The sequence below is a fragment of the Filicampus tigris genome, chromosome 6 (assembly GCF_054856515.1).
Source record: "Filicampus tigris isolate MCC_2025a chromosome 6, RoL_Ftig_1.0, whole genome shotgun sequence".
Taxonomy (NCBI): domain Eukaryota; kingdom Metazoa; phylum Chordata; class Actinopteri; order Syngnathiformes; family Syngnathidae; genus Filicampus; species Filicampus tigris.
The window spans coordinates 25,597,483-26,030,279 of NC_141222.1; the positions used below are offsets into that span (position 1 = coordinate 25,597,483).

Genomic DNA, 432,797 nt, shown 5'->3' on the forward strand with positions numbered 1-432,797 from the left:
CATTGACGTAATTTTTTTTTTTTTTTAAATGGACATGTGTTTTTCACTGGACAGCAACGATACATAATATAATAGGGAGTGACTGTACACTATTTTTTAACACTTTTTCCCGCATGGATATTTGAAGGAGGAAGCATTTTATCTGGCTGAAGTGGGAAAACACACCCGGCCACTGATTAATTACTGCACTCACAAATATCTTAATCAGGGCTGGGGACGATTAAAAAAACAACCCAAAAAAAGAACTTGAATTAAATCAACAACTCTTTTGGCGTCCACCGGCCCTACCACTGAATATTGCATCATCGAGAAGTCAATCATGCATTCATCTGCATACTATTGGAGCTGTGCATATGAAACCTACCTGGCCATATGATTACCATCATGACAAACGAATGCCGTGAGCGTCTGTCAATGAATATTCAAAGGTGGACGCGGGCCAAGTCAAAGAGAGGGAGCGGTGTGCCTGGAAAAGACACCTTGCTGGCAAAATGCCTCATGAAATCATTTTCAAGGTTAGTCCCCCGCACATTAATCACATTAAGTAACACTGTTAATTGTTTGTCACTTATTTTATCATAAAATGTTGGTGTCATGGAATTGTGTGATGAAGTTGGGGCGGGGAGGTCGGGGATAATCAAAACCTGAAAATTGAATTATTTTAGCTGGATTACCAGCAAGGTCGTTTGTTGCTAGAGGCTGAATGTGTGGGGCATAATCAATTCTGCCCCAACATCTATAAATGCTACTACTACTACTACTACTACTAATAATAATGATAATAAAAAAAAAAAATTAAGAAAGAAAAATGGTACTTTTTACTCATAGGCTCCAGCACCCCCGTGACCCCTTTGAGGATAAGCGATTTGGATCGTACCATATATATTTTTTTAACCATATTTTTTCATTTTTTGTAATAGTAGATTTTTTTTTAAAGAATGACTTTTTTTCCACACTTTTTTCCTCGTGTCTTTTACCATATTTTGGTCTTTTTTTTTTTAAGCGAATTTTTTCCAGAGTTTTTTTCCACGTATTTCCTTACTTTTACCGTCTTTTTTTGTCCCCCTTATAACAGTCCAATTTAAAAAATATTTTTTTTTTCTTTAATTCTTTTTTCTAAAAATAATGCATTTTTTTTGCGTTACGTATTTAAACAACGGTGCTTAACATGTCTTCACATTTTGTGCCACTAAAGAATATGTCAGCCCTTTTAGTGCAATTGCTGACAGAGTCATTTTTCACCTGCTTTTCGCGGTCATCCAAGCATTTTCTATCAGCTTGTTCCCACGTGCATGAATGGAAGCAAAGCTTGTTTGTCAATGAGGAGTAACCTGAGATGAATGGAGGAGCTTCCCTTGAGAGCCCGATGACGTCGGCTGCACATCTGCGTTTCTATCATCATAATAACCATAACAAATATTATTATTATCAATTTTTCATAATTTTGCGGTAAACCTCGTCTTTTTTGGTGTGGGTATTCATAACCGGCAACATCATCAGACACGCACACGCACGCACAAGTGGGTCAGAATTAGAATATCGTCGGCCCAGCGGACATTAGCAATGCACGCTCCAACCGCAAAAACAGTGCTTTATTTTTTCCCAGTTAGTGGTTGCGGTGGGATTTAAAAATATATAAATAAATAAGGAGTCTTGTTAAAAAAAAAAAAAAACAACTAATGAGGGCCAGAAAACGAGTCCCAAAGAGGGGGGAAAAAAAATCCCACGTGAATGTGAATGATGTGGCAGATGATGAAATAGTGGCGAAATATTCCAAATAACGCTGCAAGAAATGACGTGTCCATGGAAATGAGTTGCCAGGAAATCATCGTCATCAGTGAAATGAAAGAAAATATCATTAATCCCTTCCATCTTTGCGACAAAACACCAACAAAAACATTATAATGCTTTTATTAAGAAAAAGACATTAAAAAAATATTGTGCATCATTATTTCATGTATTAATTTATTGAACATTGTTTGTCTGGTATGCACACTTTGGCCATTAGGGTGTATAGTGAAATACATACAGACGTAATATTGATGAAACACAAAAGACCTAATATAATTAATAAGTAATATTAGTCGTTTCTTGGCAGAGGATAAATAATATATGGCTTTGCATGTTGTACATTGGATAACAACAGCAAATAGCTAATTTCTGTGCACAATTGATACCCATCAATACCATTTTTTTTTTTTAACCCCAAAGGTTAGTGAAGAAATGGGGATAAACCTCCAATAAGTCCCCCCCCCAAAAAAAAGTGGGGTTGGCTTAACCCCCCCCCCAAAAAAACAAAGCAAAAAACCCTAAAAAGAAAAACAAAACCCAAAATTCAATATTGGGTGGAAAAATAATCTACAAATAGGTGCATCTGTGGTTGTCGAACTGCACTATAATTTCCTTTTTTTTTTAAAAAAAAAGGCTTCTGACAAACATCGGGTAAGATGGTAATAAACGTTTATTACTGATTGCACTACTAAGTCACCTTGTCCATCCACACCCAGTGAGCCTTTGTTTTTGCTTTCATAAAAACTAATAAAAAGCTCTCGACAATTTAAAAAATATATAATTATTGGATAGTAGAAGCCTTCATCCGGCATCTTTCATCCTCATTCTTGAGCTAAAAGTATCAACATAGCAAAAATAGCATCAGCCAATCTTTGAGGTTAGATCATCACTTTTCCAGAACAGCAAACAACCATTTCGAAAATGGTTCCTCTTTTTTCCCTACCAAGGTTAAACCCAAAGAACAAGAAGTAGAAGAAGAAGAAAACGGTCACGGCAAGCTAAGCGCTTATTGTGGTGTTGGCATGAGAAAAAAACAGGGCAGTTGTTTTTTTGTTGTTGTTGTCGGAGAGGAAAAGAACACAAATGCTGACCATACAAAACGAGCTTGGACACTTTGTGTGCTTCCTTGCGCAAATGTTCTTGTTTTTTCCTCCTCCGCTTTCATGCGGACACAAACTTGAAGACGGCAACGTTCTCATCCTTGCTTTTGGTAAATATCAAAAACAAGAAAGACACACTGACAGTCTTGTTGGTAAACATCAAAGACACCTCACTTAGCCTTTGGATACTTTAATGAACCCAACATATTTTTCTGTAAGCATCTTTGATGGTGTTTTTGTGTCATAAACACCTCTTCAATGAACGTAACATACATAGTTTGTAATACAATATATATATATATATATATATTTTTTTTTTTTTTTCAGTTAATCGGTTATCACAATTTTATTCCACCAAATAACGTAAGCGACACTAGTCTAAAAAAACAACAACAACAAAAAATCCATATCAGTCGGGTCCTAAAAAATTGACAAGTTTTAGTATTTACTGAGCCCAATGCATAGATTTCCATAAACATGAATATTTGATCTCATTGTTAACAAACACAAACATTTTATCTCATTGTTAAGAAACACACACACACAGTGCAACACACTCAAAATCGTGAACATTTAGTTTAGCATCACTGCATTCCGCTGATGTAATTTCCGCGCTGGACAGCTCCGTGAGTGTGAGGACGGGTGTTTGGTGGTCTCCCGGGGCTTGGATTTTGGAGGAGGGCAGGGTGGCAACAACATGATGGATCACCATTTCCTTCCCGCATGTCCACTTCAGAATAGCGACTGGCAGCTGATGAAATGAGATGCTGGCCACTCCAATCTTTCCAGTGGTTTTCTCCGCTCGCGGACACCTTTGTGGGTTTGAATACGTATACGTGCGTGTGCACGGTTTTGTAACATTCAACGTATCGGTTTTGGTAAACGACCAAGGCAGTCCACTGTACCAAATGTGCGCCAATGACACTTATCGAATTGAGATAATACATCAACAACAATGAAGTCGTCAACAAAGTTAATGCTGACATCTTGTAAACTCAAGACACTTTCTTATTAAAGCCGCTGTTTGTTTTGGTAGACATCAAAGATACTTCAACTGACCTAATGCATTTTGTTGTAAACGTCAACGGCATCAGTGAACCTTAAATTGATGTCAGTAACAAACCTAACGTGTTAAAAATCAAAGACACTTTTTTCACCATCAATTCACCTAGCGTACATGTTTTCTTTTGTATCAAAGACACTCTTTTAGGAGTCCTAATGACACGTTTTGTGTACCTCAAAGACCAGAGCTGGGCACTTGACCCTTTTTTGCCGGTCCGTCCTCATCCCTCCATCATAATTCATAAAAATTATTGTCCCCCGACCCCGTCCGTCCTCGTTCTGTTAAAACGCTTCCATCGCTTACATTTTGTCGATTAGAGGGACGGACGAAAAGCCACCTCTGTCCTTGATTAGTCCGTCCTTTTAAAAAGAGTTCTCATCAAGGCAAGTCACTAGGTTGACTGAAGACACTAAATGATCTTTGATGTTTTTGCTAGGTTTGTTGAAGACTCTAAACTGTCTTTGAAGTTTATGTAAATAACCGCTGGTGACTGTTTGACGGATCCTACCCCAACCATGTAAGTTAGCTTCGTCAAAGGCCGTAAAACGTATACACTAGTGCTCATTGACCTTCAACACTAAAGAATTTTGACATATATACAGCATGAACCAGCTCTCGGATGAGCCTATACGACCTCGCGTCATAAAGACGCCCGCTGAAAGCGAGTCGCCGGCGAAGCGTTTAAGCACGCCATAGTTCACGCCAATGTTAGCGATCCCCGAGGCCAGCATGGCATTTATACGCCGACTATAATTACACACTCGTTAGCGCGCCGAGGGAAGCCAGCGGAACAGTGGACGGCGTAGCCCGACCTCTTTTTAATTCCTTTCCCTTATTTCCCTTTTCACTCGCTCCGTCGTTTTCCAGGCGCGATCAGTTAATTACGAGCTAATGTGCAATATCTTGAGGGACAGCAATGCTGTTAAGTGCAAATAATGGTTGGCGTTCATAAAACCGGGCTGTGCAGGCAAGGCCTGAATTTGAACAGCCTTCCAAGGACGGACAGAAGTTAAATCAAACTGACCTAATATACGTGTTTTAGATTCTCTCCCACGACCCTAATTTGTGTAAAAGATCATTTAGTCAATGATGCCAACCAGCGTTTTTTTTACTGAACACACAAAGGCATTTGTTTGTTTTATAAACACCAAAGATAAGTCATCAAGAAACCTACGGTGCATTTTTGTGATCATCAAAGACACTTCAATGAACCAAACCTACGTCATTTAAAGCGGAAGTCAACCCAAACATTTTTTTTTTCAACAATATGTTCCCAGCAGGCCCACTAGTTGAAACGGGAACCAAACGTGCATGTTTCAAAAAAAAAAAAAAAAAATTCTTTAATACTTAAGAATTTTTTTTTTTCTTTTGGTGTAAGTCAAAGACAATTTAGTGACTTTAACAAATCTAAATTGTGATATTTTGCAAACATCAATGACACCGCCTAATAGAACTTCCCGTACATTTTTGTAAACAGCAACAATTTAGAGAATGCAATTCTCATTCGACAATTTTGTCTTCATCAAAGACACTTCAACCAACCTAATGTGCGCTTTTTTGTAACCATCAGCGAAGCTTCTTCAATTCATCAAATGTAAAGGTTTAGGGGAAAATGTCAACCAAAATTGAGTGTTCTCAACCGAGAACACTTGTGATTTAATTGCAAACATCAAAGACACCTCTATCAAACACGTTTGATATTGTCCCAAAGCCAAGACGAGGAAAAGTCGGATCAAAAACAGCTGTCACCAAACGATCGAGATGATGGGCGAGCGCTGTGACGCTGGTAAACTTCCTTCTGACTTTCATTTTTTCGTCTGGGACTGCAAAATCGTGAGGCGTACGCCCCCGGCATTAATGACATAAAAGTACTTGTTTCCGTAAACGTCAACGACACTTAGGCATGAAGCAAACAATTGCTTTTTGGTCAGTCATTTCATGACATTTACTTCCTCGGTTTCGGCTAACGTGAAATCCGCCTCACAGCATCGCCAACATCGTTAGCGCTAACGAGGCCGACGGCAGATGCCCGATCCACTTTTTATCCCCTTCATCCTGACTTCCCGACGACCTTCGCCGCCTTCCCGCGCTCCCCCCTCAGCCGCTTTTCAGCGTAATTGCGACTTGTGGTTGCCGTCGGCCTTCGCCGCCCAATCTGACCATCCGAGCCGGACAAAGGCTCCCGAGGGGCCTGAACACAAAGGGACAAATGTTATGTGAAATCTTTTCCTTCCGGTGTTGAATTGGTCTTGATGCCTTCCTACTTCCACGCGTCCCTGGCCCACTTTTCCCCGCTGAAGTCGAGAAGTGGGCCTTGGGACTATTATCCTCGTTGCGGTTCTTTTGATTGCCGCTTGTTTATTGGCCTTGCTTGTTTGAAAAATGACTTCTCCGTACTAAACAAGAGCCTTCGCGATTCATTGTGAAACGTCCTCGTTCCAAAAAAAAAAAAAAAAAAAAAAAAATCAATGACAAGGGGTTTGTTGAAAGTGGATTTTGTATTCAATTGACCCGATGGCGATGGGCTGTTGAGCCACAACATTAGCCAAAATAATAGAACTGTACAGAAAAAAAACTTTTACAAAAGTTACAATGCTCTGTTTTGACTAGAGCTGGGACAAAATGTCAAAAAATGTGATTTCTGTCACAGCATCATACCAATACGACATTGAAAAAAAATCACTGTCCATACATTGTCACCATGCATGTCCCCCTTCGCTATATTCCAATTCACTTTTTGCGGCTCAGTTTTTTTTTTTTCAAGTTTATATCTCAGATTATTCCCTGGCATGTGATTATTCAATCCACATGGGCTGCTACTGCACTCACGTAGCATTAAGCGCAAGCTAATTTAATATAGCATACCAGGGCTAATTAAAATGAATCGTAAGTCGGCAGTTCACTTTCAATTGCTTTATTGTACAAATGGTAGCAAAATATAAATAGGTTTGTTAACTTTATATTAGTTTTCCCCTCCCAAAATGCTTCATTTTAGTTTAGTTTTTATTAATTTAAGTATTAGATTTAGAGATTTATTTTTTTTAAATTTTTTTTAAGACGTGGCGTATTTGTCAGGTGCGCAGTAAAAACAAAATAAGTCACTAGGTATTGTGTAATGAAGTAAACTAAACTACATTTCTGAATGTTTACCTTGGAAAACATTTTAGCCTATTTTTCCGACGTGTTACTGACCAAATACGAATAAATTATTCTAACAATTATTCCTAATAAAAATTTTTGATTATTTTAATAATTGTTAGTTGCTGACCTACACTAGAGTATTTCCTTTGGTTCTCTTCTTCTTTGAAATTGACACAGTCTCTAACTAAGTGTGCTGCCGTATAGTGGTCAAACGTTGTATTGCACCCAATTTTACACAAGTTTAAACCAAAATAGTGCTATTACAACAAAATTGTACGCCCCAAAAAAATCTGCTGTCGGGACTGCGAGTGTTTACTTTACATCTCAAGGCACTGCTGTAATAAGACAGTGATCATCAAAAATGAGCATTATTTTATTACAACGACAGATTTTTTTCATTTCCTTCATGTTGAAATGAGGTTAACAAGCCGTGGCTAAAGTTAGCCACACAAAGTGAGAGAACTAAAATGTCAAATTCGAAAGATGTCCAAAAAATGGCTGGCTGAGGGGAAAAAAAAAAAAAAACGGCGTTGGAAGAATTGAGCCCGGATGCTGCATGGGAACCAGAAGATAAATCCCAACTTTCCGTGTGCCATTTTGGACGGGAACATTTGGCGAGGGCACGGCATCAAAAGAACGGATTATTTTCCAAAGGTGCGAGGAGTTAAAAGTCCACATTGTGTGTATTTACAGCAGATGGTTAAAAAAGAAGAAGCCTTCATATCATGGAGAAGTAGGTCACCAAATCCTCAGGAGGACAACAAGAAAGAGAGCGAGAAATAGGAAAAAAAAAAAAGAATGCGAGAGCGAGGGAAAAAGCAGGCGGAAGTGATTGGATCGGAGGATATCCGTCGGATGTGATGGATGAGAAGGCCAGCCGCAGTAAAAAAGTTTGAGATTTTCCCCGCATTCCGGTCGGGCTATTTGTCAGTGATGCCCGCTCCCGGCTTGGATAAACAAGTCGAAGAACAAACAAGAAGAGACAAATTGGATCCCGCTTCTCCTCACCCCCACTCCAAGATGTTGAAATTGGAGGAATCCTGTTCACGGATGGTTGGGAAATGAGATATTTTTTTTTTTTAAGTTCACTTTTTTTCGAGGCGGTTCGGCGTTAGCTTCCGGGGAATAGCATGACATCATGAAAAAGCAATGTTTGTTTTACAACCTGAGAAAGATTCAGGAGTCAGAAGTGGGATCCCAAAAAATACAGAAAAAAACAAATTGGTTTTTCCATCTTATATCCACAGATTCAGATATGTGCCCAAATTACTATTATATTAGGAGTTCTGTGAAGACTGGTGTCAGAAGTGGGATCATTAGCCGAGATGGCTTAAAGCCAAATAAATAGCAAATGCTATATTTTTGTCCAGCAGAGGCACAAATTGACTTTGTTAAAAGTCCTACAGAAAAGTTCTGTGAAAAGCGTCAGAAGTAGGACTCAATAGCTGAAAAGCCGTCTTTGACAAATGAGCATGATCTAAATACTACTCCAATGAGTTCTGTCAAAAATGAGATCGTTTGCTGAGGTTGCATTACCAAAAGGCCAAATATAAAGCAAATGGTTTTCTCTTACATAAAAACATACTCTAACTCAGTTTAACATTTTTCAACTCAAACATTCTTTAAAAATAGTGCAGAAGTGGGATCCTTCAGGGTGAAGGTTGCAATTTAATCGGCACTTGGTCTCACAAGTGGGGTCCTTAGGTGAGAGGCCAATCTTGACAGGTCTAGTTGCAACTTATCGGGATTTCAGAAGTGGGGTTAGCTACGGTCAATTCATCATCACCGCCCCAGAAATAAACCTCACATTTAAACTGAGTTTTTGTGAAAAGTCGCAGTCAGAAATGGGATTGTCAATCCAACCCGCTCTTGCATTGGATGTCAGTGTTTTAGTGTACCTAATGTTGTGTCTGGTGGGCTCGTCAGACCACACAGGCGTAGCAGCAATTGGCTTGTCATTGATGTCGTTTCGACACCGCACGCGCCACAGACGGAGGAAGGTACTTGAAACTTTGTGACTTTGAGTGCGTGGGAGTTGATTGAAGGAGCCCAGTGCGGTTTGCTGGCCCTTTTTGTTTCCCCGCTCATGTCATTTTTCTCCCTTTTCCAAGCCGTTCCCACGCCTCGGCCTTTCAAAGCGTTAATCCTCGTCTGACAGCGCTAAGACGTGGCCGCTCTGCGCGTGTGTGGGAGGAGGATGGTCCACTGGATGATGACCTACATGATGCCGCGGCTTCTTCACTCTGGCGACGGGGGAAAAGAAGACAAAGATGCAATTAAATGTGGTAACAGTTGTAAAAATTGACATTTGAAAATAAAAATTCACTGCGCAGGTTTATGGGGGCAAAAAATGCCGATAATAATCTGGGTATATTAGCAATTTTAAAAATCTTTTGCGGGGGTTAAAAAAAATATATATATATATATATTTTGCTGAGGTCTTGGGGTAAGAATAAAAGATTTGAAAGTATTTTAAATTCAAATATTCAGCAAAACATATTTTTCAGGTCTTTGGTAAAATGACTAATGTTCAAATATATATATATATATATATATATATATATATATATATATCGTCGCTGTCCTTTGAAAAACACATATGTCGATTTTTTTTCAATTTTCTTATCTTTACATGTTTCCGCGTTACGCACATCGCATTCAAGTGAAGATGATTTTTTTTTCCAAAATTGGACATAAGTGTATACACACGCACATATATACAGCCTGGTCCAAATGTCTTTTTTTGTCAAATGAATGATGGACCGCCATGTTTCAAATGTTATATATTTGGCTATTATCTCCTTCACTAATGAAGAATTTAGTCCAATTAAAAGCACCCACTTCATGGTTAAAGAAACACTTTTAAACACTTTTGATTGGTCGAAGTACAATTTTACTTTATTAACAGCTACATTGGCTGTCCTTAAAGTGTGTACTTTTCTTACAGCATGTGCAATAAATTCTTGACAAAATAAGCAAGGTTGTTTTTTTTTTAAATAAGACGCATAATTCTTCATTTAACTCCCCATTCGAATTTATGTCCGTTCCTCCTATATTTACATATTTTTGTCCCCTGTCGACTGAGCCAACGTTTTACTTTATGTGATTATGGTGGGGGGAAAAAAAATTGTTGCTTAAGTGCTTAGCACGCTGACCTCGCCAAATGGCGCCGTCCGCTTTTCACTGCACACAAACAATTTCATTAGTGTTTGGCGGATTGTTGGCATTGCTCTTTTTGTTTCCCTGCAGGTTGTTGTTCGTGGCTGTGTGATAGATTTGCGCTAAAAAGTTCATTTTCAAGGAAAATGCTTACTTGACTGACACGATAGTCTTCAATGTGGTGTCAGAAGTGGGATCCATCGCTGTCATTTCTATAATATCATCTTGAAAAAACATGAAAGGTTTATACAGAGAACGTTTTTGAATTTTAAATTCAGTGACTTTTGCCTTTTTGGTTCTTTTTCTATTGATTTTTGTATTGTTTTCGCAGCAGATTAAAACCAAATGCACACACACAAAACTCATTTTTTGCTTCAGAAATCAGAGTTCAAAACAATTTCTGAATACAATATGATCAATTTAAAAAATACATATATTTAAATCTAACATCTCTTAAAAGACTTTAAAACAAAAGAAACATTTCCATCAAATAAAAAAAGAAGCATTTCTATATATATATTTTGAGGAGGGGGGTGATTTCTAACAATTTTTGTCTGTTTGTTTTTGTTTTTATGTTTGTGTTGCTTCCCAGCAGATAATGTGTTTTTTTATTTTCCTCCATAGGGAAATATGAAAGAGTTTGGCCAAATATTACTTTTCCCTTCAGCTAGGATGACTTTTTAAAAATATAAAAAAACCATTATTATTATGATTTTAATTTTTTTTTTATTTTTTTTATTAAAACTGTTTTCCAAAAGTACCTTTTTCTCAGAAAATTGGGACATAATCGAGTTTTGAATGACTCATTAATTAGCTCATTCGCTTTTTCAGAACCAATTCAAAAATCTGACAATAAGCGCCCAGTAGTTTGCGTCATGGTTGCGTCCTATTGACAAATAGTAGGAAAAAAAAACCTCAGGAATGAAGGCCAGTTTGTGTTAAATGATTTTTTTTTTACATTTTTTTTTGCGTGTAAGCACACTTTTGGGCTAATAGGAGTGGCCTCCCTGTGAAACAAACGAGTGCGGTCAAGAAGCAAAGGCGGGCCAGAACATTCTGGGTCAGACAGTTGAGGAGGATTAATTTAATGCACTATAACTGGATAACAGCAGGGGATTCTGGGTAAAGACTTGCGGCAGGAAAAAAAAAGAAGAAATAAGCAGTTTTGGAAAAAAACGACCCAAAACGAGGAGATGGCGGCAGCTCATTAACACAAAGCTAATCCCGTACAGGAAGTGGACGTCTGTTAGCATTGGCACTTATGTCAAGGTCAAGCTCCGTTTTTTTTCCACCCGGTGGTGTCAATCAAGCCCAAAGGGAGGACAGAGGCCTTAATGGCCTCCATTAATAATAAATCTCCCACCTAATTACGGACACTGCACACTAATGAGAAGGCTGTCGTACGTTTTATAATGAGACGCTAAGCTAAAAAAAAAAAAAAAAAATGTCATTATTACACATAAAACAAAGGCCATAGCTTCATGCCTTTAGTCCGGTTAGCTTGATGCTAATTCTAACACATATAAGGAAACAAACATATAACCCCTTTAATCAACTGATTTATTATGCAGCAACGCATTTAGACATTCAACATAACAGTAATCACAGCCATACCTTCTTTATCCTCTGCAATGAGTTTTTTTTTTTTTTTTAATCCAGTTCTGTTTGAGAAATAAATACCGTAAGTTGTGCTACCCTCGCGCCGAAAACATGTTTCTGTTACTTGCGTTTGTTTACAGCGTAACAAATGTGACGTGCCTTTTTTTTTTTTTTTTTTTTTTTTTTTTTTTTTCCTCGCGCAAAATTGCGCTCACTGCAATCATTGTGCCACTTGCAAGCTCAGCGCTATCACTGGAACTCAGCATGACCCTGTTAGGGAGGTCGAAACGACTCTTGCTTTCTCGCCGCCGTCTGAGAAAACATCCGTCACCTTGGAGATAAGTCGTTGTCGTAAAAGAGCGGTAAAAGAAAACATCCGTCACCTTGGAGATAATGCACAAAGAGGTCTAAAAACGCGAATAGTGTTAACATTGGGGGATGAGGGGGAATCTCCTTACGGTTTTTAATGGGCTTGGCAATATATCAGAATGAGGATGTCCCTTCTGTATACAGATGGTAAAAATAAAGTGGAGCATTACAACAAAAGATGCTGAGAAATTATTATTTTATTATTCATTTACAATAGACTGTATTTTCAAGCTTTATGCATAAAGCCTACAGTAAATATGCATGCGAAACGCAGGTATTTTTTTGTCTACTTGGAGTTGCTATCCTCACTGTAGTTTCTGTGACTTTAAAGTGTGTGGCTTTAAAAGTTGTGGCCTTTTTGGACACTGTCAGTTAGAAATAATGTGCCTGGTCTTCAATTAAGGGGTGGGGATTTAACTTTTAATTGATTAAAAAAAAAAGTGATTCATTAATAATTGCTTAATTAATCACAAAAAGAATTAACCGATTAATCAATTCTGGAAATGACCGTTAGTTGCAGCCCCACGTTTTGAAATTTTTTTTTAAACATTTTTAATAAAACAATTTTTAAAAAATCTTAAAAATAACTATCTCTTAATTATTATAAAAAATACTCCCCAAAAATATGTTTCTCTAAAAATGACGAAATTGTTCTTTTTACCCAAACTGAAAATGTTCTCATGCTTCTAAAAAAGTATTTTATAAAACAAATACATTCATTCTAAAAAATGAAAATAAAAAACAGCTAATCCTTTTTTTTTTTCCAACTCACACTTTTTTTCAACATCAGTTCGGTGTTCAGCATTAATATTAGTGCTGTACAGCTACAGCATTAGCATTATGCTAGCAGACTAAAGGCTAAGCTATGCGCTTGAAACCGCCCAATTAAGAAATACTAAAGGACAAAGTATTGTAAAACTGTGAAATGTTCAGCTTTTAATTCATATCTTTATTGTTGTAACTGCTAAGGGACCAAAAAAAATAAGTTATTTTATTCATTCTATACATTTTTTAGATTAAGTTTCCGATTAATCAGTTATCGGAATTTTATTCTACCAAATATCAGAATCGGCATCGGGTGGAAAAAATACCAAAAACGGTTCAAGCAGAATACCACTCAAATGGCAAAAGTCCACTGGAGCATTTCCATTACTTCCTATGGAGAAAAATATATTCCAAATCCCAATCACAATTTTTTTTTTTAATTTTCTGAACAATACCATTGTTCTACGAATGAAGACAAACAATGAACAATGGTCACATAAGACTGGGCTTTGTGACTTCTATTTCACACAATGCAAGTCAAGGGCAGCTGCTCGTTCATCCCAATGGCATCCTCGGAACACCCGGCCCACCCCCACCCCCCACCCCCATGTCGCACTTCACGCTACGCCACTCGTAACGAGCACTTATCCTCTTGCAATGTTATTGATGTTGTGAGTCAGCAAAGCAATGTCAGTGTGGAAGGAGACACTGACACTGTAAGCACATGCTAGCCTTTTTTTTTGGGGGGGGGGGGGGGTTGTTTTTCTAAAGCATGACAGTCCAAGCAAGGACGAGCCATGGGGCTAAAAGGGGGAAAAAATAGTGTCAGGTAAGCATGTCAATAGTCATCACGTGCGCTTCGAGGCCGTCGCCGATGCTGACAGCGGCTCTTTGCCATCCTTTATTTGTTCCCGCTAGCGCCACGTAAAGGTCAGGAGCCTCGGAAAAAAGCAGACGTCGCTTGGCTGGTTGTTGCCGTTTTCGGTCTTCGCGACTAAAAAGGGGAAATATTATGCAGTCACTAAAAAAAAAAAAAAAAAAAAATTTTCTTAAAGTATGACTTGTTATCTCACAAGTGATTTTTCCCTCCCTCAGGAAAGATAACATTCTCTGAAAAGACCAAATTTGCGAGATTGTCGTATTTTCTGAAGAAACAAATTATCTTGAGTCAATTGAATACGTAATACATTAATTTGGAAACAAAAATACAAATTTCCCCAAAACATGAATTTTTGGCTGTAAACGGTGATTTTTCTTTCTGAAGGAATGTATTTTTTCGCAGATTTTTATGAAGATTTTTAAAAACTTTTTTCTGAGGAATTATCTTGCTCAAAAATATTTTTCTAAGCAATGACATTTCTTTAAAAATAAGATGTTTTTCTCTGAAAAGTCATTTATGAATAAAATTAAAAACATTAAAAAAGAATCTCAATCCAACCAATTATTCTCTTGAAAAGGATTTTTTAAAATGTAAATACTCAATCTAAAAAAACTTGACAAATTCTTTAAAAATATATTTTTTTCCAGAAGAAAAAACATTACTTCTACAAAAATTGCATTGTCATTTTCTCAGTAGAAAAATGAGTATTCATTGATTAATCAAGGTTTTGAAAAAAAATCCTCCAAAAGGTTACTTTTTCAAAAAATAAACTCAAAATACTTTTCTTTTTAAACTAGAAAATCTGTAAAAAAAAAAATTCTTAAAAAAATCTTGCAAAATTTTCCCAAAACATACGTTTTCTCCATAAAAATAATCCCAATAAAATATTTGTAAATTAGAATATGCATTTGTTTTCTTAATTTTTCTTTTTTTTCTTATAAATTCATCTTCAAAAAACCAGAAACTTGAATCCCCCCCAAAATCCAGCTTTTCAAGACCACTTTTTTTCTTCTCCCAAAAATACTTTTTTTTCTTGAAATGTGATTTTTTTTAAAAAGAATGTAAAAAAAATCGAACATTTTTCTCAGAAAATATATTTTACTTTTTTCATACAAAATACAAATTTAACCTCACAAAAAAAATGTTTATGCAAAAAGACCACGTTTTCAGGAAAAAAAAAAAATCCATTAGCCTGTGTAGTATGTGTAATAATAATAATACATAACTTCTACACATCATGTTTCAACTTCACACTGTAAGTGGGACACTGTTTTTGTTTGCCTTCTGCTTAATTTAAGTGAGCCCATGCGGGGATAATTTGCACACTCTCATGTTGAAATTGGGATGAGCCCAAAACAAACAAACCAAATTGCTTGATACAGGCAAGCAAAAAAATTGTGGGCATGCCACATCTCATGGCTTGGAGGCTTTGGCGCTCCACCTCCTATGGATACACTTCATACACAGTGCCCTTCAGTGTGTGTGTGTGTGGGGGGGGGGGGGGGGGGGTGCGTGTATGTGTGTAGAATGGGCCCGTGTGTATCCGGCGGCACACTTGGCTCAAATTTCGCTCCAGAGCAGCTGAGGACTTTTGGAATCATCTACCGAGATCAACGCGAGTTAAAGCGGCAGCAAGTCCCATGATGCTCTTGTTAAATAAGATAGTGACATAGTGTGTGTGTGTGTGTGTGCGCGTGTATGTGTAGCACTACTCCCATTACGATTTGGAATGCAGTCGTTCACATTAAAGCGGAACTAAAAAGATGTCAAAACCGTTACAACCGTTTCCGTTATATTTCACATGTGGATATTTATCCTGTTTACACCTCGGGTATTTAAAAACCAACACATTTTTAAACACTAATTAGCATCTAAGTCAACCTTTAAGCAGTGGATTGAACACACATGGTTCAGAAACATGCACAACATGCATAACAGTACCCATAGTTATACACTCTTTATCCTCTGCGTAGAATGACTAGTATTATTGCCGCACTGATGAGCTCAGAGGAGTTGAGATATACCCCGCTGCATCATGCAGAGCTCGCCTAGAACTCATGTGGGAATCATAATGCCTAAATGAACAGTACATCCTCACCCTTCTGTCTGTCTTATACTGCCCCCGGGTGGCCAAGGTGGGCACACCAGTTTTAAATGATGCAGTGTCACAAAAACGGTTGAATTCTTTTAAATGCTGTTTAATCACCTCATGTTTTGTAAAGAACAAGATTCACGGAGTGCAATTTTTCCTCATCCACATTACAAAAATCTTTGTTGTTTTACTGGCGGGGTGTGGGGGCGAAGGCTGGACCGGATTCATGGCATTTCCATTCATTTCAATGTGAAAAGACGATTTGAATGTTTTGGAACAAAGCGAGACAATTATTCCTTACCGCCGCTTTATGAAATGAACCTGTCAAAGGGGACAAAACTCATGTTCAGGAAAGTGTCACGTAGAAAAAGTTGACTCACCCCAAGTCACAATTGGGGGTTCATTTTAGTTTGTCATTTTCTAAACTGGCCTTCAATTGAGGCTTGGGGGGGGGGGGGCGGGGGGCATTCAAATGAAGCGCGGCCGATGTTTGCTGCTCACAGATAGGCAGCTGACAATCTGCTCTCGGATGACTTTGTGACGGCGGGAGGGATGGAATAATTAAAAAAAAAAAAAATACAAAAAAAAATAAAGGCAAAAAAGGCGGCGAGCCGCCAGTGGGAGTGCAGCCAGGCTGACTGGCTGCCTAATCATAGCTGGACCAGACGCGAGCTTCACCAAAGCAACTTTTCAAACCTCCGCGCTATGAACCCAAGCTCCCCTCACGAATGAAAAAAAAAAAAACAACATGTGCTTATAATTTGATTTTTAGTCATGTATTTTCTACTATGCATTACTGGAGTTACTGAGAACTAAAGTGGGCTGACTCCGGACCAACAACGCAGCAAGTGAAATATTTACATACTAGTATTTTTATTTATTATTATCATTTTTTTTTAAATCTTTGAACACACCTCAAGTGAATGAACTTGGTACCAAGGGCGGCGTGCGTAATAGGCCTACAGCACATACACGCTGAAAAAAATCTGCAGACAGCAAGCGCAATCCACGACGTAGAGTCTACGTCATGGATTCTCAAAATGCCCTACTAGTACCACCAGTGGTAAGTGGGCTCCCTCTGGTGGTACTAAAAGGAATCACTGAATTAATTGTTCAACCGCACATAATGTTAACGATGGCTTGAAATTGTTTTAACACAGCACAGTCCAGTTTTAACTTTTAAGTACATACATTAGCATGACATCTTTTAGAATTTTTGTTTTTCGAACATTTAATCAGGAACCTTTTTGATTAATTACTCACACCTTAAGCGCACTTCAAATTATATACAATGTGATGTGGCTTACAATTAATATTACATACTGTTTAGGGATAAAGTCTTTGCCGCATTTTTGATTAACACAAACGACCACGGGCTTATTACACTTCTCGGTCCTAATGGTGGTACTTGGAGAGCAAAAGTCGTGTTTTTTTTTTTTTAGGTGATACTTGGTGTTAAAGGTTTGAGAAACCATTGCTCTGTGTTTACAGTGATCACAATTTTTCCCAACTAACAAACGTAACATCTCACAATATACATAAGTAATCATGCCCAAAGATGTACATTAGAGAATGAACTAACTGTCATCGCTTTCTGTCGGCGTAAAAAGCAGGATTGAAGCAGCTTTCGCGTTCTGTCCTCTTCAGCGATATCTATCGGCTGAGCTCGAATGTCTTCCTGTTTTCATCCGTCTTCATCAAGTTTACAGTGTCGAACGTCACCATGCGCCACCACCTAGCGTCTAGAAATTAGACCTAAAATAAACAGGAAGCAGAACAAAATAGACTTATCAACTTTACACAGAAAAAGCCGTCAAATAGTGTTTTGCCGTATTTCTAGCTTCTCAATTGATTTCTATTGTGACATTGTGCGTCAATTGTTGAGACTTCACAAGCTACAAAGGCGGCGGCGGTAATTACGACAAGCGGTGAGCAAAAACCCCTCTGAGGGGGTGACTGCTGCTTTTGAATTTCTAATTAACATCACCAGAGAAAGAAAACACGCTAGCTGCAAAAAAAAAAAAAAAGCCACGTGCTGTGAGGAAATGCTAATCACGCCGTCCGCTAATGAGTCTTATGTCATTTTGCAATAATAACGCACAGCTGGAGATGTGGCAGAGGTGCCGAGCAAGGAGAAGGGATGCTCGTTTTTCACTTGCCAGCGGCTCAGGCGGGTGGGGTTCTTTTTGCTTGGAATGAATCCGCCCTGGAAAAGCACTCACTTCCACAGTGAATTTTGTGTGTGTAAGCAATTTCAAAAAAAAGCCAAAGGAAAGTAATGGATAAGAGTTGTTCTTAAACTTTTTATAACTACCACCACCTCAAAAATGATGATGCTCTCCAACTACCAAAATCATGTCCAACATTTAAATACAGTAACTCAGTAGGCTGATTTTTTTCCTTCAAAACGAGACACATTTTTTGCCACTAGAGGAAAAATATTTTATATTATTGTCATCCATTGTAACATAATGCGTAGCTAGAACAACAATGCATCTAAATATAGAGGGAGGAAACGCAGCTCAAGTAATGATTTGATTAATATTGATATTACAAAAAAACTGAAGTAAATGTTTGAAAACAAACCTTTTTTAAAGCTTAAAGTGGAATTCAACCCAAACAAGAATATGTTCTATGCAAGCCCGCCAGTTGAAACAAGGCGTTCTGATAGATATTGCGTTTGTGGAATAAGAGTTAATCCACTTGTTTTTAGCCATCTCCGGGGGCGGCCATTTTGGCACTGAAAATGACATCACAACTGCTCAGGGCTCAGATAACGACCAATCAGGGCTCACCTGTTTTCTGAAGCTGAGCCATGATTGGTTGTTACCTGAGCCCCGAGTAGTTGTGATGTCATTTTCGGTCGACAGAAATGACAAAATGGCCGCCCCCTGAGATGGCTAAAAACGGGGGAATTTTGTTGCTTAACTCATATTCCACAAACGCAATATTTATCAAAATGCCGTGTTTCAACTAGTGGGCCTGCATAGAACATATTCTTGAAAAAAATATGTTTCGGTTGATTTCCACTTTAAATACAAATGTAGTGAACTTAATAGTTCGATACGACTGAACTTATACTTGGCCGGTGATTCTTTCACAAAAGGAAACGCAACATTTTTTTTTTTTTTTTTTTTTTTAGATTTACTGCTTTAGAAGCAGCAGAAGGCTCCCGTTCACACTGCGGACTTCCAGAAGTTACATTTTCTGTTTCTTGCCCGTCGTCACATTTTGCCGTCACTTGTCCTTTTATGTGATTGCATCGTGAAAAAGCCAAAGAAAAAGCAAAACTTCACACGCTGAATGAGCCGAAGTCAACGCGCCTTTTAAACTTCGCTCACAGTAAGTTCCATTTGCCGTTGTGTGGCCGTAGTCACATTGTTAAAGCGTGCGTGTGCGTGCGCGCGCGCATGTGTGTCCATCCATGCTGCCCCCCCCCTTCCTACCTTTTTTTTTTTTTTTTTTTTTTTTTAATGAAATGTATTGTATATCTGTGGGCGTACGCTTAACCCGGAGAAAATTGAGTTCTCCTATTCATTTATTCATTTATTCATTAATTCTTTAATTAAATTGCAATAACGTAGAGTGTATCCGTGTCCCTCGCAGCCGGTCTGACTTATAATTAAAATAACTGCCACTTATTACCTGATATGGTAAGAGGTGTGTGCGTGCGTGTGTGTGTGCACGTATGTCATTTGCCCCCTCGCCATGACAATTATAGCCGCCTTAATGGAAATGGTGTTGAATAATATACAGTACACTGCATGGATTCCATTTAATGCCTCCCTTAGCGAAGACCAAGTAGAGAGGTATGGGGGGGGGGTGACTTTTTTGAAAGTGTTCACTTCCTTTTCGTGACAAGAAGAACCTTTTTTTTTTTTCCCCCAAATAGTGGGCGTTTGTTTACTCAGCTGCAGAAAGAATCGGTGTTTAATTGACGTAGGCGTCTATTTGGAAGCAGGCCTTTGTTTTGAACAAATACTTTGGTAGTGCTAATCGTCACTTGTGCTCGACGACGCGCCTCCTCCCTCAAATTACGCCCACAGGTGTTTACTCGATGAAATGCAGAGGACCGGGAATTTATTCAAAAGAGGCATGTATTTGAGAGGATGCTTTTTTTTTTTTTTTGCACAAACGTTAGCTTTTGACGGACACATATTTATTTCCACAACTCCAGAGAGTAGTCAGGGTTCAATTGAAGGAGGCATCCATTTGAGAGGAGGCCTGCCTTTATTATTTTACCTCATGAAACACTTTTTTTTTTTTTTTTTAAAGAGGAGGTCTTTATTTTGTAGAAAATCTTGCGTATGATTTGAGATAATCTGTCAGTTTTGATAGACATGCCCATGTGTTAATGTACTCAAGTGCAGAGCGCACATGGCTTTTAATTGAAGGAGGCGTTTTATATGAGAGGAGGTTTTTTATATGAGAGGAGGTATTTTTTTTTGTATGGGCGGAGATAACGTCACTTTTCATGGATGCACTTACCTCATGAAAAAAGTGTTAATTTACTCAACTGCAGAAAGGACCAGGGTGTTTTTTTTTTTAAGAGGAGGTCTTTATTTTGTACAAATTATTGCGCAATTATAACTGACATGTTTGCTAGGCGCACTTGCCTGCCTGAAATCGTTCAAGTGTGCCCACCGGTGTCTATTTACTACAGAGTTTACCAGTAGTTTATTCAAAGGAGGCATCTATTTTAAAGGAAGCGTTTGTCAGGACAACTGGACTGGAATTAATGATCACTTTTGAGGGTTTCCTGAACATCTCTTCAAAAGCCACCCTGGGGTGTTTATTTGCTCAACTGCTGGAACAAGCAAAGGTGTTTATTTGAGTAACAAACATGGCCGCCATTGAATTTGCAACCAAACCCCACATTTAAATCCACTAGTCTGGATCAAATTTGGGATTCCTTTTGGGTCGCGCAGGTCCTCATTAAAAAGCAACAACGTGACCATCTTCTCCTGTCTCCCGCCAGTTTGTTTTTTTTCTCTCGCCGCGCCGATGCGTCCGCATCAAAGGCGGCCATTAGCATAGTGCGGGACCCCGAGGACAGAGCGCCAACCTCGTTTAGCACTTCACCGCCTTTTAAGGGAAGAAAGGGTTGATGCCTCTCTGTGACAAAGTCACGGCCGAGCGTTTAAAAAAGTGAGCAACTCTGCCATTACGTATAATTTACCACTTACGCTGCAAGCGATACTTCAACACCATGCTGTGCGGAATCGGTCATGTGATTTGGACTGAGGAAAAGTCAGAATACAGTTCCACTCGGGTCCTGTAGGTGGCAGTAATCAGTAACTCATAGTAAAAATATTATTTCTTTCCTCATGCTTATGCATGATCACAGTGCTGGTCAATTCAGATTTTTTTGGGGGGGTTTTTTTTGGGTGGGATGGGGCATTTTGCAGCATTATTATTTGGAGAGCCAAGGTTTTTTTTTAGGTAGTACTTGGAGGAAAAATTTGGAGAACCACTTCTCTGAGTCATCGTGTATGTCTACAAAAATGCATACCTTTCGATTTTTTTTTTCTCAGCACTCAGCTGTCTTGATGTTTTTTCAACATATACCTTGGAAACATCAAAGACCCCAAACTGTCTTTAATGCTGTCGGAAACACGTACCTTCGGCTCGGCTCGACTGACCCGCGCCTCCAGGGAAGCGAGACGGTCTTCTCAGCTTTTGAGTGGACCTCCTTCCCCTGTGGGTTTTGCTGTCTTTTTACCACCTCACACTGTTAGTGAATCCTGATGCTATCACCTCCCACACTGTCAAGAAAGGAGACTGGAGGACTCTGTTTTTCTTGTACAAGATGCATCTTTTTGTGATGGTCTCTACAGGGTTCATAATTGATTTGCTAGGTACAAAAAAGGACTGTTTATGCTTAGAAAAGCTCCGTAAATGGCCTAATTTGGCAAAGGGACCGTGTCTGTACTTTTCTATGTATATAAGATTGCAAACAATTGCAAGGCATATGTGAAAGCCTTTCGACAGAGCCCACTTTAGTAATCTAGACCAGGGATGTACGTAAACAAACTGTTAATGGTTTACTTTCCCGCTCAATTTAAGTTGCACGTTGTGAACATGAATCCTTGACTGTGACTTGTGTGTGAAACAGTAACATCCCGGGTGGGTTCCGTCTCCTTGAATGAGACGACGATTACGACTACCGTAGTTTCCGGACTATAAGCCGCCCCGGAGTACAAGTCGCACCAGCCATAAAATGCGTAATCAAGAGGGAAAAAACATATATAAGTCGCACTGGAGTATAAGGGAGGGACATTTACACCAAGAACAGACACGTCATTTAAAATCCCCCACCCAACACCCTCCCGCCCTCATAACTGAAGGTGAACCCACGCTGAAGGTGAATAGTTACAGGGACGGGCCGCGAACGGTATAGACTTGTATGAAGACGTCCATTAGAGAAAAGGTTGGGGATCATTGCTCTAAAAAAGCCATCCGGTCGCTTAGTCTAGAGCGTCCTCTTGCAGATCGGTGCGAAAATAACATGTGAAATGATATACCGGTAATAATTTGTTAATAATTTCACACATAAGTCACTTTAGAGTATAAATCGCAACCCCGGCCAAACTATGAAAAAAAAAAACAGTCTTATATTCTGGAAAATACGGTACATCTCGGCACATGACGGCCCTTTGGCGACAACCTTTCAGAGCATGACGGGCGTCGTCGACGAATATTCCCAGGCTGAATATTCCCAGGCTGAACGTGTCCCCGCACGTCCCTGACACTAAGGTATACGTACATATACATGTACATATACACACATAGATGGATCTTTAAATGTATAAATTGAGCCCCCTTTTTTTCTGACAGTGCAGTTTACCCATTGACACCATAAACTGAGTTTGCCATTAGACAGTCAAACGTTGAGATTATCGCCATCCGTACTCTTGACCTTCACAATCGCAGAACTGAATAAATGCGATTCCCATTGGTGATACACGTGACTCGCGGGTAAACAAGGTGCAAGAGCAAACCACCGCCTACCCCTTGTTTCCTCAACCTCCTCTCCGGTTATTTATAAACTTTAAAAAAAAACTCATTCAACCAATCGGGGGCCCCTCGGCGGCATCCCATCGCTCACGTGAGAGTGGTGGCGGTTGCCTGGCAACTGTTAACCAACTCGCTCGCTCACCGACAAGCTTCCAGGAGAAATGTAGTTGTAGTTGCTTTGGTTTGAATTGGGAAGCAGGTTAGACGGGCTCACAAAGTAGGAGAGCTCAAATGAACGGCAAACAAGTCAGAGCTGTTCCTATTTTGGTTCAAATGAAAGGAAAGGCTCATTTTAAATCGGGAACACACCTCAGTTCAATGTAAGCGTCTTTGATGTTCCCGAAAACAAGACTTGTATCAGTCTTTGATGTTTACGAAAATATTTACATTGTTGAGGACTCTGGAGGGTCTTTGATGTTTGTGAAAACATGTTATGGAAGACTCTTCATCCTGAGTTTCAAAAAGTTACGTTTGTTGAGGAGTCACATGTAAGTCGGGTTATTTAAGAGTCTTAATAGTCTGACGTTTCCAAAAAAAAAAAACGCAGTCAAAAACATGTAGACTAACATTAGTCTTTGAGGTTTATGAAAAAGTGTACGCTAGGTTTGTTGAAAACTCTTGGCCGTCTTTCGTGTTAACGAAAACAAGTACATTCAGTTTGTTGGAGGCTCATAATTATCTGTTTACGAAAACGTAAATTAGGTTCAGTCTCTTAAAGGTCTTTATTTTCAAAAACATTCAAATCATGTAGACTAACATTAGTGTGAGTTTCATGAAAACATGCACGCTGGGTTCGTTGAAGACAGTTTTTGATATTGAGGAAAACATGTACAGTTTGTTGATCATAATTATCTTTGATGGTTTTAAAATTGTGCTTTTTCTTGAGTTTTATACGTTACATTTTTTGACAAGTCTTACTTGTCCTTATGTTTAGGAAAACATGTTGATTACCAAAACACATTAGGGTTAGAAGAGTCCGGTCTTGAATGTATATGAAAATGTATGCTAGGTTTGCTGAAGACGCTTGACCTCTTTGATGTTTTCAAAAACACATTGCTAAAGAATTTAATAGTCTGTGATTTTAGGAAAACGTACACAAGGTTACTTGAAGGCTCACAATAGTCTTCAATGTATATTAAAACACGTTGAAGACCTTTGAGGATTATCCAAGCGCGCGTTAGGTTCCTTGAAGCCTCATCTTTTTTTAACAAGATGGATGGCAGAACACGTTCCTAGGTTTGTTTAACACTGAGTGGGCTTTGATGTTTATGAAAACATGTTACTGAAGACTCTTTGATGTTTATGACTCGTTAGAGACTGCTACAGCTAGGAGCCCGCTAGCTACCTCCTACTCGTCAACAACTTCTGGTGGAAGGCCGGCGTTATTTGTGGTCCGCTAGTCCGCGGACAGCTCTTAGTGGTCTGCTAGCACCTCTCGATGGTCTGCTAGCCACTCTTGATGGCTTCAACATCTCTGATGTTTTGTATACCTGTCCGAGGTCATCCTGTCAACTCACATGACAGCTCACATTTACAGGCGGCTTTTTTTCCCCCTCTCCCCCCCCAAAACTCCACGGTTGAGTCACGAGCGCAGATGCTATCTTTCGCTTTGGCTAATTCCGCTACCATCTGTGCTCTCACCAGGCAAGAAGGACCTCTGAACTTTTTCCCCCTGAGTAGCAACGCGCTGGTTTGTGCGGGCGGCTTGCAGGCTGTTCTTGACAGACTTGCTCAAGCATTCAAACAAAACCAGAACCATTTTACCTCATCCATGATTGCTTTGACGTCCGGGTACCTTGGTTTAAAATGTAAAAAAAAAAAAAGGCTGCATTAAAGCCAATCCGTACCGTAATAATAAATAACAAATTAAAAATTAAATTATCCCTTTAAAGATTAATCCAATCCTGTATGTATTGAGTAATTTGAATTAATGTACAATTTCTTTTCCAGGTAACTTCTGAAAATGTCTAAATTACAAATAAATCATAACACATTTTAAAAAAAAATTGGAAAATTTTAATTCACTATATTAAATTAAACATTTCAAAAAATCATTTACAGGACATTTTACAATGTTACAATTTACATCTTATTAAAAAAAAACATATTAAAATACATTAATTAAACAATGCAAGAATAAAGTACATCAAATGAATTAAAACTAAACACAGAAACGCATGGTTAAACAAGTTTAATTTTGTCCGGTTACGGCTTATGAAGGTTTTACGAAGTGGCTGATTCTTAATATAGTTTGCCTTGAAGGAGCGGGCACCAAAGCATCCCTAATCAAATTGCGACCAACCGTAGAGGAATTGCGCTGCAGCAACTTTGATTACGACCATCGATCCTCATGTAAGCTTGCATTTGATTTGGGCTTCCATGACCAACATATACTGGCAGCTTACCAATAATCAATTACCTGTATGGTGTTAATTGGAGGCCCGAATGATTTCGCCTCACCTTGAGGATGTTTTCTTATTAATGCTATCGCTTCCTATAGGGAGCTTCTGTTTTATATACGGTATGTGCTGTCTCCAAAAAGTTATAGTCGGATTCAATTTTTTCACCAAGTTGAACCTTGGGTCAAGGACAGCATAATTGGATTTGGGGTATATCTAGCAGTGCATCAAATACACATTTTCTATTGTTATTCATGTCACAAAATATGCTTCTTGACTCAAAACAGTACCAAGAATCAGCGTTTGAGAGACAGGCAAAATAGCAAGGTCACCTGTCGCTAGGCAGAGTTCAAAGGGCGCAATTCCTCACCGCCCCATACTACAGTAAGTCTTACAATTCAACGTAGGAAATTTCACCAAAAATATGCCTCTAATGTCAACATAGTGCAAAATAGGGTCAGAGACATCCTTAGCGGGAACTCCGAGGTCACTTGTCGCTGAGGTGAGTTCTTAGGACAAAATCATAACTTGCCACAAGGCACAATGAATCCTGCAGTTCGAAGTTCAACCCATAAAAATCTGCCTGTAATGTCAAAAGAGTATCATAGAGTCAGAGAGCTCTTTTACGAGAACGGTGAGGTCACTCAGCAAATTTAGGGGGCGAATTTAACTGCCTCATAACACGAGTCTTACGATTTTTAATTCAGCATTTATATATATATATATATATATATATATATATATATATATATATATATATAGGCACAGTCCGATAAATGGGGCTTACTGCATTGGCATCGTACGGATGAAAGAAAATGATCTCCTCAAGGGATTAGCCGCCAAGAAAAGTTTGCTTTCAGTGTATTTTAACGTGTTCATACAGTAAGTGGTCGCAAACTGCCAACACGGAGCTAATGGAAAGTCTGTGTCGTTGACGGACCAACAGCCACCAGGAGAAGCCAAAAGCGTTGGGAAGCGATGACACTGAACAAGCGGGACTTTTTTTTTTTTTTTTTAACATGGACATACATTTTGTTGGGTTTTTCCCACCTGGGATCCCCGGCTAAAAGCCATCTCTCGGCAAAGGCCATTTAGCACCGCGACCATACACGCGGAAAGAATTCGAATGGTATCATGAAAGGTCCAATGAAGGAGCTATACGTTTAAGTCATCCTTTTACTCATGTAAACATTTATTTTAAAGACAATAAGTGCAGAAAATGATTTGGAATTTTGTAGCATTTTCAAAAATTTCAATCATCGGGACCGCAGCACACAAATTATATTTCAGCCCCCCCAAAAACCACTTAGCGTCAAATTTGGTAGGCAAGTTTGTCAAATTTGACTCCCAAAAAAGTCTCAAGAAGCCATCCCTGAAAATACACGTTAAGTTTTCCATTTTGGATTGATTTTAGTTCAATTTGGTCTCTCTGAATTTTTTTTCAAAATCCAGCCTTAATTCGCACTTTGTGAAAACGTGAAATTTGTGTGTCATGTTTATCAAGAGGAAACTCACAAAACACTCTCAAGAGCCCATGCCTGAAAAGACACACTAAGTCTTCTATTTTACATTAAAACAGCAAACCTGACCAGGTAGTGTCCGGTAGAATTTTAAAAAGAATCCAGCCGCAGATGCTAGTTTTACGTTGCCACGTGAAATTTTAGTAGGCGTGTTTATCATGAGACCCACCGAAAAGTTTTCAAAACCCTTTTGCTTTGAATCGGCCATTTAAGCGTCTTTTTGGCCAACAGTTACTTTTCTTCAAAAGTCTAGCAGTTCTTGTGACTCTCCCCGTGGGTCAGAATAGAATAAAAACCCACTGGCAATTTAACGCAGACATAAAGAGCCGTACTAAAAACTCAATGTCATTGCGTACGATTCCCTCCATAACTAATTCGTATGGGTATAAGGCCTTCATACGCTTGGTCCATTGTGCCATATTCATTTATGCACACTTATCCAGCCAATATGGAGGATTGTAATGGAATAAAGCAGCAACACATACAGTATATTGTCTACGATAATGTGACAATATGGTGAGGAGCTGTTTGTGAATGCTAAATGTATGAAAGGCTTTAGCCCCATCCTGACGGCTTTCATCTGGCTGCCAAACTGCATTAGAATAATCCCCGTTCATGAAAATGTTTCATCCCTTTTTGTCTGTCACTTCAACCCCCCAAAAAAACTCTGCCGGGTATTCCTGCGCACAGATACAGCGCTTTTCCGATATGTGTTTTGTACTTCATACACAGTCTTCCCAAAGGCGTGTATATGTATAAAAGTGTGGAAAATTGTAAACAATCCCTGTTTGTTCTTTTTCTGCCATGTAAACATCTGTCTGTCCATTCACATACGCGCGTCATGTAAACGTAAGTTTTAATCACGTAATTAAACGAACATATGTAATGTATGTGGTTGTCTGTTAACATAATCATCCGTTCACCTCCACGCATAATCAGGGTTGTAACAATTTGGGATTTTTGCACGATAAGTTATTTTCTAGTTCGTTTCAACTTTTGTTTTTTAAATTCACTTTGTTTCAACTAGTTTTGGAGCAAGTTTGTTCGTTTTTATTCGTTTGTATATTTTCAGAAGCGCTTCGTTTTAGGTTAGTTTTGATTAGTTTTACTATCTGTTTTATTTGATTTATTTTTTAAATATATGGAGTATTAGTCGTGTGCAAATTTTTTTTAAAAAGTCACTAAGTATTGCGTAATAAAGTAAACAACAATTCTCAAACAATTGAACTTCCTTCTTTTGTTGCTACGGATGTACACCAATACCAAAATAAATACATTTGAAATGAAATGAACCCCAAAAGCTCATGTATGATATTAATTGACAAAGACGAAAACGAAGAACATTTTGCCTAATGATAGTTCCTTAAGTGTAAGATGTAATTTCCGAGATCTTTCAAGTGTTTTTAGTTTATTTCGTTCATGTTCGAAAAAACCTTTTTCCAGTTTTAGTTTATTTCGTTGCGTTAACTATAATGACCTTGCCCGTAATACAAACACCTAATTGTCCATTCACATTAGTGTGCTAACCTATCTGTCAATTTACATAATGTAATCATGTTTGTCCATTCAGATACCCCTATTTTATATCGATTTACATATATTTCGTTCACTTATATTTGCATTACGATTCACATGGTACGTGTCTTTGTCCATTCACGTGCCTGCATAATGCAAACATCTGTCCATCCATTCCCATACACACATATTGCAAACATCCTCTCTCCATTCACATATTCGTCTGACATGGGCCCGGCGGACGATAACCTAATTCAAACGCCTCTATTACATTAGATTCCCGATAGGTCGCAAAGTAAATACAGCCTGAGCCGATCAATTTGTCCGCGGGCGAGGCGAGAAGCAATAACCCCCGCAGCTGCCGGGTGCATTTAACGGTAGGTTCCGAAAAGCTCCTCGTTGTTTTTTTTTTGGTTGTTTTTTTTTTTTTCCCAGCATGCATCTATTCCTACTTACGGGTGGCCGGGGACCACTCACCACGCGGCGATTTAGTGCACATGGCAGATAAGAGCTGCATGGTTGTGAGGAAACCGAAATGATGTGTGCGGCAGTCATATTAGATCGTACAGCAGCCTTTGATGGAATTGACCACCGGCGACTGGTCTCCGGTGTGATAACTTTAGTCCATCCGGGAGTGTTCTTTCGAAGGTCGGGGGAGTAGGCAGCGTGGCGTCCCTCAAGGAAGATATCCAAGTCCACTGATCTGTTATGTGTTAAACTAAAGGTATGTGGGTGGTTCATGGGTGTGACATAAGAGCCCCAAAATAAACTTGTACAAAACCAGGTCAAAATGATATACTGTATGCTTTAAATCAAACCTACTCGCAGTGTTCTTTGAATAAATAAAGGTAGTTCACTCAGATCTTTGTTCGCAAGAGACTATAGACTGTCTTGGACTGCTCCATTGTTTTATATTGGAGCATTTGCTACCTGGGCACACCAAGCACTGAGCACTCAATTAAAAAAAAAAAATTGAAATTAATTATTTTTACACTTGGGCAGCGAAACCTTTCCTCACCGCAGCAAACCATTGTTTGCATCAGGAGAATGTAGAACAATATGCGGGAACGAAAGGCGGTGGAGGATGGAGTTGGGGGAATTGTGGACGAGGGGGGGGGGGTGCGGTGTGGGGGTATGCGGTTGCAACCGGAGCGGTGATAAACCCAAACGTGCAAGGGAAACACCTCTATTTATAGCGCTCGGCTTCTCCATGCAGACAGGAAGGCGCGGGAGCTGAGTGATTGTGGGCGGAAATGGAAGGGAGAGGAAAGTAAATAAAGAAATAAACACGTGTACTTAGTAATGAGCCGCTCAAAGGGCCAACTCGACTGTTTGCAGCCGCCATTCAGAATATGTTATCTCGCTATTGTGAATGGTGACTTACGGAGGTTCGGTTCGCATTTCAAGGCAACATTTTGTCCTGATGCGCTCCGCTTACGTTTCATTGTTCATGGTTCTGACACGATGACGATGAATCTTTGCGTAGCACTCTGAGATACACTTTACAAGACAACATTTGTAATCGCATCCTTACTGATGAAATGTGCACGCACAATGTGGCATTCATGCCGTGGAGATTCAAGATGGACGCACTGAGCGACCAGCAATGCAAGATGGCCGCCGGTGGCTTCGCGTCTCGCTACGGCAAGCAAGCGCCATTTTTATTATGTTCATATATTCGTCCATGCATGAGGCACTTTGATGTCATTTTGAGTCGACAGCAAGTGGCAGTACAAGCCAAATGGTCGCCCCCCTGAGTGTCATGCTTAGAGGACCCAAATGCAGTGAGGCAGGGCGTACTGAAAAAAAGATTTATTAAACAAAAAAAAACAGCATGAACAAGTCTTGAAAAATCCAGAAATCAAAGTAGCAAGGAAACACTTGAGAACAAAACACAACAACAGGAGGAACAAAAAACAAAAACAACCCATGACAAGAGACAACAATCCGACAAGGACTGAAGGAAAACTAGGAACTTAAATACAGGCATACTGACGAGACCACGAGAAACACCTGGACGAGACGCACAAGGTAGGAGGGAGCCGATTGGCTAACACGAGGGGGTGGAATGCACACAGGTGGACACAATCATTGACGAGACAGACACAGAAATAATGAGAAAACAAAACAAAAAAAAACAACTAAAAAAACATGACACTGAGATTGATCAAGACAGATGGATTTTGATGCTTAATTGATGTTCCACAAACACAACATTAATCAGAATGCCGTGTTTACACTAGTGGGGGCACATAGAACATATTATTGTAAAAGAAAAAAAATGATTTGACTTCCCTCTTGCCTTTTTTTATTTAATGCCTTGTGTATTTTGAGAGCGCTAGTGCTAAGTTGAAACCAAAATATGATTTGTTTGAAGTTGCCTCACTGAAAATATTTCCAGACAAGAAAATAATTATGCAGAGTGAGAGTTATCTTAAAAAAAAGGCCACCACTTGCTTGTTCGTGAAGTCAACTGTATTAAGTAAAAATATCGTTGATGCAAACACACGATCATTCGACAGAATTTTCAGCGGCAAACTCCAACACTCAACTATTCGACATTCATCTCACCCTTATTGTTCAATAAAAAACCCTGCGTCTTTGTATATAGCCTACCTGGGAAAACAGGCCAAACAAATTGCTCCTCCATATCGGCAAATTGCTTCTGAAATGAAGTCATTGATTAGTAAAATTGCTCCTCAAAGATAAATACTGTCAACTTATACCCGCTGATGTCCCCACTATGTAGTTTGTCTGTTCACGTGCACACACCTGTCGGCCCATTCACACACACACCCATCGTGCTACTACGTGCGAGGCGCACGTGCCAGTGTATGTGTGCCCACATCCACGCGAGTGACGTGACAGGCTTGGTGTTGGCGTGCTGTGAAATATCCTGAAATGGCTCGCCTGCGGGGCTCGGTGCGAGTCGGAAGCAAAACGTGACTCAATGAAGCCAGTCGGGGAGGGGGGGGGGGGGGGTGATTTACGTCGCGAGACAGAGGAAGAATAATTTGAATGAGAAGCTTTGGGGTGAAAAAGATGTTGGGGGGGTGCGACTGCGGAGGAGGATGGGGGTGGCTGTTAGCCACACGGGATAAGCGCGTCACGTGCAGCTTTGAAATTGGTCAGTTTGTGTGCTGCTAAAAATAGCACGTGCCATAAATAGACGGACGGGCAGCTTGGCTGAGTGAAGGGCAAAATAAACCTTATGAGATCCCGCTCCGATCCAACGTCACGCAAATAATCCACTAAAGCAAAAGTGATGAGTTTATTTCCGGATGATCCATCCAAACTCTCGGTGTCACCTCCGAAGAAATTCGTATTCACATTCGTGTCCATATGATCGCCATTTTCTTCATTCAAATCATTTGGAAAAGGCTACAACTAAAATATTTCGTTGTCATTTTTTTTTTTCAGTTTCATGTTTTGAAAGAGGCTACATTACTAAAAATCAAGTTCTGCTCGTTTGTTAATAAGTATAAAAATTTATATTCAAATCACACTTCTTGGTTTTCTTGGGTTTTTCCTTTACTCTTCTTCCTTGGGGCATTGCAAAACATTCGCTTGAGAATGCTTCTGTGGATGCTCAGGAAAAAGTACACAAGTGTACTAAAAATGTTACAACTGGCCAAGGGACTACAGATGGAAACTAGCCAATGGCTATAATCTGTCATATTTACATGTAAATGTTCATTAATATACAATGCCCCTTTTTCAATAAAATAGATAAAATGCAAAAGATAAACATTAAATAAACAAGCTATTTACATAGAAATATTGCTCCATCTTGTGATGGGATCGGTGATCGGTTGTCGTTTTTGTAAAACTCTGTAAAGCCTATTCAACACTTCTTTACCAAAACGTTGAATGTATTTAGAAAAAAAACACATATATGACTTTAAGTTGTCTTTCATCTTTAAGAAGTTTTGTGTTCAAACTTTTATAAACGAATGAATTTTATTCAACGTTTGTTTCAAATACATTTATTGGGATGTTCAAGACCACTTTTTTCAGACCGATACCAGTATGAGTAGTCACCGATACCAAGCACTGATACCACTAGTACTTTTGAAATATAAAATTTCCCAAAACAAATATCCATCCATCCATCATCTATCGCTTATCCGGCGTCGGGTCGCCCAGCTTCAGCAGGGAAGCCCAGACTTCCCTCTCCCCAGCCACGTCTTCCAACTCTTCCGGGCAGATCCCAAGGCGTTCCCAGGTCAGGACAAAAAGTATTATAGTGGTACACATAGCCTTTTGCCAGTGGGACATGCCCGGAACACCTCACCAGGCTACAGCCTGGACTGTTCATCAGTCATCATTGATCCGGAGACGATCCAGACTGCACATTTCAAATCGTCTATATTCTGCATCAAAATAGCATCAGCTCAGGTTGTAATTTGTCATGTTTATGTAGCAGACCTACGTTAGCCAGCGTGAATCAATACATGGTTGCTATTGTACGGGTAGGAATATGTGTGCCGCTGTGTGACCTCCTGACAGGAGGAGGCTTCATCCAGCGCGCACACGTAGCCACAGGTGCTATCGTGAAGCTGCTTGCTATCACCCTTGTGTTAATTATATCCAGGTGGTGTGCCGTCTTGACAATTTACCTTTAATTACTGACTAGATCTTTAATGGGGAGATCAATAGTGTAAAAGAACACTGTGATCAATACACGGAGAGCGTGGGGGGGGGAAACAAAAGGCGGCGCATGCTTAAGTGTTAAGGCAAATACATTAGCAAGTGAACGCGACGCCCGCCAGGCGTGGAGTCGTGACGATGGGAGTTTGACTTTCACGCAAACAGAGCGAAAGTCGGTCAATACTACATTCACAGTTGCCTTGCGAGTAAAAAGTTAAGGCGTTATGTGCTGTTAGTTGTATGTTTTATGAGTGAATCGATTCATTACATTACATTACATAGCTAACATCCATTTTAACAATAAACAAAAAGCAGTACATGCTAAAAGAGGAAATCAACCAAACATTTTTTTCAACAATATGTTCTATGCATGCCCACTAGTTGAAACAAGGCATTCTGATAAATAGTGCGTTTGTGGAATAAGAGTTAATCCACACGTTTTTAGCTAGCTCAGGGGGTCGGCCATTTTGTCACTTCCGTCGACTGAAAATGACATCCCATCCGCTCAGATAACGACCAATCACGGCTGATCTGTTTTCCGAAGCTGAGCCGTGATTGGTCGTTACCTGAGCCCTGAGCAGTTGTGATGTCATTTTCAGTCGACAGAAGTGACAAAATGGCCGCCCTCTGAGATGGCTAAAAACGGGTGGATTTTGCCACTTCACTCATATTGCACATTAATCATTTTGCCGTGTTTCAACTAGTGGGCCTGCATACAACATATTCTTGAAAAAAATATGTTTGGGTCGGTTTCCACTTTAAGTTTGAAGGCAAATAAATTAGTAGTGAAGAGTGACTCCCGCCAGGCGTGTAGTTGTGACGATTGGAGGAGGCAGCACGGGCGCGGCTATGCAGCCTACGGCGGCAGCGCATCTAGCGTGGCTAACTGTTGTCTGCGCCGCAGACGTGCTGCGGGAAAGAAAGCAGAAGTGTTGGTGCGTGAAAAATGTGCATTTCAATAGGGAGTATGGAAAGCGTTGTCCAAAAATGAGGGAATTAGTAGTGTAGTCATTCACACGGCTTTATCCAGGGCTTGCATATCTCAAGTTTAATTTGGAAACCAAACAAAAAACATCTCATTTATCTGGGTTGATTTTTGTAATCGAAAAAAAAAAAAAAATCCCTTTGTGACTGACTGAAGTGTAGAAGTGGAAATAAAATGCAATATGTTGTCACCAAGATGGCTGCCAAGGTCCCCGCAGGACTCACCACTGCGCGACCATTTGTTTAGCTAATGTGTGGCCAAGCTCATCTTAATGTGCTCGCTGAGATCTGTTAGCAGGTCAGCATGGGCTGTTTAGCATGAGCGATAACTAGAAAAAAAAATTTAAGAAAAAAAGTTAAATACAGGCTGTGGATGAAACTATGTTGACATCCACTTAGTCAACTGATCCCACAAAAATCGTTTTTTTGTTTTGTTTTTTTTGATAACTAAAATGCTAACATTGTTAATAACATGAGATATAATCTACCAAAACTTCAACCTTCAAAAAGTCTCTTGAGATCTTTTTTGTGTGGCTTTTGTTCTGAGACTTGTGAGGTCGCTTATCGCTAGGCAGAGTTCACCGGGCTCAATTATAGCTGCCCCGTTACACAGTAAGGATGTCTGTGTCCTTTACTTAAATCTAACATGTAATTGGTCATATTAACTCATTCACTGCCATTGACGAATTTACTTGGGTTAATTGAGGACTCAGTTGTTCCGACAATTTGGTCTAAATTGTTTGTAGATGTGAATTTTACCAAGGTTAGTTTGAATAGACTAAATTTCTACTACATTAAATGTATTAAGGTCATTCAACCCAAGTGAATTAAGTTGGACCCAATCCTAGTGATTTTGTTAAATTAACTGTAATAAATAACGTTGACCCAGCCCAAGTACATTAAGATAGATCAAAAGAATTTCTTAAAGAATTTCAGGCTGACCTGTTTCCTGAATCTGAGCCGTGATTGGTTGTTGCGAGCAGTTGTGATGTCGTTTTCAGTTTACAGAAGACAAAATGGCCGACCCCAGAGATGGCTAAAAACGAGTGGATTAACACTTATTCCACAAACGCAATATTCATCAGAATTTCAACTAGTGGGCTTGCATTGAAAATATTCTTGAAGAAAAAAAATGTTTGCGTTGACTTTCGCTTTAATGCTAATAAAACCATTTAAAAGCAGCACTGTGCAAGAAATCAACCTTAATACAATTTTTTTCACAACTCTTTTGCTGAAACATTGACTTACAAGTACAGTAGTTGAATGGGACTTCATGCCCTGAGGGGGTCTGTATCGTTTTTACTGGCACAAAGCAACTTTGAGGAGGATGGGATCCACCCTGGCACACAAAAAAATACAAATGTCCCAAATTGCTTTACAGCATACTCACTTCCTCCTTTCGCTCCAAGGACGGCTCAGGATTTCACGACAGTACGCGCTGGCACGCATGGGAAATGTGGTTGATTTTGGTCCAAACACTACCGCTTTTGTCCACACGGCACCGCCATAATCAACAAAAACTGACATATGACCCAGTGTTGCTTTAACTAAGTGGAAATTATTTCCATCATTTTTTTTCAAGGTCATTAAAAGAGCTTTTACCCCCAGTCTATTCTATACACACAGTTTAGACTCCAACGTCAACGTCATCACCAATGTAGACTGTTTTGTTGTTTTTTACGTTTTACAGTGGTTAACTTCTCACACTTGGTTAAACCTGTTAAAATGTTCCGGATTGAAAATGAAGTGAGGAGAACCTTGACTGGCTTGAGCCGGGCAACCTGGCCCCAAGGGCAAATGTGATTGAATGTACTTTTTCTTTTTTTTTTTTTTTTTTTTTTTGGGCTCCAGCCCAGCAAAGAATAAGAGCGTAGTCCTCGTAACAAGCGGCGCTGAACCCGAGGCGCTTGTCGTTGCTAACAAACGGCGGCGAGGCGGTGGAGCACGTGCTCGCTGAGGGATGGCCAAGGAGATGGAGCGGACTCTCGTATGAAAAAGGATGGACCAGGAGAAGCAATGTTGAGCACAGCGGGCAGTAGAAGCATCCGTCAGCGCCCATTCGCTTTGCCCTTCGCTTGTTTGTCTGTCAGCAAAGGTCCCCACATGGCCATCAATCTACCTTGATGGTCTCTCGGCAAGCTCTTGTACACAACAACCTATAGAAGAGCTGCAATTTTATGGTCATTTGGGTTGAAGGCGAAGAAGAAGTTGACTTGCAGTAAGTGAGTGAGTTTCCCTACTATGGCCATCAATCTGCTCCGATGACCTTCGGCAAGATGCTGCGCAAAGCAGCCTACGAGACGACCCGTCCTTTCGTGGTCTTTTCAGTTGAATGCAAAGAAGTTCAGTCGGAGTGAGTTTCCCCACAGAGCTATCAATCGACCCTGAATGGTATTCAGTCAAGCTACTGTACAGACACCCGTAGAAGAATTATTTTTGTGATCCTTTGGAGATTTAAGCCAACGAGGAAGTTGAGTCCACGTGAGCAGCAATCTACCCTGTGATCTTTATCAAAGCAAACTGTTCACAAACATTAAACGGAAGGAATGTATTTTTGCAGGGATGCCATGTGGCAAAGGGTCATTTTGCGCTGAGGTTAGCCACTTGGCCATCAATCTCCCCTAAACTACTTTATGCCGAAATATAAAGAACAATGATATTCTTCTGGGAATGCCAAATCATCCGAGTTGAAGGAATAGAAAAAGTCCAGTCACCTTTGATCCAACCAGTGACCGGCGACCTCTAAAGATCTAAAACCCCTTTCAACCTTCCCAAACTTACAAATAAGAACTTCTAAGACGCCTTGAAGGCTAAAATATAAAAAAAATCCTGAACGGACACGTCAAAACATTACATTCGTTATCCAACTTTGTCCTTGCCATACTTTCCATCGGATAGCCGCGTGATTCACCATTCGGGGACTCTTACGAGGTAGTCCAGTTGCTTTTGATGCAACACTTTTTTTTTCCCCCTGTCCGTTAAATCCCAAATCTATTAAATCCTTTCAAATCGAAGTTCCACCGTACATAGCTTTCCTGGGATAGCGCTGCTATTCACGTAGCCCGTTGACCTTGTTTCCCAGCATAGCTAGCCCGTGTCACGTGACGGGCGGTCTTCTCCGACAACAACTCCGCCGCTGAATGGAGCACACATGACCTGCTAAAACATGTACATGTGTGCCTTTGAAAATACATGACGGAATTATTCATTGTTTGCAGACATGCTGCTATTTTGGGAATCACAAGTGTGCTAAAGTTAGCAGTGAGCGGCAGGGTGGTGAAATATTGATGCGCCACATGCAAAGGATACATTTGATCCTCCCTTCTGGCGACAAGACGCCGCCGCTGCGAAGGTATGTCGCATGAATGATACAAGGACCGGTCGTGGGCGGACGTCGGGAGTCGCGCACGGATACGGTGACGGGCACGCGGACGGTGTCGCTCGTTAGGCTCGACGGTCCCATCGCCGCGCCTCAAAAATAGTCGGGTAAAAAATAACTCACATAGGGTCAAAAAAGAGCCACTACATGGGTTCATTTCAACCCAACTATCTGGGTTGTTTTATTGAAAACGATCCAATTTTTGGGGTTGCTTTGTGCATAACGACTCAATTTTTGGAAAGAAAGTTGGGTCAAATTGACCCAAGTAATTGATGGGTTTCTTTTCGACCCAAATCAGGTTATTTTTTACCAAAATTGGGTTATTTTTTATCCAAATTGGTTTATTTTTGACACAACTTTTTTTACACTTTAAAAATTAAGGGTACCCACCCAACTATTTGGGTGATTTGTTTAACCCAAAAAGTCGGGTCAAATGAATAACCCATTTGTAGTTTGTTTGTACAAAACAACCAAATTTGGTGGGGGGGTTTTTTGGGTACAAAACAACCCAATTTTTGTCTTGTTGGTTAATCATTCTTTTTGGGGTTAAATGAATGACTGAAAAAGTTGGGTCAGTCCCTTTTCCCCCCTAATTTGGGTTATTTTGACCCAAGTATTTTTGGAGTGTAAAACAAAAATAACCCACAGAGGGTCAAAAAGGGACCCACTCAACTTTGTGTGATATTCATTTAACACAAAACATGTCAAATGAATAACCCATTTTTTTTTTTTGTTCAAAAAAACCCAATTTTTATTTTGTGGCTTATTTATTCATTTTCGGGCTGAATAAATAACCTAAAAAAATGATTCAGTCCCTTTTATTTTACCCAATTCGTCTTGTTTTTAATCCAACCGTTTTTAAAGTACTAGATCGGAATCATGAGAGAGTTAGCTGTATTTGCTTTGTTCATTGACAAACACGGCCAATGTGTCTGTCAAGTGACATATTGTACGCATCTGATTGTCCATTCACATACAGATATGCAGAAATGGGAAATTCAGGTCCAGAGAGTCAAAACCCTGCCGCAGTTTGTCTTGAGCCGCAGGTGCTTCTCATCAACGGAGCTCGTTTACCTGCCGGTTGAGTCGAAGCACCTGTGGCTCAAGACAAACTGACTTTCCGGACACAAACTGTGGCCGGGTTTTGACTTTCCGGACCTGCATTTGCCATCCCAATTCGACCCAAATTTCTGGGTTGTTTAGTACAAAGCAAAACAATGTGACCCAAGTCGTCGAGTTGGTCCATTTTTTTGGACAAATTTTATTTATTTATTCATTTATTCAAGTGTGTTTGTTGATTAAGTCACATTGGTTCATAGATTCTCATATGACTTGTAAAAAAAAACAAAAAAAAAACGTCTGTCTATTCACCCACATAATTTAAAGCTTGTTAGTCCATTAGCGTACGCATGTCAATATCCGTTTGTCTATTCACGTTACTCGTGACATAACATCCGAAGTAAATATGTCCGTCATTCATATAGGTGCACATCATACAAAGTATAAACATGTCTCATTCACATACACATGTGAATGTCCGTCCCTTCACGTACGTCTGCTGACTTACATAAGCGCAAAATGTAAACATCTGTGGGCACAACGTCGAGATCCGTCAAAGTAATCTACGGAAATGCGGCTCATATTCAGCACATGTCAGCGCTGATTAAGTTCACACCGCACTAAAAGGTTAACACAAGTGTTCGTGTTGCCCGCTAACAGGTAACAACAACTTCAACATTATAAACATGACAACGTGTTGACACTCATTAGGGACTATGTTGATTTTATTTCATTTATCTGGCTGTGAAAAATGACGGGGCCAAAAAAAAAAAAAAATACTAATAAAAATCCCATCATGGAGACAAAATGTAAGATTTGCAATACCAAAAAACAAGATAACAAAAAGGCTCATTATATATATATATATATATATACGGCACGGGGAGAACATGCAAACTCCACACAGGGAGGCCGCAGCCGGGATTGAACCCACGACCTCTGAACTGTGAGGTGGACGTGCTGACCAGTCGACCACCGTGCCGCCCATAAATTAAAAAAAAAAAAAAAAAAAAAAAATATATATATATATATATATATATATATATATATATATAGAGAGAGAGAGAGAGAGAGAGAGAGAGAGAGTATAGTAGAGTATATATATAGAGAGAGTAGTAGTATTTTTTTTGTATTTTTTTATTATTATTATTCTTTTTTTTACATGATTTGTTATAAGCCTGGTCCCTGTCCCCCCGCCCCCCCCCCCCCCCCCCCCCAGTTCCAAAATCCCATATGCGCCCCTGGTGTGTGCCCACCAGCTGTCATGTCACCGGGGGCTCAGTGGTGAGCTGGAAAATGGAGGAAGCGCCTCGGCGCGCTGTGAGATTTGCCCGCACGCACGCACACGCACACACGCACGCACATGCTTGTTGATGAAACACGACTCACTGTTGAGGGCGGTGCGCATCAAACACCGCCGCCTCGCGCTGCGTGTCAACACTCGAGACACACGCGCGCGCGCACACCCTCTACATGTCCACAATTTATACGCAATCTCCAGGTACGCGCGATCCATGTCGCTCATTTTTTACACTTACATAATGCACACCTCGGTCTGTGCACTCACACATATGCTGTACATAAAAATGTCAGCACGTCCGGCCGACTTGGCGCAGGTTCCGAGCCCCGCCGGGTGCGATTGTACTTTTTACTTGTACGCCAGGCTGTTATTTGACACTAAAGGGCGAGCGCTCAACAACAGAGCAGATGAAAATCCTGTATGCGCGTGATCTCCTCATCCACAACTATCATCGTCACGCACGCCTCCTGCTACGTCCCTAGTGGCTGCTAGCGGTGGGGTTGCGGTGCTGGGGCTTGGACCACCTGGCCGAGCCTCACATCACGGATTAGCGGAGGCGGCTGGGAGGCACTATAATACAGTTACTGTATGCAGACACAAATGCAGAATGTTTTTTTTTTCTTCTTTTTTCTGTAATTTGACTCCGTAAGAGGCTGTAATACGAATCGTTTTATATGCGGTATGCTTGGGAGTCTTGCCGTACTATCGGTCTACATGTGTTGCTCCACCATTTGTGTGTAAATGTCCATTGCATCTAAAATGGCGACTATCAGTGCTAACGGTTAGCACGTTAGCATGTTTTGTATTGTTTGTATCATGATCTGCATTTTGGTTGATTTTGGCTTTGATTAGGTTTTCATTCATCTTGTCTTGCTCATTAAAGATTTTTTTCCACTAATGAGCTACCTTCACACACTCAGTCCAGGTCTTGTCCAGGTGTGCCTCGTTGTCACGTTAGTTGTCTTCCGTTTAGTTCCCTGCTTTCTGTCAGTCAGCAAGTTTGTTGTTCTTTCTGTTTGTGTCGTCGTCAGTCCCGTTTCGCTGAGTCTTGTCTGGTTTTCTGTTCTGATGAGTTGATTCCCAGTTTTTGGTTTGTGACTTTGGGTCCTCATTATTGGACTTTTGTTGATTTAGCATTTTTGGTTGATTCCAAACTGCTTTGTTTCCGAGTATTATGTTTTGGAGATGTTAATAAAACGGCTGCAATGGAGAGTGCGGGTAGTGGTATGCATGGTGAGCAGGGAGCGAACATGGGGTGGGGTCAACTCGGGTCACAGGAACGGAACTCTCGCATGACACCGCAACACTTTAATGTTGACGTGTAAAAATGGTTATGGTTGAAAAAATAAGCGTTTCAAGATGGGTGGGCATTTCAAATGTGGGTTTCAAGCCAGGGATAGGGTCGACATTTTGGATTTCAAATCTGGGTTAGGGCTTCAAAGAATATGTTGTAAATTAAGGGTTCAAGCGGGTTACGATTGCAAAATAGGTTTTTCAAATATGGTGATGGGTTTCAAATTGGCGCTTCCAGACAGAATTGGGGTTTTAAATAATGGTTTCAAGCCTAGGTTAAGGTTTCAAAATAGGGTTTCAAGCCGGGGTTAGCAGTTTAATGTAGGGCCTGATGCCAAGGTTGGGGTTTCGAATTTGGTTTGACGTTTTAAAGTTTCAAGTCTGGGTCAGGGTTTCAAAGTAGGGTTGCAAGCCAGGGATAAGGTTATAAAATTGGCTTTCAAGTCACGGCTGGCATTTTAAAACCGAACTTCATTTTCTGGGTTACGTTGGGAACTTGAAAATGCGGGGCTTTTTTTTCTTCTTCAGAGTTTTTCATGAAACATGATTAAGAACACCTTCTCGCCCCCAATAAAAAAAATATGCAGGTTAGGATATGAAAACAGGAGACAGATTTCATCTTGGATGAAGAACAAAACAACAAACCCACGCTGAAATGAAAAATCTCCTTGGCAGAGGTAAGGACGAGCGCTTGCCGCTTCCTGCCGTGCCAGCGCATGGGCCGCGCCTGCCAATATGGAGGATTTTCAGATCTTTGCTTTTTATTTGCATTTTCTCTGTCTGCTGCTTCAGTCTTCATTTGTGCCATTTTATACTCATGACTTTTTCCGACAAATATCGCACTCAAAGTACAAAACGTCTGTCGTTGAAAATACTTTTTCGTGCAAAAATCTTCAACGTTGCCTCAGAAACCGCCCACCGGCTTCATGCTAACATTCATCCGCTATCCCAAACCTCTTACACGCATTTAAAGGAAAATCCCGTTGACATGCTAATGCTAACGGTAGCCTTGATATTTGCGGTTTCAAAAGCAACAAATATTTGAAGACAAATGAGGGAGCAATACGTTGTAGACATAACACAACACCCACCGTCATATATTCTTTATCCTCTACCAAAAATGACAAATATTGCAGCATTTTACTGGGTCACTTACAGTGGTAATAGCAGTAGTAGAAGAAATCTATTCTTCTTCATTTGTGTCTCCATGACTGTATCATACTGTACTGCCTCCCAGTGGCCAAGACGGGCGCACCAGAAGGAGCAGCGCAAAGAATTGGATTGCATCATCAAATCAGGGTGGAAGTGTGACGCCACTCTACTTGTGCCCTTGAGTGCATTTCGTGCGTGCGTGCGTGCGCGCGTGCGTGTCTTTCGCATGCTCTTCAAACGTCCCGCCGACAGACAGACATCAGCGTTGTACTCGCTCTCCGAGGACGGAGACATTGAAGACGTCCCGGCTAATGTCTTGCGATAGCGCTTGGATCTCCGCTGACTGAGCGACTGCTGAACATTTGTGCCCTCGGCTTGCGTTTCTGCAGGGCGTCGATGGCGAGATGATTGACAGGCCGAGCTTATCCACTCTCTCTCACACACACACACACACACACACACACACACACGCGCGCGCAGGCACACAGTACTGTACACTAATCACAGAATCAGCACTTGCTTGATTTCCCAGAGCAGGCTGATTGGAAAGGAACGGGGAAACAAAAACAGCAAAAGACGCCACTAAATAGTTGAAAAACTACAAAATGTCAACTCAATTCTGTACACGGCTTTTCATACAAAAGCCTACCAAAAGAGTGTTTAGTAAATAGCAAACAAAGTACCAAAAAAAAGCTTCGCAATTAAACAAAATCTGATTTAAAAACGTTCTAGTCGGTAGTAGCAAGAATACAACATATCTGCTAAATGTCCATCCATTTTTTATTTTAGTACAAAAGTCTGAATAAAAAACTTCCGTTGAATAGTATTTAAAGTACAATATTTTTGCTCAATTCAACCGACGAATAGTAGAAAAAGTACAAAATATATGTCAAATAAAATTAAGTTCAGTATCCTACTACTGAATTGGAGCAAACTTGGAAAAAAAATCGGATTAAAGCATATATCTTGCCGTACAAAACCCAACTAAAAACTTTCCATTAAATAGCAGCAAAACTACTATGTCAGTAAAATTCAAACACTGTTTTTCATTCCAAATCCGACTGAATGTATCTATTGAATTTCCTGTATTAAACCACTTTTTTTTTTTTGTCTATCTTAAAAACCTTTCACTAAATAGCAGCGAATCCTTCTAAATTTCACTACTCAATAAAATCAAAAGTACAAAATGTCTGCGAAATGCATTCGTTACTTTTGTTTAAAAATCCCCCCAAATAATTACATTTTAAAAAATAAACCTCTACCAAAAAATAGCAAAAGCACAAAATGTCAAATTTTTGCATTAGGTTAATTCCTACAACAACCTTCTACATTTAACTACTCTACAGTATCAAAAGTATAAAGTGTTAAATAAATGCATTATGTTACTTTTTTTATTTTATTTTGACAGAATCCTATACTTCCTTCTAAATCCGACGACTCAGTAGAATAAGAAGTTTCAAATGTTTGCTAAATGAATTACGATACTCTTCTTCAAAAATCTTTTCACCAAATAGTAGCAAAAGTACAACATTTCTGCTTAACGTATTAGATTCTATTTTGCACAAAATCCTACTAAATGCTTTTAAATTTGACTTTAATAGTAGCAAAAATACAAATGCTTTGGGTTTTTTTTTTTTTTGTACGAAATCCTACTAAAAACTACTTATAAATAGTAGCAAAAGTAGCAAATATCTGCTTTCAAGCAAATTCTTTCTTTTGGCTTAGCGTGCGTGGTGCTAGTTTGCCACGAGCGTCTTTTCATGTTGCGTTTTGTGTCACGAAACGACCGAAAACGGCATCCCCCGCATCATCTTGTGTGGTGTGTGACATTTGTTGTTGTGTTGACATTGTGCAGCCTCACGTGTAACGCACCAACAGTGCCAGGCGGCCAGCTAAAAATAGAGCCGGCACATTTTTTTTTTTTTTTTTTTTTTTTTTAATATCCCCTCCTTAAATATGCATGAGATTAACGAGTGGAGCACAGCCGCCTGCTGACTGACAAGCTTTGTTTGCAAGCTTCACGTTGCGTTGTTGTCGTTCACCGACGGCCCTCCGGGATGAACCGCGTTCGCATCAACAATATGTCATCATGTCACCATGTCACCTTTTCATAATTGCAAAAGCTGTGAATTATGTTCATTTTGGACGATTTTGTGTTCCTTCAGTTGTACAATTAGGCAGACATCGGACATTAACTTCGTGTCGTCACAGTATTGTGACAAAGAAGTGGGATTGTTTGAGGGGAAAAAAATGTAATGTTACAATAAAGTTATTTTGCAAAAGAAAGCCAAAAAGTGCAAGCTATACAAGATTTTTTTGCAAGTTTTAAGATTATGAAAAAATACTTGCCATATTTTGGCTACATCCTTTCCTCACTCCTTTGAAACTTTTTGTCAAATTCTGCACATTTTCTAGCAACATTGAGGTATCATCTTGTGATATTTCACCTTTACTGTTGGGACATTAACATGATTTTTTTTCAAGTAATATTTCTCACTTTACTGTAAAATTGTGACTTCATTATCGTAATTGTATAAGTTGATTTCTTTTGGGCGGGGGGACATTTTAGCAATAATATCTTGAAATGTCTCAAAAATACAAGGTAGAAAATAATACTAGATATAATGTAGGATAGGACAGTGTGCAATAATATTACAAATATATTAAAAACGATTTTTAAAATTTCACAAAATAAAAAAAAAATACAAACACAAATAGGGAAAATAGGGTATGAAGAAAATACAGTATAATGAAAATGGACTGAAATTGTGACAAAACATTATAAAATATTTCAAAAGATAAAGTAATAAAAATATTTAAACAAAAAAAAAAATATATATATACCAAATTTATCCAGTAAGTTAACGTGGGAAACATTTTGAAATAATCAAATGTGTTTAAAATAAAAATAGACAAAAACTATGAGGACATTTTTTAAAAAATATATTAGAAAATATTTAAAAATATAGACAAAATATAAAGAATGTGATATTACAAAATAAAAATTGCACAAATAGACAAAATCATTTAAAAAACTAATGGGCAAGAAAAACAAAATATTGGATGACAAATATAAAAAAATATCGGGCAAAAACTTTTGAATAGTAGGACACAACTATTAGACAGAAAATAGAAAGTAACTACATAAATGGATTAAAAAAAAAAAAAAAAAGAATAAAAGAATTCCAAGGAACCCAAAAAGCTGTCCAAATGGAAGGAAGTGACAGTAATGTCACATTCCCTCTTTCCTGTATCACAAGTGGGCGTCTATTTTTAGCTCTGCTGTGTTGACGTCCTCTTTCCTTGTTTGCTTTTGCTTTCATCCGTCTTTGCGTACTCGCGTGCCACTTGGCACACGTGGCACGCGGGCGCATGTGTCCCCATTTGTTTCTATGGATTTTCCTGGAGGTTGATGTGCGCCCATGCGGCAGAAAAGTCCTGTCACGGTTCCCGCTAGATGAGCCAAAGAAATGTTACTCCAAATATTCAGAAAAATGAATTCTTAAGCAGCTATTAAAAAAAAACACACAATTGGGAAAAATAAATAAATAAATAACAGAAATACTGAACATATTAGATAATAATTTAAACATGTTATAAATACTGTAAATATACAAATACTAGAATGACAGTAAGGGATTCAAAAAAAAAAAAAAAAAAAAGCCAAATGACCAAAACAATCTGAAACACTGCAAAGACTTATATAAAAGTATAGATGTCATAAAATATTTATAAAAATATATCTTGGCAAAATATAAAAATAACAGTCTTTAGATTTTTGACAATGAGCACAAATATTAGAAGGAACATACAAAAAATGTAAAATTCATGAAAAGTATTTCAAAAACATTTCAACAAAAACAATGCAAAGGTTTTAGAAAAAATATGCAAACATAAAACAAGTACAAAATTTATTCCATCAAAATTAGAAAAGAGTAATTATATATATTCCACCCCTGTTCCAAAATACAACAAAACTGTGTTACATGCTTTTTACAGCAATTGTACTTCATAAAAATATTGCAATTTAACAAAACGTAAAGAATTCAACAGTTTGTGAATTCATCCTGCAATTCATTTCATTGTGCTTTTCCTTCTAGTGTGCTCACCTTGGCCACCGGGAGGCAGTACCGTTGAATACAGTCATACAGACTCAACGAAGAACAGAATAGCAATAGGAGGATAAAGAATATATGCCTGTGAGCATTTTTAAATATGATATATTTACGCGTGTTGCTCGAATGTTTGCGTACACATATCCATTGCTTCTAAAACCGTGACTATCGATGCTAATGTTAGCATTAGCACGCCGAGGGCATTTTCCGTGGTATGTCAGCATTAAGCTGGCGGGCCCTTCCTAAGGCACGGTTATTTGAACTCATTGATTTATTTATTTATTTTTTGGGGTGAAATTGCATGCGCATGTGTTTAAGCGGAGGACGTGTGGAGGAGACATATGTCCCATCACAGCACACTTGATGAAGTCCATATGGACGCTGGTTGGTGCGCTGCTGTGAGCGTGTGCAGGAAATCACTCGGCTGCCAAATACTCAAGCTGCTTCAAAGTCACTCTTCTAAACTCAATTTCTCATTATACGTATAGATCATTTTTAACACTTTATAAACCTTTCACAGTGGCCACAGTTTGACTTTGCAACTGATTATTTGAATTCCCATTATTTCCTATGGGGGGTAAAGTGGTGAGCTTGCATGTGGTGGGGCACTGCCCCTCACGTAATGAAAATGTGACTGGCTGCCCTCAGATAATTTATTTTTGTTTTATTACTTTTTTTTTTTTTTTTTATGGACACAAATCCCAATGCAATGAAAATTCCTCCACCCGGTGTGTGATGTCGAAATAAAAGGCAATTATGAGAGTGTCATGATGATAATAAGGGCTCACCTCATTAGTCCACGGGGGCGGCGTTATCATTTCCTGTGCGGCCGACGCCCCCGCCGCCATTTGACGCGGCGAGCTCACACGCACGCTCACGTAATGTGAAAAGTGTGCAGGGGAATACGAAAAACAGGACAAGGGGGCGATGGAGGGCTACTTGAACGCAAATTGAAACGCGAGTCAGACTCTTTGGCGGCAATAGCTGGAGAACACACACGCACACACACACACGCAGTCGTAGTGGTTGTGGTACTTGACGCTGGAGATGAAACTCATCCGCTAACTATCCTGATTGTGTTGTTGCTGCAGTGAAGTGATGATGTCATGCTGGATGGATTAAAGTGAAGTGGGAGGACAAAATGGGAGACATTTGCACCGTTTCTTCCGTGCGCACGTTACTCAGCAACGGTTAGAAAACAACAGTTGTTTGTTTACACTCAAAGTTGAGCTCCGACAGCCATTGCGAGTGACGTCATGATCGCGGGGTTACAATTTCACCACGCCGCCGCCCTCGTGCTGTGGTCACTGGAGACGTCAGTTAGCTCGTCTCGCTAACTGACTAACAACTTCGCACAACACGGAAACAAAAGAAGAGGGGGAGAAAAAAGATGGACCTCCTTTATGCTAAATACTACAGTGTTGGCTTCTTGTATATTTTATCAGGAAATAATATTTTGTTTATTCATGGATGCATTATTATTATTATCATTAGTATTGTGTTTGATCCAGGTTATTATGTCCAACAAAAACAAAGGAAACAACTGAAACTAAAATCGAAAAAAAAAACCCGATTCCATTAACAAAATGAAATAAAAATGCGAGTGCTGAACTAAAACTAATAAAAGGCTCAACTAAAAAGAAAGATTTTTGAAAAAATAGACAGACAGGTATTGTATACTAAATTATACATGCTTAATACTTTTTTTTAATTGCATAGTGTTGACTCACAACGTCATAAATGTTGTGGTTGTTTTTTTATTTTTATGCTAATACCCGACTTCTCTTTGCTAACATGTTGGCCTCTAAAAGACTTTGCAACAACAGATTACTGAACACACGCACACACTGCCTGGGATTAAAGAGCTAGTGATGGGGGAAGGGAGTCCTATGCTCTGTATTTTTTATTTATTTATTTTTTTTTCTCAATCGTTTTGCTTTGAGGATGATGGCCAGCGCTTGCGTTACATAACACAACATCAGCCTGGAGTGAGGCTGCGTGTGCGTCACACTAAGCAGTGCAACACACACAACACTTTACAGGACTGAGATGCCCGGAAAGTTGCTAGCGGCCCACTAGCAGTTGCTTGTGCGGCTCTCAGAATTGCTTGCGGACTTCCAAGAGTTGCTAGTGGACCAACAACCGTTGTAATTAGACCACCAGGAGTTTCGCCGTATTTCAATTTCGACGTCAAATTGGAAAACAACGCACATTGTGAAATCTGACGTGGCTCGGTGCAAACATTTTGGGAAAATCAGGCTGAAATCATCAGAAGGCTTAATCTCGTTTGACCACATTTGGGGAGGTTTTTTTTTTTAATTGTTTTCCAGATTTCAGAGCGTCTGCTTGAAAATTGTCTTACAGTGTTTAGTCCCATTTCCGAATGTCGGCTCACATTCATTCCTCCTGCAAAAAAGCATTTTTTAGCCATCGGTTTCAACAAAACAAGCCTACTCAAAATGTATCCGTCCGCACTATTTTCAGTCATTATCTAGATTAGGAAAAAGATGACTTTCAATATTGGCGACATTTAGGCCACATGGCTTGCTTCCGCTGAACCAGGAAATAGGCGTAGTTTTCACTTCTCAGCCAGTGGAGCGTTCAAGAGCGTTTATAGATTTGTTCTCAAGCTATTTTCACCACTTGAAAAATGTTAATAATACGTAAAAATAACAGACCAAGTGAGGGACACACCAATATTATCGATTTGTGAAGCAATCAAGCGCACGTCCAAGCGGAGGGACATGAGCTTGTCTTCGACCTTAATGTGGCCGTTCCAAAATCAGAAAACAAGCCTCAAATTAAGGCCCAGTCTGTTTTGGGGTTGGATTTTTTTTTTTTTTTTTGCAGACATTTTTAAATCCAGAACTATAAAATAAGTGCCACTGTTCAGAACACTTGAGAGGATCTTTATGGAATGTCTGTATGAAATTGACAAAATTTACGGTGTATTTTTTTTCAGTCCATTTTTTCACAGTCGTGTTTTTCCACATTTGGGAATGTCTGCGTGAATTTGTTTTTAACATTTGGGAATACTGTATGTGCTTGAAACTTGAAAGCACATCTGAGATTCCACATTTGAGAATTTTTGTGGCCCCAGACACACACATTTTCCAAATTTCCGGATGTCTATGTGAAATGTTATACGTTTGCGAATGCCCGTGTAAAATCTGGTTCTTATTTCCGACATTTTGGAACGTCTGCATTTTCAGCATCTGGTAATGCCTGCGTGAAATTGTAATGTCGCACATTTTGGGATGTTAGTGTGAAACTGCCTATGAGCGAAACCACACAACAAAAAGCGACAGAGCTGCGTGAAATGTATCTTTTTTGTTTTTTTTATTTTGGATATTATGAACAATTCCTGATATCCATGCATACAGTATAATGAGATCACAGGATGGCCTGGTTACTAAAATATATGTTCCACATCATGAAGGGGGATAGTATTGCAGGATATATTAAGAATAAGAATAAGACAGCACTTCATTAAGTGTTACACTGTCACAAATGAGCTTATTATTCAATGTTTTGTCTTGGCGTGGCTTGTGTGGAACCTGATATATATATATATATATATATATATATATATATATATATATATGTTTATATATATGTTTATATATATATATATGTTTATATATATTGTATTACTAATATAGCTACATAAAGAAAATAAATATGATACCATCAGTGTAAACAAAAGGCTGGACATATGTTGACTGGACTACAGCTACAAAGCAAAAAGTGCCTGATAAGATCAGAAAACGTTAACCCTGTTGTACCAAGAGAAGCAGAAGTTGCTAGCGATCAATACCGATTGCTAGCGGACTTCTAGAAACTGCGAGTAGGCCATTTGGACTTGATAGTGGACCACCCGGAGTTGCTCCAACACCAGGAGTTCATGCAGACTACTCATGGACCCGTAGTAGTTGCTAGTAGGCCACTGGAAGCTTCGAGTGGACCACCAAGACCTTCCCTAACACCAAGAGTTGCTAGAGGACCAGTAGGAGTTGCTAGCAAACAGCTAGTAGTTGCTAGTGGACCATCAAGAGTTTCTTGACGAAAACCAGGAGTTGCTAGTCGACCTGGAGCTGCTTCAACACTCAGAGTTGCTAACAAACAACTTGAAGATACTAGTGATCACCAACAGTGGCTAGTGAGCCACCAGGATCAATAGTTGCTTCAAGACTACTAGGTGCCGCTAGCAAACCACTAGTGGTTGCTAGTTGACCCCCAGGAGCTGCTTCAACACTCAGCGTTGCTACTAGACAACTAGAAGAAACCTGTGATCACCAGGGGTTGCTAGCAGACTACTAGCGGACCACTAGGAGCTGCTAGAAATCACCATTTGCGGCTATAATACCATGACCTGGTGTCATTCTACCAGTGGACTACTAAGAGTTGCTAGCGGACTACTAGCGGAAATCTAGAATTTGCTTGCTCGTGGAACATTGGGAGTTTCTAGCAGATTACTAAGGGTTGCTAGTCAAGCACTAGAAGCGACTAGATGACTTCTAGGATTTGATCTCCAATTACTAAGAGTTGCTCGGGACCCTCAAAGTTGCGACAATACCAGAAACTGCTCGCAGACTACTCTGAGCTGTTAGTGAACCACCAGAGGTTTTTTAGCTGACTTGTAGAAGTTGCAAGAAGACGACCAGCTGTTGTTCACAGGCTACAAGCAGACCAATAGAAGCTGCTAGCGAAATATCAGGAGTTGCTAGAGAACAACTAGAAGTTGATAGCAGACCATCAGGAGCTACTACATTACCAGGAGACTCTAGTGGACCACTAGAAGCTTGTAGTCGACTACCAGCCGCCACCCAGCTCCAAAGTGGACCACCAGAAGCGAGTAGCTGACTTCTAGGAGCGGCCAGGTGTCGCTTACAGACTATTAGCTGACCATGTGGACTTCCCGGCGGACCAGCAGAAGTTTGGGTTCGGCGGTCATCCAGTTTCAAAGCAAAGTGTCTGATAATAAGATAATAATATGCACCCCTGTTGTACTGATTGTGGAGGTCAGATTAGCACCGTGTCACAGTTACTTTGAGGCTTTTCCATTACTTCATATTTGGTTGTTTTTTTTTTCCCACCCCCACCCATGTCTGTCTTTTTTTTTTCTCTCAGACCGAGTCCACCTTGACGCGGTTATTGTTCGTCATAAGCGGCGATGGCTTGCTCTTGAGCCTGTCGCCGCCACCGCCGGCCTGGTCGTTGGAGCTGTCCTGGAAGAAAAGTCTGGCGGTGCAAAGCGACACCACGATGCGCTTGTACTCGCGGCGGAAGTTCTGGTTGAGCACGCCGTACACGATGGCGTTAAGGCAGCTGTTGAAGTAGGCCATGAAGTAGCTGGCCACAAACAGCCACTCGGGCACCAGGGGCAACGCCACCTCGGGCCGGATGGCCACCGCCAAGCCGATGAGGTTGAGGGGCGCCCAGCACACGGCGAAGAGCACGAAGACGACGAACATGGTGACGAAGTTGCGGACGTCGTGAGGCGTCAGCTTGGGCCGGTTGTCGGGTTTGACGCGGCGCCGCACCTGGATCACCAGGATCCAAATGCGCAGGTAGCAATAGGTGACGATCATGATGGGCAGGATGAAGTGGAAGAAGACCACGGCGATGGTGTACGCCGAGCTGGCCGACTGCTCGAAGGTGCAGGAGTAGACGCGCGGGTCGTAGCGCAGCGAGCCCACGAACAAGTTGGGCACGATGGCCACCACCGTGAGAGCCCAGATGAGCGCCACGTAGCACAGCGAGTTCTTGTCGCTGTACAGCTTGTCGTACTTGAGGCTGTGGCAGATGTAGCAGTAGCGGTTGAGGGCGATGCCGGTGATGTTGAAGATGGAGCCGATGACGCTGACGCCCGTCAGGAAGCCGCTGATCTGGCAGTGCGCGTAGCCCAGGTTCCAGCCGTTGTGGAAGATGGAGGCCAGCACCAGCGGGTACGGGTAGATGGCGACCACCAGGTCGGCCACAGCCAGGCTCACCACGAAGACGTTGCCTGGACCGCACACAAAGAGCGCAAAGTTAGCTACGGCTGGGCACGTCATCGAAATGTGATCCTGATTTACATTTTGGCTTCTCGTCATCTTAACTCATTCACTGCCATTGACGAATTTACTTGTCTTTTCACAGCCCAATCATTCAATCCCAGGAACTTATTTATATATATATTTTTTTAATTTTTTTCAAACAAAGTAAAAGAAATGTCTGGCAGCGAATGAGTTAAAAACATTATAATGGAAGAAAAACGATTACTGCGGCGTGGTGTGTTTACAAGTTCCCGACGTTGTGAACGGCCAAAAGCATCCTTTAAATGACATCCCATTTGGAGTTTACCGAAATACTCAGGGATGAGGATTTTCCATGGATCCAACCAAAACTTTTTTAGACCAAAATGACCAAAGTCGAGATAAGTGCAAATCCGTTGAGAGATTTTCGGCGTCGGGGCCATCTTGGCCATGCGGTCGAGAGAGAGTGAGTGACCCGTGCGCCGAGCAGGTTGTTCAGCAAATAACGAGCCGGGCACTGTTAAGAGATTTACGAGCCGTTGAAGGTTTTTTTTTGTGCCTTTCCAGTGTGCGATCATGAGAGGTGAGTGTCTCAACTCATTTATCGTGCAGTGTTCATTCGTTGGCTTGTCCTACAGCTACCGATAGACGTGCGCTAACGTTAGCATTAGCTACCGCTAAATCGGCCTAGTGCCCGTTCACCTCATTTAATGTGCCTTCTATCAGCACATTGGTGTACTTAATCAGCGTATAACATCCGCAATGATGCAACCTAACTTTCATTCGGCAGTTTCGGTGAAGAATTCAAGTACGGAGCTCATAGGTGCGCACGATGGACTAACATGATATCGACCGGCTCTCGTCGGGTCTCCCCCCACAAAGCCTTCTTTGTTGCAAAGTGAAAATCACGGAGGCCGGCGTATCTCCGCAGCGTCAGGCGTAACGTCCTGATGACAAAGCTCGCTTGCCTTCGTGACAGGTCGCCGTCACAGATGATAAGACCTCGTTTGGTGCGCGTGCTATCGCTGACGATGCGGCGAGCAGGCCGGTGCGTCTCGGCACCGTATCAGCACTCCTACACGTGGCGCTGTCAGTCATACCAGAATGGCACGTGAGGATTATTGGTGCCATTCAGAAGAATATCACTAACATTAGTCTGCACCGGGGTTCTAAAAGTTTGGGATTTTTCATTATGGTTGTTGTTTTAATTTCATTTTGCCTTTTTTTTTTTTTTTTTTTTTTTCATTCAGCGATTTTAACTGTTTTTTAGTTTACTGTTAGTTTTAATTTGTTTGAAAAATGCTTTAGTTTAGTATAATTTTGATTAGTTTTAGATAAAAGATGAAAAAAAAAATGTCACTAAATATCGTGCAATCAAGTGAACTACAATTCTCGCGCAGCAACGTTGTTTTCCTTTCGGCTTTTCCCGTCAGGGGTCGCCACGGCGAATCAATTGCATGCTTGATTCGCATCTCTGATTTGGAAAAGTGTTTTACGCCGGATGCCCTTCCTGACGCAACCCTCTGTAGCAGGGCACACACACACACGCACACACACACACAGACGCCGTCACTGAGCGGGAACCAAACCCACCCTGCCCGCACACAACTCGGGCGTGTGTACCACTACACCATCAGTGACTCTTAATTCCCGTACAGCAATACCGATGTAAAAACATTTAACAGAAACCCCGAAAGCTCATGTATGATATCAATTGACAATGTAATTTCAGTTAGTTTTAGTCCATTTGTCTTTATTTTACTTTGGCGTGATGAAAATCTTTTTTTTCTTCCCAATTTTAGTTAGTCAGTTAGTTAACTATAATAATAAGAACGGCCTTGGTTTGAGGCAAACGTCTCAATTTGTCCATTCACACACACCTGTATTGTCAACATGTCTGTTCAATCCCGCACACACACAGACACACACACACAAAGCTATCCGGCTTTGGTCACGTGCGGTAGAAGCTTCCAGTGCGGACGCTGACGCTTTTGACAGCGACGGCATCAGCGCTGGAAGCGACTTACACCGACTGTCCATCCGTCTATCAGCAAGCCCGCAGCTAATCTGTGGTGACACGCTAATAGCTCGGATCTCGATCTGCTTCGCGACCGGTCTTCTCCTGGGCAGTCCTGCCGTCCGAACGCGATGCGAGATTGTTGCGGTCGGGCAGCGACCTTGACCTTGGCAAGGATACGAGCGGCTAGCCCTTTTTAGCTGATGGATTAGTCATCTGCTTCTGATTATGATGCCTTTTCTCATCGTCGTCTCATCCGGCTTTCGTATGAACTGGCGGTCCATTTGCCTTCATTTTGCCGTAATCCCAACCTATACAACCAGAGCGTTTATCTGATATTGTAATACAGATTAATTTGTTTGTGTTTGTTAAAAAAAATAAATAAAAAAAATGCAAGGGAGGGGGAGCTTGAATCGCAATCCTGATATCGAGGGGGGAAAAAATTGGATTGTTTTTTTTTTAAATCGTTACGCCATATGTTAACATCAGCCGATCTGTTGGCACGCACACAGTGAATGTCATAATGATAACATCAGTGTCTTCAACTACATGTCCGCCTTTATCCACATACACGCATGTGAAAGATCTAAATGAGATGCTTCATTATTTATTATTTTTTTTTGCTCAGTCAAGCAGAATGTGAAACGACAGTGGGCAGCGATGCTGTGGCCTTTCAAAACGTGTCTTCTTTTTTTTTTCTGCCTGGGATTTACTGAGTCATACAAAGGCTGCTGTCACTTCCAGGGCATTCCCGCCAGATGAGGCGACGGTCCCCAACATGGCTCGACCGTCTCCGAGAAATATCAGCAGCAATGAGCAAAATCTCACATACACCTTCAGCCACTGTGTAGCTGAGGTCGCTAAGGGGTGGACATTTTCCAGGAAAATTCTGTCACGTTTCCGATCAATTTCCGTGGGAATTTTAGCCGATAATGAAGTTGCATATTAGGAGCCTGAAAATTTCTGTCAACTTCATGGTTGTTTTCCAACTTTGAAAATTTCCGGAATCTTGCAACACTACGACATGAGCGTCTTCACTTGCGCGATTTCTCATGACTGAGGTGCATCAATTTGCGACTGCAGCATTTGGCAGCCAAAAAGCTTTGATGGAGATCCAAAATTCAGAGACACTCAGACGACACTCCACCGCTCCCAGACCTCTTTCGGGTAATGATGGCTGCCCAAGTCCAAGACATGCACAAAAATGTCCCAACAGATCAACTCCAGGGCCGACGTGCAAATGAACTCAACTAACTGCTTTACCTAAAAATCGCAGTTCAAGTACTTCCAAATGCTGCTGACGGACAATGTTGGTGCTCTTGGGGGGTGGAACATTTCATCCGTGTACAAATTCGGTTCAAAAGTTATTTCAAACGTGATGCCCCAAAAACCCCATACCCCAGTTGAGGCACTTCTCACGGACGTAGAAACATTGGTATTGTTTACAAAGCTCTTACTTTCAAAATATTGTTGTATAAAATGTGGTAAAACATTGTTTCAGATATGTACAAACTTCAGTTCAATAGTTAAAAACAAAACCCAGCAAATCAGTGTTTGGCAACTTCCTAAAATCCCAATTCAGGTACTTCCCAAGGACAGACAACAATGTTGTTTTTTTTCATATCATTGTAAAGTTAAAAATGCCCCGGTAAGTTAAACGTCTTTACCCCTGTGATAAAAGTTATTTCAAATGGAACGATCCCCAGAACCGCAACAAATTTGTGTTTGGCACCCTACCTGATCCCAAAAATAGCAGTTTGTGTACTTTCCAAAAAGAGAGAAGAAAATACAATACAACTTTATTTATATAGGGCATTTGGGTTAGGTTGGTACTATTGGAAAGCTGAGACCTGAGATCTGTGCACCTTTCCATATAATAGCGTTTGAAAAAAGAAAAAGAAACTGGCACAATCCCCCCAACACAAACAAATGTGTACATGGCTACTTCCCCCTTCCCCAAATCACAGTTGAAACACTTCCCAATGACAGCTTGTGCTGCAAAGTGTCCAGGTGAAACTTGAAAGCTTGACTATATGTAGCTATACAACCTTCTATTCAAAAAGTCATGTATTGAGCCCCAACAAATCCAAAAACTACCCGGTTCCCAATATCCCAGTTCAGGTACTTCCTTACATTATAGACAAAACTCCCCCCCCCAAAAAACATGGTATCGATGTAAAGCTCATAGCTCATAACGTGGTGGTAAAATGCGGTTTTGGAATTGTCGGAATAGTTCTTTCAAAAGGAAAGATCCCCAGAAACCTGTCAAATCCGTGTTGGGCCATTTCCTGATCCTCCAAATCCCAGCTCAGGCACTCCCCAAGGACAAAAGGACACAGTTGGTGTTGTTGGAAAGCTCACACTCCAAATGTCCTAGTGAAACTTTTGAAAGCTTTACAGTACATCTGCACAACCTTCAAACCTTCATTTAATACTTTGAAAAACACAACAATCCCCTAAAATCCATCAAATCCAGGTTCAGCTACTTCCTGATGCCCTAAAAGCCCGGTCTGGGTACTTCTTAAGGACAACAAAGAAGCATCTTGAAGAGCTTAATATAAACTTCCTTTTAAAGGTTATTTTAAAACACAACCCCCCACAAAACAGTCAAATACGTATTTGACTACTTCCTCACCATTGAAACCATAGTTTGTGTACTCCCAAGGACACAGAAGGGCCTGGTTGGCATGGTTAGAAAGCTCACGTCACCAAATGTCAAGCACAAACTTGGTTTTATGTCCGTAAGACCTTCCCATTCAAGTTTATGAAACAGAGCGATGGCCCAAAACCCGTCAAATGTATGCATGACTCCGTCCTGATCCACAAAAATCGCAGTGCAGGTACCTGTCTAATTGTCATAGAAGGACGTGGTCGGAAAGGTGAGAAAGATTGCGCCTGAAATGCGGTCGGAACAACATGAGATTAAACGGAGTTCCCCAACCCAACAACTGCGTGTTTGGCTACTTTCCCAATCACCAGTTGAGGCGCCTCCCAAGGGCACAGCAGGACAGTATTGTTGGAAAGCTGACCTGAAATTGTCAAAGATGTGGTAAAAAGGTGGTTTTACCGCGGTACCGCCTTCCACTCGGTCGTTATTTCAAACAGAATGATCTCCCAAATGCTGTCAAATCGCTGTCGGGATCCGTCCCGATTTCAAACATCCCAGTTCCAGTCATAGGAGGACACGATTGTTATTGTTGGAAAGCTCACGCTTCAAAAATCTGCCAAAACTTTTCTGACAGTTTTGTGACTGAAGACTTTACTTTCAAAGTTATTTCAAACCCCGCCAAAAAGAAGCAAATCCATGTCCAGCCACTTCCCAATGTCCAAAATCTCACTTCTGGCACTTCCCAAGGACACGGAGGCTATTGTTGGAACGCTCACACCTTTGGAATCCGAGAGCTATTTACTTCACCCGTGTGCGGTGTTTTATTTACCTTGGTCAGCTGCTCTGAGGCCCCCCCATCTCATTATGACCTCCCCCAAGGAGACAAACGCCAGCCAAGAGCCTAATTGGACATTAGCTACGAACTAAGCGCGAGCCAGAACACCATCTATGTTTAATCCTGGCCACTTTCGTTTCATTAGCAGTCGATCTGCACCGAGTCAGTGGCTTGGCTGTAAAAGCCAAGGAAAAAGTTCACACTTGGCTGAGTTTAGCGTGTTGAGAAAGCGGATGAGACGGCCACCTTGGCGCGTCTCTGCGGGGATGTTTTTTTCCAACGCCGCCGAGCTGCCTCCTTCCGCTGGACTGCGCCGCATCATAACATCGTTAGGCGCTGGGAGCCGTGCTGTTTTTCCGCCGCGGTGACTCGCCGCGATTGTGGCGCTCGCCGAATTTCAACCTTTGGCTGCTCATTTCTGGTTTTGTTGGGCGTTATTTGTGGTGTCGCTTTGAATACGTATTTACGCCGAGGAGGCAATTTAATGAATTTCGAAACGAGAGCTGCTCGGCGAGTTGGCCTTGACACGGCCGTCTATAAGAGATAAGGTGTTCACTGTGTTCAGGGCGAGGCCTTTATAACACAATTTCACTTTATATATATATATATATATATATATATATATATATATATATATTTTTTTTTTTTAAATATGCGTCTAAATAATTAAATAATTATAGTAGCACAGAGCATGCAACTTTAGAAGAGGGAAACGTCCATTGAGGAAAGGCATTTACTAGGGGGAGGCATTTATTTCCCTCACCTAATGTCCAAGAGGATTTATTTATGCAAGCAATTGCAGTAAAGGCAAAAATATGAGTAATAAAAAATTACTTTTGTGTTTGTATATGCAACTGCGGGAAGCAGCCGTCGTTTATTAGGAGGTGAGACTTTTCGAGAGTAGGCGTTTAGTTTTTTGAATTTATTTTTAAATACCGTATTTCCTTATATAGTGGCCAGGACCATTTATTTAATCATAGACCAAAAGTAAGGATTAGCAAACCCCCGCACATGCGTTGCTCTAAAATGTCTCTTCTGAGTGACTTGATTGACTTATTGGGTGAAATGTATTCAATTACAATTAACGCATTTCTTTCAGACATGAAACAAATCATTATTTTAAAAAGTATTTAAGTGATTCTACGTACGATTTTGAAACCATATATTATACTACTACTTCTGCCATTACTATGATATTAATAATAATAATGATGATAATAATAATAATAATAACAATACCACCCAATATAAAGTTTATTCACCAGATTAGAACCGTAGAAAAAATAAAATAAAATAAGCCCCCACTTTCATCACCTCCTTTTTGGCAGAATCTGCTGCAAAAGGTTCCTTTAATGCATTCTAATGTGCGGAGGAGAAAATGCAGCCCAGCTATATGAATACATTTCAATAATGTGTCAGGGATTTTTATGTTAATGATTTTTAAAAATGACACGTATATAATGAGAATGTCAGGGCTGGTTTTTAAGCGCGTCAGGAGACTCTGAAGGAGGCCCATGAATGTGTTTGGGGTAAGGTGTTTGTTTGTCAAGTTGTTTTGAAAGACAGCAAAGACCTAGTTGATCTTCAAAGCTCTGACAGCAATTTTTTTTTTTTTTTGTGGTGTTTCAATTTGGTTGTTTTTTGCAGGTTTTTTTCTGTAGTATTTTATAGGGTTTTTGTTGTTGTTTTGTGTTTTTCTATTGGTTGGTGAGTTTTTTTGTTTTTTCATACTTACGTTAACAGCTAATAATAAATGACCAGTCTTATAACCTGACCTTAAAAGCGAGGTACGCACCCAACAAGGATTTAAGATGTACTTTTACAGCCTTACTGTAGCTTTAAACGCACATCCAACCTTGATTTCAAACTATTGCTTTCGAATTTTAAAAGACGATGTTGCCCACATGTCTGGGTGATGATGCGTTTTAATAAGGTCAAACGCACTCCAAATATCTCCCAGCCAGATACTCTGATTGCAAAAAAAAAAAAAAAAAAAAAAAACAGCAGCGGAGGCACTTTTATTATAACGCAAAATCTACAGTTCATGCAGTACGTTCCTATGTGCTTGCTATTGGATTTGAGGGATATTGTCTTTCCATGAATGAAACCAGGTTTCATCTCCTCGCCTCCCTTATCAAATCTATTTCCAGAAGCCACAAGCCACACACACGCGCCGGAACGTAAAGCGCCTTAATAATAAAACACAGAAGACTGGATGGCCGCAGACGCCCGTAGCTGGCTGTATTAGTCCGCTCGGAGATGCAGGGAAAGGGACGTGGCTTTCGGTAAAAGCCGGAATGTTCCGCATGCCGCCTGACCTAAATGGCCCTTGGGATTGGGAAGTACCGAAGCAAAGCAGCACGGGGGGGATGACTGTCACACACTTTTTCAATCATACAGTGGTGCCTTGTGATTTGAGTGACCCGGCTTACAAGTTTTTCGACATCCGACGTCATTTGACGGATATTTTTGTTCCATTTTTTTTCATTACACAGAATTGACACAATGCGCATTTAAAACAACGTCGCTTTGCCTTAAGAAAGTCAACAACAGAGCAAAACGCCATTGCCATGATAATGGTTAGCATTGACGGTCATGGTTTTCGAAGAATGGATATTCAAAGACAGAAGGTGGCGCAACACACGTAAACAGGCAATAACACTTATTTTCTATGAAAAATGACAGCATATTATAGAGTCGTTTACAGTAGAAAGAGAATGCTATTCTTCATTTGTATCAGCATGATTGGACTCCCAACCCATCCTGCGCCTGCTCTCATTTTGGAGGTCAGCTACAAAAAAAAAAAAATTTTTAAATAAAAAAAAGAATGAAACAGTTTGTCTCTTCCTCGTGGACTCTCCGATGGGACTGGATAATCCCGCTCCTGTCTGCTCCCGTGAACTTTTTATCCTCTACCGTCCCAATCCCGCCATTAAAGATAAGGTCGTAAATAAGGATAACGTCCGGAAAAAATGTCTGCCTCTAACACTTCTTCCCTGCGAGACTCGCATCGTCTTTCAAGTTTCTTCTGTTGTGCAGTCAACCGACAAATTCGGGTTGCGTACCAGACGCCTAGATAACAACGAGCGTGCGTAAAGATCATTAAACTCTGAAATTGTAATACGGACGGTCCGAAACGGCTGGACTTTTGCCCAGTAACGGGCTCAACCGTCACATCCCCACTCGCAACCCCTTGTTCCAAAGGGAACCGAAAATCGAACACGCAACTTCAACTGGAAAATAAATCAATAAATCTCTTACATATCTCGCGGAAAGCAATAAAGTTAAGTAAAGCGCACAGCATGTCGGCGGTACGTACGAGGCTCAGAGCCGCCGCGGGCGCTGGCGTCAGCAAAATAAGTCACCGCTGCCATATTAGCGACAGTTTGACAGTGCGACAAGTCAGCAGAAAGCCTTTCCTCGTGCTCCCCTTCAGACGGGGAATGCTTTGTCGATGTTGTCCTACTTAAGCAAAGAGGACAAAAGGATGCCTGGCGGACTTTGCAATCGCGACAGTGGAACATCACTCGTGTGGGCTTACTTGGCGGGGAGCAGCTGGACGGACTGGAGAATGTTTGCAGCACCGGTGCGCATGCTTCAGCCCAGCCGGCCCGGGGGCTCCGTATACAGTGTCCCCACTCGCCGTGACCTTATTCCCACCGAGGCAATACGGCAATGCTAAGACAGACCAAGGTTCTTTCTGAAGCAAAAGTACCTCGGCGTACGGAAGCTACAGTTACGAGCAGGGCTGAATTTTGAGAAATAATCGAATATTTGTTTCCTCAATATGGCAATTACGATTTAAAAGGTTGAAGTCAACGCAAACATTTTTTTTTTTTTTTTTTTTCAAGAATATGTTCGATGCACGGTGGTCGACTGGTTAGCACGTCCGCAGTGTAAGTATTTCACAATACCGCGTCGAGAACGTGATGGTTTACTTGGCGTGGGAGTTCATCGTGAGCGAAGAATAGAGCCGAATGCGTTGTTTACGTTGTTATAATCCGGCCAACAGCTTTCCGGTTGGATTTTTCTAACCATGAGAAATGGTACGGAAGGGTGTAACATCTTATGCATGCGCAGAAGGTACTTTAACGGTCAGCGTCGCTGTCTGTCATTGCGGCGTATTCCTCCAGCGTGACGTGCCAACAGCCGGCCGGACGCCACAGGGGGGAAGCGTCTGTCACTGTTGGTGAACGTCGTTTTGGTGTATCAGGGCCTTATCACTATTTTTCTTATTAAACACATAACAAAAAAAAAAAATGTTGGTGTTTGTTCGGGGGATGAAAGGATTCATTCATTTCATTTGGGAAATTTGACAAAAGACAAAAGTGATTTGAGTTACAAATGTGGTCACAGACCGGATTAACCTCCTAAATCAAGTCATCGTATTTATTTATTTTTCCCCCCCCCCAACAACCTGTTTGGCCGGCACTTGGCGACACTCAAAGCGTGGAATCGGATTGACAACATGACATGGGACAAGTTTGTCCCGGGGGGCTTCATCTGCGAGACGTGACTGGACCTGTCAGGTTGTCAGACCACCAGCTGTGGGGGTCTGGCTGAAATGCAGCGTGACACCACCAGTGGTGTTTTGTCATCTCGGCCGCATCGCCGGGGAAAGGAAGCCTGTCGGACAGGTACTTTGGCGGAGATTGCCCACAATTGCATAAAACGGTTTTCGTTAATAAAACAAAAAGAAAAGTGAAAAAAAAATTATGAAACTACATCTTTCGTTTACGAAACGAACTGCAATTACAGAGAAAATGTTTTTTAATGTTAATGTGTTTAAATGTTGTCAATGTACATTCTAGTACATTTTTGTAAGCCATTTGTGTTTTCTCTGCTTTGCTTTTGAATGTTTCGGTAAATGCTTGTAGGTGTTTTTGTCTTTTCTTGTGAGAAGCACATTGAGTTGCCTTGTGTATGAAATGTGCTCCATTAAACTGCCTTGCGTTTTCATTTTTGTCAATATTATACATCAGCTTTCAGGGTTCAGTTTTAATGTATTTATTGTAGTTTACTTTATTACTCTCATTAAACTTGCCGACCTTTTTTTTTATCTTGCATTTGATAAATACTTCATATATACTTTTTACTTAAGTTTTGTTTTTATTCAAGTACTGCGTGAAAAACGGACGTTTTACGTAAATACCTGTTGAGTTACGAAGACTACATTTCAAAAGGCGCCGTGGTCCATCACTAACTGGTGCTAACACATTAGTCAAGTCATAATTACAGTACATATTTGGACATAAAATATTTTTAAAAAGTAAACACAAAAAGACGAGAACAAGTCTGATCGGGAAGGCTGCAAAGGAGTCTTGACCTTCAGCGATTTCTGGCAAGTTGGGGAGGTGTCCCAAAAGGGAAAGGCATCCTGAATAAGATCTGGTGAAGTTACAAAATGATAAACCGTGTTGCCGTCTTTTCACACTTTGAAGCCACCCTTTTATTAATCTTTATCCCAAGGATATCTGCAGTACTTCCTGTGAATCGGCCAACAAATTTTCTTTTTGGCTGCCGTCCAATCAGCTTCCAGCCCGTCCTCGTTTCTCGCCAGCTGATCCTCGACGTCTCGGGCCAGCTGTGCGAATTGTGTTGCTTTTGATTGGCTCAAACGCAGTAACGATTAGACAAGAACAAACAACTGTTTTCGCCTTTCAGCTACTGTAGCGCCTTTCCCGGGTATGAAGCCCGGGCCCACGCCAGGGGCTTGGAGCTCCATGGTCGGACTTGTTTTCCGACCTGACTTTTGAAACATTTGGAACGGCCGCTGCCATGGGCCGGACATGTTTGGGCTTAGGGGTCCCTGGCAAGGACTCCGCCCCGAATTGATAAGGGTTTGGATTTAGGGTTGGTTGGGGCGGGACAGGGTTAGGTTTAGGGTTACGGCTAGTCAGCGTTCAAGAGGCTCGCGTTTAGGACCTGAATAGAACCGTTAGGCTATATTAACCTCAAGAAATAATCGAGGCTAGGGTCGATTATGGTCATTTTAAGAGTCATAGCAGCTCAACTGTGCCACTGGAACCGGATCCATATTTTTCCACTTTTAGTGAGTAGAAGCTTCTATTCTTACCAAATAATTGGATTTTTATCCATGTAATCGCTAGGATTTGGTCGTGACAGTCACAGACCATCACAAAAAAAAAAACAAAAAAAAAAACCCTCACACATTTAGCGGATCCAGACAGAACGTGCCACATTGTCAGTAGTCGGAATCAAAGAAAAACACCTCAATCTTTGCTCGCTGCCAATGCAAAGCTGAGATTTTCTCTTGCAGAATCCCCACACACGCAAAGGAAAACATTTAAAGCCGCCTTGCGGTGTGTTTTGACAGCACCTCAGTTTGAAAGGCGGCGGCAGGTAAATGGAACGGGAAGACGCCCGCCTCAGAGAGCCGTTAGAAGGCAGGCCTCGGGCGACGGGACCGGCGACACCTTCTGACCTGTCAACTCGGGCGAGCTCCTCTCACTGTATCCCCGCGGCATTTGCCGCATGCAGGCTGATAACTTATGGATACGGAAACCCGGAGTGTTCAACCCTGACGTTTTGAAATGGAAAACGCATGCCAGGTCACACCGTGGGGATTTTGAATAAAAGGGGCACCGTGAGATGTCACTGTCTCTTTTCTGTTGCTGGCGGAAGTTCTCTGTTTTCAGGGGATTTGTGACGTGTGGAGCCAAGAAACATACTTGAGGAAAAAAAAGCAAGGCTGTGATCGGAATCGTTTCCTCACCCCCTATTCCCTGAGTTTCATTTGTTCCGTGACTATGCTTGTTGCTCAAAAGACTTGTATCTAAAATAATCTTTCCCCACTGACCTCTGATATCCTGATAAACTTGTGTTAGGTCACTTGTATCTCAAGGCGCAACTTTGTATTGATTTTTATCAATGGGAGTATATATTTCCCTCACCAGTGAAATGAAAACTAATTGTCAAATACTACTCAAACGTACTGTTCATTCCGCCGTTGCTGTTGCATAATTACAACGTACCGGATGCCACAAGTGTTTGAGCCATGAATCAATCAATACATTTCCAAGGAAATCCACTTGTATGCTTTTCTGTGACTCTTCCAATCTCTTTGTATCTCTGTTGCAACGCGCTAATGACGCTCTGTGGCACTCCATGCTCAGCGGCCACTTCCGGCAAAGAACATACTGTGTGAAGGCTTGCAATGGATCTCATGACGTCAAAATGTGAACAGAGTGATGAGGACTGTTGGAAGTCAAGACCAAGTCAAGACAAGCCGAGACTGAGACAGGACCAAGGCCGTGACGAACTGAGACCGAGACAAGATCAAGACTGTGGGAATCTATTTCGACTCATTCAGTGCCATTGACGAATTTATTTGTTTATTTATATTTTTTTTCACATTTTTTCAAACGTTAGGGTAAAAGAGGGTCTGAAAATGCTCAAAGAATGACAAGGTTGCATCACTAATTTGATCTGGAATACATTTGATCGCCAAAAACACGGTTTCAAAAATCTCAGTCACAACAATGAGAAGGATTCAGTCATCACAGTTTTGTAACACACGACTTAAGGTTTTTGTTATTTTACTGAGTGCTTTTCCTTATCATCACACTAATGCAGTTGAAGAAGAGCAGAGCAGTAGTGGTCTTGGCCGGTCTCAACCAAAAATCCAGAGCATCGCCTGTCCGAGACCGGGACAAGACCAAGACTTTTGGAAGTCGAGACTAAGTCAAATCAATTCAAGACCAAGACCATAAAAGTACATATTAAAAAGCATGACAGGGTTGAACTTCTCACTTCTTGGAAATACATTTCACAGCCAAAAACACGGCATCAAAAACCCGAGTCACAATGCCTAGAAGGAACACGGTTTAGTAACACATGACTTAAGATATTTGTTGTTTCACCAAGTGCTTTTTCCTTTGATCACACTAACGCAGTTAAGAATAACAGATCAGCGCTGGTCTTGACTAAAACGAGTCCAGAATCTGGCCAGTCCCAGACAGAAACAAGACCAAGGCTTTTGGGAGCCAGGTCCGAGACAAAACCAAGACTTTCAAAATGTGGTCTTGAGAACAGTTTCAACACCAAGACCGGTCTCGAATTTTACAAAACTAATTTACAGCTTAGGCAAACAATCCAAAAGACAATTTGATAACGCAAGCCCTTTTTAAGGATCACCCTGAAGAAGCAACGGTACAGCACAGTGCCGGACAAAAAAAAAATTCCAATGCGTAACCACTTTTTACAGCATGATTGTCCTCTTTTCAATAACACGAATGAGGGCTGGTAGGCAAAAAAACAACAACAAAAAAAAAACAAGCCCACCATACAAAATTGCCAAACATGATCCAGGATATGAATTGGTTTTTGGGCCACGCAGTGCGATGGAGGGAGCAGAATAAGGCATCACGACACACATGCAGAAAATTATCTGCTGAAAACAGACTTTCATGCCTGTCCACACCTGCCACCTGGCCCAATGGAAAACATTTCATCCCTTTTTTGCACACCGCCTCTATTTGACGGCCAGGTCGTAGCGTGGCCTGTCCTGAAGGGCCGAGCCTGGCGGGGAGGGGCAGTTTATGGGTTGACCCAGTTAGGAGCGCACTGGACCGTTGACCAATAGTTCTGCCTTTTTAAAAGAATATCCAACAACCCCACAAATTCCTGTTCAAACAACAACTATAGATAAAACGAACACGAGGCAAAATGTGAACATTTTCTCTCTATTGATCAAAGTCAGCAAAGACTCGTGTCTAATAGATTATCTTGAGTGATTATCCAGCGGTGTATTAAGGGTGATTGTTACTCCTCGATCTGCTCCGAAAATAATCACGGCCAACAGTCATAGTCTTAAATTCACACCGCAGGCAAATGCGACCCAGATCGGATTTTTTTGCCAGTCTGACAGTCTGAACGCCTCAATTCTGTATATCTGACGTTGACGTCATCCGGAGCCCAAATGCGCTACTCGCAGGCAGATAACAAAGGGGATCGAATCTGCAAAGTTGTTTTGAGAAACACTCTTGACTTTATATTTTACTTCAATTTAATCCCACTTGAAACATGAAGCATAAAATGGACATTTATGGCGATCGTAGGAATTCAGCCATTGATTCATTTTTTACGCACGGTTATGACGTGACGTCATCGTTAGTGATGTCTCCATGAAATGAGATAGAAAAGCCTCGCCTTGTAATTTCCCCAAAATACTGTATTTATTTCTACCTCCTACCTAATCGCTTCACTGTATAAATGCGCCGACACGCTGGACCACATTTACTTCCGCAAACACAACGTCGGGTGTGACGTCGTCTTTGTCGTTCTTCTGCGCATGCAGGCCACTTTGACGACGCATGTGTTCATACAGCAGACAAGACCGAGGTCGCATTTATAATGTAATATGAACGCTTACACACAAAAAATCGTATTATTTAAAAAAAAAATCTGAATTGAGCATTAAGACCTGCGCTGTTAACCTAGCCGTAGATGTTGGACAGGTTCACTATTTACGATCGAAAATTCTTCATGCGTGTTGTCAACGGATTTTTAACATCTTAACAATGACCATGCCAAACTTGAGCATTTTTTCAACCTTGCGATCAAAAGTCTATAAAAGGCCAGATTATAGGATGTCTCCTAAAGATTATCCTGAGCGATTCTCCTGCGGTATGTTAAAATCTCGGGAAAGTGAAAATACATTTCTAAATTTTAAACACCACATAGAAGAGCGTCGTTAACACTGCCGAATCTGAATGATTAAAAAAAAGAATCCCCAGAATATGGGGTGTTCGTCCCTCCACAAAAGACGATTCGAGACATGGCGTACGACACGATTCAGGGATTTTAAAGTTTAACGATTCGAATCGATTCCATTCGGTGGTATTATGTTTCCAGTCTATTTGGTACGGTTGTAGCTTTTGCCATGTTTATTAAAATGCAAACACCGCTTAACACTCAATCAAATACCACACATCGTTTGTGTGCCTACTACTTCTTTGTGGCCATCTACTTATTCCATGACAACCGCGCCATGTTCTTGTGGTTCAATTAAAAAAATAAAATGTTAAAAATCCAGTTGCCGACCGGATTTTATTTATTTTTTCTTATAGTGCAGGAGGGTGGGGACTCATGGCCGTGTTGAAGTGTGTCACTAGGCACCATTTTAGCCAAGCACCCTATCCTCCCCCCCAAAAAAAATCAGGGAAACTGAAATAGTGAAAAACGTTTGAGTACTACATAGGCCTCAGTACAGAAAAATGATAAATTTAACAAAAAAAAACCAAAACCAAAAAAAAAAAAAAAACACCATGAAGTGAAGTCTTTGTGGCTTTGAGATCGTGTGACAACTTGTGCTGCTTTATGAGTAGAAAAAGAAAATGGCCCTGAGGGAGCGTTTCTCCAACGGTATCATAAACAACATGTTGTATCGACATATTAGTAGCACCTCTGCCTAAATTTGAGCCAGGAAAACCAATGCTATGGATGGTGCACATTCCGAAAAAGAAAATATTTGGAAATGGTTATATAATTGTTTCATTGTATATTGGGCTGCAACTAATAATTATTTTAATAATTGATTAATCGGGTTAAAAACATGTTTTAATTTCCATCCATTTTATTAAAAGGACTCGGCATGATCTTAAATTGACAGTGACAAAAATGCACAAAACTGAATAGATTCTGATTCAGTTAACTGATGTGGTCGGGAACATCAGTCAGGAAATTGGAAAACAATGATCAACATTTTTGCCTAAGTAAAAGCAGATGTTTGCAAATGTCTAATTGTGATTGAACACAATGACAACTAGTCTGCTTTCATGTAGGACGAGAGAAATTTGAGAATATTTACTGTTGAGAGGCTGATTCCGATAATTTTAAAACAAGGCTTCTGAACGATTAATCAAAAGTTTGTTGATTGATTTGATAATCAATTCATTTCCGATGAATTGATTACCGGTAATTGTAGCACCTCCAATTGTACTCCACGCATTTACAAATTTACTGCTAGCATTTTTTGATATTTCATTTTTAACTTTTACATATCACATTTGTCCGCTTACTGTACCCAATGTGAACCGACTCGTGACTTTAATACTAAGACTGGTACAAAACCATCATTGTTTTCACTATCGTAATGTGCCGTGGATGAGTTTCCTGAAAAATAATATCGGATAATAATCCAATACTATATTGCCGGGAACTCTGTCATTCCCGCCACTTTTCATAACCCTGTAACCTTGAGCAGTGCACCGATGCCCCTGTTGGCAACATAATGCCACAATCATTAATTAGTGTGCGACTGACATGACATTGTTAAACAGCTTGGAGTTCATTGACGGTAGAAAAGCACTACACTAATGAAGCCAGTTTAACATTTCACCCTTTACGAGCTACCCAATCATTCATATTCTAGACATCTCACTTATATAATCGCTCCCCCCCAAAAAAAAGCATGCAGGCAGCTCAGCTCGCCTTTCAGAATTGGCTTTGGATTCTGTATGGTTAAAGATGGTAAGGCCACTAATGCACACACACAATGAGCGGCTGTCTTGGACTCCCATTTTGCAATTAGCGAGCAGTTTGATCCCGTCAGAAGATTGGAAGCATCCCATTTATGTCATTTGTGTCCCAGGACGGCGAGAGTCTAATGAGGAGCAACCGGCGCTCATTACGGAACGAGCACACACATACTCGTCGGGCTTCAAGGTTATGGAGGTTAATGCGCAAGCAAGCAAACCTACGACTCACTTTTGGTAGGCACCACTGCCAAATGAGAACTGGGTGCAAAATAAGGTGCAAGTCTTAACAAGGGAGCCTTGTAACATGAAATGTAGCCCGTTTACAGTGGTGGGAATGAATAGAAGCCGACCAAAGTCCTTAACAACCACAGGTGTCTGTTAGCGACTGTTAGAAACATTACAATTACTAGAAGGCAACCACGTAACATGAAATGTAGCCTGTTTTCCGTGGCGGGATTGAATAGAAGCCGACCAAAGTCCTTAACAACCACAGGTGTCTGTTAGCAACTGTTAGAAACATTACAATTACTAGAAGGCAACCACGTAACATGAAATGTAGCCTGTTTTCCGTGGTGGGTTTGAATAGAAGCCGACCAAAGTCTTTAAAAAAAAACCCACAGGTTTCTGTTAGCGAAGGTAGAAGGGAGCTCTGTAACGTGGAATTTTGCCAGTTTTACTGGAAGTGGTGAGAATGAATAGAAGCCGACCAAAGTCCTTAAAAACCACAGGTGCCTGTTAGCGACTGTTAGCAACATTACAATTACTAGAAGGCAACCACGTAACATGAAATTTAGCCTGTTTTCCGTGGTGGGATTGAATAGAAGCCAACCAAAGTCCTTAAAAACCACAGGTGCCTGTTAGCGACTGTTAGCAACATTACAATTACTAGAAGGCAACCACGTAACATGGAATTGAGCACATTTTCAGTGGTGGGAATGAATAGAAGCCAACCAGAGGCCTAAAAAAAAACACGCAGGTTTCTGTTAGCGAAGGAAGAAGGGAGCTCTGTGACATGGAATTTTGCCAGTTTTACTGGAAGTGGTGAGAATGAAGAGAAGGCGACCTGAGGTCTCGAGAACCACAGGTGTCTGTTAGCGACCATTAGCAACATTAGCATTACTAGAAGGGAGCCCTGTAACGTGCAATTCAGCCCGTTTTAAGTGGTGGGAATGAATACAAACTGACGAGAGGTCTCGAAAACACATGTGTCTGTTAGCGACTGTTAGCAACATTAGCATTACGAAAAGGGAGCTCTGTAACATGAAATGTAGTCTGTTTTAAGTGGTGGGAATGAATAGAAGCTGACCACAGGTCTCAAAAACCACAGGTTTCTATTAGTGACATTAGCATCACTAGCAGGAACAAGTCTCTGTAGAACATTCAACATTAAAATGTATGAAATTGAATATGATTAATATTAAAGCTGTAAATTTAAGACTTGCAAAAGTTAAAAAAAACCCAATCACTCTTAAGGGCCGACTGGGATGCGTTTACATAAAAGCAGGAGGAGTAAACGATCAATGTTATGTTCAGTTGCTATTTAGTGTGCATCTTAAAAATGAGTGTATCCCATAATCAACACTGTGCCGTTTGACAAAAGGAAATTTCTTGCCAACTGGGACATGTTCACTTCAATCCAAGAAGGGTAAACAATCAAGGGCGTGTGCAGCTAGTGTTTTGTAAGCAGCTAATAGACGATCACATCCCACAATTGTCGCCAAAAGGCTCCATATAGGGTGGGACATTTCTGGCCAACTGAGGCACATTTATGTGAATGCAAGAAGAGTAGACAACTGCGATCATGTTGATTTAGTATTGAAATCCGACGGGCCGCGCGGGGGACAACTGGGACTGCGAGAAAAAGCAAACAATCAAAGTTACGCCGTATTCATTCGGTACGCGACTGAAAAGCAACCGCGTGCCGTCCTATCCGCGATACTGTTTGACTAAAGTACATTAGGAGCCGCCTGGGACACATTTACTAGAATACAAGAAGCGCAAACAACCGAGGTTACCTTCATCAAGTATTTAGTATGCGACTGATAATCGACCACGTGCCGTAATATCCACCATGTCGTTCCAGAAAAGAACATCGTGGGCCGACCGAGTCGCCTTTACGTGAACGCAAGAAGCGTAAAGAGCCCGGCGCTTGTGTGTTTAGCTCATGGGGCTGGGAACCCCGCACCGCTGCACAGCTGATGCCTGGCACGTGTTGTTTGTTTTGCCCCACTTTCCTGGTGTGACAGATGCTGGCAACTTGGCCGCTGTGTGTTGTAGGTGAAATATTTGTGAGCGCTATCAGCAAACATGAATCAGGCACTTTTCCTGCCATCTGTCTCTCACTCCCTCACCCCCCTCAAAATATACGAATTTCGGTTACGCACGCCGGGAATTAACAGGATTCGTCGTAGACGACCACATTGTATCCCGCCGGGCACTCCAACCTGCTCGTTTAGTCAAGTGTCTGAAAAGAAAGATGACAAAAAGGCAAGCAGAAATCTGGTCAGGGGAGGCCTGCGGCAACACTGAATGAGCTGCGGGAATTTCTGGCAAGTGTTGGGCCGTGTCCCACGGGTGACAACAATCTCCTGTAGTCGTCATATGTCTTAACAACAGGGGTGAGTGTGACAAAAAGCAACCTGGGCAGGAAGGCTGTGAAGATGCCAAGAACAAAACTAGATGAGCTGGAAAATTTCAAGATGTCAAACTGAACATGTCGAGAATTACAGTTGCATTGAAAAAAAACCAAATACATTTGCTGTCTTAATGCTAACATACAATGCAAGACCATAGCCACACGGGCTAACAATTAGCATCCGTGCGGCAGTGTGGTTACCCGAACCGACGAATACCTGAACACAAAACGGTGTAGGCATAATATTCACGGCGTATATTCTTCATCCTCTGCGAAAAACAACAAAAAATCCTGCCGTACAGAGAAGCCAAGAAAGGAGCTGTATTTGTTTTCTCTGGGTTCTACCTTAAGAAAGCACGATATTTCCTTTCATTGCGATATGGAAGACAGTCAGATCTGTGGCCCGCTGAGCAAAAAGGACACATTCTCGTGGAGGCAACTTTTGTCCCGTCTGGAAGAAATCAAGGCAGGCAAGCTAGTGTAATGTACGGGACAAGTGCAGTAAAATGCAAAGCTTACATTCTTCTTACAGTAAAAACATCCCAGCCCAACTAAACGTTGTCAAAAGTATAACGCAGAGTGGCTGGCTGGCTGTGTCATACATGCACTCATATTCTTCATGTTTGCCTTTAGCAAGATTGAAACCTTTTATTCAAAAAATAAATAAAATGCCAACCAATCCCGAAGAACCATTTTTAAAAAAATAAAAAACATACATTAAGTCTTATGAAGTTGTGGTCCATGTGACAACAATTTTATTCTTGATTTGGAGACGTAGTAAGGAAAGCCTGAAGGCCTTTTCCTACGAAAAAAAAACATCCCGGCCCCTCTAAATTTTGACAAGTCGCTGGCTGTGCACCACATGTGCCAACAATCTGCCGTAGTCTTCACGTCTGTCTTTTCTTACCACGATCAAACTTCCTGACCCGGCCCTACCACCCATTTCGGTTATCATTGCACTAATTCTCACTTGAGTACAGCTACATGCAAAACAGTCACTTCATTAACCTCGAGCAAAAAAAAAAAAAAATTCTGGCCTATATGTCAATGTAGTTATTCCCATGTAAAAATGGAGGTCAGGCATCATAATCATTTTGTATGATTACTCGGTGCCGCTTTTGACCCCAATTGACTGGGAAAGAGCTCAGCGTGTAATCTTCTTATGCTATAGTTAGGATACCGGTGACTTAAATGCCTTTTACTCTGTTTTCAGGGCATACATACTTCAGCATTATCGTAAAGGCTCCGACACATGATGAGGCGCATGTTATTGCTGTGCTTATCGTGGGCTTAATCTCACATTATTTGTCAGTGGGAGCGGCGCTTTTGGACCCGCTCTCTAATTTCCTATTTTAGGGCGTTAACTGCTGCGGCTCAAAGTCGTCGGAAGGAGCAGCTGATCATGTCTTATGCGCTTTTAATCCCTTTATTAAAAAAAAAAAAAAAAAAAAACGATCTTTTTTTTTTTTTTTTTTTTAATAATCGGCTGCATCGTGACTTCGTTATGTTAATCAAACAAGATCAAATAGTGGTGTGACGCACGTCGGACGGAAAAGTGCATCGCGTGTCAACGCAACAGCTGGGAGACAGACGTCAATCTCCAGGGCGCTCGCAGACAATCTGCGTCTAGCCTAAAACGATGTAATATCCGCCAACACTGACGGCCAACTGCTGCTTGGTGGACTCGCACGCCGCCGCTACGCTCCGAGGGCGCTTTAGTCAGCTTTAATTGAAGTCTTCAGCATTTGAAGTTCATCCACGACCCGTTCCATGATGCCAGCCAAACGCAGCAAATCGAAAATCTTCACTCAGTTGCCCTGTCAAATCTTTGAGTCAAAATTTTATGAATGATTTTTTGGAGTCTTCAATTAACCTTAACATGCACTTTTTGGGAAGGTGGGAGGAAATTGGAATTCCTGAGAAAACATACTTAAGCACGTTGCAACCGAGATTCAAAGCCACGATCCCCTGACCGTGAGGCTATTTTCGGAACATGCTCTTTTAAGGTTAATGAAAACTATTACATCGGTAAAAAATTGAAAATAAAATAAAAAAATGTCTTTCTATTCAACACCATGTCGTCCAACTAAATATCAAAGACGGACTTCCTTGACTGGGTGATTTGTAGGGCTGCGGAACAGTAAATAAATAAACATTTTGGCTACCTCGGTTAAGTGGACCACAACAATTTCTCCAAACTATAATTATTAATTTTATAACCATACTTGTGACGCCCGGAACCATGTTTAGCTACTTCCATGGCTAAACATGGTTCCGGGACCAGGTGGACGCACTTAGCCCGAAGACTTGGCCTTCCATGGAGCCCAAGTTTTGGGGTCAGTTTAAAAAAATGCATTTTTTAAAAAAAAAAGATGGAATAGTTGAACGGGTAATTGATTACTTGAGGAGACGCTCTGCTTTTTCCTCATGTGGTAGTATTATTAGTTGTAGTAAGTAGTCACTAGTATTATTTACTTGTTTTTTTTAGTATTTCTTACCAGGGCCTTTCCGATAAATCAGCTGTCCGATTTAATCAACCCATATTAGCTCTTTTGTAATAGGCAAAAATCGGCCCATTTTTTAAATGATTTTTGCCGGTTGTTTATTTGCTTTTGATGTTGTTGTTTTTTACACATTACAAGGAGAGAAAAAATATTGACATTCAAACATCCCCTCCCAAAAAGAAAATTGGCTTTTTTTTTTGGCCAATTGACTTTTTTGCCAATTTATCCCTGTTGCAAAATGAAACAAATACAATTGGACAAAGTATTGTAAAATAGCAAAATGTTCTCCCTGTCTTCACCGTTGTAAGCCTGAAGGCAGCCAGAAAAATGATTCAGTCTGTACTTTTTTAAATTAACTGGCCAATCAGTTGGTTATCAGAATTTTATTCCACCGCATAACAAAATCAGCCTAAAACAAACAAGCAAAACAGCTGGGTCCTATTCCTTACACATGGTCTGTCTTCCTTTTTTTTTTTTTACCGCAGCCTTTGACCTGAGATTGTAACAACTCCAGCAACATGTCATTTACCACTTCAGGAAATGAAATTCTTGGTAATCGTATCCCAAAGCCTCCCCCGCAAGGTTTAGAAGCGTAAACTCATTTAGGATCCAATTACGTATGCACAGAACAACCGAGGGTTACGTCAGCATGCTTTCGTCGACTAATTGAATTCATTTTCAGAACGTGTCGTGTAATTTTTGCTTTCACAACAAATTGAGGCACAGCCAGACATTGTTCACACTCGGGGGGGGGGGGGGGGGGGGGGGATAGCACACGCCCCCCCCCCTTCCTCGGGGTAAGTCACTAAAAATGCAACAAAGCATGATGGATTCATGAAAGGTTCCAGTCTGCTAGACTAAATCCAGGATCATTTTCAAACTGTCCAGTCTCGACACCAACAGAAATATTCCACACTTGTTATCACTTGGCAAGTCCGGATATAATTGCAGTTGTCACGGTTCGGTCCTTCCCAGGTTCGGCTCTTATCATCCGTGTTAGCGCGGTGCGGCGTGACCGGTGATTCCGACGCGGCAAGTCGACAAACGCTTGATAAAAACGTCAGGCCGCGCGCAACGAAGTGCGATGCAACATTGCCCATCGTCATTCATTGAGCATTTTGTCGGAATAAAGTTGGAACTTAATTCACTAACAAGCTACGGGCAAACGCAAATATTCTTTAGCAGCGTGTTTTTCAAACTTTTTGGAGTCAAGGCACATTTCTTTCGTTGAAAAAAAAAATCCCGCGGCACACCACTAGCCTGCCACCTGCTGGTATGGAAGAGTACTACAATGTAGCAAAGACATGATTACGCTGCCGGGCGCTAGACTGCACAGGCAACCTCAGTTAAAAATCATCTCTGGGCCAGTTATCAACGTATAATCTTATTCTGTCCATCCAAGTCACTTTTATATTGCATGTAACCCCCCCCCCCCTTTTTTTTTTTTTTGCTTTTATAGTTCAACAAAAGTGGTTAACTGGCGCTATTTTCTTCACGACACTTTTCGTCGATCTTTAAGGTAAAGTTGTTCATTCACATTGTGCATGATAAGTAAAAGTTTTCTGTTTCAACCGCTTCTTTTCCCTCACTTGCTTATCAACTCCCGACTTCAGTGGCGGCGTGCCACTGTTTGATCCCAAAGCTTCTGGTTTGAAACTGAAAATTAATTGCTCGGCCGCGGCGGCGGCAGAGTCGGCAAAGAGCGTTTTGTGTTCGGTGTCCCACTGCTGTCAGTGATATATCCATGGGCGCAGATGGCATTGGGGACGGGGGGGCTGCGGGGGGGGGAACCCCACTTGTAAAAACCACCTCTATCTGTCGCCCTCCATCTCTCCCCCGCCTCAACTTTCGCTTGTAAAGCGGCAAAGATCTCGGGTGGAACAGAGATGACTTGTATATGCCCTGTTTCAACTACTGATGCATTAAGTTCAACAAGAATGTTAGAATTGTCAATTTGGAGACAGAATTTTCCTTTTCCTGAAGACAGACCTCCAAAGTGGCAAGGCAGACGAATCTTATAAGTCTAACATTGATTTATTTTTTTTTCACTGTATGTTGGTAGGGCTGAGAAGCGCTGGGAGCACGCAGCTCCTTCGCTGTGGCGTTGAGAGCCCTAAATTCCCACTCTCGGTGGAACTTGAACACACCGTCCTTCGGTCGACGTGAGTCCCGCTCACACTGTAAAAAATGACGCGTTTGCTCGACGGTAATGAAATAAAATATCATTTTAATGATTAATTCAAACCCAGAAATGTAACTCATTCACTGCCAGACATTTCCACCCTAATGTTTGAAAAAATTAAAAGAAATATATAAATAAGTTCCTGGGATCGAATGGCCGGACTGTGAAAAGACAAGTCAATTCGTCAATGGCAGTGAATGAGTTCAACACATCCGTCACATCTGTTCTTTTTTAACGCCGAGCCAACATGTCATTTTTTTACAGTGGGAGAGAAGTGCAGCCTACAAGGAGCAGGGAGCATGCGATGCCTGTTGTCGTGTGCTGAAATAAGAAGCAAAAAATAAAATAGATAAATAAATAAAAATAAAAAAACAATAACAGCGTTTAAAAAAAAACAACAACAAATGATATAGGCTTTCATATCCTAGGGCTATGTTGAGGACATGTGGCAGTTTAATCGTTTCATAACGTTGAGTAGATGGTCTCACAAAAACAAGCGAGATGAAACGGCGTTTGCTCTTGCTCGAGAGGCTAAATGTAAAACAAAAGCATTTTTATACGGAATAGCCTATACAGTATAAAAATGTTCTTTTTTTTTTTTTTTTATGTTTGAATAATTCAAACATTAGAAGACGTGGACATTTTTCTCCTAACTCCCGTTACAAGTAGTGCAGCAGTTTGCAGACATCCTGAACTTAGAGAGGAAGACTTGACAATACAACCGGCCGTGGTTAAACACAAGTACAAGGTCAACACAGGTGAAGAAATTGTGCATGCAGTGAACCATTTAGAAATATTCGTTCTGAAATGAGAATTCCATGTTTAAATACTATTTTTTTTTTTTTTTTTTTTTTTTTACGTTAATGTGTTGATTTTGTTTGTACTACAGTTCATACACAATTGTTGAAGGTCAAAATAAAATACAATTTTTCGGTTGGTTGGCATGATGTTTTGATTGATTGCATCCCGGACAAACAACAGTTTCATCTTGTCAACTGTATGACTACAATTGATCAGGCATTTTCTTTTAACAATTCAATATTATTTCAAATAAAAATGGCTTTTATATATATATATATATATATATATATATATATATATATATATATATATATATATATATATTTAAAAAAATATATAAAATAAAATATATATATATATATATTTAAAAAAATTATAAAATAAAATATATATATATATATATATTTAAAAAAATTATAAAATAAAATATATATATATATTTTATATAAAATAAAATATATATATATATTAAAAACAATTATAAACTAATATATATATATATATATATACACACATACGCAGTTGTTATAGAGGGAGAGGGACAGACAGACAGATAGCCCCCCCCCCCCGTTCCAAAATCCTATCCGCACCCCTGGATATACCCACATTATATTTACACTTTTTTTTTTTTTTTTTTTTTTAAACCACGCCGGCACAGTATTTTCTCACATGAATAGCTGCCAACGTTGGATGCCACCCAAATGCCGCCACCACCACGCGTGAGCATCGTATCCGATCATCGCGGCGTATATGGGTCGGCGCAAGCGATGCGGCAAAACGTAGGGCGCTTTTAATTACTTTCACAAACGTGACAGGCCAATCGGAATGCGTCATAATCTCCCTCCTGAGAATTAGCGCGCCTCCGCACTGCCAAAATGTGACAGAACTCAGAAAGGATGCAGGTAAGTAGAGACCGGAGAGACACACGCTCAAGTCTAATTGAGCAAAAGAAGGCTCAAGGTGGGGAGTGGATCCAGCTTTTTTTCCGTTGCCGGTCCCTCAATTTGGAATGACCTACCTGTTAACGTTCGGCAAGCCCCGCCCACCGTCTATCTTTAAAACTAGTCTTAAAACACATTTTTATTCTTCGGCTTTCGACTCATGAGACTCGGCATTGTTTTAGTGTTTTATTGTGTTCACTGTTTGTCAACACTAAATTGACAGTCAGTACCCAATAAACAAGATTTTTATCCCGCAATCAAGTCAAATAAAAAAATAAAAATATATGCATTAAATTACGATCCACTTGTTTGGCTACTGCCAATGAATTGATTCTTGCTTCAGCAGATTGTAAAATGAGAGAAAAACACAAGTATAACACTAGTAAAATTTAACTGCTAGCAGTAAAAAGCGGATAAAGGCGCTGTTGTTGTTGTGGTCTTTCCAGACTCTCATGTGCCTCATCCGGGGCGCTTGGTTTGTTCCGAGACGAATCCCTCTGAACATTCCGAGCTGGTGGTGATTGTGTAATGCAAAGTCAGGGTAGGATTTCAGGAGGCTGGCTGTGAAATGGCCAGTGAAGCACAGGTCAAGGCTCCTTGGGACAGAACATAACAAACAATTGTTCTCCCCTTCGACAGTGACATCGCCTCAACCCTAGCCCGCAAACCCATCCGGAGAACCCGCCACTCCTAAACGCTAATCGTTAATATAACTCACAGTGGCAGCTGCACACCTGAACCTGAAAGTTCTAATCCTAAACCCAACCTGTAAAGGTAACCTCTCAAATTAACCCTAACCATGACACCTCCACTTCTAAACCCCAACACTAATCCTAACCTATAAACCTCTAACCATAGTCTAATACTCTAACCTCTAAACCTAGCCACATAATCCACATCCTATTCCGAACAGAACACTTAGGCTAGGTTGACGCCGCAGGTTTTAATGCTCAATTCGGATTTTTTTTCCCAAAAAACGATTTTTTTTCCCAAAAAACGATTTTTTTTCCCAAAAAATGATTTTTTTCCCAAATAAACGATTTTTTTTCCAAAAAAAAACGATTTTTTGGTGTGTAAGCGTTCATATTACGTTATGAATGTGACTTCGGTTTTGTCTGCTGTATGAACACATTGCGAAGTCAAAGTGGCCCGCATGCGCAGAAGAAGAGACGACGTCACACCCGACGATGTGTTTGCGGCAGTAAATGTGGTCCAGCGTGCCGGGGCATTTATGCAGTCAAGTGATTAGGTCGCAGGTAGAAATAAATTTCAGTATTTGGGGGAAATTATGAGGCGAGGCTTTAATATCTCATTTCATGGAGACATCACTAACGATGACGTCACGTCATAACGGTGCGTAAAAAAAGAATCAATCTGAGCCGTGGCTGAATTACTACGATCGCCATAGACGTCCATTTTATGCTTCATGTTTCAAGTGGGATGAAATTAAAGTAAAATATAAAGTCAATAGTGTTACTCAAAACAACTTTGCACATTCGATCCCCTGCTGCCAGCAGTTTGCTTCTGCCTGCGCGGAGGGCATTTTGGGCTCCGGATGACACCAATGTCGGATAGATGCGACCTGGCCGTTCAGGACCACATACAAAAGCGACCCAGGTCGCATTTGAAAAAAATCGGAATTGAGACGTTCAGACTGTCATAAAAAAAATCAGATACAGGTCGCATATGGGCAAAATAATCCGATCTGGGTCGCATTTGCCTGCGGGTGACACTTCCACTCCTAACCCTCACCCTGACCCTAAAATCGACAAACTCGATGTGCCACCTTTACTTCTGCACCCTAAAGCAAATTGGTAAAGATAATCCCATAATCCCAACTCCAAGGCTAACAATAAAAGTGAGACGCACATACCCTCACCGCATTGTGACGCCCCCAATCCTAAACCCCAATTCTAACCTAGGATCCAACCCATCTCCCTCACCATAATATATCTCGAACGCTAAAGCTAACCCTATAGCGCGAACCCTAGCAGTGAAACCTCCACCTCTCAATCCTATCCTGAACCCTAAAACCTAAATCTTACCTCTAACCTGTCCTTCCTAATCCAGTTGCTCTCGGTTCAGATCGTGAGACCAGCTTGATAAAGACAACATGAGCTCTCTCTCTCTCCCCTGCCTTTGTTTTGTGTCAGCTAAATCCAATGGCGTGCGAGCCACGCCGAGGCCCTAGACGCTTGCTCTGCCTGGCTGAATGGAGCTCCATTCACTGGAGCGACATCAAATGACATTCATGTGTCTACCGGAATAATCGTCATTGCACACCGTTGCCATTAATCACACCCTCTTCTCGGGCTAAGTGACGTGGCTAGCTGACGATAGCGCTTCATTATACTCTACCACCATGTGACCAGGTGATGTAACTTTAGCCACATTGAAAAAACACATATATATATATATATATATATATATATATATATATATATATATATCACAAAACTAAGATGGTAGTGTTACATTTTAGGCACAACAACCATCAAATACCACAAAATAACGTCACACCAGATGGTTCAAACTCAAAAAAATGGTGTCTCAATTCTTCCCCATTTTTGAAGCCTGATGTCACGTTTGCGGGATGGACGACACAAATGCAGGGAGGCAGAAGAAGCAGAAAGAAAACAACATTAAAAGAAAACATTTATTAACAAAAACGTGGACAAACAAATCTTGAAAAGTCCAAAACTCAAAGTAGCAAAGAAACACTAAGAAACAAAACGTAACACTGGGAGAAACAAAACAACCTGACAGCGGCAATGATCCGGGCAAGGGCGGAACAAAAACTAGGAACTTAAATACAAGCATACTGACAAGACAACGAGAAACACCTGGACGAGACACACAAGGGAGGGGGGAGCTGATTGGCTAACACAAGGAGGTGGAATGCACACAGGTGGACACAATAATCCCTGACGAGACAGGCACAGAAATAATGAGAAAACAAAACTAAAAAAGCCCAAACATAACACCTGATTTCATATCCTTGACTTAATTCATTCAAATTTACATACAATAACACCTGCTTTTGTTCAAAATCCAAATCGTGTACCTTTGTTCGCACTCGGGCATGTTTACCATGTGTCGAATTTAGCAGCTGTCCACACAATATGACATCGTTTACGACGGTTTGAGCTTCACAAACCCGGGCGTATTTTTCAGGGAAATGGGTGGTGCCGCTATGCTACGCTAAGTAGTAGCCATGTGGAAGTGTTGTGTTAAACATTCTACGCTAGGCACAGCCGACTGCATTTCTTTCCCCATGAGTGCCCGGCTTTAACAGTCATGCAATGTGACGCATTCACAGCTGGAAGCTGCTGAATAGCGCACGCACTCTTCTTCTTCACTGCCGGCCGCCGAGCAGCGGCGTCCGACTAAGCGCTTCGTTCAAGGTCACCTTGGGAAAATAACGCCACCGTGGCGTTGCCCCTTTGCTGGAGCGGGGGGGGGGGTGGATTCAAACCGGCGCCCGTCTCGCCTCGTCCCGCGGCGAGACGGGCGAGAGCCGTGCGCGTGCATGCCGCGGAGTCGTTAGCGCTCCGCGGTATGCATGTGTTATGCATAATTCCCCTTGGATGAGCATTCGCTTTTTACTTGATCTCACTGCCCTGAGCATCAGCAACGTGCGTCATGCCGAGCTCCCGTCAAGCAGAAACAAGTTTTCACTGTAGAGTATTGTAAATACATAAAAATAGCCCGGCAACGACAGGAATGGTTGGAAGGGGGAGGGGGGGGGGGGGAGGAGTAAATGTCGGCTCACGCGAATGTATGGTTTTATTAAGGGTGCTTTTTTTTTTTTTTTTTCTATTCAAAAAAAAAATAGAATATCCGAGTCAAAGACAGAGCGAGAGCCTGATAAAGGAAGCTGATGGGGTGTGAGTGGGGTGGGGGTCGCCCCCGTTAAAGAGCCTGTTGTCACGGCATGACCGCAACATCAAAAATGACAGGAAAATGTAACGCTAGCATCGCAGCGGTTGCTGTCAGCAAATCCTGCGAGGCCTCAGCTCGGAAAGAGTCAAAGGGATGTCGTTTGGCGATTTCCTTTCACTTGGGTTTACTCCAATGAGACGGATTGCCAACATGGACCATAGATCTGAGCATCCAAGGTTTATTAACCCTGTGGTTTTTTTTCTGAGGTCGTTAGGAAGAAAAAAAAAAAAAGCCAGCCTCCGAAGACTATTTGGCTTAGCTAGCATCCTGAAATTTGGTAGGTGTGTCTGTCATAGGTTGACTCACAAAAGTCTCTCAAGAAAGCAATGCCTGAAAAGAAACAGGAAACTGGTACCAAATCGAAACTATGCAGACTAGACATGGGAGACGATAAGTTGCAAACGTTTTCACTTTCGCCAATGTGTTTCGACATAGTAAGGCGTCAAATTTTGACGACTCGACACAAAACAAGAAAAACTGTCTTTTTCCTGGAATTGTCCTGGAAAATCCTTCTCAGGATCTTGTCCAATCGCTACCAAATTTAAACTTTGTCCATGAGACGGATGGGCGACGATAAATTGCGAAACAGTTGACTTTTCGCCGTAGCGTTTTGGCGGGGCATGGCGGCCGCTAACCCTAAATTTTGATGACTTGCCATAAAACAAGAAAAACACCCATTCCAAATAATTTTTTTTTTTTTTTTTTTACAATTCAGCCACCGAAGCCAGTTCCACTTGTCAACATGAAATTTTGTAGGCATGTCTATCACGGGCAGACCTACAAAAAAAAGTCTCAAGAACCCATGCCGTAAAATGAACATGAAGTCAGCCATTTTGGTTGAAAGTTGCCATTTTCATCTTACGTGGGCCATTCCCAGGTTCTTCAAAGACTTGCTACCAAATTTAAACTTTTGCGCACTTCACAAATGGGTGACGGCAAATTGCAAAATATTTTGGTCGTTTTGCCAACACTGTGAACTTTGACTGACTCGCCGTGAAAGGCAAAATCCTAATACGCCAACCAGGTCGGCTCATGACCGATCGTCTTGTATATGGTGACGGTCCCACCGCGAAGAGACGCAAGGGCGCCCCCTAATGCGGGAATCGTAAGGGCTTTGGGCGCGGAGGAATGAGTTTGATGCAAAGCATTACCGTCAAGAGCTCCTCCACAGGTATGAGGCCTGACACCATGAGATCTTTGGACCTCAGCGGGGGGGGGGGGGTGTTGGATCAGCTCGATGCAAACAGACAGGGTGTCATGTAATATGAAGCCGGCGAGGTCAAAAGGGAAAAGGAACGGAGCGACTGGAAAAATAAGGGAGGGCCGGCGGGGTGAAAACTCTCAGCAGAATGTAAAACCATAAAAAGACAAAACCGGGAAAAAGAGAGGCGTTTTCCCACTGGCGCTATCTGAGGGGGGGGGGGGGGGTGGACGCGTAATATCGCGGCGGGCGGGTACGCAAAGTATATCTTAAGAAGGGATTACCAACGGGCACGTCGTGTGTACAGATAATCCTGCAAATATGAGAAAATCATAAAATGGTCTGGGAGCTGATAGGAGCGCTTGCTGGCTTGGCGTTTCCCGTCTATTCGACCTCAAAAAAAAATATAAGATCAAAAAATGGAGTGAGAAAAAAAAAAAGAAAAAACACAAGCCGACGTGCTCGGGAATATCCCGTCAAACAGTGAAAAGACAGCATTGACGTCAAAGTCTATCTCTCAGCATTCTAGTGTAATGCTGCTACAAAAAAAAAAAATGAAATAAAAAAACGGACTCCCTATGGTTGAGACATTCTTTAGCGTGATTTATGGCAACACAATAGCTCAACGCTTTAAACTCAACCAAGGAACGACATGTGTGACTCACTGGGACAAGTGAGCTTTTACTCACTTAGCCCACTTTTTAAAATTCTTTGCCTTACCTGCAAGCTCAAGTCATCGTATTCGTTTGGCAAAAATTCAAATTTGGTCTCATATTTCCATGCAACATTTTTGTATTTTTGGTTCAATATGTATGCAGTGTATCGTCGCTGTCCTGTGAAAAACACTTATGTCCATTTTTTTTTTCAATTGTCTTATTTTTAATGGTGTTACAGACATCGCATTAACGTGAAAATTAAAAAATCTCGACATATACTTTTTTTTTTTTTTTCTATATTAATTCCAAGATTTTACTCAAGTAAATATCGGTTCCAAGCTTCGTAAAAATTGTGGTTGGAAAATACGATTAATCGCGATCAATTATGAATTTTTTTCGATTCGTTTAAAAAAAATGTAATCGCTCGACAGCATATATATATATATATATATATATATATATATATATATATATATATATATATATATATATATATATATATATATATAGTGTCTATAGTAGTACATTGTGCAAGGAAGTGCAGTCCATATGTTTACATACCGTACTTATTTCATGAAATATGAAAAGTTGAAGTGATAAAGCCACAGATTTGTATGCATTTGCATCATTATTGAAATCGGATTTATTGATTACCGACGTAAACTTGCAACGCACTCGTTTGGTCGAATTTTGTGAAGTTGTCAAAACGAACGCTTAAAAGACCGCAAGTCGCAGTGTTTAGCAAAGTAACGACACTTATGTGTAATAAATCTGATAAATTCCTGTCCTGCAGATGTATTGCTTGCCTTTGTTAAAAACGCACACAGACACACATTTGTGAATGCCCAAATATGCTGTGGTTCATTGTACACACGCGTATATAGGGCATCGAGATTTATTTTCCATGTAAAGTATGTTCCTTGGCTGAAATATCGGGGAAACGCTGAGCTCCTCGTCAGAATATCTGACATGCCGTCTCGTATTAACAAACATTGCAATCCTCCAAAAACCGTACCGTGGAATCCACTGCGTTTATTATAACTCGTCTCCGCTTTCTCGCCACGCATCTGTTTTACCGAAGACAAGGTTGTCCAAACAAAAGATACCATCGAGCAGCGCAGGGAACTGTCGCGCAGAGATCAGCCGCCTCATTAGATCTTTGCCTTAATCGACAACATTTTAATCCCTGAGACGGTGTCACTAGGCACGGGCGCACGTAATTAGCGGCCGAACCTTTCACACGTTTTCGGCGTGCTGCGGGAAGGTTATCAGGTCCAAAGACACTCGGAACCATCAAGAGCAAGGGGCTATTAACGGATCTGTAGTTTGCAATTAAATGCCCCCGGGGTAAAGAAAGACCAAGCTCCTTATCGCGGCTCTCCCACTTGCCATAAATTAATTGTCGAGTCATAACCCGCAGGCTCTTGCGGGTTGGCTAATTAGTCCGGAGTTTTTTTTTTTTTTTTTTTTTTTCACCTGCTGGGCTATCTCCCGTCCGAGGCGTCGTCGTTAAGCCGCCGCGCCACGCCGCGCCACGCCGCGCCCGCCTCTGATACTTATTGTGGCATTCAACGGCGTGGCGGGGCCGAACCCGGCGAGCGGGCCTCGGGAACAGCGGGTGTAAGCGGCCAAATATGCACTTTTAATTAAATAACACCTGCGTACCTTCTGTTTATCCTACCGAGAGCTGGCGGATAAAGACGCACGGCGGTATCATGTTCCCGACCGATACTGCGGGATTTGCAGCCGCGCCGTTGGGTTTATTTGGCTAGTCTGGCATGATAATGTGCTAAAAACATACAGTGGAAACATTACTACTTGTACAAATGTTAGCGTGAGGCTGAGTGCTTTGGTTTGTTTATGGAAAATACTGGAAATACTGCACGTGGTTTTAATGACCTTTTAAGCATTTCATTTCGAAAAAAAAAACCCAGCACAATACCACACGGCCATAGAATGACAACGACGCAAATTTCACAACGGTATCACGATATGACAATTTTTTTCCACAACGGTATGAGGATATGGTGATCGTCTGACAATAGTATCACTATACAACACAATAGTAAATGGGGAAAGCCTTGCAAAATTGTCAAATATTTGAAAATTTATCATGATAGTTTGACTTTTACAAACAGCGATAGTTTGACAAAGGCATCATGATACAGCGATAGCTTCACAATTTGTATCATGATATGAGGTTGTTTTTTTTACAGTAGTAAACGGCAATGGTTTGACAATAGTATCAAAATACGGCGGTTGTTTGACAATTGTATCAAGTGCTGCAACCAACCATTATTTTAATAATCAATCTGTCGATTAATCGATTAATTGGATTTTTTTAAAAAAACGTCTTTTAATTTCCATCCTTTAATTCCAAAACCTAACATTATTTCAAACTGATTATTGATGACTCAGGTTACTGGTTTGGTTCGTAACATGTCAGAAGATAAGCAAAAATGTTGATCGTTGTATTCCAAGTTAAAAGCAAATGTTTTATTTTGATGCCAGACAAGGATCATCAGTAGAGCACTACAGAAATCAGATATTTACTGGGAGCGAGTTTAAGCCCTACAGCTAGCTCAGCTGCTACTCATGAGACCGATTTTCCTCCATCAACTAAGTGGAAAATTAACACTCAATCAATCAATAAATGGCCACTTTTGAGAATATTGTTAACAGAATGTGAGAATGATTCCATGTCAATGATGAATGAGTGAAGGTAGCTGAGAGGAAGCGATCTTCCTGGAGTCTTTTTTGAACGTCGAGGTGAAGCCGAAGGGGGGGGGGGGGGGGCACGGCCAGGCTGACAAAAGAGGCAGCCCTTGTCATCACAGCCCATGCACCGCCGCCATATGCCCTAGCCGCGACGCCACCCACCCCCTCCCCGTCCGTCCCCCTTGATACCGCTACTGCTGGCACCAGGCCCGGTGTGCAGTGTAGCTGAACAATGGCCGCCAGGCTGTTCAAACACAAATTAATATTGTCCACAACTAGGTTTATGTGACGGGCACGAACTTGGGAACGCGACGACATAATAATAAGGTACCACGGACAGCTGGATTAAAAGGAGTAGTAATGATACAGTACAGTGTGAAGCGAATCGCGTTGACCTCCGCCAAGGCCACCGTTTTTGCATAGTCCAAAATGGAACGGTTCTGACGTTAAACAATACTGAATTTGGTAAAAGATTTCAGGAACAATTCACCTATAAAGTTGCGCAAAATGTGGGAACCGTCATGTTTGTTCGGTGCTTAAGCGCCCGACTGATTTTTTGGCAGACCGATGCAGATTCTGATATTTATTTTGCGATCGATTCCGATAGCCGATCAATCCGTAGATTCATTTTAAAAATATATAATGACTAAAACGACTTCTTTTTTGGTCCCTTAACGCTTACAACAATAGAGATATTAATTACAGGCAAAGTAGGTGACTTTTTCACCATAATTTGTCCCTTCAAAATTGTTTAACTTTGCAACAGAGAAAAAAAATGGGCAAAATTAAACCGATTTTTTGCAAAAATTGGTCAAGTTTTGGGAGGTGGAAATTTTGGTCGCGATACAGTGACGGTTTGACAACAGTATACGGTGATAGTTTGACAATATCACGATACAGCGATGATTTGACAGTAGTATCACGATACAATGTATCAAAAATGTGTTTGCTTCCAGTTGGATTTTTTTGTATAATGCTACTAACACCAAAAAAAAAAATGCTAAAAATGTGACCTCCTTGTTGGAGGTATTACTAAAAAAAGATCCTTCAGCAAGAAAAAAAAAAACCCCAAAACAAATCCATTGCACCTTCAAAAATCACCCGTGTGCAAAATGGGTTGATGTGATAAAAATCAGGTGTAATGGCTGAGTGTTCCTCACAAAGCCTTTGAAATTCCTCAAGCAGGAAACATACGTTGGACACAAGAGGATTTGTTTTCCTTTCACTCATCCATTTATGCTTTCATGATCCAATTTCCGTTGAGGATCTTCCCAAAACAAAGCCACTGGATATTTAGAAAACCCTGGAACGTTCCATTTTTTATAGGAGACGTCGGCAAATGCTGCATAATTCTGCATGACTGTTTTTCTTTTTTTTTTTTGTGTGTGTGTGTGTGTGTGTGAAATATTCATTACGCCAAGAGCAATGAGAACGTCAGAGTTTTTTTTTTTTTTTTTTTTTTTTTTAATGAACGGGAAACGGCCGGAAATAACATCCCAGCCGGCACGCCGCCAAGTCACGCAATAGCTGAGAGGGTTGAACTTGCGTGCCGCATCAAACAAAACAGTGACGGCGACGCTGGGACAACAAAAACAAACTCCGGGCTTTGTGTTTTCCTGCGCGCGAGCCTAGCTCGCGAACACATCACTTTCGCATATTCTCTTTTGATTTTTTTTTTTTTTTTTTTTATGAATGATGAGCGCAAACAGCTACAAACGGGTACATTGTTAAGTTCAGTCAAGGGACATTATGACTCGGGTCTTGATTTTGTTCACACTGACAATCTGTTATACATCATATTTCAACTGGATCAACTGATTATTACTATGCCCGTCGATAGTGGTACCAAATGTTTCATTTCTATAGGAACAATTTCAAATCTATACTTTTTAAAGTTGACAGGACAGCTTTAGAGGGAGCTTGTCAATTGTTACCCTCCATCAGATGACGCTACGGCAAAGAGTACTTAGTTACGATATTTCGTAAGTTTCCGATCCGTTCTACGTTTTATAACCGATCGATTGATTGTGTCCATCCCCCTTGCTACCAAATGGTGAATTTTTCTAAATTGAAATGCAACTTCAAAATGTCACCCTCTTTGCTGCTTTTTAGACTCGAAAGGGTAGCTCTACAGATGTCACTTTTACAGTATATTGTTAAATTTCGTCAAATGGCGCCGCTACGTAGTGAATAGGTTCATCACGAGTGTCAGATTACGATCCGTGATGTAGTTCAAAAACGATTAATAAATAGGTTATCATGCCTTTAGCAAGTGGTTGGAAAAACATTACATTTGTTACTCCAACGGAGAAAGAAACGTCGGCCTTGTCAGGTTTTTTTTAAGACTGGACAAGGAAGTCTTTTTATTATTTTATTTTAGGGGACAGGGACCGGGCCGGCCAATTGACACCTGTTGAAATGCAATGGGGGTCAAATATATATATATATATATATATATATATATATATATATATATATATATATATATATATATATATATTTATTTTTAAACCCCACCAAAATACCTCTTCAAACTTCAAAAATACTGAGAAACATTCACTATGCATTTTCCAGGAACAACAGGTAGGAAATGGTGGCGAACTGGTGGGGGATACGAAAAATAAATAAATAAATAAATATTTATTTATTTATTTATTTATTTATTTTAACACATTCACTGCCAGATATTTTTAGACCCTCTTTTACCCTAACTTTGCAAAAATTTGAAAAAAATATATAAATAAGTTCCTGGGTTTGAATGGCTGGGCTGTGAAAAGACAAGAAAATTCACCAATGGCAGTGAAGGTGTTAATTAAAAAAAAGAAAATACACAAAAAATCTACGACTATGCGAATACACGGGTGCCGAACTGCGTGTATGTTGGGGTCCACTGTATTGTTGAATTAGATCAAGTGAAGCTACTCTTACTTTTGGACTAGTATTTTTTTTTTTTTTTTTTTTCAGATTTTTATTTTTTATGATTGGTCATATATTTTGAAAACGTTGACATTTGATGAATTCATGTTGACTTTGATGAACGAATGAAAAATAAATAACCAATCAATCATTCATGAAACGAATCCATACATTATTTATGTATTTTTTTGTGCTATAGTGTGTTCCGTTCCCAGCGTACATTCCATTCGTCTTTTAATATTATTATCTTAATATTTGTAGTTAACAGCCGGGAAAGATTTGAGTTGAAGTCGAGCCCGACTCCCCGGTCGAGTACGACCGAATAAGTTAACTTGCCGGCAGTGTTTCCACGCTGCTAAATCGCCTCTAATATACCTGTCATGCTGCAGATAAGGACTTCACCGATTCGGGCGTAAACGAGAGAAAAAAAAACTTGACAAAAGACGTCAACGTTGAACCTAAATCTGGGAACGCCGCGTGCAGAGTGGTGACATTGTCGCAGGTGTCAGAAATTTTCGATGCTATCTCTGTCTTGCTAACTGTGACAGAAAAGGCTATCTGATAGTGTGGATTTTTTTTTTTTTTTTTTTACTTTGAAAAGCGTCAACTCATTGATGTGACGCATACAATTAGCAGGAATAAACTAGAAAGAGAAGCCCGAGGAGAATCCATTTAATTTTGGTCAGGATCTGAATGAAATAAAGTTATTTAGTTAAACTGTTCTGAATCGACAGTTATTTATATACAAAACCATGAGTTATTATTGGCAATAGTTTACATCAAGAACGGTGTCAGGAAGATTTGACGCCGTTTTGAAATAGTTATAGCAATAGTTTTAGAATAGGATTATGATATGGCAATAGTTTGACAGTAGCATCAGGAGACATTTTACAATTGTAATGTTCTGTATGCCCATCGGAATATTGTAATGTTTGGTTTGGTTTAACATTTTGGTGTTTCAATTAGGGCTGGGCGATATGACCGAAAAGTACATCACGATATAAATGTTTGCATATTGGTCGATATCAATATATTGATATTGATTTTTTTTTTTTTCCTTTTTTGAACTATTGAAAAATAATGGTACTAAAGGTACTAAAGAATACTTTGACAAGTATGTTTGTTTAGTTAAGTATATTTTAATATGTGCGGAGGGGTAAAACGAAAAATAATCAAATTTGTATCTGTCCCTATGGCAGTTTTTCACCTAACACCGGCGGCCAGACACGTATCGCCTTCGATTAACACGGGTTCAATGAACTGCCCATTCTTCCAAACGCGGATCCGCTAAAGCCACGTGTGACGGAAACACGACCGAAAACGATGTCAATCCATCTGTCTGCCAATTTGCATACAATTCCGCATTTCCATAGAGACGAAAAACTGGGCTCGCCGTCAGTTAGGCACGCGCGTGGCCCACCCGATCTGCGATTGGAGAGCGGCGCCTCGGAGGCACGGCGTCCTGGGACAGCGGCGGCGACGAAACACAATTAAACAATTACTCAATCACTTGCCGGAGATTGTCGGAACTTTTCCATTCTGGGGCCGTTTCATTATTGCCAAGTTAACTGCGCGTGCCGTTGAACTCTGGCGAAGGAGCTCGGCTGCTTTACGACCCCCTTACATGTAATTAGCCGTAATTAATGGTACTACTTCAAAAGAGGCCATTCCCTCTATGTACCTCGTGTGCCCCCCACCCCACTCCCCCATCTTCCCTCTTGTGGCACACTTCAATGCCTTAATGTTGGGTTAATACTCAAGGCTGACAAATGCACACATTGCAGTACTAGAGCAACCAATGTGGACTCGAAGGAGGTCTACACACTGTGGACACACCACAGACTTCTCAGGATGCTAACCTAATTGAGTAAGAAATGATCTTCATCCATCTGTTTTTCTAAAAGTCCAAGTCCCACACTCTAAAAACAGTTGGGTTGGAAATAACACAATTTGGGGTCAAAAAAGGTCCACTACTTTTTCTGGATTGTTTTTGCAGAAAACAACCAAAAAAATGGGTAGTTTTGTACAAAACAACCCCCAAAACTGGGCTGTTTTGTACAAACCAACGCAAGGTGGGTCAAATTGACCCAATTTGTGGATTGTTCCAATTTTGACCCAAACTTGTGTTATTTTTAACCCAACTGTTTTTAGAGTGATCAGAGTGACATTTTTTTTTTTTTTGTGAGCATGAGCATTCTGACTTCTTTGACTTTTGAAAAGAACACTAACGAGATAAGCGCAAATGACTTGTGGAAAGTGTTTACGTGGTATGTTTTGTTTGTTGCTCTTTGTCGCGAGTGTTTCAAACAGTCGGTGGACTGACAAACAAATGGAGAAGACGTTCAGATCCCCTTTGGAATCGAAATGCTAATGCTAAAAATCAGAGCTGGGCATTCCGCCTATGTGACGGACCGGTTCGTCTATCCGCCTAGGACTGGCGCCCATTTTGCCGACGGTTGACGAATGACGGGAACATTTTTAAAATAGACGGACTAGGCATAAAAGTAAATCTTAAAAGTAATCAACTGCAATGCAAAAGTAGCAATCCAAGAGTTCACAAAGAACGTTCGGGTGGTTGCTGTTCTGCTAAATCGCAGTGTGTAGCTATCGGGATTTCTCGGTGTGGGTGTTAATTGGAACCGAACATAACTAAACAACCAATGAAAAATTGTTTACTACGATCTTAACAGTTAGCTCCATTGGTCTTTTCAGAGCACACCTCCTGCATTCGCACAGTGATAACACGATCGTTGTTATCGATCGTTGCTTGTTTGTACACCATGGTTACCAAAATGCATGTTTTTGAGCAGAAACTTGACAACAAAGTGATTTGACTATATTAGCCATTAAACTATGATGCGGATTTCCAGGTGAAATCTTCAAAAATTAAAATATCACAACGTTGTTGCCATAGCTGTGGAAACCCGTCATTGCTAGCTGACGACAGACGATGCTGAAGAACAGTTATTTCAGGCCAGCAATATTTCATTTGAACACTCAAAACCAAGTCAGAAGACAGTTCAGTTCCTCTTAAAATAAGTCAACGTAGATGAAAAACATCATTAGATCAGACCCCCCAGCTCAGAACTGCATCAATTGACCGGAGGGTGGCGAACGTCACGGGAAGCATTAATGCCCGGATGCGGCGGGCTTCCCCCTTTGGCTTCAGACTGCCAATAATTGCTTCAGTTGTTGCTCTTTGCGCGGTTCTCTGTGCTCGCTCGCTCGCTCGCTTTAGGGTCAGTGAAATTACCTCCGCTTCAAAAAGTAGGCTACGGCCGGTCCACGCGAGCCGCCCGCCACAAAAAGGGCCGAATATACGGAACGTATACATCCTCAACTGGAAGGTGACGAGAGAACTGGGGGTGGAAACAAATACAACAATCATAAAACCGAATGGCAGAATAGCTAGCTTTGCAAGGTGACAAGGGATGTGGAGCTTGAAAAGAAAGAAAGTTGGCTCCCATTACTTGTCACGTTTAATAGCAAATACCTTAAAGTTATGAGCCTAGGTTGACTTAATTCAACCAAAATCACAAAACATTGACTCAAGAGTCCTAAAGGTGACAATGGAAAAAATTGGTGCAGTCTAGGCCTGATGACTTAGTGTCAAATACGTAGAATTGTTAAACAGCAAGACCCTAAAAAATTATGACACTAAATTGACTTAATTCACCCCAAATCACATCAGCATTGATTCAAGAGTCTAAAAGATGACAATTGACGGGGATTTGACGGAAATAATAAATTAAAGAATGAAGTCACTAAAGTGTTTGACGAGCTAACTTTGAATACTCCGAAATCGGCAAAAAATGGACAATCGCGACACCACCTTGATTTAATCAAACCCAAATCACAAAAGAGACAAAAGAATCAAAAAGGTGACTTTAGTTTAAACCAAAAGTATGTTTAGTTAGTGTTTGACAAGTCGGGGTCAAATACATGCTGAATTGTGTGAAAACCTTTGTTGCGACACCAATGTGACCAAATTCATCCCAAATCCCAACAGAAGACCAAAAAAGTCAAAAATATGGCAAAGGATAGGGAATTGAAACTACAGACAAGTAAATCAAGACTTCACTAAAGAAAAATTGTAGGCGGTGCCAAACTGTACTCCCATTTTTGGCCTCTTGGTCAAGTCATTTTTAACTTACAAAAAACAAGAAAATACCAGCGTGCCTGCTAAAAATTGTGATTTCTCATTATTTTTGTGTAGATTCAAGTCATCCAGGTCATGGTAATCCACAATTTTTGAATCAAGGCAACTGGACTTTTACTGTCTGTTAAATTTGTTTTTTTTTTATGGAAGGGTATTGCTGCCACACCATGAAAAAAACCCAAGTTACATTTCACGTTATGTTGTGATAAATTTCACGTTTTAACATGAAAGGTTTCCCATTTTAACGTGATCACATTAAAAGATAAGTGTGGCTTCCACATTCGACAAAACAACAAAGTTCAGTTTGAGGTCAGAATGTCTTCTTTTTAAATCTTAAATATTTTTAAACACATAGCCTTCCTTTTCAACAGTATTGTAGGAGAGCAGTGTGGTAGTAGTACTAGTAGTAACTTTGATTTATAAGACACAAAAAGGACTACGCAAGTTACCTGAATCGACAGTCAAGCTTATCAAGTTTTAATATGAAAATTATCACACTAAAATGTGAAAACCATCACATTAAAAAAATGAAATGTATCATGATAAAACGTGAACTCTATAGTGTAAAAAAATTTAACAATAAATCCATCACATTAAAACGTTATCTTAACGTTAACTTATCACGTTGTAACGTGATATTGATTTTGTTCCCCCTTTTTTAATTGTCTTTTGAGAACATTAAAACATTACTTGGACGCTTAATTTACTTGCTAATTAGTCAAATTTAGGCAAAAATCGTATAATGCCTCTCTCCTAACTTCTCAAATCGACCTCCAATCACAGTGACGTCGAGTAAAGAGTCACTAAATTCCTGAAAACGAACCGAAATGTGCTATTTCCCATCGTTAAAAGACTGTCACAAAGTTTTAGTGTTTCGCAGCTTTCGCTCCAAATTGCGCGCGGTGCTCCGGAATGCGACCCACCTGCGTTCCGGAGCTTCTTGTTCCGATAGACGGAGAAGATGACCAGCAGGTTGCCCAGGATGTCCACAACGATGGTGAAGATGAGGAAGCAGCCCAAAGTTGTGGTGACCCACGGCGGGCGGTTGAGAACGGCGGCGGCGGTGTCGTCGTCGTCGGGGTCCGGCGCGGTGCTGTTCACCTCAGACCCATTTGTGACCATTGTACAGGGAGGACGAACTTTATTGTCCCGAAAGCGAGCGAGCGAGCCGTGGGGCCGGCCGGCGGGGGTCTCGGCGAGCTATCGGCGGGATCCCGCTGCCAACGCCGGGACTCGGTCGCCTGGCGCGGCTCCGGTCCTCATCCTCCACCGCCTCCTTCTTCGCCCTTTCCCGGCTTGAGTGACGGCGAGTGGACTTGTGGTTCCTCCTTGCACCATCCCCTCTTGTTCTTCTCCCTCCCTCGCGCCACGCGGCGTGTCTCTCCTCTCCAGAGTCCACGCGTGCTGTGTGTGACAACTTCCACACGCCAGAAGCACCACGTTGGGGACTGTATGGGGGGTGGGAGGGGTGGGGATGGGGGTGGTTGTCGGGCGTTTGGTGTTGGGGGGGGGTAGGCCGTTGGGGGCACTTGCACCCTGAGACCGAGCGGAGGAACTGCAGGCTTCATTCATGGCGCTCAGCCATTCATCTTTTCCACGATGGCGCCTTCTTCATTCAAGTTTTTTTTTTTCTTCTCTTTCATGGAAAACGCCAGCAGACAACACAACAAACAGGGACCTGTCTGCATAACCTGCGTCTCAATTAATTCCCCCAGCTCTGTGAAATGTCGACATAAAAAAACACTTTAATCCCGGTTGGACACACAAACTTGATTTGTTTACATTTTGGAGCAGTTTCTCTAAAGGAATGAATAATGTGTCTAAATTAATGTAAATGTAACGTGGAATTTTATGGATGTTAAGCCTTTTCCTCTCTATAGATGCTCACTATAGAGAAAACATTGCCTTATCAGAAAAACGTGATCAATCATCACCACAAATATGTAAACGTGTCACATATTAGAACCACTGCTCTAATATACACAATATTTGGGATTTTATGGACGTTAAGCTTTTTTCCCCTCCATTGACGCTATAGAGAAAACGTTTAACGTCGCTTTATGTAAAAATAGAGGGGGGGGGGGGGGGGATAGTGATCAATCATCACCAAAAATACATGTGAACATTGATCAGTTCTTGGACATCAAGCGAGATTAGGCTTTTTTTATGGAGAGGAAAACCATAAAATCCAAAACATTGGGGTGATCATTTAAATATTTTTAGAGGTTTAAGTAGGCATGGGTAGAGATGCATATACGGATTTTGGTGATAAGTGGTCGTAGTTTTTTTAAAGTAAGTGACACTTTGAATTGAAAAGTTCCCGAAGATGGATGGTAACAAACAATGCAAAATGCTATTGATATGCTAATGTTTGGCATCAACAGTTGCGGTCTTTAAAGCAACAGATATTTGAATCGAAACGGAGCATAGCAGTACTCACAGGCATTTACCTTTTGTCTTTGTTTTACTATTGACTGTTTGTTAAGCGTCTTAATGGTCTCAGAGTTGCTCATATATCAATACATATATAGATATATGACAATGTTGATCATAGAGATCATAAATAGCAATTATTATCATTTTTGTATACATTAATTTAATTGTTCCTGACTGCTGGCTACAAGGACATTTTTAAACCTGTCTTGTGTCACCATCTTGTGGCTTAGATGCAGCACTACACCCTAACAGCCACTCAGAAGAAGCGGTTCATTTCACACGAGAACCTTATGTAATAATATATATTTTTTAAATCGCCATATTAAGCAGTGACCTATCTACAGAAGGCCTTTTCAAAGTTTTACGTTGCCAAGCATAAAAGCTGTTTAACAAATGCTTCATTTGTGTTTTCATTAGTAATCCAGTAATTATAAAAAAACCATTAACATTATCTCATGAATACAAATGCGCTTTACTTTAAAAACCTCAACTTTGGAGGTCAAAGCCGAAACGATTAACTCCACCAGTGACTTTTTGTGTGAAGTCACCACAGAATGAAACAAATACATATTGAACTATAATAGAGAATAGAAAAAAAATAGATGGGAATGTTTTGATTTACTGTGATTATTTCAAAATGTTAAACTAAATGTTTTTTTAAAAGTACATGAATTTATTCAAGAGCTTGAAAAAATATTTGTTTCACATTTGTAAACAAAATGTTAAAAAAATGTTTTTGAACGTAAGAACTTTTCTTACTCTTCTTATCTTTATTTTTTTCTACAAATCAGATCAAAATAAAATCCAAAAATAAAATCTGTAAATATCCATCCATTCGTTTTCTGCATATCTTAAAATTGTACTTTTTTTTCCAAAACTACATCATTTAAAATATGAATTAGTACACTATTACTATAATACTAACATGAAATCCATTGTGGTAAATGACAATTTATTTTAAAATTTCCAAATAGTTTAAACTATTATTTGAATACAAACACCTTTTAAAATAATACAATATCTATATTTATTTAAAAAATATGTACAGGTATTCTTTTTAAATCAAAAATTGTAACACAAAAAATATATGTAAATAAAAAAAGACGCACACAGCTATATGTATTTTTTAGGAATAATTTATTGCCAGTAAGAAAGCGTGAGCTGGTGGCAGTAATTCAATAAAATCCTTAACAAGACCGATGCGTCGCTCACGCACACACTCGCACACACATATACACAGACACGGGCAGTATCCATGACGACCATAAATATCATCGGGTCCTGTTTCCTTGATGGAAAAATAAACGAGGTTCCAACGTCAACATGTACAAACATTTTAAAAAAACATGAATAATGCAGTCGTTCACTGAGGACCCTTTTTTTTTTCTTTAAACGACAAACTTTTTTCATGAACGTTAGCACAGTAAGGCCGATCATGTCACACCGTTTCTTCAAAATAAAAGCACTGAATATCTACAAAACCTACTTTGAAATCAAAACTGTACATTGACATTTACACTGAAAATCACCACTCGTAGAAAATGTTCTATTTATAGAAACTGTTGCGTATTTCTCTTTATTATTGTCGAGAGGTTTTTCTTTTTCGTTTCCTTCTTGAACTGTTGAAATGGACAGTACACTTCCTGTGAGTCGGGACCTTTTTTTTGTCCTCTCGCATGCCATACTTGCCAATCTTCCCGCTTCAGAAAAACTTGATCGGAGCAACGACTGTAAAAATCCTGTGAATAACACTTTTTTTGGGGGGGAGATATCCCAAATTGAGGGGCTTATTATAAAGCGTACTTAATAAGAAACAAAAAATGAGGCAAATCATTCGCGTCGACTTCATGTTTCTTGCAAATTTTCTTCACTTTTAACAACACTGAGATATATGAAATTGCAAGTATTTTTGAGGGAAGCAATTCCCCCTTTAAAATACATTGAAAAATAATTGAAGAAAAAAGTATTTACTGCCTTCTGGTTTCAAAACGTGTTATCCATGAATTTGTTGCGTATACCATGTAGAAAGTATGCATGTCATACTTTTATGCGCGTTCACAGGGAGGGAATGTGGCCCACGACAAAAATCAGTTCGATACCCCCGGTCTAAACGTTCTGCCTATATTTGCTAGCTAATACTGGGCAACTCTTAGCAGTCCCGGAGAAATATGGAAGTAATCCGACACCACGGAGAAAAAAAAGGAAGAGATTTGTGCTATGTCAAAGTGTCCTTGAGCAAGATACTGAACCCTCAGTTGCTCCTGATGCTGCGCCATCAGTCGGTGAATGTGAACTCAGTGTGAAGCGCTTTTGAGTGCCTTGATAGGTGGAAAAGCGCTACACAAGTGAAAGACCATTTAGAACAATCGCAACAATCAGGAGAACTGTACGACTGGGAGGAAGTAGTAAAACACGGGAGGGTTGGCAAGTATGTCGCAAACTTAAGTTGTGAGTTAATACAGAGAAACTTTTGGCCATCCTTAACAGGAGAAATGTGGCACAACAAAATACGCGCGGATTGGCAAGTATACATCAGTCCAAATATCCCCCTTGTGGACTCAGATCGTACCAGGCGTAGAAGCAAAAAAAAAAAAAAAAAAGAGGACCTGCGGGGCGGCTTCAGGCACTTTTTGTGGGGATCCAGTGTCAGACTTCAGTGTGCTGCTGGGAGCCCAGCGGCGGGATGGACAGTCGCTCAAAATGGCCGTCGTCGCCGCTCTCGTAGTCGCTGATCATGGCCTCGGACTCCTCGCAGCACGCCGACATGTCCGAGCAGGAGGCGGTGGACGCGTACAGCGACAACGACATGTCGTCAAAGTCCCGACCCGCAGGGAAGCCGGCCGTGGCCGTGGTGGAGGATGGCGGGGCGGCGTCGCCGTCGCCCCGCGGGTCCAAGTACTGGCCGAGGCTGTACAGTTCCGGCAGGGCGGGGCGGCGGCGGATCCCGTCGGTGGTGGCGGACCGCAGTGTGTCGCCGTACTCGGGCGGCGGTGGTGGCGGCAGCTCGTCGCCGGACGGGAAGTCATCGGGCGGTGGTGGGAAGTCGCTCTCGATGTCGTAGCCGCCCGGGTAGTAGTCGGTGTCCATAGCGCTCGGGTCGCTGTACAAAGGGGCGGGAGGCGACTCCACCAGCTCGTACTGCGGGAACTCCTTGATTCCCGGGAGCTGGACACTCGGCATCCAGTCAGACGTGTCCCAGTGGTATCCTGGACGGGGAAAAACACTAACGTTAACATTCCGATGCTAACTTTTTGGGAAAGTTGATAAGCATGCAAACACACACCACTTGTTTATGACTACTTGACGACATCCTGAGGAACAGAGAAGAATAAAACAGGGATTCTGACGACATTTGGTCACACCACACAAACAAACCGAAAAAAAAAAACAAGTTTCCAATAATTCCATAATTCGTACAGTTCAGTTTGCACTTTTTTTTTTAAGTTGCCAGAATGTATGTACCACCGTTTTCAAAATGTAGAAAATGACAAACTGTAATGAAAATAATAAAAGTTTGGTTAACATTTTTATTTGTTTCTCCTGTCATAAATTAGTCCACCATTGCCGATAATTCGTACAGTTCGGTTAGCATTAGTAGCAACAGTGCTAACATACATTCCGGCATTCCGACATCTTGCTGTCTGTTGATTGGTTGACAGACAACATGGTGAGATCCCGGAATATTTTTAAAATTGACATCAGAATATGAGACAAAATGAAGTTTTTTTTTTCTTTGTGCGCTAGGTTTCATTTCTGTTTCTTTTGTCAAAAGTTGATGCACCAAAATGCTTGTATTTGGATACGTTCGGCTACCTAAAAGGTGGAGCGCAATAGGAGCACGAAATTCCGGCAAAAACTAAAAAGTTGCAAGTTGCAGAATAATCCTTATTGATGTGTGCACAACTTTTTGTTTGGCTATGCTTCAGCTACCTAAAATGTGTTGCGGGATTATCGGAGTATAAATGTCGCAATTGAAAAACCCCCCCAATGTAACAGAAACTGAACTGCAACCACATGGTGGAAACATACACATAAAATATTTGGCTGGCATTTTTATAGTTTTTTGTTGCTTACAGTAAAAAGCATGCAACCACACAACCACATGTTAATTAACAACAACACTTCACAGAATCCTGATAGGGCTTATGATGACATCTGGTCATGTAACACACCAACACATAACATGTCAACATTGTGGCAAGTTTTTCATTCCCGTCAAAAGTCCTAAAGTTGTGGAATAATATGGAACTGGAATTTGAAATTTTGCCAGTTTGAAACGATTAGGAGAAATACTAACACATCTCTCTGCTTTGTTGAAGTCTAAGGCGGCTATGCACTTAGGTAGTGAAGTTTCTCTTTCAGACAAACCTGCTCTTTAGTTTTGAAACTGAACTACTGCCATTATGGTGGCTATCAACAAACGAAAAAAAAAAAGTGTTCTGTTTGTGATTTTGTATGATCTACTTTTTGTTGACTTTGAAAAAACATGCAACCACAAAATGACTTGTTTATTAATAAACTTGATGACATCCCGAGTGCAACCTAATTATGATTGTGATGACATTTGGTTATACAACACACACAGACACACCAAAATCCTAGTTGTGATAAAGCGTATTACAATTATTAAGAGTACAATTACGAGTTTTGTCATTTTTACAAATAAATTAAGTGAATTGTTATTCAGGTCAATTTTATTTTTTTGATGTAAAAAAAACCCCAATCATTACAACAAAAACGTTTTTTTTTGCTTTTCTTTTCCATACTACTATGGTTTTATGATCGGTTCTTAACTGATAGCTAGTACCATCACGTCAACGGAATAGCTAGCGTTTCAAGTTATTTTGTACTGAACCGAACTGCAAAGATTAGCGGCAGGAAAAACAAATAATTAGTTACCAAACAGAATTCTTTAAAGCTAAGATCACCAAATCATTCGTGGGGGAACTCAATAAATCTTGACACCAGACTTCAGCTTTCACACCAGAACACTAAAGACATAACAAGCTTTGGACATTAGCGCCGGGTTAGTGGTTAGCAGCGTCACACCCAAAATAACACACAAACACCAAAGAAAAAGTCACCTCTTGTGTTCTTGAGCTCACGAGCCAAAAAAGACTCTTTAATAAGAATCCATGAAGAAGAGGAGGAGGAGAAAGAGAAAACACGTTAAAAAATGGTGGAGGGCGCTAACAAAGCTAACAAAACAGTGGGACACGGAGTTTGGGTGAAGGTGACAAAACACGTGGAGGGCTAATTTGACAGGGTTGCCATTCTCCTAAAGAGTGCTAGAGGTTTTTTATTGTACATGTTAGCGAGCTAGCTAAGAAAATGGCGACTCTGCTAACCACACGACAACAACAACGAAGAGAAAAATGGTACCTTCTCCTTCCACCGTGTCAAGCACAGAGTTGACAAAGTGGATGACAGTCACTATGGAGGCTTGCAAGAGGAGAGATGATCCAGCATTAGCATAAATGATAACAACAATACACATGGAGGGAATGTGAAGCTAATGCTAACACAGAATATGGCGTTTCTAACAAGGAGACAATGGCAGATGGCCACTCAGGGTGGGCATGAACCTACTAAGATTTTTTAAATAAATCATTTTTGATTAATTTGTCTAAAATCCACAAATTATTATTAATATTAATGGTGCAGACCTAGAGAGCAAATCCATTGTGGAGACATTTAGCATTTTTTGGTATGATAATTATGTACATTTAATAACATATCTTTTTTTTTTTTTCATTTTGGCCAGATTTTTTTGCCTGTCCATTCTGCTTTTCCCAAAATTAATTTGATAGTTTTTCAGTCAATCAAAAATATTCATTCAAATACCCAGCCCTATTGGTGACACATTTACAGGGGGTTGAGGTTGTGGATTACAACATGACATAGTGACGCACTATGAGGTGCTAGTGCTACACTATACGAACATACAGTACTTTGGCGTAAAATTCCCCGGAGATTTAAATGCATTGCCCACAAAAAAAGAGGAAGGGGATGCAGGGAAATGAGACACTAATGACCTGTGAATTCAATTTTAAGGCTCATTTTCATTTTGGACGATCAGCAATGACAATTTGGTCTGATGACAATCATACAAGACTTGTATCAAAAATCTGCTTTTTTTTCACAACAAGAAGCTCTTTTTTGTTAAATCCCAATTTGATTTGTGGGCTAATAATTCTATGAAAATATGACATACAACTCTCTTACGACACAGAAGAGTTGCACATCACTGCTAACCTAAAATTGAGCATTATGAAATATATTAAAAACCCAGACCCTTTTTTGATAGAGGTCTTATACTGCATCCGTGCATCTGCATCAAAAATGTAGTTAAAAAAATGCTCCCTTTTAATTTTGAATTGACCTGCTCCTTGCTTAACAGTGTCATAAAAAGTGACAAACTGCTCTCATTATAATGCTGAACAGTTGCACAACACTTCAAAAGAGTGCCTGCGTGATTAAAATATTGGTAATCAATACCGAAAACTGAGAAATATGAAGTATATTAAAAATGCAGAATTATTTTAAATAGGAGTCTTGTATTGGATTGTGACATGATGAATGAATGGGAGGACAGAACACTGAGTACCATTGCAATACGTTCCTTGGGGCTTGCTTTAACAAAAACAAACAAATAAAGGGAGGCATGCTTTAATCAAATAATCAGTGTGCGAGGAATTTCAAACATAACATGGCTGCCGTGGTTATGAAAAAAAGACATCATGCAATTGATTTTTCATCCCAGGAGAATTCCAACAGCTTTGTAACTTACAGGCCTTTCTTGTTTTTTTTTTTGTTTTTTTTTTATTCTAAAAGCGTGTTCTGGACCTGTGGACAGATTTGATCCATATGGGAGCTGAACCCCCGCAGCAAAGAGAAGGAAAGAGTGAAAAAAAAAAACACACATGTGACTCAGGAAGCCACCACCAATGGAGAGTCCATAAAACAAGTTAGCGTAACAGAAGAAGAAAAACAAGGTATCAAAAGAATAACACAAGTTTAGACTTGATAATGAGCGTTCAAAGGCGAGTAAATGGCTTACCGTTGTCGTCGCACGACTCGGATTGGAAGGAGCTGAGCGACTGGACTTCGGACATGCTCCCCCTGGTGTTGAAAGGGTGACATGCACTCTCTTCCACAGGTTTCTTGGTCACGCAGTCCAAGTCCACAACTTTGGCTGCAGGGCCGAGATGCAAAACGTCGTATTCAAATACAGGTTATATGTTATTTCTAGAAAATTGTTATAATTATTTCTTGGAAATTAAATAAATAAGTGAATAAAAATGTACAGAAAAAAAAGTATTCAAAACAATCCGATTTTTTTTTGTTAAATTGAAAAGACAAATTCAAATTTTTTCGTTTTTTTTTTAATTCGAATCAAAATTACTAAGGTAGTTATTTTTAAGGGAATTTATAACACTAAACAGTCATTTTTTAATTGTACATTTGTATTAGATTATAGTCTGTTGTTTTCTAAGTAACATTTTTTTGACAGTTTGAGTAGCACAATATTTGGTGATTTTTAAGATTTTTTCATTGGGCAGTGAATGCATCTCCAAAGAGTTCCCCCCAAAATGTATGTCCTTAGAATTTTTTGAAAAGAGAGATACAGGTGCTTACCGAAACTTTATTGTTGTAATTTTGATTTTGATTAAATAAATAAATAGGGAAAACGTGTTGGACAGTGCAAGTTATTTATAACATATATTATTTTTTTGAAATACAAACAATTCTTATTGTTCTTGTTCGATTTGAAAAGAATTAGACAAACAGTACAAATGTGTGCCTCCTGCATGACGATCGGCCGGACAAACTCACCATCGTAGTCGTAATCCCAGCTGGGCTTCTGGATGGAGTCGCTGTCCGACACCGAGTTGGAAGGCGGCGGCGGCGGCAGATTGGGTGCCACGCTGCACACGGCCACCGTCTTGCGGTGGCCGTGCACGGCGTCCGGGTTGAAGGTGCTGAACTCGGGGTGCTCGGGGATGGCCGAGCCCTCGAAGGAGTTGCGGTCCAGGTTGTTGCGAGAGTCGCTGGGGATGCTGGGCGTGTACGAGATGGGCCGCACGGGCACCTGCGGCGGGATGTCCGAGTAGACGTTCTTGTTGAACTTGGGGTCGAAGTACGGCCTCTGGAGGAAGGAGTGCGGCACGCTGGAACCGCCTCGCTTATCGTCGTCCTCCGTCTTGGACTTGGCGCGGCACGCCTTCTTGCGCAGGATGACGAAGAAGAGCACCAGGATGAAGATGCTGGAGACGAAGACCACGATGCCCACCACCTCCTCCAGGCCGATGTTCCAAGAGGTGGACACGAAGTCGTTACGGACATCGGCGGCGAGCTCGCACGTGGGACCGCCGAATCCCACGGAGCAGTTGCACTTGTACGAGCCGTAGGTGTTATGGCACTGGCCGCCGTTGGAGCACGGGCTCCCCGAGCACTCGTCCACGTCATTCAGGCACCTGCAACAGAAAAACCCCTCAGTCCGCTGGATGACCACATTTGAAAATCATCAGACGCGTGTCTTCTTTTCATCGGGACGCTCGGATGGAATACAGACACTGTGCCAGTCTTCTGAAAGTTTTCCTTTAAATTGAACAAATTCTCCAGTAGCGGTTCGCAACCTTTTGAATCGACCCTGAGCAAGCTTATCATCGTTCACGAAAACTAACAAAATAACTAAAACTAAAATTGAAGGAAAACAAAAACAACACCTTGACGACAAAATAATATAAAAACAAAAATACGTTTAACCCCTCCCCCGAAAATGAACTATAATTGTAGCGAAAATGACCTTTGTTTTTGTCTTTGTTAATTAATGTCATACCTGAGCTTTCGAGGTATGCACTTCAGTATTGCAGTCCAACAAGAAGAAGAAGGTCAAATAGAGAATTATAATTTACATTACTCTAACAGTATTTAGTTACTTTTTAAAAATATCTTGCACTCGATAAATACTTTGTATATTGAAAAAATAAAACTAATACAAACTCAACTAAAATGAAGCAATCAGTCGGGCACTAATATTTTTTTGACATACCGCTCTCCTTGGAAACCAGCTTCGCATTCGCACACCGGCCCATCCAGACTGTCGATACACTTGCCGCTGTTTTTACACGGGTTGTCCGTGCAAAATGGACCCATCTGGCACCTGTAGTACAAAAACAACAAATATGAATTCTGCAGAAAAAAAGGATATTGGTCAAAACATAAAGCACTCATATTCTTTCACTGGATGGGTCGTATTTATATTTGAAACTTTTTACCTTTGTCCCGAGTACTGCCCTCTGCACTGGCAGTAGAAGTCGTCCCCCCGGGGTACGCAGGTGCCCCCGTACAAGCACGGGTTGGAGGCGCATGGGCTGATGGCCATCTCGCAATGGGCGCCCATGAAAGAAGCGGGACACTTGCAGAAGTAGCCTGAGGAAGTCCAATAAGACCACAATCAGCATGTTTTTCTTTGAACGCGCCGCTGATCTCCCCTCGGGCGAAGCTCGCTCACTCACTCAATTTTTCACTGCTGCTTAGCGTGCGTTTTTTGTTTAATTAGGCTGATGGCTAAAGCGTCGGATGATTCAAGCGGCTGACGAAGGATTATGACCTCTTTAAAATGTTGAGTGTGCATAACCAGCACATTAACCCAACACACATTAGTGTTACTGAATGTAATGCTTGGGGAATGTCCGCCAAGGACAACAATGGACGTTTTTCCATTTCCTGAATGGCCGGGGGTCCCGATATTTTGCAGACGGTGTGCCAATCAACTCCCCGGCATGACATTTGACTCCATTTACAACACACATTGCGCAGTAATGTCTTCAAGTTTTTCCTTAAATTCAGTTTTTTCCCATGGAGTCTGGCATGAAGAATGGCCTATTGAGACGCTGTTATGGATTATGAGGAAGAACTCCATTAAAAAAAAACATTGAGATGAAAAAAATTGAGTTTCTTTTTACTACCTGAGTGGCCAGGTGTGCCAATCAAGTAGCCGGCATGATAAACGTTATCACTGTGGTGACTCCGGAGACATAAAAGCTCATTGCTTGATTGCAGTATCAACTTTCACACTTTCCACCAATAGAGGGTGCTCATAGACTGTGAAAGTCTGGAAATGCGGCTGTGAAGCTTTGGGGCAAAAATTTTGTGTCAACATATTTTTGTGTTCGACTTAGTCTACTTTTTTCCCCCCAGCCCAATTAGTAATATTTTGTCAAGATTTTCCTTAAAATAAACATTTTCCCACTGAAGTCTGTGAGGCAAAAGGCGCATAAGCATAAAAAGTTGTAGCTTCTTTCGTCTACAGCATTCTGGTTCACATTTCTCACAAAATATGCTTTTTTTCTTTTTTCTTTTTTTAGCCAAAAGGAGCTTTTAGCTAAACATACCTCCATTAGGCCTGGGGTTGCACACACCGCTGTTGCTGCAAGGATTGCTGGAGCAACTCTCTGGTGGGGTGAGCACGCAACCCGGCGCCACGTCCTCGATGGCCTCCATGACAGCATGCAGCCGCTGCGCCTTGGTATTGAGGGGCAGCTCCTGGCCGTTGAGCGCGATGGCCTCCATGCAGCCTCGGAAGCCGTTGGCCACGGGCAGGTTGCGTCCGTGGCGGGCGGCCGAGGCGGCGTGCTGGCGGACGTGGCCGCCGAAGTAGATGCTGTTGTCCAGGTTGAGAGTACGCAGGGTGCCTGGCGCCGTCCCCGAGGCGGCGTGCACGCGGTCCAGCACCAGCTTGGCGTAGTTGCCGTCCACCTCCAGGGAGACCGAGTGCCACTCGCCGTCGTTCACTGTGGCGCTGTGGACCGACACAAGGCCGGGGCCGCTGCCGCAGTCAAACTTGTACTGCAGGCGACCGTTCACGATCTGCAGGACAGAAACAAAGCGGAGGTCTTAAGGATATTTTTTTCCACTTCCTAAGTGGCCAAGTGTCCTAATATTTTTGCAGACATTGTACCAATCAACTGCTTGGCATGACTCTGGACTGCATTTAGAACAATGTATGTTGCATTGTGACATCGTCTTAAGGTTTTCCTTGAACTGAACATTTTTCCTATGGAGTCTGGCATAAAAGACTGCCTTACCAGACAAGAGACTGTGTTGAAGAACTCAAAGACGCACATAAGGGGGGTGGGGGTTTTTCGGTTGTCCACTTCCTCAAAGTTTCCCAATACTTTTGCAGACATTATCTATCAATTGTCAGATATTACGCGATGTGGCATCTTCCAAAGCATTTCCTTAAATCGAACATTTTTCTTTGGCCTCTGTCCTATTGTGGAATGTGTGGAAAAGTGCTCTGTGCTTCCGTCCCAGCCTGAAAATAACTCTGTTATTTTATTTTTCCAACCCACCACTACATTCCCATAGTTCCTCATGTGAACGGGCTGTTTTTAAACCGGCATTTTGAGCTGTGAGATGGCTGCTGATATCTGCATGTGCCTTGCGATTCGCATCTACAGTGCAAATAAATGCCACAAACGTACCTCGAGGATGCTGTAGTCGGTGCCCTTGGCAAACATGACGGTGGCGTATCCAGAAAAGGTGCGCAGGCGCAGGGACAGCTTCATCTGCTCCTTGTTGTCGTTCTCCATCAGGTGGTATTTCACGTAGCCACTGCCGCTGAATGTCAACGAGTGGCCATCTGACCAAACGACAGAGCAAGAGTTAGGGGCTAGGGTTAGGATTGGCATCTAAGGATTTGGGTAGCGCCTAGAGCTAAGAATGGGGTGAAGGTAGGGGTAGTGGTTAGGGTTTAGGATTCAGGTCAGAGCCAATTGAATGTGCTAACCACTCACTCAATATGCCAACTGAAAGACGCATAAATAAAAAAGCGGAAAAATATAAATATTCTTGAAAAAAATTTGCATACTCTAATTATGACTATTCTCAAAAAAAATATCTACAACTCCAGTCTCTGGCAAAATCTTTTCCTAGAAAAATATGGAAATTCTCGTGATTGTTTTTTCCTTTACCGAAAAAGACGTTCCGTAGAATTACAACACATTTTTCAAGAAAAAAAATACCACTCTAGAAGAACAAGATGGGAGGTTTCTGAGTTGGGCCTATGCTTGTTATTTGGGCTTAGGACTCATGTTGGGATTTGGCTTTCGGGTGGTCTCTTACCTGAACATTTGTTTTTGTTCGCTTGAGGACACACACACGTGTACTTGGCGTCTCTGTGCGCGTCGGCCACACAGTCCAAGCCCTCCGGACAAGGGCTGTTATCACACACGCTGTTCAGCACGGGACAATTGCCACCTGCAGGACGCCAGGACATAAGGTGATGTCAGCCACGTGATATGCGCAATTTTCCATTCTGTGTGTGTGTGTATAATGAGAGACCTTCACACTGGCAGGTGGCATGTCTGTGGTGTCTGGGCGTGACGAAGCTGAGGCGTGCGGTGCTGTAGGTGGACATGGACGTCCTGTCCAGCGAGACCACCTCATCGCAGAAGCGTAGGGGGCAGTCCATGCCCAAGCATAGCTTCTGAGCTACGCGCACGATGCGCACCCCCGTCATCTCCTCAATGACGCCTGCTGAAGAGTTTAGCTTGCGGAACACCACCTGGGGGACAAAGACAGGGCATGAGCAGATGGAAGACAGGAATTAAATTTCTCGTCTTTAAAAATACTTTGTATATCGTCGCTGTCCTGTGAAAAACACTTAAAAAAAAAAAAATTCTTATTTTTACGTGAATGGGGTTTCTGCGTTACAGTAATGGAATTGTGAAAATTAAAGAAATTTCCAAAATGGACATACTGTACGTGTTTTTCACAGGACAGTGACGATATTTAGTATATAGTTGTTTAAAATTATATTTTTTCTTTAGAAAAAAAATGATATTCTATAACTCCAACTAAAAAACAAATTTAACATAAACACCACAAAAAATCTTGTCAGATCGTAATTTTTTTTTCTGGGAAATAATTTAGTCAAAATAACATTTTATTTTTCTCATTCCAAAAAATACCAAATATGGCCATTATTATAGGTTAAAACAATTCTAGAATGTTTTTTTCTTTTGCTCCACCAATTTTTGACTAATATTGTAAAATTGTGAAAAATCTTGAATAAAAACATTCCCCTCAAATGCTAATTTTATTTCGAAAAAAAATCTCGTAAAATCACGACCTACTGAAAAAAAACTCTACTAAATCATTTTTTGTTAAAACACCCATTATGCACTATTATTGTAAAATTCACCAAAAATAGCTATTTAATTTTGATATTTTTTTTAAAATCATGACTCTTCTAGAAAAAAATACTATTTCTTATTCTCATTAGATTACAAATATATTCTAAAGGAAATAAAAGTAGTCTTTTAAGACTGAGACCAGGGCTCCTGATAAACTTTTTTTTTTTTTTTACTACGAGCACAGTGGCCCCTAAACTGAAATTTTATGGGTGCAAGTAGAACATTTAGGGGCGAACAATGTAAATCGACTGTGTAAATATTCACTTTTCCACTCCTTTTTATTATTTTCCTGCTAAATGGTCTGAAGTGTGGAGCAAGTTTGTCAGCAACAAATAAACATTCATGGATAATGGAAAAAAAAGAAAAAAAGACGAGATTAGAAGGAAGGATATTTCCACTCTCACCTCCTGAGACTGGTAGGGACTTCCGGATCTTTCCAGCGCCAGGAGCACGTCAAGGTCTCCATGCTCGGATGGCTGTAGGCTGACCAGCTGCACATCACTCCTCCTGACGCCGGCGATGTTCCTCAGCGCCCTCTGGAAGTTCCGCCAGTAGTCTCCAATGAACTCCTCGGGGTCGATACTGGCGAATCGCACGGCGATGGAGTTGTCCAGCGCCTGGCGGGCCGCCTGCCGCACGTGCACGTTGACGTCGGCGGCCGCCGTGAAGCGCCCGTCCGTCACCGTGACGTTGAGTGGGTAGTGGCCGGCATCCAGCGGCCGGAGGGCGATCACTTTACCGTCCGACGCCGACACGGAGAAGGACGCCGAAGACGCGGCGGAGGACGGGGCTAGGCTGTACGTCAGCGTGTCGTAGACGTCCTGGTCGGTGGCGTGGATCTTGCCCAGGACGCCGCCCGCGTACTCGTCGCCGGCGGTGGACACAAAGACGTCAAGCGGGAGGATGGCGGGCGGGTAGACGCTCTCCTCGATGACGCGGACACTGATGAAGGCACTGGAGGAGAGCACAGGCTTGCCGCTGTCGGAGACCTGGAAGTCAAATGCTGCATTCATAAACACAAAGTCTGCCACTTTTGGTTTTGTATTGACTTATCGCTTACCCGTAAATTGGGCGTATTCAATGTACCACTGTACATTCCGGTAAATAAACCTGATCAAATTTGTTAATTTCTCTACATTCCCGTTTATAATTTTGTACTCTGCCGTGTTATTTGTCTTTATCAAAAAAATTACGTAACAAAACAACTGTGGTATACAGCGGTAGTTCCCAACCTTTTGTGTCCTGTTTACGCACAAACCCTTTCGCCATACCACGATTACCCCCTCACTCACATGGCTTGATGATGACCTCAAAAAGTAGAATGCAACTTATGATTCTATGACAACCACTTTATTTTGTCTCCTCAATTTTAACATTTAACTATCAGGCAATACTGTTTTTTAGTGGGGAAGTGCTAGTACCGAGAACAGGTGTCGGTATCGGGTAAATGTCAGCCTTATTTAAAGGTATCGGGTTTCTCGTGGAGTATGGCGATACCGACCACCGATACTTTTGGCCAAAAAAAACAACAACCTGACATTGAGAAATTCCTCCTTGGCAGTAGTTGGCGCTATACTGTGGCACCACTGTTGTCTCATTTTTTATGATATATATTGAAAGATGGCAATCATTATCTCAGACAGCCTTCTACACGCAAATAATGTTTCATGTGAAAAAAAAAATCAAGCAATAATTCAGAAAATTAGGCAATACTACCCGTTTAAAAAAAACAAAACAAGATGATGAGGCTTTTAAGACTAAAAGCTCGATTGAAGACATTTTAGATTCCGATATTAGATTCCTTGATTCAGTCTATTATCAGACTTTTTAAAGATCCAAAGGAACCCTGTATTTCTTTTTAATTATCAATATCCTGCAGAGGGCACTGGTGGCATTCATGAAGCACCGGACCCCATGTATACATGTATACACGATACACACAGATGGTCAAACAGCACAGTTGGAAGGAAAATTGCTGACTCAACGGCAACGTCCGAAAAGACATCACACCTCCGTTTCATCACTCCATTTTCTCATTCTGTCCCTCAGCAAACAATTCCACCCACTCGAGTCACCGAAGACGCTCGCTTTTACCGTGTACCCTCGCAACTTGATCACAGATGGACGTTCCGTTACGTCTTCGACTGATTGTTGCATTTAACATTTTTCCTCAGTACAAATCACTTCAATTCCTTTGTTCTGTTAAGCTTACAACTTTTTTTCCTTCCAGCATAAATATTTCCTAAGAACGAAAACTTTTCTTTTCTTAACATTACAACCTAATTCTTGTTATACTTTTCTCGAGAGGTCCTTTTAGCTAACCTTTTGAAGGCTCCATATCCCCAAAAACAAAAAATAAAATTAGAAACAGCAAGGAGAAGTCAAGGCAGACCGAAAAGGGATGAGTCAGCGCAGACAAAATCAATCGAATCTGACCTGAGCTTGAAGCAGGTAGTGTTCCTTCACTCTCCTGCTAAGAGGCCCCGCCAAGATTAGCGCTCCGTGCTGGTCAATACGGAACGCGTCGGCCGCATTGCCGCCAGCGATGGAGAAGGTGAAGGGCGGCCCGTTGTGGGATGCATCCCGGTCGGACACCAGGAGTTGGAGAACGCTGGTGCCCTGAGCTTGGTTCTCCTGCGGGAAAGACAACAACAGACGAGAGCAATCTTGATGTGGGAGCAAAATGATGGAACAGTGAGAACTGGTAACTTTGGGACATAAAGTGAACACCCGCTATATCGCAGCTCATCTTTCACACCCTGGACATATATCTCAGTGTTGTGGTGATTGTGTGAACTCAATTGACCTTGCTTCACAACAAGCGGCAGTTTAGCAGATAATATGAGTAAATATTCTTCCAAAAAGAGACTTCAAGCTGTTCATTGCCACACTCAGATGAAGGCTGTCAAAATAAACATAAAACAACAGCAATTGCACTTTTTGTATTTAAAACAACCCTTCTGCTACCATACAATGGGAAAACTCAATAGGCACGCGGGCTAGCAATTAGCATTTTCGAGGCAGTGCTTAATCAACGGATATGTGAACAAAAACGGTACAGCAACACATGTAGACATAATACAACAATACAGTAGGCAAAGGAATGAATTAAACTCCAGGCACCGCTGTACCAAGGGTCACGCCTCCATGATTTTGAAGCTCTATGGCCTGCATTTACAATCGTGCTCCTTCAATACAGTACCACGTTGTGACACAAGATGCCGATCAATGCATTCGCATCCGCATGAAGTGTTTTACCTGGACGATAAGGCTGTAGTTGGCCTGGGAGAAGAGCGGTGGGTTGTCGTTGATGTCGGAGATGTCCACGTTGACCACGGCGCTGCCGGACAGCGCCGGCGTGCCGTTGTCCACGGCCAGCACTGTCAGCGTATAACCGGAGGTCTGGAGAACAGCGTTTTCATGCGTTGATTGGAATGCCAAACATGAGAGAGCACATACACACATCCATCCCTTTTCCTTACTGTTTTTTCTTTGTTTTGAAGGGGGAAGAAAAAGATGTTTTCCTAAACGTCTAAAGACTATTTAGTGTCTTCATTGACCCTAACATACACACTTCTGTAAACATCAAAGACATTCTAAATTCTTTAAATGACTTTGACATATTTTGTAAACATCAAAGACTATCTTGGATGAATAATCCTAACGTACATTTTTTGTAAGCAAAGACAATCTAAAGTGTTTTCACAAACATCAAAGACAATTTAGTGTCTTAAATTACCCTAACATGAATTTTTGTAACATGAAAGACAACTAGATTCTTGAACAACCTTGACACATTTTTTGTCAAAGACCATCTAGTCTTAAAAGACCCTAAAATACATGTTTGTAAACATCGACAGAAATTCAATTTTCCTAACCATCAAAGACAATTGAGTATCTTAAATTACCCTTACACGATCCACAAACATCAAAGACGATTGACCTAGTCTTCAACAATCCTAACATGTTTTTGTCAACATCAAAGACCATCTAGTCCTTAACGGCTCAAACATGTTTTTGTCAACATCAAAGACAATCGAGTCTGTGACTACCCTAGTGTGTGTTTTTGTACAAAACAAAGGGAACCTTAGTAGTGCATGATTTCCTAAACATCTAAGACAAGGTAGAATCATCTTCAATGAACTCAGTGGACAATCTAGAGTGTACTCGGAAACATGAAATACAAAGATAGTGTTGTGAACGACCCTAAAATACACGTTTCCACAAACATAGACGATAAAAATAATCTTCACCTGCTCCCGGTCCAGCTGCCGGGCCACTTTTAGATCCCCTCGAATGGGGTCGATTATGAAGGGGCTGCCGCCGTTACCGTCCACGATGGCGTAGCGCACGCGGTTGTACGACGGCCCGTCCGCGTCCTCGGCCATCACCTGAGGGTCAAACCAAAATGCGTTACTCACAACTGGCATCCATTGCTTTGGTCTAGATGACGATGAATGTGATGCTCTGATATCATTGTCATTATGAGGGACCAGATATGATAACTTCACCACAACCATGTGACCACTCCTGGCCAATCAGCAGAGAAGGATAATCCAAAAAAAACAAAAAAAAACCAACCCAAACCCTTGAAAAAAAAAGTACATTAATAATAATAATAATAATATCCATCCATCCATCCATCCACTATCCAAGGCACTTATCCTCACAAGTTTAATAATTTAAAATGTCCATTCTTTGAAGCCGATCTCACCGTCAAGACGGTCCTGCCCAGCTCAGCGTCCTCGCCAACGACGGCGGCATAGACACGCTGGCTGAAGACGGGCGCGTTGTCATTGACGTCCGTCACGTTTATATTGACGGTGGCCATGTCGCTGAGGGGTGGAGAGCCTCCATCTGTGGCCTCCACAGTGATGTAGTACTCGTGAAACGTCTCGTAGTCCAGCAGCGAGATCACAAAGATGTCCCCTGAGGAGTGCAAAGAGGATAACATTGTATTGTCGCCTGTCAATCAGAGAACTGAGAAGTGGCCGTTCATGCCTAGTGACCACTTTCAGTCATCAAAAGACAATTTAGAGTCGCTAATGAACATAATGTTCGAGTTTTGGTCAGCGACTTTGTGGAGTCTTCAATGAAACGTGTACGTTTATGTCAACATCAAAGACCATATAGAATTTGGGATCATTTTTCAGAAATTTTCGAGACATTTTTGCATGTTCTCCCAATTTTGTATTTGTCCAATATTTTTTCCCCAAATTTGTATTTTTCTGACTTGTTGATTGTTTCCTAATATTTCAAGCTCAGTGAATTTGGGATTTTGGCATGTTTGCAAAAATGTTCACACTTGGCTTCTAGTCAAAAAGAAATTTTGAACAAATTTTTGCAGCAAATATTTTTGCAACCTTTTACGAACCGACAAATTTGCCAGTCAGTGAGATACCAGCTTAAATATTATTTTATAATATATTTTCCATGCAAGATTACTTTTATTCGAATATTATTCATTTTTTCCCTAACATTTTTGTTTTTTCCTTAATATTTTTTTCTATTTGTATTTTTTTCCCAAAATGCTTGTCTCAACCTAGTATTCAATGACCATAACAGATATGTTTTCGTATAAAAAATAAAAATTCAAATATCTTATCTTGTGCCTTCAAATTTTTGTTGTACTATTGTTTATTTTTTTCTCATGCATTGTGTGTACCATACACTCTGCACACTCTCAGTTTGGCACTCGTACAATTCACCGAATCACTGAGTTTTAATACAATTAAACATATTTTATATACATATATTTTTTGAAGAATTTTGAGGGTTAAATGAACAGGAGGAAGGACAAATCGAGGTGTAAATTGTAGGAAAAAAAATCTGCAAAATAGTGGGACCGTGAATCCAGAACCTGCAATCTAATGTAGTCAGTTGGGTCCCATACCTGTGCTCGGATCCACGCTAAACGCCCCGTGCTCATTTCCGCTGACGATGCTATATCCGATCTCTCCGTTAGCATCCAGATCCCGGCTGGCGGCCTGCACCCTGAGCACTTGTCCGCCGACGGCCGCGTCCTCGGGCACGGCGGCCGCGTACTCGCGCCGCTCAAACACGGGCGGGTTGTCGTTGATGTCCAGCACGGAGACAAGCACGCGGCATGTCGCCCACAGGCGTGGCGAGCCCCGGTCGGCGGCGCGAGCCTCCAGCTCGTACAGGGCCCGCGCCTCGCGGTCCAGCGGCCGCTCCAGGCTGATGATGCCGCTCAGTTCATCGATGGCGAACCAACCGTCAGCAGAATCCAGCAGCGAGTAGATCACGTCGCTGTTGAGCCCTGCAAGCACAAAAAAAACAAAACATACATACTCAACTCAACACACTAGCAATTTTCACAAATGTATATTTGTTTTAAAATTTTCCCTAAAATGTTTTACAAGTAAAATTACTTTTCATAAAGTATTTCAGTCTTTTTTCCCCCAGATATGTTGTATTTTTCCAAATACTCAACTCAACTTTATTTTAAGAGCAACAAAAACAGCTGCATATAGAGTGCTGTACATAAAGTAAGAATCAAATCAAACAACCAAAAAATATTTTATTCTTGACATTAGAAATAAAGAAAAATGTGATCATTTTTAGCCGATACGATCAGCTTAAAACCACGTGGTCGGCCCCGATTTCCTATCATATGATCAGATTGGGACAAATCTAAAGTAAACACAATAAAAGATTAAAACAATGTATTTTTTCCATTTATACTGGTGACATTTTCTTCCAAATATGTAATTATTTTCTGTGTAAACATACTTGTCATGTAATATGTGCAAACACTTCAAGAATCTGTCAATTATTTTGTCAATTAATCAAAGAGCTAGATGGAAAAAAAACATGTTTTAATTACATTATTTTATTCAAAAGGGACTATTTCAAATTGACAGTGTAGAAAATTCACATAAATTAGTACTAATTTAGTTACTGGTTTGTCTGCAACGCCAGAAAATCTGGATAAAATGTTGATCATTGTTTTCCGAACTAAAAGGATATCTTCATACGTTTTGAGTAATATTTTGATATTTTTTGCCTAGTATTTTGTATTTTTAATTTATTTATGCATTTCTGCCTTTCCCCCCATTTTTCTAGCCAAATTGTTGTTGTTGGTTTTCCTTTAGTAATAATAGTGTACTTGGTCTAATGCTTTTGTGTTTCTACATGCTGATTGCCGTGTGGTGATTTGGGTCACAATGTGACAATTTAACAGTCCAGTGGATTGAGAGAGGACAGTCCCTTACCGCTATCAGCGTCATCAGCCTGCAGCTTGGCCACGAAGGTTCCCGTCTCGGTGTTCTCGAAGATGGTGAAGGCGTACGGGTCGGCGGCGAACTCGGGAGCATTGTCGTTAACGTCGCGCACGGCCACGTGCACGTCGGCCTCGCAAAAGCGCCCGCCGCCGTCCACCGCTCGTACTTTAAAGCGGTGCTCATCACGCTCCTCGCGGTCCAGGGGCTTCAGGGTCTTCAGCTCGCCTGAAGGTGACACGGGGACGTTAAGGACACACTTTTGATTAGCGGTGACAAAAGTCCTTTTGGTCTCTCACGTTAACAGAAGAATACGTCTATACACGTTTTAAAGTAGCATTTAAAAACTTGTTAAACAAAAATCTCCTAAATAAGAAAGAATATTCGATATCGGTATTTGTTATATTTTTAGTATTACATTAAGTTTTGGAATTAAATCAATTTAATTAAAATAATTTGTGCTATTTGTGATTGCTAGCATCCTGTGAGCTTTTTGTAATGTAAAATATGTGCCTTGGCTCAATAAAGATTACGAAACACTGCTTTATTACCTGATTTTGCTGATGGAAAAAGCTTCACTAGACTGAGCCAGTCATTAGTACGATTATATATGCTGTACGAAAAAAGGTCATCTAATGTATGCATGAATCCAGAAAAAAAACCACCAAATTATGTCAATTTTCTGACACCATACTGTGCAAAAAGCATCCAATGCATGTAATTAAGTCAAATGGGTAGACAATGTTAAAGAGTGTGCTGATACGGTAAAAGGGAACATTACTGCCTCTTAAAGCAGATTTTCTCCATCTCGTATGCTATAATTTATACATTAACGGCACCTTTATGACGACCCTCCTGGGCGTCCAAGCTAAATGTGAGGGTCTTATAGTCGGAATGTGCTCTCATCCTTTTAACTTAACAAAAACACGCATACACAAACGCACAAAAAAAAAAAAAAACAGGAGGGAGATGAAGTATGTGATTTAGGGACTCTCCCAGTAGGTATTATTTGCAGGCAACAAGTATAATAGTTATAAATTCACCCTAAGTGTGCAACCTGGGATTTTTATCGCCGCCTTGGGCCTTTCCCCCAGCCCCATGTTGCCCTGAAGGGAAATAGTCTTGGCTGATTGCAAAAAACAACAAACCACCAACACACACACACAAAAAAACCACTCACAAAATGATCTATCAAATAACTAAGTGGTCACAAGAGTGTTTTCCTTAACAGTTCATTTGGCCTGATGCCTGCTGCTGATTAAAGTTTGCAAAAAAGATCACAATTGGCTGTTAGTTAAAAGAATACTGTGTTGTGTTTAGCAAAATAAAATACATAAAAGTATTTCATGAAGATAACTCAATCAAAATAGCCCCTTTAGCATTTCCCGGAAAGCGCCATATTGATAAGATGAGCAAATTAAGCGCAGAAACAACTCTTACGTGAGCAGAGGCCCTCTCCCACTGAGCGGCGAACAGGAGCAGTGTTTTCGAAGGCAGCGAATGTTGCATTCACGTCAGAATTCGTTCAATGTCGTAAATGTTCACGTTTTCCCACAGTTTTTATGATTTTTCTTTGTCGACAAGAAACGACCGTTTGGTGAACATTCGCGACCTTCAACGAACCGTGACGTGAACGCGCATTTTTGTACCTTCGCCAACAGTTGGAAATGTTCGCCCCTCAGTGGAAAATGGGGGCACATGTTCTATGCTTAATTTTCTTTGTTTAAACGTTATTGGATCTGCAATATTGGCTAGGGTAGTTACAATAGCTAAGGATGAGTCACGTAAAGGCTTTGCTAATTTTTCACAACGCTATCAAAGTGCCGCGTGGATATTTCCATATCAAGAACAGCAATATTTCAAAGACGGTCTTTTCCATAACCAAATCAGAATGATCAGCAGTTGCCTTGAGTTTTTTCTGAGTAGACTGAGAAAAAAAGAAAAAAACAAGCATTACTACAACAGCTAACGATCAGTTGCAAAAATACAGCTCACGACACCATCAAAGGATAAAGTAGATATTACGAGTCAGCAACATTTCAAAGGCTTACTTAGTGATAATGAAACAGAACGATCATCAGATATTTTTTTTTTTTAAATCCCGGCAGTAGACTGGGCAGCAAGTATACGTGGGTTGTTACGATAACGACTGGTTACTCAATCAAAGACCACAGTACTGTCATTGTCTTGTTGAAAATTTTACACCCCCCAAAAAGTTGGCAACACTTCAAAGGCTTATTTAGCAATGGGAAATCTGAACAAGCAGCAGTTATTTACTGTATTTATTTATTATCTCAGCGGAGACTGAGGATGGCAAGAAATGTGAGCACTGCACCAAAGTGGAGAAAGCAGATTTTTACATGGCCCTTTTTCATTGAAGTTGCCTTTAAAGTTGCTGCTTGAAACCAAAATGACCCAATACCGGTTCAATTTCAAGCATTGGTGCCTGAGACCTTTTAGTGTGTCCCATTACGATAGACATATCCACCTAGTTTCAGGTTGATCGGTGAAACTGTTATCAGATGATGATTAACTTGATTGAGTCTGAGCATTTTGAAGCCCCCGAAAAGGAAAAATCATTTGTCACCTGCTGCTCAGGCCCTAACTACATATCATAGTAAAGTAGATTTACCCGTCTCGGAGTCAATGAAGAACAGTTCTGATCCAACTCCCAGTAGCTCGTAGGAGATTTGCGCGTTTGATCGGATATCGGCGTCGGTGGCTGAGACTTGCAGGATGAGTCTGCTGGCTGGCGAGTTCTCAGGAACGCTTTCACTGTAGAGAGACTAAGGGGGAAACCAAAGTTAAGACTGTCAGATTGGACTCCAACATGATAGGATTTGGTGTTAAAGCGGTGGGAAAGCTGCCTTACCTTTTCACAGATAGGGCTATTGTCATTGGCGTCCAGCACTTTGACCTCCACCACGGCTTTGGTTGTAAAGATGCCATCACTGGCCGTGACGTTGAGCAGGTAATAGTCCGTGGTCTCGCGGTCCAGAGGCTTCTTGACTGACACCTTCCATTCGTTCTGAACGTGCTCAATGGCAAACTGTCCCAGCGGGTCACCCGCTGTTGGATAAAAATAAAATGCACTTTTCTTACAAGCTACATAAATGACTGAAAAGGCAAACATTTTTCTATGAGTAATAGAACAAATCAAGGGTGAAATATCTGTAGCGATTTAAGACTTTTGGGAGGAACACAGTAACACCTTGTCCAAGCCCGACAGTACATTGCGAAAAAACAAGAATAATTAATGCCCCATAACAATGTTTACCATTGCCTACTAACTATTTCTAGAAAAACTGAAATGTCTGTGATACACCCTCTGACTCTACTTATCTTAACTCTTGCGCGACAAAATAAATAATAATCTTGTCAGATAGCAACAATTGCTTTCAACAACAGGGCGAGAGAAGGCAGTCTCGCCTGTTAAACTTCACATGCACCCCGGCATACCCTTATACTCTAATTTAATCTATTTAGCATTAGCCCCTTTAGCTTTAGCAGTTTAGCAATTGTTATCAACACAACAGGCAGGAAATGCATGTGTCAGTTGTTACAATTCACACACCGGCATCCCTTATACATCTGATACCACCTCTGACTCTACTAGCATTAGCTCCTATTAGTATTAGCGTATGACCACACGGAAAACAAAAACCAACTGACCTGTAATGAAGTAGTTGACTTGTTTGTTGATGTCCTCCGAGTCATCGTCGGTAGTACTGAGAATAGCGATGACACCGCTGGGCGGAGGGTCGTCCTCGCTGACCGTACCCTTGTAGACCTCTGCGGTGAAGCGGGGTGGGTTGTCGTTGATGTCGGCCACCATAACCTCAACTCGCGTGCCCGTTGCGTGCTGGACTTTGTCGCCCTGATCGGTGGCGATGACGGCGACGGTGTACACGCTGCGCTTTTCGCGGTCCAGCTCCTTTAGGGTAGTCAACCAGCCAGTTTCGGCATTGATGGCGAAGAGCTCGACGATGTCCTGGGAGTTGAGCTTGGCATCCAAGCTGTACAGAACGAGGCCATTGGCGCCTGAGTCCAGGTCAGTGGCTTTGACTTGAACCACCTGTGCCCCGCCAGGGAGGTTCTCTACCACCACTGCCTGGTAAGGGTCAGACTCAAAGACTGGCTCATTGTCGTTGAGATCTTTCACTTGGATGTTGACACTGACAGACGCGGCAACGTCATAGCCGTTGTGTTGAGTTTGTGCCCTCAAGGTGAGCTGGTACCACTTGGTGGTCTCATGGTCCAGGCTCTTCTGGATTTTCAGGGCACCGGTGTCTCTGTCCACGACGAAGACCTCGTTCTCATTGCTCTCTGGAGTGTTGCCGTTTACAAGGCTGTACGTAAGTTGCTGCTCGCTCTCAGCCCGGAGCACGTCGATCTCTGTTCCGATTGGTAGGTCCTCGGCCACAGTGTAGCGGTAATGAGGCTCAGCAAACTTGGGGATGGGAGTCTCAGGCGCTACGATCCGGATGTATACCTGCACGACTGAATACTTCGGCGGGTTTCCGGTGTCCTTCGCTCGGACGAAGAACGCATACAGCTCACCCTCGAGACCAATGAGGCTTTCTCTCGTCACCATGACACCGGATGTTTGATGAATTTCAAAGTTCTCCTCCACGTTCTCTACGTCGGCTTCGATGGAGTACTCTACATCAGCATTGCTTCCCTCATCCAGATCGGAGGCGACGATCTTCACCACTGATGTACCCCTAGGGGCATCTGAGGCTATTGTGACTTTGTACTCGGCAGCCCTAAACTGCGGCGCGTTGTCATTGACGTCAGTGAGGACCACATTTACTGTACAAAAGCCCACCTTGCCCCCTCCGTCTTTGGCCTCCAGAGAGATGGGAATAACCTTATCGATGCTGCTGTCTCGGTCCAGGCTCTCCAAGGTGAAGACATCACCATTTTCATTGACCGTGAACTTGCCCTTGGCTATGTCGTTGACGATGCGGTATGTGATTTGCCCGTAGATGCCTTCGTCGTCGTCTGTCGCTTTGGCCTCGGCAACCAAAGTGCCGGCGGGGGAGTTTTCCACCAGCTCTACTGCATATTCCACCTGAGAGAATGTGGGGTTGTGGAAGTTGGCACCGATGACAGTGACGTCCACGTTGGTTGAGCTTCGATATACGCCGTCCGACACAGACACGTTGAGGTGGTAAAGCGGTTGCATTTGTGGCTGGCGGTGGTTTGAAATGATGATGGCGCCAGTCTGCTTATCAATGGCAAAACTCTGGTCTTTGTTCCCCGAGACAATGGCAAACTCCAGCTTGTCTGAATCTGAGCTGTCGGCGTCCGAGGCCTGGACTTGGGTGACAAAGTGTCCGCGTGAGGCCAACTCGCTGATGGTTGCCTTGTAGGCTGGCTCAGCGAACATTGGCGCATTGTCGTTCAGGTCTGTGATGTCCACTGTCACAATCACATCGCCAAAGAGGGCAGGGACACCTCCGTCCACAGCGTGGACCCTCAGCTGGTGCTGTGCGGTCTCCTCGTAATCCAGCACTCGTGCCGTTGAGATGAGTCCCGTGTTGCGGTCGATGGCAAAGTAACTCGAGCTCTTTCCCTTCTGCTCCACCAACTGGTAGAAGATTTCCTGATTGTGGCCCGTGTCAAAATCTTTGGCCTCCACTTGCAGGACAGATGAACCGATAACAGACGCCTCTGAGATTGTGGCGTAGTAGGACTTTGACAGAAACACTGGGGAGTTGTCATTGATGTCTTCCAGGATGATGTCCACGAATACATCAGAGTGTGCCCCAGTCAAGGAGTCGGTGGCCCTGATGTTCAATTTATATGCTGGGTGTGTCTCAAAGTCCAGAGGCTGAGCCACGTGAAGGACCCCCGTGTTGAAGTCAATGGAGAACTGGTTGAAAGGGTCCCCCTCAGAGATGGTGTAAACAATACGAGGTCCCTCAGAGTCACTGGCCTGCACATGGAGAACGGGCGTGTGCACCTGGACATTCTCAGGGATTTCAATGTTGTAAAAGGGTTTCTCAAAAACGGGGACGGCATGGTTCACCACTGTAATTGGGACTTCCACTTCTGCTGATAGTACTGGATCACCACCGTCCATTGCCACAACAACCACAACAAAGTCCACGTTAAGTGATTCTTTTTCAAGCGTCTTCTTGATAGTGATTTCTCCTGAGGGGTTTATGTCAAAGTGCTTCTGAGGCTCCTTCAGCTCGTAACGGATTTCTGCATTGCGACCACGGTCCTTGTCCACCGCTGTGACCTGCCGGACCACCTGGCCTTCCTCTGCATCCATCTGGACTAGAGCGTGATAGGGGAGGTTCACAAAGGTGGGCGTGTTGTCATTGACGTCCTCCACCGTCACCGTCAAAACAACGTGGGCAGTGTCTTCAGATGGGTCCTCCTTCGTGACCTCAACTACGATGTCAAAAACGTCCTGCTTTTCTCGATCAAATGCTATTCCGGTGGTCGAAACTACCCCGGATGTCCTTCCGATTTCAAAGCGTTTGTCAGGATTTATGATTTTGAAGAACAGAGGTTCGTTTACTTGGTTACCTACAGCAGCAATGACTTCAAGTGTCCTCTTCTCAGACAAGTTCTCTGGGACAGAAGCTCTGTAGGACTCTCTGGTGAACTTCAACTTGCTCTCTTTGTTCTCCTTCAAGTGGATCTTGACAGCGACGACGTTGGCAAATCTCCCGTCCGAAACCCTGACTTTCAGCTCGTACCTGCTCCTCAGCTGGGTGACGTTCTGAATGGAGATCAGGCCAGTGTTTGCGTCCATTTTGAATTTGTCACCGATGTTGCCCTCAGAAATGGAAAACAGAAGTTTGGCATTGGGTCTGGAGTCCAAGTCGGTGGCGTTGACTTTGACAATTTCCACACCTATGTACGTTGGCACCACCACAGTCGCCTCATAGACATCCCGGCTGAAAACTGGTGGGCAATCGTTGACGTCGATGACCTCGATCGTCACGTTGGCCGCCATCTCTGCGAACAGCCGTGGTACACCAAGATCATGGACCTGCACCGTAAAGTGATAAACACTCCTCTGCTCATGATCCAAGGTGGTTGTGATCCTGACGGCTCCGGTGCTAGAGTCGACAGCAAAGTAGTTGAGGGCGAAGGGTTCCACAATCTGATAGACCAGCATGGCATTGCGGTCGCTGTCAGCATCCGAGGCACGAATGACAAATGGTGTGTTTTCTCGGGTGAGAACAACGCTGTTGACGGCAGCCGACTCACTGACCACACCTTGGAACTCCCGCTGGAGGAAAATGGGGGCGTTGTCATTCTGATCCTTCAGATGAATCACCAAGGTTGCGTTACTGGCGAGCCCAGCCATGTTGGTGCCCTGGACGACAAGCTTGTACTGCGGGGTCACCTCGTAGTCCAACTGTTTCTGTGTGACCACCACACCAGAGTTGGGGTTGATGTCAAAGGCGTTGTCCGTGTTTCCACTTTTGATTTGGTAGAACACCGACGACTGGCTGACTGCCGCCACCGAGCTCACGAAGCTCCCCGGGGTGGCCGACTCACTGATATCGGCGGAGAACACCTTCTCAGAGAACCTGGGGGCGGCATTGTCTGAGACAGTGACGGAGATGTAGACGGCGGCAGTGGTGGACAGCGGGATGGCCCCACGGTCGGTCGCCTTGACAGTGAGCTCAAAGTGGGTCTTGCCACTACGACTGAGCTCTTTGGCCACTGTGACGGTGCCCAAGACGGGGTCCACGGTGAAGGAGTTTGCCACGTTTCCTGCCAGAAACAAAGAAAATGACTGTTGGGTATAGTGCTTTGATTTTCAAGTACAAAACAATGGTAGCTTGACATACACATACTCCAACTTGACCTGCCCAGCTCTGAATACAAGAGTATGTACAGTATGTGTGAGTACAGTAAATACAGTATGTATGTTTCTACAAAAAAGTGCTATATTTCTATTTTAAAAACACAATTAAAAATGTGTGTTTTTACATGTGTTTTTTTGGGGGGAATGGGCTGGACTGGAGTAATGGCATTTCAGTTCAACTTTATGGAGAAAATTGGTTTCATATTCAAATAAACTGAGTTATGAGCTTGGTTATGGAAATTAATCAAATTCCTAAGTAAAGGTACCCCTGTACTATACGGATCATTCTTGACATTAATCCATCAAAAGTCAAACAAAAGCCACATGTTAAGAAGCTTATTAGAGCAGGAAAAAATGCTGGCAATTCTGGGGGTCGATCAAATGGTTGACATATTTGGAAACTCCAGACAAAGCCCTAGAAGTGTTGCTGAGTATTCCATTCATGAAAAACATCCAGTAGGCTGACTCATGACTTCATTAGCGCTACATTACAATGAAAGCTTTATTTAGTCCAAATGCCTGAAAGTTGGACAATTTGTAGTTTATCACCAGGATTTGGGTGAAAAACGTGCCCTGAAGTTTAAAAGTCACCATATCGGCCTAACTGGCTTGACCCCATTTTAACCAACATGTAAGCATAAGCTCAGCTCTACGTTCGACCTTGACAATGCCTGTGTGGCGTAGTTTTACTTTTTAGGTTGCTACTATAAGCAAGCACCTTTTTCTGAACAATGGACTTTCATTTAGCTTTTATGTCTTCAATGTTTGACAAGAGTACAAAAATGTATATTGCTACGTTAGCATGTCGCTAGGGTTGGGCGATATATATTATCATCGATATTATCGTCAATCATGCTTTCGTGTAATTTTACATTATTGAATATTTATACTGCCTCGAAAAGGAGAATGAGTCCGTTGATGGCCACAAAGTAGGAGGAAATGATGAAATCCTCATTCGGCAAATCAGTGTGCATAGACTACAAAGTAGGAGTAAGTGATAAACTGAGTGTGAAAGTGATAAATTCGCCGAATCAGTGGGCAGGACCCAGTCACATGATGCTGTTAGCAACCGAGCAAACGTGTTTCAAATACGGATTGTCCCGTCGTCTGAGCCGGTAAATTCATAGCAAGGCGCAAGTCCACGTCCCTAGTCTGTAAATAGTTTGGGGTTGACAAGAATGACGTCGGTGGGAATAACATTGTTAGACGTGCCAAAACAGTCACCATGAAGAGTAATTTAATTCTGTTCCACCTACAGCCATATTGATTATGAGAACAACTGCGACCGCCCAAGCACAACTTCAAAAGACATGATGATTTTTCTCGCTGGGTGACACTAATACACCGTCACATAAATCACCTTATATCAAATATATATATTTTTTTCATTTTAATTGCTGAAGTAGACACCTTTTCTCATTCTGATCGCTCTAGTAGTTGGCAGTGGTACATCAGTACTTACTACAGCTCAAAATGTCATTGGATATGTCATATCATTAAGGAATAATAGGAGACCTTTAAATGACAAAAACATTCCCAGAAATCTATGTACCCGGAAGTCTAAACGTCTCTTCTCAAGGTTTCGCATTTTTCCCCGGATGTTTTTTTTTGGGTGAGTTTTTCTTTGCCCTCCTAAGGGTTAAGATCAGGGGATGTTGATAATATTTTGCCAACTATGGGCATGTGAAGCCCTTTGAGACTTTCTTGGGATTAAGGGCTATATAAATAAAAATAAATATAAATTTGACTTGACTTGACAAAATTGTATTTTAAAGTCAATTGCTCAAATAGTAGAGTCACTCGCATAAGTGTGTTTTAACTGTCACTGCGCAGACATTGACTTTGATTTCGCTCTTATGTCTTTGATGTTTAAAAGAGTACAAATATAGATTGCTACATTAGCTACTCCCGCAAGCTACATAGTTCGCTTGTCACCACTGATCAAACGGTAGTGTGTTTCTGCATGTGTGTTTTAATGTTTCTGAACAGACACTGACTTTGATTATAATTTTGGTTTAAGATGTGGACTGTTACATTGGCTTCTTGTGCGAGTTAGCTTGCTTGTCACTTGTGATCAAGTCATAGAGTGTTTAATTTGTCTGTTTTACTGGAAATGTTACTCCTGTTAAGCCGTGTTTAGAGACTTGTGTCTATGATTTTCACACTTTTACTTGTGTCTTTGAATTTCACACGTTTAAGTTAACTTTAACCAGCATGTAATGCGTATGCGTGACTTTCGGCACTATACCTGACTCAATGCTGTAGACGACTTCTGCATTGCGTCCTTTGTCTTTGTCCAGAGCCGTGACCTGCAGCACAGCCGAGCCAACGGCGGCGGACTCGAACACGCGGCCTGAATAGGGCGTGCCGACAAACCACGGCGCGTTGTCATTGGCATCCTCCACGTTGACAACCACACGCACCAGGTTACGTTTCACAGGGATGTCCTGGTCGCGTACCTGGGAATGAACATAGAATAGTATAAATGAATAATGAAATATCTTGGGCTATCGGTATTTTAACTTCCTGTTATACCCTCAATTTTGACGGTTGGGTCCATATCTGCGCTCTAAAATTAGTCTAGGAAATACCAGCAACTTTTAGAAAGGTGCAAAACTTATAAACTCTCCAGGACACTCAACAATATACCACAGACACTCCCTACTATACCTCCAAATGCGACCATGTGCACTTACCATAACCGTGAGGACGTGGCTGTGCATGGTCTCGTGATCCAGCGGTTCAGCAGTGTACAACGTCCCTGTGCCCGGGTCCAATTTGAACTTCTTCAGGCTGAAGGGGTCAGTGCTGCTCAGAAGGGTGAAGGTCAACTTGTTCTTCTCATCCTGGTCGGTGGCGTCCACACGGAGCACTTCGCTGCCTACCGGCACATCCTCGGGCACGCTCACTTCATACTTGTCGCGGGAGAACTCAGGCCGGTGGTTGTTGGTATCAATGACGCGGATGAGCACCTGCCAGGGATGATGGAGTTTTTGTTATTTGGGGTTTTGCAAAATGAATCATGAAGCTAAGTGTAGAATTACATGCATAGAATGAATGTAATGAATCATGAAGCTAAGGGTAGAATTACGTGCATAGAATGAATGTAATTATATAGCAACAGTTTCAGTTACTATCACAATCCTCTCACACCATTGACAGCACTAACATGATCTCATTTCGTCGAAAAACACTTATGTCCAATTTTTGAAAAAAAAAATCATTTTCACGTTAATGCGATCTCTATAAAGCCGAGCCATCATTCACGTAAAAATAAGAACATTGAAAAAAAAATGGACCTAAGTGTTTTTCACATGACAGCGACGATTTGTAGGTTACAAAGGTACCTCTTATGTATAGATGTAAAAAGAAAATGACAAGAAATAAATTAAACATTTTAATCAATCAAAAATCCCAAGTGTATTATAAATGTCAAATTACTTAAGAAAATAATAAATTAAAAATACTTTTAAGAGAACTAATACACTTCTGGAAATTACACGATTCATTTATATGAAAAATATCATCTAAAGAAATACTTTGAATCAAACAAAAACATGAAATATTTCATGTCATCTTCAACACCACTTATCCTGTACAGGGTCATGGGGAGTTACTGGAGCCTATCCCAGCTGACTTTGGGCGAAAGGTAGACAACACCCTGAACTGGTCGCCAGCCAATCGCAGGGCACACACAGACAGCGCTACTGAGCGGGAACCGATCCCACACTGCCTGCACACAAGCCAGGCGAGTGTACCACCACACCATCAGCAACCATGAAATATCTAAAAAAAAAAATGTATGTATGTAATTCAGAAAATATTTATTAGCTTTTAATCATACCAGTTTTATAATTCCAAAACAATGGGCCGAATTCACTAAAGGATTGTGTAGCTTTTGCCTGGCGCCTACCCATAAAAATGGAGCAAACAGAGTCTAATTCAAAAAGCACACGTTAGATGGCGAAATGCTTCTTTATGCGTCTTGGTGCGCCGGTGTTATTTGCGCGTATTTAAATGAGGCAATAAGCATATGTTTGGTGGAGAAATTGTCCACCTCTCTGCAAATGAACCTCATTGATAACGTTTAATTCACAAACACCAGCGCTAATAGCCACACGCAGTTTGAGTGAAGCAAATAACGTCTTGAGAAAGCTGATGTAAACTTGGCGCTCCTCTAAGGAAGCCTGATCATGGCAGCAGAGGCACGGAGAAGGCCTCGTCATGCCAGGCAGAGCCGCCCCTCCCTTCACACAGATCACGCACTGTGCGTAGGGCCCCATCCGCTGTGGGGGGCCCCATTTTGCGCAAGGGGCCGCATTGCGACCTGTGTGTGACATCTGACCAATGTGAGGGAACCCTCCGACACGTACAAGAGTCGACCCCCAGGGGAAAGTATCACTGAAACAGCAAAACTAGGGGTACGTGTTTAATGTCTTCTAAATCTGTTTGGGATTTAAAAACAGAATGCTTTTGACCAGACAGCGACGATGCATTTGAATGGATGAAAGACTTTCCAAGTCCTTCTACGAAGTAAAACCTGTGACTCAAATGTCCATACATGTTCCTCTCTGCCTTTGATCAGCAGGGAAAAAAAAAAAAAAAGACTGCCGCTTTTGTGTACTCCAAACATCAGCCACCAAGCTGTAAAATTCCATCGGGAGAATGTTTTATCAACACCAGCCACTCGTCTGCTGGACTTCCGACAGAGGATTACGGAGAGCTGCTGGAATGCCATCTCCGCTTCCCAGCGAGCGGCGAGGGGGCTTCTAGCGTTGCCAAACATGGGGAACAAAGGGATCAGGCCCGATTAGACACCTGCATACCAGACACCAGGAGGTGATATCCCTTAAGGAGGTAAAAAAAGAAAAAAGAAAAGACAAAGCTGTGCAGCTCCACTCTAAAGCAGACCACAATTGGTCGTGATACTGTTTGCTGAGCACTACGACACACATATGGGTACAACCTGAGAGGAGCGATAGCACGCTGTGATGCTGGCAATGCAGCGGAGGCATCGGGCATGGTGGTGTTGAGTGTCAAGAGCAGCTACTGCTAATCACAAACTGCCATGCAATGTGAAAGCTGGCAAGTCATCAAACTTCGCCGCCATACTCTACCCACACATAATGAAAGAAAATTCAAGTCCCTCGCAATTCCATGTTGCCCATCTGTCGAGTACTGTATACGTCGTCCAAATTTGATTGCATCCAGAAGAAATCTCTAGAAAGAACTAAAGTCTTTAAAGAACTCTTACAAATGGGAAGATTATGGTCAAATATCTGTTTCAGACCAAATTGACTTCATCCCTGTGCCTTTTCAGGCATGGAATCCTGAGACTTTTTTGTGGGTCTATTCTTGATAGATATCCACAGCAAATTTCATGTTGTGGAGTAAATCTGGCTTTGAGGGCTAAATTATATTTAGTACTCTGAATGCATTTGCCAAGCCAACATGCAACTTTGGACCAAAAGAGCAGAATTCCTGCATGTTTTTAGGCTTGGATTCTTGAGGTGTTTTTGGTGGGTCTATTCATATTAGACATGTCTACCAAATGGGATGATTCCTTCAGGGGCTAAATTTTTAAAAATTCCATAGACGCAACAGAGCCAAAATGGCCACTTAAAACCAAAACGTCTGACTTGTGTCTTTACAGGCATGGCTTCTTGAGATTTTTTTTGTGGGTCTGCTCATGACAGACATTCTCCAAAATTTCATGTCGCTAGGTGAAACAAGCTTCAGAGGGCTGAATTTTTGAAACCTTTCAGCAATTGTTCAGAATTTTTGGAGTTTCTGGTTTTTCGACAAGTGAAGATGCCAAAATTATCATTTTAAACTAAAATGTCATTTGGGACTTTTTGGACATGGCATATTGCAGAGCTGGGCATCACCTAACCACGAAGTACCCGTCCGCAATTTTAGCTGACCCACGTGGTCCCAGTCGGTCTGAGTCAGCCAGACGGCGTCGAGAATGGACTTACCCGGGGCACGGGAACTTCGTGACGGTTAGGCGATGCCCAGTTCTGGCATTTTTATACTTTTTAGTGTGTCCACTCAAGTCCCACCAAATGTCATGCTGTTGAGTAAAACTGGCCTCAAGGGCTGAATTTTGGAAACTTTCTGGACGATGGGCTACCTAGCCTCTTCTTAAGGGTGCCTTTCACATCACACTCTATTGCCCAAAAGAGGCACTCAAGAATAGGGCCTCTGTTGCATGGTTGCACCCTTAAGCAGCTATTCCAGGCATGTCTTCTCATGTCATGCCAGACATCATAAAGCAGCAGATCCCTGATGTCTCACAACACACACACAAACACACTTAGACATTCTTCAAGTGACCCAATTACCATTTTGTTGGAATATGTTACCGTATGGAGTCATCACTTCACTCACTGCACACCAGACATCATAGACAGGAGGACTCCACAAGTGATCACAAAATGACTACAGCACGAACAACAACGGAAATGCTAAGGTTGTGTGAGCGCGTGTGCGTGGGCGTGCGTGTGTGCGTGCGTGTAGCCTCCTCCGGGGAATGCTGTGCAGAGGCGTGACTGTGACTGTGTGTGTACATATGACAGATGGAGCCACACTGAAGGACGGGTAGGGGGGAAAAAAAAGAAGCTGTGAGGGTGAAATGACAGAGATGGAGGCGAAAAAAAAAAGGTCAAATTTAGAAAGCACATGCTTGTGTGTGAAATGTGCAAAAACAAAATGGCTGAGAAGAACGTCACTGCAAAAACAGTCAGGAATGGGAAAAGTGTTTACATGTTAACATTCTGTTGATTTTCATTCAAAATAGCACTACGGCTATGAAGCAGAATAAAATATTGAACTGCTTTAACGCTTTCTGTACTCGGGTTGCTATCCTTGCTGTATATCGCAAATATCAACTGTTAGCAGTCAGCATGCCCCCTGAGGCACTAGATGTTGCAGAATTAAAATTAGGCCAGTTTGTCAGCATGCTGTATGATAACATACCAACTGTTGGTATGCATGAACTTCATCACTTTCTGTAATAGCATCTGACTAAAAGGGCAGCGTGTAAAATCTTTATTGAGCTGCCATAGTACTTTCTGTACTCACGTGGCTATCTTTGCTATATGTTAGCATTCCAATTGTTAGCATTCCCATTAGAAATAGTGACCGATGTCAGGGCAAGATGTAAAAAAGCTTTTCGATCTGTGTTCGTACTTCCTGTGTTTATGTTGTCCTCCTTACTATCATTTGGTATCTTACAATTTTATCAATTGTAATTTGAAATATTAACCAACGACAAGGCAAGATGTAGAATTCTCACAAATCTTTTGTACTCAGTTTGCTACTGTTGCTACATTGCAGCATAGCAACTGTAGCACGTTAGCATTTGATCAATTTCTGTAATTGTACCGACTACAGTCCTGGATGAAAACGCTTATTGCATTATTTTTACTGCCGTGCTATTTCTTATCATACCAACTGCTAGCATGTTAGCATTTTGTTAAACACTTTACAGGGCATTACGCAAAATATTCAGCAATCCGTATGAGTACTGGTGATTCTTTATCTCGCTATACTGAATGTTAGAATATCAACTTCCAACATTTTATTCATTATCATTTGAAATAGTACTCAGCAACAGATGTAAAATTCTCAAAGTGCCTTTTGAACTCAAGCTATTTTTTTTTCAATCGCACCAGCTATTAGCAAGTTATAATTTTTTTTAATAAGATACTTTGTATTTTACAGATACAGTCTTATCAATTAAAATACAGGGCAGCATGTATAAACCTTGCCATATGTTAGCATATCAACTGTTAGCATTTGCTCAATCCTTACAATCATTACGACTTTACATTAGCAAAGGAGGCCTAGGAAGGAAAATGGATTCAATGTGATAAAGTGGAGCATTAGGAAGTGGCAGGGGTGCAGGGCTTTGGGGGTGGTTCTTTGTGCTGGTTGCCCCCCCCAACTGGGCCCGGTTTTGGAAGGACCGAGCCCCCTGCCAGGTAGCAGGTTGTGGGCACTGGCAGCGGGCACGCACACATGTTCCCAAAACAGGATTACCACCATACTACATACATTATGTCCTCTCTTGCTGTAATGTAATGAAATGATGATCGGTATGCGTGAAAGCATATTTGTTCAAAAAGTGAAGAAAGCGAGTGAAAATAGGCCAGCATGTCTCGCAAAGCTTCCACATGACTTTGATTGAGGATGAGATAATGAAGCAGAGCTTTCACGAGGTCGCCTTTGCAATGCGTGTGATCCACCCACCCCATCTAATTTGTAGACAAACTCAGCAGGTCTGAAAGGAAAACAAAACTTGAACGTTATCCCCAGAGAATCAAGTTTGCATCGCGACTCATGATTTTGCTATGTCCTGTGATCCACTGATTACCGGTATATGGTTTGTGAATGCAATGACTGTACCTTTAAATCTTCAATGATAATGACAAGAATTAAAGTTGAAGTCAATTTAGTCAGTAAGTAAGAAAATGGCAAAAATGTACTAATATCAGTATTTTATTTTTTCAAGGAAAACTATTTGAATTAAAGACGGGGTTTAAAAGTAGAACATTTGTTTTTTTCTATTTACGATGGTTATGTTTATAAAATTACACTCTTAGAGATGTGTCAAACTAACAAATTTACCTTAAAGTCTTCAAGGAAATGATCAGTTTTAAAAGTGACACAATTTAAAAGTCTAACAATTAAAGCTAATTGTTTTTGTCTAATTATGACTTTGTGTTCAGTAAATGATGGAAGAAAATTGCACATTTGCTTTTTATTTAATTGCCATTATTCATTCGACAAAATGATAAGAATTTATGTTTAAAATTAATAAGAATAAAAGAATATTAGAATAAATATAAATTGGGCACAATTTACCACTTTGACTCTGACTTTGAATTAAGGCTAAAGTTCACCTTTGACTGTGAGTCATTTAAGTACAAGTTGACGTTTGTTGCTGGGGCTTTGAAGAAAGTAGCAAGCAAAAAAGAAGTGGTCCACTAAATGAAAGGACACGCTGCGGATGAGCGAGGGTGGCTCGGCAAGGGCTTCAAGCGAGGCAACAGCAGCAGAAGAAGCGTGATGATGAAAGGCCGCATTCATAGCCAGCGACAACAAACGGATTCTTTCGCAGCCGAGGACAAAGGACGGCAAAGGCGGACTGTGGAAGAGCCCACAAAACTAGCATGTAGCTACATCGCAAAATCGCACGGACAAGGCGTGACCGTGAGAACGGCAAGAAAAACACAGACACTTTGTTACAACAAGCATAAAGATGTACATTTGCATAGTCATTTACATGTTAAAAAATTTCAAACAAACTACTTTGAAAGTTGCATTGTTTTCTTACAGAAAATTATAGGAAATAAAGCTTGAAAAATTTTAAGTATTGTAATTTTTATGTTGCGTAAAAGATGCTTGAAAACATATCTTAAAAATGAACCCTAAAATGCACTGGGAGCCAGTGAAGGGAGGCCAGAATTGGGGTTATATGCTCCCTCTTCCGAGCTCCAGTTAGGAGGCGAGCAGCAGCATTTTGGACCAATTGGAGATGCTCGAGGGACTATTAAAAGTGTATCAAGTGATTAGCTGTCACAAAAGAAAACATGGAATGACTAAAAGCACCGTTTTTGGCAGTACAGTGACATAGCTATTGATGTAAGAATGTGTGATGATTGTGATTTTGCGATTTTGCTTATCATCAAGAAAATCTTCTGAAAATGTCTCAATCTACTCTTAAATTCAACTCTGAAATGTTTTTGTTGTCATTAATATATTGGTTCAAACAAATGTACCTTTAGTTGTACTAGTCATTTAAAATGAACAGGAAACTAAAGAAACAAGGGTGGTATAATTTTTTTTGCTCATGGCTGAATATGCTAAATGACATAATTTCTGTCAAATCTCTGTTCAATTTTGGGATCTGCATAAAAATCATAACTAATTCAGAGGAAAACGACAACAACAATAAAAAACAAAAAAAAGCAACTTATCGCCCAAAACAGTATTCAAAATTACTCCTTTAATTTACCGATTAATTAATGGAAAAAAAAAGTAGTGTTTAATTTAGGGAGCAGAATAAAATTCAAGTTATTGGTCAAATTGACGACCATTCAACAAAAACAAGAAACTTTTTTTTGCCATTTTGTATGATTAAAAACAATTACTGATTTATATGCTAATTGTCTATGTTGCAATGTTTTCTTAAATATGACCATTACACTATTTAAATGTCTTGTGATGATGAAATTCCAACTGCAGGAACAGATTAACTTTATTTCTATTATTTCTCAAATTTCAGGGGGAAAAAAAAAACATCCCGACTATCTTTTTAAGTCCAATTATCTTTTAATTGGAACAATGTGCTAATTAGCGCAGTAAACACGTCAGCCTTCGTTACCGTAGGTCTCGTTTCACAGAATTGATTTGCGTCAACAGACAACTGGATTTAACCACTGCCCTCATCCTATCTTAACTACAAGGCAGGCAAACTTTATCAATTATCAACTAGACAAACCTAATTAGCTATGCGCTAGACAAATCTAATTACCCGAGATGACTGAATATGGCTGTTGGTGGTCTAGTCACGTACAGATGAATAAATAGAGATCCTACATCCATTTCCTCTCCAGTGTTTTGGCTAAGTTTTGTTACCTGCGTGCTAACTGTCCTGGTTCCATCTGTGGCCTCCACCGTCAGGTTGTAGTTGGACTTTTGCTCAGCGTCCAGCGGCCTTGCCACAATAAGGGTTCCGCTGGCCTTGCCCACATCGAAACGGCTGTCATAGTTTCCTCCTGTACAAAGGACAAGGGACACCGGTCACAGCAAGAAAGCAGGCAAACAAACATCACTCGTGTGAAAGTTCAACAAACAAACAAAGGGGAGATAACTTGAGGCCGGGAGGTGGTGTTTAAACAACATGTTTTGTACTATAATAAGAATGGGTAAAAAATAAAAATAATAATAATGTTGTTTTGGACGTTTGTTTATATGACAACAGCATTTGGTAGACTGAAAACGTACAAACATCGGGTGGGTGCATACATTTACGTTTTTTTTGTAAAGAACATTAACTACCGCACAGTTTCCAGAAGGATAGAAAATGTACGAAGCTGGATAAGTGCAAGTCACAACTTAGCATTCCGTCAAACTCATTCATTTGCGCGAAAACGGTATCAAGTTTTTATAGCGGGATAATTCAAAAACTTGTACTTGGTTAGCCTTCGTTTCCGATCAAGAAAACAAACGAAAAAGAGTAACCAACAATTTCAATAACGCTAAATGGTTGCACTTTCCAACATAGAAAAACATCAACAATAAATTAATATTGCCATGTAGCATATAGTCACATTAAAATCCAAAAGTCATACTGTAACGACATGTTAAATTGTAATTATAATAATAAATTGAATTTGCTTTTATTTTGCTTTGTTTTACTTTGCTGTTTGCTGAAAAGGTCAGCATTGCAAATGACAATCTGGTCTCAATTGTCTTCTGGATAAATAAAGGTTAAATAAATAAAATGCCAAAACCTCCGCATACGCCAACGTTAATAATGTCGCACTTTGTTTAAAAAGGACAAATTTAAGATGTTAAGCAATACATGACTACATATTTCTTTCATGTCGTTCCTAAAACAAAAACAAACTATTTATAAAAGTCACATAAAATCCAAAAGTCCGATTGTGACGTGAGAATGTGCAAATTACAAAGTGACGCTGCCACCTACAGGCCACAACCTACATTACACATTACACTGTTTTTGTCATCTGTTGTCATGTAAACGTAGCCATGGTAAGACAACATAAAACACGCAACATAATAGAAAAAGAGCATATTGACAACATTAAAATGAAGATCAAAGGCAAATGACATTCAAATCAAATCAAAGTGGCAGGCAAAAAATGAGGCACGATACGACACTGAGCATCTACTGTACACCATGTTTGCCAGCAGCTACCTTCTGCTGTACAGTTGTGGTCGCAAGCCATCTGAAGGACGTAAAACATCTCAGTGTCCTTTTCCTCTATGCCGCCTTGAAAGCATAACAATGCACCAGAGACAAAAGAAAGAAATCAAGGGACAGTGGTGGAGGAGAAGAAGAAAATGTGTTAGGAAAGTTCAATCTAAGCTTGTCTTAAGGTAAGATAATGCAACAAGATAGCACTACCAACAAGATAGCACTATCATCATCAAAATCTGTTGCTTCAATGTTTCAGTGCGTTTTTTTTTTATCACTTTCTGTTCTCTAAGAAGGATCTGAATGGCAAAATTAAAAAAAAAAAAGTCCAAGGGCGTCCTCGTCTATGCCTTTCTGTGACTCTTCCAGTCTCCCTGCTGCAACCTGCTGATGTCACTGGTCACAAGAATGGACCAATAAATTTCACCCGAAAGCTGAATATCCCGAACATTATTTTTTGGGGGGAAAGTATGACACGAACGTTAATTAGAGTGACGGCTACCTGTGATCTCGAACCACACGGGAACGTCCGACGACTCGGTGGCCACGACGCCCACCATGTGCGCCACGGGGTCGCTCTCCATCACGGAGAAGGAGAAAGGTGATTCCTCGAAGACCAGCGGGGCAGCGTCCTCCGGTACCTCAGGCTTGGGGATCCACTCGATGTGGAGGCGACATGTCGACGACTTCTGTGGGCGCCCGTTGTCCACCGCTTTAATCTGATACAGTCAGGTAACGAGAGGGTATTAGTTACTTGAAGGTCCACTGTTGGATTGTTTTTATACTTTTTACTCGTTAAAGTTAGACTGTTTCAATGCTTTTACATTTCCACAGTCATTAACATTTTTAAGATAAACTTTCGTTTTTAATGGTAGACTGTAGTAGGCTGAGGTTTTCAGGATATAAAAAAATGCCACCAAGATAAATTGTTTCAAAACTTTTTCCATCGTTAATGTGACCAACAATCTGTAGAACGTATCTGAAAAATCTGAACTGTGTAAGTGGTTGTGGTAAGTGTGCGCACACTCTTATAACTAGGGATGTGGCTGTGTTCAGAATTACTTAGGGTTTTTTTAAGGCTATAACTAAGTTATTTTAAAAATTGATTAATCTGTTGATTGTTTTATCTATGAATGACAAATCTGCTTTTTAAAAAATGTTTTAATCCTCACGCCTCTTATTTCAAATTGAGAGTGCAGACAATGCGCAAACATAAATGAATTATGATTCAGTTTCTTAATTTGTTGTCAGAAAATTGCCAAAAATGTTGATCATTGTTTTCCAAGGTAAAAGCAGATGTTTGCAAATGTCTTATTTTGAGGAAAAAAATAAAACAAAACAAAACAAAAACCATAGATACTTAGCATAATTTCATGGCGAACTACAGAAATCTGAGAATATTTACTGTTGAAAAGGCTGAAATTCTAAAAATGTAGACAATTTTAAATTAAACATCTCTAAATGATTAATTGATTATCAAAATATTTATCTCTTAATTTTAAACTGACAAACTTTTTACGTTTTATAGGGGTCAACCTAAGACTGTTTTACAGAGGTTAACTTCAAAACAAACCATTGTGTTGCTTTTACATTTTAGAGTATTGAACTTCTTTAGGGTAAGGTGTCTTTTAGTTTCCAAGAAAAACTATAACAAGTTGTTATCATCTTTTTACACTTGCATTGCAATGAAAGACACCAACATTTGCACTTTGGTGATTAATGAGGACTACGCTTTCCAGAGTAACATTCAAATTATAAACAGAACTGTATGTGGACATTATAGTACAGTATTGCAACTAATGTATATGGGCGACACACAGGTGGTGATCCACATAGTCCTATCGATTTTTAGTCTTGCAGAGAGTCAAGCAGGAAAGAGACTGGCAGCTAAGACAATCCTTCTTGTGCCATACCTCCCTGAGAGACTTTCACGGCGAGGGCGCCTGTTTCCAACTTTCAAAAACTCACCGTGAGGATGTCATACTCCCCCGCCGTCGAGAACTTCTTGGATGACACCGCTCCCGTCTTGGGTTCAATGAAGAACTTCCCGTGCTCGTCGCCCTCCTCCACGCTGTACGAGATCTCAGCGTTGGCGCCGTGGTCGCGGTCGGAGGCGACCACCCGGTACACCGGGTCCCTCCGCGCAGCGGGCCGCTCCTTCTCAGGGGTGCGCTCGCGCTCGGGAAGCTTAATCTTGTAGATCTTCTCCAGGAACAGCGGACGGTTGTCGTTCTCGTCCAGCACGTGCACGATGACGCGCACTGTGGTGGATTTGGCTGGAACGCCGTGGTCGGTGATGGTGACCTGGGGGGAGAAATAAGCAAAATATTACATCATTTTCAATAATTGTAATTTTGGGAGTCTCTATGTGGAAAACACGGAACATTTTTAACCAAAGGGAATCGTATAACTTGGTGGAAACAGGGCACATGATATCTAACTACTACTATGAATGATTCCCAAATGTTTCCTAAAAATCAGTAATGTACCCCTTTTCGTTACTGCCTACTTCCTGGTTAATGTAGGAATATGGATGAATGGTATTTTGAGTTCTGGGATAGACTGTACCATTCTCACCTTAGTGACTCAATAGAGAAAAAATCATAAATTTGTGTTAACATTCTATAATGTTTTGCAAAAATCATTAATGTGCAGCTTTAAAAGTAGCTGGGTACTTCCGGTTTGGTGTAGGATTCTATATGGACGGATGGTTCCATGGTACCATTTATGCTATAGTGACTAATTGAAAAGTTCATTTGTTTGTTGCGATGTTTTGCAAAAATTAGTAATGTAACCATTTTGGTTGCTGGTTACTTCCTGGTTCATGAGTTATGGATCGACGGCTCAGTATTGGCGCTACGTGGATGACACCATTGTGGGGGAAAAATTGCAATCGTGTGTAAAAAAAAAAAAATAATAAAAAGTATGGTTAATTCCTTTGTTCATAATTTCACAAAAAATGGTAATGTACAGCAGGCTGAATCATGAAGGTTGACATATACAGTAGATGGATGGTTCCAGTTTGACTTTGTGGTGGACTGTATAATTCACACGAACCACAATCATTGATGGAAAATTAAAGACACAAATTAAATTAGTTACAGAAATTTATAGTTCATTCGTTCATCTATGATTTCACAAAACGGTAATGTATGCATTTTGGTAGATGGCAACTTCCTGGTTAATGTAGAATGACTTATGGATGATGGCTCCATTTTGAATTTTGCGGTGGACTGTAACATTCATCTTATGAAAAAGGCAAAAAATGGGGAAAATAAGTCATTTAATTCACAACGAAAAAATGTGGGTCATTCCTACATGAATAAGTTTGTGAAATTCCCCAATGTACGCCCCTTGGTAGCATGATACTCCTGGTTCATTGTGGGGTAGTTATAATTGGGCTCGGGGGTGTGTTACAATTGCCAAAGTAGTGAACATTCGGACTTTCACACAAAGAACAGACGCAGCTTTATGTGTCATTATAGAGGCTTTTACTCGGGGAATGGGGAAAAAAATAGTCTTAGGACAACTGAACGCACAGTCACAGCACTGCTAGCAAGAGACGCCGCAAGGGCACAACAAATGTCGCCGCCGTTAAGAAGCATCTGCCAGCCACACACCATTTGCTAGCGTCATTTCAATTAGCCTGCTAATGTAGTTGTTTGGGGCGTCTGCAGATGGCCGCCAAAATGCACCGTTGATACAAGCCCAATGTCTCTCTCGAGAAGGATTGCCTGGCTAGTTCTATTTGCTGTTAGCGCGCAAAACCACTTTCACTGATAACAGTGGGAATTAACCTGTGCCCATGTGACAGATTACTGTTGAACACAAGATGTTGATTTAATATTATTGTGTGTGTTTTTTTTAAAATGAGAATTGAATGACTCATTTATGGAGTAACAGTCTCCTACCTGTAGATGACAGTGTTCCAATTTCACCATTATGTTGAATGGTTAGCATGCTAGCAAGCAACTATAGTAACAGGGTGGGAAAACATTTATATGATGTTGATAATGACTGTTTTATTGTTTTTATATTTTTATAGTGGTTAACTTCTTGAAGGTAGACAGTCTTATCATTTTACAGTTTAGGCTAATGTTTTGAGGTCAACCAATTTATTCTTTTTACATTTTATAGTTTTTCTTTTTTTTTTACAAAGACTGTTGTAGTGTTTTTACTGCGTGTGTGTGCGGGGGGGTAGACTGTTTTTACATTTTTATAGGTGTTAACTTAACTTAAGGTAGACTGCTTTATTTTTTTTAATAGAAGTAAGTACACCAGTTCATTGTTGTTCTATTTGTTACAGAGATGTTTTTTTAAAAGGTGTACTGTTTTTATAGCGGTTAACTTTTATTTGACAATGCTTGATTTTGTTTTAAGGAAGGCTGTTTTGTCCTTTTTCGGTTTTGAAAGTGGTTAACTCTTTAAAGTACACCGTTTTATCATTTTGTGAAAACAATGGTTGAAATTCTTACACTGCAATAGTGTTAACTTACATTTGACGGTGTCTAACTTCTTTTAAGTAGACTGTACATTTTGCTAGTAACAGTGGTGAGTTTTTTTCCCCCACATCTACTACAATTAAAAAAGTGCAACTTTTGCACTTGTGCGCCTTAGTCATACACATGAGGTCACTGCATCACGCAAGGGTGTGTGTTTGCACAGTCGTGTAGCACCCAGGTAGTGATCTACTTTGTGCTAAAGGCATGCTGTGTAAACCCACTGTTCACGGCAGATGTTCAGCTATATCCGCCTCCCCTTTTCAACCCCCCTTCTGTTGTTTCTTCTTTCCACTCTTCCCGGTCCAGGGACCTGATTCCTTAGCATGCCCCGGCATGTCCCACTTTGCCTCTCCCCTTCCCCCAGCCTCTCCCATCCAGACCGACGAGTTGGCCTATCTGCTCTCTCTCTTTTACACCCAGACATACAAACCTACCATTCCCCCCCATGCGCCACCAATCGCCTCTCTCATCGTAAAAGCTATAGACCCCCTCCCACTACCATCATTCTCCTAGGTCGAAGTTACCCGCCCCCGACTGTGTGTGCATGTGTGCGTGTGTGTATGGATTTAAAGGGTTGTGAAAGTGCAGTGTGAGAAAATGGCTTCCGGATTCCAACACACACACACACACACACACACGATGGGCGCACGAACACACACCTTAAGTCGCCATGGCAGCACACGAACCTTAACATGTGTTCCTTTCTTCTCTTTGAACTTTGCAATGTGGAATTCGACCCAAATTTGTCGGGAAAAGCGAGCCTCTAAAGTAGCACTAAACTTTGCAAGAGTTCAGTTCAGTTCAGTGAGTATCTAAGGCAAACTTTTGAGTTTTTCATTGCCTTTTTTTTCTTAGGTGATTCTCTTGTTCCAAATGAAGGACTGTTCAGGATGCAATTTGCAATTTATGGCCCTGTGTTTTTCAGTTTTTTAATTTTTTTTTTTTAAGTACCCTGTTTATTATTTTTACGTTTCAACGTTTTTAAAATGTCGACCACTGTATTGCTTTTACATTGGTTTAACTTCTTTTGAGTAGTCTGTTTAGTTTCAACAGTGGTTAAAAAAAATCCTTAATTATTTGTACATTTTACAATGGTCCATCTGTTTAAGGCAGATTGTTTTATAGTTTTGATGTGTTACAGTGGTTAACTTCTTTAAGGTAGGCTGACTCCACTGTAGATTGAAGAGTTTGGTTCTGTCAATGTTTTTAAAATGCATATTTACGGTTATTAGTGATCTTAAGTATGAGTTTATTTTGACTCCCTTTGTCCAACCTACCGCGTCTTACGCATTATACTTGGCACTTTTTTTCTAGCATTGTCTGTGAAAATTGCTATTGAACTCCATTCTACGGCTATAATTGAAACATGTAACACAATCTGAGGATGAGAAATAACGCAGCTCAGGCAGCAGATGTACGAGCAGCTGAACGCCGCCGCTCCCGACTGTAATTAAAAGCCCAACAAGAAGAAGGAAAAAAAAAAGGCAATTAAAACGGCTCCATTATCAACTTTGGTTTGTGCAGTGAGCAAAGATGGCGCAGCCGAGGTCAATTAAAAGCCTGGAGTGTAAAACACTGACGGTAGCTTCTTGGTCTACAAGACAGCGATGACTCTCCACCCAAAAACACAAAGTTTATTGGTTTATATGATTTACGGCCCTGCTGCTCTACCCAAAGAATACACCAACCTAAAATGAGAGAAAGACTCTTGAGTGTTAACCACATAATTATAAATGTTTACACATGATAACCTGGAATGGCTAGCTCGAGCCTCTCTAGAATTTGACCCCCCAAAAAATAATTCTGCGCCCCAAGGCAGTTTCACCTAGCATCTAACCTCACATGACATTGGGTAGGCATGTCTATCATGGGTTGACTCGCAAAAAAGTCTCAACAACCCATACTGTAAAATAAAACAAACAGCAAGTCTGCCATTTTGGTTTGGTAGCAGCCTCACAGTACTGCTTTCAAATTCAGCCAACGAAGACAGTTTCACATAGCAACGTGAAATCTTACAGCCATGTCTATCATGAGTATACCCACAAAAAAGTTTAACAAGTCATTTCTGAAAAGGGACAGGAAGTCTGCCGTTTAAAGGGCCCGTTTTGGGCCAGAAGCGCCCTCAAGATTTTTTTTTTAAGTCAGCCCCCACACAGCAACATGAATTTTAATCACCATGTCTTTCATGAGTAGACCAACAAAAAAGTCACAAGAACCCATGTTTCAAAACAAACAGGAAGTCTGCCATTTTGGTTTGAAGTGCCAATTTTGGATCAGTAGCAACTTACATAATTGTTTTTGAAATTCACCCACCAAAGACAATTTCATGTAGCAACATGAAATTTAATAACCAGATCTCTTATAAGTTGACCCACAAAAAAAGTCTTAAGAATTTGGAATAGTAAAACGAGAATTTTTTTCAGCAACATGAAATTTAATATTCATGTCGATGATGAGTAGACTCAAACACACACACACACACGCACGCCCCCGCCCACACACGCACACACACACACGCACGCGCACACCCAAACACAAACACGCACACAAAATTCAAGAACCCGTTTAAAAAAACAAAACAAGAAGTCTGCCATATTGAGTGTGTGAATTTTTGATTGGTAACACAGGTAGCACATTGGTAAAACAGGAAGTCTGCAATCTTGGTTTGGAGCAGACACTTTGGGTCTCTAGTGCCCTCAACAATTTTGGGAAAAAACAGTTCCTCTAAGCAACATGAAACGTAGTAGTCCATGCCTTACCTCAAGAATGTGCTCATCCTGCTGCTCCCTGTCCAGCTTCCTTGACGTCGTGGAAACGAGGCCTGTAGGGAATTATACGTCATTAATACACTTTATTCCAAAATAATGTAAAATGCCCCAAAAATGGCAATTTCAGGCAACCATCCGCAAAACATGAACAGGCGGAGGAGATAAAAGATTTCCCGCTGTTAAGAATTTTTGGCAGCTGCCAGACGGACACGTGTGAAATGTCGCAAAGGCTCGCAAAGGCCAGCCCAAATAGCTCAGTTGAGTAACGTTTAATTCCTACGCAAGCTGAACAAACAAGACATTGCAACCGACTAAAATGGAGAAGAGACACAACAAAATTAGCAAGTCTTTTTGTGCTCTTAGTGTAAAAACGTCCAGTCGAGACGATGCACTTATTTTGGTTGAACGAAATGGACAAACAATGAAAAACCTTTCACTTTAGTCCACAGATTTGCTCAACAAATAGTTTCTCTTTTTGACTAGACCCAAACCCGCCAAACATACAAATGAAAAATGTTCCATCTGTCTAATCCTAAAGTTACTCCCTCCAAACTGGAATGTAGCCTGCCTGCTAATTTACAGACGGACAAACCAACAAAAATCGTTGTACATGTTTGTTAGAAAACAAGTATTTTCCTCACGTTCGATTTATCATGGAATCCTAAAAGAAGTCAAGAGGTTGGTTCCATTTATTTAAATCTTAACGGAATCCTCCATGAATCTGAAAATAGCCTGCTATCTAACATCCACACAGACAAAAGAACACAACTTTTGCATGGCTTCACAATCAGGTCTACTCTTTTCCAGCTACTGCCTCATTCTTGTCATAACACACACTCGCTGATTGCAGAACGTGCCTTTCAACCTTATCTATTGGCTTTTTAAGGCATCTTTTGCCAAAAGAGAAATAAAACTAATCTTAGCCCATTCACAAACACGCAGACAAAAGGCGAAGAAAATCTGGCTAAACGGCGACGTTCTCAGAGGCATCTCGTGCTCATCCTGCCAGCGTTAATTGCACCCGAGCACGGAGGAGACGAGCCAGCTCGGACCGCACCAAGAGCTGCCCCGTCGCCACACCGCGACCCGATTAGCATCAAGCAAAGGATTTCCGAAACCCCAAAAGCCAGCGAGGAGCGCGAGGCCCACAACTTACGGTTGCCCAGAAATAGTTGCAGGCTCAGCACTGCAATTAGGAAAACACAAGCTACTTTTCCATTTTCAGACTTTCCTTTTTGGCTCTTTTTAATCTTAAACATAAGACTACTGATTTTCATTCAAGGGAAAGAAAAAAAACACCAAACAAATGTGCATACATTTTTTAATCATCTCCACTCTAAAAACAGGAAGAATAAATCTTTGTTTTACACTTATGAATTTCAACCCTGATGGCACAAATAAAGCTCCCAGTTAGCTATCCAATGAGAAGCTCAAATCTTTACATTTTCAATCCCATAGACCATAGGTGTCAAACTCTGGTCCTCCAAGGCCTCTTTCCAGCATGTTTTCCATCCCTCCCTGCTGCAACACACATGATTCAAATGATCAGCTCATCAGCAAGCTCTGAAGGAGCCTGATAATGATCATAATCATTTGAATCAGGTCTGCTGCAGCAGGGAGAGATGGAAAACATGGAGGAAAGCGGCCCTCGAGGACCGGAGTGGGGTTGTTGGGTTTGCACAAATAAAATTACAAATAAAATTACTCTTCTGGGAATGAAATTGCAGTTTTACAAGAAAAACATTTAACAGTAAGAAAAACGTTTTGGGAAAACATAATAGTAATCGATTGAGAATAAAGTTGTATTTTCATGGTTAAAAAATAGCACTGAATCATACAAGAAGAAATTTATGACATGAGGAAAAATATATATATATATATTTTTTGGGGAAAAGAAGTCACCTTTATAAAGTCAGTCCATTTTTACTTAAAATAGTACAACAAAAAATCCCTCGTGAGGATAAGCGGTGTGGATAATGGACGGATAATTGTATTTTTGGAGATTAAAGTCATAATATACATATAAAGATACAATATGAGAATAAAGTCAGCCAAACTGTGACTTGGGAGCAAAAAAAAAATCCTAATTGTGTCACTTCAAGCATGTGTTATAAATCTAGCCTGGCAATGGGCAAAGTATGAGACAGAGAAACACTGTTTCTTGCTTGTTTTTGCATTCTACATCTTGTCCTGGTTTTGTTCCACATGTTGACAGCAAAGCGTAAAGCTCAGGATGCGCGGCCAAGCCAAACATCTCAGACAATACTTTCATCTATTTCAACAGCTTGAAGGTTTGATTCCTATAAGGCTTTATTGGACCTAAAATGAATACTTGCTAAATAGGACCGGTCTTTTCATGCAAGGATATGCGGCCTGATCCTGAAAACTGGAAAATGATCGGGTTGGTGAGCCAAAAAAAGTCCACACTTCCAACACGCAGGCCTCCCTTTTGTCCCAATGCACACAAAGGCCATCGCGAGGCGTGGGCCGAGGAGGGCTGACGGTAATTATAGCCGTGATAGTCGGGCTGAGGGGCGGGGGAAAAAAACAAAAGCCAAGCAGCGGAGTTCTGTCCGTGAGTGAAAAATGGAACAGAAATTTGAGAAAATGGAGGCCAGAAGGGAACTTAAGGAGGTCAGGACACGGCTGTGATTAGAGATCCAAACGGGACAAAGAGTGGCCGAAAACAAATATGAATGCTCAAGAATACATTTTATGAGTCACTAATATGAGAACTTTATTTATTTATTTTTATTTTTTTGGGGAAAGTAGTATCCAAATATTACTAGAGTATTACAGGTTGTTGTGAGACTAAAGTCACTGTTGAGTTTGTTTTTTTATTTGAAAAAAAAAAACCCAACAAGAAACAACAGCAACAAAACAAAGTTATTAGAAAAAATTATCAATGTGTATGTGGGGAAAAAAAATACAAGAAAGGTCTGTCACAATACATATATATATATATATATATATATATATGTATATATATATTTTTTTTACATAATTCACCTACTTGCTGTTTTTGTGCTTAAGCCAAAGCAAAAAAAGTAGTGCATTCAAATAATTGCTTTGGCGCCATGTTCTGGGACCTATAGGAAATTATATACTTTCTTAGGAGCGTGTCAATTACTCGCACATTCAGAACGTGGGTTTTTTTCAAAAGTACATCATATGAGTAGAAAACTGTAAAAACGAGTATGATCTTAGGTGATTTTTATTTTCTAATCTACGGGAAAAAGGCAGTACCATTAAGAGAATAAAGAACAATTTAAAAGAAGAACTTTTTGTCCAACATAAGAGTCTGACAGTGAGCAACTTGCAATGCTATGAGACGCAAACACTTAAAGTACATTAAACAGTATAATGTTTTTGTCCCCCCTACCCCAAAAAAAAAAAACAATAGTCATGACCACTTAAGAATAAAGACCTATTTGGTATGAGAGGCGAAAAAAAAAAATACAAAAAAGTTGTAATATTCAGTTCATTTCCATCCGTTCTTTCCACTGGCATTGTGATCATAGTTTGACCTGCGGACAATAGCCAGGAAGTTGTTGGAGTTATCCTTTCCCTATCTGACTTCCCGTGATAATGGCTGCGTCTCTGCTGAAAAGGCAACAATGAGAAGCATCTCCCCCTCCTAAATCTAAACCGGTATGACTCCCAACCACAGATCCCGCCAAATGTATGATAAAAACACAAAATAAAATACATATAAACATGAAATAGAATCAAACATATTAGGATGAATACAAATATCAACCGATGGCAAGAAAATTAAGATAGATACAAATTTAGTTAAGACTTATAAGTGTTAGGCACATTAGCGGCTGCAGTCTGTACAATTTAGTTGTGTTTAACTTTTAAGACCAGTACAGTATCGAACATCCCTTATTGTTATTATTATTATTATTATTATTATTATTATTATTATTATTCCTGTGAGTATTGTTAAAATGACTGTCCACATGTCGCTACAATGTTTCTGATCAAATATCAGTTGCTTGTTAATTACTGCAACATCAATGCTAGTTTCGGTCGTACATCTATGGCGTTTTGCATTGAGTGTTAGCATTAGGCTAGCAGAACTGTAAGGCCAAGTTATGTGGTTTGGTGAAATACACATTACATTTTCTTGTATGCTTAGTTTCATAGTAAACTTCAAGGGTAGTGGCAAAAAACAGTATGTCAAGGTACAGCTGTTTTGAGCAGCTGCCTTTTTATTTAAAAAATAACACTTGAGGCAAACAAAGTAAATGACACTTTAAATCTTACAGAACCCTCTGGATGGTATGGGGAATCTCTGCCCTAATTGATCGAGACTGGGTGCAGCGTTTAAGTGTGATAAGATTGTCAACCGGCCTTAGCAACAATCTATTTCCCGTGTTTGTCTTGGTTACCATCGCCAAGCAAACAGGCCATTTACGAGCGTGCCGTTCAAAGTCCATCGATGTCCTGCCACTGCAATGTTCCAGACACCGCACGGCATCAAATGTGGGCGACCGCCATTGACGACCTTTAATAAGTGTGTTGACAAATTGTCCAAGGAGACAAAATATAAGCCGACATCAAGTGGGATGCCTTGACTGAAGAATACATGAGTCAAGTATGCATGCGGGGGATTTAAATGAAAGCTTGTCCGCCCATCACAACACAAATTAGAACAGTCTTGCCCATACATTAGAAGCCACAGGCAGAGTTCACACAAGGCTAACTCTGGCAACACAATCCACATCAATCTGCAAAAGAAAAAGAAAAACTGGCCAAATCCGATTTTACTTTACAATGTAAGGCAGTCTTTTATCAAACTTTTACAAGGCCTGCACACCCTTGGCGCACCCCTATTCCCAGCGTTACACATTTAGGCAAATGATCTTTGAAAAAAAAATAAATAAATGAAAAATCGAGACATGCCTATTGAGCGATGTTGATTTTACGTTGTAGAACTACCTTTCCAAATCTTTTTAGCTACGCGCCCCCATAAAAGTCATAAAAGAGTTGGCGCACCCCAATCCTCACAATCCCTGCTACACGGCAGTTCTAGTATAGTGCTTTAAAGTGCTTTACACTGGCCAGTCAGCTGTAGAGTACAATTTAAAATTCTTCGACTGATCTATGAATCACTGAAGGGTTTGGATCCTGAATATATTAAAGACAAATTGGGCTTTGAGGTCTACAGACTCAACCCAATTAGTGGAGCCCAGAGTTCAAAGCAAAAATGGTGAAGCAGCGTTTAGCTGTTATGCTACACGCATTTTTTTTATTCTTTACTTTGCTTTTAAATGTCTTTCGTTCCTTATGATGTCAATGCTTTAAAATGTTGCACATTTGATGATGTGAAGCACATTGAGTTAGTTTGTGTATGAAATGCACTATTTAGATAAAGTTGCCTTGCCGTTAGCCCCAAACACTCTTAGTGGAGAACCAAAAATGCAACACTTCCATTCCAGCTTTTCCCGCCTCTTTTTAGGTAGCTTCTGAAGTGAGCTGTTCTGTATTTCGCTTGCAGGTGTTGATTTTTACAAAAAGAGCTGCTCTAGCGTTTTAAGTGTTAAAAGCTTCGTGTCAGAGAAGGCAGTAGTTCATTTTTACTGGGGTGCAATAAAGGAGACCCAAGACTTCTTTTCGCGCAGCAAGTGCAGGGCAATCACCACATCTACCACCACCCAAGGCGTCGAGTGATGCCTTCGCGCCTTTGAAGCCTTACAGCTATAGTGGATAAAGGAACACTACTAGCTTGTTAGCTTGGAACACATGCCGAAGGGGTACACACACGCACACAAAACATAGGCTTTCATTTATTTTCCCACCCTTTGGTTCACAAGCTTTGCATGAACGCCAAGACGGGGGCCCTGCACGTCTGACACAGATTTAGAACGTGTTATTATGGAAAAAAGGCCTCACATGCGGTAAATTTAAACATTTTCACAAACCGGCAATATGCGGTTGCCGTGTCACAGTTGACGCATCAAGCTTATGCAGTCCTTGCATCCCCTTTTTAATGGCAAATCCTAGAAATTATTCAAATTTGACATCATGCTACTGTCGCATGGCATGATATAGCCTAAAAAGCTAGGGCAACTTCCTGTATAATTTCAAACATGGGTCTATTTATTTGTTGTGATTATGATGGACATTTGTACCTCTTCAGATAAGTTACAAAAAGACAAAAAAAAAGGCCTCCGACACCAGCTTCACCAATCAACAGGAAACGTCGAAGGACCCATGCCTGAAATTTTAAGGATTCGCCATGAAAAAGCAAGCACGAAAAACCCAGGAAGTTTTGAAAAGTTTCGATTCAAAAGTTGGTGGACGTGTCTTTTTTTAATTTTATTTTACAAATACAGTATGTACAGTATGATTTAATTGATTTATAAAGTGTCTAGACAGATTTAGTTCTTAATAATTGCAGTGGACATTGAACTGTACATGAAACGGTGACGTGATAAAGCCGCAGATTTGTTAGTATTGTTGTTATCTGATTTACGATTTACTGACTTATGCTTACGCCACACTTGCTTGGTAAAATTTTATGAAAGCTATCGTAGTAAGCACTTAAACACTTAAAGTTGTAGAATATTAAAAAAAAACGATCTTTCATATTAATTCATTGTTCTTTCGCGTAAGCCTGACCTAAACCAAAACATTTACGAATCTGATATTGTTTATTGTAATACAGATTAATTTATCACATGTGTTTGTTTAAACAAAATAAATGGGAAGAGGACCTTGAAAAAAAACAATCAGATATCAAACCACAATCACAATATTGAGTGGGGTCGGGCTGAGTCGTAATTAGGTTATTTTTTTTAAATCATTCAGTCCTATTATCATACCTACAGGGAAAATATGTTTACAGCTAAACTAGCAATGGTTAATAATTTTTTACACTTTTATGACAAATTACCTTTGGAAGGAATTAATTCAATGGACATGACTTCCTTCGGGGGCGCAAGCAGCTTTTTTTCCTCTATTCCCCATGCTGACACATTTAATCAGCCACAGAAGAAGGGGAAATTAAAGTTAGCGTGCTCTTGCATTAATTACTTCCCCCGTCTACTTGGGAATACCCATGCATGACTTATGCCAGGACGGTTTGTGGAGTGGGAGGGGCGCTACTAACGCTCTCCGTCCTTATTTGGTCAGAAAGTTCACATTGGCAGTTGTAACAAAAATAACTCTGCAGCTTGTGTTGATGCTACTACCTTTGGGAGTGGGGAAAAAAGGACCACACACACACACACACACACACACACAAACACGCAATTGACAAAGTGTAGAGCGCACGGGCAAGTTCATAAGAAGCCGATGAAATATTAATGGTCACGCCATTTGCAAAGCACCGCATGAGAAAAGGCACTTTTAGAGTGCAGAGAGGACCCCTCAGGCACAGCCCAATAAAAGAAAAAAGTAAATTGCTTTTTCATTTTCATAAATTAATAGATGTGAGGTATTCACACAGGCATGTTAATGTGACGCCAGGTGTACTCCATGCGAATTTATAATCTGAATTGGGACGCCACAAAAACAAACAAAAAAAACGTCTGTAAATCTGTCTGTACATGCATTTATGAAACAGTAAAGGTGCAACGATCAATAAATAACTAATCGATTGTCAAATTAATCAAAAACTTTTTTTTGATAACCTATTAATCGTTTAATCATTTACAATTCAAAATTGTTTAAATCTTCTCAGTATGCCATACTCTCCCATCATTGGTAAACACTAAGCACTGATTTTTAGAACAGTTTCAGAGGCTGCTCATGTTGTCCTTGGGGCTAACTAGTACACGCTGGCACCATGTTTTTGTTGTTGTTGTTTTTATGGCAATGCACATTATTCGACATAGCAAAAAGGCATCCGTATATGCTCTCGTCTTCGTCCTCCTGCCGTGTGCAACCACTCACCCCTCACCTCTCTGCTCAGCTGAGAAGGTGACAGAAAAAAGCTGTTGGCATCTCCAATTATTCTTGTTTAGTGATTTCTGCAAGCAGCATATTGCTGTGGGACTGAGCCTGCCCCCCTCAAAAAAGAAACGAAAAACTCATTACCGGTGATGGACAGTTTTAGCGGTAATTGAAACCTTCACCTTTATAAAACCACGATAAACCGTCAAACCGGGAATCGACCCATGCCTACCTAGAGCTCCGGACAACAATAGCAGACAACTATGAATCCATGTAGCCCCTCCCAAATCTCCCCTCAAAACCAACAGCAGTCTTACCTGTCCTGGAGTTGATGGCGAAGAAGCCTTGTGGATTACCACTGGTGATCTTATAGCTGAGTTTATCGCTAGATTTAGCATCTGGGTCCAGCGCATCTATCTGGATGATAGACACGTCCTTGGGGGAGTTCTCCATCACGGAGGGGTAGTAGACGGGTTCCGATGCCTGCGGCGCGTTGTCGTTGACGTCCTGCACTTCGATGTAGACCTCCACGAAGGCGGAAAGGGGAACCACGCCTCGATCCATGGCGTAGACCGTCAGCCAGTAGTGGGGAGTGGTCTCGTGGTCCAGCAGCTCTTGCGTTCGGATGATACCTAAAAGAAACGAGACCATAACGTGAGTTCAGCCGCAACAATCTGGAAAAGAGATTTTTCTGACCTGAAAGAGATTTTAGCTTTGGGTGACACTTTTGTATTGATCGTGATATAATATATATTTTTTTTATGTAATATGCTTTCAGCATTGGGTGAAATATTTTTTTACTAACCCTTTTGAACCGAGTATCTCTTTTTTCTGTGGTCAACAACTCTGTATTGGTTGTAGTATTTGGGGGGTAATTTTATGCCAATGTTTTGTCCTTGTAAACTTTTCGTATTGATCATGATATTTTGGATTTTGTGAAGTATGTTTTTAGCATTGGGTGAAATTTTACATAAATGCGTTTTTTTCTTTAATTGAAAGATTTTGTAAGCAGTATCTTATCATTTGTACGTTTAGGCTTCAGCACACATTTCAGGCAAATGTGTATTTTTTTTTTTTTACAGTAAAAAACAATGTATTGCCCAAGGTATTTTTTGTCACTATGTTTTAGTGACAGAAAAGAAAATGTTCCTCATAAAATTTCAGAGGTCAAATCAAATAAAGGCATATGTATGTGTATTTTCGGATGTCTTCTTTGTGAATATTGACTTTGATTGATTGATTTTCATCGTTTTTAAGGTTTCAAATTTTACGTAAGCACATTTATTTATTTATTTTTTAAGGCCTGTAGGGTGCCTTGCGTCCCATTAACGGAGATCTGTATTTATGAGGCATTTCCACTATTACTGGGACCATTAAAGTTTTTCAAGTCGCACGATTTTAAGTTAGACAAAATGCTCGGAAAATGCACCTCGAGCACAAAACATTGCATATCTTGCTTTGTCTTTGATTAGTTTTTTTTCCGTTTGAATTGCAACGGTTTTTCATGTTTTAGTAGTATCTTACTTTTGCATTTGCATCATATACAGTACTATACAAACATTAATGCAATGCTTGGAATACTTTTTTTTTTCTGATACGAAAATGTTGAAAAGTGGAAAATAAGATCGCAGAAGTCAGGTTCAGATGTCAACGTGCTATAGTATCAACAAGAAGCCAGTCGTGTGCTGTTTACATTAGCCGGCAGGGAAGGTTATTTTACTGCCATGCGGGGGCGACGGTCTTCAGCTGAGCAAACAAAAGAGCTTTCAAACTACCGCGTGAATTGCACCCACAGACAATGGTGTCAACTACAACGAAAGGGCTAGTGGAGGATGGGTACCTGCAGCAAGTCAAAGAACGATGAAGCAGCGAGGATGGACTGGTGTTTAGGTGACACGTGATTGAGTGTAATACGACAAAAGCAAGGGAACATTTCATAGAGCCTGGATGTTATTCATGTTGATGTCAACTTTAAAAAAGTTACTGTAACTGTACAGTGCAACGTCTAGAGTGGCCATACAATTTGGGATTCGGCTCAAATATTCCGACAAAATATTACATTTACCAAATTTCACGAAATGAAAAGTGCCCCAAGTGATTTTTTTTCTATTAACCCCATTTTTATAAGGCAATGTCATAAGTAAATGTCAAAATCCCTTAATGTCGTAATATTTGGATTTTCACCCCAGTTTAATAGGGGAAAAAAATCTAATGATCAACTTCTGTTTGAGTGTTGTGAATTCTTTTTTGCATTTTTTTGTTTACATTGTGTTTACTTTGTATTTAGGTAGATGTCCATTCAATAAGGGGTAGTATAACTTATTGTATTTGAAGAGCAGAACCGTGAATATCGAAATCTTTCAATGTCTCAAAATTTGATTTCAAGAAGGAAAAAAACAAAAAACAAATCTAGTGTCGTACAAAATCGCCTGAATCATGTCAGAAAATTTCACAAACTCAGAAGATTAATTCTGACTGTGTGGCTTGCCTTTTTGCAACACTTTCACAATCCTAGCCTGATTTTTTTCATCAGTATATTTGAGCTAAAACACACCTGACATGGTCAAAAAAAATGTGCCAAAACCTAAAACATACAAATAAATCATTACACAAAAAACACATTTATAAGTTAAAAGGGCTACAAAAATGTACAGTATATACAGTATTTAAGGTGACATAGATAGTTTACAGAGGGTGTCGCTTTGTTGATACAGCCTTTTGTTGAATGACAGCAGCCAGGATTTGGAAGTAAGAGCAGACAAATAGTTGTGGCTTCAGGTCATGAAAAACTGCAGGGGGCGTGGGGTGGAGCTTATAGACGAAGAGGTGCAAATGCACGCGCGTAGCATTCTTAGCATGTGTACCATGCTTACACAGAGAGTTGAATTGAGTTCAAAGGGGGCACGAACTGACTTTAATGTATTGTATAAGTGAGTCAATTCGGTTGAGTCTACATGTTTTGCTTTTTCCTTGGCTTTTTTCCCAGGAAAAATTAAAAGAACAGCCGCAAAGCCTCAACAAGGGCGGTTGTGATCTGATGAGAAGAAAAAGTAGCAAAGTTGCAAAGCTTAAGGTGTCAACATAAAGTCAAAAAATGAAAAGGAAAACAACGTAGGATTATGAGGAAAAAGTTGTCATCTTACAAGAATAAAGTTGTACTGGTACTAGAAAAGTTGTAATGTTACTACATTAGTTTGCATGCATCAAAGTGTGTCACTAGTGGTGACACCTTATCCATCCCATCCTGAGTAAATAGTTTACGAACAAAGCACGTGAATTTGCTTGCCGCGCCCATTCCGCACCGTTATCCTACCCTGTTAGAAGAAAAAAATAACTGCCCTTAGGCCAGGAGAAAAGAAAAAAAACAGACAAAACCAGATTTGCTTTCCGCTTCTTTTTTGTGCTAGTATTCCCTGAGGCTTTGTTATTCAAAGTTACCTGAGCTTAGCAAGATGTGAACTGTCATGACCTGCAGCCATTTTTTTTCATGTGTACACTACACTCATACACACACACACGCATGCACGCACACGCACGCACACACACACACACACACACACACACGCACACACACACACAAAGGCTTTATTCAAACAAGCCACACGGGTAAGTTAGAGCGAGTCAGGATGAAACAAAAATGCTTCCTTGTTTGCAGCAAGGCATGTGGACCCGGCTTTGAACTGCGCTAATGCTGCTAGCCTGCCTTACAACCCGCATTCCCCGAGCCTCCCCGGGACTCCTGCTCACATGCTTCCATAAGCGAGACTCGTCTCTGTGCCGCAGACCTGCTGAAATGCTTCACATTCTGCAAGAGTGCTGAAAAAAAAAAAAAAAAAGGAAAAAGGCCTGAACTGAAACCCTGTGTTACCGGGCAACTTCGTGTTCTCAAAGGTCCCCCAGACTTCCCAAAGAGTTCCCAGACTTCTTGTGGCTAAGAGCCATGCTTCAAACATGAAGCTTATTGGAATTAATGTCTGTAATTCAAGAGGCAAACGCTTACCATCTCGCTAGATGTTAGCATACGAACTACTAGCACATTAGCGTTATCAAATCTCATTTGAAACAGTAACTGAAAACTTGGACTGTTACTTTTCAAAAATGTTTTTAGAGTTGATTATCAACATAATGGTAGGCTTCATCACGGTAGCACCTGTCCATAAAGGCAATAGATTTTCCCGGAATTAACATTGTGATTACAAAATGCACATTAGCAGTCAGCATTGCAAGAAAGTCCATTTGTTTATGCACAGTTGGTCCCTCTGCATGCTTTTCTTGATTGATTTTGGTCCCGCTGCTTTTCTTTATTCATTGCCTTTCTGCCAGGAAAAAAGTTACATCGCCCCAAAATGAAAGTGAATACTAAATTTCATTTTACAACCACAACAAACAGCAGCATTAATAATACAGCAAACAACTGTTCGCCTCTACCTTGACCGAGAGTGAACTGGCAGGGTGGGGGGGAAAAACAGATTGTCTCCTTATTTAACGCAGTGACGTACCATGCCGGCCGTGTGATAGCCGGATGAACAAGTTTATCTCTCCTCTAATTTATAAAACGGTCCGTTAATTCCACTCGAGATGGCCTCCGAGACTAAGCCCCGCTGTACAGAGTGTCCATTGTTATTAGTTCAAAAGGCCTTGGCGGAGGCCTCGTAGGCAATAACACTGGATAGTGTTCTTCACTATGCCATGAGATGAGCTCGCCACCACCTGTATAACTGTTAATGCTGAGGTAAACACAATATGATACAATGCTAAGTATAGGAATATCTATATAATACAATGCTAAGTATAGGAATATCTATTTTTAAAAAGGTATAAATGCCACCCCCCTCTCCCTCTCCCCACACACACACACACAGTTTCCTGCTGGCTTCAAGGATATATATTCTTTACCATGTGATTACTTACTTAACCTGCTTTTTCAGCGGAACCATGGACCACTTTTTGCAAACATGGCATGCACATAAAAGTACACAAAAAGTCCAAAAAAGTATGACGTCAACACAGAAAAGAAGAAGATGGAAAAATTACGGGTAAAAAGTAAAATCGCAACTTTCTCCATAGTATAAGATTTTTTTTTTTTTTGTGCAAAATTACTACATCATGTTACAAATTAATTATTGTAATATTACACCTTTTCTGGTAGTAATGGTCATGAATTTACTTTGACCTATCTAACTACCTTACAACATTTTCTCCCAATTTTACTTTATCTTTGTAATATTATTATTATGTTTTTATAGTATCATGATTTTACCCCCTTGTTTCACAAATGTGAACATAATACTACTCCCATTTATCTTGGAAAAGCTACTAAAAAACATTAAAACTAGTCTGAAGGGTATCACACAAATGCCATATAAAAATGTTATTTGTACTTTCAATTGAATATTCATCATTATTCTGACTCTAATTGACCCTGAATTGAGATTCTTATGAGTCGAGCATGACCTGGAGTAACAGGTAAATGAACAAAGGCTTCTTCGTGTGTGTGTAGCGGGATTTTCTTTTTTTAAGAAGCTTTAATGGGGTCGGCTGAGAACTGCCACTGCATCCTTTTAACGACCAAAAGTGTGCTTTTCGTTTAGCGGCTGGCAATCAACTTTGTCCCGTCGCGTGCATTCCTGCCGCCGTCTCCACGGCGACGGCACTCAAGCGGGAGAACTGTTTGGATTGGATTCAGGTGGCACTTTGCGGTCTCTGGGGATTTTATCTGAACGTTAACTAAAGAGGAAGGGTGGTTGATACTACATCTATCCATTACGGCCCAGACGAAAAAGTGTGACGTTTTCAGCTTGAAGAGGGGGGAAAAAAAGCCAAGGACGGACTTTTTTTTCCCCTTTTTACTGAAATGGAAAATACAATAACACAGTTTTGCAAAGGAATGTCTTCACAGCGCTCTGAGCAAATGGGCAATGCATATATTATCACGAGAAGAAAGGGCAATGCATACATTATACAATCGGGCATCTAGTTTCATGCAGAAATGAACAGATCACACCTTTTTTACCCCCCCAAAATGGGAAAAATTCACATGTACTGCAAAAATCCTATCCAAGAATCATAGGGGTTGTCAGGGTCAGTTATAATTCGAGCTTGGACTCACACCCAAAATCTGCGTTCACAGTTAGTGTTCATGCTAAGGTGCAAGTACCGAATGAACTCAATCAGGTTACTTATTGTACTTTTCCGTGTGGGGGAGGGGTTAGGGGGGGAGGAACACTTTTTAGTTCGACAAATCAAAATGCTAGAGTGCACTTAGGTAGCACTTTATCTACACCATACAGTGTCCAAAGTGCTTAACAAAGCCTCATTAATTCACTTATCTCCTATATGTTGACAGAGCAGTGTTAACCTACGGAAAGGTTTTCCTTTTTAGTTCAAAATAGTTTACTTCAACCTCCAGAATCCCTTGTAGTACCCTGGCTAATAGTAGATTCCAGTGTGTTTTTCTTGCTTTGGTCCAGTAAATCCATCTGTATTGTTGCACCAACTAGCTATCGCTAAGCTAACCTGTCATCTCCAGTCAGGCAAGTGGCCAAACAATTCGTATGCTGCTGTGACGGCGTGAGAAGCCTGCAGTGAAGTAACAAAGACAAAGGCGTTGATACACTGCCTAGCTGGGCTTTATTGGCTGACTGCTTATTAGCCGCCCAAATATTCCCATACACATGCATACATGGGCGAATGCTGTGAACTTTCACGCATGTGCACTCACCTCATACAAAACATCACACTGAGACATGAGTGTCATCCAAACATGCCACTGTGACAATATACAGGACAATAATTTATGATCTGTTCTGACTTGAATCCGAAAATTCTGATTCTGCGTTACTTTTTAACAGCCAATTCGCATTTCAATCCAACGCCCGGCACAGAAGACTTTAAGGATATATTTCACACGTAAGAACATAAAGATTTGTATTTGATTGACAGGTTTCAGCGCATTCAACTGCTTTAATTGGGTTAATAGGGTCAGACCCACACCGCTGTCCCGGTTCTTTCAGGGAGCCCTATCACACAGCCGCAGTCCGGCCACTGATACTATATCCAAACCCGACAAACTCACGGGTTGAAACTTTGTGACTCAGCTCATTCCATGTCAGTGCTGTTCACACAAATGAGATAAGTCTTTAACTTCACATACCCTTTTCCGACCCTGTACCAACTCTAAGGCCTTGTCTACACGTAGCTGGGGTTTTTTAACAACCATCTATACACCCCCCCCCCCCCCGCTTGCGTTAAAAAAACGCATCCGCACGTAACCGCAGAAGTGCGTTGATAGCCTCTAGGCGGCAGTAGTTAGCCAAATACTGTCCATTCTTCTGTCCTTTGACGTCACTTCTACGAAAAGTTCGGGAGAACCGACAAAAGGTCCGAATTGCTTTTAAACCTTTCACCAAAATGCAGTGGTTGGTTGCGGACAAATAAGTAAGCAAAAAGCGCATCGAGAATGGCTGTAATCAACGCAGCACCGCGAGAGTCCATGTTGACGGGACGTCAAAACATTGTTGTCGCAAGGTGACGACGTAAATCTCCGGTTATACCCGTCCAGACGAAAACGCGGATCAGGAGATATCCGGATATATCCGCAAATCTCCACTGCGGCTGGAGTTTTGCGCTTTCACTGAAAAAACTCTGGGGACGTGTGGATGATAAGGCTAACCGGAGACTTATATCCGGCTTTTTAAAAAACTACGGCTACGTGTCGACAGGGCCTAAATTTGAAAGATTTTTGGGCCGACATTGATTTTTTTTCCCCAGGTGACAAACTTCACATCCTCACAATTCTCTTTCACACAGTCCCCATTTCACCTCTGTAACGCCTCCCAAAGGCGGGAAATGTGCAGGTTGAGGTCAGCGCCACATTCTGTGATTGTTTTGCTCAGACAGAGCAGCAAATGTAGAAAAAAAAGCAAAAAAAAAGCTGGTTTTCCACTGTTTCACTTCAAAGTTCCCCAAGCAGGAAATGTAACCCCCGTCATTTCATATCAGTGGTCTTCACACAGAACAGTGTGATCTGAGAAAAAAGCAGGACTTCACCCACCCGTTTCAGCTATTCCCTTTTCACAACAACCTCTCAAGTCAGCATAGTTGTAGGTTGACTAGTGGAAAACTGACGTCTGTACTCAACATCTTTATGCATGAAGCACCCAAAGACAGCTCCAGTTCATAAATTAGCAGTATTGTTTCTGATGAACAATGATATACTGTAAAGTCGTATAACAGCATGAAATGAAGATAACGACAACCTGCCGAATCAAACAGGAACCAGCCTCACATCTCCTCCTTCAGTCAAACAGAAGGTGTGTGGCTCCTAGATTGTTCCTCTTTTTCATGTCTTTTTGAGTCGGTTTTCCAATTTTGAACAATTTTAAAAACATTCTGGCCACAAGATGCAGCTGCTGCTCTGTATATAGCAGAGCTCTGTGCACCACTTTCCTTGCTATGCCTTTTGCTCGCCAAACAAACCACACCCTTCATTTAGGCGAACCTCTAGGAGGCATTGCCACCTCAGCCGCCTTCGGACGCCTGCTGATCTGATATAATGATTGCAGCCCAACCCTAAGGGACAATCCAATCGATATACCTCTGATAATCACTCAATATAAGTATGAGGGGCTAAGCCAGGAGATCAAACTAGGCTTAATGGATCTGGGGTTACCAGTCAAACAGGTGTAAATAATGTCATGCCATCCATCAATTTTGCAGCTACAACAGGGGAAGACAACTGTCGCGTGAAAGCGGAAGAAGCCAATAGAGCCGTAAGCATCAGGGTTATCTGCTCGCTCGTAAAACAACATTATACTGCATTATGACCGAGGGTTGGAGGGGGGGGGGGGGTCAAACCCACCACAGCTGACACGCGCAACAACCCCCACGGGGCCCCCCCCCAATCGTCACAAGATGCTAAATATACACACCTGAGAGCCAGCATTTCCCAAAGGAAAAGGCCTGTGGAAAAATTCACACGTGTATCAAATTCTGAATCCAAACTGAAACAAATCCAGAAAAAATGCAAGGCTATGTGTTTAGTTGTACTCTTAGGCCACTATTATATTGTCTGCATTTGTCTGTCCATCTGTTTGTATTGATGCCATCGGGACTCACTTAACATGTTTCTGTGCATTTATCCAGGCCCTCATAAAGGCTTAGCCCCTCAAGGGTTTCCCCCCTAGATTTCAATGAAAAAAAAAATCTGTACATCCAACATGATCCTGCTATCTGCTATCCTGCTTTCCTTGGCCCATGCACAACCCCTATACAACCATTTTGTATGTCTTACGTCTGCATCTTTCCTACTATTTACCAAATATCACAAAAAGCTGGTGGTGGTCTAAGACTTTATCAAGTACTGTATTTGTGTAAGACCCTCACCAAAAGGATGAGGCCCCAAGGGCTTTTTTTCTTGGCCCACCACCCCTCTACAAGCAGTAATGAATGGCTTACATCATCCTGCTATCTGTATCAGTCCGCCACTCCTCACCAAAGATCATAAAAACGTTTGGGTGGTCTAAGACTTTTTAAACAGTACTGCATTCATGTAGATCAAACCAGAAAACTCACCAATATGATTGGCCTGGAGGAATTTTCCTCCACTAATACATCACCCTACTACAATTAGTTTTGTAGTTTATTACAAGATCCTGCTATCTGTATAGTGCCTATTTACTGTTTACAAAACCATTAAAAAAAAAAAAGGTTAGCCTTCTGTGCTCTACAATTTTTTTCTTTACACAGTACTATATTAATGCAGCTTTTACCCAGACCTGTCAGTTTTGTCCGTCCTACATGATCCTTCTAACTATATCTGTCCATTTCCTAACATCCCAAAAAGTTAACATTGATCTAAAAATCTTAGCACAGTCCTGTATCTTCATCCGGCAGACCCTCACCAAATTTAAGAGCCCCGAAGCCTTTTTTTCCTTGACCCACGCATCCCCCCCTCTATCATCAGTTTTGAACGTCTTACTTTATCCTGCTATCTGCTCTACAGTTCACTGTTTCCAATGGTTATAAGAAAAGCTAAAGGTGGTCTAAAACTTTTGCGTTGTACTGTATGAAATCTAGTCTTGCCGCATAGGAAGTGGCTTTAAGGAGGTAGCAAGCTCCCTGCTCCAAAACAACCACATCAGGTGGTTGTGAGGTTGGGGGAAGGTGTGGGTGCCTTAGGAACTCCTGGAATTCCAGACTGCTTATTTTGGAGCTAATTTGACTCAGTTGTTAAAATGAGTGCTGGGCAGCAGAACCACAATGTCAGAATCTCACCAAACAATGTATTAAACCATCTAAAGGATTATCGCGGAAAGCAAAGAAAGAAATAAAAGAGGTGAAGTGAGGGAGAAACTCAGTTCTTCCACAGAGACTACTAAGAATGTCTGCTCAGGTCTGGCAAGCAGCTGCTCCCCCGGCCCCAAGTGCTTAGCAAAAAAAAAAAAGGAGAGAGCGAGAGAGAGAGAGAGGGAGAGAGGGACCAGAAGCAGGAATACTCGATTCACTTCATTGTTCCACACCAATCATTCCTAGCGGATGCCTGCGCATTCCAAACACTTGGTTCATTGCTTGAGAAATGCAAAATGACTTACCAGTTTCCTCATCAATGGTGAATATCCCCAGCCCAGAACCGTCCCGGATGGAGTATCGGATCTCTCCGTCTCTGCCTTTGTCCTCATCCTCGGCTGTGACCGTCATTACAGAAGTCCCGACAACAGCATCCTCCTTAATAAATCCCTTCTCCACAAAGGAGCGGAACAAAGGCCGGTAGAGGTTCTCGTTCACATCCACCACGTCCACCTCTACGAAGCAAGTGGACGACAACGACATGGGCTTGCCTTTGTCCTTGGCCTTCGCCGTCAGGTTGTACACCTGCTTGGTCTCGTAGTCCAAATTCTGCACGATCCGCACGGCCCCACTCAGCTTGTCCACCTCGAAGTTCCCATCCCCGTTGTCCATCAGGCTGTAACGGATCTGACTTGAAGGCCCTACATCAGGGTCGTGGGCCTCAAGCCACATGACTACCGTGCCGACAGGGAGGTCCTCCCTCACCTTGACGCGGTAATTTGGTGGGACGAATTTAGGCGGGTTGTCGTTCACGTCCTCCAGAGTGATCTTAAGCGGCACGGTGGACACGAGCTGGGGCTCGTTCTCTGCCAGGTCATGGGCTGCCACCTTCAAGTCGTACACCGGATGCAGCTCGCGATCCAGTGGCTTGGTGACTGTCACCACCCCAGATTCTGCATTGATAGCAAAGTGATCCATGGCACCCAAAATCGAGTATCTCACCACACCGTTCTCGCCTTGATCCTTGTCCGTCGAGTCCACCTGGATAATTTCTGTGCCCACTGGGATGCTCTCACTTATTTCGACAGAGTAGGAATCCTGCAAAAACTGCGGGATATTGTCGTTAGCGTCCAAGATTTTGACATCGAGCAGGCGCGAGGAGGACTTCTGCGGAATGCCTAGGTCATAGACGGTGACATTGAGCGTGTAATGGTCTTTCGTTTCCCTGTCAAGAGGCGAATAAACTAAAAGCCAGCCCGTCTCCATTTCAGCTAAGAAGTGACTCTCTGTGTCACCTCCCGAGATGACGTACACAAGCTTCCCATTGAAGCCACTGTCCGCGTCGGTGGCACCTAAATGAGCGATGCGACCCCCGACGGGAAGGTCCTCCCTGACTTCCACAGAGCTGGGGAAGGACTCTGCAAACCGCGGTGCGTACCGATTGATGGAATGAATGTCCATGAAGTGGTCGTCGGGCTCAGCCTGCGTGTGGACCTTGCTGCCCTGGAGCAGCTTCTCGGCCAACATGGTAGCCACGCCGGTTTCGACGCATTTCACCTGCACGGGCATACGGGCAGTTATGACCGTTACATTCATGTACATGGGTTGCGTCTCGCGTTCGCCATCGCTAGCCACGATCCGCAAACTGTGAAAGGACGTTTTTGCTGCCTCGCCCTCGCTCAGCGTGTTCCTGAGGGAAAGCACGCCAGAGTTTGAGTTCAGCTCAAACAGATCCAGGTCGTCCCCGGATTTGATGTAGTAGCGCACAAGCTGCAGCTCATCGGCATCTATGGCTGACACAGTGGTGATCTGCTCACCCACGCCGTGGTCTCTTGGCACAGTCACGTCACAGTCCACATTTTCAAACAGCGGCTTATTGTCATTCAGGTTATTCAAAGTCACAGTGACGATTGCTTCCACCTCCCTCCGAAAGGGGGATCCCCAGTCTGAGGCTCTGACTTTAAGACTGTAAATCCGAGGCATGAGCTCGTAATCTAGCAGCTCCGAGGTGCTGACGACGCCAGAGAAATAGTCAATGACAAACGGCTGTGGGTTGATATTGGTGATGCTGTACGTCACATAGCCATTCTCGCCTCGGTCCAGGTCAACGGCCTTCACTGTCAACACACTGGTCCCGATGGGTGCGTTTTCATCAACGCTGGCCCTGTACGACGACTGCTGGAACTCAGGCGCATTGTTATTCACGTCAATTACGTTCACTATTACTTTTGTTGCCGCTTTCCCGCCACTGGCCGTCACGTCCAGCTCAAAGCGCACAGCCGCGTTGGCACTGATGGACGCCGTTGTGCTGATTAAGCCGGTGTCAGGGTTGATGGTAAATCGGTCTGATTTGCGGCTAAAAGCATATTTGAGCTGGGGTTGCTTTGGGAGAGCAGTCACCATTGCGACAGGCGTGTGAAGGGGGGCAAATTCACTCAGGTTGACTCTGTAAACGGCCTTTTCAAAGACAGGGGTTCCCGTTTTGAACTGAGGAGGAGTGACATGAACCAATTTAGCAGATGAAAACTGAGGTGGGCTGCCCTTGTCCTTTGCTTGCAAAGTGAGATTATATCCAAAAGGCTGGCTCTCCCAGTCCACGTCCTTCACCGCTTTTATTTTATATTCCTTGCTCCCTGGGCTGGTTCTCACAGCCCTGAACTGCTGGAGTGGGTCGCCAGCGACAATACTAAGTGATGCTATTTCCCCGTTGGGTCCCTGGTCGCTGTCCTCCACCGTCACAATGGCGTAAGTGGGGTCAGGGTAAGAGTCAGAGGGCGCCAGGGTGACAGCGGTGACCACGGGTGCGTTCTCATTGGCCTGCTCCACCCGCACCGTCAGCTTGGCCGTGCTGCTGAAGCCGCTACTTCCGTAAAGCTTCATGCCACGGTCCACTGCCAGGATCTCTAACTCATAAAGCTTAGTCTCAGAGTAGTCCAGCCGGCCAGTGAGGGTCACCACGCCGCTGGTAGGGTGCACCGCGAACATGTCCGTCCACTCGCGGAAACTGTAATAGTACTCCCCATTTGTACCGATGTCGGCGTCTGTCGCTGTCACCTTGGCCACGCTCCTGCGTATGGCTGTGTTTTCGGGTAGTGAGATACTGTACGACGTAGGCGAGAAGAGGGGCCTCAAATCATTGGTGTCGAGAACCTGCACTGTGACCTGGGTGCGGCACTCCATGTTGGTGCCCCTCTCTGACGCTTTCACAGTCAGCATGTAGTGGTCTCGAACCTCCCGGTTGAGAATGGCTGTGCTACCCCCTTTGGTTCTGATGCGCAAAAAGCTAAAATCTCCCAACATAAAGTCCTCGGCTTTGAACAAGTTTTCGTTGTCCCCGGAGATGATTTTGTAGCGTATCTCCCAGGCGGGGTCGGTGACGTAGATCCCCATCTTTATGTGGCTCTCGAGGTAGGTCTTGGCAGCAGAGTTCTCGTAGATGGTGGCATTGTAAACAGGCTGTGTGAAGTGCAGGGAGGCAGCCCCCGCCGTCCAGACCAGCTGTAGGAGCAGCGAGGCCAGCGAAAACGCCCACCGCCCCGTCATCGTACCTTTATCGCCTTTGCTGCTTCCGTACCACCTGCACAGAGAGGAACATCCAGATTCATGCATTTATACAAACATTTTGTTTTGTCATAAGCACACATCCATGCAATAAATAGTAAGTACACTTTACACAGATCTGATCATCTGGATCGGATTAGCAGATATTTTGTATTATGAGCTAAATCGGTGATGGGTTGTAATATCAGAATTTGCAGATCTGCAAAATAAGACATTAGAGCAAACACAATCTCATTCACTCCAGGGTCGTTCTGTGCCGTCATCGTTAATAAATCCAAGGTTTCTCAGTATAAACAGTCTTAGATTTTTTCAAAATTTTTGCAATACTTAGAAGTCACCCTTCTAAGTCAAGATACCAATGAACTTGAAATAAATCTGGCTTTTTTTGTCAGAATCATTATAAAATATATTTTCCCTGACTTAGTTCCTCATTAATTTGAATTAATTTAACTAATTATTTTTTGTCAATTTGCAGTTTATTTTTAAGTACCTTTAATTCCTATTAATTCCCAAAGAAAGTTTCCAATTTTGAAAATCTGCAGAATTTTATGACTCTACTCTTATTAGGGATGAGAAAGTTAGCCTCCGCCTATGACCAATTTCAGTAGATATGTTAGGGAATGGAGACATAACCTGCATTTGCACATCAAACACAGGGTACATTTTGATAACAATCTACTAAAACGTCTTATTTTGAAATTCCTCTTGCTAAATGGAGTAGCAACGTAGTAAAAACACATTTATCTTATCAAACAAGGGCTGCCATTAATTGACAACAAACTACTAAAAACAGAATGTTTGACTTAATTTTTATTTAATATGTTTTTTGTCCTTAGTTTATGACAGAGTTCCGTTCCTGTGGTGGCAACGATACCCTAATTTGTACGCAAGTCACAGGGCACTGTAGATTATCACCGACCTACACTAACAAAGTAGTTAAGTCATATTTACCGTAAATATTTATAACAATACAGTACTCCCTCAACTCACCAACTAGCACTCTCTGGAAAGTTAAAAAAAAACTGCTCCTGACACCAGTTTCACCCATCAACACAAAATTGTCAATCATCAGGAAGTGAACAGGAAGTCGGCCATTTTGGTTTGAAGCAGTCATTTTCGGGCGCAGACATTCAAGCTGCACTGCGCAGAATTTTGCCCCAAAATATCTCAACAATAGCCTTTTCATTTGACCATTTATGACTCACACATTTTATAAACAGCAGATTAACACTTTAGCTGTTCACAGTGGGTATTCTTGCAAGCTTCTGGAAAATAATTTTCAGACCGGAATCGGGTTGAATTTCCCGCGCTCTTTCGGCAGATGTAACATCATGCGCGTTCTCGTCATTGTCTCACAGAGTCGCAACCAGAAATTTGAGCGGTGGAGAGTACTGAGATTGGAGTATTGGAGTTGGGTTTGAATTGCGACGCACAAATGGCTTTCTTTCTACTCCAAAGGGAAGAAGTGATGTTATTATTCGTGCACACGAAGAAAGGAGTGTGCAATTTCATTTTTTGGCCGCAGGTGGCAGTAGCAATTAGAAACTCAAAATCCTGCAGCTTTAATGAACTCGTCAAAAAAAAAAAAAAAAAAAAAAAAAAACGCTGAAAAAGATAGATATCCTAGCCCAATGATTCCCAACCTGTGTGCTGTGCCGTGGGAATTTATCCCATTTCACAGGTAGAACAATTAAATGGCCCTCCATTACATAGCAGAAGGTCAAGTTAACCTGTTAATTGTATACACCTATTGCAATTCATACAACGTCTTAATAGCTTTGTGTTCAACTAAACAGCCCTGGATTACACACTGAGTCAGTAAATGTGTGAGTAAATCGAGATATTAATATTTCGATAAACATTGCAACATTTTTGTTTGGTGATGTGCAGTTTGACCTTCAACATGTTTGATTGACTTGGTTTAAAAAAGGCTGGGAAGCGCTGTCTTGACTTAGAAGGGCAAAACCGAACCTATGCCAGCTAATGTGGCATAACATTTTGACAATCACTTTGAAGGTATTTTCTGAAAACTAGAATTGCTATTCATATCTGAACTCTGCCTGGACGTTTTTCTTAAACTAGGACAAACAAGGAAGGACACGAACATTGTTTCCAGACCTAACGACTCATTCATTTCAAAGAAAATACATGTATGAAAGCATCTCATTTTCATGCATGCAAGACAAGCATAAAAATTTATTTTGGATGTTGCCTTTTACCATTTCTAAATGTGTAAATAGTGCATTGATTTTTGTAGTTTTTGGATGCAAAATCCAACTTGTCCCACTATTTTATGTGCGTGTATTTGAGCTAAAACGCTACTATACCATCCATAATATCTAGCGTTTTGCCTCGACTCCCCAATGCTGTGTGAAAATCCCATTTCCTCAGTAATGTCCACTTCATAAACGGTGTGACGTGGTGTGATAAGCTATCACATCACATACGTTCCTTGTGTGTGTGGGAACAGTCTAGTGACTCGTTGACTCATGTGTGCATACACTCGCTTGATGTGCGCGCGCCACAAATTGCCCATAAACCACCGTTGCGTACACATGCCATTATGCAAATGTATTCCATTTCGCAGACTTATTCCTCTCCATCAATTATGCCACGATGATAAAGAAATTCCGTTATCTCCCTGTCCCTGTGCAGTCATAAAAGAAGTTCCCCGGCTCATAAAATGCCAGCAGCAATTACCATTACAGCAGAAATAAGATATCTTGAAATCCCGTACACTATTTACCAGTGCTTTCTCGCGTAGGTAATCAGTGTTCACCTTAAATGTGAAACCACATAGCCTGCAGGTACAAAAGAACCATCTGCTCTTCGTGGGCGTCCATTGTGAGGGGATATAAGGGGGGAAAAGCCAACTTTAAATATCTTAGTTTAGATAAGAGGTGATACGGTTTTCTCGTAAGGACACAAAACGAACAGATAAACATTTTCCTCATTCTAAATATGCTTTTTGAGTTGGTGTCTAAAGTGAAGCGCTTGAAGAAAAGTAGTTTGAATTCCCATCCCCCAACTCTAAACATCAACCTCATGCAACAAGCCCAGCGAGGAATTTGTTCCAAACGTAAGGAAAAACGAGCTTTTATTCAAACAAAGAACGCCAAAATCCCACTCCTGATTTTAAAACAATTATATTGACTTTTAGTAAAAGCGTAGTCTCAACTCAACAGCGACGTGATTTCGTTCGTAAAACCATAAAAGACGAACTAACGCGCAACTTTTCCGCACTTTATTCTGTGTGATAACGCACGGAACGGGAATGTTTTAGGGATAACACAACCACGTACCTTTTTTTCGCCCCCCAATGATATAAAGATTAATCCCGAATCTTGGGAGGTTTGCTGGGTACTTTAGGTAGTCCAAATGTCGGCATGGTGGTACTTGGAGCTTCCACTAGCTCGCCGATCATCCATCTGGTGGCAGCTCCGAGCGGTTGCTCTCTCGCGTCGCCACCCTCCTCCCCTCACCACTTTCCCTCGCTTGCCGCCTCCGCCGCGCACTACACTCATGCGTTTCTCATGCGGTGTGATATCACTCCGCCCTGCGCATGGCCCGGAACTGCTTTCATGCTGGCAACAAGTGAAGAAATCAAACGATACGATCCTAGTAAATGTATGTTGTTATTTTTTTTATTCTTGTTATTGTATATTTATTTGATAACATTTTAAAAAACATTTAATATATTTAGTCAATAAAATACAAAGTCACGTTCTAAAAAAACATTTATCTGGACTCCCATCCCACTGTTGCAGGTTACTAGAAGCTAAGCTACAAATGAGCTAACGGGTGGAACAAACGTCGCGACGCAGCTTCTTTGAAATGGACGAGGAACCCCAAATATGAGAAGTGAGCCGAATCGTGAATCTACTAGTGGCACAAGATTAAGTATTCAAAATAAATTGACATACTTTAATGTTATTTCCATGTAATAAAAGGTGAAGACTCTTCCAAATGGAAGGTCCTGTTATCAGCGAAACAAAATGGAGGCACCAATTGAGTCTGCATTATGGTGAGTGTGTTTGTGTGCTTATTATGCACTTTAGGAATATGCCTCATTATATGGCTGCTTGGTTCAGTAAAAAAAAAAGGGGCATACGTGAAATTAGTTCGTGCTGTAACAACTGTTGTATAGAGTATAGTATAGCATAGCATACACTGTATACTGTAACCTCTTTATAGACACAACTGTGCTTGGCCATAAGCTTTTTCTTACCTACATCACTGATTCAGAAGCAATACTGCATTTTTTCTCTATTAAAGGGAAGTCAACCCCCCAAAAAACATTTCCAATATTATGTTGTATACGACCAATTATGGCTCTACTGCCATAATTGGTTGTTTTCTGAGCCCTGAGCAATGATGTCATTTTCAGTGGATAGCAAGTGGCAAAATGGCCGCCCCCGGAGATGTACAAAAACAGATTACTGCTTAAGTCATTTTCCATAAACGCAGTATTAATCAGAATGCCCTGTTTCAACTAGTGGGAATGCATAGAACATATTCTTGTAAAGAACATTTTTGGGTTGACTTGGGTTGAATCGAGGCACCTCACAAGTAATAGCCCACAATGCATATCTTGCCGCACCAAGATACGACGTTCCGTTGGTACGCCCGCTCAGAACATGCACAATGAAAGGTTTCACCGACAGCGTGCTGTACCCTGCTAAGTGCAGTCTGAAAATGCCTTAAAAGTGGTGCTTTGGCATCATCTTGTGGCATCCTGGTGCCAAGTAACTACAATAAGTTGAAGTGAGTTGAGAAGCTTCATACACTGTAATTTTTTTGCCACCATCTTGTGGCATCTATAGGCAATTATTGGGGGTGTTCTGATCAGAGTTTTCTGTTGCCAATTCTGATTCTGAGTGGGATCGGCCGATACGGATTCCGATACTGCTCACATCAATTAGGTGCATTTTTCAATTTTAGAGGAGATTGTAGTCAAATAAAGGCTCTATGCGTTTGATAATAGCAAAGTGTACATTTACTACACTGCTATTACATCAAGCAGACATAAAGTATGTAGTATGGTAAGTATGGTTCTAAACCCCCCCATATGCCGATGGACAGGATTCAGACGACACTTTCGGCTACGATGCTGCTCAGACCTTTTCAGCAGATTGTTGTCATGTTAACGCACAAAGTACTTGATAACAAAATGTGCTTCCAGTGGTGTTACTTCGTCTTGTCAGTCATGACATACATATGACAGCATTTTCAGTCATTTTTTAACAAGAAAGGACTAAGAATATAAACTTCTCACTCAGTGTTTAGGTGTTTCTCCTCTAAACTTCTACAAACAAATAACATGTTTTCTGCATTAAAAGTTGCGGAAAATAGGAGACGCTTATCAGGATGCCCTTGAACGCATTAAAAAGCTCACCTCCTGCCTGAGTAATGGCTCTGACCTCACACATTCCTCTCTTATTGCCATAAGTGCACAACTCAACTCAATATGTATCATCTGTAGGCCTTCCTCAACAGCTGTGTTTACTCCATCCAAAGCATAATAAGCAACCCCCGCACAACTTGGCTGTATGTGTTGAAGGAGACATATTGTGAATTATTTTCACACTTTCAAACAGGTCACAGTAATTTAATAGCATGTGTGTGACAAAATTTGTCAAAAGGATAAGGAATTACAATACACTTGGCACGCTTTTTTAAAACCTGTTTTGAGGGGGCAGTCCTTTCTCTTGCAAATGAGCCACTACTCACTTCCTCGCCTGCAATAAGGTGAGTGACTACTACTTGCCGAGGGTGTGAGAAAAAAAGTGATTGCCCGATAGAACAGTAAAAGCATCGATTGTATTTTTACTCATGGATGTGTAACTTAATCATTAAAGTGGAAGTCAACCCCAAAATGTTATTTAAAAAAAAAAATCATATAGGATGGGGTGGCAGGTATGCCAGAAACCCAAGTTCTGTACTTCCATACAAACAAGTAAAAAAAAAAGTACATTTTGGGAAATATGCAGCGCCCAAGAGATTTACTTGGTTGTCTAATTTCCCACTTGATGTGTGGGCAAGCTCTCCGGAGACCCATATTTGTGTATAAGCCATTAAAAAGTAAATTTTCCACAAGATGTCCCTTTAATTTTGCAACATCTCCCAGAAACTGCTCCTGTTGCTGGCACAGTTCAATAGAATTAGCCCCACTCTTACCTGGACATTCTGGCAAAGTTTCACACATGATGGTTGGGTAGGAATTCCAGAGACTCAGACTGTATACAAGTTATTAAAAAGTACCGTTTTCATTAAATATCCCTTTTGAGTTTCTTGACGCCCCCCTTGAACGGTTCCTGTTTCTTGCACATTGAATATACCGTGTTACATCTGCAAATGTCTTCATTCAACACCCGCGTACAACTTAAGTCCGACGCCACGCTGTGAAGTGGCCGGCAAAAAAATGCCCAGGCTGCCTGGAGCCGGCGGTCTGGCGTGAGAATGTGGGCCTCGTGTCCATTCGGCAGGGGCTCATTAAAATCACATTTGCCCACAGGCTGAGGCAACCAACAAGACCTGTGGGCTTTGCGCGCGCGCGTATGTGGGGGAATTATTGAGCTTGAGAGAGGAAGAGGAGGGGGGCAGGCGTTCAATGTTTCATCTTCCTCCATCTCAACCTCAGTTTAGTCGGAGACGGCATTGAGCTTTGTGACCCGCCCCCACCTTCCCTTCTGATCCGCCTGTAAAGCTTTAATTGAATTCAGGTCAGGTGACGCCCGCGGCTGCTTCCTCGGCTTTGATCCCGGCGAGTGTTTGCGCTCCTCACTGCTGGGGGGGTCACGTCCTGCTGCCTTATGGAGCTCGCTGATGGACGCATGATGGATGGACGTGCAGGCTTTTTGCACTGGAGGACTCAACCAACCCCCTCCTCCTGTCGCACCAAAGCACAGGAAGTGCTTTATTAACTTGTGACAGTGAGCAGAAACACTTGCGCCCTGGGTGGCTTTTAGAAGAGGTTGATGACTCTTGTATGAATTAGTGGTAATGGTGTACCTAAAAGGGAAAAAATATTTGGGGGATACGACAGTGAAAATAAAAAGTTTTTGCTAAATCTGCACTTCAAGAAGTGACTGTGTAAACCCACCAAATAAACGGGGACACATTAAGAAAATTTGTCTTTTTCATTTTTATACAATAATCCTCTGGAGTTCGTGCATAGTGCCATCAAGTGTGAAATTTAATAACGATGTAAGTCTTTTATTAGCTTGCCAGTTCCCATGTATGCCTGTAAAACCTTCACCGGATTGTTATGTAACAGAGCAGCTAATTGTGTCGAATGAAGAAATGGTCAAATGCACCTCATTCTATTAATTTTGCCCAAAACAGGAGCAGTTTCAGGGAGATGTCAAGAAACAGAAAGGGGGACGTATTGTGGAATGTTGCAAGTGGTGTGTGTCGCTTCTGCGGGCAGATCGTGTTGATCCCCAAAGTATTTAAGTGTAGAAGAAGAGCGGCAGTAGAAGAAGATCGGAGCAATGTAGGATGCGAAAGTGCTCCGAAAAACAGCCTTCACTCAGGGCCCGTTTCCATGGAAACAAAGGCCAGATTTGAAGGCTAGATTCAAAGGCCACGTGAATTTGGACACCGGCGTGCGTTACGGTACGTCAAGGGCCCACAAATTCAGCGTTTGGAGGATGCACCCAACGAATTTGCAGATCGTGCAGATTCCCCAAACGAATATCGGGTTCTTTCCTTTTCTGTTTCTTTTCAAAAGCGAGCTCACTCCCACCTTGTTGCTATCTAAATCTATGCTTACGAGGTTTTGTTAGCAAAATCCTCATCTTTGTGACTGCGGCACAGTTGCAAGTGGTGTCATTTGCGCAGCAGATTGTGTAGATTCCTCCAAATGAATGTATTTTTTTTTTCATTTTTTTGTTCGGTTTTAAAAATCATACCTGCTTGCACATTTTTATCTTGATTCATGTTTTCAAGTTTTTCTTTTTCTAAATCCGCCTTCGTCGTGGCGGCATGGTTGCAAGTGGTCTTGCTTCTACATCGTGTAGAGAGGTTGTTTGGAATTGTGATGGTGTAGTTTGTTTACTTGGAGTTTTTGTTGGATTTCCATTGTAGATGTAGTTTAGATTGCATATTGGGTTACTCAAACCTTTTGTTGATCAGTCAATGGCCTGTAGTGTGTTTCACTCTGCCATTTCTTTTGTACAAGTTCGTACCCCATGTAAGGGTGGTAGAAGATGCATTCTTTTGATACCCCCTATTTTACTAGTAGAAATACATCAGAGCTGTACCGTGCAACGGGAAAAGGGACTCTATTGAGAGATCCCGGTAGCTTGCTATGTCTGGCACATTGAGTGAGTTATGCCCTGCTTTTCATGGTGACTAATGTCTTTAGCCGTAAGCCCCAAGAACCGCCCCCCCCAAACCCCCATCGCCCCCCCCTGGTAACTTGAAACGGGAGATCAGGAAAAGACAGATGACTTGTCGTGCGCCCACAGCGAGGTCGAGGCGGCTCTCCTGGTTGTACCGCCCCACTCTGCAGCCGGATTTTAACTGTAAAATAAAGAGGGATTGGATTAGAATAATATAATATGTCGACAAGCCCTGTGGCGAAGACGCTCGCCCCACCGGAGCCACTTGTCGAAATCGCAGTTCATAACAAGCAGACAGAAGACGAAGCGCAAGGGTATTGCGCAAGTGTGCTCTTATTTTTGCCGGATAGATCCATGTGACACTTCAGTGCAGAGGCAAGTTTAAAGAGAAACAATTTTCGAGTAATTTATGGAAAATAATAAAGAATTCAAAGCTTCCCCTGTAAGCTGGAGACAAACAGCTGTGCTCGGAAAGTGAAGTCTTCTGCTGCCTGCAGCAAAAAGCAGGAGATTACAATAGCAAAGCCCCCCGCCTCCCTTTGACGGAAGCTCCCCTAATTACCAAAAGAAAAAACTAATGGATACACAGCGCTGTAGAGCAACCTGTTTGGAGACCTCACATAATTGCCTTCTCCCCACCACCCCACACTCGCGTGATGCATTGCAATTGGAAAAGAAATTGTCGTAAATAGACAAGTGCGCTTAGCTTTGTATGCAAAGTGAGCCTCAACCTTGGGAACTATAAAACTCAACTCCATTTCCCTTTGATATTGTGTAAGATTTCATTCAAGAAGAAACTCATATTTTTTTCCACTTCAAATTTTCTCATCATGACTCCAGGTCAAGAGACATAGTACATACATAGTACCCCTGGGAACACCCCAGGACCAAGTGCCATACCTGGGGTATACAGCACCTTCCCTGCTCTGTGGAAAAAATCCTTAGGTCAGGTTTATGGAGGGGAAAGTCATTTTCATTTACAGGTGAAAAATGAGTAATCTCACAAGAATAAACGTGAAACCTGCTTAACTAATTTAATCTTTTTTTTCCCCTCAAGAAAAGAATTCTAGAATTTATTTGGCATTTTTGGAATGAGGAATGAGTATGAGTATTATTTTATTTTTCAATTACATGTTGCGTCCAGAATAACTGCAATTTGGGGTAGGGGAAGTCCTATTTTATCAAAAACTGTTTTTATATTTTTCAAGAATTATTATTTTTTGGGTGAGGAGGGCAGAGAAAACATTTTCTTGATAAAAGTTTTATTCTTGAGGTCTAGGATTGTAGATTCCCGAATGAACACACCAGGACCAAGCACCATACTTGAGGCGGACCGCGTCTTTTCCACAGCCCTCCTTTTTGGAACACTCCCTAAAATAGCCGGCACAGAGGATCCAGAACATAAGTGCCACATAAGAATAATGCAGTCTGGGACTAAATTGCTCCGTCGTTAAAAAACAACCAAGTGGAGCGTGCACAGATGGCACAAGAAATTGACGCCAGAATGTGGCAAATAAACACCATTTTCAGATTTTGTTTTTTTTCTCAGCAAGGAGGATGACAGAAGCACAGTGGATTTACTTCAATATTGTTTCCAGTCTGTGCTGCTTTGAATGTCACTGGTGGTGTTTGCATTCCCGCCTGAAAGTTAGATGAGAAGATCAACGATGCGCCCAAATTCATAAATTAAAGACGCTTTTAAAAACCGACAGCGAGGAGCCTGTTAGCTTAGCGTGAAGAGAACAGGGGGAGGCTGTCACAGTAATCCCGAAAGCTTTACTTTCACATTTTTCTCTTTTAGTTTTGATTTTCTTTTTAACTCGCTTGCAATCACCTCCCGCCTTCTCCTCCTCCGGAGTCCCAACGTGGCAGTGCTGGTTGCCTGGGGAAGATAATATCTTTGACGAGAGTGTGCTAAACATATAATGACTGCCCACCGTATGTAGTGAAGTCCGTTGGTGGATAAGAGCCAATTGTTGCAGTATATGAGGACCATTTCCTTCTGGTGAGAATAAAATCGTACCCATTTGAGAAAAAAAAGAAAAACAAATCACAATACAGAATATTTTTCTGTATTTCTTAGAGTTTTTTTTAAATAATTTTTTTTAACCAATAATAATAATTGTGTTTTCTTTAAAGAAATATACTACAATATCTACAATACAAAAGTGTACAATATCTGCAATATTTGCATTTTGGGGGGAATTTTCTTTTTTTTTCAGTCAAGTAGGGTTTTTCTAAGATGCATTAGGCCTAGTTATTGTGTGAGAAAAATATGTAAAACCTTTAGTGTAGGTGACATTTTACAATAAATAAACTCAGATTTTCTAGATGAATATGGTTCCTTTGATGTGGGGATTTTTTTTTGTAAGAACATTTGGATTTTTTTTTCCCCAAGAAAATGTAACTTAATTACTGGCTATCATTAGCTGGACGTGTAAATTATTGCTCTTTTCATGTTCTCTTCTCTTAAAATTAATCAATTTTGGGGGATTTTTGGAAGAAACAACTCCATCCCCCAAACATTTTGTAAAGTATTTTTTTTTTATGGTCTTTAAATTAAGCGGCAGACTGACATTGATATTTACTATATTTCCCCAGTATTCCCCCCTCCCCCCACCTTTCTCTCATCCCTAATCCCACGTAAATTGTGTCGGGATTATACACAAAAGGCACATTTTGGACATGGATTTTCATGGATGGATTAGCAAAGCCTTGTAATAGAGGCTCACCATTGTAGAGAAACGCCGGTTGTCGTAATGTGATGCCGTGCTCCACTTCATGCCAACGCACATCACTCATCTGCCACCCGGGGAGGTAGGATCATTTCACGTTGTGATTAAAAGTTGTGCCTTTTTACAATATCAGACAGAAACAGATGCCGTTGCTTTTTTATGGTCTGGAAACAACATTCATGAACACATTAAAAGATAGCGATATAGGGAAGTTGGAGTGCTTTTGAATCTGCCGACAACACTGCCTTTCAACATCTTGCTGGTTTGAGTACCGTAGATACAATTCAAATTAAAGAACCAACACCATTTAGTTTGGATGACTTTGTTTTCCCGTATATTTCTGTTTTAAACAGGAGTATTTTAGGATAAAAGATCAAGTTTTTGGAGGATAGAGTCAGACTTTTTTCTTTCTTCTCTTCTTCTTTTCCTTTTTTAGGGGGGAAATCCAAAATAAAGTGTCATTTTAAGTATTGATATTTGCAATGGAGTATTTAGAGTGCTTTGAACGACACCGCCTTTCAATGTCATTCCAGACTCTTACACAAAGATGAAATTGCAAATAGCAGACACCATTTAGTAGTACTTCAGATGCTCAACAAGATGCCCGCCTCGCTCCTCAGCGGTGGGCTTTTGTACAAAAAACAAGCCAATCACAGTCCTCTGGCAGGATGCATTATGTATGTACATTTGCTTATCTAATAGCGGCTGCTCAGATTTCGACAGCTTAGGGGAATGTCCACGGGGGCCTCAAGCTGCTTCCCGATCCTCAGATCTGGGGGATGTCAAATCACTCCCGGGATAAAATGAAAGAACCTTAAAGGAGCACAAGTTGAGCTTGTGCAGAATATGTACGTGACTAGCATGTTGCGTGTATGTCCTTGTCACGGCTATACAAAATGGGGTTGCTTTGTGTAGTATTTTGCATAATCGCCTCCTCTGGCAAACCATCATGTAGCGATGCTATTAAACATGTGTAATGGTAGCTATTCTGCTGCAAAAGAAAAAAAATAACACGTTCCCCTAAATCGTTAATGGAGCAGCCTAAAGCAAGAAGAGATATCCTTGCAAGGCTTCTATTGACAGCAATTCCCATAGAGCCGTCTGCATGGCGAAGAAGCGTGTCAGCCATCGGATTTGAAAAATTCCTGGAGCTAAGTATGATAGTGGTTCGATGAGCAGAAAGTGAACCAAGTGTCCATCTAAGTTTTATGGTTGGTTAGTTATTAAGGCCCGGTACACACGTAAAGATAAGAGATTACGATTTGTTTCGATTTTGCCTTTTATCGACCAAGGACGACACATGCCAGACTGTTTGATGTCTTATGAAATTGTCCGGCAAACATATCCGACCTGATGTTGTTTTTTGTATGAAAGTTCCCCAGATGGCTGGAAATATTTTCCAAATCAAGTGTTTGTATGACGACAAGTGTTCCGTCTCCAGTTTCTCTGGGAAAAAAAACTTGAGACATCAGCGCGACATAAGTGGTAGTGAAAGTTCTTCTTTATCTTTGTTAGATCATGGGTGATCATGTAGGATTTCTGTCTCAAAGGACTTGATCGGATGATCGGAACAGAATCTTTATATGCGTGTGGTTCTGTGTTGCGATTATCAGAGCACACCAAAAAAGATAAATGCCTATTTTTTTAAATACTTGTGCCTGTACCGGTTAAAAACATCTTTTAAGGTTCTTTACGTTCGTGCCAGCCCTTAGTTATTTAGCAAGGTAGAACAAAATTGTCATAGTACATTTAGGCTTGGCACATGGGTTAAAGCTAGGTGTGCTTGTTTACAAGTGATATCTCGAATATCGGAGGAAATAAGTCATCCGTTGTTCACATCATTACCCATTATTTGGATTAAATCTAGATCAGCCCCTCGTAGTTCCAACCTGACACTTTTGAATCAGATATCGGTTTAGCTTCATTAAACGAACTGAGGGGAAGCAACTCTGGAAGCCAAGTTCATGTCTTTTTTTTATTTCTGGAAAATAAAGTGAATGGGTGGCAAATCACCCACCCTCGGGATGTAATCCTCTCACAATTTTGTTTTTGTAATAAGCCACTAAGTCTCCAAGATACAGACTTCATGGGCGGCGTGTGTTTGCCGCCTCCGTGTCGGCTCGAAGCAAGAAAATCCGTGGTAGGACAGTGGGCCGAGATTGGCATTCATCAATTTTTGATTGGCTCCTTTCTCAAGCTCAGCGTGAAGACACACAGAGGCAAACACACTGGCATACTCACACTGGCATAGAAATGTCAACATTCCGACAGGGGAAAGACATCTCAGCGCCGTCTTGGGAACTGAATGCAGTCTTGTCGTGTCCCCATTTTGTATTTCCTCGATGCAATTGTGAGGGGCAGCTGTTCCAGTTGAAAGCGACGGGTGGTGTCTGTGATCTTGCTTGGAAGTCCTTTCCGCTGTCAACTTGGTGCTTGTTAAAAGTGTCGAATGAAAACATGGGAAACTGGGAAATGTAAACAGCTTATTTGGCCAAGAATTGATGATATATAAATAGAATTAATAGTTTTTTAGGGAAGGCGCTGCATTTTGTTGAGGTGGGAAAAAAAATCATTTTCGAGACTTGAAGTAAAGTTGTAAAACCAAAGGTCAAATATTGTGTGTGTTGTTAAAAAAAATTATTGAATTTTTTGGGGGACGTTTAATTTTTTTACCCCACAAAATGTATTTTTTAAAGGAAATTTCAAGTTTTTTAAAAAGTCTTTAGAGAAAGGTATTGTCAAAGAAAAAAAATATTTCTGGATTTTCACTCATGTGAGTTTGAAAATTCCCATGCACAAGTCATGCATCCATTAGAATAACGTAAAGTTGTAAGTTTGCTGAAAGAAATTTTGTGGTTTTATTTTTTTTTTTCAGTGGAAAAAGTCATAATATGACGGGTATTAACAGATTGAAGTGCACCCAAAGTCAGGCAAAGTCTATTCTGCGATGTGAAATCACCATAGCTATATGATAAATAGGGTTGTGTGGCCTAAAATGTTTGGGAAAGAGTAGTCTACAAATTACAAGCAGCATACATATACACTCAAACAGAGACAAGATAAATACCATTGCTAACTAAAATTGGTCTCGTTGATCATTAAGATGAAATCCCCAAATAAACAGTGAGAGTAATGAGCATTGTTTCAACTCTTTAGGAAGAGAAGTGGTCATTTGCCAAAACACTGACAGAATAAATCACCCGACTTATTGATTGACTCTTGTCTCCATGTTTGTTATCAGGGAAAAAAAACGACAAGGGAACAGCAACACTTTTGTATTGATTGTACTGGAGAGAAATAATATTATTCGTCCAAAATACGCTCCATGTAGATTGTATAAATATAGCTCAACCTTCACCATGTTCACCTGGAAGATAACTGCAAGCGTGTAAGATTAAATATTCGCTCCGGATTTGACATTAATTTATCTCGCTACGGTGGATTGCTCCACTGTGCTTATTCATGGATATTTGATGCATTGCAGCGATGACATGGGATTGAGCTGTCTCCGAGGCCAAATGTCAATCATGTAATCCATTTCTCAGGTATAGCTACTTGGAAGTGATGCTTTTTTATGAAGAATTTATGTGTTGAGTATCACACAGCACTATGAAAACAATAGATTTCCAAATAGTAACATGTTACCATCATAAAAATACAATTCCCCTATAAATTGCATATGAATGAAATAGAGGTGCTGTCAAAGTGACACTTAAAGACTGCTGATCGGTGTTACATTTCACAAACCACATCCAACATCTTGTCTCTGCAGTCATTACAGGTCAATACGGCTCCTAATTTAGAAATAGAAGATCCATCACAGAAAGGTTGGAGAGCATCTGGAGTTGGATGTTTTACATCCTATTCTCACTTCTCCTACTCTGTTGTGTTGGAAGAAATTGTTGCTGTTCTACATGTCTTACTGAATGTCCTGAGAGAATAAATGAACCTTAAGACCTCAGTCATCCATTACATAAGTTATAAAAGTCTTGGTAGTACTTATTGTGACTAATCCCTGAAGTGCAGAAGCTTTTGCAGCTTACCGCGTGTTCAAGGAACAAAAAACACGATTTTTTTTTATGGATTTTGATCATGGGTCTTTTTCGTGTGTCCTCTTGTGATAAACATGTCCACCCAATTTTGTGGTGCTCCGTTAAACTGGTGTGTGGCACAGATTTTTTGTAACTGTTGTCGTTTTTCATGGATTTTTCCCTAAAAATGTCTTGTTTCGAACCAAACTGGATGACCTTCTGTTCGATTTTGGGCACAGATCCTTCCACTTTTTTGTCGCTCCTTTTATGAAAGACATTTACACAATTTCACGTTGATCTGTGAAACTGGGGCTGATTTTTTTTCATCGATTTTGGGCATAGGTCCTTGACCCTTTTTTGTGGATCCTGCTCGGATAGACATGTCCATCAAATGGCAGATTTAACTGGTGTCCGAGGCTGATTTATTTTCTAACTTCCTACTAACTAGTAACTTTCTAATTACTTTGTGGGTAATTGCGGGTTTTGCGGAGTCGTGTTGGGCATTTACATTAGGATAGAAGCGCTGGTGTTCAGCCCCAAAGTACTCTGCCTATTGTGAAGCAATGCCACAGGTTTGTCACCCTGATAGCGGTGCCACAGTATGGCCTGTTCCCACGCGCACCCCTATCAAGGCCTGCAGAGACAGCATTTGTTTGAACACCTTAATCCTTCACAACCTCCGTTTTACCCACACTTCAAACGCCGTGGCGCCTTTTGACACGTCCCCTTCAGCGAGGCACCTCTGAAATGTTTTGCACACAAAAAACTCAAAAGGAGAGGAAACAACTCGTCGGACTTTCAAAGGCAGACGGACCCGCTTGATGTTTAAACGGTATTTCCAACACAAGCCGGAGTTAGGTTAGATGTTTGAACGCACGAGCCGTTTGAGTTCTTACTTTACACCTTTATCACTGTTGACCTTTTTAAAGCGTACCTTAAAGTAAACCGCGGCGTGTTAAGGCGAGCCGTATTGATCCCGCGGTTCAGAGAAGGTCACACACTGTGTCTGGCTTGGCGCAACCTGGCATTTAGTTATATTAGCCGGTGGCTCAGTGTGATTGGTTGCACAAGTATGCTTACTCAGCAGCAGGCTAGTATGTGTGTGAGTGACGGCTCATTAGCCGTGTTTGCTAAATGACTGATTAAGTACGAGCCACACCAGAAAACCTTGGGGAAAATGCACAAACACACTGTTAGTTGAAAAACTTAACACGTTCCACCTCAGTCTTTTCCAGACTTTTTAATCGCATATACCCCCTTCAGTACCCTCCCACACAACCCGCGCACCACAACCTCCCACAACCGATAAAAACAAAAAAATGTTATCATGCCTTGGTATATTCTAAGGTGATGAACACTATTTCCCTAAATGTTTCAAGTCTATGCAGATGAAACAAAATTGTGAGAGTAGTCCAGTAGTTTCCAAATGATGCCAAAATCAAGTGAAGCAGTCGTGGGGGACCACTCACTGTCAATGCGCCAAAACACCATTCAGGCTGGAAGTAATAAGAGTGAATTCCCACTCCCAGGACCACTCAGAGAAAACCGATGACTTTGCGGAGGATTCTTCCTCAAAGTGGAAAATCCAATCAGGATATGTCCACCCCCTTACTCTAAAAGCAGAGTTAAAAGGGCCTTTTTTGTCTTGTGTCATAGGTTTTCGATCATCATTAAGACCACGTAGATCCGTCCTTTGGTTTTGATGCACGAGCTATGATCAGCATTCAAATATTCACAAAGCATAATGTTTATTTCAGCGCACTGAGAAGTCATGAAATTTGCATAGCCTCAGCAAAAATGAAGTGAATATTTCACGACACCGCAGCCTGCCGGGGAGCCGTCGGTCACGGCTGATGTTGGCGATTCAAAAATACTTCAGATAAAGTGGAAATAATCCAGAAGGGAAGGGGATGCGTTGACACACCATGTCATCATTCATTTGGTTCCACCTTTAGACCGCCCATCAGACCCCCACTCCGCAGAGGTGCCATTTCTCATAAAAAAGCCATTTTAGGGGTGTTTTTGGATTCATATTTGATTATGAAAGTACTGCATAAATCATCAGTCGTTCACTGCGGCTCTGAAGTGTCAACCTCTTTGATTATTGGAGGAGAGGTACAAATATTGCTAGTGGAAATGTGTCAGGCGATCGGTCTCAAAGGGAAGAAAACCAATAAATTTGATCAATACAGCCATCTGACCGTACTCATAATCCAGAGAAGTCCAGCGGGCTGCATGCGGGCTAACTCACTCTGAGTGGCCCCTTGAATAATTGCAAAAATGTAATAACTAAAATTCTTTTTTGTTCACATTTGCTACCACAGTGGACCCCACAAACTCGTGTCTGAGCAACTGTAGATTCACTGATTCATGGAATTTTTTCAATATTTGTTTTTTTTTTTTTGGGGGGGGGTAGAAACAACCCATTTTTTTCATGGAATTTTTTATACTGGAGGTTTGTCATCTTTTTTTTTATTATTAAGATTTTTGGCTGGTTTACAAATATATGAATACTAAAATAATTCCCATTGCATTTTCAATGGGTGTTAATTATGAGCTTTAAGTTGTAATATCACAATTTACCACTAGATGGCAGACTTGGCTTAGTTGCGCTTGCACTGGGTCTTATACTGCTTTATACTACAACATGAGTCGGCCTAATAATCTTTTCCAGATTTGGAGAAATGCGCTATACAAATAAAATTGTATTGTACTGTATACATCCACCCGTCTTGATATACATACAACCATCGTCCATGCTCGTACATCTTTCCTTGAGTAATTCCTCAACCAACCATCATTGCATCCATTCAGCAGTCAATTATCTAGTCCTTTATCTTTCTGCCATTAGCCATCTAACATCCATCCAGTCCACAACTCTTCCATCTGTCATCCATCCAACAGTCCAGCAATGTGTCGATCCATGCATTCACCCGTCCAGCGACTGAGTACCATTACTCACTCACCTGACCTTTTGTGAAAAATCCATGTCAAGCAAATCCATCCGTACAGCTATCGATACATCCAGTGTCCCCCTGCCATCCTTCCAGCCATTCATCAGTCAATTATCAACAATCCATCGTCTGTTCTCCATCTCCATCCAGATCTCCAACTCTTACTGTCATCTCTCATCCATCCTACACTCAACCCAGTGGTCAACCAATTTTAATCAATAATCCATCAGTCATCATTTATCATTCATCCACCCTGCTGCCCTCCCTATCCATAATTCAGCCGAAATGTGTCCATCCATTGCCTCTTTGTCCCTCACTCATTCATCCATCCATCCATCAATCTGTTTATCGAACAGCCATCCATCATCCACTCAACATCCACATTTCCACATTTCTTTCCATCTTGCACCCAGAATTAGTCCTTTTAGCCTTACGTCATTTCGTGGTCCTGCTAATGTTAACACCTCACATTCCACCGTTCTTCAAGTCTGTCTTGAAAGCAGATAAGGTTTCAAAACTCTGCAAAATATCACCATAAACTTGCGTGAAAGCAAACAGAGGCTAAGATCAATGAGATTCCATTACAAACGGCAGCATTAGACTGGGAGCCACTACCACCACCTGGGGACCACACCACTGGAGCAATTAGCCACTATTTGGAGAGGCAATTAGAGAATGTAAATAGACTGCACTGCCACCACTGCTGAAAACACACCATGACATAATTAATCATCCTTTACTCCGCTATAGATTTGCCCAAATTTAGCCTGCTTTAGATCTGTTTGTTTGCCCTGAAACAACCTCAACGCATCACAGTCCTACTCCTAAGATGCTAAAATGCTTGATTTTAATCGTCCTAAGATTTCAGACTTCTTATCATTTCTGTGAGCCAAATGCTGAAAGATGTACAGTGCAGGGCTGCACGTTATATAGAAAATATTTCAATATTGCGATAATGGCCTGCAAAATATGCATATCGCAAAGACATGCAATAATTTTCTTATTGAATTGTCTGCTTTCATCACAATTTGACCAGTCAGATGCAAACTAAAACTAAATGCGCATCACCACCCAATAGTTGAACGTTATCTACGGGATTACAATTAATTAGCTAAGAACTCATTGAGCTTGCTTATTTTGCCGCATGCAATTTGTTTTACTTCTTTCATCACATAGTAAAAGTATAATTTCTTTAGGTACATATGAAAATATCGCAATAGTCAACATCCATATCGCATGTTTTTCTGGTGTCTTGCAGCCCTACTATGGTATTCACTGAAATTTTGTTTTCCCTATTGATTTTAGCAAGGATGAGCTGCATTTGTTCTTCCCAAAAACTTCTGAAGCCTTTGAACTTTCCACAAAATCACTTTCACTAAAGCTAAAATGCATAAATGATGACTTCTCATTGCTGGTAAGACACTTGACACACTTTGCTCCCTTTAGTAACACTAGCTAGTCTTGCTGAACATTCATCGATTCTGAAATGATATTGTGAAAACATTCAAAAGAAAAACATTGAACATCTCCTTTAAGATGATCTTATGCCTTCTCATTTGAATTGACTTGCTTTGCCTACATGTCCCATTCAGAACCCTTGCCTTCACTTCATTTCAAGATGGCTAATACTTACACAACTGACGAATGACCACGTCACATCCGTTACATGAATTCATGCTTTTTGACTGCAAATCCATGGAATGGCCCAACACATTTGCTGTAGGAAAGAAAATCCCTCCTTTGTGGCTTTTCTCTTCTTCATTTGCAGAGTGACTTCAAATTAAGTGTGGACTACACTGTATAAGGGGAGTTTGAAAAAGTCAAGCATAACTACTAAATCTTTTCATCACTGGTAAGAGCTGTCATTGTTGGGGTTTTTTTTCGAAGTCATTCAAGAAAATGTGGGACACTAGCAGTCAGCCAACACGTTATTATGTCTCCCACTTGAGTCTCACTTTTCAAATTTCTACTACCGGTATTTATTTTTTCCGTTTTATTTTTACAAATGTAGCTACGGAGCGTGTTCAAAGGAAAAAACTGTTGTTATTTACCCAAAACATTTCAAGAGGATATGTTTTAGCGCTGTACTTGCAATACCGTAAAATGGCACAATTTTTTCTCATCGTTATCATACTGTCAGAAACTGATACCGGCCTACGCCTACTTTTAACTGCGTACTTCTGATACAGCGCTGCCCCCATCGCTGTTGTACCGAAGTTACATCTGCACTCCCAACTAACTATCCATAACCATTTTCACAATGTCAAAAGGTTTTAAAGCTAGAGGCAGCCGGATGTTAGGCAGAGGCCGCCGTCTCCAAATTGTATTTGCTGGAAAATCCCATGTATGTTAATCTAATGGTTTTGTCGTTTCTCCGGCCTCACAAGCCAAGTAAATTAGCTCAAAGCGTCATGTTCGTGAGACGGCATTAATAAATGTTTATTTCTAACGAGCTGTATTTGTCAAATCTAAGAAGTCGGAAGTCATTCAGTCAGAAGTCACAAGATGGGGTAGAGCAGCATTGACGGCCCATCACAGCTGTGCCGGTGTCGGCTTTCTCCAGCGTCCGGGAAAAAAGCGAATGTCTGGCGGTTGACCTTTTGTGCTGCTTGTCGTCTGCCCGAGTGGTGGCCTGAGGGTAAATAGCGGCGACGTGGCTGTCACCTGCGCACGACTGCGTACGTTTATTTGCATGCGTGCATTTTGACTAGCGGGGCAGGAGGCTCATAAATTCACTACGGGTGGTCCGCTGCAACAAAATGAAGAGAATTTCCATTTGGCCCATGTTAGCGGGAGCATAATTGACTAAATGTAAAAGCGTGTGGGAAAACAGCGCCAGCAAATCAAGATCATTTATTTGCAAACGGAAAGCAGCAAGGAGTACAAAACATTGCTTTTCTACTGAATTAGTAGGATTTTCTTCAGTTTGCATGAAACCTTGTGTAATTTGAAAATTTAACACGCTAAAATTGTGTGTGTGGGCGGGGGCTTGTACAAAATATTCTGAATGGTAATTCATTTAAAAAAAAAAAACATACTGTATTAGAATCAGTCCTCCAGAAAAAGTATATTCAACAACAAAAAAATCAGTCAATGTGAGGTTGATTAAGACAAATGGGGGCTACTGCAAATATTGCCTCCCATGATCAATGACAGACTGTAATTTTTTAAATAAAGAAAATAAAGAAAAATCAATGTATTTCATTTGTTCCCTTCCACTTTAGAGATCACTAGAAAATACACATATAGGCCTTACATAAAACATATATGCCTGACATAGAGGTGGGAATAATTTAGTCAAAGGAAAAACGATTTGTTCCTTTTTTCGCTTTCAACAAAAGGGCTATGTGCTATATACTGTGCAATATGTAGAATTGGCAGTGACAGTTTGATTGTATTGCTACATTTTCTCCCATCTAGGTGCAAATAGATGTTATAATTCCACATTGTCATCTTTGATGGTTTTCCTTTTTTTCCAATCTCCACTGAGCTGTAATTTCTCCTTCACATGATCCAACTTTCAAGGCAGATCAAGATTCAGCTTGGTGGCCAGCGAGCTGTTTTATTACCTGACTTAACAATGGCAAATGAACTCTCCTTTATGGGCAACCACCATTCCACGTAATAGGCGTTCAGCTGGCAGATAAATGGATGGAGGGCCAAAGGGAAAAAGGCACATAAATAGCGATAAAGCAGCGTTTCGTACAATAAAATTGCTGCAGTCTCGGGAATGTCATTAATACAGTAAGAAGGGCAATGCATCATGATAGAAATGACAATTATCTGATTTGACATGAAATTCAGCATGCAGGTTTATAAGATAAGGCATGCAGGTTTATAAGATAAGATAAACTTTATTAGTCCCACTATAGGAAAATTTGCAAAACATGACATTAGCATGACAGGACACACAAAAATCACTAAAGAAGCTATGCTGTAAAACACACAAGTAGTCAACCATTTTGATTTTCAAGGTGCTGCTTTGGAGGGATTTGAACCACTTCCAGTGGTTGTACCTGAAGCAAGCCCTACTAAGGAGTTTGCCTGAATGCCACCAAATTTGAAACGGGTAAGACGGAGAACCAACTTAATTTTGAAAGTTGGCAGTTTAGAACATGGGATGCAGGCAATGGATGGCGAACCTTTGATGATTCACCATGAAACATGTAACGCTGCCCTGATTTGAAAAGTCTGAAAAGTCAGAACATACCATGTGTGTTTTAAAGAAGTCACCATTTTCAGTGTTTTCTTAAAGAATAGAAAAAAAACCCCACCAATTTATTTAGGCGTCTTCAACCTGATGAATGTATTTGTGTGTATGTTTGTTTGTGGTTTGGCAACATGGGCCCTAAAGATTTACTCATTGCCTGCTGGAATATTTTGAAAGCTTTACTACCAAAGCCAGTTAAGTGTGTAGGCATGTCAACCCCGAGTGGAACTAGGAAACAAAAGGTCTAAAAACCCACAACTGAGAAGACAGAAAGTCATTTTTAGGCTCATTTTGTTAATAACCAGGTGATAGTCAAAGGTTCAACTAAAGCCAGTTTCATTTAGCAAAATGAAATGCATTCATCATGAGTACATCCACAAAAAAGACTCTCGAGCCCATGCCTTAAAAGACACAGAAAATCTGCCATTTTGTTCTCAAGCTGGAATTTTAGGTCCGTTTTTGACATTCTGGGGTCCTTCGGAGTGTAACGTCTACTGTCCTTGAGATTTTGTCCAGTTGTTTCCACATTTGAACCACATATACTAGACAGATGAACAAAGCTAAATTGTGGAAAGGACACACTCGTTACTCTGCTCTACAAGGTTGGAGCTTGACTTGTGTGTGGTTAATGTCCCATCCTGAAGAGACTTATGGGTACCCCCTAGAGGCAAAAATGCATACTAGGACATGTTTGCTGGACGTTGCTATTTTAGGGTCAATTTAGCCATTTGCAGGTGTCTTTCAATGACATACTCATCCTAGATATGTTGTCTGATTGCACCCAAATTTGAGCCTGGTGTACTAAACAGATGGATGACACTAAATTGTGAAGGATTTTAGTCTTGGTCATTATGTGTAGGCGGACTCGCGGAGCATGGCAATGAAGTTTGGAAACGCCAATAAGCCAACTCCTCTAGGTCCTACTGAGAGGGCCCACCTGTGTACTATTTGAATGTTACATTGGACCACATGGTGCAGAAATTTCCTACCGCTTATATGCGAATTTGTAAGAGCGGGAGTGGAGACATCGTCATTTCACCCTGGCAGATTTTTGGAACATTTGTTGAAACTTTGCACTCCATTTGGACGGGGGCCTGGCCATTGTTTTGTGGCAGATGTGATGCGCTTATGCGGCAAGCTTGGCGCACACTCTAGGAGGGCATGTGGGGCTTAGTGAACTTGGCCGATTACATCTGTGATATTAAAAAAGTATTTTCATCTTAGTGCTGTATGTTTCTCTCTCCGACTCGGAAAATGTCTTGTTTAAATTCTCCCCTTGTGTATCCATCTGCTATTCAAATTTAATTCTCCTCCATGCTTGCACTACATAGTGAAACTGTGTGGGAGGGCTAATTTAATGACTCCTAATAATACACAGCATGATCAACTGATCATACGAATGTTCTTGTGGACTGAATTTTAATTGAATGTCTACTTTAAAACAAATGCTTTGATTGTTGATAAGAATGTGTCTTGTTCTTGTTCATTTCCGTCAAGAACAGCCAGAGTGTGAAGCCATGGACAATAACAGGTGTCCAATGATTGGCATTATGAGCAACTTGGTGGAGGTAATGAAGCTCAGTTTTGAGGGTTATTCATTTCAAACACAATCATAAAATCTGGCTGTAACCTTGTGGAGTTGAGTTATTAGAGTTTTTTTGTTTTACGGCAAGTCGTCATACTCTGCCGCCATGCTGTGCATATGCGCAATGAACAAAACTCAAATTCCTCGCAATTCATCATCGGCCTTCCGTATTTTATCAGAGGTTCAAATTTTTGGGTACCAAATCTTTCGGGCAACTTTGGTCCGTCTTTGTGACAGCGACTCTCCTCTAAGTTTGGCTGCAAAGTGAGCAGAGGGATGGTGCCACAGGAAGTACATAAAACGAAGTTAACGCAAGTTGATATTTTCAATGCGTTATAAAAATTTTAAGTCATCTCCATAGTTAACGCTTTAACTTTGACAGCCCTAATAATAACACAATAGTATTGCGTTGTATTGCGAAACCTTTGCGCTTTAACGCAATATGTTTTCAGTTTTTATTGCATTTCGCAATATAAATAATTATTGCAAAATTACGCAATGTTATTTTAGAAGGAGAACGAACGTCTTCCACTTCCGGGTCGTTGGACCGTTCAGTCCCTGGGAAAGATGTCCATCTCTGGAAACAATGAATCCATATGCAGAGACTGTAAGTAGTAGTTACCCTTCAAACTGAGAGTCAAGCAAGGCCAGTATTTTGGCCTATTTTCTTGGACGGGCCTGGAGTTGTGTGGGCGGGGTTGTGATTTTGGGACTGACTACTCTTGAGATGCATTTATGTATTTTGGCATCGCTATTTAAAGAAGCAAAAAAATAAAATAAAACTGAACAGCCACACACACATGCAGATCCCTTCCAGAGTTCACAAGAAAAAAGGTACGGCGGCATGAAAAAAGCAGAGATAAAAATCTTCTTTGGATTGCCTTAAGACACAACATCAAAGGACATGGAAGCGTGTTTGGACACTTTGGAGATGTACCTGCATCATTTTCATGTTTAAATAACCGCTCAACCTGCATCTTTGCCTCAGGGAAACGCAGACTGATTAGCATTATTTATACAACATACGACATCATTGCAGCCAAGAACGAGTAATGCTAAATTATTCCTTTAAAAATAATGAAATAAAGAACCCCTCTGAACTTCAGCTCGTACGAGGTTATTGGTGCAAATTTTTAACAGAAATTTGTCAGCGGCGTTCACTGATTCGGAGATGGAAAAGAATAAAGGAAATATGATGAAAAACAATTAAGTCATACCGATATTCCAATTTCAAGGTGTTTTATGGCCAGATATTTTTAGAGGCAATATCACACAAAAATATCTCCTAAACCCATGACCAGATTTTCAAACTTCTCTGTGTGTTGTACTCAGGTTGAAGTGGCCGTTCCAGCTGCGGTATTTTGACGGACTTTCATTTTTGGGAAAACGTAACGTTGTCACATTGCTATTTTCACGCACTAGTGCAACAACCCAACAAAAATCAATACCACATTCTAAATTCAACCTGCACATTTGATCATATTAGCACCAGAACCGACGGCCCACACAAATAAGATCAGCAATCACAACCAGCACATTTTAACGCACTAGAATTGCAACCTGGCACAACATGCTCTCAACCTGTTGTCACTACCCAATGTTGACACTTGTGTTGCCTCGGTTTAAATCACGTATTCAATAAATGCAACACACTCATGTTAGTCACTTAAAACATGTACAGAGACCAAACAGGAATGATGCTAATGCTCTGTTCTTGGACACACAGTGAAAATCGAGTCTGAAAGAGCCCACTTGGCCACGTAATAAGTCGTGCATATAAGGGTGAAAATGGACACTGTATAGGCTGACATTGGAATAAAATGTGCACTCGCACTTGTCATAAAGAGGTACACTTATACAGTAAATTGTGTGTGTCTGTGGGGGTGCGTGTGTGTGTGTGTGGAGGGGGCGGGGGGGGGGGGGGTGCGCGCGTGTATGTGTGCATGCTGCAAAACAATGGGAGGCCATTACTCCTGTTGGACCATTAAACACAGCACAGCCGCACTGCGCTAGTAGTGACGGCAAACACACACAGACCCACCCCCCCACACACACGTTAAATGCACACACACACAAAGTAGTTGATGCTGTATGGAAAGTAGGGATGGGAATCTGTAGTATGAAGCCGATTCGATACGTATCTAGATACACGGGTTCCGATTCGATACAAAAAACGATATCTGTAAAAGCAGAATTCTTCGATACGATACGGTTTAGAAGCGATACGATTCGATTCGATATTCAGTTCAATATTTCAAACATAGCAGTTGCTAAAATTTGTTGCGATAGTTAAAACTTTTTGTTGTAGACAATCATAAACAGACTAATTGTATAAAATGACATTCTTCGAATATTTTCACACATGTAAAAGACCCCTTATCACTGAGCATTGATGCTTTATGGCACTAAAAAAAAAAATTATAAAATGGCAACGTCAATATCTTTATTTTTAGACATGGACAAAAATAAGACATACTGAATAACATCACTTGCATTGGATAAGAAAAAAATAGTAGATTCAGAGTAAACAATGGAAACAAAAGTGAAACAATGCATCCTGAATTTGGCGTAGTATTTTTTTCCAAACACAACATGTATTAGAGGTAGGTCATAAAAGTGCAACATTTCAGTCTTGTGCTTTAAACACTGCAGGTAGATAAAAGTGCAACATTCCAATGCAAACATTTTACACTGAAAATTGGAAACATAACCCTAACAATGCAGAAGCCCTAACAGAACTACAATCAAAACCCTGCTTATTATTCTTTTAATTCACTTGTGTCAGCTCTTTTTTGCAAGGCAGATTTTTTGGAGGAAGATTAACTGATCCACATGTTCATGTTTGAGTAGACTGCGCTTGTTGGAAACAACATCTCCTGCAGTGCTGAACACCCATTCAGATGCCACACTGGTGGCTGGTATACAGACGTACTGTTTAGTGAGAGATGACAGCAATGGCAGGTCCTGCTGCTCTTGCCACCATTGTAGTGGGTTATTTTTCAGGGGCAGGCTCACGATCTCTGTACCGCCGCTTTTCATCACTGGCCTTGTCACTTATCGATCTCACAGCTGTCCTCACTTCAAAGTCATCCCCCAATCGTTCTCTGTGAATCAATAGTTGATGCTAGCGCAATATTAACATCCATTTTTAGTGTAACCGCCGTCATTTTCAAACACGTTGCTAACTTGCAACCATTTAGCGGAGCTACGTTACTGAGCATGCGCAAGCGTCTTCTTCGTCAACGCCCGGACCGCCACAGACTTGGCGACTGCGCAAGGGGCGTTACGTGAGCTTTCGCGTGATTTTAAACATGAAAACAGGGTAAAGCCTAAAGGCAACCGATTCGTAGCCTCGTGATAGCCGGTCAACGGCTCTACAATTGATGTATCTACACGATCCTGGCGGATTTTGTATAGTTACAGTAGTGTGGAAATGTCATTAATTCGTTCCATCCATCCACATTTTTGTTTGATTGAAAAAAAGAAAAATAGCAGTGTTAACATTAATTAACATTTAAAACAACAAATACTTTGCTTTCCCACCAAGTCCCACCAACTACTATAATATAGCAGCAAGTAGCAAGTGTTCATGAAAAACGAAACAGGTTTTATCCCGAAGAAGTACACTGCCAGTCATAGGTTTTGAGACACTTTCAAACTCATTAGCATGCAAAAGTTCCAAATGTTTGTTTCGTAGTGTATATTTAATATTATTGTATGCCACTGTAACATTATGCAGTTTGGACAATAACACTGCACGTAAAGATTGACGAGTGGAAAACTGTGCTTAAACGATTCAATTAAAGCGTATTTCATGTAAAAGTAAAATAAGTCGTCGCTAATCAAATCAAATTTTTTATATAGCACTTTTCACATACAATGCAACTCAAAGTGTAGTACACTAAAAACGTCGAAATACAACATAAAAAGAGAACCTGCTCCCGCCTTCCCTCGCTCCCTCACAATATACACAAAGACAGCACACTTGCACTCACACACACATAAACACACACACACACACACACATATATAACCTGAAAAAGAAACATAGATAAAAGTTTATAAGAAAACATTATTTATAGATTAAATGTAAATGTGTTGTACAAAAAAAGTTAAATACAACTGAACCTGTACCTAGGCAGTAGTGTTTTTGCGTACCACTAGAGGGAGCCCGACACCAATAGCGAGACTCACACACACACCCACTCTCACATGCACAATCTAGTGCGCACACAGGGAGGCAACTATTGTTTCCAGCCAACTCATTTTCAATAAATCACAGGAATTGATGTCCGCGCACACATGCACGCCTATCTTGTTCTTGTCCTCCTTTTTCAAGCTCCATTCATTTTTTGTCTGCCCACCTGTCTTCTTTCATTCCGTCATCATGTCATCCATCCATTGCGCCATTATCAGCTCTCCATTATTCATAATCCATCTGAATTTCGTGTAACGTATTTCCAGCTATCCTATCCATCTATAAATAATCCATCCATCTAACAATCATTCAGTTCGTCTTGCCTTTTAGATCCTCCATCTTGCCATTGTCCTTATTTCCCACCCTCATTCCCTGCATCCATCCTTCCACTCATCAATCTATCCTTTTGTGAATAACCTTTGCATTAACCCATTAATCATCCATCTAAACCTTCCTTACATCTGTCTTTCTACAAACCATCCATCCATTATTCATATCCATTATCGTAGGTCCACCCCTTTCTTTTCTACATCCATCCAGCCAATTGTTACTTCCATTGATTCACCCATTTATGCATCCATCTTTCAATGAATCAATCAATCCATCCAAAAATTATCCATCAGTCTATGAATATATACCCATCCAACTGCCATTCTTCTGTCCATTGCTTACTTTATGCCATCCATCCATTATTCATCCATCCTCACCCTCAATATCCCCCGTTCCCCCAGTCCTATCTCCCATCCATCCACCCATTATATACTTGTAATAATCAAATCATGAATCCAATAATCAGCCACCCATTGATTCATCCGGTCCTTATTTATCCATCCACCCATCTGAAAATCATCCATTTTCATCCATCGCAGAATTGTCCAGCCTTCTGTAAATCCATCCATCCACCTGACAATCATCCGTCCATCAAGCTGTTTCTTCTTTCCCATCATCCATCTAAGCAAAAGCTGACCTTCCATCAACCAGAAATAATTCCTCCATCCACCCAATTCATCCATTCAACAACCATTCCAGGATTTTCCATTTTACCATTAATTATCCATCCATTAATAAACAATCATTCATCCCCTTTCGTCCACCGCTTTAGTACATCAAACTAGATGTCCTGAAGTCATGAGAAACAGCTACCATAATGATGAAGTTTATATTTGAAAGCTTTACAAAAAAAAAAGAATAAAAATGTCTTGGCACAAAGAGAGTTTCAAACATTTGGCAACTTGTGAAATTAAAGTGTAATGAGGTTTTCAAAATGAAAGCTACGGACACATCGTTCTATGAAATGACAAAGATGAGCTCTACCGGGCTTTTAAATCCAAAAGAATTCAACCACCGTTGCTAGTTTGTTTTCCCCTTGGCGAAAACAACATAATGTCAGATTTTTTTTTTTTTCTTGCAAAAAAGAATGTGTGCAAGGCCGCATTGTGTTGCGTGGCTCCATCATTTATTATTTAACAAATGTTTCTTTTGTAGCTTCTCTTGCTTTTGTCATTCTTGCTATTCTTATCGCGTATTTCATTCGTTCGCCTGTATGCATAAGTCCTCCCTCCGCCAATATATATTTGTATTTATGCTTAGCGACACAGCAGGCACCGTAATAGAATCTGTGTGATTGCAATAAAATACGGTCTCCGGGCTCCAGGCCGCATGGGATATCGCACTGTGTGCTGAATCTATTTCCTGCTTGCGTCGATGCATCTGCACTTTAACTTCCTGACACGGGAATACCAGCCTTGCGCATTGTCCTATGCGGTGAAATCGTTGGTGAAGTCCAACGGCCCTGAAGTCATACAGTTGCTTATGTTTGTTGGTGCTGCCATAGCAAAAATACATACCTTTACCCTTCATTTTGTAATCAAAATGTTGTTTGTTTACATCTTATTTCGTCTCTGAATACTGCCAGCAGAAGTTCTGATAACTCTAGGAATATACAAATGGCAAGAAGTTTGACATCACTGCAAAAATAGACAGAACTTTGTCGATTGTAGGCTTATTCTATGTTTGCATTCCATTCTATTTGTGAATACTGTGAGCGGTAGTAAATAACACCAGTAATTAAAGTGCCAAAATTCATTCACCTACGCCTTATTATTTTCAGGAATACCGTTAACAGAAGTGCTGATAACTCCAGTTGGAGACATCATAGTGGCCTGATTACTAAAGGTGAATATGCAAAATTTCCAAGGCTTCCTGCTACATTTGCAAATGCTGCCAGCCTGAAGCGCCGATAACTTCAGGGAGAAACAGACCGGAAAATGGTCCTATATCATTGCAAATATGAAAAGCTTAAATGTCTTATTACATTTGTGAATACTAATAGCGAAAGTGATGATAACGCCATCAAGAGACAAAGTGGCAATTGTCTGATGTCTCTTTTTTGTTTCCTGTCAAGTGCATAAGTGCTGTGCCAAACGTTCCTCTCTAAATATACAGTATTTTTATTTACTCTGCTTTTATTTGCTAAGCCTGTCAAATAAATCTTCCCTGCCAGAGAGAGAGTTTCACCTAATTAAACGTTTTACTGTGACATGCAATGAAGTAAATCTGTGCCCAACATCAATATAAGTTAAAGATTGTTTCGGCAGTAAATAAAACAAATACTGACTGTGGTAGAAGAATGTCAAATTAACCTAGATAGTTGTAGTTCATGTTGGTTACACCTCTAACTCGATTTGTCTTGCAAAATCCAGATCTGCAGCCGAGGATAGACATTCAGCCAAGTTCATTTGTTGTACAGAAAACACACTTGTCAGTTACGTGTCTCCACTTTTTGGAACGTCCACACATTCACAAGCAGGTCCTGCAGGTGCACACTGAGTTCATTTATTGTTGGAAATTGACTGCCGGTCCACCTCTAAGCTCAAAACAAAGGCTGGCTTTTCCTCTGGAAAGATGAAGTATGCGTCTGCTGCAAAGGTGTGTGTGTGTGTGTGTGTGCGTGCATGTGTGTGTGCGTGCGTGTGTGTCTGCGTGTACATGTGTGCTGCCCATCTGCTGGCATGGTTATGCAAGGGAGTCGTTTTGTGTAAACACATTTCCACGGTCAGAAGAGTGTCAATCCCTGTCTTTTCTCGTCCCAACCTTCACAGCTCATTTGAGGCTTCCGCGGCAATCAAACAGCAGCACAAATTGGTCAAAACAAAAAGCGCTTTTTCCCCCCAGATAAATACAGTGGTGCCTTGAGATACGAGTGACCCAATTTATGAGATTTTTGCGATAGGAGCCGTATACAGTCGACACGTCCAGGCCTCGAATAGTGAAAATCCGCACATACTTGATTGAACATTATCATTGCATTGCAAAAAAACCATGAATTTGTTTCTTCTTTTTTTTTTTTATTTACCCCCCCCCCCCCCAAATTACAAATAAGTGGGCATATGTCACCATATATATGAACAAAAACATTGGTTGGAAAAAAAAATAATTTAAAAATACATTGAGAAAAAATCACCGAAAATTTTTAACCGCGGTTGCCGTACCGGTAGTATGAGGGGGTCCAGCTGATATTTGAACACGAACGATGCAGCAAAACATTCAGACATTCAATATAATAGTAGTCACAGTCACAGTTCTTTATCCCCTGCGAGGAACTGAGACTGTACTGACGTGCATGTACAGTAGATACGTCTGTCTTAAACTGCCCACTAAGGACAAGGCGACTAAGGACAAATTGAGTTAGAATGGTTAAAGTGTATTTTATGTTAATCCAAAAATTTGACCCAAAAGCCCAATATCTCTCACCTTTTTGGAGGAGTGTCTATAGACAGAGTATTATGTATCTCCGTAGGTGCTGATGTTTTGATTCACAACAGTGTTCAAATGAGCTCCCTGTGTGGACACGAATGAGCTCTAACTCCACGCTTCCATGCTCCCACCTGTTCACCCTCACATTAATCATCAAGTGGCTGGCGAGGGGCCATGATGGACTCTGACTGTCAGCCTCACCTTCCCCCTCTCACCCGTCACCAATTGGCTTATCTGTCACTCATCGAGGCTCATCAGTTTTACACGCTGTGCATTACGTGCCATTTATCATGCAGGGCCCCGCAGCTGTCATTTGCCCGTAATTATCTTTCTCTTTTTTTCCTCTCTTTTTTTTCCTACTCTGCAGGAGGATAATTTTCTCCAGTCAAAGTTGACACCCTCATCCGCTTTTATCCCGCACTTCCTCATCCAGATGTCATTTGAAGCCATTGAGGTTTTTTTTGTTGTTGGTTTTTTTGCTGTGTTCAAGTAACAATCAGGGCTGCTTTTGAGTGTAAACAGCCCGTCAAGTGGGCGGGTTTTCACTGCATTTACGGGCACACATAACCCTTGAAGGAGGCATATTACGGTATACATTTTCTTTTTCCATCCATCCATTTTCCTATCGCAGCTGGCTTTTGGCTGAAAGGTTGGAGCGGTTGCCACATATTGACAGGGGCAAACAATCGTTCACACTTGCATTCACACCTAAGGACAATTTTGACTCTATTATGAACCTAACACACTCCGCACAGGAAGACTGCAGTTGAGATTCAAATCCTGGTCATCAGAACTTTGATGCAGATGTAGGGCTGGGTGATGGCAAAAAAACAACCAATCAAACAAACAAAAACAAGTAATACATTTTTTCTATCATCTGATCTCGATTATTAACATGGTGTGTTGATATGGTTCTAAACTGCTAGTTCATTCAAGCATCTGTACTGAAAACTAAAGAAACTAGAGTGTAAAACAGGAGCAATTTTATTGATATATGAAGTACTGTACATGAAAAAGAAAAGTGTCAAAATTAATCAATTAACAGATAACTTATCGATCATCAAATTATATTAAATATTAAATTATTACAACTATTTTGTTAATCGATTATAGTCATAGTCTTATTGATTCTTCTGATTGCAACTTCCCAAAAGTTGTTCTCTGGTTTCTATTTTCCTACACGAAAGACTGTTTATACTTGTCAACAAATCTTTATCCAATTTTTTATTCAGAAATGCAAGTAAACCTTTCTAGATTTTTATTTATTTTTTGCCGATTCCAAATCTGCACTTGTTTTTTCTCAAGCATATCAGGGTTTCATAATAATAATAGGGATAATAATATAATAACAATACTATAAAATGTCATGTCATGTCATGTCATCTTCCAAACCGCTTATCCTATATAGGGTCACGGGAAGTTGCTGGAGCCTATCCCAGCCGTCAATGGGCGAAGGCAGACTACACCCCGAACTGGTCGCCAGCCAGTCGCAGGGCACACATAGACACTGTCACTGAGCGGGAATTGATCCCACGCTGCCCGCACACAACTCAGGCGTGTGTACCACTACACTATCAGCGGACATTACTATAAAATGTTATTTAGTAATATATTTGGCAATATTTGTAAATTAAGGGTTAGGTTCAACAACAGGTGGATTTTTTTCTCAAACGACGACAATAAACTTTATTGCAAAATAAATCTTTGTCTGATTATGCAACTATTTGATGGAATAATCAGTAGAATAGTTGATTATAGAAATCTTCAATTGTGACAATTCTTGAAAATGATGAACATAGAAAGATATTTAATACATTTTTACTCAAAATTACAACAAATATAAAAAATATAAAATAACAATGAAGGGGGAATGAGTTGTTGTAACAGGGTGCAATGTCTGTCTCACAGCTGATCACCGTGATGGACCTCAAATTGCTCGCGATCACTAACAATGATCATGTTATTGCCCAGCTATAGGCAGGCGTGCCCTCAAAACAACATTTTCCTTTGGAAAGACTGCTTACGTGAAAAACTATCGCTGCTGGCACTCGTCATACACGAATTCTGTGAATTTTTTTCTCTCGATGGCACTTGACTGTAGTGGAGGGAGGGATAGGATAGCGTCCGATGTGTCGGCAACGAGGGGGTGAGAGAGCCTCTTCTGCATCCTCTTTGAATCTCATCAGTAGCGGAGGCGAGCGCATGCAAAATAGATTCAGAACGTTGCGCCATTTCAGACCGTTTTTACGCAGTCCTCAAGACCGTCAAAAAAGTGTAACAAATTGCCGTTTTACACTGGCTTGCATGCGGTCATCCCTGCATAAAAGGTAGAAGACTTATGTCGTATGACTTGATGTGAGCGAGAGCCTACCTTCTATTGATTTCAAGTGTGAAATATGGCGGCAGCGGTGGGGGGTGACGCAGAGTGGGCGACCTGCTCAAGTAGCAGCAGTGTGTATGATTCACCATAACAATAAAGCTTCATACTTTATGGTGGACTCAAGCTTCTCATTTCATCTGCACTAAAAGAAAATGTGCTTTTAGTGCCTCTGCCATTTTTTTTTACCTTAATAAAAAAAACACCATATTTCTACAGATAGTGGCCATGGTGGGGGTGGAGAGGGGGGGTTTGGGGTGGGGCTTTATTTATATGCATTGCAGAATAATTGTCGGCAATGTTGTGGTATCTTACAATTCATGCCAAGTTAAAATGGAGTTGAAAACAAAATGAAAAGGACTCAGACAACAAAGAGGTACACAACAATGGTGAGTGGCCGCGTATCAGAGAATACCGGAACACAAATCCAACGTGGATGCACACAACATTTTGGTGCAACTACATGTCAGTGTCTATTGGAATGCAAATCTAACATGGATACATTGTGGCGTGACCACATGCCAGACTCTAAACTACTAATCTAACACAAATTTTGGAGCAACCACATGTTATAAAATACCGGAATCCTAATCCGATGTGGACATGCACAACATTGTGGAGCAACTACAGGTCACCGTCTATGTTGTGGGTTCGATCCCTGGCTGTTGCGACCATGTCGAAGTGTCCTTGAGCAAGATACTGAACCCCCAGTTGCTCATTCCAGTAGGTTGATGTGATGTCAGTGGGAAGCACTTTGAATGCCTTAATAGGTGGAAAAACACTATAAAAGTGAAAGACCAAGACCGTCTACAGAACTACTAATCTAACATTGTGGACTGACCAGGTATCATAGTCCACTGGAACACTAATTCAACATGGACACACACACCATTGTGCAGCGACTACATGTCAGTGTCTACTGGAATCCTAATCTAATATGAATGTGACATTGTGGAGTGACCATGTATCAAATTCAAATGACATTGTGGAACACTCAGAGACTAACAAAATTGTAATCCAACATGGACACACACAAGCCTGTGGAGCAACCTAATGCCAGAGTCTACAGGAATACTAATCTAACATGGTCGCACGCAGCATCATGCCGTGACCACACGTCCGAGTCTACCAGAATGCTACTGAAATCCTAATCTAGCATGTATGAATGTGACATTGTGGAGAGACCATGTATCATGGTCTAACGGAATACTAATCCAACGTGGACAACACATTCCAACACAACATTGTAGAGTGACAACTGGTCAGACATTTTCATTCATCATTACAAAGACATCTGGAAACTGTTTTCTATTGCGAAAAAATGCACAAGAAAAAAAGCGTAGACAAGTGTGATCAATAGAAGTCCACATTCAATGTGAACAACGACTCCAAGGTCATTTTTAAGAATAACTGCAATTTAAGTTTATTCGAGTTGAAAGTAAACTAAACTTAGATTATTTGCAATGTCACACTCGGGAGTGTCGGCATTTACCCTTGACCGCCTCCAGATAAGAATTATCTTCTGTATATTTTTTTCTTTGCCGCTTTGACTCGCTGCTTTCCTGACTCCTATCATTTATTTCCTTCATTTTGTTTTCAGCCTGCTTCTTCAATAACTCTTACTATCTTAATAACAGTGTTTTATTGATACTACAAATACAAAAACAGGTTTTTATCTCCTGTTTTGTCACCATCTTAAAGAACACACTCCACATTGCATTAACAGTGGAAAACCATCTTGGCGATAGGATGCCTTGAGATAAGTTTAAGTTTAATTTGTTCAGTGACCTCGGAACTCAAAAACGCTTAGTCCAAATCATCTTTCCTATTGAAATGAATGGAAATGCCATTAATCCGTTACACACATTCTACCCAAAAATCAACAAGAATTGTTATATCATGTATTCTAATGAGGAAAAGTAGCACTCCGTAATAGTGTACTTTATAAATACATACAGCAGTGACATAATTAGATAGAGTTAAACATACTTTTTGTCACGTACGATCTATTGAATGCCGCTCCTTATAGTATTACTGTTGAGAAAAAGAATAAACTTTGTAGACTAATCTTGACTTCAAACTATTTCTGACAACAAACACTTGCCATAACGTTCGTCGTTGAAGCTCATTAGCCAAAAGCTCATTTCTTTGGCACAACTAATTATCTTGAAACACTGTTGTCGTCATTCTTTTTGTGACCTTGTTATCGCTTCACTGAGTATACCGCGGTTTGTATTCTGTTGATTGACACGCCAATGCATGCCCATGCTGATAAGAAAAATCATTATGTAGAGTTCATTAATAATTGCTGTTTAGGAAGTACAATGACTGAAACATGCTGCTAAACTGCTTTTGTTTTAATGGGAAATAAGGTAACGCTTCATTTAGTCGCGAAAGCTAAGATAATTCCACTGAATTAACTCTACAGACAACATTTTAAGTAACATTTTCACATTCTGACCTGCCGTACGTCAAAAAATAAGTTATCATACCACTGTAAAGTGAACCTCATGTGCTCCTTTGAGAATCAGAACAGAATTGTTATGTGCAGTGCTGACGTAGCATAAAATGAAAACGAAGTAAAAGTTATCGCTGTTTGAGGATTATGCTTTATTAGCCACATGCTATTGACATTAGCATCTATAACAATTAATGAAATATATGTGACCCTTTCCATGTTGCAATAAGTCCTTTAAATTCTTAAGATTCTCGCAGAGCTGAAGGCTTCAAACTTTAAATTTACTTTCACTGCTGAATTATCTTGGTAGACTGAACAGGAAGTGACATTAAATATGAAATAACTGCGAGGGAATGCAACGATTCTGTTCCGCTGAGATTTATCCCATCATAAAGCCAACGGCAGTGTCTTACCGTTAAAAAGACTAACGGTATACGCATGAAGGGGGCCCCCTGATAGCCAACATAAAAGCATGATGTCGGTGGATGTGAGTTGTCCCTACTAAGAAAGTTTTTGATCCTGTCCCTTTAAATCAGCAAAAGCATGCAATTGCTGACACACAGAGCCCCAACATGATCATAAGAATACTTTGTTTACTATTTCACTCGTAACCAAGAATAACTTTGGCCAATGAGCTACTGTACAGGCAACGTTAGTATAGTTAGTGAAAACTAACGAAATAACTCAAACTAAAGTTGAAAAAGTATTTTCGTAAAGGAAAGGAAAAATGTGAGTGTTTGAAAAAAAAACAACTGAAATTACATTTAACGTTTACAAATGTAACTGAAAATAACAATAGCAAAAATGTCCATCCTTTTCGTCGTAGTCAATTTATTTCATACATGAGCTTTGGGGGTTGATTTTAAATGTATTTATTTCAGTATCACTGTATGAAAGGAAGGTCCAACACTGGACAAATACTCACTGTAAACGAATAAAAACAAAAAATGAAGCAGTTCAATAAAAACATTAACAAACCCACTCTAAAAACTAATTCAAACTAACTGAAAACAAAAGTCAAAATGAAAAAAGGTAATGAAAACTAATTCTAATGAAAAATCGTCGCCACATGCTGCTTCACCGAGTCTAAGACGTTGTCACATTTAAAGTAAACGGTGAGTCACCTCGTGACCATAAACACACACATTTTGACAGTTACTCGCAATACTTGCTGGACAAACCGACTTGGACATTGTCAAACCGCGACCCTTGTGAGGAGAAGCGGTACGGATAATGGATGGATGGATGGACATTGTCAAAGTGTTTTTGCTTTGCACGTGTACGCTTACTTCATCATCTTTTACCACTTTGACGTTTGTTCAAATGAGGTATAGGGATTTGCGCTGACGACGACATAGAAGGCCCAATTTTATGATTATTTTTGGCCGAACGCCTTACCCGCCCCGCCGTACCATCTGCTTTCGCGCTTGTGTGGCGTTAGAGTGGGACTCAATTAAAAGCCGCCTACAAAGGCCGCGGATGTGTTATTTGGCCCACCTGCACCGCCTCTTGGCAGGAGAACAGCAGCTGAGGATTCAACACGGCTGCTGCTTTGTCTGTGGTAATTAACCCAAGGAGAGAATTTGATGTTGCCATTAAAAAAAAAAAAAAAAAGTCAAGTTGGAATTGAATCTTGAGCTTAGTATAAGTGAGACAGCAGAAAGATGTTACATTTGGTTAAGCAGCATGTGGGTCATTGGCCAACAAAATTCTTGTGCGCTCTGTTTGAATGAACTGCAAACAATTGCATGCTTGTGACCATAGGGCAAGACAATGTTCAGTATTAAGTGTGGAAGCAGCTGTTAGACTTAAATGATAAAGAATTAAAAAAAAAAAAAAAAAAAAAAAGCTACATTTACCCAAGAATTTAAAATGTACAAAAGGCTAACTGAATAAATATGCTGTTAGAGAGAGAAGTGATCACAAAGGCCAGAAAACGGATGTTGATCACTTTCAAGGCACTAGCATCTCACCAAGATGTTCCTCATCTCTATTTTTTGCTATACTTTCTTCTCTCAACATGACTGACTCCACTGAGTGACTTCAGGGTCCCGCTGCAGAGTGCGCTGGCTTGATATTTAGGAATCTAAATGAAGCCTTGACCAGGTGCCTGATTAGATATGCAACGGTGCTCGCATTTTAAATGTAAATATCACAAGACCATCAGGTTAATTTAATCGTGGCAGGTAAACTTAAAATAAACATTTGGTTAATTGAGCAGCCCTAGTATGTTTTAGATCATATACTGTAGCTCGTGGTTAGGCGCCATATGCTCTGGCACACCTGGGTTTGGGCCTGATAACCCGAAAATCTCGCCGAGCCCGAGTGCCGCCTAGAAGGCAGGGGCTGGCAATGGAAGGTCTCTATCAGTCACTGAGCAGTCACTTCTTATCTCGCCAGACTTTGATGAGAGGAAAGGGAGGATGGTGGTGGTGGGGGTGTCTGATTATCTGAATGTGAAGGTCAACACTCTGCAAAGAATCTGATAAGGAGCGAAGGTGTGCCGCGTGAAAGAGACCCACAGACGACAACCACAGCAGTCATGCTGCTCACATACATGTGGACTGGTCGCACGTCAATCGCATGTAAAGCTACTGTGATGTGACATGCTACCGTCCATCAACTCATTTTCTGTTGTGTTTGTGCTCATTAGTGTTTTCCATGTGTCTAACCAATCACAATCTCCCTGAGCATTCACGCGGCGGCCAAAGGCACAATGATGATGAGACTTGATATTGTTGATTTTCTTTTTACCTACTTTGATTCGTTTTGGAGAAAAGTAATTTGATGTGTATTTGAAGAAAAATTGGCTCCTTTGAACTTATCTTTGGTTTGTACTTTGATTTTTCCTGAAAACAATCCTTTGATGTTTTTCATAATCTAAGCGTTACCTTTGTTGCCAGGGGCGGGAGCGTAGGTATCGGCACAGAGGGGGCGGAACATTCTCGATGGGCCCTTATGAAAGTAAAACAAACAGACGTATTGGGCACCACTCGCAGTTCAGATAAAATTGCTCTCACACCGCAGGCAAATGCGACCCAGATCGGATTTTTTTGCCCATATGCAACCTGTATCTGATTTTTTTATGACAGTCTGAACGGCTCAATTCCGATTTTTTCAAATGCGACCTGGGTCACTTTCGTATGTGGTCCTAGATCGGATACGTATCTGATCTTTTCCAATGCGCTCGCGGTCTGAACGGCCACGTCGCATCTATCCGACATTGATGTCATCCGGAGCCCAAAATGCCCTCCGCGCGGGCAGAGGGAAACTGCTGGCAGCAGGGGATCGAATGTGCAAAGTTGTTTTGAGTAACACTATTGACTTTATATTTTACTTTAATTTATTCCCACTTGAAAGATGAAACATAAAGCGGACATTTATGGCGATCGCAGTAATTCAGCCACGGCTCAGATATTCATTTTTTACGCACAGTTATGACATGACGTCATCGTTAGTGATTTCTCCATGAAATGAGATATTAAAGCCTCGCCTCGTGATTTTCCCCAAATACTGTATTTATTTCTACCTGCTACCTAATCGCTTGACTGTATAAATGCCCCGCCCAAATACTGTATTTATTTCAACCTGCTACCTAATCGCTTGACTGTATAAATGCCCCGGCACGCTGGACCACATTTACTTCCGCAAACACAGGGTCGGGACTCGGGAGTGACGTCGTCTATTCTTCTGCACATGCGCGTTACTTTGGCAACGCATGTGTTCATACAGCAGACAAGACCCAGGTCGCATTTATAATGTAATATGAACGTTTACACAAAAAAAATCTGATTTTTTTCAAAAAATCCGAATTGAGCATTAAGACCTGCCGTGTGAACCTAGCCTTAGAGTACTGTACATCTAAGTAGTCACAGCATTTTGGTTATGTTACAATTTAATTCAACAAAATGTGGATAAAAAGGGAGGTGCCATTAATACTTTCGGGATGCACTGTAGCTTTTCATTAGCATCCGTGCTAATTTATTCCCATTTTTGCTCCCTTGTTGCCAATTAGTACGCTAATTTATGTTGATGGGTCGCCATCATATCCAGCATATCCAGTTTGCGTAGAATTTATACATCACGAGAGACCAAAAACAATCTCCAAATATAATTTCGTCCTTCCTGCCTGAACACAGTCATGTTTATTGTGTGTTTTGGATGTTGATTGTTTTTTTACAGACAAGCATTAGAGTGCAGCACTCGTGTCAACTTGAGCTGAAAGGGAAGCACAGCACAAATGAAGCAGGCGGTCCCACAAGGACACACTGCTCCAAGCTTTTATTGCTAGAGTTTTGGTTTAGTTTGGTTTCATTCAACAAGGGAATTCACACACAAATACTAACTTTTGTTTAAGTTGGAAGGCAAATGTGCAAATTGGAAAACTTTGTCTGGTCAAATTATTTGGGAAACAGTTGACATCTCACTCTGGTAAATAGCATTAATCTTCGTTTTTTGGGGGTCCTCTCTCTGTAGATGCATTTTAATATTGGTTCCATTCCCATTTTGTCTGACTGATTGATTGTTTTTAACTGATCTCATTTGTTTTGTTTTGGAGATAAAAAGCTTCTTTTCTCAAGAAAGGAAAGAAATGAATAAATAAGAATGAAGATAAATGAGAACAAAGATAAAGTCACATTTTTCAAGAAAAATTATGACAATAAAGTGTTTTGTTATTATTATTATTAACACTAAATAATATTATAACATTGAAAACTGAATTTTCGAGAAAGAAAATCTGGATTGAAATCGAATTTTTACGACACTTTGTAGCATTCTTTCAAGAAAATGTCTTTTGTTTATTAAAAAAATCATCTTTTTAAAAAAAAAAACCAAACAGATTAATATTCAGAGAATGAAATCTTATATAACATTTTCAAAAATGTAAGTACATTTTTAAGATTAAACTAAATCATATTTTTCTAGTGAAAAAATTACATCACAACAATAGTCTTTTTTTTATATAGATTAAGAGCTTTTTCAAACAAAATAAAAGCAATGAATTAAAAAAAAATGGATAAAAGCATGCCCCCCAAGAAAATAAAAAATAAAGAAAAAAATTCCTTGGTTGGAAAATGGAGTAATGCAATAATAAAGTTATACTTTATTTACAGTTAAATCAGATTATACTTCAATAAGGACAAAATTAACAAAACTAAGTGTTTACCATACCAGAATTTTTTTTTGGAATGTTAGATTTTTTTCATGAAATGATAACATAAAATTGCGATTAAAAACCAAAACACATTACGAGAATGGTCTTAATTTTTCCAAAATAACATGTGATTATTTTGAGAGAAAAATATTTTAGAACAGTAGTGGGTAATTCCGGTCCTCGAGGGCTGGTATTGTGCATGTTTTAAAATGTATGTCTCCCTACTGCAACCCACCTGATTCAAACGATCAAGATCATTATACAGCTTCTGCGGAACTTGCTGATTATATGATCATTTGAATGAGGTGTATTGCAGTAGGGAGACAGAAAACATGCAGGATACCGACCGGCCCTCAAGCACCACCCCTGTTTTAGAAAGTCCTATTGTTGAGATGAAAGTCATATTCTTTAAAATTTTGCATATATGATGAGAATAAATTGCATTTTCTATGTTGAAAATACTTCATAGTACCTCATAGTAATACAGGCAGGCAGTAAGAAGCAGAATTTGTGTTGAAAGCAACTGTCTCGAATACTGATGCTGTCACCATGCCTCTAATTATCTGAATACATTAAGCAACAGCAAATGTCCCGCTTTGGTGATTTCTGTCTTAAAGGCACAGACGAATCAAAGCCGCTAATGGAAATAAATCGAGAGGAAACATTCTGCCTACACTGTTGTAGTTTGTGCTAGAATTGTACATTTCGGGAATAAAAGGGAGTACTGATTAAACCTGCAAACCAGCAGGGAAACATTTCAGTCTTTTCAGGGGATTGGAAATGGGAATGTGCCTCGATGAGAGATGGCCAACTGTGGAGGAGGAAGAGGAGGAGGCAGAATAGTGCGACCGCAGCCCGCAGGGCTCAAGCCCAGAGAGAGTTTGTCTGCATCCGTCCGCATCCGCATGCCGAGAGACACACTGGCCAGCCACGCTTTTATCGTCCATCCTGCCGAGCGGGAACACGTGCCGGAGGTTCTTTTTCCCCCAGAAACCAATCGCTAGGAATAATGGCCACAGAAATGCTGACTTGTTGGAAAGAGAGCACAAGAAAGCCCCCAAAAAAGTTTTTGGCGGGCAAAATGGCAAACAGCTTGGAATGAAAGTTAGTGTTTAATGAGGACCTAGTGGCACATAATGCTCTCGCCTTTTTCATGGAGCGTTAAGGCCAGCCACGCTGAAAAGAACACAACTTATACCACGACAATTAAATCACAATCTTATGAGAAAAAAAATATTCGTAAAGATGAAAAGTCATATTTTCATCTTAATATAGTCTTAGTCCTATTCAAACTAAAGGTGCTCTGTCCAGAGTTGTTGAACACATCTAGATGTAAGTACCATGAAATAAAAGCGGGAATTCAGAACTTATGTTTCATATTCACCTTTTGATCCTAAACCCAAATGTCTTCAGTCAACAAAAATAAGGGAATTGACCTTGCTGTTCCTATACGTTTGGAGGGGACTGTAGATTTAGAGAATAACATTTATAATATATTTTATAATGGCCAGTGAGGGAAGACACCAATAAATTGTACTTTCCGCCTTCTATTGTACTAATACAACCAAATAATAATAATAATAATTATAAGAAAAAGTATTACATTATTCTCGTAATATTCAGAATTCGCTCAACTTTTTTTCCCGTAGTAAGATAGTGTGTACGCTTCATGGTAGAAACCATCTTGACATCAATTCAAATAAATTAATCTTCTGGCAAATTGCCTGTGGAATCTTCTCTGCTCCAAGAGTGCATACTGTCATATCTTTTCATTTCTGCTTTTAAATGACTGGCAGTAATGAAATCACAGATAACCAAAAAGGAGATGTTGTGCTGCTGTCGCTACCAATGGAAGTCTTTAAAAAACATGAACTGCTGGCCTGCAGCTGGATTTTTAATTCTCTTTTAAGTTAGGACGAGGACGTACAAGGCTCCTTCAAAGTAAGTTCAAAGTAAGTGAACAGGTGAACAAGCGGAAACCGGTCATTTATTTGTTATTAAAGGTTTGACTCAAGCATATTGCTTCACTCGAATACCGTCCGTTTGATTACACTGTAGATTGCTTTTTTGTGCTTTAAATCTGTTTTAATGTCAGGGCAACAACAGTGCCCGATATTTTTTTTTTCCGCCAAAGTCAGGAATCACACTGACTGTTAGATCTTCCAAGGTTGAATGCCTTGAAGTTTGAAATTATCATTAAAAAAAAACCAAAGGCATATTTTTTCATGTCCTATTTTTTATTTTTTACAAGTAGTAATTTCAAATGCAATGTTTTTTCTTCCAAAATCTACTTGTATTAGTTTTATTTTCAAGGAAAAAATCATAACATCTCAAGTATAACATCGTCTATCAAAGTGAAAAAAAAAACAAATATGAGAATAAAATCAGATTTTGCCAGAAATAAAAATATTTCTTTCAAAATGTTATTTTTGTCAATATCGTGAGATAAAACGTGAGATTGTTTAGGAAACTTTTACAACAATAAATATACACAGTATTTACAGCCCACATATCTGGCCTCTATAAAAATGGAGCCCCTGGTGTTATATTACAAGAATAATGTAGCATTTTTTCCCCAAGGATTTTGTTTTCAATATGCAGACGAACGTAATCTGAGAATAACTTCTATTGTTTAAAAAAAAAAAAAAAAAAAAAACAGATGAAGAAATGTATATTTTGATAAAACGTGTTATTTGTACCGTGTGATTACATGTCTTGAAGGTCATAACATTTTGAACAAATTTTGTGTGAGGGGATCTCTTTTGAGCCAGCATCAAAAGATCAACACCGTTGAGTGTAGACGTACCTTATTGGATATTAGATACCACTGTGAAATAATTAGTGACTGATCGTGAAAGTGAAAAGATGTGATGTGTCACAAATTCAGACCAGAAGCATATTGGAAGCATATTTCCTTGATGGGGTTTCACCAGTTTGGGGTTTGTGTGCTTCCTGCTGACAAGATAAGCGCCCAAAGAGAAAATCTCAGGCAAAGTGCTGGGTTTGCTGGGTGCACACCTGCAGAGCGCAGATTAGCCGTGAATTATCTGAAGAGTGAGCCTCCGCTGATGGCTCTCCCTCGCTAATCTGACATTTTCATCGCAAGCCTTCTTATTGCTGTTTGGCTCCCACCGACGCTGCTTCTGCAGCACCACTCGCTCGCAACTTCTTGGGCTGTTTAGGATAAACTCCTTGGCTGTACAGTCGCCACTCAAATGTTGCTGCCATTCCGTGCATACGATGAGGGAAACTCAAATTTTTTTTTAATTGAAACCAAATATAGCGTTGCCCATCTGTCTTGTAAGCAGGGTTTGACTTTGAATGATGGTGATCGAATTACGATTCTGAATTTTCAGAATGACACAAAATCTCCAGCACTCTAAATTGCCAGACTCCTTGTGGGTTTTTACACATGGCTACTTGAGTGATTTTTGTGGGTTTAGTCGTGCTAGATAGGCCTACTTAATTTTCATGAATAAGGACGGAGGGACGAGGACGGAAAGCTACCCAGGTCGCAGAGGACGGACCGGCAAAAAAGGGCAAAGTGCCCATCTCTGATTAGTGTTATGTTGTCTGTCTGCATGCCTTTAAACCATTTGTGTTCAGTCAGATGCTTAAAAGGTTAAAGCACCGCAAAATAGATGCTAAGTAGCATTAAGCTAGTGGGGACTTTCTTAACGCAGTTGTTTGGCTGATTTCAATACACGAGGTGTAATTCTCTTTGTTTATTTTCAGTTTGTCAGTAAACCTCAACTAGGAGTGCCATTAAGCATATTGAAGCCTCTATTTTGAAGTTCACTATTTGCCAAACTGCTACTTATTGTAAAGTGTGTTGATTTGAGGTGCCTGCCACCATAACAGTGCTGATAATGTATCTAAAATCTCCGCTCGCAAGTTAAAGTAAAAAATCTGTTCTCGTCATGGTAGACATGCGTCGCTACTTATTTTGTTTTCCCAAGTTTAACAGGCTACGGGAGATTAATTTTCAAATGAATTCCAGGGGAGCAGTGAAAATATACAATACATAGTTGTAGATAAAGATAAAAAGGTTGAGAGGTAGGAAAATGGTCTTACTTCATTAGAATATCTTATTTGTGTCAAGGAGAAATGTGGATCGTGCTCTTGTACATAGCCTTATAAATCACATTTATTTAGTCTGTGTTGACCTCTCTAAAATAAGTCTCGCTGCATGAACTTGAACGGAATCTTTTCAACCCATACTTGATGAGTATGTTTCATTCCGGTCAGGTTTTTGCACTTTAATCACGACTTCTCACAGCCAACTTTATCGAACGAGACCCCGGTGGGTTGTACCTTCCACTTCTGGCAGCAGTGACTTTGTCAAAACCTTCGGAAGCTAACCTTGACTACTCCCCATTTTTAATAAGTGTAATTAAACGAGCCCTCGCAGCTCGTTTCATAGCAAATCCTCAGAATAATCATCAACTTGTGGTTTACGTAAGATGGTGAAAGGAGAAAAGCTTGGCAATTTAGCATCGTCTGTCTGACTCGGTTTATATGCCCCTGATTGGAGCCTATTTGATGTCATCTTTAGGACACGTTCATCAACGTACATGATCTGGAGAAAAAATGACAAGGAATTGGCCCTACAAAGCAAAATGGCAGACTTCCTCTTCAATTTCAGGCATGGGTTTTCCAGACTTTTTCATGGATCCTCTTATGATAGACATTCCCATCCAAGTTGGTGTCCAGTTGATGAAACTGGTGCAAAAGGCACATTTTTTCCAACTTTCCAATCCACTCTATGATGCCATTTACTCCTGAAATGGCTAATTCAAAGCTAAATGGACAAGTTATAGTTCGATTTCAGGAATGGGTCCTTGAGACTTTTTTGTGCGTCCCTTCGTCCATCCAACAGGAACACCGTTGCTCAATCCTTTACAAACAAATACCGCAATTACTGCTTGTATGGAAGTCTTCCATGCTCTAGGTCAACAGACAGTAGGTTAATTGGACCCCAGAGGGAGACTTTTATAGTGTTTGAAAGTCATTTTAAAGTTCATAGACGTTGCTCATCGGCTGGAAGTGAACCGGGCAGGAAAGTCCCGAAAGCAACAAAGAAGGCCTGTAATGCCCAGTGGAGATTGATTGTGTTTGTTTGTGTGTGAGTGTGCTACGCGTGTGGGGGTGTGTGGGTGTGTGTGTGTGCGTAGCGTGCCGTGGCTTAGCACAAATGTAGAGCAGATGCAAAGGCGACCTGTCAGGTGGCGAGCACCCTGATATAATTTGATGATGAGATGGTATAAACAACATTTACACAAGTGGTAAATTTTTAGCTCAATTTTGTCACGCCCAGCAAAAACAGGAAACTGAAATGGTGAATAACAGTTTAAGACTCTTGAGTTCTAAAACAGCACCTGCACCATGGTGCAAAAGCCATCTGAACCTGAGTTCTGTTTCAAACTGTAGTGCGTGACAACCACACTGCATTTATTGGAAATGAAATGAGCCGCTTTGATTGGCCATGATTGAAGTTGGATGTGACCACTCCCCACTATTTGCTTTTTGGGAAGGAACTTCGATTACATATTTAATGACACAGTCTAACAACTTAAATACAGTATGTTCTTTTTCGCAAAGTACAAAATCAATAGTTTGTCAACCTGTTTTAGGACATTTTCAATGAAATATAAAAGCTTAAAGCCGTTCTGTTTAGGCAAGTGCAACAAAGTATGATGAATTCAGTGAAAAGGAACAATAGAAATTATTCAAACCAAGTAAGTGGAATATATTTAATGTTTTCAATTTCCTCAGGAGCTGAGCATGTAGTCTCCGCACATGTATATTTGCATACAAATAGATTTTGTTAGTGCGTGAAAGCATCTGATACTGCTTTTATTCTTTAAGTGGAACTTTCCAGACGTGCATGACTACTTCAGATAATGGCTACTGTCTTGCCGTTGGGCAGCCATTTTGTAACGGCAGGACTGGGGCCTGCAGTTTAACACCTGACATTCACGTCTGCACCCAATCGTGTAAAAAGAAATTGTCAGCGCCTTTTCAAGAAAAGTTAGTAAAAGTTAGTTTTTATCCCTTTTACCCCTTTTGCCTGGTTTGTGACATTTATATAGAGTGGATGAAGAATCCAAAAACTCAATCGGCTATGAAATTGACATCCAGTGCTAATTTTTCTCATCCTGTTGTGTTGAAAGCCCACTTGAAAGTCATTTTTTGCATTTGATAAATGTTACTGCTTAAATTTTTCTTAATATTTTTTTGTGAACGAGACAACACACACAATGTGGAATTGTGGGGCTCTCACCCAACCCCTCATTGATTGATTGATTGATTGAGCAGTCTGAATGTTTGACTCCTGACTTTGTCTGGGTTACCCTACATGACTGGAATACACCAGCACCAGCTGACGGTTCAACTAAGCTAATTTCTTTAGCGTAGTTTGCGGCTAGATTAACTTGGTAAATCCTCTTTGGGTCGATCACTTTGCGAGATTTGTCCTGGAAGACGAGCAGAAAACATGGACTGACGGAGCTTATGCAAGGTAATCGAGACTGAGCCAATCAGTGAGCTCTCCAATCCTTTATTAGTTTTGCACCTGTTGCATGCTCTTGTTTTGAACCAGAAATAGACAATGGTAAACCTTGGCTTCAACTTCTGCAGAGATGACAGTACTTAAATAATTGCTACCATGCCTAATGCAGAATTTGTGTAGCGTAGCATCGTTAAGTACTAACTTTAATGTGGACAAACTTGGCAGTATATTATGGGCTAGTTTTAGCCTTGTTTTTCATTGGTAGGTTAGTTGATTCCTCCTGTTTTTGTTTTTGGTTTCAGGTAGTACTTATTTGTAGTAGTTACCATAAATACGTATCATGCAAAATGCTAACCATAGGTGTGTAGCGTCTAAGTTTTTTCCCTGCAAACTTTTTATATTTTTTTTCTTGAGATTTTTTTAATCTATTTCCTTTGGGTAGGTTTGTTGATTACACCTGATGTTGCCTGCAATGTGCACATCTGTAACGCAAGCTTTGGCCCATCTCTGTTATGGAGGGACATTAAGGGTCAAAAAGTAGGGGGAAGGATTATTTTAAGGTGACAGTTAGAAACTACATTAAGGGGTTAGAGGTTAAGGTTAGGAGTTCAGGGTTAGGTGGTTAGTATAAAAGGTTAGGCTTTAAGTTGTTGTTAGCTCCTTCTGCCAAAATACAAATGCTTTGCCACAACTGTGAGCTTTAATTTGCCACTGCCTGTCTCAATGTGTCATGGTCAATAAGACACAGGCCTAGAATCATCTGATTAAAAATGATATTGTGAAAAAAAAAAAGACAATTGTGCATTCTCGTTAGTGGGGGCCTTTAAGGCAGAATGGATCAATAGTGTAGTAGAGGACATGGACACAAATAAGCACCAAAGCTCTTGGTCTGCATGCGGCCGGAATAGATTAGCAGCATAATCAGAGGCTAAACTTGTCACACTGCACCGGATTAGCTGTAAATCACGCTAATCAGTACGTCGGTGATACCTCTCGGTTAGATTTTACAGCACAGCACAGCTGTGTTTTTTAAAAAAAAGTGCACTGTCTGCTGGAGAACCCTAAAAGAGGGGCTAACAGATGCTATCTCAACACCAGAGTGACAGAACGCTGTGATAAAACACTGATTAGCATCAGAGGAATCTGGACTGATCGACATTCTTTTAACACTCTGTCTCAATCCAATCAATAAGCTTTTAAATAATTGGAGCAATGTCTTCAGTTGTGTGATAAAGTTCATCCATCTATCCATTATCTATACCGCTTATCCTCACAAGGGTCGCGGGCATGCTGGAGCCTATCCCAGCTGTCTTCGGGCAGGGGACACCCTGAATTGGTTGCCAGCCAATCGCAGGGCACACAGAGACAAACAAACATCCACACTCACAATCACACCTAGGGGCAAATTTAGAGTGTCCAATCAACTTACCATGCATGTTTTTGGAATGTGGGAGGAAACCAGATTACCCGGAGAAAACCCACGCAGGCACGGGGAGAACATGCAAACTCCACACAGGGAGGCCGGAGCCGGGATTGAACCCACGACTTCTGAACTGTGAGGCGGACGTGCTAATGAGTCGACGATAAAGTTCATTTATGACTAAAATGAGATTTAAAAGTAAGTGGAAAATGTATTACCTTCACCAAGCATATACTGTAGCTGTTTTAGCTATGTTTAATAGCGCTGCTTCTACAAAATAGTTCATTACCGCTAATGCTGCTAACTATTACTTCAGTTGTATCCATAACACTCGTTCAACAATGACCATTACTATTTAGCAGAGCTGGGCAGTCCAGTCCGTCCATGGGCCCGAACGGTCGAACCCTCCGGCCCGGCCGGATGCCCATTTTTGGGGCGGAGGTGGGGGTTGACAAATTTTTTAAAAATGGCTGGACTAAGCATGGCCGGAAGTGGATTTTAGTCAGGCCCACTAATCGGCCCTCATGCGTGTGACGTGCTGTCAAATTTCATCTCAGCCTACTCGGTGAAAGGCTTCTTTTTAGGCTTCTTTCAAAACAACTTGTGTCCGGGAGTATATTCAAGCTGCGCGCAGCACTCAAGAATGGCACATCATGCACTTTCCTACTTCCGGATATACGTCGGAGCAAAACTGCTGTGTAGTGGTTTGCTTATATTTTGAAGGCCGGGAAGTGTGAAGGAGGGGAAGTGTGGAAAATAAGTAACTTGTTGAATGCTTGCAGACTTGTCGTCTGTTGGACCCAAATAATTATACAGTACGACAAAACCAACCCCAGCGCCCGCAATGGAAGTTAGTACACGCAGCTGGGTAAGTACGTGAGTAAGTGGTGCGTTTGAAGCGTGTCCACAGCGTTTTTGAATAGTAAGTTAGCCAGCTAATTGTCTTTAAATAAACCTCTTCCGTTAGCATCCCTCCCGCGGGGGCATCATGCACGTCTTTTTTTTGTGGGGGGGGGGGATTGAGTTGGGGAAAGGATTTTGTGACGGTTAAGTTTGGCCTTGATTGGTTTTAATTTCGGATTTAATGTTAGGCTAGTTTTGTTTTGGGTTAAGGTGAAAGTTAGGGTTTAGTTTCAGGCTAGGGTTTCAGTTTGGGTTTTGGTTTAAGTCATCAGGTAGTTATTTAGTTTCCGCAACATTTTGCGTTATGGTTTGACTTTGTTTTGAGTTGAGTTTACAATTTGGTGTGAGTTAGGGTTTGAGTTCAGTTTGATGACATCCTTTTAAGGACACCAATGAGTTGGCGAAATCTGCCATTTAATAACTCTTGTACAAAAACATATTTCACTGCAATTTGACGCATAAACAAGAACACAAACCCTTAATGATAGAATACACAACTCAGCTTTTCTCAAATGACATTGCACATTGCAATAATGAAAACGAGGCCGTCTTAGCGAACACTAATGTTCATTCCTTCACAGCCTCACCTGCAGTGGACATTGTTTGACAAATGACAAATTAGCATCATTTTAGACATAATTGCCTTTGCTTGCACATGATGATGATGAGTCAGGGACATTAAAGTCGACCACAGCTTTAATCTAATTTCCCCGACAAATGCTCGGGGGGTTCACATTTTATGATGAATTAAACGGCGGAGTGGCGCTGAGCTACAGCCGGCATAAGGCACACGCCATCAAAGCGCAATTTCACCCTGGATTAGCACTGCTACGCTAGTGGAACTGGACCCTTTAATGAATAAATGAAACGGCATAATCATGACACTTCAGTCGATTAACAAGCGCCCGCTTTAAATGACAAGCACCGGCAAACTTTTAAAAACTACAAAGTTTATTCATTAAGAATGTAGTGGAGATATTGCATAGAGCAAACGCGGACGCGTTATGCAGGGTCCTCCGACTAGGATGGCGGTTGCTTTATTACACTTGCGCATGAGCTGTCTCGTGATCACAAACATTCAATTGTTTACCTCGAACAAGGCACAAAACAATAACCTTGGGTAATGAGGTACATGTTGCTACACATTCTAGCAACTGCTCTCACATCTAAGGTCTTTTCACACTGCTCTTGGTACTTGGGCGACGGCGCTCCAGTGCACGCTTGGCCATATTTGGAAGTGGTTGCTTAGTGGCCTACCGTGAAGTAGCATGGATGCTTTTTCCGCCGTTTGCTCTATACTGTTAGCATTTTGAAATTACACATCACTTGGACGTGCCGTCTGATGTCACAGCAACAGCACTCCCGAGCTGAACATTTTTTCAACTGAAGACGCTGCACCATGACAGCAAATGGCCACCTTGCACGTCACACTCACCAAACGTGACACGGCGTTGCAGTGTGAAAATGACTTCATACTAAATTTGCGCCATCCCCTAATCCCAAAAATAGAATTGTTCACTTGGAGCAAGGCATACACGAACACCTTGAGTTGATTTAATCATGCAGCGAAGGATTAACACTTGGCCTTTTCTTCTCTTTCTTTCGCTTTTTTTGCTCCATGACGTCGTAGAATACATCGTAGAATAATGTCACTCGCCGGAAAAAAAAATACCATCCTTAAAAGTGGTACAAAATGAAGACTACTGAAATATTGTTCAACAGAATTTTTGTACACTGTAAACGTTTTGTCATACTGGCTCCATTTTCTAATGAAACTTCTCGTCAGAACTTGTGACAGACTATGGCTTTCCGAGGAAAAGCAGCTCTCCCCTGCGGTAACTCATCACAGGAACGGGATTTCAGAGTTATATTTAGACGGCAACCCTCCGACTGGAGCATCTGCACCTTCTACGGCCCGCCGCGAACCTCCTTCCCGACCTCGTCGGGAATGAAGAGCTGCCAGGAAGCTTTGGGCCACACGCGTGCCCCCTTTGTGACCATCCCGCTGTGCTGCCTTCACGCTCCGTGCGATACGCTGGTGTTTGTGTTTCTGCCGAGTATCCGCCGCAGTCAACGTGTGGTTAGCTGCGCCTTGAGCAACAGTGGAAAAATACCAATAGCCATACATTTGGGGAAAAATACCATCATAAAAGTCACAGAAATGTTGAGGCCTTGGACAAAAAGCAAAGAAGAAACTTGGTCTTGTGTTTTGTGTGGCTTATTCCCCAACACAATCTAAATAAGAACATTGCTCTGAAGCGGTATTATGTATGGTGGCGAAAAAAGCTAAAGAAAAAGAAAAAAATGTTCAGCACAATGCAAGGAAGTTTAGAGGAAGACAAGGTAGTTGAGAGATTACAAAAAGTTGATTGTTGCACAATGAAGTTGAGAGAAACACAAGTAAGTTGAGAACAACATAAGGGAGGAAAATAAAATGAGAAGAACGCAAGGATGTTGAGAGGGGGAAAAGGTAATTGAGAGAAACGCACTGAAGTGGAGAGGACCGAAAGGTAGTTGAGAAGAAGTCAAGGATGTTAAGAAAACGATAAAGAAGTCAAGAAGAACACAAATAATTCTTGAGGTACAGAAGGAGAACGTAACGTAACTGAAGGAAGCTGCTGCGGAGCAAGTAAACAAGTTCCGAACAACATAAGGGAGGATAACAAGAAAGTTTGGAGAAAGGAAGGATGAAAAGAAGGAAGGAAGTTGTTTGGAATTGGAGATAAAATGGTGCATCGTTAATCCTGTGATACCAAAGTTCCAGATTGCTTGCGTTTTGTACGATGTATAAAATGCAAGATATCGAGCAAAAGGAACACTTTTCAGATCTTAACATCATTCTATGCTTTTAGTCTCTATTGTGGCAAAAAGGAAAAGCCAATAAGATGCATCGTTAATCCTCCGGAGTGTGCTAAATCCGAAATCCTTGGTTAATGAACAATATTGTATTGCTTAAAGAGGGAGTCAGCCCAAACATATTTTTTCAAGAATATGTTGTATGCAGGCCCACTAGTTGAAACAAGGCATTCTGATAAATATTGTGTTTGTGGAATAACAGTTAATCTACCCGTTTTTAGCCATCTCTGGGGACGACCATTTTGTCACTTCAGTCGACTGAAAATGACATCACAGTTGCTCACTGTCTCAGGGTAACGAGCAATCACAGTGCACCTGATTTCTGAAGCTGAGCCATGATTGGTCGTTATCTAAGACCTGAGCATCTGTGATGTCATTTTCAGTCGACGGAAGTGTCAAAATGGCCGCCCTCTGAGATGGCTAAAAAGAGGTGGATTTTTCTGATTAACTCATATTCCACAAACGCAATGTTAATCAGAATGCTGTGTTTCAAGTACCGTAGTGTGCCTGCATAGAACACGGTTTGGTTTGGTTGTCTTTCCCCTTTAATGTTCCAAAAATCCCTACATTGTCACCATGGCATGACATAGTTTTCTATTTTTCAACCAATATAATGAAAAATCACATTTTACATAATTGTCAATTTAAGCCACTTCTCCTGTTTAATTGCTGGGTAAAGTGGGTAATTTAGCTTGATCATTAATGTAATGCTTTTTTTTTACGTTTAATGTAAAATGTTCTTTTTTTATTTGGTCAAACTAAATGAAACGCCAAACTAGCAATTAGTATCCACGGACTAATCACGTATGACGCAGAATGCTAACGATAAGTAATAAGCTCCAAATGGGCGCCAGTTGAATTGACGTTGATTGGCATGTGACTGCAATTATTCAAATGGCCTATATTGGATATGTCGTCAGAAGCGCTTTAAAAGGACGAGGACAGACAGGATCAGAGGACGATTATTTTTATAAATAAGGACAGAGGGACGATTGGAAATACGAGTTTACAGAAGTAATTGTAAACATACAGACAAACATACAGATATAAGTAAAAACAGCTCAGCATATTGTTTAGGAGCAAACGACTTGCTTGCTTTGTTGTGCTAACATTGTCACTAAAATCAATAAGTTATACTTTAAAGTAGCTCCAACTTAAATTACTACTTTGCCCCCCCCCCAAAAAAACAAGCTGTGTTATATATATACATATATATATATATATATATATATATATATATATATATATATATATATATATATATATATATATATATATATATATATATATACATATATATATATATGGGACCGCATACGGGGGGAGCCTTCAGAGTAACGTGTGTATATATATATATATATATAGATATATATAGATATATATGTAAGATGTTTCATCAAATGGCAGAGTGTCAAAAAGTTGCATTTATTCGTTATTAGCAATCTTACACAGAAGTCTCATTCTAGTGTTAGCCTGGGAATTCACTGATAGGAATTTTTTCATCCAAAACAGCACAAAGGGACGGCCCGTTTAATTGAATATGCTAATAATGCTGCCTAAACATAATGAGAATGGAGGAATACGAGCGGAGCGCTAACGCGTGTCAAGTGGGGAGGGCTTGATTCTTCCTCCTTCATTTGGATTATTGCTGGATTTCATTAGCACGCAAATGGTGTATTGATCCCTACTGACAAAGAGCTGGGATAACAACAGAATGCAAATGGTGAGAGACACAATAGTTGTGTCACTCTTACGAGTCAAGTTAATCAGTCACTATTTCAAAAGGGTATATAGAAAAGTGAGTTTTTAATTGCTTGTATACATATAGTTGGGCGTCTGGAGGGCTTTCCCACCTATTAAGTGTGAATTGATAAAAAAGGATGAAAGAGAAAAGGTGGGAAAAGAAAGAAAAAGAAGGAAGGAAAAGTTAAAACAGACAAGAGGAAATTCAGGAAAAAAATATTTTTAAAAAGTGTGGATTACACAGGCCAAAAAGTCTTTTATGAGATACGAATTTCTCAAAATGTGTCTGCGAGTGAGCTTTTTTTTTTTTTTTATAATCAAACTTGTTTTCTTTGTCACATTTGCTTTCACTGCTTGGTTTCTGTTTACCAGGCTTTCCTCTTCCTCTGTTCCACTGCCTTATTTTCCCCGCTTTTTTTCTTGATTTTTTTTCTTCCTTTGCCGGAGTCTGACTGTCTGCTCTTTAAATAGAATTGACCTCAGTTCAAACTGGGCTACTGCTACTGTCTTTAACTCTGCACCAAGGCATGTCGTAGTCATTTATGTGTGGTAGTAAAAGAAGTGAAATGCTTGAAAATGACCATAGCAGATACAACAGCAACAAATTCCTAGGTCTCAGTAATATCTGCCCTCTCACCTGTTGCTTGATTTTAACCACCACTACAATTGTTGCCAGTTACAATTCATGGGGCTAAATTATAACTGCCCTGCCACTTGTTTCTAGGCAGAATTCTTGGGCTTGATTTTAACTGCCCAGATGCTCATTGCTAGGCGGAATTCAGTGGGCTCCATTATAACTATTCTGCCAGTTGTTGCTAGTCGGAATTTGTATGGCTTGTTTATAACTGCCCCACCACTGTTATGATATGAGAAAGAAAAAGAAAGAAAGAAAAAGTAATCATTTCATGAAAATACATTTGTAATATTATGGGCATAAACTGTTCATTTTACAAGAATAGTGTTGCTTTGTATTATGTGGAAAAAAAAGTATCAGTATTTCATGACTATTTTTGGTCATATAAAATAGTGGCCATTCAGTCAGAAAGCAAATCACAACAATGAAGAAAAAAGCATGTCCTTGCAAGAATACAGTGCTAATATGAGAATAAAATGGTCATTTGACACAAATGAAGTAGATTGATATTACGATTAAAAAGTAGCACTTTTACAATAATAAAGTAGCATGTGTGTTTATGTTTGCATGTATGTTTACTATATTATACTTACTGTATGGTTTTATGTGATATGCTTTGATTTATTAACCGGTAGTACGTAACCGTTTAGGGTCTACAACCAAAATATATAAATCACAAAGAAACTCAGCTTAGGATGGGAAACAGCCAAAAAAGGGGACGTTTTGGGTGCGGGGGTGGGATGTATTTTGTTTTCAGGAACCCCCTGGGAGGCCACTTTAAGCCCATGAAGCCTGAACTAGTGCTGCCGCTGTGAATTCTGATCGGTGTGAGAAATGGATTTGGAATATTCCAATCCAGAGAGAATTGTGGGCGGAAACAATTTTCCAATAATGCCTGTCAATCAGCATGTCATCCAGGAATAATTGGGCCTCGGAGAAAAGGGGAGGGGCTTGGGAACAGGATCCTTGAGTGGAACATTTCGAACGTTCTGGCATGACATCAGCAAGAACCAGCTGAGGGACTGTTTTTCTAAAATAATTTTATGATATTGAAATAGGAATTTTTATTCTTTTTTTACTATGATAAGAGAAAACAGTAGCAGTTTTATATTAAAGTAGAACATTTCACATTTTAATTGTGAAAAATGTTCATATGCTGATATTAATATAGGATATAAAGTATAAACTTTGATGTATTTGGTTTGGTAGAATGAATAGTCGTGACATTTAAAAGAAAACGTAATTTTACAAGAATTTTGCATGATTTTTGTCAACATCACAAAGTAAAAGTTGTAATTTTGTGAGAAAACAGTCCTCATTTTACGAAACATTATGCGACTAAAGTGGTCAAGCTGCCAGAATTAAAATCCTTTCGCTCAAACACCTCAATTAAAGCCCTTGGAATTACCCTATGATTGACTTGCGACCAGCCCACCAAAAATCAGCATTTGGAAACATTTGTTAACAGTTATCAGTGTAACTTAAACATTTGATTGTAGATGGTTTATCATTTTAGCTTGACTTTCTTTGGGGTCTGCCACTTAAACATGACTTTATAAGAGTGGCCAGTCACACAACCTTGATTGAACTATTTATAGACCCACACCGGACCAACAAGACCGTGATCATTTTCTGCTGTAATCTCTTTCCCCAGCGCTGCGGAATGAGAATTGATTGGCCAGAAGAAAATAAAAAGAGCTTCCATTTGCATTCAAGCCGCTGTACGATTTCCCCAACTCTACGCCTCGAGCACATAGCTCACTTTTCTGCGAAGCAGCAGAAACGATTTATGAAGCGGTCTCCAAACGTATTCAGTCAGAGCCTATTGATTTTCTCCTGGCTGCTGTCTGGAGTACAAAGAGTAATTTTTCTTACCATCCTACAGAGAGAAAGCATCAAAGGTAAATTGATTTGAGCGTTAATTTAGCGATCGAGTCGACGATTAGCTGAAAACATCAACGGAATCGTCAACAGCTTGGATCAGAGGACGCAATATTAGGATATTGAAGAAGCAATTTTGTATCCATGTTTTGGATGATTTCACAAAAAAAGTAAACATTTGACCAGAAAAAGTCAGAATACGGTCCCGGTATGAGGAAAATAAAATTGTCATTTTATTAAGGATTTAGTTGGTATGCCTTATGAGACAAAAGTAGGAAACTGTACGCATGTTTTGTAATATTACAAGAAAAAAGGTAAATATTTCATGACAATAAAGTCACAATATTGTAGCAACAAAGCTGTAATTTACAGTTTTCAAATTTATAAGATTAAAGTCCATATGTAGCAATCTAGCATTATTAAAGTAACTGTTTTACAATATTTAGATAGTTGCAGTTATATATGTAATAGTACAAGTCACACTTTTTAATGAGAAAAGTTGTCATTTTATGAGAATGCGGTTGCGCTATTTGGAGAGAAACGTTTTCCTTTATAAGATTGTAGTTGATATGCATTATGATATAAATGTACCATTTTTTAAACTGTATGATAGGGGCATTTTTATACGATATTAAAGAATCAATTTTTATGACAATAAAGTAGCAATTTTTAAATACTTTTGGGAATATTACAAGAATAGAAACTAAATAGTTATAAGAATAAAGATATATTCCAATATTTTTATGCTAACACAGTTGACAAGTTACAAGGTTAAAGTAAATATGTAGCAATTTAACAGTATTTTAGTGGCAATTTTCAAGCGCATTTGTTTTAATTGTAAATCCGAAGTGTTATGAGAGATAAGCCTAAATTTACGAGAATACGGCATTGATATTAGAAAAATAAAGTATTAATAACAATGTTATGAAGGAAAAAAAGTCTTAAATGTTATGATATTAAAGTTTTTATTACAATACGATATACAATATTACAATATAGACTTAGCCTTACCAGAAAGAATAAAAATACAGTCTTGATGTCACTATTTTCCACCATTATAGTTAGTTGATTAGCATTTCAGCAACAATATTTTCAATATTGCAGTCTTTTTGTAATATCACAAGAAATGTTTTTTTTTTTCTTTTACTCTTTTTACCAGAAATCAGTTATCAAATTCCAAGAGAAAAGTTGCCATTTTATGAGAATATATGGTCATGATATCGGGAGAGTAAAGTTGTCACTTTACAAAAATGTAGCTGATATGCATTACAAGGTAAAAGTAGGGTTTTTACGCTATTTGAGTAGCAATTTGTACGGAGAAAAATAAATACTCAAGCAAAGTACAGATACATGCAAAAAAAAAGTCTGGTAACCAAGTATTTGTACCTAGTTACTTCCTAACATTGGGTGGAAGCAACATCTTGGGTTGGTTCTGACAGCTACGCGAACTTTGCAACACTGGTTAAAGGGGGCTAGTCAAAAGTCAATAGCATCAACTAGCGGTCGGGCTGCTAATTTCCCACCATTGAGGCATATCCAAACACTATGTTGCTGAGATACAGCAGAGTGCAAAGAGAGCGTGACCAATCAAAGTGCTGCTGCCCTAGCGCCGCCACCACCGTAGTCGTCCCTTCCATTTTGTATGCTCCCTCTCACCACCGCCGTCGCTAAGAAAAGTATTACGTCCGCTTTATAGGGCCAGCCTGGCAAAAATAGCGGCTCGAATTGAACGGAATTAGGGAAGGTCAGGCGGGAAAGCCGCCTTGAAATGGATCAAGCGGTTTACACGGGACTGACCTTGACTTAATGTGCCTGTCATGAAGTCAGGTCACCGTTTTTGATAATTTTATGCTTGGAAACACATAAACTGCAGCAGTTTTTCTGCAACTTTATTGAGTCAAGTCACACATGCTAATCACTAAAAGTTATTTAGAGCCAAAGCCTGCATTTATCTTGCAGTACTTTAAATAATATTCACCTCTGCATGTTAGCCATGCCCAACTATTTAAGGCTCCACCTGGAGGCGGTAGCGCACAATACAGTCCTTTAAACACAAATCAAGAACAGAACAAGAACAGTCATTTTTGGAGAGGATAAAGGATGTATACCTGTGAGCAGAGGTGGGCACTCCGTCAGACTGACAGACCAGTTCGTCAGTCCGTCACTGGCGGATGCCCGTTTTGCTGACGAATGACAAGAGACTTTTTAAAAATGACGGACCGACGTATGACAGAAGTGGGTTTTCATCCGTCGGTGTAATCGTCACCAGCCGCATCCATCAGTGACAGTCCGTCAGTCCGTCACTGACAGACCGTTAGTCCGTCATTGGCGGACGTCCGTTTTTCTAACGTTTTTTGGGGGGTACAGACTGATAGACTCACAGACGTCTGACGGACTGACGATTACAATTAAGTTTGTCACGAAAAATGACTCATGAATGACGGACAGGTACCCTGACTGCTGACGGATGACGAATAACAGACCAGACAACATTTAGTAAAATACCCACCTCTGCCTGTGAGCATTGTTATATTATCTGTCTTCATGTGTTGTTCCAACTTTTGTGTTGAAATATCCATTGCTTAGAGGGTTGGTAACCCGCTACTGTTGAGGCTAATTGTTAGCATGTCTATGGGATTTTCTGTGTTAGTGTTAAGCTATCTGAGCTACAAATTCACATGTGGAATTTATTTTCTGTTTAGTTTGACAGTAAACCTCAGCAGCGAGTGTCATTGATCAGCTTGAAACCATTTTTTTTTTTTTTTAAGAATTAATCACTATTTTCCTAACTGCTTCTTATCGTGAAGTGAGTTAAATTTACTGCCACCATGCAGTGTTCATATCTCGATTTTGCGCTCAAGTCAAAGCAAAAAATATATAAATAAATTGGCCAAATGATGGATCATATCTTCAAATTTGCATGTGGAGCCACTCCTATCTCAAGGCACCATTGTACCTTCATGACACTATTATGTATTTTTAGTTCAAGCAGCCCTCTCCCCTTTCTCTGAGAAGCATCATCTTTACATTTGTTTTCCCACGAGGCCAACATAGCGGCTTCTCGACCACATGGCTTCATCCTTCGGTTAACCTTTGTTTATGTTAGTTTGGATTTTTGTCCATTGCGCAGGCAGCCTCATAGCTTTATCCCCTCCTCACCTTTATCTGGGTTACTTGTGATCTTTGACAGATTGAACTGATGTTGCAGTTAGCCCCATGGCTTTACTTTCTTGACAGAGGTAACAATGCTATTGTCAAGAATTAAATGTGTGCAACACAGTCCGGTGCGTCTTAACACAAAACAAGCACGTGACAGATCATCCTGCATTTGACGGCCACATAGCTTTGAGCAGCAGCCCGTGTCACATTTCACGGACGCCCGCCTTCACAGATTAGCAGGTTTGCTAAATTACGCGGGCGCAACACAAACATCATCCGTTCTTGTCGCCGCTCAACAGCTGAATCTTGTCAGCAAACTTTCTGTCAGGAAAGGTTTAAAGCTGTATTAAAGTTGTATTCATAGCGTGATTATTGTGGATATATTTGCCAATTAAAAAGCAAAAAAAAAATGCAGTGGGTACAGATAGTGAAAAATTTCAAGGGGTCTGAAAACTTTCTGTGCAGCCATTTGCCAAAATATATATATATATATATATATATATATATATATATACATACACACAACTGACAGCAGATAACGGTTTAATTAAATTTTTTTTAACAAAGCTTTGTACTTGATGAAAATTTAGTGACAACATTAATTGAATTGCTATGATTAAAATAATGAGAATAAAGTCATTTCTCAAGTTAATTTAATACTGTCGTTTGCTTTTTGATGAAGAGTTCACGTTCAATATCGTCTGTTTTGCTATTGATTAGAAACTGCAGTCATAAGAAGGCCTTTATTGATCCCACAGTGGGGAAATTTTCAGTGTTACAGCAGCAAAGATATAGGTCACACAGAGACGGCGGCATAACGTAGCCATTAATTTATAACTTTAACGGCAAACATTCAGAATCAAACCTATGTAAAAGGTATGAGGTAGAATAATAGTAAGGTAGAAAAAACACACAAAAAGGCTCACCGGTGAGCCGGAGCCGCTGTAGCGGGCAGCCACTCGTGCGGCGCCGGAAATGACGTATATTAGAAACGTATTAAAACTTTTTTTAAAGGGATGATGAAGCAACATTGGTGGGACCAAATGTTCCATCTTTCCCTGCTCCAACACCTGATTCAAATGATTAGCTAATCAGCAAGGTTCACAGAAGCCGGATAACAATCTTGATCATTTGAATCAGGTGTGATACAGCAGGGAGCGATGAAAAACACCCCGGAAAGTGGCCCTCGAGGAACAGGATTGAAAATCCCTGATGTACACGTAAAAGCACGCAGCTGCATACAGGTAAGTAAGAACTGCTATTGCCAACACAGTAATACTTTTTTTTTTTGTAAGTCTGTTTTCCAATACGAGCCATCTCGTGTGATTTATTGTTCCTTTGTGGTCTCCACACACACACGTACACAGGAGAGGGTAAAATGACATCATTTAGGAAACATGCCGGCCAGCCACCATGATGAGGGATTTCCACTGGGATTATCCTCTTAGGCTTCATTGGACTCGTTTAAGGCAATAAGCGTATTGACCCCAGTTTTGTTTTGTTTTTTTGCTCTTTCACTCTCTCTCCACTTTGATCCATTTTCACGCACCGCGCCAAGCCTGTCATCGCACGCTGACGGCTAAAATAAAACATGTCGCAGACGGTTGTTTCAACTGAAAGATGAGAAAAGGAAAACACGCCATTGGGTGACAAAAAGTCTTACATTTGGTGTTTTACCAAATAAAATGAAATTTGGTATGCGTGTCAATCATAAGTAGAACCACAAAAACATTTCAGAAACCCACAATGAAAGACACTAGAAGTCCGGACTTTAGGTTTTAATTTGGTAGCGCCCTTCAGACTTTTAAAGGAATTCAGCCCCTGAAGCCAGCTTCACTGACTAACATAAAATTTAGTAGACATGTCTAACAGGAGTTGAGCCATGAAAAAGTCTCAAGACGCAATACCCGAAAAGACAAAGGAAGTCTGGAATTTTCACTAAAAGTGACCTGCTAGCGCCCTCCAGAATTTAGAAGGAAACTAATCGCAAGATGTCAAAACTTTGTTATATTTAAAAGTGAATCTCATTTTTTCTCAAAAAACTACATTGAGAACATTGTATATACTTGCCTAAGGTGGTCGCCATTTTTAGGTCTTGTGAATTGTGACGCGTACTCACCAATCCCAGTCCTCTTTAAGCAAACCATGCAGAATACTTACATGTAAAAAAATCACTACTTTCACTAAATCAAAATACGCCATCTTGCTTGAGGTGAGTTAACTGACAATGCATTTCCCACCTGGGGACAGCATGAGACAGACATACGAATATACTTCTCAGTAGAGCAATAATATTAGTCATTCTTCGCAGAGGATAAAGATCTTATGCCTGTTATATGGTCTGTCTACATATGTTGCAGTACTGTTTGTGTAAAGGTATGCGTATCTTAAAGTGTAACAACACCATCACATAGTTGCTAACTGTTAGCATTCATGTAGCGAAGGCAATGTTGTTGCTTTAAATACACGGAGTGTAATTCTCTTCATTTGATGTTTAGCTTGACAATGACCTTTGATGATGTAATTTTAATTATAAATACAGTAAGAAAAATCATGACGTGCAATGCATACTACAAGTAAACAGATCATTCAGTTCATACATGTTAACGTATCGTAAACGGATGGCGCTGTTGCAGATGACGATGCGACAGCATTGTCTGGCACGCACACATGCATTAGCGATCGGTCGGTTGTCATCCGGCGAGGGATTATGAGAGGATGAATGGAATGATGAAGGATACATGCCATTTCCCAGATTAGGATTGACCTGCTTTGAAGAATAATGGTGATTTGCCCTCATCCCATCAAAGCTGCCACATGACCCACATTGTTTTACTTTCTTCGCATTAAATGTTGCACTGGTTATAATAAAGAACACCATGCGGAATAATCACATTTATGATTATTGTAATACTACTGTGAAACTTTTGTTGAGTCTTGATGCTGAAGTAGAACTATCACCGTGTTATAAGACTAATGATTGTAACGAGTGTAACTATTGTAACGCCATTGCTGTATTGTGATACGATAGTAAAATGATAAGCATCTGAAAATAGTGTTGTATAGTGAAAAAGGCAATTCACATAAATTAGAGGGCAACATTGTAAGAAATAATTAGCAAAATTACAAGGGAAAGTTGCAATATCGTATGAGAAAAACTCGTGATATGAGAAAAAAAAGTTGTAACGCTATAGCTAATTCCTGAATTGTCGAGAAGTCTCAAGATTATGTGGGAAAAAGTCGTACAATTATAAGAAATTAGTAGTAACGCTATTAAATAAAGTTGTAATATCACCAGAAATTTGTAGTTATCGAGTTGCGAGAAAAGGTCACTTTAAGATAAGAAAATGCTCATTATCCGCATAATGAAAAAAAAGTTGTCTTATAAAAGGCCAAAAAAAAAAAAAAAAAATGGTGATAGCTAATCATGCCCCGAATAGCTTACCATTGCTACATAGTTTTTTTGGTGTGTTTTTAATCACCCATGACATTTTTAATTGGTGTAATATTATAGTTGTAAAAAAAAATAATTTGCCCACCTTGTGTCAGTCTACCGTTCAAATTGCTGCTGAAATCTCCAATCTGTTCCTTTGTGATTAGCTTCTTCTCTGTGGTGGTGTGGGATCATCCCTTCATCTCCCCTTGCTTATCTTGAGAGGCTTATACAGAATACGTTTTGATATTGTGACCCCCGCTTTTTTTTTTTTTTTTTTTGCATTTGTCTTAATCTCACCACCTCTGCATCTGTTCTTTCCTTCGCAAGTACACGCAAGCTCCTCGCCGATCATACAACGCACTCCTCCGCTGTTTAACGTCTGCTTATAGTTGTATGGCAGGGATATTTAGTTTGAATAAAAATCATCATCATCACCGTCACCGTCATATTGCTAAGCACTATTTTATTTCAGTTTTATTATATTTGGGGCCATATTATACAGTGGTTAACTTTCACCTTCTACTTTTATGACGATGAATGTTAATGTTAGTGTGAGTAAAATGTGTGTACTGTAAGTTTTTTAACTTGATTTTATTTATTTTTTTTGTTATTTTATAGTGGTTGATTTTTTTCAACTTCAACTCTCAACAACATAACAGTGAATAATGTTAAAATTTACTAAATTATTTTTGATTTAAGTTTTTAAGTTTAGTTGTATTATACACTTAAATTATTTTCGTACTTAAAGTATGCAGGTTAAAAATATTGACTGTTAATTAATTTAATTTTTAAATTATCTATCAGATTTATTTGCATTTTTTTATTTTAAGAATTACCTTCAACTGCTTTAGTTGTATGATACAGTGGTTGAATTCTATTTGCTCTGTGTATGCCAGCTAATGATGAATGTTTGTATTTAATTTTAAGAATATTTGTTGATTTGGACCTGTTTTTAACAAAACAAATTTGAATTAGTTTTTTGTTTTGAATGTATTAAAGTAATAAAAGCAATAAGTAACAAAAAAATTCAACTTAAATTCTCTTAGTGTATACCAGTTAATCATGTTATATTAAAAATGCTTTAAAATTTTACTTTTTATAATGATAATTAATGGTTGTTTTAATAAATAATAAATGTATGTATTTTTCAATTTGTTTGTTTCATTTTAGTATACTATGCTAAAATTCTGACTGTTTAAATGACTTTATTTACTCATATTTTTGATAGTTTTTAAAAAATCTATGTTACATTATATATTTTAAATTAGGTTTCAATCTTTTAGTTTGTATTTTTAATTTTACTTGATTACTTTTGAATTTGTTTTGCTTTTATTCTACAGTGGTTAACTTGTCCTTGTCCTCATCGACTGGCAGTTGAAATGTGACTTGATTAGCAGTTAATGAGACTTTTGACCCTGGAAGACTAAAATGAATTTACTTCCTGGAGCAACATTTAGTTAGAAAGGACAACTTGGACTCATGCGTGCATATACGTCTCATAAATAAGAGTGTGCGGTCTCACAGAGGCTGATTGTGGTCAAATGTGTGCGGCGCGTGTCTACTAATTTAGCAGAAAAGTGACGCACATGGATGGCAAAGTGACGCATGAGGCTGGAATAAATTAGGATTAAATCCGGCCGGATGTTCTTGCCTCGTTTGCCTTTTTTTGTGTCACCATTGGATAGACCAATCAATGCGCTGCGTCGCTGCATTGATTCACTGGCGTTAGCACAAAGTAAACAGCCTCAAATGGATTCCGGCCCACTGATGGAATACACTCACCGAATAATAATGCGCAGTTATAGTCGTATCGACGGGGAAATGACTAATAAAAACAACATTTACGGTCAGTGATCTGAAATCGGGCTGTTTCTTGCTCGACTCAGCATAATCACGTGTGATTGTCTAAGCACTTTATGTGGCAGTGAAACCAAAAAAGGAGGGCCACACCGAAAAGGAACAAATAATATATATATTTTTTTTTAATTGTAATAGAAGGAGGACAATTGGTGTGAAGTTCCAAGACATTAGTTTTAGAATGTTGAGAAATTAGTGGTAATGTTGTACTACAGTATATTTGTTGTAATTTAAAAACACATGGAAAAAAATAACATAAAAAGTTATTTTACGAGTATTTGTTTAGAGTAAATAATACAAAACAATAAAAACACATGGGAAAAAAAGCCTGAAAAGGTTATTTTACGAGTACTTTTTTTAGTAAATAGTACAGAAACAATACAATTATGAAAACCTTTACAAAAAAGTCTTACGGTTACAAGAACATTTAGCATCATTTGATAGAAGTGAAGAAATGAATTGCAAGTAAAAGTACATGCTCATTGTCGTCATTTTGGATTATAACGTTTTCCCGTGAATTACATTTTTTTTCTTGTGATGCTATTACATTGTTTCTTGTAAAACGATTCTTGTAACATTAACACATGTTCTTATAATTTTGCAACAGATTTCTTGTCATTACCTGTGCTCTGAGTTAAGATGCAGGCTGTTAGTTGGAAAGGTTGGTTTTTCCAAACAAATCCATCAACAGCAGCAGAAATGGTCACTGGGTTATTCATGACTTACACCGAGGAAAAATGAACACGCACATTTCTTGTTGGTGCGTTCTCCAAGGGGGAGACCGCAGCCTTGGAAGGTTCCCAAAACCTTGGTCAATATGTATCGACTGAGCACAACGATGCGTTCAAGTCCAAGCCAGTGAAGGATGGAATCCATCCTTTTTGCCATTCAGAGGAAAGTGCGCCGGCATCAAGACGATTCACTGCATTTGCTTTTTGAACTAACGATTAGTGTTTGCTGAGAATGATCTTTAAACTTGAACGTGACACTTTAATGTATGATAATGTACGAGTTGTAGTTATCGCAGTGCAGTCATGACCATGTGGACATAAGACAAAATGTCCGATAAGTTATTTCAAATGGGACTTCTACAAGACCGATAAAGAGGCTTTCGTGGCAATTATAGTATGTTGTATTGTAATTGCAATGTATTTGGATTGAAGAGACCTACAATCAGAGTGATACAAATTGTACCATTTAAGGGTGCAACAAGAAAACTGTTTGAATCGGAAATTCAGTTTTGCTTCAGAACATGTCAGTGCATCGAATTGAATCAAATCGCTGGACCAAATTGTATGGTATTGTAATTGGAGTGAATCACCTCATAACTGGAGTACATGGAATCATATTCTTATAAATGGAGTGAAGGACTTTGTAAATGGAATGAATCATATCATAATTGGATTCATATTGTGCCATATAATTGCAGTGGATAATTTTTGTCAATTGTAGTGAATTGTATTATAAATGAAGTGAATTGTTTTGGATCATCATATTGTGATTGGAGTAAAGCATATTGTCATATAATTGTAGTGAATTGTATCAGAATTAGAGAGAATAACCTTACGACAGGAGTGGTTTTAATCATCCAAATTGTGTGCTTCGATGGATTATCACATTATAATTGGAGTGTATTGTATTGCAAAATTGTTAAACTGAGTCCGGATTGGGGTGAATCGAACCATAATCATGAAGTGATTCGTTTGGTATCATAACTTAAAGTGAATCGAAAGGTTTGGGAGTTTTAATACCACAATCGGATGAAACAATTTCTTATTGTGAATTGGCAGAAATCGTATTGTACTTGCAATGAATTGACTGAAATGAAACACATCCTAATTGGAGTGACTCGTATCGTAATTACTTTGAACCAAGATACATCTTTTCATAGTTAGAGTGAATTGTGTCCTATTTCTATGATAAACTATCGATCACTACTGCAACAAGCTAGTAGAGTCCTTCTGCTTGTACACAGCACAGCAGATGACTCCATAGTTGTAAAAAAGCAAATGAATAGCATATGTCCCATGAAAAAAAGGCACTGGAAATTCTTGGTGAAAAAGCACATCTCCTCCCAGTGGTTGGAGAGTGCGATTATTATCCATTAAACAGCAAAAGCGTCTGTTTCATTTGGAAGCCACGCGGCCACAAGACATGATTAATAGCTACACAAAATATTCAAATGTACTCCGTTTAGCACTACATCTACTCGTATTTTTCTTTAAGAAAAACACTTAATAGGGATTTTTAAGTGTAGCCTACATTTCCGCACCTTTTCGTTCTACTTTGCTCCACATGTGCCACCCACGTCGCCAGGCCATAATACAGGATGCGGACTTCCTGGGAAGGGAAGTGTGGTCTGGACTTGACTCGGCTAATAAACTTTGCCTCGCCTTATTTTCCCTGCATATTTTTTTGACTCCTTGAAATGATGTCATCTCTTTTTTTGTGGGGTCTTCTACATCAAAAGTTGTCCTGGCAAGAAAGAGGAGACATTCTACAGGACAGATCCATGCAATGCAGCCATGACAATTGTTTAGTCAGGACAATAAAATTGGCCAACGAGCCACATGCTGCTCCACCAGGTCTGACAGCTGCTGGCACACTTAGGCTAGACATCGAGCCACTTCGCGATCACGGACATACAACTGGTGACGAGTACCTGCGACATTGCGTACAAGAATCAAGGTTATTATAGTTCATGAAAACTAACGGAATAACTCAAACTAAAATTGAGAAAAAAAGAAAATGCTTTTAAAAACCAAAACTGTAAGTACAGCTTCCGTTTATGAATCTAACTGTAATTATTGCAAAAATGTCCTTCGTTGTCACAAAAACTCATTGACAGTTACATACCAGTACTTGGAACGTACTGTATCACTAGAAACTTGAATAATGAGGCGCATGCTGTTCCGCCAAATGAAAATGTTGCTTGAAATTCTAAATTGCACAAGGCCTATGGACGAATTCTTTGTTGAACATCTTGTGGAGGAGGTCCTGGATGTAGATAAGCACTAGCCCGTTAGCTCTGCAGGAGTCTTATGGCATGCAAGTCATTATTACCGCCATGCAGAGCTGTAATCAGCAGCCTGTAATCAGGGCCACCAGTTTTTCCCTTTTTTTTTTTTTTTTTTTTTTTTTCCCTATGGACTCTTGTATGTGCTCAAAAATGCTTTTGAAATGAGCAGCAACTTGATTGTGGTGAGTTGGTAAAGTGATTAATGTGTCACCACTTCCAAGAAGAACTTTTTGATCTTAATAGGAAGAAGAAAAAAAAATACATAATTCTATTCGGAGCTGGAGCCGCCACTAAAAATTGGTGTTCACAGCGAGGTTAAGTCAGATTGCTTTGACTTTTAAAGTAGCTTTCTCTCCACACACACACACACATACCCTCACACGCATACACACACGCATTAGACTGCTTATGTGTGTTTTAAATGGATGTAATTTGACGAGAGAATTTCTCCCAGAAGCGTGCTGATAAGGAATGGCGCTATTATCAATGGGAATAAAAGAAGATGGTGCGGGAATGTACACTTTGGGGATCATTTAGATAAAAGTCAAACAGTGGAGCTTTTTGTTAAAGAACTTCTCATAATTTCTCTGTCTGGAAATGGTTTGCATGTGTGCACTCAAAATCAATAGGGATTGTCACACAAAGGATGAATCGTGACCCCGTTGTAGTGTCTTTCAATGACCGCTCCGCTTGTCTGACTGCGCTCTGCTTGAGTCTGCTGGGAATATAGCTCTTTGTGCATCTTCAACCAGCTTTTCTGACTGGGACCGCTGACAACACCTGCTTATATAGAGAGCTGCCCTGTGCCAGCGCTTCTTTCTGATTGGCCATTTTCCCGCCGAGGGCCACCAATCAGAAAAAAAGCGTTGGCACAGGGCAGCTCTCTATATAAGAAGCTTGTCATCAGCATTCCCGATCAGAATGCTTGAAAAAGCACAAAGAGCTGCTTACATTCCCAGCAGATTCAAGCGGAGCGCAGTCAGACAAGCGCAGCGGTCATTGAAGACACACTACAACGGGCGATGAGGAAAAGGCATTTTTTATTTTTATTTTTTGATGAATGCTTTTTGAAAACCTGCGATTGCACTGAGGCCGCGAACCGCGAAGTGGCGAGGGATTACTGTATTCTTGTAGTGAGAAAGTCAATGATGTAAGTGAGTGCATCAGTAGGCTACAATTTTGCATTCGTAATTTCACCACGAAACTCGAATGACTCAACACCACAAAGTCACAGACCAAAAAAATGTAGCCCCAAAAGCGAGTTTGACTGAGCAAAATGAAATTTGGTAGACATGTTACTGATAAGTAGACCCACAAAAAAATATTAACTTGTGCCCCACAAGACCATTTTGCCATTCAGGTTAAATTGGAAGGAACATTTTCAACTAACAAATTTCCAACACTCCACTTGAGGGATAGACAACGCTTAAATGTGAAATTTATGACTTTTCATCGTCAGGTGTTCGCGGGGCATGGCAGCAATGTTTGAGGTCTTGCCATAAAACTTAAAACTCTAATAACTCGACTGACTCCACAGGAAATTTCATCTCCGAAGCCAGTTTCACTTAGCAACATGAAATTTGGTTGAAATGTCTCTCATAAGTAGACGCACAAAAAAGTCTCAAGAATTCATGCCTTCAAAATCACAACAAGTCTCCCATTTTGGTTTGAAAGCGCCATTTTCAGAGATCTTCTAAAGCAAAGCAGTTGTGCCGATTTTGTCCGCCTGCTAAAATTTGAATGGTCTGTGCTTTTTATATTTTTCATTCCTCCTTGAACACCTCAAACTCCTACGGACGGACGGGAGTGTCTTGATGGGGTCAGTGAACGCACCACACGGAGAAGTGAAGTGAAATTGAAGCTTATCTTGGCCTCCCCTCAGATAAACCGTGTGTCTAGAGACCACCTGGAGCCTGTCATGTTGTCTCTCATCATTGCATTGCAGGGCATTTCATTCTTATCTTTGGCTGCCCTCCTTTCTCTTTGGCTCCCTCTCTCGCTCTCTCCTTCTTGACTCTTGACTGACTAATAAATCATTCAGTGCACTTGAACATGCTCAGAACTCACTGTAACGGCCCCGATGCCCCCGGAATAGACATAAAGCTAACTTTCTTTTGTTTTGTTTTTTCATTCCTATTGATGTGGACGAGACTCCAAAATTCACTTTGTGTGTCCAATCGGTTCTATTCGGCGCTCATGGCAGCAGGTTTTCAATTGATTACTTCTTTCAAAGTTCCAGACTTGTTTTTTTTCCTCAGTCAGACCTCTTTTGGAATCTGTGTTCAGATCTCTCAGGCTCAGAGATGAAATCAGTTTCAGCAACTCCAATTTCAAATGGATTATTTCTTAAACGTTCCAGAATCGTTTTGTTTTAAATGATGAGATGCTAAGATAGGATACTGTGACACGTTTTGCCTTGCATTACAATTTCTTCCAACGCAAACAACACATAAAGTTCAAAGTATATGAAAATAGTCTGGCCACTTGTTCCAAACTTCAAAGACATTTGCAAAACATTTCTTTCAGGTTTTACAGATTATTGAAGCCAAGATGCCAAAAGGAAAGCAAGGTGATACATTGCCCCCTTAAATTAAGTCCTAACTGCAGTTATTTACCAAAAAAAAGGTTCTTTGCTTAAGTGAATACATGTAGAACAGGGCTGGAAGATCAAATGAGTTCTATTCAGTGTTTGGCAGCAAAATATTTCAACAGAATACTCCCTTAAACAATCCATATTTGCTTAAAAATGCTCATTTATCCCAGCAGTATTCTTATGGAGTAAGAGGAAATATCCCTTGACATTCGAGACATTGAGCTCTAGTGGACCGCCAGTGGAATACAAACCATCCCAGTTAAATGTCAAACTCTTCTTCCTGAAGGCCAATGCGGGGGTTTGGCGCAAGTCGTACGTCCAATGCAATGATATACTGTACAATATAAAGAGTAACCTCCAAGTGGTGATTACCTGGAGGAATATGGGCCCAAAGTTCACGGGTCACTCGGGAGGCCATCGTAATTTATCAGCGGAGGTGTCATGCAACAACCTCAGCAGGACAAATAGCATCGCGGCTGAGACATAGAAAGGAAATAGCCACTAAAGCTAATAATTCATGGCAGGCCTGGCCAACCCGCGGATCGCGAGCCGCATGCGGCTCTTTGGCCAGTTTCATGTGGCTCCGGAATCCCTTTTCAAAAAATTTGCTTAGCTGGATGTAGCGTGCTGTCAACCCCATTCGTTGTGTACGTGGTGCGAGTCTGGCATTTCAGAGCCTCACTTCCGGGTTCGTGTTATGTGGCCAATCGAGTGCCTCTATTCGTAATACAGGCACCCGATGGGCTGCATAACCCACGCGATAATGATGATTGGCTGTACATTAATCTTCCGATTGGAAAAAAAAAAAAAAAAAAGAACTATGTGATTGAAGCACACATTGATTATGGACACTTTCAACATATTTTGTGGCCCCGAGTCCCACTGTGCTAGCTCGGCTTCTCAATCAATCTTCGGACGAGACGGCGTGAACATAATGACGATGATGAAATGATAAAATAAGAATGACTTATTTTACCAATGTGACAGACCGAGAAAAAAAACAGACTCCACCTCCTGGTTTTGATGACACCCCGTAGCCTCCAATAGCTCGCCAAAGCTACTTGCGATGGACTTTTCATCATGTGAAGGATTAAGCCGTGGGTAAACGGGATGTAAGAAGTGTAGACATAAGAATATGAATAGCTCGCAAGGATCGGCAGGGGTCGTTTCATTTCATCAGAGTTGTGCAGCAGTCACAGCGTCACAGTTTTTGTTGGAGCTTCAAAGTCCCTCGGATTTACGATTCGAAAGCCTAATACTTTCAAATGGTGACACGACATCAACAAGGTAGATGAGGTCACAAGTTTTATAAAAACCTCCAGTTGCCATGACCATCATTTGATAGAGGACCACCAAGAGTTGCTAGCACAACGCTCGGAGTTGCTAGCAGACTAGTGGAGTTGCTAGTGGACCCAGAGAAATTGCTACCACAAGGATTACTAGGAGCCTAGAATTACAAGCGGACTATTGGGAGTTGCTGGTGGACCTAAAGGAGCAGAAAACAAGGAGTTTATAGTGGAATTGTTAGCAAACAATTGGAGTTGCTAACGGAACACCAGTAGCCCTTGCACCGACAAGAGCTGCTAGCAGACTAATGAAATTGCTCACAGACTAACAGGAGTTGCTAGCAAAGCATGAGGAGTTGCTAACACACTATGAGGAGTTGTTAGCGGATCATGAAAAATTGCTTGCAGACCACCAGGAGTTTCCATTCGACTGCTTAGTCCAACTTTGTCCTGAGCCCTGACTAGCAATTTTTCCATCGAGCCGTCCGTTCAAATACATAATCACATAACCAAAAATTTGTCCCAAATCAAGTCCTCCTGTGTGTTTATTTCTCTGGTCTTTCATAATAATTACTAATAGTTGCATGTTGCAGTCATGAGACTAAATATGTTGTGTAGTCCTCGCCTTTCTTATTGTCGTTTTCATCCCTGGTGAGATGTTCTTTAAGGCAGGTGTTTATTTTCTATCCAAGCTTCACTTGCCTAAGAATATAATGATGTGTCTGCTGTGCTTGCCTTTTTAGTTTTCGTGTGAAACTACCCATGAAATAGACAAGTGGTCTCCGCAGAGAGAAGATTAAAGCGCGACTGCGGGCAAATGATGGAAAGTGCAAACTGTGAAATTATTTTATTTTATTTTTTTTCTGTACAGTACTCTCATCAACATTTATGTTCTTGCTGACATTTTAAGCCATCACCTAAGACGCTGCTTCAGGGAACACGGCTTACGTGACTTCATTTCAATTGTACGCTTAATAACTAAATCAAAATGTTATTGATTTTTTTTTTTTTCCATTTTCTATACCGCATACATGCAGCTCTCACAGTCAGAGCCAGACAATCCTTTAATAGCGATGATAGCAAGTAAACAATTACGTTTTCATCACGACATTTGTTCTTGGGTGTGTGAAAGCAGAAAAATCGACAGACAAAGCATAGTCCGAAGCCCTTTTTTTTCCATGTATGTAATCATCTATTTTCGCGGTGAGGCTTCTATTTCCCGTTGTCTACGGCTGAGGCTTTTTGACAGCTTCTGGGTCCTAATTGAGATGTATTTAGTCCGGCCGGCTTTCATTTCAAATATCGCTCAGCGGGCGGTGGGGGGTGATGGATGTAGTTGCGGAAGTTGGTAGACAGAAAACGCTAACATCAGCCCATTTAAAATGATAGGCGGACCGGCCTATAGGCGATTACTATTTGGTCCGGCTGGACAAAAAGGTGGATAGACAGATGGTGGAAGGGACCCCCGGCTGCTGATGGAAGGCGATGAACGTTTGTTATAAGTTGTACTGCAAGTATGAGTAAAGAGTATGTTGCATTATATTAACACATTTAACCCCAAAATTACTCAAGGAAATGTAACAGAGTAAATGTAGCGCATTACTGCCCAACTCTGATCACAGGGCACAAACAAGTATGCAGAGACAAACAAAGATTCACGTTCACAATAGTTCATTATTTTTGTTTAGTAATATAGTGGTCTACCATCCACTATGCTGAGCAATGTTATACTTGTTATAAAGTGTTAACAAATCAATTGATTATGTAATAATCAAATTAATCTAATCTTTCAACTGTAAAGCGATATCGGGCAAACGTTTGTTTTATTGGCCCCAAAGGATGATATAGAGTAAGATTTAATGTGGTGCATGCCACTGCACGGTAAAAGTCAATATCCCCTTGCACACTGCATTATGCCTTCTGTCAATCAAACTGAATGGCAAAAGAATGGAAATGCCCAATATGAGACCTCTGGAAAATTGCTTGAGGCAGAAGTCAAAAGTGTCTGAACTCCTTAACATTCACTCCACAGAATAGACAGATCATATTTGAATATAAACTTTAATGCCATGGTACAGCCACATTCAATGGTTCAGCCTAAAAACTCAATTCTTTCTCACTTTTGCAAGACTTTTTTTGAGTGTGCTCTTATGATGGACATATCCACCAAATTTCTTGTCAATGGGTGAAACTTGTCAGGGGCTACACTTTTGTCTCACCTTCTGAGCCACCTCTTTCATGGAATTCCTTGAAATTGGTACTTTGACCTAAAATCGCTGACTTCATGACAGAAAGTGAAGCTTTTTTCATGGGTTCAATTACAATCACATGTTCACCCAATTTCATGTCCATCGGTCAAAGTGGTTATACTTTTTTTCAAATGTTCCAAGTGTATAGTTTTCGGGTATGTTGAGGCTCCCATAAATGCGAGGCCAAATAGCACTCAGCAGACCTCCACCAAGGCCAAACGAACAAAGCAAAACAATACGCCATGCACGTTAGACAGGCCAGAGGTTTTGTCTGTCCTGAAAGCTCAATTATGACCCCCAAAAACTTTTAATCGGTAAATATGGAGAGCAAGATTACAAGGTTCGAAAGTGGCCTGTTGCCCAATGATATTCTCGTATGCTGTTCCAAGTTACCGTGATCAATTGTATGAGTTTGTTATCAGGTGGTATGCTCAATGTCGGGTGTGTTTATTACAATTATAGAAAATGTCGCCACCACGTAATGACTACTGATGATGTATTTTTTCTCTTCTATTTGGGAAAAGTCCACATTTCTCCTTTTTTAGCTTAGCATAAGCCAGTCCAAAAGAAAAGTATTTATTGTGTCTGGCACATGGTGCACATAGTTTCCCAGTGAGGTGCCATATGGAATGTACTGGATGAATGTCAAAAAACTCCAAGCATTCTTTTTTTATTTCATTTGAAGACAAAAAAAAATATGAAATGCAGCAAAAGAATTTAAACAGGGGGAGCAGGTGATAGTTGGCTGCTTTTTAACATTTGAAATGGAGAGAATTCCCCCTGGGCTGGACGCTATGCTGTATGTTTGTGGATTACTTCAGCATTCGTGCCATGGTGGCATCATGTCCTGAATCCACAATCATTTGCAAGATTTGTCAATGTGATCCAGCATTGAGCATTTCCTACCAAGTTGCCCGTTTAACCGGATGAATAAATATGTAATTTTGGGTTTCCCAGCTCCACCCTCAAAAAATCCTTCAGTAGTGCCACGTGGAATGATAGAAATAATGTGCAGTCAGTCAGTCTGAATCCACAAACTTGAGTCGGTGAACCCGTTCAACCAAATCAGCAAATGCAGCAGTGTTTCCAACAATGCGTCAGGGTTCTTTGTTTCCACTTTTGTTACCAGTTCAGCCTTAGCGAGGTCTGTACTCTACCAATCAAGACAATCTAGCTCAGCCGTTTGGCGTCTCTTGACGTGCATGAATGGGGTCTAATGAAGCCTGGTTTCATCTCCATTGTTCCGCGAGTCAAACTGAGGGCAAAGACAAAAAAATGCGTTGGAGCAAATGGAATTCTACTGGTGCTAATTTGCCATATTGTCTGATTGTTACTGAGACTGAGACGTCAAACACCAGAACGAAGCCCTTCATTCTTTTGACACTTTTTCCATTGTCTCTTTTCTCAGCAGCTCCAGGCTGTTCACAAACTCGTCGAGAAAGTCGAGTGTATACGCTTTAATTAGCGAGGTAACGAGGTGAGATCCCACTTCTGACACCGACGTGGCGAGGTCCTCGGGAGAATACGGAAAAGCGTTGCTGTCATGGAGATTAAAAATAAAAAGGGTATCTTTTTGTGCTTCCTAGTCTGTGTGTGTAATGCTGTGGGCTGTTTGGAATAAACAGATGCCACCGCCATGTTTGTCTTTAACCTTGCAAAGGGCAAGAATGTGAATCAAGCTCACACTGCAGGAATGGTGCAGGGTAGCGTGTACAATTCACACCATTACACTTCATTACCGATACCAAGGAGTGATTACCAAGAATAATCAGAGTCCGCAGAACTCCAATCAGAAAACCTATACAATGGAATCAACTTAGTTTTGGGTGAATCCAGTTACTTGAGTAAGACTAATTAAATCTTGTGTTTACGACAAGACCACTAACTTGAGTGAGTAGACCAACACAACCGAATCATCCGTCACTGAAGTCACTGAATCTTGAGTCCACCGTATTCTTGACAAGTCTAACAACTAACTTGAGTCAGTGAATCAATGTGTACCTCAAGTCAGGGAATGAAACTGATTGATTCAAGTCAGTGAATCGATATGACTGAATCATTTGAGTATACAGCATTTCCGGGAAGTCCACTAAACCAAGTGACTACAGCTGAATCATTTGAGTCTGCTGTTTTGAGTCAGTGGATCATACGACATACTCATGAGTCTTTCTGCGTTTCCGACCAGTCTACTAACTGAAGTCATAATTAACACAACCAAACCCAGTGAGTCTGTGGCATTTTTGACAATCAGAATACTAAGGATTTGAGTCGGTGAACTGTTATGACTGAATTTCCTGAGTAAGTACAGTATGCTAACTGAAGTCAGTTAATCGATTACCTTGATTCAGTAAACCAATACAATGGAATCATCTGAGTCTGTGTTGTTTCCGGCGACCCTGTTAAACCAGTGAACATATACAACTGAATCAATGAAAATTTCAAATGAATTAAATAATCCATGTCTGCAGCATTTTCAGTAACTTGGCTCATTTGTGTCAGTGAACTGTTAATGACAAATTATCAAAGTCTGAGGTGAAATTTGACCTTTAGTGTTGTATTAAATAGCTAATGAAGTGTTCAAAACATTCATAAAGCAGCACTTCCTGCCTGAGCCCAAGATTTAACGCACCTCTTGCAGCGGCTGTCAAGGTCAAAAGGGTTGCAGGCGGCTCTTCAAGATGGCAATCGAGCTTCCGGGAAAGGCGCTTATATATATATATATATTTTTTTTACCCTCTTTTATAAATCTCTTGAAGGTGTCTCGCCTGGGAGAAGAAGCTTAAGATGAAGATGTAATATCGTCACCGTGGGACACCCCAATCTGCTTTAGTGATTCCGTGACCCACATTTGCACACCGGGATTGGCTTTATTTTTAGCTTTAAAAAAGGCTGTGCATGTGTGTGAGCACAAGTTGAGATGTAGTCTAAAGTGAAATATATATATATATATATATATATATATATATATATATATATATATGGACTGAAAAACTAATTTTGGAGTTAGGCGGCTTTAATGCAAGTAAAAAGAGTTTGAAGAGAATCAGAAAATTTAAAGAAAATTTGCTCCCTCCACCTGCAATGAAGAAAATGCATATATATCGCAATTTAGTCATGTTCATCTGTGTAGTACATTGGTTTTTGACGAACTATACATTGGTCAAATTTGTTTGCAATCGGACAAAATCTCTTGAATGAACCCCTCTTTGAAGGACCTCAAGAAATAGCCCAATTGTCCCTAAAATGGCCGACTTGTGTGTCTTTCATGTATGCTTTCCTGAGACTACGTTTATCACTGTGAAGTTTAACAATTAACACTTTCAAACATGCTTTGATCTTGTGATTTGTCTCGTGTCCATCCATCTTATGGAATAGTTTTTATTTGGCATTCCAGCACCCACAGTGTTCATACAGTATTCCACATGGTTAATATCATTGTCATACTGTTTCAAAGTGATGTTTTCTGTGAATTTAACGAAGGAAATGCCCCAAAATTTATCGTGAAAAAGCAGCTGGCAAAACCCTAAAGCAGCAGGCGGCTCTCAGAGGCACTGCAGCTCTTTTTAAAGTGCAGGAAACCTGAAAAAAAAAGAAGTAAAAAAAGAAGGTCAGACAATCAGACTGGCTGCAAAAAGTGCATCCAGCACAGCTCGCGGTGACGATCAATTTTGGAGGGCAAGACTTTTTCGCTCGCTGTCAAATAATCCCTTTAACCTACTTTCAACCTCCCCGCAATTTCATCTCCCAACTGCTGAGCGTACTTTCGACATCCCATTTTTCACGCTGCTTTTTGAAAATATGGTTTAACAATTCTGTTAGCTTCATTTCTATGCTTATTACTCCATAGAAAATTACTGAAGCCAGGTCTCAGCTGTTGGGTCGCAGAGTTTCTCCAAGTGTGATCTGCCAGACTCCTACTGGTCTTCTAGCCACTCCTGGTGGTCAACAGGGAACTCCTGGTCTAGTATCAACACCTAGTCAGCAAACAACTCATAGTCCACTAGTACACTCTAATACTCCACTAGCAATTCTTAGTGCTCCACTCGCGACTACTAGCCCGCTAGCAACTCCTGGTCGTCTGTCCAGTAGCAACTTCTGATTGTTCTACTTCCGGTGGTCTGCCAACAACTTCTGGAGGTCTACTAGCAACTCCTGGTGCACTGTATTTCTGGTGGTCCTCCAGCAACTCCTGATGATCAACTCAGAATAGTCTAGTATAGGGGTGGGGAAATTCTGGTCCTTGAGGTCCTGCATGTTTATATGTCACCCTGCTGCAACCCACCTGATTCAAATGATCAGGATCGTTATGCAACTTCTGCAGACCTTGCTATTATATGATCATTTGAATCAGGTGTGCTACTCAGGGAGACATAGAAAACATGCAGGATACCGGCAGGACCGGAATTGCCCACCCTTGATCTAATAGCAACTGTTAGTTGACAACTTGCAAAGACTAATATGCGGAGAAATTCCTGGTATTCAGCTAGAAACTTCTGATGGTCCGATAGCTACTACCGGTGGTCTGCTAGCAACTTGTGATGGTCTGCTAGTAAGTCCTCGAGGTCCCCTAGCAACCTCTGGTGGTGTGCTAGAAAATCAGAGTAGTCCATTATCTAAACATAATTGTCTACTAGCAGCTACTTGTGGACTGATAGCAAGTTCCAGTAGTCTGATGGCAACTCGTAGTGGTCGGCTAGCAACTCCTTGTAGTATATTTGCAAATCCTGGTGGTCAGATCCTCATCTGCTAGCAACTCCTGGAAGCCTGCTACTAAATCCTAGCGGTTCGCTAGACTTTTATGATAGTGGGGTGTTGGTCTGCTAGCAACTCGTAGTACATTTCATCTTTTTCTTTTTTGAAATCAGGTTCTCTATCAGACAGCCTCTTTTAATCCTGATGGTAATCTGTCAGGATTTTGCACAAAGCATCAATGTGAACATTCATGTGCATTACTTGGGGTTCCATAAAAAGGAGGAGATAGGACGGGTCAGCACTAGTTCACGAGACATCGCCGAGGCAAAGGTTTAACGCTATCTCCGTGTGTTCATGAAAACAAATCCTCTTGCATGGAAAATATTGACTGAAAGTCACGTCGCATTCCCAGCCAATGAAAAGCACCTTCACTCCATCCAGTTGTTGTGAATTAACAAACCTAACCTATGTGTTTTTGTGAAACGTCAGACAATTTAGTCTTCAACGAACCAAACGTCAAACATTTTAGTCCATAACAAACCTCATACGTGTTTTTTCTAAATATCAAAAGCGATTCTGACTTGACATGTATTCAACCAACTTAATGAAGGTAAAAAGACAGTACGTCCGTGTTTTTGTAAACCCCGTCAGTGTTCCATGAAACCAACGTGTATTTCTGTACATCAGTGGTTGATTTTTCTTGAAGAGCACTGAAATAAGATAGAAACAAACTTGTTTGATGATTGTTGTTCATTACTGTTGCTATTTTCTCGCATGGAAACCGACAAAGCAGGAAAGCATCTTGAGTGCTGCAAGGTTTGAGGAAGTTTTATGTGCGTGATAAGCACCGGCTAATGACTAGCCGACTAATGTTGATGACCAAGGAGAGTGGGGCGATAACATCTGGCTCTTTAACTGTTTGTGCGTGCTGGCGTTTTAAATATCAAGCCTATTACTGTTATGGGCTCGACTATGATTTAGTGTTATATCCTGGCATTGGTGAGCGTGTACTTTGCAAGATTAGCGTTAAAAAAGGCTGCATTTCAGAGAGAAAGGGATACTTCACACGCTGTTAGACGTACAAGAACGACTTCTGATGTCTCTGTATAGGAAATCCGCTAATGAACTCCTGCAGGAAAACTTCTGTTTCAGGTAGTTTCCCCTCAAAAGAAGCTTATGGAAGGCATGCGCCATGCCTTTAAGTGTGCACCACGGGACAAGCTTTTGAGCATGTATTCACTAACCTTGATATACAGCTACAGGTCTGTGTACTAGTATACAGACCTATAGCTGGATATTCTGTCGCAATAAATGTTTCAATGGCTTTCCTTACAACGGGTCATAGAAATCCGGACAGTCGTGCATTTTTACCAGAAATAATGTGACGTGGCGGTCGAGTAGCCTGAAAAATGTTCTTGGTAGTCAGTGTTGTTGACATGCATATTATAACTCCTTTAACACAAAACAAGTTCTAATGTTTTTTGGTTTTTTTGGGGGGGGGTAGGGGGGTGTCAACTTGTTGCTTAAAATAATGTCAAATATGCACTATTATCGCATTTAACTAATTGTGGCATTGTGTGTTAACTATTGTGCGGAACCAACACAGTGCCGTTGTCTGTATTCAGAGAAAACATTTATTCAAGATGCCGTTTCATTTCAAAAGGGAATAAAACATGACACATATTTCTTTAAATCCAGATACAGCTTGCCAAACAAAATGAAGAGACACACAGGACAGGGGGACATAAAATACATAGCTAAAAAAAAAAAAAAAAAAAAATCCTAACAAAAGCAGCATTGTGTTGTTGACATGCAGCAAAGAGGACTTCCAGGGAGCTTCATCGAGTCTCGGGCGAGGCTGTCGAGACGAGAATACAAACGTGAGGACCAAGACAGTGTTGTGTTGCGTTGGCGCCTCGCACACGCAACACAACACATTTGTCAGCAGGCAGCGCGCTCTCTCCCGAGGCCCGTGTTGTCGGGGAAGGTCTGAAGATGGGACAAATAATCAATCACGCCGCACAACAGCCCGAGGAGAAGCACAATCGGCGCAGAAATCTCCCTGATGCGTCAAAGTGGCCCATTTTTAGCATGGAAAACTTTCTATGTTCAAAGTAAGAAGGTTAGCACAAAGTAGCCTAGCATTTGTCCACAGGTTTTTGCAAGTTTGAGGTCCAGAGTTGTCTTTTTTTTTTCCTGTTTTATTTAGTGAGACAAGGAAGCAGCATTACACTGTCTTGACTAAAGAAGCATACTTTCGATTCATAGTTTACATTGTGACGCCCACACTGCATGCATATATTGATACCCAGATTTACTTGAAATTTGTTTCATCTTCAACAAGACAGCATATCATGCACTATCTTGACTAAACTTTTTTTTTTTTCATTTCCATTCCATAGTTTGCTCGCATGACACTAGCGCAGCGCCTCATTTATCCGCAAATGTCCTCAATTGTTGTCGTTTTTCTTCTTTTGAGGTTAGTCAGGTGGGAAAGCAGCATTTTGTGCATATTCTTTGCAAAATAGTTGTATTTCTGTTCCAGAGTTTGTCGAGTCAGCGAGCTAAGGATATCATACACTGTCCTGATGAAAGAATTGTACTTCCACTTATATATATTTTATCCCCCTTTTGGTGTTCGGTGAAATGTAGTAGCATACCGTGCACTGTCTAGAATAAACAAGGTTACACTATTGATTTTAAAAGGATGTCGTCGGTGGCTGATGTGAGGATTCAGAGGCTATTGGCTTGTTGTGGGTCCCCACGGAAATGCTGCCGGTGTTGTTGCCGGTCACGAGCTCACAAGTCTTTTGTGTATCCACAAAGCAGCCGAGCGAGGCGCGCGAGCGGCGGAGCGCGTCGCCTTTGTGAAGTCTCTCTTTCATTTTTTTCATTTGCTCTTTGCCAAGATGCAGCCGGACGAATCGAATTACTCCCCAAAAAAAGCTGTGCTTGCCTGGTTGGAAGAATCTCATCAAATAAATAATTTAGAAGGGGAAAAGGCTATGAAAAGAAGCATGGTGTAAAGGCTAGTGTAGCACAGAGATACCTTTTACACAAACAAATGAATTGAATTTCTTGTATGTGCGCATCTGACTTTTCTCACCCGAGAGATGAAGAAGATAGATTTCCCTGTGCTGTAAAAGGCTCAGCTGAACAAATACAAGCTGAAAGAGTCCAAAAGTGATTTATTTTGCTGAAAAGTTTCAATATGATGTATATCAGTGAGAAAATAAATGAATATTAAAGCTTAAATATTGAGTGTAAGTAAACGCAATGTATTGTAGCCGCCACAAAAAATGGAGAACAGCACCATAGTAACATTACTTAACTTCCTGCATATTTTCTTTTTCCTTGTTGAGGTGGCCTTTTCTTTGGGAAAAAGCCAACAAAAAAAGCCAAAAGCAAGCAAAATGTTAACTCTTTGATTGGTATTGAACTGCGGTCTTGCACAATATGCAGTCATTTTGTGCCATGTCATGCAAATTTTTTGCAACATGACTTTTTTGTTTGTTTGTTTTTTTACCCCAAAAAATGTTTGGTCTAATTCATGTTGGACGAAGTTAGCTCGGACAACGTAAAACAATAAAATAGTCGAAGAACTACTGGTAGTTCTTTTTGAACTGTGACTTCATTTTTTTCCACAGCTCACGTCACATTTGACCTTTTTTGTATGGAAAGTGTGTGTGATCTAATTCCTTAATTGTGTGACTTCAGCATTTTTGGAAGACAACTCAGACAGTGTAAGGACAATTCAACCATCGACCTTAACCAGATGCACTGAACTGAGGTGACTTATGGGCATGTTTTTATTTGTGAGGTTTTTTTTTCTGAATTCGGGGAAAACATTTATGGGCATCATTGGTGAATTCTTTAAAGCCTTTTTTTTAATTTTATTTATTTATTTATTTATTTTTTTTTTTTTACTTACTTATTGGAACATTTAGCTAGACGTGCTTTTCCAAGACATGCATGACATTGATAATGCTAACATGTAGGTCATACAAAATCAAATTGCTAAAACTGTTTTTGTTAACTAGAAACTAGAAGTGTGCGTATATGCGTATGTGAGTGCTGCTTTTGCGGCAGAGTGGTTGTCTTTCATCTTGTCCAGCGGAGCAAGAAATGCAGCGTATGCACTGATCAATGCTCAGTGCTGCTTCATTCTTCTTTCTTCTTCTTCGTCTGTTCTTGTTGGTCACATTGACAAGTGAGTTACACAGTGGGGCAAAGAGGAAAATAATCAGGATGGACCTCAGTGAACTAATATTGTCAGCTGTGCTTATACCAACACTACAGTACAGCTCAGTGGGCATAAAAAGTCTACACACCCCTGTGTGAATGCCAGGTGTTTTCCTCTGTGCTTCCTTCTCTTTGAATTTTCTTCCATCCTTTCTTTTCTTCCCCTCATACTTGTATTCATCTCTCAAACCTTTGCTCCACTTTTTCTTTGTTTTGGAGTAGACAGCTGGTAATATGAAAACACACACACACATTAGGTGGTGGTGGAGGTACATCCGTCTGTGTTAAGGCTCATTATCCGTAACGACAAATCCTTCCAAACATTTTAATTGTGGCTTTTATGCTAATTTATGTCTCATTACTTTTATCCACATACCCCATTAGAGTCGTTTGCCGTGATTACTTTCCTTTTTTCTTTACCTTTTTTTCCCTCTGCAGCCCTTTCAGCTCTCACGTTGACCAAAAAAAAAAAAAAAAACGTTTTAGTGCTCTAAAGGGCCAGCTTTCATCTCCACTGGATTAAGGAGCTTTTAGGACAATTTAGAGGGGAGAGTTTAAAAGTTTAATCATTAAACATCAAAGTATCAAAAACAAAGAAAGCCTGTCAGTGATAATGCTCATTTTGTGACAGGAAGTTTTAATCTTTTGGCAGGATACACGCCCTGTGATGTGTGGATATGTAATATTTTTTGACAATGAGACCACAAAGGAGGTTCTGTCAACCATGCTGACTAATAGGAAATCAACAGCGTAAAATATGACAAATGCTCATAAAATAGTAACCGTAAAAGTGGGAAGCTCTGGTGCCCTCCAGGGAGCTTGGAGGTGAGACTGGTTCATCTTCAATGTATTAAATGCCTAAATTGTACAGAGCTGACGTTTATGAAAATCTTTGTGTCATTCAATGAAATGTCAAATTTGTCTTTAGTGATGATGAAAACATCAGTGTTGGTTCGTTAAAAGACTGAACATTGTTCTTGGTGTTTACGAAAACACGTTTTTTTCGATGTTAACAAAACATGTAGATTAAGGTCATTGAAGATTTGATGTTTACAAAACACAATATAAAGCTCCACCCAAGTATCATTATTCATTATCAAGTATCAAGTATTCATTTAAGAAGTTAATGAGGGATACAGTATGAAGGATCTGAATCTATAAGAATGGCTTTATATTAGCCAACAGGTTAACCAAAAACCAAATTGGGAATTACACATCGCATCACATAATACAACAAGTGAAATCAATAAATGAACACAAAACACTATATACAATAGACACCGGACGAAAACCTGATGTGCTAGAGAAAAAACGAGGGAATACTTCGGAATAGGTGCAAAATAGTGATCTCAAAGTTTACTTGCCTCTCTGATTAAAAATAAATTATAAATATTGAGCAATATAATGTTCATTGAAGTCACATTGTATTCATTGAAGTCTCTAAATTGTCTTTCATATTTTCCTATACATCAGGGTCAATGACTTTTCTAAATTGTTTCTGATGTTTACAAAAACAAAAACGGTGCACATGGACGTGCAAATGAGAGTGATATCTCCTGGTTTATATTGTTGATTAAGAAGATTTTCTGACAAATAAAAAGACAATTTTCTCTTAATGAATAAGATTCTTTTTTGTTTGCAATCTAGCTGCAGCTGAATGTTAACGCTGCAAGTTTTCCTTCCTCCAGAGAAGCGTTCCACCTGTATCTTTTGCTTGTAGGTATAAATTGATCTTTTTTTGGGGGGGAGGGGGCCCAATTTGAGAAAATATTCTCGCTGCCTGGGACTGATATGCAACGTGATGATTGAGCGATTTCTCATGGGGTTTGGTTTAGTTTTCTTCTCACCTGATGGTTTTTCAGTGTTAGCACTTCTAGTTATAATGAACAAAACACACACAGACAATGCTGAATACCCTCATTTTCGAGCAATAAATCACTGTTCAAACCAAACATAGAAGATAGTATGAGTAACATTGCAATGAATGAGTTACTTATATGGTTGTAGATCTGCTGTATGGACAATGAATATACAGGGTGGCAGTCAACTTGTCAAAATTCTTCAAAAAAAGAGGATTCAAGCTGTTTAGTGCCACTCAGTAGAAGGTTACTGTCGAACTAATCAAAACAAAGAATCATACAGTATGTATTTAAAACACCATGGGCACATGACCTAACAACTATCAACTAAGTGGCAATGTTGCAAACCTTGAAGCAATGGATGTCTGAACTCTAACGGTGAGCAACACATGTAGACAGATAATATAACAATATTCACATATATTCTTTATCAGCTGCAAAGAATGACTGATAATCCCGTATGCTGGGAAACCGAGAGATGATCTGAACTGAATAGCTTTTGCTGGATGCTGTGCTGTGATTGGTCAGTCTGGTCAATTGTCGAATCTTGCTAAAACGTTTGTTGACGTATTGAGAGTAACACGCTAGTGCTGCTGTCTTGAGAATGGATGTATGTCTTTCCTCTCAGGCGCTGTTTCTCTTGGCAACACTCATATCTTCTCATTTACATCATAGTTATGCATTCGTTGGACAAAATTACAGGATGTCGTCCAGCTCTTAAACCTAATGGTTATGCAACAACGTCATAGGTAGTCTTGCAAAATAGACCCAATGCCTTGCACTAGTAAAACAGTGCAATTTGCGCTATTCGGTACGCAAAGAAAAATGCAGATGGGAAGAAACCTAATTTGATATAATGGTAGGCAATAATAATGCTATTGCTTTTCCTTTCTTTTAATCAAAGTCAAACGTTGAATTGCAAGAAATGGGGATAAAATTGAGGTAGTGCAGCAAAGTGGACTTTTTACATCCACAATTACACAGCATGTGTTCCCAATGGTGAGAAATGGTAATATCTCATTTGGATCCGTCTGTCTGTCAATCAGAGACCATGTTTTTCAATAAATGCGTCGACAACTTTTGGGATACCTCTTGGCAAAAATAGCTTGCAGGTTTAAGATGAAAGATTTGATATTTCTTTAGATGACATGGAAGGTAAGATGATAAAATTGCATATTCTTGACTGTGATTAAAGGCTATTTGTTTTGATCGTGTTTTTTGGACAGTCTAAGGCTGTGGTTGACGTTGTTGAGTTAAAAAGGTTAAAGCTAGCCACTACTGCTAACCGTATCTTGAAAACTAGGACTTTCCTTCCACCATCAAAAATCAGGAAAGCCTGTACAAATAGATGGATAAAGCCTTTGAAAACCCCGTGGTATCAAACTACAAGTTGGGGAGTTTGAGCTGGCAACTAGCAAATGACATCGCAGATGCTGAATCACTGTCTTGTTTTTCCGCGCAACTGCCTCATTTTCCAAGCATTTTTATCACTTCCAGAGAGTTCCCTGCCGAGTCCTCCCGCTGTCAACCTCATCAGTTAGCCAAAGGTTATCTGTCTCCCTCATCCCGCTGAGCCCGGAGTGATGCCTGACAAACGGCAGCTTCATAGAAAGCCGTAGCAAAGGCCCCGAAGATGCCTCAGACCTTTTTCCTGCCACTGAGAAAATCAATACTGTCAAAAAAAGACAGGATTGTTTGGGCGGACTGACAGCCACGCTGCTCAATGAGCAACGGCACCGTGGGTTATTACACGTGCGGGGGTATCGAACGCGCGACCTCCCATCCAAGCCTCCTCGACCACACGCTGTCACCTACTGCGCTACGCTGACAAATAACGATATGTTTCGTTCTGCGGGAAAGAGCAGCAACAGGGGATGTTATTCTCTTCTCTTTTGCTGTTTTTTTTTTTACCTTCTTAATCATTCTTTCCCCGCTGTGACAGGTAACATGTTCAGGTATCCATTTTTTTTTTTTTTTTTTTACAGTTGAGAATCTGATCCTCGAACTTGACAAACCATCGAGCACCCAACGTGTTAGCAGACATGTCTCCCTATGAGATTAAAATCACACTTTATTGTTAATAGTCAATTTTTATCCAAATAAAGCAATAAATACTGGTCATTACAGTTTAAAGTCTTACAGTTAAAGTTACTGAACTCACAAGCAAACAGATAACTAACAAGCTTCTGGATCACCTTCCTTTGTGCCGAAAAACACACCTTATTATCACAGTTCTTCTAAATGAAAAGTAACCAATAAATATTGTTGATTATAGTTAAAAGTCTTACAGCCAAAGTTGTTGTTTCTTTATTTGGCTGCTTGTCAGGAGTGCGGCGCCTGCGTGTGCCGTGGTATTGCTAAATCGGTTCTCGACGCCATTTGGCTGACTTGAGCGGGCGGGCCTGAAATATAGTCGAGAACTCATAGACGGACCGACGAATATCCACCTCTATTCGATAACCTATTATTAAAAATACTACCAGAATTATTTAGCAAAGTAACCTTCCACATCACTTCACGTCCTGTTTTGAGATTAATGACACATCTTCTATTACCTTTCTATAATTAGTTCCCCTAATAAATACTGCATAAAATTTTCTGAATCTGACCGTAACCTTCCAGATCCCTTGATGTCTTCCTTTAAGGCTAAAACCATCTTGTATCTTCCAGTTAGACTTACCTTTAATGAAAATGAAACTCTTGGATTGAATTATCACGCTAACTTGCCTAACTTTATGTGAAAAGAAATGTTACTTCTAGCGAGACCTTTTCAAAGGAGGGAGATTCATTCTCACTCGCCATCATCCTGCTTGTCCTACGCTGTCACTTCTACTTTTCTGCACTGTCACAATCCTTCTTGTTCAACATTCCGACATCATTACATCTGTCCTATTATCCTTGCGCTAGCTAATCAGCCACTGAAAACGTTCATGTTCCTCTGACACGTTTCCATTGCGTCTGCGGCCGAGAGGATTGATATTTTAATCGTGTCTCAGTACCAAACCCTCCTCCCGTCTTCTCCCAAATGGCGGAGCAAAGATGTCAGCTTTACAGTACAAAGAGCTGGCAGACGTCAGCTTGAGAGCGAGCGGTTGCTGCCAAAGCAGCCTCATGCTTAAGGCATCCGCTCAAGGCTGTAGACCAAACACTCTCTGGCGATGCTCCCCTGGTGACTTCTCTCCAGCCACATCAACATGCGTGTCTCTCTGCAGATATGCCAAGGACTCTCAGAATTCCACGGACACTAGCCTATGACCTTCAGAAAACACCTGACTGGTGGTCCCTGGAAATCCTATTTGTGCTACCAGTAAACAACCAGTCAAGCAGCAGGAAGAAACAATGTTTTTGTACTTTGTATTTAATCTTAAAAGAAGATGTCAAGCGATCTCCCATGATACCTTGCTAGTTAGCCGTTGTGTGGCTACCAAGGGCTTTTAACTATAATAAACAATATGAAATGCTTTCCGTTAATTAAAAATGAGTCAATTAATATGAAAAACTGATATGCTTTTAATCTCCAAGGAAGCTGGCAGATTCGCTTGCTAATTAGCTGCTCACTGTTTAGCAGGGTAATTTCACGTGTAAGGCTTTTTTTTACCTGTAATATTTATTGTATGGATATATTCTGGGCGGCACGGTGGTCAACTGGTTAGCAGAGGTCGCAGTTCAGAGGTCGTGCGTTCGATCCCGGCTGCGGCCTCCCTGTGCGGAGTTTGCATGTTCTCCCCATGCCTGCGTGGGTTTTCTCCGGGTACTCCGGTTTCCTCCCACAAACATGCTAGGTAAGTCGATTGGACACTCTAAATTGCTCCTAGGTGTGTTTGTGAGTGCAGATGTTTGTTTGTCTCTGTGTGCCCTGCGATTGGCTGGCGACCAATTCAGGGTGTTCCCCGCCCGCTGCCCGAAGACAGCTGGCATAGGCTCCTGCACTCCCCGCGTCCCTTGTGAGGATAAGCGGTATAGACAATGGATGGATGGATAGATGTATTCTTATGCTGCAGCTTTCAATGCACACTAGGACACACACACACAGATTAGCTATTCTGATAAAACCGATGAAACTGAATAATAATGCAATCAGATAACGACACGAACGGAAGGACACTTTGTGGACGGACGGGCAGAGGTCTTTCGTGACTTTTGTATGTAGTATCCAGAAGATGGTGAAGTAAAACCACCAAGAGTGACTTCATTCCCTATTAGTCATATCCTTGCAGAAATGTGACCAGAGTGGTCCTGGCGCTAATGGCAGTCATGGCTGACAAATTGACAGCGCGCTCCCCCGGCATCTGTGACTTCCTCTTTGGGCGGCAAATTTGTCATGGTTGATTGCCTCGGTAGCACCATCCTTATCCTCCCTCCCCTATACACGAAAATCCATTTCTAGACCCCTTTACACACACATCATTGAAAATTGCAAGAGATTCCCGAGAGAGGCTCCGGGAAGAAGGGTCTCGTATGACCTTTTTTCAAGCGCGATTCATGCTGTTTTGTATGTTTGTCACTGCACACATCATAGTGGGAGGTGTTATGTGAGAGCGAGAGAGAGAGAGACCAATACTCCTACAAACCTTGTAATCCTAAATCCTTCTGGAAGAGAAAAGTAGTCTTTTAAAGGCGACAGCTGCTGTCTGCTTAATACAAAAAAAAAAAAAAAGAAATGGTACGGAAAAATCACGATGGCACCTATTTGAAAGTGTGACGCCGCAAAGAGGAAAAACAAAGGCGGGAATGGGCTTTGGGATTCGAGAGACGGAAGCGGCGTGATAGCGACAGCCGTTGATTGTTTTCGCCGCTGAAAAGAATGACAAGCGCTGACACAGAAATGTCATCCCGCATTTCAAACTGGCGGCAATCTTGAAGTGACAGTCTGACGACTTTGGCTCCACGAGGAAGCCTTGGGAGACAAATATATCATAAAAAGGTCTAACCCAAAACTAGACAGAAAAAAATGCCAAAGAAAAAAAAACATATTTATACAACATAATGCGAATTTACCAGAACAGTCTGTGATCAAATAATGTCTTAGTCAAGCAGCATTTGGCTCAATCTCGTGTGCTACGTTTCAAGTAACCTTAGTAGCAAAATGTTTGCCTTTTGGGGAAACAACTAACAACAGTGTAGCATTATTTCACTCCTAAGTTACCTTGGAACTTTTTAGCTTGCCACTGACATTAACTAGACCTTACTAGCCCAACAAGCTAACAACAACGTAGCATTATTTCATGGCTAAGTTACCTGGGAACAGACAAAGCTATGCCTGGTTTGGGATGTAGTGGATTTGCGATGGCGGTTGTGACTGGTGCCAAACTCTCTCCCGGGCTTTTTAAATGTTTTCCTTTTTTTCTTTTTTCTTTTTTTACGTCACTGTGCAGTGCTTCCAACCTCATCCTTATCAATGAGATGCAGCTTCAGTAAACACTGCGTATAATTCTGTGGCAATCCGCGTTTGGGCTGCGGCAGCGATAAGCGGATGTTTGTGGCGGCGCTCGAGCTAACTTTGTGGATTCACCTCGCTGGAGGATGGCAAACACGATACGTCTCGGCAAGTGGCTTTCCGAAAGCGTTTAGAAGCGCATAAATTAAACACTCGCTTATCCTCACGTCTCTCATTTGCATCTGCCGTCGTAAATACAGCCTGACTACCGTTACCTGGCGCATTTTGGGGGCCAGGTGGAGACACTAATGTGCCATTAAAACTTCAGCAGGCTCCCAAGCACTGATTTCCATTCTGATTGAAAGGCTGATGAGACTCTTTAAGTCACCGCCACCCTTTTCTGTTCAAAGTGATTGACGACGCAAGCATCCAGGCTACTATTTGTGGGCTGAATGATTGAGGCAGAGTGAACCGCTCGACAGTTTGTTGATGTTCTTATTTTGCTCATTTTTCTTCATTAACACCCACCCAGGCACTCAAATGACAACAATAGCAGATGGACTAGTGCAGCGGTAGGTTGAACAACTCAGAGTTCAACCAAAACTTTCTGCGGAAAATATATAGTGGAAGACCCACTTGTCGCATTTTGCAATTCATAAATTAATGTCATTCCATATTTTTCTGTGGAAGCTATCCTCAGGTATTTGCTGAAAAACTCACATATTTGTGTTTCTAAATTCTAAAATGCCACAAGATCTTGCCATACCTTTGGCTGAAAGTAAAGTAGGAATTGTTGTCAACAGGATTCATACGGGTGCTTGAAAACCTTAAAAGTGCTTGGATTTTAACGTTGTGTTTTCAAGTTTTGAAAAATCCTTGAATTTTGGGTGAAGTGCTTGTAAATGTTTGGAAGTGTTCATCATATTGCTCGGCAGTCTGAATCGACAGTCACACTGACTCAATAGGGTAATTAGGATGGGGGGAAATAACATAAAAGTGTCCTTTAAAAGCTACACGCTTGATTACAGATATTCTCACATCAAACTGAAAATCTCGCAAAACCCCTCAAGATTTAACATGACATCCGAGTAAACGAACATGGCCGACGAAGAGGCTGTCTTGACGGTGACGCTCGGTCGTGGATTATTTTTAGTGGAAAAACACAGTGAACTAGATATGGCACAAAAATGAAGCTGTGGCAGTTTTTACGCCGATCGCACGTGAGTCTGTCTACCAAAATAGGGCCCTGAGACTTGAAGTTAGATGGTTTTGACTCGGTCGTGGATTATTTTTAGTGGGAAAACACAGTGAACTAGATTTGGCACAAAAATGAAGATGTGGCAGTTTTTACGCCGATCGCACGTGAGTCTGTCTACCAAAATAGGGCCCTGAGACTTGAAGTCAGATGGTTTTGACTCGGTTGAATAATTTGGAAGAAAGAAGTCAACATTTAAAGTATCTTTTACTTTGTTAATTTTACTGTCAAAATTCTGGGAACATGATTAAAAATAGATATTCCAAAAATGTCCTGAAAGAGCTAAATAGTTTCAAGGAGAGGTTGGCTGTATCAGTCGAGAAATGTGGATGAAGACTATGTAAACCAAAATTTTGATGCATGTTTGATGTCATGGAAAATGTTATAAATTGGGTTGATTTAGTAGGTTCCCGCGTAGTGGGATATCAATCGCCATTCACTTTAAACTGTATACCAGACAAAAAGGACACATGGAAGCATGACATGTCAATCACAATGAGGATTGTTATTTGTTGTCATTTTCAAGGTTGTCACCGCAGTGTGATTGTAAAATAAGCGGCAGACAAAGGTCAGTCGTCGTCCCGGCAAGATGTTTTTTCACACTGCGTCACGTCATATATGATTGATGCACTTTCTCCCTTTCCTCCGACGTCCTCTTCCATCATGAATGACATTTTGTTTTCAGCTTTCATCATATAAGAAACGCGCGCCAACATGTAGCTGCCTTACTATTGCTCGATGTTTAATTTGTTATGGTGTTACATCCAAAGTCTGCCTTTGCATTATTTGAATTTCAAGACAAAATTGCCAATTGAAATTAATTGTATTTGTACAGTCACAACTATCCAAACAGGTGGTCCAAAAAAAAAAAAAAAAAAAAAAAATCCCTGAAAATGTGGGGTTGAACTGTTCCACTACAGATTAATGGCATTTCCATGCGTTTCAATAGAGAAAGATGATTTGAGATGCAATGTTTTGAGTTTAAAGCGTGGTCACAGAATGAATTATGCTTGTATCGCCACGCACCGTTGCCAGAGGTTCACCACATTTCCATTCAATTCCATTTGTATTATTGCCAGTATTATTCATGCTGCCCTATTATTCCTCCGCATCCATTATGCATTATTTAATTTAAGACGTTTTTGCGGTACATTGGTCGCAGGGCATCGAGCTCTATTGTGTAAAAAGCAAGCAGTGTGTATGTGTAAGAAATGATTCCAAATGAAACATTGAGCATTCAAAAGGCAGCTCACTGCGCGGCTCCGTACTCGGGGAGCAGGAACACAGCTCGGCCGGCCTCGCGCCCAAACCGCACAGTCATGTAAATGGAGTCTGCGCTGAGGTCGCCAGCTATTTCGGGAGCAGACAGGCTGACTCCGAAGGAAATGACAGACTAACGCTTGGGAGACCGGCGCTCGCTTTTTAGGCGTCTACGCGGCTATCCATGTGCGTACGGAGTGGAGGAAACATGAGTGGAGAGTTTACTAGAAGTTCAAACCAAAAACAATGTCACAGACTCCATACATATTTATTTTATATATTTATATATATATATATATATATATATATATATATATATATAAATATATATATATATATATATATATATATATATATATATATATATATATATATATATATATATATATAAATATATATATATATATATATATATATATATATATATATATATATATATATATATATATACATATATATATATATATATATATATATATATATATATTTATATGTGTGTGTATATATATATATATATATATACATATATATATATATATACTTGTCCTATTCATCCGACAGGTTGATAATGCAGAATGGAGAATCTGTATCCATTTTATGTCTTTTTTTTTTGTTTTTTTTCTAATCAGTGCTGGAGCGCCCACATGAGCCATTTTATCCATTAAAGTCATTATTTTAATCAATTAGCAACAAAAATGCAACACTCTCTTCACTTACCACATATAATTAAACAGCCTCCAAGATCACAAAGAGCATGCTTTTAACAGCAATCTTCATGCAAGTGAATGAATTCTGGTACATTTTCATTTTTCTTTTTTTTTTTTTTTCTTTTTTTTTACGCTTTCAATGACAAAAAACATATTCATTATTGGACTACTTTAGTTTAGTGAATGTACTGTGCAACTTTATTGGACACTTTCCTTGGTAAAGTGTACCTTAGTCTGCTAGCTCAAGGCTAATGCTAACATAAGCAATGATTTGCATTTACAGTATCTGGCATGTGTTGCAGCTTTTTACAATAATACAGAATAACACAAAGTCAGTATAACACAGTACTCACGGTAATACAGATTACTGTATTCTTCATCCTCTGCGAAGAACAACTATATGAATCCAACTTGAGCTCTAGTCAGGACACACCCTGCTGCTTTGCGCAGTTATGAATCCCAGAGCTGGGCATCGTCCCTCCGTCCCCGAGTTTCCATCCTGCATATTTAGTCGACCCACGTGGTACCAGTCGGTCGGAGTCAGCCAACCGCCGTCGAGAACCGACTTAACCGATAGCACACGTAGGTGCCGCACTCCTGACACGCGGTCAAGTAAGGAAAAAATGTCAAATAAAAGTGTGTTGTGTACCTTGTGTACCACAGACGCAATGACACGTGCCCCATATTCTTTTTATTTCACCGATGTGTGTCAGTTGTTTTTATTTGATATTTACTACGTGGGTCAATTGAATATGCAGGACGGAAACTCGGGGACGGAGGGACGATGCCCAGCTCTGATGAATCCCATCGCTGGTGTTCGTTCACTACAGAACTCATCAATGCACTCTCGGAGAGATACACTCATTTATTTTTAAAGCTCTCACTGGTAAACAGTCACCAAGATTCTTTTTTTAGCATTTTGGCTCTTCCAATGAGTTGCTTCTTTTAAAAACTCCTCAAACTTATACCATTCTTGGTTGAAGTGCGTTTAGTGTCAGTAGCGAACCATGACATTGCCTTCCCTACCCTCTCTTAGCTATTTGAAGTCTTTGCTCCCTGTATCTGTATACTTGTAATTGTTTTAGCTACAGTAATGTATTGTCTTTTTTTTTTTTTTCTGCTTTTCTTGCTTTTTTTGTGTTAGCTTGGTGTCTGGAGTCTGTATCAGGGTACAGTGGAATTTATCTAAGCTTTCTCAAGCAAAATGTGCTGACTTAAACATAAGTGGCATTCAAGTGAACTCTTTATTGACAATTCTCTCGGGATGACAGCCGTCAAAAACAACTCGGGACATCAAATTCGCTTGGCTCTGAAGGTGGTTTGAAGTCTGTGAGAAAAAACAAACACACACACACACACACACACACACACACACACACACACACAAACTTAGCGAGTTAAATCTCTGGAGTTAGAATTCCTCTGACGCTCCGCTCGCCGTAAATGCTGACACCTCAACCCACGGGGAAAAATGGAAGCTGATAAAAGTGCATGCAATTCGGGGGATGTTGTTATAGATAGAATTATTTGCATAAAAAATGTTTTGCAATTTAAATAGCTTGTGCGTTTGCATTCACTGTCCTGTCTTTTAAGTTTGTTTGTCTGCATTTCATTGTGGCTGCAGTCTTTTTGCAACATTGACATCCAAGCTATTTGTTTTTCAATCGCGGAGATTGGGATAAATCACCCCAACACAGTGAATTAGTGTTAATTAATGAGTTTGTTCGATTTCATTTTACAAGACTCTCACGAGAATTTAGTTGCTGTTAAATTCACGTAAAAATGAGGCCAGTCTTTGAATTTAGTTGTAAATTTTTGTTTGATAAATGCACGATTAATCATCAATCTTCGTAGATGATTAATCAATCAATTAGTATGCCTATCCCTAAAAAGTAGACCTAACTGCCTTTTTTACAAGCGGTACGTAAAATTAGTCCCACATCTTGGTCCAGTGATCCTTTAGCCATCGGCCACCCGACCATTTAAAGCTTGGCTGTTTTACACCGTCTCCTCAGTGGATTACTGCAGACGAATATGCGGGAGCATGAAACTAGTGCGATGGTGTTTGAGAGGAGTCCTCAACCCCCTCTCCCGCTGCCTGTGTGACGAGGGTTATGGGAATAAATGCACGGACATGGAACAGACTTAACAGTCGGGAGGGAGCCCGCGTGAGTGAACGCTAATCAAGTCGGCCACTCACTGTCTGTCCCTTTTGTCTTTGAAGACTGGGGGTTAGCGGTTGGCTTTTATGCAGATGTGAACTGCATTAAGGCAAAAAAGCAGCGTAAACAGCATTTACTAAAGACCTGCTCATAGCTAACAATCAAACAACTGCCCTAAAGAAAGGCCACGCAAGCTAATTGGCATTTAGCCTACAGTGTGTTGCGGTGCTTGACCCCTTTACAATGTTTTGAACACAAACGATTCAGCAACATGTTGACAACATACAGTTGTGCTCATAGGGTAGGTAAATTCAGGAGCACGATACACACACACACTTACACATTTTTATATATATATATATATATATATATATATATATATATATATATATATATATATTTTCGTGACACTATTTTGTTGCTTTGAAATGATCAACATTTTTGCCTATTTTCGGAAATCTGAGAAAAAAAACAGTAACTGAATCGTAATCAATTTCTTTGTGCATTTTCTGCAAAGTCAATTTGAAATAGTATCCAGTTTTTGAATAAACTGATGGAAACTATTATTTTTTTTTTTTTTACAATTCATCGATTAATTGAAAAAAATGTGACAAATTAATTGTTTATTAAAAAAATCATGCCTGCGTGGGTTTTCTCCGGGTACTCCGGTTTCCTCCCACATTCTAAAAACATGCATGGTAAGTTGATTGGACACTCAAAATTGCCCTTACGTGTGACTGTGAGTGCGGTTGTTTGTTTGTCTCTGTGTGCCCTGCGATTGGCTGGCAACCAATTCAGGGTGTCCCCCGCCTACTGCCCGAAGGCAGCTGGGATAGGCTCCAGCACGCCCCGCGACCCTTGTGAGGATAAGCGGTATAGATAATGGATGGATAGTCGCTGCCCTCTATACACACCATCATATTAACTAACTTCCCATTTTGAGATGGGACGATACAAAGAAATCCGGTGTAGTAGAAGAACAAAGTAGAACCAAGTAGGATTTATTTTTCCAACACCAAACCAATGTTGAAGTAGTGGCCAAAACTATCATTCATATTTTTTTAACTTGTGTAAGGTGAATTTCAAAGCCAAAGAAGAATGAAGCAAAACCAAGTAGGATTTGTTTTCAGTCATCACAGCCACATCTTTAAAAGACACTAAAAATGTGCAGCGTAAGAAGGCTTTGGCTCCACCTCTCCTGTTGACATTTCAATCTGGATTCCTGCCATAACCAGCAATGGGCTTGTATATTAACCTTAAAATATGTTTTCTATTTGCTCCCATCAATTAAAGTGTCAACTTGTGTTTTTTATGAGCAAGGGGACAATTGCTTGCTTGGCCTGGCTTCTTCCCCCACCTCAATAGAGGCATAAAAACAGCCTCTTCTTTTTTTTTTTGCTTATGACATCTCTTCCTCTTTTTAACTAAGAGCCAACAACGACGCTTGTCACGCATTCAACAAAGATGTAAAGTCTTGCCGTCATCTCGGCCCACAGTTCGCTGTGAAGCGGCGTGTAAAACGAGGCCCGCGGGGATTATAATCCTCCCGGTTGTCAGCGCCGGCCCTCATCGCCACAGTGTACATTATCGGCAGAGAGTGAACACAGGACGCGGTTAAACGGAACACGGCGATACTCGCCCGTGAACGACTTGGAAGGACGCCTCGCAGGATGCGGCCGGCTGCCGGAATGGTCGGCGTCAGCCAAAGAAAAACATGAACCCCCAATTACGTTGCTAATTTGAGGCATGTAGTTGAAAGATATATTTTTATATATATACACACACGCTCACATCCCACAACATTAGCGAGCTAGCACCATCCAGTGACGGCTGACATGAAAAGGTCCTTTTACAAAGAGAATAATGCTCAGTTTTGATTGGCACTGGCGGAAAGGTGTTTAAAATTCTGTTACAATTTTGGTGTGAATATTGATAACGGTAGAATGATCTACTTTCCCAGCCTAAAATACAATCTTTGTTCCCTGAAATTGTACTTTCGTAGCATTTCTCTTGGCTGCACTGTTCCAACTATATGTGTATTATAGATTTTTTTTTTTTTTTAATCCATTCAGATTGCATGTGCTTGACCGATGGCCAAGCTTGAACTGGAAGTGGACCACTTTGGTTTGAAGCAGCCATTTGGGGTGAATTCCTTGAACTTTGATGAACTTCTACTTGGAAACTTGTTCAAATTGGTAGACCAGGTGAAAAATATGACAGGATTTTAGCTTTAAATCATTTTCGATACTGATAAAAGCCTCAGGGACCAATCGTCAAACTTGAACAGGAAGTCGCCCATTTTTTCTCAATCATTATCACCATGTCGATATTTTTCCAATATATTGTGCAGCCCTGCGTCTATACTTATAAAGTTTGCTGCTGATCCTGATTTTATTTTTCACTTCAGTTGACATCGCAAGCCTTCATTTCCTTGTGAATATTAATAGCAAAAATTCAGGTCTGCAGAAGCTTTTAATGCTCCATCTTACCCTAGCCGAATGTTTAGAAGTCTGGAGAGCTGAGGGCAGAGGGAGTCTTGGCAGAGGGCGCAACCTTTGCCTGGCGAATTTGGATTTCGGCGGGGCCGCCGCCGCCGCCGCATGCATTAGCTCCTCGGAGGTGGCGCTGACCTCACCCAGGCACTTTTGTTTTCTTTTTCTAACACCAATCAGGAGGGAATTCAGCATGCTTAACCCCGCCTGTCAAATATCAAACCTGAGGTCACCAGCCTCTTTCGCAGGGAGTTGGCAGTAACGGGCCTCTTGACGTTTTAACACAGCAAAGGCGGGATGTTGTCAGCGCACGTTTGATAATGATTGCAGTGCAAGGACGCTATTCACGATGTTGTTTTTTTCTTTTAACTTTTTTTTTTTTTTCAATGCATTTGTAATGGGCATCAATAATAAATGGATTTTCAGTGCTTGCGGGCCAAATAGTGGCCGTCCACTGTACTGTTAAAAACACATTTGAAAAAAAAAAGGATCATTTAATACAGCGGAGGCACTAAATATGAACCGTGATATAGCGCAGGTTCACTGTTGTAGTGTTTGTCAAGATGCAAAGTCAGCACTTTCTCGACCCTCATGTTTTTAATTCAAAACCCACGGAACCAACCCAATTCAGACCCCCTCCAATCTCTATGATGCTATGCCCGAAAGTAATGTTTAAAGTGAAATCCTTCTGTTTATGTATTTATTTATTGCACGTATGGCTTATCCCGCAATAGTTTTTTTTTTTTTTTTTTTTTTTTTTCACGTCGCCTCAGGTGTGGACAAGGACACGCGGCTGTGCTAAATCCAACCACTTTCCCTTTGATAAACAGCACAAGACAGATGAGAGTGCTTTCATGCAGTCAGCAAATCATTTGGGCGGAGATTGATGTTTCCCCCGTCTGTGTGTGTGCGTCTGTGAGTGTATGCGTGCGTGCGTATGTGGTCCGCAGGCACTCACAAAGTGACAATTTTCTTGGCACTTGCTTATTGTGTGTTGATGTTGAGTTTCCGGGTGCAACTCACAATTCCACTGGTCAACACATTTTTATTAAATGTTTTGATCAGAGATGCAAGTAAACTTTTTCCAGGTAAATGTTATGCATTGATTCCTAATCTGATAATCATAACACGATTTGATAGTGATAATAATAATAATGTAACAATGATATAATATGCAATGTAGTAATGCTCATGAATTTGGGTTTAGGTTCAGCAATGGGTGGATGTTTTTACTCATAGCTATGAATGACAAAACATGGTAAAATCTGTTGTTGCGGAATCTTTTATAGGTTACTTAAAAACAAAAAAGGAAAATATCTCAAAAACCTGATGTGCTAGAAAAAAAAAAAAAGACATGGAGGTGGAGATGGAGCGTTAAATGAGTGTTTGTAAGTCCTGCACTGACATCGCAATTAAAGAGATGAAGTTTCTTTTTTTAGACATCCTTCCGCAGGGATCTTGTCGCAGGTATCGCAGGTAATTGCTGTAAAAATGCGCCTCGTTCCTTTTGTGTTTCACCGACAGCTCATAAATGATGAACCCCCCCTGAGGCTTAACTGTGGGCGTCCGTGATCCCCTACACCAGCCCGGAAGTCAAAAATATTCCTCTGTCACCAATTTAATGTAACGCCATTAGAAAAGCCGACAAGGGTGTAATAAAAGGTATTTTGGTGCATTTAAGTTGCCCTTTAGCAAGCTTACGCAGGTTCCAGAGAGCACCCAATAGGCCACTTTTGTTCTTATATTTATTCAGAGCATTTGTAGCTTCAATGTTTTCTGGATTTTTTTTTTCATAGTTCATCTTAATCCGTTCCAGCCTCCTTAAAAAAAAATTTTAAAAATTGATATGTTTTATTTAATAAGGAAAATAACACTGTATCATTTTATACTTTAAAACATACTTGCATTAATAACATAACTGAATACAATTTAAGAAAGGTATTACGTTTTTGTCACACTTTCTCCTTCCGGTGCGCTGCTCATTCTTGTGTTCCCGCCTTGGCCACCTGGGGGCAGTACAAGAGAGATACTCTATACTGCTCTGGAGACTCAGCTAATCTCTCAGCTTCTCAGTGCAGCAGTAATATTAGTCAGTCTTTGCAGAGGATAAAGAATATATGTCCGTGAGTGTTGTTATATTATCTTTTTACATGTGTTGCTCCACTCTTTATGGTCATACATTGGCTGCTTAAAGGATAACAACACTGCCACATAGATGTTCATTGTTAGCCCATGTGCCTGTGGAGTTTCCCAATGTGTGTTAGCTTTCAGCTAGCGGAGGCCATGGGTTCGATTTGAATACGCAAGGTGTAATTTTATGTGTAGTTTAACAGTAAGCTTCAGCTCAGAATGGCAATAAAGAGCTTGAAGACTCTTGGGAAGAGTATTTAGCATCTTAAAAGATTGGTCAAAATGCTTGAAAACAGCTGGGGAACTCTGCTTTGAAAACAAATTGCAGTGAATGACTTACTACATACAATTATGAGGGAATATAAAAACATGATGCTGTATATGAGAAATGATTTTAAAAAAATGGAAGAATACAGTATATGCAACTGACCATTTTACAAACCTGTTGAGTGTTATTATAATGATTGACATGCAATGTCGATGACTGTAGGAACAGTGACTCAAGTATTCATTGATCCATCCTTCCGTCAGGGGTAATGCACCCCAGTAGTCAAGGTAGAAATGAGAATTTCCAGTAAAGCATTAGCAGTTATAGGAGGACTCAGCGATTCTCTTCCGCGGCTTTTTCGGCATCTTTGCATTTCTTCTGCCAGCTTCTCCTCAGCTCAGCCATCCCACTAATTAAACTCACATAACATCAATACTTAAGTTACTTGTTGTGATTTGAGCAGGGACATTTTCTTTGAGAAGTTACTCACGGGTTGTCAACCATGTTTTCCACCATGAATGTGTTGTATTATACCTACGGATCTGTATGGCTGTTTTCAGAATTAATGGATCACGTTCACTCCTGTTTGCTATCATTTATCGTGCCTCTGGTTAACACCAAATGAAGTTCAGCTGTTGGAGTAGGCTCCAGCGTTAGGGCACATTAATGATGGATAAAGATTTCAAATGATTTAAACCTGGAATATTTTGAATATATATATATATATATATATATATATATATATATATATATATATATATATATATATATATATATATATATATATATATATATATATGAGGATATATTTTTGTGAGAGTATTGTCAGATTTTACACCGCCCCAAAAAATCAAATTATTATTAGAGAAAAGTCAGAACACAATGAGGGTCAATTTTACTCCAAAAAAATGCTACAATAAAGTCAGAATTTCACGGTGGGAAAACCAGAAAATTATGTTGTGAGCATTAAATAAAAAAAAAAAAGTCACAGTAGTGTGAGATTGAAAGTAGAATTTTATGTGAAAAAAAAATCTGAATTTGGAGAAAAAATTAAGAATGATAGATTTATGAGGAAAAAAATTACTGGGGGAAAAACCCATTTTGTGATGGTTTGGCAATCATATTATGAGAAAAAAATCGGAATATTGTAGGATCAAAGTCTGCATATTACGAGAAAATAATTACAAAGTTGGGAAAATAGTCATAATTTAACAAGAAAAAAAAGTCGGAAAGAAGTAATTTGGCTCCTTGGCTAGAATGTAGCGATGTGCTAGCTAACTAACAAGCTAAACATGCTAAGGAAGCTAGCATTACCCAACAGAATTGACACTAAATTGCGGTATTGTTACAATTATCTGAATTATTCATGTTCCAAGGTGTGCAAAGCTGAAGATTTGCGTGTATACATGTGATTTAACACGTTACTTGTTATACCAAAGTTTCTTTGATATAAAAAGTAAAGGGAAGCGCTGTAAATAAGACACACTGGGAAAAACCCTGATACCCCCTCCCTCCTCCAGGCTTGTGAGAGTCAGATAAAGCCAGTGAAAAGGCTTTGTGTCAAGCTCCATTAATCCACGCCGGTGCTTAAAAGATGCTCGTTAAATCGTGTGTGTGTGTGTGCGTGTGCGTGCGTGCGTGTGTGTGTATAGTGAACTAGCTTAGTGCTGATGTTGCACCTCAGCTTTTTTTTTTCTTTATCCCACAAGTTTAGCAACCGAATTCCCTCCACTGGGAATGACGACATGTTAGCGCTTGTTGCTTGTTGGAATGCCCATTGGGAAGTTACCTCAAAAAGAGGAAAAATACAATAAAATTACTATCAAAACTCCCTTTCTCTCAATTTTCTACTAATTTATTGGACTAGCACAGCTCCTTTCTCGTATTGTTACGACTTTGGGTCACTACCATACAGATGTAAAAATCCATTATAATTTCATTGAAAAAGAAAAGAAAACACCTTCTTGAATAAGCGGAAACATACTGCCATAAAACATTTGTGATTTTTTTTTTCCCCGTTTTTTTTTTTTTATATATTGAGAAAAAAGTCTGCAAACAGGTAACCCATCGAGCATGTGGGGTCCGCTGTGCCGTATAATTAAACCAAATAAGGTACAGGAACCACGAGAAATGTTCCTAATTCCCTATATTGACATCGGTAGTCTAAACCAGGGGTACTCAATACTTTTTGTGGCCCTAGCTAGCCTGGCTCCAGCGCCCGATGTCACTCACTTGGTCACACCACTTAAAGAAACACAATCAATACATAAAAACTACAGTACATACAGGAATGACTCTTTATAAAAACTGTTTATTTTTTTACATTCTATTTTATGTTTTTGTTCTTTATTTAAGACTCATTTAACAAAAAACTGATGAATGGCATACGACTGTTGTGCTACGCTCTGTTACTAACCTGACATGTGTGCTGCACTACGCTCTGATACTGACAAATTAAACGTATATCTTGGAGAATTACACATTGTGCATTTAAAATAAACACAAAGCTTAGGCTTTAGTTTACCAGCTTAATGCTAATGCTAGCACATAATGCGAAACACGTATACAACCCGTTGACTCATATTTCAACATAAACAGTGCAGCAACATATTCAGACATTTAATGTAACAGTTCTGTACCCACAGTCATATATTCTCTATCCTCTGAGAGAAACTAAAATATCGATACTGCACAGACGTCTCTCTGTCTGTCTAGCTTATACTGCCCCGTGGTGTTCAATGGTACAATGGCCATTCAATTGATGCAAAACAGGAGGCTGGAACAGATTTGGATAGTCACCAAATGACATTTATTAAATAAGTAAATGTACTACTATACTATATTCCACGTTGGTGGGCAGGCACTATAGAGACCCGACTATTTGTATACAAGCAATGAAAAAGTCAATTTCTCCTAATACATTATGTCCCCCTTTAACTGAATTCCAAATGATGACATTATTCCTGTGTGTGATGAATTAAGCCCATCAAAGCAGGTATCAGAACCGGGCGATGCTTTTCAGTCACAAAATGCTTCAAAAGCAAATAGAGCAGATACCGGGGATGTTATTAATGCCTCCAGGTCCTTTTCCCGTCAAACTCTCAAAACGTGTCTGACAGAAGCGCAAGACGAAGAGAGGAAAATATCCCTCTTTTGGAAAAAAGAAATAAAAAAGACCTCCGACCGAAGCTGTCTCAGGGTGGGTGGCCATCTGCCACTTAGTACCGCCTAGGTGGAGAGTAGACCAAAAAAAAAGAGCTCACTTTTAGGTCATTAGGGGTAGTTTGGACTTTGATGTACTGACGCATGCCGCGTTCAAGGCTGCAGGGAAGCAGGAAATATTTCACACTGAGTCCAGCCTCACTAGTTTGAGGTAGACTTTGTGTTATAATAATGCACTTTTCAAGGACCCAAGGACATGTAGGATTGTCGTTTGGGTTTAAGTACGACCCTATACGATGACAACTATCCATAAACAGTTTTACAGTAAATTATTTCAGACAGCTTTAGCTCCGCAAACTATATAAATGTGTTTTCCACATCACCATTGACAGTGGTTGAAGTGAACAGCTGATCAGATGCTAACAGCTACTTGACAACACAAGGTTCAATATTAGCGCAACTAAAGATACAGTCGTTTGCGATACAATAAGTATATTTTTAAAAATATGAGTATCTATGTGTTACGGAGTCCAAAATGTGATGAAACGGCGAAGAGAAAGGTCATACTCTGTATTGCTATGGTTTGTGAAGCGATGACGTACATGCCCTCGTCCTTGCTTTTAGGTATTGGTATTTTGGTATTTGTTGGGGGAAGTCAAATCACCTGAAAGTAATTTAGTTCTAAAGGTTATTTTGTAAGATGAGTTTTAAATAATAATAAAATGTCTATAGATCATAGCTTTGGGTATATTTAAGGGTTAAACTATTAATACAGAACATCAATTACTCACAGATCTTTTCTATTCGCATCGGTACTTGTTCCTGTTGTTTGTCAAGAAAAATAATGAAAAAGTTGAATTCTTAACAAAGTGCCTCAGGATTCGCCCATTTAAATTAATCAGGTTAACGAGAAGGCGCTTAAACTAGACCCCTGAGGGACGCCACAAAGACAGGCTAGGTTTAAAGCGGAAGTCAACCATTTTTCTTTTACCATTTTTAACATTTACCAAAGTAATCATTGGAATCTTATTATTTGTAGTTGTACTCCTTCTTAAAAAACGTTTTTAGTGTAACTTTTTTTTGTGTCCCATACACTTTAAATTCCCAAGCAAGGAGGTGACGTCACCAGTCAAGAGGAGCCCGAGTTAGCTTGTGAGCTAGCTGGAAGCTAGCACCGCTTGTCGTGGTGTGGAAAACCCCGCAATGACCTAGCGGAATATTGTCCAGTCACCTGGTGGCTTGAAGCAGATATTTTTGTGATCCACCCATTTAAGGATCCTTACGTATAAGAAAGACGTGCGAAGACAACAGTTTGATTTTTCATGATCTCGAAGCCTCAAATGTGCTTTTCATTTTTTTTAATGATTCAAATTTTAAAGGGTTTTTTAACAACACTATTCTCTGTTGTGTCTCAGATTTAGAAGATATTCATTTTCAATGAACAGGGATTTTAATTCAGGCATTTTGCTAATCTTAGTCAGGTTTAGTCCCTAACCCCCGTGAATAATGTGGGATCACAATATTCTTCATCCCTGAAATTAAAAACTCCCTCCAGGGCCCACCACAAGTTCCCTGCGCAAACACAAAGCACGAAAGAGCAAAAACACTTTCCATACTTTCCACTGTTTACAAATGCGCTTCAAAATCGATAGAAAATCCTCTCAAAGTTGCCATTTCCATATAGGAAATCTATTCAACACGCTCTGAGCTAAATGTCTCATTTTACAGCACTTTCCAATGCATCTTTGTCCGTCAGTGTAAAAGCATTTACATGTCTTAAAACTCAGTGCGCTGCCATGAATAATTCATGGTGTCCCACAATAAGAAAAAAAGAAAAAATACACAACACGCGATCTCACCGAATGTCGCATTGTATGGAAAAGTAATATAATTCGATTGGAAAGGACAATGCATTCACGTTGTCCTCCTTATCATTGCCAAAAAAAAAAAAAAAAAAAAACCTGGCGACCGGCTGATAAACTCTCACACTGTGTGAGATACAAAGCAATAGTTTAGTTCAGCGGGAACTAGCACGCTAAAAGACAGTCACTGCTTTCAGTTGCGCTGACCTGGTTGTCACGAATTAGCCCACCTGCACAGTCAATCATCCCGACAGGCAGGCTGCGTTAACGATAGCGTAGCGATAATACGGCAAGGTTAGAAATTGCTTGCTGTGTTCCAGTTAATCTATTGCCAACCAGCGAAAATGACTCAAAGCCATTAAAATCATCAAAGGCCAAAAAAGAATTGCCCTGATATTATATGTAAAAAATCGTGGGCGGTGGTCGACTGGTTAGCGCGTCCGTCTCACAGTTCAGAGGTCATGGGTTCGATCCCGGCCCCGGCCTCCCTGTGTGGAGTTTGCATGTTCTCCCCGTGCCTGCGTGGGTTTTCTCCGGGTCCTCCGGTTTCTTTCCACATTCCAAAAAACATGCTTGGTCAACAAGCGGGTCGGATAATGGATGGATGGATGGATGCATAAATCGTTGCTGTTGTAAAAATTGTTTGTTCAAACGGCACATAATAAGGCATTGAAATGAATGGAAATGCCATCGATCCGTTCTTTAAAGGGGTTACAAAATTGTGGATATCAATGCTAACTTTGAGCATGCTAGCAAGCGAGCACGCCATTCTTAACATTTTTCGGTTGTTGTAAAAATAATTGTAATACACTATTATGTTTGCTTTGCAGCAGGGCTTGTGTATAATGCGGGTTTACTATAAATTATTTGTTGTAAATGTTGAGACCACTCACTGTAACTGAAAGTGGATCATTTCCCGCTGTAAACAATCATTAGTGCTGTCAGACGCCCGAATGGGAAACATTACGATCAACTACTGTCATGCATGTCAAAGTTTGTTTATTCGCCGGTCCTCTGGTGAATACTCAGTTTTGCCGAATACTGTATCTTTCAGCTAGCGCTGAAATATTTTGAAAAACAATCTAATTACGATTTTCCCCGCACCCTCAATATTGTGATTGCTCATTAATATGCGAATATTTTTTTTTCCAAGGTCCTCAACCCATGTATTTTTTTGATATGTATATATTTTTTTTGAATCCGTATTACCGGTGCAATAAACAATATCAGATTTATTCGTAATAAATGTGAGGCACGTTCACACAAGCCACCTGGCTCCTGACACATTGTTGTGCGCGTCACTCAAGGGCGTCAAGTGGTGAGGAGCTCCAAATTGCCTGCGATCTAATTATGGATGTCTCGCTTGCTGTCAGTCACGCAGGCAAGGCAGCCCACGGCCCGTGGCCGCACGTAATGGCCTGTGAAAGCAGCGCAAGGGCACGTAGCTTTTATCTCCTATGCATGCGTCCTCACACTTTCAATCAAGAGAAAAACAACACAGTGCTCTCTCAGTGAGTGGACACACTTGAAAGTTTTATGTGACAGTAATGTTCTTGTTTATGAGATGAAATGCGCTGGAGTGAGGTGCCACTCAACTAGGCCAGGAGATATAATCGCAGCCGTTCCGAAGCCTCAGAGGGAACAGCACAAGGCCATGACAAGAACCGAAGATTTTGAAGTTGTTATGTGTCGTTAACGTGATGTAGACGGGGGCGATGTGAACCACAAACCCATTTCAATTTACCGCACGTGACTCAGTAGGGTGCTGTAATATTTGTCATTTGTTTGTAGAGGATAAAACCTGCGAGTATTGTTATATTAGCTGAAATACGTTGCACCACCATCTCTGTTCAAATATCCATTGCTTCTAAAATCACAACTACCGATGCTAGTCATTAGCATGTCAATGGCGTTTGCATTGTTTGTTCTCATTAAGCTAAGCGGACTTTCTGAAGGCGAAGCTGTGGTTGTTCTGCTGCTTAAAGGGTTATAGCATCACAACATAGATGCTATTTAGCTTTAGCATTAGGTTGGTCGACTGAAATGCTGAGCTGTGTGATTGTTTTCAATACACAAAGTGTCATTTTCTTAGTTTGATGTTTATTTGACAGTAAATGTAAACTGGGGGTGTCATTAAAGAGCTTCAAACCACTCTTTTTTTGATGAATTGTTTGTTTGTCAATGTGCTGCTTTTTGGGAAGTGCTATTATGCTATTTATTGAAAAAAAATATTTTCAGGGGAAAACAATTTTTTCAAAAACTTTTTTTTTTTTAATTCTTGAAAAAGATATGCATTTTTTATTTTGTAAAAAATGTATTTTTTTTCCCATGGAAAACATTTTTTGTTTTCCAAAAATGTACTTATTTCTTCCAAAAGTATACTTTATCAGTCATTTTCCAATCGAGATACATATCGAATCATCTTTTATTGGAGACATGTGCTACCATGCTTTTTTCTCGAAAATGAACACTCACTCCGTTTTCTCAACTTGTAGCTGATATTTTATGTTTTCATCGTGGCTCTAATACACCTTCTTATCCCAGTCCCATCAGAACAATGCCACATTTTGCCGAGAACGTTTAAGCACTGAGCCATGCTGATGGTTTTGCTTGCAGATACGAAATATTGCAGACTTGTTGCTTCTCCGCAGCGCCGGAGCAGCAGGAGATGAAGCTGGATGACGGGAGGAGGTAGGAAACAGCGGCAGGAAGCCCCCAGACAAGCAGTAATTTAACTTTAATCTGAGCTCTGCAGGTGGACGCTGAACAAGTGAGCAGATTTACTCTCCTAAATCTTGTGTTATCACACGCACACTCGCAAACACACGCACACACACAAAGAGGGATCGGCAAGAAGTTACAAGCGGAATTACACTGATTGCCAAAGAGGTCACACTTGATAAGAAGGGAATTGCTTGGAAATTGTGTTTACGTGCTGGGAGCCGGTGCGAGCAAGTCGGAGATGGGAATCAGTTGCCAAATAAAAAAAAATAAAAAAATGTGGAAACTGAGGAGACTGATAACTGACCTGATGTGATTTAATTCATTTCAGACAAATTTGACAAAACATCTACGTTTGTCTTTTTTCTTTTTTTTTTCAAGAAAAAACATGAATTTATTCTCAAATTATTCTGATTAATTTTCCAGAGTCAATCCCACTTTATTACTAGTACTACTACTTTTTTGACTTTTTTTCCTTGACAAATCCAATGTTTTTCATACCCCAAAATATTGAATGACTTAAATCTTATTTTGATTTTGAATTTATGACTATTTGGGATCGGGGAATCATCATCATAAAATAAAATCAAAACATTTTTAGTTGTGTAATAGTGTTACTTTTTTTCTGAAAAACAACTTTGATTCTCATGTTTGTCACTTTTTCTTTGAAAAAATAAGACTGTATTCTAATAGAATTTTTAGACTTTTTTTCCCTCAAATATCTTTATAAAAAAAAAATCAAACAAAGCTTCAGTCATGTAACGACGGTTTTCCTAAAAAAAAAAAAGCGAAACAATCGGTGATGGACGAGTACCGGTACTAAGTATCGGTATCAGGCCAATACCGGCCTTATTTCAGGGTATCCGGTACTTATAAAGGATGCTGATAGCGGTCACCGATACTTAAGGCCCAAAAACTTAATTTATGACATCATATGTAAGTCTTCTTTGCTACCATCGTGCGCTTCAGAAAGATAAAAAGGTCTGTCATTGTGTTAATTGAAATTGTATGTATTATACGTACTAGTGGTATCAATACTTGCTATTCTGTAGGTATCGGTGAGTACTCAAAAGTGAATACTAGTATTTGTCTGGGGAAAAAGTGGTCCTGAACAGCTCCAATAATGATAATAATAATAATAATAATAATAATAATAATGATAATAATAATAATAATATGAATTTATTTGCAATTTTTTTTCTCAGAAAAATACAGTTTTTCCTCCCCTAAAACATTTTTTCCATGTGGCTTCGTTGTCACAGGGTTGTGCCTTTTTTTCCTTAAAATTACAATGTAATATTTGTGTAGGGTTATGACTTTTCCTCTTGAAAAGTATGACTTAATTCTAGGAAGATGCTGATTTACGACTCTCGAACCACACAAAATGATATGTTTTGGCGTCACATTGTGGAATCTTCAGAGACTGTACCTGGGATTCACGTTTTTGAGACAACATGAAGTAATACAATCGAAAAACCCTGCAGAAATATGCTAATGGAGGGGGATTTGGCTTGTGGCTAACGAGCAGGCCCGTCAAGTTAATATTTCCAATATGAGTCTATATCCTCTTTTGATTAAAACTTTCCCCTAATGATTGTTTTGATTTTGCTGTTTCTTCGGGGGGAACGCCTGGCTCGCAGTGGCATGTCTGCCTTTCCCCAAAGAGATTTTCAGCTGCTTTGAGCTCATTGTTTTTCATTTTCTGGGGCCGCAACTTCGCTTCACTCTGCGCGCGCTCTCATCAGCATAACGCTTTTGCGCTCGACTCACTTGGATTTCCCAGCGGAGGAGCGAGGGCTCATTTATTTGCTTTTCACACTACTTCCAATAAATGCCAGTTGCTAATAAGGGCCGGTTAGCCTCGCCTTTTTTGGACAATGCTACCGGGGGGGGCAACAGTATAGTAGGCATCCTATGCCAAAAAATGCAGTTTGGTGCCGACCACATCAATAGTCAGTTCATCGATCAGTAATAATAATGTTTGATGCAAATGATCCCAAAATGTGTTAACCCCCACACAATTCTTTTACAAATACATTTTACAAATGTATTCTATTAAGATTACAATTTTTTTTCTCAACAACATATCAGATTACGACCCCCGAAAAATGTGCCTTTATACTCAAAAGGGTACAATTTTTTTAATGGAAAAAGTACAACTTCATTGTGCGGAGATTTTATTTTATAAGTTTATTCTTGAAAAATGTGATTTAATTCTCTTCAAATTCAGCCTTTTTCACGTAACTTTATTCATGGAAGACTACAACTTTTTTTGCCGTTTTTTTGTTGCTGTTGTTGTTGAATTTTAGTAGTAGATTCTTTTTCTGCGGCCTTTCCCTGTCCGTTTTGTTTTGTTTTGTGGTGGAGCCCTCTGCTCCTATAGTTAGACTCAGTTTTCTTTATTTCAACTTTTTTGAATGAAAAATCTGACTTTTTTGCGCGATGCTAAAAAAATGTATGGGAAATACGACTTTATTCTTGTGAGATTGGCAGTTAAAAAAAATTCAGACTTAATTCTCATAAGAATACAACTTTTTTTTTGCTGAATTTATTAATGTAAGATTACAATTTTTTTTAAAAACTTTTTTAAGGTAGGTAGGTAAGAAAATAGGTATAAAAAATACACAGAAAAATACACCTTTATTCATGCAAGACTGCTGTTTGTGAAATGATCACCTCATATGAATTTGGTCTAGCAACAACAGGACTGGTAAAAATTTTCAAACCTGTATGTAAATGATCTTGTTTGTTAATACATAGTCATTTCGTTTTCCATAAATCATCTTGACATTTTCTTTTCTGGAAACTACAGCGTCTTAATGGACATATTAGCACTACGAGATCAGCGAGGCGCGTCCCTTTGCCCTTCACTAATGTCCGTCCTCCAGTCAACAGCTGTTGACACGCTCTCAATTATGCGGCAGTGTGCCTCGGCGTCGGACGAGATGAACGATCGGCCTAATTTGTGTCTTGGGCCGAGCCATCCATCACGCGTGGGAGAGAGTGTCGCCTTAGTGAAGAGAAACATTGAAGTGAACACTTTGGTGCCCACCTTGATGTTAAATGCACTCAGCAGACACTTCATTACATGCGTGCTGTGTGGTGTGTAGGCAAACGCATTGGCCTTGTGTGTATTTAGATTTAGAGACTGTTCAATTGGTCCCAAAAAATGCTTATTCAGTTCCTCAGTTAGTTGGTTTGGCAACGCATCAGCCAATCAGGCTGTGTGTTTGTTTGTTTGTTTGTTTGTTTTGCAGTCACTTAGTCAGTTATGTAGTTAGTCGTATTCAGTCGTAAGTCAGTCGGTTTGTTAGTTAGTCCGTTAGTTTTGTTGTACGTAGGTACTGGCAGGTAACTAGGAAGTCAGTTATATAGTTATGTGGTGAATCAGACAGTCAGATCTTTGGTTAGTTAGGTTGTCATCTAGCCAGTGAGTTAGTTGTTTGGTAAATCATTCAGTTAGCTAGTTAGCTAGTCTATTAGCTTGGTTGGTTTTATTAGGTAGGTAGCGAGCTAGCTAAGTGCGTTATATAGTTTTGTGGTTAATCAGGCAGTTCTTCAGTTACAGTCAGTCGGGTTGTTATTTAGTCAGTGAGTTAGTTGTTCAGTAAGTTAGTAGGTAAGTGAGTGTGTTCATTTGTTTTGTAGGTAGGTAGGTAGGTGGTTGGTAGGTAGGTAGGTAGTCAGTTACAGTACGAAGTTACATGGTTAGTCAGTCAGTCAGACAGTTAGCTAGTCAGATGTTATATGGTTATTTACTCAGTAAATCAGTAAGTTAAGCAAGCAGTAAATGAGTCGGTTACATAACGAGTAAGTGGTTAAGCAAGCAGTAAATGAGTCGGTTACATAACGAGTAAGTGAGTTAAGTAGTCAGTCAGTCAGTTAGTTAGACCAGTGGTCCCCAACACCGCCCGCATAGGAGAATATGTTCCAGCCGCAAATATACTTGGTACCCCCACATCAACCAGCCACCCCCACCACTGAGTTAGACAGCCACCGCCTCAATTGTTGGGTCAGGTAGGTAGCCAATCAAATGGTCGGTCCATGATTTATTCAGTCAGTCAATTTGTTTAGTTAATCAATCTGCCAAAGGTTTTATGGGGCTAAATTCTCGCAGTCGAGTCATCACAATATTATATGAGCAGAGATGATTTTCTGTACAAGCAAAAGAAATACTGCGAGTCAACATTCAGTAGGATGGAGGAAGACCTGATGCAGTCTGTTGTCAACCACCACGTCGTCTCTCATGTCCCTTCAAATTGTTGACTTTTAGTACTTTTTGATGCTTCTCATTGGTGATGATGCCACAAGAAGAACATATCCCTTCATTTGCTGCCCTCAGTGACAGACGTTCCTCCTATTTGTGGTGACACCATCCCAAGGTTGATTCTTTGCCATGCCTTTTGAGGCGTTTCTCATTCCGAAACAAGCGCTGCACGCCTCCGCCTTCATTAGCCCGTCCCCGACTTGCATTTGTCACCCATGTTTTGCTTTATGTTGCCGCGTGGATTTCCACCTCCGCCCCTCGCTCCCCTCCTCGAGGGAAATCAACTTGACTGAGCGACAAACATTCCGTTAGACAGGTCGTATCATCTCGGGCATAAAAACGCTCCATGTCAGGTGAGCACAAGGACGACAAAATAAAGGGACTTTTTTTTTTTTTTTTTTGTTACATTGGAGTGTTATGTAAGGATATGCGGGGAATGCAGAGCATTAGTTTGAGTCGCCTTAAATCCCACGGCAGTCAGCTTTACGAGTGCTCCGTCGAGAGGCTTACTTCACAAAATGTCAGACTTACTTTCCTCCAGAGTGCTGATGATCACTTTGCAGCTCAGCCGCCGAAGAAAAGGGATGGAAAAAAAAAGAAAGAAAACGTGTACGTGCGCTTTAAAAGCGGTGAATTCTCGACACTTGTTGGCAACGGCATACATTCCCACAACCGTGCTCAAGTTGATAAAACCACACAATTGTAAATTCTGCAATCGCTTAGTTAGGTGGTCGTTTGTTGGATAGTTAGTTAGTCGGTCCGTCAGGTAGCTCATTAGTCAGTTAGCCTGAAGATCGGTGGCTGGAAAGTCGTTAATCAGTAAGCCTATTCATTCATTTAGTTAGTCAACCAGCCAATTAGTCAGTCAGTCAGTCAAGTCAATTATAAGTCAACCACGCATTCAGTCAGTTAGTCAGTCACCCAGTTAGTTGCTTACTCAGCTAGCTAGTGAAGTGAATTTCTTTGATGTGGACAATTCCGGAAGTTGCCAGGAAAACGAAAATACAAACTTGTACCTACGGCAATCCAAAATTCCGCACGTGATCAAACCTTTCCTGCTTGGTTATTTATAGGGCAGAAGAATAAATAGCTAAAGTTACTTCTTAATGATTATGCAAAAGGTATCCGCTTACACCCCAGAAGCTCCGCCCATCAATCAAACTGGGTTTGACATCAAAGCTTAATCCAATTAGGAACCGTTTTATGGATTAAATAGCATCACATTCCCTTCTTTCATCCATTCATTCAGTCATTCATTCATTCCAACCTCTTTACATGCTACACTATATTCCACTTCCTCATTAACTCACTTTAATGTCATGGCTATTTTGCTATGACAAACAAACAAGTGGCCAGCAGCGTGTATTTGCTCAACCACAGATGGGGGAGGCATCCGATAGGTCAACAATGTGAAGCATATTTCAGATTTCTGGGGAGATTTCCCGGCAGCCGAGCTTCGCAGTGCGACAGGAAGTGGCACCGCGAGCTAATGCCATCGTTCTCATCACTCCTCCGACGCACTTTTTATAGACGTTGTGTATATGCTAATAAACAAAGAGTTACGGCACAGTAAAAATCTGGCGGGTAAACAAGCAACCGGGGCAAAAAAAAATACGGTGCGAGTCAACCTTGAGGAGAGGCGGTGGTGCAGTGCGGCCGTTCACCGCCGCCAATGCTCATGACATTAATTAACACGGCGCCGCCAATCATGTCGCCCATCTGTTTTAATCACAGCCGCCACCGGGATGAGACTCGCTTGCCTCTTTCATGCGGCGAACATGCGGCAATTTTGACCATTTGTGCCTTTTTGCATAGAAGTCGTCCAAGCGCGAGGTCCCGCTGGCTAACAAACTGACAAACAGTCATTTTCAGTTGTGGAGGATTTATTTTCCTAATCACTTTCCCACAGACACCTATGGAGTTGTTTTTCGAAAGTAAAAATCAACTTTGTTTTTATTTTATTGTGTTCCTTTGATTTAATGATTTGGGGATTTTTAAATGAACTGAGTTAACTGTTTTTCATTCTTTTTTCACTTCTCATAGTCATGTATTTTTCTTTTTTTCGGTTTTTCAGTTTTGAATGTATTATTGTATGAACTGTTTCTAATAATTTAACACTTTGGAATCGTCCAAAAAATAAAGAAATAAACGGAAGTCTCAAAAAGTAGAAACAAAGTAACAAACAAACAACAACACTAACGAGACGAGACAACGAGGGACACCTGGACAAGACGCGAGGAGTGGCCGAGGGAGGGCACCAAAACAAACCACAAGAAAACAAGACATGACATGAAACAAAACTGAATGTATTCAAAACAAGACAAACCTCCAGATCATGACATATGCCGGTGAGTACTATTGTTGGGTTAGGGTGTTCATTGCTTCTAAAACCGTGACTATCTATGCTAACCATTAGCATGTCACTGCCGTTTTGCATTGTTTGTCCGCATCGAGCTACGCAAGAAAATAATAATTAGCCGAATGACGGCCGGTATCTTGAAGAACTCTCATAATGTTGTCCTCTAATGGCTGCATTTGTGTTGTCTCTGGATGGCTGTGGAGTGTATTTGAGTCTCCACGTGTAGGAGGAGGTCGTTGCAAATCAACCAGCCATTGTTGATTGTTTACATGTCATCCACAACATCCAATTGGAGACTTTATGATGGCCTGGCTTGTGGCTCATAAGTGTAAATTACAAGGATAGAAAATAGGAAAAAACAAAGCGTGACAATAAGTCATGAACGGACTCCCACTAAATTCCGGCATGCAGGCATCTAATTTTAGTCAATCACAGCCCAGATTTTTACCCAATACAGTTTTATACTCATTTTAAAAAGATTTAGTTATGTTCTATTATTACTAGGGATTTTCAATACCAATTTTTTCAGGCCAGTACGAGTATTCACTCTTTGAGTACTCACCGATACTGAGTACCGATACCTCTAGTACTTTTGGTAGATTTCATTTCATTTCACACAATGACAAAATTGTGAACAAAGACCTTTCTTGGTGACACAGATGATGACTCTGTGCGATATAGGGCCAACTACTGGTGAGGAAGATTTGCTCAATGTCAAATTTTTTTGCTTAAAATAAGGCCACTGATACCTGAATAGCAAAAATATGCATATGATTAATGGCCATTAAATGCATTGAAGAAAAAAAAAAAGGGTGATTTTTTTTTTTTTTTTTTTTCAAAGCCAAATCCATAAATAATCCGAATCACGGTATCTGATGGTTATATGTTTATGCAGAAAAATAATAATAAATCTATTTTTATTGAATTCTGTATTTATGTTTAGGTTTTATTTGCCTTTATTTGAATGTAATCCTAAACATTTATGTGTAATAAATCAGACTTTCTTTAGTGTACCACAGATGAATTTGTTGCTTGTGTTGGTTTAATACATGGGAAGAGGACCTTGAAAAAAAAAGATTAAATCGCAATCGCAATATTGAGGGGTGGGTGGGGGAAACGCAACGAATTATTTTTCAAAATGGTGCAGGCTTAATCAAAAGCGTGTTACTAGTACCAAGTTAAAAGCATGAAACTTTGAATGGTTGCCTTTGGTGTTTGCCGTGAAGTGAGTCCACACCTTCCCCGTCCTCTGCACGTCCTCCTCCATCCGCGTCCTCTTTCATTATCCGCCCATCGTCGCTGGGACCGCTTCCTCTTAACTCGCTCTCTCATCTACTTTACGGCCGTCTAATTGGATGCCAATCAGAGAGGACGGCTGAGGCCAGGACATCCTGAGTCACGTGACTAAAATCACGGCTTGCCAACATCCAGTGCATTGAGGGAAATGCATTTGCAAAGTTGCCTTGAGTGATGTTGTATGGGTGATTTGTGTTTGCTTTTTGGTTGACTTAGTTTGTTTTTTTCATTTATATTTTCTAGTATGCCACCAATAATTTTTGTTCTTTTTCTTCAGTTTTGTATAGGTAACAGTATTTTTGTTTCTTAATCTTTGTGGATTAAAGCAATTTACAGCAAATATTTCATCTTTTGCTTTATTATCAATAATTGCTGTTTTCAATAATTTTACACATGTATTCATCATTTTGGGGTGACGGATTTTTTCCCAAAACCCTAAAAAAAATTACTTTTAATGATATTGTGTAATTATAATTTTACCCATGTGATTAAAAAAATATGATGGATTTTTTTTTTCTAAATTTTACAGTTGTAATACAGTATGTACATGTATGTGATTTACCTTTGTAATGTTGGTTTTAATCATGTTTACTATCATGTTTTGAAATATTTTTTACAAAGATTTACAGATTTAAAAAGATATAGGTTACATTTTTTTCCCTTGTTTTCCTCCATAGATTTTTTTGTATGGGAAGTCAACCCAAACATCTTTTATTCAAGAATATGTTCCCAGCAGGCCCACTAGTTGAAACACGGCATTCTGATTAATTTAGCATTTGTGCAATTTGAGTTAAGCAGCAAAATGCGCTCGTTTTTAGCCATCTCTGGGGGCGGCCATTTTGTCTTCTGTCGACTGAAAATGACATCACAACTGCACACAACAACCAATCACGGCTAACCTGTTTTCTGAATCTGAGCCGTGATTGGTCGTTGTGTGCAGTTGTGACGTCATTTTCAGTCGACAGAAGACAAAATGGCTGCCCCCAGAGATGACCAAAAACAAGTGGATTAACACTTATTCCACAAACGCAATATTTATCAGAATGCCCTGTTTCAACTAGTGGGCTTGCATAGAACATATTCTTGAGAAAAAAAATGCTTGCGTTGACTTCCCCTTAATACATTTATTTTAAAAGCAACCTGAGTGTTACAACTGTTCAGCAACTCAAATGCACGTTTTATGTTGAAAACCATCCCCCGCCCCTAAGCACTTGACTTTACCGCGACTATTCACCACGTAAGTCAATAATTTTAAACGCAGCAGGCTGATGGGTGCAAAGGGCGGGAAAGTGCCGGGCGTCCATCCACGGCCCCGCCGGTCACACCGGCGTCCCCTCGCCGCCTAATGAAAAATCCGTAATTACCGGCGACCCTCGCAGGCCGAGGCGCTATTGGTCGCTCGGTGGCCCCCGCGGGCGTCCTCTGGGCAAGGTCCCGACAGGGCGCCGCAGCCCTGGACGTGGCGGGAATATTCACGAGCGATGCCGTCGGCCTTCCATTGATTTGTCCGGGACAACTCGGGACGAACGGTCGTCTCGAACGACCGTGAGTCTGCCTTCAAAGTCGTCGTGATCAATCTGCCTCTCGGTTTAACGCGCAAACGCAAGTCCAAGGGCAAACGCGTAAGAGATTTTAAAGGCGCGAGTCACAAGAAGGGCAAAAAGAAAAAAAAAACAGTCCACCGAAAGCCAATTCAAAGCCATGCTGTTAAGTCAATGACTGCCGTGGACGTTTATCTTCATCAAGTGCAATGCGAGCGTTTACCGCCACGGTTGTCAACGGCTAGGCGCGGAAGAGGGTCTCGGCCAGCTCGTCGTCGAAATGTACGCTTCTACGTAACGGTGATGACAAATAGTCGTCAGTTGGCGGTGACGTTGCATCTGGTTTCCAGATCATCACAGCTTTTGAGTCGAAGATCAAGATTAGGCCGTGAATCTCGGCTTGTTACGAGGCTGAGGAAAACGCGGACAAGTTTAGGCACCTGACACTCGAACGAAGTATCCATATGTTGGTGTAAACAGAGTAGCGGTATTTGTAGGTAGTAAATGTTGACCATGTTTAATATTTCAGATTGTCGGGGTAAGCGAATGAGTCGGTCACTTGGTGGGTAAGTCGAGAAGTTGGCCAGTTCATGAGTCACCCACTCAGTCTGTCAGGTGGTCAGTAATTCAGTCGTTCAGTTTATTAGTCAAGCGGTGCACTCCATTTTGTTCCAATTGCTTGATTAACTGACAACGGGCAACGTTTTTGACAATCAATTCATTGATTGGTTTGACAAACTTTTGAGCCGTGGTCTATGCAGTCTCTCGCTTTCTCTTTCAATCGCTCTCTCTGCCGGTCTCTCTCGAGTGCTCTCATTATTTAGCAACCACCTCAACTGGATTTCTTTTTCCCTCCAATATGGCAAAATTGATGACGAACAACAAGGAAAATTAATTGGCTCGGCTTTGGCATTTAATTAGCGTCTAATTATTTTCCCATTCTTCTTTGTGCCGAGTCGATTAGCTGGCACGCTAGGAATCCTCAAAAGCTCATTTTCATTCATTTGCTTTTTTTTTTTTTTTTTTTTTTTAACCAGGCGCCGCCAACCGCGTTGAATGTTAAATGTGTGTGGGGGGGGCCTGACCAAGTTGTTCATGTCATTTCTGACTGGCGGGACACCGCGTCGTGTTCGCATTATCACATGCTTTTTTTTTTTTTTTTTGCCAGTACCGATTGGAATTGAAAAAGAGACTAGGTAGACTAGAGATTTCAACATGGATGCATGTAATCTGTTTTCAAGCTTTAACTGCCCTTCTTTGCAGAGCTAATCATGTAGTTCGCAGTTGAAGATCACTAAACAAAAGATAATAATTGTATGTTGGAACCCCAACAATGTTCAATCAAAACGTATATTTCATCTAAAAGTCTGCAAAACTTAATGCTAGCATATAATGGCACAGATAGCCTCGTGGGGATTAGCATAGCAACTGCGGCTATTACAAACCTTCAAACAACTGCTAGTCGAACAGACAGAGCAGAAACGCATACACTGGGTTGTTTTCCTAACCCGCTCGCTGGCTAGCTGTGGACTTTGAGCACATTGGGTTACTTCTGCCCAAATTTGGGTTCATTATTTTGACCCATCAGATTGGGATTAGAATCGCACGGGCGGAAGACCTGAAGCTGGTGGCAATTTTGGACGGTTGTGAAGTTGAAGTAAATGACTCATTGTTGTCGTCCCTTTCAGGGGAAAGTTGCTTCTTCTTCTTAGAAATTGTTGATAATTTTTTTTTTTTTATCGGTTTTTAACCACAGCTACACTGATAACCTGCTAACCTATTTCTTGGTAGCTCTAACTCCTCGGTATGGGTGGTTTTTACAGTTTGTTAGATCTAGACCCAACTTGCTAGGTCAAATCCTAAAACCAATGTGCCGAGTATAAATAACTCAGCGCTCGATCCCTTTTGGCACAGCTCTCTCTGTCTCTCTCTCTCTCTCACTCTGTCCATGCTGCAATGAGACTTGAGTAACATATTAGCATATGGTAATGACGGCGTCATGACGGGGTGTGCGCCAAAAGCCTTTATCCGCGATATATCGCAGGGTGTCTCTTTGTAACACACACACACACACGCACGCACGCACGTACAGTACATAACCTGGGCCACTCTGTGGGAAGTATGTAATTGGTTTTCCACACAAACAAGGCGTGAGACATGTTGTTGGCTCGTCACAGTTGCGGATTCAAATGAGCAGTTTCAAGGTTTTCAAGATGCGAGCCATGTTTGGATTTTTCACGCACTCAGCTGACTGTGAGGACGACCACAAGGTCTCATCTTCGATTTTGATTTTTGATGATTTCAACTGACCGGCGTGGACGACCGCGTTGCTTTCTGTGGATCCTGCATTCGTCCGTCTGGTTTTCAGTTTGGGACTTTTAGCTTTGAGCACCTGACGTTATAGTCCTTAAAGCTGATCACGTAGATAGCTATGAGGGTCGTCTGTGTCGGTGCAGCGATGTAGTTTTACTACCAGATGGCTGCGGTGATAATGATGATGATGACGATGATGATGATGATGATGATGAGCAGCAGCCGCGTGTCAGTGTCACTGGGATTCAAGTGTCTGCATTATGAATGTAAAAAGCTGTTTAAAAATACACTGAAGCCTTTTTCAATTATTCACGCCCCCCCCCCCACACCCGCAACTATGCCAGCCAGCAAATCAACAAAATTAGCCTGTTTTTTTTTTTTTTGTCTGTTGCAAATCCAAATTATTTTGACCCCAAAGTATATTTTTCCAATAAAATATTATGCTCTTCCACTAGATGACAGAAGGCACATCATTTAACCTGTATATTCACTTTTTGTAGATCGTTCTGACGGGTGGTATGCCGTGACATTTTTTTTTTCCGATGTCAACTATGTGCCTTGGCTCAATAAAGTTTGGGGAACACTGAATTAGTGGAGCAGCTCTGTACATGTGGTACATGCAGCAGACATATCGGAAAACATAGAAAGCCATGCACCATGTTGACGTGTATATTCACCAGTGGATGCAGCAATTCATCTCGAAGCTGCCAATTTGCACTCGTCTGCAGATCCGTGTATGTGGAGCATGCAGCGGACACAAAGACAAATAACCACACGCACACACTGCTTGATCAATTTTCACCGAGCAATCCAGTTTGTGTTTATCATGTTATTAGAAGATCATTCTTACAGCGCTGATAGCTAATCTGATTAGCCGATGCGAATCGATGCTGACACTGCAGCCCTGCTTACCTTTTGGCTTTGACATGATGGTGTTTGCGCGGAGTCTGGCTGTCACTTAAAAAAGTCAAACCTAGCAGCTAGATGATCTCACAATCTGGGAAAATTCTGAACGGCTTACTTACAGAAGGATTTTGTGAAAGAGAAAACTCACAAAAGATTGTATTTAACTCATTCGTGTATGTATTTGTTTTAATTCGTTGGATTTAACACTTGATTGGTGGGCGGGCACTCCAGACACCAAAACGATGTACACAAGCAATTAAAAAGTCACTTTTTTTGATAATGTGTCACCTTTAGACCATGAGTGTGTCTTAATAAGGGCAGTCTGTGTATCGCATTTAAAATGAGTTCAGAGTTATTGCCATTAAGGCTTTGGATGACTTGGGGAAGAAAATAAAATTAAAAAAGGAAACAGTCTTCATGCATTGCTCTTAAAAAAGCCAATGAACCAGAATGCGTGTGTGTGTATACTGCCACCTACCGACGTCATGCGGTACTACAAGTCGTCCAGGAGTCACGTGAATACATTGACGAGTGTTGAATGCGTGCCGGGCAACATTGTGAAAAGTGGTGAGCGCGTCTGCATTACAGTCAAGAGGTTCTGGATTCGATCCCCCACTCCCAAAAACATTCCGGGAAGATTATCTCAAGACTCCAAATAATTATTTTTAGTGAATGTGTGTTGCTCCAGCTCACCAGCATGCCTAGTGACAACAAGCGCTACAGAAACGAATGCCCGGAAGAATGGATGAAAGATGGAAGGATGTCAGAAAGTAGCTTCAAATACAACACTATTGACTGGTGATCACCGCAACTCGGCATGGAATAGGCTCCAGCTCACGATAAAGACGTTTATTAGCCCTCCTTATTCGATAACATTATTAGACATTATGAATATGCATCATGGGGATTATTAGCCTGTCTCACCTCTGCTTCTACGTGAACATAATTTGAAAATGCCAGTTAGCGTGTGTAAAGTAATTGAACACATTAACGGTTGACAAAACGGAAGCAAAATGCGAGCTAATTCCCGTAATGAGCTATGTAGGAACCTAATTAGTAACACCCCCTGCGGGGATTTTTTGTAGTTTTCATTATTCTCCGCCGCATCAAGATCTTTCCTCATGTCGCTTCTTTTTTCTTTTAAGTAAAGATGAGCTCTTTTATTGTAACACGGTAAGAGTGGGGGTCAGCCTTAATGGTTTTCACGGCGGACTGGAGCGCGCTATTTCTCTGCTTCACGCAGCTTTGGCTCTGCAACTGCAGCACGGCCCGTGCAGTCATTGTGGAGGACAAGTTGCCCTGCTGGTTATTTGGAAAATGGAGCTCAAAGAGGATTTACACCTATGATGCGTGGCTGCTGCCTGCAAAAATCCTAACCTGACAATTGACATATTGTCCACTGTCATAAAGTGTTTCAATGCGAGGTCTACTTAAAGACTAAGTGTGAAGTAAACTTGGGCAACCCTCCTTTGATATCATATTTTGACGGCTAAAACTATTTTCAGCATACTTTTGTTAGTTTTTCTGACGCAACCCACCCAGATTCATAGTTAGACCTATAGCAATGCGCTTAACAACGAAAATGCAAATGTTCGGCAATCTCCGGTAATCTTCGGCGAGTGGCGTCATTGGAAGAGCTCGAGTCGCCAGTCGCCCATTGTATTGTCACGCTTGCCGCTCTTTGTCATTCTTATTATTTTTTTTTTTTTCTTCTTCATTTATCTTATTTAAATATTTTTATGCCTCGGCGCTGTGTGGCGATGCATTGTTCACATTCAAGCTAACAGTTGTTTCAGTGGCCAAAAGACAAGAATAGGGCACGTAAACGGACCAGTTTGTGTTACAGTTTGACTTATTTCCACTTTAACCCACTCCCGATTCCAGCTGTGGCCGTCCGGGCAATGCCAGTCCAGTGATTTCGTTTTTCCTGTCTGCAGATCCGTCAGAAGCAACATTGAACTGTTCAACTGCATACCTGTTGAATTCTGAAATAAACACTTGAAACAAAACGTCTCGTTTACATCTCCCGATTGGTTGCAAGACATTGTAAACAGTAAAAAGCAGCCCATCGGAGGGAGCCACTGCCCTACGCATGAGGTGGCATGACTTTGTTGGAATCAATAGGTAATCTTATCGTGCGTAATTTACAGCACGGCACAGCATCGAATTTCAAACAATAATGCTAGGCTTTTAATCGTAGACTATTTAGCTTGCCATTCCTCATGTCAGTGGGTCTCGTCTCAACTCCGTGTCAGGTGTTTTTCGGGAACAACGTTTTCCTCAACCTGAGCATATGGCTCGTACGTGCGGTCCAACATGCATTATGCCAACAACCTCCTCTTCCTCCAGCTCTTCAAACATCTGGATCCCTTCATATACTTTCGAAATATCACTTTCTGAGTCCGTTTCTGGGTGGCTTTATACAGTTTCCCCATTGAGCGCTGCCAACGTTGTTCTTTTAATGACGTCCCACTTCCGGTTTTGAGCTCGTCAGCCTCTCACTTCGGAAAAACTGTGATTTTTGTCAAATATATGAAATAGAAATCTTTTTTTCATGCTTTATTTTTGTATAATGTTTAATTACTTTGCTTAAATTCATTTGGCATTTTCTGACTTTACTGCACATTTGGGCTTTAACGGATAGAGGTAAATTCAACCGCCTTTAAGATTCTCATTAAATGATTGAGAATTAGACAAAATCAAAATACCAAATTCTAACCCTTATCTGGAAAAAATACACAATGTGTAATTTTACAAATGATCTGTTGTTTTTCAGTTGTTATCATGAACATTTCTATTTAGAGTTAGGGTTATGCAATGTGGAGCAGAAAACTGTGATTAAACCGATTGTACAACATACTTAAGATAATTAACATTAAATTAGGAAAGCCTAAGAATGACATTACAGCAAGTCATCTACGAGTTTTACATTGGGGTGTTAAAATGTGTTTTACTTAAAGAGCAGGTTGTGCGCTTCAAGGAGAAAGTCGAGCTCGAAATTGGCTGTGCCTCTGCGGCCGCCGTATTTGTTGTCACAAATTTCCGCCTCCGTCTGCGTAGCATCGCTATCTTGGTAATAGTCTCACTTATAACACAATGGCGGAATATTCCAGCGTTAAATCAACCAAATTGGTTCTGAAGGGACAAAATAAAGGGTAAGTCAAGACATCTCCGAGGTAGATACAGCGGCGTGGCTTGAAATGACGATGTCGATTTGGTTGGGGCTTCAGCCATTTGTGCTAAATGCTAACAGGCTAAAGTAGTAGTGATGGAGTTAAAACAAAACTAGTTGTACTTGTTGTGTAATATGGTTTTCATGTGTTCATGTCACTGCAAAGCCTGAAAACATTAGTAAGCAGACCAAGAAGTGGAAGTGAGATAAGGTTATGTATTTTTTAACCGAATTCGGCGATGACATGCTGCATCCGCCATCGATGAGTGTACTGTACATGTGTGCACAGTGGTGTGTGTGTTTGCATGATGTATTTATATACGTGTATATGTATATATATATGTGCTTTTATTTTTTTTCCGTGAATAAATAAGGAACCAAATGTTATAAGGTAAAAATAGAAAATGGGACTGAGTTACACTTTCCAATGTTTCCACTTGATTCCGTTATTAATAGGAAAAAGAAGAAGGACAAAAATAAGAAGAGAAAGGCTGCAGACGATGAATCCAAACCGGATGTTGTCGGTATGCGCACGTCCTATTTTTTTAACGATAATCACAACCCAGTCTTGACATTTCACATACAGTTGTGTGTTTATAAATGTGGATTCAATTTCTTTCTCTTTCATCGCCAGGCGGTTGGTGGGCCATCCGCCATTTTAGCGACATCATGGGCACGGTCGCCATCGAGATGCACAACAATTCGTACATCCACGCCCTGGACACGGGGCTTTTCACGGTCGGCGCGCCGCACCCAGGTGAAGCCGCGGGCATTTTTTACAGAGTAAAATGTCAATGATCCTTGTTTGGTGCTGCTGTTTTGGTTATCAACAGAGTGCCAACGGGCTCAGCAATAACCCCTTGAATGTCCATGAGTGCAAACTGCGTTCTAGGTCCTACCTTTCATCGTGTCAGAATGGAGACATTTATTTGTGGGAGGTGTTTATTCATACAGTCGTCTTTGAGTTTCTGTTTTCAAAGTGACTAAGAGGCTTTAATTGAAGTTAAATTAATTTAAGTTTTGATTTCCCAAGTGGATGACGCACCACCAGCCACACCACTAGAGAGTGACGTCCTCCATTTGAGGAATGAAGGAGGAAAAGCAGCACACGCACACATCTCACTTGAAACGTAAACATGTTTTGCTGATGTTTTCTGTGTTCTAACTTCTTAGAAGCAATGTAGAAATTCAGCTTTGCGATGTCTTAACGCAGATGTAAGACGGAGTGGCCGAAGAGGGGTCGAGTCCGGGGCAAGGATGGGAGAGGGGCTGGGGGTAGAGAGGAGGCATTTGCCGCCGTCACATAGCGGCGTTCAATTTTTATATATATATTTTTTTTAAAGCGCTCATCAGAGGAGCTAGAAAACTGCAGAGAGACTCAACCCCTCCCAATTCCCCGTGTGTCTCCTTCCTCACATTCTCCTCATTGCCAGGAGATCAAAGAAGCACACCAGCTGGAATTTACAAGGGGAAAGAGGACTTATTTTGCACTTTAAAAAAAAAAAAAAAAAGATTTCGTAACTCCTGCACATAGAGGACATCCTGCTGAAAATGTTGACGTGGTCATCTACTTAGTTTCTCTGGTCCCAAATTCCAGTGGAATTTTTGATGGAAAATGCAGTCCATTCCTGAGTTTTTAATTCAACCATGTGCCTTTGAGTGCATTTTGCAGTCAGCTGTGGAATAGACGTCCAAGTTCTGCTACTGGTCTATTAATCACTGAATGGTTTGGTTCGTGAATACATTAAGGGAATGCTAATTGAATATGACCCTGTACGGCTTTGAGGTCTGCACATTCAGGTCAGTTAGTGGAGGACAGAGTTCCAAACAAACATGGTGAAGCCGCATTTAGCTGTAATGCTGCATGCAAATGGAAGAAGCTGCTAACAGAAGTGAAGTCAGGCCCGATTGTAAATGCTTTTAAATCCACTTTAAAATCGATGCTTTTTTCCCCCCTTCCATACCTATGATTAATGTCTTTCAAAGCATCTTTAAAATACATTTTTTCAAAATCTTGGTTGTTTTTTGTGTTAATTTTAGTCCGCTTTTTTTTTTTTTTGCTTTGCTTTTAAATGTCTTTAACTGTTTTGTTTGTTTGTGTGTGTGTGTGTGTGTGTGTGTGTGTTTTTTTTTTATGACATACTTTTAAGTCATTCACTGCCAGACATTTTCATACCCACAAAATGTCTTGAGTGTTGAGTTTTCATAGCGACTTGGAGTCTTTGGGTCTTTTTGAGGTTCAAGACAACTTGTCATCTTTTAGTGTTAGTATTTAGGCAGTGACTTTATACTTTTTAAGGCAACTAAGCGTCTGAATGTTACGTTTTAAGGAGGCTATGAGCCTTTGGTTGAATTTGAGTTTGCAAGGAAAGCGAGTGCCTCGAAGTTTGAGTTTTAAGGCGAGTAAGTATTGCAAAAGTAACAAAAAGCAAAAGCAATCTTTTTTTTTTTTTTTTTTTCATGTGACCCCTCCTCCCCCGCCACCCCCCCGAGCCTCGAGGAGCTTTTTGCATTATTAATGACTTAGAAGGCAGGTGTGAAGAAATTATGCACATTTTTTTTAACAATACTGCAGCAGAATGTTTACACTAAACACTCTTTGTTATTGTGTTTCAGAGGGCGAAGGACCCGATCCCCCTGAACAGTTCACTGCAGTCAAGCTCTCAGATAGCAGGTGACGACGCAATCTATTCTGCCAATCTATGAACCCCAAATCATGAACATAAATCCCGACTCTTTTGTCGTCGGTACTCTTTGCCCCTTTCCAGGATAGCCTTGAAGTCCGGCTACGGGAAGTACCTGGGCCTCAACGCAGACAACTTGGTGGTGGGCCGCTCCGACGCCATCGGATCCAGAGAACAGTGGGAGCCCGTTTTTCAAGCGGTAGCTAACCACCCCACTCGCTAAACTTCATGTTAAGGCCACTTAGTGCCTTTGAGGTTTGCTGTTTTTAGGTGACTAAACCTCTTTGAGCTTTTAAGGCCACTGCCGTGTTTTAAGGAGAACAAGTTGCCAGTGTTGACTTTTAAGATGACTAAGCATCTTTGAGGGTCTTTGTTGTTGTGATGTGTTGGGGTGTTAACGCGTGTCTTTGTGTATTGAGTTTTCACTTAGCATTTTTAAGTGTTTTTGATTGCTGACTTAAAGTGAATAAGTATGTATGTGTCTGAGCTTTTAAGGCAAAATTGTATGAAGTGTTGAAGTTTTAAGGTGGAGAAATGTCTTTGAGGAGATCAAATGTTGTTATGAGTCGGTGTGGTTTTAAGGTAGCTAAGCATCTCTGATGGTATTTGAGTGTTGAAGCTATAAGGTGACTTAGCGTTGATTAAGTCTGAGTGTTGACTTTAGTAGGTGACTCCATCCTTGATTTTGTCTAAAAATGTTTGTGGGTTGAGTTTTTATATGGCAGTCAAGTGTCTTTGAAAACACTCCCAACACGCTTCGCTTGCGCCTTAAAATGACAACAACCAATTGCTGTCAAGACAAGATGTATCTATCTGAGTGTTTTTGTTTTTCAAGTGACCGAATGTGTCCTTGAATCTTTCAAGAAACCAAGTGTCTTTGTCATTTTGAGTTTTTAAGGCAACTAAGCATCTTTGGCTGTTTGAGTGTTAGGTTTTTAGGAATGACACGTGGATTAAAGTCTTTGGGTGAGTTTTTTTAAGACCACAAAGCTCGTTCTCAGCGTCTTTGAGAGTTGAATATTTAAAGCAACTACATCTATGAGCGTTCAGTCATAGGCATTGAGTCTTGCCTTTTAGTGTCTCAAGTCGAAAATGTTTCAAGGCAACTTGGCCGTCTTTGAGTGTAGCGTAGCCCTTGTGAGAGCTGCCCTCAGCGTAAAAAAAACAATTGTTTCCTGACGGATCAGGGCAAGATGGCGCTCCTGGCCGCCAACAACTGCTTCATCTCGTACAGCGCCAGCGGCGACATCGAGGCCACGAGCAAGACGGCGGGCGACGCCGAGATGGTGAAGGTGAGGCGCGAGCGTCGCCGGTTCATCGCAAACCCTCACGTGACCTCTTAACGGCGGGCGTCTGCGCGATCGCAGATCCGCTCGTGCGTGGAGCGAGACGCAAAGCCGAAAGACGACATCGCCGACGAGGACAGAGGCAACGTCAAGTCCTGCGAGCTCAGTTACGTGTAAGTATGGTGGACATTCGCTTTGATGATATTTTCTCGGGGTTTAGAGTTTTCTTTCACGAGGGCTGCTTTCTTTACTTAAAACTTGTAACACGGTCCAAATTGCGTTACTGCCGCTTTTATTTCTCTCTATTGGCTGGTCAGCTGACTCCGCACAGGCTGCTCCGTTTTACACCGCACTTGATTTGCCTCTGACTAATAGACTTGGATTCACGTTAGTGCAAGTCAGCGCTTTTCTCGTTGTGCTCATCACTTTGCTTCACTGTTAAGTCCACGCGGTCGGAGTACACCGAACAGGATATATTTCCTTTCGAGCATAAAGCATAGCATTATGACAGTTACTCATCAAGAAAGTCAAAGCACCCCTCAGTAGTTTTCTGTCAATATTGTATAGAGTTGATCTCATGTGCAGGGTGCTCGGAAAGCCAGAAAAGTAGTTTGAAATGACCTCGAACAACTTTGGACACGGCGTTGGTTTCGCTCACACGCACGCACACACGCTTGACACCATGTTGACAAGCAAATTGCATCACTTTGTGCGCGAGCACGCTTCCGAGTCGACACGCGCCAATCAAGACGCGCATCACATGGAGCAACCGTTTACTGCTAGCTTCTCCTTTTCGTCCGCGCGTGACCTTTTGTTTGTTGTGATGATGATGATGATAATGGCCAGCCTTCAGCTTGAGTCTCAACTGCAAAAATAAAAGGTATTTGAAGGGGGGGTTAGCAAAAAATCAAGTACCAACTATTCGTCCCTGTGCTGCAGCAATTTACTGCAGCTTGATAGAATTGTGTTTACAAATGAAATAGAAGTGTGGATATATAACAAAATATGTCCAACAAAAATCTGGGTTTTAAAAATGTATATTTCTGTTGGAAAAAATAAATTGCTAAAAATAATAGTTTAGTTTGGGAGGCGAGGCTTATTTGAAGCATCAAGTGTGAGTGATTGGTTGTGAGTGTGCTTGGTATGTGATTTGTATTGTCTTGTGGATTATTTATTTAATGAATATTTTTTTATATTATTACTTGTATCTTTTTATATTAATTATATTTTAATAAAAATGTGACTTGACAGGAAGAAGTTTCAGAGTTTCCAGGACCGTCGCCTCAGGGTGAACGAAGAGGAGCCATCCCTGCTGAAGAAAGCCAGACTAGATGGAAAGTTTCACGAGGCTTTGCTCGACAGGTACCGCCCAAACAAATGTTTACACCATGCTACACACACGTCACTTTCATTTACACTCACTAATATTTGTGATGCATGCCATGATGTTGGCATATGTTTATCATTACAGGAGGAGCAAAATGAAAGCCGATCGATACTGCAAGTGAACTGTTTTGTTTGTGTTTGTTTGTTTGTTTGTTTGTTTTTTAATAAACATGGTCTTGCCCATTTGTGTTTTGTGCATAATTTTTATTTGTAGGTAAAGGATTCAAGTGAATCTACCGCAAAAATATGAAATATTTTTTGTAAGTCGTGAGTCTATAGTTAATGGTGGCCTAAAAACACCTCAGCAACGATTCAGTGCCATTTGTCAAAATCACATAAACATTGCACTTTCTTCATAAGCGTTGTGCAAGTGTCTTTATGTCACTCAATGCATTGAGGCTGTTGTTTCATTTCAGGCAATCACACTTTTATCAGACCTGATATACCCACATTTGGCACAAGAATACAATGTGTGCCTTATTCAATGTTTTCGACTTCCCATTCCCCCCTCGTGGTGACATCAATGCAACCTTACAAGACAGTTCTGCGTGGAAAGAAACATCACGCTAATAGAGATGACGTTTTCATATTTTTCATTGATCATATTTTCGTCATTGAACAAACATTGAATAATATTTGTGTGTATATATATATTTTTCCCCCCACAATTTTTACAATAGTACAAATTTACATCATTTTTAATAGTCTACATTCATCTAGCTAAAAACGTGTCTCACGCTTGGACTTAGATAGCTAAAAATTTCTTTTTATCAAGAGGAGGAACACCTATGTTAACTTCTACCTACTCTAACCTTGTTTCATAGCCGTATTTGGAGGGGTGTTAAATTTTTCATCGATTTATTAGAATCAGAATTGATCGATTGCGGTTTCTCCTCACGGTGTGATAAGCAAAACGAAAGCATCCCTCGTGAGCTACTTCCGTGTGGAAAGAACCATTGGCTTCTCAATGGTGTTTAGAGGGGTGTTTAGTTTAATTTCACATCGATACAATTTTACCCAGACGTATCCGCTCCTTTGGCCAAAACCCAATTTAAGCATGTGGTTATTAATATTTAAACAAATGACAACTATCATTACGACTAACTGGTGTGGGAGTGTTTTATTCACTTTTATCAACCTTGGTTCCCCCTCTCGGTGTCGCAACCGCCAAGTATACCAAGGCAACCCCCTACACGCTTCCGCGTGGAAGGAACCATTAAAAGGTGGTTCACTTAATTTTAAGTCATTTTTTAAATGACAATATCTCTTACATTTTTAAGCCGACCGATTTTAACGTTCTTGTATAACTGTGAAACCCTACTACAATCGTCTTTTTCCATCACTTTGCTCAACAAAACGTTAATTCACATTTATTGACATCGCAGACCCCCCCACCTGGTGGAACGTAAGTCGGCTTTGCATGGCAAGAAAAACAGAAACGGCCCCCCTTTCGAGTCATTTTAAAACATTTTGCCATCAGCGGCCAAGTTTTTACAAAATGGCTCGCATTTGCTTTCTTATTTTAGCTGCTTTATGCGCGGCCACGTCGTCACAATTTGTACCGCCGGTAAGTTACATTCGTGTTTTGGTCACTGTCTCGTTGAGGCAGCGTGAAGAAACTGTCACTTCAAACGTAACTATTGGAATAATGTTCATTACTCTGTATTTATTTATTTGCAGTATACAGAAGACTGTCGGACAGCAATGTATCCTCCGAGCGGGCCCACGTAAGTCACAGTCATGTTTTTGTTGTCATTGTGCACAAAACAATGTCATTAAGGGATGTCTTGCATGTGTTTTGTAATGGTTAGGTTATGGTGCGTTCAAGTGCACCTCGTTAGGCACAATGCTGGAAGTTTGCCCTCATTTTGTGCAAACTAGAAATGGAAAATGCACCCAAAATAATTTGAATAAATGAATAATTTACAGTATTCTAAGGCTGACAAAAGTCAATGTTCTGGTGTTGAGTCGACGCACAAACAGTACCGGAGAGAGCGACAAAATACGGATGGAAGTACAATATTGTTTACACTGCACCTGAAGTAAGCACACCTTTTGGAAATAAAGTTATTACTAAGAAAACATTTGAAATCATGAACTAATATGATAATACTTTAAAAACATTTCAGTGCAAATTAAAAGTGCAACACAAAGTAGGTGAAAAAGTAGAAAACGATTTATGATAGAAATTGAAAGATCTTTCTTGGGAATTAGTACAGTTAATGTCATTGAATTTGTTCATCAATTGCTTTGATTTTGTTTTGTTCTTATAAGTAGCCATGAAATTGTATATTTCGACAAATCTATCTTAGAACGGCAATTCAATATGTAAAAATGCAGCACGGAACAGTGAAAAATGTAAAAATGCGATATAATAGCAATAAACTACTACGGAGGAAAATAATGATACTAAGTGACATTGTTTTGGCTAAAATGTTTGAATGCCAGCAATTGAAAATGTTCATGTACAAAATCAATCAGAATAAAATAAAAGCTGAAAATTAGGTATGTTTTTTGTTTTTTTATGCTTTTCGTAGATATGATAACAACAAGCTACAACTAAGAAAAATATTTGAAAATGAGCTAAATTTAAAATATTCTGGGGGGGGGGGGGGGTGGTGGAGAAATAAACCTCCAATAAGCATTTTACACGAAAAATGGGGACTGATTCAAAACAAAAATGAAAAATGCATTACAAAGCAGAAAAACGATAGAAAACTGTAGCATGGTGAGCGACAGTAATAGCATAATTATTGTAAATTATTGGACTGTGTTGATTGAACTTGTTCCAAATGTTGCATTTAAAGCCTGATTGAAATTCAGGTTTAAAGGCGCCGTTAGCTGGTACACTGTGGACCTGGACTTGCCACCCAAGGACAGATGGACAGCCGTGATCACCGACAAAAAGACACAGGTGCAATATTTTTTCCACAGTCGTCATCATCTTTACAATTGTAATTTTATTATTGTTGTTATTGTCTGGCTCTTGCGTCTCAACGTACTGTTTGCATCCAAGTTGAAGAGCATGATTCAGGCCGTGCGAGACTTGGCCAACGCTTTTGTTCCCGGTGGGAAGCTCATCCAGCTGGTGGACGTCACTCTGGTGAATAATTGTTTTGGGGGTTTTTTTTCCTCAAAATAAATGATGTGCATATAGTTTGTAACCGTGGTCCATTTTCATGTTGCATGGCAGCCTTTGATTGCCAACACGCTCCCGTACCCGTTTGGCGACGAAATGAAAGGCATAGCGGCCGTGTCGGGAGTTCCTCTCGGTAAGCGGTCACTTCATTAGGTACACCACATATTGCTAGCTTGGTGAGTTCAGTGTCATTTTCTTGACACATTTTTTTTTTTTTTTCACGATATGATTGTTCTGTCGAAAGTTACGACTTTTTTGTGTGCGATTGCCACTGTCTTACTTGCTTGACCTTTGCTTTTGTAGATTTTTTTTTTCACCTTAGGACTTTTTGGGTGAACTACTTTCTTGTGGGTTTATGGCCTTTTGCTAGGGTTATATATTTTTTCTTTATTGTGTCTATTTAGTGGGATTCCCCCCCCCTTAAAAGACTTCTCTTTTAAGAGTTAAAATATTTTTTTGTAGGATTTTTTTTTTTTCCTCAACTCTTTGGATTTTTATTTTTTTTCTTGTATGATTATGACCTTATTTACTTCTAGGATTAGAAGTTTTTTTCTTTCTTTCTTGAATTGTTTTTTGGGTAGGTTTTTAAAACAATTACTAAAAAATAGATTTTTCTTTTTTTTCAGATTACAACGTTTGTGAAGGATTACAACCTTTTTCTTGTAGGATTGCTTTGATTTATAATTTATTTTTCATCTTGTAAGATTAGGATTTTTTTTTTTAAATCTCTGATTACATCTTTTTCTTGTACGATTGTCATTTTTACAATGTAAAGTTAAGACCTTTTTCTCATGGATCAGCAAAAAAAATCTTGTCTCATTTTGCCCTTTTTCTGGTGGGTTAGAGTTTTTCTTGTTGTATTATGACATTTTTTGGAATGTTAAATTCTGGTTATTTCCCCCGCCCCTGTAAAGTGCTCACGGGTTACTTTCCTAGTTCACCACATATTTTTTATTAATTTTTTAAAATGAATTTTTCTAGGCGAGGTGGTCCTGTTTAACATCTTCTACGAGGTGTTTACCGTGTGCACCTCGGTGGTTGCAGAGGACACTAAAGGTCAGTCACCTCCTTCCAAGATGACCTTTATTAGTCCCAGAATGGGAAAATGATGTAATCGAATCATCATCATCATCAATCCGTTAATGGTGTTGTCAAAAGTGAGCCAAATGCTTTTTTGTTTTGACAGGAAACCTCCTGCATGGTCGCAACCTGGATTTTGGTTTGTTCATGGGGTAAGAGTTGCCTGTTTTCCATTGGGGGCAAGTCGGGCCAGTGCCCCACCGCGTCCCCTAGATGGGGTTGTGGAAACACATTCTCTCCCTAGGAACATGTGACTGCGAAAAAAGACCATTTGAAATCTCCACCTGATGCTCGTGCCAAAATCTCTTGAGTGACGTTTAGACCAAGTCACGTCTTTGGGATTTGTACATTTGAGCATAATTACGCTGTGTGTGTGTGTGTGTGTGTGTGTGTCTCAGATGGGATGTGAAGAACAAGTCTTGGGTCATGAGTGAGCAGCTGAAGTCTATAGTGATCAACGTGGACTTCGTGAGGAACAACCACACCGTATTCAAGTCCACCAACTTTGCCGGTTACGTCGGCATGCTGACCGGCATCAAGCCTGTAAGTTCATACGCGCACACGTGCACACTGTGGGTATAAAAAGTCTACACCCCCCTGTTCAAATGTGTCCATTAGCTCAAGGTAGTCATTTCAAAATGTATTCCTCCATTATTGTGATCCATTACATGTACAGCTGAATTGGGGCGGTGGATCTTTTTGATAGGTTAAGTAAAAATAAACAACAGACCTTCCAACTGGGTATGTGGCTATGTTCAGAATGAACCAATCACATTTAAAGTCATGTTAAGTGGGCGTCGGCACACACCTGCCACCTTTTAACCCAAAATAAAGTTCAGCTGTTCTCGTTGGTTTTGTGCTCTTATGTGATGACATTATCTGGGTTGTTAACTTCTCTTTCCTTACTTGAAAATACTTAAAAAAAAAATAAATAAATAAATAAATAAATCGGTTGTGCAGAGGCAGTAGGTCAGGTCACATTAATGGCGGAAGAAGTTTAAAAATGTATTTTCTCATTTTTTTTATTCCACAAAAAACTGATGTTTGAACAATGTTATGCAGACTTTTTATGAAATGATCCTATGTTGTCTCCTTTGTCAGAAAATATTCACCCTCACCATGAATGAACGCTTCAGTCTGGATGGAGGATATATCGGTCAGTCACTTCTCGCAGGACTTTTTATTTATTTTTAATTGGAATTCTGACTTGGTATTCTGCCTTTATGTATAATCCAGCACGGAGCATTTTCCTTGTAATTGTAAAATGTAAAATGGTGGCTATTTAGAACTGCGACTTTGTTGTCCTGATTTAGCATGACTATGAAACGGATGCTATGTCCTCATGTAGGCATCCTTGAGTGGATTCTTGGGAAGCGAGATGGGGTCTGGATGAGCTTCCTCACTCGCTCTGTACTGGAAAATGCAACCAGGTATTTTGAGTTTTTCTTCCGGAAGAATTTAGCCCCATGAAGCTAATTTCGCTTATCAAATATGACATTAGATAAAAAAATTATTTACCCTCCCCCCCCCCAAAAAAGTCTTAAAAATCAATTTCCAGAAGTACACTGAAAGAGTCGAATGAAGCCAATTTCACTTTACAAAGTGAAATTTGGTTTGTCCATAATGAGCAGAGCCACAAAAAAATTCTCAAAAAGGCAAGCCTGCCGTTTTGATTTGAAATGGCTATTTTTGCATGGAGCAGCCATTTTAGGCTCATTTTGACCATTTCCAGGAGCCTTCAAAGAGAAACGTATCATACTGGGTTATTAAAAATACATTTTGCCCTGGAAGCCAATTTGACCTAACAACATGTAATTTGGTAGGCATGTCGACCATGAGTCTATCCCATTAAAAAAAAGGCCATTACCGGAAGTGCACCGAAAGTCTGGCATTTTGGTTTCTTGTAGCCACTTGAAGCTAATTTTGCCGGGTCTATCAAAGTCGAATTCCTCCCTCTGGAATGTTTTTGAAAACTCAACCCCTGAAGCCAGTTTTATTACTTAGCAGCATGACAATTGGCACATATATCTATCAACAAGTAGCCAAATAAAAAAAAAAAGCCTCTGGAACACATCCCCGGAAAGACACATGAAGTTTGCAATTTTGGTTTAAAGTTGCCATTTTGACTTGGAACGCCATCCAGAATTAATTTGAAAATTCAGCCCCAAAAGGCAGTTTGTCTTAGTAAGATAACATTTGGTAGACATCAGTAGACCCACAAAAAAAAACAAAAAAAACAGGAAGCCATGCTCGAATGGCAGATCTGCTAATTTTGGTTTGAAGCGGAACTTTAAAGACCATTTTTAGGGCCATTTCCAAAGACAGCTGCTGTGTGTTGTGTTTGTCTGACTTGCGGGTTTGCGATGCAGCTACGAGGAGGCCAAGTTTCGGTTGGCTCAGACGAAGCTCCTGGCTCCCGCCTACTTCATCCTGGGAGGCAACAGCACGGGGCAAGGTTGCATCATCACCAGATCCCGACTCACCAGTCTGGATGTCCTCGAGTAGGTCACATGTTCTTCTTTTACAAATGACTTGCTTACTTAGTTATGACATGAGATACGTTTTTTTTTTTTTTTTTTACCCAATATTAATTCTTGAAAATATGCCACTCTATTCGTGTAAAATTACTAATTTTTTCTTTTAATATTTCCATTTTTTTTTTTTTTTGTTGTAGTTTTATCTGAAAAATGTCTATTTGCTTCTTGGGAAAAAAACGTTCACAGCTTTACTTTTTTAAAATCCAACTTAATTCTTGAACAAACACCACTTTATTCATGATACCGATATATTTTGATTTATTTTTGTTGTAGAGTCAAATCAGACTTCATTTTTTGAAGAAGTGCTACGTCATTCCAAATGCTACTTTATTTAAAATGAAGACTTTTTCGTCAATATTTTCTTTTATATTTCACCCTTTTTCTCCGTATGGTTCCTTTTGTCTGACGAGTCGAAAGGACCAGCAAGCTCGTTGATCGCGCTTGGCGGAGGGAAACGCACACTTGAACTTGGAAGCCAAAACGAGAAGCAAAGTGGACTTTAGTGCTTATTCTCTTGTGAAATCTTTTATTGCTCAACGAATGACTGCACAAACCGCATGACCGAACGTTTGCATTCATATCACCTGATTGACTACAAAAACAATTCAAAATTGTGTCATGCTTTTTTTTTTTTTTTTTTTCCCCCTTATCTCTCTCTCTCTCTCTCTTTTTCCGTCCCTCTGCAGGATCGATGTGAAGCTGGGCCGCTGGTTTGTGCTGGAGACAAACTACGACCACTGGAAGGACCCGCTGTTCCTGGACGACCGCCGGACGCCCGCCGTCAAGTGCATGAACCGAACGTCACGCGCCGTGAGGACAATGCCATCACGCAAACTTGCCCTTTTTTTCTCGTACAATGAGGAATTATCTCTTCCAAAAAAAATGAGCTTTGCCCTAGGGCCGGGCGATATTGAAATTTTGACCGTTTTACCGTCTCATTACACCACGGTGTACGGTAATACCGTCAGTAATTTTAGACGTATTCTGAATCTCGCGCCGACCACTTCGAGTCTGTCAAGTATCGGCTGGACTCGTAGCCCAAATCCACGATTGATTTACCTTTTAACCATCGAACCCCGGATCAGTTTGAATGGGTTGATAATTGTATTTTTGCTGAGAAATTCCCCCCAAAAATGAAACATCCAATTTGACCAAATTGACTTTTTTCTTTCTTATACAATTATATTTTTTGCAAAACATTTTCGTCTGTTAACAGTTCAACTTTTGTCCTAGTCCCGTAGAATTGCATCTTTTTTTGTGTCACTTTTCTCCATAGAACTAATTATATTTTCACACAATAAATGATTTCTGTTACGTGACGCCGTCTTATCGTTTGACAGAACGTGTCCCTGAAGACGCTCTACGACGTGCTGTCCACCAAGCCGGTGCTCAACAAGGCGAGCGTTGATCTTTTGATGTTGAGTGTGTCTTCTTTCTAATCTGCCGCCCTGACAATTTTGTTCCTTTTTAACGCACCTGCAGTTGACGACGTACACTACGCTGATGCAAGTGTCGTCAGGCACGCTGGAGTCGTACATCCGCGACTGCCCCAGCCCCTGCATGCCCTGGTGAAACCGCCGTCGCCAACCAAGCAACCAGCCCCGCCTCCCGAGTGTCCCAGCCAATGGAAATCGCCATTTAATTCATTCACTGCCAGCCGCTTTAGAGCGTTTTGACTCAACTTTCACGACCCGGAGAATACGGCGTCCTGCGACTAAGTACTGAACCTACCATGAGTAGACTTGCTTCTCAAGTAATAGAACACGGTTTTTCTAATAAACACACCTACCAGAAAAGTGAGTGACACTAGGGTTTTTAAAAAAAATTTTGTGACATCAAACTGCACAATAAGACCGAGAACGGGTGCGATGATTTAACGACTGAGGTCAGAATGAAATGTCGTGCGTGACGATGACTCACTGCATGGGTGGAGTTGAACGTGGCCTTGACCAAGACAACGATGGCAAAAATTTAAAGTTTTTATTTTTTTTGTGCCACTAAAAGTGTGTTGAGCAACTGACAAAAGAAAACACGGAATGTCGAAAAGCACAGTTTTGCGCAATATATGAAATAGCTATGCAAGAATTTATTGAAGTGATTTTGGTTATTAAGAAACCCTTTTGAAAGTCTCAATCGCTTTAATTCAACCCATGTGCTATTTTGGATGTCATTGATGTATTGGTCCAAACAAACGTACCTTTAATTGTACTAGGCATTTAAAATGAACAGGAAACTGAGGGAAAAAGGGTGGTCTCCATTTTTTTCTATGGCTGGATATTCGCTGGTGACTGTCAACTCCACTTGATGAATTTAAACATACATGGCAGTAAATGAATGGAATTAAATTACCCGTTTTTGATGGCATGCTCAAATTTAGTCCATTTTGTGGCCTTGGTCAATTCTAATGTGTACATTGTGTCAATGCTAATAAATATTCCATGTATACGATTGGTTATAGGTGCAGGATGCCAACTATTTAATACTAACACCCTCCTCCCCCTTCCCCCAATAGTTAAAAAAGTACCTCTAAATGTATGTTGTTGTTTTTTTTTTATGGTATGGAGTATGGACACTTTTTCCCTTTAAGCACCAGATTGCGCTCAAGAATTTAAAATTCATTGGACCTAATTGTTAAAGGAAATGTACAGATGAGATGTTTTAAATGTATAATTACCGGTACAGATCATTTTATTGATGTACTAACATCAGGCTTTTACTGACAATTTGAACTCATCCACTACCAGTAACAGTTACTGTATTTTTTCATTTTTACAAAAAGTAATTGATCTGAATTCATACTTGGAAAGTAGGGAAATTCTTTCGTAACATTACACCCATTTGTACTTTGGACAAGTTTGATGTAAAGTTCTGCTACATCAAGATATTTGAGAACATTACAGAGGTTTTGTGACAATACTCAATTTTACTCTATTTTTCAAATTTACAAGCTTTTTGTGTAATCAAATCAAATAAAAAAATGACAAAAAACCTGACAGTTCTTGTGACTTTTTCTTCAGTTTTTCCTCAAAATATTACTCTTTTCCATCATTTCATCTTTGTTCCTTGTAAAATTATTCCTTTTCCTCTTTGTGATTTGTCATAAAATTATGACTCAAGAAATAACAGTGACCAATATACCAGAAAAAAAAAACATGTAATATAGTTAACGCTTACGTGGAAAATAAGTGAACATTTCAGTACATCTTTTGTTAAAACACCCAACATTTTATTTAAAACATAACCGCCCTGACATGGAAGTGAACACAGAAAGTCTGTTTACAGAACAACGCAACAAGACAAAGAATACGTATTAGCTGTGTGCGAGTTGCATAAAACGACCAGGAACCTTTCGCATTCACGGTCCAAACTAATGACTAAAAAAATGTTCAAAGAGGTTTGAACTCGTCAGCAGCGTTGACATTAAACCCCGCCCCACACCCGACACACTACGGAAGGAAATCAAAACTACCGGTGCTAACTTATGTGTGTGCAATACAGCTTATAGGACTACTTGAAAGTATCATTCAAATCAACTCATTGAACAGAAGATGGGGCAAAACCAAGCTCATCGGGAGATGCTTCACTTCGCGGCTTATTCAGAAGATTCTGAAACACACAAAAATCACTTGGAGAATAAATAAGATTTTACAGGTAAAAATGTTGCAATATTGTGACAGTGATAGTTGTGAGGATACGTTTCAAATTTTGCCAGGCGGAGAATAAAGTGAACATTTTACGGGGAAAAATTGGGTCTTAAAACTGTGTCACCGTTTTACAAGGGTGAAAAAACAGTCTGAAATTCACATGAAAAATTTCTAGCATTGTGAGAATAACGCCAGAATGTTACGCTGAAAAAATAGCGACAATTAAGCAGTCATTTTATGAGAAAGACTTAAAAAAAAAAAAAAAAGTCTTAAGAAATAATTTTAGTTTACATGAATAATCCATATTTTTGCAAAAAATGATATGGGAAATAAATTACAAGGGAGAAAAAAAAATGCCCATTTTACAAGATAAATCTGAATGTTAGGAAATAGTTGTAACGTTCTTTACAAGACAAATGTGAAAACAAATTTTAAAATAAATAAGATAATTTTCTATTAATTTCTCATTAACAGTCCTATTCCTGGAATGTTACAAAATAAAGTTGGAATTTATGGTAATAGTAAAAAAAAAATTAAAACATTAAAAAGACTATTGACTAGACATGACTGTGCAATTTTTTCATGCGACATTTGGACTATTCTCAGAAAATTATGTATTTTTTTTTATTGTAATACTACTTTAGAGCTTTACAAGCTCCGTCTAATTTTTGATTAAGATTTAAGCTTGGCTACACTTGTGTAGTTTGAACCAATTATTGTTTTGTGTTGGTACTTAGTGTTAGAAGTTTGACAACCACTAGAATACTATTTTTCTTATTAAAAACATGTTACAAAGGAAATGGATAAAAGGCATCGCCATTTATTTCAATGGAGAAATACGATTTGAGATACATGTGAATTTTGATTTTCCGGTTACGCGCGGATGGGAAAGCAAAAAAAAAAAAAAAAAAAAGCTTCCGACGACGGGCGCCCCGATTAGAAAACCCAACCTGGTTCCTTCAGGTGGCCGCCGTTTCCCACGAGCCCCGGCGGCGCTGCCGCGTCGCCACTGAGAATTTCCACACGTAGGTCGTTGGTCTGCTGCTCGTCCACAATCCTCTTCTGCAGCGCCTCCTGTCGGGGCAGCCGTCGATTAAATCGGTCGGTTTTCCCGTTTGTCATTTATTTACCTGGCTGGTGACGGGCAGCTGCAGCGGAAGCTCGTCCAATCGGACAAAGTCGTCTTCGTCCGACGTCCTCTGGCTGCTGTTGGCGGAGACGGTTTCCTGCATTCCAATTGCACAACAGCGTTAGGAGGGGGGAAATATCGAAAACATGCAGGATAGCGCAACCGAAGCACAATTTTTGCCTACTTCATCCACTGCATTATGTGATGTTTCCAAGTAGCATCTCTTTGGACTTACGTCGACATTAATCATGACAGGGGATTCAGTGTCGGGGGTGCTGGCGGTGTGCGAGTCTTTAGGGGACGTGTGAACTTCGGAGCTTTTGAGGCTCTCAGCTGGAGCGGCGGCGGCGGCGGCGGCGCCAACTGGGTCCTCGTCTTCATCAACCTCTTCATCGGAGTTGTGACTCAGCGTCTCAGCGGGTTCATCTTCAGTCAAAGCCACAACTGACAACTGGCTGCTCTCGACTGCTTGGTGGGAGAAGGGATGGGAAATGAAAACGAGGGGAGCGTGAAACACGGGGGGGGAAGGTGTATTACAAAAACATTGAAGGAAGTGTCAACTAAAATATGAAGTTCTAAAAGAACATGTTTTGCGTGTTATGGATAGTTGCATTTTTACAGAAAAAAAGACAATGTAATAATAACAAGAATAAAGTAATGTGACGAGAGAGAAAAAATAAAAGGAATAATACATGCCAACTGAATTTTAATTTCAGTTCAATGATGTAATGACTAATATGCAGGTAAATTAAATGAAAACAAAGAAAAGTGTTATTTTATTTTTATTTAAAAAAAAAAAAAGCAGACAGCGGACAGCTTTGGAATGTCGCTGCCATGACTGATATGCAGATTGGGCAACGACTGCATGAACCTTTTTTTTTTTTTTTTTTTTTTTTTTTTTTTTTAAATAATTGGAGCATTTGTGACTTTTACAGGGAAAAAATATAACTAATTACCGGTATGAACAGAAAATAATATGTTAAAAAATATATATAAAGGAAAATACGTCGAACAGGAATAGTCATTACAGGACTTTTTGTACTTGTGCAGTTTAGTATTTTCACAAGAAAAAAATAACAGAACATTTATTTTAAATTCCCATCCAGTGTCGCCATCATACTGAATATATAGATGGGCAAAAGACTCCACAAACAATTATTTTCTTTTACATTTTAGACGGACATTACAAAAATAGAAATGAGTTGTTATAAAAACAAAAATAGAAATGAGTTGTTATAAAACGTATAGTCAAGTTAGTATTTTTAAAATGAAGATCATGGAACTTTACCAAGCATAATAAGAGAATACATGCTTGACTGATGGAAAAAAGAAAAAAAAAAAGCGATGTTAAAGAAGGCGCACCCACCGTTGTCGTCGGCTTCTTTCAGGTCACTTTCATCGTCCGGTTGACCCTGCAGAAGTTTTCGAGCACAAGTTGCAGGTTATCACCGCCTGCTACGAAGTAGACCAAACGAGCCGAGTGCAGGAAAAGCCACCTGTGGCTCCGACGGGCCCTCCAGGGTCGCCTGCAGGGACGTCTGCACGTCCACGGGCCCGACCTCAAACTCGTCCGGCTCCTGCTCGTCGTCGTCGTTCTCGTCCTCGCCACTGCCGTAGTTGTTCAGGGCCTGGCTCTCCGCTTTGGAAAGACCTCCGCGAAAGACCACACGTTGGGGGGTTAGCAGGGTGGAGGTTGGATTGACAGTTTTCATTGAGGCTCTTTTTCCCCCCGGGGGGGAGCGGAAATCATTTTTCTAGTTCTTTAAAAAAAAAAAAAAAAAAAAGTCATTCGTTTGGTGCTGCAAAAATGGCAGCCATGAATGACCCAAATATTGTTTGACAATGGTACCGTAAACTCCGCAAGCAATCTCATTTGAACTGCCATTGACAAGTATTATTGTCATTGATGTTTTCCGACTGGGATGGATTGGAAAGTAAATTTCAAGCTTGGAAACAACGTGGCTGACACACAGCCACCAGTAGATGGCAGTGATGCACCATCTTAAACATGAAATCTGCACTTTTTGTGAGTCCGCTGTTAGAAATGCTTGCATTTGTTAAACCTGCCTTTGTTCCACTGCGGATTATAAAAGAATGTAAAAAGGCAGAAACAACTTTTTTTTTTTTTTTTTCATATATCATTTTTTATTTATTTATTTTGTTTGTATTATAGCATTCGGCCGATTCACCGAACGTGATCATTGAGCAGAATATCCCGAGCGTCTTGAAAAAAGTCAAAAGGCTCTAAAATGGCCGCCGGTGAATATGGAAATATTTGACTGTACTAATAGTTAAACCATAACTTCATCTTTAAGTGTCTATATGTGTCATCCACATATTAACAAGCAAAACAATTCAATGCTCTTCCACCATGAGCATTATTTCATTACATCACCGCTTTTCCACTTACTGATGGATTGCGGCATCGCCTGAGCATCGTCAGCCTCTTCCTCGTCATCCTCGTCACCGCCGCTTTTCAAATCAGTCGGCAGGAGGGACGGAACCTCCTGCTCCGTGTCATCTTTATCCTGTGACGAAGGAAGTTAGAAATGACAACAACAACAAACAAAAAAAAAGCCACTTCTGCTGTCACGGTCAAAAGCACAGACCTTGTCTTCGTCGGGAGAGGCTGACGCATTCACTTCGAGCGTTGGGCTTCCCTAAATTGGAGGATAAACAGCAGTCACCAATGTTCCTTTTAGGCAAATAACTTTTTTTTTTTTTTTTACATTAAAAAAAAAAAAAAAAAAAAAAAGAAAAATCACCTTCAAAGTGCAATGGGCGTCAGTAGGAGGCTCAGAATTCTCCATCATTTGCCTGTCTTCCGGCGAGAGGGCAATGCCGTTGTCCAAGTCCTGCATGAGTCGGAAAAAGGCCAGTTCGTTGAAGAGGACGTCCGACACCTCCACCAGGAGGTCCTCGCCACAATCCTTCAGGGTTTGGCCCATGAAGCGACTGAGAGAATCCTAGCAAAGGCAAGGCTTTTTTTTTTTAAGGGGGCATATCATGAAAAGGGAACTTCTACAGCAATCCACCCGTAAAGCGTGAAATTAAAACAAAATTGTGTTTCTGATCTGCCTGTTTCAGAGAATTTGTAACGCGCGTAAAATGTCTTGATTATTACGCGCTACGGTGCATAATAATTTGGAACAGGGCATTTGAACCAACACGCCCTGTTATTTTTCCGAGGAAAGACGGTTTTCAATGAGGGGGAAAAAAAGCCCCACATGCGCCATCGAAATGAATCCCGGCCGTGGAACGCTCGTACCTGCAGGATGCCGCCGAGCTGCCGGTGGAAGAAGCGCACAAACTCCTTGCTGTCGTCGTTCTGCTGCGTGAGCGCCAGGACCTTGCGGCGCAAAGTCGTCAGCAGCTGCGGCGCGCACACCTCGTGCATGTTCTCCTACGCAAAGAGCCACCGGCTAGTCACATTTCATACGCGCTCCCACAATGAATTCATAATCACCAGTTCATTACTCGACAAGATCTTAGGTGGATTTCTTTAGTCGGCAACCAGAAATTCAGAGGATTTGGGCAACAATTTTACATGGGAGGAAAAAAAAAGGTCTTTAAACAATGACTGGATCACCAAAAGTAATTTGCGATTCATTTGATAACGGATTAGTCATCTATTCATTGCAACTCTAAAATCAGGATTAGCATTTTGGCCATAATCATGCATCTTTGTAACGTTGCCTTAAAACTTTTTTTTTTGTTTTTTTTAAAGCGCGTATGTAAAGGAGCCTTCCAATTGAGATAACCTTACGAAATTAATGCAGCCTTTTATTTAAAAAAAACCATTTATTTTAAAATGAAAAAAAAAAAGAGGGGCCTACCAATTAAGATACTTCTTACCAATAAAATGCATCCTTAAAAAATTATTTTTAAAACTCAAAACGAAGGAACTTCCAATTATGACCCGTCAAATGAAATGTAGCCTCTTGGGATATGTAAAGAATCAGGCAAGACACACTGCGGCGGCCCATAGAAAGTGTACCACTGCACCAAAATTCCGGTCGAGCTACCTTGAGGAAGGGAATGACCTCGCTCATGATATCCTTAATTTGCTGATTGAGCTGCAGGGTGTCGATCTGCGGCGAGTGCACGTCACCTGAGGCACCTCCTGCTCACAAACAACAGCAGAAGAATCATTAAAAAAAAAAAAAAAAAGCACATCTGAAATGACTTTGGAGTTCGAGCGTACCGTCCGCGGCTTCCGGAGGGGGAGGGGCGGCGGCGGCGGCCTCAACATTGCCGAGGTCCGAGTCCCCGGCAGTGCTCGTGTCCACTTTCTGCTTCATGCGCTCGTATTGGCGCATCCTGGCCAAAGCTTTGTCCAAGTGGATCACTGTGTTGCCTATGCAGTCAAACACCACATACTGATGGTTTATTTTTGCTGGTATTTAATAACTATAATGAGGAGACAGTGCATCAAGCGCTAAATGGGGGTTCATCTGCTATACCGCAGATTTTTTTTTCGGTGAAAGCATTTAGGTGCCCGTCACAGAAATCCACGGATAATATATATATATATATATTTTTTTTTTACAGATTCTGGTGATATAAATACTATAAACCAGTGATTCTCAAAGTGTGGTGGTACCACTGGTGGACATGGGCTCGCTTCGGCGGTACATGAAAGAATCACTGCTACAATACGGTTCAGTTGTATTGAACTTTTTAGTTACATCGAAGCTACTGCTTTTACTCACATTCACATTTAAGCTTTCGGACCTCTGTTGAAACTTATTTACCGAAGGTGTTTTTTTTTTTTAACATTTTTACTTGAAGTAATTTTTTGGGAACTTTTTTTAATATTCAAACTGTGCATAATTTAACAAGTGTTTTAGAGTAAGATTAAATCTACACTGCCAGTCACAACATTTGGAAACACTTTCTTAGGCTCTTGAATGGAGAACTGTTTCCAAACTTTTAACTGATATTTGATTCTTGAACAGCCTTGAGAGACGAGTGATTTGACTAATTGTTTTTTTTTTTATTGGGGGGGGGTCGTTGGCATTGTTCGGCCATACAAGAAACGAATGAAACTTGTATCTCAAGGCAACTGTGGTCTATCTTTTTGTTGCAGAAATTTTTGTGTTTAAATGTTCCGAATGTGTTACACGATTGTCTTTAATGAAATGTTTTTAATACGCGTGGGAGGGTTAAACCCTTTTTGTGTTATGAGCTCCAAATGGCGGATTTTCACCTATTGCGGGGGGGCCTGGAGCACCTCTAGACATACCCAGATCGTCCTTGGAAAATGGATCCAGGTTGGTAGACGACAAGGTGCTGTCATTACCCACGGACTCGATGTCGTCTCTCTTCTTCACGTTCTTCGCCACCACTTCCTAAAAATAGAGAATACACTCAACGTCCCTGAAAGCGGAGCCCTCTCTCATTAGGCACAAATGAATGACCCTCCTGAGAAATAGAACACGCACGCAGGCGAGGCTTGGAAGCACAGACTCTTCTTCAAACAGAAATGGAGACGTTTCATCCATCACTCGCTAACCAAGGAATTATTTAGACACAATCGGCCCGGCTCCCAATTAGCCGAGCGGCAACAGAACAAAGGAGACGGGCGACGCGCGCGGACGGACGGCTGGGGGTCACCGCTTACAGACTTGTCGTGCTGTCAAATCAACGTGAATGACGACGAAGGGGAGGCGAGGTGGAAAGGATGAAAGGAAAGAAAAAAAAAAAAAAGAGCTGATGAATGATGTAAAAAGGAGGAGTGGGCGGATGAAGATGTGAAATGAGATGGCGAAAACAGAGACGGGGGGGTTTCCCGCGGAGAAGTTCGCCGCTCCAAAATAATGCGAGGCGGGCAGAGAACTTTTACCGCGTCGCTGACGGTGGAGCACTCGCTGGGCGTCAGCTCGGACTGAGAGCCCCCGGCCCAAGAAACCGCACCCAGGGGGGGCATCTCCTGGGAGGCGCTCTTCTCCGCCAGGTGCCTGGTCACCAAATCCTGCGGGAGCACAACACGAGGCAACGTTACAGCTAACACATTTAGATGTGTGAGATGGAATATAGTGGACCATGTATGGTAGTTTCAAGAATGTATTATTATTTTTGCGGTTATTTGTTTTTGCAGTTTTTTTTATTTCTTTATAGGAGGGTTAAAAGTGAACAATGAAGAGGGCATTTTCACATGAAATGTTCTGATTTAAAGGGAACAAACAAGGCCAGCAGAAGTTTTATCCTAAATGTATTTTTACATTTACATTTTTTTTTTTTCAAGCTTTGCTTTAAACTTTACAATTGGACAATTTGACCCACAACATAAGAGGAGGGTTCAAAGTGGAATACATTAAGAGTTACATTAAGATTTGAGAAAAACGTAGATAAGACTTCAAATCATGACACGTTTTCGTGACGTCGGCTGAGTGGATATCTGAACAATTTGTGGCGAAAGTGTGCGTGATATCCTTTATTGCGCTGATGTTTTTTACTTTTTTGAAAGACCATCACAGAAGTGCGCTTGGTGGACGCAAAACAACAACAACAACAAAAAAAAAAACAGCTGAGACCAACATTGGTTGCTAAATTGAAAACATTAACAAAATACAGTTGGAAAGCTAACGGCTCACGAATTACTATCAAAGAGTAGTTTTACTTTATTTTAGTCTTATTATTTAGTGGTTACCTTAAGTTATTTTGTTAGCCAAATAGCAGCTTACTATACTATATATAACGTACAATAAAAAACTACCAATGTGCTTGCTAAAAACTGAAAAAAATATTCCCCCCCCAAAAAAATATTCAGTCATGCCGTTAGGCTATAATAATAATTATACTTGTTCAAACATTTCTTAAAACATTGCCTGTCCAACCAATACTTTTATGATGGCGGCAGTTGAAACTCTGGAACAAATTCGTCAACCCTTCCTGTGAGGCAAGTCACTGTTTTGAAATTGCAATTGAGGTTGGCTTGTATATTAACCTGCAGGGAATAGAGTGCCCTCTGCCTCAGGTAGTCCGTGTTGAGCAACTGCAGCTCGTGGAAGAGCTCGATGAGAAAGTGAGGCCGCGACTCGTTCTGGGATATCAGCGTGGCCACCTCGGAGTAGATGGTCTCCCTGAGCGCCTCGAACAAGGAGAAGTCGCTGCTTGCGTCTGCGGTTTTCAGGGACATTTGACACATTTGTCTCCATGTAGCGGCCGAAAACATCAGCGGCAAAAAGTGCAGGGCGCATGCGGGGCGTGCGCATGCGTGGGATGCTTTTTTTTTTTTGGGGTGAGGTGAGAATGAGGGGGGAAAAAAAAGGCAAAAAAAAAACAAAAAACTGATGCCTGATGACTTGCGTGGTGGTGAGTTTACCTGCTGCTTCTGTGCATGCAATTCTGTTAGAGAGGAAGGGTGTTCTCCAAGCATAGGCTGTCAGTAGGATAAATTAACAGTCAACTCCAAATGAAAGGTGACAAATGTGCAAAGAAAAGGCTTCAAAATAAACACAAGCTGTTAAGAGTTGTGACGAAAGACTAAATTGGCAAGCAGAGGTAGGGGAGCGCAGAAGTGCTTTCAGGCGTACCGGAGGAGATGTCATTGGGCTTGTTGCCAAGCTTGGTTTTGCTGTCGAGTTTCTCCTGCGTGAGTTTGTCCAGCAGATGCTGATCCTTGTGACGAGACGCCGCCGCCCTCTCTTGGTCAAAGTCCGCCATGCTGCTCAGGCTGTCGCTCTCCACGCCTGATGAATGGTGGGAAGGAAGTCAAGTACACATTTTTTCAGCTATCTGCATTTCTTTTTTTCTTTCTCTTTTGACTTTTCACTTATTTCTGGTATCTATACTTTTCTCTTGATTTGTCAAAAAAAAAAAAAAGTTTCCCCCCCCCCCCAAAAAGGACGAATGGCAGTAGTCCCCAACTACCGGTCCACGAACTGATACCACAGGGTGGGGTTGGTCTCTCCATGAAACGGCAGCTCATGCAGCTTCTGGCGCTCCCAAAAAAAATGTAATTCATCCAATCTAAAAATATTTTTCCAGTTGCTCTCATTCGTTAATGTAGTATTTTTTCAAATGTAATCCAACCAATCTAAAAATATTTTTCCAGTTGCTCTCATTAGTTAATGTAGCATTTTTTCAAATGTAATCCATCCAATCTAAAAATATTTTTCCAGTTGCTCTCATTAGTTAATGTAGCATTTTTTTGTTACTCGGGTGACAACATTAGCAAGCCTATGGGGGACATGTTTTGATATCATAAAAGACAAGCCTATGCTAGCTGGCGCTTGGTATGAAAAATAAAAAATAAAAACTTCCAACAGGTAACGTTTTTTTTTTTTCTTATTCACAGTAAAAGCACTAAGGGAAACATTTTGTGTGCAGAGACTTTTACTGTCTAGGAATGATATTTTTTTCCTATAACATTTCTGAGTGTGCTTTACTTTTACATTCGAAGACAATATTGACTTTAAAGAGACTTTTGCACCTCTGGCGAAAAAAAAAAATTGGATTATGCTGGTGTACCTTGGTTGTTCTTGTTGTGCCCTTTGCCCCGCTTGCGCCGACTTTTGCTGCGGGAGGCCAGATTGGCCTGGGCGGAGGCCTTGCGCCCGGTTTTAAAGGTCTTGGTGACGGTGGTGGGGTCGGCGCGGTCGGGCAAGCTGCTAAAACTGCCCTCCGACACCCGCTCGCACTCGTTCCGAGGGCTGTGGCGCCGCTGCGGTGGGGGGAACGAGGGAGTGGAGGAGGAGGGGCAGCGCTCCCCAGTTGGAGGAGGAGGATGATGATGCGGGACACTGTTGTTTGGGAAGGGGTTGTTGGACCAGCCCGTAGGTCTAAAGGCAGGTCATGCAAAAGAATGACGCGCGCAAGACCACCTGCAATGTAGCCACACCGAAAAAAGGAGACCTACCGTCTGTCGGTGGTGACGTTGAGAGGTGAGCGCTGGAGTGGGGGAGGGAAAGTCATGTACTCCGTTTTGATGGAGGTGTTGGGGTCCAAGTTCTGCTTCTGCTGGTCTGGACTCGCGCGATTAGCGCTTGCTGCACCCTGGGGGAAGTTGCCCATGGTAGCGGGGAAGAGAGGAAACAGGCTAAATCCTGCAGCGTTGTCAGAGGGAAAGGCAAAATCACAGTTAGTTATTCGTACGGATTGTCCTCTAATTCAAGGGATACTGTTTTCGAAAACGTTCCATTCGTTCGGCAGCGACCTCACATGCATTTGTAAAAACAAAGGGTGTTAATTAGCTAACTAGCTAATCGTGCGTGCCTTCTTGTGCCGCGTGACAATTTGATTGTGCGCCATTTCAACCCTCCAAGCGGCATATGTTGGGACAAGAAACCCCGTAGCGGCCCCTGCTCTAATCCCAATCAACCACGGGGTGTGTCTTCAACGTTATATATACTAAATGCAAATTGATCTACTGTCTCCCCTCAATTAGACACCTCTATTTTCAATTTTGCAGAATTGTCGTCAAAACACAGAATTAATGTCTTGAAAAAGAACAACAAAAAGCAAATGGTAGAAACAAGGGAGGAAAAAAAATCACATGTATCATTATTTAAGTCAACATAACACTCCAGTCCTGTGTTAATAAGTGAGAAGTGTTTGCCGACTACCCAACAAGTGAAGGTGAAGCAGCCATGGCTACAATTTTAGAAGAGATGGGCGGGGAAAAAGGACTAGCGTGTGCTAACCTGCAGCTGAAGCGGCTGGGTGTTGTTGTTTTTGCTGTTGTGGCTCCTGCTGCTGCTGTAGGAGCTCATTCAGCACCTGCTTCAGTCTAGAACAGCATGACAGGCAACATGTAAAAAAAAAAAAAAAAGACACTCCATCCAGATTACAAAGAGGATGACAAGCGAATGCCTTTTACCTTTGTACATTGGTCTGCTGCCAAGCCAGCTGCGTGTAACACTGGTTGAGCTGGTGCATGACCAGGTGGACCTGCGGCGACGTCAGGTTGTTGGGCAACACGCTGTACGAGCCCGTCATCAAGCTTTGCAGCATGTACGAAAGCATCTTGGGAAGGCGGGTAAAGAATCCGATTGAGTTGGCATTTATTTTCCAGCTGTGGCATTCATGCGCAAGTAGAGTGAAATTGGCAACCTGCTGGTCCTGCAGCAGCGTCTGACACATGCTGGTGCTGAAGTCCAGCTGCCTCTGGAGCTGGCTGATCTGCTCCTGCCAGTGGGTGGAGCCCTCGGCCACCGAGAGCTCAGAGGCCCAGCACAGGTTCTCCTGGCGTCTCGCGGTTGCAGGCTGGCTGGCCGACTGGTTCGAACTTCTGGGTGGTGGTGGCTGTTGCTGCTTGGTTTTAGGATTAACATGAGGGGAATCATGCCCGGAGGAAAAGGCCGGTGGAGGCTTCGGGCTACTGAAAGACACGGGCATAAAAAAAAGAGCACATGATATTGTACGAAGTCGAAAAAGTCTTGAAGATAAACCTTAAAGGACAGGAGAATATGCCGTGAATGTAAAAAGGTTCAATTCAGTTCGACTGTGGTTGTCAATGCATGAGATCGAGATCAGGGTAAATCGAAATGGGACTCTACACTGACCATTCTTGGTTCTTCTTCTTGGTGTAGATGGGCTGAATCATGCCGGTGGTGGGGAAGACGTGGCCGTCGTCCGCAGAGCTGCTCTCCGAGCTGTCGTCTTCCTCCGCGCTGTGCTCGGAGCCATAGTCGCCGTCCTCGTCCAGATTGCAGGGAGTGGAGCCCCAGGTGGCCATTGTCCTGATAACACCAGCAATATTAATCCCTTCGTAGGCAAATCACGTCGCCTTCAAAATTGTAGCTTGGAGCTGGGCATCACAAACATTCCTGCTTGTTTTTTTTTTTACAATTCTGCCTTTAGCAAAAACATGTACGCAAACGCATTTTAAAATGTTGAACAACGTAACATCATGAGAAGTCGCTAAAAGTAGTGACAAAATGGCAACACTGACTCTGCCTTTGTAAGCTAGCACCTCTCTTTTTATTTTGTGACATTTATTGATCAAATCACCCAACTCTTGAATGCCTTAAAAGGGAAGTCAACCCAATCACGTTTTTTTTCCAAGAATATTTTCTTTGCAGGTCCACTAGTTGAAACAAGGCATTCTGATAAATATTGCATTTGTGGACTAAGAGTTGAACCCACCCGTTTTTACCCATCTGAGGGGACGGCCATTTTGTCACATCTCTTGACTGAAAATGACATCACCAATGCTCAGAGCTCAAGTAACGACCAATCACAGCTCACTTGTTTTCTGAAGCTGAGCGTTATCTGAGCCCATGTGCGGCAGAAGTGACAAAATGGCCGCCCCCTGAGATGGCTAAAAATGGGTGGATTTTATTGCGTAACGCGTGTTCCACATACGCAATATTGGTCATCAGAATGCCGTGTGGGCCTAGTCAACTAGTGGGCCTGCGCAGAATATATCCTTGAAAAAAATGTTTGGGTTGACTTTCCCCTTGAATACCTTTCATCTCGACTACTGGCGAGCTGGGAGGGACCCGCTCGCTCGTCAGTCCCGCAGGGTGAGCCGGCGAGGCCGCGCCGCCTCTGATGCTCGGCCATCAGGGACTCCAGGTGCTTGCGCCGCTGCCGCAGCTCTTCCCGCGCAACCTGGTGGCGTCGCATCTCCGACCAGAGCTGCTGGCGACGCAACAAGAGCAACTCGGGTTGAAAAATACGCATCTTTTCACCTGGATTGGGGCTCTGGGTTTGTACAGTGTGTGTGTGTGTGTGTGTGTGTGGCCACCTCGTTGTCGGGGACTGAAGTCGCAGCAGCTTCGGGAGCGGTGGGATTGAGCACGCTCGGGCTGCTTTTGGCCGCCGACGATGAGGAGGAAGGCTGCGCGACGGCCGGCGTCGAAGCCGCCGCTGGAACCTTCCAAACTAAACCCTGCTCGCTCACCTGGCTGGACAGTGAGGACTGGAGGAGGGAAACAGACGCAGTATTCCGAAAGAGTTTATTTGCGGGAATATGATCGTGTGCATTTTTAAAAGGCAGAAGTGTCAGCGTATTTTCCTCAGCGTGTTGCTAGTAGTAACACGATGGTGGAAAAGTCTATTTGAGGAAATGAGGTAATATGTACTTTTGTGGAGAGTACCTGCAGGTCAGGACACGTCAACTGGAGGTCCTGGATCTTGCCCTGGATCTCCCCGAGCATCTGTCGCTCCTCGTGGAGCTGCTTGAGCGCCTCCTTCTGCTGGCGGAGCTTCTCTCTGTAGATTTTCTCCCTGTTGTTAAGTCACATCAAGAGAGTCAAGATGGAATAACCCCGAGGTTTGTTGGGGCTTTCATTCAAAACGCATACCTGGCCTTGCTGTAGAGCGCGGCGTCTGATCCCCGGGGATCCTGTTGAGGTCCAGCGGCCGGCGGTCCCACCATACTTACTCTGGTGTTATTCTGCTGTTGGTGCAAAGTTTCCTCCTCATTGGCCGTCGTGGTGTCTGTGTCGTCGCTCTAGACACAAAGTCCGTGTTAAACACAATTTCGTTAAAATAAAAGAAGAATGCACATTGACGCTCAGATTCCTGGATGCGTTTTGGCAATGTGACTGCTGCATGCGCCGCATGCACAAATCCTCATCGCCAATTGACAACGAGCACCTCTCGGCTGTTTGGTGATGAAGCGCTGACAGCGGTGGAAAAGACTGTCAGAGATGCGGATGCTTTTTTTTTTTTTTTGGTCTTTTATGCGCCGCGCGATTGAAAATGACGTATCTCGCTTCTCTCACCCACATCAGCTGGAACAAGGGGGAAAAAGAAAGTGCAAGTTGGTAATATTCTCACCTGCACCATGGCAACAAGCTCCTGCAGCTGGCGTAGCTTCTGCTTGGCTTTCTGCTGGTGAACCTCCTGGGAGAAGCCCGCTTCGCTGGCCAGGCTACTGCCCGACCTCGAGGCCGACACTTCGTCGTCTGGACGCCCTGGGTGGGCGCCGGCGCAAGCGCCTCCGCCGTCGTTATTAAGACCATCCTCATCCTTCACCCAATTGTAGGCCGTGTCCCTGTTGTACTGGCACTCTACAGGGTTGGAGAAGCCAAAACGGGTCAAGTGCAGTCACGGGTTCACAAGGCGGCGCGTGCGCGTGTGCGTACCGATGGCTGAGGGAATATTAAAGCTGCGAAGGTTGCCCGCTGACCGGTTGTTGATCTCGGTGTTGAGTCTACTGTCGCGATTGTTGGCGTTGGTGCTACTTGAGACGCTGCAGCGGTTGGCGAGGCTGTTCAAGTCGCCCCAGTTTCCACTGCGCTGCGGGTTCCTAAGCACACGAGCCGACGGTTCGGTTTGAAATTGCACACCGTGCTCTCGTGTGACATTAGAAATGTCCCGCGAGAGACAAAGAAACTACGTAGCCCGTGGACATCATTAGATTACCCGCAATTTGACACACACCTGATGTTAGTTGGTGGCTGGCGATTCTCTTGCTCGTAGTCAAACATGGCCTCCAACATGGAGCTGTTCTCCGTCTCCTCCTCTTCCTCCTCCTCCTCCTCGTCCTCTTTCACGTTTTCATTAACCGCGTCCACCATCATGTCTGACGTCTGCTGAAAGTACTGCACTAATTCCCGAAGCTCGTTAAGGCGCTTGTGGACCTCCTTCAGCTTTCTGTTGGGTGTGCAAAATGGAAAAAAAATGAAACTTACAAAAGGTGGAAGGGAACGGAAATACAGAGAAAATGAGGGCTACTGCCCAACCAGTTTTTTGTTTGGAATATTAATGCTTGGTCGCAGACCAGGTTTTATGCACACAGTATGTTTTTTACAGGGCCTTTGTGCCAAAATTAAACAAATGGCCAATGGAATGAAACGGGACTTAAAATAAGATATTTTGACACAGTTGTATTTGGATTAATTAAAAAGTAAGACAGCCTGAAATAATTGTATTGTGTATAATGGTTTAACAGACAAAATGACTCTTTGCATTTCGTTGCGTGGTGCTTAAAAGACAGACAAATCTATGTTTATTTAAAAAAAATAATAATAATAATATGGCCATTAAAATCAATCATCCACGAAAACCAGGGGTTGGCTCCCAAAAACAAATGATGCCTCCCGCCAATTAACCAGTTAAAACAATTCCTTGGGTCAGTCAAAATTGGCAAAGGTTTTAAGTTTGTGCAGCGTACACAATGAATATAATGAGCCATTAAGTTTTAAATGTGATTTTTGTGTCATTTTCGGAAATGAAAGGAAGTCTACTAACTCAACGTATAAAATAGGTTAAATAAAATTATTCCAATACAACATTTTCCAATTACTATGTATGGCATTAACACATTTTGATTGTGTTGATCTATTTAATGTTATTGCAGATTTTAATCAATTTATCCACACCACAATTAATTTATTTGACTAATTTTTTTTTTTTTAACTTTTTTTTTCAAACCATGTCACCGATCTGAAAGTGTCAACACACAAGTACAAGTACAGATTTTTTTTTAGGTTATTGAAGTTTTTGCGTCTGTGTGCGGTTACCTGAGTTTGTCTGTAGAGTTGCCCGTGTCCGTGTGTTGTGGGAGCAAGGGATGAAAGGAAGCGGCAGCCGCGGCTTCATTTGAGCAGATAGCAGAGGGACAATCTGAAGAGCCGCCCGTGCTCAAGCTGCGCTGCGTTGACAACACGCCGCCTGAAAGAAAACGCATGTAAGCATCGTAAGTCACCTTAAGATGGACATTATTATTAAACCAAAAAAAAAAAAACTCACAGTAATTGTTGTTGAGCGTCTGGTCTCTGAGGGAGTGCAGTTCGTGTAGGATCTTGTCCATGGTTTCCTTCTTGTCTTGGAGTTCCTGGAGCTTGGTGAGCTTGGCGCTGGCGGCCGTCGCCCCGCCGTCGAGGCCGCTTTGGGGCCCGGAGGCCGAGTGGAGTACAGGCCTATGCTGTGGCGGGCCGAACGCCCGGGGGGGCCGGGACCAGCTCACTTCTCTGGAGAGGGAGAGGCTCTCTGCCTGACGACGGTTGTCCGGCACCGATTTGGTCTATGGCGGGACAATTTGGAGTTCGATGAATGTGATTGAACACACAAAAAGTGATTTTTTTTTTTTCCCCCCTCACAAAGTTGGGAGCCGACAAGTTTAAATGATCAACCTAATCCATGTGCGTGGGTTCGAAACCGCATGGAACAGAGATGGCGACGCCATCATTTTCATGTGAAACGACACAGCTCGCCTGCGTTTGGTCTCGCGACATTCGCAATGTGAGCCCGAGGGTAGTTTAATGTCAATTCCACGCGATCTAACGCCATGGATAACTTCTTCTGCTTAAATCTTATTCCACCAATGCAACATTAATCAGAATTCCGTGTTTAGACTAGTGTGGGCACAAAACGGGGCTTCAGACTGCTCCTAAATCATGGGTCTTCAATCCTGTTCCTCAAAATGGAAAACAGGTAGGACAGCCGACATCGAGGAACAGAATTGAAGACCCCTGCCCTAAATGGTAGCATCTTGTTCATAAATTTTGAGACCGTGCAAGTAAATTTTTCATCTTCTCGCACCTGTGCGATCAGTAAATTTGTAAAAAAAAATGTTTTTAATGACTATATTTGAATATCTTCTAAAGTTTTTGCTTACAGTGCTAAAATTTCAGGTAAGGGGCCACTGTGCTGCTAGTAAAATAAAGTCTGGAGCCCTACACATTGTACATATTATTTCAAAGGTTTTTTTTTTCCCCTTGAGTTTCACAGGTTTTACACATTTTTACAGTTTTATCACTTATTCAACTTTGTATTTGTTTTCAAACCATTTTGTCACCTAGTTTCAAGCCCCTCTGTTCGGTTCTATATTTACTGAATACTGTTTGTATATATATTTGATTTTTAATTTTTTTTTTTATACGTAACTTTATTTTAAGGCGACTCGCAATTGTCTGCGGAAAACTTGCCGTGTGTGTGTGTGGTGGACTGTGTTGGTCATCTTATACCACAGTAGAATACACATTGTAAGAGCACTAAAAACACACACGGCACATCTTTCCTCATCACATGCATTATGTGTGTACGGTGCTGAGGACGGAGCTTATGATCTGCCATACCTGAGAGTCCCGCAGTTGGTTGTGGAAGCGCTGGATCAAATCATTGAGCTCGTCATTGAGCTCCGATGTGATGCTCAACCCAGAAACGCTGCCCGTGGTTTCCGTGACAACTGGAATACACAATAAAAATCAAATGTTCTGCAATTATACAAAAATTGGGGGTGGGGGGGTGGCGCCAAGTGATTGTGTTTTTTTTTTGTTTTTTTTTTTCAATTGTCAGTGGCTAGGGAGTGAGCCATGGCGGCGTTTACGAGACAACTTTGCCCGTGCTTTTACAAATAACTGTTCCGCTTGCGTTTCAGCGGTCTGAGTCCCACCTGCCGCATCCTCTATGACTGCGAGCGCTTGTTCGGCGCTGTGCTGCATGGCCAGCAGGGCCTCTTGGCGGCCCTGCAGGGCCCTGAGCTGATCCTGCTGCTCGAGCATCTTCTTCAGCAGGTCGTGCTGCTTGCGGAAGTTCTGCAGTTCTTCCTTTTGGTCTCGCATGGACGCGTCGGGCCAGTCGCCCTGCAAGTAAACCGCACGTATTTTCCAACAACGTCAACACACCGATCTCCAGGAGTTATTTGATAGTGACATGTAGCGAGGCATACTAGTGCGTTCGATGCGTCTGAAGACCTCACGTCGACGTTCAGTGAGGTGCTCTCTACCAAGGAGCCGGACCCCACAGCAGAATCTTGCGTCCTACCGTCGTCCTCCTCGTTCTCCCGAGCCTGTCACATCAGCGGGGGTGACAAATTAATAATGCAAGACTTGTCTAGTTTCACCGCAAATGACAACGCCTCCAGCTGGTAATTATAGAGAGTGGTGGAAACAGCTGTTCAACCGGTCTGCAGTTGGTTCGACCATCGGTTTCAGGAATCGTAAATGTGCATATTTTGATATCGTACAAAAAGCATTGTGCCAAATATGGCATGGTTACTAGTTTGATTTTGACCTCCAATGTACTCAAAAGTAAAGTAGTCTATCGAAATTACTAATCACTAAGGATAATTGTCAAGTCATCAACTGAGAATAATTTGTGTGTTTTTAAACAAGCCTCCCAATGATAACAGTGTATTTACTGTATTTTTTTTTTTTTAAAACTGTTTTTGGTAAAAGGCACTTTTCCAAATTACAAAAGAGAGAATAAAATTAAGAAAGAGAAGGAACCCACCAGCATTTTCTGCAGGAACCGCAGGTAGGACTTCTCCTGCTCCTTGAGGTGCTCGATGAGGTGCGAGAGGCGCTCCACGTTGGCCGGCACATCGTTCTTCTCCACCAGGTCGTCGCGCATGGAGCTAGCCTTGCCGATGTACTCGCGAATCTGCACCAGCTTGCTTACCAGCTGCAAAACCCGATTCAAAAAGTGTAAATGGCTAGAAGTGTGAGAGAGCCAGAGTGGGGCGCAGTCACGAGGAGAGGCACAAACTGCAGCGGGCACCAAGAGTGGCGTATTTATAAACTGCCCTAAATACAGACGCACCGTCCTGCCTCACTTTCACCCTACTTTCCTCAGGCATCGGGAACAAAGTGATGCTTAATGATATTCTCAAACGCACATTATCACTAGGGCAGCAACTAACGATCATCTTAAATCAATTAATCTCTCTATTATTAACCGGATTTTAAAAATGTTTTAATTTCCATCCTTTTATGTCCAAAGCAGTGTTACAAATTACAATTTCACCAAAATATTCAAGATCAGTGTGTAGTATCGATACATTTGTTCTGAGTATGAGCGCAGCTTCTTAAGTATCAGTGTAGAGAGCTGGGCGTTTTACTAAAAGTTGAGCGTCCGTTATTCGTCATCCGTCTGCATCGTGGGTACCCATCAGTCGTCCGCCATTCGCCTTTTTTTCCAGGAGGAAAAAAAAATAGTACCCGTCTATAGGCCGGTCCGCCTTTCATTTTAAACGGCCGTACGTCGGCGACTCCGACTATTTTCACTTGTCGGCGACTCTGACTAAACTTTCACTCCGGCGCCTCGCTGGATGATATTTGAACAGGAATAGTGACTCACTGATGTTTTGGGAGCATGTTCACAGCCTGGTCCCTCACTCAAATCTGTCCCCCAAGCAACAACAACTCACTATTTTCCTCCCTGCGCTTGCCACGGCCATGGAAGCCTTGCCGCAAAAAATGGACTAATGACGGACTGCAGATAAACGTTGGACTGAAAATAAAGGGGTTTCCATCCATGCTTAATCCGTCTATTTTTAACATTTTCCCATCATTCGTCAACCATCAGCAAAACTGGCATCCGTCAGTGACGATAGACGGACCGGTCCGTCACATAGACGCAATGCCCAGCTCTGTCAGTGTATTACTAGTAATTTATGATTAATTCTGCCCAAGTCAACGGCTAAGTGCTAATTTGGCAACCAGGTACCATGAACTATGCAGCAGAAAAGGTACTTGGGTTCAAATTTACCTTGAATTCTTTAACAAGTCTTACCAGGCTGCTGACAACGCTGGCTTCTCCTTCCTCGCAGTCTGAGCGTGCCGCCGCCGCTCCTCTTTCGGCAGTGCCACGCGTTGGCCTCGTTGGCGCTTCCTTGGAGGGAGCCCCGGGGGTGAAGGCGTCCCTCGGTGCCGGGCTCTGCTTCTTGGTTTCCTTGGCGACGGCGGGCGTGGAAGGGGCAGCGGTGGCAGGCGGGAGCAGGAGCAGCTCCTTGCTCTTGTTAGTGTTGACGTGCAGCGGGACGAAATTGTAGGGTTTCTTGTTTTCCGCCGCTAGCTGCCGCTGGTTGTTAGCAGCCGTCACGCGACCCTGGGAGTCACTACCGATGCTCTGTGATGAATGATTAAAGAAGTTAAAATTCCCTGTCAAGTGGAATGGTAGATTGTTTTGTGCTTGAAGATAGTTTCAGACAACCTGCAAAGACTGAGAACTATGTAGTTCAAAATTGCGGAGGAATAGCATTAAGCCGTGAGTCCCCATTTTCTTTTTTCCTCATTTTTTTAAGCTGTTGCTAAAATGTCGCCCAGTGTCACACTAGGGCATGTGGCATGAGTGATGATTTTATCATTCCAACTATACAGTCCTCAGTAACTACTCAATGTTGAATTTTTGAAAGCCAGTGGTCACCAACAATTCATATGATTTGCGCTTATGTCACATGCATTGCTACTACACAAAAGTGAAACACGGAGCTCCTGTTCACCTCATCCAAATCCGAGAAATTGATCCTCTGGTGGATCTTGTCCAGCTCCGCCTGGTCCGGGACTGAGCGCTGGCTGGTGTATTTCACATGCACCGGCCTGCGGCGGCTGCTCCATGGCGTAGAATTGGGCGAAATGTCGTTGGTCAGGCGGGCTTCCGCAACCAACGCAGCCGACAGCTTTTTTTTGTTTTTCTCCGACGAACGGTTTGCCTTCTTCTGCTGAGCGCCACCCCAGTCCTGAACAGTCACAAGCGTTAAGAGTGACCACCGATATTATTAAATTAGTCTGAACAAAAAAAACGTTTTTTTTAACCAATGATGGGGAGTACTTGTGACAATAACAGATTCCATCAAAACTACCAGTATGTTTTTAATTGTTCTTGAGTGTTATGTAAAACAAAATATTAGTGAAGGGAGGGACATGGGCCAGTGAAATTAAAGAGGAAATCCAGACTCTTTATCATCACGCATCTAATTATGATAACGTTTTCATGGTCAATGCGCACTTTGGACAACGCAATATCCTGCTTCTGTGAGTTTTCGGCTGAAATCCACACAGGTCTGTACTACTGCGCTTCTGATGTGCCAATTTATGCGGGAACGTAGGATGAACATGGATCGTGAGAAAGCACACAAGCTGTGGCAATGTCTCACCTTCATTTGTGTTCTGCGTAAAAGTCAAAAGTGGGTAAATGCTGCATCTTCTGTTACGGCTCTGATGCGCCAATTTTGCAGGCTCTCTGTTCAAAGAGGCATAAGATATGTGCCACACTTTAATCCAATTTCCCTCACAGGATGAATAATGTATCTATATTCACTGAGCAAAAAACACACCGGCCATCTAAAGCCAGCCGTTCACCAAGCGACATATTTTTTTATTGAAGCACATACATGTCGTGATTGTCAAGGAGAATGCAAACAACCCGACTCCGCAAAGACATGACAATATCTCCACCGAAATGTGGCTTTTCAATCACTTTTGAGAAACCCTCAGCACTTATCGGACTCTCTGCGAGACCATGAAGGTGTCCGAGATTGATTTGTGATTGGATGGGGGAGAGTCATTGGTCGGGCAGACTTCAAGGAGATTGATCTTGAGCACAACACTAGCTGTTGGTGACATTAACTGTTCATTTTCACAGTGAAGACGTGGTTGGTCGACCACCGCTTATCTCCCTTTCATCGTCCAAGGGACTCATGAATTTTACCAACTACAAATGCCTCTTAACTGTGCTGTGGGTATTCCGTGCCAACCTAATGAGTGTTTGTTCATTCTTGACTGTTTACGTTGTTTTTGTCTGTGCATGCTTGAGTGCCAAATTAAACACACATCATCTGTCCGCCATGTGCAAACTGTTTGGCTTGTGACCATTTCTTGGCTTTTAAAATTATATATATATTTTTGTTGTTGATGTTGTTATTTGTTTCAGAAAAATAACAAGTTGAGTGCTTATTTAGTGTCATTTACCATGTTGTTGAGTCTGTCCTCGAGGCTGGCGTTGGTGACGCTCCAATTGTGCAACTCGTCCGCGCTGTCATCGAAAGGAGCGCCTCCGGTTGCCATGTTACCACCCACTTAGCTGAAAACACAAAACAAAAATGATCAAGATTGACATCGAAAGTGGAGGGCGTCTGGCGATGTTTTTGTTTCTTAACCAGCCAGCAACCTTCTGTGTTTAACTGCTAGGCCTCGACACCGATTTCACACGGGCCGAGCTACCTGACTCGCTTCCTCCAAGTTAACCCCTTGCAGTTAAACGCTCTGATAACCGTCACTTGTGCGTCACAAACGGAGACGCGAGGAGAGCGCACCTTACACGCAAAGGCTCGTCAAAGCGAGCGGCTACGAACGTTGAAAGCCCGAAAAACTACTGCTGCAAATGCGGACATGTTCTCTGGCACCGGGTGGGGGCGAACTTTGAAGTGGCTCCGAGCCCCGGGAATCACTATGGCAACCTCTGAACGTCCCTTGTTTGTGTGCTGTTATGTAGCTTCTTAATAGTGATCATCGGGCTCACCACTTCAAAAAAGTTATTAATCAAACCTAGTACACAACATTATACTAGTGAAGTTAATGGCGCCACTTGTGTGTATGTTGGGGTGAGGGGGGTCGGGGGGGCTCCTGGCTAATGCTACCTGTTAGCGTCCTACCATTAGGTAACGCGCCTGATGCTAACAAAACACACACACAATAGTCGAGCCACAGCCACCTGACCGTGAACTATACAAACAAGCCAATTACCAAACGACTTGGCACTGTTTTCAAGTACTTAACGTCAAAGTAAACCGGTTGTCTTTCACAGCAAGTGAACACTTCAAAGTGAAATGGGAATAATAATCACCGTAGCTTTACACGCGATGGATCTTTTTTAATTCGTCTCCTTCGTTGAATCCATGTGAGAAATTCCACTACTGTCAAACACGTTGTTTCTCTCTCTTCAGCGTTTATTTGGTGTAAATAAAGGAAATATTTGGGATGAATCTGCAAGCTTCGTTGAGCCAAACTTGACCAGCAGGTGTCCGGAACTCAATGTGTCGTCACTAAACAGCGACAAGGACCGCGCGACTAGTTTTAAAGCGACAGTGCAACCGAGGGTGAAAAGGGATAACACGAAACCAAAACAAAGAACCAAACTATTATTTAGGACATTTTTGTTGTTGTTGTTTTTCAGGATTTTACCTCACATTGTTACCAGTTCAACCAAGCTCTGGTGTGCTCCAATTGTGAGTCACCCGACATGAGCAGTAGGCTAGAAATCAACGTGAAGTCGCTATGTCATTAATAAACGCAGAAAAAAAGAATGTTTTACTACTCATCGTGAGACTATTTTCTTTTTCGGGTTGCTTTAAACTGCATCGCACCCACGTACCACTGTCGTTTTTGTTTTTTTAAATATTTTGGGGGCCACGTACCGTCAACGCTTTCCTGCTGCAACAATCTGCCTGACCAGCAGACGGCAGTCAATCAACTTTACGCAACCGGAAGTGAAGTCCAACGTTGCTCCGTCGTCCGCTCTTCGTCGTTCGAGTGGTCGGAGCTTGGCCGAAAACTGAAAATTGAACATAAATGACTCATTAGCTTACGTATCATAACACAGATTTGCATAGTGTTGGCCTCAGGGGCGGCGATTCCTTTTGGTCCGTTTGCTGAGTGAGTAAAAGTCTTTGATTGGGTCGAATCATCTATGCTAGCGCGTTAGCAATTCGAAGCTACCTCTATTTGCAATCACTCGCTCACAGCCAAGCGTCTCTAAGCGAATACTTGTTCCTCTCTTGTCACCGCAAAGGAAATAACAATGGGGTCGTCCAAGAAACATAAGGAAAAGAGTCGCGACAGGGAAGCGGAGGACCGCCGCCGCGAGCACAAGAAACACCGCCGCAAGGAGCGCGACAGAGACGCATCGGACCGAGATGCCACTCGGGAGAAGGAGAGACGAAAGCGGTCCTCGTCCAGGGACAGGAGCGGACGCGAAAGCCGCACCAAAGGCGAAAGGAGCGGCGGGGAGCCACGCATTAAGAAGGAGAAAATTGATAAGGCATACGATGAGGGAAACGGTGAGGTGCAAGCTCAGTCCGCAAGTGGAGATGCATCTCTCAGCATCGAGGAGACCAACAAGCTCAGAGCCAAGCTGGGCCTGAAACCGCTGGAGTTGAATGACAACAAGAAGGAACTCGGCACTAAGGAGGAGCCGCTGGTGGCGGAGACAATTAACCCAGCTCTCATCCAGAAGCAGAAAGAAATGAAGGAGAAGCTGGCCGCCATGAAGGAGAAGCGCCTGCTGAACCAGAAGCTTGGCAAAGTCAAGACCCTGGCTGAGGACGACTGGCTGGAGGACACCGCCGCTTGGGTGGAGAAGAACCGGAAGGCGGCAAAGGAGAAAGAGATGGCGGAGAAGAGAGCCAAACTCCTGGAGGAGATGGACCAGGAGTTTGGCGTGAGCAGCCTGGTGGAGGAGGAGTTTGGGCAAGGACGGAAAAACAGCGCATACACGGCGCGTGATCTGAAGGGTCTGAAAGTGCAGCACAAAGTGGATTCCTTTGGCGAGGGCCAGACGGTCATCCTCACGCTGCAGGACAAAGGCGTGCTGGAGGAGGAGGAGGATGTGCTGGAGAACGTGGGGCTGGTGGACAAAGAGAAGGCGGACAAGAACGTGGAGCTGAAGAAGAAAAAGCCAGATTACAAGCCGTACGAGGAGGAGGAGAGCGTGGACGACATGGTGACGTTCAAGTCCCGCTCGGTGCTATCCAAGTATGACGAGGAGATCGACGGCGAAAAGAAGAAAAGCTTCCGCTTGAAGACGGGCGGCGTGGCCGACGGCGAGCGGGAGCGGGAGCTGCAGGCCATGCGGGAGACGCTCCGCAGCCAGGCGCAGTCCTTGGAGATGCCCTCGCTCATGATTGCGTCCGAATACTACTCGCCACAGGAGATGGTGGGTTTCAAAAAGACCAAGCGGCGCGTGAAGAAAATCCGGAAGAAGGAAAAGACGACCGTGGCAGACTTTTTGCTCCTGGACGACTCGCGCAAGACGGATTTCGGCTCCAGGACGCGCGGGCGTGGCCGCAAAGCTGAATACGAAGGCAACGATGAGAACGGCACGCAGTGGCCACACGAGATGGCGGCGAAAACGGCGGTGCCGCAAATGTCCGACGACATCCGGACGGCTGAAATGGACATTAGTGACGACGAGGACTTCACGCCGCCTGAGCCCAGCGTCATTGAGGAGGACGAGGCCGAGCAGGAGCTGCAGAAGCAACTGGAGAAGCAGAGGAAGCTGCGGCAGAAGCGCCTCCTCAAGGACTCCGGCGAGAAAATTGCCGAGCGGGTGAAGGGGCTCGCCAAGGACGACGGCGACAACGACGCGGAGAAGCGCAACAACATCGTCTTCAACGCCACCTCCGAATTTTGCCGAACGCTGGGCGACATTCCCACCTACGGCCTGTCAGGCAACCGCGAGGACCAGGAGGACATGATGGACTTTGAGCAGGAGGAGGAGAGGGAAGGCGCCGGCGACTCCAACTCGGACGCCGAGGACAACCTGGGCTGGAGCAGCGTCAACCTGGACGAGGAGCAGAAGCACCCCGACTTCGCCACGGCGTCCGCCACCATTCTGGACGAGGAGCCCATCGTCAACTCGGGCCTGGCCGCCGCCTTGCACCTGTGCAAGAACAAAGGACTGCTGGAGACGGAGGTGCAAAAAGTGGCGCGCGTCAAAGCCACCAAAGGCGCCCTCCCCAACGACAACTACTGCATCGAGGACAAGATGGGCTTTGATGACAAATACAGCCGCCGAGAGGAGTACCGCGGCTTCACGCAGGACTTCAAGGACAAGGACGGCTACAAACCCGACGTCAAGATCGAGTACGTGGACGAGTCGGGACGCAAGCTGACCCCCAAGGAGGCCTTCCGGCAGCTGTCGCACAGGTTCCACGGCAAGGGCTCGGGCAAGATGAAGACGGAGCGCCGGATGAAGAAGCTGGAGGAGGAGGCGCTGCTGAAGAAGATGAGCAGCAGCGACACGCCGCTGGGGACGGTGGCGCTGCTTCAGGAGAAGCAGAAGTCGCAGAAAACGCCCTACATCGTGCTCAGCGGAAGCGGCAAGAGCATGAACGCCAACACCATCACCAAATAAATACTTTGCGACCGTAGTTTTTTTTTTTTCTTTTTTCCCAAACGCATATTATACTGCACTTGTGTTTCACAGTGATTACTACATATGTCAAATGCTTTTAGGTGTAGTAGTTACAAATGAGTCAATAAAATCCAGACAAAGATTTGTTTTTCCTTGCTTATTTCTAGGATTTGACTGTGGTCATTTCATAGCTCATGACATGCTACCAAGTTGAAACTGAAGTTCAGTTGAAAAGAACTTGTCTAATGTGACTTTTGCATCTAGCAAAAGAGGTCGGTGTAGGAATGTCGTTTACATACATTCAATTATATGCAGAGGTGGGTAGAAGTAAAAGTACTCATACTTCAGAATAATATGACTCAAGTAGAAGTCAAAAGTAATCATCTAAATAATTACTTGAGTAAAAGTAAAAAAAAAAAAAAGTACATGTGATGTAACTCGTTACTACCCACCTCTGATTACAGTAGTTGCTAAACTAATGATAAATGTGGACATTTCGGTAACGTTGGAAACAAAGTTGGATATATACTTTACATTGTTTACATGAGTTATTATGAGCCATACTATGACTAGAATCATAATTAGTGCATTTTCTGCACTGTACGTTTGAAATGATGTCCAGCTTTTGAATAAAGGGGTGGAAATTAAAACGTCTTATTAAAACCTGATTAATTAATAAAAATAATCAACAGATTAATCGATTAAAATAATTGTTTGGTGCAGATTTATATTTTTAAAACTAGTGTTGACGTAATGACGTCATTGCATGAATTTGGTGAAAGAAAATGGATGGTATCGTGAGTCAAATGGTCTAATGCTTGTATTGAATTTCAATCGGTTGAAACAAATCGTGCAATTACCATAATTAGTCATTTGGTAAGGTGATGCGTTAATGAACTAAAAGTTTACATTGTTTACTGCACCACAATGACATCAACATGTATTACGAAAATGGCTGGCATGGAGTAAATGGTTAATGTGAATAATACGTTGAACAGATCTAAATGTGATATTCTTTTTTGGGGGTGGGAGCCATCTCATCTTGCTCGACAATGATAGTTGGCATACTTGCATGATGATGATAACTGAAGAAAGTTGCTGCAGTGTAGTAAATGGTCGGTCCGCGAGTAGTGTAAAAAAATTATATATACATATATATATTTCAACCCCCCGAAATTTGACGGTATTTTGATAAAATTATGATAAAATTGCATCATAATTTAGTTCATTTGCATGACAACCTCAAGATGCATAAATGCCTGCCATTTGGTGAATAGCCACAATCGTTTCATTATTTTAAACTATAATGTTCATATAAATGTCGGACATTTGATGTGCTACGTGACGTCCAGTGTCATATCTAGGCGGAACCACAGTTGAACAGCTGACATTTACTTGATGACAAAACACCGTCAATAGTGTATGCATTGTAAACAAAAATAAATATTGCTGCATAATAAATATTCGGTATAGTAGTAAATCTAATCTAAAGCACACCTCACACTAACTAATTTAAAACATAATGTAATTATTTACAGTTTCAGCGTTTGTTTGGTTTTTGTTTGTTTTTGTTTTTGTAACGTGGCTTTTGCCGCACTGTCCTCTTCAAGTCGCAACTAAGTTTGACGGTCGACGGGTTTCTGTCATCGTAGCTTTCAGTGATAATAGCGCATAATGTCGAAGCGAAGTAAGATTTGGGATTTGGGCGTGTGATGTCACGAACATTTTTTAAAAGGCAGGATTTTGTGTCGCCAGGTATGGTTGACAGTCACACACGCGACGTGTCCAACCAAAATGGATGACAACTTCCGGTCTAGCTAGCAAGCTTAGTGGCGGCCAGAGTTTTAAGAAGATTTTCATGCCTTCAATTGGCTTCCTACTCTTTTCAGCCAGGTAACTCGTTCAATTGTTTGCTCTACACTACTATGACAACACAGTAACGCTTGGGTCAGAATATTTGATTGTGTTGTTTGCCACCCAAGGTGTTTTTATTAAAATGTAATTAAAAATAAAAAAGTTTCCGGGAAGACGTTAGCTCACCACCGGCAACTCGCTGTCATCACTTGACAGCTGACACACGCACACACACGAAACTGCGTGTTATGACTTATCTACTTGACTGCTGCATGAGATTTAAAAACAACAATGAATATGAGTAATTTGGCTTTGAATGACAGGTTGTCCAACCTTTTTATCTACCCATGTCATAATGGTGACGCATATATCAGCCAAGAGAAAAGTCTTCCTATTTACTTGTGTGTCGAATGATCATAGCAAATTTGTCACAGTCCGTCATATGTAACGTATGGACAATATTCACATTATTACACACTCACTTAAAAAAATAATTACATTTATTTTATAATGAAATGTCGTAAATTCAAACTAGGGTTTCAAGCCAGGGTTATGGTGTCAAATGAGGAGTTCCAGGCGTGTGTTAGGGTTTCAAGACTGGACTTATTTTTTTTATGAGTGTGTTGATCTGATGGCGACCTGAAACGTGATGGTGAGCCACCTCATTGCTTGTCCTCCTTATTTCCTCCCACCCCCCTTTTACTTCTTTGTCCCCTTCCAATCTGTCCTTCCTCTAATCCTTGTTATTTCCGCCCATCCTGCCCGATATCCATCCTTCCTACATTTGATACAGACTTGTCTCCTTCCTTCCTACTCACCGTCAGCCCTCTTTAAGATAAGATAAGATAAGAATGCCTTTATTGATCCCACAGTGGGGAAATTTTCATTGTTACAGTAGCAAAGATATAGGTCACACAGGGGCGGCGGCATAATGTGGCCATTAATGTATAATGTTCACCTGTTCACCCTCTACACCTCGGACTTCAACTACAACACCCCTACCTGTCACCTGCAGAAGTTCTCTGACGACTCTGCGATTGTCGGCCTCATCACAGGCGGAGATGATCGGGAGTACAGAGAACTTACTCAGGGTTTTGTGGACTGGTGCCAGCAGAACCGCCTCCTGATCAATGCGGGGAAATCCAAAGAAATGGTGGTGGATTTCGGTAGGCGCCAGCACTCTTCACCTGCACCAGTGAATATCCGGGGAACAGATGTTGAGAGAGTCTCAACTTACAAGTACCTGGGTGTTCATCTGAACAATAAACTGGACTGGTGCGACAACACAGACGCCCTCTATAGGAAGAGTCAGAGCAGACTCTTCCTACTCAGGAGACTGAGGTCTTTTGGGGTTCAGGGGACACTCCTCAGGAACTTTTATGACTCGGTGGTTGCATCGGTCATCTTCCAGGGAGCGGTCACCTGGGCAGGCGGCGTCTCGGCCCGGGACAAGAAGCGGCTGGACAAACTGGTCAAGAGGGCCGGCTCTGTCCTGGGCTGCTCCCTGGACTCTGTGGACTCGGTGGGGGACAGGAGGATGTTGGCCAAGCTGTCATCAATGCTGGGCAACCCGGACCACCCCCTCCAGGGCACCCTAACAGCACTCCATAGCACCTTCAGTGACAGACTGTTACACCCTCGCTGTGCAAAGGAGAGATTCCGCCGTTCCTTCTTCTTCTTGCCTGCTGCTGTCAGACTCTTTAACAAGAACATTGTGTAGTCTCTACAAACTGGCGGTCATTAGTGCAATTGTGCAGTCCTGCACCTGAGCTCGTATCGTGCAATACCCAATATTCCCCACTACTGTAATACCGTGCAATACTCAACATTCCCCACTACTGTTAGTCTAGTTTTATTTTTATCCAATGCTGTTCCTTACATTTCACTACAGCACTGCAGCACTGTCACTTAGAGTATTTTTTCCTCTGTACTATGTACATTTCTTCCCCTCCTTTCATGCATCCATGTTTCCTTCCTACCTTTAAGGAACCTTTTATCTGCTGTTCCGTCATCCTTCCTTCCTATCTCCCATTATGCCTTCCATCTTTCCTTCCTTTCATACCATCCATGGCCCCCTCCATCCTTGCAACCTCTCTCTTTCCTCCCCCTCTATCCTTCCCACCTTACTTCCTCGTTTCTTTTTTCCTTCCTTTAATCTGTAGTTACTATATTTTCTCCCCACCTTCCTATCTGTAATACAGTTATTGAATCCTTGTCACTAGCCACTGATATTCAAGGCAAAAACAAAATGACATCAATTAAGTCCTCCTCACCTATAGTTGGTGCTATATGACGGCATTTTGACACATCTGCAAATCTGCTTCATTAGCTTCAGGAAGAAAGGTCTTTGTTCACAATTTTCTGTCATTGCCTTAGATGAAATTTTCAAACATACAAACATACTCGATGTATCGGTACTCGGTATCGGTGAGTATTCAAAGAGTGAATGTTGTATTGTATTGTATTGTAATTTGTATACCTACTTTTGGCATACCATGTATATTTATTGTCTATAAGATGTGCCATTGCGCCCCGCCAGGCTGCTGTGATGTCGATAGAGTCCAATACCTCCACCCCCATCCCGGGAGGCACTTACAAGGGCTGGCTCTTCAAGTGGACGAACCTCATCAAAGGTTACCAGAGACGGTGGTTCGTCCTCAGCAGTGGGCTGCTCTTTTATTACCGGTAGGAATCCACGTGCCATTACCTTGAAACTAAGCCATGTGACTTGACGTCACTGGTGTTTTTACAGAAAACAGAATCCTGCGCTACGTTGCTTACTCTCAGCAAAACGGAAGCACTCTAACCTTCTGGTGTGCATTTGTAAAATAATTTTTACATGCATAAAGTCCTGATATTCTTAGAGAACAGATGTGTTACAAAAATATATTTAAGTTTAAAAAAAAACTGTAGAAAACAGGAAGAAAAAAGTTGCGGTGTCATGAGAATGAATAATGTCGTTAGAAGAAGTTGCCATTTAGAAGAAAAAAATCATTTTTCAATAAAGACAGTGACATAATACTTTGAGAGTAAATATATCGTAAAAAGAATAGTTTGTAACTTTACAGGATAGTCAGCATGTTCCAAAAATGGAAGATTACTAGATGGCATTGTTGCTAGAATGGGCATAATGTTACAAGAAAAAGTTGCAGTTACAAGAAAATGCAATAGTACGAGAAAAGATGTTCCGTTATGAAAACGTAAAAAAAAACAAAAAACGAAAGCAGAATTTTATGAGGAAGAAAATCCACGTACCTACGCGAATTAAGTCACGTTAAAAGCAAAAACATGCAAATTTGAGTAAAAAATGTAATATGACAGGTGGAAATGCCATGCTATGAAAATAAAGCTGTAATACTGTATTTATTCGGGAAAAAGTCATATTGTCATAGATTTTGTAATATCAGCAAAAAATAACTTTCCATCTTGATGCATAAGTCATAGTGCTAGAAGGAAAGCCATTTTCTTTTCTCATAAATATTATGTGACGTTATTATGAGACCTACTAGACGGCATACAAAGTATTCCATGAAATGAACAATGATCACAACAGTTCTCAGGCCGAGATGGGCCACACGTGCCGCGGCACCATCAACCTGGCCACAGCCAACATCGTCGTGGAGGACTCGTGCAACTTTGTCATCTCCAACGGGGGCACCCAGACGTACTACCTGAAGGCCAGCTCGGAGGTGGAGCGCCAGCGCTGGATCACCGCCCTGGAGCTCGCCAAGACAACCGCCATTGCTATGCTTGATCAATCGGGTCGGTCTGAATTTTTCCCGCTTCCACGTTACACTTCCTTGACCGTCCGTCTTCATTGCTGTTGTTCTCAGACGAGTCAGCGGACGAACAGGGTGGCGGTCGCAACATGGAAATCCAATCGACGATGCGCACGCTGAGCAGCAAAGTGGAGGACCTCAACACCTGCAATGATCTTATCGTCAAACATGGATCAGCCCTGCAAAGGTAGAAACCTGAGGTCCTCAACAGGCGTTTATTTTTGACCAACACTTTTGGTATTTACTGTAGCAGTTAACTTGTGCAGTGCCAGCATCACGGTAAACAAAACGCTGTATTATTCCCATAAAAAAACATACCGTTACGCACATAAAATCCCAATGATGTGAGAAAAAGTTGTTGTTGTTTTTTTACAAGAAGAAAATAACATTTTACTTGTATCCATTTATGAAGATACTAAGTTGTATTGTGGGGGGAAAAAGGAACTTATATTTTTAAATGTGTTTATTTAAGGTAAAAAATTTTTTTTTAAAAATCACAAAAGGTTGTTTCACTCCAAAAAAGACAATATTAAAGTTTTAACTTTATGGCGGAAAAACAGTAGCTGCAAGAATATCAGAATAGCGCGTGGTATTACAAGAAAGACATGGCGTGATTAGAACAAACTCTTAATGACGCAAGAAACGAAGTTAAGAAAATAAAGTCAGAATGGTACAAGACAAAATCTGTACAGTTACAAGAAGTCCATTTAAATAACTTAACGGGACGTACGATATTAACGTGTGAGGTTATGAGAATAAAGATGCACTGTTTCAAGATCAAAGTTGTGAAATACAGCAATACTTGTACTGTATTTTGAGGGGGGGAAAAAAGTGAATTTAAGAGACTGATATCAAATTGCAGTTCGATTAATCAAGTCAAAACATTGCAAGAAAAAGACTGATATGATTGTACAAGAAAAATGTAATCATACAAGAAGAAAGTTGCAATGCTACATGAAAAAATTAAATTAAAAAAATGAGTGTATTTTATGGGCGAGGACAGAAAATGTAAAGTCAAATTCATTGTAAAAGTCATGAGCAAAAATATTGTTGCAATATTGTACAACTTGATGATGATTGACTTGACTTTATTCCCCAAACAGATCTTTGTCAGAACTGGAGGGCCTTCACACGCCGGCGGACATGGGCGAGAAGATCAAACAGGTCACCGAGAGGGCCACGCTCTTCCGAATCACCTCCAACGCAATGATCAACGTAAGTCCCGCCCCGCCGACAGAAGTCCGCGACATCGTCACCGGCTGACCGACTCGTCTGTGCGTAGGCGTGCCGAGACTTCCTGTCCATAGCTCAGAACCACAGCAAGCGCTGGCAGAAGGCCTTGCAGCTGGAGCGGGCGCAGAGGACCCGCTTGGAGGAAACACTGGAGCAGCTGGCCAAGCAGCACAATCACCTGGAGAGAGCTTTCAGGGGAGCCACCGTACTTCCGTCGTCGTGCAGCAACGTGGACTTGGGGAGCAAAGGTACACGCTGCCCTACGTCCTTGCTGTATTTTACTACGTTCATATTACGTTACAATTTGACACGATTATATTCTTTGCATCAAAGGGGAAGTCGAGCCAAACATATTTTCCTTTTCAGGAATATGTTCCATGCAAGCCCACTAGTCGAAAACAAGGCAGTCTGATAAATATTGCATTTGTGGTATAAGAGTTAATCCTTCCGTTTTTAGCCATCTCAGGGGGCGGCCATTTTGTCACTTCTGTCTGACTGACAATGACATCATAGTTGCTCAGGTAACGACCACTCACGGCTCAGCTTCAGAAAACAGGTCAGCCGTGATTGGTTATTACGTGAGCCCTGAGCAGTTGCGATGTCCTTTTCAGTCGACAGAAATGACAAAGTGGCCGCCCCCTGAGATGGCTGAAAAGGGGTGCATTTTGCTGCTTAACTTTTATTCCACAAATGCAAAATGAATCAGAATGCCGTGTTTCAACTAGTGGGCCTGCTGGCGACTTATTCTTGAAAAAAAAAAAAATGTGTTTGGGTTGATTTCGCCTTTAAGGCTTTGGCCATAAATTGGTGCATTTTTACTGCTTTTCATAGCAAACGGTCATAACTTGAAAAATTGAAAAATGATACTTATATCACTTGAATCGTCATTGAAAGCCTTGATTGGTGTACACCGCCGGGCAACGGGTAAGGATCACAGCGTCCTGGTGCAAACTTGCCCATATTAGGGAGTGTTTGTGTAGCAGCCCACTGGGAAGAAACTTGGATTTTTCCTTCTGGTTGATCTATTACTGTTAGCACTCTGAAATCACTCTGCCAGCCCCTTTCCTATTGAATGCGACTTCTGGAGTCCCTGAGACCACGAGCTACATTGCTAAGTGCAGTGTGAAAAGGCCTTGACCACTCATCCCCACCCCTTCGACTACTACTAAATTGCTGCTACCCGTGAAACTCTAACCTGACCCCTACTCCAACCGTTAACGCCTAATCGTAATACCTCAATTTACCCTCGCCCCCCCATACTTTAGCGCTAATCCTCACCACTAATGCCAAGTTATGACCCATCTTCCTATTCATACACCCTAACCTCTACTCTTACCTCTACACACCTCCATATTTTGATCCCTACCACTAACCTTAACCCCTTACTCTTACCCGCCAACCCCTAACCTAATCAGTAATGTTTTGCTAGCCAAAACAGCAGTAACAAAATCTCAGGTGGATTAAAGTGTGGCATCTTCGCACCTGTGAACTAAAAGATATTTCCTCCACGATGTTGTGCGTTTGTACAAATAAAAGCCACTGTCACGTGTAATCCTCCGCACGTCGTTTCAGGCGGAATCTCGGCAAAGGGGGATGCCAGCGACGAGGATATCGACAACGAGTTCTTTGACGCTATAGAGGACCCGGCGGAATTCATCACCGTTCCCGCTGACCCAAAGTATCACAGGTCACTCATACGCGACCACTCACATGAGCGCACACCTCCGCCAAGACTTCAACGCCAGTTAATAAGTTGAACAACATGGATAATAGTGTTTTTTTTTTTTGCCCTACAGGAGATCTGGCAGCAATGTAAGCAGGCACAGCAACGAGACCGGCATGGACGACCTATCGGTAAATGTACGTTGCCCTCCGTTGAAAGGAAACGGCGTGTGCATTTTTCTCACAGTTGGAGACAGTTGCCAGGGGTCTTCATAAAAAGTTTTTGACCTTCTTACATCAATATGTGCAAAGGAAATTGACAGCACGTAATATCAATGTCACGCTCTTGTTACCTCGGCGATAGGGGCAGAGGTAGGGTGTTGCGACTAGGCAAGCAGCTACTAGTGGGAAGAGGAAGGCAAGCAGGCGGAATGTGAATAAAGCAAGCCAGGCATTTTCACTCGCTAAGGCAAGACTTCATCACCGAGCTACCGAATGAGCCGCGAACAAAAGCCAATTCCCAAACCCTAAGCTGCTGTGTCCTAACCAAGTTTTCCCTCCTCCGTCCTCCCCGGCAACAGTTGGATGAGCTGTCGCTGGGGTCCCCGAAACACTCGGAGCTGGAGCCCATCAGGCAACGCCGGACGCGCATCCCAGAGAAGCCCAACTACTACCTGAACTTGTGGAGCATCATGAAGAACTGCATCGGCAAAGAGCTCTCCAAAATACCGATGCCCGTGAGGAAGCTGCCGCGCGGAACGCCACGAGCCACCCGAACGCAGTAACGCCAACGCCCCCTGGTCTCCCCCCACCCCCACCCCCCACCCCCCCGTCTAGGTGAACTTTAACGAGCCTCTCTCCATGCTGCAACGCCTGTCGGAGGACCTGGAGTACTACGAACTGCTGGACAAGGCGGCCAAGTGTCACAGCTCCCTGGAGCAGCTGTGCTACGTGGCCGCCTTCACCGTGTCTTCCTACTCCACCACCGTCGAGCGCACCAGCAAGCCCTTCAACCCTCTGCTGGGGGAGACCTTCGAGCTGGATCGCCTGCGAGAGTGTGGCTACCGCTCTCTGTGTGAGCAGGTAGAGACCACAAATGCAAGCGCTTGAAATGTTGAGGAACATTGAAGGGTTGCCTCATTTGAGGGGTTTTTTTTGGGATACATGTAAAGCATGTTCATGTAAAACAGAATAAAAAGTGAACAAATAGACATTTAAATACGACATTAACAAAGTGTACGGTTATTGAACGTAAAACTAAGCGTGCGGTTTCTAGTCAAATATGAAATAATACAAAAATGAATAAAAAAAAAAAGAAAAAAGAAAGCGAATGTGACATATAAACATGTACATATTCATACTATCCGCTACTTTTTTTTTATAAACCAACAAATGTAGGAAAGCTTATTTGCATATTTGTGCAACCAAGAGCATCTCAACCTGGACCCAATATTGATAAACGAGTTTTGACTATGCACATAGCATATCATCGCTGTCCTGTTTTTTTTTTTTTTTTTTTCAATTTTCTCATTTTTACGTGAATGGTATTTTGGCGTTAACAGACATCGCATTAACATGACAATTAAACATTTTTTCCAAAATTGGACAAAAGTGTTTTTCACAGGACAGCGGCAATACGTCATTCATATCATACAAATAATCAAGATTCCCCCCTCCAAATGTTTTATCTTTTATGATCTAATTGGATGCAGACATACAAAGGAAGGTGCGAATAAACTTGAACGGCCTTCAGTTGCACGCAGACAGCCGCAAACGACCTTCATAAACGCACAACTCCTGCTTATTCCTGGAGTCTGCCATTACGATTGCTATTTGTTTGCTTTTTGTATCGACACGATCTCTGCCCTCACGACCTGTCGTCTCAGGTGAGCCACCACCCGCCTGCCGCAGCCCACCACGCCTTCTCCGAAAAAGGCTGGACGCTCAGACAGGAAATCACTTTAGCCAGCAAATTCAGAGGAAAATATTTGTCGATCATCCCCTTGGGTGAGTAGACCTTATTATGGTGGGCGTGCGATACACATTCCTGAACAAATACGATGCAGCCCTTTTGTCTTCCTCAGGTACTATCCATTGCGTTTTTGACGAGAGCGGCAACCATTACTCTTGGAAGAAAGTGACCACCACAGTGCACAATATTATTGTGGGCAAGTTATGGATCGATCAGGTATGATGATGACATGACTCGTTGGTAATGTCGTAATGTAGTCGTAACTTTTTGAACAGGAAAAAAAGAGTCTTTGTTTTTCTCCAGTCAGGGGAGATCGATGTGGTCAACCACAAGACGGGCGATCGCTGCCACCTCAAGTTCACGCCTTACAGTTACTTCTCCAGAGACGTGCCAAGAAAGGTGATTTTTTTTTTTTTTTTTTTTTTTTGTCTCTCATATCTATTCAGTACTTGTACAGTACTTAGAGTTCATCACTTCTGCCATAAGGGTTATTCTGATGTTTTTTGGTTTACTTGTGTACATTGTCCTGACTGCAGTTTTTTTCTTACTTCCCCAAAATGTCATCAAATTTTGAAAAAACAAAACAAAAACAAATGAAATTTGATGACAATTTCAGTTTTGAAAAATCTGGTGATCTGATATGGTGTTGTTGCAAAAGGAATTAATCTGAAGTTTTACAAATGTAATTCAAAGTCTATTTTTTTGAGTAAAAATATCAATTACAAATTAAACTCTGTTTTGAATTGAAATTTAACAAATAACCGATTAAATTGAATGAAAATGTATGTTAAAAAATGAACCAAAATCAAAAATCTTATTAAAATTTTTATTGGAAATCATCTTAAATTATGTGTTGTATTCAAAATCTGATTTTTTAATTTAAGATTTGATAAAATGTCAATTAAATACACCTTTAAATACTTAAATACGCCCAAATGATTGAATTCTCTATTAAATTCAAATTATATTAACCTAAATTCACATTTGAATTTTAAAAATTCAGATTGAATCAAACAAGGTTAAAAGAAATTATTAAATCTAAATCTAAATTTTAAGGGAGAGGATTAGGGCCAGTGGGGGGAAAAAAAAATAAGGTTGGTAAGATTCTCACTTTAATGTCAGAATTCCGACTTTAAAGTGATAATTCTCACTTTAATGTCAGAATTCCGACTTTAAAGTGACAATTCTCACTTTAATGTCCGAATTCCGACTTTAAAGTGATAATTCTCACTTTAAAGTCTGCGTTTCGCTTCTGGTAGGTGACGGGCGTGGTGATGGACAAAGACAAAAAGGCGCATTACGTGCTGTCGGGCACGTGGGATGAGAAGATGGAGTTCTCCAGGATCATGCAGAGCAGCAAGAGCGAAAACAGCGCTGAGGGCAAACAGAGGACCGTCTACCAGACTCTCAAAGCGAAGGAAATATGGAGGAAGAACCCCTTCCCGTACGTTACGCCAACCGCCCCCGCAGATAATTACAGACGACGTGACTCTTAATGAGGCGTTCTCTTTGCGCAGAGAGGGAGCAGAGAGCATGTACTTCTTCTCCTCGCTGGCGCTGACCCTCAACGAACCCGAGGAAGGCGTGGCTCCGACGGACAGCCGCCGGCGACCCGACCAGCGTCTCATGGAGGAGGGCCACTGGGACGAGGCCAATGCAGAGAAACAGAGGCTGGAGGAGAAGCAGCGGACGGCTCGTCGGGAAAGGGAGCGGGAGGTCGTCGAGGCCACCAACGCGTGCGAGGAAGGTAAGGAACCGGCTTGACGGGTATCCCAGCCAAGCCGTCTTCAATTCCACACAAAGACGGTAATTGTCTGATGTGTCAGCTTGAAAGGATGACAATGTAGGGACACGCATGTGTGTCTTGTGTGTTCTCTCTGCTTGTCTGTTTCCCAACACTTTTAAGCATTCGACCGGGATCCAAACTGTGACTCACCTCTGAAAAGCAAGTACTCGTTTTCATGCTATTAGGCCAATTATTTTCAAAGTGTGGTACATGGACTCCCTCTAGTAGTATTCGGTACGTGGTATATCTTTCCAAATAGCCACATCTAAATAGATACTAACGGTACTGTATGTTGCAGTCCATCCTTCTAATGTCGAATCTTATTTGCAGGCTAACTATTGAAATGTCTAGCATTAGTGCTAGGTAGCTTTCTATCTTTGTAGGTAGCGTCACTGTCGCGTGAGCTAACAATAATGCCAATTAGCGCTCTCTTCTCTTTGTAAGTAGAGCGACGGCTTGAATATCAATTAAGCTAATAATAGGTAGTGCGCTATCCATCTTTACAAATAGCCGTATTGCTGGCTAACTATCTAAATAGCTCATATTGATAATAGATAGCTTTGCAGCTTTCTGGGCAGCCATTTTGTTGGAAAATGATTCTAGCTAGCTCCTAATAATTTGTGCACTGTATTTGAAAAATAGAATAAAGGCAGGACACTAATTGGGTTTTCTGTGTCAGAAAGTAGTGTGAATTCTTTCATTCGTATTATTGGCGATGTGTTGTGTCACGCCATTTTTTATATTTAGCCAGCGATACAATACAATAAACTAAACTAAATCAATTGTATTGTATCGGCTAAATATATTAATAATTAAAAATAAGCCCAGATAACTTTATATCTTTGCAGATAGCGATCTCGCAAGCTGATAATAATGCCGGTTCACGAATTTATCTTTCCAAGTCAATTTATTGCTGGCTAGCTAATCAAGCTAGTAGATGATATGCGCTAAGTTTGCTAGCTATGTCTTTTTCCTATAATGTGATAATAACTTTCTAGCTTGCCAGTGAGCTTTCTAGCTGTTGTGCTTATTAATGTGTTATGTTGGCCATTGGCTTCGAGAGATAACCGTTAAGTATTTTTGAGGAGGTACCGGTACTTTATTTAAAAAGTTTGACAACCACTGCTTTAGCCAAAATACACTGTGTGTGTGGGGGGGGAGGGTGGCTGTGTGCGTGTGTGTACGCGCTGTCATTTCTCACCTTAGTCTATTTTCATTTTAGCCGACGCAGATGAGATTGGAACGGACGCGAGTGAGGTTTCAGATGAAAGCAAGTATCGCCACGTAGCCTCGTAGTGCCCAGCCATTCATTCGTATTATTAGGGATGTGTCGTGTGGCATTTTAGCACACCATTTTATGTGCATCTCCTACTTTAGATGTTCTGTGCTCAGACTTTCGAGCAACTTAAGTGGGATATTTACCACACAAAAAAGGGTGAGGCTTGAAAATTGAAATTCCAGGCCCGGGTTAAGATTTCAAGCCAGAATCGTGTTTCAAGTTAGGTTGCCAAATCTATGCTAGCGTTGCAAATCTGGTTTAGGGTTTTCAAACAAGGGTTGGGGTTTCAAATTTGGGTTTTAAGACAGGGGTGGGGCATCAAACCAGGTTTAGGGTTTCAAGTTAGGCTTTCAAGACAAGAGTGTGGGTTACAGGATAGGGTGTCAAGTCTGGCAAACACACAGTCTAATTTCACCCTGTCGTAAAATGCCGCGCAGCACATTTGAAGGGTAGCGTGTAGTGCAGTAGAGTTGAGTGACAGCTGATGATTTGACACAGATGTTTGTGTGTGCTGACGTTCAGCTGACACAGAGGACTCGCCTAGCCTTCACACTACTCCTCCTCCTCCTCCTCTTCTTCCTCCTGTCACATGCAAGTAGCCTCCAAATGTCCTTTTTCTACTTATTACATGTTAGCATTCATCTTGCTTTCACGCTCTTTTCAGCCCAAGACGATGAAGGTTCTTGTGGAGCGACAGCCAAAAGCAAGTAACGTCCAATAGATAGATAGACAGAGCGGTACATTTACAGAGACATTTCGAAACACATGATGAAAATTACTTTACGTTTTGGACTGTCAAATTGAACATAAAGAGAATTACACCTTGCCCCGCTACCTTAATGCTAACACAGAATACGAAACGACTGTCAGGCTAACAAAACCAGTCCACTCGCTTTGATTCAGACTATGTGGAATACCATGACCTGTTCGACTGACAGCGTATACAGAAATAAAGAAAAAATGAAACATTTTAGCAAGCACTTTGCTATTTGTATTGACTTTGTGATGGTAGGTTAAAAATGACCTAGGTAACTATGTTGTAAATTATGTATTTTTGGTATTGAGTGTTGATTGCGTTCCTCTTGTTGTGTCTTCCAGGCGTCCATCCGGACAGCTACCAGGCGCTTTGGTTCGAGAAGGTGGATGACCCCACGTCGGGAGAGAGCATGCACGTCTACAAAGGAGGCTACTGGGAAACCAAGGACGGCGGCGGCAGCTGGCAAAATAGCCCTGACATCTTCTGACGGCAGGCTACAAAATGAAAGGCAATGGTGGAAAGGTTACCATATTAAAAAAGTTGCTGCACAAGAATTTAAATAAAAATGGGAATAAAAGTCCGTTATGACCACCAAAATGTCATATTATGAGAATTCAAAAAATATATATTACAAGGGAGAGAATGTTGTTCTGAGAAAAGAAAGTTGCAGTTTTCAGAAAACAAGTCTTATGATGTTTTTTTTGTTGTTGTAATTTTGCGCGGGAAAAAGTTACAATTTTCCACGTAAAAATGGGAATATTGCAAGAAAAAGTTGTATTGTGAGTATAAAGTTATAATTTTACAAGGAGAAATGTTATTACAAGAAAAAGTTGTAATATGGGAGTAAAGTTACAATTTTTAAGTATTTTTTTTGAGAAAGTTATGACAAAGTCAAAATTGAATACTTGTATTACAAGAAAAAATTATTTTTCAAGAATAAAGTTACAATTTTTTACAAAGTAATGTTAAAATTCAAGGAAATGTAATATGAGAATAACATCAATACTATTACAAGAAAATGTTGTAATATGGCAATAAAATAGTAATTTTACAAGAAAAAACTATTACGATATGTTTCCCATTCAACCCTAACCCTCCTACAAAAAATAAATGTAAAAATAATAAGAGGATAAATTTATGGCATAATTTCATGAGATTTCATCAAAAAAAAATTATAATACAACCATAAAAAGGTTTTCATTTACACAAAGTTGTACGTTTACAAGAAAAAAAACTTGTATGTTAACAATCTGTTACACTATGCAATTACTGCCAAAACATTTTTTCCTAATTCCTGTGTTCCTCGGTCACCATAAAAAATATATTTTTTAAAATGTACAGGGAAGATTCTCATCTACTGGGTCACCCAAAAAACTGTACTAGCATGATTTTCAGCTAAAAAGTCAAACAGTTTATTTATTAAACAAAAAATTAATATAAAATACTTTGAGAACAAACATGTTTTTTTCCTGCTTTGTACAATACTGTATATGCATCCCTACAGGCTAAATGACATGTGCAATGAATGAGATTCCTTCCTTATTATTTTTACACTTATTTAAGTGTACTTACTTTCTGTTGTCAAATATTGATTGACATTTTTACATGCTGTAGTATATCTTTCTCCATTTATTTTTTTCCAGAGACAGTGGTGCCTATACAAGTTTAATATGTTCTACAAAAACACTCATATATAGTCATGTTGACTCAAATTAGGAATAGTACTACTACTTTTACTACTACTACTGTAAGAGTAGTCATTTTTCACAGAGGAGAAAAATATATATGCTCATGTGTGTTATATTATCTATCCACTTGTGTTGCTTCACTGGTTTTGTTCAAATGTGTTGTGTTGAAAAAAACGTGACTTTTGATGCTAACAGTTAGCATATCAATGGCATTATAACATTAAGGGGATTTTGTTAAGGCAATGTTGTTTTGTGTAATTGTCTTAGTTTTATGTTTAGTTTGACAATCTACTTAAAGAGGGAGTGACATTTAACATTTTGAATCCTTGTTTGACAAAGTGCTCATTATTTGCCAAAGGGCTGCTTTCGGTATAGTGAGTTGAGTCGCCTGCCACTATGCAATGCTAAACACTCGTAAGTCGGGTCACTCGTATCTCAACGTGCCGCTGTACATAAGGTATAGAGATCTTTCCCCTTTTCTCTCAAGCGTTACTGTTCACGGTCATGTGTGCATTAACTGAATCTGGTTTTGTAATTTCTCCTGTCCACACCAAAAATGTACATATATATATACTTTGTGTATGGAAGGAGATTTTTAGCGGGATACACTGTTCCTGGTTTCAATAAATTGGTGATAATTATTACTTCATTTTTGTGTTAGCATAATTCCTCTGCACTGTCATTGACACAGGAGTTCAGAACATTTACAGTTTTATTAATTGTAATGTGTCATTGTATGGATTTTTTTCAATGTTAAAAAAAAAGATGCACGTTCATGTGAAAGTGTGGCAATTTTCCAAAGAGTTGTAGTATTTCCCCCTCAAAGTTTTTAAAATTCTATGAGATTATTTCTCTAAAAATAAAATAAGTTTTTGTAATTTAAGTGAAGCGGCATTTATTTTGAATGAAAGTTTGCATATTTTGAAATAGAACAATTTTGTTATGTACTGCAAGGGGGAAAAAAACAAATTTAGTCATAATTGTATTTAAAAAAAAAGTTGTAATATGTGGAAGAAAGTACATTTTACAAGAATGAATTTATAAGAAGTTGTTATTCAAGGTTTTTTGAAAAAACATTTTTAATCAAAAAGACTAATTATAAGAATAGTTGCAATGTTATGATAGAATTGTAATTTAACTGAATTTACACTATTAAATGCAATTTTGCACAATGCAATTTAAGAAGCATTTGCGAGATAAAAATAACTTGTTAGAATAGCTGCAATTTTGTGACTTTTTTTTCAAATTTAAATTTTTTTCTCCCTTTTACAGTAGTTGTTTTCAATTGTGCTTTTTTTTAATTTTAAAATTTCAGTTGATATTTTTATCATTTGTAACATTTTTGTATTTCTGTCTTATATGCTTTTAAATTCATGCGTTTACTATATTATTTGTTATGCATTTTATTTATATTTGTTTTGACAATTTCTTTTTAAATCATTGTAGTTTTTAATCAAATGTTTTTATTTTAATTTATTATTGTGTTACATAAGTATTTTTAATTGATCATTATTTTGCATATTTTTTATTTTTTGTATTTTCATCGGATCGAGCTTTTTTCGCATGTATTTCCTGTAGTAGTCACCACTCGCCTGGCAAGCGCGCTGTCCTAAAACAAGCGCCCTTAGCGGCGTGACGTCACTGTCTTTTGTTTACTGGCTAGGCGTTGTTTGCCAGTGAAGTTCAGTAGCAGCCGCAGCAGCAGCTCACTAGCTCCCTCCCGGTTTGCCTCCCTATCGCCGGGTGTAGACTTCCACATAATTACGTGTGATTGTGTAATCACTCAAAGCGGAGTGCGTCCAAATATTAAAACGTGTCGTAAGTATGTCGGCTAACGGTCCAGCTGGAGTTGACTGCACGGACACGAGAAGAGGCGACGGAAAAGCGTGAGTTCAAATATTTTATGAGGGAGCTAGCCACCGCTCATGGTTTCCACTGACGAAAAAACAACACGCCGTGCCGTAATCGTGTAGTTTATTTTGAATTTATTTGTAATGATCGATTTAAAAAAAAAAAAAAATGTACGTGTGTTTGGTACCAAGGTCCGAGAGTTCCATGGACGTGGATGCCCGCAAGGCTCAGGCACACAGCTACAGATATAACCTGCAGTTCCCCTCCATTGGACAATGTATCATCATCAACAACAAGAACTTTGACAGGAGGACAGGTTTAAATCCATCGATCTTATGTCTTATGTGTAATGCTACATCTTGGACAGCATTGAGAGAGCTTCTCTCATACTGTTAGAATATTTTGAAAATAATAGAGTGGCTCTGTGTGCTCATTTTATGCGGTCATATCGATCGCTTTCTAATATTCAATCGTTGGTACTGCATTTATTTGCAAGGGTGAAATTTATAAGAACAAACGATTATCAGGCCACACTGAAAGTAACAAAAAGATAATACATTTACGGGAAGGAAGTCTGAGTCAAAGTATTGTAAAAATTTAGGGGCAGTTTGTGAGGGTAAGGCCATAATTTTTCAAGATATTACAACAACGAGGATGAGTTAAAAAAACAGAAATTGTAGTTGAGGAAAAAAAAAACTATATATTTTTTAAAATAAAATGTTGGAATTTAATATTTTAGAGGGGAAAAATAGTGACAGACTGACAGATTGTGTTAAAAGAATGTTACAATTTTAAAAGAACAAATTACATTATGATATAAAAACATTTTTCTGAGGAAATAAGTCATCAATGATTTTATAGTATACAGTAGCGTTTTATATTATGGTGAAGTCAACAATTTTTCAAATATTGGGTTGAGATTAGAGTGAGAAAAAAAATATTGACATTACAAGAAAAATGTTCTATTTTTAGAAAAAAGTCAACATTTTAGAAGAATTTGCAAATAGAATTCAAGTAATTACATTTGCTGTATATTTTATATCATTTTTTTTTTTTATGTAATTGTTTTGTTTGTATTCTAAAGTGGATTCATTCCTTTTGTAACTAAATACTAATGCTTTGAAATGGGCTATCTAAATAAAGTTGTATTGTATAAATATTAAGTATTATATAAATATTAGAAAACAATCCCGTGTTGTCCCTGTAATTCATATTTTTATTTCTGTAACTGTTAAGGGACAAAAACGAAGATATTTCATTCATCATATTGTTTTTAAATTAATCAGTTCATTAATTGGTTGTCGAAATTTTATCCTCCCAAATATCGGAATTGGCAACAGCCGCAAAAAAAAACCATGTCGGTCAAGCTCTCGCAAACGGCCTGTGTTTGCAGTTTAGCTCTGGAAAGTATCCTGTCAGATGTCCGGCAGGAAGTGAACGTAACTACAAGTGTTAGTGTGATATGCGTCACATCACATGGAGCCACGTTTCTCTTTAAGTTCCTCTTCCACTTTTGGACTTTGAACGAAATAAAAAGTGAGCATTGGTGTGTGTGTTTTGTTTTTTTTCTCCCTTTCATTCAAATGTTGTTTTTGTTGTCGCAGGCATGAATCCACGCAACGGCACCGACGTGGACGCGGCCAATGCCATGAACGTGTTCACCAAGTTGGGTTATAAGTGCAAAATTTATAACGACCAGACAGTGACGCAGATGAAACAGGTTTTATCTGCTGGTGAGTATATAAAGCCACTCCTCTGCTCCTAACCCACTATTGCATTATAAATACTTGTGTTACACAATCTTAGGTACACATGAACAATCAGATGACAGCAGTATAAGAGCTGCCACGCAGGAAATTATGTCACTTCAAATCATATCTTAGCTGGACAGTCATATATTTGTGATACCACTGTTTTACAGTGAAAAAAAAAAAAAAAGCAACCTTGAGAGGAAAATATGTAACATTGCAAATGATAAATACAGTAAATATATTTTATTCGCACTTTTTTTAAAATGCATCCCTTTCCACATTTTTCAACAATTTCGTTTTCGTGTATTTCCACATTTTTTTATTTAAAAAAAAAAAAATCCCAATTATTCCTAATAACATATTCAACATAACAGATTCACATCATTCACATTTCAGATCAGCTCACTCAATCCAGCTGTGGAACAATTTTCAACATTCCCACAATTCCCGCATACCAAAAATTCACATTTTTTTTCACCAACATATTGCACATTTTTCACCCATTTCATTCAACATCATTCCACATCGGTCCATACCTTCCAATGTCTTTTCATATCATTACACATTTTTCACCCCAAAAATGCAAAGTTTTGCACCAAAATCATTCCACATTGTTTAGTGTCACTCCACATCTTTTAATATCATGCCGCATTTTTCACCACTATCATTCTACGTCATTGCATATCATTCCATAACTTCCAATATCATTATCATATGAATACATTTTACTCCGTATCATTCTACATTATCCCATATTTTTTTGGCATTCCAATATTCCCAGTTAAGTATTTTTCTCACTGAAGGGAAAGTTCAAATTCAGCCTTGCTCAACCTTCCTAAAAAAAAAAAAAAACATATTGGTTGAGCCCAAATTACTCTCTCTTTTCCCCCAGTGTCCAAAGAGGATCACAGCGGCTGTGCGTCGTTGGTGTGCGTGTTGCTGAGTCACGGCGACGAAGGCGTCTTCTTCGGCACCGACGGCTCCATCGAGCTCAAATGCCTCACCTCGCTTTTCCGTGGGGATCGCTGCAAGACGCTGGTGGGCAAACCCAAACTCTTCTTCATCCAGGTACTGGCGCTCATTTGGCACAAAACTCAAAATCACCTTTTGAACATGTCCGGCCCACACGAGAGAGAAGAAAAAGGTGTGTTCGGAAAGCCATACTGACACCTTGTGGCGCTTCTTTGGTATTGCGAGAGCATGTCCTCGCTTTTCTTTTTTCTATTTTTTTTAATTATTATTATTATTATTATTATTATTATTATTATTACAAGAACAAAAGTTATGAGAACAAGTCATAATTTCCTAAGGGGAAAAAATTACAGCCAAAAATGTAGAAAAAAAGTTGCAACATTATGTTAAAACATCACAAGAGATTTTTTTTTAATATTACAAAAATTCAGTAGTTTTGAGATTATTTTTTTTTTAGAAATTTGTCAGTTTTCAAGAATTGTTTCTTTATTATCACACTCGTCATGTTTTTCAGTCATCATTTTCTTTTTTCCCCTGCTTTTAGAAAAAAAACATACTGTGTAATGTGAGAACATTTCATCATCAAAATGATTTTTAATATTGCAAGGAAAAAATATTTTAACTGAAAAAATAAAAGGGAAAGTTTAGAGAATAAAGTGATGAGTAACTAATATATGTGAATTTGTTTGAATATTATGAGGGGGAAAATGTAAACATAATTATAGAAAAGGTTATAGATGTTATAATAATTTTCTGAGAAATTTTTGATATTGCGAAAGAAAACAATGTGCATTTTACAAGTAATAGTACAACAAATGGAGGAAAAAAATGGTCATATAAACAGACGGAACACATTCATGTCATTTTGTGTCTTTTCAATGACGAAGGCGTGCAGGGGCACCGAGCTGGACGCCGGCATCGAAACGGACAGCGCCGATGACGGCACAGCCAGGATCCCCGTCGAGGCAGACTTCCTCTACGCCTACTCCACTGCGCCAGGTCTCATTTTACATACGCTGCATGATTTTTTCTCTTAATCATGATTTTTAAAAAAAACAGTTAAAGTTGTCATTTTCTGATCGTTGTGGTAGTATTATGTGAAAAGAAAGTTGTAGTACAAGAACAAGTCATTTATGTGGTAAATGTAAATGAATGAGAACAAAATATAAGCACAAAAGTCACAATTTTTATGTAATATCGTTAGAACATGTAAAGTTTAGAATTATCAACATTAAAATCTATTTATAACCAGTGGTTCTCAAAGTGTTGTACGATTGCCTCCAGTGGTACACCGGCTCCCTCTAGTGGCATGAAGAATAATTACAAAATGAAATGTTGAATGAAATGAAAAAAAAAAACTGTGCCTAATGCCACAATTGCGTCAACTTTTTTTTTTCCAACCCAGTACAGTGCATTTGTTAAGCACAGTTCAGTTGTATTTAAATTTTAAGTTCAATACGCTTTTTTAAAAACATTTATTTTGGTACAATTTTTGTACAGTACAGTACATTTCAAATGACTGACTTTTTTTTATTTTCCTATATTTAAGCGTGTATAATGTTACAATGGTTTAAATGTATTTTGCAGGAATAAAACCACTGTCATGTTTCTGCTAGACTGTATTTGGACTATGCTACTGTATTTTTAGATGGTCACGATGGTGGCACTTGGTCACCTACGTTTTTTTTTTTTTATTTATTTATTTTTTAAATAAAAGTTACTAATTGCAACGATACAATCAACTGTCCTAATTTCCATATCGTTTTAACCCCTTGCATATTTTTTGTATATTCATCATCCGTGCAGGCTACTACTCATGGAGGAACACCATGACGGGCTCGTGGTTCATCCAATCGCTGTGCGAGATGCTTAGCGCGCACGGCCACGCGCTGGAGCTGCAGCACATCCTGATCCGGGTCACCCACAAGGTGGCGCTGGATTTTGAGTCGGTCTCCAACGTGCCGGGCTTCGACGCCAAGAAGCAGATTCCTTGCATCGTGTCCATGCTGACCAAGGAGATGTACTTTGTACACTGACCCCCACTAGCTGATTTTCAGTTTCTTTTTTTTTTTTTCTTTTTTTTTTTACATGTTTTTGGATGGAGATTGTAGGCATTGTTTAGTAGTATTATTTGTGTTAAGGATTTCATGATAAATGCTTACTTTATTGGCAATTGGGTTGTATGTTTGCTGTCTACAAAATTCAGGGAGGTATGAAGCCACTAGTGCGCATCCTTATGTACAAGCTGTGACGAAAGTAGGTATACGCTTTAATTAATGAAAAGAAAGATACACCTATTACAATTACACTTCTTAACAGTTGCTTGATCCCCTCGATTTAAACTAGCGTTTCAAAAATAGGGAAGGAACCCCTTTGTTATCTCTCACTCCTTTCCTTCCTTCATTCCGAAGTTCGTTCCTTCAATACGTTATAGTGATCAAGTGTTTAACTACTTTTGCCCCTCTGTGTACGTGTGACCCACCAGAACATCTTAAAAAAAACACCAAAAAAAACTGAAAAAGGCCCAAATGTTTTTGACATACAGAATGCTGGTAATGTACAATACGCATTTGCTCGCATGCTTTCTTTATTCGTTTTTGCACCGATAGGAAAAGACTGCCCACTCCTTAGCTAATGGCCATTGACTACTATATGAATGGACTAATAGTTGGCCCCTCGTGTCTGAAGTATGTTAATGCCAACTTATGTTTGTTTTTTGCTGAAAACATGAGAAAAAAATGAGAGCCTCTCAAAGAATGAACTTCAGTGTTTCGACCGTCTCAGAATCGTGATCTACAGGGGTTGGTTTTACGATTTTTTTTTTTTTTTCCTCATGTGCATCGCTTTCATTTCATTGTTGATGGTTCCGACAACACGCAGACGGATCTTTGAGTAGCACTCGTAGATGTGTCTTGTGAGAGAAAATTTGATGAAATGTGCATGGAGCGCTTAACCAGCCACACAATGCGGCATTTTTGTGGTAGGGACAGAAAATAATGTGAAAAGGTTACAGAGAAATCAATGTATTCGTTTGGTGCGCTTAGTGAGTGGCAATGAAAGATGACCGCTGTTGACTTCACTTTTTGGTACGGCGACTAAGTGGCATTGTTAGTTCAATATATGTAAGTCGGTGCTAATGGCACTGACATTTAAAAAAAAAAAGAAATGACTGATGTTTAGGCAATAAAATGTAGTTTGTGTTTATTCTCAGGCACAATCAGCTTGTGACTTTGTCCAAGCAAATCAAACAAAAAATATTTAAACAAAAATCTTTTGATACAAATATTCAAATTGTTTTTTGTTGTTGTTGTTTGTTCTCTTTTTAAATGGCAGTGGTTTTTGACTAGATTGACAATCATGTCATACAATTTGGAATGTTTTTTTTTTTTAAACTGACGTAAACGTGACGGTCTCCTTTCAAAATAAAAGTACACTCAAGAAAAACTGTCTAACCTGTCATTCTTGTAGGCGAGCATTGGACTATGTTGAGGCAGATTTTATGAAAGAGATGTCTTAAAGGTATTAAAAGATAGTTTGTTTTGGAAAAAAAAATATATTAGTTGCCTTTGAATTTTCACCTAAAAAATTAAAACTTGACCAATGAGACGTTTACGTACAGGTGGGCTTAACAGATTTTCCTAACTCATCTCGAACTATAGGTTGTTAATTCAACCCTGTGCTCAACCCCGTTTGCATGTTTTGGCGACAGCATGAAGTCCGTTTAATTTACATTGTTTAAACTTACAAGATTCTAATTGTATCGCTGGTTTTGACACGGTTTCCCACGAAAGTTGACAGGTTTCCGAGCATCTACTGAACGCTACACGATGAACTATTGTTGCGCTTCGAGTGTACGGCTTTCCAAAACTCACTATCGCCACACTTGCCTACTCCAAAGCTGGCCCCAAATGCTCTAACGACGGCACACGCAAGTGCTCGGTCGGTCTTTTTTTCTCATCAAATGCAACCTAGTTATCCCCCACAAATACCTTAAATTTGTTTTGAAGAAACTTTTCTAAAAAAAACAAAAAGTTTTGACAGAATGGTGGAATGCTTTTTTTCGGAGCCCGGTTCGTGGCAATGAACTTCGCTGATGGAGGAGAAGGCGCTCAGGATCGCCCCGCACTCGCTGGCCGTGGTGCTGTCGAGGTTGATCGGCCACCGTGAAGACGACACCTCGGTGCCAGCACCAGCAGCGGTGCCGGCGGGGTACCAGGTGTTTGCGGACTTCAAGGCTACCAACATGCGACATTTCTGGAACCAGGCACTCACCCGGGCCCTGGCGGAGGTCTTCTTCCTGGGCTGGCTCGAGGACCATGTGCTGCTCATCCGAGGCCGCGAAGACCACCTGCAAGTGCTCAGGAACGGATGGACAAGAAGGACCCTGAAGGCGCCGCCGGGCTTCCACATCAACTCCATCGGTGGGTCCACTCCTCCATATTGGTATTTATTAGAGACATGAACACGAGTTATCAATTCACAATAATCTTACATTGTCGTGGATGCACAGTTTGCACACTGATTTTCATTATCCATCAAAATAAACATCATAATTCCGATTTTATGGATCGTCAATGTTTTTTTTATGGTCATTTAGACTAATATTGTTTACATGGTTTGTTATAGTTGTGTAATTTTAATAACGTAAATATGCTAATGATGTCAAATTTAAAAAACGATCAAATATCTATTTACCAAAACACTATTTGATGTATTTTATTATAATTACAAGTAGACATTCAATTATTAATATAATATTTAGGTTACAAATTTTAGATTAGTCTTTTTATGTCATATTTTTATTTACAATTGTGTAAAACGAAATGTGAGTAATAGAAATATTTTACGATATAAGATAAACAGTAAAAAAACAATCACTACAGCGGATTCTGCGGCTGATTGAAGAATCGCTCCAAGGATGTCTAAGCGGTCTTCCTCTTTTTCAAATCGTAGATGATCCGATCGCATATGGAGCAGTGCTGCTCAGCGTGAGTTGCGGCAGAAACGGGAACTACAGTAGTCGGACCTGCCGCGTGGTTCAAAATACAAACTTGCGAGCGCAATATGGCATTTTACAAACATTAGTGGATATCAGTCAGCGGATGTTTATATCCACAAGTCGGATGTTTGTAACTTGGGAAATGTCAATATTGTAAATGTAAACATGAGCTAAATATATTAAATGAATAACTGATCAGTTCCATAGTCAAACTGCAGCCATCATAAAAACTTTATGTACAGAGCAACAAAAGACAAACGTGCAATGAGGTGGGTCACATTCTTGCTAAAAAAAAAAAAAAAAAAAGTTCACCGCTGTTCATAATAAAACCTAAAACGACAATATTTCTCACTACTAGTCACTAGCAACAAAAACAATCCTTTGACGCTCGCTGAACTGATGCTACCTAAATGATCATCGGCCTGTAATGTCCCCGAGTTATGAATACTACATATACTCCAAAATTGATATTTTTTTAATTGTTTATAGTGGTTGAGTGTGTAGCATTACTATTCTAGTAGTACTCTAGTAGTAGTAGTAAATTGTGTGGTCCGAAGGTGGAAGTTTGCGCTTGAATAGTTGTCTGTGTGGGGACAGCACACTGAAGCAAAACACTGATAAGCACAGGAATGTTTGTCTTATAGCTAATAGTTCACTAGTCGTACAAACTGCATGGCCACTACACGGAATGTAGGGTGTACGCTGCCATGTGATTTAAAAAAAAAAAAAAAAAAAAAAACACAAAGTACACACCGTTATGTGATGATGATGATAAGTAAAATCCCATGAACGACTGATTCAGATTTGAAGAGCTTGCACATTTAATATAAACGTTGGGCCAAATATTGATACGACAAAGTATGGTGTCAGTTGTGGGATAGTATTGATAAAGTACAGGAAATGTTCATGTACTTTGTGAGGGTGCTTAAATGTAATTTCACTCCTTCTTTGTTTTTTCTTACGTGGATTTTTCCTGAAAATATTGATACGGTTAAGTATGGTGTCATGATCAGTTTTGATACAATCGTTGTATTTATCTTTTGTCAAGTAACGACATGACACGTATCATTTTCCGCACATCAATTACTCTCGGAAAGCTAGCTGGGTTTGTACGAAAATGTTGATGTGCCAAAATATGATATTGTTATCAGTTGTGACATAGCATTGCTGCAGTCTTGCAATCTGATAGCGACTTGTACCATAGTTGCGTCTCATTAATCGATTATGTCACAAGCAGTTTATCGTTTTCCGCACGTTACTCTCGATGAATTTCATTGCAAAGCTAACTGGATTTTTAGCTGGTTCTCTGTGTATCAGTTACCTCAAGTAATTTTCCGGGTATCACCCTCTCCTGGTTTGGTTTGAGCGGCTAGTTGGATTCATACAAAAGTATCGTCTCACTATAGCGATACGATTGGATATCTCTCTGCGTTTCCCACCCTTTCTTTAAACCAGTGGACAAAAGTTGTGTGTTTTCTGTCAAAGGATTTTTAGCAGTGACCATTAAATCCCATTAGTTGGGGGTCTTTGTTTCCGTTGGAGACACAATTGGGGCAGCAGGAAGGAAAAGCATTTTTTTTTCTTTTTTGGTTCATGAAAAGCGTCGGTGAATTCCCAGCGTTAGCCGTCTGGAAGGAAAGGGAGCGTCCCGGCACAGTATGACGGGAAACGTTTTTCGAGACAGGAATTTGTTTTCCACTAGCTTTCCACAGTTGAAGTTTACATGAGGCATGGTAAAGGTTCCGCTAGAGGGCAGAAAGGCTCAAGGTAGTAAAGAAGTTGGAACTGTACAGCGGTGCCCTGAGACCCGACTTGAGTTTTTCAAGTAACGAGCCGTCGTTTAACAGATTTTTTTTTGGGGGGGGGGGGGTGACAGCCAACTCATCTCAACACGCTTTAAATTTACAATAAGATCCTCAAAAACGAGGCTTTCGGGTGTTTTATGCCACTCCCACTTGAAGTTTTCTGTCAAACTCAACATCAAAGAGAATTCCACCTTGTCTATTTAAAACCACCATCAACTGCCCAAAGAAAGTGCCTGCTAGCTTAATGCTAACGTTGATTAGCGTCCATGTTGCAGTGCTTTAACCCTGTAAGCAACTGATAGAACCCCAATGTTGTTCAGGAACAACATGAAGGTAGAACATTTCCATTTTTCAATGGACCCAATATACTGTACATGCTTTTTACAAATATCGCATCAAATGAACTCAAATGAAAGTTCAGACTAGAGAACAAAGCATCCACATCAAAGCCAAACTCGACACCTCAACGAACTTACCTGCTTGTTTTTTGTAAACATCGCGTCTAACGTACGTAAAGCATCAAAGACACTTCACTACGTTCTCAATGTTTAAGATTTTATGAGCCGGGCATAATCATCAGCGAGTTTTGAGTCCTCAACGAACCTATACATGTTTCCTGTAAACATCGAGCCTATTCTACAAAGACGCTTCAAAATGTTCTCGTGACGTTTAAGATTTAATGAGTGTGGCGTAAACATTGGGTAATTTTGAATCTTCAACAAAGCTTATCGACATATTTTGTAAACATCGAGCCAAATAAAAAAAGAAAAACATAAAAGCATCAACGACACTTGAGAGTAGAGAACCAAGCGCTATCATCAAAGACTTTATTTTTTTTTACTCTTCCAAAAAAACATTGAGCCCATTGTACGTAATTCTGTAAAAACATCAATGACACTTGAAAGAAGCGAGCTGAGCTACTTAACCTTAACCTGAGCGTGATTTTCAATGTAAATGTTTTTTTGGTTTTTTTTTTGTAAACATCGCAAACACCACCACTAACAAACCAAACGGATTTGAACCCAGAACCGCCGCGGCAACTCAGCCAACCACTTGGTCACCGTGCTGCCTATGAACCGAATACCAATGAAGGCGAATCAATAAAACAGTCACATGACGTATGACATCTTCCCAATCTTCTATTGTGAGCAGCTGCCACTTTAAGGAGAGTGGGGTGAGGGGGAGTCGGGTTGTGGGGGGGGGGGGGGGGGGGGGGACATTGGTGGGTACTCGGCGAGGTAACAGCTATGAGCTCATCGGCTTGCGTCGTCATGGCAACAAAGGCTGTTGCAGCACTACTGAGGAATAAAATGGCTGGCGTGCTAGAGTGCCACCCCCCTTTCCCTTTTTCCTCCTCATCTTTTCTCTTCTTTAGTAGCACTGAACTGGAGCAGATTGGTTGTGACACCACAAGATGTGCCCCCCCCCCCCCCCACACACACACACCCCTAACCCTCCCTATTGCACACGTGCAATTTTGTGTGCACCCCCTTCTTTTAACAAAAACTCACCAAGGTGAGGATGCAGTCAGCTGACTCCATCCAAGGGGTGATTTTTTTTTTAACACACAACCACACACACCTCGCACCCAGACGCATGCTCACACACACGCACGCGCACACACACACACACACACCCTTCTTGGAGGTGCTGGGAGCAGCTGCAGCATTAGCGGCGGGAAGAGGAGCCGTTGACTGGAGTTTGTCCCCCCCCCCACACCACCACCACCACCACCCGCCCTCCCCAACTCTCTCACACACAACTCCCCCCCCCCCCCTCCCCCCGCATCCCCTCCACCCACCCTTGCGTTAATGAATGGATGCTACGGCTAACGGATCGCCGCCGCCGCCGCCGCCGCCGCCGCCGCCATCGAGGCTGGATGTCTATTCCTGACGTGATCTCTTTCTTCTTCCTATGCTCTCCCGTTTTGGGGTTGTTTTTGTTCTCTCCCTCTCCGCCCTTTACTCGTGTTTGTCAGGGGTGGAGAGAGAAAAAAAGAGAAGGACGACGGGGGTATCTGTGCGTGTGTGTGGCGGGCGCTCGACGGGGATAAAGATGGAGGTGAACGTGGCGTCCCCGCCGCTCGCCGTACTACCGTTGGGGTGAATGCAGGAGCTTTGATTTTGGATGCAGCTTTTTTGGATGCTTTTCCGGACGACGCTGAGCTATTGTCGGGCCTCGATGGAAAAGGAACAATCCTGAAAACGACAACCCCCCCCCCTCCCCAAACCTCCCCCCCCCGCCCTTTCTATTTTTATTTTATTTACCCCATTTCACCTCCCACCTTCCCTCAGCATCCTCCGCCCCCCCCCCCCCCCCACGTCCACCCCCCCCGCCCCCCGCATCGGAGCGTAATGTGCCTCCCCACGCATGCAAACGGTGGCCGGGTGATCTCTCCCGGGAGGGAGCCCGCCACGAGCCGCCACCGCCGCCTCCACCGCGCCGCCGTTCGTCAATGAGACGCACGCCGCTTCTTCCTGCCATGCCCGGTGTGCCATCGCTCTAGCGGGACGCTCGGTACCCCATGCGGGGGAGGCGCTGAGCCCCTGAGGTTGGTCCACCTCCCCCCTGCCCCCCCCCCCTTCTACACCCCCACCCCTCACTCCCCTAAAAAAAAACAAAAAAACAACAACAACAAGGGGGTTCACGATGAAGAAGAACCGCAACGTGCGGCGGGCCTGGGCCGGCTCGGAGAAAGACATCCGTGTGCAGAAGCAGCACCTTCCTCCCCCTCCTCCTCCCCATTTCTCGCCATCCCCGCCGAGTTTTCGGGCGTCAGGTGAGTGGTGCGTCACCTCGAAAAACCCTGAAAAGGATCCATCGATTTCCATTCACCTCATCACACTCCAAACACGAGAAAATGATAATTCAATGAATATTATTGCAATGTAATATCTGCCTAAAGAACAAGAAATTTTGACTTGGGGAAGAAAACATAGCTTGAACTAGTGCGTTAACTCTGTGGTAGACTGACTTGGCTTAAAAACAAGTTGGAGGGGGTGGGGGCGGTAATGAAATGAGGAATACGAAAATGATCTGCCAATTAGAGTTGCAAAGATTCATCGACTAATCGATTATCAAATGAATTGTCAACTATTTTGAGTATCGATTAAGTGGTAGTTGACCTTGTTAAACTTCAAACTACCCAAATTCTCGAAATGTCAGCCTCCTGACAGCTAACATTCTCCAATTTCCGTCGTCCTCCATGAAAGCAGACTGATTATCTTAGTTTTTTTCCCCCAAAATTAGAAAATTGCGAACATCTGCTTTTACTTTCGAAAACAACTGTCTGACATGTTATGGACCAAAACATTTCCTTCACGGTCAATTTGAAATAATGTCCTTTTTTTGAGAAAATGGATGGATATTTAAAAAGTATATTAATCAGATTCATGGATTATTCCAGAAAATAATCAACAGATGAATTAGTTATTTAAATAATGCTTATTTGGAGCCCTACTATCAATAGAAATTTAAATTTTGATTTGACAGACATAGCTAGCTTCAAAACCCAACAACAAACGAGCGCTGCACAAACTTTGTTAAACAATGCAAAACAAGCTGCTTAGAATTTGTTTTCCTTTTAAAATGAATGACATGAAAGATATATTATATTATTTCAGCAAAATGATCTCTCAAAAACAACCGAACAAGTTTATTTATACTACCTACACCTGAGCTTAGTCTGCTCACCATGCATACCACTACCTGCACTCTTAAGTTCCAGTTTTTTTTTTTTTGTGTGCACTATTTTTGTTTGATTTTTTTTCAGTTTTTTTTTTACCCCGAATGACTGGAACATTTTACAACAAATACAACTCACCTCATTCATCCCATTATCATTGTTTAAAAAGTTAGTGAGGGATACTTTACATGCACCTGTTTTGAGACCATTACAAACCTTTTTTTAATGCCTTATGATGTAATGTAATGTATTATTTAACTGTGTAACTATATCAACTAAACTGTAGAGTTTATCTTTGTTTTTGTTGTTGCTTTACTTACCTTGACATTATAAACGAGAATCGGTTCTCAATTGCCTTACATGGATAAATGAAATATTTTAAAAAGCAGTTGTAATACCGTAAAAAAAATTTGGGGGGGAAAAAAAAAATGTGCAAGTGAAACGATCTTGCACAATAACGGCCTGGTAAGAAGAAATATCTTGACACGAAAAAAAAAACAACACGCATATTTCGCCTTGTTGAGATATTTAATCTTGATTAGATCGTACAACTTCAAAAAAAAAAAAAAAAAAAAAGGAGCCTAACAATAGAATTATTGCGTACCCCTCCAAAAACCTCGTGATGTTTACTCCAAAGCGTCCACGTGAGCTATGCTGGGTGAAACGAGGAGATTACGTCATGGCGTTTGCTCCACTGACCGTCCGGTGTGGCGTCGCGGGAGGCGCCACGGTGCGACTTGGGGTTTACGGTTACGGCGTGGAGGATGATCTCACTGCTGGTGATGTCACGGCCAAGCCTGCTCAGTTCCACAAAGGCGACAGCACGTGGCGCGTGTGCCAAGTTCTCATTGTCGAAGGTTGCCGCAGCAGCTAGCACACAAACAGGAAGACGGGCGAGAGAGAGAGAGAGAGAGAGAGAGAGAGAGAGAGAGAGAGAGAGGAGGGAGAAACAGAGGACGAGGTGGAGCTGGAGCCGTTTGACCATTACGTCATAGCTTGTCTTACTCGGCGAGCCATGCTTTTCTTTTCTCTCACTCGCTCTCGCTCTCCGGCAGGTGACGTGTCGCCCATCAGCATGTCGCCCATCAGCCAGTCGCAGTTCATCCCGCTGGGCGAGATCCTGTGTCTGGCCATCTCGGCCATGAATGCCGCGCACAAGCCCGTCAGCCAGGAGGCTCTGGTGGAGCACCTCACTGCCAGCTTCCCAGGTAAGCTGGAATGACGGAGCCCCGTCTGAGAATTTGAACTCAGGACCTCTCGACTGTGCGGCAGACGCGCTCACCAGAATTATTCAAGCCGAAGGTCATGGAAAATGTGAAAACACGCCGCACGCAAAACACCTGGGCGGGAAGCTAACGTAGCAGAAACAAACAGACGGACTTCAATGTTCAACACCCGTCACAGAAGATCCGTTTAAAGCGGAAGTCAACCCAAACATTTTTTTTTTTTTTCAAGAATGTGTTCTATGCAAGCCCACTGGTTGAAAGAAGGCATTCTGATAAATATTGCGTTTGTGCGATAAGAGTTAATCCATTCGTTTTTAGACATCTCTTGGGGCGGCCATTTTGTCACTTCTGTCGACTGAAAATGACATCGCAACTGCTCCGGAAACGACCAATCACGGCTGACCTGTTTTCTGAAGCTGAGCCGTGATTGGTCGTTACCTGAGCAGTTGCGATGTCATTTTCAGTCGACAGAAATGACAAAATGGCCGCCCCCTGAGATGGCTAAAAACAGATGGATTTTGCTGCTTAAAGCAACACTGTGTCATATGTCAGTTTTTCTTGATTATGGTGGCGCCTTGTGGGGAAAAAAAGCGGTAGTGTTTTGACAAAAATCAACCACATTTCCCTTGCGTGCCAGCGCGTGGTGTCGTGAAATCCTGAGCCGTGAGTATGCCGTAAAGCAATTCAGGACATTTGTATTTTTTTGTGTGCCAGGGTGGATCCCATCCTCCTCAAAGTTGCTTTGTACCAGTAAAAACGATACAGACCCCCTCAGGGCATGAAGTCCCATTCAACTACCGTACTTGTAAGTCAATGTTTCGTCAAAAGAGTTGTGATTTTTTTTTTATTAAGGTCGATTTCTTGCCCAGTGCTGCTTTAACTCATATTCCACAAACGCAATATTAATCGGAATGCCGTGTTTCATCTAGTGGGCCTGCTGGGAAAGTATTCTTGAAAAAAATATGTTTGGGTTGAATTCCCTTTTAAGTCCTTCTTTTAACGCTTGTCCATCATGTCCATGCCGCAGTCCGCCAACGGCCCATTGTCCGCATATTGTATCATATTAATTGGCCTAAAAAACATTAGCACAGAGTTACAACGGCTATTAATGAAGTATTGAATCATTTGTTTTTACTTGCTTCGATGACGGTCGTCAAATATGTTAAAGTGACTCGCTTGGTCAGTGGTCAAAAGAACGGCAGACAAACCTTCTTTTTTTTTTTTTAATTGATGTGTTGGTGGTTGCGCACAAATTTTCCAGATCATGCATGGCAGGTGTCAGAAGTCCGGATGGGGCGACGCGCGTAGGTCAAAGGTACGAACAGGAGAATATGGCCCTAAATGAGTGTGCTAGTGTGAGAAGCAAACGTGGCAATCGGTAGCTCTCCTCTGCGCACGCGGCCGGAGTCAAATGCGTGATCATGTGTTGAAGGTTTGAACTCAAAATAGCAGCACAATGGTTAGCGCATGTACGTACATACGTTTAGTTCAGGAGAGTCTAGATTGTATAAATGTGAGAGTGAATTCTTGTTTGTTACTGCGTGCTCTCCGATAGACCGCCAAACGATCCATAGTATACTCTAGGGACGGACCGATTATCGGCCGGGCCGATTATCGGCACCGATATTTGGTTTTTGGACGAATATCGGCATCTGCCTTTTTTAAAACTCTGCTGGCCGAGCAATCGAATCAATTGAAAATTGTGGAAATCAAAGCAAAGCTATGTGAAAGTTTAACATTTCTGTCATTTTGAAATTTTCATTGACTGTAGAAAACGACACGGAGCCATTGTTTAAGTTTTCATTTATCCTTTTTAAGACATGCTGACAACCCCTCCCTGAACTTTTTGTTCGAATTTTATAACAGAGATGTACTGTATATACAGTATTGTCAAAACATTTTTGAAATAATAATAATAAAAAAAAAAAATTAATATAATGCAAACCTGAAACATTGTTCAATAAACATGCTTAAAGATGTTGCAACAAAAGTTAAAAGTCCATTTTTCTGTAGATTTTGATGCCACTATTTTCCTTTTTACTGAAAATGAACATCGGCTCCAAATATTGGTTATTGGCCTCCTTGACTACTAATAATCGGTATCGAAAAAAAGCATATCGGTCCATCTCTAGTATGCTCCTTCTACTGCCACAAATCCGCTTCCAGATCAAAGAGGACAGGCGGATGACGAATGATGGCTCGACGGTATCACTTTTGGAGCAGCTTAATATGCAATTGAACTGCCGACCAATCCAGCTTGTTCTCTTGACACAAGTCAGCTAGGATAGATTCCGGTTCACCTGCGACCCAAATGAGAAAAAGCGCTCCAGAAAATTGATGGATGGACGCTATCGCATTGGAGCGGCTTTAAACGCAACGGGCTGGCAACCACTCCCGGGTGTACGCCGTTCCTCTCAGCCAAAGTCAAAGCCAAAAAAACGTTTTATTTTATTTTTTTTAATGTGTTTTCATTGAAGGCGTGCCGACGCCCAGCTTGGAGGTTCTGCGACACACCCTGAACATGCTGGTGCGGGAGAGGAAGATCTACCCGACCCCAGAGGGCTACTTCATCGTCACACCCCAGACCTACTTCATCACGCCGTCCCTCATCCGAAGCAACAACAAGTGGTACCACCTGGACGACCGGCTGCAGGAGCGACAGGCGCACCCCCAATCGCAACCCCAGCAGTGTACGTCGCCCACGTCGGGTAACGTCACGCCGTCCGCGCCCGCTTGCCTGTCGGAGAGGCCCCCCCGCAAGAATCACAACGACTCGTACAATTCCCGACGCGAGGAGCCGCCCAGGCTTCAGAGTAAGGCACCAAAGGAGCAGCAGAAGAGCGAAGCCCAAACCAGTAAGACCCCCAAGGACCGCGCCGGCGGCGGCGGCGGCGGCGAACCCCCGGCGAGCAAGGAGCACCGCGGAGAACCGCCGTCCTACCCCTATCCGCCTCCTCTCACGTCCCCGCCTGCCCAGCAACCGTCCCAAGATCCGTCAGACAAGAGCAAAAGCGCCACGCCGTTCCCTTACAAAACGGACACCCTGACCAAAAAGAAAGAGGCGAGCGGTGGCGGCGAGAAACAATCCAAGCGCTTCGGCTTGCGTCTCTTCCGCCTGAGCTTCAAGAAGGACAAGATGAGGCAGCTGGCCACGTTCTCGGCGCAGTTCCCGCCCGAGGAGTGGCCGCTGCGCGACGAGGACGCGCCGGCCGCGCCCATCCCCCGCCAGATCGAGATGGAGATCATCCGGCGCGTCAACCCCGACCTGACGGTGGAGAACGTGGCCCGCCACACGGCCGTGATGAAGCGGCTGGAGGAGGAGCGCGCGCAGAGACACAAGACGGGCTCGTCGGCGCAGCACAGCGCCCGGGGCCGGCGGGGCCGCGGGCACCGGCGGGCGCCGCACGGTAAGTCTCGCTCGCACAGCAAGCCGCGGACCTCCCGGGGGGAGCCTTCGGAAGGTTCCAACTGGGATCTTCTTTTCATGGAAAGGGATTACCGTTTCTTCAGCCACTCGTTGGTCCGCTCGCCGCGGGAGGCCGTGTGCACCCTGGAGCGCCGGCGGAGCGGCGGCGCCACTTACCTCGTCCACAGCAACCCCAACATCACAGAGTCGTACTGCCCCGTCACGCCCGAGTGGGACGTGTCCGGGGAGCTGGCCAAGAGGAGGACGGAGATGCCCTTTCCCGAGCCCTCTCGGGGCACCTGCCAGTCCAGGGTGCAGAGGAGCCACAGCCACAATCAGGACCGCAAGTCGCGGCACGAGCGCTCGGACCAAGCGAAGGAGCGATCGCGCTCCATGGACAACTCCCTGAAAGGCCCGTCGCTCGGCCCGCTGGAGGACTTCGAGGCGGCGGCGGCGGACGAGCGCGGCCACTACTACACGGACGACGGCACCCTGCGCGCCACGCAGAAGTCGGCTCACTACTCGAGGATCGTGTTCTCTGCTGCTAAGTTCCACTCGGATTTCAATGTGCCTGATTTGGGGAAAGGGAGCGCGGACGAGTTGAGGCTCCGCAGTACGGCGGAGAGGAACAAGAGCAGAGACAGCCTGCCGACGTACAGCGAGCTCATGGGACTTTCGCCGAAGCCCTCGACGGACGAGTACTTCCAGTGCAATACGTCAAATGAAACGATCCTAACCGCCCCCTCGCCTCAGGCAAAATCAGAATATGACACGTTAACCTCATCGGGCGGACGGCGGAAGGGCTCTCCGGCAGACCGCCAAACGCCTCGCCTCACCTCTCCGCACAAGATGGAGTACAAGGAGGACTTGTCGGCGGCAAAGGGACAAAACGCCGGCGCCGGCTCGGCGCGGCTGACGCCGAGCCAGACGCCGGAGCCGGCGCAGGGTGCCCGGCTGACGCCGCACCAACACAACGTGGACCCGGGCGGGGGCGGCGGCGGCGGAAGCAGCATGTCCATCAAGAGGAAGGAGATCTTCAGCAAGGACACCTTGTTCAAACCCCCACACAACGCCTTGTCCGCAGGCTACGCGGACAGCGGCTACACCAAGTCTGGCACATTGCGGAAAGCCTCGCACGGCAAATCGACGGAGGCCCTCGACAATCCCGAGCCCCAGCCGCCTTCCAATTCCGCCGCTTCCTCGGCTTCACCCGCGCTGCTGCAGGGCTGCCTGGAGCCAACCGTCCCGCCCGCCTCCTTTGACTACTACAACGTCTCCGACGACGAGGATGACGAGGAGGCGGAGGGGGACCCGCACAAAGACTTGGCCAAGGCGGAGGACGGCAAGGACCATCGAGAAGCGGGCGGCGGCGGCGGCACCGGCGGCACCGGCGGGGGCGGCGGCACCGGCGGCGGCGGCGGGGAGGGAACCATAAAGTGGTTGCTGCAGCGGGAGAAGGAGCACGATCTGCAGCGCAAACTGGAGACCAATCTAACCCTGCTCAGCCCCAAGGAGACGGAGAACAGCAGCAGCCAGAAGTCGGCCCACTCGGCGCGCTTGGACAGCATGGACAGTAGCAGCGTCACGGTGGACAGCGGATTCAACTCGCCCAGGTACCGCACGCGCATGGCTTTTGTGCCCAAGGGGGGCTTTGCTTATCCATGGCAACTCTTTGGCACGCGTACTAGTTGAATCCAGTTAAGAGCGTGGAATCGCACGTTGTTGGTTTTTTTTTTTTTTTTGTTTGTTTTTTCTTCATAAAAACCACTGACATGGGAAAAATTCTGGGTGGGCTGTGTGAAAGGTAGTACGTCTTTTACTGAAAAATGTGTCGGTTGCTTTTGCAAGGCAAAGGTAGCTTTATTTATACAGCGCATTTTCATACACAAGATAGCTCAACGTGCTTCACATAGGCACAAATACAACATTCAATGAAATGAACAAACAAACAAATTTAAGACTTTTAAAATCAATCAATCACATTTTATTTATATAGCACTTTTCATACATAAAAATGCAACTCAAAGTGCAAAGCAGCGGCCGGGGGCAAAAGAGGGGGAAAAAATGAATAATTGTCGACATTTAAAAGCAAAGTGAAGGAATAAAAAGCAGTTTACCCAAATGACTAAAAGAACAAGATTGATTTAGAAATGCTTTAAAAGACCTCAATCAGAGGCATAAGAAGGAAAACTTGATAGCTTGGTTTCTAACCTGCATTTAAAAGCACTTTCACTCAGGCTAACTTCAGCTCGGTTGCCATCTTATTCCATTAGCACGCGGCATAACAGCTAAATGCTGATGCGCCATGTTTACTTTGAACTCCGGACTCCACTAATCGACCCAAATCTGCTAACCTCAGAACCCAACGCCGTTCAAGCTGTTTTTTTATGAGCGTATATATAAGCGTGTAAAACACTGATGTGGATGCGGGCAAGGTTTAAAGCGACCTGGCATAAATCACATCCCTGCACCTCTGTCCTCCGATACAGCTTTGATTCTACCTCTGAAACTGGGGAATGACCCGGCCTCCTTCATCCTCTTGTGTGAAAGGTACCGATGTGAGACGGGCCTTTGAATTTGACTCTGGATTGCGACCGAAAAATGTGTATCAGGTGTAAAAACCTCACACCTCTGTTCCTGCTGTGAGCCCCTGGACGCGTCTTTGATGGGACTTCTCCTTTTGTTGATTTCCCCCCTTTAACGAAAATGCTTGCTCGATTTTTCTTTTGCTTCTTCGTTAGATTTCGTTAGCGCGCAACCTTGGTCCCAAGTAAGTAAACGATTGCAGGTTTGTGGTCATGAGGCGGGTAAAATGTTTAGCACAAGTCTGACAGCGATTATGTACTTGGTGAAGCAGCATGCGGCTCATTAATGTCATTCTCAGGCGCTGCATTCTACGGAGCCCCTAAGGTGACATGGAAGTAAAAAAAACAAAACAAAAAAACTTTGCGTTCCCGAGATAACGCAAAGTTTTTTGCGAGGGAACGCATTTTTTAAAAATGCGTGTTTATGTACTTCCGGGTCAGGTTAGCAGCTAGCCTAGCCTAGCCTCTAATGCGCTGTTTGAGAAACGACAGTACGTCAGAGACCGTTCTTAGTATCAAAAACTGATTTTAGGTCTTTGTATTACAAGCGAATTTCAAAGCAACTCCATTAAACCCAACCCACGGTTGAAAACGCTCCCTTTGTTGCTTTTGTTTACCCGGAAAATGACCCGTAAGTACATAAACACGCATTTTTAAAAAATGCGTTCCCTCGCAAAAAAAACGTTGCGTTATCTCGCAATTTTTGCGAGGGAACGCAAAGTTTTTGCGAGGGAACGCAGAGTTTTTTTTTTTGTTTTTTTTTTACTTCCATAGGGGCTCCGTCGCATTCCAAGTAAACAGGCATAAATATTTTTCTCCCCCGCAAGGTAGCTTGATGCGCCGTCCCTCCCGTCCACTAACCGTCTCGTCTCCCTCACACCCAGGACGCGCGAGAGCCTGGCGTCCAACACGTCCAGCATCGTGGAGAGCAATAGGCGCCAGAACCCGGCGCTGAGCCCCGGGCACCATGTGGGCCCGGGCGGCGCGGGGCTGCCCTTCAGCTTCCGCGCCATCCCCGAGCCGCCCGCCCCGCCGCAGCCCGACAAACTCCAGAAGCCCGCCAACTGCCTGGCCTCCATCACCAGCGTGTAGACGCCGCGTCAAGTCAGCCAGGGGAGTGCTTTGACGACTTTTCTGTTTGCTTTTCTTTCGTTTTCTTCGGGTGTCTCACACATTCACACACCTTGGGACTCCTGAGAATCTTACTGGGACTGTTACAAACAAACAAAAACAAAACAGGCATGGCTTCTAGAGACTGTTCCCACAGCTTCAACGAGAACTTGACGGCAAAAAAAAAAAAAAAAAAAAAATCAAAAAAAAATAAATCAAATCATAATAATACGGAAAAGGCCAGAAGACTTAACAGAAGACTTTTGGGTGACTTATATGGAGATTTACCGGTATTGGAAAGTAGTAGAGTCTAGGATTCAAGTAACATTTTGGAAGCTTTTTCTATCACCTCATGTCCAATTCGGTGTTCTTCTTCCTGAACAAAGGCTCAACGGATCAGCACAATGTGGAGACCGCCACAAGAAGAAGAAGAAGAAAAGGAGGGAAAAGGAAAGATTATACCGACATAAATCAGCTCCGGTTTGTGTGGCGCAATGCAAACGATGTAATGTATTACTCCATACTTTTGATATCCTAATTATTATAATGGTGGTATTAAAGATGCTATGTGACCAAAAAGCAGGTTTGGACAAAATGGCCTCCATCCTTACGCTTGACATTTTGTTCGCGAGCAGAAACGTTTTCGAGTAGCCTCTCACCAAAGGTCAGCCGGGATACAATCCAGTTCGCTGCGACCCGAATGAGTTCAACTTGTATAGAAAACGAACGCATGAGAACGTCATTTGAACCCGCCGGCAATCCGACCCCCCAACCTCCAAAAGAAAAAAAAAAATCCAAATTGCACAGCTCTGCCTAATATTGTGACTGGTGAGTGTTTTCGCCAAATATTTTTCTACTTAGAAATAATATATGCATACAATATGTCATTGTCTTTGAGAGGATCTCTTGTTTTGTGCTTGAATGGGGGGAAAAAAACCTGCAGTACTGCGGATGGACAATAGGTGGAGGTAGCCAGCGCCAATTCACTTATAAACAGTTACCGGTAATATACAATTCCACACAGCCATGTTCAAATGGCAGGTTTTTGTTATTTACAAAATGAGACCAGGATCGATCATTTCAAAACTCTTTCCACCATTAATGTGATGTGTACGACTCAATGGATTTTTCCAAAATCGTTTTGAGAAGGGAAAATAAACAACTGAGGTCATGTTATTTACCAATTATTTTGGGCCAAATGTGCACACCCACTTGTAGCTGGGGATGTGCCTGTGTTCGGAGAAAAACAAATTCAAACTTACCTTCAATTTTAGTCAGTCGCCATTTAAAGTGGCTCTGATTAACCCCAAATAAAGTTCTGCTGTTTTTTGGTTTTTTTTTTTCTTTTTTAGAAAAATGATCGATCTTGGGTCTCATCTTGTTATATCACAACCTGGCATTTGAAAAGAAGTGCATAGATTTTTAATTTTTTTTTTTACATCCACCTTATGTGTATTATACTTGTAACAGAGATACACAAATTTAATGCGCTTTTAGCATATTTAAGTATGTTATTTTCATGGTTTTCATGCGCTTTCTGACCTTTTTGGCTGTGAGAAACCGCATGCCTTCGGACGTCCATTTTGGCTCTACGTGGTTCGTTGGGCCAAAAAAGGTAAGTCGTACATCTGCAGCTCTTTTCAACCTGTGTGAACTTTAATGATGCTGCGGACGTGTGGGACGTGTCAGCGTCACAGACACAGACGTGGACTCTTAATAACATTTATTATAATAATTATAATAATAATAAAACACATTGGATTGGGGTCCTCTCGAGCTTGGCACGTAAGAGCGATTTGTCGTCATTCCACTTCAAAACATTTTACATACACACACATACGTGTTATATAGCATCTTCTATAACACACTGATGCAGGGAGGGAAGGTGCGGGGGAATGCACACAATTGCGTTTGGATGTCGAGCAGCTACAAAATGACACACCAAGGGGGCCATACAAAATAAAATGCTACTGAAATAATGTAATGTTGCAAGAAAGAAGTTGTATTTGTTAGAAAGAAAGTCGCAGAAAGTCTGAGTGAATTAAGTCACTCTTTTTTTAAGAAAAATGTCCTCATGTTTTTCAAGAATTTTGAGTTATTTCAAGGGGAATAAATCTGCGATGATTAAGTTAAAACATTTTCAAGAATAAAATTTGCAATGGAACTAGTATAGAGGCATGGTTGAATTGGAATCATCGAGAAAAAAAAGGCATAATGTTTTGAGAATAAAGTCAAAATTTACATTAAAATAATGTTCTTTTTTTTCGAGTACAGTAGTCCCATTTTTAGTCAGAGAAAAAATAGGATTGATTATTTTACATTTTTTTTAAAGAAATTCCGAACCATATGGGATTAAATAGATTATATTTAAAGAAAAAAAACATAATCATACAATAAATAGTATATTATGAGAGGCTTTTTTCAGATTTTTGGGGATGAGAGAAAACGTTGAAATGTGATTAAAATAAAGTTATGTATGTTATTTTTATTTTTTTTAAGTCTGAATCTTTGTTGAATAAAGTTGAAGAAAAAAGTTGCATTATTACAATAAATAGTCTTTAATGAATTTTCATTTTTCAGGGGAAAATTTAAATTTTGAACTTTGTGGAAAAATTAAGTCAAATTTCATTTGAAGCATTTCAACCTCATCAGAACAGTTAGATTTGTTTTAGAAAAAAATGTCATCTTATGTGGGGAGTGGTATTTTTCTAAAGAAAATATTTTAAGAGAAAATGTCAAGTAAAATCTTGCATTTTCCAATTTTTTGGGGAGGAGTAGAAATAAAGTTACACAAATAAAGTCCAATATTTTGAAATTTGTTATAATTTTTGGAAGAAAAAATATGGCTATATTCTGACAAAGACAAAACTTCATTCTTGCAGTGTCATTTTTTTTTTGGTAGGGTATTGCCCTAATACTCCTGCGGAGATACTACACATCCCATTATTGCTTTCATTTTTGTTTCTTTTCTTTCTTGTTTTTTTTTTTTGAATACATTTAAACATGAAAACATGACACACCAACACATCCATGGAGTACTAAGGCAACAAAGTAGTTCCACAGGACTAGTGCTGTCCATCATGTCCGTCCCTGTAGCACCAATGGAAATGTCTTCTTGCCTGTCGTGCCCACAGATATTCCCTTTCAGATATCCACCCCAAAAATAAATGATTTGGGGGGCGGGGGGAATGAGCAGTGACTGAAAAGGTTCATTTTATCTGTTTGTTACCTCTAAAATGTGTATTATGCTACGTTTTCATTGCACTTTGTCTGTTAGTTAATGTGATGGTGCAGCTTGCATGGGGTCCAAGCGGGGCAGTGACCCTCCAGATCCAGCAGATGGGGCTGTGGTGAAAAGAAGTTGGCTTGGGTTGCCACTGTAATATACTGTGATACACAGTGCCACCACCTGCAGGACTGGAGTGGAACTGCAGTGGATTACACTTGATTTGTTTCAGCCTGCTTACATTGGGGCCAAGTGGAGCAATGCAGTGGATATAAAAGGTTTACATACCCCTGTTGAAATGTGAAAAGACATGACAAAGTACTTTTTTTTTTTTTTTTGACTTTTTGGGTCGTTGCAGTCTACTTAACATTGGGGTGATGTGATGCGGGGAAGCTACCCACCTGATTTTTTTTTGGGCCTACTTTTTTGGTCGTTACCATTTGCTTTCATTGGGAACAAGGGGGACCAAGAATCCACAATAATTTTTTTGCCAAGTGAGGCTGTGACAAACCTGATTTTTAAAGTTTTTATTTATATATATATATATATATATATATTTTTAATTTATTTATTTATTTTTCACTTTTTGGGTTAAAGTCTGTTTACACCAGTGTCGAGAGTGGATGGAGACCCACCTGATCACCCCCCCCACACACACACACACACACTCACACAAACAGACTTACACTTTTTAGGCCATTACAGGCTGCTTACATTGGGGCAACAGTCACTCACCTGATTTTTTTTTCCCCCGCACTTTTTTGCCCGTTATGGTCTGCTTACATTAGGGATACATCACCGTGCATTGATGATAAGGAGGCATAATGACCAACCAGATATTTTGGGGAGAGTCTTTTTTTTTTTTTTTGCCGTAACAGTCTGCATACATCGGGGCAAAACGTCTGAGTGACCCACTAGAGCCGGCAGATGCAGCTGTGGTGAAAAAAACTGTTGGCACCCAGTGTGAAATGTGCATTACCACCACCTAAAGGACTGGAGTGGAACTGCACCGCCAGTCAGGCATGTATACTGTATTTCCGGTTGTATTTGTTTTTCCATGTATCTTTTCTCTGTATGCACACACACGTAAAAGTCAAGACAAGACATTTGAAGCCATTTTGGAGGTGGTAAATGGGGACGAAAAACAACAATAAAATCAATAGTCTTGCAATAATCTGTACAGTTCAAGAATGGAGGATGCGTAAATGCTCGATGCATTTTTCCATTTTTTCAGGTTCTTTAGTTCATCTTGTCAGCTTATCATTCCAGCATCCAATGAGCAGCTTTGACGTCCGTGACAAACATTCGGAATTCTCTGCATAATTCCACCCTGGCGTTCTTCGTCCGCGTCCACGGCACGAGGAGGTTTTCTGGAGGTCATTTCCTGGCGTGAAGGCTCTCCTGGAACTTGGCGCTGGAGTAGCGGATGTGGAAGCCCTTCTTGCTGATGGTGTCGTCGCTATGGAAACGGATCAGCAAGGCGTCGCTGGGCGAGTAGATTCCTTCCCTCGGCTGATGGGAGAGAAAACATTGTCAGTGTTTGAAATGAATGATAGAAGGATACTGTTTCTCAAATAGCGGCTGTTATTTAAAAATTTAAAATCACAATACAAAATATGAATATTGAATTGAATAAAATCTAACAGCATCATTGCAACAACCAAATTACACAAAAAAAGCCTATTTTTTTTCTTCAAATTGGTATGTTTACATTTTTTAAAAAAAACATTACATAATGTATGCTTAAATCAAAATGTAAAATATTTTTTAATATACAATCATATAATAAAGGCCTCTGTCAGTATTGCATTTTTAATTAAAAAATGTGAATAAAACTTAAAATAAATTATATTTGATTTGGCCTCTGCTCTAATATGACTGTTTTAATTACATTTTGTTATTTTTAACTTTGCACATTCCAAGTAAAATGTAGATATATATAAAAACTACTACAAAAAAATAAATAATATTATTCCAGTGATTTGAGTTTGTGCAAATAAATACAATAGCACATACTGTAAAACATAAGAAATATGAATTGCAAGTTTGAACGGGGAAAAAAAATCTAAAAAAAAAGCATACCTCTGACTTAATTTTGACTTTTTAAAGATTTCATCCAAAAAAAAAAAGTAATATAACAATAAAAACATAATTTAAAAATGTATGTATACATATACTGTAAAAAAAAAAGGCTCCCGGTCAGCAGAATAAATGTTATGCTCATTATTTTCTCTGCGCTTTCTTACCCCCGAGCCGCAGAATCGTCCGAGCCTGTGCGAGTCGGCGTCGTAGCCGTTGTAGAGTTCGATGAAGTCGTAGCCGCAGTCGGCCTCCTCCTCCACCTCGAAGGTGACAAAGCTGAGCTCGATGCCGTAGCCTTGCTCGGCCATCAGCAACCACTCGCAGTCGCTGTGGCCCGGGTAGTTGTTGTCCCCGAACTGGGCGTGCGAGTACAAGTTCTTCTGCCGGGCGTCCGCCTTCAGACGACCGCCGCACTCTGTGCACATGACAACGATGCCTTCCATCAAACTGAGGGAAAATTTCACAGCTTTGGGGTTGATTGACTCTACCGCAGACGGTGGTGGTCCTTATTCAGTGCATTTTTGGAAGAAGACCAGATAATTCATGAAATCAAAGACGGCGTGGTGGACTGTTTAAATGCTAAGATACTGCTGTTTTGGTGAGCAAGAGAGTTCAAATGAGCCCCGCAGCAAATGCTTTAATTTGTGTGAACTGTAAAATATTGTCAAAATAGAAATTGTACAAAATGGACTTTGTAAAATACTGAAAATGTAACGGTTAAGTTGGAAAATACGTATTTGGAGAGGCTTTTGTTTGTGTACACACATTAGGGGTTTAAAAAACCTGCTACTTACTCTCCTTATTTTCGTGATGGGAAATGAATTAGCGTTTAAATAAATAAAACAATTGTACAAACTGTAATTGTAGAAAAAAAAAAAGAAAAATAATGTTAGTTAAAAAGTTAAATGGTTGCAATTAGATTTTTTATGTACTTTGTTTTATTTTAATTAAACAGCAACAAAAATCGCAAAATTAATATTACATAAAATTTTAGGGTGAAGTCTTTATTTGTACGGAAACTCACACACACACACGGTCAGTATTTGAGTATATATGCTGTATGTACCTATAATAATTAGAAAAAAAAGATTTTATTTATGTACTATTATGATTTTAACCATGACCTTTTATGCACGGCACTTTTATCTGTCTTACGGTTGAGGTTTTTCATGTGCTTCATATAAATAAAGTTTAGTTGACAGTATTAAATTTTTGGGGAAAACGTTCCATTTTTTGGAACGGAGCATAACAGCAGAATCAAACCTTATCCTAATGTACTTTATAACTCAATGTTACATTACTGTATTGTTAGTGTAAATGTCTTACTATGTTATCACTACAGTATTATGTAAATGCAGATTGTTTAGCCCTCCAAAGCTGTAGGGGGCAGTACACTGCTGGCCGTTGAGGGCCTATACATGGAAAAGAGGATCTCGTCCCCGAAGCTGCTTTTAGGTTAAATTCACTGCATTTAGCAACTTTTAAAGCACTGGTTTGGCATATAATACCTTCTCACAACTTTGATATGTCCTTCGGGGACCTTTTAAAGACGTAAATTGCCTTTAAGAGCAAAAAGAGTCGCCACTGCTGCTTCTAAAGCCCGGTGTACTTTTCTTGTCAGCCACTAGATGTAGACATTGTTCTAGCCAAAGTTTTATTTGCACAAGTGGGTTTACTGAAAGTGACTTAGAATGTAAAATGATTTTTTTGTTTTGTTCATTTGTTCTTTAAAGAATAACAATAAAAAAATCATTTAAAAAAACACTTGTGGTTTTGTGTACCGGTGGCGTGAGTGGCCTGGAAGCCCTTCCGCTGCACGGAGGCATCGGAGATAAATCTGAGATACATCCGGTTGGCTGTGGACACCAGCGGCTCTGGAACCTTACTGCCGCATAACCGCCCCAAGATGGCCGCCGTGTCGCCGTCACCGTCGAAGGCCTCCAGGTGATCGTAGGCGCACTCTTGGTGCTGCTCGATCTCGAACTCGCTGAACGTCTAGGACAGAAAAATAATTTAAAAAGTATATATATTTTATCAAGGCACCACTTTTCATTGAGGGCGGTCAATTTACTGACAAATGTAGGTGCATTTTATTTATTATTATTTTATTCTGGGGCATAATGGCGTAAGTGTGTTTGTAAAACATATTTTCACTTACATAAGCGATTTTTGGAGATTATGGATTTAAATGTGAGTGACCATGTGTCAGGTCAAGTAAGGTTACAATTGGCTCTGAAGTGTATTTTTGTGCTTTTAAGACCTTGTAACCTCATGAAAAAGCATGTCAGTTTCAAATCTGATCCATCCACTTTACATACTCATTTTCAAATACAAGATTCATGTAAAACACAATGAAGCCCACTTAATGAAAGCATATGTGACAGGTTGAAAACATGCAGCACGTTACAGAACATCTACTACAATACGTGACAAGGAAAACCTTCACAAAATGGCGGCACACGCTACTTTTTAAAGCAAATGTCAAATTTACTTGAAAACAAGATCTAAATAGATACTATTTCTATACATAGATACTACATTAATGCTATGATGATTGTTACTGATATTTGTATTTTATTTTTGCTAAATGTTTCTATATTTTTTTTCCCACCACAGACATACAACATCAAACATTTGTGTTGCCCATGAAGGAAATGGGCTACTAGTACATAACATACGCATGCATGTGTGCACACGTGTAGGCAAACCGCACACACAACACGGTGTGTGTGGGTGTGTGTGAGGGAAACAGATGGGGAAAGTAACCCGAGGCCTTTTTTTCAATCGCGTGAACACACTCCACACGTTTTAGCCCCATTACAAAAATGTGCACCTTTTGAGTTAATTCATAGTTAATAAGTGGAACATGAAAAACCTCACCTTTTGTTTGCATTTTTTTGTTTTTGTTCAAAAGCAAAACTGTCCGATTTCGCGGGGAAAAAAACAGAGCACATGGACGCTCTTTGTAAACAATTACAACTACTTTATGGAAAAATAATCTGAGGTCGTCCTTCAGCAGACTTTGTAAACAAATTGACTTTCTAGTTTATGAGGAATAAGATGATGTCACTTCTAATTGATGGGAAAAGACGACATCACACTTGGCACTCTCTTTGCGAACAAATGATCCTTTCTGTCTTTGGAAAAAAAGACGACATTGCACCTGTCCGCTCTTTGTAAACAATTTAACACCCTAATTTATGGTGTGAAAAAATGGCGGCAAAATTGGATGTTCTTTGGAAACTAGCTAACCTTGTAGTTTATGGACACAGATGATGTCGCACTTGGTTGCTCTTTGGAAACTAATTAACCCTTAGTTTATAAAATAAAAAAATAAAGAAAGATGATTTTGCACTATTTAACCTTGTAGTTTACGGGAAAAGGTGACGTGGCACACGGATGCTCCATGTGAACAAATTGCACTCTGGGTGCCCTTTGGGAACAGATAAAAATGGGGCTGGGGGGGGGTGTCAACGATGACGTTGCATTTGGACTCTGTTTGTAAACAAATGCGGTTCAAATCTGCCTGTGATATTTGCCGCGTTGAAGGCGTCGACTTACGATCCTGACGCGGTGTCCCGGCGTGGCCGTGATGTCCCAGGTGCACTCCTTGCGGCTGGGGTACTTGTCGGGCCAGTTGGGGCTGCTCAGGCTGCCGCTGGGGCTGTGGATCTTGTGCTCGCACTCGGCTGCACGCACACACGCGGAGAGGAAGTTGAAATGGAGGCTGCGCAGGAAGAGGTCAAAGGAAATAGAAAGGGAACAGGAAGCAGCGAGCGGCGGGCGTTTGCCAAAGAAAAAAAAAAAAAAAGTAGAGTGTGAAATAGGACACACCAAACCATCCTGACTGTGATTACGCACACACTTCTCACAATAGGACCGGCACCATAATGCAGCGGCGCCGTCGGAGCGCAGGCGTGCAGTGCTGCATTTTGTCCGTACGCTTATCGATTGATACTATTGATGACACTCGCCCCGGTCAAATTGAAAACCACATTCGGCGCCTTTGGCAAAACCTGGACGGACCCACCTTCCTTGCAGTCGTGCTTGTTCTCGTGCAGCACAAAGCCGTGGCGACACTGGCACACGTACGAGCCCACCGTGTTGACGCACTCGTGCTGGCAGCCGCCGTTGTCCTTGCTGCACTCGTCCTTGTCTGAGAGAAAGGCGGGCAAATTCAAACCGGGTGGCAAACGCGGGCGACAGAGTGTTTGCGATAGTGGGGAAAGGCGACAAAGTGAACAAAACAGGCAACTAGCTCACAATGACATCGCAGAATGGCAGCCGGACGGACCAATCAGCATCCTTTCAGGAGATAGTCCCTCGTATGTCATAATGTCCCATTTTTGTCCTGTTTATGTCCATTTTTTTTCACGCAGTGTTTCACAATGTCCCCTGCTATGTCCCATTATTTCCCATGGTCCATCATGTCCTATTTTGTCCAATAGTGCGGCCTTTTATGTCCTATTTGTCCTGCAATGACCTCTTTCATGTTCACCGGTGTCTAATAATACCCCCATTTTTATTGCATTATGTCCAACTTTGTCCCATAATGTCCTTTATGTCCTATTATTACAGTTATGTAATAAAATTGGCATAATCGTAAAAAAAACATTCTTAATATGCATTTATATGCAACGCACTGTATTTGTGTACACAGGGAAATCATACTTGAATTCATACATTCGCACATTTTTATTTTATATTTATAATAACTCATTTTATAAATTTTGTTTGGTACAAAGGGAATTTACATACTAACAGTGTTTCAAAGAAATGTATTTGTCTTTATATTTTTTACGTTTAGGCACGTTCTTGTTTTGTACCAAAAAAAAAAAAAAGATTGTTTGAATAACCGTGATTTCAATTATTACCAAAATAATCCTGATCAATATTTTTTGGATAATCGAGCAGCCCTACAGTTATGCCCCATTTTTTTTTGTGTTCCACAATGACCCCTATTATGCCCCATAATAGCCCCCCTTTTAATGTCCCATTTGGTCTTCATAAGTCCCATTTTGTCTCGTAGTGTCTATTGTCCCCTTTTGTAACTTTTGTGTCCTGGAATGTCCCTGATTATGTCTCATCATGTCGCGTTACGTCAAGTCAAGTCAAATTTGTCAATGTCCATTTTCCCGTTCCAGTTTGTCCCACGGTGTCCGTCAATGTCTTACATTTTCTTCTTCATTTCTTATTTCCCCACCCCCCGCCGCCATTGTGTCCCTTCCTTTTTTCCTCTGTGTGTGCGTGTGTGTGTGTATATGTGTGATGTGGTATTACGTTGCTATTGGGGGCTCAGTCGCGCTGTGTCACTGTCTAAGGAGCTTTGCCGCTGATGCCACACTGCGCGTTCATCGTAGCAATCCTTTAGGTCACCGCGGGCACACACACAGACACACACACCCACCCACGCACACACATTTACGCTCACGTGGATTACACGTGTGTGCGTGTGTGTGTGTGGGGGTCGGAGAGGTGCAAAGGGACCTCCCTGAAGCTTCTGTCGCACACGCCCACGTGCACAGCAAACACACTTAACTGTGGTTCACGTGCACAGCGACGTTACGTTCTGTGATTGCCCGCGCGATAGACTAAGAGTGATTCTGCATCAGGATTGCGTTCAAGTTGTCTTTTTGTCCTAAAGGTCAACAAATGATTCCCTGCTTTGAATACGCCGAGGGATATTTGTTGTCATTTTCATTGGGGAATCATAGCAGTGTCCCACTACGCCCACTTGGATAGAATTATAGAGCGGGGGGGGTGAGGTGCATTGGCCAATTAAAAGCTCATATCTTCACATTTTGCATATTGCTTTTTCACATAAAATGGCAATCAACAAATACCTTTGGAGATTTATGCTTTTTATCCAATCGCGACAATCTGACATTTAGAGTTCATGTAAAGTCATAAATTGTACGAAACAGAAGTTGAAAGACTGCAGGGACAAAGACGTTATTTTACAAAAGGAAAATTTTTGGGCACTAGACAAAGCATTCATTATTATGAATTAATTTATTTTATGTGAATGAATGTGAATAAAGTCATAATGGCAAGTATGATGACAAAATGAACGTTTAACATATTGTAACAATGCGAGAAAAAGTTGTAAAATTACGAAAATTCAAGTCAAAATATTGAAAGAATAATGTCATTTGTTCATGAAAAAAGCTACGTTGAGGGTGAAAAATTGTAAAGGAATGACACTAAGGTTGGCCTTTTTTTTTTTTTTTTTTTGCCAGAAGCGTCGTAATATAATGTGGAGGATTTTTTTTTTTCAGAAAAAAATTGAAGAAATACTGCCACAAAAATTTTGAAGAAAAAATTAATTTCCAAAAATAAGTTTAGTGTCACAATGAAAAGAGAAAAATATTTAGTGGCTGTTTGTGTAGGTGGTTTGACATTCATGTGAAAATGTTACGACTTTATTTTCAAAATATTTTGTCACTATTTTATATACCGGCATTTTTGGTGTGGTGTTAGTACTTGACCTTTTCTTAAATTAAAAAAATATATATATAATTGTATGTTATGACCAAATGTTTCCAAATACAAATACTACAAGAGTAAAAACCTTTTGACCATAATTTTACCTTTTACTCCAACTAATTTGTAGCCTGTAGCAATTTGATAGCGTATTGTAAAATTGAGCGTAAAAACGTGGAATTGGGACAGAGCACATGTTTCCCTCAGATAGGAGGAAAATGGATCTGCCGGCGATGAGCCGTGAAGACGCTCCAGCGGCACAATCGCATCACGTTACCTTGAACCTTGGGTGAGCTTGCCGGCACTTTGGCGGCGGCTACGCGGCCTCGAGCCGCCGAGCGGCCGAGCTTTGCATTCCGGCACGACTCAAACACAAACAAACGGTCAGGACACAAAGCCATCTTGTCTGACGAGGGAGGGGGGGGGACAGAGGGTAGAGCGCGGGTGGCCCGGGAGACGCCCGCCGGAGGCCCGGGACACAGACAGGACATACATGAATTTACCGGTCACAACTTTAGATACACTTGCAGATTCTAGTTGGAGAGTTAGTTGGAATAATAATAGTGCTGAAGTTAGAAGTGTTTCTAATAATTTGGCCCCCTCCTGTAGCTAAAAAGGTGAATGTGACTGCGCCTTTTGTCATAAATTTACCAGAGTGTAATTAGATGTAGATTAGATTAGATTAGATTAGAGGCTAGGCTGTGTTATGCTACGTTGTGTTTTGTTATGATACATTATTTCATGCCATATTATGCTACGTTATTTTTTTTCCATCTCATATTACGTTATGTCATGCTCTGCTATGTTAAGCTACGTTATGCTATGCTACATTATGCTATTGCAGGTTATCGTATGCTATGTTAATGTTATGTTTTGCTACATTACGTTATGCTACACTATGTTATGTTGGTAATAGACAGGCTTCATGATGTGTTACACGTTATACTATTTATTGTACATAATTTTGTGCCATGTTATGCTTTGCTCCGCTATATTATGCTAATGTTACATGATGCCGCATTACGTGCTACTTTAAGCTACGTTATGCTACATTGCTCTATGTTTACATTGCGTTATGCTGCATTACGAGCAAAAGTAACGGGCAAAAGTGTTTTATAAACGAAATCGAGGCAAAGTTCTATTTATCTTTTTTTAGTGAAAAACGATCCAATCTGTGACTCAAATCCGTCATCTAATCAAAACCGAATGTTTTTTTTGTTTTTTTTTGCCGCGTTACGATATGTTTTTCTGTTATGTTGGGAATACACGGGCTTTATGCCATCTATGTTATGATATGTTATGCAATTGCATGTTATTGTACGTTGTGCTAAGCTAATTACCTTATGCTACATCACGCAATGCTAGGTTACATTACGCTACGTTAAGACTTTTCCACGTAATGTCACGCTATTTTGTTGCGCTTCATTATGTAACACACGGGCACCCACATCAAGGTGTGCTTACCTGAGAAGAAATGCGCCTTGAAGCCTTTCTTGGACACAGTGTTGTCCGACTTGAACTCGATCCTCATGTTGTTGTACTGCGACGTGATGACTTCAGGGACCTCGGTGCCGCAGTACTTTCCGTGCAGCTTGGAGTCGGGCGACAGGCCGCTGCGCACCTCTACATAGTCGTACTTACACACCTGGTCAACACATGGTGACGTCACACCTCCACTAGGGGGCACCACAACCAAAGGTGGTGGCTTGCACTCACCTCGTTGCCCTCCAGCTCAAAGGCCTCAAACTGCATGGAGATGCGATACTGCGTAGGGGCCACCACGTGCCACACACAGTTCTTGTTGGGCGGGTACTCTTTGGGCCAGCCCGGCGTGCTGATGGTGCCGTTCAGCTTGGACAGCAGACCGCCGCACGCCGCTGTGTGGAAGCAAGGTGCACTTTATGCCTTTAGCCGGCCCACCTGCCGACACGCTACATCGTCACCAAAATCAGTTGTTACACTTGTATTGGCATTCAGGGATGGGAAAAAGTTACTCAGGCAACCCTCCTCCTTCGATCCTCCTACACACTACATTGGAAAAGTTTGGAATCAGTGGGTACACTATGTGCAATTATACAGTAGTTAGTCTACTTTTACACTTCTCACATCGGTAATAATGTTCCAAAATGTCTTCGCTTTCACGAATATCTTCTCCACTCCCCTACACATTACATCATCAAGTTAAAGGTGAGTGCGCATCTTATTATTTTATACCTAATCATACGACTTTTTTTAAGAATGAAAAAAATCTGACGGATGACTTTCTTGCCTTCGGTAATCCTCCTTTTCCACACACACTATCCATCACTACTTTGAAATAACATTACTAGTTAACTGATTTTACACTCAAAGTACAGTTAGCAATAATCTTGTCTTCACCTTCGGGCCTATACCGTCTACACTCCCCTACCTACTACATCATCATCATCATCAAATATAAAGGTGAGTACAGAAGACATTATTTAATACATATATTAATCATACAACTTCTTTTCACAATTGTATGACGGTTAAAAATGTTCAAAAAAATCAGATGGGGGAACTTACCGCCTTTGGGAATCCCCCTTTCCCCTCCCCTACACTGTCATCAAAGTTTTGGGTCACTACACCAGTCATCATTACTTTGAAATAAAGTTACTAGTTCACTGATTTTTACGCTCGTACTACAGTTAACAATGCTAACCTTTTCCCCCCTTCAGGAATAATCCTTCTCCACTCCCCTACACACCACATCATCAAACGTTGAGGGTGAGTATAGCAGATACACTTTTCACCTTCAGACACAACTCCTTCCCGACACGCTTACAGGAGTCAGAGTCAATGCTAGACTATCAACAGTGTTACCTTCGCAGCTCTTTTTGTCGGGCGCTAGTTCGTAGCCTGGATCGCAGGCGCACTTGAAGCTTCCCAGTGTATTGACGCATCTCTGCTCACAGCCGCCATTGTCCGGCTTGGAACACTCGTCCTCCTCTGGAACACACGTGGCATGAATATTTCATTTGTATAATCATTTGGTGCCATTTGGATTTTCTCTGAAAACGCCGCCGTGGTCATATCATTCAGAATTTGATATTGGGAAAAATCTAAATGTTTTGTGGAAAATCTCCCCTGACCAAAAAAAAAAAAAATGTTGCTTTGCAATCATAAATTCATCATAGGATTAAATCTTGATGAGAAAAGTGAAACACTCTTTGGAATGCGACCGGGAAATGAAAAAAAGGACAAGCGTACCCTTGAAGAAGTTGGCGGCAAAGCCCGCCTTGTTGACCGTGCCGTCCGAGACAAACTTCATCCAGAGCGTGTGCGCGGTGGAGCGCACGTCCTCGGGTTTGTCGTAGCCGCAGAATCGACCGATCAGGGGGCTTGTGTCCAGGGGGCCGTCGCGCACCTCCAGGTAGTCGTACGCACAGCTGTCGTGTCGCTCGATCTGACCGACATGAAATAGATAGATTAAAAAAAATTCATGCAAAAAAATATTTTAAATAAATAAATAAAAAATACATTGAAAAAATTTGTAATTTAAAAAAAATAAATAAATCAATACAAAATAAATAAATAACATAGTTAAATAACATGACTAAAATATAAGAAACACTATATACCTACGGGTGATTAAAAATAAAAAATTGAATACAAATCGAAAAATAACGGAAATGTATATTTTTTTTAATTCTTTTACGTCCTCCTCAATAAAAGTCAATGACTCATTACGCAAATTAATAAAGTCATGCAACTGTATGGTATGAATAAATTTACAAAAAAACTAACTGCACACGATGGAGTCAATTAGCTTTTTTTTTTTTTTTTTTTTCGCTGTTGATATAAGAGCTGCATGATGACTCCTGGACCGCACACACACAAACACGTAAGCACACACACTTTGATTACCACCCTATAAGAGCGTGAAATCCAAACCAGACATTCCCACACACATTCATGAGACTTGCACTTTCTATCCATATGACTTCAATGGGGGGGGGGGGGGGGGGGACAGTAACCCCATCGTTTGATGGAGGGGCCCTCGGACAAGAAATAGCCAAGTAATCACCTCGAAGGCCTGGAAACTGAGGCCCACGTTGTATCCCTCAGAAACGGTGATCCTCCACACACACTCTTTGGAGGGCCGGTAGTCGTCGGGATAGTTGGGGGACTGGATCTGCCCCGAGTCTTTGTTGATGTCGCCGCCGCAGATGGCTGCAAAAGCGCACAACAAGTACACTCATGCAGACACAAATGAAGAAGAATAGACTACTATTACTACTACTTTCACTGACTCATTAAGTTGCTGGAATATTTTCATAGGGGATAAAAATATATGCCTGTGTAATTTTTTGTCGTTATCTGTTATGTGTTGGTCCACCATTTGGTTTCAAATATATGCTGCTTATAAAATCATGACTATCGATGCTGGCCATGAGCAAGTCAATTGTTTTTGGCGAGCTAACAGCCGTTATTCGTGTAAAATGCATTATGGTGGTCGTTCTCGTTTTTTTCAATAGATTTTTTGGGGTTGTTAAAAATAAATGCATAAAAAATCTAGATATATTTTTTCAATCCTTTTGCAATGGGGTGTCAGTTATATGAGGCTTTTTTTTTTTCAGTATTCACGGCCCCGCAAATAGCGGCGATCCACCGACTCTCAAATACTATTGTCTTCTCAACATTTCGGCAAGTCTTGGGCGTTGCCAGCTAGCCGCTAGCTGCTATCAGCGAATGTATGTACTGTATCGCTTTTTCATTCGCAGTCCACATAGTTGTGTCGGAATGGCTATATTTGAAATTTTGACTAGAATCTTTTTTTTTTTTTTTATGGGCAAAAGTGTTTTATAAACGAAATTAAGGCAAAAGTTGTATTTATCTTTTTTTTTTTGTGAAAAACGATCCAATCTGTGACTCAAATCTTATCAGAACGGAAAGTTTTTTTTTTTGTACCCTTAGTATGTTTATATAAAGTGCAAAATTACAGAGTATTTTTTTTACCTTCATAAACGGCAGCGAAGCCCTTCCCCACCCAGTTGCTGCTGCTCCGGAATTCGATCCACATTCTGCTGTCGGTGGAGGTCAGGACGTCAGGAAGCTTGTCTCCACAGAACCTGCCTGGAGTGCGCACACACACACACACACACACACATACACGGACACAAATGTCATTTTTTTTCATGACTCACCACAATTTTTAATCGTTATGTGTGTGTGTGTGTGTGTTGCAAGCCTCTGACCCAGCAGAGGAGCTTTCCTCCAGTAGCCGTCGCGCACCTCCATGTAGTCGTACCAACACAGGCTGCTCTTGTACAGGTCCATGGTGGTGAAGTTTAACACGATCTGTGGTCGAACAAAGTCAAAGAGTGGGAATGTTCTTCTTTCCCTCGTTTTTGTTGCTCGTCACTTTTATTCGCTACACTTGAGTGTGTCACCCCTACGTGTGTACGTGTGTGTTCATGTGCCGATGTGTACTGTGTACAAAACCAGTCGCGAGTTGCGTAGGTGGATTCCGAGATGGGAGGCAAATGATGGTCAAACGCCGACCTCTTTCATCGATTAATAGTCGATTATACATATGTCGGTCAATTAAAGTTTTTAATCATAATTAATTGCAAGATTTCCAGTTAACTCATGATTAATCGCAGATCACTCGCACTTACATGCGTCTGTTGTTGGTCGCACGGCTGCTCTAGATGTACATCCATCCACCCAATCAATAAATTGTCTTTTCAAGTTTTTCATGCTCTTGTTAATTAACCTAAAAGTGAACAAACGTGTTGACCTGACACAAACGTGTTTGTGTCTTTTAGTTCAGTGGTACAGTAATTCATAAAGTTATTTGAAGTTAAAAAGATAGACAGTTAAAAGAAGCGTGAAACGTGGAGTCAGATTTGTGTCAAGGTAATTTTTCTGCCAGTAGGGGGCATCAGGGTTTCATGGTGGACGTTGGTGTCAGGAACAGTGTGTTTTTCTTTTCAAATTAAGAGCAAATTAACTGGAACATGAAGCAACTCATGGACTCCTGCCCATTTTGTTAACGGCCTCCACAAATATTTGGATTTTTATCATAACTATTATTGCTAAATTATGTTATAGCGACTCCTTTGCACATATGCCTTACCGTAGTTATGTTTTATACTGATGCACATTGTCATTAGCTTTCCTGCAAACGAGCCAGAAATGACACCAACGATGTTACACAAACGATCTTCAAGGGTTACTCAATTAAATACGCATAAGTCTAAAGGGCAGGTGACTTGGCGCCACTCCAAGTGACAAGCCGGGCATCCGCTCTTGGCTCTCAACGGGGTCTGGGAGTGCCCATGCAGACCGCTTTGAGCGTTGTAGCAACCTTCCATTTAATTACTCCTTCCGGACATTGCATTTAATGCTTTTTAAAACCTTGAATTTTCCCCAAATCCGTTTGATGACTCAATGAAACTCTGCGTCCATTCATATCCGTCGTAATGTGTAGCATCACAGAAAAGCCGATGAGTCTTTTTTTTTTTTTTTTTTTGGGAAGTTTGCCAAAACCTAATTTCTGCAATGCGGGTCACTGTGACTCACTTGTGCTGTGGTGGCTCACGCGTGCGCGCATGTGTGTGTACCTTCTCTCCCGGCGTAACAGATATTCTCCACACGCAGTGAGTATATGAAGGGTATCCGTTGGGGTAGCCAGGAGATGAGAAGTTGCCTGTGGAGTCCTGCAGGGTCTCTCCGCACGCTTTAAGACACACACTGCAGAGTTACGCCTTTGTTTTCATCCGATATGTTCACGCAGAAAACAACGTAGCAAGAACAGCCGGATTGGAATGGAATTATGTCGCTTATTCCTATTTGCATTTGCGTGCGGTTTTGGGGGTCAAAAGCCATGAGTCGGGGTCATGGTGTTATCATATTAGTCTATATTGAGAAAATAATTCCATAGCTGGGAAGCCTTCATCGAGATTGTTAAGTATGACAATTTTTCACCTCGCTACTGTTATGTTCGGGAAACTCCCAATTGTCAAAAATCAATTGCCGTGAAATCAAATCACATGAGGGGCAAACAACTTTTTAGTTGCCGCCACGAGATTTGGGGACAATTGGTTAGCAATTGTGGCAAAAACGATGACCTCATTTGACCTTCATTTGGTAACTAAATAAGAGGCTGCAATGAGTGACATTTTTAATTCAAATGTTTTATTCTATGTGGTTTTACTGACATGTTAGGGTATACTGTCAAAGTAACTATTGGGAGCGGGCGGGGGTCCATTGTGTCATCAGCATAGTGATGAAATAATTACAGGTATGGAAAGTCCTCATCAAGACTTTTAATATGAGGTATGAGATTTTTGACCTAGTTACTGACTTGATCATTTGTGGCAATCGAAAGCGTGGATATATATATATTTTTTTTATGCAGCTCTTGTATCGGACGTCATTAGATAATTGTTTGGCCGATGTGTGCACAGTTTTGTCTTTCAGTTCAGGACACGCACGACCTCTCATGACGTGTGTGCGCGCGTGTGTGTGTGTGGGGGGGTTTCAACAGATGAGATCGTAAACCTTAGCGACAAATTCAAACTAAATGACGTGAGGCTGGCTGGTCAGGGACCGAAGGAATGTCAAAACGTGCGCATGAGGCGATCGGAGCGTGACGTGTGCAAGTGAACGCGCGCGCCCTACGGAAGCGGTTACACTGTTGAAGCTCCTCTTCCACACACAAAGTAACACGTCCATGCACACATACGCAAAACAGTGTCAAAGTAAACGTAATAAGTACCTGGACATCTATAGAGCTTCCTTGCCTGTGCAATGTCTCCTTTGCTGAGTCGAGTCCGCTGGCCAATCGCAGGCCGGACGCCATTTTCGTCCCTGGAGGGAAGGATGGTGTCAAGGAACATCCCCCTTGAAGACACACACACACACACACACACACACACACAAAGAGCAATTTTGAAGGATTTCAATCCAAAATGGCGACATCAAGTCCACAGTCATGCAAAGGCCGAGTCATCAGGAACACCTTCACAATGGAATAACATGAGTTGGAATACAAATCAGCATATTTTCATGTTGACATGTTTTTGGGTCACTGTGTCCGCAGATGGGGGGGGGGGGGGGGGAATAATTACAGATCACAAAGGTTGTCAATCGATACCTTCAAATACATTTGGCTTTTGCTGCTAAGTGACTTTTGACATTGTTAATGTCCTTGTTTGGAAACCCTAACCCAGGCTCGGAAACTAACTCGAGCAGGAAAATTTTTTAATTTTGATCAGGGCGTCATATGAGGACGTATTGACAAAATAATCACAAATCTGGAAAGTCCTCGTCGAAGGCTTTCATACGAGGTATGACTCCATGTGCTTTGTTGCAAATCCATTTTTGACAACGTTAGAAGAATTGTCAAGCGATTAACCTTTTTTTAACTAATTAATCGCAACATTTTTGATGATTAATCGCGATTAATCGGATTTTTTTTAACTACAATTTTTTACAAAGCTTAGAATCGATATTTACCTGAGTAAAATCTTGGAATTGATAGGGCAAAAAAATATAGTATATTTGAAGTATATTTTGATCTAATAGCTTTCTTAGATCCTTGAACACGATTCTTTTCCTGTAAAATACACCTGTTGAACGACACACCAAAGATACGTCTTTCAGCAACTATTATGGTATTTGAATTTGGCTTTGCAAAGTGCGCAGATTATTTCGGATTTTGCCAATGAGCCATCAAGCAACTTTTCAAAACAAAACTACGCAAAAGTCCGTCTTCTTGACAGTGACGCTTCTCTAAATTTGGCTGCTAAGCGAGCAGAGGGAAGCTGCCACAGGACGTGAAACAAAACCCGCGCTAACCATTTTTTTTTCAAAACTGAAATTAATCTCCATGGTTAATGCTTTAACTTGAAGTCAAATCCTCACGATGTGGAGCGGTTTACCGTGAGAAGGTGTTCCTGGCGTAGTGCATGATGCTGTCAAAGTCGTACGGCTCGCCCAGAGAGTTCACCTCGCCCGGCTCCATCTTCAGGAAGTTGTACTCCTGACCTGGGTGAAGCGCACACGCACACACACGCACAGTCGAAAAATGTTTTATTATGACATCGGCAGTTGACCGTATGACTCATAAGTACCTTGGAACTTTTGTAGCTGTTGGGCGCACCATTCCAATAGAAACAAATAGAATAAACACCTCCCTCCAATAAACACTTCTCGGTTCCCAAGAGGTAAGTCCCGTTTTTCCTTGAAGCGGCGAGGCCAGGTGCATTGTGGGTAGCGCGGTTCTCACCTGGTTGGATGTTGTCGCGTATGATGGTGACGTGGTCGTCGCGGTCGGGCCGCGTGTGCTCGTGCCAGAATCCGATGACGTGGCCCAGCTCGTGCACCACGATGCCAAACTTGTCGCAGTTCTTGCCGATGGAGATGGCCTGGGGCCCGTTGCCGCGGCGACCCACGTAGGAGCAACACCTAAGCAGAGTTTTGGGCAGGCGCTTTAACCCGTGCATACTATTCATTTCCCATGCACGCTTACTATGTTCCAGGCGGGGTTATTATAGTTCGTTTTCATTTCGATTTGACTTTTAGTTTTGAAATTCAGTTTGTTTGAATTACTTTTTAAAGCAGCTTTGTTCGTGTTTATTCGCTTTTATTTTTATTTTTTCGTTTTTGTTTCATTCGAATATATCTCCGCTCGTCATGTGAAAAACACTTATCTCCATTTTTTTTTCACTTTATTAGTTTCACATGAATGGTGTTTTTCCGCGTTACAGACATCGCATTAATGTGAAAATTAAAAAAGTTTCCAAAATTGGAGATAAGTGTTTTTCACGGGACAGCGACGATATGAAGTATTTGTCAAGTGCAAAATAATCATTGAAAAAAATGGTCACCAAGTATTGTGTAATAAAGTTAAGTAAACCACAATTCTCAAACTACTGTTTGACCTTCCTTCTTCTGTACGATTCATATTTTTTTCATAATCGAGCAGCCCTACTGTCCCCACTGTCAAATTTGACTCGTAACAGCCTTAGCCTACACGAACTTTTGTGGCATTCGTACGAATAAATGTTTTAAAGCAACACTGTGTCGTGTCAGTTTTTGTTGATTATGGCGGCGCCATGTGGACAAAAGTGGTAGTGTTTGGACAAAAATCAACCACGTTTCCCATGCGGGCCAGCGCGCAGTGTCGTGAAATCCTAAGCCGTCCTTATAACGAAAGAAGGAAGTGAGTACGCCGTGAAGCAATTCAGGACGTTTGTATTTTTTGGTGTGCCAGGGTTGCTCCCATCCTCCTCAAAGTTGCTTTGTGCCAGTAAAAACGATTCAGACCCCCCCCAGGGCATGACAAAAGTCCCATTCAACTACTTGTAAGTCAATGTTTCACCAAAAGAGTTGTGACATTTTTTTATTAAGGTCAATTTTTTGCCCAGTGCTGCTTTACTATTATTACTTTTATGTCGTTGGGTCACGTTGAGAAAAGTCCTTCAATTTCAGGTTGAATTAATGGCATTCAGGCTATTTTTAATGGCTGTGAAGTGTGAAAAGGGGTCAAATTTGCCGGTCAAATGTTACACATTTTGACGCATGCACGCACAAAGACTCAGGATTTCCTGCCTCGTACTCCATCCAGCAGAGGAAAAGCTTGCAGGATTTATTTATTTCCATTACAACGCTCCGATAGCGCCGCCGTTTCATAAGTGAAAGCCGTGAGAGTTCACATATCACCCACACGCGCACAAAAGTTCTCCTTTTCTGGTTCGCCGAGATATCCGTGCCAGGCTAACAAATCTGATTAAAGTTATCCGGCGAGCTGGGATCGGGATCTGGCACTTTGTTTCTTTAATTTATTCATCTGTGCAATGGCGTGATCCGCGCCACTCATTTTTTCCGCCTCGCGTTTCTTTTTGTCCGACCGTCTGTCTCCCCCCCCCACCCTCCTCCCCCCATGGCACACGTGTATTTTGTCCATCCGATTAAAAAGGGTTTAATCTCCGACGCGGCCATCATCATCGTCGGTTGATATACACGTCTTTAACTCGCCTGGATGTGTGCGAGGATTAGCATTTAAAAAAAAAAAAAAAAAAAAAATCCCTTTAAGAAAAAAAGCTCCAATATATTTCACATGAATGAATGTCATCCCCTTGCGAGGCTTAATACTCGTGCAACTGCTGACGTTGATGTTATTGTGCATGAAAAAAATAAAGAAGTGTCAATAAGTGCCGACAGGATGAAGAAATCATCGTAACAAAAAATAAGTGCAACGGCGGCAAAGAATGGCATCCCTATTTCTCATCAACTTCAAATCAAGAACAAAATGTGTGTTGTTGGGTTTTTTTTCGGGAAGTGTTTGTTATAAATATCGGAGTCTTAAAATCGAGATTGCGACTACAAAAGGTCATGGCACTGCCTCCAAGCGCTTACAAAGCATCCAGTCAGATTGCTCTGATCTCAGAAGAACAACTTGGAATCTGAATCATGAATTTCAAAGCAAAAGGAATAAAAAATCCTGAGACCAAATGAAAACGCAGTCATGAATTTACCCCAAAACATTTCAAAGCAAAACATTTTTTAGAAAACCTTTAAACGGCGCGCTATAGCATCGCTGTTTCTTAACCAATTCTCATCAAATCAAATATAAAATTTGTGATTTGTTAAGGACGTGTGTGCTATTACTTTTACTGCAGTAATTCCGAAATATTGGGTTGTTTTTATCAGAAAATCAAAAGTTGAGATCAGGCATGTGCGCACACATCCACTAGGTGGTGCTCTAGCACCTGCCCTTTTGCCCTGGATAAAAGAAGTGCCCTTTTTTTTTCCCACTCCTTTCCTCCTTTGTTGATAGTTGAAATATTGACTGCGTTGATTGTGTTACCAGAAAAAAAAAAACTGCTGCATGAATAATTTTGGCAGTGGTGCCCCTTTTTTTTGTCTTGAGCACCTGCCCCCAAAAATGTCTGCACGTGCCTGCGCTGAGATTATAACTAGCAAAAATTATGCCACGGCATTACTTTCTTATGAAACGTCAAATCAGATTGCTCTGATGCTGCAAAAACAACTCGGAATCCCACGAAAGTTCTTGCTACAATGCGTGCAACGTGTAAAATAAAAAATAAAAATAATAGGTGTTAATGCGTAATATTGTGATGTATCGAGTAGCGTTATAGGCCTCCTTTCATGCCTTTTGGCTTGGGGACAAATGAAGGTCGCAAACACCTTTAAGACGCCGCCATCCCGCTGATGCGCCAAACAATGTGAAACAGTGCGAACACACACACACGCGCACGCACACACGAGGAAACACGGAGAGCGTACAAACACTTAGAAGCCCGCCGTGTGATTGGCGGGATGTGGAAACAGAAGCGGGACAGGAAGGAAAGTGGAGCCATTGTTGAGTGAGCGTATCGTCTCACACTGTGACAAGGTCATTCCTGAACACACACGCGCACACGCCCCCACACACATCCGTGTATATATACATATACACAGTATATATTTTCTGTGTACTTTCACATACTCACCCACATGGTCTGTAGGTGAACACGATGTAGCTCTCCTCGTCAGTCTTCTCGATGAAAGTTACACACGTTTGTTTCTCCCAGTGACGCATGGCCTGCTTGAACATGGCCCTCTGACTACCTGTAAAACACACACACACACACACACACACACACACACACACACACACTTGCATTGGTTTTCAAACTGGGGTGTCCGCGAGCTATAACTTTGGCTTCTTAAAAATACATTGAAAAGAACAATAAATTCTTATGCCATAGCATGTTTGTTTTTTGTTTTTTTTTCAAAGCATATACATACAGTACATACGAGGACCGAGACACCAATAAAGCAAACACGCAAAGTCACTTATTGCTCTTTACTTTAGCTTTGGGGCCAATCAAAAGCTCTGATAAAACTGTGACGCAGCACATAAATCTGACACCACTCTCTACGTGCAGCATTTCAAATCCGATTCAGCATTTAATTATTATTATCATTAATTATTAAATATTAAGGAGCGCACGTCGGCATGTAGCGACGATGGATAAATACAGTGGATGGCATGACTGAATCTGTTTCAGAAAGTCGGACCCAAACCCAACCGTACGAAATCCAAAGCAATATTTCCCATGGGAAATAATGGAAATCCAATGAATGGGTTCCAGACACCCAAAAATATGAACAAAAAATACATTGAGGAACAATTTTCCAAGGTATTTCTTGAATTTGGGTGTTTCGAGCCAACTAGCTAGTGTTCAACCGGCATCAAGCGGCATTCCACAATTCAACATTTGGGCGAGTTGGGGCAAAATTGACCCCAACGTCCTGTTAAAAATCATCCTCGCATAATAAGTTTGGCTTAATTAGCAGTGACATTTGAACTATTTTGTGCTTATGTATTGAGTGTGACTACTAAATAATCAAACATGTGGCCTACGAAAAGTGTGAGGAAACAAGAGTTTGTTTTTTTTTTACACCTGATTGGACGTGGATGTGTTGCGCAGATGTTGCCCGAGTGTTGCAGAATAGACCGAGAGGCTTATTGCTTGGAGTTGTTAACTCATTCACTGCCAGTTCCCCAGTTTTGTTTTGTTTTAAGTTCATTTCGTTTTAATGAGTTTCCAGAGCAATTTTGTCCGTTTTTGTTTTTTCCAAAATGCTTGATTTCATTTTATTACTGTTAGTTTTCATGTAGAATTTTTCATCAATAAATGCATCTAAATGGTTCTAATCGATTATCAGAAATAACCGATTTGTATGATAATCGATTCGTTGTCGATTAATTGTTGCACCTCTAAAGTAAGTTTGAGTTGAATTTGTTCAATCTTACACAATCTTACCGGTGAAGTTCCCGCCGATGACGTAGGGGATGACCCCCCCGGGCCAGATCCTCTCGGCTCGCGAGGTGGCCGCTCGAGCAAAGCGGCTCTTGCTGGCGTATCCCGACTTGAGGCTTTTGCCGCTTTGGCTCTTGTGACTGGAGTTTTTCGGGAGAAAGTCTACAAAACGACATCCACGTTTAGGTTTAGGGTGGTTAACGATCCATTAAGACTGCACCAGAGCTCGTTGTGGCGGGAGATTTTTGTTGAATGAATGACGAGCTGTGTCTTAATAAAAAAGACATTAACATTGGAGAGCATTTGCAGTTAGTCTACTCAATTTTTCCTAAGGTCGTACAATTTAAAATTCAGACCCCTAACTTGAAACCCTATCCCTGGTTTGAAATCTCACTGTTTGAAATCGTAATCCTAATTTGAATTTATCCCAAATTTGAAACCAAGGCTAGATTTAAATGCCTAATTCAAACCCTAAAACAGTCTTGAAGCCCTCATTTTCAAACCTAACCATTGTTTAAATCCCTACTTTGAAACTCTAAAACTGTCTTGAAACCCTAATTTTAAACTCCAACCCTAATTTGAAACCCTAACTATACTTTGAGACCCTAACCTAGTCCCGAAATCCTAATTTGAAATTCTAACCGTAATTTGAAAACCGTAGTTTCAAATCCCTGCTTTAAAGCTCTAACCCTGACTTGAAGCCCTATTTTGAAACCCTATCCCAGGCTGGAAGCCTTAACCATGCAATGATGATTTTAAAACCATACACCAGGCTTGAAACGCTAATTTAAAACCCCAAATCAGGCTTGAAGCCCTAATTTGACACCCTGACCTTTGTTTCAAACCCTACCTTGAAACCCTAACACTGTCTTCAAACCCTAATTTGAAACTCTAACCTTGACATGATGTGCAAATGGGAGCGTTTATGCCCTTGTTGAATTTCACTTGGTACTGTGGTGACAAAAGCTTCTTATTGTGCGTGGCTTTAAATTGAGGATTACTGCCACCTACAGGACTGGGGTGGAATTTCATAATTCCTAAATGGAATGACTGATCGTTTGGCCTTGGCGGTGGTGTGAGTTTCACCGAGTGCCTTCCTCCATCGGGTGCTTGAGCGTCATCTTACCCAAGCCGAAATGTCGTATCCTCTCCAGCAGCAGGTACAACGAGGCTCTCTTTTTCGCTACTCGGTGCTCCTCCGGACCACCTGACACAAACGCGTACAAAAATCAGGAGTGAGCAATCTTTGCGTGGACGTGGCTACGTGAAGCCCCGCCTCACTCACCCGACGTGTGCCCCTGCAGGGTGTGCGTCAGGTCTACGGTCCTGTCGATCTGGAACATGGCAAGGTCTTCCTCGTCTAAGGCGATGTCGCCCCAGAATGCAACTGCAACAACCACAAATCACTTGAACGCGGCCAAACTGCGCCAACAGTGTCCTTCAGTCAGTCAGTCAGTCAGTTAGTTAGTTAGTTAGTACCTGGCTGGTTGGTAGGCAGTTGGCAAGTCAGTAAGCTAGTTAGTAAATTGGTTGGTTGATTAATGAGTGCTCAGTCAGTTGGGTTTTTTTTGCAGGTCATTCAGTAGTTGGTTAGTTAGTAGTCAGTTATTTGTTAGCTAGAGTTAGGGTTTATACCCTTTAGTCAGTGAGTCAGTCTGTCACCGAGTGAGTCAATTAACTAGTTAGTTGCTTCGTTAGTTAGACAGCTAGGAAGTTTGTCAGTTGGATAGCTAGCTAGCTAGCTAGCTAGATGGATGGATAGTCAGTTAGCAAGTTAATTATTCAATCAATGTTGGTTGGCTATTTATTGTAGTTATCTTAAATGTAAAAGAGATGAATTGTTGGAAATAAAAAATGTATTTGAACGGAGGGTTTTGTCTGTTGGATAGCTAGCTAGCTAGCTAGCTAGATGGATGGATGGATAGTCAGTTAGCAAGTTAATTATTCAATCAATGTTGATTAGCTATTTATTGTAGTTATCTTAAATGTAAAAGAGATGAATTGTTGGAAATAAAAAATGTATTTGAACCAAGAGTTTTGTCTGTTGGATAGCTAGCTAGCTAGCTAGCTAGATGGATGGATGGATAGTCAGTTAGCAAGTTAATTATTCAATCAATGTTGGTTAGCTATTTATTGTAGTTATCTTAAATGTAAAAGAGATGAATTGTTGGAAATAAAAAAATGTATTTGAACCGAGGGTTTTGTCTGTTGGATAGCTAGCTAGTTAGCTAGCTAGATGGATGGATGGATAGTCAGTTAGCAAGTTAATTATTCAATCAATGTTGGTTAGCTATTTATTGTAGTTATCTTAAATGTAAAAGAGATGCATTGTTGGAAATAAAAAATGTATTTGAACCAAGAGTTTTGTCTGTTGGATAGTAGATAGCTAGCTAGCTAGCTAGATGGACTGATGGATGGATAGTCAGTTAGCAAGTTAATTATTCAATCAATGTTGATTAGCTATTTATTGTAGTTATCTTAAATGTAAAATAGATGCCTTGTTGGAAATAAAAAAATGTATTTGAACCAAAGAGTTTTATCTTAGCGTTATTTGTTAGATGACGGTGGTCAGAGGTGCTGTCAGCGGTACCGGCGCGATGATTGCTACGTGCTACTGTACGGCGAAGCCGTCCAATCGCGGTACGGACGATAACTCTTCCGGTTGCTTTGAGGGGTCTGTAGAAGGTGTGAGGAGCTTCCGCCGGCATGAGCAATGACAGAACCGTCCGCCTCCCCCTCAGCCTGTCTGCCGCGGTCTAACCACAGAGTGATATCAGGCCATGTCTTAATCCTTTTGCCCCTGATGTCCTCTTGTCTCCGCCCTCCTGTTTTGTTTTCCTCCTCCCAGCCTGGCCTGCTCCTCCTTCACACAGCTCTGCTCTACTTGCATTGGGCTGGTCAGTAGCATCGTGGGAAACTGAGAAAACCGGCACGCGCCGAACGCACCAGTCGCACGGTAAATGGGTGAGGGTGACTTTTTGGCAAACGATGCAGCAAAGTGTTGACTCTGGAGTCAGATGCTACAGGGTCAGGCAATGCTAACTGACTGACTGACTGACTAATAAGACTGATGAATTGACCGATTGACTCGCTGACTGACTGAGTCCATCTGACCAACTTGCTAACTGAATTTCTAACTAACTACCTGACTGTCTTTGTCTGATAAACCAACTAAATCCCCAGGGAACTAACTAATTTACTGACTGACTGATGACCTGCCTCACGAACCGACCCGATTGACAGACTGGCTGGCTGACTGACGGACTGAAAAACTTACTCATCAACTTACAAAAGGCTAACTAACTAACTGACTAACAACCTGGCTGGCTCACTAACCAACAAACCAGCTGGCTGACTGGTTTCGAACTAACTGGTCGGCTGACTGGGTTAGGGTTACTGAATTGACCGATGAGCTGACTGACTGACTGACTGATGTCGTTGCAGACCGTCTCTCAAAAGAGCTCAACCACAGGTGGGCCTTCTAACTTACTGACTGACTCATGACCCGAATAACTCAATGACTTAACTAAGTAACTGACTGACTAACTAACTCAAGCGATTGACCAACTGACTGACTGACTCACTGGTAAACTAACTGATTGACTAGCCGACTGACTAACTTAACCAACTGACAACTACCTGAATGACTAAATACCCGACTAACTCACTGATTGACTGACAACCTGAATAACTGAACGACTGTGTAACTAAGTAACTGACTGACTAACTTAACCAATGACTGACTGATTGACTAATTAGCTGACTGACTCACTGATGAACTAACTGACTAACTTAACCAATTGATGACTAGCTGACTGATTGACTAACTTAACCAATTGTAGACTACTTGAATGACTAATTACCTGACTGACTACCCGACTGACCATCTATAACTATAAAATAAGTACAGTGACCAACTTAACCAATTGACCGACTAGCTCACTAGCTGATTGACTAACTACCCGATTGACTGACTCACTCATGAACTAACTAACTAACTTAACCAATTGATGACTGACAAACTAACAGCAATGTTCAGACTGCGTTGTGCTACCAGTTGATCTTCGTTGATTATCTTTCCAATAAACTTCTTCTTCTTCTACTGTAAATAACTCAGGAAGAAGCGCTAATATTAGTCAATCATCGCGGAGGATAAAGAATACATGTGAGTGCGTATTGCTGTATTTTTTTATCCGTCAGTGTTGTCTAATTGCTGCTTATTGCGAGGGAAATGGTGATGCAAGGTGAGGCGGCTTCAAGGAAAATGTTTCCATAGGGCAGAAAAAGAAGCTGACGCAAGAAGAAGAAGGAGAAGAAGACGAATGGATTTGACTTGGTGCTGTGAATGCAGCCACAGTGTGGCTGTAAATAGCGCAAAGTCAAGCGTGTGCATGGAGAAGGTCAACATCCGCATGCACTCACACATGCGCGGGCCGATGCACCAAACTCCAGCTGTCAAGGGGCGGCGGTCCAATAGGCTCCATTTCCTGTTCTATGGTTACCGTCACATATCGTAGTATGTTCCATTGCCGTTTCTACGTTTCTCAACCACATTTTTTTTTTCAACATTTCCCTCTTTTACATTTATTGTCACATTTTACAAGTTCCATTTAATGACATGTTCATCATCACATTTTTCACTACAAAGTATTTCCCGATCTATATTTATTTATCATTGCGTTTTTCGTAACATTTCCCGTTCTACGGTTATCATCACATTTTTCAATAAGTTCCATTTCCTGTTTCACGTTCATCAGCACATTTAAGTTCTATTTCCTGTTCTGCGGTTATCATCGCATTTGACAGTAAACATCACCTTTACTTTACCCTTTAATGTTGGAATCACACAAAAAAAAAAAGCCAAAGAAAAGGCAAAAGCCACTTGTGAAAAATCCCACCTGGATGCTTGACCTGAAGTGACGCGATGTTCCACGTGTGAACTCTTGTGACTCGCACACTGTGACTCACGCTCACACTTTTACACGCTGAAATATTCAACACTTCGGGCCTCCTCTATCTGCTGTCGCAAACGCTTCTAATACTATAAAATGCAAAGTCCTCTCGGAGCACTTGGGATTTGATATATTTTTTTTTTTCTTTACAGCCCATACATTGGGCCAACAGCAAACCATCAAGGTCGTCTTAATCATTGTTTGTTCCATTTGAAAATTCCCGTCCTCTTTCAAGTGTCTCAGTTTGGTCGGCTAATTGATTTTGAGACTAAGGATCAGTCTACTTGCTGGAGTAGTAAGCCAACTTTATCACAAACTAGGTTTCCAAATATTAGTCACTCCCTCAGCTTGTTACTAAGGATCGGTCTACTTGCTGTAAATCATCATCATCGACGATGTAAAGTATTTTCCATAGCTTTTTACAAAGGAAGGGTCTACTTGCTGGAATAAACAACCACAAACAAAGTTGACTGAGGTGTCTACTTGCTGGAGTCGTAAAACACCTTTATCACCAAGGTCAACCGGGATGCTTTCCATTTGTTAGTCAGTCTCGTGTATCTATGGACGTATCAACTAACAGATGAGATCAATTGGCCCACCTTCCATGAATTAGTTAGTACCCCACTTTGCATGTATCAGTCTTTCGACTCAACTGATATTAATGATGTGTGTATTTGCTGGAATAGCAAGCTGTATTAATCACAAATGATCGAGTTGGTTTCCATGCATCGCTCAGCACTCAGTCACTAGGATATTGTCTACTTGTTGGAGTAGTCAAACACCATCCCAAACACAAACAACCAGGCCACTCTTTTTAAATAGTCAGTTCCCCACTTTCCATGTATTAATCAGTCTCTTAACTTGTTGTTACTAAGATTGTGTCTACTTGCTGGAGTAATGAAACATAAACAAGGTTGACCAGGGCACATGCGATGTAATCTGTCCCATTACTTGTTACTAAGGAGGTGTCTATTTATTGGAGTGTTAACCATCTTATTACAAAAAAAAAAAAAAAAAAGGTCAACCAGGGCATTTTCCACATAATAGTCAGTTCCCCACTTTCCACGTATTAGTCAGTCTCCTAGCTTGTTACTCAGGATCAGTATACTGTACTTGCTGGAGTAATAAAACTAGGTCAACCACGCACACTTTCCATGTATTAGTCAGCACCCAAAGTTTCCCTTTTTTCTTGTCGTTTATGGTGTCGTTCTTTCAAAAATGTATTCATCTGTTGATTTTGCTGTTTTTATTTGGAGTGCACTGCAGTGGCGAATTAGAGTTCAAACATGAGGTCACGCCGCACGCAGGCTGACTGAAATGTGTGCATGTGCCACTCCATGTGCAGCATCGTAATATTAATACAGCGCATTTGGCCGTGAACGTAGCATCATATTAAAAAGAGATAATCTCTTTGCCCCGTTTGAGGATTTTTGCCCTGAAAATAATCATTGTACAAGCTGCTTGTTGATCCGCAGTGAGTGGTTCGGGGCGGCTCTACAATGGCTGACAGTGAGCAGCTCAAGATGGATGTTAGTTGCAATATGTCATTTATAGTTAATGCAGAGGCATGACTTAATTGTGAAGTAGCTTTTTTTTTTTTTAGTCATTTAAGCCTTCTGGCCTTTTAGTTGCAACTACGGACAGCGAAGTCTTTGCCCTAAGTCGCCCAGGAGAAAAACTAGAATGAAATGGATTTTAAAAAAGCAACAACTGCCATAAAAAAAAATCAAAATAAATGAACTGAATGTGTCTAAAATTTTTAAAATGTTATTTTATTTTCAAATGTAAAGTTGTCGTAATGTAGTAAATAATTCAAGTGATCACATTTCTATAAGAAAACTAATGCTGTCTGAAAAAATTGTAATTTACTCAAATATATCTTTACAACTTAATTATTTATGTTTTATTTTATCTTATTTGAAAATGAAAAACAATGTAAAAAATATTTGAATAATTTTCTGGAGTTTGATTTAGTTTTCTACTATGGGGGTTTGTAAATTTGGGGGCTGTCATGGGGGTTTGTAAATTTGTCATAATTAAAACCACAAATAAAACCATAAATAAATAAATAACTTTTTGAAAAAGTTACAAAATTTACTATAAAAATTGTCCGGCATCAACATTATTATTTTAACTATGTTGTCATAATTAAAACATTTTAAATAATAATAATTATCCGTTTTTTTATAATTATTGAATAAAAAGTCTAAAAAGCATGAACACAATAGTCACTGAAAAATCTAATATTACTTCAAGTATTATTTATTGTTCTTTACTGTTGTTATTTTGAATATATTATTTTACTTATTAAATCATTTTCTGACTGTTCTTTCATATTATAATCAAAGGTGAATTTTGGCAGTGGAGTAAATTCAAAGTTTTGAATTCAGTGAATGATCGTGTTTGTTATTCGTGCTTTTTTATATCGATCAAAAATAATCATGACTATTATTTTTTTTTCTGTGATTTTTTTTTTTTTTTTTAGTATTAAAGGTAACCAAGCATTCGCACTCACCTTCACACCAAAAGACAATTTTGAGTCTTCTCAATTCCATCATTTGACCAATAAATGCGCTTATAAGGTATTAGTCGGTATGAGTATTATATCCACTGCACGTGTGCGTCTTCATTGTGGTGTTTGCCTCCACAAAAACACACAACAACCGAAGGTGACTTTGCCTTCCAAATAAAGCAGACAGAAGCACGTGCGCACATTGAATATTGATCGCCAATCGAGCGGGCGGGCGGGCGCGCGGCAGGTGAGACGGAATCGCCGACTCATCACTAATCCTCACCGAGCAGCCCCACCACCACCCCGCCCACCCACGCCGCGGAAAACAATGAGCAAAAGAAAACAGTCGAGGCGTTTTGTGCTGAGGCGGGAATCCTGAGGAGGACTTCGGAAGCTAGCCGCGCTCCGCTCGGGAAAATCCTGTTTAAAGCCACATGAGCGCCAGCGACGTTTCCTTCCTGACCAGGAGCCAGAGAGCAACGCCGGCTGTCGCCAAAGAGCAAATGCACACGTTTTCGTAAGCATCAAAGACAATTTTGCGCCTTCGAAAAACCTGTCGTAGGGATTTTCGTAAACATCAAAGGCTATTTTGGTGTCCGCTAAAGCTAATACGCAAATTCAACAAAGCTAACGCAGGTGTTTTTGTTAACATTAAAAAAAAAATAAAAAAAACGCCTTTGATATTTTTTGGCGGCATTGTCTGCTGGTGCAGCACCTGCGTGTGATGCGATAATGACGTTCTCGACGCCAATTGGCTGTCGCCGATGAGGGGCGGGCCGGGGCCATGTGGGTCGATTAAATACGCAGGACGGCAACTCGGGGGCGGAGGGACGATGCCCAGCTCTGCAAAGTGGTCTTCCACAAACCTAACACAAGTGTTTTCGTAAAACATCCAAAACACTTCAAAAACCTTCAGTGATTTTTTTTTAAATTGAATACAATCTGAATATCGTATTTTCCTAAACATCAAAAACAAATTAATTTTCAACAAGCCTAGCGTGTGTTTTCATCAACGTCAAAAACACGCGAGCGTCCGCAATGCATTTGAAAATGAATCCAATTTCAATTCTTTTTGAGTCTGCAACAAGTGTGTCCTACGTACTTTCTTAAATATCAAAGACAAATTGGTCTTCGACAAACCTAGCATCTGTGTTTTTGTAAACGTTAAAGACAACTTGGCGTCCTTGAGCAACTAACATACGTTTTATTAAGGGTAATCTGGAGTTTTTTTGACAAACATGACATACATCTTTGTAAACATCAAAGACACGTATGTGGAAACAGATTTGACATTTGACACAATTTCAAGTCTTAGTTAGGCAAACCTATCGTTTGACTTTTCGCGAAACATCAAAGATGCTTACCAACCGACTTAATGTGCGTTTTCATCAACATGAAAGGATGTGTCTTTGATGAACTAACGTAGAACTTGATTATTTAGGGTAATTCCTTCTCAAAGACAACAAACACAATTTAGTCTGACAAACCTAGCGCGCGTGTGTTTCTAAACATCAAAGACACTTTGGATTAACCCGACGTAGGTTTCAAAGACGATTAATTTGATGCTAGTCGCAACATGCTATCCACCTTTGACACAGAAACAAAATCACATCTTTGATCCAAAGGTGTGCAAACGCGGTTTTTGATGCCCTTGAGTTACAAGCGCTGTATTATTTAGATAATCCTCTTATTATTATTTTGACAGTGGATGAACTATTCAATGTGCTCGACTGAGTCGTAAGGACAACAGGCAAGCTTTGTCTTTTGGGTTCGTGGTGAAGAAAACCTCCTGCTGCCTCACTCGGACTCAGTGTATGCGTGTGTGTGTGTGTGCGCGCGTGTGTGTGTGTGAGCTCTTTCTGAGAGCCGTGATTTTGGAAGGAAGCTTGAATGACTTGGGAGCCCCGTGTGTGCGCGTGCGTGTGTGTGTGTGTGTGTGTGTGTGTGTGTGTCATCTCCAGCTGAGCAGCAGGATGCAGACAACCAGGAAGAGATAAGCGCGGGTGAATGGAGAGAGCGCTGCGTGTGTGTGTGTGTGTGTGTGGCCGCGTAAGGAAATCACAAAGACCTGGAAGGGTGCGTTCGTGCGCGCGCGCGTTGCCTCGCGCTGCGGGCCTCGGAGAAGATAAGCAGGCAGGACAAAAAGTGCGGTGGTCTTTTTCCCAGTGAAAACAGGAGGCGGCGTAGCGGCGTAGCGGCGTAGCGGCGTAGCGGCGTAGCGGCGTAGCGGCGTAGCGGCGTAGCGGCGTAGCGGCGCGCTCCGACGACGGCGCGGGGTCACGGTCTGCAATCGCGTCTTTCTGAGCACGCAACGCTTTGGAAACACTTTGGAAATATTCGCATCGGCCCCATTGGTCGGCCGGCCAATTCATCAGCCAATCAAATGAGTTCTCTTTTTATGCTGTTTTTGGACGTTTTTAATGTTCAGCACTTTGAGTTGCATTTTTATGTGTGAAAAGTACTACATCAATAAAATTGGATTGATTGATTGAAATGAACGTCAATGTTAGCAACATGCGATAATCACAAAGTACCTCATTTGCTTTTTTTTTTTGTTTGCGTCGAGGGAAGACCGATCGGCGATCACTATTTGGTCCGGCTTGACAAATAGCCGAACGGCGGAAGGATGGCGATTGACCGACCCGCAAATTTGAGTAAAATGCCCACCTCGGGGTTATTACACTCACTTAAGGGCGGGAAAATATGGGTACCGCACGATTCGATACGATTCCAATTCAGAGGCCCACGATTCGATTCAATTCCGATTCAGAGGCCTATGACTCCATTCTGATTCAAGGGCCCACGGTTCGATTCAATTCCCATTCAGAGGCCTGTGATTCGATTCCGATTCAGACGCCTGCGATTCGATTCCGATGCATCACTACATTGTCTTACATTTTACAGTCCACGCAAAACACTGGTACCTTCTTAAAAACAAAAAAAAACTCAAGGAAGAGCAATGATTTATAATTCGCACTTTGACTTCGCTGCGCTCGTATGAGATTTTGCTTGTTTCGCCATCTTGTCACGTATTAGCTTAGCCTAGCATTGACATCTGACGTACAAACGCACTTAATCCAGGGGCGATTGACACACTGCGAGATTCAGTGAGATTTTCAGTAAATTGTTATGAAATTATTTTTGAATTTGTGTTTCCTTTTGTCTTTTTTATTATATTGAACATTAAGAATGTCATAATTGTGGTTGTCTAAGGAAGATCTGAACTTCATTTTATTCGCTTTGTCATTTTATTTGAATACACAATGAGTCGGGACAGGAGGATTGTGCTCAGTGAGAGAAATATTCAGGCCCACCCTGATTTTTCCAGGCCCACCCATTAGCCACGTTGCGGCTCCGCCCCTTGACTTAATCGCTTGCGCGTGCTTTGAGTTTTTTCATGGAAACTTATGAATCGATTCAGAATCTTTTCAAACGCCGAACGATGCATCGAGAAAAAAAAAAAAAAAAAAACGATGATCGCTCCCACCCTTACATTCACTGTGTACATGTCGACTTAGTACACGGCTGTGTACTTTGTGTATGAGCGAGTGACACCGGAAAACGATGACTCAGCACAATGCTCCGTTTTGATCGCGAAGGCGGCGCGGAGGAGCCCAAACCTTCGTCGAAACGCGGTTGAAAAGGCAAACACGCGCACACAAATACATACGCGGTCAATGTAAACAGACTTCTGTCAATGAGGCCTTTATGTACATTTTCTACACCATATAATGGCAACATGGGCTGCGCTTTTTTTGAACCTACAAGACTCACTCAGTTCCTCCCGACGTTTGTAGACTTACTGTCTCCTTGTTCAACGCGCACACAACCGAGTCACGGGATTCAGCATCCACACGCGCGCGCGCACGCACACACGCAGATGAGAGTAAGGTGCACACAGGCGAAGGGTTGTCAGGTTTGGTATGTGAGGAATGTGTGTGTGTGTGTGTGTGTCAGCTGGTGGACAGTCAGTGTGTGTTTAAGGGAGAGGTGGCTACTAGTAACAAATTACATTTACTCGATTGCAATTACTTGAGTAACTTTTGGGGTACATGCAACATACTTTTTACTTTCGCGTGAGTATTTGTGTGAAGTAGGAACGCTCCTTTACATGAAGCTACATTGCGCAAGCTACTTTTTTTGGGAAAGCCCCGCCCCCAAAATGTTTTGTGTTTTTCATAAGGAAAAGCAGCACTTTGTAATATTGTACTTTATGAAAACAGAGTCATGAAGTCATGAATTAAATAAATACTACTCTTACTCAAGGAATTATTTGGGGCACTACTTTTTGCTTGAGTCATTCAACACGTGCAGTTGTTGGGACATGAAAAGAACATCTGCCAGACTGCGTTTTTTTTTTTCTTTTTTTTGTGATGTCACCAGAGAAATACAATACAGATGACAATGATGGCCAAGAGGAAAAGTGCAGCGATAACCATAGAAGAGGAAATGGCACTTATTTGAAAAGGGGAATGTGATGATAATCATCCATCAAGCAACAATTTCAACTTGTTGAATGAGGCATATGCGACGACAACCATAGAACAGCACGTTCAACATGAAAACACAGGAAATATGACGCAAATTTCCCCATTGTGGGACTTATAACAGTTATCTTATTTTAACCATAGAGTACGAAAAGGCACTTATTCAGCAAGCGGAATGTGATGATAGCCACAGAGAGGATAATGAATTCACTGAACGAGGGAAATAGAACCATAGAACAGGAAATGTAACTTGTCGAAAGATTTGATCATTTTTGGAACCATTGAACAGATGATAGCACTTGTTGCGACATGTTGATGACGTATGTTAGCACGTCAGCCAATGAGATGCATGAAGCCCATCTGGCACCTTCACACGAGTGATCGAACTGCGTCTAATTCAGTGGCATGCCAAAAACAGGCGAGCACTTGAATATGATGTCCCCTGAAATTTTGGGGTCGATGGGGTGGGGTGTGGACGCAAGAATTTGAAACGTACTGTCCATATAGAGCCGCCGTCTGTCACGCTGGATGCCTGGCCTTGTCGGACCCCACCTCTGCGCGCCACTGCGCTATATTAGCATCTATGCTAACCCTTTGGCGGATATTGTTTCCAAGCTAGCGGTCACTTAGCCCCTAGTTTAGCTGTCCCTCAGGATGCCCTTAGTCACATTTTGGCTGCCGTTTTAGTGTTGTAAAGTCACACTTTGCTTGTGGTCCCTCTGAGCTTAGCCTTTATTAGCCAGCTGTTATTCAGCCCGTCACCGCCCATTAATATCCGCATTGTATACACGTCACCGCCACCAGGGACTTTGTACAAAACTACTTAAAATCCCCAGCACAGTATAAAATTATTGTAAATAAATATTTTTTTAAAAAAACAACTTGAAGCTGTAATTTTATTCCAACGTATCTAGCTAGTGCTTGGGAGCGCTTCCTGTTTTCATCTCCATTACGATTGCAACGGCTTCACACAAAAAAAAAAAAAAATGTATACTGGATCAAAATCAATACAGGCCACAACGAACCACCAAGTAAACAACAACGATAGATGTGAATAGGGAGATAGGACACGCCCTTTTTGAGCTGCGTGCCTACAGCGATGCTAAGCTAACGGCCGTAGTTTCCCAGCGCCTTCGATGGGAACGTCGCCCCTGCCAACATGGCCGCCACATAGGCAAGTCTGTTAGCCGCATCTAGTCTGTACAAATGACGGCAGAGGCGCAACCCAAAAATATGTGTACCAGTCTCTGTTTATTATCGTGCCACAGCGCTAGCTAACAACTGCGGCCAATTCTGGAGCTAACAAACTTTGACAACTGTCGTTCGCAGTGGGCTGGCCACTATTTTCTGTCCGTTAAATGCGAAATCCGTTAAATCGAGGTTCCACTGGACTGTGGTCTTGAGCGGCTAGCAAAATTGGACTTAATTGTATGAGCGCCAGATGGAACAACTCTTAAAAAATGGGCATCAACTTGCCATCGTCTATCACTAAATCGACGCTAGCGAAAGGAGAAAAAAGAAAAAGTGTCACGTGAGAGCGTTTGATTAAAGTGCATGAGAGCATTCCAGTTGTACTGAGAGGTAAACCCGAGTTTTGTCCCTTAAAATATGACCGCGCACGCACGGCTCGAGGTTTTCTAAGTTCAGCGACGTTCCGCCGCAGTCTGTCATTAAATGTGTGCGAGCGCATCCCCACGTCCGCTTGCCAGATGTTCCTCATCTGTCGTGATGGTTCATTTACTGTCACGCACACACACATACATAAGGCTTGAAAACTGAAGCACTTTTATGGGATTTTTGCAGCAGCCCGCACCTTATTTATACCAATATATTTGCATTTGAAAGTAGTACTTGAACATATAACGTGGAAAGGGTCACTAGAGGGAAGCTAAATAAAGAATATTCGTTTGGGCAGCGCTAAACTTTTTATGCCACCATCATGACCAACATTGCAATACAGTAGCATAGAAGGCCCAAGTGTTCATTAAAAAGGAGGCGGAGGCATTATTCCTAAATATATGTAGGTTTAATATTGTAAGGCACTGCAACGTTAGGAGCTGTTTGAATATTAACATCACATTTAAATGGAGGGGGGGGTGTTAAATAAGTCACGCCTTTTGTCCCTGATAGGTTGTTCTTCGTCGGGTGCGGTGATTTCTCCCCCCAAAATAATGCAAGCACATTTTTACAAATAGGGGGGAAAGAACTGCACATAATAATGATTGATTACAACATATGTGCAATGAAAGTGCAGATAAATAAAACAATTACGAAAGATTAAATCCACCTGTATTGTACTTATAAGTGAAATACAACTGAACTGTGCGAACAAATGCACTGTAACAAAATGTTTCAGTGGCTGTTACATGCACAGTTTGAACATCAGTGATTCTTTGGTGCACCACAAGAGGGAGCCCACGTACCGCCGGTGGGTAATAACACTGGTCAATAGCAAATGTTAATATCCCTCAACGTTTTTTAGATGGTGATTTAAAAATGTCTTTACTTTTTTCTGGCAAATCGGGATTTTGAGACTTTTTTTCACTTGATCTATAAAAGCTTTCGCAATTAGGATTTTTGCCATGCATTGTAATTTAAAGCTATGACGTCTCAGAAAAGAAAATTCCACCTGTTGCCGAAGCCCTTAATTCATAAATATTAGTCAATATATTACTGTATTACATATTATGTTATTGTTATTATATTATTTCTATCATTATGAAAACCTGATGTGCTAGAGTTGGACAGATGCAAGAATCAATTTTCTTTTCATCAAGGAAAGTTTACTTGCATCTCGGATTAAAACATTTAGTAAAAATGTGTTGACCGGTGTAATTCATTAACTAGTTGATTTGAGATGAATTGTGTCTACTATATATCATTTTAATTCATGACTATTTAATTATTAATCAAGCGCAGAGCCATGCTGGATTTTCCTTTTGAAAACATAGTCGTCATCATCACAGAGGTCATGCATCCATGTTCTGTCATATATATCCTGTTGAAAGAGATATTGTATAAATAATGTTTTTTTAGTTGTTTTTTTTAAGTAATAATAATAAACTACATTTACCAAGATGCCCAAGGAAGCTTGTATTATAGTAGGATATCACACTGTAATGATAACTGATGTAAAACTATTGATGAGCACGTTGCCATCACACACACACACACACACACACACGCAATAAGGATAAAGTAACAGAGTGCAATGCATTGCGACTGACCGGCTTTGCAGGGGTCCTTGTAGTCGATGGCGTCGGGCCTGTCGTCGTCGTAGTACTCGTAGTCGCGGTCGTGGTCGTCGTAGTCCACGCAGAAGCCCACCTTGGCCCACACGCTCAAGCCGGCCAGCAGCAGCGTCAAGCAGCGCATCTTGGCGGCCACCGCCGGCGGGACTCGCTCCATCCGAACGAAGCCCTCCCGCCAAACAAGCGCAAGTGGAATAGAGGCGGGACGGGACGGGAGCGGGACGGGAGCGGGAGCGGCTCCTCCAAAGCCTTTGCCCCGGCCGGCCCCCCGCGCGGTCGCCCCGCTTGCCCCGGTCACCGGTCCCCCCGGTGAGCGGCGCTTAGGACGCCGCTAATGTGCTGTTGTGCTCGCTGGCCGCGCTCGTCCGTGAGCCCCCCATTGCGCTCCGCCGCCGTGCCGACGCCGACGGGCCGTCACCCCGCACCACCGAGCTGGAAGTCCCGCAAGAGGAACAAGAAGAAGAAGAAGAAGAACAAGAAGAAGAAGAAGGTCCGTGAAGGCAACGCAACCGGGCTCCTGCTCCAAACATCCGCTCGGACGCGCACGCACACATACGCGCGCGCGCACGCACCAACTAACTACGGTAGTACAACTACTAAAGTACACTAACACACTGGCGTGCACTACTGTGGGGGAATGGCGATGTATCGTGTATACCACACTCACTACGGTAGTTCTGTCACCCCTCCACAAGTGAGTCTGACAATTTGTGTGTGTGTCTACCTTGCTTCATCTCGCTCTCTCTCTCTCGCTCTCTCTCTCTTTCTCTCTCTCTCTCTCTCTCTCTCTCGCTCCCTGTCTCTCTCTCTCTCTCTCTGGATGTAAATGTCTCTCTCTCGTTTTCTCTCCCCATGAAGTTTAATGTCTCGCTAGTCTCCCGCGTCACGAAGGTCTCTTTTATGCTAATGCTCTCTCTCTCTCTCTTTCTCTCTCTCTCTCTCTCTCGCTATTTATGTAAATCCCTCTCGCTCTCTTTTATATCTCTCCATAAAGTTTCTTGTCTCTCTCTCTCTCTCTGAATGTAAGTCTCTTGCTCTCTTTTTCTATCTCTCCATAAAGTTCAATTTATCAATCTTTATGACTCTCTCTCTCTCGCTCTCTCTCTCTGTCTCTCATCACTCTTGTTCTCTCTTTTTTCTATCCCTCCACGAAGTTAAATCTCTCTCGTCATGGTCTCTCCATCTCTATTTGTCTCACTCGTTTTTTCTCTGAATGAAAATGCCTCTCTTTTTCTATCTGCCCATGAAGTTTACTGGCGAACCACTCTCTCTCTCACTTATTCATATTCTCTCTCTCTCCCTTGGCATATAAATGTATCTCCATCTAGTTTTCTACCTCCCCGTGAGGTTCTGCCCTTCTCTTTTTAAGACATTCTCTAACTCACAGCTTATTATAAGTTATTCTTATTTCTCTCTCTAGCTACCTGTTCATCAGCTAATTCGTGCTGGATTGATAGATAGAGATAGCCAGAGGTGGGCATTCCGTCCCTGGGACGGAACGGTCCGGACGGACGACCATTTTGTGGACGCTCAGACGGAGGACAAGAACTCTTTTAAAAAGGACAGACTAAGCAAGGACGGAGGTAGGATTTCATCCGTCCCTCTAATCGTCCCTAACCGGGTCAAGTCCTGGCTGACGTGTTGCGTTGGGTTCTTTTGAAAAGCAAGACTGCCTAGCCTGCTAATGTGCTCAACACTGAAGTGCGCTTTTTCATGTGCGTTCCCTCCCTGCAGTATTATTGTTACAGGCAGAGACTGCCCTCTAGTGGAGGCCCATTTAACTCACGAGAAAAAAAAAAAAAACACTGAAAGCCATGGAAGCGGGAGACGTTTGTTCTCCTCCTAAAATAACACTGCCTTATTTTTGCAATAATTCTTTTTATCGCGAAATAACGCAATAAAAAGTGAAAACGTCCAACAAAACCCAATAGTATTGTGTTAGCATGCAATCTTAAATATTCTCCTGATGTCCCTTGGCTTTCTCCGGTCCGCCTCCTCCTCCTCATCATCATCATCTTCATCATCACATCACGACGGTGTTTTCTGGCAGCTAAAAGCTATCTTTGTGAAACAGTTGTAAACAATTCAATCCACTCACGATACTCCCAACCGGTAAATGGAATGAGAATCGCAATTTAGCCAGCTAATGAGCTCGATCTTTTTTATGAATAAGGACAGAGGGATGAGGACGGGCCGGCAAAAAAGGGCTCAAGTGTCCAGCTCTGGAGGTAGCCGCTTCAGAGTTAGCATCACGTTAGCATTCTACCAAAAACCAAGCCCAGGCGTAGAGATACTGCGAGCCATCTACAGACGCCACACCGATTGGCGGGATCATACGTCAGGGTGTCCACCATCTTGTGACAGTCGTTAGTCAAGACGTCAGCGTGGCGTCGCACAAATTGTTGAACATGTTTTGCCTTGCTCAAGCTAGCCACCAAACAACAACAGCGTTAGCAAAGGTTTAGCGCATGATGAAATATGACATTTGAAATGAAAGCGGGAAGTGAGGTGATTCGTGAAGGTTATTTTCTAACCTCCACAAGGATCGCTGCTGATTCCGCCCGAGGGGGACAGTGACGCTCGTTACATGAGCGGAATGTTTCATTGCATGGTCACAACAAGGGCAAATCATAGCACATAGCAAAAATAGCACTCTACAATATTATACTTAAAAAAAAAAGAAAATACAGTAATGACATATTTCAGTATAATTGAAAAGGAATTAAATAGTTACTCGTCACGCCACGTGCGCTGCTCATTATGCACCTTGGCCACTTGGGGGCAGTACCAGACATTGTCCTTTGTCTTGGAGGCTAAGCTAATCTCTCAGATTCTCAGCGCAGCAGTAATATTGCTCGTTTTTCGCAGAGGATAAAGAATATATTCCTGTGACTATACTGTTAATAGGGTTTGTCTACAGCAACATGTTTGTGCTCAGATATCTGTTCTGTATACACCGCCACGTAGATGCTAATTGTTAGCCCGGCTGCCTATGGAGTTTCCCCATTGTATGTTAGCATTCAGGTGGCGGAGACGACATGGTTTGTTTTCAAACAAGAAGTCGAAGCACCCGGAGAAAGCCGCGAGCATTTGGAGCAAGGTGCGCACTAAGATTGGAACCTTGAACCTCAACAGTGTGAGGCAGACGTGCTTAGCACCTGCCCGACGTGCTGCCCTACATTTAAAAATTGCGACAAAAACTATTGACGCGACCGATGTGTATCGTCGTTTTTTTTTTTTTTTTGCATGGACGGCAAACATTGTCAACAAGCGCCGCTAATCTGCCGCCACATGCTCGCTCGCTCACGCACGCACACTCAACGCTTACCTGCATGCTCCCATCATGCCATTCTTCTTCACAGTCCCGGAGTGAGGAGTAAAGGGGAGGGGAGAATGCCATGGGGGGCAGGGGGTTGGGGGGGGTTGGTATAGTTCTGCTGGTCCCCCCCCGCCCCACCACTGCCACACTCTCCATAACCTCCGCGACTAAGCGAGATTATCGGACGCCGTCCCTCTGCCGCTAATCCCGGGCCTGCAGCAGAGGTACTCTGCAGGTAGCGCCATTCTGACGTCACGCCGCCAATCCAACCGGCAAGCTGTCCAACCGCAAACATGGCCGCCGCAAATCCCCTGCACACAAACACACACCAAGTATACACGAAAAAGCAGGGGAACCTCAAAAGATTCAGCAAAATGTGCCCCAGGATGATGGGTCTAGCTTCTCCTAATTGAAAATAAGTGGGAAATAATTAGGCTGTTCCTGGGTCAAACTGTGGCCATCATAAAAAAATTAAATAAAATAAAAAAAGAAAATCTGTACAGGTCATTTGTCAAAACTACTAATGGTTAGTTTGAAAGTCATACAAGTGCAAAAAGAAGATAAACGCTTTGCAATTCAGCAATAGCCGTCCAACAGGTGCAAAGTGTAATAAAACCTTTAAATCGTTGTATTTTTACTCATTCATCAATTTCAATTAATTATTTGTACAACACAGTGTAATTGAAAAAAATTAACCCACTTGAAGTGGAAGTCAACCCAAACATATTTTTTTTCAAGAATATGTTCCCAGCAGGCCCACTAGTTGAAACACGGCATTCTGATTAATTTTGAGTTTGTGGAATATAAAGTTAAGCAGCAAAATGCACTCGTTTATAGCCATCTCTGGGGGCGGCCATTTTGTCTTCCGTCGACTGAAAATGACATCACAACTCCTCGCAACGTCCAATCACGGCTGACCTCTTTTCTGAATCGGACCCGTGATTGGTCGTGGTGAGAAGTTGTGATGTCATTTTCAGTCGACAGAAGACAAAATGGCCGCCCCCAGAGATGGCTAAAAACGCGTGGATTACCTCTTATTTCACAAATGCAATATTTATCCGAATGCCTTATTTCAACTAGTGGGCTTGCATATAACATATTCTTGAAAAAAAAAAAAATCTTTGCGTTGACTTCTGCTTTAACCTTTTGTTATGATTGTCTTACAAGTGTAAAAAGAAGTTGATTACTTCGCATATTTAGCATTAGCATCATACAAGTATACAAATTCATATTAACACATTAAAAATGTATAACAAGCTACCAAATGTAATTATGTAAATCAATTAATTGTACAAAAACGTGTACAGGGGTAAAAAGAATTAAAATAATGCTAATTCTTTTGACACTTGTAGTGTAGTGTACTTTTGTGTACTGTGGGTGTTTTCGAGTGTGCATTGTGTATTCTGGGCGTGTGTTAGTGCGGTGTGTGCTTTTGAGTGTGTTGCCTGTGTGTGCGCATTTTTGTACGTGTGTGCGTTTTTGTGTGTCTGTTACTGTGTTTGTGTGTTTTGGGGTGCGCGTGTTTTTCCGTGCGAGTGTTATCGTGTGTTGCATGTGTGTGAGTTGTCTTTGTTTGATTTTGAGTTTTGAGAAAAATCATAAGACACTTTCCCAAAGAAACAGAAATGTACATTTTCACACACGACAGACATTTTCCCTAGCACACACACACAAACACACGCATTTTATCTGCGTCCAGATCAGCAAAATGTCCTCCTCTTAGACAGCATGCAAACTATTGAGATTAATGCTCTCTGCGGGTATTTGTGTCCCTATTTAAAGCCGACATCGATCCATGCGTCCCTGAAACTCTGTGAAAGTACCTCACCAGCATTTAGGCAACGCACACACACACACACACACATACGCACACACATTGGAGAGTGGAGAATAAGTGCTGTGGTTTGCAGATATAGTAGCATTCTTGTTAAGGTTGCGAAGGCCCTCTAAAATTGCTTCGTAGGCCAAGTACAGTCAATGGGCACTTTGAGGGCTTTCCCAGACTTAAAGAGGAAGTCGGCAAAAGGGAAAGTCAACCCAAACGTATTTTTTTAAAGTATATGTTCTACGCACGTTCATTAGTCGAAACATAGCGTTCTGATTAATATTGCGTTTGCGGAATATGAGTTAAGCAGCCATCTCAAGGGGCGGCCATTTTGTCACTTCTGTCGACTGTAAATGACGTCGCAGTTTCAGTCCCTAAAGCCAGTTTCAGCGACATGAAATTTTGTAGGCATGTCAATCAAGAGTATACCCACCAAAAAGTCTTAGGAAGCCATGCCCTAAAAGATACAGGAAAGTTGCTTTTTGGTTTGAAGCAGACGTTTTAGGGTCATTTTGGTTAAAATGTGGCTTTCACAAGAGAAGGAAATCCAAGGTCCAGAGAGGAAATCCTCCGTTTACATGACAACTTGTGCATTCTTTCTCTCCCCTCACTTATTTCCTCTTTTTCTTCACACCTCTTGTTGTGTTTTTTGTGATGCAACGATTTTGAGCTCGTCAGAGGAGAAGTAAAATCAAGCCCTGAAGGACGTGTGCTGGAATGACAAGATGACACAGGTGCACGCAAGGTTACGGTAAAGTCTGCGGGAAGTGAGAAGGGAAAAAAAGTGATGACACACATTTTCCAGCGTATCTGCCATTGTAGCGCAGATATGACTAGATTTTCCCCTTAGTGACACGTAAAGAGGATTTTAAGAGGGGACTTTTAAATGGGAATAAAGAATGAGTATTTCTAGTGCTCACACATGCTGCTCTAAAAGTGCCCAAAAATCATAAAATCATTTCCCTGGTTAAAACAAGCCAGCTAGCAATGGTGCTGATTGACCTGTCCTCACAATTTCATTTTTTTCCCCCTTCTTTTGCGTGGAAAAATGCACCTTGAATATGAACATTTAATGTAAATCAATCTTTGGTTAGCATATTCAGCTCAACCAATCAGAGGGGTAAACAGAGCATTTTACTTAACAAGACTTTACAGACCTTTACTACCAACTTTACTCAGCAAATTGATTTGGAGCAAACAACATGCTTGCTTTGTTGTGATAACTCACAATGTTGCCAAAACTATCAATAGCTACGTTTTTCCCCCAATTTGATTACTCTTTTCGGCTTATAAATACAATGTTTTTTCTGATAGTGTTTGGGTCAGCGTTGAAGCCCTTGAAGTGACTTTTGCATGACATAAGATGCAAAGACAGATGACAAAACACGGCCACTGTATCACTTTCCGCTTTGATAACATCACTCCATCCCTTTGCTATCGACGGCAATATGCTAATAGCGGCTGCTAATTGCTCCGCTAAGGCTAATTGGCTATGCGGCTTATCGATGTGCAGCGTTAGCAATCTGCCGCCAAAACTGCTGATTTGTCTTTTCCAATGTAAATTTTAAACATCGTACATCAAAATACAATTTATGTGTTGGTGTGCTTTCTGCTTGTACATAAGTGTAATTTAAATGTACATGTGTAAAGGTAATGCTTATGCGTATTATTTGTTTTGAAATGACATCTTATTTGCCAATTATGTAAATAGCAAACACAGCAAGTAACATCATAAGTAGTGAGTAGCAATAAAATGTGTTTAAAAAATCGATTTTAATCATGAATTTGTACATCATATATTTTGCTATGTAGAAACACGTCAAATACATTTTAATATTCGAAATTTGAATGAAAAAAATCTAAATGATGGACGTACAAAGGAATGTACAAAGCCTACAACATTTAAATGGAGTTAAAGAATAAAAAGAAAACTCAAAATATACAGTATGTGTATCTGTATATACATGCATGTTTGTATGTAATATAATAAGACAGAATGTTAGAAATAGAATTAATAAGTATACACAAAATTAGCATATAAAATAATTGAGTACAAAAAAATGCTGACGTTGATGTATCATTCTAAAAGTGTGTTACTCCCCCTAGTGGTAAACGAACAAAAAACATTCAATCATTCATTAACGACGCCGCTTATCCTCACGAGGGCCACGGGCGTAAACCTTCGTTTACTCCAGTACATTACATTTGGCAATTAGTAAATACGGTTCAGTTGTATTAAGTTTTGAGTACCACAGCGTGCATTTGTATTCAATCTTTTCATAGTCTTTGTTTTCACACATTTATTGAGGTTCAATATTTCGTTAACTTATTTACAATACAGTTCAAATGAAACATTATTAAAGTACTTTTCTCGTGTACAGCTGCGTTGTACAATTGCCTCGTTAAAAAAAAAGGAATAAGAACGCTACCATACCGTAGCGTTCATCAGACGGTAGCAATACCTAATGTGTCCACAAGATGGAGCCATGCATCCAACTAACAGAATTTAGTTGAATGCAGGGCAGCAAGTGATGGAATCAAACCTGATTCCTTGCGGCGACATTCTTAATCGCCTGGGCACCGCCAAACAAGCAAGATGATGTGACGGCATAGCAGGGGTAGGGAACTCCAGTTCCTCGAGAGCCATGTCCTGCCTGTTTTGGATCCCTCCTTACTACAACACACCTGATTCAAATGATCAGCTCATCAGCAGGCTCAGTAGAAGTCTAAAACGATCCTAATCATTCGAGTCAGCTGTGTTGTAGGGACAGGCAGGACATAAAAAAAATGTTTACTTGTGGAACATGTCCATAAAACTACAATTATTTTTCAAAACGGGTATTTCTCTTAAGAGTTTGGTGTTGTGTCCGTCCTCACTAACGTGTTTATTTTGATTAATAATTACCAAATTGATTCCTAGAAGCTAAATTACATTTTCACAAAATGCTTTTCAGCCAGACGTAAATACATAATATTGGAAAAAACTTTACGGATTAGTGGAATTTCCATTCAGAGAGGTCCCCAACATACTAGAAGCCCCCAGGTCTTCCCATTTCCCCTCAGATCAACGCTCTTCCTACTGTTGGAGTGTTTGCTAGTATCAGGAACGAACTTACATTTAAGAATAACATTCAGACCCACTATAGCAATTTTACTTTCTTTTCATTAACCGTCTGTGTTTTAATGAGACAATTTAGCCGGCACGCGGCTGTTGTTCTTGTAAAGTAAATTACATATTAAAATATTTCCACGTACACTACCTGCAATTTGCTTACGTACACCGACACGTAGGCCTACCCCTGGTTGGGAAACAACTGAACTTGGTCATTTGTTATGCTGCATTTACGTGTGCGTTTGGAAATCCTGTGTTAACGCTGCCTGTTCCCTTAAAAACTGTACACGTTCTAATACTTACGGTTTTTTCCCCCCAACTTCGGTTGCTTTAAAAAAAAAAAAAAAAAAAAAAAAGGCTCTCCCGCAGTCCTTGAACACACCAGCACTTACTACTACTGTACATTTAACTCGCTATAGAAATCGAGTGACGTATGTTCTCCCAAATAAGGTCACGCTGCATTCATCGCCAGCACAAATACGCAAGTTTTATTGTACATTGTAACATTTGCAAAACAAAAGATAACTTGTAAATTGGTTAGGGTGCTGCGTTTCTGTGCGTGTAGGAACTCTGTAAACTACTCTGTAAATTGGCGCTTTCCAACGTTCCGGTCAAAATTATTGCTACACATTTGTTGGCAACGATGGGTTAGATGTTTCAATACTTTTTCAGACACTGACGTTTTCTCATTATTCGTTCGTCTGACAGAATGAAACCTATTGGATTTCCTGCAGCTTGAATGCACCATCTACTCACCACGCTTGAGTAGCTACCTAGCTTTTCTCCCATATATGGACATGTTGCATTCAATGACAACACAAAAACAGGTTATAGCGAATATTTATCCGAACTGCTGGGGAATTCGTTACAGTGCCGCGTTTACGTGTGCGTGTGGAAACCCTGTAAACTACGCTGACACACAGCGCTTTCCAATGTTCCGCTCGAAATTGTTGCCAAACACCCATGAGTCAACGTCAGCGTGGATATTTGAGTAATTTTATAAACATTAACTTACGCATATTTGTCTCATTTTAAATTCGTCGGAGGCTAATTTTGAGTTTCCCGTAGTTATTGAACGCGCCACCGTACTTCATTCAGCTCGCCATTAATTCGGATTTTTTTTTTTTTTGGGGGGGGGGTTTGAATGTTCATTTCAAAAGATTAAACAAAACAAAACGACAATTTGTCTCATAATGTCGCTCGGAGACGGTGAGTCTGCGAGAGCACACACAGTGCTCACTTTGACGAATCTCCAAAATTCCAAGGGAAGTTCCCCAGGAAATCCCCCGCTCGGTTATATTATTGTCGACGGCCTGAAGCCACACCGCCCTAACAACTGTGCGCCTTCCTCGGATAGATTCGAGAAGGGAAACGCGACTCGGGAACCGTCAAATGGTGGATTACTAAAACTGAACTCAAGCCACAAAAGTGCCCCCCGCAAGAATGGACCCAGCCGACGCGGACAAGAAGCGGAGCTACAGCACGCTCAACACGCTGTACCACGAAAGTCTGCAGGAGATGGAGCTCCTGGCCAAGCAGCTGGTGGTCAAGGACAACATCATAGCCGAGCTCAAGTTGAGGCTGGCCGGCCACGAGAGGCTTTGTGTGGCGGTGGGCGACAGCCAGTCGGTGGTGGTCGGGCCGTCCAAGTCACTGCTGGAGAATTTGTGCAAAGAAATCTACAAGCTGAAGCAGAAGAGCAACGAGACGGATTTGAAAGTGGTCAGACAAGAAGAGGTACATATTTAGAGTTTGTTCATTGATGCGATTTATTTAGTTTCTATTTATTGATGGTATTTACTTATTAGCATGTGTAACGTTAGCTGAATCGGGCTTTCTCAAACTGTGGGTTGGGGCCCGGAAACGGGTCATTGGAAGAAATTTGGGGGGTCGGCATTGTCAACATAACATTTTCATTGAGCGCTAAACAGGCAGTAATTTCTTCGACCTATCGGCAACTGTCCTGTTAGCGTTATTTTGATGTGACTGGCTCTGATTGGTCATTCGCCAGAGCTATGAATTCTGGGCCTGCTGTGAATCGGCTATTTTACCTTGATGAAGAGATTATCTCAGCGTGATTTGTAGGCTGCCGTGTTACTGTTACCATTGGGGCAATGTCAGTCGTCAGTCTTTATGTTTCTTAATCTTAACCTTACCTTTTATATATATGTGTATATATATATATATATATATATATATATATATATATATATATGTATATGTATATATATATATATATATATATGTATATATATATATATATATATATGTATATGTATATATATAAACTTATTAACCTCATATTTACCCTGACCCAAACCATGACCTTTTATTTTTGTGAGGCCCTTTTGCCAATTATTTTTGTTTCACAAGCCACATCGATATTTTTCAATTGCATAACTGTTCAATTCTTCAATGAACACATGAAACAAAACGGCTTGTTTACAACTCTCGACTAACTGCAAGAAATTGTAAGCATAGTCATTAAAAAAAATGTTTTTAAAGTGAGATAGCGGGAATCAAACCCATTCCTAGTAAGGTTGTCTCCAACAGTAAGGTCTACCTTTTTAGAGGAAGTCTTATTTTTAAATTTTTTTTACACTTTTTGTGGAGAAAAATTCAACCATCAGACAGTCACAATTGTATGAGTTTTCCTGAGCTGAGTGTGAATTTTACTGCAAATATTCACGCCGTTTTTGACAATGCCAACAAAAATCCTGAATTTGGATTTCAACACAATCCATCTTTCAATTTTTCACAATGCTCACAAAAAATGCAAAAGGCAAATCCTTGGATGGGGATTGTATTGCAGTTTTTTTCACAATATTAACAAATGCAGACAAAAAAAACCTGAGGTTCATACTTCAAGGCTATCTAGCTATCGATTTTATTTTTTTTACAATGCTAATAAATATGCCCCCCCCAAAATACCCATCCCGGATTGGTCTTTCATAATTCTAACCAAAATGCGGGCAAACAAAATCTGTAATCAAATTTGAATACAGTTGACTGATTCAAATAGTTTAAAAAAATTAATATATATATTTTTTTAATGCAACCTTGATAGCAATTTTCCGCACAATGCAAAAAAAAAAGATAACCTGGATTACAATACCTTTTATCTAATTACATTTCACAACACTATCAAATTCAGAAAAAACAGGATTTGATTTTCAACACAAGCTGAATAGTTCGCAATGTTAACAAAAGTGGACCAAATTCCCAGATGTGGATTTCAACACAATTTTTCACATTAACAAAGGCTCCCCAAATCCTGAATTTGGATTTTAACGCAATCCATCATACTTTTTATTTTTTCTAACACTGCTAACAACCGTGGTTTATTGGCCACATAGTGATTGCGAGTACTTTTACCAGGAGATCCAGAGGCTGAACGAGCAGCTGCGTCAGAAGGATGAGCAGCTGGAGAGCATCAAGTGCGGCGCAAAGAGCCCCGGGGAATCCAAGGGGGATCTGGAGCTCCAGAGGCTGCGTTCGGCCGAGGCCACCAGGGCCGTCCTGTGCACGTCGCTGGCCGAGGAGGCCGAGCAGCTGCGGGGCCAGCTGAGCGCCACCGTCCAGGTGTGCCGCCATCTGATGGCTAAGCTGGAGAAGAGCAAGGCGGGGGAGGCCCAGGCGGGCGAGCAAGCCGTGACACAGGTGGCCAATCCCCCCCCAAATAGTTTACCAACAATGACGACAAGAAACAATTACTGGGGACATTTGTGTCAATATTTTGATATCGACTAAAGATATTGTAACGCTATCGGTGCTATCTCGAAAAGTTGTGAGACTTTAGGGGTGCAACGATTAAATCGACAACTAATCGATTATCAAATGAATCGATAATTACTTTTGAAATTTCAGCCCCTCAACAGTAAATATTCTCAGCATTCTGAAGTCTTCAATGAAAGCAGACTGAATATTTTTGTCGGCTTTTACTTTGCAGTACAATGATCAGCATTTTTGCGTATTTTTAACGTTATGGACCAAACCAGTACCTGAATCATATTTAATTGATGCTTGCGCATTTTCTGCCAATTTGAAATAATGTCCTGTTTATGGACAAAGAGATGGAAATTAAGACTGATTCATCGATTAATCGACAAAATAATAGACAGATTAATCGATTATTGAAATAATTGTGAGAACAATAATGATATCTTAGTAAATTGGGGTGAAGATGTCACAATTTAAAACAAAAGATTGCGTTTTTTCACAATGCTAACTCAATTGAGGTAAAAAAAATCCTGCAATGTTTCATATAGATTGGAAGAAGTGCAATTTTTATTACTGCAAATTGCCTAGCAGAATAAGTAAATAAACTGAAATGAAAGTCATTTGCAATTCCGACACAATTTTTTGGACAATACTTACAGAAAAAAAAAAAAAGTATTCTGGATATTAATGAAAGCCTGCTTGCAAATTTTCCATGGTGCTAACTAAAAACAGAAAAAGAATCCGGATTCACATTTTAATGCAATCCAGCTAGCAATTTTACGCAATGCTAACAAACATGGGGAAAAAAAAATCCTGAATTTGGATTTTAATGTTAATTCCATCCCTTATTTCCATACAGCCACCTGATTCGCCCGACAGATGTACGAACTCCCAAATCCGACAACTTGAGGAGGAGAATCAGCAGCTGAAGCAGCGTGTTGTCTACGTAAGGACCCCGCCCCCCATGAAAAAAAAATGCGTAAGAGGAAAAAAAACCAAAAACACTTCATAGCGAAACGCCTTCCAACCGACGTGTGGTTGCAGGTCCAAGGTCTGAACTCGCAGTGGCAGAAGTACGATTCCAGCAGAGAGGACTACATCCGAGGACTGTGCCAACGCCTCAAGAGCGTGGCGGCGACACCGCTAGTTCCTTCGCTAGGCTCGGCTAGCGCCGCCTTGCTCCGTCAAGAGATTTCCCGACTCAACGGGTTGCTAGAGGACAAACTGAGCGAGTGCGCCAGGCTGCGAGGAGAAGCCAAGGAAGCCAGCAGCAAAGACAGAGAACGCATCCAGACGCTGGAGCAGCAGGTCGGTGCTAGCTTCGCGGTGGACATTGTTAACGTTCGGAGGAAGCAGCAAACAAAAGTTTACGTACATTTAAAAAAAAAAAAAAAAAAAATGTAAACATTGAAGTGTTTGCATGGAGGTATTTTTTTAAAAAATTAAAAAAGGATTCTTTTCTTTGGGCCTTTTGTCAATGGCGAAAGCATTTTTGGTCACGGAAAACCTGATGCTAGCGTGACATAAGTTTAACATATTTGAACTTTTCAATGTAAATGTTTGAAATGTTAAAACATTTCATATGTCATTTAACTTTGTTCAAATGTTTTAGTCCGTTTTATTTTTTTTATATGGATGTAAACCTTTTTTACATTGTTTTTCACGTTCATCTAAAGATATACTCTTTATACTTATACAGTACTTACGCTTGTTAATTTAGTATAAAATTTAACATGAGAGAGCTTGAGGTTGCTGAGAACACGTAAACACGGCTATCATTAAAAAAAAAAAAAAAAAAATAGAAAGTAAGTTTCTATTTTTTCAGTCCTTTGTCAACTGTGAAAGCATTTTAGGTCACCGAAACTCCGCTGTTAGCTACGACAGTGTTGTTTTAACCGTTTTTTTTTTAGTTGAACTGTTTTTTGTCTACAAGCATTTTAGTTTTTGAGTAGCTTTATGAGTAAAAAATAAACAAATATCATTGGGTTTACCTTTCAAAAAATAAATGATTTTGACAGTGGCAGATTTAACATTTTAAATTGTTTAATGCACTTTTGTTTGATTGATTGTTTAGGTTCTCATCTACACGGAGGACTTTAAGTCGGAGCGGGCCGACCGGGAACGAGCCCAGGGACGCATTCAAGATCTCAAGGAGCAATTGTGTCACTTGAAGCAGCAGCTACACAAGCAGGTGAGCAGCTAACAGCTAACAATTGCCTATGCACCGCCTCGCAAGGGCAAGCTTTTATGGTCATGATCAAACTTCTGAAGAAGAAAAAAAAAAAAAAAAAAAAAAAATTCCTGAAAATGTTAAGGTTTTTGCTTTTTCCTCAATGTAAAGCACAAATCGTACATTGTACATTTTATTGCTTTCATAAAAATGTGACTTTTTAGAAAATATTTCAGAATTTTTCCGGCAGATATTTGGACAGGTTTGTGTTTGTTTGTTTTGTTTTGTTTTATGTAAGGCGTTATATTATAATTTTTTTGTCAAAAAACCAAAAACTTGTTTTTTGTCTGTTTTGCTTTTTCCTGTAAAGCTCACGTAAATGTTTTGTGAGTCATGGAAACTGGACTTGTTGGAAAATTTTGAAAATTGGAAATGTTTTATTTATTGTTTTCCCCCTGCTAAGTTAGTTTGTTTTGTTTTTAAAAAAAAATCTGAAATTCCAAAATGTTACATTTTTTTCGCGGATAATTTTCAGGGTCGCAAACTATTTTGGAAATAAACGATGCAAAATTTGGGTCAGTTTGTTAGCTATTGTTTTTTTTTTTTCTAAGTTTCAGAACCTGGACTCGTCTTTAGTATTTGTTCAGTTTTCAGGTTGTTGTTTTTTTTTTTCTATCTGTAACGAACGTCACGTTTTTTTTTAGCCATTATAACAAGACTTTTTGGTTATTGTTATGAAATAGTTCCTAGTACATAACAGAGCACAAGTCGTACACTCTTTTTGTTCACGCAAAATGTTCGCAAAAGAAAAATTCCGTTTTATTCATTTGAATTGCAAGTTCTGAAAAAAAAATTGGTCACGGATACCAGGGTTCTCGAAATGTTACGTTTGTTACATTTCGTTACACGTGCATTTTATTATTCAGCCATTTATCAATAATCTCCAATCGTGTTTTGTCGTCACATGTTCGCAACACGCTAACGGCTACGAAATGTGTTTGGCAGGGAGCTAGCCGAGAAACCAGGGAGGTCCCCGTGTGTCACGTGCACATCGGCCACCGAGTCTCGTCGTCCTCCTCCTCACGGCGCCACCACCGGGACGTCGGGGACCGCCCGGGGGCCAGGACCAACATGCATCGTCAGTCGGCCCCCTCCGTGGCGGTGCCCCCGCCGCCGGCGAGGCGACCGCAGGACGCCGCCCTAAAGGGGGTCCCGTCGGATCTGCAGTGCCCGTGCTGCTTGGCCACCTTCAGCGAGGACGACGCCACCCGGTACCTTAACCACTGCGAGGAGTGCGCCACCTTGTGAGCACGACCGGGACACTTTGCGCACTACATGGAATACCTCAACTTGAACAAAGAGACTTTTAGGTTGCACCTTATTAGCAAGAATCATTTAAGACTTGAGCTCAGATCACGCATTAAAGTCTTAGGCCACCATGTTGTTCGGAATAGGCACATTTTATTTAATTTTTTTTTACAGGAATCTATCCTCCATTTCCCGGTGACAATTACATTTCGTTAGTTTAATAGCATAATTGCTGAAGTAATTCTTTAATGTTTTCAGAAAATATACGACAATACGCCATATTTTTTATTACAATTTTTATGTAAAATTCAAAAGCCGAAGGCTTGTTTTGATAAATGATAGGTGACTTTCTGAATTTTGAAAATTGAAACCCATTCAATTTGGAAGATTTTTGTCAAAAATGTCACTGACCTTTCAATTTTAATGTCTAACAAAGGTCACGATAGCTAAAACAATGTCATGGTGGCGCAAGACTTTAATCGCGTACTTTGATGCAAACGGTATAAGCTTCCTCCTGTTGAATCACAAAATCTCATTTGGTGCTAGAAATATATTCCTAATTTATTATACACAAAAGCCATACGATATTCTTATACTGTTAGATTATTTTAATATAAACTATAGAAATGTATTTATTTAATTTGCAATGTATGCAGAGAACCCAATTTTGGAAGATATGGTGCTTTTTTTTTTCCTCCCTTCTGAGCTGATCGTCTATTTTTATATTAAAATATTTTATAAATGATCATCTGTCTGACATCTTCATTGTTAACTGGTGGAGCATTTAATAAGGTTTTGCTTAACTTAAAATATTATTTCAGGGATTTTCACATTTGTGTGTTGCATTTGCAGGAATACCAGTATTTTTTTTCAGGAAACAGACACATTAAATTATGGCATTAATATTATTTTTTGTGCGTCTGTATGAAATTACCAAACAAAATCCTAACATTTTCGGTTACTGTTATTGAGTTAATTCAGCTAATTTTTCATGCCTGGAAATTGATACGAATCTCTTTTCCAGCTGGTTGAAATTATTATTGATCATTTTGGTGAGGGATAACCATCAATGTCTTCTAAGATGAAAATCATTACCGGTAATTAATTTTAGCATAATTAAAAGTAAACTGAGCATGTCTATTTTTTTTTCAAAAGTGTCATTTGCATTAACCAATACCCAAGATGTAGCTCTCAGTTTCCAAAAGGTCAGTGACCCCCATAGCGTGTCATGTAACATTTACATGCGCGTGGTGGGGGAAAACCCCTGAACGGGTCATGTGACACACACATGCGCACGCGCACACAACAGCTGTCACACAACTGGTATAGAATTACAAACGCAAACGACCAAGCGGCGGCAACAAGGCAGTGTGTAGTATCACTTTGACAAACAGTGCGCATGAATCACTTGTCACGGGTTCGGTGGAGTCGGAGCAGGAAGTCGGACATCCCCTGCTCAAACAGGAAGTAGGATGCAAACGCGCGCGCGCGCACGTACACAAACACTAACAGACTCAATCAAAAACACACGCATGCAAACACAAAATCACAAACACGGTGATACACAAGCACAGACACTGTGACAAGACCAAGGCTATTATAGTTAACGAAAACGAACAAAATAAACTCAAATTGAAAAAACATTTTCCTTAACAAAATCAAATCCAAGTGACTTATGCTTTTAAACCGAAACTAACTTCAATGACATCTCACATTCATAAAACTAACTATAATGATGGCGAAATTGCTCTCCGTTTTGTACGAGTAAAAACATATTTTGGTATTGCTGTACCGTGCGTCTGTACAGAAAAAGAAAGGTCAAACAGTTGTTTGATAATTGTATTTTAAGTTTTTTTTTTTTTTTTTACACAACAGTAACTTTTTTTTCCCATCTTGCACTGGAGAAACACACCATGTATTTGGAAAAAAATAATAATAATAATAAAACCAACACTAAAACTAATAAAACCTCAAACGAAATATAAATGAACTATAATGAAACATCTGAAAATATTTTATCCTTGGACAAGACACACATACACACAAAACAAACCACAACTTGTGTGTGTGGTATATGACAGGTGGCTATGGTTGACGTGACAACCAAATCTACTAAAAGCACGTTTGAAAAACAATGAAAACGTCCATTCATCCAGCTAGGTGTAGCTTCATGCTAACAATGAAGACAAATGTGTCTACTAAGAGCACATATCTTGGAAAACCATACTCCAACTTTCCTGAAAACTGTTGTGAAGCTTCCCCTAAAATTGTACAAGAATGAGGGTTCAACTCGATTAAAAGCACAAATGTTCGGCAACACACTTTCCTCTTTCATAGAACGAGGGATGTTGTGAAGCTAAGCTAAGTGGCCGCTAGGTTAACAATGTCTACAAATCACCGCTAATGTCACAAAAGATGTGATTGGGTGGTACTATATCAATGTATGTATGATGTATATAAAAGTCCTATAAAAAAAAAAAAAAAAAAAAAAAAAAAAAAAAAAAGTCAACACGCTACCTTAGCATTAGCTACCATCCCACATAGTAGCAACGTGGCAAGTGATGATGACTATTATTATCCTGACTGTGTCATTTGGTTCGGAGAAAAGACCCTTAAAAAAGCCCCCACACCCCCAACACACTTTTACACTCGCAGGATAAAAATGACTGGGCGTCCCCCACTCTCATGTACACTCCACACACCAATGCCTTCAGCCCACTTGCATACAGTACGCGAGTGGAAAAATCAGCTCGTGAGCCGCCCACCTGACTGTTGTGGGAACTTTTTGAGTGATTCTACGTTTGCAACAGGCTGCCAGACATTTTGTGTGACTACCTTTAATCTTGGGAATGGGAATTTCCACACACACACACACACGCCGGCACACAAACACAAAAGAGCACGTCGAGGGAAACAGACGCAAACACTTATCCACGACCACACGCACACAAACACTGCGGTATACACACACGCACAAAACCCAACACTGATTTTGTGAATGTACAAATGTTTGGAGAGAGTTCAATTATACATGTATGTAACCGGACAGATCAATGTTTACATAACGCATCTAAGTCAAGTAAAATTGCGCGTACATGAGTGCGTGTGTGTGAAAGGGCAAACGCGTTTATTGTGTGCGTAATGGACAAATGTAAACATGTTTTTTTCATTTTTCAGGTGTACCTAATGCAGTGTCCCTTAAAACAGATACTAGGAAGGTTTTCCTTCCAACCATTATCAAACCCGCCTTCGTCTAAAAACAAATTTGACATTATCTTGCTGTGTTGTGCTCATTTGCATATTCCGAATATGTTCAGGGTGTCACGGGTGAGCTAATTTGCATAATTGAAGGTCACACATAAGCGTTCCATTCATACTTTCATTGAAGGGCAAAATGAACACGAGGAGGCATGAGTCACTTGAGATTCCAGCTGCATGAGGTCGTCAAAAGACGGCATCATGTCTCACACTCGCGTACGTCCCTTTTTTTTTTTTTTTTTTTTTTTGGGTGCTCGGCTTACCTTTCAAAAGGAGGCAACCACCACACGGCGACCTTTCACTTCCACATCCGCTATCGCAACTAGACTGTACAGCGGAGGGGTGAGGAGTGCACTCGTAGTCTGTGACGGCCCGTCTGCAGGTTCCTCCTGGCCAACTAGAGTACAATTTTCAAACGACTGTTTGACCTTCCTCCTTCTGTACGGGCGTACGGCAATACCGAAATAAATACTTTTCAAATCGAACCCCTGAATGCTCATGTATATTAATTGACAAAAATGAAAATACAACACAATCTTATGTGCTTTTCTTTGCCGGCAAAATTAGTACTGTGGTTCTGACGTCAATTCGTCTAGAGAGAAAATTCTACGGTGAGAGATTTGTCTAAAACGTCATTAATGTTTCTAGAGAGGGAAATAGTGTGCTGCTAAGCAGTTTTACATTTATGTTGAAAAAAAAAATGCAGATAATCTAAAAACCAGTTGATCGCTCATTGAGTGGAAATTTGTTTTTTAAATCTATTTTATTTTTATCTGAATACTCAATTACTCTATAGAATTTTCAGTAGGATATCTGAACACCGAAATAGTCGATAGCTGCAGCCCTAGTAGTTAGTTTAGTTAGTTTTTCTTTAGGGGAAGTCAACTGAAATATATTTTTTTCCAGAATATGTTCTATCCAGGCCCCACTAGTCTAAACACGGCATTCTGATTAATACTGCATTTTTGGAATATGAATTCCACCCATTTTTAACTTTTTGTCGACAGAAGATGACATCGAAGTTGCTCAGGGCTCAGAACGTCCAATCATGGCTCAGCTTCAGAAAACAGGTGAGCCGTGATTGGTCGTTATCTGAGCCCTGAGCGAACTTCTATGTCATCTTCAGTCGACAGAAGTGGAAAAAATGGTTCCCCCCTGAGATGGCTAAAAGTGGATGGATTTTGC

At 41.1% G+C, this 432,797-nt stretch overlaps 11 protein-coding genes and 2 long non-coding RNA genes across 44 annotated transcripts; 9 read left to right on the forward strand and 4 right to left on the reverse strand.

The window, feature by feature from the left end:
• Positions 1-49,662: 49,662 nt before the first annotated feature.
• mtnr1aa (melatonin receptor 1A a) lies at positions 49,663-95,407 on the reverse strand. Its single transcript, XM_086033898.1, has 2 exons — positions 94,899-95,407; positions 49,663-52,349 (listed from the first exon to the last, which is right to left on the reverse strand). Exons 1-2 carry the CDS (start codon positions 95,095-95,097, stop codon positions 51,469-51,471), a joined length of 1,080 nt encoding a protein of 359 aa, XP_085890024.1. The 5' UTR covers positions 95,098-95,407; the 3' UTR covers positions 49,663-51,468.
• A 2,124-nt stretch (positions 95,408-97,531) lies between these two features.
• On the reverse strand, positions 97,532-169,135 carry fat1a (FAT atypical cadherin 1a). Of its 8 annotated transcripts, XR_015087099.1 has the most exons (32): positions 168,973-169,135; positions 162,415-165,686; positions 152,140-152,454; positions 143,909-143,970; positions 138,616-138,951; positions 137,150-137,366; positions 136,648-136,722; positions 135,342-135,481; positions 127,394-127,669; positions 126,946-127,156; positions 120,530-124,603; positions 119,730-119,926; positions 119,490-119,643; positions 116,852-117,085; positions 115,510-115,896; positions 114,331-114,545; positions 113,870-114,007; positions 112,875-113,018; positions 112,053-112,250; positions 110,021-110,605; positions 108,763-108,985; positions 108,544-108,678; positions 107,904-108,061; positions 106,812-107,286; positions 105,693-105,846; positions 105,467-105,577; positions 104,248-104,888; positions 103,472-103,606; positions 103,202-103,285; positions 101,794-101,853; positions 101,496-101,531; positions 99,565-99,617 (listed from the first exon to the last, which is right to left on the reverse strand). XR_015087099.1 is itself a non-coding variant. In XM_086033036.1 (30 exons), the coding sequence occupies exons 2-30, from the start codon at positions 165,650-165,652 to the stop codon at positions 99,058-99,060; spliced, it is 13,824 nt and encodes a 4,607-aa protein (XP_085889162.1). In that variant the 5' UTR covers positions 165,653-165,686; positions 168,973-169,135; the 3' UTR covers positions 97,532-99,057. The 8 variants fall into 8 exon arrangements, 5 of the variants coding, with proteins under 5 accessions (XP_085889162.1, XP_085889164.1, XP_085889163.1 ...); XR_015087100.1 differs by lacking the exon at positions 101,794-101,853 and having other exon boundaries at positions 99,524-99,617; XR_015087101.1 differs by lacking the exons at positions 99,565-99,617; positions 103,202-103,285 and adding an exon at positions 103,019-103,044.
• A 77-nt stretch (positions 169,136-169,212) lies between these two features.
• On the forward strand, positions 169,213-275,430 carry LOC147146434 (uncharacterized). Of its 2 annotated transcripts, none has more exons than XR_015087102.1 (4): positions 169,213-169,297; positions 169,438-169,531; positions 169,621-169,694; positions 275,106-275,430. It is a non-coding gene; the product is annotated as an uncharacterized LOC147146434 (long non-coding RNA). The 2 variants fall into 2 exon arrangements; XR_015087103.1 differs by lacking the exon at positions 275,106-275,430 and adding an exon at positions 172,393-172,598.
• A 6,269-nt stretch (positions 275,431-281,699) lies between these two features.
• Positions 281,700-296,603, forward strand: frg1 (FSHD region gene 1). 2 transcript variants are annotated; one of them, XM_086034637.1, is made up of 9 exons: positions 281,700-281,825; positions 291,521-291,588; positions 291,699-291,821; positions 293,681-293,738; positions 293,833-293,947; positions 294,936-295,040; positions 295,116-295,207; positions 296,286-296,396; positions 296,506-296,603. In XM_086034637.1, exons 1-9 carry the CDS (start codon positions 281,782-281,784, stop codon positions 296,540-296,542), a joined length of 753 nt encoding a protein of 250 aa, XP_085890763.1. In that variant the 5' UTR covers positions 281,700-281,781; the 3' UTR covers positions 296,543-296,603. The 2 variants fall into 2 exon arrangements, with proteins under 2 accessions (XP_085890763.1, XP_085890762.1); XM_086034636.1 differs by lacking the exon at positions 281,700-281,825 and adding an exon at positions 290,877-291,047.
• A 1,117-nt stretch (positions 296,604-297,720) lies between these two features.
• asah1b (N-acylsphingosine amidohydrolase (acid ceramidase) 1b) lies at positions 297,721-306,169 on the forward strand. The gene is made up of 14 exons (XM_086032526.1): positions 297,721-297,987; positions 298,101-298,147; positions 299,244-299,334; positions 299,437-299,523; positions 299,614-299,692; positions 300,541-300,615; positions 300,746-300,791; positions 301,038-301,182; positions 301,741-301,795; positions 301,988-302,069; positions 303,009-303,140; positions 303,863-303,986; positions 304,517-304,573; positions 304,659-306,169. Exons 1-14 carry the CDS (start codon positions 297,841-297,843, stop codon positions 304,746-304,748), a joined length of 1,257 nt encoding a protein of 418 aa, XP_085888652.1. The 5' UTR covers positions 297,721-297,840; the 3' UTR covers positions 304,749-306,169.
• A 209-nt stretch (positions 306,170-306,378) lies between these two features.
• On the reverse strand, positions 306,379-330,130 carry pcm1 (pericentriolar material 1). Of its 12 annotated transcripts, none has more exons than XM_086032498.1 (40): positions 329,986-330,130; positions 328,541-328,652; positions 327,073-327,309; positions 326,364-326,699; positions 325,083-325,253; positions 324,520-324,639; positions 324,244-324,433; positions 323,927-324,036; positions 322,599-322,872; positions 322,370-322,520; positions 321,288-321,500; positions 320,990-321,153; positions 320,682-320,914; positions 320,204-320,352; positions 319,997-320,126; positions 319,645-319,818; positions 319,363-319,538; positions 318,458-318,634; positions 318,006-318,273; positions 317,773-317,918; positions 317,597-317,682; positions 316,813-316,999; positions 316,425-316,735; positions 315,488-315,643; positions 315,277-315,333; positions 314,899-315,071; positions 313,795-313,923; positions 313,159-313,300; positions 312,154-312,306; positions 311,975-312,072; positions 311,218-311,352; positions 310,715-310,915; positions 310,559-310,609; positions 310,360-310,477; positions 309,446-309,600; positions 309,316-309,361; positions 308,185-308,414; positions 307,951-308,046; positions 307,771-307,894; positions 306,379-306,782 (listed from the first exon to the last, which is right to left on the reverse strand). In XM_086032498.1, the coding sequence occupies exons 2-40, from the start codon at positions 328,634-328,636 to the stop codon at positions 306,769-306,771; spliced, it is 6,177 nt and encodes a 2,058-aa protein (XP_085888624.1). In that variant the 5' UTR covers positions 328,637-328,652; positions 329,986-330,130; the 3' UTR covers positions 306,379-306,768. The 12 variants fall into 12 exon arrangements, with proteins under 12 accessions (XP_085888624.1, XP_085888629.1, XP_085888635.1 ...); XM_086032503.1 differs by lacking the exon at positions 329,986-330,130 and adding an exon at positions 329,415-329,622 and having other exon boundaries at positions 318,006-318,270; positions 319,363-319,535; XM_086032509.1 differs by lacking the exon at positions 329,986-330,130 and adding an exon at positions 329,415-329,622 and having other exon boundaries at positions 313,195-313,300; positions 319,363-319,535.
• On the forward strand, positions 329,993-332,844 carry sart1 (spliceosome associated factor 1, recruiter of U4/U6.U5 tri-snRNP). Its single transcript, XM_086032524.1, has 2 exons — positions 329,993-330,223; positions 330,360-332,844. The coding sequence occupies exon 2, from the start codon at positions 330,369-330,371 to the stop codon at positions 332,700-332,702; it is 2,334 nt and encodes a 777-aa protein (XP_085888650.1). The 5' UTR covers positions 329,993-330,223; positions 330,360-330,368; the 3' UTR covers positions 332,703-332,844.
• A 1,582-nt stretch (positions 332,845-334,426) lies between these two features.
• Positions 334,427-349,361, forward strand: LOC147146439 (oxysterol-binding protein 1-like). 9 transcript variants are annotated; one of them, XM_086032518.1, is made up of 20 exons: positions 334,427-334,595; positions 337,096-337,241; positions 338,110-338,318; positions 338,390-338,522; positions 339,439-339,550; positions 339,618-339,816; positions 341,141-341,255; positions 341,365-341,428; positions 341,812-341,967; positions 342,068-342,313; positions 343,117-343,237; positions 343,315-343,418; positions 343,506-343,601; positions 344,462-344,646; positions 344,720-344,949; positions 345,109-345,147; positions 346,211-346,258; positions 346,790-346,858; positions 346,932-346,970; positions 347,366-349,361. In XM_086032518.1, exons 2-20 carry the CDS (start codon positions 337,105-337,107, stop codon positions 347,509-347,511), a joined length of 2,448 nt encoding a protein of 815 aa, XP_085888644.1. In that variant the 5' UTR covers positions 334,427-334,595; positions 337,096-337,104; the 3' UTR covers positions 347,512-349,361. The 9 variants fall into 9 exon arrangements, 8 of the variants coding, with proteins under 8 accessions (XP_085888644.1, XP_085888643.1, XP_085888642.1 ...); XM_086032517.1 differs by lacking the exon at positions 334,427-334,595 and adding an exon at positions 334,982-335,208; XM_086032516.1 differs by lacking the exon at positions 334,427-334,595 and adding an exon at positions 336,169-336,983 and having other exon boundaries at positions 341,365-341,422.
• A 1,010-nt stretch (positions 349,362-350,371) lies between these two features.
• Positions 350,372-356,452, forward strand: casp3a (caspase 3, apoptosis-related cysteine peptidase a). The gene is made up of 6 exons (XM_086032527.1): positions 350,372-350,598; positions 350,755-350,879; positions 352,168-352,296; positions 353,207-353,382; positions 354,174-354,285; positions 355,093-356,452. The coding sequence occupies exons 1-6, from the start codon at positions 350,537-350,539 to the stop codon at positions 355,320-355,322; spliced, it is 834 nt and encodes a 277-aa protein (XP_085888653.1). The 5' UTR covers positions 350,372-350,536; the 3' UTR covers positions 355,323-356,452.
• Positions 356,453-357,006: 554 nt separating this feature from the next.
• Positions 357,007-372,684, forward strand: stox2a (storkhead box 2a). Of its 3 annotated transcripts, none has more exons than XM_086032510.1 (4): positions 357,007-357,707; positions 364,831-364,983; positions 367,479-370,020; positions 371,877-372,684. In XM_086032510.1, exons 1-4 carry the CDS (start codon positions 357,380-357,382, stop codon positions 372,082-372,084), a joined length of 3,231 nt encoding a protein of 1,076 aa, XP_085888636.1. In that variant the 5' UTR covers positions 357,007-357,379; the 3' UTR covers positions 372,085-372,684. The 3 variants fall into 3 exon arrangements, with proteins under 3 accessions (XP_085888636.1, XP_085888637.1, XP_085888638.1); XM_086032511.1 differs by lacking the exon at positions 357,007-357,707 and adding an exon at positions 361,866-362,869; XM_086032512.1 differs by lacking the exon at positions 357,007-357,707 and adding an exon at positions 364,401-364,736.
• A 1,126-nt stretch (positions 372,685-373,810) lies between these two features.
• tll1 (tolloid-like 1) lies at positions 373,811-416,445 on the reverse strand. Its single transcript, XM_086032513.1, has 22 exons — positions 416,229-416,445; positions 412,877-413,332; positions 398,984-399,085; positions 398,825-398,905; positions 397,702-397,860; positions 396,382-396,499; positions 393,153-393,331; positions 392,806-392,911; positions 391,641-391,765; positions 390,484-390,599; positions 389,113-389,215; positions 388,874-388,990; positions 387,942-388,087; positions 387,125-387,320; positions 386,738-386,863; positions 385,610-385,770; positions 385,358-385,538; positions 381,441-381,566; positions 380,972-381,099; positions 379,192-379,405; positions 377,575-377,825; positions 373,811-376,840 (listed from the first exon to the last, which is right to left on the reverse strand). Exons 2-22 carry the CDS (start codon positions 413,055-413,057, stop codon positions 376,706-376,708), a joined length of 3,051 nt encoding a protein of 1,016 aa, XP_085888639.1. The 5' UTR covers positions 413,058-413,332; positions 416,229-416,445; the 3' UTR covers positions 373,811-376,705.
• LOC147146443 (uncharacterized) lies at positions 384,608-389,708 on the forward strand. The gene is made up of 3 exons (XR_015087047.1): positions 384,608-386,335; positions 386,593-386,641; positions 388,889-389,708. It is a non-coding gene; the product is annotated as an uncharacterized LOC147146443 (long non-coding RNA).
• A 5,876-nt stretch (positions 416,446-422,321) lies between the features above and the next one.
• On the forward strand, positions 422,322-429,099 carry tnip2 (TNFAIP3 interacting protein 2). 2 transcript variants are annotated; one of them, XM_086034719.1, is made up of 6 exons: positions 422,322-422,893; positions 424,535-424,816; positions 425,736-425,855; positions 425,921-426,184; positions 426,951-427,067; positions 428,052-429,099. In XM_086034719.1, exons 1-6 carry the CDS (start codon positions 422,600-422,602, stop codon positions 428,352-428,354), a joined length of 1,380 nt encoding a protein of 459 aa, XP_085890845.1. In that variant the 5' UTR covers positions 422,322-422,599; the 3' UTR covers positions 428,355-429,099. The 2 variants fall into 2 exon arrangements, with proteins under 2 accessions (XP_085890845.1, XP_085890846.1); XM_086034720.1 differs by having other exon boundaries at positions 425,736-425,822.
• The last annotated feature ends 3,698 nt before the right edge of the window (positions 429,100-432,797 follow it).

What these genes read in the sequence shown, in the direction of transcription:
- tll1 (XM_086032513.1), bottom strand. Translation starts at nt 413,057, where the DNA reads ATGGAGCGAGTCCCGCCGGCGGTGGCCGCCAAGATGCGCTGCTTGACG. An exon ending in GAGGAAAGCTCCTCTGCTGG is followed by an intron (nt 388,991 to 389,112) that starts GTCAGAGGCTTG and finishes TGCGCACTCCAG; the next exon opens with GCAGGTTCTGTGGAGACAAG. An exon ending in TTGAGCTGGAGGGCAACGAG is followed by an intron (nt 385,539 to 385,609) that starts GTGAGTGCAAGC and finishes TGTGTTGACCAG; the next exon opens with GTGTGTAAGTACGACTATGT.
- frg1 (XM_086034636.1), top strand. Translation starts at nt 290,989, where the DNA reads ATGGCGGAATATTCCAGCGTTAAATCAACCAAATTGGTTCTGAAGGGA. An exon ending in ATCCAAACCGGATGTTGTCG is followed by an intron (nt 291,589 to 291,698) that starts GTATGCGCACGT and finishes TTTCATCGCCAG; the next exon opens with GCGGTTGGTGGGCCATCCGC. An exon ending in GTCAAGCTCTCAGATAGCAG is followed by an intron (nt 293,739 to 293,832) that starts GTGACGACGCAA and finishes GCCCCTTTCCAG; the next exon opens with GATAGCCTTGAAGTCCGGCT.
- pcm1 (XM_086032498.1), bottom strand. Translation starts at nt 328,636, where the DNA reads ATGGCAACCGGAGGCGCTCCTTTCGATGACAGCGCGGACGAGTTGCAC. An exon ending in AGGACAGACTCAACAACATG is followed by an intron (nt 327,310 to 328,540) that starts GTAAATGACACT and finishes GTGACTGTTCAG; the next exon opens with GACTGGGGTGGCGCTCAGCA. An exon ending in AGCTCGGCGGCATCCTGCAG is followed by an intron (nt 310,916 to 311,217) that starts GTACGAGCGTTC and finishes TGCCTTTGCTAG; the next exon opens with GATTCTCTCAGTCGCTTCAT.
- tnip2 (XM_086034719.1), top strand. Translation starts at nt 422,600, where the DNA reads ATGGACCCAGCCGACGCGGACAAGAAGCGGAGCTACAGCACGCTCAAC. An exon ending in CCCCCATGAAAAAAAAATGC is followed by an intron (nt 425,856 to 425,920) that starts GTAAGAGGAAAA and finishes GTGTGGTTGCAG; the next exon opens with GTCCAAGGTCTGAACTCGCA. An exon ending in TCCAGACGCTGGAGCAGCAG is followed by an intron (nt 426,185 to 426,950) that starts GTCGGTGCTAGC and finishes TTGATTGTTTAG; the next exon opens with GTTCTCATCTACACGGAGGA.
- fat1a (XM_086033036.1), bottom strand. Translation starts at nt 165,652, where the DNA reads ATGACGGGGCGGTGGGCGTTTTCGCTGGCCTCGCTGCTCCTACAGCTG. An exon ending in TGCCACCTGCCAGTGTGAAG is followed by an intron (nt 108,679 to 108,762) that starts GTCTCTCATTAT and finishes GGCGTCCTGCAG; the next exon opens with GTGGCAATTGTCCCGTGCTG. An exon ending in CTGGGATTACGACTACGATG is followed by an intron (nt 103,607 to 104,247) that starts GTGAGTTTGTCC and finishes TCGGCCCTGCAG; the next exon opens with CCAAAGTTGTGGACTTGGAC.
- sart1 (XM_086032524.1), top strand. Translation starts at nt 330,369, where the DNA reads ATGGGGTCGTCCAAGAAACATAAGGAAAAGAGTCGCGACAGGGAAGCG.
- LOC147146439 (XM_086032514.1), top strand. Translation starts at nt 336,933, where the DNA reads ATGAAATTTTCAAACATACAAACATACTCGATGTATCGGTACTCGGTA. An exon ending in CCTCCAACGCAATGATCAAC is followed by an intron (nt 339,551 to 339,617) that starts GTAAGTCCCGCC and finishes GTCTGTGCGTAG; the next exon opens with GCGTGCCGAGACTTCCTGTC. An exon ending in TGGAGGAAGAACCCCTTCCC is followed by an intron (nt 344,647 to 344,719) that starts GTACGTTACGCC and finishes CTCTTTGCGCAG; the next exon opens with AGAGGGAGCAGAGAGCATGT.
- asah1b (XM_086032526.1), top strand. Translation starts at nt 297,841, where the DNA reads ATGGCAAGAAAAACAGAAACGGCCCCCCTTTCGAGTCATTTTAAAACA. An exon ending in CGTCACAATTTGTACCGCCG is followed by an intron (nt 297,988 to 298,100) that starts GTAAGTTACATT and finishes ATTTATTTGCAG; the next exon opens with TATACAGAAGACTGTCGGAC. An exon ending in GGTTGCAGAGGACACTAAAG is followed by an intron (nt 300,616 to 300,745) that starts GTCAGTCACCTC and finishes TTGTTTTGACAG; the next exon opens with GAAACCTCCTGCATGGTCGC.
- stox2a (XM_086032510.1), top strand. Translation starts at nt 357,380, where the DNA reads ATGGAGGAGAAGGCGCTCAGGATCGCCCCGCACTCGCTGGCCGTGGTG. An exon ending in CTTCCACATCAACTCCATCG is followed by an intron (nt 357,708 to 364,830) that starts GTGGGTCCACTC and finishes GCTCTCCGGCAG; the next exon opens with GTGACGTGTCGCCCATCAGC. An exon ending in CCTCACTGCCAGCTTCCCAG is followed by an intron (nt 364,984 to 367,478) that starts GTAAGCTGGAAT and finishes TTTTCATTGAAG; the next exon opens with GCGTGCCGACGCCCAGCTTG.
- mtnr1aa (XM_086033898.1), bottom strand. Translation starts at nt 95,097, where the DNA reads ATGGTCACAAATGGGTCTGAGGTGAACAGCACCGCGCCGGACCCCGAC. An exon ending in CAAGAAGCTCCGGAACGCAG is followed by an intron (nt 52,350 to 94,898) that starts GTGGGTCGCATT and finishes TGTGCGGTCCAG; the next exon opens with GCAACGTCTTCGTGGTGAGC.
- casp3a (XM_086032527.1), top strand. Translation starts at nt 350,537, where the DNA reads ATGTCGGCTAACGGTCCAGCTGGAGTTGACTGCACGGACACGAGAAGA. An exon ending in AGAAGAGGCGACGGAAAAGC is followed by an intron (nt 350,599 to 350,754) that starts GTGAGTTCAAAT and finishes TTTGGTACCAAG; the next exon opens with GTCCGAGAGTTCCATGGACG. An exon ending in CGCCTACTCCACTGCGCCAG is followed by an intron (nt 354,286 to 355,092) that starts GTCTCATTTTAC and finishes TCATCCGTGCAG; the next exon opens with GCTACTACTCATGGAGGAAC.